The 576716-nt window shown below is 35.9% G+C and overlaps 1 protein-coding gene across 1 annotated transcript; it reads left to right on the forward strand.

Annotated features, from left to right (window-relative positions):
• Positions 1–91277: 91277 nt before the first annotated feature.
• Positions 91278–366202, forward strand: LOC149547989 (histone acetyltransferase HAC1-like). The gene is made up of 15 exons (XM_089792020.1): positions 91278–91446; positions 107148–107220; positions 107350–107953; positions 108178–109967; positions 110276–110572; positions 110671–110949; positions 197277–197405; positions 198579–198779; positions 199118–199260; positions 260260–260566; positions 260704–260843; positions 353888–353966; positions 354171–354563; positions 365180–365397; positions 365686–366202. Exons 3-15 carry the CDS (start codon positions 107473–107475, stop codon positions 365798–365800), a joined length of 4572 nt encoding a protein of 1523 aa, XP_089648146.1. The 5' UTR covers positions 91278–91446; positions 107148–107220; positions 107350–107472; the 3' UTR covers positions 365801–366202.
• Positions 366203–576716: the final 210514 nt, after the last annotated feature.

The following is a 576716-nucleotide window of genomic DNA, read 5'->3' on the forward strand; positions in this document are numbered from 1 at the left end:
ATTTAACATGGAAACTCAATTTGAGAAAAAGCACCAGTAACATGCTGCCAATTTATACTCTTTTGAAGTGAGCCTTGTGAGGAGCCAACCCTGTTAAAGGTTACAATACACACTGTTAAATGTGAACTGGTTAAAAGATTTCAATAACCCTATTAGGAGTGAGCCTTTTTAGATGAATTTAGAACATTCCATTAGAATGTCACCCTGTTAAAGGATTACTCATGACTATTAGGTCAACCTTAATCCAATAGATTCATCCAAATTGATACAATTGTTAGAAAGTACCAACAGGACTTGATCTAATGGAAACAACTCACTTGTAGATTTTAGATCTCTAAGTCAATTCTCCATTCTACTTTACATTCAATCTTCTTCATCTCTAATATCTTGTTCACCCCTTCAAGAATTCATCACTTTAAGCCTTCTTACTTAATATGCCATCTGCAGATCCATTCATTTGATATTCCATCTGATATACTTATAAGATAACAAAGAATTTCATCTCTCCAAATATAGACATCTCAAATTATTTCATCATTCCATTTGCAAATGTCTTGCATAATGCATTTTTTCCTCCAAATATTATATCATCAACAAATATTTCAGCTAGCAAAATTCTTTTACCTCTTTCTGTCTTCAAGTACAAATTGTTGTTGTCATTAGCCTTCTCAAAACCAATCTTCACAAGATAATTATGTAGTCTTTCATACCATGCTCTGAAGGCCTACTTTAAACCATATAAAGCTTTGTGTAATCTACACATTATGTTTTTATTCTTTGGATCAAAAAATCTTTCATGTTGTTCAACTTAAACCTCCTCTTCTAGTATACTATTCAAAAATGTAGACTTCACATCCATTTGATAAACTTTGAATCCTTTATAAGAAGAGTAAACAAGAAAAGTTCTTACTCCTTTCAATCTTGCAACTAGGGAAAATGTCTCTCCATAGTCAATTCCCTCTTCTTGTGCATATCCTTTGCAGACTAATCTTGACTTATTCCTTGTTACTTCACCATTCTCATCTAACTTGTTTCTACACACCCACTTGGTTCCAATAACATTCTTGGGTCTAGGTACTAGTGACTAGGTTTTGTTCTTCTCAATCTGATCAATTTCATCATTCATAACTTGAATCCATTCTTCATTCTCCAATGCATCATTCACTGATTTAGGTTCATGTATACTTAGCAAGCATGTTTCATTTCTTAACCTATTCCTTTTCATTGGTCCACTTTATTTATCTCTAATGATTTATTCAGTAGGGTGATGTCTTTTGGCATATTTTGATTAATCTTGGCTAAGTTCATCTTTCTTCAATAGAATTTTCATGAATTATAATCTTAGGTTCATTGTGCACTTCTCTATTAGGTAACTCGATGTTCTTTTCTTATAAATTGATCTTGGCATTTGAATGTACCTCGGCTTCTAAGGGTAACTCAGTCCTTGATTGTAACTTGGTTCTTAGGTTCATCTACATTCATGCCTTCATAATAGTATATAAAAGTTTTGTAGTCCTCAAGTTCCTTCTTTTGTTCTTCGTCATGTACCTCTCTATATTCATCAATTTTCACATTTTCACTTTCCACAAACTTGTTAGTGTTAGTATTTAAACACCTATATGATTTTCCTTTTGTGGAATATCATAGGAACATACCTTCATCACTTTTTCCATTGAATTTATATTTTCTATTGTCCTTAAGAATATGGCACTTTCTTCCAAATACCTTAAAATGTTTTACATTGGGTGAGTGTCCATACCATAACTCAAAAGGTGTGAAAATTGTACCTTTCTTGACTTGAACTCTATTCAGGGTATAAAAAATTATACTGATAGCTTCTCTCCAGTATTTCAAAGCAACCTTCTTCTCCACCATCAGTATTCTAGCACAATCCATTATAGATTTGTTTCTCCCTTCAGCTATCCTATTTTGTGGAGTGGTCCTTAGTGCAGAATTTTTTCTTTTAATTCCTCTATCATTGCAAAAATTGTTGAACTCATTTGATGTAAATTCTCCACCTCTATCAAATCTTAGGCATTTCAAACTTTTATCTATTTCCTTTTCAACTCTTTCCAAATACCACTTAAAATTTTGAAAAGCATCAAATTTTTCTCTTAGAAACATCATTGTCATCATCTTAGAATAATCATCAACAAATAGGATAAAATACTTATCACCTTTGTAGCTTTGCACATCAATTGGTCCACACAAATCAGTATGAACTAACTCAAGAATTTCATTTGAGGTAGATTTTATCATTTTTCCTAATTGACATTGTTTGCAGATCACATTACAGGTTTTTCATTTTGGGAAAACCTCTAATTCTTTTCATCTTACTACTACCCACCAAGTTTTCAAAATCTACATGACATAACCTTTTCTGCCATAGCCACACATCATCAAATTGCACAAAAAGATAGTTTTCTTCATTCATGTCAAGATAAAATAGATTACCTCTTGTCCGATCTCCACTTCCAATGAGTTTACCATTAGCATCATAGATTTTGGCACCATTAGCATCATAGATTTTGGCATTCTTGTTACCAAATTCAACTTTGCATCCTAAAATATTCAATTGCGACACACTCAATAGATTATAATTAATTAATTCCACATAATAAGCATTGTCACACATGATCTTGTCTGTCAATCTTATTAATGATTTGCCTTTGATTAGACAAGGTGCATCACTACCAAAAATAACATTTTTTCCATTATAGTGATCAAGGGTAAACGAACTTACATTTGCCTCTAATTATGTGATGAGAACATCCATGGTCAATGATCCATCTATCTCCTTTGGTTACATAAGACACTAATGTAGTTGCCTCATCTTCATCAGATTCATCTTTCATAACAACATAGAAAACTTCATCATCATGATCATATGATTCCTCATTTGATTCTTCTTTAACAATGTAGCATGATTTATTTCTTTTATCTTTATAGCCTTTTTTGCTCTCATCTTTTCTACCTTTAAATTTGTCTTCATGTTTGTTGTCTTTCTTCTCTAAGAAGCTTACAACAATATGAGAAACTTCATTACAATTGAAACATATGATGAGCAACCTACCTTTGCATTTTCCTTTTCCTTTGTGAAGTTTCCTAGCTAGCAATGCTTCAAATTCTTCTATATCATCATCATCTAACTCACTATCACTATCAACATGTTTGACCTTTTTCATTTTTCTTATCCTTAGGCTCTCTCAGTGTTAGTTTAGCTTTGAAAGCATATTCAACATTCTTAGATTTAAAATTGTGAAAATTTGAAAGTCCAAAAGCAATAAGTCTACCAACTAGTCCTTCAAGGGTTAGATTACTACCAGGAGTACATCAGAGTTCTTGAATAATAGAAATTCTAATACCATAGATAGGAAATAGGGTTCTCAATACTTTGTTGATCACAGTCTCATCTTCAATCTTTCCATTTGATCCTCTAATTGCATTTACAAATTCTTTGATTCTTCCCCAATATTGGACTATAGTTTCAACTTCTTTCATTTTCATCTCATCAAGCTTTTCTCTAAGACTTTCAAATTTGGCTCTCAACACATTCCTATCTCCTCCATAGATCTTTTGTAGGGCATGCCACATTTTCTTTGTAGTATTACATCCCTTGATGTCATCAAACTCTAAGTAGCTTAGGGCAAATGCAATCTCCAACATTTCTTGATTGTGTTCTTTCTTACCTTTTAGTTGTTGGGTAGTAAGTGGTCCAACAATATTAGTATACTCTTTGGTAATGGTTGTCTATGCAAATTCACCAAGTCCACCTAGATGCAACTTCATCAAACTTTGCCATGTAGTAAAATTGTCCCTGTTCAGCTTAGAACACCTCCTTTCTCTACATCTTGATCTTTAGCTTTAAGTACCTTCAAACTGTTCCTCTCAAGAACCAAGCATTCTGATACCAATTGCTGAAATATTTCAAATAAATGAGGGGGGTGAATCAGTTATCCAAGGTCCAAATGTACAATTAAAAATTTTCAATACTTAACATGTATAGGTGCATGCATTGATTAGATCATCCAATATCTTAATCCTTAATATATTGATGTCCTAGGTCAAATGAACTTTGTAGAAATGTAAACATTAGTTAACACAAAATCATTCACAAAAATTTGACACAAGGATTTAACATGGAAACCCAATTTGGGAGAAACCACCAATAACATGCTACCAATTTTAACTCTTCTGAAGTGAGCCCTATGAGGAGCCAACCCTGCTAAAGGTTACAATACACATTGTTAAATGTGACCTAGTTAAAGGATTTCAATCACCCTATTAGGAGTGAGATTTCTAGAAGAATTTATAACATTCTATTAGAATGTCACCCTTTAAAGGATTTACTCATGACTATTAGGGCAACCTTAATCCAAAGGATTTATCTAGACTGATACAATTGTTAGAAAGTAGTAGCAAGACTTGACCTGATAAAAACAACTCACTTGCAGATTTTAGGTCTCTAAGTCAATTTTCCACCATGCTTGGCATTCAATCTCCTTCATCTCTAATATCTTGTTCACACCTTCAAGCATTCATCACCTTAAGCCTTCTTGCGTAATATGTCATATGTAGATCCATTCATTCGGCCACCATATGAAGTAGTATCTTAAGACTCCTTCTCCTTTCTCTCATACTCTGACTTCTATTTTGCTTCTGGCCTTATCTATCCTTAAAAAGGAAAATTATATCTCTTGCGGCTCGATCTCCAAAAATGGTTTAGCATATGGTTAGGTTATATTCATTGAATCCTCCCTCATTTCTATTGTGTTCCTCTTTAAACTTCTCTTACAATCCTCATTAAATTAGTCTCAAAATGGTTTATCTTGAATTTAATGCCATGATCTCATCAATCTTCTCTTCAACAAATTTCACACAATTCAAGAAATCAACTTTGTCGACTTAAATCCATTGAATCGTCAATTAAACTCTTTATGCTTTCACTCGGCAATAACTAACCTCTAACACTTGGCACACACTATGTTGTTCGACATCCACTATAATTTACTCATTCATCACATCAGTTTATTGTCGCTAGACCCTAACCAAATTTTATTTGTTGCTCGGCATATACTATATTTCTTCTATTACTCAAAACATACTAATTTTTTTCTTTGCTTAAACTAAATTTTCTCGACTCCTACTGTTCACTCGATCAAGTTTGGTAGACACATTTTGTATCAAAATCTTCTTTATCTCTTAGTTTCTATGACCTTCCATTGCAACCTTAAGTAGATAAACAATACACTATATCATCAATGTCTTAATTGATCTTAGTGCTCTTTTTATACACCATATAACTCAACCTTTCTCCAAGTACTCTTGTTATCCTTTCTTTTCAAATCATCTTCATCAATCAAACAAATGATAATATTTAGATCAAAGTAAGAAATTGTCTCACCAAAAAGTAGTAAGTTTGACATCAGTGACAAAATAATGATTGCTCCACATTCTTATACTTGCAACAATCTTCTTTTTTGACAATCATCTAGTTAGGTTTCCACTCCCACCATGTAGAGAAGATAATAAACAATCCATATATAGATAATCAAACCATAAGATGATCCTAGGCAAGGCATCCTAATAGCCTAATCTACCTCAAGGATAATAAACTACCAAAGAAGGAATGATAATCCAAATAAAAAAGACACCCAATCCAATACCATCACCACATACCAAGTCAACCTAAAAATACCAAGTATAAATCAAGTATCAAAAATCAAGAGATAATATCAATGAAAGATATCCACTTCAAGTCAAAAGTCACATGTCAAAAGTACAATAACCAACAGATCACCAATTCTCATCATGAAAATAAATCATCAACAATAAGTACATCCAACAATAAAACACCACCAAACAAAAATACAAAATCTATGGAAGAGACTCATGCTACATACTAGGGGGTGTTAGCACATGGTCAAACTACTTGAGTTACCTTTGATTGGTCTCTCATTAGGCCCCAAACCCTCAAGTGTTGAGTTACCCTGGACCCCAGTTCCTCAACATGACACAAGTGTAACTAGAATACCCTCTCATGAAGATGAGGAAAATTAGTCATACCTCTCACTAGGTATCATCCCATTCCCATCCTTAGCCTATACAAGCACTCAAGGCATGAGCTAGGCAATATCTCTAACTTCTCTTTTTAATGTATTCTAAATATTGTAATTACTATGTTATCACTTATTACACAACTTAAAATTAGTTACCCTAGCAGCCACTTTGGTCCTCAATCCTCATTGCAAGTCACTCTCATAGAAATGCACCTAGAAAACCTTCCCAAAGCTCACAAACAATAATTGTGTACCATACTGCAAAAACCATAGTGCTCAAGTTTGGTTCCATAACAAGCAACCCAAAAATGAAAGTTAGTCCTCAAAACCTAACTCATCTTAAATGCTCATCAAATAAATCTCATAAACATAAGTCTCAATTTTGAATCAGAAAGTATAAAAAGACATGTAGTCAAATAATCATAAAAATAAATCTCAAAATCCTCTGATGCACATCCTAGTTGGCCAATTAAACACTACACAACTCACACAAAACTATCACAAAATAAATATCACAAGACCATAAATAAAATATAAAGAAACACATAGTTTTCAACCATATAGTTTAATTCCATGTTTTTCTATGTTTAGAAATTGACCCATAAGTATGTGTTTAAAAATAAGCTAAGAATATACACGTTAATGTAAATTTTTATACAAATTATACTTATTTAAAGAAGTATTTAAACGTCAAATATCTTTGTGCATATAAAACATCATGCAATATTATCATGTTATTAATTTAAATAATCTCAAATTATAAATGAATTAATAATTAATAAAATAAATATAATATAAGATTTATATATTAATATCAATTTTATTTCTAAAATATTAATTTGACTTCAATTTAAGTCCAATATTAATATTTACCTTTTTTTTCATAATGCAACTGCAAATAACTCAAACTTGAAATTATAATTATAATTAAATTGTTTATAATTTCTATCATAATAATAAATATTCTTAACTAGATGATTATATAGTTAACTTCACTATATCGCATCTTAAAAATATAATTGAAATCACAAATAGTTATTTATTAACTTCCCACTTGCATATATATATATATATATATATATATATATATATATATATATATGCAACTAATAGTTTAATTAGACTTAAGATATCATTGATACTAACACCCACTTTACAAATAAATGAGTAATATTTATTTAATTTTTTAAATTAATAAATAATATATATTTTTTCAAAAAACTTTTTAAATTGTTAGATTTAATAAATAATAATCATTTTTTTTACAAAAAATTTAAAAACTAATACATATATTTGATTAAAAATAAAAATAAGCTTGCATGCAATTTTTTTCACATGTCTATTTTCTCTTAAACATGCAAGATTATTATATCAATTTTTTTAGCATTCATTTTATTCTTTTTCACATGCATAAATATATTTATTCCTTTACATGCATAACTACATTGATTTACATGCATATCTTTATACATTTTTTTTTTTTTTAAAAACATAATTCTTTTTTTTTAAAGAGGGGTAAACGCTTTGACCTGGAGCTATGAACCAGTGAGGCCACAAACGGGGGACCTCATCCCCATGAGATTTGAACCTTGATGGCAAAGATAACAATGCAACAACTTAACCATCACAACATGCCACTATTGGCAAAAAAAAAAAACATAATTCTTTTCACAATAAATATATTCTATTTTAAATATATAAATATTTTGTCATATAATTTTCTCAATTTTATTTAACTTTTTCTAAATTTTAAATTTAACTTTTCACTTGCATAATAATGCCTAATTTATCTTTGGCTTTCAATTTGTTTTAATTTTATAAATGATTTACAAAAGTATTCAATCAAACTCTAAATTGGATAAATATTCATGTTTTCTAATTATTTTGGACTTAATTTTACTCAAGAGGAACCTAGAGTTGTGACATGTTTCATGCAACATAGTTTTTGCTAATTTAAAATAAGGGTTCTACATAGGAATAGTAAACTATTTTGTTCTAGTTTCTCAAAAATAATATAACTGGGAAGTAATTTCTCTTTTAAATTTTACAAATAAAATTCATGCATAAATTTTAACATTCACTACAACACAACCTGAGTGACACGAAGAAGAAAAACTTTTTGAAGTATAGATTTACAAGGTTCTCAAACCCTACCTCAAATCTGCCAGCAGAATTTCCAAGACAACACAATCTCAAAATATACGATCCAAAATACTCCTAAGCTTTTAAGAAATTCTTTAACTTTGCTCTCCACAATCACTTTCCTAAAACATATCTAACTCTAAAATGAACAAAAAGCCTCTACAATTCATTTTTGCTCAAAATCCAAAATTGCTCCTCAAAAAGTGTGAGTGAAATAATGAACCAAAAAATCTCTAATATAGAGCCCTAACGCTCTTTAGGGTTTATATTTTTAAAGCCCTAAAATATAATTATTTAATTTAATTAATCCTTTCATACAAATTTAACTCACTTTTCTTTTATGAATAGTCCTTTTCTATTAATAAATAATATACTAAGAATACAATTAAATAAACTCACTTTTTAATTAAATAAATTTTTTAAATTTTACTTTCCCACTTTATTGTTTAATACAAGCACGATAAAGTTAATTATTTATTATTTTAATCAACAAACATAATTACAGTGCATTATTTGAATGCAACTCTAATTTTTATCAATATTAATTAAATCTTCACGCTAAAATAATATTAAAAATTTAAATTTTTTTTTAAAAAAATTAGTTTCTAATTTAGAACTTTAAACTCGAATAATTCCAATGGATTAAATATCATCTTATTTTAATATTTTTTCTTTTTATTTAAATATTATGTAATAATTGAAGTATTAATGATTAATCTAAAAGATCATAAATAAATATTCTATAAAACAAATCAAAATGTCAAACCACATAAAATGCATAAGGAAAATCAACCAAAGCGAAAGTCAAACAACATACACATAGAAAGACTCACAAGTTTAAAAAGGGTAGACAATCAGATACTAGTCCTCCTTGAAGGACAAGTATTTATGCTATGGATGGGATTGGACTTAATTATTATCTTTCCATTCTTACCATTTGAGTTATTATGATAGGGCACACTCATCTTGGCAATTCAGGAAAGTCGGCGCTGATAACTACAACCTACATAATAGACAAGTATATATATATATCCAAACTTAAACAAACAATGATGGGGAGCAGTACATCATATAGATCCTAACTACTAGTGACTACGACTCCCTCCCCTAAGCAAATTAGACACATCAAAAAAAAAAATTAAAACAAACATGCACACCATACACATGCAAGTATGGGGTAAGTACCATAAATAAATCATGAATACAAATAAAATTTGATTTCACTATAACAACTCATCATCATGAAGATACAATAATCATCATTTAAAGACATATCATATCGTATCATCTAGAAAATAATTACATTTACATATTGAAGTATTTGCATTCAAATGCCAGTTAAGGGCTAACACATTAACATGAAATTCAAATAGATCTTGACAAAGAATACACATTAATAGTAAAAATGGACCGGTATTATAGTAGTATAAAAACCATGTTTGAGACTTAATTGAATTCTTTGACACCTTTTCAATAAAGTCAATTGATAGGAGTGAAAAAAATTTAGCTGATATGATGGTCAACTTAGCTATCAAACAAATTGAGATTCCATTACAAGAAATTGTACATATTGAGATGAAGAATAGACCATCTATACTGGATAATATACACAATTGGCAATTTTTTTAGTGATGATAGGGACTTGCTTGATTTTCTGACATGTGAAGGACATTACTTGGATCAAAGAATTAATTGGAGTGGCTTAATGGAGAATCGACACGCTAAAGAGACCTTGTTTGGAGAAGAAATTATTCATCGTAGATTCAATAAAATATCCAAAGGATTAGTAGCATTCAATTTTTTTTTATGAACATGAGAATCTCAAAACTTATAATCATGTTGTTCTACTAGAAGAAATTGAGAAAGTTAACGTTAAGAAAGAAAATTTCTTGTGTTGGCCTGGTTTTTCACGTATTAGAAATTTCTAAAATGGTCCAGTGAAAATCTAGTTTACCCATTAGAAAGTAGGTTTTATGTTTTTGACTCATTATTGACCTTAGAAAAATCCCTAATTTGATCTTGTTATTCCAATTTTAAATTTTGCCCCTAGAAAACCCTTGAGTTAGGTTTACATGGTTTGCATCTTAAAGAAATGTGCTAGAAAAAATCATTTCAAAGCCCTTTTTATTTTCCCTAGTACCTGTTATATTTGTTTGCATTTCCTAACCTTACCCTAAGTCTTAATTTGCATTTATAATGCAACCTTTTATTTTAAATGTTATGTAGGTTACATTTTATGATGAAAATCAACTAAATCACAATGGCCCTTAATCATCCTTAAGATCAAGGGTTATCACTTTGTCACCAAAGAAAGTTACAAGGCTTTTATCCTTGGCGACATAGCAACAAGGTGACATCTATCCGTAGCACCCAATAAGAAGGAAAGCTTTCAAAAGCAAGATCTTCATTGTAGATTGGATGGTAGATCAACAAACCTCACTTTGTTGCCAAAGAAAGTTGCTTGTTCTTTATCAATAGTGACATAGCGACTTTAGGACATGTGGTTATGTGGACCATTTCTCCTTGTGGCTAATGGGTGTGTCAGAGCAAGATGATAACCGTTTGTGTCCCATGTGTGCTTTATGATAAAAGCCAAGTTTTTCAACATACTTATATCCACCATTAATCTCAGATTCAATCTAGGGTTGTCATTATGTCATTATCTAGAATAGCTTGGTCTTTACCCTTGGCGCCATAGTGAGAGCTTGACACATGGAATATGACAAGACCAACCTTTGCAAAAAGTACCACAAGTTCCAAGTCATCAAAGGGTTTCCAGTTGTTAGCTTTTCATTTTCCATGGGGATATGCTTTACAAGGACAAGATGTTTGGTTTGCACCGTCAGATCTTTTCAAGATCGACAGAGGTCACTTTGTCACCATTAAAGGTTACATGGTTTTTACCCTTGGTGACATAGTGACATGAAGACATGTGTCCAGTAGGCCCATATTAGTTATAATATGGTTGTTGTGTTTCCTACTGTCAGATTCAAGATTAATCAATAGATGTCACTTTGTTGTCAATGAGAGTTACAAGGTCTTTACTCTTGGTGACATAGCAAGAGATTGACACATAGCATGGTGGCCCACTTTCAAAGGAGTTATGTAGTATCATCCTTGATCATCCAATGTGTAAGAGATCAAAGGTTATTGTTATGTCACTAAGGGAAACTGCTCGACATTTATCCATAGCAACATAGTGAGAGCTTGACATGTGTCTGATTACATGAATGAATATTATGCAAGTCTCCAATGAGGTGGAAAAGGGTACATATGTCAAATTTCAATTGGATTGATTGCCAAGTTGGAAGCTTGAAGCTGAGTTAGACTGCATTTTATTTCCTGATCGTCAATTTTTTGTAAATTGATAGCCCATTTTCAAACTCAAAGGGGAATGCCACTTTTTTTTTTCTCTTCAACCCATGTATGGGAATTAAAAGCTTTTTGTGCGAGCTAATACAAGGAATATAATAAAGAATGTTGATAATTTTATCCTGCGAATAGATTTTCTAAATTCTTGGAGCCTAGACCTACTAAAAAACCTAGTATCTTGCCTTGTTGAGCTGTGAAATTTTCTATGTCAATGATCCGTTGTAGCATTTAGAGAAGAAGAAAAAAGGCCAAGTATGTATTTTTGTCTACATAAAATTAAAGAATTATGGTATTCTCCTCATTATTGTTAGAATATGCCTAAAAAGAAGGGTTTTTCTGGGAGGTTGAATATGCTCGTAGAAATATTCACAATGAATTCTTAGAGTAATTACGTGAATCTACTAATGAGTCCGCTCAAATAAAGAAATTAGTTCTCGTAAACCCTAGGCTCTGAGTTGCAAATGGTTTATTTGAAAAAGGAAATTGGATTCAGGATGTCATGACTTCTAAAATGGGGTTAGAATTATTCAAAAAATGGTTTTCAAAGAGGAAATTATTTGCCCCCCATGGTAATATTTGGAATTTTGACCTAGGAAAGTTAGTAGCTCCCAAAGTCTTCATGGATTTAGACCTCCTCACTACTATATCCCATAATTATGATCAAATAGCTAGGATGGTGAGGGGAATAAATGGGGAGTGCTTGGTGAAGATTATTGTTGAAGAAATTTGAGTCTTTAGAATGGATCCTACCACATATTTTCATGAGGTCATTGATTTTTAGGGATTGGAAAAAGAATCAAACTAGACAAGGAGCACTAAGAGGACACTTGGCCACAATTGGAAACCTAACTTTTTTCATAGCTTCAACTAAAGAGCCTTTTAAGAAATAGTTCTTCAATTCTAGAGCTATAGATATGTATATGACTTTGTGCAAGGTTTTTGATGAAGATGAGCAAGAATTTGTGCCAATAAAGTTTGTGTATATGATGCAGTAGATTTCTTCCTTTCGAGTTGATATTATCTTTGATTTTGCATCTTTTCTAGCTGAAGAAATTCATGTATGCTTGATTGGAATTGCAAAAGGGAAAATTGAGAAGACTTGGTTTTTACTCTGTTAATGCATATGTTTTTGTATAAGGGGGTCATATTTTTTGAGAAAGAGATGGTGTTAACAAGAGAACATGATGGAGAATCTCCACCAGTCCAATTATGGAGTGCATATATGACTTGGGATGCATAGGAGGCCAGTTTGTAAGGTTTGATAGATATTTTTCATCTAGACTAAGGAGCTTGTTATTAAAAAATAATCCCAGGATATCCATGGCATTGTTAGATTTCATCAGGCCTATGGATAACCCTAGCAATTTGAAAGTTTCCCATAATTGGACAAACATTATAACATATCTAGTGTCAACAGTTTTTAGAGTAAATGGATTCCAAGGAACCCCACACGTGCTTCCTTACCAGGTACCTCTTAAGGTAGGAATAGCTAAGATGTCATGGAAACTAGGTGGCTTGGAGGAAATAGAACTGACTAGTAGGTCAAGAGGCTCCATTTTCCCATCTTGCACAATAGCTCATCAATTTATAATCACAAAGGGTGGTTGGTTATTTTTGTATAATATTTTAGACCCATACAAAATGGCAATCTCCCATGCTAGATTTAATGACAGTGAGGGATTTTTTGAGATATTCATATAGAGGGTCATGACTAGTTCTTGCAAGCATCAATTCTATTTCCCTGAGGATGTAATAAGCAATGAATTTTCTCTCCAAGAATAAGAAATCAAGAAAGAGAAGTGGAGAATCTATTCTAGGGTCTTAGAATTTATTAATTGTTTTGAGAAATATTATATTCTATTAAAAGATACAAAGACATCAGTAGATAGAGTAAGCAAATTGATGATCACCTTTTTAGAGATCATGAAGGCAATGAATGAAAAGAAGACTCTTATCATCAATACTTTTCCTGACAAAGCAAGGGAGGTAATGAAGAAGTTGTCTTTTACTCCTGTAGTAGGATTAGGAAAATTGGTCATCCAAAGGAGGTTTGGCTATAACATAATCAGGAACATAGAGCATCAGCTGATAAAGGAAAGCAAATAGTTGGATCAACAAGTACTACTTTAGGAGAAAGGTTTGAAGAGCCAAGGCATAAGAGGCAAAAGTTATAGGAGAAGCATATGTCACAAATAGAAGATTACACACCTTCTCAATCTCCCTTGCATATAGGAGAGGAACAACTCACTAGAGAGCAAATTGAAGAATTAGGATCCCAAGGGGGAGTGTTTATTACTGCTACATATTTAGAAGAAGGAAATCCCCAGGAACCTCCCATGCCTAGCCTTGAATTAACTACTATTGATTATAGAGGGAAAGAATTAGACCCTATAGTAGAACTAGCCAGTCATGCATTTCTTTTAGATTACAATTTTGTCAAATCAAGAGCTTTCTACCAATTTTCTTGGAGAACTAATATTGAAATTTTTGAAGAAAGATGTAATAAGAGGAAGGTCAAGCATCCAGAAATGGAGGATGCAGCTATGCAAGATTAAAGAAAGGATGAAATGATGCAAAGTTTGACTCTTGAAGAGGGAAGAAGAATGATCAAATCATTTGGATTTTTGTTTTTGCTAAATTGGGATATTGCAGATGCCATGACTTTTAATATTGTCACCAAGAAATTAAGTGTTGAGGAAAAGGTGAGAAAGGGACTTAGAGGTTGCTTTAGTAATCTGGTCTATAAGAAGAGCATCAAGAGTCAATTTTTCTTAACTTGATGATACTAGATTGGTTGGAAATTTGATTGTTAAGAGGGTAGAAGATACTCCAAATGATGAAGCCACAAAATTCAATGTTGAAACAACTAATCTCACATTAGCCACTGCCAAGAAGGAGAAAAGACAAAAATTGGAATTATAAGAAAAATATGAACAAGTTCTAGATGCTTACAAAAAGGAAGTATAGAAGAGGATTGAGCTTGAAAATAAGATGGTGGGGTATAAAGGACAATCTAGAAAACCCAGGATTACTTATCCTCCCCATCCTCCGATTGAACCTTTCAAGTCAATTCCCCTTGTAGAAATACCAACTACCCCACATCGACCTCAATTATATACAGCTGAAGAGTTTGAGGAAGAAAAGAACAAACTGTGGGCAATGCATGTGGAATTGGATGTCCAATATGAAAATAAATTGAGAGACTCCATTATTTATCTAGTAGATAGGGTAGAATTGCCTGTATTTTATGAACAATTGTCAAAACTAATGGATGTGTGAAATGAGTTAAAAGATAATGAAAATTTCTTGAAGCCAATTATCAGAAAATGGAATAGTAGGGATAGTGATTTCACAATTTTATGTTGTTCATTCATTGGTCTTTCTTGTGAGCAAATAGAGAAGACTTTTGACATAACTAAAAGCCTTTGCAATTTTGAAAACAAGAGAATTGCATTGCAAAGGAGGATCATTAATTATTTTTCAAAGTATCTTAATGAAAGTTTTTGAACTTTTCCCTCATGCGCTCAAGGCCATGGATAAATTGAAAGATAAAGAGGAAAGGGCTAAAGAGCTAGATGAATTAATGTTTTCAAATTGAATAAAGTCATCAATGAAAAGGATCACATATGGTTTGCTAAAACAACTGAAGAAGTTATTTAGGTTTAGATATTTTTTGATTCTTTTAAAAAGGATTTTGTTGAAATTGAGAAGTTGGGAGAAGAAATCTTGAGGAAACAACAAGAAATATTGAACTTTAACTGTCTAGATGACTCACTGTTTAGCAAATAGATGGCAGATCTTGCCCAATCAAATCAAATGAGAGCTGATGAAACTAATGAAAGTGGTGTGGACCTAGATGAATTACAAATAATAGATGCACCAAAGGAAAGAAAAGAAGATCAACCGGTTGTAGAAACTAAGGCAATTAGTCAAACTGATGATGTGGTAGAAAAAAAACCAAATGTAACTATTGGCTTGTCAGTTCAGGATGATTTGGAGGGAGATCAACGAGTTGTATTAAATCTCTAGCTAATAGAACCTAACACCTCATATGCAGATCAAGTTATCCCATAGATGGAAAAGCAATGATAATAAGAAGTTACAACAGAATTGACCCCACAAAAAAAAGATTCATGATGTAGACATTTTGTTGCACAAATTTTTGTCTTCTTATGACAATAACCTTTTGTACGTAATATCTTTTTGTCTTAAGGATAGTTGTCATTCTTCTCTTAGCCTATAGTTTGTTGCATCTCATCCTATATAAATGAGATCATAGAGCTAGAGAAAGGGTCTGAACTCTTATGTAATTTTTAGTATTTTGCTAGTCTTGCATTTGATCCAATTCTATTGATGTTAAGTTTGTGATGTATTTTTCTTTGCAAATATGTGAATACATTAACATTGAAGGATCATGTTTTCTTGTCAAAATTGTTTTGAGTTTTTACATCAGTATTATGTGATTTTAAATGAATTTTTATACAAAGGAGAGTTACAACCATATTTGTTTTCTCTAAATCTTGTCTCCATTGTTATTAGCTAATTATTTTGAGATTGTATGAGCAAGGCTTATTCAATTTAATGCAACTAGGATAGGTTGTATATCAGTTTACTATTGCTTTTAATTCAAGGAATTAAGTAAATGCTTTAGTAAGGTGATAGGATTTCATGTCAGTATGAAGGATATGCATAAGAATCAAGTTTAGGGTAAATTTATGATAATATTGATTGGAATGCAATTGATTGATCAAAATTACTAAGTAGAATTTGAATGCCAATGGATGAGGCACTGATCATTTATTTGGTTTGCATGAGATAAGATCATAGAATTGCATGAAGCAGAATTTCAAAAATTCAAAATCAAATTTTCTTTCATGTATGAAGATTTTAATAGCTGCTCAACATTTTTTGTGTTTAAGCTTTGTGTGTTGTGGTTAGCTGTTGTAACCTAGACTTACCTATAAATCTGAGAAGAATTGTGGCTAAATATTTGCTATAGGGGATAAGTAATTGTGAAAGAATATCAGTAAGAAAAGTGTAAAGATAATATCTAGTATTAAACCCTTTTATCCCTCAGGAGCACCCACCTTGGTTTTTCAAAACCTAAAGAATAGAAAATCCTAGTGATTTTGTTGAAGCTGGGTCAAGATCTAAGGACTACTTAGTTGAAAATAGGAAATAGCTAACCCTTACACTAAGTTGTTATTCATTATCCTGGTATCAAGTGTTTGGTTTCTTGGTAGTTCTAAAACACCAACACCTCAAAGTAAATCTTTATTCGTATAAGACTACCTCCTAAGGTTAGATTAGACCTCATCTCTCTGTTGAGAATGTACATGCATGGTCTTATGATGAACTAAAAGCTTAGAGAGGTGATTATTTCCAACATGAAATACCTTTGAAGATAGATAATAAGCCTTTTAGATAGAATCAAATACCTATAAACTCAAAGTTTGCACAAAAGATGAAGGAGGAACTCATTAAGATGAGAGATGTGTTGAACCCTTAGTATTTGGTCTAATTGTTGTAATTTATGTCAATAATGCAATTATAATGAGCATATAGTATGGTTAGCATCATTTAATTATCTTATTTTATGTCCTTCAATATTGTTCAAAATATATTCAAGACAAACACACACTTAAAGTGTTATACAATTAACACTTAATGTTCACATTGGTTAAGAAAATGGTTGTAAAAAAATAGTTTTGGTCTATTAGAAAATCAATAAAATATTTGTATCACTTAGACCCCATCTATCTTACCTCTTTGGAAAGGTATTTGAGTTAGCTAAAATTGGTCTTTGTTGGTTTTTGCATAACACATGTATGGAGAGATAAAAAGTTGTTTATCAGAAGCAGTTACCAAATTGTTATGACAGTTTTAGCAATTTTGAGTGGTTTTGGTCTAATTGAAGTTTGGGGTATGTACTTGCCTCCAAAATTTTGACTTTCTTGGTTTATAAGCAAAGGATACATTCCTCTAAAACATCCAATAGGTGGTTTTGATAGAAGTTGTAGGATTTGTGTGGAATTTTTTTTAGACCGAACAATTTGCAGGGAGATTTTTAACAACAAAGAAGAGGGTAATGCTTTATGTTTCTATTTTCCTATTTTTGATTTGATTTTCATTGTATAAGTTCATTAGAGGTAGAAGAAGGGTTATATACTACTTATTCATTCATTCATTCATATCAATATTTGATCAAATTTTTTAATAAAAAAAGAAAACATATTTGGATACTAGATATTTTGAGGAGAATAGAAGTATATCGTACATTACGTTTTCAACAAGAAGTTGAAACTAGTGATTCATGATTTGTGTTATAATAGAGATGATCCTCTAATTTTTTAGCTCATTTTTTTCATTTTGGTAGTTGGTGCTTCTTGTATTCATGAAGTTGGTGCTTAAGGTGTAAGGGATTGGTGTTTCTAAAATAGGGTGTTGGTGCTTCTCAGAGTTGTAGCTCTAAAAGATTTTCCCAAGAGGCCAATAAAGTTTCAGATTCAAAGTGTTTTTTTACCCTAAGGGATTTTTCACATTAAAATATTGTGTCACTTTGTTATGCATTACCTATCTTGCTCATGTATTAAATTTTATAACTTGTGAATGTTTCAAGTTTTGAGAAGTATTTTAAACCACTAATTCACCCCCCTCCCAATGGTGTTTGTATTCGAACAAGTGGTATTAGAAAAAAGTTACCTACATCAAGTTAAAGAACTCTAGGTAGATTTTGGTTGAGTGGAATACTTATCTTTTATGGCTCAAGATAGTTCTTTAAAGGTTCCTATTTTTGATGGGTCAAATTATGTTTTTTGGGAAGTAATGACGAAAACAAATTTTTATCTATTAATGTTGATGTTTGGGCTACAGTTGTTAATGGTTATAAAGTTACTAATACTTTACCTACACATCTTGATGAAAAGAGGAAGTATGAAATTGTTATGAAAGCCAAATTTGCTACACTTAACAATTTATCTAAAGATGTTTTTGTTAAGGTAATGCATTGCAGTTAGTCTAGAGAAGTATGGGACAAATTGAAAGACACATATCATGGTAATGATAGAGTTAAAGAAGCCAAGATAAAAAATTTGAAAGCAATATTTTAATACCTTAAGATGGGTGATGATGAAAAGGTAGAAGACTATCTCCTTAAGATAGATGAAACTATAAATGGCATAAGAGGACTTGGTGAAAAAATTGGTAATATTGATGTTGTAAAGAAAGTTTTGAGATCTCTTCCTGATAAATTTTATTCTAAGATATGTACTATAGAATAAACTAGAGATATTAACAAGTATACAATGTAATATATCCATGGAGCACTTGTATCTTATGAAATGAGAAATTTGGCAAGCATGAATCGACAAGCAAAGAAGCAACATTCAAGCTGGAAAAGAAAGTGAAGTAAGTCTCTTCAAAATTAGAAGATCTTGATGTTCTTGAAGCAAATTTATCAAGTAAATTAAAGAAAGGAGTAGGCACTAATACATTTGGCATCAATTTGCGATGGCTATGTGTCACAATTACGACAACAATGTGTCACCACTACGACAGTAATAGACGTCATTTTTTTTAGTCACAAATTATGACGTCTATTCTATACCATCGCAATTATGATGCATATCCATCGCTATGCAACCACTTTATTGTGACATCAACCTCATCACAATTCTTGTGGATGACATCATAATTACGACAAAAACTCGAGCAATTGCGATAGCAGTTGGCATCATAGCTACAGCAACCCCGTCGCAATGCTTGTCACTGACATCGCAATTGTGACGGACACCCTCGCAATTATGATGGCAGTTGGCGTCACCGCTACAATAACCCCGTCGTAATGCTTGTGGTTGACATCATAATTGCGACGGACACCCTGGCAATTGCAACGGTAGTTGGCGTCGCCGCTACAACAACCCCGTTGCAATGCTTGTGGTTGGTGTCGCAATTGCAACATATACAAAGTAAAACAAAAAAATAAAAAAATCAGTTATATTCAATTGTCAATACCTAGCCATACTAACCTTTGATGTCCTCCTCATCTTCTTCATAATATGCCCTTGCATTAAGGGCAAGCATTTGGCATATAAGCCAAAACAAAGAAGCATCCAAAGCTAGGAAGGCAGCTCCACCATATAAGCCAGTCTTTGCAATTGGGCATTTTGTTGTGAGATCATGATGTAAATTTCATGTTCTATGCAGACTCTCTATAATTGTAGCCCACATCATCGAGGCTTTTGCGAGAAAAGAGACAACCCTAGTATAAAGATACATGATATTAGCACGAGCAAACACATTTAACTATCTAGACACCCTTTTATTTATATCCAAAATTGAAAAGGTTAAAGTAGTAACTTGTTTCAAATAGCTAGTTGATTAAACTCCACTGGCTCATCTCATGTTAAATTATAACAATGTTATCCAATCCTTGAATTTTCTCTTCCATTCAACATTTACGTCCTCAAACACCTAAACAGGGAAAAGAAACTAATTGTATACTGTGGACAGAGAATATTAAAAATGTGCTTACTAGTATTTTGAAAATACACCTATCATTTTTCTATTTTCTTTTTAAGATTCCAAAAATTGATGATAAAAAATGCTAACACGGTTAAATTCAAAAGCTATCAAGACATATGTTTGCAATTACTTACACAACAATAGTGAAAAACACCACCAAAGAAGTGGTCCTCTAGAGAGTGTACACAGGAACAGCTTTCCCTTTGTAGGGATAAAATATAGCTACAACCCCAAACATAGTTGATAAGAATGACAATATGATTGAGAAGCTGCCCAATGCAATAGTTGGATTAGAAGGGTATTTGAAGATGACAAAGCCCTTCCCTATAATAACGGTTTCCAAAGTAGGCTACAAAACACATAAAGGAAGTAAAATATTAATTGTAGCTTTGTAAAACTAATTCAGTGTTTTCAAATACAAAGGAAAGAGTTAAATTTAAATTTTTCTGCATACATAATCGAATAATCAATTTATTCTGAATACTAAAGCAGATTGGTAAAATGCAATGTGGTCCCTAGAAATTTAAACTAACAACAATCCTGATATACTTGATGTCATGCATCTGGCTACTAACAGGTAATTATATGGATATTGTAAAGAAAATGAGGAAATTCTTTTTTACAAGGAACAAATACCAATAAGAAATTTGTATTTATGGCTTGGAAGAGAATTTGTTAACTAGTGGGATATGGGGCAAATTATTTTTGGAAAATTCATCATGAACCACATTTCAAATGGGTTAGAATCTTAAGAGAGATATACCTTGCAAACCTAAATAGGGAGGAAGCCTTAAGAATTATGAAATTTCCCAAAGGATCCTAAATATGGATCTTTATATCTAACTGTAGCAAAATAATACTAGACCACACCACATGGAACATAATGGAGGGAAGTAAAGCTTTATTTTGGGATGATTCATGGGGAGGATACCCATCATTAGACAACTACTGAATTCAGAAGGATGAAAAAAAATGCCTTGAAAGATGGGGAAAATATGCCAAGGACAACATTACAATCCAGAGCCTAACCCTAAGAGTATGTTGAAATGGAAACAATTGGAAAGCCTAAGATTGCATTGGGAAGACATAGATAACCTAAATAAAATCTTCAAAGATAGGTTTTTCATTCTTAAACCAAGTAGTGATGAAATCATTTGGAATGGTGCTAAATCAAGAAAATACAGTGGGAAGGAAGCATACAAGGTAATCTCCAATCAACAAAATCAAACTAAATCTCAAATGCCAATTTAGTTATGCTAGAGAATAGTGTCCCTATCAAAAGTGAGAGTCTTTTCTTCGGTGGTGTTATAAGGGAAGATCTTGATTGCAGACAAGTTTAAAAGGTTAGGATTCCAAGGGCCATCAATATGCCCCCTCTTCCAAATGAACGAGTAGTATGCCAATCATCTACTACTCACCCTTTTTTTTTCATCACAACATTGGCAGTGGTTGTGTGCAAAATTAGGGTGGCTCTATGCATTACCAAATGATATGTTGTCCCTTTTTCAATCATGAACATTAATAAACCAAGAGAGTTTATGTGGAAACTTGTGGATTATATCACCTTCAGTCCTTATCTAGGAATTGTGGAAGGAAAAGAATAGGAGAATCTTCCAAAACAAAGGCATGGGCATTATTTCATTTTTAAACAAAATAGAAGCAACAATAGTAGAAAGTTAGAAACAATGAACTCATGAATCTCAGTTCAATAATCTTCCCCAAAGGTTCATACAGTATGGGATGGTTAAATTGGTTCGAACTAATTGTCCCTTGGGTTATAGGTAAAGAAGGGAAAGTTAGCTCGAGGAAAAGAGAGAATTGTAAATGGGCCTAGCTAGCCAATGGTTGTACATGTTAAACTTTGATGGAGCCCAAGAGGAAACTGCAATGCATCGGGTGTTGGATGTATCATGCACTCTAGCAATGGAGAGACTGTAGCAAGGTTAGCACTACCCCTAGCTGAGGATACTAATAATATGGTGGAATTCAAAGCCTTACTAAAAGGATTATCCCTGTGCCTAGAATTGAAGTTAGCAAAAATTAGAAATTGAAGGGGACTCGTTGATTGTGATAAATTTAGTAAGATCAAAGGCTACTCAAAATTGGGGATTGCATTCTCTATTGGAAGTTGTGTTATCTTTTATTAACAAATTAGAGCAGGTTACATCTACCACATCTACAGAAATGGAAATAGTTTAGCAGATGGTTTAGCCAAGATGACTCTTAAGAATTGAACCCACAAAAGTACAAAGAGGAAAAAGGATATTTGAATTCCTTAGATGGAGGAGTAATAGATCAAAATCTCCTTACTCTACTTTCTTTTTTTTTTTTGCAAAAGTGGTCATGTAGCTTCTAATGTTTCTCTACCAGCTTATCAAGATCAAATTTTAGGTTAGTGGAGTCAGCTCGAAATTTAGACTCATTTTCTGAACTTGTGTCTTTTTTTTTCAGCTTGAACTACTTTCTAAAACTGTCACTTCAAAAGATGTTTCTATCATACTTCAATATAAAAATTTTGGCTTCAGTTGCCCCTTATTTAGCTGTAAGAAAAAAATCATATTTCCAAATGAGACAGTACATAATCATAAAGCCTATTATTATTGTAATGTTCCATGTCTAATGCTTGTAGCAGAATGATTGACTTTGCTTTGTCATGATCTTGGGAAAGTAACCTCTTCCAAAGATATGTGTTAACAACACAATGCAAGCTATATCTTGACACTAAGATTTGACCGTGCAATAAAAATGATTCATTTGGAATATAATAAAAATAGTATAATGAACAGGTACTGAAATATCATAGCACAAATTGTAATGTGCACTTCACAAGCAAAAAAATTAAAGGCTGAACAATTTGGATGATAGATCTATATAACTACTACTCTGGAAGCATTGCTATCCCTCAAGAGATAGTCGAGATATATGGATGACATTAGATAAACATCCAAAAGAAAGATTCAATTCATAGACATCAAAGTAAATAAGAACTAGTAAAAGATTTTTTTCACCAAGAAATAATGCAGTTGAAGCACCACCCAGAAAACAAAATGTTTATTCTCTATGTACCTTGAATTAAGTTTTTAGGATCTCTTTAGGTAAAGCCAAATAATAATTAAATTTCAAAATGTATGAAACTAAAGAAAATGTTAGATTTTACTGATCACTCATTAAATTGACAAAATACATAAAAAAGATCACTTATTAAACAAAATCTTTGTATCCTGTGCTTTTCTCTAAGCTTGGCCTGAAGGATATAATCATTTAATGCAGGTAGAGAGACAGTGACAGAGTAGAGGAAGAGTTCTACCTTCATTAATTTATTAGTTGCTAATATAATCCCAAATAATGTGGCATTAAGATCTAAATTTTAAAAGCAGGTCCATCATACATTTCACAAACCCAATATAAAATAACTACAATATAATGTCAACTTGCGTGAGATTTTTAGTTTACTATGTACATGCATACAAATTTAAATGCTAATATATCACATACTGGCAAACAATTTACTTTTATGAAAGATATATCTGTCATTAAACTCCTTTGAGAGTGCGCAAATGATTTTAAGCATTAATTGTTTACACACATTGTTAGTAAGGAATAGTTTGAACAAAGTATGCAGGTCACTATTAAACCCACCGTTATAGGTTAGGCATGAGCAACTCTAGCTAGAATTTTATATTCAGTTGTCAATACCTACCCATACTAACCGTTGATGTCCTCCTCATCTTCTTCATAATCTGCCCTTGCATTAAGGGCAAGCATTTGGCATATAAGCCAAAACAAAGAAGCATCTAAAGCTAGGAAGACAGCTCCACCATATAAGCCAATCTTTGCAGTTGATCATTTTGTTGTGAGATCATGATGTACATTTCGTGTTCTATGCAGACTCTCTATGATTGTAGCCCACATCATCAAGCCTTCCACGAGAAAAGAGACAGCCTTGGTATAAAGATACATGATATTAGCACGGGCAAACACATTTAGCTATCTAGCCACCCTTTTATTTATATCCAAAATAGCGCACAGTTTTCATACCTGCCCATATACCTTCACAAGAAAAACCAATAATGACATTAGGACTAGATTTCTATACTGCTTAAACAATCCATGATACAAAAAAGTGGAAATCAAAGTAAGGTTTGCGATTTTTTCTGAAGATTGAACTCTCCAATTTAGGCTCAGTTGCAATGAGGCGAGATGTTGAGTATGACATTTGTGGCCCTGATTATATTATTCATAAGCTTTCTTATCTTTTCCACATTCCATGAGCATTCTATATTATTTGTCACAAACCATTTTATTAACTCATTATGTGAATAAAAAAATTGATTATTAACTAACTATTTATCTGTGTGCATTTGATGTTTCGATACAATGAACTAAATGTGATGACACTAAATAAAAATTTATGTCAATTAGTATTTTATTATTTTATGAATATCCATGACTTGATATCTTGTTAGTCTAAATCTTTTCCATAGGTCCTCCTATTCGAATAATTTATAAATAAGATTGGTAAAATTGATTATGTTTTGCAAATCATATACAGGCAATATTTTAATTATTTCTATTGACTTGAATTATGATGTTTTGATTCTGACATTGTCTAACTACAATCTATTGGCATGAGGTGGATGCTAGTCAGTCTTTTTCCCCTCTCACTTGTTGAGTTAGGCATCATCTGGAAAAGGGAGGCTGATCATGATAGTGAGGAAATTGTACTGTAAATTTTAAGAACTTGTACACATGCATCAATCGTAAGTTGATTGTATGATAATGTAGGTTAGACACACAAAGGTTTTCTCAAGTGTCATCACAAGTATCTATACTCTCATTGCCTTTTTATCGTTGCATGAGATCCAATGAAACATAGGGACTCATTGTTTCCCTAGTTAATTATGATAATCGTATCATTGGTGATAACACAGTCTCAAGACAGTGCTGAGATCCAAGGATGCAATAAAAAAGATACAAGTTTAGAACTTCATGACAGTTCAAAGCATGAAGCCTTAGATGCATAGGACAACAGTCTAAACATAGGACAAAATAAAGAAATATTTAGTATCTTATTGAGCTTCACTTTGTTTCGAGAATAGTTTAATATTCTCTACTAAACAGGGCCAACCACGTGAAGGTGGAAGCTCATTTGGCCCCACCCCCCTCCCCCTAACATCACTCTACATTCCCCATTAACATCTAACATTCATTCATTCTTTCAACCATTAATAAAATGTAACATTCAATCAATATCACATGATAACATTCATTGAATCTATTATTCATTAACATGCAACATTCATCAATATTCTGCATTAACACATAATTCATGAACATTCATCAACACATAATTAAATTCATTAATACATAAAATTTAGTCATTATCAATTAAGGTATGTAGATGACAATCATTTCTTTTTTTTCTTTCTATTTCTTTTTTCTATGTAAGTTGTAAGAGCAGCATCAGTGTCATCATCAATTCCCCCCTCATCAGTTGTTCTGTTCTCTGTTCTTGATGATCTCAAATTCATATGCTGTTGCAAAGGGGGGTCCTCTGCAATAAAAAATAAAAGAGTTAAATTTAAAATAATTTATTATAATTGTTACAAGTATTTAATTATTTTAAATAACATAACTGTGGCGCTCTTTACCTGATCTAACCACATCATTTTGTCTGGACTCAACATCAACACGCTCATGAACATCGACCCATCGATCCTCTACAGCTGCTATACAAAATGTTATGTTAATCCAAACACCAATTGCAATTACATATAAAAAATTTAATAGAAAATGTAAACCTCCACCACTAGGATGCACATCATGTGAACCTTCAGCATCCACAGATTGTGTAGAAGGATTGTCAGGCTACATTCCAACATCTTATGCATTGTTACCATTGCTTGCTTAAAATAGATATACTCACTTTATATTGGAACTTAACATCAAATAGACTAATTGGTAAAGTATTCAATTTGAAATAAATTTCATTTAGCTTATTTACCTATGGCTCAGATGCATCATTATTAGAACCTTCCACACTGATTTCAGCTCGTAGCCATTCAGCCATGGCTCTATAGCCTTGTTGGAAGCCAATTCTCTTATCCTCTTCTATGAGGCATCTCTTGAACTCTGAGCCCTACATTTTTGTGTGGTATGGTGAATTTTACTTGCATTATTTCATCAACCAATGGAGGGTAGTTAAAATATCAAAAGGAAATACAAAGGTTTCCAAAACACTTGGTGTCAAGGTTGGGTGTATGAGGCCTTGAATGGTACAAGGGAGAAGTAACTAGTATGCAGCCTTATGTGATGAGTTGGGTCCATGAATTAAAGGAGTAGTTGTAATAGAAAATTAGTTCCTTGTTTGAAGGTGAACCAAGCCTTGAATGTTCTTATGGAGAATAGAGGATTGGGGTGATAACTTGAATTGCTTAGTTGTTCCAAGGTGCTAGGAGTTTGTTGGTGCTTCCAAAGTGTGTTACTCTGCATCATATATTGGTGTGGAGGAACACTAAGATCCAAGTTGAGGATCAGGAGCATAGACAAGCTAGTCTATCCTAGCATTTCCCATCACAATATATAAAAAAATTGATACAATTTTTCATTTACTAATACTTACAACTCATGCTTGAAGTTTCAAAAAACCACCAGAGCCGAGCTTGTGTGTCCCATACTTTTCTAGTCTTGCCTTTGTTGCCTTTGATGTGCCAGGCAATCTATGAAAAGTTTGAAATATGTTAGATAGTATAAATATAGAGGTTAATTATTACATAATTACATTCTCAACAGTATCACATGCCTTTTTGTACTCTCTACTAGTGTAATATTATTTTTCTTGTCATCTTTATACTTTCCATCCAAAATTAGAGCCTAGCACTCAGCCTTAGGAACATAGGGTGGATGCTTGTACCTGGGGTTATCCTGTAAAAATTTTCTGTACTAGTCCCTAATATACTTCAAACATGAACCAGCTTTTTCAAGGAGCTTGTTTCTCCCGAATGCACAAGGTTCAAAGAGGTGGGTCATGCTCTCTATAAGATCATCCTTCAATGATTTGTCTTGGTTATTCCACCTTTTAAGTAAAAAAAAACATGTTAGACTCATAAATGAAGTGAAGCTACCTTTAATATAGTTCAAGAAATGAATGAAAAGGAAAACTATTCTAGCAATGATATGAAATCAAAATAGTAGTTTGGGGTTTTAGTTAGGATATGATGTTCCACCAGGTATGCAGGGTGGGCTCGAATATTCGCAAACACTCATCACCAAGTTTTTTCCAAAAAACATCATTCCATACAAAACAATCATGGGATCATTAGTCAATGAAGAGTGATCAAAAACTAAATTACTATTATATCACTATAGAATAATAATAACTTTAAAGTACCTGGAACTTTGGCTACTTTTAATGGAATGCCTTCATCGTCGCTGATGATCAATATGACATCCTTCACCATTCCCATACTAGGAACATAGGAACATCCAGGAAATGATGTTGCAACTCCTATTGCAAAAAGTTTCATAAGTTTCATAAGTCTTTGTCATGAAGTATAAAAGAACAAATGATAATTGATGTTAAAAAGTTGTAAAAAAAAAAAATGTTTGTTGTTGTCATAAGACAGTTGTGAAGGGAAGTTGGCGTCCAAGGAGTCTTTGTTCAGTTTGGGAGGTTGATAATAAGCACAAAAGGTAGTTACTTTGTTAGGCAAGGGCTAATTAGGCCTAATTGATTGTAGAGACGGCCGCAGAAGGGTTCACCAGTCACAAGTTGAAAGGTTGATATTTGCAGGGATTTAAGAACTCATTAAAGGGTATTTGAAGAGGTGGAGAAGTTACCATGGTTTTTGATAAATTTGGAAGAAAAATGCAAATTGCTTACAAGACAGGGCTAATAGGATAGTCCTACAAAAGGAATTTTTGAAGATTGGTATAGAGTTGATGCTTGGTAGGGGTTGGAACTCATTAGTTATGTTGTTTGAAGGTTATTGAGGCATTGGAAGGATCAGGAGAATCCTTGAAGACAGAGATTTAGTGTTGATTGCATGAAGGGTGAATTAGGAGTGTTCCTAATGAAAGGGAAGTTGAAACATGGACAAAGTGAATTGAAAGTTGTTCAAAATGAATCAAGACTGTGAACCTGTTACAGAGGAGTGTTTGGTTGATATCCTAAATTCAGGGACTTCTTATTGATCCTTGAGTTGAACTCTAGTTCCTTGAGTGGATTCCAAGACATTGTTGAATCCTCGAGTAACTTATGAAGGGTGACTATTGGGAACACGACAAATCAGATATAGATCAAAACCAATAATTACAACATAGTTTTGGCAATGGATATATATATATATATATATATATATATATATATTGAAGATGATGAAAGCATTGATTACTACTAAGGAAGATCAAAGCAAGACAACTCCATTTATCATGAAGTAACTCATACACATTAGAAACAGAATCATACTTGATGTAAGTTTATAAGGCTCATCTAAAATATCAACTACATCATTGTAGATTTATTATCCCATTAAGCATTCTATGAAATCAAGGACCTTATATTAGACAATTATTTCATCAATAAAAGCAATATTTATTCACATCTCATTGCATGATTAAGCACATGAATATGGTGCAGGGCACCTAACCTAGGAGGCAAGGGAACAAGTAGGGAACAAGTACCTAGGAGGCATGATACCCACCCACTCCATGGAAGGGTGGATTCAAGAAATTTAGGAAGTTTTAACAAGGTTTGGTCCATACTTTAGTAAGTTGGCCCATGTTTGGTAATATTTTGTAATAAAGGCACATGTAAGGCCCATTAGCACTTTGGTGTGATTATAAACCGAGTGACTCAAATGGGACCAAAAGGCCTTAGAATAGGGTTTTTGAGTCAATATAGGCCTAGAGAAATGACCATGCACTTGTTAAGTTCATTAGACTTACTGATTTGCAAAAAATGCAAAAATTGCCTAAAAGTTGCTGACAACTTTTAAAATGTTGATCAGTAATTACAAAAAGTTGTTGTTTGTTTGTTTCATGATTGGAAATAGCTATTTGGCTGTTCCAAAAATGATATAGGCCTACAAATATGTCATTTGAGGTCTCAATTAGAGGAAGAGATTAGGTTGTAGCAGATGCTTGGAGAAAATGAATAAAAACCTCTAATTTACTGGTAAAATTGTTGTTACAATGGGTTGTACGGTTCCATGCAATTCTTTCATGATTACTCTGCAAGTGGATTAGTGGTGGATGTGTGTTCAGAAGGTTTTTGATTCAACTTGCAACTGTGGTTTGTGAGTTATTATCATTTTTGTCCTAAGAGGTCTGAATAGCCCTATTTTCTAGGGCCTTGTACAAATGCAGCCCTAGCTTGCAAATCCACTAGTGGAAATCTCTGAAACTAAGGGATATGCATGTTAAGGGACCTATCTACATGATTCCAGGAGTTGGAGGTGTGGTGAGCATGGCAAGTATTTTTCCAAGCCAGCCCTAGGTCAAGCAAGACCATGTGCTTGACTGGTTTTTGCTGTTATTGTCATGATAGTCATGTTTGGAGGCACTTCTGATCTATTTGAGTGCTAAAGTTAGATTCATTGAATGTGTTTAGGATTTCCATAAGTGATTGGGGTCTTGGGAACCCACCTAGTCCATCCTTCCTTGAAGCCCTAGCCTAACTTGATCAACTAGGCCTAGGTACCAAGCAGCAATTTGGAGGGTGTTGGAGCAAGATCATCCTAGAAACTTTTGGGATTCTAGCAAGTGTCTTAAGAGGTGCCTAAAATAGTTGAGAAGTCCCTATGCCATAGAGGGATAGTTGGTGAAAATACAAGAAAATAGATTGGAAAGGCTACAAGGATTGTAGGCCTAGAAGTGCAAAGGATTGTTGTGGATTTGGTAGATTCCAAATAAACTGAGGATTGTGGTTGGACTAAATGTCCTAGTTGTTTTCACCATTTCCTGTGTTAGTGAGTGAAGTTTTTGAAGTGGATTGACCCATTTGGGCTCAATAATTGTGTGTACTCAGTGTGGGTAAGGGGACTTATACCAAGTCCTAGATCCAACATTTGGATTGTGAAAGCCTTCTGAAGGCTAGTAGAAGAAGTGGCTGCTAGACTCTACATCCAAAATATAATTGCAATAATATACTACAAGAGAAGATGATCTTCAATATTACAATCTTTCATAACTAAAGATAGCTAATTAAAGTTTGACCTATAGCATAACCTTGTATATCCACGCTATGAATGGAGTTGAGTTCTTATGGTTTGGAATCATAAAATTGCGAAAAAGTTTAAACGTTGAGTGACTACCAAAGGGGGGTCATTACAATCTACATCATAAACACATAACACTTAAACACATAACAAAAGAGAAAAGAGGGATTTGTGAACTAGTAGATGGTGCAACAGTCGATGCTTGTAAGCTACGTGTTGTCGACTCAGCAGTTAGAAAGAGATTTGTGGGTTTCCTAGATGGAGGCGGCATTGTCATAGGATACAATTGATTTGAAGCTAAAGAATAAAATTGTAGAGCATGCATAAATATAGAACGCATGGACTAGCATGGACAAGATTGTTAGAGCATTAAAAAAAAAGGATTGTTCGAGCATGTATTATCAATGGTTATGGTCATTCCTATATATATTCAGTGGAAAACACAAGTGGGGAATGGAACATGCGATCTACCTGAACCACCTGCAGCACCCTCATCATGGGAATTGGGCTTGAAATCACGCAAAAAACTCTGTAAAGACAACGCATCCATATTTTAATTAATGCCATAAAAGAGCATAACATAAAAACCATTATTGAACTCTTGTTATAATTAAAATTTTCATTAATACTTACTTTTAAGGTTTTAGAGGTGTGTAACAATTCAGATCCCCTATCTTTTATTTCCTGAGTAGTAGGCTTTATGGTTGCCAAATGTATAATTTCTCTGCCAATTTTCTTTAGCACTTTTTTAATCGAACCGATCAGGTCATCGGTCTCTGCTAAATCAATATAGAAAGGGTCCTCCTTAGGGGGGGCCTACTAAGGGACTGCAGGTTCATTTCCCTCCCTCCGATCACTGGCCCTCTGTGACAACAATAGTATTAGTATTATCAAAATTACTCCAAAACAATGAAGAAAACAACATTAAAAAAATAACATTTTGCTTCTATCTAGTTTGCACAATTACAATGAGTTTTACCTGCTCATGTGTAGATGAGCCGGGAACATCGCCAGCGTCCCCTCCAGGTGGTTGCTCCATATTGTGCCCCTATGTCAAAGATCAAGTATAAAAATGTTAGCCAAAAATTTATTGATTAAATGGTATGTCGAAGTCATTGATTAGAAGTTGTTTTAATAGTATGTACCACCCCCATGATAGTAGCCTCGTTTGTATCTATGCAGTTCAAATTGTAATCAATAAGAAGCTCTTCCCTTACACCTATTGATTTTATCACACAGATGAATACACGATTTCCCTTGCAGGCCTCAAATATGCAATTGGGTTGCTTTATAGTTGACCCAGGTCGTGCACTATTTATAAAACCCGCAATATTCCCTATTGCTTTTGGCCTTCCATCAATGTATATAGCAACACTTTTACTTTGATTATTGTCTTGCTATTGTATATAATTTTCCGAGAGGGCATACCTACACATACTTTTTTTATATTGAACAATATGCATCCAACTTTTGTAATCGTAATATGGTCCAACATACTCCATCAATTTAGAAAACTTTGTTGTAAGACACCTTTATGTCGTCCATAGAAAATAGGCCCAAACCATGTAATGATGATGGTGCTATGCGATATATCCTTTCATTAACACAAAAATCAATGTTTATTGGAGGAAGTTCCTTGGGTACCCAATGTTTCTGTAGATGTTGGTACCTCAAGGGCACCTCAATGTCGTCTTTTGTCGTTGTTATTGTCGTCGTCAAGTTCATCATCATCGTCATTGTCGTCATCATCATCATCATCATCATCAACATCATCTTCATCATCATCATTAGTAGTAGCATCATCATCATCATCATCATCTTCTTCTTCATGAAAATTTGTGTCAGAAACATCATCCAATAACTGTCAATCGTGATCACCATCTACATCATCTTCTACTTGTTCGATATCTTCTTCTTCCATCGCATTATACTTTATTGGCCTTCCTCTCAGTTCATGTCTAATGACAAATGACCAACCCAATTTATGTGGAACCTCTGAGTAAAATACCTGCTCACATTGGCTTGGAAGAACATAGGGCTCATCCCCAATTGGCTCAAACGATCTTGTATTAACCATTGTAAATCCATTATCATGTTCAATAACAGTTCTATCATTTGGATTAAGTCGTAGCCTATACCATTTGACAATGAAGAGTACTAATTTGAAGGAACTAAAGTCACACTCAATTATATCATCCAAAATGCCATAGTATCGATTTTTAGACTCTCAAGGATGTAAGTCATTTCTAGATGAAATATTAGTCACTTGAAAGACTGTAGTTATTCCTGAATCACAAGTTTTCTTTGTTTCATCCAACACTTTGACGCAAAATTTCTAACCATTACAGAACATAGCCTTGTGGTGTTTAACCTGCAATAATATGGGAAACATGTCAAAATATTTGTATCATGAGTTGATAAACATACAGATGATTAATAAATTTGTACGTACCTGGAAATCTCTTGAACCACATGCTCAATCTATTTCCCTTCGCGTAACATTGGAATATCCATTATGATGAGCTTCTTTAACCAATGAAGATACACTTTATCATGTTAATGTGTGACCAGAATGTTGACATCATTCAATCCATACTGTCATCCAATCAAAGATTGTTTGCAATATACAAATGTAGTGCATCCCACTCTCGAGCACCTATACAAAAAAAAAATAGACAACTGACAACCAATTTATTTTGAAGATTAAGAAATAATTTATCACAATAACATGATCGTCATCTTCCATGGGATCATTATCTTCACCTTGGATATTCGCACCTCCATGTTCCTCCACTTTGAAAACCATATTCTTCGGATTGTTGTGGTTCATATCATGTACTTCCCTGGGGAGATCAACCTATATAAAATTGATTAACATAAATAAACCATGATCATCAACTCATCATCAAGTGATTTCATATGTATATAAATTTTTAAAATGATATAATGAACAACTTCCGAGTGGATGATAGTCATGCCCCCCTTCAATGTGACCATTCTCCCTACAATGTCTCTTAATTGTTTTGATTAGTAGTCTTCTACAGTTTAAGCACTTACAAATTTTGCAAGGATTATAACATTTTCCATCACCTTTTCTTTTCAAGTTAGACCACAATCTAGTGATTGTCTCCCTATTTTTTCTTCACTTATATTATCTGACACGATCGTTCTTCACAAGAAGCAAAAATTGGGCTATGAAAACTTTGGTCTACAACTTTCACAAACTAAGAAAAACTATCAAAAGTACACAAATCTTCTTAGACCTAGCTAAATAATTTAATATTTTAAAAATACTTTCTTTGACTTTATTCCTAAGACATTTAACCCAATCACCTTTTATAACATTCAGTCAATTGCTCTAGGCAAATTTGTGGATAAGATTATTTGTAGAACTTTGACCAACTGCCTGAAGGTCTTATTTCAAGAGACCTTACAACATTAAGCCACTAAAAGAAATTTCAAAACATATAAGCTAAAATTCTAGTTAAAATATACATTAGATTAAAAAATATACAATTTTCATACTTGAGCGTGCGGCTATAACTCGTGCAACGACCTTCTTGCTTAGCTGTAGAAGCTCTCCAGCAATCAAATTATACAAGCTACAAGGCCTAACAACAATTTCAAAACATATAAGCTACAAGGCAAGACATATTACGTGACATGGCAAAAGGAACAAAATTTACAAGCTTTAGCAAGACATATTAAATGACATCATAGTGCTAGAGAGATCACAATCATATGAGTCAAACATAGTCATGAAAAAGCACATAAATTAGTTATTATATGCAATTAAAAGATATATAGTTAGATAGGGACATGCATAGGGCATATTGAAGAAATGAAATGGTCATCCATAGGGAAAATTTAAGAAATGAAATAGTTAGATAGGGATAGCTGGAATTTGTCTTGCCCTTTGAAGAAATGATAGAAAATTTAAATCAAACATCCACAAACTTGGATCAAAATTCTCAGCAGGCATATGTAGTTACTATTTCTGATGCACCAATGCCAGAACAAAGTTCTTAGTAGGCTCGGGGAGTTAACATCACCGATGCTCAACTGGATAACGATTCACAGCTGACATTAACAACTACTACTTGAGATGTAATTGTTGAAGACAAAAACAAGGCTGATGTAGGAACAACATCTAGTGAAGTGGTACAATGGTACAGGGGCACCCAAGGGACACATGAAACTACAAGGTACAGCAGGAGTCATGAAGGAGAACGTGAAGGTACCAAGGGAAATCAAAGCCTAATGAAGACATGTTAAGTCATTTGATGATGTATTATGACTATTGAAGCCATCAAAATGTAAGGAATTTCATAAAGTTGTCAAATTGTAATGTATTGCCAAGAATAGACAATGTGATGTAAGGGGTCATTGTGAAGTCATTTGAAGTCCTAGAGTGTCCCAAGAAGAGTTATAGGTTGATGGAAATGAATAATATTGTTTACATAATGTAATAAGGCTCTAACTGGTGTAAAATGCACTAAAAGTGCAAGATCTTGTAAATTGCTAATGTTGGCAACATAAGCCAAATAAGGCTTGAATGGGTTAGTTGAGATTATAGGGGTGTGAAGGTTGTTTTAAAAGTCTTTTAGAAGTCCCTAGGAATGAAAAACAAGGTTTTATAAGTCCTTGTCAGGAAGGATAACAAAACAAATAATGAGTGTTGTTAAAAAAGTGGTTGTTACTGTCATGTGACAATTGGCGACCAAGGGGTCTTTGGTTCAGTTTTATGAGTTAGTTAGATGGGAAAAAGTCTAGAAAATTAAGGTCTTTATAAGACACAAGAGTATTAGTTGAGGGAGTAGCGAATGTATCAAGAAAAGAAATAAATAAAGGAATTCTGCTATTCACTGTCACAGTGACAATTTTTCTGGTTTTTTAAGATTCAGTTTGGTATCAAATAACGTTCTTTCTTATGTTTCTTATATTCTAATGTTTTGGAAGTATTTAGGAACATCTAAGAATTTTCTTAGAACCCTTTGCAATCATTTCTTAACAGCTTTTGCTTTCTTTAAGGTGACTGTCCTAAAACAGTGCACTGTTTTGTATTGAAAAAAACATGTAATTGGGTGGATCCATCCACTTTCTATAGTTACTGTGGCTGTGGGATGGATCCAACCCCTATAAAATATATAATTGGTTCTAATAATGCAGGATTTTGAAGAATAAGCAAGGTGGTTGACTAAATTTACAAGTTGACAGGTTGAAGGGTGCATGGAACATGGGCCATGGGTACAGCAGTGAGTGTTTGGGCTGAATAAGGATATGCTTTTCCTTTTGAACATGTCAAGATATGTTAAGTACAAGATGTAGGATCAAAGTTTGCATCCCAAAAGTGAGTGTAGGGTTATTTGTGAGAAAGCCCTAGTTAAAAGCTTGAATTGGAGAAGAATGGTGTGTTGGGTTGTAACCAGGGGTTCCATGGCCCAAAGGATGACAAAATCCTTTGTTTTGCTTCATAACTAAGGACTATTGAAAGTTATAGGGTCAGAGTATATACCCTTGATAGGGTTGCTTTATAAATGGAGGGCTAATTAGGCTTAGAAGCATGTAGGGTTAGCCATAGAAACATACACCAGTTAAGGGTTGAAGGATTAAGATTCATAGGGTTTCAAGAAATTAGTAAAGGGTATTTGAAAAGGTGAAGAGGTTACTAAGTTGTTTGGGAAGTTTGAGAGTAAAGTACAGATTACTTGCAGGACAGGGCTAATTGGGCAGGCCTATTGAAGGCAGTTTTGAAGATTGAGATAGAACTGATGCTTGGTAGGGGTTGGAACTCCTTAGTTATGTTGTTTTAAGGTTATTGAGGCATTATAAGGATTAGGGGAATCCTTGAATACAAAAATCAAGAGTTGGTTGGATGAAGGGTGAATTATGAGTGTTCCCAAGGAGAGGGAAGCTGAACAAAGGCAAGGTGAATTGGCAAGTTAGAATTTTAAATAAAGGCAAGGTGAATTGGAAATTTTAAATAAACCTTAATTCCTGGATCTGATTAGTTAGAATTTTCATTTCATGAAAGACTCTTATACCATTGTAATCACTTCAACTTTTTTCTTTATTTCAACCAAGTATTTTTATTTTAAAGTTCTAATTTTGCTAATGTTTATATATGAGATTTTTAATTTTGAAATCATTAAAATTATTTTAAGCTTATTTCATTGGCAAATATAACCATTAAATTTTTATCTTTACTACTTTATCAAATTAAAATGCTATAACTTTAAGGAAAATATAGGTCACTAATTTGATTTAACTATATTTAGTTGAATGTTGATCTAACTATTTTGATAAATTTCAATATTTAAATTTCTGAATCTTCCATATATAAATTGTTTTAAAAAATTAAAAAATAAAGAATCCAACTTTCATCTAAATAAGACGGAAGCCGAGGGAATGAATTGGCAATTGGCTGTGGTGATTAATCAAAATTTGAGACGTGTAGCTTTTCAGTCTAGCTCAAGGGAATGGAGGAATGGAACAATGTGGCCAACTATCTAGCTAAATGAGTCTCTTACGAGATGCGGCTATGCAATATTGGGGATTGAAATGACATATCTTTGGAGTACTCTAGGATTTTAAAAGATCTAGTGAGAGTCTTTATTGGGACTATGGCTTGATTGGTTGGATGTTTCTTTTATTGTTTTCTTCAAATTTCAAGTCAAAATTGGTCAATAATTTTTTTTTTACCCTTTTCTTTTAAATAAACCATAATTCCCGAATCTAATTATTTAACATTTCCATTTTATCAAAGCTTCTTATTACAGTTGTCTTTCTTACCCTTACTTAAAAACACCACCTTTTATAAGTCCTTGAATAGAAACAATCACAAAAATAGAAATAATCTATTCACTGAGAAATAAAATGGATTGAGAAATGATAATAACCTTTGTTCCACAAATATGGGTTTAAATGCAGGGAAGGTAAATTTTTTGGGACTTTAAATGGCCCTAATTCCAATGTCGTGCCATAGCCAATGGATGAGCAGCCAAGCCCTCTAAGGGTTACAAAAGCCCCAAATTAATTGTCAATATTAGAACCCCAATTTTCAAAAAATAAATAAATTGAAGATGTTTTAATGAATGAAAATGAAAGACATTAATTAATAAGATTGAATATACCTCCATTCAACCAAAGAACAAGAGGCCTTTCTGACAAATCCCTCACAGCTTTGAAGAACCAGTAAAACAGGGCCTTCCTTTCATTAATGCTCACATAACCAGCATACTAAGCAAAACCTACGGGGGGTTGGCCTAGGAGGCTTTCCACTCTGTCTACTTCTTCAGTGGCTCCATTACTCCCCTTCACCAGCAAAACCAAAGCCAACTCAAGTCAGAATGTGAATAGGAGTCTAAAAATGGCCTCACCTCAAACTTGCCCTAAATCATCCATCCATTTGACATTGCGTTTGGTAGCAGAGAATAAGACAGTGGTGAGCCCCACCTTTATAGCTATGAAATCAATCTACAAACACTTGACTTGTTGGGTGGATGGGATAGGAATCATGAAAGAAAGTTCCTTTGCATGTAGATTCATGACCAACCCTACAATTGAATTTATCTCGGGCGGCAAGGCAGATGAGTTGTTACGTATAAAGATAGATTGATATCTGACACGCCCTCCTATATTATAGTCCAAGATCAATCATTTTTGTGTCAATGCAAATGAGCAACGCTTTCTTCCCAAATTGACCTTGAAAATTAAAAATAGGAAGCATTAGTAAACATCCAAACCTAGACCATATCCATCCTTAGAAAGGTCTACAAATCATACAAAAGCATTGCTCAACGTCTAGACCTAGACATTCCCCATCCTTAGAAATGACTGGGCCAGTTGATGTTCTGATTAACCTTTGAGAGAGCGAAAAAGTGCAAGAAACACATTCTACTTACACAAATAAACATTAGCCTGCAAAAGGGTAGGTATAGGGATATAACTCTGTAACGTTGACGTTCTTACCAAATGGAGAGGAAAAAAATAGTCAATTGAAGCTGATGACGTAAAATTGGAGGAGAGGTAAAGAAGCTTTGTAAACATTTTTCATACTTGGCCGAGAATCCCCGAGAGTCCACCCAAGAGTGCTTTGTTGAGGACGGTGAAGTGATCACTTTGATCTAAGAGAAATTTGTTGCAGAGCTACTCTTTTTTTTTCTTATATCCCATTAGCATCACAATTGTGATGTCGTCGAGCTATAATTGAAAAAAAAAAGCCAAAAACACATTACATTTGCTTGCCGTCGCAAATTGCCCCTAATGTATTAGTGAGGTAAATACAAAGGTAAAATTCATTTCAAATTCTTTAATTGTGGTAAAATAGGACACTTTTCATATTGTGGTAAAATAGGACACAATAGAATAAACTAGAGATATTAACAAGTATACAATGGAAGATATTCATGGAGCACTTGTATCTTATGTAATGAGAAAGTTTGGCAAGCATGAATCGACAAGTAAAGAAGCAACATTCAAGCTAGAAAAGAAAGTGAAGTAAGTCTCTTCAAAATCAAAAGATCTCAATGTTCTTGAAGCACATTCATCGAGTAAATTAAAGAAAGGAGTAGGTAAATACAAAGGTAAACTTCCTTCCAAATTCTTTAATTGTGGTACTATAGAATAAACTAGAGATATTAACAAGTATACAATGGAAGATATTCATGGAGCACTTGTATCTTATGAAATGAGAAAGTTTGGCAAGCATGAATCAACAAGCAAAGAAGAAACATTCAAGCTGGAAAAGAAAGTGAAGTAAGTCTCTTCAAAATTAGAAGATCTTGATGTTCTTGAAGCACATTATCAAGTAAATAAAAGAAAGGAGTAGGTAAATAAAAAGGTAAGCTTCCTTTCAAATTCTTTAATTGTGGTAAAATAGGACACTTTGCATATTGTGGTAAAATATGACACTATAGAATAAACTAGAGATATTAACAAGTATACAATGGAAGATATTCATGGAGCACTTGTATCTTATGAAATGGGAAAGTTTGGCAAGCGTCAATCAACAAGCAAAGAAGCAACATTCAAGCTGGAAAAGAAAGTGAAGCAAGTCTCTTCAAAATCAGAAGATCTTGATGTTCTTGAAGCACATTTATTGAGTAAATTAAAGAAAGGAGTAGGTAAATACAAAGGTAAACTTCCTTTCAAATTCTTTAATTGTGGTACTATAGAATTAACTATAGATATTAACAAGTATACAATGGAAGATATTCGTGGAGCACTTTTATCTTATGAAATGAGAAAGTTTGGCAAGCATGAATTGACAAGCAAACAAGCAACATTCAAGCTGGAAAAGAAAGTGAAGTAAGTCTCTTCAAAATCAAAAGATCTTGATGTTCTTGAAGTACATTTATCAAGTAAATTAAAGAAAGGAGTAGATAAATGCAAAGGTAAATTTCCTTTCAAATTCTTTAATTTTGGTAAAATAGGACACTTTCCATCTAAATTTCCTTATAGTAGTCATGATAAAGTAGATGACAAGAAAGAGAAATCGATAAGAAAAAAATTCTATAACAAAAAGAATTTCTTTAAGAAGAAGAAGATTTTATTGCTGGTGTATTAAATAGTGAATCTAGTAGTTTTGAATGTGATGAAAATGAAGTTTTATTCATGGCTATAGAAACTACTTGTCAAGAATCAAATAGTGATGATGATGTTGAACTTGTTGAGGCCGATTTAGAATGTGAATTTCTTTGTGCACTTAAAAAGATAAAAGAATTTAAGTGTTCAATAAAATCAATTCTTAAAGGAAAAAAGATAAATTTGAAAAAGAAACTAAGGAATTAAATCAACAAATTATAAAATTAAAATTACAAGTTGAGGAACAAAAATGAATTGTCTTTGTCACTAAGGAAGAGTTAAGTTCTAAAGATCAGGAATGTACGAGGTTAAAGAATGAAGTAGCATCATATAAGATAATGTTAGAAAAATATGAGAACACTACTTTGGATGATATGTTAAGGAAATAAAGAAGAACTGAGGATCTAACAAGAATTGGTTTTGAACTTGGAAAATGTTCTAGTAACAAGAAAGATAAATCTTTATTTGAGATATTTTAATCTGAAAGTAAGGATACAGATAAGAATACTACCACTTCAAATGCAGCTTAAAATGTAGATTTTAATCAGGTTTATAATGATAAAAATTAGGTTATATCAAACACTTCATTCATAGGTAAATAGGTTCACTTCTTTCTTTTATGGATATTGCTTCATCTGTCATCAATACGTCCATAGAATAAGTAATTGCAGATACATGTCAAGGAGGTATTCAAAGTTTCATTTTGTTTATTCATTTCCTAAAATGAATGGTGTAAGATGTTATAAATGCAATCTCTTTGATCATGTTTAATTGCAAAACTGAGTCATTTCAGAATTATCAATCTTATGCTATTCTATAAGTTGATAAAGAATTTGATACTAAAGTGATTAAGATATGGAGGCCTAAGATTAATACATCTATGTTTGTTCAAATGGTTCTACATTCTAAATAAAAGGACTTGTAGATAATTTATAGTGGTTGTTCTAGACATATAACAGGAGATAAAGCAAAGTTTGACAAATTGATTAACTACAAAGGTGGAAATGTTAGCTTTGGTGATGATTCTTCATGGAAAATTAAAGGTTTGGGTTCTTTGATGCTTAGTGACAAAATGTCCATTCATGATGTGTATTATGTTGATGGATTAAAGTATAATATTCTAAGTGTTAGTGAAATTTTTGATCATGGATATGAAGTTGTTTTTGATGACCATGGTTGTCAAAAAAATTAAAACCTGGATAGTTGGTTACATCAGGTAAACAACCTAAAGGTAATGTATACAATTTAAAAGATATCACAAATACTAACAATCATGAAGATGTTTATCTTATGGGATAGGTGAATTAAATTTGGTTATGGCACAAAAGACTTGGGCACTTGAATTTTGACAACTTGGTAAAAGTTAGTAAGCATCAAAAAGTAAGAGGTATGCCATGTATAAGCAAGCCAAAGAATTTTATTTGTGAAGGGTGTCAACATGGTAAACAAACAAAAGCATATTTTCCTTCAAAAGGATATTTTGCTTCTAAACCATTGCAATTAGTACATACTAATTTATGTGGTCCTACATGGACAATGTCGTTAAATGGTGAAAAGTAATTCATGATTTTTATAAATGATTATACAAGAATGACATGGGTAACCTTCTTAAAGCATAAATCATAGGCATTTAACAAGTTTAAGGTTTTTAGGAAAATGGTTGAAAATGAGTCAGACATGAAGATTAAGTACTTACGATTAGAGAAAGATGATGAGTTTACTTCAGATGAATTTTTTGATTATTGGGAAAAACATGGCATCAAAAGACAATATGAAACATCTAGGACACCTCAACAAAATTTAGTTATTGAGAGAAAGAATCAAGCAGTGAAATAAATGGAAAGGACTATGTTAGATGAATCTAAAGTACCAAACCGGTATTGGAAAGAAGCAATTCACATAATAATATACATTTTAAATAGGGAAGAACTAAGGGCAAAAAAATAAGTACACTCCTTATGAATTATGGTATGGAAATCTTGCTTATGTTGAGCATTTTAGAATTTTTGGAAATAGATGTTTCAATTAAGAATTCTGATGGTAAAATTGGAAGCTTTAATTCAAGATGTGATGAAGGAATCTTTTTAGGATATTCTTCTTAAAGTAAAGCTTAAACATTTTTTAATAAAAGGTTGAATAAACTTGTTGAAAGTGTACATGTGAAAGTGGGTGAAGTTGTGCAGGATAAAAAGGAAATAAGACTGGATAATACTTTCCTACAAGACAATGATAAAGATTTGAAAGAATCAAATAATAAAGTTGATAAAGTTGAAGATGAGATAAAAGATTAAATAGAAACACCAGAACCCACAGGTATAAAGGCTACATGAAAAAGATTGAAGAAGTGTCATCCTCAAGAACAAATTATAGGGGAGAAACATACAGGTATTCAAAAAAGAACAAGAACTACATATAGTGAATGTGCTAATCTTTTTTTGTTATCTCAAATTGAACCTAAATCATATAAAGAAGCTAGTATGGATGAGTTTTGGGTTAATGCTATGAAAGAGGATCTAAGTCAAATTAAAAAGAATAAAACTTGGGAATTAGTGCCTAGACCTAAAGATAAAGATGTAATAGGTGCTAACTGGATCTTTAGAAATAAACTTGATGAAAATGGAAAGATGTCAAGGAACAAGGATAGATTGGTTTGTAAGGGTTATGTAGAAATAGAAGGTGTAGAATTTGATGAAACTTTTGCACCAGTTGTTAGAATTGAAGCAATTAAAATCTTTCTTTCATATTCATCTTGTTGGTGTTTTTCAACTATTGAATAACAAAAGCTCAGTGCCAAGATAATAATACTCACAAATCTAAGGATTAGCTATGTCCTATTAACAATTATGCTTGCATATTATCTGGAACCAACGTCAACAAAACTAGGATCGGCCTTCTACTCTTTAGGCTCTACAAAACCAAGGTGGGTATACCTAAGGGATAATTCAGAATGAATGTTGTTGTATGAGAATTTTATTAGTTTCATTTTCATTCTTATCTTATATCTCTAACATATATATAGTTCATCTATTTCTTGTCACTTTTAGATGATATGTATCCCTTATAAGTATATTTGGCCATAATTCTTCTTAGATTTGCAAGTATTTCTAACCATAGTGGCTAACTAAAGCTAAAAAGTGTTGACCATCTTTGAAACTCTTCAAATAGTAAAATAAAGGTGATTTTGATTTTAGACTTGATGCTTATTCATGATCTACCTATCTGCAGACTAGATTAATTAGATTAGTGCCTATTCCATTGGGATTTAGAGTCTACTCCAATTTATAGGTCTGATTTGTTGCATTACAACAAATATTATCAGCAATTCTTACAGACATCCTTTCTATTACCATAGCAATCCCATCAAATTCACTAAAGCCTTTACTTAATTCATTGAATTAATAGCAATAATGAATTGACATACAACCTAAGTGAATTGCATTGAATTGGACAAGCTTTACTCACACAATATTAGAATAACTAGGTAATAACAAAGGAGACAAAATTCAACAAGAACAGATATGGGGATATCTCAATTTTGTATTAATTTTCCTTGAAAATTGTATAAAATTAGAATGCCTCTAAAAAGACACAACAATCATATGATATCAATGTATTCTCAAAGAAATTTACAAAGAAGATACATCATGAATTTTGCTACCATAACTAGACCAAACTATACTCAATATAGACTCAAATTGTATTAGAAATCATACCCTTTCTCTAGCCTTGGAATCTCATTTATAAAGTGTGAGATACAACAAGCTTCAGGCATAGAGAATTGATAGGTGTCCTTTTACAAAAGATATTTACATTTTGCTTGATAAGAAAAGATAAAACTTTATGTAATAGAAAGGTAATACATCATAATATTCTCTTGGTAGGCCCCTCTTCTGTTACATCTTTGAATGCTACAAACCCATGATTGGCCTTTATTCACTCTAAATCCTCGGCATATGTAGCTATCAAACTTGCCAGTGATGTGTCGGGCTCTAATTCCTGCAACTTCACCTCCACTCTGGCATTTCCACTCATATCATCATGTACTACCAAGGTGACAGTTACATTTGGTTTAATTTTTGCCACATCATCTAACTAATCCATTGCATCTTTCACATGAGATGACTGACCTTGTTTTTCTTCTTCTTTCCTAGGTACTGGTGGAAGTGAGTCGATGACATGTATTTTATCTTCAAGTGTTTCATCATCATCACTTTCAGCTTCTTCCAACTATTCATCGGAAGCAATATCTGCCATCCACTTGTCAAAAAGTGTATCATTTGGCCAATCAAATTGCAAAATATCATGTTGCTTCTTGATAACATATTCACCCTCTTTGTCAATATTAATAAAATCTTGTTTTAAAGAATCCAAGAATATTTGGGCTTTCAACATTTCTTCTATTGTGGTGGCCCACCATGCATGTCTTTTTTCATTGATGATTTTGTTCATTCTCAGACAAAATAAATCATCTAATTCCTTATCCCACTCATCTTTATTCTTTAATTTATTCTTTCTATCTAGAGCACGAGGGAATAAATCAAATTTATGGCTCTTATATTTATTCAACTAGCCAACTATTCTTCTTTGTAGGTGAACTCTTTTATTATCAAATTTTGGAAGGTCATTACAATATCATAGGTTTTTTCAATTTGATCATGTGAAGACCTTATGATAGAGTAGCACAAGAATGTTATTTCTTTCCTCCTCTTTCCTCGCTTATTCACAATAGGTTTCAAGGCCTTATCATTGGCTTTCATTTCATCCCATATGTTCATTTTTCTTGCTAGTTGATCATAAAATACTGGCCATTCAATTTTATCTCCCAGATACATGAGAGCTTTTCTCAATTTATCTTCATATTGAACATTTAACTGTACATGCAAAGCCTGCAATTTTCTCTTTTCGTCTTCAAAATCTTCAGCTATGTAATATTGTGGCCTTTGTGGGGTCTCTAGTATCTCTATGAGAGGAGTGGATTTAAAAGGTTCCACGAAAGGGTGAGGATATGTGATTCTTGGCCTGGAAGACCTCCTCATTACTTTATTTTCAAATTTAATTCTTTTTTGAACTTCTTTATTATAAGCCTCCAAAACACTCTCATACTTACTCTGCAATTCAAACATTATCTTTTCTTCCTTTTTTGTGGTAGCCAAAACAAATTGAGATGTTCCAACACCCATGTGAGCTGCTTGCAAATGGTAGGTATCTGCTACTCTTCTTACGATGATATTTCCCATCAATCCTGAGTCATTTGGTTGTGATGAAACAACCCTAGATCCTTTTCTTAATGACCATATGACCAAAGTGGCTTGGTCCTCACTAAAAGCAGTACCTATAAATTACTTTTTATTTTGGTCTTGTAAATCAAATTTATTTGAAATAGAATTAAAAATTAGAGCATCAACTATATCCCAATTGGGTAGTAATAAAATAGTTGATGCTTTTACCATTTGCCTCCCTTCTTCAGGAGTTATATTTTGGAATTCTTGCATCATTTTTTCTTTTACCTAATTTTGCAAGGCTGCCTCCTCCAGCTCTAGATGCTCTATTCTCAACTTATTACATCTTTCTTTGAACTTCACTATGTTAGTTCTCCATGTCAATTGGTGGAAAGCTTTGGATTGAACAAAACTATCATCTAACAAAAATTGTTGACTAGCTTATTCTATTACAGGGTCTAATTCCCTTCCTTAAAAATCTACTACTGTGAACTCTAAACTTGGCATAGGAGGCTCCTGGGGGTTTTCTTCATCTATTTCTGCCTAGGTAATGAAAACTCCTCCTTGGGACCCCAGTTGTTCAATTTTCTCCCCAGTAAGTTGTTGTTCCAGAGGGGTCTGTGAAGGTGAATATTCCTCAATGTGAGGATCTTGTTCCTTTATTATTTTCCACCTCTTAGGGGAGGGCTTAGGAGGTCTCTCTTCCCAGACAACACTAGTGGATCCAATTACTTGTTTGCCTTTGTCCATAGTGGCCTTCTTATTTTGAATGATAGTATAACCTGGCCTTTTCTGGGCAGTCAATTGACCTGCCCCTAGATTGGGAGTGAATCTCAGTCTCCTCATTACCTCCTTGGCCTTATCTAGAAAAGAATTAATAAAAAATTTCTTCTTCTCATTCATAGTGTCCATTGTTTCAGGGAAAGTAAGCATGAGCTTATTTATTCTATCTACCTCTGTAATGGCATTAATTAGAGGACTATAATTTTCATCAAAACAATGAATAAAATCCAAAACCCTTGAGAACACTCTCCATTTTTCTTTCTTAGTTTCCTATTCTTGCAAGGAGTATTCATTTCTTACTATGTCTTCAAGAAAATAAAATTCATGATCAATTTTGCCAAGCTTAACTTTGTGTCTAAAGGCCAAGTTATAAAATCCCTTAGTGTCAAAAAAAAAGAATGAGAAATAGCCATCTTATACTGATCTAATATTTTGTGTAGAGAAATCCAACCCCCTTTGGTGATTACAAATTGATGGGCTATAGTGCAAGTGGGGAATATTGACCCTCTCGACCTTTTCAACAAATAAGTTTCCTCTAATCCTCCCAGTTGCCACAAAAATTCAACTACTCCTACCTTTAAAAGTACTTGGTAAGGTAACACATGGGGAGTACCTCTGAAACCATAAATCCTAATGATAGTTGAGACTAAATATGGGATGATGTCTCCCCAGTTATGTGAAACTTTCAAGCCAATAGGATTGTCCAGGGGCCTAATAAGACTTGCGAATGCCTTGGGTACTTTGGGATTGTCACTTAATAATAAGCACCTCAACTTTGAAGCAAAGTACCTATCAAACCTAACAAAACTAGCTTTTTATGCTTCCCAGGTCATACCTGCACTCCATAATTAGACTGGTAGTGCTTCCTCATCCTATTACCTATTCAATTTCATCTCTTTACCAAAATATGTTACTCCATTGAACAAAAACATATGCATTAACAAAGAATAATGACCAAAAATCTTCTCCACCTTGCCTTTCGCAATCCCAACCAAGCCATTATGAATTTCTTCTGCTAAATAAGAGGCAAAATCAAAAATAATGTCCACACTAAAAGAGGAAATCTGAGTGATCATGTACATAAAACCCATGGGCATAAACTCCTCTTCATCTTCTCCAAAAACTCTACATAGAGCCTTGCATGCCTCCACAACCTTGGTATTGAAATACACCTTTTTGAAGGGTTCCTGGAGGATGTTGTTATTGTTGGCAAAGTTCCAATTTTGTCTATATGTGCCCTTGGTGCACCCTACCTGACTGCATCCTTCTTTGACATTTATTCCTTTTCTAATTCTTTCAGGTCAATGTGCACATGATAGTCAGTGAGAGGCCCTAAATCAAATACCTATTGAGTTTCCTCTAGGCTGAATGTGATTAGAATTTCACCATCAATTCTTCTCACTACTCTAATTGCTTGGTCATATTTTTTTGCAATAGCTTCGAGGAGGTCATAATCCATAAAAACACTTGGAACAACTAACTTTCCTAAATCAAAATTCCAAATATTGGCATGTGGGGCAAATAGATTTCTTTCTAAAAACCATTTCTTGAATAAAGAAAGACTAATTTGAGAAGTTTTTGCATCCAGGACCTAGTTCCCCTTATCAGATAATCCATCTGCGATTTTAAGCCTAGGGTTTAACAAAGTTAATTTTTTAACTTGCACAGTTTCAGTAGTGGACTCTAGGAGAAATTCAAGTAGGTCATCATGAATATTCCTAGCCAAATAATCCTCTTTCCCAAATAATACCTTATTTGGAGGCATATTGACTATAATTTGTAGAAAACTAAAATGTTGTAAAGGTTACAGTATACAGGCACACACTTGATTTTCTTGCTTGCTCTGTAATCCTGCAACATCTCATAAACAAATGGGAAACTGCTTCACATTCTAATCAAGATCAACACAAATTCTCACTAATTTCTTCTGCTCAAAAAGCTTGAAATCTTGTTCATGTGAGATGAAAATGGTGAGATCTCCTGCAATATACTATGTTTTCTGCTCCCACGTAAAGCTTTCATTCCTCATTAATGAACTACAAGTGGAAAAGAGTGGTGTTACCTTCCCTTTTTAAATTTCCATCATTGATCTTAGAAAATCCTATGATCTAAGAGTGAAAACAAGGATGACTCATCTTTCACTTGACATGTTGGTAGTCAAACCAATGAAAATTCTCCATATGTACTTTTCCTTCACTACTGGCATTTCAAACTGGACCCACTAATCCTTGAGGACATGTGTCACCTAGTCATTATCTCACTATACATAAAGAGTGAGTATGTTGCCTATGCAATATAGCGATGACCATTGATTTCATCTTGATTGAGCGGAGGGCATTTGATTTAGTACTTAATATAAATGTGGTCGATCCCATATCTGTTTGTCTTATTTGCTATGTCGCTATCCTTAAAGCTCAAGCAACTCTTCATAGCAATGTAGCAACAGTTGTAAATGTACATTAATCTGAAGGCGAGAAAATTGCATTACATCCACACAACTGCGGTGGGTCCCTTGGTTTCCATGTCATGTGGGTAAACAATACACAACTTCTTATAGCAACTTGGCAATGATCGTTGATCTGATCTTGATCCAATGATTACAATCTTTCATCTCACTAATGACGTGGGAACATCCTGTCAAGGTGGCATATAAATTAATATTTTAATCCTAGCTATATCACCACATGATTTAGGTCCCACCACATGCATGTTTTCAGGCTAGGTGTTATGTCGCTACCGGCGAGGCATAAAGATTTTTCGATCATGACATAGCAACCTCTAGTGTTCTTATAATTTTAGGTGCATACATGTTTCTAGCAAGATTCCACCATGTCCATGAGATTACATGCTTCATTTCTGATGAAGCATTTGTTGGGACCCACCTTTTGGAACTATTTCCGCATTCTTTTTTTATGTCAAGGTGTTATGTCGCTAACAATGGAGATCTTTCATTTTCTGACCGTGACATAGCAACCTCTTTAAGGCTTTAGAGATTCTGGTGCCAAGAAATTTTTTAAGTTTGACCATCATTATCATAAATCAATGCTTCTGACAAAGAAATAAAGTCACATCACCAATATTAATGACAAGAATTTTGGTGCCCATCCATTTCATAATCTCCTATCTTCCTCACTTTCCAAAAAGGTGCTATGTTGCTACCGGCAAGATCCATTATTTTTTTGGTCATGACATAGCAACCTCATGGATGCAAATGAAATTTGGCATTGGGAAAAACTTGCTAATCAATCATGACTACCATAATTAATACCTCTAACACAGTGATAAAAGCACACATCCATAGTGCCACTTGGGAACTTTCATGGTCATCGAAATTTTCAAAAGTCACCATTTCTAATATTTTCTTTTAAGGTGCTATGTTGCTAATGGTAGGATGTAAAAAAATTTCAATCGCGAATAGTAACTCATCGAAAAAATTGGATTCTGGTGACGCCACTTGCACTTCATCATATTTGGTTCCTTTTCTAGTTCTGACAAAACTGTCATGAAGCACGTGACTGAAATTTTGAAACAATGCAATTTTTTAGTCGTTGCACCTCCATTTCATAATAGCACCAGTTAATTTCATGGTAGTCATTATGTCACTATGGTTAAGACACTTGCATCTTCACATAGCGACATTACTGCCATAGATCTTATAAGGATCAAATGGTGTGAAACAAAAAGGGAAAAAGCACTTGGGGACACGAAATATTTAAACGGGTCAAGGAATATTTGAAGTTTGAAAAGATTTGCACCTAAATAAATTCAAAAAGAATGCAAGACTTAGGGTTTAACAAGTTTTTTCAAAGGTTATTAAAATGTAAGGCCAAAGAACCAAAAACTCTAGCAAGCAAACAATGAATTCAATTTTGTTTCTTAACCTAGGATTGGGAAAATTTTATTTTGTAAAAATCAGACCAACACATCTTTCAAGGGCTTTAAAATGTACTAAATGGATGTTTAAACATCATTTCTTAATGGTTATCTTCATGCAGAGGTTTATATGGATCAACCTGAAGGATTTGAAAACAATGACTATCCTAATTATGTTTACAGGCTAAAAAAGGCTCTTTATGGTTTGAAACAAGCTCTGAGGGCTTGGTATTCAAGCTTGGATTAGTATCTATCAAGAATGGCTTCAAAAGAGGTAGTTTTGATAGTAAATTATACATCTATGGTACATGTGGTGATATTTTCATTGTTTTTGTTTATGTTGATGATAAAGTATTTGGATCCAATGATGATTCTTTAAGTCAAAGGTTTTCAAAGCTTATGCAATATGAACTTGAAATGTCCATGCTTGGGGAACTATCCCATTTTCTTGGGTTGCAAATTTCCCAGTTAGAAAATGGTATATTCTTATCCCAAACTAAGTATGCAAAATAAATGTTAAAGAAATTTCATATGGAATATTGTAAGCCTATGGGAACACCAATGATATGAGGATGTAAACTTAGTAAAAATGATGATTCTCCTAATGTTGATCAAACTAATTATAGATCCAAGATTGGTAGTTTACTATATCCCACAGCTTAAAGGCGTGATATCATGCATTTTGTATGTTTGGTTGCAAGATTTCAATCTATAAGGAAACTTGCAACAAAGAAAATATAATTGTTTCCACATAATCCATAACAAATCTGAAATAAATATGCAATTGAAATCTACATTCAAAAGAATAGACAACATACACACAAAAATGTGACACAAGATATACTCCGGGAAACCTTCATTGAGGGAAAAACCTAGCCTCCAAAAGCATCCATCACCATGTATTATTTAGCAAAAACTACCATTGCAATACAACTATGGAAGCCTTTATAGCCATAGCCAAAGTTGAGCGATCCATGTGAACAAGCATAAATCCACATATACTATGCCATGCTTCCAACCTTCACAAATTCTCCCTTGGATAACCTATCAAGCCTTGTCCCACTTGACTCTTTCCCTTTTTGTCTTCTGTCTTTGTCTTATCTCTTTAACTACCCTTGTAGTTGCTTATATAGTAGCAAGTCCCACAAAACCACCAAGTGGTATTACAGAAACCATGTGCTACTTGACCCATTGACCCCACATTTAATATTGAAATTTTAATTCTTTTCCCCAATATTAAATAATTACATGAAATTTTATCACAATATTACAATGCAACTCATCAAGTATATCCCATGGGAATCTTTATATGTTGCACGTCCATCTAGGTACAACATTACATAATAAAATAAAATAATACAATATAACAATATTATAAAATGTGTACAACACCCATTATCTCAAGAATCTCCCACTTGTTGGATACATTGCATAGGGTCAATCCATAGCCACATAAATGAACAAGGGAACAATTCCTCCTAGCACATCTACCATCATGGATCAAAGTACACCATGTGCTCCATCCCGATACCCACAACAAAATCAAAGTATCCAACATCTAAAACATGAATGATCTCACCTCCTATTATTTTGTTGCCACTGAACATACATAGAAGTCATCCAAAGACAAAGCCACCCAACCTGTTGCATTAGAAGATCATAAATCCTATACCAACTAAAATTCTAAGCACAAAAACCTAATCCAAAGGTAATCACATGTATTTGTAGTTGTCAAAATATCCATAGCTGAAATAGCACCCACGGCAAGTGCCAAACCCATCCAACTATCCATACCTCCAAAGGTATACCAAGTGAATCTCACATCATCAACATATTCAATTTGTAACCTACAATCACAATCCTCAAGAGCAATACCTACCACATATATACCAAGAAGCTCCCAGTAAAAAAGATAATGTCAAATCTATAACCAATTCACTCACAACATCTCAAAGAAGTGAATCAATGTAGTCTCAAGGACATCCACAACACATAAACCAATAACCCACAAGAACAACTCTCATAAAAAATCTCCAATGGTCTCCTAAGCTCTCCACAACCAAAAAAGGAAAGAGATAAAGTAATAACCATGTCATACCTCACATGACATACATGAGCACAAACTAGTGATTGCAATCTCTAACCAATCTCAAATCCAATGTAAGAAAAACTGAACATCCAGGAAGATAACCAAGACCAAATAGAAACCATGCAAATCATAACCTGTATCATGTCCTTCTACACACACCTCTAGATGTAAACTTTACAAGTATGATCTCCTCCATAAAACCCCAATAAGAAGCCACAACAACATCCAAACCATACCATATAACTAATCATGGATGTAAGCCTCTCACAAGAAGATCAAACTCATAAACCATTCATAAACCAAGGAATATTCCCAATATAAACCATCTCCCAAACTCAACCAGCATAACACCATATGAAAATGGAGATAATCAATGCTAAACCATCTCTCAAATGAACCCTCCATAACTAACTCATGTATCATAGCTCAAGATCCATATCCATGAAAGATAAGCATAAACATAATACATTTGAGAGAAGTAATGGGTTATACCTCTCAAGTAGTAAACCACCGAGTAGACCAAGAGTGGGGAATGAGAATGCTCATCAAGATATTCAAGTCTCCAACCAAGACTCATCTAAGAACAATCTCCTCTCAAGTCCATACCAAGTGAATGCACCTCAGACTTCCTACTAAAACCATCAACCGTCCCAACAAATACTTCTCTAATCCAAGAGAAATCAGCATCACCACCATCTCTAAGTATCCATGAGCACCTATAACCAATCAATCCATGCCAACTCCAAATGCAACTTAGCAATATCATGAAGTATCTAATTTATGATCAATGTACTTAATACCAAGAAACTAAACCAAGATCAATGTCAAAGTTCCAACAATGGCCTCAAGAACATAAACATGACAACATGATATAAACCATCTCAACCAAAGAGATAACATGATCCATATGAACATACTATAACACATCAAAACTCTAATGCATCTCAAGAGTATACCATGGCATAAAAAATGAAACCATCTTAAAACCAATGATAACATGTCAAATGAAAGCATAAACCACACCTTTACCAAGAACCCCATTAGTCCGCAAGATGGAACCATCTCCACACACCATGAAGAAAACCATCTCCACATACCATGAAGAATCATCTCCACATAGCATGAAGATCACCATCTCCATACACCATGAAGATAACAAGTGTACCATGCAAATGTCAAAGACGCTTCTGCGGCAACAAGATCTAAGAAAAACCTCCAACATTCGCAAATACTATATATATATATATATATATATATATATATATATATATATATATATATCAATGCCAAAAACTCCCACCTACATGAAGATCCTCTAGGTCTATACTTACACAACCAAAGTGTCAGTACCAAGTGAAACCAATATCTCCAAACCAAGAAGATACAAACCAAACCAAGAAATAATCCTGCGCTATCACCCCATCACTATCACAAGCTCCCACTAAACTGTGTATCCAAGTTATCCATGACATTGTGATGAAACAACCATCCTCTAACCATGAGAATCAACCAAGGCATCAAACCATCAAAAAACTCAAAGTGCACATCATAAGCTCCTTAAAAAGAAACCAAATAACCATGATCCTCAACCAAGAAGATATACCACCATAACTGAATCAAGAATCCAAACCAATGAACATCAAGGATGTACCTATATATCCAATCATGTCATGCCAAAATCCATGGCACCATGATCACATCCATGAAATGTGCAACTAACTCTCAAAGTGTCCAACTTGTCAACATAAAACAGTCAACCACAATCCTCCACCATAAATGTACTTGGTAACAACATCTTATCCCTTCTACATGAAGAAAAATTAGCAAATCATGTGACTTAGGGAATAGACAACCCAAATTCAAGCCACCAATCTAAAAATGCATCAATAATGAAAGATCAATGGACAAAGACAACTCATAACCAAGCTATAAATGCAACCTATAAGTATAGACTGCTTATAACACTACACAACTTATAGACCCAACAAGTCATCATACATATCCAAACCAAACACTAATAACCATATCATCATGAGACCAATCTGAAATATGAATTGAGTATACAATGACATCAAATCTTAAATCTCCAAACATACAATGTCATAAACTCATAATGCTATCATATTCAATATATATCATAAACTGTTCAGATTAATGTATCACCAAGTAAACCATACCAAACCTATACAAAATATGAACCAATGTGTAGAGCTCCCCAAGAGCTTTTTGTTGATTACTCGAAGTCCAAAATCTGACTCTGTATGCCCAAGTTATGCCCTAATTTATGCTCAAAATAAACAACATCTAACTTTCAAGCTCTTTAAACCTAACAAAATGTCAAAATCATATAACCAAACCCAACCCAAGTTGTAGCTCTTTGAACTAGCTTTCCAATGCCTATAAGAAATTTGAAATCTGATATTCTGATAGAAAGTTATGGTCATTTTACTAAGACGGTCTTTTTTATCATTTTCATTGGGATTTATTTTTTGTGACAAAAATTCTGACAAGATTAAATTTGATGGCCATTATGGGCCGAAACTAAAAAAATCTTTCATTTCCTCTGAACATGGCTAAAGTAGGGCATATTATATATCAAAATTTATGTAAACGTTGACCTAAATCTAATGGCGAGGTTTGTTTTTTCCTAGGAGGTCATTTCTACAAGCTCCTCCTAAAACCCTCATTTAAACAAAACATCCAAAAAAATTCTTTTGTCCAACAACTTCACACCAAAATCTACCAACAAACCCAAAACCCTCAAATTTGCAAGAAACAACTCATATATATTGCCCTTTCTTTTATCCTCTCATGCATTTCCATAGATTTAATCTAGGGTTACAATAATAAAATCATAGCTCTGATACCACTTGTAAGGAAACTTGCAAAAAAGAAAATATAATTGTTTCCATGTAACCCATAACAAATATGAAATAACTATGCAATTGAAATCCACATGCAAGAGAATAGACAACATACCCACAAAAATGTGACACAAGATAAACCCTAGGAAACCCTCATTAAGGGAAAAACTTAGCCTCCAAAAGCATCCATCACCATGTATTATTCAATAAAAAATACCATTGTAATACAACCATGGAAGCTTTCAAAGCCATAGTCACAACCAAGCAATCCATGTGAACAAGCATGAATCCATATGTACCATGCCATGCTTCCAACCTTCACAAACGCTCCCTTGGCCAACTTGTCAAGCCTTGTCTTGCTCGATTCTTTCCCTTTTTGTCTTTTGTCTTTGTCTTGTCTCTACACAACTACCCTTGTGGCTACTTATATATTAGCAAGTCCCACAAAATCACCAAGTGGTATTACATAAACCATGTGCTACCTAACCCATTGACCCCATATTTAATATTAAAATTTTAATTCTTTTTCCCAATATTAAATAATTACATGAAATATTATCACATTGTTACAATAAAACTCATCAAGTATATCCCATGGGAATCTTTACATATTGCACATCCATCTAGGTGCAACATTGTATAATAAAATAAAATAACATAATGTAACAATATTATGCAATGTGTGCAACACCCATTATCTCAACACAATCTTCACCTAAAGAATCTCATGTTATGGTAGTTAAAAGAATTTTCAGATATATTCAGGGTACTTTGGATTATGGGATTTGGTATCCTAAACATGATGATTTTGGATTTGTTTCTTATACTTACTCAAATTGGGTAGGTTGTCTAGATGAAAGAAAAAGTACTTTAGGAGCAGCATTTTTCTTGGGTAACAGGCAAATGTGTTGGCATAGTAAGAAGCATGAATCTACTACACTTTCTATTATAGAGGCTGAATACATAGCCACATGTTCTTGTTATCAATGGGTTCTTTAGATGGTTCAAACTTTATCAGATATGAAAGTAACAATGTCTAAACTAGTTCCTATCTATTGTGATAATCAAAGTGCAATCAGTATTTCTAAGGATCCAGTTATGCATTCACACACAAAGCACATTGATGTTCATTCTCATTTCATAAGGGAACATGTCTTGAATGGTAATGTTGAATTAGAATTTGTTCCTTCTTCAGATCAGCTGACTGGCATGTTTACAAAACCTCTCTCAAGAGCCATATTTAAATGGTTAAGAACAAGATTGGGGGTTTTATCCTTCTCTTCTCTTGCATAAGTTTGTAAATGAGTGATAGGTTTTAGGGGGAGCATATTTTTCTTATCTTTTTGTTACACTGAAACCTTAGTATATCTCCTTTGTCATTGATGTCAAAGGAGGAGAAAAATGAAGATGAAGACATCTACATGATGGATATACAGGGACACATACAAATGGACATACAGGTACATATATGGGATATATAGGTACACATGGATATACAGGTGGAAGTTGGTATTGACATCAATGCCAAAGGGGGGTATGTTGAACCCTTGGTATTTGGTCTTTGATTATTGTCATTGATGTCAATAATGCAATTATAATGAGCATATGGAATGGTTAACATCATGTAATTATATTTTTTGATGTCCTTCAATATTTTTCAAAATATATTCAAGACAAACATTTAAGTGTTATACAATAAACACTTAATATTAATATTGGTTAAGCAAATGGTTATAAAAAAATAATTTTGCTCGATTAGAAAGTTGATAGGATTTTTCATTAGTTACACCTCAACTATCATATGTTTTTGGAAAGGCCTTTGAGTTAGCTAAAATGGGTTTTTATTAGTTTTTACATAACACATGTATGCAAATAGAAAAAGTTTATTTATTAGAAGCAATTACCAAATTGATATGACAATTTTAGCAGTTTTGTGTGGCTTTTGTCTAATTAAATTTTGGGGTGTATACCTACCTCCAAAATTTTGAATTTCTTGTTTTATAAGTAGAGGATACATTTCTCTAAAACATCCAATAGGTGGTTTTGACAGAAGTTGCAAGATTTGTATGTAATTCTTTGTAGACTGAACAATTTGCAGGCAAATTTTTAACAACAAAGAAGAGGGTAAAGATTTATGTTTTTATTTTCCTATTTGTGATTTGATTTTCATTGTAGAAGTTTATCAAAGGTAGAAGAAGGGTTATATATTGTTTCTTCATTCATTCATATCAGTATTTGATCAGATCTTTTAATGGAAAAGACAACATATTTGGATACTGGGTATTTTGAGGAGAATAAAAGTATATCCTACATTATGTTTTCAACAAGAAGTTGAAACTAGTGATTCATGATTTTTCTTGTAATAGAGAGGATCCTCTAATTTTGCATCTCATTTTTTCATTTTGGAAGTTGGTGCTTCTTGTATTCATGAAGTTGGTGCTTTAGTCGTAAGGGATTGGTGTTCCTTGAAATTGGTGTTTCGAAAATAGGGTGTTGGTGCTTCTCGGAGTTGTAGCTCTAAAAGATTTTCCCAAGAGACAAATAAAGTTTTAGATTCAAATTGGTTTTTTTACCCTAAGGGGATTTCCACATCAAAATATTGTGTCACTATGTTATGCACTACCTATCTTTCTCATGTGCTAAATTTTATAACTTGTGATTGTTTCAAGTTTTGAGAAGTATTTTAAACCATTGATTCACCCCCCCCCCCCCCCCCCCTCTCAGTAATGTTTGTATTCCAAAAAAGTGTTGGGATAATTAAACCAATTATACATTCTACATGGGTTTTGAATCTTGTCCCTATAAGAAAGAAGAATCAAAATATCATATTATGTGTTGATTTTAGAAATATAAATATTACATCACTAAAAGACAATTATGCTCTTCCCAACATGGAAACATTATTAAAAAGGGTAGGGAATGAAATTATTTCTATGATGGATAGTTTTTTAGGTTACAACCAGGTCAAAGTAAGAGAGTCAGAACAATATAAGACTACTTTTATCACTCCATGGGGAACATATATATATATATATATATATATATATATATAAGGATGCCCTTTGGTTTAATTAATGCAGGGGCTACCTTTCAAAGAGCCATGGACGTTGCCTTTGAAGGTTTAATTGATTTCATTCTTGTGATGTATTAGGATGACCTCACTGCTTATTCAAAAAGGGAAGAGGAGTATTGGAACCATTTAGAGAAAATATTTAGAAATTGCCCTTGAATATGGTGTATATCTAAATCTAAATAAATATTAGTTTAGAATTATAGAAGAAAAAATCCTTAGACATATTGTATCTAAGGATGGTGTCAGAATATATCTTGATAGAGTGGTAGCAATTGAAAATATAAAGGTCCCTAAAATAGTTAAGGCTATCCATGCATTTTTTGGGCAAAATTAACTTTGTCAGAAGATTTATTTCAAAATTTGCAGAGATAATCAAACCTATTTTTCCAATATGTTAAAGAAAGGAGCTAAGGTTGTCTAGGATGATGGAGAATTTCAAGCTTTCTCTGATATAAAAAAGGCAATTAAGGATGCATCAATACTAAAATCTCATTATTTTAAGAAACTCTTTCAAATATTTCCTTTACTTCATATCATATAATAGTTGTTGTGAGGTTGCAAAAGAATGAAGGACATGAAAAACCAATTGCATTCTTTAGAAAAAGTTTACAAAGTTCTAAATTAAGTTAAGACATAAATGAGAAACAAGTGTATGCATTAGTGAAGGGTGTAAAATCCTTTAGGCCATATATAGTTGGTACTGAAGTGATCATTTATGTGTCAAATGATGATGTTAAAGATATCTTCAGACAAACATAAGTGATAGAAGAGAGACAAAGATGGATTAATTAGATTCAATAGTTTAACATAAATATCTAGATTACAAAGTTGGTAAGAGGCCAAGGCTTGGGAAAATTATTGGTCGATGCCAATTTGGAGGTAGTACAAGTGAATCAAGTGAACCTTGAAAGCATAGTTGTTAGTATTGAGCATTTTCTCTCATATAAGGAAGTTGTTTATTACTTGAGATACATGAAATGTCATGACAATCTGGATGAAAATGAAAAAGGACTATAGAATTGCAACCATCATAATATGTTTTAATTTAGGGAGCTCTTTGTTGGAGGAACAAAGATGGTATATTGCTTTTCTATCTAGACACATATCAAGTAGAAGTTACCTTGAAAGAGTTCCATAAGGGGCTTTTTGGAGGTTACTTTTCATCCAAGACTACAACCCATAAGATATTGTGTGTGGGTTATTACTAGCTATTTATATCTAGGAATTACCATGCCTATGCTAGAAAATGTGAAGCATGTCAAAAGTTCTCTAGAAAACTAAAGTATGACGAACCCCTTCCTTTAAGGACCTTGCAAGATCAAGAACCTTTTCAAATGTGGGGATTGATTTCATAGGAGAAATCACTAATAGTTCTAGTGGAGGACATAGTTAGATTCTTTTGGCTACTAATTACTTTACTAAATGGGTAGAAGCCATACCTTCAAAGCAGTCTACTAGAAAAGTTGCGATCCATGTTTTGATGGAGAATATTATAACTACGTTCGAAGTCCCTCACAAGCTTATTATAGATAATGATATATGCTTTCAATTAGATGATCTCTCTAAATTCTATCATAAGTATGATACAATTACTTTATATTCTTTTTCATATCATCCCCAAGGAAATGGTCAAGTGAAATCAAGTAATAAGATTCTACAATAATAAAAAAGGTTTGGGATACTAAATCAAATTTGGCAATATGGGATGACAAAATGATAGTAAATAAGTCCATAGTATTCTCCCCTTTTAATATTGTTTATGGTAGAGAAGCCAAACTTCCTTTAAACAATTTATTGCTAGTATACAAGTTTATACGAGAGGAACACCTTTAAGACATTAACTTCGTGGAAGGAAAAATTAATGCATTAGTTGAGTTGAATGATATTAAAAGATCAACATTAGTGCATAATATTGAAAAGTAAAAACATATCAAATTCCTTCATGATAAGAGATCAAATGAGAGATCATTTAAAATTGGAGACTGGGTGCTCAAATGGAATATCAAAGATTATGACAAAGTAAAACATGGAAAATTTGATGCCTTGAGTTAGGCCCTTTTTTATTTCAAACATGGTAGGAGAAAACTCTTATTTACTACTACAAGAGACAGATGAAAGAATTCAAGAATTCCCTGTACATGCACAATTCCTTAAACCTTTCTTGTCTTATTTCAAATAGACTTTTCAAAATTGTATTACTAGATAGATTTTATTTTTTCCTTCTCCTTTGTATTATGTCTTCCTAGAGATAGTTGGATTCTCATCATATTCTAAAGTAATATGCGTCCCCATAAAGAGCCACTGGTGGAACCCTCAATTTTATGCTAAAAATCTATATCTAGGCTTCATAAAGGCTGGTTTTTGCTACTTTAGAAGGACAAATGTGAGAGGTCAGCAAAACAATAGAAAATGGAATTTTGAAACAAGAGTGTAAAGGGTGGTGCAAAATGGAAAAAAAATCCATATCGCAAGGACTAGGAAAGACATGGTCCGAAAGAAAGATTTTTGTTGTTCAGAAGAAGCTTCATAAGGGTGATGCGAAGTTACAACTTTAGAAGAGGAGCTTTTTTAAGCCTTGTGAAATAAATATTTCTCAAAGATTCACAATGGGTGTTGTCAAGAGTTTATGTATTGGAAATTTTTGAAGTTTCCGAGAGCATGATTAAGTGTTGAGCGAAAAGACAATTATTTGCGAATCACAGGAGGTGTCTAGGGAATGCCTGAAAATGACAAAAGGTTTTCAAATGCATTAATGGTCATTGCAATTTTGAAGGATGTAGCTAGATAAGCATGCAAAAAGGTGAAATGACTATTTTTAGGATATCTTAGAAAGTACAAAACAAATTTTACAAATTTTAAATTGGAAAAGACATAAATATTGTAAATCAACAAGCCAAACTTGTGTGAAATTTTGTTGATAGAATTTTTGAGTTAATCTTAATATGAATGCTAATGATATTCCAATGGGGGAGTATATTAGCATTGCTAAAGACATGACTCAGTGGTTATTTGTTGCATTCATGACAATATTTATCATTTATGTCAACATACTAGTTATTCTATGAAGATTGGTAAAGTTACATAGGAAGAAGCATTTGATGGAGTTTGAGGATTGAAGATTAGATTATCTACACTTGAATTTATGTTCTACAATATGTCTAGATGCTATAGTTAACAACACGTACATAAATATGAAGACTGGACAAAGTTATGGGGATTTTAGTGAAGGCAACTTTCAGGAAGCATTTATGGAAAGTAGGTATTGTTGTTTTGATTCTAGGTATTGTTGTTTTGATTCTATCTCCTCATAGGGATGGAATTAGCTTAAGAGAACTGAGATAGAGGTTGAAGACATGTTGGAGATTCCTTAATTAAGAGGGTATAATCATAAGATCATCGAGTGAAAATTTATTAAGGCTATGGGATAACATTTTATTTGTATTCTTGGCCAAAGTGTAAAATTGTAATATAATGTGTATTGTAATATCTTAAGATTTTACTATATTATTATTGTAAATTGGGAAAGCCTTGATTCAATAACTTATTTTAGGACTTGGAATAAAGGAAATATTTTTTACTTTGATATAATGTATGGTATGCGGTCATATCTTTGCAATGTGTATTATGTGATCTTGATATGCAAACTTGTGAAGATCTAAGTAGAGTTTGGTGTGGTTGAGGCATGATGAGATTACAAGGAACTATATTTGGAAAGATAAGTTGTTGGTTGGACCTGGAAAATTAATCTACTTTCCACTATGTTGATGCAATTTTTTTATATAATGTTAAACATACATTACACGTTACAAATGCGGAAGCAAGTACTACTATAAGTTATGACAATGTCATTAACATGTGATAATACATTATATCAATTCCTCTAAAACTAGTTAACTATCGCAAAGGTTCCAAGACATAGTTACTTTTAACTACACTAATTAAACTACAATAAAAATAATAAATATTCACATGATAAATTTAAAGTTCATTTCAGAACTTAAATGATATATTTGTAAACCTTTAAGTAATCAGAATGAAATGAACAAATATCAAGAAGTAGACTATAGCATATACATGACATAGGAGAAACTAAGATACATTTTAAATATCCACATAAGAAAAGTACAATCTATAAGATACAATAACACATCATCAAAGATACAACAACACATCTTTCACTGCACTTATCATATGGATAACAATAATGAATCAAGTCATGGTAAAATATAAATATACATCTCGTGAATGATTGTCACATAACAATATCTAAGAATACACAATAACATACCATGATGAATAATATGAAAGTCTATAATAAATGAACAACAAGATAGAAGCAACAACAAGGATCATCCAATGACACTAGCACAAACATCAGATCTTATTGGTAAAAGAGTCACTACTACTCAACCACATGGAACTCAAAAAAAAGTCCACTCCCACCATGCAAAGGAGATAACACTAGGCCTCACATAAAGAAATAACCAAACAAGAAAGACTAATGCAAATGGTACATTGAATAAAATGGTAATAAATGGTTAAAAGATTATCAAATATAAATGACCAAGATATAAATAAGGTGTACCAAATGTAATGTAGGAACCTAGAAGCCATATGGGGAAGTGTCATCACATAAGTCAACTCTACAGTTACTTAGGAAATCTCTTTGGACCTTGACACCCTAGTGACTCTATGCAATATCAGTATTCCTCTCATATAGACAAGGAAATACCAACTATGCAAGACCTCAATCAAGCATCTTCTCCCACTCCCATCCTAGCCTATACTAGCACTCAAGGTATGGGCGAGGAACATCATTATCTAATTAATATTTTATCCCAACCAAAATTTTGTTAAGTTATCACTTATTAAGTCAACTTAGAATGAGTTACCCTAGTAGCTACATAGGGCCTTGATCCCCATTGCAAGCCACTTGCCCTCTATGCTCCTAGATAACCTAAATGCTCCACCCAAAATAATTAAAGAGAAGGAAAAGAGTAAAACTATAAAAGAGTTCACATAAATCACCAAGTCACAAAAATCACCAAAGTAATTGTCAAAGCATAATAACAACATATCATCTTAAACAAGGATCCAAACTATTCATCTCATAATGGACATCTTAATATTTGATACCAAATCCTCATAATATCATACCACCAAATTAATGATCATCATTTAAGAAAGTCTCTCTAAACATGAAGTAATACATCATCCAAAGATCATCAACCAAATAATCAACAACTGCAATAGAAGAACCAATGCGACCAAGAGATGAAGTCAAAATTCAATATAGTAATAGTTGTCACCTTATGTAATTATATAAAAACATTTATTGAGAACTCAATGAGCACATAACATCACTCATAGATGCACCCAAACCACACATTAACAATCACGACATCAAAATGGTTATGAATTTTTCCACAGTACGAGCGCCAAATTATAATAAATATAAATCCATAAAATATACCAAGTCTTAAGAACAAATCCCACCTAGGGTATGAATCTACGCATATTAACAATTACTTAAAATTTTTAAAAAAAAAAAAAAAAAAAAACAAGAGAGACATAAAGATGACATGTGAAATGCATTTGTTGTCTAATTAAATATGATTACATAAATTTAACAAAAGATTATCACCAAATATTTTAAATAAATATTCATTATCTAATTAAATAATATTATAACTTCATTAAATAATGTCCATCACTACAACCGTCTTTAAATAATTATAAATCCACATTCTTTAAATTGAATTATAAAGCTTTTAATTATATTTGTCATGTGTGTTAATTTAAAATATAATATAATTTAATCATAATACATTTTAGTGTTTGAAACTAATTTAAATTACAAACTACCAAGTTATTATTTAGAAAAAAATTATTTTAAATTATAATAGATACTAAATTGCATTTAACCAATTTATATTCCTTACTAATTAAAATAATCCACCTAAGGTGGGGGAATCTTTAATTTTTTTTTGTTATTAAGTAAGTAAATTAATACAAAGAGTATTGGGTAGTTTTATTGATTTTATTTTAAGTAGAAATATTTTTTTGAAAAGAATAAAACTTCTCTTTCTACTTAATTGTATTCCTTTTACAAAACCTTTCCAACCATATGTTATCCTCTTGATCTTCTTCTATATATATATATACTTTTTAAATTTATTTCTTTTAATAACAGAGCATGCATATGTCTTCTCATAAATATGTATAGATTTTTTAGAAGTAACATTTTTTATTTTTTTGCTAACAAATTTGCATTTAATTTTTTTGATTTTTAATTACTTAAAATAATCAATCCATTTACTATCTTCAATTTGTTTAATCTCCAAGTTTTATTTAGATTACTATTCGAATTCTAGCTGACAAAATTTCACAAGTTCAATTATTTGTATGTAATTATTTAAAAGAAAAAGGAAACCTAAGGTTTTAAAATAACATGCATTTAAACATATTTTTTTCTAAAATGAAATCTAAGGTTTCCATATCTGATTTTTTACCATTAATTTTCCCACAAAGGCATCAAACAAATTTACTCTCTCTAATTTCTCAAAATGACATGGAAAAACTATCAAATTAATTATTTTCTTCCTATTGTTTATAGCATGAGCAAATATAATTTCAACACTAAAAATCATGCACGAGCCCCCTAGAGAGGAAGACAATCTTTTCAAAAGGAAAGATTACAAAAGGTTTCAAATCCTACCTTTATTCCATCCATTGAAACAACAAAGGAAATCAAAGATTTCAAAAATAATCCATCTTTAAATCAATTCTTTAACTTCAAGAAAAATCTAGACAAAAATTGCTAAACCTCTTTCCCAAATTATAGAAAACTTCTTCCAATAGAAAAGAAAAATCCCCCTCAACTAACATACTAAACAAATATAAAGAGAATAAAAAAAAATCTAAGGTTTTGAAATAGAGAAAACTTTAAAATTAAACAAATAAACTCAACTCAAAGCAACTCAATTAAAAAGATTTATTACTAATTTTTTTAACTCGAGTTTTTCAACTTAAGTTCAAAGTTGCCTTGATGAAACATATGTTCGCTTTAATGCATGATTTGATTTTTATTTAAATGTAATGTTATAAAAGTACAATTTACAACATGCAACCTTTAAATATAAAATACATATTTTGAGTAATATATTAGTAATTTGTGTATTTAATATTAATTTTTATTTGATATTAATTTAAATATTTAATTAATACTATTTTATTGTATAATTTAATTACTTAATTATTATAGGTATTTAGTTAACATTTATAAATTAAATAATCTTTTAGCAATATTTTATTATTCTAGAACATTTAATTATTCTATATTCATGATTATTCTTCAATTAGTCTTTGTTGTGTTAAGGCTTTTTGTCTTAGTTTGCCTTTTTTTTTTGGTGATGATGCACAGTTCCTTGTGGGCTTTCTATGCTTATTCTATCTCATACTATGTAAAAGATTTTAGGTCCTTCAAAACCTATTTTTACTTAATCAAAACATACCACATGGATCCAGTTAACTTCAAGCACACCAAAATTTGACCTAAACAAAATATAGAAAAATATGCAACAACATAAGCATGCTCAAACAAAAATTCATGAATTCATGTCATCTTGACAAATTCATAGAAGGTAGTCAATCAAATACTTGTCCACTATTTTAGGACAAATGATGGGTCAAGTTAGGATTTAGGCTTGTATATTATTTCCCCTCTCTTACTATTGAGATAATGCAATAGGGCACACTCATCCTAACAATTCAGGGAAGTTGATGCTCGATACCTACAAACCTACATAAAAGATGAACATGTCTATGTATATACATATCTAAACTAAAGATGAAATGGCAGGGAGTGGTACATCATGTAGATCTTGACTCGAAGGTGACTATGACTCCCTCACTCAACCACATCAGGCACGTCAGATAGAAATGCAAAACAAACACGTGCACCATACACATGCAAGTATGGGGTAAGTATAATAAATAAATCATGAGAATAAATAATATCATATGCTAACGTAAGAATCATTTCATTACAAATATAATAGTGAACCCCATCTGAAGACACATAATGTAACATCATCATGAAAGTAATCAAAATCATCAATTGAATGCACATAGTATATCATTGTTGTTAGCAATTAATTATCGCTATCCAAACTATCATGGTATAATCAAATAATTTATTTATCATAGCACCACATCATCAATACGATTCAAGAACTAACATGCAAATGAACATGGTTTGGTAGAGTTTAACAACATAATCTTCAATAATAGTAAAAGGGTGGGGTATTACACCATCCCCACTAGGGGTTTCCTTAGTTAACATATTTAGTCTTATTGTACATGGTTATCTTTCTATGGTTGTTGCATTTATTGTTTACATGTTTCAGAATTAGAATATATATTGAGAGTTATTTTAAGAGTATAACTGGTTCACCCCCCAGCTATCTTGTTGGACTTTACTTTCTAATAGTTAATGGGTTATTATATGCTACTAATTTGTTAAGGCCTCCTCAAAAGTTGATTTTTCAAGAAATTTTTCAAAATACATTCTCTAGTAAATTCAAGTTGCAGAATTTTGGATTACAGGTGTGAGAATGGGATTTCTAGTGCAAGAACATCCAATGTGACATGAACTAAAATTAGACGCACAACTAGTTCTTTCTCCTAAATAAGAGGACCAATTTGATATTATTAACAACATTTACATTGCTACATGTGATATTAGAAAGAACTATGTTGGTTGTATGAGTGAATTCCATGAGATCATGCTGGAGGAAGATAAAGTCAAGATCAGGCTAAAGTTAGCTAAATTACAAGAATACAAGGGTGATTGGGCTTACCTTAATGATATGATAGACACATTTTGTGGCCTTCTTCCATAATGATTATGAAATATCTTATTGTTAATATCTAAATATTTTTGTCTGGTTGCAATTAGTTTTAGTTAAACATTTTTGAAGTGCCTAGAAATTTTTTTTGCACCTCTTCATTCCCTATAAGAAGAGGTACCAAGACCCTAGATAGACATCGATATAGAATATAGAAAAATACATGTACAAATTAGGGCATAATAGAAATGTATAAGCTATGTAGAATTTGAATCTACATTACAACCAGCCACAGCTCAGTTGTACCCATTTTTAAAAATTGATAAAAAAATACTATGTTTTCCTTTCTAAAAATTGTGTAGACTAATGTTTGCTTGTATAGAATAAATTGTCCTCTTGGATTCACATTTTTATTTATAGATTAAAATTTGATACAACCTCTGGATTAAAAAAAAATGCAAGCATTGTGATTTTTGTTCAATTGGTCTTCCAAGTTTGAAGTAAAAAGTAACTGAACTAGGGTTTATGTTAAAGTTCTCTATCTAGTGATTTATGGTAAGCACGCAATGTTTCTAAAAGAGTTTTTATGATCTCAAATTTTATATTAATTTAACTCTATTCTTCCCATTTGGAATAAGGAATGGTTCTAATTTAATTCACTAATTTTTTTTATCAATTGAAGTTAGAGAAGTTCTCTATCATACTCAAGTGCTCTACACTTTCAAATTATAAAATACTCATTAAAGCATTCTAAGTACTCAAAATTTTTATTTCTCCTTGAGAATAACTTGTAATATCAAGAGCATAAATTAAAGAAGTTGGCATAAGTAAGATTAAATAGTTTACACAAGACATACCCACCTAGGTCAATAGAGCCTAAAGAGAAGAGGCTTTGATCATTAAGTATTAATCCTAATCATTCGCCAAACTATGTTGAATTACCCAAAATTGAGTAAGCAAGGATCATAGGCTTTTCATCCAACAATTTGAGGAATTGACAGGGTGTAAGAGAAATTAGTGTGATTCTCTTAGAAAAGTCTACCTTGGACCAAGGAATGTGACTCTGGGTACCCAAAAGGATGACTTTGGAGCTATAATAGGCCAAAGCCAAGTCTCCACTATAACCATTGTATAAAGGCTCAATTGTGATAAATATCTAATCAGGTGTATGGATGGGTGATAACTCTCCTCCAGTACAAGATTCTATCACACGCCCACTAAAAAGGTGTCCTAGACTAAAAATTGTGTTTTGGTGGCTTAAATCCTTCTATCCACTGGCTCAAGGGGTCATTGATGCCTGTAAAGAAATCCTAGACTTTTATAGTCCTTAGTAAAGACAATATTTCCATGTGAAGTGATTCTCCTTTGAAAGAGGATCTTGCCATGCTTGAGAAGTGAGTGGACTATAAGAGGGGCATGCGTTAGAAATATCCTAGGTTGTCCTCTCTAGATAAGTGTAGTTGAACTTCATTTTGAGGGAGAATTAATTGGATACATTCCTTTCAACCTAGGTTGTGGTGTTTGTTCACTTCTAAAAAAAACCATTCTTCTAGTTGTGTCTTGCATGAGTATTTCACATTAATCAAGATAATTCCAAATTTACAAACTCACACAAACAATTTGAAAAATTTCAACATTTGCAAATATACACTTGAGATCTTTGTCATTGAAAAACATGGAAACTCAAAGTTGTATCCTTAATATCTTGTGGCATGACCCTTAGGATTCATTTTGCATATTACTCTTGCATTTTTAATTTTGCATTTTGCATTATCATATCTTCACTTAGTCCTTACATACTTATCATTTTTCACTTAGGATCCTTTTCATCTTGTGTACTCCTCATTTTGACCTTTTAATAATCATCATTTTACACTTAGATCTTTTGCATTTTGCACTTAGGCCTTCACATTTTGCATAAGCCTCATTTTATAGTTCTCATTTTAATCATACCATAACCTTCATTTTGAACCTAGCAACCTTTTGAGTTTATTTGAAATCCAAACAAAATATGAGTCTTAGGGTATATCCTTACGTGGATGAATAAAGGATCTTGACCTTGATCTTTTTTCCCTTTTTTCCCTTTGGGTTGAATATAGTATTAATGGATTTGAATTAATCTTTTTTATATGTATGTCAAAAATGTGGACACACTTCTATAGACCATTATACTTGAGAATACCCATGATGAAGAGAATCTCAAGATGAAACCTATAGCTTCCTATCTATGATGTGCAAGATCTATGAGATTGTAGCTCTCAAATGAACCTATATTAAGAAACCCTTGCACTACAAGTGCACCATAGAATGAAAGATCCAAAGAGTAGAGGCAAGAATTCCAATATCTAAGAATAAAGAGATTGAAATAAATATGCAAGTAAACTAAATGAAATTTAAGGTGCAAGATTAAGCTGACAAGTATGAAGAGTTAAAAGATTAGACTAGGTGAGCTAAACTAGTGCATAAAAGAAAGACAAACTAATGCAAGTAAGTGAATGAAATGCAAGATGAGTACAAAGTGAGTGCTCCAAATGATCCAAGTACTCTAAAGGCTATACAAAAACTTGCATCATAACAATAGCATGAGATTGTAAGAGATTAGAGACTGAAGAGAGAGCTTCCCTTTAAAAATAAATGGATGCTACACAATAAGAGACAAAATCAAGGGTGGAGAATGAGCCTTGAGTGATCCATTTGCACAAGAATATTATCTAAGAAAGATCAATGGATATATTTAAGAGACAAAAGATGCGTGGAGGAGGAGAATAGAGATTCCACCTACCTTGGAAAATGTGTACTTCATTTGAGACAAAAATGCCTTTTATTTCACTTTTAAAATAGCAATAATATTTTTCATGTGCCACTTAGGATAAGGGGACTTTTTGGGATTTAATTTAATTAAAAGGGGTTATGTTCTTTCAATTAAATAAAAGACTTAGGATAACCATAGGTTATAATCAAATAACTAATAAAGTGATGATTTGATCACAGATAAGCAATGGATAAATTATGCAAAATCACTAGAAAGGGGGATCGTAGTCTAGATGAACATTTTTGGGTGATTACAATTTCCCCTCTTTAACTAATGTGTTATCGATCTAGGAACACATTAAGTCAAAGAATGAAGATGTGAAAATAACTAATAAATAAGAGATCAAATGTCAAAGTTGGTCAAACAAAGCACAGAGAGATAGATGATCTTGAATGAAAAGTTAATAAGGTGTGGAATTGTACATTAGGAGAGAAACATATAAGGCAATATCAACACCCAAGAGGAGCACTAATATGTCCAAGATAAGTAGCCAAAAATAATTAGATAGATTTATAACATGTTTAGAATAGTTTGGGGGGGGGGGGGGGAGTGGGGTGGTGGGGGGGTGAATCAATTATACAAGGTCCAGATGTGCCAATTGAACAAGCAAACACTTAAATAATATCAGATCTTATTATGTCATTACTCGGTCACTATTGTAAACTATTTGCAACATTAGTTGGTTGTCCATTGTTCTTTAAATAACAAACTTGCAGAATGTAAACTTAAATCAATAAAGTATCATAATAAAATCCACACAAGATTGACACTAGGATTTAATGTGGAAACCCAATTTGGGAAAAACCACCAACAACATGTCACCAATTTTTACTATTTTGAAGTGAGCCCTGTTAAGATCCAACCTTGTTAAAGGTTACAATATAAATTGTTAAATGTGACCTTGTTAAAGGATTTAATCACCCTATTAGGAGTGGCCTTTTTAGAGGACTTTAGAACATTCCATTAGAATTTCATCCAGTTTAAGGATTTACATAGACTATTAAGTCTTTATGATTGTCAAGTCAACCTTGATTAAAGGATTCAAATATTTTTCACAATGGTTAGAAAGTAATATCAGGTTTGATTTGTTAAGTAAAGCTCACTTTTCATGTTCAGATCTCTATTTAGCTCCTAATACTAATTCAATGTTTGGCCTCCATTGTCATCTCAATCTCATATTCACTTGGCAACCCTTCAAGAAATCATGCTTCACTTCTTCTCAACCCAATTAAGCCTTCTCCTTAGATTCACCAGTCAACAACATCAGTAACAATTCCAACATTTTGGAACTCCTTCACACATGCAAAACTTCTCTACACTCTACACTCTCACTTGATGTTTCTCCTCTATACCTTCTTAAATAGGCAATTCTAATTTTTTTCCGCTTAATCTACACCATAGATCTTAGGGTTCATGATTCGATCCATAAGATATAATGTATCTAATTGCCATTATGTTTATCTCTTCTTTTCTAGAAACTTCTCCTTGAATTCATCTCTTAGATCATTTACCTAATCCTCTCTTGAAATTAAAAGATCCAACTCATCAATCCTTATCTTCAACATGTTTTCCATATCCCAAGAAATTATCTTAATCGTCTTGAAATTGCAATTCTTCACAAATAGTTAAAATGTTGTTCCTTGGCCAACACAAAGTTCTGACAATTGGTCATTATTATGTTACTCGGTCGATACTAATGCTCGGTCAACATTGAATTTTCTTAGCACTTACTATGGCTCAGATAACACTAGCATAACTCGACATGTTCACCAAAATTCCTTAGTGTTTTACTCTATCTTGTGGTCTCACAATGCATACCCCATTTCTCCTAGAAATAGGGTTCCCCTAGTAAAATTTTGTCTATGAGACTCCTAGTCTAGAGTATGGGTCACTTTTGGACTCCCCCAAGAGTCTAGGTCAAGCCCTATAACCTGACTAAAGGTTTGGGGAACAAAGAATGGAGGAAAAGATGATTTTCTTTAAAACTTACATGTGCTTAAGTGCACACTAGCGCACTTGTGAATGTGCCCACAATGCACAAGTGCACACTGCATCTCCTTCCAGAGATACGCACATGCACATATGCACATGTGTGCACCTCTAGAAGGTGCGCACTAGGGCTTGAGGTCTATATAAGACCCCAGACCCCCTAGAGATTTTCACTTTTCTCTTAACTCCTCCAAAGCACACACCCCCAAATCATTTAATAGTACACACTTCCATCATTCACATCTTGCAATCAACACCTAAGAAAAAGTTAGCACCTATATCAAGGTACGAATATGTGCACTTCCATAAGGTGTACATGTGTGCACTTTCTAGTCCTAAACTTAAAATCAAAACCTAAAACAAAGACTTAAGAAAACCTAACTCCAAGCAATAGGAAGGTGCACACATGGGCACCTCTCCAAGGTATGCATGTGTGTACCTTCCCTTACAAACTTAAACAAGTAAAACAAAACAAATGTTAAATGCTAAAGGCACTAAGGAAGTGCGCACATGCACACCTCCCCAAGGCATGTATGTGCGCACATTTTATGCTTGCAAAACAAAAATATAAGTCATATATCCTCCAGTTGCCATGTATTGTGCATGTGTGCACCTAACATAGGTGTGTACATGTACACGTGCACAACGATGCATAAAAGGCCTATTATGGGCTAAATTAGTGCACCTACACACATGTAGGGATGTGTTAGGTGCGTTGAAGTGCACAATAGGGCATTTTGGGGGGATTTGACTATTTTGATTGTATTTTGACAGATTCTATCCTATTTTGGATTTAATTAAGGTTTTTTTTAGGTCAATATTTTAGATTTTGACTGATGTTTCCTTTCTTGTGCAAATAAGATGGTTTCATCATCCTCTTAAATGGCAAAAAAGATAGCCCTAAAACCAATAGTATTCAAGTACCAAGGGGCACCAAGGAAATCTCGGTTTCAAGATGGGCATGTTGAGATTAAAGACACTAAACTTAGGCATATAGACTATAACACATTCCCCATGATTTTTAACAAACCTAAAGAAATATGTAAAATGGTATCAACACTTATCTGGTCAGGCCTTGTTAATGCGACATCACATCCAACATTCATCCAATCCTCAAAACTTATAATGACTCTTGCAGAAAACTATGTGACTGAAGAGAAGGTTGTTAAGAGTGTTACATGAGAGATAGTCCTAGGCCTCCAACCAAGAAACATTGAGAAGGTATTCCATCTTCCTAGGGAAGACCAATATTTGAAGATAACCTATGACACAACAAAGAGATGATATTGGAAGAAAGAAAAAGAGGCCAAAGAAATAATTCAATTATCTGTTTGAATTGAGTGAACACCAGTGGGCCATAGAGTTGTTAAAATTGACATTACAAGGGGATATATGAAGGATGACATCAAATATGTAATTGTTCCTTTGAGAAGAGTCATGGGACTTCCTTTAGCAAGACACCTTCAAATGTGGATGCTCCACTTTATAGAAACCATCATTAACGAAAAAGATGTTGATTGATTCAACTACTATCCTAAGTGTCAACTTGCATGAGAAACTTGTAGCTATAAAAGCCGATCCATTATTCTATATGACATCATATATGATTTATTTACTGGCAGCAAGAACCATAGACTACCCAAATCTCTACAAGAAATGGAGCATGCAGGATGCTAATGCTTGGCCCTACGTCATGTATCCAGAATTAGTGAAGAAGAAACACTTAGAGAAAAGTGTGGAATAAAGGGTGGTGAATGATGGCTTCATATTTGCAATCATCAGGTTCATAGAAGGTGATTATGCAAAAAAGGTGTCAGTAGAAGCAATGACCAGGATCATAGAGCTTGGTGCTTACTACATGCAGTTTAAAAAATCACCTATGTTATGGTAGCTAGTACTCTAGGAAACCCAAAGAAGCTCCCAAAATATCCATATGATAGGTTAACCCTACTAGATATTGCATGACAACTCCCTTCAACATATGATAGAGTAAGAGGATAACATATGAAGACTTGGGTTTGGTCCATCACGATTGGTGCTTTTGAGGTGGAAAAAGCAAGATATTATGACCTTTGATTTTGAGTGGGATCAATATCCCTTGGAAGAGTACAACTCCCCTCACCTCTACTTTGAAAAAATTGGGATGGTACAACACCTGTCAAGGAAGCAATTCGTACATGAGGATGCATTATAAGTGATGAAAATGTAAGAGTAAATGAGAGGGGAGGGGTGAATCAGTTACTACAAAAACCATTTCCTAGATCCCTTGGATGTCAATACAAAATAATCTTCTAAAAACCAAACTCTGTTAATGCTCGGAAAACACATTAAAAATGTTGTAACTCAGTAAACACCTTAATTTTTCAGCAAACAATTAACATGAAAATCACAAGATGTTATATGAGATTATTTATTACTTTAATTTAGTTGAAAACACATAAAGGAAATGAACACATTTGACACCAAGATTTAATGTGGAAACCCAATTTGGAAAAACCAACAATTGCAACTAGTTACTAATTTTCATTCTTCTAAAGTGAGCCCTATTAGGAGCCAACCCTATTAAAGGTTACAAAACTCACTATTAGGTGTGACCCTATTAGAGGTCTTTAGACAATTCAATAGAACTGCCAGCTTGTTAGAGGATTTACAACTAGTTGTTAAGGCAACTCTGTTAAGAGATTTAGATCACTGCTATAATGGTTAGAGAGTAATAATAACATGACCTAATTTAGATGCAACTGAATTGCTCATTACAGATCTCAATTCTACCTTGTATAGTCAATCCTTCCTAATCAAATATATCTTTTTAGCTTCACAAGGATATTTTGCTTATCCTTCTAATTTGCTTCTTCTTTGCATCATTAGATCTTCAGAATCTTCCATGCATTTACATACTTCACACTTTTCCATCCCTCAACTTGACCTTTTATTTATATCTTTCATATTGTCAAGTCAGCTCAAATACAACTTACAATAATTAATATTCATCTTCTCAGTCGGCTAGAACCAACAAACAAATCAATTGAACTCAATATGCCAAAACAAGAAAATCCTTCATTAGCCGACCTTGCTCGGTAAACACTAACTAAAACAATTTTCTTATGTTAACCAAGTGAACTTGGTTAACACTACATACTCGCAAATTTCCTTTGGTAACCAAGTGAGCTCAGTTAACATTGGTTTCATCCAACATTTCTTTCATTAACCAAGTGAGCTCGATTAACACTCAACTTCTATAATCTTTCCTTTGGCACCTGAGTGAACTCAGTAGACACTTCCTTCTGAACTAAAACAAACTTTGGGAATACTTGGCATCCACAAAAAACTATCTTCAATGCTTGAGTGAGCTTGATATACACTAATTGGTAATGATATGACATTTTGTGTAACATCAAAGAAAATACACAACTAATCAATTGTTCCAACAATATCCCTCTTTGGCATTAATGGCAACATAACATGTTATAACATAAAGAAATTTTGGAGCAAGAATAAAGTAAGGAATATATCCTTAGTTTCATTATGATTCTCATCCATGAGAACTCCCTCTGTCAGTGTGAACTCTTTCTGCCTTTAGTTTCTCCCTCTATTAGAAAACTTTTGTCTGCTAGAACTTCTGCCAAGCTCATTCTTCCTCTTTGACAATTCTTTCTATGATACAAAACTTCTCCCTCAACAAAAATAAATTCTATGAGATATGACAATAAACTTCTCCCTCTTTGACATCTCATGCCAAACACAATGATTAGTGAATATCAATTTACCTTAAGTACAGATTCATTTGCAATATGCCCTTGCCAATTCTACATCAACTGATTGATCTTCAACATGCTCCAGTTGATGCATCACTAAACTTCATTTAGTGAGATTCAAATAGGAGAATGACCCCTAGCTTACCTCTTAGATATAGGAAATGCATCCTTAGCTTAGATATAGAAATACATCCTTAGGTAATGGCTTGGTGAATATGTGTACAATTTGTTCTTTTGTATTCATATATTCCAATCTAACTTCTTTATCTTGCACCAATTCTCTCAAGAAATAATATTTTATAGCAATGTGCTTTGTTTTTGTATGCATCACTAGATTCTTTGATAAATTGATTACATTGGTGTTATTACAGTATATGACTACTGGATCCTTGATCTCTACCTTCATACCTATCAATAGTTGTTTGAACCAAACAATATTAGAACAATTGATTATTGCTGCCACATATTTTGCCTATGTTGTGGACTAAGAGATACAATTTTTTTTCTTGCTTGTCCAAGACACTAGTCTTTCACCAAGAAAGTATGCTCCACCACGAGTGTTTTTCCTGTCATCAATACTTCCTTCCCAATCAGCATCTATAAATACTTTTAAGTCCAAATTGCCTCCTATTTTTTACCATAAACCATATTCTTCAGTACCTTTTAGATATCTCATGATTCTTTTAATTGCCATCATGTGATTTTCTTTGGGATTTGCTGAGAATCTTGTCACCATACCGACTGCTAATGCAATATCAGGTCTTGTGTGTACTACATACTGCAATTTTCTAATCATTGATATGTATGTGGTTTGATCTACCTCTTTGGAATCATCATTTTTGGAAAGCTTATGTTCAGTAGACATAGGGGTTCCAACTGGTATTGAATCTTCCATTTTGAATTTATTTAGTATCTCCTTGATAAATTTAGATTAAATGATGTAGATACCATCTTTCTTCTATTGAATTTGCAATCCAACAAAGAATTTTATCTCTCCAAACATAGATATCTCAAATTCTTTATTCATTTCTTCTAAAAATGCTTTGCACAAGTCATCATTTCCTGTGAATAAAGTGTCATCAACAAATATTTCTGTCAACATAATCTTCTTATCTAGTCCTTCTTTGATATATAGGCTACTATTATCATTTGTTCTTTGAAAACTAATCTGTATCAAGTAGTTATGAAGTCTTTCATACCAAGCTCCAAGAATTTGCTTGAGACCATAGAAGACCTTGTGTAATTTGTAGACCATGTCCTTTTTTTTAGGATCTACAAAACCTTTTGGTTGTTCAATGTAGACTTCCTCATCAAGAATTCCATTCAAGAATGCAGATTTTGCATCTATTTGATAGACTTTAAATCCTTTTTAAGCTACATAAGCTAGTAAAGTCTTAACACCTTCTAATCTTGCAATAGTAGTAAAAGTTTCACCATAATCAATACCTTCTTCTTGAGAATAGCCTTTACATACCAACCTTGATTTGATTTTGGATACTTTTCCATCTTCATTTAACTTGTTTCTGGATACCCACTTTGTGCCAATTACATTATTATCCTTGGGTCTTGGAACAAGAGTCCAAGTTTTTTTCTTCTCTATATGTTCTATTTCTTCATTCATTTCTTCAATCCAACTTTCATTCTCCAAAGCATCTTTAACATTTCTAGGTTCAAATTTAGCAAGTAAACATGTACCTTTCAATTTGCTTCTTTTAATTGCTCCATCTGATTTGTCTCCAATGATTTGATTAGGTGCACGATGCCTTCTGACATATCTTGCTAACATAGGTTCTTTGGATTTGGAAAAAGTTTCACTAATTTCATCATGAATTTTAATACCAAGCTCAGGTCTCATTGTTTGTGACTCGGGTCCATCAAACTTGGCTTGCTCTAGATCGATAGCCTCTGACTCGGGTCCTTCAGATTGTGACTCGGGTTGCATGTCTGCAACTTGGTAGTTGTTGGAGATTTTGGGGACTTTGGAGGTGAAGCCTCCTTTCTTTCAAATAGATTTTGCAGGGTATCAGGTTCATAGTAAACAAATCTTTTGTAATCCTCAAGCTCTTTTTTGCTTTCTTCTTCACTCTTTTTTGCAAACTCATCAATTCTCACATGTGCACTTTCTATAATTTTTTGAGTAGACAAGTTCAAACATTTGTATGCTTTGCTTCTGCAAGAGTATCCTAGAACTATGCCTTCATCACCTTTGACATCAAATTTTCCTTTTCTAGGTTCTTTCAAGATGTAACATTTGCTACCAAATACTTTCAAGTAACTTACATTAGGTTTGTAGCCATACCATAGTTCATAAGGAGTTTGATTTGAGTCTTTCTTCAGCTGTACTGTATTCAAGGTATGAACTATAGTGTTGATTGCTTCCTTCCAATATTTGATTGCAACATTCTTTTCTATCATCAATGTTCTTGCATAATCCAGATGGATCTATTCCTTCTCTCAGCTATATCATTCTGCTCTGGTGTACCAAGGGTTGATACTTGTCTTTTAATTCCTTTTTCAATGTAGAATTCATTGAATTCATTGGAGATGAATTCACCACCTCTGTCTGATCTCAAATATTTCAATTTCTTTCTAGTTTCTTTTTCTACTCTTGCCAGATACCACTGGAACTTTTGAAAATCTTCTGATTTTTCTTTTAGATACATTATAGTCATCATTCTAGAGTAATCATCAACAAAGAGAATGAAAAACTTTTCTTCACTATAACTTTCTATTCTAATAGGTCCACATAAGTCTGTACGCACAAGCTGTAATACTTCTTCAAAATGATAATTTTTTATTTTGAAACTAGTCTTTCCCATCTTAATAATTTAGCAATTTTTGCATAGACCCATATCAGGTTTCTTCAAACTAGGAATACCTCTTACTCTATTATGTTTGCTTATCTTAACTAAATCATCAAAGTTTACATGACATAGTCTTTTGTGCCACAACCAACTTTCTTCTACTTGAGCAATAAAACATGAACTTTCACTGAGATCAAGATAAAAAAGATTACCTTTTGTTTGCTTGCTAGATCCAACCAGATTTCCTTTTCCATCCATCAGTTTGGCCTTTCCATTCATAAATTCTACCTTGAATCTAATGTTGTTCAACGATGCCACACTTAGTAGATTATGCTTTAATCCTTCAACCCAATAAACATTATCACATACAAGTTCATTAGTCAAAGAGATACATCCTCTTCCTTTTATGTTCCAAGGTTCATTGTTTCCAAATCTCGCATTACCACCATCATAGTATTTCTTATGTTCAAAATTTGTTTTATCTCCACATATATGATGTGAACACCTACTATCAATAATCCATGTATCATTTTTGCTAACATGAGAGATAAGTGCCATCTTATCTCCTTCATCATCAGATTCATCTTGTATAATAATATATACCATTTCATCTTCATTGCTATCAGAATCTTTAGCCATAAAACAAGATTTCTTACCTTTATCCTTGTGGTTCTTGTAGTTCTTGAATTCCTTCTTGCCTTTGTACTTATTTATTTTCTTCTCATCCTTGTTTTCTCTATTTGGACACCTAGCAGTAATGTGACCAATTTCTTCATAAGAGAAGCAGATTAGAGAAATCTTGCCTTTGTACTTTCCTCTGCCTTGGACTATTTCTTTGCAAGTAGGGCTCCAACAAATTCAAGATCACTGTCAGAACTTTCTTTAGTTTCTTCTTCACTTCCTAATTGATTGACTTTTGATTTCTTGCTCTTTTCCTTGAGTGAGGGTTTGGCTTCAAATGAGGACTCAATATTTTTGGAACTAGGAACATAGTTATCATAGCTATCCAACTCAACAGTTATCAATCTACCAACTAGAGCATCTAAAGTTATTTTTTTATTTGTATCACATCTCATTTCTTGAATAGCTAACACTCTAATTGCATAAATAGGAAGAAGAGTTCTGAGTACCTTGCTTACAATTGTTTTGTCATCAATGTCTCCTCTAGATGCTTTGATTGTGCTCACACTTGCTTTGATTCTTTCCACATATTTTGTAATGTTTTCATCTTCTCTCATTTTCATCTGATCAAATTGACCTTTGAGACTTTCTGCTTTGGCTCTTGTTATATTGTTATGTCCTCCATAGATGTCTTTCAGTTTGGTCCACATCGCATGAGCTATTTTGTAGTCTTTTACTTCATCAAATTCAACATAGCTAAGAGCAAATGCAATATCAATCATCATGATGTTATGATTTTTCTTTTTCGCAATATCTTAAATTGATAATGTTCCAGTAGGAGTCTTGTATTTAGAATCAAGAGATTTACAACCTGAGTCACTATGGTTGCCAAATGTAACCTCATAAGTCCTTGCCATGCTACAAAATTATCTCTATTTAACTTGGGAATCTCTCTTCAATAAGACATCCTAAACTTTAGCTTAGGTCCTTGAAACCTTCTATGCAAGCACCAAAAGCTCTGATACCAATTGTTGGAAATATAAGAGGAGTAACTAAAAGGGGAGGGGTGAATCAATTACAAAAAAAAATATTTCCCAGATCCCTTAGATGTCAGTACAAAATAATCTTCTAAAAACTAAACTCTATTGATGCTCGACAAACACACTGAAAATGTTGTAACTTAGTAAACACTGTAATTTTTTTGAAAACACTTAATATGAAAATCATAAGATGTTATCTTAGATTATTTATTACTTTAACTTAGTTTCAAACACAAAGAAAATGAACACATTTGACACCAAGATTTAATGTGGAAACCCAATTTAGAAAAAACACCAATTGCAACTAGTTATTGATTTTCACTCTTCTAAAGTGAGCCCTATTAGGAGCCAACCCTGTTAAAGGTTACAAAACACACTATTAGGTGTGACCCTATTAGAGGATTTAATCGCCCTATTAGGAGTCTCCTTGTTAGAGGTCTTTAGACAATTCAATAGAACTACCACCTTATAAGAGGATTTACAAATAGTTATCAAGCCAACTTTGTTAAGAGATTTATATCATTGCACAATGGTTAGAGAGTAACAATGACATGACTTGATTTGGATGCAACCGAGTTGCTAATTACAGATCTCAATTTTGGCTTGTATACTTGATCCTTCCTAATCAAATATATATTTTCAGCTTTACAAGAATATTATGCTTATCCTTCTAATTTGATTCCTCTTTGCATCATTAGATCTTCAGAATCTTCCATGCATTCACATACTTCACACTTTTCCATCCCTCAACTTGACCTTTTATTTATCTCTTTCATATTGTCAAGTTTTCTCAAATACAACTTACAATAATTAATATTCATCTTCTCAGTCGGCTAGAACCAACAAACAAATCAATTGAACTCAATATGCCAAAACAAGAAAATCCTTCGTTAATCGACCTTACTCAATATACACTAACTCATAAATGATTTTCATGTGTTAACCAAGTGAACTCGGTTAACACTCCATACTCACAAAGTTCCTTTGGTAACTAAGTGAGCTCGATTAGCACTAGTTCCATCCAATGTTTCCTTCATTAACTAAGTGAGCTCGATTAACACTCAACTTCTGCAATCTTTCTTTTGGCACAAAAGTGAACTTGGTAGAATCTGCCTTCTGAATTAAACAAACTATAGAACACTAAGCATCCATAGAAAACTATCTTCAATGCCCGAGTGAGCTCGACATACACTGAATGGTAATGATATGACATTTTGTGTAACATCAAAGACAATACACTATCACTCAATTGTTCCAACAAGAAGATCACTAGATGACTATGATATTCAAATAAGGAATTATTGTAGGATAATTCTACATCTGGTGGAAAAAGTAGTAAAGATAAAGATCCCTCTAAATCCTATGGAAAAGGATATTGAAGATATATTGGATCCTTTATACAATAGGGACAAGATCTATGACCAGCCAATAATGAGTGCACAAATTAGAAGGGATAAGAATGAATATATAAATAATTAAGCTAGGCATATAGTCCAAATGATAAAGGAATGGATCAAGAAACCTTTTAGAATGGATCCAACTCCTCAGGCTATTGCCCTACAAGCCACTACACGACCAATCAAAGGAAAAGGTGTGTTAGTCATAGTGCCAACCTTCCCTGCTTAATCCCTAGTAAGATCGAAAATGGTACACCAACATGAGAGGGAGGTTAAGTACTTCAAGGATAATTAGAGCACCAACAAAAGGAAAAGACTATCTTCCAAGGCCAGGAAGCAAACATCTCAAGTCCAAGTGCCTCAATAAGAACAAGTGCAACTTGAACAAATAGAGCCTCAAGCTCAACCTGAAGCACAAGAGCCTACTCAAGAGCTCGCACAAGAGCCATAAGTGCCTCCACAACCATAATAGGTAGAGGAAGAGTAGGTAGAGGAATAGAGGGTGCTACCAATGGTTACACAAGAGGAAGAAGCCTTCCCCCTTGACACCCAAAAGAGCAAGGATTGAATTAACTATGGCAGGAACATAGAGGAGAAGAGAGAACACTCCATCCCCATAAGTGCTAGAGACAATCTCAAAAGAAAAGGTAGAAGAAGAAGAAGGGGAGAAGATTGAATATGTCCCCTTAAGCCAAAGAATCCATTTAGCTAGGGAAATAAAAGAAGAGAGGAGAAGAATGTCAACATTAACACCTTCATCTGCTCCAAGGGAGCTTATCTAGGTATCAACATCAGAGGATGAGCAAAAAAAAATGGATAGCTAATATGGAGGGTCAAGAAATTGATGTCTTCGACCTCTCCAACTTTGACTTCATGCCAGTAGGCACCGAGATGGTCAGTGATAAAATAAGAGATACTCCCACAAATGAATCCTTAGGAAAGGATTGGAATCAATTGTCACCTCTACCTCAAGGACCTTTGGGCATTCCACCATGACCATCTTAGGATTTTGCATTTTTGGACAAAGGATTGGTGACTCCACCTCCTCAAGCTATAGAATAAGAAGAACAAGTGATATAGGAAGGGGAGCCCCAACAACTTCATGCCAATGAAGTATTAGAGGAAGGAAAAATACTTGAAGAGCCTAAAAGAAATCCTCATGATACAGAAACTAGGACCTTAGCCCAATGAATAGAGAGACTCCTTCTATGGATATTTCTCAATGGGAGAAGACTCTAGAAAGGATTGATAAGGGAAAGGAGCCTATAGTAGGAAAAACCTTTTCGAAAAAGTACATGTCTCCCATGGGTACCACACCAAAATGGTTGAAGAGAGAGGTCATGTTCTGCTAGAAAAGGGTGTTGGACCTAACAGCTAAGGAGGGAATGAGAGAATTAGTAAAGCAGTCAAGACGCCTAAGCCACCTAAGGGTGATACGCGAACATTGGCCTTCATCATGAAGAACCATCACACTATTCTCAACGAGAATTCAACTTGGTAAATGGCCAGAACCATATCTACATAGATAAAATCTCTCCAAACTATTTTTGCAAAATTAGCTGAACAATATTCATATTGACAAGATTGTATTGTATTATTATTTACAACCTAATACTGACTACTACAAATAAAATATTAAGTACAAGCATTTCCAAATTAGGTAACTATGTACTCTCATTTAGCCAAAGTACTCATTTCATAAGAATAAACATTTTTGAGGTGATTGACAAAAGTAAGGCAATAACCAACATGACAAAAAGGTGTGCCTAAGAATAATAGGATGCCAAACAAAATGAACTCATGTTTAAAATAGTATACTTGTACCAAATAAAACATATCAAGGGAGACAAAGGTAGCATACATATGGTTACTCAGGTAGAAAAATATTGTCGTAGTATTCACACTAACAAGATTGAATATTTTTTGGCATCATTATTACCTAATAGTTACTACTACTAATCACACACTAATTTTAATCTCAACAGATCCAAAAAAAAAGAGAAGGAAAAACTAGAGATCTATACTCTACCTTTGAAAAGAGAGGTTTATATCCTTTACACATAAATGCCTACTACAAAATTATAAAAGAAAAATTTATAATGGAATTTATTTGTTTCCAATGTAGGTACAATTTGACACAACTTATAAAAAAGGAAAGAACAAAAATTGAAAGAAGTGAGCTCTCTCACAATTCAACATCAATTGGCATGGTCATACAAGCTCAAAAATCTCCCAAAATGAAAAGCATAGAAGGTATAGTTTGCTTCTTGAACAAAAATTGGTATATTTTGCAACCACGTTAGTGTCTATCTAATATTTGCATATGCACAATTTCTAATTATTTACATACATTTTTAAAAAAGTACGATAATTTGAACAAGCCAAACAAAATGAAGGCACTACTAAATAGGAGAAAAAATCTTGCTTCTCATTGGTGGAATAAATGGATATGAGTTGGAAAAGACAACTCTATTGCAAAAAAACCATCGAAATTATTTACAAATAAGGCTGCAAACCTAAACATTGACTACTACAATATTTCCTACAATTATAGTTCACCAACTCATTCAACATGCCAAATTCTTGTCTTATTGTAAATCAAATGATGGAGTAATCCTTGCACTAGGAGGATGTACACAAGAACACAAATCTATTCCTTTATACCCAGATTGGGCATTATATTATCTTTAAAATCTGCATGATTAATCCTTCCTTCAAGCTACACACACCAAAGAACTGCCCTTGCTCAAAATTGTTTATGACAAAGGATTTTGTTTGACAGTGTTATTCTACAAACTCATACATCATATGAGTAGACTTATTATGTGTTACATTAAACTGAATGGGAATTATTCATTAAATCTTCAAAGAAATACATAGTAAATCCTTATATCAGATGTGTGTCACTAATCTACAAAATCATACTAACTAGAAAACCAAAATGTTATTCCTTGACAAAAGAATGGTTTCCATCCTGGAAATGACTTCAATGTTTGTATTTTTACAAGGTAACTAAAAAAAAGGAAAGGTTGATGAAATAAAGTACTGAAGGTAACTCTAAGGGGGTATGTACGTGTGACTAGCACTAGAACAATGCCATGTGGAAATAGAGACAATATCAACGTTAGGCCTATGGATACCTTTCTACCAACATGGCACTATCTAATTTGATATTAGGAATGACCAAACTATGTAGCTTACAATGACAATATATTTCATACCTTGCTCTCTCCAAGAAGGAATGCTTAATTCACATTCACACATTGCAATGAATGCTCAATTCAACTCCTATGATGATATGCCATATGCAATCTACCTCTTGATCTTTGAATTTGTAGCTTGGTAGTTTTTTTTTCATTGCTAATCTTACACACTAGGTTTGTCGAATATACTACATTGTAGTTACCACCACACTCTTCCCCTCATTTCTATAACCATTCAGCTCTTTATTTTATGCCACAATTTTTCAACTTTCATGATTTTCCATTAATGTAGGTACTTCTTTCTTCTCACGCTTTCCCAGACCTTTCCCACCTCATATTTCTTCATCCAAGTCTCGAGTTGCATAAATATGTAGAAAAAAGAGTTGCGTGAATCTAAAAAATGTAGTCTTAATTGATACATTCCACAAATACAGCTATTCTTGTTGGAGCAAGAACAAGGAGTAGCTTTACTTCTTGTTGTCCTTTTCTTTGTAGTGTTTTTCTCTATCCAAGCCTTGGGGCTGCACAAATATGTAGAGATTGTGTGAATCTTAAAAATGTAGTCTTAAGTGATACATTATACAATTATTGACTACAACAACCCATTGTAATAGAGTTGTTCACAAACATCTTATTGCATAATGACAAGTATTTATGTATTCAATTAAAATAAATACAAACTATTACTTTAAGATTTATAGTTATTGCATAATCTAGTAGCTAACTATAAATATATTTGGATTTATATTTGATGATAACATACAATATCATGTTCAAATATTATAATTTTAAAATTGTATTCCAAATACTATGATAAATACAGATATTAAAATAATATTTACTAATTAGACATGTAAACAAAAAAAATCACAAACCCAAATGATACTTTTCTAAAATTCTATGAAACATTATAATTGCAAAACAAAATACCATTATGGTTATATGATAATGTTTCCTTCAAAGTTGTTTTGGGAAGATAGTTGGATGGGAGGGAAACCACTAATTTACAACAAATTCAGAAGACTAATGGACAAGTTGAAGGAGGTGATAGGACAGTGAGTGGTGGATTATATTGACCAGGGAAGAAGGTGGAAGAAATTGCAAAATGATACATATTCCTAAGAGGATATTTAACTCTTTAAAGAACTAGAAGAATTGATGGAAGTACAAAGAATCCCAATTCTAATTCAAGAGGAAAAGTGGTATGGGACTTAACGCCTACTAGCAACTTTACAGTAAAATCGACTTACAAACATCTATGGAGTAAAGATTTGCACCCCCTAATATGGAGTAAAGTTTGGATAAGCAATCTCCTCCCCAATTTTTTTTTTTTTTGGTGGACTATTTAGCATGGAAAAATTCTAACGTTGGACAATATGAAAAAAGGTGTTTTATGGTACCAAATAGATGTTATCTTTGCAAAAGAGAAGAGGAGAGTATCTCTCACCTGTTTCTAAAATGCCCCTATACTTTAAAGATATGGGAGTTTGTTTGGGAGAAACTGGGATTATGTTGGGTGTTGAAGGATAACTTAAGTCAATTTGTGGAAAATTGGGATTGTCCCTTCTATCACCCTAAACTAATACTTCTATAGAAAAGTGTTCCTCCTTATATTTGTTGGCACATTTGGAAAGAAAGAAACAACAAAATCTTTCGGGAGGAGGAAAAACCACAGGAGGTTGTCATGGGTATCATGAAGAAATTGTTAAAGGAAAATATAATGACTATTAAATGCAAGCTACCAAAGGAAGAACCAAGTGGAAAAGAAAATAAAATAGTAGAGAGATGGGGTATCCGGGATGGTTTCAATCATTTTGATAACTACAAAGTCTTAAAGAGACAGAAGACAAAATGGGAACCACCAACCTTAGCTAAAGCTAAATTTCGATGGTGTTGCAAAAGGGAGTATAGGAGCGGCGGGTGGTGTGCTAAGAGATAGAAATGGAGATGTGCTGCTAGTATATTATGGGAATGTTGGAGGAGGAAGTAATAATCTAGCTGAAGTAATGGCTTTGCTCTGGGGCTTGCAATTGATAAGGGAAATGCAGATAGAGGAAATAAAAATAGAAGGGGATTCCAAATTAATCATTGATTTGGTGAAGGAAGTCTCTAAACCTGGCTGGAATATCCTAAATGTTATTATGGATATAAGACATATTGTAGATGGGATGGAGAAAGTCCAATTACAACATATTTATAGAGAAGGAAATAGGGTGACAAATGCTGTTGTCGCCATGGGTTCTGAATTAAGGAAATTGACATGCTAGAGAAACTTAGAAAATTTAAAGGAGGAAATGAAGGCCTTTATCAACAAGGAAAAGGATGAGAGAAAAATTTAAGCATGATTTGGCAAATGATGGTCAGTGCCAATTTTGGCAACATTATAGCTGAGAAGACGAAATGTGCTAAATTTAATGGAAAGTTTAAGGGGAAGTTGATAAGATAGTACCATACTGATTGGATAATAAATAGGGGTGATTTGAGGTGGTAGTTATTTCTCCATAATGGTAACACAAGGCAAAATTTGAATTACTTTCTCTTTGAAAGTTGGGATGTAAGAATAATAATGCTAAATATGTGTGAATCCCATCATAATTTTGATTGGGATTTTGAAACAACCCAAAAACTGGTTTGGGAGATGATTAAAACCCCTGTTGGAATTAATCATAGAATTGTTGTGATTTTGGTGATCAATATTTTCAAGAATCCTGACGGTAAGGAAATTCAAATGCAAATTGCTAAGGTTGGAGGGTTAGAAACCAGTGAGGAGGAGATGGATGGAGATTTGAATAGACTGGAACCACTAAAGATTGAAAATTTTAAAGATAGAATGGCACCCTGGTTTCTGTTGAAGGAGGGGGATTTCTTCCTTATATGCAGGCGATGGTAGGATATGACGAAAATTGTGCACTCCAATTTGTGAACAGTTGGAATGAGCGCAAGGTCACAATAAATGGCATTACATTCCAAGTTAATGAGGAAGTGATTGCAATGACGATTGGGTTGTCCATGAGGGGGGAAAAATGGTAGAAGGTCACAAAAATTATGGACGAGGCCAGTACGAGAAACTTCTTCGAGGAGAATGAAGAACTAGTGAGGTATAGGGGAGGATTCAGAAGGGATAAGCTTCTAGCTCCGTGGGACGATGTCTACCGGGTGATTATGAAATACCTTATGCTTGAAGGCAAGTTTGGAGTTTACTACTACTATCACTTTCCACTGCTCAATCATTTTAGAAAAAGGGATTTCATTTCTATTCCATTTTTCTCTTACATTCTCTGGAGGATATGGTTAATGATGTTAGGGAAAAGAGAGGTAAGGGTCTAAATTTTACCATTATCCACCAAGGTCTAATTTTTAGGCTATATTAGTTCCACCTCGCCCTTTGTCCCCCTAGGGTTATAGTGGTTGATAACCAACACCAAAACCGAAATTCCCCCCCAAGTACCAGCACAGGTACCAAAATCTACTCCCTATGGCCCTCCCCCAGCGGAGATGTTAAGAAAAAGAAAAAACCAGAGTCAGCTATAGAAAAAAAGGGTTGTAAAAAAATTAAGGCTGAAAAATTTGTTGTAGTGGAAATTGAGGAGTCAGAAGAGGAGGAAGTAGGTAAGGGTAGGAGAAGGTCGGGAAGGCTGGCTAAATCCCAGGCTAGGTACAAGCAGAAATCCAAAAGATATAGGTTGGAAGAGGAGGAAGAGGAGAGTTTTGAGAGCAAAGAAAGGGAGTTGGAGGAGGAAAATCTCTCTGATTCTAAGAGAGATAACGAGGAAGGGAAAAAAGAGAAAAGTGAAAACTCAGTGGATAATTCCCAGGCGTCTGCTGGTAATACCTTGACATTGACTGGTAAAGACATTACCACTAAGACTCATGTTTCGGCTAGTTTCACCCTTCAACCCATAACTTTTTGTGAGGATAGTAACAAAGTGGACACTTCCCCCATCACTATTTCCTCCCCGGTTAAAGAAAAACATAATGTTTTTATTAACCCTCAAGTTTTGCAGGATGGAATTCAATTGACAAAGACTAATGAGGGACCTGGAAAGGTTGATAAGGATGGGAACAAAAAAGAAGAAGAATGAAATGAAACAACTGCATCATTGGAAAAAAGAGTCAAAACCTTGGAGGAGGGATTCCATTCTTTCTCTAAATTTGCATTGAAGGTCACCCATGCAGCAGCTACCACCCTCCAATTGCTGGCATAGGAGAAGGATGATTCGAGGATGGACATGGAAGATAATAAGCTCCTCTACAAGTTTCTTGCTGATGATTGGGCTTGGGTCCTTCAGGCCAGGAAAGGAAAAGAAAAAGAAAAAGAAAAAATTTGAATATTTTTAAGGGATTTAAGGTTCCTAGTTTTTGTTTGTTTTCTACTGCAACATAGTTGCTGGTTTACTGCTGTTACTAAGACTTGGGTTGACCTATTTAAGCCAATAGTTTTTATTTAGAACTTTATAGTGTGTTTAAGCTCTGTAGTTTTTGGCTATTGTGTTTGGTTATATGATCCTGAACTTCAGTTGGTTAGTTTATTGTAGACTTTTGATAGTTTTGCTTCCTGATTACTGGTGCTTTTTGGTTGATATTGTTTATGTGACTGGGTGGCACCTTGTTAATTCTGTAGGTGTTTGCTGGTAGTGTGCTAATTTTACCAGCTTTTTTTGTAAGGGTCAACCCCCTTGTTTTGGTTGCTTCTTATTTCAAAAACATAAAATAACAACATCAGTTCAATTCAAAGATAAAAAATAATCTAACAGAGACTTTAACCAATAAATCAATGTTTACATATCAATATCAAAGACGACAATAATTTTATTTTAAAAAATAAATGAAAATTAGTTAAATTATTAAAATATTAAAAGTGATCCAAACTCTTAATAAGTTAACAATTATCAAAATCGTCAAATCCAAAGTTGTCTATTCAGTTGTTCCCTTGCGCCTCCTATGGTGTAAGTGCTAGTAGATATATATTTTAGCAATATATCTATACTAACTCACATCGTCTAACTCCACTGTTTTTGCCATTGTAGAATGCCTATAGACATTAATAAGTTCATTCTTATTATGGTTGTTTTTTCTAAGTTAGATATTTGAGTATGGATTATGAGTACGATTAATATCTTAATTATCAAAGTTTTGAATTAAAAAATCAAATGTAAACAAATTTTATTAATATTTTATTTTGCAACATGCAGTATTTTAGAATTTATAAGTATGTACTATAGTTCTTTAATTTTCATATATTTTGAAATTTAAAATAATGACAAATTTATGATTTTTAATCTTATTTTATGTAAATGTTTTTTTTTAATTTACTTGATATAAAACTTAAATTAATTATTTTTATGTGTTAAGCAAATTTTAACCCAAGAGGCTCACAAATTACCATTGTGTTGTTGGCTCTTGCCTAAAACTAATTTGTATTATTTGTTATGTTTAAATAATAAATTATTGTACATGTGTTTTGTCATAAACTTCGCTTAAGGCTAGACATACCACAAACTTGGATTATTTGATGTTTCATACATATTTTTGTTTGCATGCTAGATGTTATCATATGATAACATTTATCCAATTGTGTTCTCAAATTGATTGCATATGCTTGCATGTTCATACCTTAAAAGTATTTTGTGATGATCATTGGTTATATGAGAATTAATATGTTGTTTATGGTTATTTGACAACTAATATGTTCTTGATGCTCAAGAGACTGATTTGAGATTTGTTTTACTATCATGATTAAATTCAGAACATGATATATATATATATATATATATATATATATATATAATGTTTGTATGTATGTATATATTTACATACATATATATATATTTGTATCTACATACAATAGACGCAAAGTCAAAGTTCATAAAGAAAACAAATATATATGTATGTATGTAGATATATACATACATACAAACATATCCCCCTTTGACAGTAATGCTGCTAGCCTACTATAGCTTTAACAATGTAATTTTTAAACAATAGACGCAAAGTCAAAGTTCATAAAGAAAACAAATATATATGTATGTACGTAGATATATACATACATACAAATTGTTGTATGTATGTATATATCTACATACATACAACAATAAGTATGTATGTATATATATATATCTACATACATACAACAGTAATGCTGCTAGCCTACTATAGCATTAACAATTTAATTTTTAAACAACAGATTCAAAGTCAAAGTTCATAAAGAAAACAAATATATATATGTATGTATGTAGATATATACATACATACAAAGTTCATAAAGAAAACAAATATATATGTATGTATGTAGACATATACATACATACAAAAGAAAACAAATATATATGTATGTATGTAGACATATACATACATACAATAGAAAACAAATATATATATGTATGTACGTAGACATATACATACATACAACAGTTTGTATGTATGTATATGCTTACATACATACATATATATTTGTTTTCTTTATGAACTTTGACTTTGCGTTTGTTGTTTAAAAATTAAATTGTTAATGCTATAGTAGACTAGCAGCATTACTGTTGTATGATGTATAGATCTACATACATACATATATATTTGTTTTCTTTATGAACTTTGACTTTGCGTCTGTTGTTTAAAAATTAAATTGTTAATGCTATAACAGACTAGCAGCACTATTGGCAAAAGGAGATATGTTTGTATGTATGTATATATCTACATACATACATATTTGTTTTCTTTATGAACTTTGACTTTGCGTCTGTTGTTTAAAAATTAGATTGTTAATGCCTATAGTAGGCTAGCAGCATTACTGTCAAAGGGGGATATCCGTTGGGAAGGTACAATTGCGATAGAGCATCCTAAATTCTGAAATTGCCATCGATAAGGAGATATGAGGAGGAGCATACATGGGTTTAGTTTCTCCCTTAGAAGTGTAAAATACAAATAACATAGAAATAAAAGGAATCGAAGCCGTAGCTATCGGGGCGAGACTGCGTAGAATTTAACCTTTTTATCTCAAACCCTATATAGACTACGCGCATTTTGCATGACCCAAAAAATACGCCAATTTTTTGTTAAAACTCAATGTAATTATTGAGGAGACAAATTCTGCAACTGTGAAAACAGTTGTACAGTGGGAGTTAAATTCAATTCATTGCAGTTAGTTTTCTGCATCCCAGCTGGCGATATCTCTGGTAGTTTGGTAAAGTCTTTTACCTTTGCCGCACTGCAACTAAATTTGTTTTCTACTTTTGATTGGTCATTTCAACAGCTAATACCTGTGAGTGTCAGAAATATTTCTCTAAATATGAAGAAACATAATCCCCATAATGCATAGGAATCGGCATCATATTCGCACAAGCATTTGAAATTTTTATTATAGGAATCTGTTTTTTCAATAGACGTTGTAAATTCTGACTTAGGGCGTTTTGCACAGACGGATGTTTGCGGGGAATGATAGGTAGTCTCCGACAAAACATGCAAATATAAGGAGTTGTTTACGGACCTTGCTAAAAATGAAGCTTTTTGTATAACTTGCTAATTTGTTGTTCCTGCTTGGTATAAAGTGGCCTGAAATATGATATCACTCAAAACTGGTCAATTTTTAACTTCCTATAATTTAAGCTTTACCATAGAAATAATGGACACCAAAGAAGCAAAAAAATTGTCTTCCCTGGTCTTCAAATTATTTTTTAAATTTTCAGTGAAAATTTGTATCTTTGGTTTCTGTAGCTCACGAATCTTTCCCTTTTTAATCGGTTAGAATTTAAAGCATTAATTGCTTTGAGAAATGATTTAGGATTGAGATATTGCTATACGTAATTATTATGCGTTGACAACCATAATAGCCCGAACGTTACTTGCATGACGCCATTTTCATCCGACTAATAAAATTTGTCGATTTTCAACTCGGCCATTTTCATTTAGATTGAATATAATTGTAAGATAGAATTAGTGAAAGTAAATAATATATGAATGTCCAAGCATATCTAAAACAGTAAATAATAAAGCGAGAAGCAATGGAAGAAGAAAGGGGAGAGAAGTAAAGATAGTAAGATAGAGACTTGTGGTAGAAAAATAACGTACTCAACCATAGGAATATGATAGAATAGAATAGAATAATTTCAACGTCTATCAGGCCAAAGATAATTACTGGGAATACGATATACCACATTGTCTGGAACAAGCTTGTAGTTGTAACTTAGAAGGGCATTCACTTTGATATTATGTGTACGTAGTGCATAATAATAGCAAGGAATACGAAACTGACACCAAAATTATACTGATGACATCTACTAAAGAAGAATACAAAACCAACTCATTAATCTAATAGAAAAGAATTTATACACCAGAGAAATGTAATAATGCCTTAAAATTGTTTGTGCATGCAGAAATTGTTTGTGTTCTTTTAGTGCATTGTTTTTTCGTTTCCTTCTTCTAGGTCTTTGGTAATGTTTTGCCCTTGCAATGGCACTTCCTAGCATCCCGGCAATATTCTTCTTCGCATTTATCATGATTTTTATTAAAGTTAAATTTATTGCTCAAAATCAGAGTCACAATAAACCCAATCTTGGAGTGAACAATCAAAGTGATTCTCACTGCTTTCCTTGCATTTGCTTGTTTCACATTTTGCTTGCCTGCTTCTTGTTTGCAATTGATACTTTATGGCAGCCCTCTAGCCTATGGGCATATTTAGATTTTTCATTTTTTTATGATATTGTTCACTGCTAAACCTATATTTAAATATTTTTGTTCACATATTGATATGCATATTGACAATTGAGTACTGAAATCAATAATTATTTCTTAGATGACATTCAAATGTTGTATGTTAAGGTTCTATAAGGCAGCCCTCTAGCCTATGGGCATATTTAGATTTTTCATTTTTTTATGATATTGTTCACTGCTAAACCTATATTTAAATATTTTTGTTCACATATTGATATGCATATTGACAATTGAGTATTGAAATCAGTAATTATTTCTTAGATGGCATTCAAATGTTGTATGTTAAGGTTCTATAATGTGTAAATGACATGCTTTGTGCTTAGTTTCATATGAATGACATGTATATTTGCAAATTTTAGTGTATATTTTTATATTTCCTTAGATATATAGTCGTCCCTATTTGCCGTCCCCCCCATCCCCAAAATCGCCAGAAAAATTTGCCGTCCTGGAAACTCGAGGGAACATAGACTAAGACACTTATGAAAATTGAGAACATTACACAATTGTAGTAAACAAGCCTTGATAAATTTCTTTGAATGCTTCTTTCATATCATTGTAATTACTACAAATATTCCCATTCCCCCAAATTGGACCAGTTGCCTCTTTATTATCCTTTGCTTTGAGTATATTGAAGAAACATTTGGAACCCTTGTCACCATGATCCTATTCATTTTTGCTCTAATCCTTGCAATCCAGTCCTCCTTTTTCCAAAAGCATCTTCGCTTATGCTTAATATCAATAATATACTTGTTAATATATTCATTATTAGGATCGCTCTACGACTGGCGTTCAACAAGGAAAACTTTTGTTGCATTAGATTATCATGTTTCCTTCTATCCTGAGTGATTTCTTCTTATCATTTAAAAAAATGATTTCCACTTGCTTACAACATAATCCCAATAATCAATGTTTATAAAATCACCAAGAATGCTTTGTAAATCTTTCTCAAAGTGCAAATAGCATGAATACAATCTTGATTTTGTAAAAGATTGACATTTGAGTTGGAAAGGCTCTTATCTCCTGTACATCTCACTATTGCAATTGCCCTTGACCAAAATGTTTACCTCAATGGGATATCGATCAAACATTCTAGAAGAAAGGAATTTCGCACAATTACAGTTTGCTTTGTTATCAAAGAAAAAGGTATTGGTTTGCATAGAGAATTTGTCAAATTTGTATTAAATTCTTCTCCTATCTTTCTAACTATTACATTTTTACTAATAATTTTTCGTTGGATCATGCTTTCAGGTGGATCAAATAAGTTATGGATACGTAGCGTTGTGACCTAGAAATATTTTTCATTCTGTTTCCAGTTTGTAGGAATGTCGCCTAACTTGTCTTCTCTTTCCTCAACCATTTCGATATCCCCTCCAAGAATGTAAAGGACATTTGGTAGTGAGGAAATTGGACAATTTTATAGCTGATTTCTTTTCCTATGATCATTTGTGCAAATACTAATATTTCAATTATCTTTCAATAATAGCCCACATCCCTCTCTTGCATGGGGAGTACTTTGAGTTTTAACATAGGGAAATGTTTTTTTTGCTAACGAAGATGGGCGTACCTCCTCTTCTGTTCACATGACTAGATGCATAGAATTCTTAGTTGTTCCATGCAAATTTCATCATGTTCTAATGTTGAAATCTGATTGCTTTTAACTATTCTGACAAGAAATCCATGTTAGCAATTCTCTTACAAAATTGTCTTAAATTATATTATTTTTATTAGGGGACGTAAGTCACATGATATGCATTTGATATTCATCAGGGGATTGGGGAAGAGCAAGGATGTAATAGCCCAGATTGATATATTCCACAACTTTTCTCACAATAAATTTTCATAATGCAAATAGAGTGCTTTATGCATTAAACTTCAAGTTTGACCAACAAATAAACAATAAAACGCTCATATAGAAGACCCCAAAAATTTCTATTGTATTATAAATTTATTTAACATTCAAGAATACAATAGCATGACCAACAAGTCCATATAAATTCTTTAGAAATATGTTAGTGCATTATACATCAGCAATACAATAACACACATCAAGTCCAATCTTAAATACAAAAATATTGTCAGATTGGAAACATAAGAAAGTGTAAGTTGAGTGAGACACTTGGTGTGACGTCTTCAAGGTCAATGGGGTTGTGTCCACTATCTACTGGCACAAGGGTTTCTATCCTCAGGCTGGGTGAAAGTTGAAGCTTTCCAAATAACTCTTCAAGAGAGACAATGAAGTATGAATCATAAACCACACATATCCCAAATGAACTCTTCATTCCTCTTTTAAGGATCCATCTTCTGACTATTCAAATTCCCATTATGTCTTTTGTCTTATTTCTCTTTTGTCACCTTTTCTCCTTTTTAATTAAAAGAGACTTTTTAAATAGTTTTGATTTAACTCCAAAGTCACTTTTAATTATTTTATAAGTTGGACTTGTAATTTTCCAGTTGCCCCCCAGAAAGGGACATTACAGTCCCCCCTCCTTGAGATTGCTTGTCCTCAAGAAATTAGTACTAAGATCTCATACAAATCTACAAGTAGCTCTGTAGCCCAGCCTGAAATCATATCCTGTCACACGATGAAGCAAGGTGTCCAAATGCAATTCTTTAATCAATAAAATCCTGTATCCCAAGTCAACCTTTGAAACTCTGCTGTGTTTATAGGCTTTGCGACTTCGATCATAAATCTCAAACTGTGTAGTATCACCACATACTCCACAAAATGCAAAGAACACATTCTGTTAACACCTAGATCCCAAACCAGCATGTTAACAAGATCATGGGTGGAGAAATAGATGATTAGTGAATCACCAACCTCTTGATCAACCAATTGAACAAGTAGAACCAACTCATTATGCCTCAAGATGTCACTGCCATAACTTGGATCAACATCAAGAATGTCAACACTGTCACCAATATGCCATTGAACTAGAAAGGTAAACATCTCACATGGAATATATGACATGGAACATACCACATGGAAATTTACCTAAATTATTTCTTTACTAGGCGCCCAAAAACCATCCTCATCAAAGAGACAATTCAACATATCTATTCTTGTGGTGGTTGTGGCATTGGAAGAGGAAATCAACTCCTCCCCAACAAACATGTGCCTCAATTCTTCCCTTGATGTAATCAAGGACTTTAGTGTGATGAAATTTGAGGCAAACCTTGTGATGCGAGGATGAGCTAACTCTCTATCTCCCGTGTACTTCCTCATTGTGGTGATGACAAATGCATGATTGTAGATAAATTTGCATATATTTTTGACCCTTTTTACGCATGATTTGATCCACTCAAGCTTACAAATGTCCTCTAACATGAGGTCAAGGCAATGTGCCACACAAGGAGACCAAAATATTGTGAGGTGCCTCTCCATTAAAGGTTTACCTGTAACAATTTTAAATTAATTAGAAATTTACACATGCTAAGAAACATAGAATTAGAAAAGTCAAAAACTTGATAAGTTAAAACTTAAAATTTAAAAAGCTAAAAGTTTACTTGCAGCAACATAAATTGCTGCATTATCGGTCACCACCTGCACCACATGTTCTTACCCCACCTTTGCTATGACTTCCTCCATAATCTTACACAAGTATGTGTTGTTTTTGACATGAGAGGAAGCATCAACAGATTTGATGGACATGGTGGATCCTACAAAATTTAAATAGAGCGAAACATTTAATTATCATGGATAATCAACAAATCAAAATTTAAAGTATTCAATCATAATTCACAATGCATGTAGGAAAGTAGAATGATCAATGACCTCCACAGGAAACAAGAAAATTGAAGAGTGTTCTATTCCTCTTATCCATCCAACCATTAGTCATGATGGTGCCAGCTTTTACGGTCCGTTCCTTTCGGTGGTCTGCTAGCTCAACCTTCATGTCCTCTACCAGTTCATCTAAGAGGTAGCTACTCAACTCAGACTCAGTGGAGGCTTTAAACCCCTGACCACAAATAGTTACGACATTTGTCATGCCTTGCCAATAAAGGAGACCTGTCACAAATAGATAATGATTAGAAATTTAGATGACAAATCATTTTGTAATATGAATCTATGATTACAGAAGTAGAAATAATTACAATTTAACTTTTAACTTAAAGAAAACAAATAAAAAAGAGTTAATTACCTAGTTACAATAAATGGAATGTTGTAAAAGTACTAAAATGTACAAATTTGTTATCTGGCATCATCATGAATCCCCTTGTTCAAACCTATGCTCTCAAGCAAGGGTTGTGAGCTAGGAGTAGTGCGCGGCACAAAGTAACTATTCAATTTGGACTTTCACACTCTAGGTTGAAATGTAATAGTCCTAGGCTCAGTATAAGAATGACTAGCACTAGCACTAGCACTAGCATTAGCACTAGCACTAGGATGAAAGAGAGGCCTAGAAGAACCCTCTCCAACACAACCTACAGATGCAGATGTGAATGCCAATGCGGATGCGGGAGCATGAGAGCCAATAGCACGCAATTGTTCAAGTTGTCTTTTCTTATTTATCTTGTTCCAATGTCTATAATGCCATATAACATTTTTTCGTTTTGCCTCAACTTTGTTGAGTGCATAGGGTAATATCATGTCCAGGTATGCCTGCAATATGGTATTTGAATCTATAGATGCCATCCGAGTTTATTTCGTTACAAAATTAACATTTTGTTTGATGTTTTGCTCTTCTAGGAAAATCTTTGGTATAGATCCAAGCCTGATCATTTATTTGTGGAAAATGAAAGTTATGCAATAAGAAAATTCAATTAAAAACTTAGAAAAAAAGAAACAACAAACCCTACATTCTTTTGGAGCAAATTGTACAATGTAAAATTAAATAGATGTTTGCAATTTTGTTATAAAAATATTGTAGGATTTGCAAGATTACAGCTTCCAATTTAATTAAAAAAAATGTAAAATACTAAAAACTAGAACACATTCAAGATTTACAAATTAAAACTAAAAAAATTGACAAAAGAATGAAAAATACCTTAATATACAAAAAAAATCAACACTTACCTCTTGTAAATGAGTTGAGGAGTGTTGCTATTGGCTCCTTAATGCTCCCAATGCAATCTTTTGGCCTCTCCAAATTGATTTTTGATCTCCTTGATGCTCTTCTTTCTTGCTGTTTGTAACCCACCTGTTTCTCTTTTCTCTTCTTCTTTCTCACTTTTCCTCTCTTCTTCTCATGCTAAACAATTAGAAGGACTTTGAGGGTTATAATAAAGAAGGAAGGCAAAAAAAACATTATAAAAATATGTATTTTTTATGTTTCTAAGTCATTCTAGTTTCTTGTTGCGTTGTTGATTTTTCGAGCCGGTTTTTGGCGATTTTAGCGATTTTTGGATGAATCGCCAATTTAGGCAATTTAGGCTTTTTTGAGGCAAAAATCGGTGAGCTGATTTAACGAGTTAACAAAAATCGCCCATGCTTGATCAGATCACTAAATCGCCTAAATCACCCGAATTGCGGCGATTTTTCGTTCCTCTGGTAAAAATGGAATTTCTGATTGACCCTTCAAATCATCCCCTATAATAGCTTCATTTTTCTCTAACTCTTGTATTCTAGATTTAGCAACCCTTAGGTTAGAGAAATTTTCATTTTCAGCTGCATCGTTTTTAGAATTGTTCCCAACTCAAAATGTATTGTTTCATCCACTATGACATAATGGTTTCCAAACAGTTCATTCTCATGGGGAGGCTCATCCTCATCTTTGGACATATCTTGTAGATAGGCATCCTCATGAAAACAGTTGCCAATAATCACTTCCAAATCACCAAATAAGATGCCATTCCAAATCTTGCCATCATCCATAGCCGGTTCCCTTTCATGGTCTTCATTATGTTGAAGTTAGACAAATGAATCCCAACTTCCTCAATGCTGATTGACACTTCTCGAGCTAATTCTTTTTGCTTGTTATCCCCACAATTGTGACCAAGTGACTAAAAATGCTTGCAAGTAAAACAGATTTGTTCTTTCCTTATTTGATTCTTGCTTATTTTCTGAGATCCTACAACCTATAATTCCCTTGCATTTAGTTCTTCTTTAGCTCGCTGTTGTTTATACTTCTCAATTCTTGGCTCACATTGTTTCAACACCTGGTTGACCAACTTATAAGTAGTTTTTGAAGCATCTTGTTCTTGCCTTGAAATTGCTAACAACATATGCATAAGAGGCTGGAAATGAGTACCACTCTCATTTATGGTCATTACCATACTGATTTCCATAGCTATAAATATCTGCATGATGCTCTTACCTAGTTGTGCTCAAGAAATGCTGAAATATGGTGTGAATTAAATCATACAATCCCAAGTCAAGTAGTAGATTGCACAACTTGATATTTGCAAATGGTTTTAGTATGTTTGCCCTTCTTGGGAAATGATGATTACTGTTGTCACCACGATATTGGAAAGTATCAACAATAAGGTGAACTACCTCCTTTTTAGTGTCTTCCTCATAGGGTTCCCGTGGCGTTAAAATTCTAATGACATCCATCAGACAAGAAGTAACCAGGAGTCTTACCTCCCCCTTTGAATGCTTCAACCATTTGTGAAGATTCAACACTGCCATTGTAGGAACAAGAGCAACCTGCAATAGTTCAGGAGGTGATTGATTGACCATGGTGAAACATCCTTCCAATTGAATCAATGTGATGAGATCACTTTCCCTTTCTTGTGATTCCAACCCTGGCTTGCTGCTTGTCTCAAAAAGTACTTTGGCCAAATTGTTTTCTGATGCCATTTTTAAATCTGACACCTCTTTCAAGAGCTATCCGTTTTTACCCTAGTGTTTAAACAATTCCTTTTTCTTTTGTGCAGATATATCTTTGGCTCACTCTTAGTTTTGTAGGCAATCCGAGATTTTATGTTATTCCCACCTCATTCAGAGCTGTGCCAAGAGTATCACTATGCAAATTTGCGGCTAGATACAAAACTCTGGCCATTCCCTTCAACAAACAATACACCAAGGAACCACAGTTGGTAAATCTAAGAATGCTAACAACACTTTCCCACTGAACCAGAGATCTCCAAAAGCCAAGTATGTACTCCCTTATAGTTTGGTAGAATCAATTTCTTGATATAGCTTCAAACAATTTGCATAGATAAATTATCACAACCCATACCAACATGAGACTTGACTTAGAATTTTATTACAACTCACATTGACATAGGGGGGTGTTTAGTCAAACACTTGAATGTCATTTTTAGATATTGACTCTAATTCTTTGCCTTTAATCCCAACAAACACTTTACAAGTTGTATGCAAACAATCATCATATACTTGTTGCCTCACCAGTTATATAATATTTCATCTTCTAATGGATTTCTTGTGATAGATAGTCAGATGCCTTTGCTGATGCTCGAAATACAAAGAGGATTGTGAAATACGTATTTCCTAGAGATTTGATAAACTGAAAGTTACCCTCCCGTTCAGCAACATAGAATGTTTCTAAGATACTTAAAACTCCTTGCCTAGATTTAAACTAGCTTTGTTTGTTCAACAATGCCTAATAAACAATGCGACTTTCACAACACTGTAATTTTGAGTGTTTATCTTTCATATGAACCTAGTTATCAAATTGTTTTCCCAAATCAATGTCAAATTGTTTGACCACGCCTTGCACCTTACTTCACCCAATTATAGAGTTGGGCTCTATAGAAACTTCCCTTTCTTCTTTGTTTAACTCGATTTCAATGATAGATTTCCACGAACACTAACACATGGGTATATGAAACTTCATTGTCAGTATTATAATTCTCAACTTGCTAATATTAAAAGCATACGAGGTAACACATTCCTTGCTCAAGAATCATGACTAATATTTGTAATGGAAGTTGACACCTTTCACAACAATTTTGGAGTATCCTGTGTGGCGCTAAGAATATATAACCACTCCTAGTTGAGAAATGACAGATGTCTAGAGGATTTGATGACACAAACAGTAGACATTACATTTCTCCCACTATTCTATGAAATATGTTTGTAACTACCCTTGTCTCTGTGACCGTTTTCTTCCACCTGTTTTGTTTTCAGTTTCAATGACTTGGTCATTTTAGAGATGGAGTTTAAGTTACTGCAAAAAGGCTCTCATGACATTCAGAATCTTGTTGATTTTTGTAAGGATTATTGAGACTATTGATACTTAGTGCCCCTCGAAGATCAATAATTTGATGTTGTCTTCCTCCTGTCGATATGCCAAGATAAAGAACTGCCTCACACATTTACCCGACGTTGGTTATTCCCTTCTACAATTCACATCCAATGTTCTTCCTCTGTGTGATGGCATTGCATGTGACTTTGATTATTTTCCCTGGAAATAAGCAACCTATCCACTATTCCTACCTCAAAATCCTCCTGTATAAGATTCACAAATTATAATCTCCCAAATTTAGGATTGCCCGACAGTATCGTAGGTTGAGAATGACTCTAGCCTAAGAATACATCACAATACAGGGAAATGCTTAAGTCGCCCCAGGACTTGAATCTTGCATGAATCCACTTTAGCTTCAAACTCCCCCTCACAATTTCTTGATCTAGGGGATATTATATGCTTTTTTAAACTGTAAATAGCGTTTGGTAGAGGTAGATACTATGTTACCTCTTGTTTATTGTCTGTTCTACAACACATGATTTACTTGATATGGAACGCAAGCTTCTGGTGGCAACTTGCAGAATCAAAGTGGTGGATATGGTTCCAGCTTCACGCAGTAACCCAATGTTTCAACTCTTCATCCGATAGTGGTGTTTAAGTCCAACACTTGAAACTAATTTCACTCAATTAGGTTGACATTTGGTTATAGCTCAATGACAAACTCCTTTAGACTCGTCGCTGCCTATTTGCCTCCTCTTCATTAAGCTCACTATTATAGTATGACGTCATCCACTAGAGACTATGCGCTCTACGCAAGTTGGGTAAAACAAAGAAGATTTTACGACAATAGAGTATAACAATCTCATATAAATGATGAAATATTTTCGGCCCCAGTTAAATTTTTGCTACTATCATTATAAATATGCCTCTTGTGAAGCCGACCAAGCCCATGGAGAATATGTAATTGCCTAGCTTATTCTAGCAATGTTACTACATGGTTTGATACATGTCCACTAATTTCTTCGGACCCCACAAAATTATTGGTCAAGCAATTCTTGGAAAGCATAAAGATTTCAGAGTATTCAACATATAGTGAGTATAACAGCTCTTGCAAAAGATGATGTTTCTCGTTGCCAAATACCCTCAACCAATAACCATAATATAGATTAATTTTCCAAAATAATCAAATTGTATATTTTTTCCTTGTATTTCTGAAACAACTTGTTTGTAATTTTAACCTCAAACTAGACTCGATAGGGTGGCAGTGTTGATGCTCTGATACCATTGTAATATCCTAGATGGATATTTTCCACAACTTTTCTCACAATAAATAAACATAAGATGGTATTTTCAAAATATAATGTGCGCGCACGCCCCCGAGCTGTGTTACCCCTGTCTGCAGATTTTGGCTTCTCGGATAATCATGGCACGACCGATTTGGTTATTGGCTCTAGTTCTCGAGGGCCCAGGTGTCCTTCTGCCGGTGTTAAGGTCTTGGTAGATGTTGTTGATAGTCTCTTGGTCCATGTTCTTTCTGCGGTGGTGGCTAGGGAGAAGGACATTGCTACTTCCACTCCCCCAATATCTGGGCGTATTTTATCTCAGACAGGGGGGATTCTGAATGGGTCCCCATTTCCCAACTTGCAGCTGATGAAGCGATCTTGCAGGAAGCTTTGGCTTGGAAGAAGGTTGTTGGTGTGGGGGTTTTGGGGGGCATGAAAGGGCCCTCTTATGCACAAACTGTGTGTAATGGTGGCGGTTTGGGGTTTGTTATTGAGGTAACAGTTTCTAAACCCTTTCCTACTTGTAGCCCAATTTCAGTCAATTTGGAAAAGAATACAGTTTCAAAGATTGAGCAACGGATTGAGGCCCTCGAGGTGGATGCGGTTGTTTGTCGATTTAAGGGCTTTTGGTCCTCTCTCAAGGAGCTCTACACTTGGATCTCTAAACACTGGGATCCATATCTTACTAACTCTGTCCAGATCTTTCCTCTGGTTAAGGGTTTTTTTATTGCTAGATTTGATAATTCGAATGATAGGAGAACCATCTTATGTGATCATTTCTTCACATGTGAAAACCGCTTCCCTTTGATGGTTAAACCTTGGCATAAGGACTTTAACCCGACCATTGAATCCTTTTGCAAATTGCCTATTTGGGTACGACTTCCTAACCTCACTCTTCATCTCTGGCATGATTTTGTTCTTGAGGAAGGTGGTGAGGCTTTAGGTGATTTTGTAATGGTGGATTTAAAATCCTTCGATATAATGCATTCTACCTATGCTCAGATTCTTGTTGATATAGATGCTTCTAAAGGCCTTCGGGTAGAGATTAATCTCTGTAGTCTTATTGACTCTTGGACACAATCGTTAGATTATGAAGGCCTTTCGTTTAGATGCAGAAAATGCTTTAATACCAGGCATGTTGTGGCAAAGTGTGAGGCTCTAAAAATCAAAACTAAGAAACCCTCCTCATGGTGGTTGGGTGCTTTGGGGCAGCATTATATGGTGGTCAAAATGCTTGCATTTGTTGGGGAAGTCCCCTTAGATTATACTGTTGTTACTCAATGACAAGACGATGAAGCTCTCCCTTCTTTTAGTCTTTTGTTGGCAGCTGGTTCCGGTCAAATAGATCTTGTTGCTGCGGTCCCTTCTGTGGTTGGTTCGGTTAATGGAGCCTCTGGTGTTACTTCTACTCCTATTGCTGATCAGAAAAAGATTGATGCTGCTTGTTCAATCTAGCATGGTGTTGTTGAGTCTGTTGTGCCTGGAAGTGATGCAGCTTCCGTGGGAAAGATTAATGTTGCTAGCCCAATCCAAAATGTCTTTGTGAAGAGTGGACCTTGTGCTATTGGTTTTGCTATAGCTGGCCCTCTCATTAATGGTGTTGGTTCTGGCAGTTTTGCTGTTTTTGTTAGTTCTTCTTATTTGTTGGCCTGACACCCTGTGGCAGCCAATATTGAAGAGGGATGGATTATAGTTAAAGGAAAACATTCAAAGAAATTTCCCTCTCATTCTTCTCCTAATTCCCACAAGAAGGGGGTTAAGGGGAAATCTTAAAATCTGTTGTATTTTTTTTGTTGGGTGGTTTGTTTATTAAGTGTTTATCCTTTCCTTGACCACTAGTTTGTGTAGGTGGGGGTTACGTGATGTTTGGGCACCCTCTTCTCTGTTTATGTACGATTTTGTCTCTACCCCATTTTTCTTTGAAGAGTGTATTGTATGTCTTTCGGTTTGGTTTGCAGGTTGCTTTGCTTTGCACTTTCTTAGTTCTTGGGTTCTAGGGCACCTTTAAAACTTGTTTTACTTAATAAAAAATGTTTCTCACAATAAATTTTCAAAATGCAAACCGATTGCTTTATGCATTAAACTTTAGGTTTGACCGGAAAATAAACAACAAATGCTCATATAGAAAACCTTAGAAATTTCTATTCTATAATAACATTCAGTAATATAAGATCATGACCAAAAAGTCCATGTAAATTCTTCAGAGATATGTTATTGTATTAAACATCAGCAATACAAATAACAAACATCAAGTCCAATCTTAAATACAAAAATACTGTCAGATTGGAAATATAAGAAAGTGTAAGCATGAGTGAGAGACCTGGTGTGACGTCTCCACAGACAATGGGGTTACATCTACTATCGACTGAAACGAGGGTTTCCATCCTAGGCTTGGTGAAAGCTGAAGCTTTCCAAATAACTTTCCAAGAGAGACATTGAAGTCTGAATATAGACCAAGCATATCCCAAATGAACTCCTCTTTCCTCTCTTAAGGATCCATCCTGTGACTATTCAAATTCCCATTTTGTCTTTCGTCTTATTTTCCTTTTGTCACCTTTTCCCCCTTTTAATTAAAAGAGGCTTTTTAAGTAGTTTTAATTTAAATCCAAAGTCATTTTAAATTATTTTGTAAGTTGGACTTGTAATTTTCTAATGTCCCCAAAATAAGGGACATTAAATAGGAGGCCTCTGATTTGGTGCATTCCGTCAAAGCACTGAGGTATTTTTTCTTTCTTTCCTTTCTTCTCAAGTTTCTGCTGCATATTTTCATTCATTTTTCCCTTTCCTCTATACTTTTGTATTTTCTGAAGTGTAGTTTTGAATCTTCTGACCACAAACCGCCTGAAAGAGAGGATTAATGCAACCTAAAATATCTTTTTGCTTCCTCTGGACGCACAATGACTTCTGTGCAGTTCCATCTGAGTTCTCATAACTCAGAATATTAGAAGCATTTGGTGGCATAGGGGTATTAGAAGTTTGTACAAGTTTGTCTGCCCTTGCACTCTCCTTTAATTTGTCAATTCTTTTGCATTTTTGTTCTTACGAGGCGTGGGGTGGATACACTGCTCAAAAGAGCCTCTTTTTTATTAGAAGTTTACTTATATAATTCAAAATTATAGTCTTGTTTCAAATTAACAGTTTTCATTATTGTTTAATATTCTTTTCCATAGTCCTCTTCAAAAATCATTTCAATGTCACCATCCTGGGACTCATTTCCAGTGCACATTGCTGGCTGTACCACTTCAGTGGTATTAAAATTAACTTTTTGAAGGAGGTTTCATTTTGCCTTGTTTATGCTTTAGTTAGTTATAGGGACTTGTTTTGTTGTGTTGTCCTTCAGTTTCAACTTCTGCATAAAAACCTACCATTTAGACTCCTAAATATTTTAGTTTCAGTTTAAATTCAATGCTATAGAGAATTTAAGTGGAATTTAGATGTACGAGCACTCTGGAATTCATATGGGGCAATTTGGTTTTGGCCTCTTCCACTTGCAGCATTTTACCAACACGGTTAGGGAGCAGAATAGATTTCCTATATGCCAGTACTTCTTAATGCTCTTTTTTTGCATACTTCAATTTAAAGTAAAAACACAAAGATTCCCTTTTGTAATATTCTGCAGAATGAGACATTCATTCCAAGCTTTTCCCCCATATTTTTGGATATTCAATGGTACATTTAGTTTTTAGTGAGTCTATTAGAATTAATGCATATTGTGGGTTATGTTAATAGGACATGTTGAATTTAGATATTTAGGAGCTTCATTTGCCTTTTCCTTTGAGCTTTCAATTTGTGATGTGGGAAACAAATTCTTGGTCAATTGGAAACATTTTCATGTTTAGTTATGGGCAGGGCCTGTATTTGCTTGGATTGTGAGAGTTGGAAATAGAAATTATCTGGGTCTGCATTGTATTTTGAGGAATTCATATTCCAATGATGCATGGTCATTGAATGACGGCTACTAAACATCCCTTATTTATGAAATGGGCCACATTTGTATTTCAAACCAGTAGGAGAAAGAGGTGCACAAGTTCAACATATTCTGCATTTATTTGTATCTGAATAATCAGCAAATCTTCCCATATGTTGGTTGAATGCTATTTTTCAATAGAGAATATAAGGATCTTACAGTCTCTCCAAGGGTAGCATCTAGATTCAAAACAAACTGCCTACTTTATTTACAGTTTCTTAATCAAGGAACATCTGGAGGTGGTTTGGTAGTGTTCAAAGGGATCATGAACTTTCTGCCCTTTGAGAGTTAAATGTGTCAGTTAGAATTTTATAAACGGTGTTAGATAATCGCCAGTACTGAAAGAGCAAGGCTTTGCTCTGTTTAATTATTGATCTCAAATGCATTGGCTGACTGATGTTCCAAATCGTAATCCTATTTTCTAGAATGTTTTTTTTATTTGCCTACACTTCAGTACATTCAAGATGAATTTTATCATTCATTTCCATTGTCTGTTAACTTCCATGGAATTCTTTATAATTACATGTATCCTTGCAATACAAAGTACGGCATGTGATGGTAAACTGGTTCTACATTTACTGTCCCATAATAATTATCTTCAAATCTCAATTGATTCTACTGAACTTCAGTTATATGCCGTGCTTTTTAATTGTTAACGCTAGAAATTATAGAAATATCGTATTAAGCTACAATTTACAGTTGCTCAAATAAAAGAATAATCTTTTTGTCTTTTCGAATCTGAACTCATCAAATATCATAGATAGTCACAGTTGATTTGATGAATTTGTAAAATAATGAACTAACAAATTGCAAAACACTTTGGATTTTCTTGTAGTGAGAATGTTATAATGAGTTCTTATGGTGCAAATAGCTCTTGCTTGAATTGGTGTTTCTCAGCTATTCCTAAGGTTTGCATTTCTTTCTCATCAAGTATGTCTAATACGCATTGTAGTGTTGGATATGTAGTATAGTTTAGTGATGACAACCTTAACTGCTTCGGCCATATGTTTTTGACTGTAATATCTGGTGAATATCAGGAAACTTCATGCATCTGGATGCCTTAGAAGATTGATTTAACACTTAATGAAAGGATCTGCATCTGCGAATTGTATTGATGCCTTTCATTGATCAAATAGTTTCTGCTGGATACTGCAAAAGTGATGGACTTTTCAGATATCTTAAACACTGGAAACCTAAGTCCGATGTCACCAACTCCAGTTGGGGACTTCTCCTATATTTCAACTATCATCCCCAGTGCTATACCCCAAGATCCCGTTGACGGGAACAGTAAATTTCAAAATTTTAGCAGATCTAGCATAATACATGCTAATGACGAGGCTTATCTTAATTGGCAAGTGTTACATAACAAATTCCAATCGCAGCAAAAAAATGGAGTTATTTCCATGGATACTTCTTGTTGGGTGATGCCTATGAAGGCTGGTCCTATTAATGCACTTCAGGTAAAAGATAATCAAGTGAATGGAGCTCCAAATGGTCATATGCATTATCGTGGGAGTGGTCAAACATGTGATGCAATGGGCACTAAAATGGACAAGAAATCAGTATTATGTGCAAACAGAAGCATGGACGCGAGAATACAACGGCTGGGAAATGATTTGCATTTGCATGCTCCTCTGCATGGTAAAATGCCAGTTTCTATGAAGTGTTATCCCAATAACCCAGTTTCACAGTGTTAGCATTCATTTTCTTTCAACAGGCTTTCAAGGCTTTTGGTGTTTGAGCATTTCTTTTTCTTATATGTTTAACAAACATTTTTTCCACTTTTTCATTGTACAATTTCCTACAAAGTAAGCTTTTTCAAATCATGTTTTCATTATTAGTTGACAGCTATTTGATGGATGCAGCTGATATCTCCAGCAAGGGAAACTCTTATAATTCTTCATCATCTGTTGGAGCTGCAGATGGTAGGAATTCTTGTCAGAAATCTATGGGTTGGCATTCATCAAAGATTATATGTTCTCAACAAGAACATCAGAAGCAAGAACAGTTTTTTGAAAAGCAGCAGCCATATCTACAACCATATCAACAGCCCCATCAACAACCATATCAGAGAGAGAAAAAATACAGTCACAAGCAGCATCAGCAATGGTGGAAATCTTGTCAGCAGAAAAATAGCTATTCTCAACTTGGGTATCAACATCTACAAAACCATCGGCAACAATCATTATTGAATAATAATGGATTAAATCCGGCTCATACATCTAAAATGTCGTGGGGAAAACACACCAACCAAGAACTGCTACACCAAGAATATCAGACTCTTTTGCAACCACAAACTAAAGAAATGGTACAGCCAGGAAATCTATCAACAGCTATTCAATCTCAAAGGAAGCGATTGGGTCAAAATACCCAGAATAATTGGTTTCATTTACAGCACAATCAGAATTTGCAACATCTGCACCCTCCATTATCTGAGGAACAAGTGCAAATCCAATCACAAAATGTTTCTGTTGGCTTTCCTTTTAAAGCTCAGCCAAAGGATGGTCTGCAGGTCCAACAAGAATCAAAACCACAAGAGAAAAATCTATTCTTACATCAAATTCGATGCTTTGAAAAGGAGAAAGAGGTAGATAAGCATGTCATAAATACTGATCAAATGAACATGCATCAACCTTCTAGGCTACAATTGCCACCTAATGATGAGATTATTGCAACTCTAAACACTATAAACAATGAGAGCACATCAACTGGGGCTGCTGAAGTGACGGGAGAGTCCAGTGATGTTAATGAAGAACAAAAAAATGAGCTTATAGGTAATGCTACTGAATGTATGGTTGTAGAAGATAAATGCCAAACTGTAAATTTTTCATCACAAAAACTGTTGTCTGCAGAGATGATAAAGGTACCTACTCAGTGGCTTCCATTGACGACTGTTAGCCTTCAGCAAGATTCCTGTGATAATTGTTGTCCCGTCTCTTCCCCTGATTGCCAGTTCTTCCCACAAGAATGTAATAATTCATTAAATCATAATGTTATAAATAGTAATGATGACACAACATGTCATGTGGGCACCCATTCGCAATGTGTAACAGATTTTAACTTAGAAGACCAAACCAAAGACTGTGTGAATGAAGAAGAAATTCAGGAGCCACCATTAAAAAAATCAAAGCTTGAGCTTGCCTCTTCATCTGATGTAAAAAGTCATGTTGGAACTGGGCAGAAACTTGTGCCAAGTCTGAATATCAATAAAGTTCAGTTGATGTTTGAACAGAAACCTAATTGTGGAAAAGCAAATGATAGTATTCCTTCTACTCAAAAGGATGAGGTATATAAGCCTTCTAAACAAACAGGCAAAACTGCAATTACAGATATGGTTGCAAATCTACGGGAGAGCTTTCCTGAGAGGCATGCTATATACAAAAATGTTGCTGAAGCTAAAATTGCACAAGAAGAGAGGGATTGCTCACAAGCAGCATCTGAGTTTATTTCAGTTGCTTTGAGCAGAGACCCTCCCTTGCATAGGCAGGAAGAGAATGAGGTTAAGTTAAAAGCTCAAACAATGATATCTTCTCCTGATAGTTCATTTGCAATAAAATTGGGAAGGTCAAAACTCAAAGGCATTTCCCTCACAGAATTTTTCACTCCCGAGCAAATTAGGGATCATGTTGCAGGGCTGCGACGATCAATTTTTCAGGTTTGAAGTAAATTCCTATGCTGGTAGTGTGACTGACCATATTGGTTGGTGGAGAAATATGTTCAATGATTTTAAAGTTTAATTTAAACAAAAGACATATTGATGTGTATATAAAGTAGAAAGGTCATTCATACTTGAATATTCAGAAGATTCGTTTATATATGGAGTGACTAAGGATGAATTACTGCATTTTGTCATTGGAAAATCCTGGCTTTCTATCTCTAACTGAATTTGGATTGTAAATTAGACCATTTTTTAGTGGGACATTCTTGTTAGTTGTGCTGAACTTTCATGTAAATTTGTGGCAGAATAAAGGAAACACTGAATATAACCAATTCACTGAGCATCAAGTAGATGAAAATTCATGCCAGCTGTGCACTAATGGGGAGCTCAAGTTTCAACCACCTCCTATTTATTGCACATCTTGTGGTGCACGAATAAAGCGCAATGCAATGTACTATACTGCTGGTGTTGGTGTTACAAGAAACTATTTCTGCATAGCATGTTATGATAAGATTCAAGATCGTGTGATTGGCTTGGATGGGGTGACTTACCTCAAGTCAAAGCTAGACAAGAGGAAAAATAGTGAAGAAATTGAGGAAGGGGTAAGCTTGAATTCTTTTCTATAATGCAAACAGATGGTATTGCTAATTTATATTTATAAATCTGCATTTACAGTTTTTTGGTGCATGGTACATTGCAGTGGGTAAAATGTTGTAAATGCAAACTACAACAGCATCAGATATGTGCCCTTTTCAATGCTAGAAGGATTGAAAATGACCATGCAGATTACATTTGTCCAACTTGTTATATAAAAGAGATTGACAGGCGTGAACGGAAGCCTTTACTTCAAAGTGCTGTTCTTGGTGCAAGGGATCTACCTAAAACATACTTGAGTGATCACATTGAGCAAAGACTTTCTCAACGCCTAAAGCAGGAGAGAAAGGAAAGGGCAACATTAATGGGGAAGAGCTATGAAGAGGTATTAATATGCTTGCTAATTAAGTTGTATGTTAAATGCTTGCCTTTTCTGGACTTTGAACTATAATTTATGAGAGCTGATTTGATCTTAAAGCAAATTTTTTTTGATAGATTAATTTCTGTTTTTAAAAGGAAATTGAGACAGAAGGAAAGGAGTACTTGCAAATTGAAGTATTTATTTGGATTACCTAGGAAATCTGTATTGCCTGGCAATTATTGCAGAACCATCTATAATTTTCATTATTTTCTGGAAAACATTTTTTTTCTTCTGAATGGAAATAGACCAATTAAACAGTATATTAGAATTCACCAAATTATGTGCATGAATCGTGTGCAGATGCTGACTTAACCCCAATAAGTGGAAAAAAAGCATCTTGACATCTTATTTTCCTGTAAAACTTGTAATTTTTATAAAATTGTCCTTTCAATCCTTCAAATGGGCTAAGATTGTCAGTATTTTTATGAGATATAATTTGATATAGATTGAACCATTAAGAAGAGGATCTTCCACTCACTAGTTCCCTGGATGATTCCTCTACTTTTGCTCACGGCTGACAACTTTTTATCCATGGCAGCAAAAGAGGGCAATATGGGAGAGGAGTCAATCAGGCCTACTAGATATTGAAAATAGGCAATTAGTTGTCTGACCTGACTTTCTAATTGTTCTTCTTTTGTTCATCTTTATCCATCTTTTTCATAGTAGTAGATGTAGTTGTTTGCATGTTTTCTTTTGTTGTCGGTAAATTCTATATTGTGGCCGACGGGTAGAATAGTATCCGAATGGGCGTGTGACGATTGAGTCACCCCTTCGGGAAGGTATATTTACACCATCCAGAATGTACTTTGGATCATCATTGAAATCAATTATATCAAATATTGTAGTATATTCTGTATACATGCGAATAATAAAAGGAATACTTCTATGTTACATGTTCTTTTCTATTGTCTAAATGCATTAATAAATCGTTTACCCTGTACAGTAATCATTTGGCGCCATTGCTTCTAAGGCCCGGGTGCTATGAATGCCGAACACATTGAATAAAGATAGAAATAAGAATCCAGAAGATGACAGCATAAGTGTGGCACGGGAAATATTAAATCGCACATAGCAAAGTGACTGAAGGCACAGACTCCAACAACTCGCTGAAGAGTACAACAGTGGGTCACAAGAGGTGACCACGGTACCACGGGAGCACTGACGAATGGAGTGTAGTCACCAAGTCGATCAAGGGAGAGGTTGATAGAAGAAGTCCGAGAAAGGCAAAAGGTGATCGAAGGAACAAAGGAAGAATTGGCAAACTGGCATACGCCAAGGGGGAATCTGGACGAAAGGGGAAGGACCAGCATGGCTTGGAGTGTTGAAGGAACACGAGCAGGGGGGGAACTCTTCGTCTTTGAAACACTTGACGAGCAAATACAGTTTGGTCGAAACAACCAAGTACTTGAGGAAGCCTTCACGCCACTCGAGAACGTAGGTGTCCGTAATGTGGGTGTTTAGAGTGGTACGGAGTATAGAACAACGCAGGTACTGACAGCAATGCACAACAAAAGAAGAAAGGGTACTGATGGCCGGTCCAAAGGAAAAGTTATCAAAGTTCGACGGGGATGGCACGACTGACCCAATCAGACACTGCAAAACTCGCGAAACGATTTGGACAAGGAATGGAGAAAATGACCATGACGAATGGGCAAGGCAATTTCCAGCTACCTTACGAGGTGTAGCAATCGATTGGTTTTCTAGACATTGATCCGACAAAGCTAACCACATGGGAAAACATAAAGAAGGAATTTATTACAGAGTCTCAATTGCTATGAGACGACAACGAGATAGTAGTAGAAATCTACACCACAAAACAAGGAAAAAATGAAACAATCCGTGTATATGCTAGAAAACTAAAAGAATTAGTAAATAAAATGGAAAGTAAGCCAGCAGACGGGCTGAAAAAGAGATTGTACCGCCATTGTCGAACACTAAAGCATACAATCGAGTGATGGACTTAGAGAGTGAACAAAAAACAAAGAAAAAGAAGAAGAAAAGAAGATCATCTGACTCAGATGAATCCTCTTCTGAAGATAGTAGTAGTGATGAAAAGGGGAGTAACAAGGTTTGAGCCCTCCAGAAGGATATGATCAAGATGATGAAAGAGTTTAAGAATATGCAGAAAGGGAATAGCCAAACCAAAGAAATCGAACTATGGTGCACAAAATGCAAGATAGAAGGTCACACTAAGGGATCCTATTCGAAGAATCAGTTCTGTGATATCTGCCAAATTGCGGGACATTCTACAAAGGAATGCCCGTTCAATATGAAAACAAGAGGGCATCAACAAGTGCCCCTGACACAGGAAGCATCCATGTCAGGAGGGAACGAAAACACAAACAATGACGGTGCCACCTCGGCTGGGTATAGAAACAACAGAAGGGGACAAAACAACAACAACAACAATAACAATAATAACGGGGGCCGCAGTTGGATTCAGTATTATGCGAAAGATCGACCAATGGTTCAATGTCGGGCATGCAACTTGTGGGGCCACTTTGCACGAAACTGTACAACAACGAACACACCACAGTTGTTATGCAGATGGTATGGTCCTGGAGACCATGAAGATGCCAAGTGCCTGAAATCGAAATTAGGAGTGAATTTGATCAGCATCGAATTGAGAACAAATGAAGAGGAAGTCCTGGCAATTACACGTAAACAGGCAAAGCTGTACCCAGACCCGACGGAAGAAAAGAAGAGACTGGAAGAAGCACGGGTAGAAATTGAGAAGGGGATGCTGACAGAGAAATTACAAACGGAGAAGGGGGACATTGCGGGTACCTTAATGAGGAATTGCGCAGAACAGAACATCATAAGGCAGATATTACAAAACTGAAGTATCAGTAAAATTAAATGATTTGATTCTCACAATGCCCCAACTACGAACGACACAAACATGGCTTCGGCTGCTAAACTACCAGAAGAACCTAGGAAGGAGAGGGAAAGCAGAACAAGTGTAGCAGACCCAATGTTGCTAGCCCTCACATTAGGAAGGTATCCAGTGGTCGTAGAAATGGGTATATTGGGAATGATCCTCTCAGACACAATTGTGGATGGAGGTTCTAGGGTAAATGTCCCACTAGAAGATACTTAGAAGAAGTTGAGACGGTCGATGTTGTGGTCACCCACGTTCCAATTGCTAATTGCAGACCAACATGGCATTAAGCCTTTAGGGATCTTGATGGCACAACTAGTAATGATTGGAACATAGCCATTCCTGCTCGATTTTGTAGTCATCCTGTTAAAAAGAAGGGGATATGACGCCATTCTTGGACGAGGATGGCTCGTACAAGTAAAGGTTAAACATGATTGGAAGAAGAATACACTATCAATGGAGAGTAGAGGATGGAGATTCATTATTGATTTACACACACAAATGGTGGGAGAAGAAGCTGGATTGTCCAATTTAGAAGGAGAGGACAAAGTTAAGAAGCAAATGGAACCGGATGAGGAAGGAGTCCCATGGTTGGAAGGTGGATCGAAGGACGATGATTTGGATTCGGTGAATGGTCCATTTCACTGGGAAATGGAGGATTATGAACTCTTCCAAAGCTGCAACATATTAACAATAGAGGAAGAACGCACCAGAGATGGATTTCCAAAAGAATTTAGGGAAATAAAAGAAGGGAACACACAGTTGGGTGAAACACCTGCACATATATTTAATAAAGAAAATCCAATAAAATATGAAGAGGCCACGGTACAAACCATGAATCTGGGAGATGATACCGAACCAAAGAACATACTAGTGGGAGATAATTGGAATCCAGTATTAAAAACAACTGCATTTAAAATAGTATGGCCTTTTAGGAGATCAAAGCAAGTACACCATACAGATAAGCGTCAAAAGTAGTTCTGGTTGTACGGGCATGTGTGGAGGAGAGTAGAAGGGAGTACCTTCGCCATAAAATAAGGCCGTACGGCCTATCAGGAGCATAAGCAAGAAAGGATGCCGTACGACCAGGCAAAAGATGATAGGAAATCACAGGTGATCCACCGTATGGCTAGACAGGAGAAGATATTGTACATGACACACCATACAGCTCAAGAGGGGAATAAGTATCACCGTACGGGTAATAACCAGCTAATGAATTGGACTTTACGAACTCAAGGAGAACACAAGTTAATGCACTATATGGCCTTAAGGAAATCACAAAGACTATACGGCAATTTGTATGTTTAGGAAAGATTGTATCAAAATCCAGAGAGAGTTTTGACCCATGCGGAGAAGAGAAGGAACATCGTATGGCCCATTTCCGTATGGTTAAAAGCTTGTGGGAAATTAGAACACCATACGGCGACGAAAAGAAGAGAAACATCTTTTGTACGGATCAAAAAGAAGGCAACAGTGTACGGTAGCCTGTACAGCTCAGAGAGAAGAAGGTAAGCAGCGTACAGTAGCCTGTACAGCTCAAAAAGGAGGTAAGTAGCATACGGTGGTCCGTACGGCATGGGTGTTTGAGGAAGCAAGAAAAATAACCGTAGGACAGAGAGAAGTGAATGGTATGGTCTCACTTCTGTACGGCCTTGAGGAGAACAATTGTAGTAGGAAGCAGAGGAAAAGTCCAGTACGGCATCAAGGAAGCAGACATCGAATTAGTACATACTGTACGATGGAAGACAGAGGTAGAGGCTAGACGTACGGTAGTAGGAGCAAGGAAGCCGTACGTCATAGAAGGAGAATAAGGAACATCTTCAATACAGGAAAGGGAGCCATTCCATACATTAGGAACTAGAGAAAGAAGAAGAACCATACAACATAGGTATAGTTAGCTATAAAACACAGAAGTTTGAGATCACCGTATAGACTCTCTTGAAGGGAAGGAGATTGCAGTACACTAGTAGACACAGAAGAAGGGTATAGGAGGTTCTATAAAACAAAAAAAAGGACGACAAATAAAAAATGTTAACAATGAATAACGTATGATACTGAAGGGAAGGGAAAGACATAAATAGGTAGTGAAACACAAGTGGTTGGCAGAAAGAGTATGGGATCAGAAGAAAATCACAAAAATGGTGTGGTCGACCCAGCTTGGGGCGATGCTCCCTAGACCCCCAGTTAGTGTAGTTATCAGTCGTGGGAAGTGTGACCAGTTGATAAAACCTGGAGCTGTTGTTGGCATATGGTGTCTATGTCCCAAAGGTGGAGAGAGCACTGAAGCAAGCCTTTCGAGAGGGGTGCTACGCTTTGAGGCACTCAGAGTAGGTGTTGGACAAGAGGTTGTCTTGGTGGATGCATAGAGAGCTTGAGAGGAGCTGATCATCTAGTTGGAGACAGTAGAGCGACACTTGGCTCAGTGTACCCAGGAGTTGGAAGCAGAGAAGGCGGCACAAGTGGCCATCAAGGTCAACTTGGCTAAGGAGACAATATTGTGTTAGTAGAGGCTACAGATGCAATGTGTTTTGGAGACCAGTTTGGTGCAGGCACGAGAAAAATGTGAATGTGATGTGATGGAAAAAGATCTATCTTGTTATAGTTAGTCACAGTTAGTGTATTCTGTTTTGTTAATTTGTCTTAGATATTTTGTAATTGTCGTCCAAAGACAACTTTTCTTTGAGAGGGGGGGGGGGGGGGGATGATGTTGTCGGTAAATTCTATATTGTAGTCGACGAGTAGAATAGTATCTGAACGGGTGCATGACAGTTGAGTCACCCCTTTGGGAAGGTATATGTACACCATCTGGAATGGACTTTGGATCATCATTGTAATCAATCATATCAAATATTGTAGTATCTTCTGTATATATGCGAATAATAAAAGGAATACTTCTGTGTTACATGTTCATGTCTATTGTTTGAATGCATTAATAGACCGTTTACCCTATATAGTAAACATCTTTTTCTAATTCTTTCGTTTGATGCCCAAGAATAATTGTGGTAGCTTGATAATCATAAGTCTGGATAGCTCACTCTTTATTATTGTAGATTAGAGTAGCAGTTTCTGCAGTTCTTGTTCTTAGTGCATTAATGGTAATAGAAGAGATAAGATGAGATAAATTAATTAATGTCCAACCAAAGACCACAAAGAGGGTCCAAGGGGCTTCTAAACAACAAACATGAGGCCAGCCCACAGCGGGGACACCAAACGATGCCCAAGAAAAGATAACACTAACAACAGAAGCAATCAACAACAAAGAAAAAGAGAGAGAGAGGGTAGGGAAGAGGGGGTAGAGGAGAACCCACAGGGAAACCCCAAATCCCCTCTACTGGTCTGGAGCAGAAGTGAAGAATCCCAGAACAGAGGGATATGCTACAGAACCATCCATTTTAAACAATGGCACCATGGCAAAAAAAATCATCAGAATGAGAGGCCACTTCTGTTTAACTCTTTTTCACTTTGTTGTCAAGCTACACATGCACATTTAACTCCGATGCATTTCCCTATTGGGACAACTATGCTTGATTAGCTATGCTCTTTGGTGCATGGTGAGGTGAGGGCACTGGAGGAGATATGTGCTATGGTGGAGACTTTTGATGAGGTGTAGATTCCTGAAAGTGAGGAGCCTCTTGATGTGTAGGAGATTTTTGTCATATGGGTATCCTTTAAGGAGGAGTCTTTTTATAAGTAGGAGAGTTTTTTTCGAAACCTGATTGCTTCATGAAAAGATTCTTCAATAGCTGCTTCCTTTTTGAGAACAGGATCTTCTTTCTCATCATGTTTACCTTGAGGATATTCATGAGTAGAACCTTGAGAAGGTTTTTAAGGAGATATAGAATATCTCATTGTTTGAATAGGTTTTTTTTGCATGAGGAAAATATGGTTGATTATGAGAATGCCCGAGGATGGTAGCTTTAGAATTAATATCAGCTTTGGCAGTTAATTAGTATAACTTGCTTGGCCCTCTGCACCCTTGGTTTTGAATCAAAAGATTGTGTTTCTTCCTTGCCAAAAGTGCATGCTCCTCTAGAGATTGATTTTCTTATTTGAGAGTTATTCTCTTTGTAGGAGTAGCGTATGTAGATAAATGTGACAAGTTAGTTTCTTTTCTTTTGGATGTATTTTGGAAGTCTGGTCATTCTTTGGGATAATTTTTACTTTTATGATTTATCTACTCCTTTGGAGATTCATTCCAACCATTTCAAGCTCCTTGAAATCACAGTTTCAATTCCATTTTTTATTGCATTGGGTTACTATTGTTGAGCATAATTTTTTTTGTATTGTTAGAAGGGGCCAATACTTTCCCATCATCCCAAATACTTTTGGGTACTTTACCAACTTTTAATGCTTTAGTTTGAAAAGTGATCAATTCAGAATGTCGTCCTTTCTCACATTGTGTTTGTCCATGCACTCTTTGAGATCATCTTGATGCTTGCATAGGGACCTAACTATGTAATATCCGCTACTTGAGTTAGATTTGGAGACTAGCCATTAGCCCACACTTTGTGATCCCGAGGGGTTAATCAGGACTATCAAAGGGATCCTAGACGCAATTGGCCTAGGCATATTTAATTTAATGACATTTGGAGTTCATTTGCCCTTGCATTTCACTGTAAGAAGTTATGCCTTACTAAAATGACTACTTGAGTGATTTATTATTTAATGTTATAAGGTCACTATAACATTAAGCAATCATAAAACAAGAAATATATTTGGTTGCACATCCTCTTATTTGTTTTAAAAAAGAGAGAATAATGAATGGGAAGTATCATTATGCTCTTCTAGTGTGATGGGATTAAAGGGACACATTGTGATTAGGACACATTGCGATTAAAAGAAGATTAGTGTGAAGTGGTGCAGAGCACCAAGGCATTTTGTTTAGTATCTTGTTTTCTCACCTAATCATGCTAGGATGAATACATCTTGGACAAACATTCATATTTGTAATGAAAAGACCCCAACATGTAAGCCTGGATCACTATTGGCAAGTTATAAGCCAAAGTTGATGTTACTTAATTTTAACACATGTTAAAATTCAGACATGAAATTTTATTCTGCTAAAAGCACATTTCATCTGATATTTAAAAGAATATAAATGTCCTTGTATTATTCATTTATTGAATATACAATTGATATTTTACAAAATAATGAAATGCTGAAGGCAAAGTATTTCACACAAGTCGTGAATACAGTTGCTATCTTTCATATGTACTAAAAATAAGAAAAATGAAACATATGGGAGAAAAGTTAGAGATAACCAGTCACTGCCTTTCAGACTTTGACTGGTTAGATGTTCTGTAGTCGCATTGTCACCCATAGTACAGCTCTCGATCTGGTAAGCTCCTGGTTCCTCGTTCCCCTGCGAGAGAAAGAGGTGGGGTTAGATCTTACGATCTAAGCAATGACTAGTTACCTACAGCTACATTCTTGTACATGTTACATTTCTCCTATTCTGAATACATATAAAAGATGCAAAGCATAATGTCAAAGGGACGTATTATTTTGATACGAAACCTTTCATCATAATCAAGTACAGGCATTTTCAGCTCATAAGGAATAGCTGCAATTTACAAGAAGTGGTTTATGATTGTCATGAGCCCGTGCTCGAACATCATAAAATACTTTTATTTGTTATGATTACATCTATTCCATCAAAAACAAAGTCTGTGCATATGCTGAATAAACAAATAGAAACAACTCTCTAAAATAGATTGCAAGGGAATGCAGAGAGTTGCAGTAGCAGAGAAAGTTTTGACTTGTCTATGTAGCAGATACAGGAACTATTATATTTTCTAGAAAATCCAACACAACGGTTACCAGCAGATAAAGAGAAATCTCCGTCATACATACAGAAATCAGACCAACAAATATATTTTTTTTCTTTCATAAGATGGCAGCATAGAAGAGCAAAAATGGCCAGAATTTTGTTACAGCAGTATTGGTAAACAAATGATTTCCAAATTAATGGCAAAACCCTTGTTAAACAGCAGTAAGAATTGTTTCAGTTGTATAAAAAGGCAATAATCTAGAAAGGGAAATGATGGAATTAAAATATCAGATCGGTGCCAGCAGTTAACACAAAAAATTGTTTATCAAACTATACAAAGATTTGTTGCTAGAATCTTCCATAATATGCATAAAAATAATGATAACTACAGCTAGAAGTCGCACACATCAGTTTGAAACTGAGGATCCAAAGAAGTGCAGACCTGGGAACACTTTTAAAAAACAACAGTGTGGGATAATTTTATTATGCCTGAAGAGAAGGGAGTCGTTTTCTTTCTCACTGGGTTCAGACATCACCTCCAGCAGATGGAATTTGGGCATCATACCTGGTAAATGAAGAAGGAAAGACAATACTGCACCCAAAAAATCCAACAAATCCAAGAGATACATACAATACGTGCCCAAATATGGCAGTATTTCAACAGAGAAAAGAAAACGTGCCCTTCAAATGAGAGTAAAATAAAACCATGTAGACAATTTCATTGTGGTCTTTTTGACAATGAAAATATAAACTCATTAATGGCAGCATGCCCAAAGAGATGCAGAAAATCATGCTTCCAGCACTAGTTATAAGATGGCGGCACAAATATATCAGTATGAAAAACGCATTTGACATAGCGTTTTTTTATATATACTCAGCAAAAGAGAAAAGAATCAGAACAGCAAACCCTTTTGAAAACGCCCACATTTTATATACTCATGAAGACGTGTTTCCAGTTTAACACAAAAAAGGGCAAGCAGAACAAATGTTTCTCTTATAAAGCAAAACATGCTTAATCGGAATGAAAGTTTACCTAAAAAAAAAATTGGCTTGACATGATCAAATAGCAGAAAAAATCACCAAGAATGACTTCAAATATGGCGGCCTCACACAGCAAAGCATTTTCCAAGTGCCATGACAGCGAGTTTGACCCAGCAATGGTGACAAAACAGATATTTTCATGGCGTTTTTCTGGGGTTTCAAAATTCCCTTATCAGCTGCCGAGTTTCTCTATAGAGCTTTCAAATGAAGAATGAGGAGATATTGTTTTGTTTTAGGTTAATACTTTTGCATTTAACCTTTTTTGTTTTCCTTTTCAAATCCGCAAGATGTATTGGTATCACTTTTTGATACTTTGAATTTACATAAGCCTTTTTTGTTTTATGTAACATTTAAATAGTATAATAATGTATTACTTTAAATATATTATTATATTATTTAACTTTTATCAAAAGGTGGAATTTTTTAAATTTGCAAATGAAATGTAATTAATAGCAATCAATTGATAGTATTATAAATCAATTGATTGTTATTAAATTAAGCAAATTTAATTCAAATAAATCCATTTTCGGATTTAGGAGAGAAAAGGGGATTTTGAGTTAGTCTTATGATTAATAAGTCAGTGTGACATGTGTCTTTTAGACTAAGTCTTAGAGGTTATTTTTTCAAAGACTTAGTAGCTTCATTTAAGGTCAATTTAAGGTCTTTTGAGTCATTCCAGGACTGTGGGTCGATTTTTGACCTTGTCCTAGCATTTTGAGGCCATATGTTGTTTTTTTTGAGTCTTTTAAGGGCAGTTAAAGGTGAGTCATGGATTCTGTTATGACTTAATTCAGTTTTTTTAAGCAGCGAGTCATCTTTTGATAAGTTTTGACTCCCTTATTGTAGCCTTTTTTCCTGATTTCGACCAAGAATTTGCTATTTAGTTTTCTGAAACTGTGACTATTGAGAGGCAGTTCTGGAGGGGGAATAGACTATTGTGACTTTTTACTGTCCTTTGTATACTCTTTTTTTCTGAAATGTATCTCTGAAGTTGATGTTTTTTGACCTCTAAAGTTATAATACAATTGGCTGGATCTACTTTGGGACTCATTTTCGCGTGCAATACTGGTGATTTGATGTTAATTTTCTGTGTTCTATCAAGAGCCTTTAAAGTTTATGTCTCATTTTCGCACCTATATGTGTCTGTAAAACCTTTATGCATAGGTCATAAGTTGTGCATTTTAATGAAATTATATTGATTATTGTCCATATCTTTTTGATATTACTCATTAAAGCCCTCTTCTGAAACACTTTTATGCAGAAATTTTTCATCAGAGTAGTATTTTCAACTACATGTCATTTCATTGTGTTGTTAAACATCAAAATCCTTCGTTATTGTCTTTGGTGTATCACCTTTCTAGTTTAAATAGTTTTATTTTTCATGCTTTCTTCTCCCCTTTTTCTCATAAGTTCATAGCATAAGTGAAATATCATAGTATCATATAGGAACCAGCCTAGAATCCGGAGGTTCAGTCACCTGCATAGTTTACCCACAAAACTCGTGATTGTTCCCATGTTTCACCAGAATTTCTAAGTATTTAGGTGCTTATCTTGAGGGTGCAAATTCTGGTGATAACAGTTGATATTTTGGTAAATTTTGGGTCTTTTTGGTATTTTGCTTAATATAGCATAGGATTAGGTGTTTTTAGTTGTTTTTCATGTTTTGGAGTAATTTGGGACTTTTACCAAGTCCTAGAGGTTCAAAATTGATAAAATTACACTTTTTGTGCAAAATTGCAAATATTGTAGAAGTTGCTTAAAATTGCAACTTTGTTGTAAGGGGGTTGTAACTATTCAAATAATGGTTATAACCATTGGGATGGATGTAAAAGGTGTATATACCTCATTTGTGAGGTCACAAAGGGCAGATTGTACGGATAAGGAGAAATTGCAATATAGATTTTCAGTTTTGAAGCCAAATTTACTGGTTTTCTGTATTTTGTCTGTACTGTACGGATTGGCAAGCATGATCAGATGATTGGATGTGTAGAAGTTGTGTTTAACCTTCCGAATTCTTTTGGTTTCATCTCTTTGTGTTGAATATTGTTCAAGTCATCTCAATTTTTGTACGGGAAGGTTAGTATTGCAGCAGTTTTGAGTGGTTTTCAAAAATGGACCTCTAACCGTGACTCCCGTGGTTGGTTTCCAATGGCCTCTTGAGGATTGGCGGTTAGATGGGTCCTATTAGATATTCCAAGGTTTCAATGCTGGGTAAGTTGTTTTGTTATTTTTCCTGACCAGCCCTAGGTCAAGTACCTATGTGGATTTGACGTTGTGAGTGAGCAATTTGTGTTGTAACAGGAGGAGGAGATCAATTGAAGGGTTGAGAGTTTGGATTTGAGTTTGAATAAGAGAAGGAGACATTCCCGAGTAATGGGTTTGATTCCATGATGCTATTTCCCAATAGTTTCTTTGTAAACCAAGCCTAATTAGGCCTATTAGGACTGAGTTGCATTGTGAAGGAAAGGGAGTGCTGGAGTGGAGTTGAGACCTGCAGCTTTGGAATTGGATGCAACTTTTGAAAGGGTATCTAGAACCCTGATTTGTTTGTAGACTTGTTTGGGACTTTGGAAAGTTAAATCCCAAAAACCTCTTGAGGAGACCTAATAGAGTCCATTGGGTGAAGTTGGGTTTGATGCATTGTAGGGTTGTGGGAATCAAACCAGTGACATATTTTGTGTTGTGTGGACATCCTAAATCCATTTCATGCTTTGGAATCATTGGAGTAATTCATTTGTGAGATTTTCTCATTTTGGCCTAGTTGAGGGGGTTCAGACCTAAAGCCATATTTGGATGAACTTTGTTCCAAGAACATGGATGCATGAAGGAGTTGATATCTTTGTTTTCCACAACATTTGAAGGATCTGGACTTGCTATAACCTTGTGTGCCAAGTTTGGAGGTTTGACAACTTGTTGGTTTGTTGATAGAGTGGGTAAGCCCATTTTCACATTTCTGATTGTGTACTCTGCATCAATTACAAGGAGGTAGACTCACAGAGGGAGAAAGGAGTTATACACATAGATGGGGGAAGAAGAGAGAACAGTACAAGAAAAAGAAGAGTTTTTCGCCGCATTTGGAATTGAGTTTTTACCTGGCTTGGATTGTAGGGACGAAATCCCCTCTGGTCAACAATCTTGATGCCACTTATAACATGGTCTTCGAACTTGGGTGGAGTTTTGAAGCACCCAGGTTATCTGTTCTTTTCTACACTCAGATTGAAAGAAGAAATGAGAGACAGTGACAAACTAGCAATAGTCGGGGTGATGTGGATATTGCTCCAAAATGGGTTTGGTGGAGTATTGGGATATTATTGTGGGTCGAGTTTGGAATGTGTTGAAGCTACGTGAGCACCACTATTAGCATCTTCCATTTATTCCTAACTGTTATCACATAGGAAAGGGTCTAATACTTGATGTGAAGTGATTTACAATCATCACTCCATACGTGGAACATCATGCAGAGACGAGACTTACAATCATTCATAGGAGTAGCATATGTAATGAAACCTTAAATTGGTTTCCTTGGAAGTTAATAGGTTAGCGGTAAATTTGGTTTGGATGGGAGTTTACATGGTGGTGATTGCCGAACAGTTGTGGGCTGAAGGAGTCTTGTGTTCATTAATAATTAGAGCATCACGCTCAAGTCGATGAAGTATCTATAGCTAGCCACTTGTGAGATTCTTTGAAGATGTGTATTGAATTAAATTGGAATTCGATTTATGAAGTGTAGAATGTATTTACTGTCAAATTGTTATGGTATTGTTGGTTTACTATTATTTATTTCTCTTTAATGTCATTACTGCCATTTCCTGTCATAAAGTAAAACATTGAACAAAATCATCTTTGCAAATTGAAAATACAAACTCATTAAATTTTATGCAAGCAAATTGTTGTTAGTAATTTGAGTTGAACAAAGAACTAAAATATAAGGTAGGTATTTCAGTGGCATCAGAGCTACACTTCCTGCCATTCTATTGGGCTCAGAATGAACAGATTATGACATGACAAATTGGAGTGTGCAACTGCTACCTCATCACTATAACACAAGGAGAATGAAAAGCATTAATATATAATTATTAAAGAAATAAAACTTAAAAGTGGGAGCAGTGATTCAGAGGAAAAACCAATCAATACAAACATATACAGTGCTACATGTGACTAGGGTATAGGTAACATGGGGGACAAGAATGCTAAAGATTCCAGTGAGGAGAGATTTTTACAGCTTTTGGATATATTGTCATAGGGACAACACTTAGCTGAACAGAGAGCACAAGAACAAACTCAATGGATGGATGTGATGATACAGATGATGGCTGGGCAACTAGGTTTGAATGTGAATGTGGGAGGTAACAGTGGTGGGAATGTTTGACATAATGGAGTGAATAATGTAGGCAATAATAGGGAAAATAATGGCAAGATAAATGTGCAGAATGGTGGAGGATAATTTTGATCAGTTACCTAGGTCAGCAAGAACAATATGTCTAAGACCCATTGTACCTAGTTTTCACCTATATTTCCGGGTCAGTAGGAACAAGAGCCCCAAATTACTGATTTGCAAAATTAGTTTAGGAGAGATTGGGAAGCTGGGGGATAAGTAGTTTGGTCAGCCATCACTTTTATGAAATACGTGGACGTGAGGCTGAAACATATGCCACAGACAAGCAGTAGGGGTAAACACCTTGATTTGCAAAAGAAAGTAAACTTTCTTTTCTTATTTTGATGACTCCGAAAAGACTGCTACTAGGGCATGGGCACAAAGCGTAGACATGTATTTTCACTAAACTCAATGCTGAATGAGGAAGCCATTAAGTATGTAGCATTACATTTGGATGGTCTAGCACATTAGTGGTGGTATTATGGTATGTTCACCATGGGGCGTAGCGTGATCACTTCCTATATTGATTTACAGAGATGCTGATAGAGCGCTTTGATAGGGACGTTGAGTTACATTTTAAGGAACTAGCTCAGCTTAAAGAGTAGATTAAGGGTCTAAATCCAACCACATTGTTGGAAGCCTTTAAAAAGGCTAGGGACATGGAGCCTTCATTTTCTAGAGATGAGTTTCATTGAGAGGGATCCACCTCCAATATAGATAAGAAAAAACTTCATAAAGACCCTCCACCTAAGAATGAAACAAATAGGTTGGATAGTGATTAGCTTAAAGAATTAAGAAGAGAGAAATTATGCTTTCATTGTAGAGAACCTTGGGATCTTTTACGCAAGTGCTATATAAGGCAAAGGCAACTCAATAGAATAATTTTCAGCAGAGGAATCAGTTAATGAGGATGATGAAACACACTGATTCAAAGGGCAGGGATGAGGCAAAACCCACAGAAAATGAACTGGGTGATGGGAAGAGAATTGCACGTCTCTCAAATGATGAACAAGCAATAACCTTTAGAGTGATAAGCTTAATATAGGGGAAGCGAGTTGTTACCTTGGTTGACGCAAGTGTTATGCATAATTTCATTTCAGATAAATTAGTTAAGGGAACAAGACTTTAGGCTGAGGGGCACAAGGGTTTTAGAGTGATAGTAGCTAGTAGATACAACCTAAGTAGCACTTGTGTGATTAATGATTTTCACTTGCGGATGGGCGACTATGACATGGTTAGAATTTTTTGCTGTTCTTAACAATGAGGATTATGGCGTATTCTTGGCATGAATTGGATGAAGTCACTTCATGAGTTCCCTTTCAACTTGGACATAATGGGTCTAAAATTTGAACACCAAGGTAGGAAAGTGGTAATAAGAGCACTATCAGATGGAGGACCTAAAGTGGCGTCACTTAGGCAGATGGAGAGATTGATTCAGCATGATCAGGTACAACGGGCAACAAAGATTTTGGTGAACAACATAGGCATGATTATCCTCCATAATACAGGAGCTATTGACCAAACATGCTTGTAGTCGGTAAATAATTATAATGAGCCGACGGGTAGGATAGTATGTATTATTTGTTATGTAGCCGACTTGTGCCTGACGGGTTCCTTCGGGAACCTTCCGAAAGGCCCTTCGGTAAGTATTTATACCCCCTTTGGGAAGCATTGTAATCATCAGATATGAGCGAGCATAATGTACTGTTCGGCATATGCGAATAATAATAAGAAGCTCTGCTATTCATATCTATGGTTTGTGCGTTGATTTCTTTACCCAGTACAGTAAACAATGCTGAAGTGTTTGGAGATGTACCATTAGGTGGGCCACTAGATAAAGGGAAGGAGCATATGATAAAGCTCAAAGAGGGAGCTAAGTCGATGATTATTACTCCTTACAAGCAGCTGAAGAGGTACAAAAATGAGATTGAAAAGGCTATTACATAGCTTCTTGAGATGGGATACGTTAGACTGAGAAAGAGCCCATTTGCTTCAATAGTAATTCTAGTTAAGAAAGATGGGACTTTCTAGATGTGCATAGACTACAGGGAATTGAATAAGAGAACGATAAAAAATAGGTACCCAATTTCCCGTCTAGATGAGCTATATGGAGCCTGCTATTTTTTCAAAGATACATTTGAGATACAAGCTATCATCAAATATGAGTTCGGGAGGATGATATAGAGAAGACAACTTTCAGGTGCCATATGGGCATTTTGAGTTCTTAATCATGCCTTTTGGCTTCACTAATGCACCAACTACCTTTTCGTCATGCATGAACAAGGTATTCATGGATCTATTGAGGAGATTTGTTGTGATTTTCTTTGATGATATATATAGTAGGACTTGTGAGGAGCACCTAAATACTTTGATAGTGTGCTAACCATTCTAGAGTCCTTGTATGCTAAAATGTCGAAATGTGAATTTGGGATGATTGATCTGTTATATTTGGGACACATTATTAGTGCTGAGGGAGTTCGTGTCGTTTCGAAGAAAGCTTAGGCTATTATGGATTAGCCACCAGCCAAAGAGTCTTTTACAACTTCAAGGATTCATGGGTTTATGTGGATTCTATTGCCGCTTTGTGAAGGGGTATTCACAGTCAGCTACTCCTCTTATAGATTTGACTCAAGTGGATGCGTTTGGGTGGGCAAATAGATCCTAGTTTTGTTTTGACAAATTTAAAGAGTTGATGAGCACTTGCCCAATTCTAGCCATTCCAGATTTCAACAAGCCATTCGAGTTAAGTTGTGATGCTTCAGGAGAGGAGGATGGGGTGGTTTTGATGCAGGACGAGCTCCCTATCGCATTTGAGAGTAGGAAGCTGAGAGGTGCTAAGAGGAGATATAGCATTTATGACAAAGAGATGTTAGTGATTATGTATACATTGGCTAAATTTTGACAATATTTGGTAGGAAACAAATTCATAGTTAAAATGGACCCTAACACTTTGAAACATTTTCTTGGGTAGAAAGAGTTAAATGAAAGACAACAAAAATGGGTCAGTAAATCACTAGCTTATTTATGACTTTGACATGGTTTTGTCAAGGTGAAGAAAAACATCGTTGCTGATGCCTTGTCCTAAAGACTTCACTTTTGTGCTTTAGAGGCCATATCAGATGATTGGATGGAGCTACTTTTATCAGAGTATGCCAATGTAATGTCCCCTTTTGGGACATTAGAAAATTTAAAGGACATTCATGTGATACTAAAATTGACTATGAAACTGTGGACTCAAATTATAAAAGGTCAATTTAATATTACAAAGTGGGCTAACAATGACAAGAAGAGATAAGACGAAAAGCCAGGAAGGGAGTCGAAGAGTCACAACTATGAGGATTAAAAGAGAAGAGACTCATTCATTTGGCATGCTTGATTTATGATTCAGATTTTAGTCTCTCTTGTTAGAGTTATTCAAAAAACTTCAACTTTCAGCCAGTGTGAGGATGTAGCCCCTTGTGCCGGAAAATAGTGGACGCAAACCCATTGTCCGTAGAGACGTCATATCAAGTGTCTCGCGTGTGCTTATAGGTTCTTTTCTTGGTGTTCCAATCTGATTGTAAAACTGTGTTTAAGATTGGATTTTTAATGCTGGTTATTGTATTGTTGTTGTATAATGCAAGAACATGTTTTAAGGAATTTTATGAGAGTTTACTAGTTTTATATAGTTGGTTTGTAACACATTTTCATATGCTTGAATCCTGAATATTATTTTGAGAAAGAAACCGGATAAATATCTATTGGGGATATTTCCTATGGTTTATATTACTGGGTTTTTATAATGCAACTTTATATGTTTATGTTCTGAATATTATCGTGAGGAAAAATTGGGTAAATATCTGTTGTACTTGTAATAACCCCAACAGGTTATAACTCCTTCAAACACCAAAAATCTTTATAGTTCAGTGGTTTGACATTTTGTCAAACACTTTGCAAGCAAGGGTCCTTTGACTGATATAACTTTTTAGATTGCTGTAGTGATTCTTGTTTGGATTTGCCTCAAAGAGAATGCTTACAAAAGACTCCAAATTGTCTAAACAATCACCTAACAAAAATATGCAACTAATTTTGGCAATAGTGAATGCATATATGAGTTCTAATCATGAAAATGATCACCTACAGCCAACTGGTATTTTTAACAAACAGTTGGTATGCAAGCTAATTGGCTGATAAAAAATGATATATTAACGCTCAAGGACAACTATTAATGACCAACAATTGTATCTCCTTGATTGAGAATGAATATCCAATACAATATTCATACTAAGTTAGCCAAGACTCTTGGCATTTACAAAGATATCAAAATATGATGATTGTTGGTAAAGTAATATGCACCTACAGCTGCCAATGAAAACTAATGCAATACTAAATATCTAACTTCAATACTCCCCTACAATAGTACGCTAATCACATGCATGATTAAATACAACTAAAGCCATGGATTGCTGATACCATTGTGTGGAATGTAAAAATGAATGATGTATCTATTAATGAAATGACAATTACAACAGCACTCTATAGTGGAAGGCAACTATGAAAATACACATCAGACCTGGCATATGAAGTCGCCTTAGAGAATAGATGTATTGCAATACCACTGAATAGAAAATAACCCCCTCAAGTGCCCAAGTCGTGCCTTTCTAGCTGCCGCCCCTGATTGTAGATGGCTGTAATAATTTTCTTTGCTTTTTCGAATTTGCTTTTCCGGATTGCTTTTTCAGGACTTGCCTTTTCGGTTCTGCTTTTTCGGCCTGCTTTTTTCGAACTGCTTTTTTGGCCTGCTTTTTTCGAACTGCTTTTTCGGCCTGCTTTTTCGAACTTCTTTTTCGGCCTACTTTTTCGAACTTCTTTTTCGGCCTGCTTTTTCGAACTGCTTTTTCGGCTTGCTTTTTCGAACTGCTTTTTGTATTCAAATATTTTTTCTCAATGTAGCACAAATAGAAGACTGAAGTATCTTCCTCCCAGCTGCAATAATTCAAGTGATATTTCACACCCTCAAAATTGCGTACCAATTGAGAGTTTTCGTTCTCAGTGGCCAGTTGTGACTATTGCAGAAACCCTAGGCTCCACAATGCACATCAACAAACATCAACATCAACAACAATAAATCTGGATGATTAGAATGAAGCCCGAGGTGCCTATTTATTCTTTTTCCTCCACTTTCTCCAGAAGCTTCTAGAACATTATTTTATTTTATCTATTAAGTGACTTTATAAAATATTTTATAATTTAAGTCACTTTATTAAATTAATTAAATATAAAGTTACCTTTTAATATTTATTTATTTGATAACTTTATAAATAATTAACTTAATACCACTTATTTATTTAATTAAAATAATTAAGTAGTCATCCTCATAAAATATTCATTATTTTGGACAACTTAATTAATTAAATTAATTAAATCAAATTGCCTCCAAAATGGGGACATGACAGTTCGCCCTTCCTAAAATTGCTTGTCCCCAAGCAATGGCTGAACAATAAACCAATCAGTTCGCCTGGATCCCAAATGTAGTCATGTACTATACTGCTATCAATCAACACAGGCTCCTGCAATATCCTCTGCAATATAACCAAGAGGAATCCATAATCAAACTGACAATTACAGCTCAACCAAACTCCAAAATCACAACTGCCATAGTCAGAAACCCACGAGACACAAACTCTTAGAAAATCAAAACCCAAGTAAAGTGGACAAATCAAACTGCCAACACAGTAAATACCATCAACGCATCCCACTGGCCTATACAGAATGTACAATCCAACTCTACAACAACAGTGAACCCTCCCAAATGAAACTGTACCAAGTATGGAGAATCCACACACTGAACAACTCTTGCAGTCAACACAACTCTGCAGATCACCAGCCACTGTCTCATAGCCATAACTCCCATGCACTGCTGATGGTGAAAAGTCATCACAAGATAAACAGCAAGAAATGGAACCCAAACCAAATTTTCCTGCTATCAACTCTTCAGCACAAGGATCAAATGCTAACTGATGCACATACCCTGCAGTATAATGCTGATAAAAAGAACCAGCCTCAGTCAACAGCTCACCATGAACAAGTGATACAACCCAATGTGACTGATCACCAGCTAAGTCAGGAGATGTCATAGCCAAAGGAGTAGAATCAATAATAACAACTGCTGAAGCATCACTCCCAAACTCCTGCTCTAAGTCGTGTATTATCAAGCTGTTAACCGCAAAACCTATCGCCATGTCATGCTCATCACAACTCTCATCCCGAGGCGTCAAACCGTCCCATAACTGATGACAAGCACTAGGAACCAAAGTACATCTCTGTATCATCATCTCATCAACATGGTCATCAAAGGTAAATTGATGAGCATACCTCACAGTGTAATGCCGATAGAATGCGCCAATCTCAGTCAGTGGCTCAGACTACAATCCAGATGAAACTAACTGCAATCGATCACTAACCAAGTTGGAACTGACTACTACCTCCGAAGACATCGCCAAGGGAGTAGTATTACTAGCAGGAACCATGCCAACTGTTGGCTCACCAACATCACACATGATCTTTGATACAACATCTCTAGTCTCCGTGCCATCAGTACTAGAGGCCACCACCATGTTAGGCATACAACAATTTGCTGCAGCACCCAACTCAACTGAACCTGACTCTAGTGGGAACGAACCTGATATGCCAATGTTAGTATCAAGGATGGATGCATCCCCATCTCCACTGTCTCTGATAATTTCGACCATGGACATCCTCGGATCACTAGACACCACAGCTTGTGACTGTACAGAATCTGGTAAAGATTGCAATCGCTCTAACTCCATGGTCACCTTAGCCAAATGAAGCTGTGACTCCTCGAAAGCCAACTGTGTACTTTCAAGAATCTCAGAAGTCACCTCGAGCTGCTGAGTAAGCTCACTCACCTCATCTTCCTTGGCCAATAATGCATCGTATGCTGTACTCCCCCACTCCATAAGATAATCTCTGTCGGCTACCAGCTGCATATAATTCTGTCTCAGAATCCGAATAGCCTCCCATAAAGAGTGGATCTTTGTTAAGGAAAAATAACTGCCTCCCTGCTCATCACTAGTAGGAGAACCCCATCCATAAATTGCTAACAACTGACGAGCAACATCGAAATGCTGGCAAGCGATAGCAATGTCTCGCTCACTAACTCTCAACTGACTAGACACATGATGGCACTGGCTAGACTGTCTCCTACAAACTTCCTCTAACACACTGTCTAAGGGAGTATCCTCAAAGTTACTGGTCTCTAGAGTATTACCAACCATATCCTGCGAATCAACTCCAAAGCTCATATCAACATACGGAGTATCAAAAACTGTAGCACTGCTGTCCAACTCCTTTGTACCAAAAGAAACTGCCAAGGAAGCTAAGTCTTCAAAACTACCCACTGCATCCTTCTGGATGTCATCAATGCCAATATGATCCTGGGACTCATCTGTACACACTGCCAAATATGAAAGATCATCAACACATTCCAGCAAGAATGGTCGACTGGATATATGAACAAAGCCCAACACCGGTGTATAAAAACTAATACCAACATCGGACAAGCTGCTGGCGCAAGAAAAGACAACACCTTGCAATCTGCTAATCAAATCCATGATAGCACCCAAACAATCACTGCTACCAAAAAGTGTTAAAGATCTCCAGTCAACTGAATCCCAAACGCCAATATAACAATCTCGAGTCCATATCCGTAAACTAGAATCAGTTGGTAACTCAAGCAAACTCCTCACCTGAGTAATATGACCAATACCAACTAACTCCACATACCTGTCTGACATTGTCCCTGTATCCTGGATGTGAATGCAAGATGAACTCACAACATTATCAACGACCACATATGATTTACGTGCTGCAGAAAACTGAGTATCAGGAGTGCAAGATGAAACTAAGCTCAGCTCCATGCCATGCTCATTCCCATGTCTCTCCCAGTCGTGTAATGCCAATGGAGTATTCATCCAAGAAGCTCGAATGTCCTCAAGCTTGCGAGAAAGCTTGTCAACTTCTTCCTCCTTTCTCCTCAACTCATCTGAATAGTCTCCGACAAGGCTAAGAAGATGGTCACGATCTGATAGAAGATGTAAATATCTCAACTTCATTGTTCCCATTCCTTCCCTAATCACCTGTAAGTCAACACAAGAAGACTTCGCCTGAACTCCCTTTTGTCTACCTTGTAACTGAATCATCCGAATGTGATCCTCTATCATATCCCACATCCTGTCATGATGAGATAATGAAGTCATAATACTGTCTTCGCTCACCTTTAGCTGGCTGGACAAATCATGTGAAGTACTACCAGCCTCAACCTCATATGACGAAGCATCTAACTGTGCCTGGTACTCTCTCTCAGCAAAGTCATGAATGCTCAATGTCTGCTCATCTCTGCCAGGTATCTCACCATCATGTACAACAACATCCTCATAATCATCATCTGAACGCACTATGCTGAAGTCACTGCCTGTTGGAACCAAACCATCCAGAGTACCTGAGACATCACCCTTTGGCAGCCTATATACAACTGTCTCAACTTGAGTACCAAGTTGACAGTTACTATCCATCAGCGTAATATCCTTCACCACTTCTTTCTGTGACTGAACTAAAACCTCTGACTGGTTGCAAACTTGTTTCTCGAACTCCTCATTAAGGTTCCTAGTAACATCTCTCACTGTATCAGTCAATGCTTTGGGAGAAGATTTGCCAAATAGAAATCCAGTCGACTTATCCACCTTAGCTGGGTCGGACAACCTGTCATTTATACGGTGGTGCTTAACCAACAGTTTAGACATGTTATGCCTTATTTTCCTAAGTTCATCTCGAATGTTTGAATAGCCATCCTTTCTACAATTCCGACTCTGGATTCTATGTCTATCAATTGTCCAAGATTGTGTCCTCAGAGACTTTGTACTGTATCTGTCCATTCTGGATAAAGTAGAGTGCTGATCACTCTTGTAAGTCGGTTCTCACCCCACAGGATGGCAAGACAACCGCTCTGATACCACTGTAATAACCCCAACAGGTTATAACTCCTTAAAACACCAAAAATCTTTATAGTTCAGTGGTTTGACATTTCGTCAAATACTTTGCAAGCAAGGGTCCTCTGACTGATATAACTTTTTAGATTGCTGCAGTGATTCTTGTTTGGATTTGCCTCAAAGAGAATGCTTACAAAAGACTCCAAATTGTCTAAACAATGACCTACAAAAATGTGCAACTAATTTTGGCAAATAGTGAATGCATATATGAGTTCTAATCATGAAAATGATCACCTACAGCCAACTGGTATTTTAACAAACAGTTGGTATGCAAGCTAATTGGCTGATAAAAAATGATATATTAACGCTCAAGGACAATTATTAATCACTAGCAATTGTATCTCCTTGATTGAGAATGAATATCCAATACAATATTCATACTAAGTTAGCCAAGACTCTTGGCATTTACAAAGATATCAAAATATGATGATTGCTGGTAAAGTAATATGCACCTACAGCTGCCAATGAAAACTAATGCAATACTAAATATCTAACTTCAATACTCCCCTACAACAGTACACTAATCACATGCATGATTAAATACAACTAAAGCCATGGATTGCTGATACCATTGTGTGGAATGTAAAAATGAATGATGTATCTATTAATGAAATGACAATTACAACAGCACTCTATAGTGAAAGGCAACTATGAAAATACACATTAGACCTGGCATATGAAGTCGCCTTAGAGAATAGATGTATTACAATACCACTGAATAGAAAATAACCTCCTCAAGTACCCAAGTCGTGCCTCTCTAGCTGCCGCCCCTGATTGTAGATGGCTGTAATAATTTTCTTTGTTTGTTTGAATTTGCTTTTTCAGATTGCTTTTTCAGGACTTGCTTTTTCGGTTCTGCTTTTTCGGCCTGCTTTTTTTGGCCTGCTTTTTCAGCTTGCTTTTTTCGAACTGCTTTTTCGGCCTGCTTTTTCGAACTGCTTTTTCGGCCTGCTTTTTTGAACTGCTTTTTCGGCCTGCTTTTTCGAACTGCTTTTTGTACTCAAATATTTTTTCTCAATGGAGCACAAATAGAAGACTAAAGTATCTTCCTCCCAGCTGGAATAATTCAAGTGATATTTCACACCCTCAAAATTGCGTACCAATTGAGAGTTTTCGTTCTCAATGGCCAGTTGTGACTATTGCAGAAACCCTAGGCTCCACAATGCACATCAACAAACATCAACATCAACAACAACAAATCTGGATGATTAGAATGAAGCCCGAGGTGCCTATTTATTCTTTTTCCTCCACTTTCTCCAGAAGCTTCTAGAACATTATTTTATTTTATCTATTAAGTGACTTGATAAAATATTTTATAATTCAAGTCACTTTATTAAATTAATTAAATATAGTTACTTTTTAATATTTATTTATTTGATAACTTTATAAATAATTAACTTAATACCACTTATTTATTTAATTAAAATAATTAATTAGTCATCCCCATAAAATATTCATTATTTTGGACAACCTAATTAATTAAATTAATTAAATCAAATTGCCTCCAAAATGGGGACATGACACTGGGTAAATATCTGTTTGGGATATTTCAGTGGTAGCAAAGCAATGTATAAGATTAACTTTGCACAAATCAAATATTCTCATACCGAAGTTTGATTCAGAAATAGAGCTATATCATAAATGGATCATAATAGATTCTCTTGTTTGTCAGTGAACTTTCAAAGTAACAAAACTTAGGACTGTTGCCCCAAGATTTGTTGTGGATTGTTGGGGAAATGTTTCTCATTAGAAATGCAAAATGGCGAAAATACATGACAGGGAATAAATACTAGCGATCCACTAAAGTTTGTATTGGTGAGTGGAGACATTATAGAAGGCACCTATTCTGGAAATAATAAAAAATAAGTAGGTCAATGTTTTGGACATTACTCAGTGCAGAACAGGAGATTTGGAAACTAGTGATAATATTCGGGCATATATTTTATCAATGTGTGGACGGCTTGAGTTTTTATAAAGACATCAGTGATTTGTTCATTATTCACAAATGAAGGAATTAATTTCATTTTATGGCCAGTATACTGGGAAGAGTCGAGAGTTGACATCATGCTTTCTTCAACTTGCAACTGGGTTATTTGCCTATGGTATTTAAGTACTAGGCACAGTTCTTTCTGCGTCACAACCACTGCTCAACTTAAGAGCTATTTAGCGTGACTAAGAGAGAAATGTTTTAGATGTAACGACACCCACTCAAAATTTCATAATGTATGCGCTCGAAATGGAGATGGTAGCTGATGTGATTGGAATATCAAAGCTCTAGTGATCGATTATTATCTCTAATGCTTTGGGGCCAGTTTAATTCAAAGGAGCTTTTTCAACGAAGTTTCAATTTCAGTAAAAATGGGAGGTCTCTCAAATATTTAATTATTCTCATACATATATCATAGGGAAAATGAAGTGTTCGGAGCAATTTCAAACGATGAAGAAGTTAAGTATGATGTCTTTCATATGCTCAATGATTTGAAATGCCATTTTAACGTCCAGAGCAAGGATTTTGATTACTTTTCGACAGGTGTGGGTTATTATGAGCAGAGACAGTTATCTCTAATTTTGGTAACCGTATTTGTAAGATTGTAACTACTGAGGGACCCGTAATATATTGGTAACCGTATTTGTAAGATAGTAACTTCTTGACCAGGTTTCCATTGCACTCACCTTTTAAGTGTTAAGCTTTCATTGCAATACATATAGCAAAAGAAGATTACCTTGGATTTACCGTGAAACTCAATTGACGGTTTTGGTCCAAGAATCGTAACCAACCATATCTCACCATTGTGGGAGATTTAGAAAATAGAATGACATCTATGGTCCAAAATACCAACAACCGTTACAAGAAAAAGAAATTCCCTGTCAGTTATATCATTGTCTCAGTATTTGGCAGGAGAGGAGAAACGTTGGAATAAAATTCTCAACGGTAGTGGGTTGTCAACTCATAAAAAATATTATTAACGAAAGCAGTGACTAGTTGACAGTTGACAGAATTAGACAAATGCTGAAATAACACTAAGAGTACAGAGCTTTGACCCGAAAGGACATTGGGTGAACCATTTAATTAATGGGAGCATACAATAGGCACTCATAGTAGACTCGAGGAGAAGGAACTTGAATTCAATCTAGCGTATTTCTCTAGTCTGGGAAAATTTTTAGTCTGTTGTCTCACACCCATCTGGGATTACGACTATGAAGTGGGATCGACAAGTGATTGCAGAAGCAGGTGGTGGGGATAAGGGTATTATTCTCATCGAAAACAGTGTAGATTTCTAGTGAGTTATTACATCTAAGACTGGCATATATTTTGCCTTTAGATTTGAGACATAGAGATGAGATTTTGGCTCGAATATTTTAATTACCTGTGCATTATATTTCACCTCTAATATTTGTCAGAAGTCTTTAGTTGCTGTGAATGCTAGCGTTGAACTTCCTATAGTAAATATAGCAATCGAGGAATCTAAGAGAAATTACAAGGTTAAAAGGGAATTCATTTGGATCAGTCTTGTAGTATCGAAGAAGCTATTCTGGCAAGTGGAGACTCTGGAGACTCTGATTTTCTCAGGATTTCTATATATTTTGCTGAAGGATGATAAGCCTTGCAATTGGCAAAGCTTTGATGTGTCTATCGGAATTCATTTTAAACTCAGCGGAAAAGAAGATACAGAGTGATTTGAAGAGACATTAGAGCAGTTCGGTATTTTTCCAAGATTCAGTTACTTTCCAAATTGTAGATCATAGCTGTAGACTCCATTTGGTATGGGAGTTGAGAGCCCATCTGTTCCGCACCAGAAAGAACAAGGGTTGAGACAGACACAGAAAGCTATTTGAGCCGTCTAGAAAGGGGTTAGTGAAGGAAATCTACAAATGGGGCTTTTTGCAGCAAGTTATCTTTCTTCTCATGTGATCTGTATTCAAGATATAGAAGTGCCTAAGATGCTGTTATAAAAAGGTTTCTCAGGTTAGGATCAGAGTTGGCTGTTACTACATGAAAAGATATACCAGCAAGTGATCCAGCAATTTGTTCATGCATACAAGCAAGTTAAAATAGGAGACCCTTTGAACAAAGATACATTGTAGGACCATTGCATACCCAAACCTCAAAGATGAAATTCGAAAAGGCATTCAAATGATAAAATCTCAGGGTGGGCATATTCTTACAGGTGGTTTAGTTGCAGAATGAAGGTTGACGGTTATTGAAAGCCTGTTGGAGGAATGAAGTCAGGCAATACCATTAAGTGTTTTAGTCACTACCAGACTACAGTTGGATAGATACTATTAGGTTTGAGAAGCTATGATCTATCTGGATATAAAGGCAATCATAAGAAGTAGATCAAACTGCCTTGATTACAAACTTGAAAGGTACTATGAAGCTACAAGAGCAGTTAGCCCAGAATATTGAATCTGATACAAGAGCAGAAATACTTGACATTTATAGAGTATAAAAAACTTTCTGCCCAAGTTCAGAATGACTTATCGTTCAATGATTACATGGATTTTCATCCAGAGTAGCAAAATAAAATTGATATGGCAAAAATGAAGTATTTGGAATTGGTTTAGCATCTCCTTGCAAAAGACCAGTGCAAAAATGTGTATGAATATTTTCCAACATACCAAAATCATCTAATAGAGGGTCTTGAAAAAGAAGAGCAATCAACTACCATTGATTTGCAGCCTTCTCGTGGTCACATTGAAGATGTTACATAGGGTGCAAGTTTCTACGTTGGTAATTTACTAATTAGGAGGTTAGCTTTGATAAGAGGTTGATGAGGTCGGTTGCACACAAGGTAATAGCAGGTTGGAGTCCTTGTATGACGAGTCTTTATATACAAATGATAAAATGGCAACACTTTGGCCTTTGCATATAAATCAAGAGGATGGGGTAAAGAAGGCCTATGATTTTGAGAGGTGGGATGAACCATATATTTTTGATGCCTATGACATGAATTTAGAGGAGCAATCCAAGATGACATTGCAAGACGACGAACCGCTTCAACATAACAATAATGAAATGCATACCTTAAAGAATCAATTGAAGGTTAGTGAAGACATGGTTATGACATCTTTGGTACGTTATGACAGCACTCACAAGATGGTTGAAGATTTCTACAAGAAGGCTCAAAGGGAAATGGAAGGAGATTGGTCTGTTGCTGATTTGCAGGTGGTCAAAACAGCCCTTGAATCTATGAAATTAGATTACTTATGTTTTCTTTCTGACAGGGATTATACTCTTAAGGTGGTTGGCATATTTGCCGATCAGTTGAATAAAGAAAGGAATGAGATTACTTATGTTTTCTTTCTGACAGGGATTATACTCTTAAGGTGGTTGGCATATTTGTCGATCAGTTGAATAAAGAAAGGAATGAGATTAAGGAGCTCAACATGGAGCTTAAGTATGCTCGTGAGGCATTGGATGATATTCAGTTTTCTCTTTAGGAAGTAAAAAATCAGATCAGGATCACAAATGATTTTCGGGAACATGAGGGTAAAGAGAGGTAGGAGTTTTTCCAAGAAGTAATTGAGGAACTTGATAGCATTCAGCAGAGTTATGACTTGGAGAGCTGTCCCAAAAGGCCAAGTACCAAATTTTCAGATCACGTTCAGTGTATAGACAACCCCATGTTTGAAGTGGATGCTGTTTGGACTTTCGATAATCCCCTTTTTGAGATAAACGAGGGCACTCCTTTTGATTGTCATGAAGAGGATGATCCAGACTTGAGAATTTCAGATCCAGTTATAGTTCTTAGTGGGGAATCTCGGTCTCAGGATTGGTGTGGTGAATTGACTTCGTTCGCTCGTCCTTTGATTAGTCCAAATATGGTTCCCAATTTCAACCCATACAGGAGTTGGTTGGATTACATACATCAACCATTGAATAGGTCTTAGTGGAGTATTGTTGAGAGTTATGTTTCAATCACAGGGAGTGGTTTTTCAACTTCATTCTTATTCATAGCACCTAGGTACTTGGAAATTCTCTAGATTGATGATGGCAACATGATATTTGTTATCCCCTTGGAGTTGTTTCAGCTTTCGAACAACTTGTTCTTACATCATCTATTTAGGTCGGGTCGTCACCATCTACTGGGTTATACATAGCTCTTGGATACATTTCTGGCGTCGGTAAATATTGTGTAGCGGATGGCCCCTTCGAGAAGGCTCTTGTTATGTAGCCGACGAACCTCTTCGGGAAGGTTCTTCGGAAAGTATATGTACACCATCCGAGATCATTGTAATTATCCTTGTAAGCATTATATAATCTCTTTGGCATATATGCGAATAATAAAAGGAGTACTGCTGTTCTTGTCTATTGTTTGTATGCGTTAAACTCTTTACCTCATACAGTAAACATTTGGCGCCGTTGCCCAATGGACTTGGAACGAAGGCATAAGACTAATGCCGAATCAGCTTAACAAGGATAAAAATAAGATAAAGGGAAAAGATGGAATACGCACTGCACAAGAAAATTTAATTTTGGCACAATAGGCTGAGTGCAAACGGAGGTTTTAGCAGATTGCTGATGGACATCGAAGCACAGAGGAATTGTTGGAAGAAACTTGATAGCGGTTGGATTTGGTGGAAGAAGTAAGAGAGGAATTTTTGAACTTGTATACGCCGAGGAAAGAGAATCCAGACGGAAGGGAATTAACTTGCATGGCTCGGAGTGTCGAGGGAGCATGAGTGTGGAGTGAACTCTTCCTCTGCGATACACTTCCGGAACGAACAACTTCACTTAACAACAATCCTTCTTCACCAAAGAACGCAGCTGTTGATAAGATGATTGTCCGAAATAGCACTGGTGTTGGAGTACAAAGCACCAGTGTCAGAGTGCAAACCGCTGTGATATATAGTGCCGGTGTCGGAGTGCAGAACAATGCCGGTGTTGCAGTGCCGAACGGTGCTGGTTGAGCAGTACTGAACAATGTCCGTACACAAAATCAAGTAATAATGGCAGGACCAAAGGAGAAGTTGCCAAAGTTTGATGGTGATGGAACTGTCGATCCAATCAGACACTGTAAGACATGCGAAACAATTTGGATGGCGAATGGCATAACTAACACAGATAAATGGGTGCGACAATTTCTAGCAACCCAAAGGGGTGTATTAGTTGATTGGTTTGCTGACACGGATCCCCAAAAATTAACTACATGGGCGGACGTTAAAAAGGAGTTCATCACCAAGTTTCAATTGTTGCGGGACGACAATGAAATCATAGTAGAATTCTACACCACAAAGCAAGGGAAAAATGAAACTGTCTATGTATATGCTAGAAAGCTCAAAGAATTAATAAATAAAATGGAAAGTAAGTCGGTAGATGGGCTGAAAAAGCGATGGTTCATTGAGGGACTACGGTCGAAGTTAAGGAAGAAAATGAAAATTATGCCACCATCATCATACATTGAAGCATACAATTAGGCGATGGACTTAGAGAGTGAACAGAAAACGAAAAAGAAGAAAAATAGCTCATCCGACTCAGATGACGCGTCTGCGGAAGAAGATAGCAGTGATGACGAAAAGGGCAGCAAAAAGGTCCGAGCTCTCTAGAAGGATATGATCCAAATGATGAAGGAATTTAAAAATATGCAGGAAGAGACGAAGGGAAACGAGCTATGGTGCACCGAATGCAAGACAAAAGGTCACATGAAGGGATCCTGTCCGAAGAACCAATTCTGTGAGATCTACCAAATTATGGGACATTCCATAAAAGAATGCCCCTTTAATATGAAAACAAGAGCACCCCAACAAGTGCTCCTAACATAGGAGGCTTCTACGTCAGGAGGGAGTGAAAACATTAGTAGTGATGGTGCCACTTCGGGTGCGTACAAAAATAATAGAAGAGGGCAAAACAACAATACCAACAATAATAATGGGGGCTGCAGCCAAATTCAGTACGATGCGAATGGCTGCCCGATGGTTCAATGTCAAGCATGCAATTTGTGGGGCCACTTTGCACGAAACTATACATCAGCGAATACACCAAAGTTATGCAGATGGTGCAGTCCGGGAGATCATGAAGATGCCAAGTGCCCAAAATCAGGAGTCAATTTGATCACCATTGAGACGGACGAAGAGAAGGTTTTGGCAATCGCATGGAAACAAGCAAAACTGTGGCCTGACCTGACGAAAGAAAAGAAGAGATTTGAAGAAGCGTGGGCGCAAATTGAGAAAGCAACACAGGCAGAGAAATCACAATGGAAGGACACTATCGATACCTCAACAAGGAATTGCGCAGAACAGAACATCGTACGAAAGATACTACAAACTGAAGTACCAGTCAAAATAAATGATCTATTGCTCACAATGCCTCAACTTCGATCAACACTCACAAACATCGCTCCAACTACCAAACCACCGGGAGAACACAGAAGGGACAAGGAAAGTGGAGCAAGTGCAGAGGACCCAATGCTGCTAGCCCTCATATTCGGACGACATCGGGCGGTTGTCGAGATGAGAATTTTGAGAACTGTTCTGACAGACACAATTATGGACGGAGGGTTAGGCGTGAATGTGGTACTAGAAGATACCTGGAAGAAGTTGGGACAACCGACGTGACCACCTACCTTCCCATTACTGACAGCGGACCAATACGACATTAAACCTCTCGGTGTCCTGATGGCACAACCAGTAACTATTGGAACACAACCATTCCTACTCGATTTCGTCGTCATTCTGTTGAAGAGAAGAGGATATGATGCCATTCTGGGCCGTGGACAGCTCGTACAAGCAAAGGTCAAGCATGACTGGAAGAAGAATACACTATCATTGGAAAGCAAAGGGTGAAAATTCATTATTGATTTACACACACAAATGGTGGGCAAGGAAGCTCTCTCATCTAATTCCGAAGAAGAGGATGAAGGAAAGCAGCGAATGGAACCAGATCCAGAAGGAGTCCTATGGTTGGAAGGTGGATAGACGAACGATGATTTGGATTCGGTGAACGGATTATTTCACTGGTAGATGGAGGATTACGAGCTATTCTAGAGTTGCAACATACTAATGATAGAGGAAGGGCACAATGCAGACGGATTTTCAAAAGAGTTCACGGAAATAAAAGAAGGGGACGCATTGCTAGATGAAACACCCACACATGTATTCGGTGAAGGGAAGCCGAACAAATATAACGAAGCCACAATGCAAACCATGAATTTGGGAGATGAGGCCGAACCAAAAAACATACTGGTGGGGGATAACTGGGATCCAGTTTTAAAAGCAATGGCATTTAAAATATTCTTCAAATACAAAGATGTATTCGCCTGGACATATAAGGATTTGAAAGGAGCATGTCAGCCGATTGGATTGTCGTCGGTGTTTTTGTAGCCGATGGAGTGATTGTTGTCGGTGTTTTTGTAGCCGATGGAGTGATTGTCGTTGGTGTTTCTGTAGCCGACGGGTAAATAGTTTATAGTGGACATAATGTTTGTGGCTGACAGACTCTTCAGGAAGGTTCAGCGGATAGTATTTATATCCCGTTTGGTATCATTGTAAATCATCATTCATCTTATCTTATGAAGCATAATGTAATGTTATGGCATATGCGAATAATCTAAGGAGTTCTGCTGTTCGTGTTTCCATTATTTGTATGCATTGATTTATTTTACTCGTACGGTAAACATTTGGCGCTGTTGCCTTATGAACCTGGAAGGTGGGAGGAATGAAGATTAATGCCAAATCAGCTTAACAAGGATCGAAATAAGGCCAAGGGACAAGATGGAATCCGTATTGCACAAGAACATTTAATTTTGGCACAGCAGGCAGACCGCCGAAGGAGATTCCAGAAGATTGCTGACGGAAACAAGAGTATGGAGGCATTGTTGGAGGAGACTCGACAGCGGGTGGAATTTGTGGAAGAAGCACGGGAGGAGTTTTTGAATTTGTGTTCGCCGAGGGAAGAGAATCCAGACGAAAGAGCATCAACTCGCACGGCTCGGAGTGCCGACGGAGCAAGAGCGTGGAGTGAACTCTTCATCCGGGAGACACTTCTGTGGGAGACAACTTCAGAAGATCCTTTTTCTTCACCAAGGTTCGCAGCTATTGAGATCACCGGTGTTGAAGTACAGATTGCCGGTGTGGGAGTGTAGTCCGTTGGTGTGGGAGTGCAGATTGCCGGTGTGGGAGACCAGTTTGCCGGTGTGGGAGTGCAGACCACTGGTGTGGGAGTGAACAGCGCCAGTGTTGCAGGACCGAGCAACGCCTGTTTATAGAAACCAATCGTGATGGCAGGACCAAAAGAGAAACTACCGAAGTTCGATGGAGATGGTACGGCCGATCCCATTCGACATTGCAAAACATGTGAAACAATTTGGAGGGCAAATGAGATAATTGATGAAGACGACTGGATGAGGCAATTTTCGGCAAACCTACGGGGTGTGGCAATTGACTGGTTTACTAGTACAGATCTGCAGAAGCTGGACAGTTGGAATAACATTAAAAAAGAGTTTTTGGCCGAATTTCAACTATTGCGTGACGATAATGAAATTGTAGTAGAGATCTTCAATACCAAGCAAGGAAAGAACGAAACTGTCCACGTTTACGCTAGGAAATTAAAAGATTTGATAAACAAAATGGAGAATAAGCCGGCGGATGGACTTCAGAAAAGGTGGTTCGTGGAAGGGCTACACCCAAACCTGTGGAAGAAAATGAAAATCGTGTTGCTGTCGTCATATACGGAAGCCCATAAGAGAGCATTGAATCTCGAAAGTGAGCGCAAGACAAAGAAGAAGAAGAAGACTAGTTCCTTTGATTCTGATGACGACGAGCCTTCTGGCGAAGATAGCAGCGACGATGAAGGCAGTAGCAAGAAGGTCCGCGCCCTACAGAAGGACATAATTCGCATGATGGAGTTTAAAACCATGCAGAAGGAGCCAAAAAGCAGTGAGCTGTGGTGCACGGAGTGCAAGACCGACGGTCATACTAAAGCATCCTGTCCAAAGAATCAATTCTGCGACATTTGTCAAATCATGGGCCATTCGACAAAGGAGTGCCCCTTTAACATGAAGACAAGAGGATCTCCCTAGGTGCTTCTTACACAGGAGGCTTCCCCGTCGGGCAGTAACAGGAACAACAATAGTGCAAGTGCCGCATCTGGTGGATACGGGAATAATAGAGGTGGACAAAACAACAATAACAATGCAAGCAATAACAACAACAATACGAGCAGAAGCCGAATCCAATATGATGCAAATGGATGGCCGATTGTTCAGTGCCGCGCATGTAACTTGGGGCATTTTGCGCGGAAGTGTCCAACGGCGAATACACCTCAACTATTGTGTCGATGGTGCGGACCCGGCAATCACGATGACTCGAAGTGTCCAAAATCCGGAGTGAACTTGATCACGGTTGGGACAGATGAGGAAGAAGTTCTGGCAATTATGTGGAAACAAGCAAAAGAATACCTGGACCCCGCTGAAGAAAAGAGGAAATTTGCGAAAGCACGGGCGGAGGTTGAAAAAGTATCCCAAGCGGCAACACCTCAGGACACCACCGACACTTCAGCAAGGAATTCTGTGGAACAAAACATAGTACGGAAAATTTTGCAGATGGAGGTACCAGTAAAGATAAATGATTTGCTTCTCACCAAGCCTCAACTCCGATTTGCTCTCTCAAATATTACGCCAGTTCCCAAGTCATCGGGAGAACCAAGTCGAGGGAAGGAAAAGTCACCGGGAGAACCAAGTCGAGGGAAAGAAAAGGAGATTGCTGAAGGCGGAGAAGATCAGATGTTGGTGGCGCTGACATCCAGACGACACCCTGCAGTCGTCGAGATGGGGATCCTCGGTGATGTTCTCACAGACACGATAGTTGACGGAGGGTCCGGTGTAAATGTATTGCTGGAAGAAACCTGGAGGAAGCTTGGACAACTTACATTGTGGCCTCCGAGATTTCAACTGTTGACAGCCGATTAACATGGCATTAAACCGCTGGGTATTCTCATGGCACAGCCGGTAACAATTGGCACTCAGCTGTTCCTAATGGATTTCGTGGTGATTCCATTGAAGAGAAAAGGATACGACGCCATCTTGGGCTGCGGGTGCCTTATCGAAGCAAGAGCTCGACACGACGGGAAGAACACTTTATCACTGGAAAGTAAAGGCCACTGATTTGTCATTGATCTGCATACCCAAATGGTAGGGGAAGAGGCCCTGTCATTAGATTCGGAGGAAGAGGAGGATGAAGGCAGACAACGGATGGAACCGGATCAGGAGGGAGTCTTGTGATTGGATGGGGGATCAACGGATGACAACTTGGATTTGGTCTATGGTCTCTACCACTGGCAAATGGAGGACTATGAATTATTTTACAGCTGCAATGTTCTGTCGATTGAGGAAGGCTCGAGAGTGAACGAATATCCGAAGGAGTTTACTGAAGTAAAGGAGGGGGAGGCACCGTTGGATGTTACACCTACCCATGCATTCAGTGAAGGGGAGACAATCAAGTATAATGAAGCTACGCTACAAACAATGAATTTGGGGGACGAGGCAGAGCTGAAGAACATACTAGTCGGAGATAATTGGGATCCAGTACTCATAGCCGCGGCATTCGAGATATTTCTGGAATACAAGGATGTGTTTGCATGGACATACAAGGACCTCAAGGGCGTACCGCTGGAATTATGTGTGCACCGCATCCCACTGATGGAAGGAGCCATACTTGTACGGAAGCGACCCTATAGGATGAACAAGAACTATGCGGCACAGGTTACGGAGGAAATCAACCGGATGTTGGAAGTTGGCATTATCTTCAAGGTGCAGACCAGCGAATGGGTGTCGCCAATAGTCATCTCACTAAAGAAGGCTACTACTCAGATCTGGATATGCGTCGATTTCAGATGCCTGAATGCAGTCACGATCAAGGATCCCTTCCTGATTCCATTCACAAACAGCATTTTGGAGGTCGCCGGACATGAAATTTACTCTTTTATGGACGGGTTCTTTAGATACAATCAGATCTCTATAGCGGAGGAGGACAAATTGAAGACAACCTTTGTCGTCAAAGATGGAGTTTATGTGTACAATCGGATGCCATTTGGGTTGTGTAACACACCAGCCACATTCTAGTGTATTATATTGCATGTCTTTGACAGGATGTCCGTGGGAAACTTCAAAGCATTCCTCGACGATTGGTTAGTATTTAGCACGGAGGACGGACACCTAGCAGCACTTGGTGAATGCATGGAGAGATGTTGCAGGGTGCGGCTGGCGTTGAATCCCAAGAAGTGTAGATTCATGGTTCCGTAGGGAAGACTACTCGGACATATTGTTTGTAAGGAAGGATTGAAGACTGACCTCGACAAAGTGAGTCATTCTCGAAATGCAACCATCGACTAATGTGATGGAGGTAAAGTCTTTTCTCGGGCATATAGGTTATTATAGGAGATTTATTAAATTTTTTGCCAAGGTGTCATACCCACTAGACAGGTTAACCTGCAAGGAAGAATCATTTAGATGGGACAAAGAGCAGGACGAGGCATTTGAAGGGCTGAAAGTACGACTAGTTACGACACCCATCTTGGCATACCCGAATTGGAATAAAGAATTTCATGTTCATGTGGATGCCTCCAACTATGCAATCGGAGCGACCTTGGCACAGACAGGTAACCACGGACTGGATCACCCGATATACTTTGCCAGCCAGTTGTTATCAAAGGCCAAGCAGAACTACATCACGACTAAAAGAGAAGCATTGAGAATGGTCTATGCTGTGCAAAAATTCTGTCATTATTTGCTCGCTATGCCGTTTGTGTTCTATGTTGATTAGTAGGCCCTGTTGTACATGATTAATAAATCTGTCATCCAAGGGAGGATCAACAGATGGCTACTTCTGTTGCAGGAATTTACTTTCAAGATTATTGTCCGGTCGAGAAAGAAACATGTTAGTGCCGACCACCCGTCACGGATCAAAACAGGGGAACCAGTGGAGGGTGTGAATGACGAATTTCCTAACGCGCAGCTGTTTCAGATTGGGGTATTGCCGGAATGGTACAGGAGCATCGGCGAGTACCTGTCAACAGGACAATTTCCCACTGGGATGCCACCAAGTGAAAGGCACAAGTTGATAATCAAGAGCTGTACCTTTCAATTGATCAACGGATTATTGTATAAAATGGGGCCGGATCATATTCTTCGGCGGTGTGTGTTAGAAGAAGAGGTACCGCAGGTGTTAAAAGAGGCACGAGGGTCTCGCGAGAGGACACATGGGACCTGACACCACTGTGCGGAAGATATTGCTCGTTCGTCTTTGGTGGCCAATGGTGTACAATGACGCGTGGGAATGGGTCATCGGATGTGACACTTGCCAACGTGCTGGGAAGTCGTTGAAGCGAGACTTCATGCCACTTAACCCCTCCCATGCGCAAGAATTTTTTGAGTGGTGGGGATTAGATTTTATTGGACCACTGAGGGTGAGCAAGACTCGACAGTGCCGGTAAATCATTGTTGCAATGGAGTACCTGACCAAGTGGGCGGAGGCACGTGCGTTACCAGATAACTTGGCCGTCAGCATTGCAAAGTTTATTTATGAATAGATCATTACCAGATATGGAATTCCGTTGCAATTAACAAGTGATAGGGGAGGACATTTTGTTAATCATGTCATTTGATTGCTCACCACCCAGTTCAAGATTTATCATTCACCGTCAAGTCCGTACTACCCGAGAGCAAACGGACAGGTAGAGGCTACCAATAAAATCTTGTTATCAATCATCTACAAATCTTGCGCGGTTGAAGGTGCAGATTGGGAGGAAAACTTACCTGCCGCCTTTTGGGCTTACCGCACGGGCGTACAAGGTGACGATAGGACACACACCGTTCCAGTTAATGTTTGGACAGGAAGCGGTAGTACCAGCAGAATTCATATTCCGAGCCCTTGAATAGCATTGGAAAACAAGCTAGATGACGTGGAAAGCTTACGAGAGCGGCTAAATAATTTGAATAAGCTGGAGGAGAAGCGATTGTTGGCGTAGTGGGCGACAGAAGTAACACAAAACAGATGCAAGGTTTGGCATGATAAGCATCTAAAATGTAGCAGATTCTAGCCGGGACAGTATTGAAATACGATGGTCGCAATGAAATAAAACCAGGGAAGTTCAAGGTACGATGGGTTGGACCATACCAGATTCGAGAAGTTGGCGACAATGGAGCAATCAAACTATCGACCTTGGACGGACAGGAGGTGCCTCAGGTGGTTAACGGATCCAAATTGAAAATATACCGAGCTAGAAAGGTGTTGTCATTGCGGTTGCCGTTCCCTAATGCTTGCATGAGTCTTCCGTCGTCGTCGTCGTTAAACGATTGCGATACATCGATGCAAAATTGAGGTACCTCTGTATTATTGATGAAAAAAAGAAAAATCGAAAAAAAAAAAGAAATTGAAAAAAAAAACAGAAAAAAAGAAGCTGAGTAGGCCGCGGGCAACTCTCCGCGGGAGAAGCCTCGGTGGACACATGTCCGCTAAGAGATAGCCCGCGGGCACATCTCTGCGGGAGATTGCTTTGCGGCCAACTCTCCTTCGGTCCTTTCTGCGGAAGTAATCCACGGGGTTGTCAAGCCGTGAGTACTACAGTCAAACTTTTTTCTTCTTTCTTATACAACACTCTTCTGCGGATTTCGATTCTCGTTCGTTGCATTTGGTGGAGGACCTGTTCCCGCGGCGTTATCTGGAGGCCGTGGATTTCAATCTAATTGCCACGGGTGGAGAACAATATACCGGCGTTGTTATTCTTCCATGCCATCTTCGCTGCAAGTAAACCTCACACGGGAACCATAATTGAATGCGAAGAGCCCGGAGCAATCGCGCACGAGTTTTGGCAATAATCACAGTGAGCATTCTCGCTACTCGAAAGATCTAATATAGATGTTGAAAGAATAGAGCGAATAGTGAAGGGCATGGATGCGGAAGTATCAAAGGAGGGTTGAATTGAAAAAGAAAGCATCGGATTTGTGGAATCATCACCAGTCAGGCAACAGAGAAAGTGCACCAGCGAATCAAAACAAAAAGAGTTCAAGGAAGAGAGGAAGAGATGTGCCCATATCCGCACCTGGAAATTATCGAACTTGACAAAGGAGAAATATTGAAGGCAAAGTTCGATTATTTGTGTATTATTTTCATTGGAAGGATTGTTGATTAAGATTTGTCCTTCGATATCTTTCTGCGGGATAGGTGTGTTTGTACAGCATATTCTCGGCCTCTTCCGCGGGGTGAGATTTTTTTTTGTAACAGATGGAGGAAACTTATATAAAGAAAGAACACGCCATTTTTTTGCATGGAATCAGCAGGCAAACGAAAGCTGTGGAAGAGTCAGCTGGCGGCAAATATGGAAAAGAATTCAAGGGTTTTGGCATCGGGGATTCGAGTTGCAGGCCCCTTGGGTTCCAGTAGTAAGAAGCAGAAGACCAGGGAGGAACTCACTTATCTCACCGTCTAGTTCGAAAGTCTTAACGACAGCGAATGTCGGAGATGGTGGCAAGAGACCCCAAAGGCAGACCAGATTAAGTAGATTCTAGTCCGAGCGTAGGTGCACTGGGCCATCCAGCTTCCCATCTTCTCCATCTGGTTGTTCGAATCAGTATTGCGCACCATGATAAAGACATATAGCCCGCGGAGCAGAACAAGTACATTCATGTACAAGAAGCAGCAGATGACGGTGTCTTTTAAACCTAAGGATTTCACTAGGGTTTTTGGCATCCCTGGCCTTGATGGTAAGAAAGTGGAGATCAAGAACCACAAACTCTCACGGGAACGGGAGCATTGGATAGATCTAGTATGCCAGGATCTTACACCCATGGAGAGGGATGCAGTGGTTCAGGGGTCAAAGTGCAGAGGGCTTTGCAGGGACTTTATTCGGGAGGGTCATTGGAGGTGCATCATGGACGTCATCAAGAGCAGGTTGATAGGTTCCACTCGAGCCTCAGATATAGCGTGGCCACAGGTTGTGTTTATGAATGGCATCATGTAGGGGATGGTATATGATTGGGCTTCAGTCCTCGCCGACAGGATGGAGGAATTCATGACCCTTAAGCACCACACATTTTTTATGCCGGATCATGCCATTGGGCTGTTCCTGGAGGTTGCAGCTAGCCAGATACCACTGGATGATTTTGAGGCTCCTCCGAGGGGCAAGTTGGCAGATGGGGAACCTCCCATATTCTATTGGCGCCATTTGGATACAGGTGGAACAGCAGCGGGCCAGGAGAGAGTACTCCGAGGATTGGACACTTCCGAAGATATAGATAGCGGACGGGAGGACACTTCGAAGAATGAAGGGGTTGAGTCCGTGGAAGAGGAGAGCACTTCGGCAGAAGTTGGCGGTGAGGCAGCGAGCAGTGGGTCCACATTCTTTACCCCTCCTTAGCTGTCAACTTCAGCACACTTGACTAACTGCATGGCAGTCATTCCCCCGTTTGGCCAGTGCCATGCCCCGGTCGTGATGACCCCTTTGACGGTGACGGAGATGGTCCCACAGACAGTGACAAAAGTTCTCCACTGACGGTGATAGATGTTGTCCCACGGACAGTTACCGATATATTGTCGACAGCTGTAGCGGAGGTGATTCCAGTTGTACCAGCAGAGCAAGTTTCACAAGCAGATGTCGTTACAGTCGCAGTCTCACAGAGAGCACAGTTGCCAGCGCCGGAGCTTAACCCTCAGGTTCATTTGGATGTGATTGATTGCGATGCAGTTGTCACTATTTCATCATCCTTATTAACAGAGGCCGAGCTAGCCGAGTTAGCCTAGCCAGTACAGTAGGAGGAGAGCATGGAGGGCACGAAGTCAGAGCGACCGGAGGTGATGGATAGAGCTAGTGTGTTTTTGAGGCAGCAGTTTCGACTCACTCCTACCAAGCGGGGTCCGTCCATTCAGTCTCCTAGGTGGTCAGGAGCATCACTGGCAGTACCAAAGCCTCAGCCTTAGGAGGAGGGAATGCCACAGGCTGTGGTTGCGCCAAAAACAGAGGAGGCGGCACCGAATGTGAGCATGGCTCCTGCTGATGAGGAGGAGAATAGTGATGCAGAATGGTCATTGGAGGGCTTCGCCAAGGAGGATTACAGGTCAGACGAAGATAGGTGCAGGGACTACCTTAGGACTATGAAGTCTGCGTTGAAGAAGGGACACAATTTGACAATTCAAGCTTTGACTCGGCGGAGGGAGTGGCATTTGATCTGAGCGTATATTCGTGGGGTTTGTCCTCAACGATTTCAGACTTGTTTTGTGGATAGAGGTTGGCCGGTGGTTGAGACACTAGAGATGTTTGCAAATTGGGCCACTGAGCTGGAGTTGGGACCAAGTGACACTCTGTTGATGAGGTTGGCACATGAGATTGTGGGATTGTACAAGGAAGTTTACTATGCTTGGTGGCGCGCGGAGGCGGACAGGGCGGCGGACAGTGTTGCATCTCAGAGATCTCTGACGCTTGAGAGGGAGGCAAGAGAAAAGTTAGCTGCCGATTTGGCCGACCAGTAGGTAGCATGGGCAACAGAGCGGGCAACACTATTGAGGGACATGGCAGCAGTAGTGCAGGATAGGGACGTGGCTAGGCGAGATGCGGAAGTGGCTGTCCGAGATAAGGATGCGGTTGAGCACGACTTGGAGTTAGCCAAGCGACAGGCTATGGATGCTGCGCTTCTTCTAAAGGAGGCCGTGGAGGTTAATTCTTAGATTCAAACAGATCTGCGCATCAGGACAGAGTAGGTGTATGAGTTGTGTCGTCAGTAGCACTCTTCTGGGACGCCTCCTCTCTAGTATTTCTTTTGTTGTCTGTAAGTTGTCTCCTAATTTTGCTAGTCGTCAGGAGATGACTTTTCTTTTTTGGGGGGATGATGTCAGCCGACTGGATTGTCGTCGATGTTTCTGTAGCTGACGGAGTGATTGTCGTCAGTGTTTCTGTAGCCGACGAGTAAATAGTTTGTAGTAGACATAATGTTTGTGGCCGATGGACTCTTCGAGAAGGTTCGGCGGATAGTATTTATATCCCGTCTGGGATCATTGTAAATCATCATTCATCTTATCTTATGAAGCGTAATGTAATGTTCTGGCATATGCGAATAATCTAAGGAGTTATGCTATTCGTGTTTCCATTATCTGTATGCATTGATTTATTTTACCCGTACGGTAAACAGAGTCCTGCCGGAGCTGTGTGGTCATCGCATCCCGCTGATCAAAGGTGCAGTCCCCGTACAAAAGCGACCTTACAGGATGAATAAAATTACACGGCATGGGTTACAATAGAAATTAACTAAATGTTGGAGGCAGGTATTATCTTTAAAGTTCAAACAAGTGAATGGGTGTCACCCATAGTAATATCCCTCAAGAAGGATACCACCCAAATTAGGATGTGTCGACTTCATATGTCTCAATGCCGTAACGATCAAGGACCCATTCCCAATACCATTCACAGACAGTATATTGGAGGAGGTAGCTGGACACGAGATTTATTCATTTATGGACGGTTTCTCAGGATATAATCAAATTTGCATAGTAGAAGAGGACAAGCTGAAAATGACATTTGTGGTAGAATACGGGGTGTACGCATACAACCGGATGCCATTCGGCTTGTGCAATGCATTGGCAACATTCCAAAGAATCATATTGCACATATTCGAAAAAATGTTTGTCGAAAATTTCAAAGCATTCCTGGATGATTGGTCCGTATTTAACATCGAAGACAAACATCTAGCGGCGTTTGGCGAATGCATGGAAAGATGTCAAAGGGCACGACTAGCCTTAAATCCAAAGAAATGTAGATTCATGGTTTTGCAGGGAAGATTGTTGGGGCATATAGTTTGTAAGGAGGGATTGAAAATAGATCAAGACAAAGTCAGAGTGATAATGAAAATGCAGTCATCTACAAATGTAATGGAGGTAAAGTCATTCCTGGGAGACAGGCTATTATAGAAGATTCATCAAAAACTTTGCCAAAGTATCATACCCACTGGACAGGTTAACATGCAAAGGGGAACCGTTCGAATGGGAGAAAGAACAGGATGAGTCATTTGAAGGGTTGAAGGTACGATTGGCCACAACACCTGTCTTGGCGTACTCGGATTGGAACAAGGAATTTCATGTTCATGTGGATGCATCCAACTATGCAATAGGAGCAACTCTGGCGCAAATAGGTAACCATGGGCTAGATCACCTGGTGTATTTTGCCAGTTGACTACTATCCAAGGTAGAGAAAAATTATAGTATAATAGAACGGGAGGCATTAGGAATGGTTTACACGGTGCAAAAGTTCTGACATTACTTGCTAGCGATACCGTTCGTGTTCTATGTAGACCATTTGGTTTTGTTGTACCTGGTGAATAAACCTGTCATCCAAGGAAGAATCAGCCGGTGGCTACTTTTGCTATAGGAATTCACCTTCAAAATCATTGTACGGGCTGGGAAGAAACATGTCAGCGTAGATCATCTGTCATGAATTAAAACAGGTGAACCGGTGGACGGCAGCGTGAGTGATGATTTTTCTGATGCACAGTTATTTCAGATTGTAGTGCTGCCAAAATGGTACACGAGTATTGGGGAATACCTTTCCACAGGACAATCACCAAGGGAGATGCCACTGAACGAAAGATGGAAATTGGTATTAAGGAGCCGTACATTTCAACTAATTAATGGATTACTGTACAAAATGGGGCTTGATCACATCCTGCGACGGTGTGTGTTGGAGGAGGAAATACCAAAAGTATTGAAGGAAGCACATGAGGGCCCAACAGGAGGACATATGGGACTTGACATCATGGCAAGGAAGATATTAACTGGCAGGACTGTGGTGGCTAATAGTGTACAACGATGTGCGGGAATGGGTCGTCAATTGTGATACTTGCCAAAGGGCTGGAAAGCTGCTAAAGAGAGACTTCATGCCGCTGCACCCCTCACATACGCAGGAATTATTCGAACAATGGGGATTGGATTTTGTAGGACCCCTACGAGTAAGCCGAAGGCCCTGATGCTGATATATAGTCGTAGCTACAGAATACTTAACAAAGTGGGTGGAAGCACGGGCTCTACTGGATAACTCAGTGGTTAGTACAACAAAATTCATCTATTAGCAAATAATCACTCGGTATGGGATTCCACTTCAGATAACGAGTGATCATAGAGGGCATTTTGTCAATCACGTCATTAAACTGTTGACGATGGAATTCAAGATATATCATTCTGTATCAAGCCCGTGCTACCCATGAGCAAACGGACAGGCTGAGGCTATGAACAAGATCCTGGTAGCAATCATCTACAAGTCATGTATGGTCAAAGGTGAAGACTAGGAGGAAAAATTAGCCTCTACCCTATGGGCATACTGCACAGCATACAAGGTGGCAACGGGACATACACCGTTCCAGTTGATGTTTGGACAGGAGGCGGTGGTACTAACAGAAGTCATGATACTGAGTCTAAGGATTGCACTGGAGAATAAGTTAAGCGACATGGAAAGCGTGAAGGAAAGGTTGCATAATCTGAACAAACTCGAGGAGAAGTGACTATTGGCACAATGGGCCACGGAGGTGATGTAGAATAGGGGTAAAACATGGCATGATAAACACTTGAAACTGAACAAGTTCCAACTGGGACAGCTGGTGTTGAAGTATGACAGACGAAATAAAATCAAACCGAGCAAGTTTAAAGTCAAATGGGTTGGGCCACACCAGATCCGGGAAGTAGGTGATAATGGAGCAATAAAGTTATGGACATTGGACGGGTAGGAAATTCCAGAAACGCTGAACGACTGCAAGTTAAAAATATATCATGCGCGACTTGTTCCGTCGTCGACGAGTATCGAGTAGTAAAAAAAGAATAAATAAAAAAAATTGGGAATTAAAGAAAAGAAAGAAAGAAAGTACGGTACGGTGGCCATATGCTAGTTACCATGCCTCCTCTGTATGGCAAAAACACCGTACGACAGAAACCAAAGAAGCAAGTGCATCACCGTATGGTGTAGGATATTATGTGCATGTTTAATACTGAATCCCGATGACAAAGGAGGAACATTGGCGATGAAGACAGTGTTTAATATCATCATAGCTAGCACGTGAAACTCAGCCTGGCACTTACTAGGTTTCTTTCAATACGTATTGTAGCAACGCATGCTCCAAATTCACAACTTGTATTAAATGATCTTGATATGGAAAGGAATTATTCCTCTGCCGCCGTATTGAGAAATTGGCAATTGTAGTTGGGTTGTTAGACACGCTCTCAGGAACTACTATTGGAGTTGTAAATAAACTTGGTTGCAGTGTGCTAAGATCTTGGTAGGGTTTGGAGAGTTTATGAGCTTGAGGGCTTGTGATAATCACTAGAACTTTGTGTTGATTTGATCTGATCCCTTTCCAAGGCATTCATTTTGTGAGTTTCTTTTCTAACGAGGCAACGATTTTTTGGGAGTATTTGGGGATTTTGTTCTTCATGTTTTGTGTAAAGGCAACAATGGCGAATGGATGAAGTGGGCTGAGTTGGTTTGCATAGAAATTGTTAGGAGGGTTTGTGTTTCGTATGGTGTACAACACCAGCAACCATTGCTTGGGAGGAGGCCGTACGTGAGGCCATTCAAAACAAAGGGAAGGCATAGTGTCTGTACAGTGCTTCGAACAACAGAGAAGAAAGGCCAATCGTACGACCGTACGACGTACAGGGAAGAGTGAACCAAAATAAAATTATATAGACTTGTTTTCGTACAGTAGCTAAGGGTAGTATGATCGAAGTTCGAGTTGTAGTAGACAACAAGCTGTTTAGACTGCACACATCACGGTACTAGAACCCAGGAGAAGTTGAACCAGCCGTACCTCTGATAGCCAGCAAAAAGAGAAGCCATTCACAAATTCGTAGGGCATTGAAGGAAGACCGTACAGAAGAAGAGGAATGCAACTGACCTAATGGTAATCTACCCAACAAATTGCATGGGAAACGTAGCAGACATCATTATTGGCACAACTTGAGGAAATAGTGTGAGGGAAGCAGGAGCAGAACATCAACTTGCAGTAGCGCTACAGGAAAAGGAATCTGCAAAGAAAGCGCATGATCAAAAAGAAGCTGAATGCCATGAGGTCAAAATGATGCTAAAGGAGGTAGTGGAAGAGAATTCTTAGATCAAAGCTGATCTAAAGGTCCGGACGGAACAAGTGTATCAGCTACGACGAATCCGGTCTACACAGTCTGAGACACATCCGTCGGTCTAGTATCTATGCATTAATGTAATTAGTTGTTTTTGAGTTTTGTTGTGTTGTTGTTCGGAGACGACTTTTCTTTTTGGGGGTGATGATGTCGTCGGTAAATATTGTGTAGACGACGGTTCCTTGGGGAAGGTTCTTGTTATGTAGCCGACAGACCCCTTCGAGAAGGTTCTTCAAAAATTATATGTACACCATCCGAGATCATTGTAATCATTGTTGTAAGCATTATGTAATCTCTTAGACATATATGCGAATAATAAAAGGAGTACTGCTGTTCTTGTCTATTGTCTGTATGCGTTAAACTCTATACCCCATACGGTAAACAATTTCTACCTTATCATATCAGCTGGTCATGACAACAGGGTTTGGGGTCCAGGTGTTAACTGTATGTATCTATGGCTTGATGAGGATTTTGTAGTAGTTCTACTCAGTTTTTGACTAGATACGATGATAATCAGAGTTGTACAGTCTACAGGTGCAGCGATATTTCATAGATTTATATGGGATCTAGGGATCCAGTTGATGGATGGGTTGTAGAGTGACACCTTGCTTCTCAATGTGGCTGGATATGTTTTCAGATTGGGCTACGGGGCTACCTGCAGATTCATATGGGATCCTAGTACTGATTGCTTGAGGACAAACAATTTCAAGGAGAGGAGATTTGTAATGTTCCCTTTTGGGACATTAGAAAATTTAAAGGTTATATTCATATGATATTAAAATTGACTATGAAAGTGTGGACTCAAATTATAAAAGGTCAATTTAATATTACAAAGTGGGCTGATAATGACAAGGAGAGATAAGACAAAAAGCCAGGAAGGGAGTCGAAAAGTCACAGCTATGAGGACTAAAGGAGAAGAGTCTCATTCATTTGGCACGCTTGATTTATGATTCAGATTTTAGTTTCTCTCTTGCGAGAGTTATTTAGAAAGGAAGCTTCAGCTTTTAGCCAATGTGAGGACACAGCCCCTTGTGCCAACAGACAGTGGACGCAAATCCGCTATCCGTAGAGATGTCATATCAAGTGTCTCGCGTGTGTTTACAGGTTCTTTTCTTAGTGTTCCAATTTGACTGTAAAATTGTGTTTAAGATTGAATTTTTAGTGCTGGTTATTGTATTGCTGTTGTATAATGCAATAACATGTTTTAAGGAATTTTATGAGAGTTTTGTTACTAACTTTCTACACATGTTGGAATTTTATCTTAACAGAAACATTACATATGGATTCATACAAGCTAGTCATCTTCTATTCATTTGCATTTAACAATTCTGCAAATCATATAGAAATCATTTTTATTTAGAGCAAAAGGAAAGAAGGACAATGTTCATTGTATAAATCATCAACTGATGTGTATAATTTTCATTTTTACAAACACGGAATGAATTGAAATGCTGAAAGTAAAGATCTCACACAAGCTGTGAGTTTAACTGCTGTCTTTCATATGTATTCAAAATGTTAAAAAAAAAAAAGACATATGTGAAGGTAAGGTTAGAGATAACCAGTCATTGCCTTTTCAGCTTTTGACTGGTTAAATGATCCATGATGCTGCTCCTGGTCCAGCTCTTGATCTGCTAAGTTCTGGTTTTCTTTTTCCTACATGAGGGAAAAAAGCGGGGTTAGATCTTGAAAGATCTGAGCAATCATTGAATATCTATAACTAGTTATTCCCCCACATCTATACTATCTTTCCCTATTCTGAATATATATCAAGGATAGTGAAGTGCATATCAGCAAGAGTCTAATAGTTAACAAGAAAAGCCAATCACGACATCAAGCATTCAGTAGAGCTCTTTAAAATGCTCATAAAAGTAAACCCTTGACACTTGAAAAGTGGTAATGTTTTCAGCTTTGGAGGCTTCATTAATGGTGGCTCATGGCATAGAAGGAAAGACTAGAAAAGAATGTAACAGCGGCTTTCAGTGTCACAGCAAAGATATCAAAAATGGTGTTTCAGAATAGAAGAAAAGTCCATGGCGGCCAAAATGACAGTAGTCATCAATAGTTCAAACTGTGGACATAAGAAAGTATTCCAGACAAGAGCATCATCTACAGCCATGTATATCAAAGGAGACCCCAAAATACACTAACCCATGTCAACAATGTCAATCAAAAGAAGTATATTATAACAGCAGTGATTTGTATTTTTCTTGCAAAATAAACTACCATATTCTCAAAAAATCGCAAAGTCATAGAGCAAAAGAAACGAACCAGCAACATTTTTTCGTCTTCAAACTTTGAAAAATGGAGAATACAAGCTAAATGCCTAGATGCTGTAGAAGTTGCATTCCAAAACAGTGATTTTACCTTTGTCTTTCACAAAATCTCCATGGCAATATCAAACTCCAGATTTCCCAGGAATTCACTGCAGACAAAGGAGTCATGGCTGAAAGAAGAAGGCTCAAATTGCCAAAGTGATAGAGTTTTCATAGAAAACCACAGCAATGCTATAGAGACTTCGTTCATGGTGGTTCAACCCTATCCTTTCTCTCCTTTTGACATCTCCAAAATTCTCACATTGAAATGAGATTAGTGATTTTAGGGTATTTGCGTGATTTATCTTGCCCTAAGCTGGAGTTTATAATTCTTTGGAATCCGACATCTATTTTATGGGACTAGAGTCTATGTTTTTTAAGTGTGCCATGAGTTTATAAGTCCTGAGGGGAGTCTTTTAAGGAGCACTTTAATAGGTCTTTTTATCATTTGTGATTATTCATTGTAAAATAATATTGCTAAGATGAATATGCAAATGAGAGTTTGGTCAATGTTTTATTTGACTTCTATCCTCCTTATGTGGACTACTTTAGAGATATGCCATATGTCTTAAAGATGGGGCTTTATGTCATTATATCCTTGACCAAGTGTTTTGATTAAGTTGGATTCAAAGAGTATATCTAGGAACCACTTGAGTCAATTTAGGAGTTTTAAGGTCGAATTTGATTTTATCCTGGCAGTTAAAAGGTCTTTATGATCAGTTTGAGTCTTTTGAGGGTGGTTTTAGTGAGTCGTGTGTCTCTTTATGGCTTAGTGGACCTTTTTTCAAAGGTGAAATCTTATTTCATGGGTTGTTAGGTCCTCTTTTTGAGGCTATTTTTTGGCATCCGACCGAAGGGTTGTGTTTGTATTTAGTGAAGTTTTGGATTCACTTTTAGTTCAGTTCTGATTATGCAAAGGAGGCTTTTGAGACATTTTTTGTCCTTAACATTTTGTGCAGATATTTGTAACTCATTTTTGGAAGATCGAATACAAGTGACAGCAGCTGAGTTTATGTTATTTGAATCTATTTTGGAGCCTTCTCTTCTTTTTGTAACCATGTGTGTATTTTCAAGTGATTTGATAAAGACAACTAGTGGATTGTTATTTTTCCATGTTGTTTTGTCTCACCCAACACCTAGTTGTAGAAAGGTATGTTTGTTTGCAGGTTGTAGTTCATGATTTAAATGGTGAAGCTCATAAGAGAGGCATTTGTTTTCCTCCTTATTCTGGTTCATTTTTCAGACTTTATTACAAAATATTTATGCAAGCCTATACAGAAAGGAAGTGTTATGTATACACTTAGATAGTTTAGTAATACTTCTTAGTTACCAGTATTTGAACTTTCATATCATATTTAGGTGTATCATGTTTACCGTACAGGTAAAGAAAATGAACGCATACAAACAATGAACACGAACAACAGAATTATATTCGCAATAGTAGATGAATGATGCTTTATAATGATCCTAGACGGGATATAAATACTACCACCGAACCTTCCTGAAGGAGTCTGTCGGCCACAAATATTCTATCCGCTACAAACTATTTACTGCCGGACCGTTGGCTACAGAATACAAAACACCGCTGGACCGTCGGCTACAGACTAGAAGATACTGCCGGAACTATCCAGTTGGCTAACACCCAACGGCGCCAAATGTTTACCGTACAGGTAAAGAAAATGAATGCATATAGACAATGAACACGAACAGCAGAATTATATTCGCAATAGTAGATGAATGATGCTTTACAATGATCCCAGACGGGATATAAATACTAGCGCCGAACCTTCCCGAAGGAGTCCGTCGGCCACAAATATTCTATCCGCTACAAACTATTTACCGCCGGACCGTCGGCTACAGAATACAAAACACCGCCGGACCGTCGGCTACAGACTAGAAGATACTGCCGGAACTATCCAGTCGGCTAACATATCACCTAGTTCTCTAGTTTAGAGTTTAAGATCTTAGGTTCATTTCAGTAACTTCTATCTCTTTTCCCATAAGTTCAAGTTAGTTTTGTGGAGTTATTAGTGATTATCCAATAGGAACCGGCCTGGAGGTTTCATTTCTAGTTATGCATTTCCCACATGTAGAAATGAATCCCATGTTAGGCAAGGTTGTTAAACTTGTTTAACAGGGTGCAAATTTTAGCCTTAATAGTTTTGGCACGCTCGGTGGGATGAAAGTAGTCCAAATTTTAAATTTTATACTGATTTGATATGCTGTCAGTATAGAACAAACCTGGAAGAGGTTATTTTGAAGTATATCTTGCAGCTCTGGAGAGAATATTTACTGGTTTTCAGCAGATGCAGTTGCTGTTTTGAGAATGTTAAGCCTAGTTTCGTCTTAGGTTTTCATGGAACAATGTCTTATTACTCTCCATTTCATCAACATGTTCCATACATTTACTACATTCCTACCCCTGCTGAAGTTGCATGGCAGCAGGCTTGTAAACAACCACATGAGGGTCATCCTCACAATCCTTAGAATCAACCCAAGGCTTTTTCAAATATAAGCCTGGATGATTTATGTACAAGTTTCCAGCAGCAAATGCAGTCTCTAGACCAAGAATATGAGTACAATATGCAGCAGCAAGACTTCCACTATCAGTCTTATTTGCAGCATCAGGAGGAGGCTCAGGCTCATCATGAAGAAGTACTTGCTCATCAAATTGTAGTGAAGGAGGAGCAAATGATATTGCTACTTGCATGAGTACAAGAGCTAGGGGCTCAATCAGCAGTCCATTTTCCCATTCATCCTGTGAGTGAAGAAGTTCCTAACCCTATGATTTCAAGTTTCAAGGTAGAAACTTCTTCTCAATCCCCAACTCAGTTTTTGAAACCAAAGATTCCATTTTTCAGGGCTCATAGTTAAGCAAATTCAGTAGAGCATCCCCTGCAAGAACCTTTGAGTGAGTATAGACAGCCAAGCCATCTTGTTAGTTCCCCTATTCAATCATGTCAAGAGCCTGTTAGTAATCAAAGTATCCAGCAAACAGGGCGGCTTTCATGGACCAGGTATCTTGGTTATGAAATGCCAAACCTTGTCAAGGATACCCCATGTGAGCCAGTCCAAAGTCAAGAGGCTGAAGATGAGGTCACTACAGCTCATTCAGAGCTAGGGAATGGAGAAATAACTGTGGGAGCCCAGTTGGGACAGCAAGCTTGTGAACAGCAAGATGAAGAAACTCCATTAGTTGCTGGAAAAGACACGGGTAAAGAAGAAACCATTATTTGTTTCTTTGATGAGTTACCCCTATTTATAGAGCAAGAGGGGAGTGTTGATGTTCAAAACATATCCATCCAAGCTTTGCAACAGAAGGAAATAAATGATGAAGCTACACTTGACAAAGTATCCACTCAAGACATGGAAGATGACGAGGTCCTAGGAGAGGAGTGTTTTGATAGCATTATCAAAGATTTTTGTGAAAATCTTGTTGTTGAAATTTCAAGGTGTGAGCCAATTGAAGAAAGTCCTGTTTTGGAAACCAAATTTTTTGAATATTTTCTACGTAAGTTCAAGTTTGAACTTGTTATTGAGAACGTTCTACAAGTTGATAGCTTAGATAAGCTATTGGATGTTTTGACAGAAGATGGTGGTCCTCTAACTCAGGAGGAGGAGATGATACGGCAAGCAATTATGCAGGGGAGTCATGATGAACCACAACAAGGAGCTAGTAGGTTAAGCACAAAGTTTATTATCTCCAGAAGCTGCCCCAATAGGCGCTTAGCAAGAATGGAGGCCAAAAATGAAGGATTAGTCAAACAAGCAGCTGAACATGATCCTCCATTAAAAGATAAAGCTGAGCACACATTTGCAGCTGAGTTGGAGCAGTTTCAACTCATTCCTATATTCCTGAGTAGTAATACATTTAATCAATTAGAAGAGGTGAGTGCATTTGCATCTATCATTCTAAACATGGTGCGCCAACTACTTTGTCATCTGTATGTCTTTCATGTATTCTTTGCCACCTTTGAGTGTGGATTTTATTGCAAATTGAGAAGGAAAGGCAGATATTTCTCAAAACCTGTGAATGGATTTGTTTGACCAAGCTTCTATTCTGGTTAGACTAGGGTAGGAGGTTAGGATAGTTTCATTTTCCCTAAGTGTTGTCCAAGCGCATCTTAGTTTTTTGTTTTCTTTCCTAGGTTAGTTTCATGTTTTCCCTAGGTTTTAGGTTGGTCAAGTTGCTGGTTTGAGTTGTTCAGTTTTCATTCTCCATATCCGCCCATCTCATTTATGCATACATCAATGCATGTGTTGAATGCCAATGTATATTTGATACACACATGCATATATATATATGCATATAATGCTGCAGCTACTCATAGTCTTGCTGTTAACTTACACATGCATACCCACATATCTACCATTTATATGCATTCATTCAATACACATATTCATCCATGCATACCTAAGATGGTCAACTATGAAGCTTTTGACTTTTAAAACTGATACTTGAGTTTGATCATGCACATTGGTCAACGCAATAAAAGTCTTAAGTCTTATTAAGCTCACTCACATGTATCTCGAACCCAACCAACAACTTTAGAAGTCGCGTCATGTCAGTTTCGTAATCCTAGGAATACATAATTTCAGACTCCATGCTCAATGACTATGAAAGGCAACTGGTCAAATGTCTAGCAGGTAGACATCAAGTAGAGATCGCCAAAAATGTTACTAAAATTCTACACATGCTAGAATATTATCTTAAATGTAACATTGCATACGGATTCATACAAGCTATTCATCTTCTATTCATTTGCATTTAACAATTTTGCAAATCATATAGTAATCATTTTTATTCAGAGCAAAAGGAAAGAAGGACAATGTTCATTGTATAAATCATCAACCAATGTGTACAATTTTCATTTTTACAAACATGGAATGAATTGAAATGCTGAAAGTAAAGATCTCATACAAGCCGTGAGTTTTAACTGCTGCCTTTCATTTATATTTAGAATGTTTAAAAAAAAAAAGACATGTGAAGGAAAGGTTAGAGATAACTAGTCATTGCCTTTTCAGCTTTTGACTTGTTAAATGATCCATGATGCTGCTCCTGGTCCAGCTCCTAATTTGCTAAGTTCTGGTTTTCTTTTTCTTGCATGAGGGAAAAAAGCGGGGTTAGATCTTGAAAGATCTAAGCAATGACTAAATATCTATAACTAGTTATCCCCCCACATATATACTATCTTTCCCTATTCTGAATATATATCAAGGATAGTGAAGTGCATATCAACAAGAGTCTAATAGTTAACAAGAAAAGCCAGTCATGGCATCAAGCATTCAGTAGAGCTCTTTAAAATGCTCATAAAAGTAAACCCTTGACACTTGAAAAGTAGTGATGTTTTCAGCTTTGGAGGCTTCATTAATGGTGGCTCATGGCACAGAAGGAAAGACTAGAAAAGAATGTAACAGCGGCGTTCAGTGTCATAGCAAAGATATCAAAAATGTTGTTCCAAAATATAAGAAAAGTCCATGGCGGCCAAAATGACTGTAGTCATCAATAGTTCAAACTGTGGACATAAGAAAGTATTCCAGACAAGAGCATCATCTACAGCCGTGTATATCGAAGGAGACCCCAAAATACACTAACCCATGTCAACAATGTCAGCGATATGTATTTTTCTTGCAAAATAAACTACCATATTCTTGGAAAATCGCAAAGTCACAGAGCAAAAGAATGAACCAGCAGCATTTTTTCGTCTTCAAACTTTCAAAAATGAAGAATACAAGCTAAATGCCTAGATGCCGTAGAAGTCGCATTCCAAAACAATGATTTTACCTTTGTCTTTCACAAAATCTCCATGGCGGTATCAAACTCCAGATTTGTTAGGTATTCACGATAGACAAAGGAGTCATGGCTGAAAGAAGGCTCGAATCGCCAAAGTGATAGAGTTTTCACAGAAAACCACAACAATGCTACAAAGACTTCATTCATGGTGGTTCAGACCCTATCCTTTCTTTCCTTTCGACATCTCCAAAATGCTCACATTGAAATGAGATGAGTGATTTTAGGGTATTTGCGTGATTTATCTTGCTCTAAGTTGGAGTTTATAATTCTTTGGAATCCAGCATCTATTTTATGCGATTATAGTCTATGTTTTTTAAGTGTGCCATGAGTTTATAAGTCCCGAGGGGTGTGTTTTAAGGAGCACTTTAATAGGTCTTTTTATCATTTGTGATTATTCATAGTAAAATAATATTGCTAAGATGATGTCTTTTATAAATCATTTTCGTTAATGTTATTATAAATATGCAAATGAGAGTTTGGTCAATGTTTTATTTGACTTCTATCCTCCTTATGTGGACTACTTTAAAGATACGCCATATGTTGTAAATTTAGATGGGGCTTTATGTCATTATATCCTTGACCAAGTGTTTTGATTAAGTTGGGTTCAAAGAGTATATCTAGGAACCACTTGAGTCAATTTAGGAGTTTTAAGGTTGAATTTGACTTTATCCGGGCAGCTAAAAGGTCTTTATGATCAATTTGAGTCTTTTGAGGATGGGTTTAGTGAGTCATAAGTCTCTTTATGGCTTAGTGAACCTTTTTTCAAAGGTGGAACCTTATTTCTTGGGTTGTTAGGTCCTCTTTTTGAGGCTATTTTTTGGCATCCGACCCAAGGGTTGTGTTTGTATTTAGTGAAGTTTTGGATTCATTTTTAGTTCAGTTCTTGGCCTCTTTTCTGGTTCTTTGATGCTTTATCTTGTTGTTGTATTTCTTTTCTTGGACACCTTTGTGTGCTCCTGTTGCTGTCAGCCTCATTGTTGTAATTATTCAGTCCCATAGACGCTTTGTTGGACATAAATATTATTATCTTATCTTATCTTATCTGATTATGCAGAGGAGGCTTATGAGACATTTTATTGTCCTTAGCATTTTGTGCAGATATTTGTAACTCCTTTTTGGAAGATCTAATACAAGTGACAACAGCTGAGTTTATGTTATCTGAATCTATTTTGGAGCCTTCTCGTCTTTCTGTAATTCTGTGTGTATTTTGAGGTGATTTGATAAAGACAACTAGTGGATTGCCATTTTTCCATGTTGTTTTGTCTCACCCAAACACCTAGTTGCAGAAAAGTATGTTTGTTTTCAGGTTGTAGTTCATAGGTTCATTTTTTAGACTTTATTACAAAATATTTATGCAAGCCTATATAGAAAGGAAGTGTTTTGTATTCACTCAGATAGTTTAGTAATCCTTCTTAGTTACCAGTATTTGAACTTTCATGTCATATTTTGGTGTATCACCTGGTTCTCTAGTTTAGAGTTTAAGATCGTAGGTTCATTTCAGTAACATCTATCTCTTTTCCCATAAGTTCAAGTTAGTTTTGTGGAGTTATTAGTGATTATCTAATAGAAATCGGCCTAGAATCTGGAGGTTTCATTTCTAGTTATGCATTTCCCACATGCAGAAATGAATCCCATGTTAGGCAAGGTTGTTAAACTTGTTTAGTTTAATAGGGTGCAAATTTTAGCCTTAACAAGTTTATTGATTTTATACTGTTGGTTTGTAAATGCATTTTCATATGCTTGAATCTTAAATATTATTTTGAGAAAGAAATTGGATAAATATCTATTGGGGATATTTCCTATGGTTTATATTACTGGGTTTTTATAATGCAACTTCATATGTTTATGTTCTGAATATTATTGTGAGGAAGAAACTGGGTCAATATCCGTTTGGGATATTTCAGCCAAGGACAAGTGAGCTACGAGTGTCATTGACAATAGTACACACGATGAGGGGTATTCGGTGGTAAATGTTTTGATCATGTAGAAGGACCGAATATGGTTGGTACTTGTGTCTTCTATTGAGCAAAAGATTTTTCTACCTCTTGATGACTCACTCATGACCGGTCATCAGGGATACTTCAAGACATATAGGTAGGTGAGAGAGCGCTTCACGTGGAAGGGGCTCAAATTAGATTTACTACATTTGAGAGAGTGCACAATTTTCCAACATAAGAAATACGGGCACTCTTTTTCAAGTGGGTTGCTGCAGCCCTTTCCCATTTTGGAAAAGAAATGGGATAGTGTATCGATGGACTTTATCATAGTCTGCTTAAGGTCTAAGGCAGAGATCGTATTTATATATAGTGGTGGATCTTTTGATGAAGTTTGCACATTTTTTTGCCATTGCATCCACATAAACAACTAGACAAGTGGCTGAGTTAGTCTTTAGGGAGATATTAGGTTGCAGGGTCTAGTACAAGCTATTTTCAGTGATCAGGATAACAGGTTCATAAGTCTCTTTTGGCAGGAGCTTTTCAAATTATATGGCATTGAGCTGACCCCGAGTACTAGATACCACCCTAAAATCGACGATTAGATTGAGATAGTGAATAGATGGGCCGAGGGATATCTCTACAATCACATGGAAGGGCAGTACAAGGCATGGGTAGTTGCACCTTGGTGAGTATTGTTACAAACTACTCACCGCATGTCTATCAAGACGACACCATTCAAGGCTTTCTACGAATATGATGCATGGAGTTACTTATATTTTCTTATTTTCTTTTTAGTGACAATGGGGTGCCTAGGGCCAGAGATCTATTGCAAGAGAACTAGGATATCATGAAATCTTTGATGGAAAATATACAGAAGGCACAAAACTAACGAAAAAAAATGTAGATTAGTGCAAAGGTGAGCAATCATTTGAGGTGGGAAACATGGTTTACCTTATGTTACACCCCTACATGCAGTCCTTTCTTAAGAGGAGTGGAGCAGAGAACTTGAAGCCACACTATTGTGGGACTTTTAGAGTGAGTAGGAAGATCAGAGAGGTGGTGCACGTGTCGGAGTTACCAACATACCACAAGATACATATTGAATTTATGTGTCATGCCTCAAAAGGGCACTTGAACACAATGTGATGCCTTCAACATAGTTGCCCTCTCTTGATGATGAGGGGAAATTAGTATTGGCTCCTCAGGCAATTCTGGACACTAGAGAGCATATGCTCCAGTGGAGGACTATCAGGGAATGCTTGGTGTAGTGGAAGGATTTATTGAGTGAGGATTCTACATGGGAGAGTGAGGTAATTTTACAACATCCAAGACTGAGATTGCTTGAGTAGAAGTAATTTCAAGGGGGACAAATTGTAATATCCCCTACTTGAGATAGATTTGGAGACTAGTTGTTCATGCACACTTTGTGATCCTGGGGGGCTAACTAGAACTATCAAAGGGATCTTGGACGCGATTGGCCTAGGCATATTTAATTTCATGACATTTAGAGTTCGTTTGCTACTGCATTCTAGTGTGTGAATTTATGCTTCATTAAATGACTACTCAAGCGATTTATTATTTAATGTTATATATTTGGCAGCAAATCCTCATATTATAAAAAAGGGAGAGAATAAAGAACAGGAAGTGTTATTATGCTCTCCTAATGTGATGGGATTAAGGGGGCACATTGTGATTAAAAGAAGATTACTGGGAAGTGTTGCTTTACAAGGAGAAGAGGTAGAATTGTAGAGGGAGAGTTGTACACACAGATGGGGGAAGAAGAGAGAGAACGGTAGAAGAAAAAAGAAGAGTTTTCAGCAGCATTCAGAATTTTTACCATGCTGCGACTGTAGGGATGAAATCCACTCATGTTACAGTCTTGACATCACTGTATAACGTGGTCTTGGGACTTGGGTGGAGTTCTGAAGCATACGGGTTATCTGTTCATCTACGCTGAGAGTGAAAGAAGAAACAATGGGAGACAGTAACAAACTAGCAATAGTTGGGGTGATGTGGATATTGCTCCAAGATGGGCTGGGCGGACTATTGGGATGTTATCGTGGGTCGATTTTGGAATGTGTTGAAGCTACATGAGCATCACTGCCAGTGGCTTCCATTTATTTTTGACTGTTATTGGAGAGGAAAGGGTGTAATACCTGATGTGAAGTGATCTGCAGTCAACACTCATATGTAGAACATTGCTCAAAGATGGGACTAACTATCATTTGTAGGAGTAGAATATTCATATATAACGGAAATTTCAATTGGTTTCCTTGGAAGTTAACAGGTTAGCGACATCGTGGGTTTGGATGGGAGTTTACATGGTGGTGACTGCTGAACAATTGTGGGCTGAAGGAGTTTTGTGTTTATTAACAACCAGATCATGATACTCAGTTTGGTGATGTTTCTATACCTAGCCGCTTGTGAGATTCTTTGAAAATGTGTATGGATTCAAATTGGAACTCGATTAATGAACTGTAGAATGTATCTTACTGTCAAACTGTTATGCTGTTGCTGGTTTAGTATTATTTATTTCTCTGTAACGTCATTATTGCTAATTCCTGCCATAAAGTAAATCATTGAACAAAAGTCATCTCTGCAAAACTGAAAACACAAACTCATTAAATTTCATGCAAGTTGTTGTCAGTAATTCGAGTTATACAGAGAACTAAAATATAGCAGCAAAGGGGTGGGTTATTGCAGAGTATATTCTCAACTGTTCCCCTAGGATCGAAGTTTTTGCTCTTCTCATACAGGTGTAAGTGAATCTCAGCCATTTGCTTCTTCATACCCTTGGCATGAAGTGGGATGCCAAGTATAAAAACTAATTGAAATAGGAAAGCGGACACTTGTTTTTGCTTTCTTAACAGAAATTTATGTATACACAACAGCATCAACAACTTCAATAGAATGATCCTATTGCTGGGATACTTTGGGAACCTATATGATGCAAACAAATCCTTCACATCTGATATAAGTAAATGTAGACAATTGGATGTACTGCTCTCTCCAATCAAATTGCAGTAATAGCTTCCAACTGAGTTCTCTTATAATTTTGTCTTCGATATGTTTGATTCAAAAGAAGACAAAGACATCTAACCACTCTGTCACAATGCTTTTGGATCTCCTTCAAATTTTAACAAGGACAAAAAATCTGTAAGGAAATTTCCTTACTAAAGTCACCTTCCATGAGTTTGATAATACAGAAGACAAAAGCATTGATCACTTTGATATAATCTTATTGGCTGTTCTTAAGCTCTAACAAGACTAAGATTCATATACTTTCTTCTCTCAAGCCCATATCTTCTATTTTAAAGTCCCAAGAAAGTTGCCCTTTTTTCCAATAAATATTCCAATTGGTTAATTAGGAAGCATTTACTTTCTGAACTTACACAATTAATCATGTATATGATCACTAATAAATGTCCCTGAGTCAAATTTGTTTTTCTTTTCCTTAATGTTAATTATGGAGTAGCACAACTATGGATGTAGCTCCTTAGCCACTGGGTTCCCAATGATCAATTTGAGCAAGGTGGTTAAATCACCCAGGTCTTCAATGAACTTGGTGTATTGTCCTCTTTTTAGTACATTAGAAAATTACAAGCCAAATTCATAAAACAAATATTAAAAGTGACTAATCGGGAGCTGAATGCAAATTATTAGAAGTCATTTAATATTAAAATGGGAAAATCTAATAAAAGAGGAAGAAGATGAAAGACAAAAAGGGGAAAGTGAAGAGTCACTACTTTGGGCATTAAAAGATGGAAGCTAGTTTCATTTCAACATGCTTGGTTTATGATTTGATTTCTGATTTCTCTTGGAGAGATTTGGGAAGCTTTTAACATTCATTTTCACTTGAAGACAGAGACCTTTTGGCTCCTTGGTGAATTGGACGGAAACCCAATTCATCTTCAGCGGTGGATTCACGATAGGGTTCACATGTGTGTTTCAAGTTCATTTCTGGTTATCCAATCGGACTGTTACATCTTGTTTACCCTCGTGGGGTAATAGAGACTAATTACATATAGGAAGTAAAGCACTCAACATGGAACGGAAAGAGAGAATAGTAATATTATATTCATTCATAGATCACCATATACAAATGTACTCCATACCAACATGTCTCAATTAAAGGAAATGCTGCATACATACAATGTTTGAGGGGTCACAAGGCGATGTCGCGACCGTGTAACTCCTTCGGATGTGCCAACCGTCCAACTACCCAATAACCCAACAATATCATTCCCCCCCAAAAGAAAAGCCGTCTTTTGACAATATACAACTTACAATATAGGAGACAACTAGCTAAATACATAAAAAAACAGAGACTAAGGGGGAGTTTGCATCCTTGGAGTGTCCAACAACCGATGTAGCTCGTAGACCTGATCCGTGCAGATGCGCAAATCCTTCTGTGTCCTCGTGTTGACCTCCACAACATCTTCAAGCAGGAGGTTAAGGTGGTGCACCAAGTTAGTGGAATAATCACGGGGGGCACACAGTGAAACGAAGAGGGAGAGCCAAGATGGTGATATAGATCTAGGTCCCTCAAACTCAACGTTGAAAAATTTGGGCTCTCTTCTCATTTGGTCTCCATTTTGGCATTTTGAAAGCAAGGTCATTGTTTTTGAAGAGGATCATTCGCAAAGTGTCTGACGTCTAAGCATCTAAGGTTCATAGTTTGTATTGTGCAAGAATGGCCACTACTAGTAGTCAAAGTTCAACATCAAGGCAAGGTGAATGAAGTGATAGCTTTAATATTGATGTAGCATCTCCATTATGGAGACACACCACAAGATTATTACAGGCTTCAGGAGGTGGGTCATACTTTTGGAAATGCTATGTATGTCATAGTAAACCATTCAACAATTCATATTATTTGTTCAAAGCTCATTTTATGGGGCCTACTAGTAAAGGAATATGATTGTGCAAGGGAAGCAAAGATGGAAAAAGGATGAGTGATGCACAGATAGGTGGATTTATTAAAAAACAATAAGTTGTTGATCATTTAGTGAGAAAATAAAAAACAAGTTTGTATAAACCTTCATCCACAAAGAGCAAAGTGAATGTGTCCACCGATCATGTTGCCTCCTCCAAACATCCATTCTTGTAAGTGGGAGAGGAAGATGAAGTAGAAGTTATTACTAGCAAAAGAGCTCTATTAAATCAAGCATTCAAAATGGAGGCATGAGAGCTTGCTGATGAAGCATTTGCACGTTGCCTTTATGCCAATGGTCTTCCTTTCAATTTGGTAAGATTGCCATATTGGAAGGAAATGGTAAAAGCCATCCGTAAAGCGCAAGCTGATTACACTAGTCCTAGGTTTGAAAAGGTGCGTATCACTCTTTTGCAAAAAGAAAAAAAATTCTATAGACAAAGCTCTTCAACCAATTAGGAGTTCTTGGAAAACTTCCGATTATAACTATTGTGTTTGATGGATGGAAAGATGCAAGAAACCAACCTTTGATTTATGTAATTGCAATGCCCCCCAAAGGGGCAATGTTTTTAAGGGTGGTTGATTGTGAAGGAGAAGTTAAGGATTCACAATTCATTTCTAATATTCTCATTGAGGCAATAGAGATGGTGGGTAGTGAGAATGTGGTCCAGGTGGTCATAGATAATGCCAAAAATTGTAGGGGAGTAGGTGCTTTGGTTGAGTTTCGATATGATCATATTTTTTGGACACCATGAACTGTACACTCTTTCAACTTGGTCATGCAACAAATTGGCACCTAAATAGATTGGGTGAAGCAAATATACCAATAGGGAGAGGAGATACAAATGCTTGTGACAAACCACCACATACCACAATCCATAATCAGATCATTCTCCAAGTTGGAATTGTTGAAGATTTGCATCTCATATTGTTGCTATGAGACCACCCCTCAAGGTGCAAGCGGCATTGAACCAAATGGTTTTTTCAAACCAATGGGGTGTATGGGAGGCTTCAAATTTAGAGAGAGCCCTGAAGCTTAGGGGTTTGGTCGTGGATGAGCATTGGTGGGCTTGTGTGCGATTTGTATTGAGTTTCACCAAACCTATCATGACTATGCTACATTTTGCTGACATAGATTGAGACAGTGCAAGCCTGAGTGAACCCCCAGAGGAGGTGACTAAGCCCCCATCAAACAACCACAACACAAGATACAAGATTTGATAGAAAACCAACTCTTTATTTATCAAATAACTGATTACATGCAATGCGCTAGGCTGTAAGGCTTTCTTTGTCATGGCTAAATACAAAGCAATTACACTTTCTTTGGCATCTCTTGCTCTCTTTCATCCTGATGATGGATCACGTAGTGTGATTCGAATCGTTGATTTTAAAAATCTTTACACAATCGAATCTAGAAACAAATCAATATATTTAATTACAGTAACAATTCTGCAAGATCTCCCAAGATCCAAATAACTCCCTAACTAGCCCAGATCTGTAATAGTATAGCAATCTGGTAGAAGCCTCAAGCAAGATCTAAACTTGTGCTTGCAAGCTACCAAGCAATCTTCTTGTTTCCTAAGCCCACACTCAGCTACTAGCTCTGCTCACAATTGGCAACTTCAGATTCCTTCCCGAATCTGTGCTTCACAATTTATGCCTACAACATTACCCAATATTTCGACAACACATCTCTATTTAAGATTGGATTGTTATTGTATTGCTGAATAATAGAGTGCAATAACATTTTAGAGTATATTTTATTTAGGTATTTTCTGGTGTTTGCTGGTTAATTTGAAATCTTTTGCATGAGATTTTTTGGTTTCTATTTCTAAAATATATTGGAGGAGATTTAGAGGAAATATCCGGTTAGGGATATTGCAATGGTATCAAAGCTGGTTTTTTCCTACCAGCTTGTGAAGCTATATTGAAGACAAATTCACAAGAAAGTTCTTTTTTTTTTAGTGCTGAGAATATTATCAGATTTTGCAGGAGATTATTAAGTGACTTTGGCTAGTGAAACATTTTTTTGTTCAATTGGCTGGTGAAACATTTTTATTGGTTCAATTGGCTGGTGAAACATTTTGATCCATTGTAAGTGTTGAAATACTTAAAGACAAGGTTCGATGCACTCCCTTTGATTATTTCAATTGGGCATCTTAAGAACAAAAAATATAATTCGGGCCTCATCACACAGGAATGAAATATTGCATCTCATGATATATTGCTGCTGTATTAAGTTTGAGCTTTATTGTTTTTCATGAGCTGATAAAAAGTATAGTATAAGTCCAAGAAAATGTTATATTGATGCATGGAGACTTAATTATAAACTCGAACTTATATTGTGAAATGCAAAAGTTATATTTATAACGTTTCCGCTTGACTAAAGGGTGCTTTATTTATAAGCTGAGGAATTAAATATTGTGCCAAATATATATGACATTGTATTGGGCATGATAATGTAATGTGGAAAAATTATGTTGTGCCAGACAGTTTGAAGTAGACATTTGAAAAAATATTTTTGTCTCGAATGTTTGTGATTGCAGAAGCTTAGAATATTGAAGCAGATATAGTTTGCCGTGAACATTATTTTAATGATTCACTCAAATACTTCTGCTGAAATTACTTTCTGGTGATTCAGAAATCGTTTATTACAGGTGAATCTATTTTGAGGTGCCATTTCGGTAAAGATTTTCATTTGATATATTGATATATTGAGAGATAGCATAAGGTTTTACCATGACTGTTTGTGCAATTGGAGGAATTTCATATTGGGGCTGAATATTTAAGTTTTCTAGACAACTTTTATTGCAAAAGCTCAAAGTGGAATCTTTCAAAATATTAATGCCAAATATATGTTTCACTCAGTATAGTTGAGGTGATAATATTCACCAGCAATAAATTGTTGGTGATTGATGAATTGTGTTTTGGTGCTGAGTATTATGTGGCTCAATAATCGTGGGTCCCTCTACTCATGATATTGGCGAAGATTATGAAGTGGAAGTGTAATTATTTAATGACGCCTCTAGCTGAGTCTCGAGAATTAAGTCCTAAAAAACATTTGTGATGTGTAACAATATTTTCACACAAATTTCTCTTTACATTGTCATGGTTAATACAGGTTATTGGCGACAGCAATCCCCATCCAGGTTGGAAGATCGCCACAGTTTCCTGCACTGTCAGAATGCAGCTGGAGAGTTTTTGTTAGCAAATTTTTATGTCTTTAATAGGCGATTAGGAAGGAGAGAACAGACATCATTATTTTGGATCGAACAACACTGTAGGAAGGATTGCAGAAATAAGGAGAATATATGCCATGTGATTTATAAGATACAATCAACAGTTACATTGGAGTGGACATAAGAGCATTGTATGCATTATCACAGGGTGTTGTATATTGCAGAAATAACCGTGTGTAAATAAATATATGATGAAGAACTAATGTTGGAACACCGCGGTTTAGTGGTTTCTATGAAGTCTATGGGTGTCCGAAGATAATAGGAATGTCATACTCATAGCATAGTAGATGCAAGCACTAAAAAAGAAATTGAATGTAATATTTGCATATTCTATTTAGCAATCAATAATCGGGTATTAGTTCATTTGCGGTGGTTTTAAAATTTAAATACATGTATGTTGTCGAAATAGCACTCTACCAAACATAAGGATAGTACACTCAATTTCCACGAGAGATCATGGAGTAGAGGTTGAATCATAAATTCAAACTCTGTCATACTAAGGGTATCATTAATACACACAGACACACACACATACATATGTAAATCGATTTCTTAACCACATTAGATATAAGGAATATTATGTCTCTTATCAAGTTTTTATTATATTCAGATTAGACAATTAGATCAGATTGGAAAGAAACTTAATAATCATCAACAGTATTAACTATTAAGGACAGTAACCTCTCAGCACATCCTATTTAATTTACCCTTACCATTCATATTAGATAAAGGAATTGACTTTCAAGCTATACAACAAGGTGCCTATCACAGTTTGAATCATAAGAATATAGACCGAACCTTTAACAATCTCTAAAAGAGAACTCACAGCCATACTAGAGCATGGCAATTTAATAGCTATATTACATAGCCTCAATTGGGGAGATTACGGTGGTATCAAAGCACGATCTTGCCATTCTGCAGGGCAAACGATAAAAGAAATTATCTAGCGATTCATTCATAAATCAAATTACTCATCCATCAAAACAGATTATTCGGCAAACAACTACAAAGGAGATTATAAAATCACTTGGCATCGAACATCACACTCACTAGTTCATTAAGGAACAAATAAAAGATTATATAACTTTTGATGTATGCTCAATGAGAAAGAGAAAAGAAAGGAAATAAATGATATATGACTGACTTATGAAGCATCAAGATGGCCAATCTACAAATGGAATTCGTGGATTTCAAACAATCTTAGAGATGTTCGGCTCCAACAATATATATTGGAATTGTAAATGGTTAATATGGATTGACAAGTGTTTACTGTATTGGGTAAATAGATTAATGCACACAGACAATAGATAAGAACAGCAGAACTCCTTGTATTATTTGCATATGCCAAGACATTACATTATGCTTATGATGATTACAATGATTCCGGAGGGTGTATATATACTTCTTGAAGAACCTTCCCGAAAGTGTCCGTCGGCCACATACAACATGTCGGCTACATAACAAGAATCTTCCCAAAGGGGCATATACCAACGACATACATCCTGACACACACCCTGTCGGCTACACAATCTCTACTGACGACATCATCCCCCACAAAAGAAAAAGTCGTCTTTGGACGACAATTACAAAATATCTGAGACAAATTAACAAATGAAATACATTAACTGAATAACTACAACAAGATAGATCTGCCACAACACTTTCACATTCGTCTCGTGCCTGCATCAAACTAGTCGCCAACCCACATTGCATCGGTAGCCTCTGCTAACACAATATTGTCTCCTTAGTCAAGCTGACCTGGATAGCCTCCTCTGTTGCTTTCTTTGCTTCCAACTCTTGGGTACTCAGAGCCAAGTGTCGCTGTACTGCCTTCAACTAGATGATCAGCTCCTCTTGAGCTCTCTATGCATCCACCAAGACAACTTCATATCCAACACCTACTCCAAGTGCCTCAAGCATATCACCCCTCTCGAAAGGCTTGCTTTGTTGTTCAACCGCTCCATGCTTGCAGTAGCTCCAGGTCTCATCAATTGGTCATACTTCCCACAACTGATAACCGCAATGACTGGGGTCTATGGGGCAATGCCCCCAGTGGGGTTGAGGGGCAACGCCCTCGTGGGGGCTTGGGGCAGCGTCCCAAGTGCGCTCCCTGTCTTGATATAGGGTGGGGTCGAGGGGTAGCGCCCCCGTCACCAAGACCAAATTAACACTTCGAAACCCACACAAAACTGCATGGAACACTCTATTTTTGTGATTTTCTGCTGATCCCACACTCTTTTTGGTAATCGCTGATGTTTTATTACCTGCTAATGCCTTTCCCTTCCCTTGGGCATCGTCTGTTATGCATTGTGAACATTTTTGATTTGTCGACATTTTTTTTTTTAGAAAACCTTCTGTCACCCTTCTTCTGGATCTGTACGAACCAATGTACAGCTACACAATGGATTGCTTCTGTCATAGCCGTACCGTCTTCGTGGAGGACTCTGTAATGCCATATGATTCACTTCCTCTTTTTTTTTTTCTCACTGAATACTGTATTGAAACCCATGACCACCATACGCTTAGTCCTGCGTTTTAACTTCTAACACCGTACGCCACTGGCAATGCACACTATGGTACCTACAGTCGAGGCTGTATGGCGTTATGGCTTCTGGAGGGCCATACAACGTTATGTCTTCTAGAGAGCCGTACAACATTATGTCTTCTGGAGGGCTGTACGGCTAGAGTGTGCTCGAAATATGAAGTGTTCATACCGTATGGTTAAACGCGTAATCACCATGCCGTATGGTGATTTTTGGAGGGCTTTATGCGTTCGTACGGTGCTTGCCTGGAGGTGTTCATGATGTACAACGTCTCAACTTTGCAATGCCGTACAATTTGCGCTGTTGAAAAAGGTCCGTACGGGTAGAAAAGGGCCGTACTATCCAATGCTATCTTTCCTCTATTTTTCGTACGGTCATATGGGAATTTGAAAAACACCGTACTGCGCAAAGTAACAAGAATCGGAATCGGCAAGGCCGAATCATATCGTGAATCGGCCATGAATCGGAATCGAATCGGCCATGAATCGGAATCGAATCGGCCATGAATCGGAAAATTTTAAAAACCCTTGAAATTTAGTGAGTAACTTATTTCATAAACCCTTTATCGCTGATTCGATTCACCGATTCACAAAAAATCGTTTGGCTTGAATCGAATCGCCAAATCGCGTGAATTGCATGAATCGCCGTGATTCTTGGAACTATGGTACTGCGATTAGAGCAGCTGTACGGTGCCTTCCAGCTTATTGTATGGTGACATTCTACTTTATTCTCTTCTCTTTCTCTTTTTTTTTAAAACTCTGTCCTTACTTATCTTACATATATACAGTATTTACAGTCATTCTTTTCTCAGTTGTTCATCCACGGAGGTGTGTTATTTCTTTCATGGTAGACATTCAACTTCGACCTATTCACTGCGTCGGCCATTTCCTTTCCGTCTAGCGTCTATAGTTTTATTGCTCCGTGATCAATCACTTCTCGTTATCACCCACTTCTCGAATCTGGTATGGCCTGACCCATTTCACTTGAAACTTGCTTGGTTTGATCTCATTCCATCCGTCATACTTCAACACCAACTATCCCGGTTGGAACTTGTTTAATTTTAGGTGTCTATCATGCCATGCTTTGTGCTTGTTTTGTGTCACCTTCGTGGCCCATTGTGCCTGAAATCGTCGCTCATCAAGTTTATTTAAGGTACACAATCTCTCCCTCTAGTTTTCCATATCGCCCAGTTTGTTCCCAAAGCTCGGTACCATGGACTCCGTCGGCTGCCTCTTCTTGCCGTCAATAACACCTCCACTCTGTACTGCTACAACTTTTATTAAACCCTTCCTCTTTGTTTCCTGTACAGATCGTATGATGTGTCTTCCTTGTTGCCGGCACCTTTTTGCTATATCTGTGGTTCAACGTAACATTTCCTTTTTGCGTGGTCGTACGGTGGAATCTTTCCTTTTTATAGGTTCGTACTGTATGTTCTTCGCTTCATATTTTGTCGTAACCGCCTTTCTTTCTTTCGCTTCTCTGTATTCCTTTGGACATTCATTTCCCTCTTTTTTCTTACCTTCGGTGACCCTTAACATATTATAGCTCGGAAAGAGCTCGTAATCCTCCATCTGCTAGTGGAAAAGGCCATTCACCGAATCCAAATCATCGTCTGTCGATCCACCTTCTAGTCGTAGGACTCCTTCCTCATTGGGTTCCAATCGTTGCTTTCTGTCATCCTCTTCTTCGGAATCAGATGATACGGCTTCTTTGCCCACCATTTGTGTGTGTAAATCAATAGTGAATTGTCGTCCCCTGCTTTCCATTGATAGTGTGTTCTTCCAGTCATGCTTAACCTTTGCTTGCACGAGCCATCCTCGACCCATAATGGCGTCATATCCTTTCCTCTTCAACAGGATGACGACGAAGTCGAGCAGAAACGACTGCGTTCTGATAGTCACTGGTTGTGCCATCAGGATTCCCAACGGTTTGATCCCGTGTTGGTCTACCGTGAGCAACTAGAATGTAGGTGGCCACAACATCAGCTGTCCCAACTTTTTCTAGGGATCTTCTGGTAACACATTGACACCAGACCCTCCGTCCACAATTGTGTCTGTCAAAATAGTCCCAAGAATTCCCATTTCGACGACTGCCGGATGTCGTTTGGATGAGAGGGTTAGCAGCATGATCTTTTGCACTTGTGCCACCTTCTTTCTCCCTTCTTTGTTCTACTAGTAGCTTGGTAGTTGGAGCAGTGTTCGTGAGTGCTGTACGGAGTTGAGGCATAGTGAGCAACAGATTGTTGATTTTGACTGGTACCTCAATTTGTAATATCTGCCGTACGATGTTCTGTTCAGTGTAGTTCCTTGTGGAGGTACCAGTAGTGTCCTTCAGGTGTGCTTTCTCTGCTTGCGTTGCTTTTTGGATTTCTGCCCGCGCTTCCTCCACTATTCTTTTCTTCTGTCGGGTCGAGGTATATTTTCACTTGCTTTCGTGTGATGGCCAGAACCTCCTCTTCATCTGTCCTGATGGTGATCAAATTTACTCCCGACTTCGGGCACTTGGCATCTTCATGATCGTCGGGTTCGCACCATCTGCATAATAATTTCAGTGTGTTTGCCGTAGTATAGTCACGGGCAAAGTGGCCCCACAAATTACATGCTCAGCATTGAATGATCGGTCGATTGTTCGCATCGTACTGAATTTGACTTCTGCTGCCATTATTATTATTGCCATTGTTGTTGTTGTTTTCACCTCGTCGATTATTTCTGTATCCTCCCAACGTGGCACCCTCCGTACTGGTGTTCTCGCTCCCTCTTGACGTGGAAGCTTCCTGTGTCAGGAACACTTGTTGAGGTCCTCTTGTTTTCATATTGAAAGGGCATTCCTTTGTGGAATGTCCCATGATCTGACAATCTTGCAAAATTGGTCCTTCGGACAGGATCCCTTTGTATGGCCTTCTTTCTTGCACTCGGTGCACTATAGCTCATTTCCTTTGGTCTCTTTCTGCATGTTCTTAAATTCTTTCATCATTTGAATCATATCCTTTTGGAGGGCTTGGACCATCTTGCTGCCCTTTTCGTCCTCACTACTCTCTTCTTCTGAAGATGCGTCGTCATCTGAATCAGACGAGCTACTCTTCTTCTTTTTCGTCTTCTGCTCACTTTCCAGGTTCATTGCTCGATTGTATGATGATGGTGGCACAATCTTCATTTTCTTCCGCAACTTCGGGTGCAGGCCTTCAATGAACCATCTTTTTTGCAACCCATCAGTCGGCTTATTTTCCATTTTACTTATCAAATCTTTTAATTTCCTTGCGTAGATTCGAATTGTTTCATTTTTTCCCTATTTTGTATTGTATATCTCCACTACGATTCCGTTGTCGTCGCACAACAGTTGAAATTTCGTAATGAACTCCTTTTTGATGTTGTCCCAATTGTTTAACTTCTGGGGATCTATATCGGCGAACCAATCAATTGCAACACCTCGTAGGGTGGCCGAAAACTGTTGGATCCATTCGATTGTATCTGTTATACCATTCGCCTTCCAAATCGTTTCGCATGTTTTACAATGTTGGATCGGATCGGCTGTTCCATCACCATCAAATTTCGGCAACTTTTCTTTTGGTCCTGCCATTACTATTGGATGTTGTGTATGGGTGCTGTTTGGTACAGCAACACCGACGTTTTGTATTTCGGCACCAACACTTTATATTCTGGCACCAACGCTTTGTATCTTGATACCAACGCTTTGTACTCCGACACCAACGCTTTGTATCCTGATACCAACACTTTGTACTCCAGTACCAACGCTTTGTACTTTGGCACCAACGCTTTGTATCTCGATACCAACGCTTTGTACTCTGGTACCAATGCTTTGTATCTCGGTAGCCGTACTTTTTGGTGAAGAAGGGTCTCCATTAAATGAATTTGTCCGTTCTGGAAGTATATCGTGGATGAAGAGTTCCCTCCACGCTTGTGCTCCCTCGGCACTCCTAGCCATGCGAGTCGATTCCCTTCCGTTTGGATTCTCTTCCCTCAGCGAGTACAAGTTCAAAAACTCCTCCCTTGCTTCTTCCACCAATTCCACCCACTGGCGAGTCTCTTCCAACGATTCCTTAGCACTTCGGTGTCCGTCGGCAATCTTCTGAAACCTCCATCTGCGTTCGGCCTGCTGTGCCAAAATTAAATTTTCTTGAGCTGTGCGGATTTCATCTTTGTCCTTCAGCTTATTCTTATTTTTGTTTAACTGACTCGGCATTATTCCTCATTGCTTCCTTTGTTCCAGGTCCATCAGGCCACGACGCCAAATGTTTACCGTACTGGGTAAATAGATTAATGTATACAGGCAATAGATAAGAACAAGATAACTCCTTGTATTATTTGCATATGCGAGGACATTACATTATGCTTATGATGATTACAATGATCTCGGAGGGTGTATATATACTTCCCGAATAACCTTCCGGAAGGGGTCCGTCGGCCACATACAACATGTCGGCTACATAACAAGAACCTACCTGAAGGGACATATACCGACGACATATATCTTGACACACACGTTGTCGGCTACACAACCTCTACCGACGACAACAAGTATAATCTGAAGTTTAGCATGATTAATGAGTGTTTTTCATTGTAACAACCAATCCTAGATACACTTTCAAAAGGTTGACACACATCTCTTTGTATAGAGATAAAGAAATAAAGATAGGATGAGAAGTAAGATTCAGAGAGTGACTTGGATCTGCATACAAGGGATCAAAAACATAATCAGATAAGATAAGATAGGATAAATGTATTAATGTCCAACAAGAGACCACAAAAAAGGTCTAAGGGACTGAAAGCTTACAGTCAAGGAGGCTAATAGCAACATGATCACCAAATAGTGTCCAAAAAGAGTAGAGCAAAGGAAAGCAATAACACGAAAGAGAAGAAGAGCAAGAACAAGAAAATGAACACAAACACCATCTAGGAAAGGACTAGGGATCCTTCCTTGGTGTAAAGAAGTCCAGAACAGAAGAGTAAGGCCCAGGACAACCAAGAATCCTAGTGCATCTCTGAGTACTCCTAGAGGGGTGACACTCTTGTGTAAGACCGCTGCAAGGTCTCACGAATCTGTAATGACCGATGGTAGAAGTGTTGATCGTACACTTCAAATCCTGAGTATGAGGCAGGGGCAAGAAGAAGGCAGTGATAAGCTGATCTAAAGCCTAGCTCTAGGGAAAAAGAAGTTGTAGAGTATGGTCATGGAGCTACATAGTCTCTTGAAGGTAAAAATCGAGACATCTCTAGTTCGTATAACTGAAGAAGGTGGAGAGAGACCGACAATATTTGAATAAACAGTAATATTTCCCTCTAATCTTATAGTAGGTGGGGAATTGGAAAATGAAGTGGGTCTCTGTCTTTGCTTCCACCAAGGGACATAGCAGACGAATCTGATCCTCCCTATCAATGTGGTTATCGGTTTGGAACTGAAGTCTATGAGAACCTACCCAGAAGGAACCTAGGGAGATAGGTAGGATATGTAGATAAACAAGATTTGTGTTGTGATGGAAGAAACTTTGTAGTAGCATTATGAAACATATTGAAGAAAGTTTAAGAAGGTTGTAATCAGTTTGTGATAAATTTATCGTCACTCTAATACCAGTAAGATTATAAAAAAAAAGATTGAATCATTCATCAACCAATGAAAAATACAAAACATACTAATTACTTATTAGACATACACTGACATTGCAGACTTGTGAGGAATTAATTACAAATCAGAAAAAGAGTTTATAGTAGACATAAAGAGAGAACTTAACAAATCATATTATGGTAGAAATATGATCAAATTTAAAGTAGGTTTAAGGCATAAATAACTTCGTAATGGAAAAATATTGAAGAGATTTATGGCATAATTATAAACATTCATAGCAGAATTGAAGAGGAACATTCTTAGTGAATATCAAGAATGACCCAAATTATTTTGGGTGAAGGGCGTTCTTAGGGAATGTTGAGTTTGATTGAAGCCTTGCTTGGTAGAGGGTGTTCTTTGTGAGTGTTGCCATTTTGGCAAAGGGCATCCTTGGTGAGCATCGCCATTCTTGGCAAAAGGCATTCTTGGTGAGCATCACCATTCCTGGTGGAAGGCATTCTTGGTGAATGTCATCATGCTTCGCAGATGGCATTCTTGTTGAGCGTCGCCATCCTTGGTAGAAGGCATTCTTGGTGAGTGTCACCATTCTTGGTAGAGGACGTTCTTTAGTGTCAAAACTTGATCAAGGACATTATTGGTGAGTGTCAAAGTTTGACTTAAGCGTTCTTGGTGAGCGTCAAGGCTTGGTCAAGGAAATTGTTGGTGAGCGTCAAGGCTTGGGCAAGGAATTTCTTGATGAGTGTCAGAGCTTGATCAAGAGACATTCTTGGCGAGTGTCAAACATGATTGAGACATTCTTGGTGAGTGTCAAAACCAGATTTAGATATTCTTTGTGAGTGTCAAATCTTGATCAATGACATTCTTGGTGAATGTTGCAAGAGATTCTATATCTCTGAAGGTTTACTCATTAGGAAAAAAAAGGCAAGACTTAACAAAGGAGAAGGATTGTACTCAGTACATCAAGATCAGTTATCCATTGGATGTATGTATGCTTTGTTAAAGCCATTGCTTCCATTAAGGTGCTTGCAATAGCTTTAATGTGGGGGAATGCACTTTGCTCACGCACTATTATTGATGCTACTTGACACTTGGATCCCTCATGGACACATACATCCTTAGGGCCTGACCCCTACATTTTGCTCTTCATCCCTTATGGACATACAAATCCTTAAGGCCTAATTGCTCTTGCTAGACCCCTTCTTGGACATACAACCCTTAAAGAATAGGTCCTAGATGATTGAGTACTATGCCACAGAAACCTTGTTAGACTATTAATGCCATCTTTTGTGATGCTTTTCTTTGTGTAGTCCATAGTAAAACATACAAATCTTATTGAGCGTGGTGGTCACATGTTGCTGTCTTTGTGTGATTTGTAGTGAGGACATACAAATCTTATCGGCCTATGTAATCACATACCTCTCTCTTTCTTTCTCTCTTTCTCTTGTTACAGATGTCTCTCTCATCTTAGTCTTGGATTTGATAAGAACCTAAGTCACTTGGGGGCTTGATATTTCCTTGTCTTTTTGCTTTGATAAGACTGTCTTATGCAATAGTTTACTTTACCATGAGCATGATCTTGTATCATGCTTCTGCTAAAGTGGGGCCTAAATGTATTGTCTTAAAACTTACTTTGTGTCCTTTTTGAGACCATTTAGCCCTTCTTAATGTGGCTTTTCTCATTGTGATCTTGCATTGCATTTAATTGCATATGTTATTTAATCAAGATCCTTTTCCTTTAATTTTGCTCAAAAATATGTTTTCTCTATTTCCTATGCACAATTTCCGTTCATTCATCCACCTGCTTTATTTAATTTCCCTCTCTTATTGTTGCAAAAGTTTAGGTAAAGTTTACTGTTAATACATCCTCCTTTATTTTTCCCTCTCCAACTTTTGCAAAAATCAAGGTAGGATCTAATCTCCATAGATTCTTTTGTATTTTTCCCTCCAATCATAAAATTCACTATTTCCCTAGGCCCTATCTTGGTTAATTTAAGATTTTAGATGTCTTCTTAATTGTTTTTATTGTGCCTCTTTCCGAATTTCCTTGAACCCCCTTAGATTTTGTTGCTCCTCATATTGGTACCTTGAAATTGGTGCTCACCTAGAATGGGTCACCTAGGGGTGACCTATATTCTCGACGGCCCCTTACAGGGGTTGTGGGCCCAATGCATCATTTCTTTATTCCTTCCCACCTTGTGGACTCTGCTCTCCGAAATTCAAACCCAAAATCACTGAAAAAGGAAGTCTTCTTTCCTCATTTTAACATCCATAATCCATTGACATCTACACTTTATGAGTTGTAAGTTATCATTTCCAAATTCTCGAGCCATCAAGACATTGCGCATTCAAGGAGTTCAAGCAAGTGAACATTTTCATCCATCAAGAATTTCCATAGATCTAGTTCCTTTCTCTAGAGGAAGCAAATGAGTTAGCCATTAAGGGAGGAGATCTACAATATCCAACAATTTATGACAAGAGTTGTTCTATCACATAAGTGAAGACATCTTACATTCTACTTCTTCTCAACATACATGCAAGCAAGTGGACATCTTTGTGGATAGCAGATTTGAAACCGTCCATGAAGGTTTTACAAGCAATGTGAATATTATGATTTTAATCTTGTTTGACATATTTTGCTTAGTTCATATCAAGGTTAATTCCTAAAAATGGGCTTGACCAAGGCAGTTTCTTTTCCCCAAAACAATTTCCCCCTTTCCTTTTGTGCAAGTTGAGGTTGGTGAAGCTCCATATTCGAATAAAGTAGATCCAAAAGTATAGTTTCCGTAATAGATCCAAGACCTTTGTTTCTAGACCTCTTAGGGATAGGTTGCCCAAAAGCGACCTGTTCTTGGAGCTCTGAGACCTCTACACCTAGGAGTTATGGGTCTCCAGATTCTAGATCTCAGTTTGTTGCAGTTTCTAATACAGTCCGATAGAGATATTCAGATTTGAAAGTGCAACCACTACTAGCCCCAAAGGTGTGTTTCTATTCTTTCTTTGTCCTCCCTAGCACTTATTTTGATATGCTAGATTAGATATCTTGTTGTTTATCATAACTATTTATTCTAGTTTCCATTAAACAAAGAAAAAGAACAAAGAGATCTTAGAGTTAACACTTTCTCTTAGGTGTGAATCTTGTTTTAGAGCCCCTACATCTATTTGGGTAGTGCTGATCTAGTTTTCATTTAAAGGAAGAGTACATTTTGGAATCTCCTTGTCCTCTTTTCCAAGTGCTTAGCATGAAAGTGGTGATCTACCATTGATAACCATTTTCACCAATACAATTAATATGTACCTCATTTAATAGTCTCTTTATTAATAAAGTATTTAATCTTTATGCATTAAAATAAATAATCAGTTGGATAGTGGAAACCATGTGTGAAGCTCATTGGCAAGGTCTTGATGAGACACTTCAAGTCCAATACTGAAATGCCAAATGCTTTAAACCTTGGTGACTTATTATAAATAGTATGTGGAAACAATGTTGAATCAACTCCGATTGGCTTTAAACTGGAATCACGTAAGCCAAATCCCTCTTTGATTCTTGTAAAGTCCTGGTTAGCCCACAAGACCAAGACAAAATGGGCTAATGACACATTATAAATTAATGGGCTAGGAAAGGTTGTTAGAAATAGATAATACTGAGTGGGGGGGGGGGGTGGGGGGGGGGGCACTGAATCAGTATTCTACAAACTTTTGCCCACAATTGGATATTATTAATTACTGTATAACTTGCATACGCAAGTAAACCAACAATGTTGAACAGTAAATAAAACCATACACAGAGAACTCATAACACCATTATTTGTTAACTAGGGAAACCCTGGCCAAGGGAAAACCCCGGTGGGGATGATACCCCCAAGATGATGCACTAAACAAAAGAATCTTGTTAAGGATATTGACCCTGTTAGGAGTCTATCAAATACATATAGTGTTCTCGAGTCCTTGCTAGAAGACTAACCCCTGTTAAAAGCCTCAACTTTGTTAGGAGTTGCTTCAACCCTGTTAGGAGTTGGTAGTAAAATTAGAATGTATGCAAGAAGAGCTCACTACCCTAACATGTAATAATCAAATAAGTTTTTTCACAAGAATAGATATACATACAATATTGTCTCACTGCTACAATTCACACTTGCTCTGATCATTCATTAGATTTCACATCACACAAAGCTTGCATCACTTATACTTCCTTCACAATAGTTCGCATCGCATTACAACCTCTCATTAGCTGTGCAAGATATGATCTTTACTTATACCTTGCAAATTGTCAAAACTCTTGATCAGGCGGCCTTGATGCTTCCACACGCTTGGCTAATTAAAATAACTTTGGGGTTAACATTTAGGATGTCGGTCCATCATGGCTAAGTAATTATTTTGTTGCCAAAATAATTCCTTAAGTCGTACAATACATTTTACTGACGTGCCCTGTTTTGCTCTGTTAATTACACGTGTTGGTAATTCTCCTGTAATTGATGCCGTACTGTCCGTGAAGGTCTGCGCATTGACATTCATCATCATGACATTGTCAACTGTCGATCCTCAGTTGCGCATGTGCTAACTCGAACTCTATTATCTGTACACACCAAATCTATCTCTGTGCTGTTGCAAACTGTCCAATACTTAGACAATTTTCTATCTCTAATTTCACAATGGAATACCAAAATATATCTGTTGCCATAAATGACAACACTTACTCATCTTCCGAGCCATATTGCCAACAAAGGTGATATTACAAGTTTAGGAAAGAAGTAAGGAAGTGGGGCTTAAGTACGTTAGCTGCCAAATGTATTATGAATCATCTATTATTTTTATGTCAATCCAATTTAAATGCATAGTGATGATGTTAATCATTGGGAGTGGACATTCTCCTAGTAGAGAATGTTACACGTTGTCATTCCCACGTGAAATCCAAACCCTAAGTGTCAACTTTTGGGAAAATTATATAAAGTCCTTGTTGGGTACATTGCAAACATATAAAGGACCAATAGTAAACTTACATCTTCAAACATGTGTTTAACATATGTCAAGAGCTTGTCACATTAAATTGTGCGGTACTAACATAAAAAAATTTGGTAGTGTACTTATCAAGTTGTCAACTACATCTTGTGTTTGCATGTTAAACACGATTACAACACTAGTGGTACTTTCTTTCCTCTTTGGCTCACCGACTCAACACATTAACATTTAGTAATAGTAGTGCTAGAAAATGCTTCTAGGTTGTCTTGAAACATTCACACTTATTGAAGAACTTCCTTGTCATGCCTGTTCAATTTCATTTCCTTGACCCTCAATGCTTACAATGCTAGGGGATGATTTATTTCCTCTTTGAATCTCAAGCTCAACACTTTAACATTGAGTAGTAGTAGCGCTAGCTAATGATGGTAGGTGTTTTTGAAACATTCACACTCATTGAAGAGCTTCAATGTCATGCTTGTTTAGTTTCATTTTCTTGACCCTCACTACCTTGAATGCTACTAGGGTTCATTGTGTTTATTTGGTGGAAAATGTAAATGACAATTGAAAGCGTAAACATAGAACACAAAAAAGCTAAAAACAAAAAACCCTCCTTAATATTTGAAATTTTTGTAGAAACACAAAAAGGAAAAAGATATGTAAACATAAAAGCGAAGAACAATGATTTTACCAGAGTGATGGGTATTTTGTCATCTTTTCCCCTTTTCTCGCTTCCCTTCCCTTTTTTTCACTTGGTTTCTCATATTGTGTGCTCTTCATTTTTCTTCTCTTCTACACATGGCACAATTGAGCTCTTTTCTTGGAATGGTTAGGGGATGAATTGATGTCCTTAGTCATTCTTGGGGATAATTGGCCATTCTCTAATATTTCTAGGACTTTAATAATCATCCTCAGGATATATCCAGATTTTGAAACACTTGAGGGTGATGTAGGGATGTTTCCGACTTGCTCTTGTATCCTCAAAGCCCATTTTTGGTTGGGGAATTATGCATGCACTTATTTAATTTTGGGAGGATAGGAATGTAAAAGGTGAAATTAAAAAGATAATCATCAATTTATTTAAGGGTATACTATAGAGGTGAGGTGGATAAACAATAAATTAATTAAATAAATGATTTGAATTTGTTCAATTAATGTTAGGAGGGTGATTGGAATGGGCAATTAAAGAATTGGTCTTCAATAATTAATGTTGGAAGAGGATAATATTGGATGTGGATGGTTTTATTTGGTGTATTTAAGTTGAGAATGGTGTGTATGAATCAGGTTTGATTCTAGGTCTTCCACTTTTATTAATCTAACAAACAATCTTGTTCTTGCCAATCGTATGTCAACTAAGAATTTAAGTAAAACTTATTGTTTTCATCAACTTTTCATATTTTCTCGTGGATGGATCATTGATTAGTGAACCCAAACAATTTAATGTACTTTTGTCATGTCCCCATTTTGGAGGTAATTTGATTTATCATTTAATTAATTTAATTAATTAAGTTGTCCAAAATAATGAATATTTTATGAGGATGACTAATTAATTATTTTAATTAAATAAATAAGTGGTATTAAGTTAATTATTTATAAAGTTATCAAATAAATAAATATTAAAAGATAATTTTATATTAAATTGTTTTCATCAACTTTTCATATTTTCTCGTGGATGGATCATTGATTAGTGAACCCAAACAATTTAATGTACTTTTGTCATGTCCCCATTTTGGAGGTAATTTGATTTAATTAATTTAATTAATTAAGTTGTCCAAAATAATGAATATTTTATGAGGATGACTAATTAATTATTTTAATTAAATAAATAAGTGGTATTAAGTTAATTATTTATAAAGTTATCAAATAAATAAATATTAAAAGATAACTTTATATTTAATTAATTTAATAAAGTGACTTGAATTATAAAATATTTTATAAAGTCACTTAATAGATAAAATAAAATAATGTTCTAAAAGTTTCTGGAGAAAGTGGAGAAAAAGAATATATAGGCATGGAGGGCTCATTGTCTATCATCCAAGTTTATTTTCTCTATTGTGTCTACTTGAGCATTTGTGGAACTTGAAGGCCTGCAAGTATTCAGCTTAATAATTGGAAACGATACCTCCCAAGTGATTGCATAACTGAGGAGGTGAAAGATCCTCTGAAGGGTTGCCCTTTGGAAGTGTCATTCAACCATTTCAAGTTGAACTTAATTTGTATACTCAAACTTACTTGAGGGTTTGAGTTTTTGGTTGCAAGAGGAAAAAAGCAGTCCAAAAAAGAAAATCCGAAAAAGCAGTCCGAAAAAGCAGATCCAAAAAAGCAAAACAAAAAGACAGCATTAGTAAAAATTATTACAGCCATCTACAATCAGGTTCCTTTGGATATTTCATGTATTTTTCTTATCATTTAGATGCATATTAGAAGGTAAGGCTGTAGGTGAAAGTTTGTATCAAATTTAAGCATTATTCTTGCGGATGTAAGCCAAGAGTCTTTGCCATTTAATACTAGCATTGTAGTTGACATTATATGTGCAATAAAGGAGACATAAGTTGCTGGTCTGATATAGTTGTAATTGAATATGTATTTATCATTCATGATTGGTTTATTAGTTTGCATGCCAATTGTTTGACAAAATGTCAATTGGCTGTAGGTTCTCTTTTTGGCATAAATAATGTTATAATTTTGCATACCAAGTGTTTGTATTAATGCCACTTGGCTATAAGTACATTAACGCCATCATAGGTTGCATCCAAAGTGTTTGTCATAATTACTATTTGCTGTAGCAGCATATTACAAGTAGTTTTAGTTACATATTTGCATTGAATATTGTCAAAATAAGTTGGACATTCATGTTAGGTCATTGTTTAGTCAATTTTGAGTCTTCTTGCAAAAATTCTCATTGATGCTAATTAAAGAAAAGAGTCATTAAAGCAAACTCAACTGCTATATCAGTCATATGACCCTTGCATGTGAGTTGTTTGATAAAATTCCTTGAGCCTCCAATCAACATTTTGAGGTCAGATTTGAGCAGGGTCATTACAACTTTGAGCATCAAATTCATGACACAAAGCATCCTAGGTTCTTGTTGCTTTTATTAAGATAAAAATGTAATGTTTCTAATGGTCATCTTTAGCGAGTTTAGTTTTATTAGCTAGTTTCTATTTTCATATTTGGTTAATAATTGTTTTCTTTACAAACATTGTCTTGTAGTTTTCTATTTAAGAAGACTTCATCTTTATTATTTAATATCGAACTATAGCGGGTTTGGGTCTAATACCTTCATGGGAGGCCTAGGGTTATGTGGCTTGCATGTACTTGCATGTGTTGTTTTCCATGCGAAGTGTTTTCCTATTTTACCATGTGATGAAGTTTGGCAGTTTTTTGGGGTATATTACCATACAAAGTGTGGTGTTTTGCCATGCGAAGGTTTTTGTAATGGGTTGTTTTGTTTGCCACATTGCGACCTATTTTTTGCAGCGTGAGTGTTTTGCATAATTTTGTCCTAATAATATGGCCTTCTATGTTTTATAATTTTTTTTATCACCACAAAGGATTACGATTAGAAAGTCTGATTATTTTTTCACAAAAATCATGGATGGTGGGTTTATTTTGAATTTTGTTCTTAAAATGTAGTTGTTGGGATTTAACAATTTTTTTCCCTTCAAAGAATTTCGTTGGTCGTAATGATCTTGTCCTATTTTTTTAATAATAATTTTCCTTTTAAATAATTATGTTGGGTTTTCACATGGTTACGGGGAGACTCGTCTCCCCCCTAAAAGACGCGCCTTAGAGACTTCTCGCGTCTCCAGAGACCTCAAAAAAGATTGGAGATTTCATGATGAAGTCTCCCGAAGTATCCTAGTCTCCTAATCCAAAAAGTGAAGTCTCCCTGAAGTCTCCTTATAAAAAATAAATATAAAAATCTAATATTAAATTATTTTATGTATTTTAGGCCTCATTTAAATGTTTTTAACAAAAAAATTAAGACCAATTACTAGTTAAATGATTTTTTGGAGATTGTGATAGCTGAAGACCTTGAGATGGATGATCACAACCTTGTGGAGTAGATGATAGTACCATCAACATACTAGTACTAGATAGATTTCTGGTTTTTCTTTGCTGAACTAAGTTTGTTCATTTTTGTTTGCATATTGGCAATTTAGCATCAAACTGTGCTTTTTTGAATTTAAAAATTTGAATATTTTAATGACAATCCTAGCGATTATCAATCTAATATGATGATGATCATATGCAATATTAGGAAAACAAGTATGACTGAGATACAGTAATGTGATTATGTTAGTTTGGAAATATTTGACTCTATATTAATGTGATATTACTATTATTATTTTTTAGCCGATAGGCTATTTGGGGGAACTTTGTTCTCGGAAATTAAGTCTTTGACGGAAAATTTGTAAGTTGGTTGGGAAAGTGATCAGTTTGGCCGAAAAATTGAAAATCCTTCCCATTAATTATTTACCGGCTAGTTTTTATCTCCCTCCACTTTTTAACTCTTGTTTTGATATTTATTAGTTGTTATCTCCACTTTTAACTATTGTTTTTCTTTTTCTATTTATTAGTTTGGATCCACATTAGCTCATGTTGTGATCTATTCATTTAATTTTTGATTTTTAAAATTGATTTAGATTTTAGTTTTTAAATTATTTAAATTAATTTTTTTATATTAGTTTAATTTTTCTTTAAAAATTATTTTTTAGTTTCTATAATTTATTTAGTCAATAGAATATTTGCTAGACATTATTTTTTTGTATTTCTCTTATTAATTTTTCATAATAGATTTTTTGATGGGTTTTTTAAATGATTATTTTTTTCATATTTAATAAATTTACTATAAATAAATGATATTTATTAATCTATTTAAAAGATTTTACTAAATATTATGTTATTTAAATTAAAAATTATTAATAATCGAATTTGTTCACATAAGATTATATTTCAAATATCTACTTTTAACTATTATTTTTCTTTTCTTATTTATTTAAAAAATAATTACTTGTGATCTCCACGTTAGATTATGTTGTGATCTCTATTTATTTAACTTTTGATTTTTAAATTGATTTAGGTTTTAGTTTTTAAATTATTATTTTTATATTAGTTTAATTTTTCTTTAAATATTGTTTTTTCAGCTTCTATAATTTATTTAGTCAATAGAATATTTGTTAGCCGTTATTTTTTATATTATTTTTTGTATTTTTCATATTAATTTTTCATAATAAATTCTTTGATGGGTTTTTTTTTAAATGATTTTTTTTCATATTTGATAAATTGAATTTAATTGTAAAATCTTGAAATTATTGAACACGTTTCTTAAGCAATATTCAAATTTCCTAAATATTGCAAATTTTATATCTATGTTTTAATCGTCAACTTTTTTATTTTTATATTTTCATTTAAAAAAAACTTATATTTACATTATTTAGTGTTCATTCTACATTTTTCCCTTAAATCTTGTTTTTTCTTTAAATATTCTTTTTTCAGTTTCTATAATTTATTTAGTCAATAGAATATTTGTTAGTCGCTATTTTTCATATTATTTTTTTGTATTTCTCATATTAATTTTTCATAATAAATTTTTTGATGGGTTTTTTTTAAATGATTTTTTTTCTTCATATTTGATAAATTGAATTTAATTGTAAAATCTTGAAATTATTGAACATGTTGCTTAAGCAATATTCAAATTTCCTAAATATTGCAAATTTTATATCTATGTTTTAATCTTCAACTTTTTTTTTTTTGTATTTTCATTTTTAAAAGACTTATATTTACATTATTTAATGTTCATTCTACATTTTTATCTTAAATCTTATCTCCTACCGGTGCACTATTTGCATGTACAAAAGCATGCGATTGCTAGTGTATTTAGTATTGGACTCTTTAAGTTTAAACTATTAAAATAAACTCGCTGTCTGTCCCCAAGTACCTCTGTCTCCTATTTTTGAAAAATTGTTGTACTGGTACCAGTACCAATGCTAGTACCAGTACCAACACCGGAGACCTCCAAGTCTCCTCGTCCCCTGGTGACCTTGGGTTTCATAATATATTTCCTTAAATTTTTTTAATAATTTTTGTTCGTAAGTTTTTTCTTGTGTTTTGTGCAACTTCTTTGCCTAAAAAATTGTCTTGTAAGAGGGTTTCTAGATTTTCCTAAAAACCAAAGTTTTCTATGTTAATCTGATCCATTACTCAGATTCTGTGTTAGTTACTTGCTAATGTTTTAGTGTTTGGTTTTGATCAATTTTTTTCTTCAAAAATTATGTTAGGTTTTGATTATTTTTTCCCATAAAAATAATTTTTGGTTTTTTTCCATTTTATCCTCATAAACTGTTTATAGGATTTTTGGTTTTTTTCCATTTTATCCTCATAAATCATGACTGGTGTTGCTAGGCTCTAGGTTTTATATTTTTTCCAAAAAAGAATTATTGGAGGGTTTTGTTGATTTTTTCCCAAGTTTATGGTGTCTTGCAGCTGTTGTAGATCTCACCTAGAGTTACTAGGGCAACAACGTGGACAAGTGTTTGTTGATTTATCCTCAAAATTTTGGTTTCAGTTTCATTTTGGTGTCTTTGGCTATAGGGAATGATGCCTTTGTTTCCAGCATCAAGTTGGATGGTTTCTGATCATTTGATCATTTCCAAAAGTTCTATAGATCCCGGGAGGGTCTCAACAATAGGCTCATGTCATAGATTGTTTAGATGAGAACGAGACAACCTTCTATGTGTCTGTGATCGATAGACCTGCAGATTTTGTATAGGGTGGTTAGTACGATGACCATTAATGGAGGGTATTAAGATAGTAATTTAATGTTTCTATTGTTAATCATTTTGTCACTTTAGTTTTGTTAATTAGTTTTTGTTTTCAAATTCAACTAACGATTCTTTTGTTTAGAACCATCTTCATGTGCTTTTCTATTTAAAGAGACTTCGTCTCCATTGTTTAATAAATTAATATTGAACTGTCAAGTTTTATAACAGCTTTTGTTAATTGGTTTAATCTCATCTTCTTGTTAGGTAGTCTCTTAGGTGCTTTTCATCCTTGTATTAATTTTTGCGACTTGTATTAGAATTTTTTTAATATTTTGCTTCCATCTATTCTATTATTCTTCTAAACCCATTGTTGAGACTTCTTCTTTGGGCAGCAAATAAATTCTTCATTGATGAAATTTGAAGTAAATTTCTCCATTACTTCAATATCTTTTCTTGAATCTCTTGAGTATCAGTTCTGTGCAAGCACTAGGTCATGACTTTGCATTTAAGCTAAGGATGAAGCAGCATATTCAACCCATTTAAGCTCCCTTGCTAAGTCCTTCCCCATTTTGGTATTATGTGCCCTAAATATTTTTCTCTAACAAGGGGAAATTAAAAGATAATTTTTGAAGGGAGTTCAAAACAATGGCATCGATTGTCCAAGTTCATGGAATCCACAAATATGAGATATTGGATTCTTTTATTTTTGCCCAGATTTGAATTCTCGAGCGTTGATTCTGTGGAGTCTTTCTTTATGAAACTTGGAATCTTAGCTGTTCTATTTTTCTCGTTGAAACAAACCATAGATGACTTGTTGCGGGGAATTATTTATCCTTAGTCTGTCTTTGTTTTGTTTGAATAACTCTTTGCTCCTAAAGCTATTTTATTTCTTTTAATTGGAGCCCAAATTGTATTTCACAAATCAGATTAGGACTTGAAATGGTTTTCATAGAGAAGAGATGGATTATTTTGTTTTTTATGAGAGCAATACATTTCCATTTCACATTATTTATAGTCCATAGGCTATTTAGCTCTCTCACACATGATGAGCTAAATGGTAGAATTGTAACCTAATTTTTTTTGACATGCAATTCATCTATGCGAGCCTTTTACTATTTTGCTGGAAAGAACATTTTGAATGCTAAAGAAAAGGAACTTGTTGAGATTTTTGTTTGCTTGTTTCTAGCAAAAATGGTATGGGTAAGGAAAAGCAAGACATGGAATTTGGAAAATAGGAAAAACAGAAAATATATGTTTTATTCCTTTAAAAAAGTTTAAAAAGAGATACACATCAAAAGGGGCAATAGGATATGAAAAGATGGCTTCTTCGATTTTGAAACAAATCTTTGCTTTTTTCAGTATTTTCACATCCTGGTTTATCTTAAACCTCACAGGGAGTAGCACCTGAAATTTGTTGAGGGAAAACCTGAGGAAATAAGTTTTTGGTGGGTATGAATCACATGATAGTGCAGATACCAAACTACTTCTCATGTTCTTGTCATATCTTGAATCTCGGTCAGCTATACTACTACTGTTTCCTCTCTTCCAGTTTGATTATCGACCATTTTTGCTATCTAAGTAAACAACTAGGCGCCAACCAAATCTTTTTTCGCATAATTTTAGTGATCATCTGCACATGATGTTTTTGCTGCAGATGCATTGGATTTTATGAAACAATGGTGCATTTTAATATTCTATATTAGTTTATGAACATTGTGATCAGCAGCTTTGTTTCTTTTTTGTGTAGTTCCAAAAAAGAAAACAAACAATTTTTTTCCTTTCTGGTTTCATTTTCCTTTTAATCATTCACATTAATTGCAATACAAGCATTGTATCTGAACTGGTGCACCTAACTCATTTTGTTTTCACCATTGCATATGGTATTCTGTAGTATAATTAGTGGTGAGCGCCTCTTCTCTATCTGGCTGTATAGGATTGCTTCAGCTACTCAAAACTAATTTTGTATATGGGATCATACGCAAGTAAACAAGAAAAGACCTGACTGTTGTTGAATAGCAGGTTCCAGGAGCAGAGGATCTTATTGTAAGGGTAGTATCATCTGTTGACAAGAAAGTAGAAGTAAAGCAAAATTTTCTGGAGATTGTTTGCGATGAAGGCTACCCTAGCGAATTTCCGTACAAATCAAAGGTATGTTCAATTTTCGTTGGACAAATCTTTGTATATAATCTACATAGTAAAAATCTACTTGAAGAAAAGGTTGCTATGGGCATTCAATGAAGACCATTTATATATTTTTTAATAAAGTAAATATTCTATCAATAGAGGAAAAAAGATACAGTAGTTGGGTCCTGCTTAAAACAAAATTAGCGTGATTATAAGATTAGAAAAATAATTTCAGCAGCTTGTGTTTGAACAAGAAGCCAACTGCAAATACATCCTAGAACATCACAGCAAAGCCACCAGCTGAGCTGGGTATAATCAGTAGAGAGGCTCAAAATTCAAATGTATCAATTTTATAGACGTTGTATACTGTAGATGTTAACTTTAAGCAGATGGCAAGAAAGTGTAGATTGCCGTGCACATAATGATTATCTATTTGACCTCTAGACATCTGGTAAGATGAGTATCTTGCCATACTTACATACCAGAGAAGTTAAAAATGGAGCTGTTTTTCCTATTAACTGTTTAGCAGGAAAGAGTAACCATGAATAGTGTGGTTCCCTTTCTAGGAACAATTTTAGAAATCAACCCATGCTGAAATCTGTTTACAAATCATTCATTGATGCAGAAAATGAGTTTCAAGGTGTTGGGAGGTTTACAGATACAGGTTGATGTTTGGATAAGATTTATGTTTCTCTTCCAGAACAGGATTTTAATCTTACGCTTTTTAGGCAGTTTAACTTCATGCAAAAACTTCAAATTCTGGGCTTGATTCTTGTGGGTCTTGGGGTTTTTACTGATCTATTATGATTCCCTTTCCAAATCTCTTTTGCTGCTTTTAGAGTGAAGAAAACATTGTGGTCTCCAATCTATTTGAGTAAGATTAAAGCATGACATCTTGTTTCTGAGAATATATTAGAATGTGAAATCATATGTCCACATCTCAGGAGGCACATTTTTGGAGCTCTTTAATATCCTTAGAGAGTTGTGAAATTTGATTGCATAATTTTAAGAGACATTGTTGGTTTGTTCTTTTCTAACGTGCATAACATTTTTAGAATTCCCTGCATTTTTAATATCTCAGTAACATTTTGCTTTAATATCACAATCATATATTTAGAACCATCACAAGTACATTTGATGCTATATTCTTAATGATTGTTTTGCTAAATATATGAATCATACTGTTGATGCTGTCAGGTTCTTCTTCTATTTCAGAAAATAAATGGTGTAGATGTTTGCCTCTTCAGTGTGTATGTTCAGGAATTTGGTTCAGAATGTTCTCATCCAAATCAGCGACGCATTTCCCTCTCTTATTTGGATTCTGTGAAGTATTTCAGACCAGACGTGAGAGCAGTGACCGGAGAATCCCTTCGCACTTTTGTATACCATGAAATTTTGGTAATATGTTGTTCTGCTAAAAATATAAATCATTTGCCTATTATAACTCACCCTAATTACTCATTATCTTTTCTAGTTTCTCCTAAATCCATTTAAACATATGTTAGGGAGTGTTCTAGTCTGCTTTACTGCATAATCAATCATTCATTAAAATGGACTGCTCAACAATGTATTATTTTGCTCTTGCCCTTTCCCATTTTGTGGTTAGATATATTTTCACTAAATCAGGAGAATAGCAGGAAGAACTGCGCAGTGCAAAGAACTTCAAACTCTTTCACATCATACATTTTCAAGTTTTTCAGTAGATTAGTTGATTATTTTTTTATCTTGTTGAACAGATTGGATATTTGGACTATTGTAAAAGAAGAGGTTTCACAAGTTGTTACATATGGGCGTGCCCTCCCATAAAAGGAGAAGATTATATTCTCTATTGCCACCCTCAGACACAAAAAGTTCCCAAATGTGATAAGCTTCGTGAATGGTACGGAACTTTTTTAGCTGCTCTGTTCATCTATCGAGAATTTTTTCCCATTGCCTTTTATCTCTTTTTAAGGATGCTTTTTCAAAATGATAGGCTTGTAACTTCGTTGATCATATTCTTTTTTGCGATATATGTCAGTAAGAATGTAATGTTCATCTACAGCTATCAGCTGTAATGTGCAGCTTACGTGACATAGCCAAACAAGTGCCACTTTGATGCATTTAAGAGAGACTCATATAATAATTTCAGAGCAATGTTTTTACTTGGTAGTGTCAAAAGCATGAGCCACGTGTTGAATGGCTCTGTTTGTGATATTCTATTGTACTATTATAGTCAACTCTCTTCTTGGCAAACTTTTTGGGAGCATGCTGGAACATAGAATCAGTGGTTTGGCAGAAGGTGAAGAAAAAAAGAGAAAAACGGCAAGCTGGTTTCAGGCCTAGATATTCTACTATTGAGAATTGCATCACCCTTCGACATAGGATAGAGAAAACATGGGACAATCAGGGAGAAGAAACATACTGCGGTTTAGTGAACTTCAAAAGAGGCTTTGACACAGTGCCTAGAAACAAGCTGTGGAACAAAATGGAAGAATTAGGTATTCCAGATGTGTATAGAGTGACAGTGCATAGCAGTCAGAGTCAAAATCAGATTTAAGGAATGTCTGAATGTTTTGGTAGTGACATTGGCATTAAGCATGGATGTTTGTTATCCCCCACTTTGTTTGGTTTGTAGACTGTTGTTGTACATTGATAAATTAGAAAATATGTGCGGAAGTTGCCTTTATAGTGCAGACATAACTTAGATTTTACATTAGTTGAGTTCAAACCCCAAGCTAACTAGAGTTAAGTTATAGAACAACAAAAGATCATTAATCAGATAAAAATTTGATTTCTACATACAAGTTGATCCATAGAAGTGACCAATGAAAGTATCTCTAAGAAAGAAAAGCCCATACTCAACAATGCCCAAAATAATGTTTTTGTTGGAAGGAACAACGTTTTCAAATGGTAAATAGGCATGGGGCAGCACCGGCGCCATGTTTGCAGAGCCAAAGAATTAGTTTGGCATTAAATTTTAACTTATAGTCTGCCAAGAGGAGTTATGTACAAGATGACTTGGAAGGTGGCGGCATAAGTTACATTCTTGATTTGTAAATTCAAGGGCAGGAAATAAAAAGCCAATGGACTCTAAAATAATAATGCATTGACATAAGATGGGAATAATAATTTACTCCTTATGTTTTACTGTAATGGTACTATTATATTTACATATATATATATGTATGTGTAACATACAAATATACATATATACACGCAATATTCCAAATATACGTATTTTTGTGTATACGTTGTACTTTAAGTATACTTATACATACATGTATGTCGTATTTGAATACACACATACATCCATTTACATGTATGCACATGTACAAATGTATTTATGTACCATGGGTACCATTATACTTGAACATGTTTGTCATTACAAGAAGGATTGAGATTGACCCATTTCTTAAAGTTGTTCTTAATTCGTTCAAGTGAAAATTTATACATCTTATTAAACTTGTTCTGGTTAGCTCATGGTGGACGCTTGGTATACCCTTGGTTGCCTAGCTCATATTGTCGTGGCCATGGTGGTTAGGACTCATACACGTTGGCTCAGTGGTATGTTGGTGCCCGTGTTCCCAATTCACTCTTTGGCAATGCTTCTCCCCTTCATCGTACTCTTGCAAGCAGAGATTCATCATGATAATAACATATATTGTTCAAATGAAAATCTAGTTATTATAGTTGATAACCAATTTGACGAATCATTTCCAAATCTTATAGTAGCATAACAACTAACCATCACCTTCCATTTCTCATGAACATAACAAATATTAGATGTTCCCATTTGTAATAATAAAAAATGAGTAACTGATTAAACCAAACATTACGGGTTAGTGTGAAACATCAATGTCTAGATAATTTCTCAAGATTACAAAATAGGGGATGTAATCCAAGGCCATCTTGCTTCGAAGGTAATCTCGGTTGAAGACTATCTGTGTCCGAAGGCTATCTTAGTCTGATGGCAATTTCGGTTGAAAGGGGATCTCTATTTGAAGGCAAAGGCTATCTCGGTCCGAAAGCAATTGTAATGTCCCCTATCTAAGAGGTCGGATTCAATAAATAAATATGCAATAATAAAATATAATATTATATACAATTAAATAAGTGAATAATAATAAAGTTACCAATTAGATATACGATATAAATTAGAAAAATATAATTTTCAAATTATGGATCAACATTAAATTGATAATTTCTATAATGAATCAATCAAATATATTATACATGATTATACTAATGTATATGCCATTAGAAACTTGCAATAAATATTGAATATAATTTTTTATTAAATAAATTTCATTTGACATATTGTATATTTACAAAGTATATTTTAATTGTTTATCGTACTGGTAAAGAAATCAACGCATACAGACAATGGAATAGAATAGCAGAATTATATTCTCATAGGGTAGACATACATTATGCTCCATAAGATTCATGATAGTAGAAGCTGATTTCAATGATCCCAGACAGTATATAAATACTATCCACCGAATCTTCTCGAAGGAGTCTGTCAGCCACAAACATTATATCTGCTACAAACTATTTATCCATCGGCTATAGAATACAAAAACACCGACGACAATCACTCCGTTGGCTACATAAACATCGACGACAATCCAGTCGGTTGACACCATCCCCCCAAAAAAGAAAAGTCGTCTCCTGACGACTAACAAAATATCTGAGACAAATTAATAAACAAAGTACATTAACGGACTAATTACAACAAGATAAATCTACTTCTGACACATCACTGTCACCTTCGTTCCGTGCCTGTAGCCTTTGCTAACACAACACTGCCTCCTCAATGAAGCTAACCTTGATAGCCACCTATGCTGCTTTCTTTGTTTTCAATTCCTCGGTACCCTGAGCCAAGTGTCACTGCACTGCCTCCAACTGGATGATTATCTCCTCCCGAGCTCTTTACGCATCCACCAAGACAGCCTCCTGGCCAACACCTACTCCCAGTGCCTTTGGTACACAGAAAGTCCATGCTTGCAACAACTTCAACTCTTCTCAACTGGTTAGACTCCCACGACTGATATCCGCAACGACTGGGGGTCCAAGGGGCAACACCCTCGGCGGGGTTGAGGGGCAGCGCCCCCGCGGGGTCCTAAGGCAGTGCCCCAGGTCTGCCAAGACCAAATTAGCACTCCGGAACCCACACAAAACTGCATGGAACACACTGTTTCTACCATTCTCTGCTGATTCTACACTCTTTCTGGCAACCACTGATGCTTCCCCTTCCCTTTGGCATTATCTGCTACTCATTGAGAACAACTTGAATCTGTTGTCGTTTTTTTTTTGGTAAGAAAACCCCTCACACCCATCTTCTACACAAACTCAAATAATCTCTCCTTCGCAAATGAGAAACAGAACTCCAACAATCTTTTGCTGAAGATGGCATGGAATAATAACAACGGCGGTATATTGGTTTTCACCTGCGGCAATTAAATTGAAATCCGCAACCTCCAGTTAACGCCGCGGGAACAGGTCCACCAAATGCAACAAAGAGGAATCGAAACTTGCGGAAGATGTAGAATTCGTGGCTTGACAACCCCGCGGAACACCTTCGGCGGACAGGTGCCCGCGGAGCACCTCCCGCGGACAGATGCTTGCGGAGCACCTCTCGCGGACAGGTGCCCGCGGAGCACCTCCCGCGGATAGGTGCCCGTGGCCAGATGCTCACGGAGCACCTCCCGCGGACCGTCGGTCTTACACTCCGTGCACGAAGAGTTCACTCCATGCTCTTGTTCTGTCGGCACTCCGAGCTGTGCGAGTCGATGCTCTTCTGTCTGGATTCTCTTCCCTCGACGAACACAAATTCAAAAACTCCTCCCGTGCTTCTTCCACCAATTCCACCCACTGCCGAGTCTCGTCCAACAATTCTTCGGCGCTCCAATTTTTGTTGGCAATTTTTTGAAATCTCCGTCGGATTTCGGCTTGCTGTGTCAGAATTAAATTCTTTTGCGTAGTACGGATTCCATCTTTTCCCTTGACCTTATTCCGATCCTTGTTAAGCTGATTTGGCATTAATCTTCATTCCTCCCACCTTCCAGGTTCATAAGGCAACAACGCCAAATGTTTACTGTAGTGGTAAAGAAATCAACGCATACAGACAATGGAACAGAATAGCATAATTATATTCGCATATGCCAGACATACATTATGCTCCATAAGATTCATGATAGCAGAAACTGATTTACAATGATCCCAGACGGGATATAAATAGTATCCGCCAAACTTTCCCGAAGGAGTCTGTCGGCCACAAACATTATATCCGCTACAAACTATTTACCCGTCGGCTACAGAAACACCGACAACAATCTAGTCGACTGACATTAATAAAATAATAATAACCTCATACTTGTCATAAAATAGATTATTAATCAAACTATTGTTAGTGGGCTGATTGATTTAATATATCTTAGACCCATTTTTGTTTTGTTTCCATTGTTTGTGTTGCCGTCGGCTATCTTTGTACACCCTTGGAAAGTTTTCTCCGGTGGGTATTTAAGCATGGCTTGTAGGTGGTCATTAGGTATGCAATTTAATTATATTTCTTTGTATTGCGAATTCCAGTTGGAATTCTATATTGTTCGCCATTTCGGAAGTGAAAGACCTTCCCTACTTGGCTTTCCGGTTTCAGTGGGATTCAACCCTCACCTTATTTCGTCGCCTCTATTGCTTTTCTTGGACCTGGCAAATTGGAGCTCCATCATATTGTGAATTGGAGAACTCTCTATATTTAATTTGATCAATTATCTGTTGTGTGATTGGGCAATTCAAACTCCTGATATTTTGCAATTTTAAGTCTCTTTGTATCACCCTCCTTACCCCTTCTCCATTGCCTTCAACCCCGTCCATCACTCGTACGGCCTAGGCATTTCCCCTTCCAAGCATACCATACAGCTTGAAGTCCCCCCTACCCATGACCTTATTAAATATAACGTACAACCAACTCACCCAAACACTGTATGACCTAGTTAGGCTCCCACTATATGACCCTCCTATTAGTCTTCCATTGTGCAACACACTGTATCACCGTATGGCCACACAACACCACAACATCATCCTCCCTTACACCAGTTCATCCCTACTATATGACCCTGTTTTATATCGTACGACCCCTTCTAATTGCATCTTGCAGTCACCGTACAATAGCTCTTTGTCTTCAGATACTAGCGTATAGACATCTTTTATGGACGTCTCTGGCAAAACATTGAATAGTCTCCTTGTAGGGTTTTTAGGAAGGACAACGAACCATTACAGTGTTATCAAAGCTTTGATCCTACCAGCCTGGACAATGAATGAGAGTTTATAGCTGGAAGAGAAGAACCCATTTTGTTGATAGAATGGCTGTCGAATCGGGACCAATAGCTGCCAAACTTGTGGCACCACTAAGAGAACTTGCGAGGAATCAGGCACAGATCAATGATACCCAACGACTCATGGAAGAGACTCTCATGAAGTTGGTAGATAATAAAATATCCGGAGAACAAAATGGTCACGACGCGGACTTGGTGTCGGGTAAAGAAAACCCTCATCCAATACGTTGTCGACCTTCTATACTGTCTTTTCCCCCACGGACGGAGGCACCACCTGGAGGGAAGCAACCCATCTTTGAAGAAATCCGAGAACAACTAAGAGAAGACTGGAAGAATGTGAATTTGGAGGAGGATATATTCTACAAAGATTATGCAGATCTGAGAATGAGATATTCGGGAGGTGGAAACAGAGAATATTTTAATGATGATCTCAGGACGAAGTTGAGTAAAATAAATCTGTCACCATTTGACAGATCTGGATCCATATCTGCGCAAGCATGGGTAATGAAAGTGGATACTTACTTCGAGCTTGATCCCATGCTAGAAGAAGCAATTAAATTTGCAACCTTACACTTGGAGGGAGTTGCGCTCGAATGGTGACATCATGACACCATCACACTGGGGCATGATCAAATAAATACCTATGTGGAATTCATTGATAGGTTGATAGATCGATTTGATGGTAAAGATCGGGAACTCAATTTCAAAGATTTTGCATAGCTGAGGCAAACTGGATCAGTTGACCAGTACATTGCAAAATTTCAAAACTCTCTGTTTTAGTCACAGGTATTTCTAAAAGAATACAGATAGTGCTCTTCATGGACGGATTGACAGAACCATTGAAAGGTTGGGTAAAAGGGTTCAATCCTACCACCCTATCGAAGGCCATTAAGAAGGCAAGGAGTATGGCATCATCAACGACATCATCCTCATGAAGTTACTCACATTCCAAATCGCTGTTTTTTCTTAGGGACAAAAATAACAAACCTCCACCGAGAAAGCTGTACGTGGACGAAGCTAACAAACAGGAGCTCTGAAGGAAGAAACTATGTTTCAACTGTAAAGGACCTTGGGAACTTGGGCACAGATGCCTCGGGAAAGGAAAAATCCATTACATTAAGGTCGTGTCTGATGATTAGGACGAACAAGAAGAAATATCCTCCGAAGACAACCAACATCACAACCACACCAACATGGTTAGTTTGAATTGTATGGAAAGAATTGCAGCATTAGTACGATGTGGAGGAACTATTGCCCTAGCTGCTAGCCTGAGGTGCACAGTATTTTGTGTATGGGGAACCCTTCAAGGACAAAGGGTTATGGTGATGCTTAATAGTGGAGCTACTCTTAACTTCATAAACTCATCTCTGGTGAAATGAAGAGTTCTACCCACGGAGATGCCTGCAGGAGTTCAGGTCAAGATGGCCAAAGGGACTCTTCTGTCCTGCATACACCTTGTTACTCAGCTAAGTATCACAATGGCGAATCACACGGTGACTGAGGATTTCTTCATAGTGGACCTTGATGTTATGGAGGTCATTTTGGGCATATAGTGGATGGAGACACTTGATGAATACACATAGAGCTTCAAATGGATGGACTTCACTTTTGTTGTCGATGGAAAGAAGGTTCTCCGTGGAATGGCAAATGAGGATCCGAAAGGAAGTTTCTGCATATCGGATGGAGGCAATTTTTCAGTGTGATAACATTGCTTAGGTTGCACATTGTTTTTTCTTGACAGAACCTATAAAAGGGCAACAAACACCTCTCTAGGATGATGATCTCCAAAATATTTTGAGTGAATATGATAAAGATTTTATAGACATTCCTCCTGGCATATTGTCTCATCGAGGTTTTGAACACACTATTAAGTTGGAAGCAAGAGCCAAGTTGGTCATAACCACACCCTACCGCCATCTCAAGAAATTCAAAGATGAGATCAAGAAGATGATTCAGGAACTGCTAGAGAAAGGATGGATCCATCTCAATTTTGGCCCCTTCGCGTTATAAGTGGTATTGGTCAAAAAGGACAGGACGATGCACATGTGTGTGGACTCCATGTGTTGAACAAAAAAATAAATAAAGAATAGATATCCCATTTCAAGGATAGATGAGTTGCTGGATAAATTACATGGCGCAGTTTATTTTTCAAAAATAGATCTCCGTTCTGTATATCATTAGATCCGCAAGAGGGAGGAAGACATGGAAAAGATGACCTTTCGTTGTCACTATGGACATCATGAGTTCCTGTTCATGCCGTTCGGATTAACAAATGCACCTACTACATTCCAATCATGTATGAATCGCATCTTCAACAAACAGTTGTGTAAGTACTTACTGGTATTTTTTGATGATATTCTTATTTATAGCAGGACATGGGAAGAGCACCTAAAGCATCTGGATGAAGTCCTAAGGATCATGAAGGATCAGTCTTTGTTTGCCAAGCAATCCAAGCGTCAATATAGTATGACAAAAATATTGTACTTGGGGCATGTTGTTAGTAAATATGGAGTTCAAGTTCATCAGGAGAAAATTCAGGCTATCCTTGATTGGCCTCCCCCAAAATCACTCACAGAATTGCGAGGGTTTTTCGGACTGTGCAATTATTACTAGAGGTTTGCTAAAGGATTCTAAAAATCTTAGCCCACCTTTAACGGATCTGACAAGGAAGGGTTCTTTCCAGTGGAATGAAAAGGCGCAACTCACTTTTGATAAGTTGAAAGAGACAAGGAGCACTTGTCCCGTACTTGCATTACCCGATTTCACTCGACCGTTAATTTTGGAGTGCGACGCATCTGGAGAAGGCATTGACACGGTATTAATGCAAGATACACCCCATAGGCTATGAGAGTAGGAAGCTTATGCAAACAAAATGCTTATATTCCATCTACGACAAAGAGATGTTGGCCATCACACATGCACTAACTAAGTTCCGACAGTATCTAGTGGGTGCCAAGTTTGTCATTCGTACGGATCACAATAGTTTGAGATATTTTCTGGAGCAACTGGATTTGAATGAGAGGCAACAAAAATGGGTAAGCAAGGTTTAGACTTTTGATTTTGACATTGAAAATGTGAAAGGAAAGAACAATGTAGTTGCAGATGCTTTGTCTAGGAAACTAGCCATCTGCTTACTAAACCAATTTTCAACTGACTGGAAAGCATATTTGTTGGTAAAATATTCTAAAAACACATTTTCTTGTGAGCTAATGGATGGTAACACCTAGGATGATCAGTACAAACTGGTGGATGACATCATTTACTATAAGAATTGGATATTTTTAGTGCCAGAATCCAAATTGAAGTAGAAAATCTTGAAAGAGGTACACAACTCAACCTTGGCAGGACACCTAGGCTTCCTCAAAACTTATAAATGTTTTGGGGAGAAGTTTTCATGGAAAGGACTTAAAGGAGACGTATTGCAGTATGTAAGGGAGTGTGCAGTCTGCCAGTAGAACAAAACCGAACATACTCTATCTGTCGGGTTACTGCAACCTCTGCCAATTCCATAAGTGGGAAAGTATCTCGATGGATTTCATAACCAGACTCCCCAAGGTGAATGAAAAGGATTGTATTTTCGTGGTGGTTGATAGACAGACAAAAGTACGCATATTTCTTTGCCATCCCCTCAGATTTTCAGGCTGCACAAGTTGCCGATTTGTTCTTTCGTCTGCTCCGGTTACCTTAAACATTGTCAGTGATTGGGATGGGTGATTCATTAGTATCTTCTGGAGAAAACTATTTTAGTTGGTAGGGATAAAATTGTCACCAAGTACTAGTTACCACCCTTAGATAGATAGACAAACGGATATTGTGAACAAGTGGCTCGAAGGTTACCTTCGGAACTACATTTCAGCACAACAGACGTGGGTCAAATGGATACACCTAGGGGAATATTGTTACAATACCACGTACCACATGTCCATCGATATGGCACCATTCAAAGCTCTATTATAGGTACGAACCCCTTTCCTTCATCGACACAGTTCTGGGAGACAGTTGCGCACCAAGGGTGAGGGACTAGCTTCAGGAGGAATAGGACATACTAAGATACCTGAAGGAAAACCTATAGCGGGCACAAAACCAACAAAAGATGTACGCTAATAGACACCGAATAGAAAGGAGTTACGAGGTAGGAGACTTGGTCTACCTTAGGCTCTAGCCATATTGACAATCCTCATTGAGAAAAAAGGGAAAAGAAAAACTGAAGCCACGATTTTATGGCCTTTATCATGTAGTGTGCCACATCGGTGAAGTCACCTATGAGCTAGAACTTCCGGAGGGGAGCCGTATTCATAGCGTTTTTTATGTTTCCTACCTGAAGAAAGTGGCAGTACAGAACGTCATGGTAGCTATAGACCTTCTGCCACTCAATGAAGAAGGAAAGCTCAGATTGGAACCAATAGAGATTATTGAAGTACGTGAGAAGACTTTGCAGAACCGAACGGTGGAGGAGTATTTGGTTCGCTGGAAACACTTGCCGCTAGACGATGCAACCTAGGAAGGCGAGCACATTCTACAACATCCAGCATTGTGTTTGCTTGAGGACAAGCAAATTTTGGGATGGGAGGACTGTAATATCCCTGTCATAAAATAGATTATTAATCAAACTATTGTTAATGTGCCGATTAATTTAATACATCTCAGACCCATTTTTGTTTTGTTTCCGTTGTTTGTGTTGTTGTCGTCTATCTTTGTACACCCTCGGAAAGTTTTTCCTGACGGGTATTTAAGCACTGCTTGTAGGTAATCATTAGGTATGCGATTTAATTATATTTCTTTGTACTGCGAATTCCAATTGGAATTCTGTGTTGGTCATCATTTCGGAAATGAAAGTCCTTCCCTACTTGGCTTCCTGATTTTGGTGGGATTCAACCCTCACCCTATTCCGTTGCCTGTAATGCATTGCTCAGACCTGGCAAATCGGAGCACCATCATATTGCGAATTGGAGAACTCTCTGTGTTTAATTTGATCAATTATTTGTTGTGTCATTGGGTAATTTAAACTCTTGTTATCTACAATTTTAACTCTCTTTGTATCACCCTCCTTACCCCTTCTCCATTGCCTTCAACCCTGTCCATAACCCGTACAGTCCAAGCATTTCCCCTTCCAAGCATACCATACGGCTTGAAGTTCCCCCCTATGCACGGCCTCACTAAATATAACATACGACCAATTCACCTAGACACCATACGACCTAGTTAGGCTCCCACTATATGGCCCACTTGAAGTTAGGCTCCCACCGTACGACCCTCTTGTTAGTCTCCCAGCATACGACCCACTGTATCAGCATACGGCCACACAACACCACAACATCATCCTCCCTCACCGTACCCCAGTTCATCCATACCATACAACCCCTTCTAACTGCATTTTGCAGTCACCGTACAATAGCTCGTTGTCATCAGATACTAGCGCACAGACATTTTGACGAACGTCTCTGACAAAACATTGAATAGTCTCCTTGTAGGGTTTTCAGGAAGGACAACAGAACATTACAATACTTAACCATATAAGATATGATAATGACATAGTAAGCAATTAAATGGAAGGTAGCATACATTCATTTGAAGCAGGTATAACTAAAACAAATACATGGATAAAGAGGGGAAAAGAGAATATCTAAGGAGGAAATAAGATATTATTCAAACTCAAGATTTAGAGCCCAATCATTAGAATGAGGACACACAAGTGAAACAAGAAAAGAGATAAATATAATTAGGAAATAAAGCAATCAGAAGGAATACATGGTGGACAGCAACTGAAAGGATATATAAGACATCACTTATGGTAAAAGATAATAGCGAGAGGTAGCAACAGATCTATATGACCAATGTCGTCGGTAAATATTGAGCAGCCAACGGGTTGATGTCATCGGTAATTGTAATGTAGCCAACAGGCCCTTCGGGAAGGTTATTGTTATGTAGCTAATGGGTCCCTTCGGGAAGGTTCATGTTATGTAGCCGATGGGTCCCTTCGAGAAGGTTCTTGTTATGTAGCCGACGAACTGCTTCGGGAAGGTTCCTTGGAATGGTATATGTACAACTTTGAATCATGATTGTAATCATCATAAGCATAATGTAATGTCTTTGGCATATGCGAATAATAAAAGGAGTACTGCTGTTCTTGTTTATTGTCTGTATGCATTAATCTATTTACCTATATGGTAAATATTTGGCATCGGTGCAGTTATTAGTTGTGGGAAGTGTGACCAGTTGATGAGGCCTGGAGTTGCTACAGACATAGAGTGTCTGTGTATCAGAGGTGGAAAGATCAACGGAGCAAGCCTTTCGAGAGGGGTGATACACTTTGAGGCACTTGGAGTAGGTGTGGGACGTGAAACTGTCTTGGTGGATACATAGAGAGCTTGGGAGGAGCTGATCATCCAGTTGAAGGTAGTACAACGACACTTGGCTCAGGGTACACAAGAGTTGGAAGCAGAGAAAGCAGCACAGGTGGCTATCAAGGTCAGCTTGATTAAGGAGACAGTATTGTGTTAGCAGAGGCTATAGATGCAATGTGGTTTGGAGAGTAGTTTGGTGCAGGCACGGGATGAATGTGAAAGTGGTGTGACAGAAACACATCTATCTTGTTGTAGTTAGTCAGTTAATGTATTCCGTTTTGTTAATCTGTCTCGGATATTTTGTAATTGTCGTATGGAGATGACTTTTTCTTTTGGGGGGATGATGTCGTCGGTAAATATTGAGTAGTCGACGGGTTGATGTCGTCGGTAATTGTTATGTAATCTGTTGGTTCCAAAAACTGCAGATTGGAAATCCAAGAGCCTACCACTTCCCTGATAGGACACCTCAATCAGTTCTAGCCAATGAACGGGAATACTTTTTGATTCCCCTGCACTTCGGGCTCCGTGACACCCAGGCGGGTAGACCTTCACCTTGAACACTAACGACTCAATTCAAGGGTTTTCTATAGCAAATTTAAACTTTGCGAGTTCCTTGGTTGGCAAGGTCGTTGAACTAGATTAGAATGAAACTGGATGCTGAGTATTTGGATAAAATTTTAATAATAATGAATTTGATTTTTTGTAAGAAGGATATTTTAAATTTTTTGACTTTGACAACAAAAGACCAGTGCTTTGTTACTCTGGGTGATAGAGTCAACTTCGGTGAACTTTCACATACAACTTCGTAATGTTCAATGCACTTATACTACCAACAATTTTAGTTATCCAGATGCGAAAGACTAATTATAATGCAATCTTAAATTAGTCTAGATTGAATTTTAACTCCATTGAGAAGGAGACAAATTGGATAGAGGTACAGAAACAATTTAATATTTCACAACACCTATGATGATCAAATCTAAAATGCTAATTGACCATGTCCACTTATCTGATATCAAAATCATATACAAAATTCTAAAATATAATTACGAAGGACAATTCGCTTGTAGTTTAAATCTCCATGCCATTAATGATAAACAAAGAACATTTTTATTTTATTATTAAAATAAAATAATTTTATAATAATAAAATAATGAAATTTCATTACAAAGTCATATGAAACTTATTCCTTCGTACAATTAATATAAAATGCTCTCCTTATAAATGACTTGTATGTTCGAATGTTTGTTCTTTTCTCCAACTTCTCACATATTTATATCTTTCTTCATTTGAAGTCACGACTTTTCACAATGAAGAGTCATATCTAAATAATGGACCTTTTGCAAATCGCATTATTATTTTCTTTTAAAGTAATCGCACCCCTTTTTAAAATAAAACTAATGACTCCCGATAACCAATCTCTTTTTAATCTGCAGTCATACAATTTTTAATCTTTTATTATCCTAAGTCTTAATGTATCTCTCGGGATCTTTTAATCTTTGAAGGCATCTCGATTTTTCTGTGTTTCTTCATTGGATTGCACTGTTCAACTCCCGACGCAATTTGTATGCTTGTTCACTATTGAGATGTTATGGCACCATGCAAAGTCTTCTAACATTGGATTTTAATATTTTCAAATGCCAAATTGACTATTCTTGGTTTTCATTCAGGTTGGAGTCTGTGGACAGCAACATGTCATTCATTTTATAGAACGTGGAGACCCCAAATCATTAGTGGATTCAATGTTTTGCTCTTATCGGGCCTTCTTAATTCAGCGGATTTGATTTTTTATTGGGCACATAATGCCATTTTTATATTTTGATGCTCTTTTTATTGCAGGACTAACATCTCCAAACATTCGAGTTGCATATATATGCTGTGTATTTTTTATATATTCGATGGTGACATTGTGGTGGCTTCTGAAAACCTTTGGTCCATTGTGGCTCCCTATATTCTTCGTCTCTTGTTTCTTCCATAAACAAACTTAGCATATATAATAATCATCACTGCGTAGGAAAACTCTCCATGCAAGTTGCCATTCCTTAGATTGTAATTGTTGTCCTGTTATATATTCCATTTGAAGTCAAACATAATGTTATTGCGTATATTTCCATGTTAACATACACGTTATTTGTATGCTGCAAACAGTCAGTTCGTTGTTCACAATGAATGCATGATATCTCAAACACTCCCACACGATGGCAACTGAGTTAAACTTCCAATAAAACTTTGTTCTTTGTTTGTGGTAAAAGAGCATGTTTCACATGTCATAGCCATTGTATCTGAAATTCCTTTTGTATCGACTGGTTTCTGCTAGTTCATTATCTTCAAGTTATTTTCGCTGGTACACAAATGGTGATTCAAACATATTCTGAATTGCTCTCCATTCCGTTAAAGTCCGGGTTTTATACGTCTGCGTTTTGTCAATTATCGCACAATGGTTCTAATCTCACCTGCATCACTATCTTCTTCTGCATTCTTTCTTATAATTACTTTGCAATCAAACTCGTATCTGAAACAAGACTCTGGTTCTTTGCAAGACTGTTGCATTTAGAGCTATTATCTGAAACTTGCTTCTTTTCAAGATTCTCCATTGAATTTCAATCCATATTCTACAGAATTTGAGGACTGAGACACCACCGCAGATTGCCTCAATGATTGAATATCAGTAAGGTGTTTGCGCTATTTTCATACATAATTTGCCTTAATAACCAATGCTCCTCTTTGCATTTCTCTGTGTCTTTTGACTTGAACAATTCAAGACAGGCCACTAGCATTGTTTCTGGACACACAAAAAAAAAATCCTAACAAGAGACAACGAAACAATTTCTGATATTTTCTGCTCCAGTTTATCATTTCCCTGAATTAAATTATGTTTTATGTCAGAAAAGCATTCATTAGACCCCTGTAGCTTTTCAATTTCAAGACTTTCAAATTTGTAGATCTCCTTGCCATCAAGCCAGCGAATTAAATATGATAGTATACTTTGGAAAACCGCTGAATAGATGCCACTAACTAGTGATGTGTTTGAAGCTGGAGATTTAGCAGCACATGAAATATCTATCAGCCCACAAAAGCAGGCCTTTGCTGTCTCAAAAGCTATACCATCAGCATCTTCTCCACGACGTGCTAAAGAACTCCAGTCACCAATTATGCATTGTTACTTTGCAAGCTGCTTCAAGAGCAGATGGGCAATATAAAGCATATCTAGGAAATAAACTCAGTAGCAAGCCGTTGAACACTTGCACAACCTCCTTGTATTTTCTTAATCTGAATAAGTGTGAGAAGTTACTGGTATTACCCTTTGGATATATGGGGTATATCCTGTTATATTTGTTTGTTGTAGATTTTTGTGAAGCTTTATTAATAACATCTTTTGATTGCAGTCCTCATGTGTTCACCATGATAACATCGCATACTATTAGATAGATATCTTCAGTTTTGTATATTATTGAATTGTATATATCATAATCAATAAACAATCTTCTCCACCATCATTTCTTAAATGGAGACTCTAAAAATTAGAGTTCCATCATAGCCGACGGGCCCTTCGGGAAGGTTATTGTTATGTAGCCGACAATCCCTTTGGGAAAATTTTTGTTATGTAGCTGACGGACCCCTTCGGAAAGGTTCTTGTTATGTAGCTGACGGACCCCTTCGGGAAGGTTCTTCGGAATGGTATATGTACAACTTTGGATCATGATTGTAATCATCATAAGCATAATGTAATGTCTTTGGCATATTCGAATAATAAAAGGAGTACCGCTGTTCTTGTTTATTGTCTGTATGCATTAATCTATTTACCCATACGGTAAACAGCCAGTGATTAAACAATGCGATAACAGTTTCAGCTTGGACAATTAATGATGATATTCAAACCATTCATAAACCAGGCATGATAGGCAGTGCAGAATATAGAGCATTGGATCGATATGGGTGACTCAACGTGGGCATATGCAGAGCGGAAAACATATTCATAGAATTATATAAAACAGGAACATGGAGGGTAATCGATATATCTGGAGAGAGGATAAACACAACCAGCGAAAGTTAGAAGAGCCCAATCAGTGCCTTCTATTCCAAGTGATAAGAGACAATTGTAACAGTGAACAATATATAGTCACCAGTGCCAAGGAGAACAAATGATCGAAAGGAGGAGAAAAGCACACAGGTCTGCAAACATGTCAACACTGATATAAATATCAGATAAAGGAGTCGTCCACAGTAAGCAAGAATCCAATCAGCAGTAACAGGAAGAACTCGCAGGCCTGTCATAATGTAGAAGTGGATGAATACTCAGCCTTCAAAAGCTTAGGAATATATGTATAACACTCAATCAGATAACCCTTCATGGGAAAAGCATTAACAGTGATAAACAGAATAAACTATGACATTTACAGGGAGAAACTACAGCATATGAAGGCAGGTATCAGTACGTGAATATCAGAGCGACCTACAGTCATTGATAATAATCATAGCCATTGATATGAATGAGAGGATGAAACACAGGTGAAGACAATAAGATGTTTGATAGTAATCATGGACGGATCAAGGAAGTTTAACGCATAACATAACAACCAATGAACCTATTCTTCTTATACATTATGACCCAAATAAGAATGGATACACATAATCAACAAAGAAAAGAGGAGATGCTATATGGATACTTTGGAATCAGGGCATGATATGAATCTGATTGAAACTTAGTGTCAATCGTAATGGAAAATTCAGAGAACAGCTATATGCATTCAAGAGTAAGCACTCCAAAAGTATTTTAACAACTATGGAATAATTACTCTTACCATTGGCAAATTTAAAAAGTGCTTGATCAAATAACCGCCATTAGAGATATTGATATAACAAGATGTACCTTGGGCAGTAAATACTTACATCAGGCGGTAGTGGTAATGACTTAATCTAAGCCGTCAATGGACTATCAAAATAGAATATATACCTACATTTTGATATGACTACATTGAATGGTGGGGAATAAGGGTAGTATGTATGTTTGGGGTATAAATGGGATCTCAAGAGAACATCCTTGCATTACTATATCAGAGATACTCCCTTGTATCTTATCCACAAGAATACCCAAGATGTTCATTGCATCTCATTATAATTACAACACAAATGATGTCAATTATAAGTACAATTTATCATTCTCATAAGTGATGACCACCATCATGTATACAAGTTTGCAAAGGATATTGTGCTATAAAGAAGAGTTTGATTAGAAAGGAAACTCGTATACTTGGATTTTGAAATAAATCAGTTTCAAATCTTCAAGGATCATACTAGGGACATTACAACAACCTCAATCCGAAGGGTATCTTTGTTCGAAGGCAATCTTGACTCCAAGGAAATTTCAATCCGAAGGCAATCTTGACTCCAAGGAAATTTCAATCCGAAGGCAATCTTAGTCTGAAGGGGATCTTGGTTTGAAGGCACTATAATGTTTGGAAGTCAACCTCGATCCAAATGGGATCTTCGTCCAAGGCTATCTTGGTCTGAAGGAAATCTTTTTTTGAAGGCGAAGGCTATCTCAGTCCAAAGGCAACCTCGATTCGAAGGGGATCTCCGTTCGAAGGAAATCTTGGCCGAAGGTTATCTTGATCCGAAGGCAATTTGGAAATGATCGTAGGTGTAGGTCAAGGAAATGTCTGTAAGTGTAGGTCTAGGAAATGAAGACTGAGATGCCCAAAACAGATGCACACTATTGATTGGATGACCAATATAAACATGATATTCACCAACAAAGATATTTACCTCGGAAAATGAATTATGGATATTGTCATTGAACATGGAATTTATATTAGTTGACAAAGATGGAGCTCTAGATGTGCCAGATTTGAAGCAAAGTAATACAAAGACGGAGTTGGGTGATGGTTGAATCCCACCAAAACTAAAAAGCCAAGTACGGAAGATCTACTTCCCAAATGGAAAACAATATTGAACTCCAATAGGAATTCGTAGTACAGTAAAATAATCCAAAAGCACATATTAACAACTACCTACATGTCGCACTTAAATACCCCATCAGAGAAACTCTCATGGGTTTACAAAATAATGTCGACATGACAAACACCTAGGATAATCGAAAAAAATAGGGCCCCTTTATTAATTAAATAAGTCCTTGTGATATTATTTAATTTTTAGGATCATTTAATTAACGAATCTGATAAAAATATTTTATAAAAAATTGGGGATATTATAAAAGTAGCTACAAAAATGGAAGACTTAAAACAACTCTCAAAAGTGCAAACCAATTCCACTATACTTCGCAATGGAATGGAGAAACCCCAACCTTCAAACCCTCAACAAATTATCAAAAGCAATAACAATAATTGGATGATCAATTCTTAAAATGGGAGCCATATTTATAATCTCAATTGTGTGACTTAGCTTCAACTACACACCTTTCACTTAAGAAGCTTCAACTTCACAATACTATTTTATAACATATAATAAGATAAAGTGCATTAATAACAATGAAGCCTCATTAATAATTCAATAAATATGAACTCCACCAATAAATGGCTCAATCCTGTGCAGAAGACAATCGAACAACTACACAATCATGTGACCAAAAATATAAATTATCCAAAATCAAAATTCCTATAAATAGCAAGTCTCCAACTGAGACCCTCAAATCTCATTGTCAACTCACAATGGTCACGATGATGGGCTAACCAATCCTGGCTACAAAAACAAGAACATTAAAACTCTTTGAAGGCTCCCACCTATATTCATTTAAGAATTCTAGTTTTTGTAATTCACTGAATGGTGATTGGTTGTTTCAGTGATATTCCTTTATTCTTTATGTTTGACCTAATCAATTGTTACTGGAACTTAGAAACGCTAAATGTATACTATCGCTATGTTGAATGTGTTTCGCTGAATATGTCATGTCCCATTTTCAAATAATTAAAAATAATAATCTTTGCTAAGGCAGGCGGGCTCAAAAAGGTGAGGTTTCGGCAAAAGGGGCTAATCATTGGAAACCAATGGACTAATAAATGAAAATTATTATTAAAATATGTTTTATTAACCCCTCTTGGTTGTGAGTTAGGGTTATGCCCTCTTTTAAGGGATTTGGAGGCATTTTGGGCTCATTCTAGAATTTGATTTTTGCTCATTGCTTTGTTGTTCTTCAGAGGCTGCCAAACCTGTGGAAAAGGAGACCCAAGGATGAGAGTTTGCAGGTTTCTAGGAAGGCTAAGGATGGGAGTTTAAAGCCATTCCATGTGCAAGCTCATGCAGAGTTTGTCCTTGTGCTGAACAGTGCAAATTTGTGGGTTTTCGGGTGTGTTTTTTTGTAAGAGTTTGGTGTTTCCGGTTGAGTATTTCACACCAGTTTGGATTGCTGCTGTATTTCAGACATTTAGATGTTAAAATAGAGCTGAATATATGTATTTGGTCGTGGTTATACTTTTGTGATATATTATTAGTGTTTTTGTGGTGTTTTCGGGCTATTTTGTGTTATTTTCGGGAGCCCAATGAGCATTGTTTTTGTCTTGCATTTGGGAGCTGTTGTGTAAATGCTATACAGATCTGGAAATGTCATTTTGTAGGCCGTTATGCTGGTGAAATTTTTATAAAAATGCCCACTTTCAGATTTATTAATAATATGTGAAGCTGTGAAGTTTTTGACACTATTTCGGGCATACCCGATTTGGGTTTTATTGAGAAATTGGTGGATCTTTAAAATATTGGTTGTTTTCTTTTGAAAACCCGATTAGAGGCTTTAAATATCATATAAAATTAAAAAGGGGACATTACAGTGGTATCAGAGCTACGATCTTGCTAGCCTGAGGGTTTGTAGAAGTTTGCATGGAATTAAGTGAAAGAGAAAAGAGATATTCACAGCGAGAAAAGAATAAAGAAATTTTGATCAAACTTCCAGTTAAAGTAAAAGTACAAAATCCAAAGAAGGAAAAAGTATGGCTGACCCAGATGAGATGGCAAAGAAATTCCTCCAAGACATCCAAAATACTCAGAAGCAAACCATGGATAGTTTGGCAAAAACTAGAGAGGCTTTGCGAATATTGACAAAAAAACTGCAAGGAGTTGCATCTACTAATGAGAAAGGGAGTACTTCAGAGGAGCCAAGAAATCTGAAACCCACACCCTCTAAATCAACAAAAACTATTTTCCTGCCTGCAGATGAGCCACCAGTACCAAATCTAGCCCTTAATCTCGTGGAAGAGGTTACAGGAACTTGATTGCATTAAGAGCTACTTACAATGGCTTAGATGATGACTTCCGCAGTTCGGTTCCTTTTAGAGAATATGTGGATATGATGAACACTTTGATGCCCAAGAAAGAGTACAAGAGGGAGCATGACATAAGTGGAAGAGAGCTCAAAAATAAAATAAGCAAGTTTACAACACCTACTTTTGATGGAACAAATGAAATTTCTGCTAGAGCATGGCTACAAAAATTATAGACCTTCTTCACACTTAATCCCATGAAGGAGAGTGATGCTGTTCAATTTGCAAGTCTACACTTGGAAGATGCAGCGTATGATTGGTGGTATCATGGAATGACTACTCAAGGTCATGATCAGGTAACCACATTTGATGATTTTAGTCAAAGAGTGATAGATAGATTTGACCTCAACGATGATGAAGAGTATTTTAAAGAATTGTCAAAGTTGAAGCAAACCAAATTAGTTAATGAGTATATAGAAGAGTTTCAGAAAGTGGCTGTTATGGTACCTGATATGAGTGAAAAGAGGATTGTTTATCTTTTTCTTGATGGTTTGGAAGATTCTATTAAGGGTTTGGTTAAGGCTTTCTCACCCTCAACCTTACAGGAAGCTATCAAAAGACGCTTGTAACTTGAAACTTGTGTGCCTATGAAACCAGTCACTAATCAAAAATCCCCAAATCTTTGGCAACATAAGAGGAATTTTCAAAAAAAGACTTTTCCAACACCACCACCAAAAGATATGATAAATGTGGCAAAAAAGAAAGTAGATGAAGAGGCTAGGAGTGAATTACGAAAGAAAAAGCTTTGTTTCACTTGTAGAGAACCATGGGTTCCAGGACAGATATTTGGGGAAAGGTCAAGTGCACTATATTGAAGTTGCTTCAGAATCTGATTCAGATGAGCATGAGGAATTTCATGACACTAAGGAGGAGGAAGAAGGAGAGAAAGAAAAAGAAATCAGCAAGGATAGCACTTTAGCAGCATTATCAGGAGTCCCAAGATACCATCCCTTTCGAATTCGAGGGGTACTAGTAGGGCAAAGGTTGACAGTTCTTCTTGAGAGTGGGGCAACTCACAATTTTATTGATGAGGGGTTTGTCATGAAAAGAGGGCTTAAAGCAGAAGAATTTGAGGGATTCAATGTTACTGTAGCTGATGGATTCACTATGCCTTGCATATGGGTGGTGAAACAACTCAAGATGACCTTAGGAGATTATGAGTTATGTGATGACTTCTATGTTGTTGGCATTGGGGAGAGATCTTGTATTGGGTGTTCAGTGGTTGCACTCTATTGGAGGCTATTACATGAACCATCAAACTATGGAGTTTAAATTTCATTATAATGGGAAAGAAGTCTTATTGAGGGGCTTATCGAATGGAGCACCTAAGGTGGTCTCTGGAAAGAGGATGGAGAGGACTTTTCGAAGAGGACAAGTAACATGGGCAGCAGGAGTCATAATCTATCCAACAAGCTCTCCAAAGAATCAAGGTAATTTCCATTTTGAAATTCAAAATATTCTTGATAAGCATAGTATAGTTTTCAATGACTTGCCTCCAGGATTACCACCAGATAGAGGTTTTGAACATGTTATATAGTTAGAATAGGGTGCCAAACCAGTTATAACAACCCCATACCGCTATCCAAGAGGTTATAAGGAAGAAATTGAAAAAACTATTAAGGAACTCTTGGACATGGGATTCATAAGGCCTAGCTCTAGTCCATTTGCATCATCTGTGGTACTTGTCAAGAAAAAGGATGGTACAATGAGAATGTGTATCAACTACAGGGCTCTAAACAAGAAGACCATAAAAAATAGGTATCCCATACCACACATAGATGAACTCATTGATGAGTTACATGGTGCTATATACTTCTCAAAAATTTGACTTAAGATCAGGGTACCATCAAATCCGAATGAGGAGTGAAGATGTGGAAAAGACTACTTTTAGATGTCACTATGGGCACTTTGAATTTCTTGTTATGCCATTTGGCCTCACTAATGCACCCACAACATTCCAATCTTGTATGAATAAGGTATTCAGCCAGCATCTTCGAAAATTTGTTTTGGTATTTTTTGATGATATCTTGATTTAGAGTAAAACATGGGAAGAGCATCTAAAGCACATAGACACTGTTTTGGGAATTCTGGAGCAACAATCCTTCTATGCTAAGCTATCTAAATGTGAGTTTGGTTTGACAGAGATCCTATATTTGGGACATATTATAAGTTCTAAAGGAGTACAGGTTGATCAACAAAAAATCCAGGCAATTTTGGATTGGCCTCCACCCACTAATCTTACACAGTTGAGAGGTTTCTTCGGGTTGTGTAGCTACTATAAGAGATTTGCCAAGGGATTTTCTCAGCTTGCTGCCCCCTTGACTGATTTGACAAGGAAAGGAGCTTTTGTTTGGACAGAAGAGGCATAGAAAACATTTGATAAGCTTAAGGAGGTAATGAGTTCATGCCTTGTGCTTGCAATTCCAGATTTCTCTTTACCTTTTGTTGTTGAATGTGATGCTTTTGGAGAAGGTATAGGGGCTGTCCTAACTCAAAGGGGACATCCAATAGCATTTGAGAGTAGAAAACTAAATCAATCAGAAAAAGGTTACTCCAGCTATGATAAGGAAATGTTGGCAATCATACATGCACTTCATAAGTTTAGACAATATTTGGTATGTGGGAGATTCATTGTAAAGACAGACCATAATAGCCTCAGGTTCTTCTTGAATCAAAGGGATTTGAATGATCATCAACAAAAATGGGTAAGCAAATTGCAAGCTTATGATTTTGATATTGAATACATGAAAGAAAAGAATAATGTGGTTGCTGATGTTCTCTCAAGAAAGCCCACTTTGTGTTCCTTAACATCTATCTCTGCTGATTGGAAAGTCTCCATAATTTCAGAGTATGCTAAAGATTCCTTTGCCACCAAGATTTTGGATAAGTTAGTGGATGATAACAGGTACAAGGTTGTTGATGAATTGATTTATTACAAGAACATTATCTTCTTAGTGCTAGGATCAAAAATTAAGGAGAGGATATTGAGGGCCTTTCATGACACACCTTTGGTTGGTCATCAAGGTTACTTGAAGACATACAGGCAAATTCGAGAGTGGTTTTCATGGAAGGGTATGAAGGAGGATGTCCTTAAACACATTAAGGAATGTATGGTATGTCAACAAAGCAAGAGTGAGCAAAATTTTCCTACAGGGTTGTTGCAGCCACTTCCTATTCCTGAACAAAAATGGGAAAGTATTTCCATGGACTTCATCACTGGGTTGCCCAAGGTTCAAGGTAAGGATTGCATATATGTGGTGGTAGATAGACTAACTAAGTATGCACATTTCTTTCCTATCACCTTTGATTTCAAGGCATCACAAGTGGCCAAATGTAATGGACACCCACGAATGCCCAAAAGCTGAATATAGGTTGAAATTATATTAATGTTGAGAATGCTGCAATCAATTACAAAGAGATGTATTCCAAAGGCCAAACCCTAAGGAATGACGTCTAGAATGTTACAACAGAGAATGAATGTCCTCTATTGCCCAAAAAGGAGTGTGATTCACACATCCAAGCTCTTAACAAATGCAAGTCATAATCATCCGTTGATCAGCAATGAAACTTTCAGCCCTATTTATCCTTTTCTTCATCTTTCTGGAAGGAACTAAAACATTAATTAATTGCAAGAGCTAGAAGCTTCCTCCTTCCAATAATTAATGCATTCTCTAGAAATTCCTCCCTGGCAATAATTAATTAAATCATGAGAGGCTTCTGTCCTTCAAATAATTAATACATACCCTAGAAGCTACTCCCTTGTAATTAATAATTAAATTAATTAAATACAAAGTCACCTTTTAATATTTAATTGAATGACTTTATAAAAAATTAATTTAATTTCCTCTTATGCCCCACTTAGACTTTGGAGAATGTGAAGGCTAAGAGATGGGGTCATTACACCAAATTGTTCTTCAAGGAAATTTTTAGATTACATGACTTGCCTAGAATAATTGTCAGTGACTGGGACAATAGATTCCTCAGCTCTTTTTGGAAGGAGCTCTTTCATTTGGCAGGAACTGAACTCACTCCTAGTACTAGCGATCACCCTCAAACAGATGGACAAATAGAGAGTTAATAAATAAATAGAGGGATATTTGAGGAACTATGTTTCAAATCAACAATATGCTTTGGTGAAATGGTTGCACCTAGGGGAGTATTGTTACAATACATCTCATCACGTCTATTGGTATGCCTCATTTTCGTGCTCTTTATGGTTATGATGCCCTTTTCTTTGTTGATCTAGTACTTTTAGATAGTAGAGTACTTGCAGCAAGTGATTTCGTCAAGCAAAACCAAGACATAATAAGGTCCCTCAAGGATTATCTACAACATGCACAGAACCAACCAAAGTTGTATGCTGATAAGAAAAGGGCTGAAAGATCTTTTGAGGTGGGAGATTTGGTATTTGATAGGTTGCAGCCATATAAACAAAGCACCTTGAAGAGGAGTGGGGTAGAGAAGCTCAAGCCAAGGTTCAATGGGCCTTATAAGATCATCAAGAAGGTAGGAGAGGTAGCTTATGAATTGGAGCTCCCACCAAACAGCAAAATACATAATGTTTTCCATGTATGTTGCTTGAAGAAGGTTCTAGGCCAGCAAACCATAGTATCTACAGAATTACCACCTCTTGATTATGAAAGGAAATTAGTTTTGATACCAGAAGAGATTTTGGATACAAGAGAGAAAAGATTGAGAAATAGGAGCATCATAGAGCATTTGGTCAAATGGAAATGATTACCATTGGAAGATGCACCTTGGGAAGGAGCACATACTCTTGAGCATTCTAACCTTCATTGCTTGATTTGGGAGGGGAGGACTTGTCATGTCCCCTTTTCAAATAATTAAAAATAATAATCTTTGCTAAGGCAGGTAGGCTGAAAAAGGTGAAGTTTCGGCAAAAGGGGCTAATCATTGGAAACCAATGGACTAATAAATGAAAATTATTATTAAAATATGTTTTATTAACCCCTCTTGGTCGTGAGTTAGGGTTATGCCCTTTTTTAAGGGATTTGGAGGCATTTTGGGCTCATTCCAGAACTTGATTTTTGCTCATTGCTTTGTTGTTCTTCAGAGGCTGCCAAACCTGTGGAGAAGGAGACCCAAGGACGGGAGTTTGCAGGTTTCCAGGAAGGCTAAGGATGGGAGTTTAAAGCCATTCCATGTGCAAGCTCATGCAGAGTTTGCCCTTGTGCTGAACAGTGCAAATTTGTGGGTTTTTGGGTGTGTTTTTTTGTAAGAGTTTGGTGTTTCCGGTTGAGTATTTCATATCAGTTTGGGTTGCTGCTGTATTTTAGAATTTAGATGTTAAAATAGAGCTGAATATATGTATTGGGTCGTGGTTATACTTCTGTGATATATTATTAGTGTTTTTGTAGTGTTTCCGGGCTATTTTGTGTTATTTTCGGGAGCCCGATGAGCATTGTTTTTGTCCTGCGTTTGAGAGCTGTTGTGTAAATGTTATACAGATCTGGAAATGTCATTTTGTAGGCCGTTATGCTGGTGAAATTTCTGTAAAAATGCCCACTTTCAGATTTATTAATAATATGTGAAGCTGTGAAGTTTTAGGCACTATTTCGGGCATACCCGATTTGGGTCTTATTGAGAAATTGGTGGATCTTTGAAATATTGGTTGTTTGCTTTTAAAAACCTGATTATAGGCTTTAAATATCATATAAAATCAGAAAGGGGACATTACAGAATAGAATCTATTTTGTGATCTTGAATGTTCCCATATGATATTTCTTTGTGTACTATAATTTTGAATGTTGTTTGTTGACTCAGATGTAATATCAAATACTCCTTTAATTGATTCCCTGGCTGTAGACGTAGTTTATTATCTCTAGGCACAACATCGGGTTATTATATGTTGGGTATTGCTTGTCAATGGCTCTTGTTTGTGTGCACTTTGATCACTCTGTATGAAGATGGTGATTGAACTTCATCAATTTCTGCCTCTGTATTAACTCCGCCCCTTGATGTGTTTGTTTTTTCCTCTTGTGTAGGTTTTGCCTCCATCTATTCTCCGGTTCCTTATGTATTCCCTTCATTATTGATTGGATTGTCCAACAGTGTTTCCTGTGTGGAATGTCAATATGTTATATATATATATATCTGTGTCTTTTTCGTATATTTCTATTGCCTCATTTCCAAATTACGGATGGCCTTCCTAAGCTATATAAAACTGAATAGAATATATTGATTTTTTTTTAAATTCATAATCTCTGCTATTATATACCCACGCAGTGGTTGTAAAGGTAATGGTTGCATCTTTTTGGTCATTCCCATCGACTAATATATTATAATATATTTTCTATTGACATTTAATTAATTTTTGATTGAATGATTAATTTAGATGATATGCATTTAATATTGTAACTATTTTATTGCATTCATATTTTAATTATTCAGTTTAATTTTACCCTTAGATATATATTTTGATAGGTAATAAGCTGAAGCCTAGATTATTTATTATTATTTATTGAATTAATTATTATTATGTGTTAAGTTCAAGTATTTTTTGAACCCAAGTCCTCTCAGATGAGAGGCTCACAATTTACCGTTGTGTTGTAGGCTCTTGTCTAAACCCTTTTATATAACTATTATTATGATTATTTAGTTATCCTTTTTATTAAGATAATAAATTCATTATTATTCATCAAATTTTAAGAATTTATCAATATTGATTATTAATATTAATAGTCAATTGTATTATTACTATGTTAATTGATATTATATTATATTATATTAATTTGATATATTACAATAATAAATTATAATACATATATATATTATTGGTTAAAAGTTTGTCTTCCTTGGTTTGGTTTATACCTTGACTCTCAATTTGCCCAATGTGGTGAAAAAGTAGTTAGCAACAGAATAGGTCAATGTAGGTGTTCTATCAATGACCCCTGAATTGAAAGGTACAACTCCCTTTTATGCAAAGATTTGCAATGAATATTGTTTTTAGTAGACCAGCAAGATTTAGGGGTATGCTCTTAACCAGAGAGCATAAGAGGTATGACCAGATTGCCCAATACTTCAAACAATCCAGGCGGGTTTCATATGATGACTCACAAAACTCCATAGTTATGAATGCATATGAGTCACTTTTAAGTTCTAACACCTAAATGCAGTCTATTCAATCTACTGAATGCAAGACTATCTAGTGATGCACACTGCATAAGAAGAGAGTGAATAATTAAACAAAACTTGAATTCCCAAGTTATTGAGATTTCACAATAACCGATTGCTTCTTTCTTAGTACTTTACATTAAACAAGTCCCAAGCCTCTCACACAACAATTAAGATGCATATGAAACTAGCTTGCATAAGACAGAGGAAATGAGGAAATGTTGTAAATGATGGTAATATATCATATAACCACTAGAGGAAGGTATCAAATCCCAATTTATTTTCAATCCCATAGCTTTTATTAACAACACATCTCATTTCAAAATCATGCAAGAGTTTAAAACTAAACTAACAACAGATTCAAAATATGGACGCAAAGTCTCACATAGTAGTCCCAGCTACAGGGCTTTGCCCACATCAAAATTTTACCGATCTTATTCACTTATCAAAAGGTTACATTTATAGGCCCTTTAGAATTGGCCAGTTACATTTCATGATTACCCAATAGAGCATCTTTGAACGAATATATTCTAAAGATAGGATTGACTGGTCATTTATCTTTATAAAGTTTTAGCCTATGAGGAGAATGCCAAATATGGCTACAATATCAGAAGGTGAGAGAGAGAGAGAAGGGGTGACACTTGTCACATCTTGTAGGGAGAATGTAATACTTTGACAGAGCATCAATTTTTCTTTGGAGTTACAGATTTAGCTCTGTAGGCCTTCATTGCATCAGTTACATTCTTTAGCTCCAGGACACTTGGAATGAGGATATTGTCAGCTTTGATCATCCAATAGTCATGCATTTCTATCAATTCTTCAACATTGGAGATCCTTGATTGGAGCTTCTCCATTGCACGCTTTAGAACATGATCCACTGCTGTTAGTTGAAAAATCTTTGCCACTTGGAAATTTTCCAGTCAGTAGCCTCTTTAATGAATGCCAGAAACTTAGTCTTCATTCATTCGATATCTACTAGTTGGCTATTATTGGTGACATATGATTTAGTGTGCAAAACCTTTAATTGTTCGAATATCTTATCCATTACTTTCTTCATTAAATCGTAGACACCTTTTAGCTCATGCTCAGACTTCACTGAACTCTCAATTTTGAATTTCAACGATTGTTTCCAGGGAAGCAATGGTTCTTGTCCTGACTTAAGTTTTCCATGGATCACAACAACATTTTTTGTCATGTCAATCACCTCTTGTAACATGGCCAATTTCTCTGTTAGGCTTTTTGATACTTTTTTCATTGAGGTCTAGCGACTTGACACTACTTCTCTCAATCTATCAATGTCTAGAAGCAGATTTCCAAGGTTCTCGATGAAAGGGGGACCTTGGGCCTTCAATTCATCTATCCAGGCACAACCAACTTGCCTCTCTTGCTATAGCTTGAGCAATAAATTCTTGTTCTCTGCGCTTGGATTAAATGTACTTGTAGATGTGCTTCCAAGTGTGGCTCTAATGTAATCCATTAATTCCTTATTTGAGGCTTTCAATACCTCTTTCTATGACCTTAACTCCTCCAATCTGTCTGCAATCTTTACATTTGTTGATTTCTAGATATTGACCATGGAATCATGCATCAGAATGCCTATTTCAACCATTCTAATATGAAAATCATTAGGAGTTAACTCATGAAATTTTCCCTCCTTCTGAGGTTCTGCGATCTCCACTAGCATGTGACCAGTAGAAGAAAACATAGTTAATGCTGCTAGGGTCTTCTTCTTCTTTGGCTTCTTTGATATTGGCTAATATTGAATTTCCTGTACAATAAGGTCTTTAGATGGAGCACTTACCTCGCATCTCCTCTTCTTTCTATCAATAGTCTCTTCCGACCAAGACTTAGTTGAAAGGACATTGAGTGCTGATTGCAAGGCTCTTGGGTCAAAAAGCTTCCTTACAACTGGGGGTGTCATCTTGCTTTGGCTGGCAAATGGAAAGGCAGTTGCTTTAGTAATAGAGAGGGTTTGAGTATCACCTTACTGAGATGCTTCCTGCTCTTGACCATCCAATAGGTTATTATCACCATCAATGTTGATGACTGGCACAGGGGAGGAGTCCTTGGCTACTGATTTCTCCTTCTCCTTTTCTTTATCTTTCTTTGCCTCTTTATCTTTAACTTTTCCAGTATCTGGCAGAGATCCTCCTCCATAGGTTGGAGGGACTATACATTCTTCTTAGGTGGTTGGTCTCCCCCTCAACCAACCAATTGTGTTGGTTTAGTTGATGTTGTTGTAGCAGCAGTAGTGGAAGTAGCAATAGATGACTAAGTTGTTCCAAAAGCTACTCCACTAGTAGAACTTGCGACTCTAGTTCTCTTTCTTCTTGCTTTAGTCCACTCTATCCATTTGTCTGTCCTCTTGATGATACCACTCATGAGGACGTCCATTGTATCAATAATAGGATCTTGAGGTGGAATTGACACTATAGGACTGTCCTTGATTTTCTTATAAGTTGAAGGCCTCATATAAGAGTCATCATCTGTAAGGTCACTAACATCAACAGTGTCATTATACAACTTTATCTCATCAAGTATCAACCTAGACTAGTACCTTTCTCTAGTTTGGTACTCATTATAACATCTGGCCCAATAGTCTTCAATATCCGAAACATGCCTATAAGCGCACCCAAGCTTCAGATGATCTTTTACGAAGTTATCAGGATCATATTGGGGTCTCATCACTTTGTAATTAATCAATTTAACTTTATTTTCAAAGGCTTTAACTAAATTCTAGGCATCAGATCTTGAGGCACAAGAATAAGGTCCTACCACGATTGGAAATGGAATCCTAGTTATCTTCTTCACATTAGAACATATGGTATTCACTTCTAGTATTTGTCTACATAACTCAATAAGAACTACCTTTCCTTTGGGATATTGGGGGAGTCTCTTTGGGAAGCCGTTGAAAGCACCAATCCTCAAGTAGGAGAAAGATGGAAATTGGATGAAACAACATCCAAATTGGCTCATTGCTGATATAGCTTTTGGTAAAAACCTTCGCTTAGGGCACCCTTGCAACTCCTTGCATAACCTCAGTGTGAAGGCATCAACTACCTTTATGTATGCTTCAAGGCTCTTTTGCAATTGTAGGTGAGGATAGAATTCATACACCTTGGTGTTTTCATCAAAGTCTTTGATACTAGGAAAACCAAGCCAGAGATGATGCGTGGCTAAGGCGTGTATCAAATAAGATGACATAAAGAACTTTCTGAATGCCTTCGGCAAATTTAGCCAAGAGGCAAGCTTTTCACATATAATCTCAGCCTAGTCAATTTGTAGTCCTTTAGCACAAGCGTCCTGGACCAAGTAGAAGTGATGCTCAATGAGATCCAGGATCTATTCCTTTCCTTTTAATCTCAACAACAACACCAAGATATTGACGATTTCCTTCTTTAGATTGGTTGCAAAAAGAGTCCTCAACATCTTACTCTTTTTCCCATAAGGAGTCTGAAACCATGTCTTTTGCATCTCTTCTCTCCTTAGAGTCTTCTTTTCATTTAACATTGATGCAGATGATGAAAAATCAATGTCACAATACTCCTTAACTAGAATCCCAAAGGCAGACTGCATCAACTCTTTATTCACCGGAAGCAAAATAAATTGGTCAGGCAACATGATCTGTTTTGTCTCCAGATTGTATCTCTCAATGGATTCCCTTACCAAATCTAGTGGTTGCATAGCCATGGGGAACCCGAAAGCCTCAACTAATCCGCTCTCCTTCAATTTCTATGTAATTGGATCGATAGGCTGGGTGTTTAGTCTCGTGTAGATCACCTAGGTCAAAAAACTTGAAAGAAGTATTAGAAAAGTTCTTTAACTCACTCTCTAGTCCAAGTAGAGGATCATACCTAGTAGCTCAGATTGCCATCAGTTTGTGATTTCACACAGAGAAAGCAATTACTTGAACAAAATAGCTGTTACGAAATGAGGAACTTCGTTTGGCAGAAATCCGATCATATAGACTTGGAATTTCGAATGTTGGTGCCACATGAACGAAACAACTCACAACTAACAGTCGTAACAGTCGGATTAGCAATAAATTAGGTAGATTAATGACTCTTTAAATCACTTTGCTTCTACCCATATCATAAGTCATAAATTTGATTAACATAAAGTTTACTTAAATCTCTTGTAGTAGTGAGATCATTTACGTATTGAATCCTTCAGTTTAAGCTTACTGGAAGTTACCATTTTAGCTTCAGAGTCTGGCACAAAGGCCTGCACTGGAATTCTTTAAGTGCGGGGAAGGAGGCATTAACTTGTTTTTCCGTTAAGTGTAATGTCCCCACTTCTAGAATAGAATTTATTAATAAATAATAATAATTTCTTGAAAAAGAAATCCACTAGAAAATAGACAAAGTATTAATATATTAATAGATGAATATAATATAATAATGTCATCATAGTTAAACATATAATATAATATCAATACAAGTTTATTATATTATTAATAAATTAATAAATGATGTTATCAGAATATATATAAAATATAATTAATAAACAAAATCAATCTAACATTATAACTCTAACTTATAATACATATTATTGAAATATGTTATAAATATATCAGATATATTAGATTAAATAATATAATACATACATATTATTATTCAAATATAAATATATTAAACCTTTCAATATAAATAAAGCACATTAAACTAAACATAATAAAAAGACTTCATGAGCGATGGCGACCCTTTGTCTCATGCATATAAAGGGAGGACTACACATAATATTGGGGGGGGGGGGGGGGGGGGCGGCGTTATAACTAGAGAACTATATAACTATGGAGGGATTGTTCAAGGAATACTTGGTATGTAGTGTTTACCGTACGAGTTAAATAGATCAATGCATACATATAATAAATAAGAACAATAGTTCTCCTTTTATTATTTGCATATGCCAAAAAGATTACATAATGCTTCCAATGATGATTACAATGATCTCGGATGGGGTACATATACTTCCCGCAGAACCTTCCCGAAGGGGTTCGTCAGCTACATAACAATTAACGGCTACATGCTAAACTACCCATCAGCTACACAATATTTACCGACGACATCAACCCGTCGGCTACAATATCTACCGACGACATCATCCGCCCCAAAAAAAAAGTCTCCTAGCGACTTTAGAACTAACAAAATAGGAGACAACAACATACAATATAGAAATAATATATACTAGAGAGGAAGCTGCGTCCTTGAAGAGTTATGCTACCAACACAATTCGTATACTTGATCCGTTTAGATGCGCAAGTCCTTCTGAGTTCGTGTATTAACCTCTACGGCTTCCTTTAGAAGAAGCGCTGCGTACATAGCCTGGGCCTTAGCTATTTGCAATCCCTGCTCGGCCGCTTCCTTATAATGCAAAAGTGCTACACGCTCCGCTGCCCACACCACTTGCTGGCTGGCCAAGTTGCAGTTAACTTTTCTCTGTTCTCCCTTTCTACTGTCAGAGATCACTCAACTGTAATCTTTTCTGATGCCCTGTTTGTCTCTACGTGCCTGTGAGCATAATAGACTGCTTTGTACAACCCGACTATCTCGTGCGCCAGCTTCTCCATTGGAGTGTTGCACGGTCTTAGCTCAGGCTCGGTGGCCTAATCAGCCAACATCTCTAGTGTCTCAATTGCTGGCCAACCCTTGTCCTCAAAGGAGCAAAACCGCTTAGGACAAACTCTCCGAATATAAGCCCGGATCAAATGCAACTCTCTCTAATGAGTCAAAGCCTGCAATGCAATGGTGTGTCCTTTCTTCAACGCAACCTGCATGGCTCTGAGGTAGTCCTGACATCTATCCTCATCTGACCCCTAATCCTCCTTCATCACATCGTCCATCGTCCACTCCCCATCACTATCCATCTCTGCCACTCTTGCAGTAGCCATGTCCACATCTTGTGCTGCCTCCTCCTCCCTGGGTGCATCCTTGGACTGTGGAACTGCCACCTCCTGTGGCTCCGATACGGTAGTTGTCCCTGGAGAGACCCGTCCATGCCTCGAGGACTGAATGGATGGACTGACCTTTGCAAGAATGAGCTGGAACTGCTACCGTAGGAATGCGCTCGCTCTGTCCATCACCTCCATCTTCTCGGGCTGCTCTGTCTGTGCTGGCTCAATGCTCTCATCTTGCTGTGCTAGCTGAACTAACTGTGTTGGCTGCGTGTCTGGCAACAAGAAGGATGAAACAATGACCACAACATCAGAGCCAATCACATCTAATCAAACTTGAGGTTCAGGCTTTGGCGCTGGCGACTCTACCATCTCTGAGGTTGGCTCTGTTGGTGCAACGGAGTGTGGCGAACAACTCGGGGAAGGCATGCCCTCGGCCGTGGCCATAGGAGAAACAAAATCCGCTGCGGCTGACAGGAAAACATTTGTAGTGGCTGTTGGTGAAACGACATCTGCCGCCGTCTGTGGGACAACATCTGCCACTGCTCGTAGGACCACCTCTGCCACTGCCCGTGGGACAACCTCTGCCATCGTCGGTGGAGTCATAACAACCGGTGCATGGCGCTGGCCAAACGGAGGAATGAGTGAAGTGGTGGTGGTCAAGTGCGCCAAAGTTGGCAATTGAGGAGGGCTGAAGAATGTGAACCCGCTACTCGATGCATTGCTGCCAACTTCCGTAGAAGTACTCTCTTCTTCGGACTCAGCCCTACTGCTCTCTGAAGTGTCCTCCTGTTCGTTGTTCGTGTCTCTGTATGCCTCCAATCCTTGGAATACTTTCTTCTACCCGATTGCTATTCCACCCGTCTAAATATTTCCAATAGAATATTGGAGGCTCTCCTAGCGCCAACTTTCCCCTCGGTGGAACCTCAAAATTGTCCAGTGGTATCTAATTAACGGCTGCCTCCAAAAACAAACCAATGGCATGGTGTGGCATGAAGAACGTCCGGTGCTGGAGTGTCATGAATTCCTCCATCCTGTCGGTGAGGATTGTGGCCCAATCGTACACTATGCCATTCATGAATACAATCTGTGGCAAAGCTATATCCAAAGCCCAACTTGCCCCAGTCAACCTACTTTTGATGACATCCATGATGCATCTCCAATGGCCCTCCCGAATAAAATCTCATCGAAGCCCTTTGCATTTGGCACCCTTAACCACTGAGTCCATTTCCTTTGGCATAAGATCGCGGCCTACTAATTTCACCCAATATTCTTTTTCGTTCTTGCGACAACTTGCGGTTCTTGATCTCCACTTTCTGACCTCCTTGGCTAGGAATGCCAATAAACCTAGTGAAATCGTTCGGTTTGAAAGAAACTGTTATGCGGTGCTTCTTGTACAAAAATGTACTGGTTCTGCTGTTCCTATTGTATGATTCTATCATGGTTCGCAAAACAGATTCAAACAATCGAATAGAAAATACTGGAAGCTGTATGGCCCAATGTACTTGTGCTCGTACCATAATTTGTTTGATTACCTTTGTATTCGTAGTTTCTTGCCACCATTTTCGATACTCACTGCCATTTAGTCCGTCAAACTAAATCATAAGGTGTGAGAGGTTAGCCCTTACTTTTTGCTTCTTACTGTTGGATGCTAATGGCCCTGCAACTCAAATTCCAGAAGCCGAGACTCTGGCATTCTTCTCCATATTTGTCTTCAACTGGTTGTTCCACTGCTTCCTTTCCCCTGCAGATTCCATAATAACGGCTTCTTGCTTTACCTTTATAATGTAGGGTTCCTCCTATTTTCTTCTGTCTTTCGTGGCAAAGGTTCTGGCAATGTCCACTTAGCTATCCAGAACTTCCTGAAAATATCCCTTCCTTAATACTTCTTTTTCTCTCATGGTGCGAGGAAGGAGTTCGCACGATGCTTGTTGTTCCACCCCCATGGAGATTTAAAACAAGTCAATCCGTGAACATGTAAAACAGATCCTGCTGAGATTGAAAACGCAGTCTGCAGAAGGTTGAAACGGAAGTCGCGGGACTGGAAAACAAAAGATCTGACATGAAACTTGTTTGTTGTGGAACACGAATCAGAGAAGTGTTTGATTATTTTTTTCTCAACTTCAAATCTTTCTTTATAAAAAAGAGATCTCAGAATTCCTACTGTAGAAAAGACACATAGGAACTCCAAACCAAACTTTCGCCGAAAACCACAAACACCAATTCAAAGTAGCCGAATGAGGAACAAAACCACACGTCATAGATAATTTATACTAGGTATAAATCGACCAGAGATTTAAAGGAGCACAAAAACTATCTTGCACAACCACGGGATTTGGATCACATCCGCGGAAAGTTAGAACATAGTCAAATTGACATCCGTGTGTATATAAAAATGTCGTCTGCGAAAACATAAAGGACAACCTGCGGGAATCCAAGCTCAGTTCATGGAAAGCTCACCTTGGGTAAAGGTGTCGAACACTTGGTGTGCGCGGGACACCCCGTCTGTGGGATAGATGTCTGCGGAACACCTGCACACTTACATTTTCATTCATTTTTTTTGCCATTTTTTTTTCAATCTAGCTTAATAGGGTGATTCTTACTTACTTCGCCTTGTTGTCGCTCTTGGTAAATTTTTAGCTTCGAACCATTGATGGCCTCAGGAATCTCGCCCCTTTCCAAGGTCCACAGCTTTATTGCTCCATTATCACTTTCCGAATTTGGTATGGCCCGACCCATTTGACTTTAAACTTTCCTGGTTTGATTTCGTTCCGTCCATCATACTTCAACACCAGTTGTCCTGGTTGGAACTTGTTCACTTTCAGGTGTTTATCATGCCATGTTTTGCACCTGTTCTGTGTCACCTTCGTGGCCCACTGTGTCAATAGTCATTTTTCCTCAAGTTTGTTCAGATTATGCAACCTTTCCCTCAAGCTTTCCATGTCACCTAACTTATTCTCCAGCACAATCCTTAGACTCGGTATCATAAATTCTGCTGGTACCACTGCCTCCTGTCCGAACATCAACTAGAACGGTGTGTGTCTCATTGTCACCTTGTATGCCGTGTGGTATGCCTAGAGGGTAGAGGGCAGTTTTTCCTCCTAGTCTTCACCTTCAACTACACGACTTGTAGATGATTGCTACCAGGATTTTGTTCTTAGCCTCAGCCTGTCCGTTTGCTCGTGGGTAGTACGGGGTTGATAGAGAATGATATATCTTGAATTCTGTCGTTAACAGTTTAATGACCTGATTGACAAAATGCCCTCCACGGTCACTCGTTATCTGAAGTGGAATCCTATATCGAGTGATTATTTGTTCATAGATGAATTTTGCTGTACTAACTACTGAGTAATCTAGTAGGGCCCGTGCTTCCACCCACTTCGTCAAGTATTCTGTAGCTACAACTATATATCAGCATCGGTGCCTTCGGCTTACTCTCAAGGGTCCCACGAAATCCAATCCCCATCATTTGAATAATTCCTGCACATGTGAGGGGTGTAGCAGCATGAAGTCTCTCTTTAGCGGCTTTCTAGCCCTTTGGCAAGTATCACAACCAACTACCCATTTCCGCGCGTCATTGTACACTATTGGCCACCACAATCCAGTCCTGGTAGTAATATCTTCCTTACCGTTGTGTCAAGTCTCATATGTCCTCCTGTTGGGCCCTCATGTGCTTCCTTCAATACTTTTGGTATTTCCTCCTCCAACACACACCATCATAGGATGTGAGTCGGCCCCATTTTGTACAGTAATCCATTAATCAATTGAAATGTATGACTCCTTAATACAAATTTCTGCCTTTCATTCTGTGGCATATCCTTTGATGGCTGTCCCGTGGAAAGGTACTCCCCAGTACCCATGTACCATTTTGGCATTACTGCAATTTGAAGTAACTGTGCATTAGGAAAATCGTCATTCACGCTGCTGTTCGCTGGTTCACTTGTTTTAATTCGTGACATGATGCTTCCCAGGCCGTACAATGATCTTGAAGGTGAATTCTTGCAAAAAAGTAGCCATCGGTTGGTTCTTCCTTGGATAACAGGTTTATTTACCAGGTACAATAGGGCCTGATGGTCTACATAAAACACGAACGGTGTCGCCAACAAGTAATGTCAGAACTTCTGCACTATGTAAACCATTCCTAAGGCTTCCCGTTCTGGTGTATTGTTGTTCTGTTCTGCTTTTGATAGTAGTCGGCTGGCAAAATATATTGGGTGATCTAGTCCATGGTTGCCTGTTTGCGCCAGAGTTGGTCCTATTACATAGTTGGATACATCTACATGAATATGAAATTGCTTGTTCCAATCCGGGTACGCCAAGATAGGTGTCGTTTCCAATCGTACCTTGAACCCTTCAAATGACTCATCCTGTTCTTTCTCCCATTTGAATGGTTCCCCTTAGCATGTTAACCTGTCCAATGAGTATGATACTTTGGCAAAGTTTTTGATGAATCTTCTATGATAGCCTATGTGTCCTAGGAATGACTTTACCTCCGTTACATTTGTAGATGGCTGCATTTCCATTATCACTCGGACTTTGTCTGGATTTGTTTTCAGTCCCTCCTTACAGACTATATGCCTTAGCAATCTTCCCTGCGGAACCATGAATTTGCATTTCTTTAGATTTAAGGCCAATTGCGCCCTTCGACATCTTTCCATGCATTCACCCAATGCCGCCAAATGTTTGTCTTCAGTGCTGAATATAAACCAGTCATCCAAGAATGCTTTGAAATTTTCGAAGGACATTTTGTCGAATTTGTAGTATGATTCTTTGGAACGTCGTCGATGCATTGCACATGCCGAATGGCATCCGGTTGTATGTGTACACCCCGTCTTCTACCACAAATGTCATTTTCAGCTTGTCCTCTTCGGCTATGCAAATTTGATTATATCCCGAGAGCTCGTCCATAAATGAATAAATCTCATGTCGAGCTACTTCCTCCAATATACTGTCTGTGAAGGGTATTAGAAAGGGGTCCTTGATTGTTATTGCATTGAGACATCTGAAATCAACACATATCCTAATTTGGGTGGTATCTTTCTTTAGGGATATGACTATGGGCGACACCCATTCATTGGTTTGAACCTTAAAAATAATACCGGCCTCCAACATTCTGTTAATTTCTTCTGTAACCCGTGCTGTGTAATTTTAATTCATCCTGTAAGGTCACTTCCATACGGGCACTGCACCTTCAACTAGCGAGATGTGGTGAACACACAGCTCCGATGAAATTCCTTTCAAATCCTTATATGTCCAGGCGAATACATCTTTGTATTCCAAGAATATTTTAAATGTTACTACTTTTAGTACTGGATTCCAGTTATTCTCCACCAGTATGTTTTTGGTTCGGCCTCATCTCCTAGATTCATGGTTTGTATTGTGGGTTCGTCATATTTTATATGCTTTCCCTTACCGAATTCATGTGCAGGTGTTTCATCTAGCGGTACGTCCCCTTCTTTTATTTCCGTGAATTCTTTTGGAAATCCGTCTCCGCTGTGCCCTTCCTCTATCATTAGTATGTTGCAGCTCTGGAATAGCTCATAATCCTCCATTTGCCAGTGAAATAATCCATTCACTGAATCCAAATCATAGTCCATCGATCCACCTTCCAACCGTAGGACTCCTAAATCTAGTTCCATTCGTTGCTTTCCTTCATCGTTTGCTTCGGAATCAGATGAGAGAGCTTCCTCACCCACCATTTGTGTGTGTAAATCAATAATGAATTTTCGTCCTTTGTTTTCCAGTGATAGTGTATTCTTCTTCCAGTCATGCTTAACCTTTGCTTGTACGAGCCATCCACGGCCCAAAATGGTGTCATATCCTCTCCTCTTCAGCGAGATCATGACGAAACCGAGTAGGAACGACTGTGTTCCAATAGTTATTGGTTGTGCCATTAGGACGCTGAGAAGTTTGATGCTGTGTTGGTCCGTTGTCAGTAATTGCAAGGTAGGTGGCCCCAACGTTAGCTGTCCCAACCTCTTCTAGGTATCCTCCGGTAACACATTCATGCTTGACCCTTTGTCCACAATTGTGTCTGTTAGAACAGTTTCCAGAATTCCCATCTCGACAACCGTCGGATGTCATCCGGATGTGAGGACTAGCAGCATTGGGTCCTCTGCATTTGCTCCACTTTCCTTCTCCCTTGTTCTCCTGGTAATTTAGCAGTTGGAGCGATGTTTGTGAGTGCCGATCAAAGTTGACGCATTGTGAGCAGTAGATCGTGTATTTTGATTGGTACTGCGTTTGTAATATTTGCCGTATGATGTTTTGTTCTGTGCAGTTCCTTGTTGAGGTACCGGTAGTGTCCTTCAATTGTGATTTCTCTGCCTACGTTGCCTTCTCAATTTTTGCCCATGCTTCTTCCAATCCTTTCTTTTCTTCTGTCGGGTCGGGGTACAGTTTTTCTTGTTTATGGATGATTGCCAAGAATTCTTCATCCGCGCCAATGCTGATCAAATTCACTCCCAATTTCGGCACTTGGCATTTTCATGTTCTCTAGGATTGCACCATCTGCATAACAACTTTGGTGCATTTGCAGATGTATAGTTCCGTGCGAAGTGGCCCCACAAATTGCATGCTTGGCATTGAACCATTGAGCGGCCATTCGCATCATACTGGATTCAGCTGCGGCCCCCATTATTATTATTGGTATTGTTGTTTTGCCCTCTTCTATTATTCTTGTACCCACCCAAAGTGGCACCATCACTGTTGGTGTTTCCACTCCCTCCTAACGCAAAAGCCTCTTGGGTGAAAAGCGTTTGTTGATGTCCTTTTGTTTTCATATTGAAGGGGCATTCTTTTGTGGAATGTCTCATAATTTGACAGATATAGCAGAACTGATTTTTCGGACAGGATCCCTTCGTGTGACCTTCTGTCTTACATTCCGTGCACCATAGCTCGTTCCCCTTTGTCTCTTTCTGCATATTTTTAAATTCCTTCATCATTCTGATCATATCCTTCTGGAGAGCTCGGACCTTCTTGCTGCCCTTTTCTTCTTCACTGCTATCTTCTTCTGAAGATGCGTCATCTGAGTCAGATGAGCTACTTTTCTTATTTTTTGTTTTCTGTTCACTTTCTAAGTCAACCCTCGATTCTATGCTTTAGTGTATGATGATGGCGGCACAATTTTCATTTTCTTCATCAACTCTGGGTGTAATCCTTCAATGAACCGTCTTTTCTTAAGCCCATCTACCGGCTTACTTTCCATTTTGTTTATTAATTCTTTTAGCTTTCTGGCATATACACAGACGGTTTCATTTTTCCCTTGCTTTGTGGTGTATATTTTTGCTAGGATATCATTGTTGTCGCGCAACAATTGAAATTCGGTGATAAACTCCTTTTTAACTCCCACCCAATTAGTTAATTTTTGGGGTTACGCATCGACAAACCAATCAATTGCTACACCTCTTAGGGTTGCCAGAAATTGTCAGACACATTCATCTGTGTCAGTTATGCCATTTGCCGTCCAAATTGTTTCGCATATCTTACAGTGTCGGATTGGATCGACTGTTCCATCACCATCAAACTTTGGCAATTTCTCCTTTGGTCTTGCCATTATTACTTGATTTTGTGTACGAGTGCTGTTCTGTACTCAGACACCGGTGCTGTTCTACACTCCCACACCAGTGTTTACTGCATAGTTTAATTAAAAAATGCACACAGATAATGAACACGAACAACAGTACTCCTTTATTCGCATATGCCAACAGATTGCATAATTGGTGATAAAATGCTTTACAATGACCCAAGAGGGTGTAAAAATACTTTCCGCCGAACCTTCTAGAAGAGGTCCGTCGGCTACAAAACAATCCTAATCTACCCATCGGCCCGTCGGTTACAAAATCTTTACTGACGACAACACCCTGTCGGCTACAGTTTCTACCGACGACATCATCCCCCCCAAAAGCAAAAGTAGTCTCTGAACGACAATTACAAGATACTCAAGATAGATTAACACACAAAATACATTAACTGACTAACTATAACAAGATAAATCTGCTTCTGTCACATCCCTTTCACATTTGTTCTGTGCCTGCACCAAATTGGTCTCCAACCCACGATGCATCTGTAGCCTTTGCCAACACAATACTATCTTCTTAGTTAAGCTGACCTTGATAGCCACCTATGCTGCCAACTCTAGGTACACTGAGCCAAGTGTTGCTGAACTGCCTTCAACTGGATGATCAACTCCTCCTGAGCTCTCTATGCATCCACTAAGACAGCCTCACGTCCAACACCTAGTCCAAGTGCTTCTGGTATACAGACACTCCATGCCTGCAGCAGCTCCAGGTCTCATCAATTGGTCACACTTCCCACGACTGATATTCGCAACGACTAGGGGTCCAGGGGGAAACGCCCTTGCGGGGTCTTGGGGCAGTGCCCCTCTCCGCCAAGACTAAATTAGCACTCCAAAACCCACACAAAACTGCATGGAACACACCATTTTTGTGATTTTCTTTTGATTCCACACTCTTTCTGACAACCACTTATGTTTTCCTACCTTTATGTGTTACCCTTCCCTCCGGCATCATGCATTATTCATTTTGGATTGCTTCAATCTGTTGTCATTTTTTTTTTTTTCCTCCTCTGCAATCCACCACAAATTCCTTCGGATGAATACACGCCGCGAAAGAAGAAGACTTCAATATCCTTCGTGGGAAAGCGTCCGTGGAAGAGAAGTTTTGAAACGCTGGAGTCGTGGGACCAAGGGAATTCGCCAAGAACATAAAACCAACCCGCTGGAAAGCAAAAACAATGCATCACATCATCTGTGGAAGGGAGAAAGAGTAAATCCGCGCGGAAAATAAGGAAGACGTGTGGTAGGATATCCGCGGACCTGAGGAAAGCCAAGCCTCGGTAGAGACAAGAATGCAAGTTGCACACAAAAGCAGCTCTTGGAAGCCAATAACATTCATGGAACATGGAGAATATCTGTGGAAAGGAGAAAACACCCGCGAGGAAATACAAGCCACAAAGGATGAGATAGTTTGCGGGTAGCAAAGGGCAACTGCCACGGAGATTAAAAAACACGCCGATTGCGGGGAATGAAAGCATGCTGTCCGCGGGCAAGAGAACACATCCACATGACACTTTGCCATTCCACGACGATGAGGGAGTCGAAAGATACATAACAACGCCACCCGCTGAACTAGGGAGCCATCCGCAGATAGAGAAGTAAGTGTGCAAGAAATAAAGAAAACTGCGAAAGAAAGAATACCACCGGGGGTGGAAGAAGATACCACCGAGGAAGAATGAAGACAACCCGCAATCACAATGCACCTTGCGGAAGACAGGAAAAAGCCGCACTACTCTATGGTTGAAAAAGTGAAGTTGCCAATGAACAAGATGAGCCCGCAAACACCAAGATGCAATCCACGGAGAATAGAAAGCCATCTGCACAACAAAAGTCCGCGGGAGATAAGGGCAGGCTGCGGGGAACAAAAGACTTCCTGCAGAGACACAACCCGCAAAAAAGGTGTCCGTAGGACCCCTGTTCGGGCAGACTCCGCTCACTCTTTGATCATCCTCTGGTTTCTTCTCTACTTTTCCATCACCCTTCGTTGTCTTCAGCTGTCCTTCTCCTTGTGTGATTTTCATTACTTGTCCATCTTCCTCTGTGATTTTCTTCGTATGTCCTTCCACTGTGGTTGAAAAAGTGAAGTTGCCAATGAACAAGATGAGCCCGCAAACACCAAGATGCAATCCACGGAGAATAGAAAGCCATCTGCACAACAAAAGTCCGCGGGAGATAAGGGCAGGCTGCGGGGAACAAAAGACTTCCTGCAGAGACACAACCCGCAAAAAAGGTGTCCGTAGGACCCCTGTTCGGGCAGACTCCGCTCACTCTTTGATCATCCTCTGGTTTCTTCTCTACTTTTCCATCACCCTTCGTTGTCTTCAGCTGTCCTTCTCCTTGTGTGATTTTCATTACTTGTCCATCTTCCTCTGTGATTTTCTTCGTATGTCCTTCCACTGTGGTTTTCTTCTTTACTTCCGGTGGTATTTTCTTCCCTTCTCTATCTTCCTCTATGATTTTCTTCACTTCTCTTCCTTTTACTTTGTTCGCTCGCTTTCTTTTCTTATTCTTCTTACGCTTGCCCTCACTTTCTTCATTCTCAATTTTTTTCTCCACCGTTTCATTGATCTCCATTTTCTCCGAGAGCTCTTGCTTTGTCACTGTTTTCATAGTAACCTTGATCTCCTTCTCTGATTAATTCCTATCTCCTTTGATTCATTCTGCCGCAGCTCCACTTTTTTTGAAGTTGACTCATTGGCCTCATCTCCCAAATTCATGGTTTGTAGTGTGGCTTCATTATACTTAATTGTCTCCCCCTCATTGAATGTATGAGCAGGTGTAACATCCAACAGTGCCTCCCCCTCTTTTACTTCGGAAAATTCCTTTGGAAATTCATTCTCGCTTGGACCTTCCTCAGTTGTCAGTACATTGCAGTTCTGGAATAGTTCGTAGTCCTCTATTTGCCAGTGGTAGAGACCGTTGACCGAATCCAAATCGTCATCTATTGATCCTCCCTCCAACCGAAGACTCCCTCTTGATCTGGTTCCATACGTTGTTTGCCTTCATCCTCCTCTTCTCCGGAATCTGATGACAGGGCCTCTTCCTCGACCATTTGGGTGTGCAGATCAATGACAAATCTCCGGCCTTTACTTTCCAGTGATAAGGTGTTCTTCTAGTCGTGTCAGACTCTGGCTTCAATAAGCTGTTCGCAGCCCAGGATGGCGTCGTATCGTTTTCTCTTCAACGGAATTACGACGAAATCCAGCAGGAACGGCTGAGTACCAATTGTTATTGGCTGTGCCATGAGGATGCCCAGAGGTTTAATGCCGTGTTGATCCGCTGTCAGCAACTAAAATTTAGGGGGCCACAAGGTTGGCTGTCCCAACTTTTTCTAGGTCTCCTCTGGTGAGACATTTATGTCGGAGCCTTCGTTGACTATTATGTCTATGAGAACATGTCCGAGGATCCCCATCTCGACGACCGCCAGATGTCTGGATGTGAGGGCTAGCAACATTTGGTCTTCTCTGCCTACAGCAATTTCTTTCCCTCTACCTTGTTCTCTGGGTATCCTCGGAGCTGGTGCAATATTTGTGAGGGCGGATCGGAGCTAGGGCATTGTAAGAAGCAAATCATTTATCTTGACAGGTATCTCCGTTTGCAAAATTTGCCGTACAATGTTTTGTTCCGCGGAATTCCTTGCCGAAGTGCCGATTGTGTCCCTCAACTGAGATGTTTCTGCTTGCGATGCCTTTTCAATCTCCGCCTGTGCTTCCCCAAATCTCCTCTTTTCTTCCACCGGGTCTAGGTACTCTTTTGCTTGCCTCCGTGTAATTGCCAACACCTCTTCTTCAGCTATCCCGACAGTGATCAAGTTGACTCCAGATTTTGGACATTTGGCATCTTTATGATCCCTAGGTCTGCACCATCTGCATAATAATTTCAGTGTGTTTGCCGTTGTACAATCCCGCGCAAAATGACCCCACAAATTACATGTTCGGCATTGAACGATCAGTCTTCTGTTCGCATCATACTAAATTCGACTCCTCCCTCCATTATTATTGTTATTGTTCGCATTGTTACTGTTGTTTTGCCCTCTGCTATTATTCCTATATCCTCCCGACGTGGCACCTGCATTATTGGTGTTTCTGCTACTGCCTGACAGGGATGCCTCCTGTATAAGAAGTACTTGTAGAGATCCTCTAGTCTTCATGTTAAAGGGACATTCCTTGGTTGAATGGCTCATGATCTAACAAATGTCGCAGAATTGGTTCTTTGGACAGGATCCTTTAGTATGATCGTCGGTCTTACACTCCGTGCACCATAACTCGCTGCCCTTTGTCTCCTTCTGCATATTTTTAAACTCCATCATGCGGAGCATGTCCTTCTGTAGGGCGTGGACCTTCTTGCTGCTACCTTCATCGTCGCTGCTATCTTCTCCGGAAGGCTCGTTGTTATCAGAATCAGATGAGCTAGTCTTCTTCTTCTTCTTTGTCTTTTGCTCACTTTCAAGGTTCAATGCTCTGTTATAAGCTTCCGTGTATGATGACGACGGCACAATTTTCATTTTCTTCTGCAAGTTCGAGCGTAGGCTTTCCACAAACCATCTTTTCTGAAGTCCATTCGCTGGCTTAATTTCCATTTTATTTATCAAATTCTTTAATTTCTTGGCGTACACGTGGATAGTTTCATTCTTCCCCTGCTTGGTATTGAAGATCTCGCCAACAATTTCATTATCATTGCGCAGCAGTTGAAATTCAGCTAGAAACTCCTTTTTAATGTTATTCCAACTGTCTAGCTTCTGCGGATTTCTAATAGTAAACTAGTCAATTGCCACTCCATGTAGGGTGGCCGAAAATTGCCTCATCCAGTCGTCTTCATCAGTTATGCCATTTGCCCTCCAGATCGTTTCACATGTTTTGCAGTGTCGAATGGGATCGGCCGTACCATCGCCATCGAACTTCGACAGTTTTTCTTTTGGTCCTGCCATCACAATTAGTTTTTGTAAACAAGCGTTGCTCGGTCCTGCAACACTGGTGCTGTTCACTCCCACACCGTGGCTTTGCACTCCCACACCGGTGGTCTGCACTCCCACACCAGCGAACTGTTCTCCCACACCGGCAGTCTGCAATCCCACATCGGTGGACTGTTCTCCCACACCGGCAGACTGTTCTCCCGCACCAGCGGACTGTTCTCCCACACCGGCGGTTTGTAATCCCACACCGACGGACTCAACAGCTGCGAACCTTGGTGAAGGATCTTCTGAAGTTGTCCCTTGCGGAAGTGTATCCCGGACAAAGAGTTCACTCCACGCTCGTGCTCCCTCGGCACTCCGAGCTGTGCGAGTCGATGCTCTTCCGTTTGGATTCTCTTCCCTCGGCGAACACAAATTCAAAAACTCTTCCCGTGCTTCTTCTACCAATTCTACCTGTTGCCGAGTTTCCTCCAACAATTCTTCCATGCTCCAGTTTCCGTCAGCATTCTTCTGGAATCTCCTTCGGCGTTTGGCTGCTTGTGCTAGAATTAAAGTTTCTTGCGTAGTATGGATTCCATCTTTTCCCTTGACGTTATTTCGATCCTTGTTAAGCTGATTTGGCATTAATTTTCATTCCTCCCACCTTCCAGGTTCATAAGGCAACGGTGCCAAATGTTAACTGCATAGGTTAATTAAGAAATGCACACAAATAATGAACACGAACAGCAGTACTCCTTTATTCGCATATGCCAACAGATTCCATAATTGATGATAAGATGCTTTATAATGACCCAAGAGGGAGTATAAATACTTTTCGCCGAAGCTTCCAAAAGAGGTCCGTTGGCCATAAAACAATCCTAATCTACTCGTCGGCCCATCGGTTACAAAATCTTTACCGACGACAACACCCTGTCGGCTACAGTTTCTACTGACGACAACCAGCGCTCTGCACTCCCACACTAGCGCTTTGCACTCCCACACCGGCACTTTGCACTCCGACACCAGCACTTTGTACTCCCACACCGGCGCTCTGCACTCCAACACCGGCACTGTTTTGGACAGTCGTCTTATTTCCAACAGCTACGTTTTTTGGTGAAGAAAGGTCTTCGGTAAGCGAAGTTGTTCATTACAGAAGTGTATCGTAGACGAAGAGTTCACTCCACGCTCATGCTCCCTCGGCACTTCGAGCCGTGCGAGTTAATTCCCTTCCGTCTGGATTCTCTTCCCTCGGCATATACAGATTCAAAAATTCCTCCCTTGCTTCTTCCACCAAATCCAACTGTTGTTGAGTCTCTTCCAACAATTCCTCGGTGCTTCGGTGTCCGTCGGTAATCTGCTGAAACCTCTGTCTGCGCTCGGCCTGTTGTGCCAAAATTAAATTTTCTTGTGCGGTGCATATTCCATCTTTTCCCTTTATCTTATTCCTATCCTTGTTAAGCTGATTTGGCATAAGTCTTCATTCCTCTGCCTTCATTCCAGGTCCATTAGGCAACAACGCCAAATGGTTACCGTATGGGGCAAATAGATTAATGCATATAGATAATAAACAAGAAGAACAATACTCTTATTATTTGTATATGCCAAAGAGATTACATAATGTTTCCAATGATGATTACAATGATCTCGGATGGGGGTAGATATACTTCCCGCAGAACCTTCCTGAAGGGGTCTGTCGGCTGCATAACAATTAATGACTACATGCTAATCTACCCTTTGGCTACACGATATTTACCGACGACATCAACCTATCAGCTACAAAATCTACCGACGACATGTAGGTTGTCCTCGAAATAAGCATATGGGATTGAACTTATAGACGCTGATCAATATAACACTGCAAATCTGCCGAGCTAACAAGAAACTATATCTACTCGGTCAATGCAATAGACATATACGCACAGACCACTTATAGATGATTTGCACCATGTTACTAATTAGTATGGAGCCAAACCCTGTTTTAAATAGCACTGAAGCTTGTAGTATCGGAATTCGATATAGGAAGAAGAAATGAAAAACAATATGAAAGTATGATGCCACACGTCAGCAAGTTGCAGGGTCAGAGAAAGAAACAACATACAGAAATGATCAGCATGATGGTTTGACCGGGTGAAAAATAGATTTTTAAAAAGAAGCATTATATATATAATATGCAGTGATCAGGTCTTGGCAAAGATAAAAGGAATCACATAGTTCTGATAAATTCATCCCGTCAGATAGGCCTCCTGATAAATATTTGGAATCTCTATCACTGATCAGATACAAGAAATGATTTCAAGACACATTAGAGTTTTTATATTCATCCTCCTGATAAATATTTGGAATCTCTATCACTGATCAGATACAAGAAATGATTTCAAGACACATTAGAGTTTTTATATTCATTCAAGTATCACACCGAGAATATTATGGGCTTTGCAATATAGCAGCCCAAGTTTGTGTATGTGTGTGGTGTTTTGCACCCATATCTGAAGCATTACTCAAATGGAACACACTTTTTTCAGAAACATCCCAAGAAAAAGAACAAACATCAACCAGCCTGAAGCAGCATATATTCAGTGTGGAGTTTACAAATAAAGGAAGATAGCATTCAAGTCATCAGACAACACCCTCTTTCCTTAAACACAAGATTCCAGTTCTACAGATCAGAAATAGCATCTCTTTTAATTGCAAAGTCAGTAGACGTAACAAGCAAGCGCTTATATCTGAAAATCTTACAAAATCATTATATTCAACACATACACTAGACAAGTGTTACGGTACATGAAAGATTGCTTGATACAATATATTGGAATTGTAAGATCATAGAGTGCAGTCAAATCAGACAGACATTATATTATCATAGATAGCCTTCACCATACATACCACTGCATCGACTAATGTTCGATCATTTTATACAAAGTGGAAACCACATTTACGATCAGAAATTAAGGATAACAATTATGATAATAAATTGATATGGGGAGGGATGATACATGGAAGAATTAACTAATCAAAAGATTTTACAGGCCAATATTAATAATGTCATTAAAATTTAGCATTGAGGATGCTAGAATGATAATTACTGACAACAAGAGACAACCATTATAATATTTTTGGCCAAAATCATGAGAAGTCATTAACGAATAGAGAAGGCAAACAAAAATCGGTATCATCAGCAGTGATGATAAAGGCACTCCGAAAAGGATCTCAGTGATAAGGGTGTTTACCGTACTGGTAAAGAAATCAACACATACAGACAATGGAATAGAATAGCAGAATTATATTAGCATATGCCAGACATACATTATGCTTGATAAGATGAATGATAGTAGAAGATGAATTACAATGATCCCAGATGGGATATAAATACTATTCACCGAACCTTCTCGAAGGAGTCCGTCGGCCACAAACATTATGTCCGCTACAAACTATTTACTCGTCGGCTACAGAATACAGAAACACCGACGACAATCACCCCGTTGGCTACAGAAACACCGACGACAATCACTCCGTCGGCTGACACAATTTCTACCGACGACATCATCCCCCCCAAAAGAAAAAGTTGTCTCCAGACGACAATTACAAAATATATGAAACAAATTAACAAACAAAATACATTAACAGAGTGACTACAACAAGAGAAATCTGCTTCTGTCACATTACTTCCACATTCATCTCGTTACATCTGTAGTGTTTGCTAACACAATACTGTCTCTTCAAGCTGACCTTGATAGCCACCTGTGCTGCGTTCTGTGCCTCCAACACTGGGTCCACTGAGCTAAGTGTCGCTGTACTGCCTTCTGGATGACCCACTCCTCCCGAGCTCTCTATGCATCCACCAAGACAACCTCTCAGCCAACACCTACTCCTAGTGCCTCTGGTACACAGACACTCCATGCTTGCAGTAGCTTCAAGTCTTCTCCATTGGTCAGACTCCCACGACTAATATCCGCAACGATTGGGGGTCTAGGGGGAACCGCCCGCGGCAGGGTTGAGGGGCAGCGCCCCTGCGAGGTCCTCCGAAATCCACACAAAACTGCACGGAACACACCATTTCTGTCATTTTCTGCCGATTCTACACTCTTTCTGGCAGCCACTGATGCTTCCCCTTCCCTTTGGCATCATCTGCCACTCATTTCGAACAACTTGAATCTGTCTTTTTTCCTTTTTTTGGTAAGAAAACCCCTCACACCCATTTTCTACACAACTCGAATAATCTCTCCTTTGCAAATGAGAAACAAAACTCCAATAATCTTTCGCTGAAACTTGAGCTTCAGATCTCCTGACATACAAACAACCCCTTCCTGAACTGGAACAAAAACTTTCATCCAACAATCCGCGAATGTTCCCCCATGTGAAGTTTTCTTGCAGCGAAGATGGCATGGAATAATAACGGCGGTATATTGTTTTTCACCCGCGGCAATTAGATTGAAATCCGCGTCCTCCAGATAACGCCACGGGAACAGGTCCTCCACCAAATGCAATGAAGAGAAACCCGCGGAAGATGTAGAATTCGCGGCTTGACAACCCCGTGGAACACCTCCTGCGGATAGGTGCCCGCAGAGCACCCCTCGCAGATAGGTGCCCGCGGACAGATGCCCGTGGAGCACCTCCCATGGACAGGTGCCTGCGGAGCACCTCCCGTAGATTTTTTTTTTTTTTCCATTTTTTATTATTATTATTTTTTTTTGGAGAAAAATAAAATAAAATAAAAGGAGAGCACCTCAATTTTGCCTCCAGGCGTCGCCATTCTGCAACGACGACAAGGGAATCATCTAATCATTCTGTGACGGCGGCGGCATCTTCCTGGCACGGTAGGATCCATTGATTGCGTGAGGTACCTCTTGCTTGTCCAACGTCCCCAACATTACCACTCGATTGTTGCCGACCTCCCGGATCTGATATGGTCCAACCCATCTTGCCTTAAACCTTTCCTGTTTTCTTTCATTCTGATCGTCGTACTTGAGTACCAACTGCCCCGGCTGAAACCTGTTGAGTTTGTCATGCCACGCCTTATGCCTGTTCTGTGTTACCTCCGTCGCCCACTGTGCCTGCAGTCGTCGCGCATCTAGCTTATTTCCTTGCTGTCGGTACCCTTCAAGTAATTTTATGGTGCAATGCCTTCTTTCCTTCCTGTGCGGTCCGTTCACCGTGTACTAAAAGGTGGGATCTTTCTTTTTTCTAGGTTTGGACTGTATGTTCTTTCCCTCAGCTTCAGGCGTAACCGCCTTTCCTTCTTCTGCTGCTCTGTATTCCTTTAGACACTCATTTTCCTCTTTTTTCTCACCTTCGTCGACTCTTAACATATTACTACTCGGAAACAATTCGTAGTCTTCTATTTGCCAGTGGTAAAGGTCATTCACCGAGTCTAGGTCGTTATCATTTGATCCTCCTTCTAGTGTTAATACTCTTTTGTCGTTCGGTTTCATTCTCCTCTTTCCTTCATCGTCATTTCTTTCGTCGTCACTGTCGCCTTCACCTTCTGAGTCTGACGATGCTGCCTCCTCACCTACCATTTGTGTGTGCAGGTCAATTATGAATCTTTTGCCTTCGTGCTCCATTGATAGGGTATTTCATTTCCAATCATGTTTTAGTTTTGCTTGCACCAACCAAGTCCGTCCGAGAATAGCATCATATCTTTTTCTTTTCAATGGAATGACCACAAAATCCAATAAAAATGGTTGCGTACCAATGGTTACCGGTTGTGCCCTCAAGGTTCCTAACGGTTTGATCCCATGCTGGTCCGCCGTGAGCAACTAGAATGTAGGTGGCCACAGCGTAGGCTGTCCAAACTTCTTCCAAGTATCCTCCAGCAACACATTGACGCCGGACCCTCGGTCGACAATTGTGTTTGTCAGAACGTTTCCCAAAATTCCCATCTTGACGACCGCCGGATGTTGTCCGGATGTGAGTGCCAGCAGCATTGGGTTTGTTGTCATCACTTCCCTACTGTCCCTTCCTGTGTCCTCCGTTGCTTTCGAAAATGGTGTATGATTCAGAATGGCCGTCTGTAACTGGGGCATTGTGAGAGGGAGGTCACTTATCTTGACCGGTATCTCCGTTTGTAAGATCTGTCGTACAATGTTTTGTTCTGCGAAGTTCCTTGCTAAGGTGCTGGTGATGTCTTTCAATTGAGATGTCCCTGTCGATGATGCCTTTCCAATTTCCGCCTGCGCTTCACCCAATTTTCTTTTTTCCTCCGCCGACAGTTTTGCTTGCCTCCGCATAATTGTCAGAACCTCCTCTTCATCCGTGCCGACGGTGATTAGGTTTACTCTAGACTTTGGGCACTTGGCATCTTCATGGTCGCCGGGTCCGCACCATCTGCATAATAATTTGGGTGTGTTTGCCGCTGTACAAAATGACACCACAAATTACATGCTTGGCATTGAACGATCGGCCATCCGTTTGCATCATACTGGGTTCGACTTCGGCTCTGATTATTATTGTTATTGTTCGCATTGTTATTATTTTGCCCTCTGTTATTATTCTTGTAACCTCCAGATGTGGCACCTGCACTATTCGTATTTCCGCTACTGTCCGACGGGGAAGTCTCCTGTGTAAGAAGCACCTGTGGAGATCCTCTTGTCTTCATGTTAAAGGGGCACTCTTTTGTTGAATGGCCCATGATCTGACAAATGTCACAAAATTGGTTCTTTGGACATGATCCTTTAATATGACCGTTGGTCTTACACTCCGTGCACCACAGCTCACTGCCTTTTGGCTCCTTTTGCATGTTTTTAAACTCCTTCGTCATGCGGATCATGTCCTTTTGTAAAGCACGGACCTTCTTGCTACTGCCTTCATCGTTGTTGCTGTCTTCTGCGGTAGGCTTGTCGTCATCAGAATTAGATGAGCTAGTGTTCTTCTTCTTCTTTGTTTTTTGCTCACTTTCGAGGTCCAATGCTCTGTTATAAGCTTCCGTGTATGACGACGGTGCACAATTTTCATTTTCCTCCGCAACTTCGAGCGTAGACCTTCCACGAACCATCTTTTCTGAAGTCCGTCCGCCGGCTTACTTTCCATTTTGTTTATCAAGTCTTTCAATTTCCTGGCGTAAACGCGGACGGTTTCGTTCTTCCCCTTCTTAGTATTGAAGATCTTTGCTGCAATTTCATTATCATCCCGTAACAGTTTAAATTCTGCCAGAAACTCCTTTTTAATGTTATCCGAACTGTTTAGCTTTCTTGGATCTGTATCAGTGAACCAATCAATTGCTACACCTCGTAGGGTGGCCGAAAATTGCCTCATCCAGTCGTCTTCATCAGTTATCCCATTTGCCTTCCAGATCGTTTCACATGTTTTGCAATGTCGAATGGGATCGGCCATACCATCGCCATTGAACTTCGGCAGTTTCTCTTTTGGTCTCGCCATCACAATTGGTTTTTGTAAACAGGCGTTGCTCGGTCCTGCAACACTGGCGCTCTTCACTCCCACACCGGCGGTTTGCACTCCCACATCGGCGGACTGGTCTCCCACACCGGCTGACTGCACTCCCACACCGACGGTCTGCACTCCTACACCGACGGATTGCACTCCCACACCGGCGGTCTGGACTCCCACACCGACGGACTGGTCTCCCACACCGGCAGACTACACTCCCACACCGGCAGACTGTTTTCCCACACCGTCAGACTCAACAGCTGCAAACCTTGGTGAAGAAGGGTGTTCTGAAGTTGTCCCCTGCGGAAGTATATCCCGGACGAAGAGTTCACTCCACGCTCTTGCTCTGTCGGCACTTCGAGCTGTGCGAGTCGATGCTTTTCTGTCTGGATGCTCTTCCCTCGGCGAACGCAAATTCAAAAACTCCTCTTGTGCTTCTTCCACCAATTGTTACATCCCAAATTTTGACCTAGTTTGAAATATAGCCGTTGAGGTTCACATGAGGTCAGTTGATAGTTAATTTGATATTTAGTCATTATGATTTCAAGTGAAGATGACATGTTAGTTGATCATTAATCGCGAATTCGTGGAATTAAGATGAAAGGTAGATTTGATTATTTATAATTTATAATTTAATTACAGAGAAATTCCTTGCAGGGAGCATGTCGAAGGAGTGGAAACATTGTCAGAAAAGAATTAGGCAGGGCATCACCATCACTGGCAAACAGATAAAGGACCTAGCGATTTGAAACAGGATACACTTGTGGAATTGCACGAGTTATTTAAATAAATAATTTAAATAAAATAATTGAATTAAAATATAAAACGTATCTTAAAGGGTTTTAATTTATCTTTTGTCATAGCATTTTTAATAATTGTTTATAAATGTTCATTTAAATATAATCAAATGATTTGGCTCCATTATTATTTAATAATTTAATAGTTGTACATTATAATGATCGAATTATAATAATTGTATTATTATAATCTTCGAATTTTTAATCTTCCAACTTATGTTCTTGCTTTTAACGGATTAATGTTGGCATGTTTATTAGAATTTATTTATTTATTTTTAAACTCATAAAAACTTCTTGGGAATTCGAATAGATCTTGTAACTGGAGGTAGTCGAATAGCCAAGCCGACCTTTACATAAGAGTTTCGATGATTGTTTCGGGGATAACCTTTTCCTCTTTGTATTTTCGTGACCCTTCTAATCTCCTATTATTGCTTTCAATCAATGTCACGAGTTGAAAAGAGGGCGTGGGCGAGATGAAATAACATCAGGGAATAGTGATATGGCGTACGTTTTCCTCTCTTCATTATTCTTTCCGTTTATGGTTTTCATATGATGTGATGTTGTTTGAGTTCCAGTTGTGTGTTCGAGCTGTAGCAATACTTGAAGACAATTTGGCTCATCTCTCCTAAATGTACGGATGTTTATTTCCGTTATCCTTTGTGTCTTGGAAGCATTTTCTTGTGACTCAACTGCTTGTTTTTCTTTTAGCCATCAGTTCCTATATTAATCACACCGGTTCATGTTGCCAATTCATTTTGTGGTTACCTTCAACAATCTGAACAGTTCATAGGCAATGGTTTTGACTTGTAATGGCTTCTAAATTATGATTGGTTTGATGAACAGACAACAAATATTTGAAAAGAAAGTTTTCTTTCTTTGGCAAGACTCCTTGTTTTTGTATCGTGTTCTAGAAAATACAAAGGAGAACTATTACTATCAGTTTGTGACTTTCGCACTTTCGGTTCTATGAATAATTCAATGAGGTTGTGTTAGGTATCAAGTATTGTTTTCTAGAGTACATATGTGAATGAAGATTATATTGAGATTGTGTTTTTTGTTGAAATCGATCAGCGTGTATGATTTAATTTTTGATATAAGCGTGCATAATGATTTGTATGGTTGTATTTTGATAAAAGGAAGAATAACCATTTGCGGATGAGATTGTAATTTGTTTTGAGTTATATTGCATGTGAGTCTAAGAGTCTATGATACTGATTCTCAGTATTGTATAATAAATGTATTGTTCCGTGCATATGCTGACTTGGCATTGTGCAAGAGCCGATGGTTGAACTGGCCGCTTATTCTAGAGTTTTGAAAGATGCTCGTAGTAGTTGTCAGTTCTCTTTTTCTTTTGGTTGCCTCATGGTTGAATAATGCTCTTATTTGCTCTTCTTGGTTCATTCTATGTGTTATTTGAGGTGTGTATCTGGAAGTGTTACCAGATGGCTACAATGACTATGTCAAAGATTGAGTTTATGCCTACATTTAGTTTAGCAAGTTTTATGATCATCGGTTAAGAGCCAAAATAAGATGAAATAGGTACAAGGTATAACAATAAAGATATTTGATGGCACCAAGGATTTACTGGCTAGATGGCCTGATAATGGTGAAGAGATGTGAGTAAACCGTAAAGAAACCATGCAATAAAGATGTTCAGCAACAAACAAAAATATACATGTATCCATAATAAATGAAATAGCTCATGCATATTCCGGTTAAGGTGATCTCCTACTACCATGTCGTATGACGTGCTATATATATCATGATGCCCAGTGGATGGAATGATGTTCCCTGTCAATTCCGAGTAGGGAGGGCCTTTCTCGTTAGAGATCGTGTGGGGATATATATTGAGGTCCGCGGTTGGGTGGTAAAGCCCCTGGCAATGTTTCACCTCTCTCAAGATGTCAGATATGCATCAAACAGAGATAAGCCATGAAATCAATTGTTTATCGGAAACAGGTATTATCATTTTTGTTTATGAGAAGGTAAGAATAAATTGAGTTATTTCATTGTTATCATCATTTTGCTTCATATAAATGAATATTGAATATAAGTAATTATCTAATCTTGAGAAATTGTCACAGATAAGCAATCGTAAGGAAAAGAAATCCAAAGCCCTAATTGAATCCGTGGTATCAAAAACCTTAGTTGAATCTGTGGTTGCGGAAGCCCTAAATTGAATCCGTTGTCGCGGAAATCCTAGATAAAATCCATTGTCTCGGAAGTCCTAAATTGAATCTATGGTCGCGAAAGCCCTAAGTGGTAAAGCAGTATCAGAAGCCCTAAATAAACCGATGGTAATCGATGCCCTAATTAGTAAGATGATATGTGATGCCTTAATTTAAGTTATATTGGTATTTAGTGGTATTCATCAAATGATTTTGAGATAACAGTCGATTTGAGAAATTGTTATAGTGTATTGGTGGACTAACTCGTGTGGTTGCAGAAGCATACTTAGTTGATTTTTCAGTCTCAGTTTTTCGAGGTATGTGATTTCAATTTCTGAAGCTATTTCATTTAATGGTATTTCAAGTAATTAGATAAGAAATTTTGTTTAACTGATTTTAACGGTAAATCTTCTTCACATGAACATGAATGATGTAATTGCCTTCCTATGAAATCAAAGTTATAACTGAATTCTACGCTTATGTTAAATGTTAAATTAGACCTGGGAAAAACTGTTTGTTACACCAATTCCACCCGCTGTCGAGTTTCCTCCAACAATTCTTCTGTGCTCAGGTTTCTGTCGGCAATCTTCTGGAATCTCCTTCGGCATTCGGCTTGCTGTGCCAGAATTAAATTTTCTTGCGTAGTACCGATTCCATCTTTTCCCTTGACCTCATTTCGATCCTTGTTAAGCTGATTTGGCATTAATCTTCATTCCTCCCACCTTCCAGGTTCATAGGGCAATGGCGCCAAATGTTTACCGTACTGGTAAAGAAATCAACGCATACAGACAATGGAACAGAACAGCAGAATTATATTCGCATATGCCAAACATACATTATGCTTGATAAGATGAATGATAGTAGAAGATGAATTACAATGATCCCAGACAGGATATAAATACTATCCGCCAAACCTTCCCGAAGGAGTCCATCGGCCACAAACATTATGTCCGCTACAAACTGTTTACCCATCGGCTATAGCATACAGAAACACCGACGACAATCACCCTGTTGGCTACAGAAACACCTACGACAATCACTCCGTCGGCTGACACAATTTCTACTGACGACAAAGGGAAGGGTGCGATTAGTTAAATTGATAATCAATATATATTTTTGAAGAGATATGTCTCTTCATTATCCAAGAGTTGCCACCCTTATCTCTAGCATGGTATAAGAGGACAGTCACACACACTCAAATGGAAGGTGGGGTAGAACTATCATATTTGAAATCTCCTCTAAGAAAATAATTTCCTCATCTGACATCATTTGATTATAAAATAATGAAATCTATCAGAGAGATCGTCATTTCTACAATCACGTATTGCTGATAGCTGGTGCGTCATTAGTGTTATTGCTGCAGATGTAGATAAACTCTGTGTTGGACGCAGCAGTTTATTATTGAAGGACAATATTATGTATTAATAATTGCAAGTTCAAGCATGAGATACCTGTAAGAGATCTTTCTAGCCAATTGCTGCATCCATTTAAAGTATTAGTTTGGAAACAATAATGCAATTTCTATATAATCATAGCTAATTGAACATCTACCATTATGAAGTAGGAGAAGACTAATATTCTTTAAATACAAAACAACTTGTTTAAAGAGATATAGTAGTTCTTTAAAGAATATCATTTCATACATCTCATCTGTTTCATCGTCTGAACATTCACAAGTCATAAACCTTATTTGAGGATTTACGAGAAATAAGTTCTTGTAGCTAGTTTATAGAGGAAGTGTCCCCACTATCCTAACCGTAATGAAGGGGGCCACCATAGTAAGGTTGCCTTTTCGTTTGATTTCCTTTGATTTAGGAGCGTATTGTGAGGGGTACTCCTTTGGTGCCTTGAATACCTTATTGCTTTCTTTTCCGCACAAGGCTTTTCTTTGTTATTTATCTCTTGACTTGGAGAAGCCGTGAAATGAACTTTCCGTCTTGAGCACTTGGACGACTATTTCCTTTGTATCGAGCTTGCACTTAATAAGTTAATCCATCAGAAACAACTTTGTGGCATATCCAAAGAATGTCTTTGCATCCGGTTTTAGCATTTCTTCATATTTTATATCTTTTGGGATAGAAGCTTCATATTTTCCTTTTAAACAGAAAGTACTATCGGGACATATGTTTTCCGAAGAAATAAAAAACTAGAAATATTTCTATTGATATGGTTGTTTTTCGTCTTCATTTCTCATCTTTGCTTCGGAAATAAGCTTGAAGATGCTCGCTTCGAAAGGGGAAGCATCCAGATTGATGGAACTCCATTTCTCTACACAGAATTAGATTCTGACTTTGGATCTTTACTCCGAGAGTTCCATAGCTTTAGATCTTTGTTATTCTGATCTTCTCATCATGAAATCAATCTTCAAATATGCCTGGAGATCTCATCATTGTTTTATTCTTCAGAATCTTGCCTGATGAAGTATGTTAGAAATGAAAATCCAATAGCAGGGGACAGAATCCAGAAAAACATCTTGCTAAATATAAAAACACACATTGCAGAACCAAGATAGACTCTCTTCTCACCAGGAAGACACTCACCCAGAAACCCACCCAAACCTAGATCACCTAAGACCTTGATGTAGAGAAAAAGTGAGAATCTTGCATGGAGGTGTAGTGGGGAGCGGAGCAAGGAAAACCCGGTAAAAACACTTAAGGCAAGTCTCAAGGATGTTTGATGAGAAGAGAGCCACCTAGGGGCTACCTAGACAAGGTCTCAAGCATAAATGCAATGAAAACTCACCAAGCTAAAAGCTTACAGGGGTGGACTGAAAGTCTGGCAACATATATATAAAATTATTTGTATCTCATTTTAATATTTATTATTGAATCCAACTTACAGATCGAGGACCTTATAAGGTAGATTTTTATGTTGTCGATATGAGAGGTATTGATGTGGTTATTGGGATGAGCTAGTTACATATTGTTCAGGACTCCTATTCTTAAAAGTATCAGAGACAACAATATGAAGTTAATTTCATTTAGACGTATCAACACCTCATTCATCATGATGCAGTTGAGTGGGCAGTGGAGTGTACAATGTTACCTACTCTTGATAGGACAGGGAAACCAACTTATCACCCTGATATTCAGCAGTTTAGAACTAAGCACTCTAAAGTGTTTAGTGATCTACCACCTGGGAAGCCACCTAATAGAGTCATATAGAACATCATTGAATTACAGGAGGGCAATAAGCCCGTCATGGTTATTCCTTACCAACACCCTAAGCGTGTGAAAGATGACATTGAGAAGTCTATTTAGAAGCTGCTGGCTATGAGTCACATTAGGCTGAGTAAGTCCCCTTTTGTGTGATTGGTTTTTTTGGTGAACAAAAAGGATGGTACAGTAAGGATGTTGAATAAGAGGACAATTAAGAACCAATATCTTATCCCACGCATTGATGAGCTGATTGATAGATGAGATACATGGGGTGTACTACTACTCCAAGATTGATTTGAGATCCTGTTATCATCAGAGAAGAGTATGGGAGCAGGATGTGGAGAAGACGACATTCAGATGACATTTGACACTCTGAGCAACTCTTTACTAATCAACATATAATGAAATATATGTGCGCATTGTACATATTTGCATGTGACCATAGAGTAAATAAAGGGAACTTGAAAATATTGCAATTTACTTTATATGCATTGTAATTAATTTTTCTCAAATTCTGAAAAACAAACAAATCATATATTTCAAAAAATTAAAAAAAATTTTACAACAATTTCAAAAAATTCATATTGGAGTTCTTCAGTATAAGACCTAAGCTCTTTACATTTTCTGCGCTACTGCTTTGTTTCAGTAGTCCCCTGGACCCTCCCGTTGGTCTTTTGTTGGACATTGATAAAACTATCTTATCTTATCTTATGAATCAGAAATAAAATATGTTTCAACAGGTGTATAATTAGTATTCTGATAAGGATTGAATATAAAGTCCTTGCCAAAGGCTAATAATAGCTGAAATTTGCATATTTTTGTCATATATTAATTCTAAATAGAATGGAATAAACTTAATCACCTTCACATTTCATGCAAAAGTTAATAATATCTAGAGTTTGCACACTTCTGTAGTTCTTTAATATACAGAAAAAAATAAATACAAAGAATAATAATGTTTGAAGGAGACTTAAATTAAATTCCTGCAACTTTGACCAACTTGAATTGATGTTTCACTTGGTCATTGGATGATGCATGAGACTCTATCATGATGCTAAAGTTTAGTTTATCGCCCTTATCCATTGGGCAATCAACACGATGAATGACATATTACAACCACCATAAAAGCATACACTAAAGTGTATCTAACCCATTTCCGAGTGCGACTAAGCAATCAGTTTTTGACAAAAAAAAGAAAAAAAGCTTATATTTATAATGTCTGTTGTCCCTGTTGAACGTGCTATTTCTATATGAGCATGACACTATCAGTAAATTTAATTTTACCGTATATACTCTTGAAGCTTTGGTATTTGGAGTCTGGACCACTTGCTACTATATTATTTTTGCTAAAAACATTCTGGGGTTTTGGATGTAAGGGTGTTTGTTATAAGCTTTTTTACAGACCACGAATTAAAACATTTTCAATCATCAACTCTTATATTTGTCATTGTCAAAGAAATTCACTTTGCATCTGCTTTCTTAGTTCGTCTAGTCACAAATTGTTCTTTGGCAAATATATCTAAACATTAACTAATTTTTTGGGTAGAAGTTCATCTCAATCGACTATATTCCAGAAATTTGTTGAAAAATATTGCAAGCATAATGCATATGTAAATAATTTTATCCCTAAGATAACTATTTCTTATAGAAACGTTAAGAACTTTCCAGCCTGTCTATGTGATAATTAATTAACTATTTTTTTAGTTGTCTATGTGATACTACATTCTACATGCTATTCATGTCTTTCATCTTGGAAACTGTCTGGTTGCTTTGATGTATTTCTACATTATCACAGGTAATTTGGTCTGAATCTTGAGTGCAATGCATATGCTGGCAAATGAAATAATTCAATATTTGTAATGCGTCTTCAGGACATAAGTAAACTTTGTTTGATTTCTGCTCGAGAAATTGTTATGTTCAATGATTGACCAAATACTTTATGTGGTAGGTACCATAAAATGCTGTCTACGGCCACTAAAGAGAACATTGTGTTGGATGTCACAAATTTCTACGACTATTTTTTCACATCTGACAATGAGTGCAAAGCCAGGGTCACAATCACTCGCCTACCTTATTTTGATGGAGACTACTGGCCTGGTGCCATTGAGGATACAATTTTGCAGCTTCAGGTTGGTGACGAAAATTTTGGGAAGCAACAAAAGAAATTAAAATCCAAAAGAAACACAACTGATTTGATATCTCATGGTGCTGGATTGCCAGACGGTTTCCTCAAGGATGCTCTGCTAATGCAAAAAGTAAACTTTCTTCTCAATTTCATATAGCGTGTTCTAGATGCCTGTCTCTTCTTCTGATACACACAAAATTTTCTACTTTGGGATTTTAATCATTAAATTCACTTTGCTACTTACTGCTAACTTGGTGTTTGTGACAGCTACATGAATCTGCCTTAGCAATGAAAGATGATTTCATCATGGTTCATATGCATCATTCATGCAGTCATTGTCGCCTGTTTATATTGTCAGGAAAACGCTGGGTTTGCAACCAGTGCATTAATTTCCAGATCTGTGACAAGTAAGAACATGAATTAAAATTATCAACTTTTAGTGATGACTATTTCAAATGGACCAGGATGTGTATTAAGTTGCATGTGCATTTACCATAGTCTTTTTTAATGTCATAGTTATCTTCTGGTAAACTTCACTTCTACATTCTCATTTGTAGCGAGTTGGGGTGATTACCATCAAAAAACTATTTGAAAGAGTCAATATCTAAAAAATGATACATGATTATTACATGAAAAATGAGGGAATTTTTTTCTGGTGCTGATGTGTAGCCAAATGGTGATTATTGAATTTTGGAGTGTTGGAATTGGTTAGTTGTATGTGTTTTGCAGTTGCCCTCAGTCCACATTTGATAGAATTTTCTCGTCTCTAGGATATATTTGTGCAGCTGAGATGTATTAATTTCTTAGAATAAACTTCGATTGCATTGAATTTTTCCAGTGTGTACCTGATTGCCTGAATAGGATTGGGTCAATTTTTGTTTTGGGTCCAGCATAGAATTTTCTTTCTCAAAATTATGGTTCATTCACCCATATTATGACAAGAATGTTTATCATTTCTGTTGTAATTGCCCGCCATTTAATATAATTTTAGGGAAAATGTTCTGTAATTGTTTACATAATTATAGCTAATTTATGGAAAATGTGTACAACTCACCCCTTTCTCTAAATCATCCATTTCATTTATTTCTCATATTGTAATTTCTGAATTTGCATGTCGTCAATCGACTCAATCCACATTCCATGTGTTGTTGTGAGACTTCTGACTGTCCCTGTGGCACTGCATTGATATCTTTTTGCTTTGGGAGAATCAAGAGTCAGACATGTGTGTACTTTCTTAAAAGCTTGTGAATATAGTAACTGCATAACTGCTACTCAACTTTAGTCACTAATTCTTGATGAGTTTCATAGTAATATTATACATAATTCTTAATTGGCATTACATTTCGTACTGTGTTTTATGTGATTAACCTGTATAACCCCATTGGCATGCTTTTCTAGTGGCCCTTTTTCTTCTTGTTTTTGCTTTCACATCAGCAGAATAAAAATGCAAGCGTTGCATATCACATATATAGCTCACAAAGTTATATAATAGTGCAACATTCTATAGCATTGCATAACACTTTGAAGGCCATTGGCCATAAGGATTTATTAGTCAGAGAAATGGAATAAGCTCATAAACTGTACCATACCAAATGTTTTCAAGAATTTCCCAGGAACTTCTATTTTAAAATCTTTTTATTAATTTAATTAGTCCTATAACCTGCCAAAGTGATAGATTTCATTTTTAGAACATTTCCAGCACTGAAAGCCTCTTTCAACTTTTCAGTATCTTAACTTTTGAAACCTTCCATTCTTTTTTCTACAAGCTATAATACTGGGGTGCTTGATAATTTAAAAAATAAAATAATGGTGACCTCATTTGAATTAATTAAATATAGCTCTGGATTGCACTCGATTATCGAGGATGGTCAAAATACATATAAATTAATAATTGATAATGCAGGACTGATAAATGGTCCCGTCTGGGTTACTAAAATCATGTACTCCCTCCATGTAATATCCCTCACTATTTCCACTACAAGATGCATCATTCTCAATACACATTTTGCCAAACAGTTTGTAGATGCCTCATTGTAAAGCCAATCACCTGAAATAAGTCTTATATGCTTGATTCTAACACAATGAAATGACATGTGTAGTTTCAATATCCGTTTTTTAACAATTATTACAAATAAGAACATATAATATTTACCTAAGTTACTGGTTTGAGTTTGAAGAACTAGTTTACCGGTACGGCAAAATTTTGGAAAGGGGTTTTGTGTTTGTATGTACAAAAGCTTGTAAAAATTATATATATGTATATAAATATACATACATACATACATACATACATACATACATATTTATGAAGCCCTAAAGCATGAGTTAAAAATTAGAATGTCATAGTATCATATGATTTAAACAACAAAAACACCATAAACTTTAAAACTTGTAATCATAGCATCATGAATCGTGATCATACCATCATATACTTCAAGCTTAACGTCAAAGACTCAAAACATTAAAATTAAATCATAATGGCAATTCCAAGTATACCATCATATACTTCAAGTTCAACATCAAAGTTTCAAAACATCAAAACTTAAATCATCATAGCAAGTTCAAGTATTATTGTTTCAAGTTCAAGTAATGGATTAAAAATTTTTATCGAGACAAAATAACCTACTTGCACACCACAAATGAGAATTAGAAGCCAACATAAGCCTTTCATTTCCACCTTTTAGTGTTAAGGATGTCAGAACTCTATAAAACTTGTGGAAAAATGTCACTTAAATAACGTTCGTGGGTCCTAGTTCATCAAAGTTCGTGCTTGGTTTGACATGTTTGGGCATGGTTCACCTGGGTTTGATCTAATAGCCAGCATGCTCAAACTGGGTCCTTGACCTTTCGAACCCTAGATGGACTAGCAAGCGAACTGGACTAGGACCTGGTACTAGTTTGTACCTAGTCATGGTCCGAAGGGGCTAGGGGCAGACCAGGGTAACTAAGATATTTACAAACAACTGAGAATGTTAAATTTCTGAGCACTAAAAGTATATGAAATTTTTGAGCAATGTTGTATTAAAATGATAACAGTAGTTCATTTACAAATAGTTCTAAACTCTGTATAATATTCAGTAGTTTGACATGGCAAGTACTCACTCTTCCGGCAATTGACCACTTGATGGATTTGTCACCATTTCTACAACATCCATGTAATCTTTTCTGAAACAAAAGATTAATGTGCACTGAAGTAATAAAATCAATAGCAAAGATCTTATGTTTCTCTGAAGCTATAACTATTCATATGTCATAACCACTCTTACACAATGGATGCTTTATCTAGCAGTTACACACAGGTAGATGAATACTGGCAATTATTAATGCTAGTAGCAACCATGCTTGCATGTATCTGATTGGATTCTTTTAATGAAAAAATAGGTTTTGCTTTGCATGTTTTTGATCCACATAATATTTATTCTCCATGCTAGAATGAAAAAAACTCAATAAACTTAGCAGTAGGAAAGGAGCTTTCTCAAGCCACAGAACAATCTTTTGGAACCTAGCCAGAATGTGGCCCTATAACCATCTCTGTTGGGCTTGACTGCTGGGCAGTTGAAGAACCATAAGAAATGGGCACGGATATTTTCCGAAAATGGTATAACCTAGAAGAAGTAGCACAGGACAACCCGTGGCTAGAAGGATTCACAACCTTAGTCCAGTCTTGTGCTTTCTACAATGACTAGTACAGTAGTACTAGGGTTTTCCCCTGAAGTCTGGTTTCACTTTCTATTTTGTTTATTCAAATTACAATCACTGTACATGCCTCTAGAGTCTCTAGACTCTACATGACAATGAATATCAATGAAAATTCTAGAGTTCCATATATAATTGTATTTCATTATTATGCTTATGCAATATTTTGTCATTTTCCAATTTTTCTATTAAATTGCTAAGAAACAAAATATAACATTTAACATTGAATTAAAATTAACTTATTGAGGTTTCACATTTAACAATCAATTTAATTAATAAATCACTTGACACTTACTTTAGTATAGGGTTTCAGCACTAGCAGTACAGAATAATATGTGGAACATAATTGATAGTTACTTTTACAATCAGATTTAACTATCCATTGGATAGGCTTATTTTACAATCAAATTTAAAGTATCATTGAAAATCTATTTCATTTTTAAAATTAGAAATATTCTAATATACTTAAGAACTATGTTAGTAATATTATAAAGGTCATGCCACGATGACCGTTGGATGAACAAAGATTGACGACTTTAGATGATTTTAGGGCTGAATTCAGCAATATCCGACTAGCTTTTCCAAAGGCCCCAGAAAGAAGACACGTGACAAACATGATCAAGTGTGAAATCACTATGCTCATAGTAGCACTGTTTGATTAAGTTAGATCAATGACCAAAGATTCTTTTTGGGCAAATGTGGGTCACGCTCAACCATTTTTATAAATGCAATTAGAAAAAAGACATGTGTCATCTCTAGTCTCTAGTAACTAATAAATATGCTATATAAGAACGCTCAACTATTCATATTGTAATGACTTTTTAATTAAAACTTTAATTTTAATTAAAGCTCTAAGTATGCTATATGAATTAGAATAATTTAACTATACTGTATTAGGTCCTTACTTATATTTTAGGTATTGTCAAAAGCATAAAATAAGATAAATATTTTGTTAATGTAAATGGTTTAGTTTGAAATTCAATGCACATTGCACAAATGCACAAGTGTTAATAGAATCTTGTTTTTATTATAATATAATAATAATTAATAATATTATTATAATTTAATATGATGATGCAAGTGTTAATAAAATAAAGGGGATGCATCCACTACCGTTGGACGAGCAAGGATCAACGACTCAAGATGTATTTCGAGCCGATTTGGGCAACACTCAACTCGTTTTCCCAAATCACTCCGGAGAGAAGACACGTGATGTACATGTAATACCAGTGACTATTCAATAATCATTTTGACATGGACGGTGGATATCATATTGACACGCGAGATAGGGGATCAAGCCGACCACCATTCGATCAACTTAGATCAACGACTTTAAATGAATTTCGGGCCGATTTCGGCAACATTTGACTTGTATTCATATTCCCTAGGAAGAGGACATGTGGCATATTTGATGTAACATCTATTGCAGCATCTGCATCCTTTACAACGTTGCACACTGTTTGATCAACAAAGATCGAATGGCTCTAGTCATATTTCAGCCCGATTTCGGCTAGAGTAGTCTTGCTTTCTCAAATGCTGCGGAAAGAAGACACGTGCCATACACGAATTAGGTTAGAAAGAAAACACGTGGCATTGACATAGACCATGCTGCGGTAATGGGACATGTGAAGATCGACGACTAACACTATTGGAGCATCAAAGATCGACGAATTGAGATTTATTTTGGGCCAAATTTGGCTGCCTTCAATTTTTTTCAAAATTTCCCCAGAAAAGAAGTCTTCATAAATTAGCGATAACTATTAGAGTTAATCTTGAATAATACTATAACGTTGTACATTTATGGTTTCATGAATAATTATAATACCAACTGTCCATTGTACAATGTATGTTAGAATTAATCAAACACATGCTCGAGTAATTTGCTTTCGTGCATACCATAAGGTTTAGTTTTCATTATTCAAACTTGGATTTCTGCAATGTGCACAAATTATCAATACAAGGACCAAGATTGAGTAAAAGCCGTGGAGCTATGAGCATCAGAAACCTACTCCTAGTCTTCTTAGACAACTCACAACGTCACAGAAAATAGTTATCAATTAGAGTTTCAACTTTCTAGGTAAGATCTTGATTCGTGAACACATTTTTTATTGATAGTTTAGTAACTAGTATTTGTTTACCGTGCTGGTAAAGAAATCAACACATACAGACAATGGAACAGAATAGCAGAATTATATTCGCATATGCCAGACATACATTATGCTTCATAATATTAGTAATAGTAGATAGATGATTTACAATGATCCCAGACGGGATATAAATACTATCCAATTAACCTTCCCAGAGGAGTCCGTCGGCCACAAACATTATGTCCGCTACAAACTATTTACCTGTCGGCTACAAAATACAAAACACTGACGACAATCATTCTGTCGGCTATAGAAACACCGCTGGGACCATCCAGTCGGCTGACACCATCCCCCCCAAAAAGAAAAGTTGTCTCCGGACGACAATTACAAAATATCTGAAACAAATTAACAAACAAAATACATTAACGGACTCATTACAACAAGATAAATCTGCTTTTGACACTTCACTGTCACTTCATCCTGTGCTTGTAGCCTGTGCTAACACAACACTCTGCCTCCTCAATGAAGCTGACCTTGATAGCCACCTGTGCTGCTTTCTCTGTTTTCAATTTCTCGGTACCCTGAGCTAAGTGTCGCTGCACTGCCTCCAACTGGATGATTTGCTCCTCCCGAGCTCTCTACGCATCCACCAAGACAGCCTCCCGGCCAACACCTACTCCCAGTGTCTTTGGTACATAGACACTCCATGCTTGCAGCAACTTCAACTCTTCTCAATTGGTCAAACTCCCACAACTGATATCCGTAACGATTGGGGGTCCAGGGGGCAACGCCCCCAGCGGGGTCGAGGGCAGCACCCCCGTGGGGTCCTGCTAAAATTAGCACTTCGCAACCCATACAGAAATGCACGGAGCACACCATCTTTGTCATTTTCTGCCGATTCTACACTCTTTCTGGCAACCACTGATGCTTCCCCTTCCCTTTGGCATTATCTGTCACTCATTCTGAACAACTTGAATCTGTCATTTTTAAAATTTTTTTTTATTTTTTAGAAAACCCCATCTTCTACATAGACTCAACAATTTCTCCTCTGCAAATGAGAAACAAAACTCCAACAATCTTTTGTTGAAACCACTCGTCTAGCAATGAGAAGCTCAACAATTCTTCCGGCAATGAAAACAGACAAATAGATCATGCTGCGAAAAACCTCCTGCGGGACAGTCCGTAGACATCTGCCGCAGGACAGTCCGTGGATAGCTACCCGTGGGACATGTCCGCGAGAGCCACCCGCAGGACAGTTTGCGTACCTCTGCTGCGGGTTAGTCCGCGAGGACTACCCGCGGGACATGTTCGCTGACCTTTGTCGTGGGACAGTCTGTGGACAGCCACCAGCGGGACAGTCCGCGGTAGCTGCATCTGCCCGCAGGACTTTTACTACTTTTTTTTTTCTTTCTATTTTTTTTTTTGTTTTTTTTTTGACAAAAATAAGATAAAATAGAAAGATAGCACCTCAATTTTGCTTCCAGGTGTCGCCATTTTGCAACGATGACGGAGTCAGCTGGCCATTCTGTGACAACGACGGAGTCTTCTTGGTCACCATATATTTGCAATTTAAATCCGTTGACTACCGGAGGCACCTCTTGCTCGTCCAATGTCTCCAATTTTATCACCCGACTGTCGCCGACCTCCCGGGTCTGATATGATCCAACCCATCTTGCCTTAAACCTTTCTTGTTTGATTTCATCCTGACCGTCGTACTTGAGTACCAACTGCCTTGGCTGAAACCTACTGAGTTTGAGATGTTTGTCATGCCAGGCCTTACGTCTGTTCTGTGTCACCTTCGTTGCCCACTGTGCCTGCGGTCGTCGCACATCTAACTTATTTCCTTGTTGTCGGCACCCTTCAACCAATTTTATGGTGCGATACATTCTTTTCTTCTTGTGCGGTCCGTTCACCGTGTACCGGACGATGGAATTTTTCTTTTTTTTGGGTCTGTATTGTATGTCCTTCCCTTCTTCAGCCGTAACCTCCTTTGCATCATTTGCTTCTCTGTATTCCTCCGGACACTCATTTTCCTCCTTTTTCTCACCTTCGTCAACCCTTAGCATATTACAACTCAGAAAGAGTTCGTAGTCTTCAATTTGCCAATGGTAAAGGCCATTCACTAAGTCTAGGTCGTCATCATTCGATCCTCCGTCTAGTCTCAATATTCCTTCTTCGTCTGGTTCCATTCTCCTCTTTCCTTGGTCATCACTATCGCCTTCACCTTCTGAGTCTAACGATGCTGCTTCCTCACCTACCATTTGTGTGTGCAGGTCAATTATGAATTTTTTGCCTCCGCGCTCCATTGATAGGGTATTTCATTTCCCATCATGTTTTACTTTTGCTTGCACCAACCAAGTCCGTCCGAGAATAGCATCATATCCTTTTCTTTTCAATGGAGTGACCACAAAATCTAATAAAAATGGTTGCGTTCCAATAGTTACCGGTTGCGCTTTCAAGATTCCCAACGGTTTGATTACATGTTGGTTTGCCGTGAGCAACTGAAATGTAGGTGGCCACAGCATCGGCTTTCCCAACTTCTTCCAAGTATCCTCCGGCAACACATTCACGCCGGACCCTCGGTTGACAATTGTGTTTGTCAAAATATTTTCCAAAATCCCCATCTCGACGACTGCCGGATGTCGTTCGGATGTGAGTGCCAGCAGCATTGGGTCTATTGTCATCACTTCCCTACTGTTCCTTCCTGTGTCCTTTGGTACTTTTGAAAACGACATATGATTCAGAATGGCCGTTTGTAACTAGAGCATTGTGAGAAGGAGGTCACTTATTTTGACCGATATCTCCGTTTGTAAGATCTGTCGTACAATGTTTTGTTCTGCGAAGTTCCTTGCCAAGGTGCCGGTGATGTCCTTAACTGAGATGTCCCTGCTGATGATGCCTTCGCAATTTTTGCCTGCGCTTCCCCCAATTTTCTCTTTTCCTCCGCTTGCCTCCGTGTAATTGCCAGAACCTCCTCTACAACCGTGTCGACAGTGATCAAGTTTACTCCAGACTTTGGACACTTGGAATTTTCGTGATCGCCAGGTCCGGACCATCTACGTAATAATTTCGGTGTGTTTGCTGTTGTATAATCCTGCGCAAAATGACCCCACAAATTACATGCTCGACATTGAACAATCGGCCATCCGTTTGCATCATACTGAGTTCGACTTCGGCTCCCATTATTATTGTTATTGTTCGCATTGTTATTTTGCCCTCTATTATTATTCCTGTACCCTCCAGATGTGGCACCTGTGCTATTCGTATTTCTGCTACTGCTCGACGGGGAAGCCTCCTGTGTAAGAAGCACTTGCGGAGATCCTGTTGTCTTCATGTTAAAGGGGCACTCTTTTGTCGAATGGCCCATTATTTGACAAATGTCACAGAATTGGTTCTTTGGACACGATCCTTTAGTATGACCGTCGGTCTTACACTCCGTGCACGACAGTTCACTGCCTTTTGGCTCCTGCATGTTTTTAAACTCCTTCATCATGTGAACCATATCCTTCTGTAGGCACGAACCTTCTTGCTACTGCCTTCGTCGTCGCTGCTATCATCTCCGGCAGGCTCGTCGTCATCAGAATCATAGGAGCTAGTTTTCTTCTTCTTTGTCTTCTGCTCATTTTCAAGGTCCAATGCTCTGTTATACGTGTCCACATATGATGACGGTGGCACAATTTTCATTTTCCTCTGCAATTTCGAGCGTAGGCCGTCCACGAACCATCTTTTCTGCAATCCGTCCGTCGACTTGCTTTCCATTTTGTTTATTAAGTCTTTTAATCTCCTAGCGTAGACGCGGACAGTTTCGTGCTTCCCCTGTTTGGTATTGAAAATCTCTGCTACGATTTCATTATCATCCCGCAAGAGTTTAAATTTCGCTAGGAACCCCTTTTTAATGTTATCCCAGGTATTTAGCTTTTGTGGATCCGTATCCGTAAACCAATCAATCGCCACACCCGTAGGGTTGCCGAAAATTGCCTGACCCATTCGTTGGCATTTGTGATTCCATTTGCTCGCTAGATCGTCTCACATGTCTTACAATGTCGGATGGGGTCGGCTGTACCATCGCCCTCAAACTTTGGCAGCTTTTCTTTGGGTCCCACCATCACAACTAAATTTGGTAGAGAGGCGTTATTGGGTCCTGCAACACTGGGGCTGTTTACTCCAACACTGGAGGTTTTCACTCCCATACCGGAGGTCTGAACTCCCACACCGGAGGTCTGCACTCCCACATCGGCAGTCTGAACTTCTACACGGGAGGTCTGAACTCCTACACCGGAGGTCTGAACTCCCACACCGGAGGTCTCAACAGCTGCAAACCTTGGTGAAGAAGAAGGATCTTTTGAAGTTGTCTCCCATGGAAGTGTATCTCAGACGAAGAGGTCACTTCACGCTCGTGCTTCCTCGGCACTGCGAGCCGTGTGAGTTGATGCTTTTCTGTTTGAATTTTCTTCCCTCGGCGAACACAAATTCAAGAACTCCTTCCGTGCTTCTTCCACCAATTCCACCCGTTGCCGAGTCTCCAACAATTCTTCGGCGCTCCGGTTTCCGTCGGCAATCTTCTAAAATCTCTGTCGGTGTTCGGCTTGCTGTGCCAAAATTAAATTCTCTTGCGCAGTATGGGTTCCATCTTTTCCCTTGACCTTATTCCGATCCTTGTTAAGCTGATTTGGCGTTATTCTTCATTCCTCCCACCTTCCAGATTCATAAGGCAACGATGCCAAATGTTTACCGTACTGGTAAAGAAATCAACACATACAGACAATGGAACAGAATAGAAGAATTATATTCGCATATGCCAGACATACATTATGCTTCATAATATCAGTAATAGTAGATAGATGATTTACGATAATCCCAGACGGGATATAAATACTATCCGCCGAACCTTCCGGAGGAGTCCGTCGGCCACAAACATTATGTCCGCTACAAACTATTTACCCATCGGCTACAAAATACAAAACACCGACGACAATCATTCTGTCGGCTACAGAAACACCGCCGGGACCATCTAGTCGGCTGATAGTATCGACTGTAAAATTCAGGGTTTATGTAATAACCGCAATAGGTTATAACTTCTTCAAACAGCAAAAATCTTTATACTTCAGTTGTTTGACATTTCGTCAAACACTTTGCAAGCAAGCTCTGATACCACTGTAATGACCCTCCTCAAATCTGCTCTCAAAAAATGCTGATGAAAGCTCAAGAAATTTCATCAAACAATTCACATACAAGGGACTTATGACTGATTTTGTATTTCAGCTGGCTTTAAATGACTCTTTTTTCAATTTGCATCAGTGAGAACTCCAAATGGACTACACAATGACCTAACAGAGTGTGCTACTAATTTTGATAATATTTAGTGCATATATATGATCTAAGCATGAGAAATGAACACATATAGCCAACTGGCATTTTTACAAACAGTTGGTATGCAAACTAACTAGCTAATAAATAATGATATTGAATTGCTTAAATGACACCAGCAACTATTATCTTCTTAATTTGCAATGAAATTTCTAATACAATGCTCATGAAATATGGCCAAGACTTTTGGCATTTACATGGATTACAAAATGATAATGCTGGTATAATGCACACTTACAGCTGAAACTTATAACAGTTAAAAAAACAATACTAATAAAGGAACCTGGTTGTAGATGGCTGTAATAATTTTCTTGAATACTTCCCCTTTTGCTATGCTTTTCTGATTTGCTTTTTCGGATCCGCTTTTTGAACTGCTTTTACGGACTTCTTTTTCAGCCCGCTTTTTCGGTTCTGCTTTTTCGGACTGCTTTTTCGAATTGCTACCATGTTGAATCTCAAGACCATATCTTTCAATGGCGTCAAGATTTCCAGCTTGAAGGGATTTCGTCCTTCAAACTATTGAGACATAATCTCCAGAAAATTTTCCAATTTCTTTGATATTTCCAAGCATACATAAAAGAAGCTCTTCCATTTCTTTTATAGTGTTCTCCCAAGGGCTCCATCTTTTGTTTTTTCAATGTGGGATAAAACATAACTCCCTTTATGTAACTTATGTCTCCAATGTGTTATAAAATAAAGGGGACTCTTTTAATTTAAATATTTCCCACAAACTATAGTCTATGCATTAATAAAATTAAATATTAAATTTAACTTTATAAAATAGCTTTATCAATGCATAACAAATCTTATCAATGATAAACAAGTCCTTTTTGTCGATTTTAAACAATTACCATCGACATACCGCTGCCCCTAGATGTCCGACCATGTCCAGGATGACTTACTATAAATAGTAAGTATGCCCAAAGTTGCCTCAAAACCCCTCAGAAAGACCTGCAACTGAAACTATCTAGGCCAAATGGCCTCTAAGTCCCTTTAATGTCTTGGTTAGCTTACGGGACCATGGAGAAATAGGCTAACGACAACATCATGCTATGAATGCTAAAAATGGGACATTATAGTTTAATTTCCAATTTATTGTGCATTGTAAGCCTAAATTGTTTACTTTTTAGCGGCTAGGTAACTTGAAAAGTTAAAAATTACAAATATAATTTAGGGTTTAAATGTTATTCGTGTCTGTAAATTGTAATTTGTGTTTGTGTATAGTTCTATAAATTTATCAACAATGATGAAAGCATACAAAAGGAGTGGCACTGGCAGTGGAATTGCAACCCAAAAGAAAATACAGGGGATCCAGAAACTATTTTTTGACATTCACAAACTTTTTAAAATGCTAGGTTTTATTGATGAATTCCATGATATTTTGGATCATGTTATCTATGGAAGGAGTATTAAGACAATTAGATATGCAATTGAAGATAGGTGGAATGATGCACAAAAAGAATCAAAATTTATTAAATCGAACACCATGATAGGGTTTATTGTAAACAAAGTTGCAACGTGGATTGGTGGAATTACCCACTTGGGGTTCCCTCAAGTATTCCCTTGTCCAAAATTTGTAATAGTTTGTGCTGAAAACTATGATGAAAATAAAAAGACAATTGTGAATCAAAATACACAGGAGGTAATTTTGTCTATCACGCAGAGTGAATTTGGTAGACTATTGGACCTAGGGTTTGAAGAACAAAACCCAACCCATATTGACATGGAAAAACTGGCAGAAACATATGACAAGTTAGGTTCAGATTAAAAACATTGTTATATCAGAGGGTTAGCAAATGCATTCAATTTGCCTCGTGATCATAAACTGAGATGACCCTTACTATAAAGGTCACCCAAACTGGCTTTTGGGAATTTCGTCAAACACTTATCATGCAACCGTAAATGTGTGAAGATATAATGTTTTGAAACAATTCACCAAGTAAACAGATGAAACAAATGCAGTAGATACGAACAATATTTAGGAAAATTTACTGTTATTAGCATGCAGAGACTGATCTGTACAAACTCTAGTGGAAATAGCAATTTTTGTAATATTTCAATTAAAGATAACAGCGTCTGAGCATATACAGTTCTAAACTTAATTCTGAAACAATGAAGCAAACATCAAGAACCTGGGATTTTGCATCCATGAGTTGGCACATGCATGAGCCTTAATAATGGCACCTCTTCCTGCCGATCTACAATCCTGCTGGTGTAAATCACTGAATGGTGGCTCAGGTCTGCTCCTGTCTGGACATTACAGCATTGCCGTACCTGTACGGCTCTGGTACGATTTTTTAATATAATTTCTTAGCCCTCCAAACAGTTCCCAAACTGATATGTGGTGAATCGCTTAGGGTAAATTAAATAGACTCAAAAAATATCGAAGGCAATTTTGAACAGTTTGTGAAATGGAGACAATTTTGTGACCTGTGCCTTGGTACGGCTCTAACATGTACGGCCCTGTTCAACAAATAATTGGCTGTGTATTGGATGCTTTATTAGGTAAAATTTAAGACGCCTCAGGGTAATGTATAACCCTTCCCGAGCAGAAATTCAGACTCCCATGCTGAGGTAAGTTATGAGCAAAATATGAATTCAGACCTGATCATTAACTCATTCGAATATGCACAGATTGTCTCCTGAACTTGGCCAATTGATCCTGTAAGAAGATGATGAACTCCGAATCCTTGCAAGAACTCAAATCCTCAAAACCACTTCTCAGATTAATCCTTCATGAAATGGTTGAATACCATCTCCAATGAGCAACCCTTCAGAAGATATCTCACTTCCTCAATTATGCAGATCCAAGGGAGTTTTCGTTTCCAAAGACCTAAAGGAAATTTGCAGACCAAAGACCACAAATTGCTCCAATATGATAAGTAGTAGAATCCACAAAATTGCTTGTCCAAATGGGTGCAAATGATATTTTCCTACGAGAGTCAATGATAGGCAAATCTACTGTAGGAGTCATGTCGCTAGAAAGGGGACATGACAGTCCGCCCTTCCTGAAATTGCTTGTCCTCAAGCAATCTCAAAGCTGGATGCTGCAAATTTGTTTCATTTTCCCAATTGGCATCTTCAACTGGTAGATCTCTCCATTTAACCAAATATTCTCTGATCACCCTTCTGCGGAGCTGCTTTTCCCTACTATCCAAAATGGATTCCAGCACTAAGATCAATTTCCCTTCATCATCCAAGGGAGGTAATACCGCGGAAGGTACCACATTCTGTCCCAACGCCTTTTTCAGGTGCAACACATGGAACACATTGTACACTTTGCTATCTGCTGGAAGCTCAAGCTCATAAGCCAATTCCCCTATTCGCCTAGTGATCCTGAACGACCCATAATACCTAGGCTTAAGCTTCTCTGACCCACTCTTTTTGAGAGTAGATTGTCGAAATGGCTGAAGCATGAGGTAAACCATGTCACCAACCTCAAAGCTCCTCTCTGTCCTCTTTTGATTTGCGTACTACTTATACTGATTCTGTGCCCGAGCTATGTTATCTCGGAGAGCATTAATAATGTCCTTACTCTCTTGAATCAAACCCTCGGCATGTGGAACCCGAACATCACCCATCAGCAAATCAATGAAGCTCGGTGCATCATACCCATATAACGCTCAGAAAGGTGTCATCTGAATAGACATGTGCAAGGTGGTATTATAACAATATTCACACAAATAAATCCATCTTACCCATGCCTTTTGTTGATCAGCCACGTAATTCCTCAAGTAGCCTTCCACCCATTTGTTCACTATTTCCGTTTGTCCATCAGTTTGCGGGTGATAACTAGTACTGGGTGTGAGCTCAGTGCCACATAATCGAAACACCTCCTGCTAAAAACGACTCAAGAATCTACTATCTCTGTCGCTTACAACACTTCGGGGTATCCCATGTAACCTGAAAATCTCTCTGAAGAATACCTCAGCTACCTGTACTGCTGTGTAAGTAGTGGTGATGGGAAAAAAGTGAGCACACTTCGTCAGTCTATCCACCACCACATAAATGCAATCACGTCCTTGAGCCTTGGGCAAGCCTGTAATGAAATCCATGGATATGCATTCCCACTTTTGATCCGGAATGGGAAGTGGCTGTAGGAGTCCTACTGGGAAGGTGTGCTCTTGTTTATTCTGCTGACAAACAGGACACTCACGAACATACTGCAACACATTTGTCTTGAGTCCTTTCCATGTAAACCATTCTCGCACCTGTCTATATGTTTTAAAGTACCCGGGATAACCAGCTATAGGTGAATCATGAAGAGCCCTCATAATAGCCCGCTTCACCTTGGATCTTGGGACTAAAAATATCCTGTTCTTGTAAATAATCAATTCATCCACAAGTGTATACCTGGTATCAACAATTGTCCCATCAACTATCCCAGATGCCCAAGAGTCTCTAGCATACTTTGCAACAATCAAATGCTTCCAATCCTCAGAGATCTCAACCATCGCATTGAGATGTGGCCTGCATGAAACGCATCTGCTACCACATTTTGAGTCCCCCTCACGTATGATATATCAAAGTCGTAAGCTTGCAACTTACCCATTTCTGCTGTCTATCATTGAGATCTCTCTGACCAGGGAAATGTCTCAAACTGTTGTGGTCGGTTTTAATACAAAACTTACCATCTACTAGATACTGCTTGAATTTAGCCAATGCGTGCATGATAGCTAACATCTCCTTATCGTAAATGCTGAATGATCTTTCTGGCCCACGGAGTTTCTTGCTCTCATATGCAATAGGGTGTTTGTCCTACATCAAAACAGCCCCAATACCATCTCCTGAAGCGTCACACTGGAGTTCAAATGGCTTCGAGAAATCGGGCAATGCTAATACCAGACATGAAGTCATGATCTCCTTAAATCTGTCAAAACAAGCCTGTGCCTTTGATGTCCAAACAAAGGCTCCCTTTTTTAGCAAATCTGTCATAGGAGCCGCATGTCGTGAATATCCGCAAACAAATCTGCGATAGAAGCCACATAAACCAAGGAATCCTCTCAGCTGGGTCAGGTTCTCAGGAATAGGCCACTCCACTATAGCGCGGATCTTATCAGGATCCATCCGTACTCCTCTACTGATAATATGACCTAAGTATAATAATTCGGTCATACCCAAATCACATTTGGACTCTTTGGCATACAAGGACTCTGCCTGCAAGGTATTCAATACTGTCTCTAAATGTTCCATATGCTCATGCCATGTCCGACTGTATACCAAGATATCATCAAAGAAAACCAACACAAACTTCCTCAGCTGATGATGGAAGACCTTATTCATGGTGGACTGGAAAGTAGCTGGTGCATTGGTCAACCCGAATGGCATAACTACAAACTCAAAGTGCCCACAATGACATCTGAATGCAGTCTTTTCTATGTCCTGTTCTTTGACTCTAATCTGGTGGTAACCGGATCTCAAATCAATCTTATTGAAGTAGCATGCCCCATGTAGTTCATCTATCAACTCATCAATTCGCGGAATGGGATATCTATTCTTAATGATTTTCTTATTGAGCACCCTATGCACATCCGTAGTGAACCATCTTTCTTTTTCACCAAAACTACTGAAGAAGCAAAAGGAGACTTACTAGGTCTAATGTGTCCCATTGCAAGAAGTTCCTTGATGGTTTTCTCTATTTCATCTTTGAGCCTCTTTGGATGCTTGTATGGAGTAATCATAACTGGTTTAGCAACCTTTTCTAATTCAATGATGTGCTCAATCCCTCTATCAGGTGGTGTACCAAGTGGAATATCGCTGAATACCTTGTTATACTTCTGTCTCAATATCTGAATGTCTGGGTGATATTCTGTCTTTTGTTGTTCCTCCTTTGCGGGCATGAGAGTACACATGGCTGCCCATTCAATATCATTATGCCTCACCAATCTTTCCAATTGCCTGAAAGAAATGGTTCGGATGTCACTATTCCTGATAGCCCTCAACACATGCTGCTTCCCATCTACCTCAAACTTGATCTCCATGTCCTTGAGTCTGAAAGTGACCTCACCCAATAAACGTAACCATGTCATACCCAAAACGATATCCAAGTCACCCATATTGACCAAATGGTAATCCGCTTTGAACTCATAATTATTTAGGCGTAAAGGCATGTCTCTAACCATCCTGTTACACTTAAGAGTGTATCCATCAGCAACCTGTACTCGGAGACCCTCAAACTCCTCTGTCTTAATACCACGACACTCAACCAGACGTGCATCAATGAAGTTGTGCGTAGCACCTGTATCAACCAATGTGATCACCTTTTGTCCTGCTAGAACACCACGTAACCTAAAGGATCCCTCCTGCTGAATACTAGACAAACGTCCCTGCTGTAAATGTAACTCAGGTTCCTTTTTTTGCTCTGAAACCCCTGTCTCTCCCTCAGGCTCTGTATCACTGTGATCATCCTCCAGTACTGTACTGTTAGAATCTGATCCTTCATAATATGCCCACATAACTCTATTAGCCTTTCCCTTAGGTCTCAAAGGACAATCATGGTCCCTATCATATGGGCCTTTGCAATAGAAGCATAGCTTCTTCCTACGCAGGTCGTTTAGTGCTTCTGCATCCAAGGGTGTAGTGGATTTTCCTTTGGTATCAATGCTCTTCCCTTTATTCTTATCAAACTTCTTATTATCTCTGAAAGAAGTAGTATTCCTGGAAGTGAACCTGCTAGAAGTTGCTGTAAGCTCCATACTCTGTGCTTTCCTCATAGCCTTCTGAAGTGTTGGTGGGTCAAATGCCTTAATCCAACCCTTGAGGGGTTCAGACAATCCCTCTGTGAACAAGATAACCAACCGCCTCTCAGACACATCCTGTACCATAACTGACAACCTCTGAAATTCACTAATATAAACCTCCAAACTGCCTGACTGTCTCAACTGTGCAAGGTCACAAAAATAGGTCTCTGGATCCTTCCTATCAAAACGCTCAACCAATCTATCCACAAAATCCTGGCATGATGTCACCTGGTTGTGCTGCAACGTAACCATCCCGTGTGACCACCAATCATGAGCTGCGCCCTCCAAATGCAAGGTAGCGTACCTGATGGCATCTATCTCAGACGTAGGCCTCAATGCTAGGAAAGTATCCAACTTATGAACCCATGCTTGTGCTGTCATTTGACTACTACCATCGAAAGATGGTAAAGTGAGTTTACTAGCAGCTCGCTGCAACTCATTATCATGACTTCCTCTAGGCCTCCTGTTCTGATGGCTACTCCTCATATGCTCCCTTCTTTGGTTCAGGTAGCGATCAAAGTTTAGTAGCTCATGTACATGTGCTAGTAATACCTGCCATTCTGCCGTAGCAGCTCTGAGATCATCCTGAAAATCCTCCGGCAAGTCATCTTCTTCTATCTCCTGAGCCTCTTCCCTTAGGAAGGTGGGACGAGTAGGCCTATTTGCTGTCCATGATCTGCGCCTAGGAGCACCCTGTGAGCCTGCCACACTTCTATTATCATGATCAAGCGTACCTCTACCATGTTCCTGAATCTTGGGCGGAACAACTCTCTCCATTATGGTAGTCAATGCTTGTAATGACTGGGCTATTTCTTGCTGTCTGGTAGTCATGATTCTATAAAACTCTCTTGTCTCATCGTCATCAATTCTAGGTGGACTCTGTGACTGTCTCTCACCCATATCTCTGAATTTCTGTTCGCCCTTAAGTGTTGCTCTTCTGCGTATATAATACCTAGGATAAGGTTGCTTAAAATGTTTTACCCAACAGGATGGCAAGAACACTACTCTGATACCACTGAGATGACCCTTACTATAAAGGTCACCCAAACTGGCTTTTGGGAATTTCGTCAAACACTTATCATGCAACCGTAAATGCGTGAAGATATAATGTTTTGAAACAATTCACCAAGTAAACAGATGAAACAAATGCAGTAGATACCAAACAATATTTAGGAAAATTTAGTGTTATTAGCATGCGAAGACTGATCTGTACAAACTCTAGTGGAAATAGCAATTTTTGTTTTAATTAAAGATAACAGCGTCTGAGCATATACAGTTCTGAACTTAATTCTGAAACAATGAAGCAAACATCAAGAACTTGGGATTTTGCATCCATGAGTTGGCACATGCATGAGCCTTAATAATGACACCTCTTCCTGCCGATCTGCAACCCTGCTGGTGTAAATCACTGAATGGTGGCTCAGGTCTGCTCCTGTCTAGACATTACAGCACTGTCGTACCTGTACGGCTCTGGTACGATTTTTTAATATAATTTCTCAGCCCTCCAAACAGTTCCCAAACTGATATGTGGTGAATCGCCTAGGGTAAATTAAATAGCCCCAAAAAATATCGAAGGCAATTCTGAACAGTTTGTGAAATGGAGACAATTTTGTGACCTGTGCCTTGGTACAGCTCTGACATGTATGGCCCTGTTCAGCAAATAATTGGCTATGTATTGGATGCTTTATTAGGTAAAATTTGAGACGCCTCAGGGTAATGTATAACCCTTCCCGAGCAGAAATTCAAACTCCCATATGAGGAAAGTTATGAGCAAAATATGAATTCAGACCTGATCATTAACTCATTCGAATATGCACAGATTATCTCCTGAACTTGGCCAATTGATCCTGTAAGAAGATGATGAACTCCGAACCCTTGCAAGAACTCAAATCCTCAAAACCACTTCTCAGATTAATCCTTCATGAAATGGTTGAATACCATCTCCAATGAGCAACCCTTCAGAAGATATCTCACTTCCTCAGTTATACAGATCCAAGGGAGTTTTCGTTCCCAAAGACCTAATGGAAATTTGCAGACCAAAGACCACAAATTGCTCCGATATGATAAGCAGTAGAATCTACAAAATCGCTTGTCCAAATGGGTGCCTCTTGCCCTCTATTTATTCACCTTTTTAAGAAGTCACTGGGAGCTTCTAGAAACATCTTTTATAAAATCTTATTATAATGCACTTTATTATTATATAACTTTATAAAATTAAATAAATAACTTTATAAAATTAAAAGTGCAATCTCAATTCAACATTAGAACATGTAGGCCCCACTTACTGGATGTAGGATTAATTATAACTCTCCGAGAGCAAAATGCAATCATTTGGCAACAGGATGACTCTCTCTCCAAAATCATTTGCCTACGAGAGTCAATGATAGGCAAACCTACTGTAGGAGTCATGTCGCTAGAAAGGGGACATGACATAAACCTCCTTACGATTTGGAAATTTTTTCCTAGTGGGTTCAAGATACTGTATCTCTGCTATCTATGTGTTTAGGTTTGGAAAGTAACGAGAAAGTGGGTGCCAGTGTTTTGGAAATGATTTTCAATATTCGTTGTCTAAAATAGCCTGTAAGATATAATTATATTGGGCCCATTGTACATCACATGAACGAACAACTGTTAATGATTAAAAGAGGGGTAGACCACCTGTCATAGAAGACATTTAGATACACAACCTACTTGCGCTATCTTTTGTTATCAAAACATCGTCAAATTTTTGAAACAAACAAGCTTCAATGTAATTTTGGTAAACCAATACTTGAATGGATATCTGTGATTAGGATGGGTGATCCCTTAAAGGAATTACAACCACTTTGTAGACTTCTTTTTGGCACCACTTTATGGTAAAATTATAGGCACTTCAATGCCTAGATTGCATGTGTCTTGTAAATGATTAATTCAACTGGGAAGTCAAATTCAATTGACCAACTAGTACTTTATGGAAGAGTACATTTTATTAAGATTTTACGGTTCAATTGTAGAACCCTATAGGCTTCTTATACATGTGACAACAGGTATTTGCATTGGAATATGTACGACAGATGGAAAACACAAATGTATTGTTTCATGGTCAGCAAAAGAAAACCATTTTTCCTTCCTTTCCTGTCGGATGCAGAGGTTTCACATTTGAGAGAAGAGCATTTAATGTGGTACAAGAATTGTTTGCATTTTTAAAATTTGATGTTGTCAGGCACTGATCTTATAACCCACTAAACATAATTGGTACAAAGCTTGTACAAAATGGGAACTCTGCAAGCAAATGTCAACATGAATGTGCCATTGATTGAAAGATTTAAAAATATGGACTCATGGGAAGAGGTCAAAATAGAGATGGAAAAATGTTGCAGTGAAAATAATGTTTCAATACAAGAATTGTTAACACAAATTAAAGAATTGCACAAACAAAAAGAAAAAGTGCAGCCCGTGACATCCTACAATTTCTACCAGAAAGCGGATCATCTAAGTAAAAAACATCTTCGAGATGCCATAAATCATGATTGTGCAGTTGCAAAGTGGTGTCGATAAAAAATTAATACATTTTGGGAGATGAGGAAGAATCTTGGCGAACCTAACACCTCTACAAATTTTCAAGACTTTCCTGAGGATGAAACATTTAGCAAATTATGGAATAATAAGTATCCAAATGCAGCAACAACACAATGTGATGCAGCTGATGAAGACAATGAGTATGAGGTTTGTAAGGATCCTTCATCCATAGCCATAGGCATTGTCACTGATTCCATTGAATCCACTACTCCAAGTAGTAGTACATTTGATTCAATTGGACAATATGTTGTACTTAATCAGCAGACAAGGTAAAAATATGGTGTAAGGGCAAATTGAATAGAAAAAATGGGTTATCCAGGTGATGGTGGGCTGGGCATAATAGTTTAAGGAAATTGGTATCCACTCCCAATACCAAATGTATTGAAACGTGGTCATAAACCAAACATTGGAGATGAGTCAGATGACCCATCAGGTTCAAAAAAAGGTGAACCCAAACCATTTTTCGTCCAAAGTGGATATATAACCTCCCAAGTTGTTTCCTCTGGAAAAGGTACGATGCGACTGAAATTTGACAAGATCCTTGCACTTGGAGTTGAAGGTCATTGTGCAAAGAAGCAAAAGGTTTTGGATACTCATACTGATGCAATGCCAGTCTCAACTCCCTCAGTGCAAAACCTTAAAAACAGTTCAAAAACTCCACTTGTTAGTGGTAGTGGGGCAGCATTAGGAAGGGGTGATGCTGTTGGTATTGGTAATCCTCAAAATGCAATTATTACAACCTTGTGCATTAGTGGAGACAAGTACAATGTTGCAAGTGCTCTTTCTCCTTTCAAGCATCATATTGTATCAGCAGATCCAAAATTTGAATTCAATAATTTTGTATCAAATTTTCAAGAAACCACAAAGATGAATAGAAAAATAATAAGGCATTCAAGAAGGATGTACTTGAGGTGGTTCGTTTTCAAGAACTTGCATCGAGTAGGATATTTCCAACATATAACACCAGTAAAGAAATGATGGAATTTATGATTGTTTGTCCCCCATAGCTGGATAATAATCCACCAGAGAGTGAGATAAATCCATCATATTTTCATGTTAGCACACTCTCTATAAATTTCTCTGAAGTACAAAATGTGGACAAAGTCAGTGTGGCAAAAAAGACCGACTCTGTGGTCTACAGTTCATTGTTCAAGGTGGAGAGAGAAAAAAGGGCTAGAGAAGGCAATTGAAAAGTTAAGCAAACCTAGCAAATGCAAAGGCAAAGGAGAAAGCAGCAGAAAGTAGGTGCAAAGAAATAGAGAAAATGATTACAAGTGCTTCCTCTCAAGGACCAAATGTATAGCCTCAACAAGAAAATATGGAAACAAAAACGAAAATTTTGAAGGAACAATTGGAAGAAAGCAATAAAAAGCTATTTGATATAAATGTAGAGACAGAAGCAAAACTCAAGATGTTGAAGGAACAATTAGAATAGAGCAATAAGAAACTTAGTGATACTCTGAACCATGTTAATATGGAAGCCAATGAAAAAGAACTCGGGGACAAATTACAAGAAACAAATAAAAAACTTGAGGATGAAAGAGCATCTCTAGTAGATATTTTGAAAAAGTTGGAGTCTAGTTGACATACAATCAATAACATAAATAATGAATTATACAATGAGAAGGAAAACACAAAACAGTGGGAAGAGAAAGCAGAGGAAATAAAGAAACAAAGTGAAAATCAGTTGTTACAAATGGTGCAAGAGGTAGAGAAGGCTAATAAAACAATCAAAACCTTCAAGAACAACTTGTTTGACTCATATGAAAAAATAAAAAATTCAGTCAAGCTAATTAAAGAAAAAATGTGGGGGGAAATTATGGCAAATACCAATAGGTTGTATGATTGGTTTGAAATGCATCAAAATTTTTGAGCCGTTTGTGGGAGTATCAAAGAGCAGATTGAGAAGAACAATAACCTTTTTAAGCTCGAGAAGACTGCAAGGTAGATTATACACATGATCAACACACATAGTGACAGGTATTTGACCGGCCAAGGAGTTACATGACTGCGTTAGTGCATTAGTAAAGTCATCAACTATCATTAAAAAATGCCAAAGTATAAGGGAAGAAGAAGAATATTTGAACTCAATTCGGAGAAAACTTGCCGAGATGGATGACAGAGAAAAATTAATGATAAGTCTTGGTTTTCCTATTCCTTGCTCTAGTAATTCATCAACGACATTCATTGGTAGTGAAGCTTACTAAAAAGAGTTGGAGGCCAAAAATTATGTCTGAAGTAGTCAAGCTTCCTCAAGATTCAACTCTTGAAGGCATTTTGAATTGCATCAAATCATTGGCGAATTTGAATGCACTATTGGTTCTAGCATTGCTTTCAAGTAAATCTTCCAAATATGGAAGTCTGACAAAGTTAAAGGTCATCTACTATAACATAACAAATGTTAAAACACCAAACAAAGTAGACTTCAACATCCTAAAAAAGATGATCGAATCTTCCGTAAAAGTATTTCTATTTGTAATTGTTTGATATGATTTTAAAATTTGAAATTTATTTCTTAAACAGGATAAACATAGTACAATTAAAATGCTATTTTGCTTACCAGGCCTATCAAATGCAAGGCAAAAAATGTTTCTGATACTGAATTTGATGCTAGTCTAAGTCTCTTCCCATGAGGCAAAACGACCTGAAGTTGTTGTTGCTCTCTTATTTCTATATTTGTATGGAAGGGAATTCAAGGTCATTTGCTAAATGTCATAGTTGTAAATTTAGTACTTTTAACTTGTGATTATGAAATTGGGCATTCAAATTTAACTTTTGCGAATTGAATTCATTGAATTTTATCATTTGAATTGCTATATTTTCACAAAAATCATCAAGAATTGTCATTGCACCATAACAACGTATCATATGAAGATAATAATGCAAATAACAAACAATAGTAATGGTAAAATTTGAATGAATCTTGATTCATGAATCATGGCATCATCTAACTTAAAATGTACTTGTTTGTTTGAGATTAGACATTTAAAAAATGATATAACTTGTTATGCATGATAGATGAATCATGATTAGATTCAACTAATAACTCAGAATTGACACATCATACTATAATTGTTAAACTTGCCACATCATCTCATCATTTAAATCTTTTGATTCCTCGGCATCAAGTTTAAACAGTCCATCATGCTCCATGTTTTCCTTTAATAGGCATACCTTCGTCATCCCGATAGTAATCCTCAACTTCAACATCAATACTACCACTACCAACACCACTACCCGAGTTGCTAATCTCATTGTTTGAAACGTTGCCCGAACCTCTTCTTTGGCATTTCTTCGTTACAATTTCAGTGCCCTTTTGTAAGAAAAAGTATTGATTTCATATCTGGATGTATACAACCTCAGACAATTTTCCAAATTCTTGTCTAGTTTATTTCTTACCTTTGATTTTAGGAACCCCAAAGCATTGAAAACTCTCATCCTCCACAGACCCCAATATCATGGTCAAACATAATTCAGCAAGCTTGAAAAATTCAGATATCAAATCTCACAATGCTTCGCTTTGAGCTAGATTTGTCCAAAGTTTGGTTATTGATCCTTCTTCTCTGGGGTTCCACATAAGATCATATTGTTCCATCATTTTACTGGCAAAATGATGCGACTGCTCTCTCAAACGAGATTCATCTAAAACTCTATTTATAGTCACCCCATTGATTTCTTTGCTTTTGCAAAATTGATCTATCAAAACCTTTAACTTATCTTGAAAATCTTAAGCACTTCTTAAACTCCAGTAATGGGGAAACACAACACACGTTGATTCAAGCAATTTGTGTCGAGGCAATCTTTCTCTAATTTCTGAGGAAAGATTATAAGGAATGCCCCTCACAGAATTCATTATAGACTCAACAATCTGTTCAAACACTTCCTTTGTAATAGTTAATTTTTGCTGTGTGGGTTTCTTTCCTTTTCTCATGGACACAGGCCTTCCATAGTAGTGCATTGGTATCTCAACACCTCGTATATTGGCACATAATTCCCCCCATTGCATCAATCTTTAAAAAGTTATTAGGATTATCCAAATTTGTGATTCTCATCCACCCTGAAAGTTTTTTATCCATAGAAAATGAATTTGAATTTCTGTTGAGATTATCGAGGGCCACGCATGTCATTTTACGTAGCGTATTATATTTTGCAATATACGTATATCTTTGGTGGATCTTCTTCACTATATTTCTCATTTCCTTTAGGATGGGGAGAATGACTATTAATGTTAAGAGTGTCTCTACATTACTTAACCTTTCAAGCAAATCACTGTATTTCTGTTGACCACCCTGATCGTCGTGAGTTGATTCTATTGTACCAAGCAACGATGGATATTCAAAAAAAACTTGACGAGCTGGTCCATCCAAAGAGATCCATCTGATATCATTATTCTTAAGCAACTTTCTCCCATTAGTTAGGCCCTCAACAAACTATTGAAATCCCTGAATCGTTTAGGACTTCGACAATAGTGCCTATAGATCTCTTTGATTAAAACTTCAACCCTGTATATTTGTGGAGAGTTGCTGACAATTCTAAAAGGTAGATTCATTCTATGGGCCATGTAGTGAATGCTTACAACGTAAGGTGCAACAAATTCTTTTAACTTTGTAAAAAGACCATCTTTGTGGCCTTACATTACTGAAGCTCCATCTGGTCCAACACACATCAACTTTTGGGCAATCGTCATTTCATCTATACCTCCATATTTAATCAGGGAACTCTTTAATAGTTCAAATATGTTTTCCACTGTTGAATTATCCCTTGGCGAACAAATGTGCACAATATAGACATGCATGCATACCTAGGAAGTATTGTCTATTGTTGTCACCTCATCTAAAGATGATACAATGAAATTTGACTCTTTAATTTTTGCTTTGATATCTTCCTTTTCAACCTCAACAAAACAATTTGCCCGTTCCCATCCGCTGTTTACTGACCAGTGACTCCTCGCATAATAACGAACTTTTGCAAAGTGTAATAAACTACTCAATGATGGGTAGTCTGTCATGGCATGTCCTTTGCTCAAAATATAAAAGACAACACTTAACTGAAGTACTTTACCCATTTCTTGAACTTCCATTGCTTTTCCAACAAGAGATTCCATGGAGCCCTTTACTTCAATTGGCTTCGTTTGTATTTTCTCTTGAAATTCTAAGATTTTTGCATTCTTAACATGTTGACATTCCTCCTTGGTTTTCCATTTTGTAACTGATTGTTCCACTCCATCTATGATTTACTTCTCATAAACTTTACCCATATGCTTTTCTATGGTGTCAATTTTTAGTTGCAACCTCTTTTTTCTTTTTATTTATCCTTGAGCATATTGTACATCTGCATTCTACTAGAGGCTCACCTTCTTTTGGATTGTGTGCAGGATCAATGAATGGATACTTTGAGGCCCATTCTATTTGAAAATTTGATCCGGTGGATACTTTTAGTGAAAATTGAAGTGTCTTCAAATCTCTAGATTTTTGCACCATCAAAAAGATTATGTCCTGATTCCAACGCAACTTGAACAGAGCAAAAAGGAGTCCGTTCGTGCAAGTTACACTCGGTCAAAGTTCTGGTCGATAGGTAGACCAGAGGGCTAGATAAGGGGTGAAATCAAACCATCTCGAAAGTGGTCAACAATGGATTTCAAAATGAAGAGCTTGATGAGAGCTTTCCAACGGTGTTCGTTTCGTAAAAAACGGACTTCATATGTGAAAATTATGGCTGTTTGAATTTTGGAAGCAAAATGTAACAGTGATGACATCATCATGATATCAACAACTCAGGTGATGACACATGTCAAAAATATGAGCAAATAAAATAGTGCCACATGGCACCTCAAGCTCGAATTTGGTGGTTTAAAAATTTGTTGAGGAGGTTTGAACCCTCAACCTCTCATTCCCTACTTTCCCTCCTTGCCACTAGACCATGTGGAGCATTTAACAACTTTGTAACAGATTTCCTATTTAACCTATGGATGCCGACAAAGCACTTGATGAGGTTTGAACCCGTGACCTTGCGGGTATGGCAAAATAATAACTACCACTGCGCCATGCGTTGGACTTGAAAAGTATGTGGCAAAGTTTCTATTTAACTTTTGAAACAAACAAACTGCCCACTTCTTAAATAGGATTTATTTGTTATTCTATTAATAACTAACCCCAAATATGAATGTAATGCCAAAATATAAAAATGGCAAAGGGGTTATTCGTAGGTGTCTTATGGTTAAAATGTCTAATTATGGATTAATTGGTTTTGAGCCAATTTAGGCAAATTATTTTGTATAAAAAGGGGGGTAGGATGTCATTTTGAAGGCAATCAAAGTTGGAGAATTATTGTAATTCTTAAAGGTAGATTTGGAGAGAAATTGCTCTTGGTGAAGTTTTGAAGGATTAGGGAGATTTTTCTAAGAGATTATGAGATGCATTTTCGTACTTTAGAGTATTGCTATGCTATTGAAGTGCTAGAAGAAATGGTCTTCTTGGTGCATAATTGTAATTGATTTCTGGAGATTAATCAGATCGGTCGTACTCTATTGGAGCCGACCTGGAGACGTAGTCACGTTTGTGGTGAACTCCGAAATCAAACTTTGTTTGCACTTTCTATCTTCTTTTCTCTCAATTCTATTTCTCATCTTAAGTTTTAATTTCATTTATGTTAAATGTATTAAGACTTCCGCTAATTTAATTTGATTTAAGCATTCAATACTGCAATTAGTCTAGATCCGTTCATCAGATCAAAATTCTTGATTGATATATCCCAATGCCAATTTTTGTTGGATTTCACAATAGTTTTTGCATTTTATTTCCTTTTTCCCTTCCCTGGACGTGCACCATCACCATCTTTAGAATTATCATCCTAGTCTATCATATTATTTTGGCTACTCTGGGTATTGACTTTCAAATCTTGGCTACTTTGGCTATTTACCTGAACATCTTTTTCAAGTTCATCATGATCAATTATATTAGGTTCACCAACTTCAACATGTGCCAGTGGAGTTGGTAGTGGTAGTGGTTGGGAATCTTGTAAATGTACTTGTGATGATGTTGCTTCCTGATTTTTGCCACCAAAATATGATGCCAAGGTTTGAGTGCGCTTGGCTGGTCTTTCTTGACTTCCACCACATGTAGGACTCTTACCCTTGTTCATGTTCAACATCTCCGAAGAAATATAGGCTGCCATAAAATTCAAGTTATTCAAAAATTGACAATTGACTATACTTTATTACATATATTTATCTACATAGTATTCATTGGTTGTACAACCTACACTTTAAAATTTAGATGTCCTAAGATTCCCTGGTTACTATACTGGTTGCAGTTGATAACTGATCACTAACAGTCTAACTTGTATCTACTACATATAAGAACAAACTAAAATTACAAAGAACAGACAAATAGGGGTCTGAGTTACTTACCTTTGGCTAAAATGCGGTCGTTGCACTTGCGTCTTGCCTGACAATGATCTCGGCGGTATGAGAAATCGAGGCTTTGCTATTGAATACTGATTGGAATTGAGACAACCTACTGATCTATGAATGTATTTATACCACTCTTTTGTGGCGAAATCGGCGAGAATATTATAGCGTGTACCAAATATTTGGCGAAGTCTGCACAAGATACGCTTGTATTCTAGAATTTCCAAGGTGAATATGGTTCGTCCATTATATGGCCATGCATACTATAGATGGCGAAATTAAATTTGTGTGGACATGCGTCCGTATATTTGGGGGGCGAATGTCATCCCTCTCTTAAAACAATTTTTAAAACCAGGGGCGAATTGAGGCCATCCAAAAATATCCCCCTGAGAAATCATAGGCGAATGTGTTTAATTTTCCATGTGCTAAAAATATTTCTAATTGGCTATTTCGTTTCAAAATGTGATCCGATGACATAAATCCTCTGGTGATGGGCCTAGGGGTTTGACTTATATTTTGTAAATGTGGGGCAACGCACCAACCCACATATGTCTAAAAACTTCGCCAAATCAACGTTGGTCACTGGGCTGCAATCTCCATCTTGTGAATATTCACCACTACAGTGAACCCTAGCATGGGAAGATTAGTTCCAGGTGCAATAATGCCTCCTGCATATCTCTATTTTTGGCTACTCCTGTGCTAAGCATGCTTTGGTGGTATGTTTTAGCAAATCATTCATTTTGTTTGTTCAAATATTCTCCAATAATATTCCAGACAAATTGTGAGAGAGGTCTGTCGTTTAGAGGAAGCAAGACTAGTGTTTGATGCAATGTCTATGAAGATCTAATAGATTAAATGCAATATGAAAAATGCCACTGCTGTATGGGTGTTTCTTTAGAACATGATGATTTGAAATGACAATAGTTGAGTAGAAAAGTGTTTACTAATTTATGCATTGATAACTTGTGAGATTATCGTAAAGTTAGGTGTCATATCTTAGTTACCATTAAGCTAGACCTTACATTGCAATGGTTTGACATCATGCCTATGTGGTATTGATTAGGATAATATTTTGCAGGAATATGGAGAAGATTAATCATGATTGGCAATTTGTAGAGATCACTATATTTTGCAAAATAGGACAACAATATTATTAATCATTTGGCGAAAAGATTCAGGATAGTGCACAAATGGAGACCCAAAAAATTTGGGCTCCATCACAGCTTTGGTGCATTATAATAACACCTGCAAAAACATTGAAGAAACCACGTGGGAAGTTAAAAGTGATGAGATGGAGAAGGGAATATTGAATGAGATTAGTGCAAACCTTCACGCTCTTAAGAAGGCATTGGAAAGAATGAAATCAGATTAGTTGAAGTTGCTCAAAGATAGGAATATAGCCATTGAACATGCAGAAATAAAGAGGAGATAGATGAGTTATGTCTCCAACTATGTATGACACAATATGCATTACATCAGGCTGAAAATTGGATTTCTAGGACAGCCACTCATTAAGATGATGATCAAGAACCTTAGACTAATGAGATCATACAAATAATAGGAGTTCATACCCTTGGTGAGAATGTAGGACAACACAATATGTTCACTTCACCTTATATATTTGAGGTTCATTATGTTGAAGAAGACTTAAGGACCAGCAAGAAGTAAACCATGAGAACTCTGATTTTTATGACACCAGTTGTATAACTTGCCATGTGCATAGAGATCCACTAAGTGAAAATAATCCAAAGATTTCACTTGACAATGATCTTTTCATTAATAGGGATAATGATTTGGCTGATGGCGTGCATAGTGAATCAGTAGATGAAGGTTCCTACAACACTTCTATCATTTTGCTCCTATCCCGTCTCCTGAAGCATCACATTGAAGCTCAAATGGCTTTGTGAAATCAGGTAGAGGTAGAACTGGACAATATGACATCACCTATATGAAATGGTCAAAACATCTTTGTGCTGCCTCTGTCCATGTGAAGGCTCCTTTCTTGGTAAGATTTGTCAAAGGTGCGGCAATTTGTGAGAATCCTCTACGAACCTCCTGTAAAAACCACATAAACTAAAGAACCCCTTAAGCTGTGTAAGGTTTGTGGGAGTAGGCCAATCCACAATAGCTCTAATCTTTTCAAGATCAACCCGAACACCATCAACACTAATGATATGCCCAAGGTAAAGGAGCTCGGTCATGCCAAACTCACATTTTGATTCCTTGGCATACAATGACTCTATCTAGAATAGATAACACCTCCTCCAAATGCTGCAAATGCTCCTCCTAGGTCTTATTAAAGACTGAGATGTCATCAAAGAAGGCCAAGACGAATCTCTTCAATTGCCCCCTGAACACCTGGTTCATACAACTTTGAAATGTGGCAGGTGCATTGGTTAGTCCAAATGGTATAACCATAAACTTGAAGTGACCATAGTGACATCGAAAGGCTGTCTTCTCGATGTCCTCTGCTCTCATCCTAATCTGGTGGTATCTAGATTGTAAATCGATTTTGGTGAAGAAGCGTACACCATGTAACTCATCAATCCTACGAATGGGATACCTGTTTTTAATTGTTTTTTAATTTAGTGCCGTATAATCGATGCACATACACATTGTCCCATCCTTCTTCACTAGAATTACTGCTGAAGCAAAAGGGCCTTTGCTAGATCTAATGTGCTCCATCTCCAATAGCTCCTTAATTGTTTTCTCTATGTCATCCTTGTGTTTCTTAGGATGACGATAGGGGGTAATCATGACCAGTTTGGCTCCCTCCTCGAGCTCAATAACATGCTCTATTCCTCTGTCAAGAGGAACCCCGTGTAGAATATCTCCAAATACTTTGGCATGCATGTCAAGTATCTCTTGGATATCCGGTGGATGACCCTTTACTTGTGGCTCTTGTGGGGCTAGCATGATGAAACACTCTATAGTCCACTTTGTCATTATGCTGAAAAAGTCTTTGCATTCTCCTTAGGGAGACTACTTTTCAAATCCCATCCGAAAGTCCTCTGAGTACAACAATTCTTCCCTCATGCTGGAATCTCATCTCTAGTTTTGCTAGGTTGATTGTGAACTCAACTAGTGAGGCCATCCATGTCATGTCGAGGATGACATCATAGTCTCCCATGTCTACTACATAGAACTCATCCTCCAACTCATAGCCATCTCCAAACCTAATGAGAAGATTAGATATCTTCCGAGTGCATAATAATTTGTCACCATTAGCTACTATTACTCTAAACCCAGCATGCTCCTCAGTCTGTAAACCTCTCGTGGCTACTAACTGTGCATCTATGAAGTCATGTGTAGCTCCAGCGTCAATGAGAGAGATCACTTTCTGCCCCTGGATAGTACCCCTGACCCTAAATGTGATTGCCTTTTGAGCCCCTGTCAATCGTGCCGATGACCTATCAGCCTTAGGAATGATGTTCTCCTCTGGAGTGCTACTCTCATCCAAATCAGAGTGCTGATCCTCCCCCTCTGACTGTGTCTCCTTTGCTAAAAAATACTCCATTTGATTTGCCTTAGCCTTGAGAGGGCACTTTATGAGATAAGTCCCAAGGCTCTCTACAATGAAAACACAACTTCTTCCTCCTCAACTCATTCAGGGTGTCATTATCCAACTTCATATTATCCCCTTTTGGTTGTGCATCCTTGTAAAAAGGTTTTTTGTCCTTATCCTTATCCTTCTTCATATGTGAATCCCTACGCTGAAATTTGCTCTTAAAAGAAGAAGGTGCTAAGTCACAAGCCTTCTTAGTGGCCTTTTGTAATGTAACTGGGTCATCCCCTTAACCCAACCCCTCAAGGGATTTGAGAGTTCATCCATAAATAGCACTACTAATCTCCTCTTTGTAATATTTGTAACCAACACAGCTAACCTCTAAAATTCACTGATGTACATCTCAACTGATCCCCACTGCTTGAGCTATACCAACTCTTTAAACTATAACTCGGGATTTTTGGTATCAAATCTCTTTATGAGTCTCTCAGTGAACTCCTCGTAAGATGTGATCTGATTATGCCCCAAGGTTACCATGCCATGGTGCCACCACTCATGTGCTGGGCCATCCAAATGAATAGCCACATACTTGATAGCCTCCTCCTCAAGCATCGGATTCAGCTGGAAGTATGTATCTACCTTTTGCACCCAAGCTCGTGCAATCATCTTCCCTGAGGCATCATAATAAGTTAAAGAAAGTTTCCCAACTTTCTTTCTCAGTTCAAAGTTTTGATTTCTCCCTCCTGCTCTAGGCATGTGTCTCATCCTCAAGTCCATATAATCACTGAGGGAAATATCCGCTTGAAACTCCGGTCCACTAGCCTCCCAATCCATCCTGAACTGATCCTGTAACTCGATAATCTGCGGTTCATTTACTGGTTGAATAGGATCTCTGGGTGGGAAGGTGGGTAGAAGAGGTCTCGAGCTCGCTATCCAAGATGGGCATGCAAAATGTCTAGAATTATCAGCCTCATTCCCATTGTTGCCGTGTCCATTATTATTACAATTAATGTTATTCTTGGGACCATTGTTGTTGCCTCGACCTCTATTATTATCATTGCCCCTATTTCCATTGTTTGCATCACTTGGATTAATATTGACACCCATCTGTCTAGCCATAAGCTGCAAGATCTGATTATGCCCCCCAAGGTTACCATGCCATGGTGCCACCACTCATGCACTGGGCCATCCAAATGAGTAGCCGCATACTTGAAAGCCTCCTCCTCAAGCATCGGATTCAGCTGGAAGTATGTATCTACCTTTTGCACCCAAGCTCGTGCAATCATCTTCCTTGAGGCATCATAATAAGGTAAAGAAAGTTTCCCAACTTTCTTTCTCAGCTCAAAGTTTTGATTTCTCCCTCCTGCTCTAGGCATGTGTCTCATCCTCAAGTCCGTATAATCTTTGAGCGAAATATCCCCTTCAAACTCCGGTCCACTAGCCTCCCAATCCATCCTGAACTGATCCTGTAACTCGATAATCTGCGATTCATTTACTGGTTGAACTGGATCTCTGGGTGGGAAGGTGGGTAGAAGAGGTCTCGAGCTCGCTATCCAAGATGGGCGTGCAAAATGTCTAAAGTTATCAACCTCATTCCCATTGTTGCCGTGTCCATTATTATTACAATTAATGTTATTCTTGGGACCATTGTTGTTGCCTCGACCTCTATTATTGTCATTGCCCCTATTTCCATTGTTTGCATCACTTGGATTAATATTGACACCCATCTGTCTAGCCATAAGCTGCAACATCATATCCATTCGCCTATTCTACTCCTGTTGCATACGTTGCCCCTTCTCTAATGTACCCAGTAACCATTTGAACATTACCTCCTGATTTGGACCGATGTTAGCCGACTGGATGGGTTCGGTGGTGTTTCTGTAGTCGATGGATTGACTGCCGTCTGTGTTTTGTATTTTGTAGCCGATGGGTAAATAGTTTGTAGCGGATGTAATGTTGTGGCCGACAGACTCCTTCGGGAAGGTTCGGCGGTAGTATTTATATCCCGTCTGGGATCATTGTAAATCATCAATGATCTGCTAGTGCGAATATTATGAAGACTAATGTATGTTCGGGCATATGCGAATATTATTCTGCTATTATTTTCTATATGCATTGATTTATTTTACCTGTACGGTAAACATTTGGTGCCGTTGCCTTATGAATCTGGAAGGTGGGAGGAATGAAGATGAATGCCAAATCAGCTTAACAAGGATCGGAATAAGGCGAAGGGAAAAGATGGAATCTGTGCTGTGCAGGAGAATTTAATTCTGGCACAGCAAGCCGAATGCCGACGAAGATTTCAGAAGATTGCCGACAGAAACCGAAGTGCGGAGGAATTGTTGGAGGAGACTCGGCAGCGGCTGGAATTGGTGGAAGAAGCACGGGAGGAGTTCTTGAATTTGTGTTCACTGAGGAAAGAAAATTCAGACGGAAGAGCATCAACTCGCACGGCTCACAGTGCCGAGGGAGCACAAGCGTGGAGTGACCTCTTCGTCCGAGATAGACTTCCACGGGAAACAATTTCAGAGGATCCTTCTTCACCAAGGTTCGCAGGGAGTGCAGACCGCCGGTGCGGGAGTTCAGACTGTCGGTGTGGGAGTGCCAACCGCCGGTGTGGGAGTTCAGACTGCCGGTGTGGGAGCGCCGACAGCCGGTGTGGGAGTGCCGACCGCCGGTGTAGGAGTGTAGACCTCCGATGTGACAGCGCAGACCTCCAGTGTTGTGATGGCGAGACCCAAAGAAAAGCTGCCGAAATTTGAAGGCGATGGTACAGCCGACCCCATCCGACATTGTAAGACATGTGAAACTATCTGGAGGGCAAATGGCATAATTGATGAAGACGACTGGATGAGACAATTTCCGGCAACCCAACGGGGTGTGGTGATTGATTGGTTTTCAGATACGGATCCACAGAAGCTGGATACCTGGGATAAGATTAAATTCCTGGCGGAATTTAAACTTTTGCGGGATGATAATGAAATCGTAGCAGAGATTTTCAATACCAAACAGGGGAAGCACGAAATTGTCCACGTCTACGCCAGGAGATTAAAAGACTTAATAAAAAAAATGGAAAGCAAGCCGGCGGATGGATTGCAGAAAATATGGTTTGTGGACGGCCTACGCTCGAAGTTGCGGAGGAAAATGAAAATTGTGCCACCGTCATCATATGTGGACGCGTATAACAGAGCACTGGACCTTGAAAGTGAGCAGAAGACAAAGAAGAAGAAAACTAGCTCCTCTAATTCTGATGACGATGAGCCTGACGGAGATGATAGTAGCGACGACGAAGGTAGCAGCAAGAAGGTTCGTGCTCTACAGAAGGATATGGTTCGCATGATGAAGGAGTTAAAAACATGCAGAAGGAGCCAAAAGGCAGTGAGCTGTGGTGCACGGAGTGTAAGACAGATGGGCATACTAAAGGATTGTGCCCAAAGAACCAATTCTATGACATTTGTCAGATCATGGGCCATTCGACAAAGGAGTGCCCCTTTAACATGAAGACAAGAGGATCTCCGCAGGGGTTTCTCACACAGGAGGCTTCCCCGTTGAGTAGTAGCGGAAACACGAATACCGCCGGTGCTACATCTGGAGGATACAGGAATAATAAGAGGGCAAAATAATAACAATGTGAACAATAACAATGATAATGGGAGCCGAAGTCGAACTCAGTATGATGCAAATGGACGGCCGATCGTTCAATGCCGAGCGTGTAATTTGTGGGGTCATTTTGCGTGGGATTGTACAGCGGCAAACACCGAAATTATTAAGCAGATGGTGCGGACTCGGTGATCACGAAGACTCCAAGTGTCCAAAGACTGGAGTAAACTTGATCACTGTTGGCACGGATGTAGAGGAGGTTCTGACAATTACACGGAGGCAAGCGGAGGAAAAGAGAAAAGTGGGGGAAGCGCAGGCGGGCATTGCAAAGGCATCGTCGGTGGGGACATCTCAGTTGAAGGACATCACCCGCACCTTGGCAAGGAACTTCGCAGAACAAAACATTGTACGACAGATCTTACAAACGGAGATACCGGTCAAGATAAGTGACCTCCTTCTCACAATGCCCCAGTTACGGACGACCATTTTGAATCATACACCGTTTCTGAAAGCACCGGAGGACACAGGAAGGGATAGTAGGGAAGTGATGACAACAGACCCAATGCTGCTGGCACTCACATCCGGACGGCACCCGACGGTCGTCGAGATGGGGATTTTGGGAAATGTTTTGACAGACACAATTGTCGACGGAGGGTCCAGCGTGAATGTGTTGCCGGAGGATACTTAATAGAAGTTGGGAAAGCTGACATTGTGGCCACCTGCATTTCAGTTGCTCACGGTAGACCAACATGGAATCAAACCGTTGGGAATCTTGAAAGCGCAACCGGTAACAATTGGTACGCAACCATTTTTATTGGATTTTGTGGTCATTCCATTAACAAGAAAAGGATATGATGCTATTTTGGGACGGGATTGGTTGGTGCAAGCAAAAGTAAAACATGATTGGAAACGAAATACCCTATCAATGGAGCACGGAGGCAAAAGATTCACAATTGACCTACATACACATGGTCGGTGAGGAGGCAACATCGTCAAATTCAAAAAGTGACGGTGAAAGTGACGACGAAGCAAAGAGGGGAATGGAACCAGACGAAGGAGTATTGAGACTTGACGGAGGATCAAATGATGACAACCTGGACTCGGTGAATGGCCTGTTCCACTGGCAGATAGAAGACTACGAACTGTTTTCGAGTTGCAATATGTTAACGGTCGACGAACGTGAAAAAACACAGAAAAATGAATGTCCGGAGGAATGCAAGGAAGTGGAAGAAGGAAAAGCTGCCATGGCTGAAGTTGAGGGGAAGAACATACAGTCTGAACACAGAAAAACGAAAGATCCCACTGTTCGGTACATGGTGAATGGACTGCGCGGAAAGAAAAGGTTACACTGCAGCATAAAATTAGTGGAAGGGCACCAAAAGCAAGGAAATAATCCAGTTGCGCGACGACCCTAGGCACAGTGGGAGACGGAGGTGGCACGGAACAGACGTAAGGCGTACAACAGTCAGAATGAAATCAAAGTGGAAAAGTTTAAGGCTAGATGGGTTGGACCATATCAGATTCGGAAGGTCAGCGATAATGGAGCGCTCAGATTATCAACTTTGGGCAGGCAGAAGGTACCTCCGGCAATCAAAGGATCCAAATTCAAAATATATGGTGCCAGGAAGACTCTGCCGTTGTTGCAGAAGGGGACTCCCTCGTCGCTGCCAAATGGCGACGGTTAGAGGCAAATTTGAGGTGCTTTGTATATTTTTTGGAAAAAAAAAAAAAGAAAAAAAAAAGGAAAAAAAGAAAATAAATAAATAAATAAATAAAAAATAAAATAAAATAAAAGTTGAGGGGCCCCGCTGGCAACAATCTGTCCGCGGGCGTTAAAGACAAAGCCCTGCGGGCAACTGACGGTCTGCGGGTGAAAAAGCCAAAGGCCCCGTAGACAGCCTGTCCGCGGGCGAAGTCAAAGGCCCCGTGGGCAATAGCCTGTTCGCGGGCGTGAAAATGAATGGCCTCGCGGACAGTTTGTCCGTGGGTTGATAAAAGCCCCGCGGGCAGCCTGTCCGCGGGCATAAAACTTTTATATCTCTCCGCAGAAAGGCCGTGGGTAAAAGACATCTCCGCCAGAAAGACTCTTGACAGAAATGGTGTATTCCATGCATTTCTATGTGGGTTGTGAAGTGCTAATTTGGTCTTAGCGGCGAGGGGCGCTGCCCCTCGACCCCACCCTGTACTGCGACAGGGAGCACACCCAGGGCGCTACCCCAAGACCCCGCGAGGGCGTTGCCCCCTGGACCCCCAGTCATTGTGGATATCAGTCATGGGAGTCTAACCAGTTGATGGAGACCTGGAGTTGTTGCAGGCATAGAGTGTTGTGTACCAGAGGCACTTGGAGTAGGTGTTGGCTGGGAGGCTGTCTTGGTGGATGCATAGAGAGCTCGGGAGGAGCTAATCATCTAGTTGAAGGCAGTGCAGCGACACTTAGCTCAGTGGACCTAGTGTTGGAAGCAGAGAAAGCAGCACAGGTGGCTATCAAGGTCAGCTTCATCAAGGAGGCAGTGTTGTGTTAGCAGAGGCTACAGGCACGGGACGAAGGTAACAGTGATGTGTGAGAAGCAGATTTCTCTTGTTGTAGTCACTCTGTTAATGTATTTTGTTTGTTAATTTGTCTCAGATATTTTGTCAGTCGTCAGGAGACGACTTTTCTTTTTGGGGGGGATGGTGTTAGCCGACTGGATGGGTCCGGCGGTGTTTTTGTAGCCGACGGATTGACTGCCGTCGTTGTTTTGTATTTTGTAGCCGACGGGTAAATAGTTTGTAGCGGATGTAATGTTGTGGCCAACAGACTCCTTCGGGAAGGTTCGGCGGTAGTATTTATATCCCGTCTGGGATCATTGTAAATCATCAATGATCTGCTATTGCGAATATTATGAAGCCTAATGTATGTTCAGGCATATGCGAATATTATTCTGCTATTATTGTCTGTATGCGTTGATTTCTTTACCTGTACGGTAAACAACCGACATTCCTGCCTCCGCCTAGTCTTGTATTCTTGTCACCTCGATCAGCCATACTGCTGTCTTGTTCAAAGAATATCTCCTCTGTGTCGGTATGACTGGATTCTATGTCCACTTGTAAGAATGAACTAGACTGCTCGCTCTGTGAGTCTGAATCTTTGTTGTCCTTCTCTGTTATGGTGGAAGTTAATGGCCTCTGTTGCATGCTTAAACATACATTCTAATCTTGTTTTATTTCTGACTTGTGTTTTGACATTTCGTCAAACTCTTTTCCCTTTATCCAGCTGTTCCAAATTCCTTGTAAGGCTTCCACAGGATGGCAGAACTTAAAGCTCTGATACCACTTTAATGGACACCCTAGAATTGCCCAAAAACTGAACCAATTGCTGATAGGAATTTAGTCAAATAATTTGCATCCAACTCTTAATTTCTTCGTTAAATGTTTAAACCCTTTTATGGCTTTGGAAATAAAATGTTTGTTTGTTTTTATGTTTTTTTGCACAGATTTGAAACCACACAATAGAAACAAGAAGGAATTTATAATAATACGCAAATTGAAGATTGAACTACTGCTGAAATAATATTAATTTTCAACTAATAAAATCAAATACATAGCAAACTTTTCAACTCACTAATTACTCTAGCATTATAACATAATTTTCCAATAATGACTTCCCATCTTGCTGCCACAATAATATGAATAGTGCCATGCTACAGTGCTGCTATAGTAAAATCTTTCTTCAATCAGTCCATGACCCTCATAAAATCATCCTTTCACAATGGCATACACATCGAACAAGAAGCGAGAATGATATGAGCAAACACCCAGTTCGCCTATAGGTGGAAATGCGCTCAATCTGCCTGTTAATGGAACTAAGAGCAATGAATTCCAAAGGCCAAACCCCAAGGGAATGATGTCTAGCATGTCGCAAGAGAGGATAGACATCCTCTAATGCCAAGGACGGATCTGCAACTCACACATCAATTTTCTTCTTATATTCCACCTACCGAATGAAACCACTAATGCTCCCTTTTAGTCTTTCTTCAAGGGTCCATTCCATTCACATAGCAATGTGGGATAAAAGATGTGTGAATAAAACATATTAAAATAATCACTTATGTCTCCTTGAGGCACCCCTTTTGATTTGCACACATCCCCATAAAATTTAATATTAAAGTAACACTTTAATATTTTACAACTAAATTAATTGTTACTTTAATAATACTTCAGGCATTAAAAAATATATTAGCTATCGGACTCCAAATAACACGAATGATAGCTCGTTGGAAAGCTCTTGCTGCAGAGTATCAAATTCAATCACCAAAACTAGCCTCCCCTGTGTCTTGCTAACTTACTAATAATAGTAAATATGCCTGGAACTGAGTAAATCAACTCTATTTTGACCTAAACTGGAGATGCAAAACACTCTAAGATCCCTTTAACCCCTTCGTTAGCCCTCAAGACCATGTAGAACTAGGCTAACGCACACACACTTGGTCGACTGCTACAGTGGGACATTACATATATAGATTCAATCAAAAGGTATTGACCATTGATAACATATCCTGCTTTGTTCATATGCATATTGAATCAAATGATATTGACTATTAATGATACATTTCATGCAAATAGATCCATGATTGAATATTTATATTTTAATTGATATGTATTCATAACAAAATCAAATTTGAGCAAGGATGAGCGTGCCTAATCTATTAGAATATTGTGATATTGTTCTCAGGATTTTGCTAGAATATTGAATTTGCCATTGTCTACTGACATTAATGGTCTTCTTACCTTCAAGGGATGGTGACCCACTAACAAGCAACTGCTAAGTAGTTAACTATCTTAACTATCAATTCAACCTTCTAGGAAAAGATCCCCTAACATACTATTGTTCTTGATTATATTTGAAATCGATTGGGCATGCTTTCCTTCTTTTAGTTCTTACAATTTGATGAGAATAAAATAACCTTTCTTGCATCTATATGGTTATTGTTTAAATTTCTTTACTTGTGTCTTCTTTTTCCAGTTTAATGGTGGCTTTGGATTACATTCATTTATTTTATATCAGATTCAGGCAAAGTACCTATAGAATATCAAACATAGAATAAAGATAAGTGTTCTTTCATACTATTAAATACTTATTAGAATGCTACTAATATTTTTAATCTTCCATATTTTGCTAGTTCTAGTTAGTGGTCATTTAGGCTTTCTTCTTAGTGTCTTCATTCAGTTCTACTTTTAGACATTGTCTTAACTTAGACAACTTTTCTTTTTTGTTCCCACTATTATCAGCGTTTGTAAACTCTATTTAAGAGTTTATTGATAATAGTAATACAATTATCATCTGGTTTTTAATTATTTCATGGTATCAGAGCAATTTTGTTGGGGAGTTTATTTTTTTGTAATTAAAAACATGCGAGGATAAATAAATTAAAAGTTTTGTGATTAATTTGTAGTTCGTTCCAAAATCCGATTAGGGTTTTCATTGCAAATTTTGATCACCAGTTTTTTAAGCAATTCTTTCTTTACTTGGCACACACCTGCACAAAGAAAATAAAATAAAAGAAGACACCACTTGTGTGTTTTTCTGTTGGCCCATGTCAGCAGTTTTTCAGATATTACATAAAACACAACTTGCGTGTTTGTCTGCTGGCCCACATCAGCAGTCTTTCAGGCTTTACTTGCGATTATTTTCCTGCCACCACGATAATTGTTATAGAATTTGGAGGATCAAAAAATAATTTTATTCGGCACCGACATCTTTTGGAATATTGGCAGTTTGCGTGTCGACAATTTCTGCACACATAATCTTTCACCCAGTCTGACTTCCTCAACATTATTTTGCAAAACAATTCGTTTTATTCAAACAACCCAAACAACCGATCAAGTCTTTTGCCAAACTTGCGTCAACACCTGTGCCTTGTCTATTTTGGCAATTAGTAGCAATGTTTTTTCATCTTTAATAGTCTTTCCTACAAAACTTTTGGTGATATTTTATGCCCTACAACCATATATGCCATATCAGCAATAACTTTTGGTAGTTTTAGTCTCTTCTAGATGATGATTTGTTTTGGAATATTAATATCATGATTTTCTGGGCATTTTCCTTCAAAAACTTGGCAAAGGATTTTTTTATTAATACCCCATTTCTACTTTTTCGGGTTTCTATTCTTGGTTTCCATTTTTTTGATTAAATAATAATAATAAAACAATAAAATTAATAAAATAAAAATAAAGTAAATTAATAAAAAATAATTGACGTTTTTTCCAGGTTTATCTAGTTTTCAATTTTCTAACGTGTTTTTTGTCTCGATTTCTGAGTCTTCAATAGGGTGTTCAGCAACCTCGGTTTCAATGATGACCTCTTTGACCAACATCATGTTGGAAGGGAATGAGCAGTTCAATGGCTGTGATTAGAACACTTGGAAGCAATGCATGATGATGATATTTGAATATCGTTGTTTTGAGAAGATCATTTTGGGTATAGAGGCACATCCTTCTCAACCTTAAGACAGACTAAGATAATTGGGATGATCAAAATTGGGAAGCTTTCATGCTGCTCTAACATTCCATTATAGATGATCAGCTCCCATAGGTACCTCTTGATAAAATAGCTAAACAAATCAGGGACATCTTGTAGGATCTTTATGAGTCATCAACAACAGCTGCACTTTCTTTTTGAAGTATTTGTTGTTTTCTATCATGATGGATGAGAAGATAATTCTCTAGGCACATGTGCTGAAAATTAAGGATCTATGTGACCAGCTAGAGGCTATTGGCCGCAAGATGGAGGAAGAAAATATGATAGTGATTAAGCTAAAACGCTTGCCTTGATCCTATGAGAACTTCATAGAGACGCTCAATATCCCTACTAGTGTTTCCTTGACATCCTTTGATCTCTGCAACAAACTTTTGCAACAAGATTGATGGAAGCAATAATTTGGAAGTCATGCATGTTCCTCCTCTTCTAAACAAGTGGCCTTCACAAGTAAAGCCTCAAATAAGAGTAAAGGTAAAGCTCAATCCACCTAGCATAAAGGATCAAATAAACCTCCAACATTTTTTAAGAAGTGTTCAGTGGAAATACTATCACTAGTATGGTCACTTGAAGGTAGATTCCGAGAAATGATCGGCCGCCGTGTAGTCTTCATAGAGAGGAACTCACCAGAAGGCAGAAGGTGCTACACATTCTGATCAGAAGAAGCATGTAATGTCCCCACTTCTAGTTTAACGAATGAATGCTAGAACCTGCAACAAATCGTTAGTACAATATAGAAATTAAATATTTAAAATCTAAAACATGTTAGAAATATTGAACTTATTAAATATCAATCTAAATATTTTCCCTTACTGACCCTCGTAATCGTTCGGAAGGAACTCTTCTCCAATTACCTAGCCCTCTGATGAGAACTAATTCTCGATTAGGCAATTGTCATGTAAAGAGTGTCTCCCTAAGGCTTGTGGATCTCTATATTTATCATAACACTACTTGATAGAGATCCCACATTTAACCAAGTCTCTTTGTCTTTGACATATGCATATGATGGACCTCTATAATATATATATATATATTGTCTCTAAGAGATTTCTTATAAATCTCTCTCTAGGACTCCAATCCTGACATTCATTCCTAAATGCCCTCTAATCCTCTGAGTTCTGCTCATGAGAACTTAATATTCATTATCCTCTACCCTTTGATGGGTCTCCCTCTTGGGAGAGTTAATACGATTTCATCCCTATTTAACGAAATAATCATAAGATGAATGAATTTCACTTGTATAGTCTGTGATTGTGTACCTCTAAAGTTGTTTAATGTTTTGTCTTTGTATTTCACTGTTATCTCTATATTTGATTGCAAATCTCTGCAAAATTCTAATTGTAAATTTATTGGTTTTGACAAGCAAATGCTATCTTATATTTTCTATACGCTGTTTCTACTTCTGGGTCAAATAAATGCTAGATTCTATGTCATAGATGCTTGAGTATATCTTGTATGCTACCAATTCTTCTATACTCCTTTATAGACTATTGTATTATGCTGACTGTACTGTCTATGACTTCCTTTCACTAAATATCTTCAACATTGGCTTATTTCCTTATTCTTCTATTCGTAGATGTGGTGTATGTACTTCATCTCATGCCAATTTCTTTTTGCCTTATGTTTATTGAGTTTTTAATACTGTGAGGATATTACTCTGTCAACTTCGATTAGAGGTAGTCGTATCTGAATGTGTTCTTCCTTCTTCGTGGTACAGATTGTAACTATATGTCCGACTGATTATTTCTGCCTTCTGTTAGGAATGATCTCATTCTATCTACTTTTGTCAAAGGAGATCGTATTTCTGTTCTATTCAAAGATTTACCTAAAGCGTGGAGTTTCCTTATTATCGTATTTGCTGGGGACATTTGGCTTTATTCTCTCTTTGCCGCCTACTTTTAAGCATCAATATTTCTTGTTATGATCCAAATGCCGAGTAATATCCACTTTGGCTCATTATTTGTCTGTTTCTTCCGCCCACAGTGGTAAGACTTGGTATTGTTTTGTGGTCTAGTCACATTTGCAGAATAGTGAATCGGGTCTTATATCCCTGTAACTTGCATGGAACCTTCTCCCTTTCTTATTTCATTCTGAAAACTCTCCCTTATTCCCCAGTTATATTGCGACGATGAGGATCTGCTAGATATATATTTTAGAGTGTGCTTGTTTGAGTCTGCTCTGTATTAGTACGCTAACTGTCTCATTCAATCCTTTCCATTGCTCCCTAATTGGTCTCCGCATCTACTTATTAAATATCTCCCTTGGCACATGGAGCAACATGTCTTACCATGCCTGCTCCTGGTGGATTTTAGTTTACGTGTCTTTTCATTAATGTGGGCTGATTTCCTAATTGTAGCTGGTTTATTGTTAATGATAATATTAACATTATTGTGATTGATTGTGTTGATTTGATATTCACCTGAGTTAGATCTTATGTTCCATGCATCGATTGCCTTGGGAGTTATGGTCACCGTTGAATAATCACATGTATCTTTTTCTTGGATAATATCAAATCCTTCACTCTCATATTGATGTTCAACTTTATATTATTAAATTATATAATTCAGTAACCATAAGCTATCACCATTGATATGATATATCTTCTTCACCAATATTAGGTCATAGTTTGTAATTGGGGTTTGATGTATAGAATTCTAAATGGAGTTAGAAGGATGATTGTGTCTACCTTGTATATATTTGTATGACATAGATCATTAAAAATTGTTGCCTCATTTTCTTGTTAATGATCTTATTTTATATTTTTTATCCATGATGTTCAAGCTTACACCTAACATATCCTTGGCCTTCACCATTAATTCTGAATATTATTTTATATTCTTTGATTCATTTACATTTATAATTTAAATAAGAAATTATTTCTAATATAATTTTATTATTATTATATATTAATTTCTATTGTAGATGCAAAACATCACAAAGCCTACCTCCTATGTGTTTATAGCCACATGCCCATCAGATCCTCGACACATCCTCAACCTGGTATATTGACTTTGGTGCCTCTCGGCTTAACACATTGTTGGGATTGGTTCACAGAGTTCATGCCTTTCTTAGATTCAACTGTTTTTGAAGGTGAAGAGTATACAGTTGTCGGTAAAGGAAATGCATAGATCTCACTTTGTGGGAGCTATTTGGCATTTCTCAATGTGTAGTTTGTTCCAGGCATGAAGCTAAATCTATTGTTAGTCGGTCATATTATGCTCAATTCTCCTTAGATGTTATTTTCATTGCACACGAGTGTACTATTATTGATTGGAGTCTCATACTACACTTGTGGTTGGTCTTGAGGATTATGGTCTATATAGACTCATTGATAGAGGTGATTCCCTTGAGTAGACCATGGCAGTAAAAAATTCTTCCATTACCAATCTTTTGCATCAATGATATGGGCATCTGAATATCCACTATCTCTCTCAGTTGTCATGAGATTGTCTTGTTGATAGCTTATCAACAATTCAGACAAAAAAATCATGGAGTCTGCAGAGCATGTCAAGTTGGGAAGCAACATAGGTATCCCTTTTGAAATGGTGATGCTTGGAGGGGATCCAGGCCCTTGCAGTTGATCCATGCAGATGTTTGTGGGCCCATGAACACTTCATCTATGATAGGATGCAAGTATTTCCTTCTATTTGTTGATGATGTTAGCATGAAGATGTGGCTATATTTTCTTCAGCATAAATTGAAGGTGTTCAGTGTATTTTAGAAGTTTTAAGGCATTAGTGGAAAACGATTCAGGTTGCTAAATTATCACTCATAGGTCTAACAATGATTCGGAATTTTGTTCATCCGAGCTCTTTGACTTTTGTGCATTACATGGGATTAAGCATCAACATAGTATTCCTTAGACCCACAACAGAACAATGTTGTTGAGCAAGGAAATCGTATAGTTACAGAGATGGCTGGATTGATGTTGGGGCATTGCAATGTTCTAAAGATTTTTTTTGCATAAGCAGTCTTTACAACTGTTTATCTTCTCAATCAATCTCCCATAAGTCATTAAGAAGATGACTCCCAAGAAAGCTTGGTCTGAACAAAAACCCAAAATTGATTGAAGGTTCTTGGCTATACAACATATGTTTGGATTCTAGATTCTAAGCGGATGAAATTAGATTCCAAAACTCAAAGATTGATGTTCATTGGATACAACGATACACATAAGGCTTGTTGACTGATTGATATTGATACAAATCATCCCATACCTAGTCGAGATGTAGTGTTTGATGAAGAATGAGGTCCATTTCAACAATCTCCCGAGAATCAACCTCCATAGGCTATAGAGATGGTTGTTCATCTTCCATTTGGTTGTTCTGATGGGAGGGATCCAGTTGACATTGTGCCACTAGCTCTGCATAATATTCGGGCTCCACATCCACTGATTTCAAGTCTTGTTGTTTCTATTGTGGCAGATGTTGGTCCATCTACTCTCCAACCTATGTGGTGGGAAAATACTATTGGTGATATTCATGATTACAAGCTAGATGATGATAGATCTTCCCACAATAAGAGCAAGAAACATGCTTCATAGTAATTTTGAGTCCCATACCTATTTAGAGGCTAAGGGTATACCACAGTGGGAACAAAGGCCAATAAATTGGTTATGCTCAATCAATCACCTAAATGAAAATCAACATCACATTCACAAATTCAATTATAACATGGAATCTCTCATACCACTCAATATAAGTGTACTTAATTCCACTCTTCAAACTATCATTTATATCATCAAATTCAAATTTGGAACTTGAACAAGTGTCATGGATTTATTGTGATCTAGCCAATAAAATGAAAATCTAAATTGCTTGAGGACAAACAATTTTGGGAGGGTAGGACTATAATATACCCCTCTAGTTATGAATTTTGATATTAAATCATGACAACCAACATCCCTATTAGAAAAAAATAGGTAATCAATTGAAATATAGAATGATTACTAAATATCTCAGATAAAAGTCAATTGTAATATCCTCCATCTATAATAAATTATTAAGTACTTCATTGTAAACTATATTTCATACCTAAATAATTAATTTCATATCGTAATCAAATTGATTATTAAATAAATAACAAATTATCTATCAATGGATGAATAGATAAATAAATATACTAAAGTAATAAATAAACAATTATATATTATATCATCTAAACGATCGACTGTTTAGTGGAAACTATAAAAGTCACCCCTCTAGTAATGAATTTTGATATTAAATCATGACAACCAACATCCCTATTAGAAAAAATTAGGTAATCAATTGAAATATAGAATGATTACTAAATATCTCAGATAAAAATCAATTGTAATATCCTCCATCTATAATAAATTATTAAGTACTTCATTGTAAACTATATTTCATACCTAAATAATTAATTTCATATAGTAATAAAATTGATTATTAAATAAACAACAAATTATCTATCAATGGATGAATAGATAAATAAATATACTGAAGTAATAAATAAACTATTTAGTGGAAACTATAAAAGTTACCCTAAGAAAGTAACTGGTAATATAGAAGACATTAAATTACCTTAACTTCATATGGACGATGTAACCAAAAATCGTGGACTTACGGGATTTGGACTTATGCTCAATCAATCACCTAAATGACAATCAACATCACATTTACAAATTCAATTATAACATGGAATCTCTCATACCACTCAATATAAGTGTACTTAATTCCACTCTTCAAACTATCGTTTATATCATCAAATTCAAATTTGGAACTTGAACAAGTGTCATGGATTGATTGTGATCTAGCCAATAAAATGGAGATCTAAATTTCTTGAAGACAAACAATTTTGGTAGACTACCTGACTATAATATACCCCTCTAGTAATGAATTTTGAATAAATAATGACAACCAACATCCCTATTAGAAAAATAGGTAATCAATTGAAATATAGAATGATTACTAAATATCTCAGATGAAAATCAATTGTAATATCCTCCATCTATAATAAATTATTAAGTACTTCATTGTAAACTATATTTCATACCTAAATAATTAATTTCATATAGTTATCAAAATGATTATTAAATAAACAAGAAATTATCTATCAATGGATGAATAGATAAATAAATATACTAAAGTAATAGAAAAACAATTATATACTATCATCTAAACGATCGACTATTTAGTGGAAACTATAAAAGTCACCCCAGAAAGCAACTAATAATATAGAAGACATTAAATTACCTTAACTCCACATGGACAACATAACCAAAAATCGTGACATAGCCATAAAAAATGCTAACAGTTATTCTTATTATTGAATGAACTAAACCCCACATAAGGGGAGATAAAAGCAGATATTTATGATAAATATAAACCACCATCCAATGCAATTACCAAGGAAGACATTGACAAATCAAGATAACCATGGAAGAATAAAGATAGACATTATACTTACATCAGCCATAAAAAGTTTAAATATAATTAAACCTACTTTTACCTAATATTTTATAAGAGAAAATGCATGGAGGGCATTATAAATATATCAAATAAAAGAAATATGGCCTAGCAAAAGGGCAAGAATTAGTAAAAAGGTAACATAGCTTAAGTCTTTAATATTTATAAGGATGATATAAATAATTAATAATTATATATGTGAAAAGATTATACTTCGACTTTAAGTAAATATATATGTAGAGAGAATTTGTAAAAGGGCATTCTGTAATATTATTATGAATAAATGATTTGTAATAAGGTATTCTCTAATATAATTATGTATAAATGATTTGTAAAAAGGTATTCTCTAATATTATTATAAATAATTGGTAACATTTATTCATTTCTAAGGAGCACTTATAAATGATTTAATAGTGGGATTAGAGGTCTCTCTATCTAATTGTTGAAACTACAACTATATTGTGTAAACATGAAGAGTTCCATCTCTTACTTTGTATTGAGGTATTTTTAGATAGGGAGTTTGAGGAAGGGAAAAGTAGAGTAATTTCAGGCACATGGCATATTATCCCAATACTAGGGTTAGGCCTTGAGGGACGATGCATGTAGTCCGTTTCATGCGTCCTTCGCACAGTAAATCTACCATATGAGAATGACCTTAGTAATTAGAGAAAGTAATGGGATTTTCACATAAAATAATCAAATTAAATAAATAAATTCAAATTGATTATAATTCAAATTTGATAATATTTTTTAATGATCTCATAATACAAATAGCCCTAATTGGAAAATGACATATAAGAATGGATCATTACTGAGGGATCTAGTTGACGTGCTACCACCAGCTTTACATGATATTTAGGCTCCTCATCCACTGATTTCAGGTTTTGTTGTTCCTACTGTAGCCAATGTTGATCCATCTACTCTCTAACCTATGTGGTGGGAAAAGACCACTGGTGATATTCATGATGACAAGTTAGATGACGTTAGATCTTCCCCCAATAAGAACAAGCATCATGCCATAGTCAATTTTGCTTTTATGGCCAGTATTCATAGTAATTTTGAGCCCCATACCTATTCAAAGGAACAAACAATGGCAGTTGAAAAACAAAGTCTCATGAAGAAAAATACTTGAGCATTGTCCAATATTCCACCACGGAAGAAATCCTTGGTTGCAAATGGGTCTATAAGGTCAAGTATAAGGCTGATGGCACACTTGATAAGTATAAGGCACAACTAGTTGCTATAGGGTTCTTACAAAGGGAGGGCATTGACTATGAGGAGACATTTGATCGTACTGCCAAAATGAGTGCCCTAGATCTTGTCCTAGCCCTTTTGTCATAGTTTGGTCGGTACATCCATCAGGATGTCAAGAGTGCTGTTGTGAATGGTGATTTATAGGAAGAGGTTTGCACGACACAGGAGCACAAGGAACGTGGTAGCTGTGTTGAGGTAGTGCTAGAAGATATACTAGGAGAGATTAGTTTCTCCTTTTTTGTTTATCTTGTATTTTGGTTTGAAATCTGAATTTTAAGCTCAATATAGATACTGATATTAAGAATTATTAGGAATTTATCAGGCCAGGGAGTGACTTTTCCATACATTCACAAACATGTTCAAAACTCTTTTGCTTTTTCTGAACTCGTTATATTAATAGATTCTTGCTGTTTCTTTTTATTGATATAAACAATAGTATTTAAGTAAAGTAAGGGAAATTAATATAATTTTGTCTCTTCTCTCTTCAAAATATATTATTTATGCATTTACTTTTAATCTAAACGTTTTAGGGTAAAAAGAAATTTAGACCCCTTTTCAATCTTAAAAATGTGTTTCTTGAAATGAAACCTAATAGCTCCTTAAACATTGGAACAAATGGGACTTTATTTAAAATAGAATATGCCTTTTTGATTTCCTGCAATTTGCATTATGCCAAATCTTCATGGCTTCACGTAGTCATTCACAATTTTTAAATTTTATTACACATTCCCCTTTTGATCAAGAGGTGGAGAGTCTTCTGACATAGTTCACAATACTGTCTTCTCACATAGTTGGTAGTAGCTTCTTCTCACATAACACTTGTATTTTCATTTCACAATTCTAGGGGCCAATTCTTGTGTCTTTTTAGTGTGATCTATCTTTCATATGGGTTGGATCTACACTTTTGTGGTTGTGCTGTAATGCCCTCATTTCTAGGTATTATAATGTGCAAGCTGTTCTAGCTCCAATTTTGATAGAAATAGTTTGGTGTTTGATGAGAGGTATTCCAAGGTTCTCGGAGCATGCAGATTATGTTCTGCAAGGATATTTGTTGTTGGCTGTGATCTCCATCTTGATGACTCTTTTGATACTTTCTGAAGTGGAATTTGGCTTTTGTGTTGTTCCCCAAGATTCTTGAAGGGGGCATCTATTTATAGACACTTACTCAATTGACCCCTATTTTAATTATTTATCATCTGTATCATTAGTTATTGAGATTCAATTATATTATTTCACTAAGCTTGCTTAATTTTATAAAATAATTTAAAAACCAACTTAGTGTAATAGCTTATTGGATAGGGAATTAGAAGTTTTAAATCATAGAAACTTAAATTGGGGACCTTACATATGGAATATAATTGTTGTTTTACAAAAAGGTTTTTGGCAGAAATAAAGGGTTATTGTATCATAAGAACTCTTGTGTGTGTGTGTGAGAAAGCTGAGTGGGAAGTGTATAAAAGAAGATAGAGATCATTTGAGGTATGTAGATCATTTTGTTTCCTCTTGGGAGAGTCTTGTGGTTTTGTGGGATTGAACTTGGTTCATTGTAGCCTTTTTTAGCACAAAATTCTGCTTGGAGAAGATTAGCCTTGGAGTAATTCCATTCAATATTGCAGTTTGTGTAGGAAGGATTTTGCTAGCAGATTTATCCAAAATCTATGTTTGTGCTGAATGCTGAAGACTTGGAGCAATTTCATTTAGGGATTGCCTTGTGTGTTGAATTTTGCCAATTGAAATTTCTGTGATTGAGGACAAATCTGTGCCAAATATTATATTTGTGAGATTGTGAGAAGATATGAGGGTTTCTGGAGTAATTGTTTTCAGTGAGTTTAGTTTGTATTTCTTCCATCCCTCTATGCTTGGCCACTCCACCTCTTGGTGTTCTTTCTGTCTTATGCTGTAACAAACTTGGGTCACTCATGTTTGAAGTTTTTTCTGCTATAATGAATGACCAATTGTGAGGTATCTTGGTGAAAGGAAGGTAGCCAGTCCATCATAAGGCTGATAAATGGCTTATGGGCGGGCATTCATTGTTGTTATTTCTTGTTGTGCAACACGCTAAAGATTAGTAGACTGCCTCATCAAGTTGAGTTCGGTGTTCCAATATATTTTATTTTGAGTAAGGTGAAACTACAGCTCCTTGATTTAGCTGTTTGGAGGTGAGGGAGAGTGTGCATAGAGTGATTCCTTCATAGCCAATTTAATTCTTATATTAATAAAATGAAACATGAAGATTTGTATGAGTTGAATTAATCATGCTTCAATTTTATTTGTGTTAGACTTAATACAAATTTTGTCTTTTGCCAAAATTGAAAACGAATGCACTTTGTGGCATACCTCAAAATATTACTATATAGTTCAGAAAAAATAAAAAATAAGATTGAGATATACTAAATAATTTAATTTTATACACATTGCATAGTAATAAAATAACACGATCATCTTCAACTTTTGTAAGATAAGATAAATTTATAAATGTTGTTTACCGTACTAGTAAAGAAATCAATGCATACAGACAATGGAACAGAATAGCAGATTATATTCACATATGCCATACATTATGCTTCATAAGATCAGTAATAGTAGATGATTCCCTCATTTACAATGATCCCAGACGGGATATAAATACTATCCGCCGAACCTTCCTGGAGGAGTCCGTCGGCCACAAACATTATGTCCGCTACAAACTATTTACCTGTCGGCTACAAAATACAAAACGATGACAATCATTCTATCGGCTACAGAATACAAAACACCGACGACAATCATTCCGTCGGCTATAGAAACACCGCCGGAACCATCCAGTCGACTGACACAAAGAACCAATTTTGTGACATTTGTCAAATCATGGGCCATTCGACAAAGGAGTGCCCCTTTAACATGAAGACAAGAGGATCACCGCAGGTGTTTCTCACACAGGAGGCTTCCCTGTCGGGTAGTAGCGGAAACACGAATACCGCCGGTGCTACATCCGGAGGATATAGGAATAATAGCAGAGGGCAAAATAACAACAATACAAATAATAACAATAATAATGGGAGCTGAAGTCGAACTCAGTATGATGCAAATGGACAGCCGATCGTTCAATGCCGAGCATGTAATTTGTGAGGTCATTTTGCGCGAGATTGTACAGCAGCAAACACACCAAAATTATTATGCATATGGTGCGGACCCGGCGATCATGAAGATTCCAAGTGTCCAAAGTTTGGAGTAAACTTGATCACTGTTGGCACAGATGTAGAGGAGGTTCTGACAATTACACAGAGGTAAGCGGAGGAAACGAGAAAAGTGGGGGAAGCGCAGGCGGAAATTGCAAAGGCATCATTGACGGGGACATCTCAATTGAAGGACATCACCGGCACCTTGGCAAGGAACTTCGCAGAACAAAACATTGTACGACAGATCTTACAAATGGAGATACCGGTCAAGATAAGTGATCTCCTTCTCACAATGCCCCAGTTACGGACAGCCATTCTGAATCATACACTGTTTTCAAAAGCAACAGAGGAGATAGGAAGGGACAGTAGGGAAGTGATGACAACAGACCCAATGCTGCTGGCACTCACGTTCAGACGGCATCCGGCGGTCGTCGAGATGGGCATTTTGGGAAATGTTTTGACAAACACAATTGTCGACGGAGGGTCCGGCTTGAATGTGTTGTCGAAGGATACTTGGAAGAAGTTGGGAAAGCCGACACTGTGGCCACCTACATTCCAGTTGCTCACGGCGGACTAGCACGGGATCAAACCGTTGGGAACCTTGAGGGCGCAACCGGTAACCATTGGTACGCAACCATTTTTATTGGATTTCGTAATCATTCCATTGAAAAGGAAAGGATATGATGCTATTCTGGGACGGGATTGGTTGGTGCAAGAAAAAGTAAAACATGATTGGAAACGAAATACCCTATCAATGGAGGGCGGAGGCAAAAGATTCACAACTGACCTGCACACACAAATGGTCGGTGAGGAGGCAGCATCGTCAGATTCAGAAAGTGACGGCGAAAGTGATGACGAAGGAAAGAGGAGAATGGAACCAGACGAAGGAGTATTGAGACTTGATGGAGGATTGAATGATGACGACCTGGACTCGGTGAATGGCCTGTTCCACTGGCAGATAAAAGACTACGAACTGTTTCCGAGTTGCAATATGTTAACGGTTGACGAACGTGACAAAACACAGGAAAATGAATGTCCGGAGGAATACAGAGAAGCAGATGACGCAAAGGAGGTTACAGTTGAAGAAGGGAAGGACATACAATACAGACCCAGAAAAAAGAAAGATCCCACCATTCGGTACATGGTAAACGGACCGCACAAGAGGAAAAGAACGCATCGCACCATAAAATTACTTCAAGGGTACCGACAGCAAGGAAATAATCCAGTTGCGTGACGACCGCAGGCACAGTGGGCGACGGAGGTGGCACAGAACAAACGTAAGGCGTACGACGGTTGGAATGAAATCAAAGTGGAAAAGTTTAAGGCCAGATGGGTTGGACCATATCAGATTCGGAAGGTCGGCGACAATGGAGCGATCAGATTATCAACTTTGGACAGGCAGAAGGTACCTTCGGCAGTCAACGGATCCAAATTCAAAATATATGGTGCCAGGAAGACTCTGTCGTTGTCGTAGAAGGGGACTCCCTCATCGTTGCCGAATGGCGATGGTCAGAGGCAAAATTGAGGTGCTCTTTTTATTTTATTTTATTTTTGTAAAAAAAATTTAAGAAAAAAAAACAAAGAGGGGCCCGCGGGTGTAAGAAAGGCCCCGCGGGCAGCTTGTCCACGGTGAAAAAAGGCCCCGCGGGTAGTCTGTCTGCAAGTGAGTGAAAAAAGGCCCGCGGACAATCTGTCCGCGGGTAACTGAAAAGCTCCGCAGGCATAAAAACAAGAAAAAATTTGCCAGACTTCAAATTGCCTCCTCCAGCCCAGCGTAGTGTAGAAGACTTCTCTACGGGGGATTTCTTTTTTTCGCTGATATACATAAACTACCATGGAAAGCCGGTCTTGATAGTTCTGCAGCAGCCTTTTCTTCTTTCGCGGGTAATGGATGATAACAGCGGACGGCTTGCCTTCGTTGGTCCGTGGTTGGAAGCAGAACTGTTATCTATTCCAACGTATCAGGAGGATCGATGCATCATGTACCCCGCTTTTGCCTTCATTTCCTCGCTCGCGGCGTTCAAATTGGGTGGTGTTGATGCGATACATTTGAAATTCTGAAGTCGTAGCTAGAGGTGTTCTGCAGTCATAACTCCGAGGGGATTCAGCTTCATAATCCTCTATTCAGGATTCGAGCAGGTTGGAGAAGAATTTCTGTGTGCAGAAGGATTTGTGGTGAATTGTAGAGGAGCAGGAAAGAGGAAGTAGTAAAAAAAAAAAAAAGACAGATTCAAGTTGTTCAAAATGAGTTACAGATGGTGCCAAAGGGAAGGGGACGCATCAGTGGTTGCTAGAAAGAGTGTAGAGTCGACAGAAAATGGCAGAAATGGTGTGTTCCGTGCAGTTTTGTGTGGTTTCGAAGTGCCCCAGGACCCCGCGAGGGCGCTGCCCCCTGGACCCCCAGTCGTTGCGGATATCAGTCGTGGCAGTCTGACCAGTTGAGAAAAGTTGAAGTTGCTGCAGGCATGGACTTTCTATGTACCAAAGGCACTGGGAGTAGGTGTTGGCCGGGAGGCTGTCTTGGTGGATGCGTAGAGAGCTCGGGAGGAGCTAATCATCCAGTTGGAGGCAGTGCAACGACACTTGGCTCATCGTACCGAGGAATTGGAAGCAGAGAAAGCAGCACGGTGGCTATCAAGGTCAGCTTGAGGAGACAGTATTGTGTTAGCAGAGGCTCCAGATGTAACGGGATGTAGATTTCGTAGTCATTCCATTGAAAAGAAAAGGATATGATGCTATTCTGGGACAGGATTGGTTGGTGCAAGCAAAAGTAAAACATGATTGGAAACGAAATACCCTATCAATGGAGGGCGGAGGCAAAAGATTCACAATTGACCTGCACACACAAATGGTTGGTGAGGAGGCAGCATCGTCACTTTGGACACGATCTTTTAGTATGACCGTTGGTCTTACATTCCGTGCACCACAGTTCACTGCCTTTTGGCTCCTTCTGCATGTTTTTAAACTCCTTCATCATGCGAACCATATCCTTCTATAGGGCACGAACCTTCTTGCTGCTACCTTCATCGTCGTTGCTATCATCTCCAGCAGGCTCGTCGTCATCAGAATTAGAGGAGCTAGTTTTCTTCTTCTTTGTCTTCTGCTCACTTTCAAGGTCCATTGCTTTGTTATACGTTTCCACATATGACGACGGTGGCACAATTTTCATTTTCCTCCTCAACTTCGATCGTAGGCCGTCCACGAACCATCTTTTTTGCAATCCATCCGCCGGCTTGCTTTCCATTATGTTTATTAAGTCTTTTAATCTCCTGGCGTAGATGCGGACAGTTTCGTGCTTCCCCTGTTTGGTATTGAAAATCTCTGCTACGATTTCATTATCATCCCGCAAGAGTTTAAATTCCGCCAGGAACTCCTTTTAATGTTATCCCAGGTATTTAGCTTTTTTGGATCCGTATCCGAAAACCAATCAATCGCCACACCCCGTAGGGTTGCCGAAAATTGCCTGACCCATTCGTTGGCATCTGTGATTCCGTTTGCTCGGCAGATCGTCTCACATGTCTTATAATGTCGGATGGGGTCGGCTGTACCATCGCCCTCAAACTTCGGCAGATTTTCTTTGGGTCCTGCCATCACAACACTGTAGGTCTGTACTATCACACCGGAGGTCTGTACTCCCGCACTGACGGTCTGCACTCCCACACCGGAGGTTTGAACTCCCACACCATAGGTCTGTACTTCTACACTGGCGGTCTGCACTCCCACACTAGCGGACTGCTCTCTCACACCGGAGGTGTCGACAACTACGAGCTTTGGTGAAGAAGAAGGATCTTCTGAAGTTGTTTCCCGTAGAAGTCTATCTTGGACGAAGACGTCACTCCATGCTCGTGCTCCCTCAGCACTGTGAGCCGTGCGAGTTGATGCTCTTCCATCTGAATTTTCTTCCCTCGGCGAACACAAATTCAAGAACTCCTCCCGTGCTTCTTCCACCAATTCCACCTGCTGCCGAGTCTCCTCCAACAATTCCTCCGCACTCCTGTTTCCGTCGGCAATCTTCTGAAATCTCCGTCAGCGTTCGGCTTGCTGTGCCAGAATTAAATTCTCTTGCACAATACGGGTTCCATCTTTTTCCTTGACCTTATTCCGATCTTTTTTAAGCTGATTTGGCATTAATCTTCATTCCTCCCACCTTCTAGATTCATAAGGCAAAGGCGTCAAATGTTTATCGTACTGGTAAAGAAATCAACGCATACAGACAATGGAACAGAATAGCAGATTATATTCGCATATGCCATACATTATGCTTCATAAGATCAGTAATAGTAGATGATTCCCTCATTTACAATGATCCCAGACGGGATATAAATACTATTCGCCAAACCTTCCTGGAGGAGTCCGTCGGCCACAAACATTATGTCCGCTACAAACTATTTACCCGTCGGCTACAAAATACAAAACACCGACGACAATCATTCCGTCGGCTACAAAAACACCGCTGGAACCATCCAGTCGGCTGACAAATGTCAAACAAGAGGCCACAAGGGTCTGGGGGACTACAAGTGTACAAGGCAATCGCCAAGAGTAGGAGCACCAAACGATGTCCGCAGAAAGAAATAAACAATGAAGTAAGAAGATCCCCAATCAACTTTGGGCCAGACCTATTGAACCCAAGATTACTTGTTTTCTTTGGTGGTTGCTTATTCATAAACTACCCTTCTCCAAACTTGGTGGTGATTCCCAACCCTTGCTCTCTTTTTACCCATCCCGAGTCCGTTACTCATGTCTTCTTCGAGTGCCCCTTTTGCTTTTGGAGTTTGGCAATTATTTGGGTTTTGTTTGGGCTTTAACTTCTCTATTTTGAATGTTATATATGGTAAAATCTGTTATGGCAGCAAGAAATTAAATGTGTTTTGGTTTGTTCTTTCTTTTGTTTTGCTCTAGCATATTTGGAAATCTAGGAATAACAACATTTTTCAGGGGGTTGATCGTATCCTTACTGAGTCTCTAAGGAGACTCATAGCTACTGATATTTCCTTGCAGGTAATAGCAATCTTCAAGCTGAAAGAGGATCAGTTTCAGGAATTTTTGAAAGAAGGAAAAGCTACCTTGTCAAAGGAGGACCTCTTTTATGGATATACCACCCTTAAAGAGAAGGACAAAGGAAGTGCTACTAGCTCAGTAGAGGATGATTTCAACATTCATCTAGCTCAGCTTTTAAAGAAGATCAGAAAGGATGGACCATGGAGACCCCCCTCTGAGGATCTGGTTCCTACTACCTCCTTCATACCTTCCCTAGTGAGGTTCACCACCTCGGAGTTGAGCGAGGAAGAAAGTGGTTAATTTTGTTTTGTAATTTGATGTTGTAATTTTGCTTTCTGTTCACTGATACTTGATGCTTCGTCTGGGATAGCCTTTGTAATGGCTTATTGATTCGTTTGTTGTAGCCTTAGTGCTGTTTTTTGGTTTGGGTAATTTGGATTTATGGGTTGATAGCATCTTGCTCTTGTTAAACTTTGGTTGTTTCTGTTTTTGACTTCTTGATATTCAAGAGTAAATAAACAAGAAAGTGAGAGAGTAAAACCAAAAGAAGACTAAATACTCCTCACAGGCGAGAAGGCTAAAACTGACGGGTACTACACTGGGTGAGGGTGAGCATCGGACCATCTTAAAGATCTGTTAGAGAGGATGGTGTTGTCGAGTGTACCCTTTGTGAGGTCTCACAGACTTGGCGTGACCCAAAGATTGACATAGGGACTACTTTGTCCCCAATGCCGAGGATGCAAGAGCAAAGTAGGAGGTGACGAGCTGGTAAAATAACTACATCGAAGGTAGTTGAAGTTGTAAGATGTGATCACCAAGCTGCAATGCCTCCAGGAGATAAAGTGCAAGACACCGCTGATCAGTCTGTCTGAAGAAAGATGAAAGGGATTTGCACTCTTTGAACAAGCAATAAAACCTCCCTTTGATCTCATAGAAGACTAGATTGCGAAAGATAAAATGGGTCTCAGTTTCTGCCTTCCCAACCTGGTAGAGACAACAAACCCTACTCTCTTATCAATCTGATGATTGGTTTGAATATGTAACCAATGAGAACCTACTCTAAACGACCCCAACGAGATTTAGAGGGCATGTGTTCAACAATGTGTGAGGTACCAAGGTCACACAGTAACCCCCTCCTGAATGTCCATGTAGTGCTTGGTGTAAAATGACATCCTTAGAGACCCCTTGGAGGGTTACTCTTGGTCGTGATAATATAATGTTGATAAATGTCAGTCTTGATGTGCTCGTTCAACTCTTGTTGAGAGGGAACAAGATGAGCAGGGGCGTTTAGAGAAAACTGGAAGGGAGTAGAGAGGCTTAAAGGGATCTACATTGAATCATGATATAAACTCGCTTCTTGTGGAAAAGAAAGCATTTGTAGTCGAGCATCAACTGGACACACGAGTGGGAAAGGGTGGAGAAGGCAGAGTGATCCGAGTAGTGGAAGAACTTGCAGTCCTTATCGAAACACTAATTTAAGGGGCAATAATTCTTGTGCAAAGGGCTATGGGAGGGGGGGGGGAGGTGCGGTGGAGATTGCAAAACAGTTCAGATTCCCACTATGTAGCAACAAGCAAATTAAACATGTTGGGAGCATCCCCAAATTTGGTGAAGGAATTTTGGGGGAGGAGCCATCTAAGGTGATGGAGGAAGAGGTCATGGTCACCCTCAGAAAAGTGAAAAGAGGTGCAAGTAGGGGGAGAGGTGAGGGGAGATGCACCAGGAGAGGGGAGGAGGTAGAGGAGAGAGGGGGAGGGGAGGTTGTGAGGGTAAGGATGAGGAGGGTGTGGTCGGCTAGGGGAAGACAACAAATGGTGAAGTGTTTGATGAGGGAGATAAATGAGGCACAAGATTTGTAATGACCCTTACCAATAGGCTACTAATAACCACTAATATTGAATTGTGGAATTTTGTCAAACACTTGGCATGCAAACTAAATACATTGCTGAAAGTAAAATGATGAATAAAGGAAATTGTTGTGCAACAAATCTACTCAAATAACTGATGTAAAATAGTGCCAATATATTCATTCAATGATAGCCAAATGCTTTTACATATGTTATGTGATTTTCAACTCAAGGCATTACAACATGGCACATTACAAACAAACCCTTTCTGACTGAATACAATTGAGAATTTCTTGCAATACAAACTGAAATGAAAGAACCTCAATTGAGCAAATGCTAGAGACTAAATGCTGAAGATGAAATGATGAAAATGCAACTCCAAACTGCCCTCCAATTTGCTGACCATACAGCTTGTAGGTACAGTCGTACATGTACGGACTGGTACGGCTCCTGGCAAAAATAAATGTTGGGCTGAAAGGTGCCGAAAATGATATGGAAAAAATCGCTAGGCTCTAAGGAAAATTCTCCCAGAAAATAAAAATCAAACTCCCAGCCGATAGTGAGATATGAGCAAAAATATATGCCCAAGCTGAAAATCAAACCCTGCTGGAAATGCCCCAAATAAGCTCAACTTGAAGTAGCTGAATACCACTTCCAAAGTGTAACCCTTCAAAGGATATTTCACCTCCTCAATTATGCAAATCCTTAGGAGACTCCGTTCTCAAAGATCAAATGACAATTTGCAGACCAAGATGGCACCACAAATGCTCAAAGAGAAAAGTAGTGTAAACTCAAGTCATCGGGATGTCCAAATGAGAGGCCAAGCACCCTATTTATTCACTTTTATAAGAAGCCTCTAAGAATTTCTAGAAGTATCCATAAAATATTTTTTTTATGAAATCCCTTTATAATGCACTTTTATATTAAAGTAAATCAATAAAATAAAAAGTGCAACTCAACTCAAAATTATAATATTTGGCCCCGCATAACACATAAAAATAAAAATATGATAAACCCCATCTCTCCCAGAGCAAATAAGACCATCCAATCCCCAAATAATCATCAGAATGACTCTCTCACCAAAACCATCTGCTTACGAGAGTCCATAATAGGCAAAGTCATTGACAAATAACATGTCACTGAAAATGGGACATGACAGTCCGCCCCCTCCTGAAATTGCTTGCCCTCAAGCAACCTCAAAGCTGGATGTTGCAAAATATCTTCTCCCTCCCATGTGGCATCCTCGCGTAAATCTCTCCACTTCACGAAGTATTCTCTGATAGTCCTCCTACGGAGCTGTCTCTCTCTGCTGTCAATAATGTACTCAGGGACAAGAATCAATTTCTCTTCATCATCCAATGGTGGAAGAACTGCTGAAGGCACAACATGCTGACCCAACGCCTTCTTGAATTGTGATACATGGAAAACATTGTGCACCCTGCTTTCTGTTGGAAGCTCAAGCTCATAAGCCATCTCACCAATCTGCATGATAATCCTAAAAGGACCATAGTATCTAGGCTTAAGCTTCTCTGACCCCGTCCTCCTGAGAGTAGACTATTGGTAAGGCTGTAGCATGAGGTAAACCATGTCACCAACCTCAAAACTCCTCTCTGTCCTCTTCTGATCTGCATACTACTTATGCTGATTCTGTGCTCTAGCAATATTATCTCTAAGAGCATCAACAATGTCCTTGCTCTCCTGAAGCAAATCCCTAGCACGAGGAACTCTAACGTCGCTCATAAGAAAATCAACAAAGCTCGATGCATTATAGCCATATAGTGCTCTGAAAGGAGTCATTTGAATAGACATGTGATAGGTAGTATTATAGCAATACTCACATTAATAAATCCATCTAACCCATGATTTCTGCTGACCAACCACGTAGTTCCTCAAATATCCCTCCACCCACTTATTTACTTTGTCTGCCCATCAGCCTGCGGGTGGTAACTGGTGCTAGGGGTGAGCTCAGTGCCACATAAACGGAACACTTCTTGCCAAAAATGACTCAAGAACCTGCTGTCCTTGTCACTCACTATGCTTCGGGGTATCCCATGTAGTCTGAAGATCTCCTTGAAAAAGACTTCAGCCACCTGTGCTGTCGTGTAAGTAGTAGTGATGGGAAACAAGTGTGCATACTTCGTCAACCTATCTACTACCACATAGATGCAATCTCACCCCTGGGCCTTAGGCAAGCCTGTAATGAAATCCATGGATATACACTCTCACTTCTTGTCAGGAATGGGAAGTGGCTGTAGGAGCCTTGCTGGGAATGTGTGCTCTTGTTTGTTTTGCTGACAAATAGGGCACTCTCTAACATACTGCAACACATTTTCCTTGAGCCCCTTCCATGTGAACTGCTCCCGTACCTTCCTGTATGTTTTGAAGTATCTAGGATGTCCAGCTATAGTTGAATCATGAAGTGCTCTCATAACAATACGCTTCACCTTCAATCCTGGGATTAAGAATATCCTATTCTTGTAGATAATCAAATCATCCACAAGTGTATACCTGGTACCAACAACTGTCCCATCAGCAATCTCGAATGCCCATGAATCTCTAGCATACTCAACAATGATCAAATGACTCCAATCCTCTAATATCTGAATCATAGCATTGAGATGTGGTCTACATGACAATGCATCTGCTGCCACATTTTGAGTCCCTTTCACATAGGAGATGTCAAAATCATAAGCTTGCACTTCATTAACCCACTTTTGTTGCCTGTCATTGAGATCTCTCTGTCCAAGGAAATGTCTCAAACTATTGTGGTCAGTTTTAGTGCAAAACTTACCACCCACCAGATACCGCCTGAATTTAGCCAATGCATGCATAATAGCCAACATCTTGTCATATATACTAAATGATCTCTCTGGCCCATGGAGCTTCCTACTCTCAAATGCAATGGGGTGCTTGTCCTGCATCAAAACAACACCAATACCCTCTCCAGATGCATCACACTGAAGCTCAAATGGCTTCGAGAAGTCGAGCAATGCTAACATAGGACATGTAGTCATGATCTCCTTGAATCTCTCAAAGCAAGCTTGTGCCTCAGGTGTACAAACAAAGGCTCCCTTCTTCAGCAAATCTGTCATAAGAGCTGCATGACGTGAATAACCATTGACAAATCTGCGGTAGAAACCACACAACCCAAGAAACCCTCTCAATTGTGTCAGGTTCTCTGGCGTAGGCCATTCCACAATAGCACGAATCTTATCGGAATCGATCCTTACTCCCTCTGCACTAATGATGTGACCCAAATACAATAGCTCTGTCATGCCCAAATCACATTTGGACTCCTTGGCGTACAAGGATTCCGACTGCAGGATCCCCAAAACTATCTTCAAGTGCTCCATGTGCTCCTGCCAAGTCCTACTGTAAATCAGAATATCATCAAAGAAGACTAACACATACTTCCTCAACTGGTGACGAAAGACCTTGTTCATGGTGGACTGAAAAGTAGTTGGCGCATTGGTCAGCCCAAATGGCATGACCACAAACTCAAAGTACCCATAATGACATCTGAAGGCAGTCTTCTCAATATCGTGCTCTCTAACTCTGATCTGATGGTAGCCGGATCTCAAATCAATCTTCGTGAAGTAACATGCACTATGAAGCTCATCAATCAACTCATCAATGCGTGGAATGGGGTACCTGTTCTTGATGGTCTTTTTGTTCAACACCCTGTAATCAATGCACATCCTCAATGTACCATCCTTTTTCTTCACCATCACAACTGAAGAAGCAAAAGGAGACTTGCTAGGCCTGATGTGACCCATTGCAAGAAGCTCCTTGATGGTTTTCTTGATCTCATCCTTGAGCCTCTTAGGATGCCTGTATGGTGTAATCATCATGGGTTTGGCACCCTCTTCTAACTCAATGATGTGCTCAATACCTCTATCTGGTGGTCTACCAGGTGGGATGTCACTGAAAACCCTGTCATACTTCACTCTCAACCTCTGTATGTCTAGATGATGCTCTGTCTTATGCTGCTCCCCTTGTGTAGGCATGAGAGTACATACGGCTGCTCACTCAATGTCATCATGTTTGGCTAGCCTCTCCAGCTGTCTAAGGGAAATGGTGGTGATGTCTCCATTGCTGATGGCTCTCAAAATGTGTTGCTTCCTATTCACTTCAAACTTAATCTCCATGTCCTTCAATCTGAAGGTGACCTCTTCCAATGAGCGCAACCACTCCATCCCAAGAACAATATCCAAATCACCCATGTTGTCAACATGGTAGTCCCCCTTGAACTCATAGTTGTTCAGGCGTAAGGGCAAATTTCTAACCATCTTGTTACTCTTAAGAGTATAACCATCAACAACCTGTACTCGTAGTCCCTCAAACTCCTCAGTCATAATACCACATGCTCAACAAAACGTGCATCAATGAAATTGTGCGTAGCACTAGTATCAACCAAAGTAACAACTCTCTGCCCCGCTAGAACACCACGCAGTCTAAACGATCCTTCCTACTGAATGCTAGACAAATGTGCCCCTTGGAAGTGCAACTCGGGCTCCTCCTTAGTCTCTGGAGCTTCTGCTTCTGCCTCGGGCTCTGTATCACTATGATCAACCTCATGTCCAGAATTATCAGAATCTGAACCCTCGTAGTAAGCCCACATAACCCTGTTAACCTTCCCCTTAGGCCTCATAGGACAATCATTATCTCTGTCATAGGGACCTTTGCAGTAAAAACATAGCTTCTTCTAGTGCAAGTCATTCAGTGTCTCCATATCCAAAGGTGCAGTAGACTTACCCTTGGTATCACCTTTTTTGCCCTTGTTCTTATCAAACTTCTTATTGTCCTTGAATGAAGAAGTGCTCCTAGAGGTGAACCTGTTGGAGGGTGCTGTGAGCTCCATCCTCCGTGCCTTCCTTATAGCCTCTTGCAATGAAGGGGGATTGAATGCCTTGATCCACCCCTTTGGAGGTTCAGACAACCCCTCAGTGAATAGTATAACTAACTTCCTCTCGAACACATCCTACACCATCATTGATAATCTTTGAAACTTACTGATGTAGATCTCCATACTGTTTGTCTGTCTCTGTTGTGCAAGATCACAGAAAAAGACCTCCGGGTCTTTCTTATCAAAGCGCTCTACCAATCTATCCACAAAATCCTAATAGGATGTCACTTGATTATGCTGCAATGTAACCATACCATGTGACCACCAATCATGTGTTGCGCCCTCTAAATGCAAAGTGGCATACTTGATAGCCTCTGTCTCTGACATAGGCCTTAATGCTAGGAATGTATCTAACTAATGGATCCAGGCTTGTGCTGTCATCTATCCACTGCCGTCGAAAGATGGTAAGGGAAGCTTGCTAGCAGTTTGCTGCAACTCTTTGTCCTAACCTCCTCTAGGCCTCCAATTCTGCCTGCAACCCCTCACGTGCACTCTTCTCTGACTCAAGCAGCGATCAAAATTCAGCAACTCATGAACATGTGGATGAAGTGCCTACCATTCTGCATTTGCAGCCCAAAGATCATCCTGAAAGTTGTCTGGCATATAATCCTCTATTGCCTCCTAGGTTGCCTCTCTAAGGAATGTAGGACGTGTAGGCCTATTTGCAGTCCATGACCTATGCCTAGGAGCACCCTGTGAACTTGCTACACTCTTATTGTCCTCCTCTGGTGTCCCCCTATCCTGTTCCTAATTATGTTTGTCGTATGGGTTCATGCGCTCAACCATGGTGGTGAGTGCTTGCAAAGTCTAAGCCATCCACTCTTGTCCTATAACCATTGCTCTGAAAAATTCCCCTGTTTCCTAATCCTCATTCCTATTGTCTCTTGGTGGGCTACGCTCTTGTCTATCACCCATGGTGTCTGGCTGCCTGTCAAAATCTTGTTCCCTGTCAAACAAAGTTTGCCTGCGAGTATAAAATCTATGAGAGCCAACCCTAGGTGACTGCATGTGATTGCTAAACCTTCAGGATGGTAGGAATTTAGCTCTGATACCACTGTAATGGCCCTTACCAATAGGCCACTAATAGCCACTAATAACCACTAATACTAAATTGTGGAATTTCGTCAAACACTTGGCATGCAAACTAATTACACTACTGAAAGTAAAATGATGAATAAAGGAAATTGTTGTGCAACAAATCTACTCAAATAACTGATGTAAAATAGTGCCAATATATTCATTCAATGATAACCAAATGCTTTTACATATGTTATGCGATTTTCAACTCAAGGCATTACAACATGGCACATTACAAACAAACCCTTTCTGACTAAATACAACTGAGAATTTCTTGCAATACAAATTGAAATGAAAGAACCTGGATTGAGCAAATGTTGGAGAATGAATGCTGAAGACGAAATGATGAAAATGCAACTCCAAACTGCCCTCCAATTTGCTGACTATACGGCTTGCATGTAATGTTCCCAATTTTAATTAATTTGGGGCCCAAGTTATTGATGTTTTTATTTAGGGGGTTTCGATTGGTTTACTATATCTCGGACCCATTTTTATTTTGTTTCTGTAGTTTGTGTCACCGTTGGCTATCTTTGTGCACCCTCGGAAAGTTTCCCGACAGGTATTTAAGCACGGCTTGTAGATAGTTTGTAAGTATGCTTTGGATTATAATTCTTTGTACTACGGATTCCTGTTGGAGTTCAGCATTGTTTGACATTTCGGAAGTGAAAGATCTTCCCTATTTGGCTTGCATGGTTTCGGTGGGATTCAATCCTCACCCTATTCCATAGGTGTTCAATTGGTCTGTATCCAGGAAATTGGAGTGCTCTCATTATTGGCAGTTCTTATCAATTTGGTGACTATTCTCCATACATGTTCAGGCGTCATTTAGTGTTCAAAATCTTCAGTGTTGTGCCATTAACATTTTGTGTTTGAATGCATCATTGTGTTTCTATACATTGTACGGCTTCATCTCTAACAATACCCTTCATACTCCCTCCTCATCTCCTTGTACGGAATCCTATTCTCACATAATTGCACCGCACGACCAATATAACCATATAACTTCACCCCATGGTACACTCTATTTGCCTACACTGTACTCACTTTCCTGAACCGTACGGCCTCTTTGTCATTCCCGTATGACATCTTAGTTATCACCGTACACCTTCATTACTCACCGTACGACTTATACTTCTCCCTCATCGTATGGAGTTCTGGCCACCGTACGACCCTTCTTCCCTGATGTACGACCTTCTCCTTGTGGCTGCTCCTGCCGTACGGCCTTTATTCCATACGGACTGCCCCTCTCATTGTAGCGTATGAGTATCACCCCCCTGTCTTGCCACCATATGGCTTCGACTGGCATTTGCACACTATTCCATCTCACCATACGGCCCAAACAGAAATGCAGGAGAGATTATTTGTTATTGTTACGGGAGCAGGAACATTATAGTAGGAGAGATTATTTGGTATTGTTACGGGGGCAGGAACATTACAGTGGTATCAGAGCTAGTGATCTTGCCAACTTGTTGGGATTATTGAGAGATTTTGGGATTGGGATAGTGCTATGGCGCCAAGCAATGACGAAGAGTGGTGGTTGAAGACACTACAAGGGATTGGCAAGGAGCTCAGCGAAGGTGTTGATCTTCCATTAGATTTGTTGGAAGTATGTTTGTGTAAGGTTAACCAATTACCTTCGAGATTTATATAGAGAATCCTCTCACCGATTAAGGATGCCTTAAGTCAACCTAGGCTTTTAAGAAACCATGACAAGGGGAAAAGGTTGGCAGTTGCAGCATGTATCAGTGAGATTTGAGAATATCGGCTCCTAGAACACCATATGATGATAACACCATGATAGAGATCCTGTATTTGATTGTTAATAGCTTTCAGAGTCTAGATGACATTAGTGTTGATCCCTTTTGCAGAAAATCTACAGTCTTGGAGAATTGTGCAGATGTAAAAATGGGTAACCTCCTCTTAGATCTCGAATTGCAAAATTTGGTTGACAACATGTTTCATCACTTCTTAGCCACCATCAAGGAAGATCATGATACTAAGGTTTCAGTTGCTATGTAGAACCTTATGATTTTGTGCATTGAGGACATGGATGAAATGTCCCAACCCATCACATCTATGTTATGGGTTATTCGTAATCTTGAATGTGTCCCCTCTATAGCCGCATGTAGATTGGTCAGTAATGTTTTCAAGCATTGTGAAGAAAAAGTAATATCTCATTTGCACAAGTGGGAAAAAATGGATGACAATGATAAGGGTGATGCTTTACATGAGGAGAATGAAGACATGATTACAGGGTCACTGCAAGAGGATTTGCTAAATCTTTCTACTACACCAACATGGGGAGAACATCAAAAAAATGAAGAGGTTGCTTGCATGGATCTCGTGAAGACATGGACGGATCATGCTATGCCCGAGGTTGTGCCTGTCACCAATGCACTATTTGTTGAGGAAGTTTTATTAGTTGCCAAAGTTGTGTCCATCATAGAAGCGGCGTCTGTCGCTAAGGTCCATGTCCATCGTCAAGTTTGTGTTCAACACCGTTGTGTCCATCACTGATGCCGAGTCCGTGTTCGTGTCCGTTGTCAAGTTGGTGTTCGTCACCGTCGTTGTATCTGTCATCGTCGTTGCCATCACCGTCATGCCCGTCACCGATGCCAAGTTCGTGTCTGTCGTCGAGTTCGTGTCCGATACCGTCATGTCCATCATCGATGCCATCGAATTCATGTTCGTCACCGTCGTCATCACCGAAGTGTTCCTCACCGACACTGAGTCCATATACATCGTCGAGTTTGTGTCCCACACCGTCGTGTCCATCAACAATGCTGAGTCTGTTGTCAAGTTGGTGCCTCTCACTGTCATGTCTATCACCAACGTCAAGTCTGTGCCTATCGTCAAGTTTGCATTCGTCACCGTCGTGTCCGTCACTGACGTCGAGTTCATGTCCATCGTCGAGTTTGTGTTTGACACTGTCATGTCCATTGCCGACGCCGAGTTTGTGTCTATGTTTGTCGTCAAGTTCGTTGTGTTTGTCACTGTCGTGTCCATCACCATCATGTCCGACACCGATGCCAAGTTCGTGTTCGTCGTCGCCGACACCGAGTCCATCATTGAGGTCGTGATGAACATGATGACATCAATATATGTTATGATTGTCATCCTTGGGATCTCGGTGACGTTTATATCAGAGTGGTGGATCAGAATCCTGATGGTGGTCTACTAATCTCAATTGAATTCAATCATGCTCATGTGATCCTAGAGAAGCATGGACTTTCCAGCAGATATGGCTATCCACGTCAACACATGGTATGGGATCTTGGAGTTGCGAATTGCTTGAGGACAAGCAATTTTTGGGCGGCGAGGATTTGTAATGTTCCCAATTTTAATTAATTTGGGGCCCAAGTTATTAATGTTTGTATTTAGGGGGTTTCGATTGATTTACTATATCTCGGACCCATTTTTATTTTGTTTCCATAGTTTGTGTTGCCGTCGGCTATCTTTGTACACCCTTGGAAAGTTTCTTGATGGGTATTTAAGCACGGCTTATAGGTAGTCTGTAGGTATGCTTTGGATTATAATTCTCTGTACTACGGATTCCTATTAGAGTTCGACATTGTTCACGATTTCGGAAGTGAAAGATCTTCCCTGTTTGGCTTGCACGGTTTCGGTGGGATTCAACCCTCACCCTATTCCGTCGGTGTTTGACTGGTCTGTATCCGGCAAATTGGAGTGCTCTCATTATTGGCAATTCTTATCAATCTGGTGACTATTCTCCATACATGTTCAGGCGTCATTTAGTGTTTGAAATCTTTAGTGTTGTGCCATTAACATTCTTTGTTTGAATGCATCATTGTGTTTCTATACACTGTATAGCTTCATCTCCAACAACACCCTTCATACTCCCTCATCTCCTTGTACGAAATCCTATTCTCACATAATTGCACTGCATGGCCAATATAACCATATAACTTCACCCCCCTGTATACTCTATTTTGCCTACTCCGTACTCACTTTCCTGAATTGTACGTCCTTTTTGTCATTCTCGTACGGCATCTTAGTTATCACCGTACACCTTCATTACTCATCATACAACTTATACTTCTCCCTCACAGTACAGACTTCTAGCCACCATACAAACCTTCTTCCCTAATGTATGGCCTTCTCCTTGTGTTTGCTCCTGTTGTACAACCTTTATTCCATACGGATTGCCCCTCATTGTAGCGTATGGGTATCACCCTCCCTGTCTTGCCACCATACAGCTTCGATTAGTATTCGCACACTATTCCATCTCACTGTACGGCCCAAACAGAAACACAGGAGAGATTATTTGGTATTGTTACGAGGGCAGGAACATTACAGCAGGAGAGATTATTTGGTATTGTTACGGGGGTAGGAACATTACATTGCAGGTACAACCGTACATGTACGGACTGGTACGACTCCTGGAAAAAATAAATGCTGGGCTGAAAGGTGCTGAAAATGATATGGAAATAATCGCCATGCTCCAAGGAAAATTCTCCCAGAAAATAAAAATCAAACTCCCAGCCGATAGTGAGATATGAGCAAAAATATATGTCCAAGCTGAAAATCGAACCCTGCTAAAAATGCCCCAAATAAGCTCAACTTGAAGTAGCTGAATACCACTTCCAAAGTGCAACCCTTCAAAGGATATTTCACCTCCTCAGTTATGCAAATCCTTAGGAGACTCCGTTCCCAAAGATCAAATGAATATCTGCAGACCAAGATGACACCACAAATGCTCAAAGAGAAAAGTAGTGTAAACTCAAGTCATCGAGATGCCAAATGAGAGGCCAAGCACCCTATTTATTCACTTTTATAAGAAGCCTCTAAGAACTTCTAGAAGTATCCATAAAATATTTTTTTATGAAATCCCTTTATAATGCACTTTTATATTAAATTAAAATAAAAGGTGCAACTCAATTCAAAATTATAATATTTGGCCCCGCATAACACATAAAAATAAAAATATGATAAACCCCATCTCTCCTAGAGCAAATAAGTCCATCAAATCCCCAAATAATCATCAGAATGACTCTCTCACCAAAACCATCTACTTACAAGAGTCCATAATAGGCAAAGTCACTGAAAAATAACATGTCACTGAAAATGGGACATGACAAGATTGGACATTATCAACAACACCTACGTCGCTGCATTGAGGATAGTAGGTGAAAAGATTGGATCTTGGAATGCAAGATAACCCATTTAGGATCACCAAGTTTGAAGACTCACATAACTACAATAGATGATGACCATGTTGTAATCACCATTGCTGTTACACCAAAAGATCAAGTTGTCAATGAGCGTCACAATAGCCAAAGACAATGATCCACAGGAGGCGATTAAGCACATGTCACAAATCCACTGGTCTATATTGAGCAATACCTTCACCTAGAGGGGACAGAGGCACCAACCTCCCAACAATCCCCTCCTTAGCATGACCCGATGGATTTAAACCCATAACCCAACACTCTGATACCACTTGTTGGAATCATGGCTGTCGTTACACCAAAAACTCAAGCTGCCAATGACCATCACAACAGCTAGAGACCTAGATCCATGGGAGGCGGTTAAGCACAGGCCACAAATCCATCGGTCTATGCTGAATGGTACCTTCACCTAGAGGGGATAGAGGCACCAACCTCCCAACAGGCCATATCTAGTGAAGGGTCGTTGACTATCCTTTGAGGAACATTGTAAACCCAGTGTGCTTGAATCCCACCTAGCAGTGCAAACCAAACTTGACCCATGGTTGTAGACGAGGGTCTAAAAGTCTTTGGTCTATGCATTAAACTCCCCAAGAGTAATGATGTTGCTCATGGTCGAGGACCTGGTAATGCACTCATGCGAGTCCTCAAAAGGGTCTCCACTATCCGTGCTATGCCCGGCAAAGTATGAGGAAGCCAGTGGAAAATAGAATTTCAAACCAAATTTCACTTACCTTTTATGCTTACGTTTTGATAAACATTACTATTATTAGGATTTTTCTTCTACTACTAAGATATTAACCTTAGTTAGCAATACTTTTTGTTTATACTCGGAGGCGAAAGTTGATGCAGGCAATTGCGGATTCTGATCTAGGGACCCAAAAAGCACTTTTGGGTGGCATCAATAGGGCACCTAGGTGCTGCCTTATGCTTCTATGCGCCCACCTAGTGAAAATGTCATTTTCAGCCAGAAAACAACTTAAAAGAATATTAAATCATTTGCCCAATAACATCTTTTAGTCTTTTTGTTTTGCTCCTAAACCTCAAAACAACCCTAAAAGAGGCCATGCAATGATTTTGCATCTCATTTTGTTTGCAGCTAGGTTCTCTTCTCGTATCTTGAACTTGCAGCAGTTGGAGATTATAAGGATTTTTTTTTGCGAAGCTATTTCTGATTCAAATTGATGAAGATTGAATCATGAACTATATTTTGACTTTGTAATTGTAATGATTTTTTGTTTTGCTTTGGAATCATGAACATAGACGTATATGCTAGGACTTATTAGCTATTCCAATTTTGATATTTGTGAAGAATTAGATATCTTGATCAATGGTGAAGTATCATACTATCAAATGATTTAATTTTGTATATTTCCTGCATTTCTTTGCGTGTATATATATATATATATATATATATATATATATATATATATATATATATATGTATGTATGTATGTATGTATGTATGTATGTATGTATGTATGTATGAAAACAGAGATTGGGCCACCAATTAAAGGTATCACCTCCCTAACAAGGATGAGTTGATCAATGAGTAATTTGCAGATGATATTGTTCTGTTTTGGAATTCTCAGAGGTAAATTTTGATAATATGATGAGAAGACTGCAGTTTCTTTGCCTTGCCTCACGGGTTAAGATAGCTCCCCATAAATCTACTACATTGGGATGGATGGAGAATGCTCCTTAGTGGCTTACTTTGAAAGGATGGGGGTGGTAAGGGCCTCACACTATTGGTAGATACTTGGGCATTCGTTCTCGGTTAAATCTTTTATTAAGGATATGTGGTTGTGGATCTTCTCTATAATTGAACACAAGCATAAAAATGGCAAATTCATATGCTATCTCTTGCAAAATGTTTTGGCATCTCATGCAATCTATTACTTCTTCACTTGGTTGCTTGCCAATTGTCAGTTCAATATGCTTGAAAAAACTTTAAGAGACTCTTGTGGTTTGATGAATTGGGTCAGAAAAAAAAAATTGTCAGCTGGGACAAGTGCTGCAGACCTACAGTTCTTGGTGGGTTGGGCCTCAAGGATCTCAAAACTTGTGGTCTTGCTCTGGCTGCAAAATGTATTCTCAAGGCATTGGTTGGAAATGAACCATGGAAAATCTTGATTAGAGACAATATTTGTAGGTTTGGGATAAAAAAAGGTAAACATTGGAAGGATGTCCCTATGTGTGATATTGTTCTTGAAGATTTAGACATGAAAATTTCTAGTTCCTCCATCTTTCAGTCCCTATGGAAGGCATGTTGTCAAGTGACAAAGCTTCTCTGTTACAGAGAGGCCATTGGAAAATCTCCTGCATATGTTATCCTTGATATATCTTTATGATGGGGGTTTCCCTAAATCTTAAACCTCTTGCCCTTACCCAATGTTGTTCTACTAAAGCTTGGGATGCCAAAGGACTTTCCTTGGTTAAGGATCTTTTAGTTGACAACCGGGTAGCTTCTTGGGAGGAGGTTAGTGTGATATTTGGCTTTCCTCCCTCTTAGAAGAAAACATTTAGTTTGATCCCTAAAGCAGTGAATAGTTTCTTTCTAGATAAATTATATGACAGTGGTACTTTTATTTCTCAGGTGCAATGGAACAATGTTACTATTTTTTTTGATAAATCCAATAAGTAGCTTTATAATATGATGAAGGATGATTCTGTTGTTCTTAACAGTATTAATTAGAGTTGGGGCCTCGGTTTATTTCTTTTTGGCCTCTTATTTTTTATCTTTTTGGCATTCTCTTGTGAAGTCTAAGAAAACTTATTCTAGATGGTTGTTTATTTTTAAAAAGTTGGCTATTGGATATTAATTTTTGAGAGGCCAATTTCTTGGGATGGTCATGTTGGTTTTTCGTGGGATGATTTTCTGGTTGGTTATGTTGATACCTTTGATTTCAAATTGAACAAATTTTGTTTTACCTTTTTTATTGAAGTGCTTTGGTTTCTTTGGAAAAAGAGGAATGAGGAAGTCTTTCAAAACAGCAGGAGGGATCTTACTGTGTATTTTTGAGAAATTTAGCTTCATAGTGAATTGAAGCAAATTCCATATGTAATAAATGTTAATATACATGTGTGTTGATGGATTTGTGTTGATATCCTTAAATATACCATTCCAAGAATATCATACTTGAGATGATATCTCTCCATATACTTAAGAGCATAATGTGTTCTATATCAGTCCTCTCTAACTAAGAGGGAGTGTTAAGATTATAGCTACAGTCGGATTGATCTAATCTTAACATACAATGTTGATATAATATATTATACATATATACTATATATAATACATATGCTATATTGTGATTTATATTGTTAATATATATTAGCTAATAATGATTAATCATAGAGACATGTCTCTTCATGAGACATCTTTCCTACTCTTATATTTATAAGAGATTGGGATCTGCATTTGGAACATACCTATAATAATGGCAGTGTAATTACATTTGCAAAAACTGATCCATGTTTACCCAACATGGTATCAGAGTCAAATTGCAAATGTAAGAGAGAGATTAAGGAGATGGAGAAAAAAAAAGATATGGAAGGTAGATTCACATCTTTGCAGACTCATACGCGACGTCTGTAAAATCGTGCCTCACAAATAGTTAACACAAACAAGATCTCTGAGCAAATACATATTGGAGGTGTAGAGCAAAGTCCATTGTCCACACTCATGTACTGAAGCGCAATGGAGTTATATATTAATTGCAAAGGGATAATAGTATCACAACACCATACTTATATCCATAGTTGGAGAGAAATTAAATACGGTTTCTTGGACAAATAATTAGGGAAAGACTAACTCATTACAAGGGAAGAAGACATAGGAAGCAACACAATATCATTTATTGCAGACAGAGTAAGAAGTTGACAGAACAGTAGGAAGGAATGAAGGAAACCCTGCAGACAAGGAGGAAGACAAGCATTATTAAGCACAATACACAGATAAAGATAAAAAGATCGCCGAAATTGTGAGATAGGAAAGAGAACTTACATGAAAGAGGACAATATAATAATAGACACTTTTACTATTGAACACGATATGACTAGTTAGCTGCAACAAGACCTTAATATCTGGAAGAGAATAACATGAGTCAGAGGAAAAGACAAATAATAAGATGATCGTTAACTTAAATACACAATCAGAGAAAAAGAAATGAACTGTGCAGTTGGTGAATGTTCAAATAGCAAGTCCTGGCCTACGCACCCTCAACAGTCCCATCAGTGATTGTGTACACAAAGAATAGATATTGGAATCTACAATCCATGGGGGGGGGGTGACATTATTCTTTACACTTTTTCAATATTGGATCTTCTTAAGAGAAAATCTCATCATGGCATACCAGGAGCATCTTCTTATTAGGTTATTACTGGTTGAAAGCACCCTTGATATTAATAGCAACTAATTGTTGCAGAACATCGATTTAAGAGTTGGCAAGTTGGTGATAATAGGATATACAACAAATTATGTTTTTTGATAAGCTTTATGAATATTATCAGATGTGGTGCAATGTATCAATGAATGGTAGGGCAATTACATGACAAACCATCCTTGAAATGGACAGTAATAATCTAGTAGGTGTCCAAGCCATGGATTAATAATAAGGGGGAATTTATCACTCAAGACTACGAGAACAATTACCTTAATGAATAATCATTACAATGATCAACTAGTGGGGAAAAGCAGTAAGGAAAAGATAATATCAAATGTAATATATGGAAGTAACTAATTGCTTGTGTAATCAGATTAATTTAATCATAAAAGATGTGGTGATACTAATTATCATTGGTCAAAGAAATCAATATTCTTATGAAAGAGTGACATTAGTTAATTAATAAGAAACAATGTCAGATGGTGTTATAAGTAACAGAATATTAGTTCATTGATTAGATTATTCATCAGATGGAGTGAACTCCTCAAGACATAAGACCAATCTCGTGTATGAAAACACCTCACCCATGGAAGAAGATATATAATGATACAATATCCATGTTTGTAAACAAATTCTTTGATATGTAGAGAAACTTTTGTAAGTCAAAGCCTTAGTCAAACTTCAGCAATTCACTAAATTAAATGAAAACCAATTGCCATTAAGAGGATACATCTCATACACACACACACACACACACACACACACAAGAACATGGCCAATGAATGTTTAGGCCAACAAGTAGTATTGGAGGAATATTGTAATCGCTGGAAACAACAGATAAATCAAACTAAGCCTTTACTTGTGACAACATCAAATAACGAGAGATAATTTAATCAGTGACTAAGGGCGACTAATAGAAGTATAAGTCCAGTAAAAGGAATACACACCAAATGATAACAATAATAGATGCATCAGTCACCAAGTTGGATAAACATCTATAATGGGTTACTCTGCAGATGTTTCCAGTATTGATGACATCATTACCTAAGAACTAATCTGTAGGAGATTATCAATATAACATTCATCACATAGAATGGAGGCTTAGAACATGCATAACGAGTCAAATATTAGTACCACTGTTCCTATAGTCACTACAAACAATGTCCCTTCTCATGCAACCGTATCAAGTCATCAATTGGTACTGGGGAAGCTATCTCTCACACATGAATGTGAGTTTGTGAAGATCATTGATATGTAAAACTTCCTTTTCATGCCCTTAAGGAATTACGAAATATGAGCAATATGATTTTGGCTATGGGACGCGTAACCACAACTATTAGAAATAAGTATATCACACAACAGTTTGGAGTTTATATTTCCATCACATATTGGGTACAACAAAATCAAATGGAAGAAATAGTGTTGAAATCACCAAGATATCTTTCATCAGGCCTTTCCAAGGAGCATTGAGATTGATGTGATGATAATGAATAGAGATTTCAAGTTCTGGTAAAATTAAAATTAAGAAGGGCTACATCACATAGGAAGAACTCATTCTTGATCAGCGAATTGGAGAAGAAACCATATTAGGAGAAGAATCAATTAGGGTATATCTACTTGACCAAGCAAAGAGAGCAATGAGGTGAACCTAGAAGGGAACTTTACATCAAGATATTGAAGTATGGTAGATGGGTTTACAGGAAAGTTCTTAGTTAATGCTCATTTTCTTTTATTGATAAGCTTAATGAAAGTTCGATCTTCATTGGATGAAAGGATCAAACTAGAAAGAAGAAAGAAGAAGTTAATAACAAGAGGTAGAGGTTGATATCATTCATGGATAATTGTCTCTCATTAGACTTGATATTAATTGAAAACTCGATAATAATGAAGCATGTGGGAATTCTACATTGAGGGGAGGTGAATGATTGCCTTAACCAATGTTTCATTCCCCATTGGAGGCATTTTTTGATTTGATGCATATGGATCTTCATTAGAGCAATTGGTATCAAGGATAAGTATTTATTATTCTTAAGTATTGCATTTATCTATTTTAGTCTCTCTCTTATTTGTATTTCTATATGTACCATATGAACTATTTCCCTTGATCTTTTCGTTTGTATCTAATGATGATCTTGCAAGAAAACAAGAATGGTATAGTTACAATCTTATGAAGTAGCTCCTAAGAAGTTGTGATCTAGAATTGATTAGTCTTCTAATGATCAAGTTGGATAAAGTGGGGATCTTAAAGAAAATATCCATAATGATCGAGATTATGCATATCCTTCTATATTAAGAGGGAGTCTGACACTTCTTCTAAGGCAAACCTTGGAGCTTGGAAGATTAATAATCAAAGGGAGTCTAGAAATACATGTGTGTGACTGTATGATTTTGATGGGCCTACTCTTAAGTACATCATGAGGAACTATTGACTAAATCGGAAGATTGATATCAGATTTAGAGCGAGTCTGACAAGAATCTTTGGTGGAAGAGAGTATCTAAGATTTTGATGGGCCTACTCTTAAGTGCATCACAAGGAAGTATTGACTAAATTGGAAGATTGATATCAGATTTAGAGCGAGTCTGACAAGAATCCTTGGGGCAAGAGAGTCTCTAAGAGAGTGACTACTGAACTTGACTTTCTAGGATCATTGTTTAGAGGGAGAATTTTGAGGTGCAATCCCTTGTAAGTGATATTTCTCTATGAGAAAATCAAAGTGAAATTCTTTGTAATGCATTCTTCTCTGTGAGGGGGAATTGAGGTGAAAGCCTTTGTACCACCTTCTGACTTGGTTCATGGTGGTTACTATTTCACATATGATATGTAATGAAGGTGACAATCTTTCATTGACATATATAAACAAAAGGTAATCATTGTAAGATGACAATCTTATACATGGTAGACCTGATATCATGACAGACTTAATAAGTTGTTGTCACATGAAGATTAAATTTTTGCAATTGTGTGTTATGAAAGGTGACAATCTTTCATGTGTGAGGTCACTATTGTAAGGTGACGACTTTATAAATAGTTGATCTATCTCCTAACACCAAAAATGTGTTGGAGCAAGTTTTATCATAGTTCTATGGGCCAGATTTTGCTGGACACCTTGATAACCAACTTATCATGGTTCGTCGGGACAGATTTTGTCGGACACCTTGATAATCAACTCATCATGGTTCTTTGGGCCAGATCTTTCCGAACACCATAACTTAAATCTATCATAGATCACATTTAAGGTGGTGTTCAAATCTTGTATTATAATTGCTTTAGTTCTCTCTTTGCTAAGAGGGAGTGTTGAGAAATTTAGCTTCATAGTGAATTGAAGTGAATTCCATATGTAATATATGTTAATATATATGTGTGTGTGTGTTGATGGATTTATGTTGATATCCTTAAATATACCATTCCAGGAATATCATACTGAGATGATATCTCTTCATATACTTGAGCGCATAATGTGTTCTATATCAATCCTCTCTAACTAAGAGGGAGTGTTAAGATTATAGCTACTGTCAGATTGATTTAACCTTAACATACAATGTTGATATAATATATTATATATAATATTATACATATATAATATATATAATTCATATGTTATATTGTGATTTATATTGTTAATATATTAACTAATAATGATTAATCATAGAGACATGTCCTACTCATATTTATAAGAGATTGGGATTTGCATTTGGAACATACCTATAGCAATGGCAGTATAATTACATTTGTAGAAACCTATCCATGTTTACCCAACAAGTATACCTTTAAACTCATAATTTTTCACATAATGTCACAGGTCTCTGCTGTTCTTGAGATTCCAAAGTACTGATTCATAATCTTGATCAGAGAGGTTGCTATGATCATCTACAAGGACATCCAATTTGCACATTTCTTTGATACTTATAAAGACATGCTCAATCAGAAAGAATCGGAGGCATTGAACTAGAATTGGTTGACAACTGGTTAGGTTCTTGGGAGGAGTTTAGCGAGAAATATGGCTTTCCATCCTCTCAGAATAAAACATATGCATTGATCACGAAAGGATGAAGCATGATTCTTTTGAAGGCACGTAACCAATTTACCAAGGATAAAGGTATTGACATAAAGAAAGAGATCGGGGTCATTAATGAAACTTGGGATCATGCTGGTCCAAGCTGGGAGGTCAGTTCATACACTCCTCAAGGTGTTGATCCCACTTTTGGAGCTTTTGACTACAATAAGGCTGACTACAGAAATAACATTATTGGTCCTTGCGATATTTAACATCTTTGCCTTCCTAGCTATTTCATGTTTTGGCTAAGTTTGGAAAATTATTGTTGATGTCCCTGGTGATCTTTTATTTTGATGTATATGTTGTGAAGTGATGTAAATGTATGATAGGTGGTCACTCAGTATATCGTGCTACAGTCACTAGAGATGTTTTTTGGTTTCTCAGGTTGAACTCTTATCATAACTGATGTACTTACCCTCGTTCCTTTACTATCTTAATAAAAAAAATAAAAAATAAACTAATATATATGTGTATATATATATATATATATATATATATATATATATATATATATATATATATGCATCCTAAACACCCCAAAAATTCATGCATCCGCCGCTCAATTCTCGCATCCACATCTATATCCTTACCCACATCGACAACTTAAATATTAACTAGTTGATCAGTAATGTAAGATGGTGACTTGAAAGTCTTCAGAAACTAAGACTTCATGTGTTGATAGAGTCATCTATGAATGAATTAATTTACCTCATGTACATTATAGTTACTTGGACTATTTGTTGATTGGAAGGTCTCAGGGAAAGTCTTTAGTATCTATGGTTCTCCATTAATGGAGTCCTTGGAATTTCAATTGTTGTGGTATTAGAATGTTTTTCATTATCTAACTTTCCAGTTTCATTTGTTACTCAAAATATTTTAAGAATTATGCTATTTGGTCATAGTTCGAAGCTTTACACAAGGCCATATCGTTTTATGTTATGCCCACCAACTTCACTCGACACTCAATAGCTACATGTAATACTTTGTAGCCTTACAAAACATATAGCCATTCACTCTACAACTTTAGATTTGTTTTGAAAGAATATCTCCATGGTGATTATCCCTCAACATAGGGGATTCGTCAAGATTTCTATAGGGTTTTCTAGGGGCTAGTTTTAAAGTATAACTTGATGAGAATGGTTGTTTAAACATGTGAAATTCCATGCAATGAATAGATTTATGTCAATATAGTGCTTTAGAACTTTAAACTTCATGTTTTATTTGCATCAATGACCCATTTAGTAACCATGCCCTAAGCCTAGTTAATCTTGTGATGCTTTAAAATATATTTGATGTGGGGGAATTTTCTGAAAGATAATGAGAGTGATGGAATACTTTTTTCATTTTTTCCTTTTTCTGGAGGAGATAAATTTGTGTTTCAAGAGTTTTGTTTTTCAAATCCCTAGCATTTATAGTTGATCTGCAATAGAATTGTGCGACAACAATTATATGAATATTCTTCTTGGTTTGCTACACGTTTAGGATATGATTTTTTCTGCATTTTACAAAATTTAGAAGAATGTGATAAGATAAGATAAGATAATAATATTAATGTCCATGAAAAATTAATAAGGTTTATGGGACTGAGCATACAAATAGAAGAGCTGGCCAAAGCAGAAGCACCAAACGTGACTGGGAAGAAACAAAAGCGAGAAACAAAATAAGAGAAAAAACAAGATAAGGACTGAGGGTCCTTTCTTGTCACAAAGAAATTAGTAATAGAGGGGTAAACCCGTGAACAATCTAAAGTCTTAGAATGTTGTATAGAACCGTTGTAGGACTGTCACTGCCTGGAGAGACTGGTGCAATGTCTAACTGATCTGGAATGAGAAATACAAGAAGGCCTTTTCAAACCCCGTGAAGGAACCAAGGTAGAGAAAAAGGCAGTAATGAGCTGATCTTAAGTACACCCCTAAGGTATAGAAGATTGTAGGGTAATCTTCTAAAGGTAGGTGGGCTTCTGAAGATAAAGTGCAAGACACTGCTGATCAATATAGTTGAAGAACATCGATAGAGAAGAACAATCTCTAAAAAGGCAATAAAATCTCCCTCTAATCTCATAGTAAAGAGGACATCGAAAAATGAAGTGGATCTCAATCTCAACCTTTGCCAAAGTACATAACTTACATATTCGATTGGCTCGATCCGTATGGTGGTCTGTTCGAGCCTTGAGGCGGTGAGAACCAACTCTAAAAGAGCCTAAAGAAATCCGTAAGACATGATTCCAGCGCCGATAGAGATAAGCAAGGTGAACAATAATACCATCCTGAATCTCAAGAAAATGCTTAGCATAGAAGGCCATCTTAGGTCCTAGCCCTCTTGGGGGATTACTCCAGGTACTGATAATGTACTTTCTATAAATATCCTATCTGACATGCTCATTCAACTCTTGACGTGTCGGGAGAAGATGAGCAGGAACATGAAGTGAAAACTGGTAAAGAGGAAGACGAACTATCTCAATACCGATCAAACCCAACAAAGAAGTGGCCTGGGCGTACCAACAACGAGACCTAGTAGAAGTGTTGGATCTCATAATCTTAACAGAAGAAAAATATGCCAGATGAGTGTATCTGTGCCGGTGAACACTCGAATCCATAAAACCACGAAGCCGATGAAGGAACCAAACCAAGTCAAAAATGGTGGCAAGTATGAGAGGATGAGCTCCAAACTCAGCTAAGACAATACTGTGGGGGGTGAGTCTGTGACACCTTATGATATGCTATAACATCAACGTTTGAACCCACTCGATAGAAGCCCAATTAGAAGCAATAAGAGAAGGCCCCCAAACAACTGAGCCATAGAGAACAGTCGGACGGACCAAGGAGTCAAAAAGGAACAACTTGGATGAAATATCCTGGAAGTGATGCCTGAAGCATTGTCTTTCCAATAAAGCCAGGGAACCCATGCCCTTATTAACTTTGGATTGAATAGCTGGTATCAAGCTGAAGCGTGACCCTGAGAACTTCACACCGAGACACAAATAAGAGGGGGTAATCTCAACCTCCTGACTTTGAAAGAAGAAATGAAGATGAGAGGTCTTTAAATAATTAAAGACCATAACTTGGGTCTTAGACAAATTTACCACAAGCTACCGTTGATCACAAAAACAAACCAAACCATCAAGGAGTCTCTGTAAGCTATCAAGAGAAGAGGTTAAGAGAACCACATCATCAGCAGAAAGGAGAATGGAGATCAGAACCTAATGCAAATAGCACCCATCATCCGGTTGAGAGGGGTTCACAAGGAAATCCTCCAACTCATCAATATATAAGCCAAACAGAGTGGGAGAAAGAGGACAACCCTGTTTCACCCCAATGGTGCTCTGAATCGGAACAAAAAAGCCTTGAGCACACTTCTATGAGTCATTGTATCCAAGATTGCTCAAGAATGAGGCCTTGAATGGTGGCTCATAGCTCTCTATTCATGGATTGCAAGGGTTTGTAATGAAGGCCCTCAGTTTTGACCTAGTTTGTGCCCATGCAAGTACACCATAAAATGAGAGATTCAAAGATCCAATATGCATGCAAATGGAGATGAAAGCTAATCTATATAATAACAATGCAAGATCTAATCTAATATGAAAATGTATAGATGAGATATGATAATTGAAGCCATGGATGCATGAGAGAAGAAGACTAGAAGAAGTTCTCCACTAAAAACTTTAGTATTCAAACTCCTTCAAAAATCGCTCTCGAAACCTGCAACATAACAATAGCATTGAGTGTGTGTATGTAAAATGAGGAGAGGACTCTCTCTTATAAAGAAGATTGGACAATCAAGATTAAGAGGTAAAAATAATTAATTAAGGGTGGAGAAAGAATGATCTATGTGAAATAAAGATCCACTAATGAGAAAATAGGAAAAGAATTAAATGAAATTCCACTTAGAAATATATGCATTTAAGTGGAGAGGAATTTTTAATTTTTATTTATTTTATTTCCTCTTTAAGTGGAGATTTATTTAATTAAAAGGGTTCAAGTTCTTGTAATTAAATGAGAAATATTTAATTAAATTAAAAGAGGGGTTTTTCTCTTAACTAAATGTGGATGAATTATTTAATATTTTCTAGGGTTGATCATTTTATCCCAAGTCTTATTTAATTAAAAGAAAATCCCCCTTTTAATTAAATAAAATAAGTCCCCATTTAATTAAAAGGGAGGTTCCCTTTTAATTAAATGGGGACTTATTTTATTTAATTAAAAGGGGGATTTTCTTTTAATTAAATAAGACTTGGGATAAAATGATCAACCCTAGAAAATATTGAAATAATCGAATTTGATCAAGGAAATTGATTGGAATTGATTTAGCAAAATATTGCAAACCATTGATTCAAGAAATTGATAAATTAATAAATTGAATAATGGGGGCCCATAATCTGGGTGGCCATTTTAGGGTGCATACATTTGCCCCTCTTTGACTAATGTGTGGTCGACTTAGGAACAGATGTGGTCAAAGAAAGAAATTGAAGTGTGAGGTCGATTTGAAATCACAAAATAACACAGATGTGTGGTCGATTCGGGAACGCATCAGGACAAAGAATACAAATAAATTTTGACATAAAAAGTCAAGGATAAAATTGATAAAACTGAAACAAGGATTGAAGTTTGATAAGTACTGCCCCCTTGTGATCGAAATCAAAATGAGATAGAGTAGAAACAACAAATTGATAAAATTGATCAAATCAAACTAACGATAAGGTTCTTGATGTAAGATGAAAGATATAAGAATCACAAAACCAAGGTAGATGATCAAGTATGAAATATTATGCCCTAAAGTTGAATCAGAAGAAAAGATGTGGGGTGAAAGTAAACGGAAGATAGAAATTTGGAAGGGATGGAAAGAAATGGAAAGAAGAAAGAGAATGCTCCAAAATCAATCAACTGTTTAAGATAGAAAATTTTGATTGAGATCACGAAAGAAGATAAGGAAATGAAGATGAAAACGTGACCACAATTGATTAAAAGTTCACAAGAAAGATGAAGGGAAAACCCTCTCAAACTCATAATGCAGCCTAAAAATGCAAACTAACATGAAGCCTAACAATGCAAGCTACATGAAAATGCAAAGGTATACTTGCAATCATAGTTCAACTTCTTGTTCTCGGCCACTTCTTGGTGAGGTCAAAAAAAAATTTCTTGGCAAATATCGGAGAGAAATTGGCAACTTCTCGGGAAAATAGTGGGGATTTAAAAAATGACTTTAATCTAATTAAAAATGCATTTTTTTCACAAAATTCAATAAGTGGTGCATGTATTGAGTCAGTAAATGAGTAAACAAACCAAACAAGCTGATCTAGATATATATAAATGCAATAAGTAACAAAATCGCATCCTCATGTGGAATGTCAATGTAGTCACAGTCTACAGACTCTGAACTCTGAAACAAGCTACAAATAGTAAATACTAAATTGTCTTTGTCAAAATATAAGCAAATACAAATGTCAAGTTCAATATGAAACTAGTCTACTTCTTCCTCTTCCCCATCCTAGTAGTTCTAGTAAAAACTATGGGAGAGGGAGGGGGTCTAGCAACTCTAGCCGTAGCAGTTGTTTGTGGTGGTGCTAGTGTTGGCCCTGGCAACGACTCCTCATCATCCTCATCCTCACCATCACTGTGCTCACTGTCACTATCCTCAGACTCCTCATTCTCACTGCCCTCCTCCTAAATGTCGTCTAGTCCCACTGCAAAACCACCCTCCTACATAGCCTCCCCCTCCAACTCATATATTTCATCCTCGATGAACAATGAAGGCTACTCCTCTACTGTCCAATCGCCAAAAGGATCTATGTCATCCAGATCAAGTGGCTCAGTTGCTGCTGCCATTACCTTTCTTATGCGCAACTTGAGGTTATAATACACAAAGACAAGGTCATTTAGGCATTTTTGTGCCAACTTGTTCCTCTTCTTTGTGTGAATAGATCCAAATAAGCTCCAATTACGCTCACTACTAGATGAGCTACAAGGCTGACATAAGATGCGAAGAGAAAGCTTTTGTAGATTTGTGACATTACCACCCCAATTTCGCCACCAAGCATCTACAAGATAAATATTAAAGAGTTAGAAAGCAAGATGAAGACAAGTTTTTTTAGCTTATTTATCTACTTAACATGCATGTGAGAGACTTGAAATTCCAAATATTGTACCTAGTGTCTGAGTCTGTCTGCCTCTCTTTGCCAAGGCTAAGGGGAATAGTTTTCCTATTGCATTTTGATACACTTCCATCTCGGCCACAATGAGGTCTCTCACCACAATGTCAAGTACCATCCTCTGCATGCATTCACTAAAGCCCTCCATGACCTCTCCATTGGGATCCGCATATGATGGAGAGAAGCGGTGACAAGGGTTGAGGAAATACCCTGTTGCATGAATGGGTTAGTGGAGATGATTGCTCCATCTCCTATCAATAATATCCCATAAGGGCTGAAATTTTAGGCTCTCTCCCCTGTACTTATTTCTTACAGCCTCTTTTGCCCTATCCATGGCCTCATAAAGGGACCCCATTGGGGTTTGTTACCCATCTACCAAGTGGAAAACTCTAACCAAGGGCTTCAGCACCTATGATTGGAAAGTAGAAAACAATTATTAATCTGAGAATAGGGTTATAAAATAATAATGAAATACTTGATTAATAAGTACAAAAAAGAATCAAATTTTGAAGTTTCTAACTCACATCCACAATTTTTGAAGCTCACTCAAAAAACTGGATGTCAAACACAATGTGTGCAACACTCTACCCATCGACCTTCTTTGAATAACTCGACTGTAGCCATTTTGGACACAAACATTTGCCTCAAAGGATTCATATGTTTAAGAACACTTTGCAATGTTAAAAAAATCGTTGCAAATCTTGTGACCACGGGTCTAACCAACTCCTGATCTTTGGTGTAGTCTCTCATCAAGCGAAGGACCCAAGGGTGATTGTAGATATATTTTGTTATCGTCGTTGCTTCCTCTACAACCGGTTTCACCCAATCCAATTTCCCTATACCCTCCAAAAGGTCAATAACATGCATTGCACAAGGAGACCAAAAGAGTGTGTTATGCTTTTCTTGTAAGATCCTACCCACTGCCACATATGTTGCTGCATTGTCGGTTATGATTTGCACCACATTTTCAGTCCCAACCTCTATCACAATATTCTCTAGCATTCGAGCCAGTCTCAGGCATCTTTATCTAGTTCGAGGCATCCAAGGATTTAAGAAAGATCACTTGATCCTTGCAAGAAACTAAAAAGTTGATGATGGTACTATTTCTTCCATCTGTCCATCCATCTGAAAGTATGGTGCAGCCAAACTGTTTCCATTCTAGCCTTTTCTCTTCAACCACTTCTTTACCCCTACAAACAACATCTTTCAACAATCTACAAGCACAAAATAAAAAATGAAATTCACTTTAAGTACACAAGTTTGATTAAGAAAAAATACTTTTAACAAAAACAAGTAAATTGTAAAACTGTAAAAGTATGAAAGTTTGAAACAAGTGAATTACCTCCCACTCAAGGCTGCAAGAGTAGGTGGTTTGTAGCCCTTTCCTGCTACCATACAACCATTCAAAAAATATGGACTTGCTGCAACACTGAAGGAGACCTTGTTAAAAAATCAAAAATCAGCACATTGAATGTCAAGTTGCACATGCACATCACAGTTCCATCCAGTACCCTCCAATGATGGTTGTGCTCCAGGTGTGTTTCTATGGACAAAATAACCATCAATAGAAGAGTTTTGCTTTCTACTAGACCCAACAGATGTGGAAGTTGAGCCCGAGGACCTGCCATGAGTAGGTGTGTTCCGTACGTGGATCTTTGGGCCACGAAAAGAGGCCACTATCCCCTCAACTGCTTCTTCTTCTTCATAAAGGGTGGCTAGGATACCTAGTCACATGACACAACTCACATCATCTCATTATGAATCATGATAAATTGATAATTGTTTTAGCACAAGCATTAGTCGTGATTAGAAAATAATAAATGATTGTTAAAAGGAAACATACCTTGCGATTCATAAACGGCTGCCCTCATGGCCAATTTTGCCCTTTCCCTTTTCAACTTCTTCTCTTCTTGGGCACTAAGAAAAACAATCATCTCCCTTTTTATTTCCTCCATAGTCGCATCACAAATTCTTGTGTCATGCTTTTCTATACCAACAAGGTGATACTTCAAACGAGATATGCCTCCATGGATTTGTCTTTCACATTTTATGCATATGACACTATTATACTCTATTCCTTCAAAGGCATTTTCCATGCAAAGTCTCTAGCCCTTTTAGGGAACGTGCCTATGAATCCAGATGGACATGCTATGGGACGACTGGAAGATGCTGCTGCCCCAAATGCAGAGGAAGCCATATTTGCTGGAAAATCAGAGAATAAAACAAAAAATGTATTAGCCTTAAAGTTTTGAAATTATTGAGAAAAACTTGATTGTTTTTGGGAAAATTGCAAAAAGATGGTGTTAGGTTTTTGACTCTTTGTCATGACTCATTCACTCTAAAACCATTAAATGTATTAGAGAACATTACAAATGCAAGATATGCAAGTATGATGCAAGATATGCAAGTATGGGAAGACAAAATAAAGTTTAACTCAAAAGTTTTTTTCTTTGAGAAACTTACTTGTGGATCCGGATTTGCTTGGAAAGAGCTTCAAATCCGCTCCTAATGTAATGTCCCTTCTTCTAATAGATTGAATATTTAGGACACTTTTCCATTTCCTCTATTCTCATTGATTATGTAGGATTGATCTTAATAACTTTCTTGATTTAACCATAGAAACAAGTGTAATGATATAGTTTATTATTGCTTGTAATATTTATCATAATGTTAATTAAAGTTTCCCATGCTTTAATCTGATTGCAATGAATGAATTTTCTATAATTTTCATTGTTAGATTCCTTTACAATCTCGAGGCAAAACTCTTACACTTCTAGTGCCAAGAATGACTCCTTGAGATCCTTACTCTTATTAGTTATTATGATGCTAGTCTGAATTCCTTAATCTCTAGTTTAAAGAATTAAATCTGTTTGCCAATTCACCAATTCCCTGTTGTACATGCATTTGCTGAATAGATGTCTCTTTTATTTCCTTATTGGTAATAAAGGATTATCATTAGCTTCAACATTCTTTTCTCCTTTTGCATATGTAATATGATTACTCCATTCGCTGCCTACTCCCATGATGGGCATTCAGCATTGATGTCTTTGAACTACTGTATTGACTTACAGGTGTTGACTGAGGTGATTAGTCACCGACTTCTTCTATCCCTAATATCCATTTGCTTTATAGGCTCTCCTATGCAATACTGTTGGGAATTCTTAATGCTGGTTTCATTGACTAGATGCCTCTTACAATACAATTATCATTGCAATTCTCGAATGAGTCCAAACGATATACATTCTGTGATTTGATATTTTATTCAGGCCTAGTATGCCAAGATTTCTTTATCAAACCTGTTAAGTTTGAGGTTAAATGAACTTGATACTTAATGGCTATTTTATGTCCAACTGATATTGGAGTGGACAAAGATGAAGTCCCTCACATATAGAATATATTTATTGATCTAATCTGAACCACTTCTGTATATAATATATGTGCACTATCTGTATGCTTAATCCCTGTCATGATGGTTAGAATCTTCCTTACTTCTCCTAAGTCTATGTTGCCATCTATATTGGTTAGAGCCACTGGAATCTCTGAGAGAATATCAGAGTTGTTGCCTATAGTTATTTTTTGGGCATGTGTTTCCTTAGCTCTCATTTCTCTTGAGCATCATCAATTATATGGGGAGATTAATGTTGAAGTCTTATCCTTCCTTGTGCTTGGCTCAGACATTGTGCTATTGATTGTTTTAATGGTGGATGTTTGACCTTTGTGCATTGTAATGTTCCCTTATGCAAATGATTCTTCATATTTTCCGAGGATAGGATAGATGGAATATACGTCTATGCTTAGTCGTCAACTCCAAGTTTTCCTTGAGACCTTTTGTCTTGTCTGCTTATTTATATTGACTAATGACTCATCAATACTGGCTGGAGATTGCTCGATAGTCATTTCCCTGCTTTCCATGGCCTTCATATCCTCTGATCCATCTTATTGATTATTCAGCGTTGGAGTTTGGAGACACGTCTTTTGTTTAATTATCTTCTTTCTCTCCCTCTTGTTCTGCGTTAATGCTTATTACTCGTCTACAATAGTTTCCTATTAATGTTGGAGGCTGTTGTTCTCCATTTGAATCCATATGACCCTTTTTCCTTTTCCCTTCCGCTCCTTTTTTAGTCATCTAATATATGAGTATGAGGTAGAGGTCGTGACTATTCATAGCAAGATTGATTTGTTTATATTAAAATGTTTGATTACTATATATGTTATAATTAGACTTATAATTAAATGTATATATCATTCATATTGTATAGTATGATAATTATATTATAATAATAGATTTATCATTCATAATATATTTATTTAAGAACTCATCTACATAATCCTATCAATAGAGTTAGTTATATTATACTATATCAGTTTGATAGAAATAATATATTTAATGCTATAATACTTTTATTATTATTTTTATAAATATTATTTATTAAATTCAACCTTATAAATGTGGTATTATTATTTATCAAATGCAATAATAATTATATTAGATTATATTTATACATTTATTCCTTATGTTAACTCTATTATTAAAATTTATCTTGGGAATGGGGACATTACACCTAATCCGCTGGAAATCGCTACAAATCACTGCCAAACACCTAAGTGCTGCTCCAAAACTCTTCTCCTCCACCCAAGACGCCAAACGCAGCAAAGAAAACAATGAAATTTTGTTTTTACAAGTGCAAGTATATACTGGACGCCACCCGCGAGAAGACAGTTAATTATCGCGATAAGTGGGCGATATATTGCCGTTTTCTTGCCATGAGAAGTTCAACTTCTCGGTGCCCTAAAGTGGTGATAAAACCTTGAATTTTCTTGCCGTGAAAAACTTCTCGTGATAAGTCTGCGAGATTTTGAACTATGCTTGCAATAGAACAACTGTAACATAGGATTTTGTGTTCATCATTCATTAGAGAATGTAAAGGAACTTATTTTCATCATTGGGCCATTATTAACGCACATCAGAAAATCACACAATCATCACTTGTCACAAGCGCAACTATGAAGATATGAATGTGATTTATATCTGAAATGTCCCTCTTTATTAAAGATCAATTAAACTCCCAAATACTGAACTGTGACAAATTGTCGAACACTTGGCATGCAATAAATTAATGTTCAACAAGGAATGAGTTCTTGATTTCTGATTTATTTGGCAGTCTAAGACCATGTGCAGCTGGTTTAAACAAAGAAGTCCATGCGATGAAACAGGGACCATTCGTTGCAATTAAGTCCTTGGAAAGGATTAACACTAGACGGGGATGTTAATAGTCTCGACTGACAGTGCGTGCAACAATTCGTGTTTCAGCGGATGATGAATTGGGAAGTTCAGGAGCCAGTTATTGTTTTGCCGGCTTGAACACTTTGCAACCCGATCGCCTCCATGGATGTCTGGCCGATAGTTATTCAATCCTCTCACCAATAATAATAGGACCCCCAAACCTTCATAACACCTGCGGATAAGATGGCAACCTCAGATCTGCGATTCTTTGTAATTTTTCTCCCTCGAAATAAGTGACGAGAATACCCTGAAAAATGGCACCTTGATTCAGTGACGACAGCGCTCAAGTTGTGAAGGATAAATACCGCCTAAACAATGAATTTCGATTTAATCTCTGGAGTCTTGCTTATCATTTCGAAAATCCCAATTAAATGCTGCAGACCTTGCTCGGATTAGCTTGTTCAGATATGTAGAATGCTGAATGAGTCTTCTAACTTCTTTGTCAGTCCGATCTCTTAAAAATCAATTTTCAAATTTATCCACCATGAAATGGCTTAACACCATCTCTAATGAGCAACCCTTCGGAGGGTATCCCACTTCCTCAGTTATGCAGATCTAAGGGAGTTTTCGTTCCCAAAGACCTAATGGAAATTTGCAGACCAAACACTGCAACTTGCTCCAAAATGAATAGAATATGAATTCACAAAATCGCCCGTCCAAATGGGTGCCTCCTCCCCTCTATTTATTCACTTTTTTAAGAAGTCACTGGGAGCTTCTAGAAACATCTTTTATAAAATCTTATTATAATGCACTTTATTATTAAATAACTTTATTAAATTAAAAGTGCAATCTCAATTCAACATTAGAACATGTAGGCCCCACTTACTGGATGTAGGATAAATTATAACTCTCCGAGAGCAAAATGCAATCATCTGGCAACAGGATGACTCTCTCTCCAAAATCATTTGCCTACAAGAGTCAATGATAGGCAAATCTATTGTTGGAGTCATGTCGCTAGAAAGGGGACATGACAATATCATATTGGAATGTGAAAAGATTCTAACATAAGCATCAAAGACATAAAGGTCAAGATGACTTCGATGTTAGCTTACCCAATTTAATGTAGTAAATAAAACATATGCCTCATGCCCCAAGTCCTGTAGCTATGCATCCCGGAGAGACTTAGGAATAATGACACTCAACGAAAATCAATAACAGTCAGCACACAAAGAAAAGATCATGACATAGCTCAAACATTAAGTGTTAATGTTTAAAAATTTAAGTGTGTTAACTGATATCGAGTTCCGAGGATAAGGATCGAATGCTTGCAAACAGGTAAGATTACATAACAAAACTGGGTAAGACCAAACCAATAAGTGTTGAAAAACACTCGATTTCAGGGGTTGTATTGAAAAATACAATTGGGGTGGTGTTGAGAAACACCGTTTGCGAGGTGTCCTAAAGACTGACGCAACTAAGAGACCGAAGCTAACACAATTATGCCCCCTAGACAAAGACCAATTCCAAACCAAGACAACAAGGACAAGGCATGATGGAGAAAGGCTAAGTGTTGAGGATTCGCGCTAAGAAACAGGGGTGCAAAGGCCTTAAGTAGCACCCATTTCTAGATTTTCACCACTCGGATTTTTTTTTTTAAAATTTTTTTCAAGACATTTTATAATTTTTTTGTATTTTTGCTACCAAGGCGCCTATTTCCAGGTTATCACCAAGGCACTTTTTCTTTTTTAAAAATTTTTTATGAATTTTTTTGTATTTTTGGAATATATAATAGGGAAAAATATGCTTTAGAAAGATGTATAACATCATTGACCATCATATTAGCTAGTTGCATGTATTTTTTGGGCTTCTTGGTTCACTTTGTAGAAACAACCATTGCTTGGTCTTCATGTTTTGGAATGCTAAGAAAACATTATGACATAAGAACTGAATGAAACTATATTCTGCAAGAAGTATTCACAATGACAATAATGTTTGTGTAATAGTGGATATTACATGTTCTAAAAACCATGTCATGGAGTTGTGTTGAACTTGAAACAGGTTAGGTAGTGTTAATGGCATGGATTATAGGAATCTACAATAGTCATCTAAAGTGCAAGGTAGTTATTGTAATGTCATGATGCCTTACACATAATCCAATTTCTAGAGCACTCTTATATCTGGGATTTAATTTTTTACATTTGGGATGAAATTATTCTTAAGCTGGCTTGGTATCTAGAAATAACTAATTTTATAGTGCATGGAAATATGTTGATTTATGTGTAGCTTTAACAATAGAACTGTGGTGTTTTGTAGATGCTATGAGACAGAGGAAAAGCTTGATGGATGGCGTAGGCATCCCACAAATAGCAAGGAAAAACATGTTCTTGTTCCTGTACGTATTGTTGGTTAAAAAACCCTGTTTATACTGCTTGTAGTTCTGTTTACTTATTCAATCTGTAGACTAATTGCTATCTTGTTGATGTATTGAGTTAATTTGATTTTTCTCAATGTTTTTTTTTTCCTGTTGATTCATTTTTATTTCAATCTGCAACAATATAGCAGTATCACTGACTCGGTATTTAACACAATTCTGCAGAATGATGTCACAGGTATTCCAACAGACACTGAGGATAAAGATGAAATTATGGAAAGTGAATTCTTTGACACTCGCCAGGCTTTCCTAAGCCTCTGCCAAGGAAATCATTACCAGTATGATACACTCCGCAGGGCTAAACATTCTTCTATGATGATTCTTTATCATCTTCACAATCCAGCAGCACCTGCTTTTGCAAGTTCATGTAATGTATGTGAAAGAGATATTGAAACAGGACAGGGATGGCGTTGTGACACTTGTGTTGATTTTGACATATGCCATAGTTGTTATCATGATGATAAGTTCCTTGGTCATCCGCATAAGCTGATACCCCATCCATCTATAATTGAATACAATGCACAAAATCGAGAAGCTCGGCAGCGAAGGATTGTGCAGGTATGAGACACATTTGTCCTGATATGTTTACTCTTATAAGGGTTGTGAAACATTTTATAATTTAATAACTATTTATTTTGACCCAAGAGTCCTTCTAGCAATTGAACCATACCAAAGAATACTGAAACATTGTTCCACACTTCAGCAGTCCCCTAGAGGTCACTTATTCCTTTTTGGAGATCCTTTAGCAATCATAGCACTCGTCAATTTCTTGTGACCTATTGTCTTTTTCCACGATAAGAATAATGAATAAACTATCAGAAATTATTGAAAAAATATATTTATGAAATTTAATACCACGGCCTGATTTCTTGCCAACTTTCTAATGTTTTAGAGATTTATGTGACCATCTAGTTGATAGCAAATATTATGTTTGGGTGCTGTGACTTATCGTAAACCTGCTATTTGTGGAAAGACGCATTATTAACAAACAATGCAGTAATGAAAAAATTCAAAGTAACAAATTTACTTAGAAATGAAAAACATGGGCTCATAGTGGCAGTGGCGATCTCCATGGGTACTCAGTCTAATCATTTTGTGGTGGCTTATGCAGCATATCATTGCATCAAACTGGCACACAGTAAAGGATTTAGTAAATTGTGGGTGAAAGATAATGCTCATAATATTATTAACTACCTAAAACAGCAACAATTATTTCAATGGGACAACTGAACTCCTTATTGTTTTCTCTTCTGAGATGCCTCTTCACACCATAGATTTTGTTATTTCACATTTTGCTTGAAGGGAACAAGGTGGCTGCATCTTTCCCAACTTAGGAATGGCATGTGACAGGCCAATGTACTGGGATGATCATAATCTCTAGTGGAGGATTTGTTATTTACAATGATATCTTAATGCCTTAATCATTCATATGGGAAGCTTCCCTACAATGATGAGGTTAAATGAAAGGCTTTGCAATTTTTATCCTTTTAGTGCCAAAAGACATTGTTGATAGGAGGAAGTTGTTCAAAAGTACCTTTATAGTAATTCAATCAAGGTTGGTGTCCATAGAAAGGAGTTTCAGAATAATTAGGAAAGGATTTTGTAATATCCTGAACCAAACATTTTTTCCAAATTTTTCAAAACACAACGCAAATTTGCATGGAATCAACAATATAGCAATATTCAGCTGAGTATATATATATATATATACGCAGCTGGATATTGATATTTTGTATATATATTCTTAAAATAATACTGTTTTTCAATAACACAGAAACAACAGTCAGAATGGGTAATGAGAAACAAAGATTTAAGCGCAAGTGAGGTACCCGTATGATATCCCCAATAGACAATGGGTTTCCGTTCACTGCCTCCAAGCTTGGGGGTTTCCGTCTTCAAAGCTGCTGAAAGCTGAAACTTTCTTGAACTCCCCAAGAGACAAGAAATCCAATAACATAAACCAAGTATGTTGCAAATGACTTCTCTTTCCTTTTTTAAGACTAACTTGGTGACACTTCACATTCCTTTCTCCATTTCTTTATTCCCTTTTAATATATCATTTTCCCACTTAAGAAATTAAAGTTCTCATATAATAATAAAGTAGCATTAATAATAGGAACTTATGTTTTAAAGCCACTTTATTAATAAACCATTTAAATCTTTCGGCATTAAAACTACTAATAAGATGGATTTAGATAGACATGAATAATGGCTATTGGAAAGGTCTTTGCGAGATGGTCCTAGATCAACATTGAAATGCCAAGAATGTTGAGCTTTTCGACTTACTATAAATAGCATGCGTTTGGAAACCCAAGTAAACCAACCCTAATATGCTAGAAACTGAAACTCCCTAGGCCAAAACTCAATTGAATCCTTGTGAAATCCCAGTTAGCCCACGAGACCAAGGCATAATTGGCTTAAATATGAATCAAAATTTACTGGCCAAGAAAAGGGGACATTACAGTCCTCCCTTCCTAAAGATTACTTGCCCTCAAGCAAATTGCATCTGTCTACTACAACCAAATGCCTAGATCCCATATTTGCCTCAATGCTGAAGCTTTGCCCATCTATTGCGTTATGCTAGTTTATATAAATATGGAGTTGTGAAGCAACTCAACTTAAACCCATGTACCAATCAAATGGATAAAAGGATCCCAAGTCATCTCCAGTGCATACGCAATGAAAACAACCTGCCACGTGTTGCTATTGTACAAGAAGACTTTCACTACCCAACTGAGAACCTCACTCTTGCTATAACCACATATACCTCTAACATCAATTGGTGGCGAGAGCTCAACAGTATGCCAACCTTCATCAAGGAAGGAATGCAAGAAATCGCTCTTCCCAACTAATACATATTGCCCATGGAAATACTTCACTGGGATCCCAAGTGAGGACATGTTTGATTTCCCTAATATTACCAAGTAGCTTTTATAATACCAATACCAATGAAGATGATAATCCCTACCAAACCGACACAATCGCCATGCCACCATGCTGGAAATGGTGGATTGATCCAACAGTAGGTGTCTCAATAGTCAACACTTTACAAGAGAGCAACTCGAAAAGCTAACGCTGATGGTGCCCAAATTTTTACAAAATTAGGACTCCCATTTAAGCACCCCCTCTATTTGTTATGCTAAAAACTAGTGTTATATTTTGCATGTTTATGACCTTATGATATGAATTTTTCTTTATCTCTAAGTTACAACTTCATAAGCCTTAAAAGTCACATATATTGTTGTCTTCCATAAACCATTTCTAAAGAAGTTACCATATCTTTTAACACGGCGTTTTCCTTCATCTGACTTATCCTATATTTTCAGCCCGTAGTTCATTATGACCATTATACATTTATTAAAAATAAAAAGCTTCTGCTAATATAGTTATGGAACTTGTAGATTTTATGACATACATGTCCTTTAATGGTCAGTCTGACAAACAAAAACTCCATGCGAACAAGCCAATTCTCTAAACTCTGCAAAGGAGAGTACATAACATGGATAAAGATAGAAGACTTTTCTTTTTTTGATGCAGCTTGGCCACGTTCTGGAATTGTAAGAATTTTAAAAGACCATGTTGTTTCTGATTGAAAGCGTCTGGCCTTGAACTGGAGATGTCTATGACTGAGATTTTCAAAGAGGATTGGTTGATTGGTATAATGGAATTACCAAAGGAAATTAATAAATTATCCATCTATATTAAATTAGCCATTGCTTCAGCACTATACAGAGCTGCCTGATATGAAACATATCATGAGTTTCTGAGCCATTATCCAAGTAGCAAAGAGTGGCCTGATAATTTCCAAGACAACCAATGACGTCAAGCAACATTCAAGATTGAAGTATATAATATTGGCTTTACATGTATACAAACAGAGATTATCTAAATCGAATGAAGATAAATATCAAGGAATGATGCCATCATAATCATAGAGAAATCAGTCTTTCAGAAAGCAGCAATTCATGTGGTCAATACTCACATCAGAAAAAGGGAATTCTTGTGGTCTTTCTTCAAGCAAAACCAGATATACCTTCAATCAGAGCAAACAAATAGCACCAGCTAAGGAGACCCGTCAAAGTGTGAATAATATAAATAAACAATGAAAGGTAATACAGAAACTGGAGATTAGAGAAAATATCGCTTGAAAAGCATGAAGGCTCTATTCACCGTTCGCACCCAACCTCCCCATTCACTTCTCAGCGGCCAAAAGCACATAGTGATGGAGATTTATGGCAGCGTGTGAAGTTCATCGCAATGAAATAAAACGATTAAGGAAGGAACATCATTGGGAGTAAAACTGATTAAGATAATATTAGCAAAAGGTGCAATTATAATCATAGATGAGGAGTTCTGAAGTTCAAAGAGACGGCAATATACTGCACATGTTTATATCGGGAAAATATTTGAGGGAAATGATCGTATTAAGCCAGGTTAAATTAAAAGAGCTTTACTACTGAAATGGTATAATTATATATTTTTAATAATGTGACTATTCACTTTGATAAGTCATGTCTATATTTTTAAGATATAAACAAGGAGACATTCATTTGTAAAAAATACATATTCGAAAAAACATTCATATTCAAGAGAAATTGTTTTATATTACTTGTATGGAGGCATAAGGAGTTTAATATGATTTTGTAATATAAATTCCATTATTTTATTTTAATAATAAAATAAAATGTTCTCTGTTTATTATTATTAAAGGCATGAAAATTTAAACTGCAGATGGTTCATCCTTTATAATTATTTTTTGGAATTTTGTATACAATTTAAATGTCAGATAAGTGGACATGATCATTTAGCATTTAAATTCGATCATCACAGATAGTTTGAAATATTTAATTGTTTCCGCATATGTGTCCAATTTGCCTCCTTACTAGAGGAGTTAAAGTTCAATCTTGACTAATTTAAGATTGCGTATATATTTGATCTGTCGCATTTTGATTATTAAATTGTTGGCAATTATAAGTGTGTAAAACATTATAAAGTTGTACATGAATATTCACTGAAGTTGACTCTATTAGTAGAGGCACTGGTCCTTTTTATTATTGAAGTCAGAAAATCTATAACTTCCTTCCTATAAGCATCAAATTCATTATTATTCAACCATTATCCAGCGTCTAGTTTCAGTTTAATTGAGTTCAAGGACCTTGCTAGCCAAAGAACTCCAAATCTTAAATTCGCTTTAGAAAAGCCTTAAATCAGACAGTTAACGTTTGAGGTGAAAGTTTACCCGCCTGGGTGTAGTGGAGCCTGAAGTGCAGGGGAATCGAGAAGTATTCCCGTTCGTTGGCCAGAACTGAGTAAGAAGTCCTATCGGAGAAGTGGCAAGCTCTTGGATTTCCAATTTGCGATTTTCAGAACCAATAGATTGGCGACTTCGCTGGGGAGAGTTGCTCGCAATACATATTGCAAAGTTACCTAGAATTTCTAAGTTCGTAGATCAATATCAAAAATTGTATCAGTTTGTTTGGAAGTGTACTCTGCTGGAAGTAAGAACTCGGAAGAGCAATACATTCCTCGAAAGAGGTAGCGACTCTGTTTAATAAAAGATTTGAGTTGGTAGCTCTGCTAAGGGAGAGGACTCAAAAGGAAGTGATTTGATTATCTAACATGGACAATATGTACTACGATCAGGAGGCGGATCTATGTTACACCATGGAGGAAGAATACATACATCCCTTAGATGCATTTTTCAATCTGGAAAGATATGAAGGCGAGACATCGGCACATTTGTTTATAAGGATGGTGGATATTTTTCAAGAAGTACCTTCAAATATCATGCCTCCATGCAAGGAACTGATAAGAAAGTTTCATTAGTTGGGAATCTCGCCAAAAGATCCTAATTTGATGCTTCTCTTCCAAATATTGGATGAAGGTCCAAGTTATCTCCTTTGGATGCATATTTGAATTTAAAAAAGCAAGAAGATGAATCTACAACACAATTCTTTATGAGAATTTTTAATGCTTATCAAGAAATACCTTCAAAATACAAACCTCCATCATCTGATCTTCTCTAAAGGATGCGGGAGTTAGGCCTCTTATATGATCATCAGTTTCTTAACTTTCTCAAACTTATGGACAATGAATTGGTTACAAAGGAAAATGAATGCGGGACTAAGATGACATATGAGTCAAGTGAAGTTTTAGAGTTGAATGGAGATGAAAATTTTGAATATTCTAAAGGAGAATCAGCCCTTGGTGATACTTATATGCATACAGATGACAGTGAATTTGAAAATGAGGAAGAGGATTCTCTTAGTGTGGAGGAGATTTCAGCCTTGTTAGATCTAGAATATCATAAACATGTTGAACAAAATGCTCCAATTTTTTTCTCAAATCACTATGGTAAGCAAGTTGATGAAACAGTGCATTCTCAAGGGGCATTGGATGAAAGAGATGATCATTCTAAGGAATCATATAGTGAGGATGAAGTAGAACATTATATGGTGTATGAACAAGAGGAATGTTCCAAAGGTAATGTTGATGAAGACATTAGTTTTGTTGATGACACACTTGATGATCCAAATGAAAGCTCTCATGAAGGCATGCTTGAATATTCTATGTTCCTAAACCCGTTGTTTGAAGAGCAAGCAGAAATGTATATGTTTGAGTTCACTATGTTCTCAAATCCATTGTTTGAGGAAGATTTTCCTTGCAGCCAAATCCATCAGCACCATGATGAAGATAGCGGGTCTGATTTTGAAATTGATGAAACTCAGGAAGTGTATTCAGAAGTTGAAACATCTTTCGGCTCATCCCATGAGCAGGAGTTGCAGCAAATATGTGAAGGAGCGATAGAATCAGAAAGGCGTAGTGAGGAGAGCATGATTCTAAAAATTATCTAGGTATCCCATCTGATCTTGATATAAAAACAGTAACAATTGATGAAGATAAACCATTCTCAATGCCTTATTGTGAGGATAAGCAATATCCGGAGTGTGGGAACAAAGCATATTGTGTGCAAGGAGATGTTCAAAACCGTGATCTAAATGTTTGCATAACTGATCAAAACCATGACTATGAGGGTCCTCCATTCAGCAAAAATCATAGGGCACTTGATGACTTCTCAAAAGATAAATGTAAGATACATGCTAGAGAATGCATTGATCAAACAAATCTATTAAGTGTTGTCCATAAAAACGATGCATCAGCTTCAGCAAGGGTTTAGATGTTGGGGTTGAATGATTCAGAAATTTATCCATTTTTTAATACTTTTGTTGATGAACAAAGGGCGAATTCTGATCCTAAACAAATGATGAAGGGAAAGCATATCATGATCAACAGGTTGAAAGTGGTACTTGATCAGAATAAGGTGTTTGATAGAGGAAAGAACCAAAGTATATTTTTTGGGGGGGCCTAGGGCCACCCAATTTTGTCGTGCATCATATTAAGCATGGATGTTTGGTCTGCTCCTCCAGAGATAGCTGGAATCTCATTATGCTCAAAAGGAGCATATGTCCCTAGTAAGAGCCACTGATGGTGCCCAAATTTTTGCAAAATTAGGACTCCCATTTAAGCACCCCCTCTATTTGTTATGCTAAAAACTAGTGTTATATTTTGCATGTTTATGACCTTATGATATGAATTTTTCTTTATCTCTAAGTTACAACTTCATAAGCCTTAAAAGTCACATATATTGTTGTCTTCCATAAATCATTTCTAAAGAAGTTACCATATCTTTTAACACAGCGTTTACCTTCATCTGACTTATCCTATATTTTCAGCCCGTAGTTCATTATGACCATTATACATTTATTAAAAATAAAAAGCTTCTGCTAATATAGTTATGGACCTTGTAGATTTTATGACATACATGTCCTTTAATGGTCAGTCTGACAAACAAAAACTCCATGAGAACATGCCAATTCTCTAAACTCTGCAAAGGAGAGTACATAATATGGATAAAGATAAAAGACTTTTCTTTTTTTGATGCGGCTTGGCCACATTCTGGAATTGTAAGAATTTTAAAAGACCATGTTGTTGCTGATCAAAAGCGTCTGGCCTTGAACTGGAGATGTCTATGACTGAGATTTTCAAAGAGGATTGGTTGATTGGTATAATGGAATTACCAAAGGAAATTAATAAATTATCCATCTATATTAAATTAGCCATTGCTTCAGCACTATACAGAGCTGCCTGACATGAAACATATCATGAGGAGTTTCTGAGCCATTATCCAAGTAGCAAAGAGTGGCCTGATAATTTCCAAGACAACCAATGACGTCAAGCAACATTCAAGATTGAAGTATATAATATTAGCTTTACACATATACAAACAGAGATTATCTCAATCGAATGAAGATAAATATCAAGGAATGGTGCCATCATAATCATAGAGAAATCAGTCTTTCAGAAAGCAGCAATTCACGTGGTCAATACTTGCATCAGAAAAAGGGAATTCTTGTGGTCTTTCTTCAAGCAAAACCAGACGTACACCTTCAATTAGAGCAAACAAATATCACCAGCTTAACGAGACCCGTCAAAGTGTGAATAATATAAATAAACAATGACAGGTAATATAGAAACTGGAGATTAGAGAAAATATCGCTTGAGAAGCATGAAGGCTCTATTCACCATTCGCACCCAACCTCCCCATTCACTTCTTGGCAGCAACGTCTTCAGAGACAACAACTGACTTGGAGATGCCAAACGGATGTGCATTAAGACATTTATTGGATGCCAAATCTAACAATCATACGACAACAAAGATATTCACCACAATACAATCTAGAACATCCACACACAATAGATTCCAGTCATAGTTGCCAAACTTCTGCGACAAAAATACATTAATTTCCAAGTGGTAGTGCTTGATTACGTAGTTTGGACAAGATTTGAGCAGTTACAAAGCAGTCACCAAATGACGATGATTAGCAAATCTGGTACACAGTGAGATATCCGAGTGATACGTCCAACGAGAGAATAGGGTGGTACTGAACCACAAAAATTGTAACAGACAGAATAGGGAGGGTCTTCCACCTCGGAGACTCTGCACAAGTTCCTCAGCTTTTAGCCTCCACAAATGCTAAGAGAAATCAAATCCAATCCATGATACTAATGATGATCTTATAAAAGCCTCCAAAAAGTTTCCCAAAGGATTACAAATAGCACCTCACCAACAAACTTTAAATATTATTTTATTATTTGGTCCCTTTATTAATTAAATCAATTAATTAAATAAGTCCTTGGGTTATTATTTAATTTTTAGGACCATTTAATTAATTGACCTAATTAAAATATTTTATTTTAAAAATGGGGACATTACATTATCATCATAAGGGGTGATGAGTGTTGTTATAGGAATTATTGGTGGCTCAATAAGTATTTTATCAGGCCATCATTTGATTAAAAAAAATTTCTAGTTGAGTTTTCGACTATAGTTTGGCCTGAGCAATAAGCAAATAATCAATGCATTTGGCATTGCATCATAGCATAAAAATATGTCATTGTTCCACGTCTGCAAATATTTTGGGCAATTAATTTTATGAATACTGATAATAATATTGATTCTCTCCTAGAGTTGGGATATTTGAATTTAATTACTCTCATTGCCATGAAAGTCTAATCTTGGTGGAAGCAAATAATTGGTCTCACAATTATAGTTGGGAAATATACTTTTCCACCGGGAAAACATTTTATGAGTTTTACCATCAATAAAGTGTTGTTTTTGTTTTTTCGAGAACTAGCTATTGATGGTAGTGAAATTGTGAATGGAAGGCAGCCACAATTACCAGCAAGGGTATGAAGTTATTTATCAACCAACCCCTCAACCAGGTTTTTATTTTTCAAGGTTTTTAAACCTTTGTCACCAATATGGCCAAGCCTATAATGTCAGAGCATTGTTTTCTCAGCAGGAAGTTTAACTTCCATCGCATTTACACCATGTATTGCCATATTGATTTTATCAAACTTGACACAGACACTATTACAACATACAGGTTTGGCATCTAATTATATAGTGTTCCAATGTGTTCACCCTTAGCTAAAACAATAGATCCCCTAGTCATCTTGTAACCACCATGGACAAATGTTACCTAGACTCCGTCATCATTCAACTTACTGACAAAAAGTAGGTTTCGAGCCAAACCAGGTATGGGAAGTACTCCAATTCCCTTTACTCTGCTGTCAAGAAACTGAATTCTGACTCTTCCTCTGCCAAAAATTTCCAGTTTGGAATTGCTCACCAAGAACACCTTTCCACCGTTGTATGGTTCATATTTTGAGAAACACTCTTTGTGAGACATCATGTGGTATGATGCTCCCGAATCCACCAACCATACATCATCAGATGCAGGCATTGCCAAGGCTGCTACGAAGGCATCAACGTCACTTTGAGAAGATTCAATGTCTGAAGTGGGATTACTGAGTCAGTTTATGGTGAATCCAGGCAAGCCACATTGGGATGCTTGTGAAAAGAGTTTTGAGATATTTGAAGGGTACATCACAGTATGCATTATGCTATCAAGGTAACTCAATTGGATCGAACAGACCTGTTAGCATTCAAGGATATGTGGATGTCGATTGGGATAGGGACATTGGCAGAAGAAGATCCACCAGTGGATATGTATTCATGGCAAATGGTGGTGCTATTAGTTGGATGAGAAAACGACAAAGTGTAGTTGCATTGTCAACAACCGAGGAAAAGTACATGGCATCTATTTGTGCGTGTCAAGAAGTAGTTTGGCTTAAGCGTTTATGTTTGGATGTTGGCTATGATATAGGAAGAATTACAATTCTTTGTGACTGTCGGAATGCAATATGTTTGGCGAAGAATCCTACTTTCCATGCCAGAACAAAGTATATTGATAGCATGAGTCCATGCTCCTTCCAATGCTCTTTTGTAAGTACAAATAGTTTAGTTTTAAAAGAGAAAGATCGAAATCCAAAGAGAAGGATTACCAAAAAAATGATCTATATATTTGATCTTCAAATTCCTGTAACTTGATAAGATCATTGCATGACCATCATGCAGAACTATCTTCCATAACCATGTAAATAAATATTCAGAAATAAACCTGGCATAATGCATAGATAGAGGGAACTAAAACTTGGAGACTTTGGAGCTGAATAATATCAGAATTGTATTAATTTAGATAAGATTAACAATGTTTTCTCCTGTTTGAGTACTAGATTGTTCTGACATCAATACTGCTTAAATATTACAGCTAAGGAAGATGTTGGACCTTATGGTACATGCTTCTCGGTGTTACTCCTCTCAGTGCCAATATCCAAATTGCCGGAAAGTAAAAGGGCTCTTTCGTCATGGCACACTCTGTAAGGTTCGTGCTTCTGGAGGCTGCCCCCATTGTAAGAAAATGTGGTATCTAATACAGTTACATGGACGGGCATGCAAGGAATCCAAATGCCGTGTTCCTCATTGCAGGTATATTAATTAATTTTTTTCTTATTACAGACTACGTGTTACCTTCAACTAATAATTTAGTATCTGTTATTATTTTGATTCAGATGCTCTAATTGATTTTTTTTTCATTTTTGAATTGTTTGCATTTTGATAAAATTTGGAACAGTACCGTAGGTACCGATCTATTGCTTCATTAAGAATTAAATGCTGTATACATCAAATGTATGCATAGATCTAGCACAGTAATCTCTTTCACCATTCCTTGATGATCATTTTTATCTCTAATTTGCATCTGCTTTTGTAATCCAGAGATTTGAAAGAACATTTTCGAAGATTGCAACAACAAATGGAATTTCGACGTAGAGCTGCAGTTATGGAGATGATGAGACAACGTGCTGAAGATGCTTCCAGCAAATGTAGTTGATTGATGTACTTAACAGTTCTTGCCATTTTAGAAGCTAAACCCACTCTTGGTGGACAAAGCCAGTTTAAATAGTTTCACTACGCAAGTGTTCTGCTTATTAAATGTCTGTGGGTAGAATACACGCGCCCCACACCTGTCAACATGTACGAAGGAGAAACAATATATTTCACATTATGCCAGGAACTGTCAATTAACAGCCTTAACAATTTTGAGTAGATTTCGATTCTATTTTTCAGAGCGAAACGTCTTGGAATCACTACGGAAGTTTTCTCTATATAATTCCCGACTCTCTATTTCAACCAGATGGAGAGTTGTTTCAAGGCAATGTTAAATTATGGTTCTTCTATATTATAAACATAAATAAATTTAATTATTAATATTAACAATTCTTTAAGGTGAAAATTGAATGGCTAAAACATCATATATTAAAGTTTGATTTTTAGGCTCAAAGTGTTAAATAACAAAATTGACTTTTTTTTCAAGCTGAATTTTTTTTTGGGTATGTGTTTGAGGGTGGCCCCCAAAAAATGCTCATATATGAAAGAGTGGAAAATATGGGTATATGTATATATGTATATCTATATTGTGGATAGGGAAAGTTGTTACTTTAGAAATGTAGAAAATACAAACACGAAAAAAATACTAAATCATAAAACAATGACATGACATGAAAATATAAAAGTTTAAATTATGCAAACTCCCTACTGGGGATACTCAAATCATGGGTAGCAAAAAATGGATAAAGAATGACTATTAAATAGAAAAATGTCTTAAAGAATGAACAAACACAAAATGAATAGTCAAAAGGAAAATAAAAGCCAAGAGTCATTATTGAGACAAGTTTACAAAATTTCACTCAAACTCAAAAGACAATAAATTCAAATTGAAATAAAAAACCAAAAAGTCATTTATATATTGAAATATGCAATAAAACACAAAAGACCATTAATGTCAAAAAGAAGCATAGAGACATTAATATGATTAATCAATTCCCTAGAAAGGGAAAAAGTGGACAAAAATGAATAAGAATGCAAAATACAACTAAAGAAAGGGGCTTATGGGGCCATGACCATTTTTAGGTGTCTACATTTTGCTCCACTTTGAGATGGTTTGATTCTGAGCATTGTCACAAATAAGAAGAAAAAAGAAGTGCATTAAAAGGGTGACAACTATGAGAAAATGTTACGAGCCCTCACTTGAAAAATCAGGTGAAATTTTTGAAAAGAAGATGCCAATGTTTTTGAAAATAAAGCCTTGGACACAAGATTGAATGAAAACAAAACTAACCAAAGAGAGAAACAATACAAGCAAAAAAGAAAACAAATCCAACTTGACAGGCAGGACATGAATCAAAACAAAAAGGGGAAGACACAAGAATTTTAATCATTTTCTTTATCAGTGCATAATTTGCCTCTTGCAGAGCTTTATGATGAGCAAATTGGATGTGTTGCATCATAACATATATGAAGTTAGAGTGCTCCTATGATCATGTTTGCATGAGATCAGACATAATGTAGACAAGTAATGCCCTAATCTACAATGAAATGTATGCATCAAAGGTTGAGGTACATGCCTTTGAATTTCATGAGAACATCCCATAAAAAGAAGACAAAGCCAAAGTAATGGACCATGAACCATCCTAACCACTCTCATCACTTAGTGGTATCCTTGAGTAACATAGGAACATGGTAAAACATAAAAGTCAATGACATCTAAGGCAAAGAAAAATTAAAGACCATGAATCATCCTAATCACTCTCAACACTCAATGATATCATTGAGTAGCATAGGAAATTGGTGCTAGAATGAAATCAATGAACAATAATACTTACCAAGCGAAGAAAGCCAATGATCAATCAAATCTAGTTGCCAACATTGATATTTTAAAAATAATGATAATAATAATGATCAATGTAATTGGTTCTAGGAAGGACACATGTTGCATAAGACACACGGTAAGATAATGGCAATGTATGGTTTTAGGAAGGACACATCTTGTATAATACAAAATGTTGATAGGACAAATGACTAAAGACTGAGTAACGATGATTGATTCATGATGACAAGTTCAATTGAATTGATTGCGAACAGGAATTGATATGTTCATCTATTGATGCATGATTTGTGAAGCACAAGGTTCAACGTCTCTTGATTGTATTTATTTAAATGCATATATTGTTGCAAATGACAATTTCTTGAAAACAAAACAGAATGACAAACGAAATGAAACAACATTGGTGTTGAAACTAACACTTTATTGCTTTGGACTTTTAAATTTAGGTTAAATTTATTTCAGTACTTCATTTAAATTTAAATTTTGTTTAAGATTTAAAAAAAAGGTTTTTGATTGCCTCTAGTGTTTAGTAATGTAGGAAATTTGTAGGAATAGATGGTGAAATGACAATGAATGGAGGAAACATGGTAATGACTTTATAATGGCATTGGAGATGATTTGATTCCCAAGGACTATCCAAGAAGGGGATAGGATGCTCTTTAAAGATAAGGGATTAGACATGACATGGTAAGGTGATGACACTGTGTAGTGAAAAAACAAGATTCACATTTGATGTCCTTATTTTATATCAAGATAAAGGGATGGATTTGGATCATAGTGATAGGACAATGATAGGGCATAAAGTGATAAGCAAGATAAAAAGGATGGGTAAACAATATAACTGAAGGGTTGGGTAAAGGCCAATGATAAAGACTAAAAATAATGAGAATATGATTAAAGATAAAAACCAAAATGGGTATAGGTAACATGAATTATATAAGGTGCATGATACTTATGGAGATCTTTAGCCTTTCCAATATCATAGACAGAAAAGGAAAAATGTATGCAAAGAAGGATGATGGATATGAGGGACAAATGATAATGGAGGATGTGATGGATAAAAGATGATAGGATAACATGAATAAAAACAAAGGATAATGGAGGATGTGATGGATATGATACCATACGATAAGATGAGTAGACCTACCCCTGTGTATGGTATGATGAGAGATATAATAACATGGATAAAACCTACCTCCAAGTATGGTATGATGGGATATGTGATTGTTAGAATTAGTGTTTGTTGTTGCACCAAAAGATCAACCTTTTTAATGCCCAATGCAAATACTAGAGCTACATAATCCATAAGAGGTGGTTAAATGATATTGCAAATCTCATAAGGGATGATGGGACACTACCAACAATCCCCCTCCTAGCATTGCTTGTCGTGTCATGCGTGAATTTGAACTTGTGACCAAGCTCTAATATCACTTGTTAGAAGTAGTGGTTGTTGTTTCACCAAAAGATCAACCTTTTAATACCCAATATAAATAATAGACATATAGAATCCATAGGAGGGTTTAAAGCCATGTCACAAATTCCATAAGAGATGTTGGTGCAGTGTCGATAATGATATAACAACATGGGCAAAACTTGTGCCCAAGTATATAATACAAGATGTTCATATATTACACATTACATCTATTTGTCAGGTTTGCATCATGGTATTTTCCCACCTATTTGTCACGTTTTCACTTGTGGACAAGTGATTTTTATTCCTTTTTCTTTGTTTTCCTTTTTGTTCCCTTTTTAATAGATTTTTTACTTTTTTTGATATTTTTAAAAATAATGGATGCATGTAGGAGACGTACACATGACTCAAGCATCTTATTCTTTGGATGATACTCTTGTGAAATGCAATAATGGACCATGGATATACAAGTATGCTCAAAGACGTTGGTAGGATAAATTAAATGGATGATTGGACACAATAAGATGTGAATTAATGAAAAAGATTGGATAGGATGTATGCAAGGATGGAAAGTATGTGTTGGATAATGGAGGAGTGTAAGAAGGAGTGAATGTGAATGAGGGAAAGAATAACATTGGCACACATCTTTAGGGTTGGTGAAGTGATGGAGGATAAGTATATTTGCAATTTGGAGGAATGAACATAGATTTTAAGACATAAGGGCCCAAACAAATTTTAAAGAAAGATGTTTAAACGGAGGTATAGTGATTTTCGATGCCAACTTTGGTTTTTCTTAGGAAGTTATACTTCAAGGACTTGTTTGGAATTCACATGGTTTTTAATTTTTAATTTTTTGGTGCTTTCTTGGAATGCAATGCTTGTATAAGGATTTAAGAACCCATATAGCTTTCTATTTTTCTTTCTTTTTCTTATTGAGTCTTGGTCACCTTTTCAACAATTCTTTTTCTTTTTGGATTATGGTTTTCTTTATTTTTACATGTTGATTAGACTAGATATGTTAATCCTTGTTTGCATGTGGATTAGTAGACTCAGAAATTTGTGCTTACCATCCAAATTACAAGGCGAATGAATAGAAATCATGAATGAATATGAATGATATGGAGGCATCTTGGATGGATTCAATTTATGTGAAGGCCTTTTGAATAGATGAAAACTCATCAAAGATGTGTGCCCTTGTTGACCCTGACTCATGAAAGGGTAAATGGATTGTAAGCTAATGGATGGTCGGCGGATATATGCACCTAAGATGGATGGAAGGTTTGAAGGGAGAGACATATGTTTAAATTTAAATTTTGTAGGGATACCAATGTCTTGAGAATGTGGTATGTAACTAAGGCCCTAGGATTTTCTTTGATATAGATAGATTTTGACACATCTTGCTTGTGGAAGTCTAAACCTTTGTATTTATAATGCATACTTTGACAAATAAATCTTCTAATAAGATACTGGTTTCTTTGGAAACGAGATGAAAAATCACATTGAGGTGGATGTAACATGGGTGGAATGATATGATTATGAAGTTAATTGAACCAAATGTAAGTGGAAGAACCCCTTTGATTTGTAATAGGTTCATGAACATCTCTTGTAGAAGTGTTGGACTCATGAGAGAGATCAACGAGCATCATAATTCTTGACAATGTGGAATAGCAGGAATGTTGGGATCATTTAGGAAAACATGATCTTGTGGTGTACATGGATAAATAGGACATGGGGATAAAGCATTTTTTAGGGATGGTGAAATCTTTCAGGGATCTACAAGTTGATGGAACCTTTTGGTGGACATAAAAATGGAGATATAATTTTATCTTGGCTTGAAAGAGGATCATTACTCTTCTTTTTAAGGTTAACTTGCTTTTGACTTTAGATAACACAATTTCATGACCTTGCTTAGGAATAGGAAGTGAAATGTCAAAGACTTGGAAGGGATACAATGTATGCTATAAAAGTAGATTAAATTTATTTCAGACTAGTTTCAATTTCTGTAGTTTGATGGTTACTAATTCTAGATTTCTTATTTGTAGATTTATATTTGAATGTGATAGTGTTGATCTACGCCAAATGTATGTGAAGTAGATTCAATATTAAAAAATATTAAATATCAAATTATAAGTACAAAACTCCAAAAAAGGTATAGCATTTATCAATTTAGATACTATTTAGCTTGATCGGATATAGGCATTTATATGTTGTGAAGTGTTATGTTCTTGAGTGGACATGTCTCCACAAAGTAGAGACATGTCATTTCAATAATAGTGATTAGTTACGTATAATGTAATTGATCGCAAATCGATATTTTGTCATTTTCTTGTGATATCAAACCTCTACACCATAACACTGATCTACAAGGGAATATAATCAAAACTTGAATTTGATATTATTTGCATATAAGGCTAATCATATGATCATGACTCGATCAATGAGATGAACATGAAATGAAATAATCTGTAGGAGTAGATCAATTATATACTTGGATTGAAGACCTGATTAAATGATTGTTGATATCAATGAGATCAATATTATTGTAAATCTAATTACTATGTATATGTGTGTGTGTGTGTGTGTGTGTGTGTGTGTGTGTGTGTGTGTGTGTGTACACACACAAATAGAGAGAGAGAGAGAGAGAGAGAGAGAGAGAGAGAGAGAGAGAGAGATATTGTGAGAAGTGATATCACCTAACTAATCATGATATCAAAGGATATAATATGCTCAAGAATACCAAGTTATGCCATGTGCACCAACATCAAGTCTCATGATGTCTACCATAACCAATCACGACATATCCATCACTTATCGACCATAATTTATCTCATAAGGAATATAATGATCTTCAACTGATATCAAGTCTCATGATATCTATCAAAATGTCCAAGAGATGCTAACTATCATGACATGTCCATGGATATCAAGTCACATGATAGTGAACTAATCATTGTAAAGTCAACACCTTACAATGTTAGAGACATGTAGTACCTACCCCAGTTTCCTTTATGTTATATTGCCAAATTATTTTAGGCTAGTTTTCATGCTTATGTGATTTGATTTAGTGGTACTTGGTTACCTAATAGGTTAATACTATTTACATGTTTTGGATCATATATATTGTTAAGCTACTTTGTACTTGAGATATTTCATGTTATTGTGGTTCAAGGTTATTCCTTTGAAGATGTTTTAAACACTTTCATATAATGATTACAATTATGTTCATGATGTTGACTATATATAGATTTGATTACTTACCCCATACTTGTGTGTATGGTGTACTTGTATGTTTTACTTTGTGATTGGTATATCTCACGTGGTTAAGGGAGGGAGTCGCAGTCAACTATGAGTCAAGATCTACATGATGTACCACTCCTCTCCATTGTCTGTTTAGTTTGTGTGTGTGTGTGTGTGTGTGTGTGTGTGTGTGTGTGTGTGTGTGTGTGTGTGTGCGTGCGTGTGTGCGTGCACGTGCGCACATGCTTGCTCGACTTTTATGCAGGTTGTAGGTACCAAAAATTAACTTTCCTGAATTGCCAAGATGAGTGTTCCCTATTGCAATAGCTCAATGATAAAAGAGGGAAGATAGTTCCACGTTCAAATCCTAAACTCGAGCCTATTTTGTCCTAAGATAAAGGACAAGTATTTGATTTCTCTACCCTTCTAAATTCATCAAGGTGACATGAATTGGAGAACTTTACCCTTGAGTTTGATTTCATTTTGTCTTTTAGTCAAGTTTTCTTATTGGAGCATGTGGTGTATTTTGTGGTTTTGAAGTGTAATTAATTCAACCAAGGAAATTATTAAATGAATTAATTAAACAATAATTTTAGGAGAGAAGATAATTATATTATATTTAATTAATTGAGAATTAATTATATAATAGTTAAATTAAAATATTTCACTAAAAGTCTAATCTTGGAAATTAAAAGCAATAAAATTTGCTAAGACTCAATTTGGTATAATTATAATTAGTTAATTTAACAATAATCAATTTAGAAGTTACATTTAAATAATAAACTTTAAATATTATTATTACGTAAAATTATAAATATGTTTTGTAAAAATATCTTTCTAAATTAAATTGAAGTAAAAATAATATAATAAAATATTATTCCATTTAAAAAATTAAACACACAAAGGAATTAATTATATTAAAATAATAAAATACTATTTTAATGAGAGGCCTTTGCATGTGAATGAAATTGAAACTCTAGGTAGGGTTAGAGTCTTTATTAAGAGATTCGAGCTCATTTATACACACACAGGTTTGGAGGAGCAATTTTGGAATTGAAACATAGGAATTTTCTAAAGGCTTTGAGAAATATAATTTTGCAAGCATAGAGGAATTACAAAATTGTGCGAGGCCTCGCCTCAACCCATTGTAGCATAATGATACATTACTATTATTTTGATACTCACGACTCGAGATGTCGAGACATTATCTGATGCTTTGAACATATTATATTATTTCATGTTGTGTGATGTTACTTTCAAATATTTGATGTTCGTCATTTAAATGTTTTATGTATATGTATGTTGATGAATTAAGTAAAATGTAGGATTAACACTTTGATTTAAGAGATTTTAATGGTTAAGAATTGAATAGGATGAGAGGAACCTTGATTATAGATGTATGTTTTGATTTATGTGATTTCCTATACGTATATACATATGTGCATGTGATTTTATGGGACTACTAATGTGTGCAATAAGTGTGCAGGATATTTTAGTCGAGAAACTCGACGGAGGAATATAACTGACCCCTATGTGCCATTTGTGGAAACCTTGTTGTTCGTAACTAAATTAATTGTGAGATGTATGTATGTATCTTTCTGCGATCAGTAAATGTTAATGTTTGTAACTGTACTCTTATAGTGTCACTTGACACTCGTGAATTTGCATATGTTCTTCAGTGTGCTAGTTAGGTTTAGCTATGTAACCCTTGGACCTAAGTCAAATTAAGTTAGTGTCTTTTTGCTAATTTGGTTCCTAATTGAGTTTAGTCACCTTTAATCCGAATTAGTGCTTAATCTACATTTTTAGATTATTAGACGGTCCTAATTATTTCTTAGCTTTTTTTTGGTTCCAAACCTATTCCTAAGGCTTTAAAACATGAAATATTTATACCCAAAGGGTATGGGTATGGGTTGGGGGTCTTTTCCAACCCCTAAGCCCCTTTTATTGACTTTTGAGGTCACTCAAAAAGTCTATTTTTGCCTTTGTGCGAAAATTGCAAGTAGTTACCATGAGTTGCCTCACCCCACCTCCACTTAGTGGTTAACCTTAGTATGGGTGGAGTTAGAAACTTCTAGTTTTGTAGGTGGGTGGGGGAAGTTATTGCCCTTTTTGGTGGTGGAGTTTGAGTCTTATTTAGAGGCCCTTCTTGGAGTAGTTTGGGTTGTTACCCAATCTCTACTTTTAGAGAGGAGTCTTGGAAGAGTGAATCAAGGAAGGGAAAAGCTCTACTCAAATTGTTCATTTTCCATTACCTCTTTGTAAAGGAAGGATTTCTTCATCTCCCTTGTTCAAATTTTCATGCTTATTTCATGCTTATGCTACTTGTTGTTGTTTGGATGCTTGTATGTATGTTGGGTATGTTGGGAAGGATTGAAAACCATGTTCTTGAAAGCTTTTCTTTCTTGTTTATGTTTGAATTTTGAAGTTTTCTTGTATGGGTGTTTTGGTATTACTCACCCTTGGATAGGGCAGAAGTGACCAATTTTGGGAAAGGTCCTTTTAGTTGGACTCCAATAGTGTAAAGTCTCTTCTTAGGACGAGAAGAGGGAGAGAGGGTAGGGTGTTATGGGCCCCTACCTATTAGCACAAACCACGTATGAGTTTTGACATGTAAGAATGGAAGAATGGAAGTTCTTGATTTATAGCCCCGATTGGGCACTTGGTTTGGTGTTGTGTCTGACATCTCTTGTTGGAAAAATCCACCTTTCCCTAGTTTTGATTCATTGTGAATCCTATTGTGAAAACCTTGTATGAATATGCATGTTTGATGTGTCCCTTGGTCATGCTTGTTGACACCTGATTAGATTCTATTCCCTCCACTCTTAGCAATGTGTTGCAGAAAATGATATTGATCCCTTGATAAGGGACTTGAAGGAAATTTATTTAATTGTTGAAAATTCGGGATTGAAATCCTATGTAATTTGTATTTCAAACCTTGTTGTAATGGCAATGACGTCGGGTTTTCTTCTTGGTTCTTTCTCGGCTGAGCCTTTGAATCAGGTTTGCCAATAAAATGGTGATTGAGTAATATTGCTTATCATGAGATTTAATCATAATTTTTAATTATATGGATGCACATCAAAAATAGGTTGAATGATGTTGATTTAATTAGGCAAAAAATCCAAGTTTCTTTATATGTTGAAAACAAAAAAAAATCATGTTGTGAATGAAGGTTCAGTTTTCGTGATTATTGGAATTAAATTAATTCTTGCATTGTGGTTTAAATAGATAATTAACTCTCTTGGTTTGTTAAATTGCAAGCAGTCCTATTCAATTTACTTAAAAAATAATCCCCCCTTGGTTATTAAATCAACTGGAAAATTTATACTTAGAAAATAAAGCCAAAAAAAAAAAAAAGCTCCAAGAGAGTAAAAACTCTCTGGTTTTTGTATGGGAGATAAATTCATTCTCCTTTTGGTGATAGAGAATCTAAAAGATTCCCTTATTATCCTTTTTTCTTTATTAAATATTGTATTTAAAATTGAAAAAAAAATAATAAAATAAATATTAAAAAAAAAAAGAAATTTTAAGTAAACTAAATATCCTAAATATCTATCTTGCTACCTAAGAAACTTTTTACATTAATTTCTCCCTTGCACGTTACTTTTGGAGGTGCATTTTAAAAAGGGTTTTTATTAACAAAGTCAAAACTATCATCATTAAGGATGACATCACCTGTTCCCACATCCCATCCCCCATCTTCATTTTCAAAGTGGGCGCTCATCTCTCTCATGGAGTGGAAAGCATTAAAGTTTTTATCTAAACAATGTATGCACAAAACAAATTTAACTTTTGTTCACCTTGTTGTCCCCTTGGTCGCCTCAATCAAGGATGTCAGCAAGTACCTTTTTCCCCCACTTGGACAGCGCACTGGACTTTGGAAAGTGCAGGGGGAGTAGGGTGTAGGGGGTAGTGTTAGGAGTTAGTATGGGGGTTAGTATAGGTTAGTGTTAGGTTAGTGTAGCTGTTAGTAATTTGTAATGTTAAGTTATTGTTTTTTTTTTTGTTTTGTTATAGCATTAGTTAGTAGTTTTGTTATTTAAGTTTGTTTAGTATGAGTAGTGTAAGATAGTTTTTAGTTTAGTATTAATTAGTTATTTTTTTATATTATTAATAGTATTGTTAGTTAAGAGAGGTTAGTTTATATTAGTAATTAGTTTAATTTGTTAAAGTTTTAAGTTAGTTATTCATTGTGTTGTTTAATTGTTATTTGTTTTAAATTTTAAAATATATTTAGTCAAGATTGTTTTAGTTAATATTTACTATTAAGTTAGTTTTAAATTTAATTAGTTAGAATTGTGTAAGTTTTGTGATGATAGTTAAATTAATAAAGTTCTAAGTTAGTCTTATATTGATAGTAAAATTTAAATTTTGAGTATTAAGTAGTTTTAATTTTAAAGGTTAATTGGCTATTTAAATTAAGTTTAAATGTAGATTTTATTTGATTAGATATTTTCAGATTAATCTAAACCCGAACTCCTTTAGAATGTTATTTAAATAACTTTCATATCTTGTTGAGAAGTTAATAAAATAACGTGATTAATGTCAATATCATTTTAAGAATGTAAGCTCAAATCTTAACGATGTATTCCTCCACAAGTTTATAAACTTAAGATGAAATGTAGAGAACCTTTACTTAAACTGTGATCACAACCTTATCGAACCTAGAGCATTTTAATTATTAAATTTTTAAAAAAAATTTGTGTGTTTTTGCCTCGTAGTTTGGGCATGACAAATTGATAGCATCAGATTGAGGTAGGGTTTGTATAAGTTCAATTATAGAAAACTCTTTGAGATTTATGTATTCTTCATGCCTCCAAAGATTGAAATTTACTATTGAAAACTTATGAATTATAATTTTGGAATACATGGAATTCTTGCATTGATATTGTCAAAAGAAACTTGTTAAAAAAAATGAAAACTCTCATTTGGGAAACAACCGAAATTCGTTATTAAAACAACTGTAAGAAAATGAGATCAAATCCATCTTAGAAAATCTCAAATTTAGAAATAAATTCATAGTTAGGGTTTGGAAAATAGGAAAAAAATTATAATTGAATAAATTCAATTGATTAGAAATAGTTCCTCCACCATATTTGTTATTGAAAAAGTTATACATACATACATACATACATACATATATATCACTAGAGTAATAAAATATTACTGTGATATTTTAATTTACCAGTGAATCATGTTTAGCTACTTTTGCTTTTGGTTGGAATGAAATTTGTTTATATAAAAGAAATATTTAAAAAAAAAGAGGTGGGGGCCACCACCTCCCCATTGGTTCTCCATATCTATGTGTTGTGGGGCACAATGACAGAGGCTGTCATGGCTACTGAAAAAGGCACATGATAGCTTGCTATCACGACTATTGTGTCAACCATGCACAACTTTTTTGTTTGCGTTACATAGCTCTGACCCCCTTTAAGGTTGGGTTTTTAAAAATAAAAATAAAAAAACTCTTTTTATTATTTAAAATTTTATTTATTATTAAATTTTAATATTTTAAAAAAATGTTTAGTATTTAATGTTATTTAAATTAAATTTAGTTTTTAAATTTTAATTCAAATTTAATATTATTAAATTTAGTTTAATATTAAATTTAATTGTAATTCATTTTGAATTTGATAATTATTTAATATCATTTTATTTAAATTTTAAATAATTTTAAGTGTGAGTTTTATTTAATATTTAAATATCTAGAAAAATTCCTTGGAAAGTATCTTATTTTTAAAAAAATATCATTACTTTTCTTGAGAAAATAATTTAAAAAATATTATTGTGATCTAATGAAAGCCTAATTATTGAAAATCATGGATTCGTTTAATAACTATGAAATGAGAATTTTTTCTAAGATCAAACTGAACATAGTGAATCATCAACTGGGAAACTTTTGCAAATAAAAACTCCAACTTTTATTCTAATCAACTCTGTGGAATTTTTACTAAAACCTATATGGATGAAAACTATACTTGCTTTAAATGTCTTTTATGATGCTGTGTTTTTATCTAGTGATGAGTCTTTTGGGAAAAAAAATTATTGTTGACCAAACTAGGAATGTATACAAGAGGTAGGGTTTTGTGAGTTTTGTTTTCTAGTTACTTATGTTAGAATTGATTTATACGTGTTTTTTTTATGAGATCAATTCTTCCATGTAAAGCTCGTGTTTTTTGATTTTCTTGATGTAACCTTTGTTGTTTTTTATTTGTTCTATTGGTGATTTCCAGTTTCTTGTATAGGAATGATGTGATTATTGTGATTGTATAAGATGTACTTTTATAAGCTCAAGGTATGTATGTTGGGAAGTGGTTTGTGATGGGGGGTAGATCCCTAAAGAGGTTTCCAAGGTGACTCATTGTAAGTTGTCTTAATAAGTGATAACACTTCCATTAATAGGGCTAAAATGAACTAAAAAGAGTTAGTATGTTACCTCTCCCATGCCTTGAGTGCTAGTATAGGCTAGGTTTGGTGTAGAGAGGATGCTTGGTTGCAACCTTGCCTTGTTAGTATTCTTTGTCTATAAGAAAGGATATTTATGCCACATAAAGTCACTAGGGGGCCAAAGTCCAGAGAGACTACTAGGGTAACCTTAGAGTTGGCTCATGTGGTGACACTTTCCCATATGTATATTAGGTTTCCTATGGGTCATTTTTTGCATATAGGATTAGATGTTCACTTTGTGTACTTGGTACCTTGAGATACAATACTATTAGGATTCCTTTACCCAAATTCTTATTTTTACTTTTGGAATGTCATCCATTTGGGACTTGAGATTATCTTCTCAGCACAATGGGAGTCAACCATTTAGGTTCCATGAGGTCTGGTGGTAGTGATTCTTATACCATTGAGATCCAACAATTGGATGTCAATGCTAGATGTACCTTGTGCAAGTGTTCAATTCTTCTTCCTTATGATTATGTTATGTGGTATTATTCTAATATTTTATACTTTAGTTATTCTAGATCCTACGAGATGTTGTATCTTATCATGATGTATATTATTTTACCATTTCATACCCTACGACATATCAAGAGGATGAGTATGCATTCTTCTTATGCCATGTGACATCTTATGTACCTTGTATATTCTATCATGTGATTTTGTACATGTGGTTATTCTATGATATGGACTTTGTTTATTTATCAAACTTAAACTTAACAAAACTTTTGTGTGTGGTTCAACATTATGGAACCCTTGAGAGATGTAACTACTAGTCTATTTCTTATGGATGTATGAGATGTGCATTTGAATAATTGTTTCTGCTTTTTTTTTATCTCTTGATTGTTTTAAGTCTTTCCAAAAAAATTGTTTAGCAAACTTAGTAACATTATAGGTTAATTTCTCATAGGTTTCCTAGTGGGGCATTACAATAGAAGTGTATGTTATCTAAAAGATCATCATATTTAAATAATGCACATAGGGGGGCCCATAAAGTCATGAAGTCACACACATGACATCCACCATGAGCCATATCAAAGGGTGTATCTATCATAACCACTCCTAGAGGGTGGAATATAAGGGTTTCACTTTAAGCTTCACTCATTAAGAAGAATCCAATAAAGTGAATTATAAGAAATTAATGATGCATAGACTCCCTCTTAGCAAGGGCTTCATTCTTCACAACTCCAAGCTAGTCTCAAAATCTAAAAACTTTACTTTGGTACGAGACTTGGTGACTATGCAGTCATTCATTCTCCAACAATAATGTAACTCATCTAGAAACCATCTCCATTATCTACTCCCTTTGAATCACTATGATCAAAGTCATAAAATATTCACTTGGAAGATCTTTTAAAAACTCACTTTGTTATTATCACAACATTATTTGTAGTAGTACTTGTCTAATTTCATAGTAATATGAGTGAATGTAATATACTATGAATCTATCCCCAAGCTTGGCGATACTAAAATTTAAGATAATGCAGCTTCTATTTAAAACTCCAAGTACATGCATCAACCTTTTGACCTTTTCATCCAAGGTTGCCTTAGACCTTTTTAAAAAAAATGCAATATCAACCTCATGGCCTCATCATCTAAGGTTTCATTTAGTGGATTATTTGTCTCCATCTTGATTGCTACACTTTCCTAGTTATTGGAGAAACCATCTTGACATCATCTACTCCCTCTGAATCAATATGACTGAGATCCTATAAAATCTACTAAATCATATCCTTTATCTTCTCCCTCTATCATAGAAGCATGTTTTGTTTCAAAATAACATGAGTAAATGTAATAAATTGTAGATTTATCCCCATGCTTATAAAAACCAAACATTCAGGGTAATTTGGCTTCCATCTAAAGCTTTAAGAACATGCATCAACCATTCAACCTCTTTGATCAAGGTTTCCTTAGGTGGATTTTTTAGACTCCCTCTAAGTGTTATTTCCTTCTATTAGAAGAGTCAACAACTCAGTCTTATGATTGCAAGCATCAAACTCTTTCTCCCTTGAATACAATCTCTTACACTTCTTGATTTGTCCTAAAGGAATTTTACCAAGAGATTACATACATTTTATAGAACTAATTGATCCAAAGGGAAACAAAAAAGATAGAAGTATAAAAAAGTAAATATCCTAATTTTAAAGCATGAATTGATGAACAATACAAAATACTTATCTCTTTATGTGTGATACTCTTTGTTAATTCACATCAAACTCATATTAGCAACACATTGTATCATGTAATGTTCAATGATTTTGGGATTGGTGAAGTCAAATCCATTGTGATAGTATTGAAACCTAATTCTCATAATCTTATGGATGGGAATTTTTGCAACATTATTGATTTTATCAAGTAAGCATTCTATCTTTAGTCTTTAGCAATAAAATACTTAAATCTTGATGATACTCCCTCAAAAACTTATAATATTGGTCTCCAAAAAATATATAGTGTATGTCATTCAAAACATAGCAAACCTCTGACTATCATGTACACAAAGCTCACACATTCTGTACTAGTAACCATAGTAGAGAAGTTATAATGAATAACCTATAGTCTTGTTTATCTTGATAATCCTAGCTCTTCTTATAAGCCATGGCTAAATCCTTATTTTTTGTAATATTTATAATATGAAGGAAGTTTTCTAGACAAAGTCTACAACAAATAATAGTAGTTGTTTTCCATATCAATGACAAATAAATATCCAAAATCATGCTCCCTTACTATACCAAAAGATGACATTTCAGAGAAAATTAGATTAACTTTATTTAAAACTAGTTTCAATTTTCAAAAAGTTGATGGTTACTGTTGACTCAAAAGTTTTCACCCTTTCTTAAGGTATGGCAATCAAGAGACCACCTATTACATGGAAATGACCTCCAAGTGTGGGACTTGTGCTTTGAGGTCAAATCTCTAGAGAAGGTTAACTTCCTTACTATTAGGGTGCACCTAAATTACTTCTAGAGAGGAAAAGGGAGAGAGAACAAAAATTAAATGCAGAAAGGGAAAGGGAGGTGATGCAAAAAGATAGAACGTGGTTACAACTCTCCCTATAGATGCACATGCCATTAAAAAAGGATAGAAAAGTCATAGATATTAACTCTAATTCACCTTCTAAAAGCTAGTATGGAGGTTTAAAAAAATGAAATGTTGCAAGGAAAGAACTATTCGCATCACAACATACATGAGCAGATTAACACACCATACAAATTTAAAAGATGGAGTAGAAACATTCAATATAAGGAAAAAATGCACAAGACAACTAAATGGTAAGAAAAGGAAAGCAAGGATTTCTATTAATGTAAGGAAAAACAAGAAATTTACAATTGCAAAGCATAAGCAACTATAAGAGAACAAGAGAAGAACCACGAAAAACATATTTACAACTGACTTTTAAAGAGTTTAGGAATAACTCTAATTTCACCATTGCATTCAAACCCCAACCAGGTGGAGTTGAGTTGTAGAGGATATTAATAAATAAAGAGTCAAAATGAAATTTGATCATGAATTGTAATCTAATGCTAGAAGTGATAAGCAAGGAAAAAATATTCCAACTATAAGAGATCAAATCCCCAAATATTTGATCATTTCATGCATTAAAGAGGTGTGGAGGGCATTGGTATCCTGCAAACAAGGCCCAAGAAGTTTCTTAGTATTGAAAGAGCTAGCCTTGGGAACATGCCATGGCCATAATAAGATGATTTATGTCATTAGAGAAAAAATACAAGGAGGGATAACACAACATTTTATTTGCCCATAAAATGTAGAGTTGACCATGGGGGGAGAGAATCTAATTTCCCTAAAAAAAATGATGTCCATCAATGAAGATCTTCCATTTGAAATGAACAACCCAGATGCCACGAGAATCTCCCCAATCGAGAGATCAAGACACAAACATCGATGTAGATGAGCTTTATTTTCAACATATGTCTGAGATGTAGTGAGGATTTCTACAAGATGTGATCAAATCTAATGGTTGTTGCATCTTTGCAAAGGGCCAAGGTAGCTATGTGAAAATGTGAGAGTCATTAGATTAAAGGATCTCAACAAAGAGAGAAGTAGATACCATAGCTATGTGAAAATGTGAGAGTCATTAGATTAAAGGATCTCAGCAAAGAGAGAAGTAGATAGCACCAAATTTGGGACCTATTATCACAAAAGCTCGCACCCTTGCTTAAAGTTTTTACCTAAAGGCAACCTTGTGAAACATGGAAATAATCTCCAAGCTGTGAGACTTGAACATGAGATTGAGTCTCCAAAGAAGGTCAGGTTCCTTTCTATTAGGGTGCACCTAATTACTCTTTGAGAGTTAAAGAGAGAAGGAATGCATGAAGTAAAGTACCTAATCTAATCTAAAAGGGGTGATATGCCAAAATAGTTTTTTCAATCTTATTTCTTCCTAACAATGCACTATTCATCCACATATTTCCAAGATACACTGATTCAACCTTTATTTCAATCTAACAGCCACAAACAGATTAGAAATTAAATGAAATACTACAAGGAAGGAACTGTTGACAATTGGCTAATGAAGATATGTAATTTTTGTCTTTCATGGTAACACATGATGTGCATGTTCGCAAAAAACCTTAGAAATAAAGATACTTCATTTTTGGTACCCAGAAAATTGTCTAAGTATGAAATTAGTTTACAATAGTGTATTGTTTTATATGTAAAATGTTTTTGACATCATATTATGATTAGCAAAGTTAGATGGAGATAGTATGTACATGTTGATGATGATGTGTATAACCTCGGACATCAATACAAACTATATGGCAAAGACATATTCATGTTTTACCAGTGAAACAAAACAACATAATTAATGGTAAATGAATTATTTTGTTTACAAAATAATTACTTGACCAATTAGGGCCCACATCCTAGATATTTACTCTAAGTTGGAAAAGTATATTATGGTCTTAGCCGACCTAGTAGCAATTTGTGAAAAGGCATGGTATTGATACAAAGGACATCTTGTGAGAAGTTTTGTGCAATTGTATTATGATAAATGATAATGCAAACTTTTATATCTTGTAAAACAAAGTTTTTGAGAACCTAATTTTGTGATCCAAGATCGATCTGAGGTCAGAGATTAGGCAAGAAAGAAGTTACAACACCAATATACTAGAAGACTAATTTCTTGTTTGGGCAATGAGCTCTTCTTGTAATTGGAAGTGCATGTTTGGGAAATGAGCTCTTATTGCATCTACTATACTACAACTCCTAATTGGGTTGGAATCTCCTAATAGGGGTTCAAAGTATCCTAACAGGGACTCTCTATAGTGAATTTTCTCATTGACTCCTAATAGGGTCCATCCTCTAACAAGGAACATATATATCAGTATATTATCTAGTGGGTATCACTCTCATCAAGGTTTTCCCTTGGCCAGTGTTTCCCTAGTTAACAAAATATGGTGTTATGAGTTATCTATGTGCATGGTTACTGTTATTGTTCAACATTACATGTTTAATTTTTGATGTATGGTTCAAAGTAATAAATAATATCCAGTTGGAAACTAAAAATTGTAGATTATTGATTCACCCCCCCACCCCCGCAACCTCGCCCCCCTAGTAATTCATATTTCTAACAATTAGTATCAAATCTCAGTTACTTAGAAGAGGCTTAACAACTTAAGCAATATCCTGATGGATATGGAATAGTTGATGAAGAACCTTGAAGATGCATTTGAACAAATTGATCTCCTTACTAAAGAAAGAGATAAGTTGAAAGATAGATATGAAGACTCTAAAGTATATATTGGACAATTGAAGGACACAATTAAACATCTCAAATCCAAGCTTGAATCTACTGAATCTGAAACTAGTGATGATTATTATTCAAAACTGAAGATAGAGTAAAAAATCTTAAAGCATGAATTGGAGATTACCAATCTAATGTTGAGGTTGAAGAGTGATTATAGCAAAGTTGAATTTGATTTGAAGACTGAAAATTTTGATCTTAGAGCAAGTCTAGCAAAGAAGATATTTGAGTTTGAAACATTGAAAGAAGATCATGAAGAACTTAATAAGTACAATATTTTTGTGAAAGGTGAACTAACTTAGTGCAAGTAACAACTTGAAAAGCTTTATTCTAGTAGAGAAAAACTTGATGATTCAATATCAATACAAAGACCTACCTATGATAAGACTGGTCTTGGTTATTTATTTAACTTGTCTGCAAAGAAACCTGAAAATAGATTAGATTTGAAAGGAAAAGATAAATATGATGATAAGACTAAATCTAGTCAATCTTTTGATAAACCTAAAGAAGTTGGACAAGATAATGAAGCTAAGATATTGGAAGAACCAAAGCAAGTTGAATCTCCTAAGGAAACCAAGTATGAATTTAGAGGTAAGTATTTTTCATGTAATGAAATAGGTCATATGAAAATAAATTGTACAAATAATTCATTTAATTATGTTATGGATTTTTATTGCCATAATTGTCATGGTATGGGTCATAAAGAAATTGATTGTAGGAAACCTAAATATGATAATGATAGAAGGAATAGTAGAATGTCTGGAAATACTAACCCTGGAGATTAAAAAAAGATCTAGTGAGAGGACATTGAGAGAAGGAATACCTTATGAGGAAAGAAGGCAAATTGTGTGTTATAAGTGTAACAACTTTAGGCACATAGCCCAGAATTGTCACACACCTATTGATCAGTATAATCCTAAAAGTAGAACCCCAATATGTCAATTATGAAACAACTTTGGACATATAGCAAAGTATTGTAGAATGAATAAAAACTTTGAAGATAGAAGGAAAAATGGAAGAAACTTCATAAATAGAAGGAATGATGGAAGAAACGTCGAAAATGATAGAAGGAATCATGAAAGGAATTTAGGAACTAGCAAAGATAATGAAGATCAAAGAAATGTAGTTAGTTAACTTTGAGAAGAACTTAATGAGGCATTTGTGAAGGGATTGAATATTTTTGAAGGAAAGTTAGATGATGTAGAGACAAGAAAATCAAAGTTAGTAATCGAGTTTGATTCAACCAAGTTGAATTAATCTTGTTCATAGTACCAAAATTTGATACTTCATTTAGAGATCGAACTAGAGGTAGCAAAGTTGGGAAAAGGTGTATCGAGATAATTTTAGATTGTAGCTAAGCTCTCTTTCAATTTGGAACTTATCAGAGCTTGTTACGAAGGAATTAAGAGTTACTATTATGAAAAGAAAGTTAATTCTATAACAGAAGATGAAAACTATGTTTTTACAAAGAATTTCATGGAGCAAAGTTCCTTGGAGCATTGTCATGATGCAAGGAAGCTATGGTAAACCTTGGGTAGCATTTGAAGATCAAATAAAGATTTCAAGTAGATATTTGATTTCTAAATGTAATTGATAGCTTTTTTGTGTTTGAAAAGTATGCAATTAATGAAAATTTGAATTGAATGAATAAATAGAGTATAGACTTGATTATCACTTCATTGCGATCACATAAGAAGCATAGAGCACTCAAAAGTGACTTGACAAGGTGATTTCGAACTAAACCCTCTTTCATAAATATGTATTTTGTAATTTCTCTACAAAATTTCGTTGATAAAGTTTATATTTGATAAAATCATGGATATGACAGTAGTTCATAATGTTGAGAGTGAGGAGAGACCAAAATTGAAGGTTGTTTTTGCGAAACCCATAGAAGGAAACCCTAATTCTAAATTATCTATTACTTCAAACAATGTAGTGTATTTGGAAGATGTAGAAAGTTATCTTAATAGCAAGTTTGAAGCTACTGAGAGCGAGTATATGAACAAAGATATGGAAATTGTATTTACCCATGATATGTCAGTAAAGCTTGGATTTAATCATTTGAAAGACTTAGATTTAGTAAAATATGATTTCTACCATGAACTTGATTTTGAGGAATGGACACAAATCATACTAAGTAGAATTCATGATGGAAAATTATGGATGGAAGATGATATTTCAGCCGACCTTATTCATGAGGTTACTAGTCTTAGAAAACAAGGCAATTTACCTATAGGTGAGAAACTAGTTAAGAAGAAGGTTGAGAGTTACACTTAAGAAGTTTATAATACGAAGGCCATGGTGATCAACACCATTAAACAAGATGATGTAAGATTCCTAAGAAAAATCATTGCCTAAAAGTTCTAAGATTGATGAATTATCAACAGGATTCATCTATGTAGCTTATAAGATTTGTGTTAAGAAAGAAAAAGTTAACCTAAGTGAAATTATGACAGTGCAACTCCTTGAAAACTTAGAGAAAATCAATAGGACCAAGAATAGCATGTTTAGATTCCATTCATTAATCAATCATAAATTATTTCATGTACTTAAGAGATTTCCATTCTTATCAATTATAGAGATTATAAGTAGTGAGAGATGTACCATGGAAAATATTATAGATGTATGTAGAAGACGTCTAGCAGACAAAATCTTGGATATCAAAAATTTGATCATGAAAATAGTTTAGAATGGGATGAAACAAAGATTCAGAATTACACTTGCAATTGTAGAAAGATTCACAAATGATATATGTATTATGGTTGATATAAATTTAACTCATATTCAAGTAGTAGAACCTTGAGAAACATTCCTTGATCCCTTAGGCTAAGAGTTAACTAATGATGTAGCAATTGGATATATTAATCTATTGTTGAATTTTGAAAAGGACCAAGCTAAGTATAGATTTGGGACATATGAAGACATTAGCTAGTAAACTTATCAAGCTTCCTTAAAGAAAGCATCTCACAAAAAGATGGAGACAATAATGAAGAAATCTCTAATTGAGGCTAGTTTGATAGAAAGTGAGTCACAGACAATTAGATAGATAATGAAACAAGGAATAATGTATGTGCAAGTATTATCACTTGGGCAAGCATCTAGTGTGTTTATTGCAAAAAATCCTTCAGAATAAATAATTCAATATGCCACAGTATCAACTGAATAGCCATGTGAGCCAATGAGAAAATTTGAAAGATTATTAGAAGCTGGGACTACCAAGACTAAAAGAGTCAAGCAATAGTCTACTGGACTAGGTAAAAGATAGAAGTCATTGTTGACAATTATGGAATCCAAAAAAGAAGAAGAAGAAGTTAAGCCAAAGAAAGTTACTATACCTAAATAGTTAGTAGGTAAAGTAAGGCAACCTTGGAAGCCAAAGATTGAGAAGATCAACTCAGCTATTGCAATGAAGGGAACTTTATCAAGCTTCCTTAGAGAAAGCATCTCACAAAAAGATTGAGACAATAATGAAGAAATCTCTAATTGAGGCCAATATGATAGAAAGTGAGTCACAGGCAGTTAGACAGACAATGAAACAAGGAATAATGTATGTCAAGCTTTATCAATTGGGCAACCATCTGATGTGTTTATTGCATAAACTCCTTCAAAATAGAGTATTCAATATGTCGTGATATCAATTGAACAACCATGTGAGCCAAAGAGAAAATCTAAAATATTAGTAGAAGATGGGACTACCAAAACTAAAAGAGTCAAGCAATAGGCTAATAGACTAGGTAAAAGATGTTGACAATTATGGAATCCAATGAAGAAGAAGAAGAACAAGAACAAGAAGTTAAATAGGCAGAGAAAGTTACTATTCCTAAACAATCAATAGGTAAAGCAAGGCAACCTTGGAAGCCAAAGATTGAGAAGATCAACTCAATCATTACAAATGAAGGGAACTTTGTTCAGATGAACAAATTTTATGACTTATATAATGATATTGAGAAAGATCAGAATGATATCTCTACTATGAAATATATGATTGCTAACAATCTAAAACTTGAGAATTTTGAAGGTACAATAAATAAACTCTATGAAAAACTTATAGAAAAGAAAGGACTGGCTTGGGAAGAGGATATGGAACTTTGGAAGTCTAGATAAGGACTATATGCAAAACAAATGATGAGGAAGAAGTCAAGAAATTGTTAAACAAGCTGGCACCCTACTTGAGGAACAAGGTGAGACCATTTCTATTTATGGTGAGTGAGAAGAATATAATAAAGATTGAAATAGTTGTAGCTATCAGTTAGATGATGACATAGTCAAAGGGAGCACCTACACCACCACCTAAAACTTTGAAAGTGTTAGTGAGTGGTGACATTGTGCAGATTGACTAGACCAATGTTACTATCAACATTGATGACACTAACCCTTTTGAAAGTTTTAATCAGCCTAAATCGTAGGCTGAGGTTATTCAAGATCAATTGAAAAAAAATGAAGAAAAGAGGAAACTAGAGGCAGAAAATAGAAAGATCAAAGAAACCAAGCATAAATTTCTTGAAGAAGAAATGAAAAGAAGAGTAGAGGACGAAAGGAAGAAAAGAGTATAGGAGGAAGAAAATAAAGAGAGGGAAAGAAAATAAGAGGAAAAAAAGATAAGGAGGTAGCAAAGAAGAAGAAAAAGGAAGATGAAACTAAATCATCTAGTTCATCTACTCCACTTTCACTTGCTAGCCTAACAAGTGATGATGATGAGAAAACTGACTTGATCTCAGCTCTAACAAAATTGATTGAGAAGAACAAAAAAGTAAAGAGCTTGCAAAGAACCTTAATGGATGTAATAGACAGATTACATAGTACTCTGGAAGTCAAGGATATATAGGTAGATCTTAAACATCGGGCACAAGTAGTGTTAAAGTCCTTTGATGAGGAATTTACAAATTTGTTGAATGTTGTAGAGTCCAAGGCCTAGATTTCTCATGATGCTAACCTATTTAGCACCATTTGTTAGAATATCAAGAATGATTTGCTAAGTCTTGATTCTTGTATCAAGGAACTTTAGAGATGTCAAAAGATGGAAGGGTATTGTACATTAAGTGTACTTTATCTCATAAGTTGAGCAAGGATTTTGATAGTAAGATTGAAGGAAAGCTGAGTGAGCTAGAAGCTCTAACAAGCCATATATAACAACCTTCCAACAAAGTTAATGAATTTGAAGGGAAAGTGGCCGGTGTTCATAGTGTAATTAGGAAATTGGAACTTGAGAAAGAAATTTTTTTGAAGAGATTATCAAAATTCAAAGAGTCTATTGCTTTGAATATATCATCTATTGAGAGACAGTTGGAGGAATGTGTCAAAGACAAGGACACCTATTCAAATTTCTTGTACTCCAATCTCAATGCCGCTAAGATTACATCATATGCCCTATGTGAAATTCTCACTTCTATTGAAATAGCCAAGGATACAAGGATACAAGGCTTGAATAGTCTCAAGGAAAGTTTTGATGATTGCATGAAGATTTTATCAACTTAAGGTAGATGAACATAGGTTTTCACTGCAGATGAAATTTTTTGATAGTTTTTGACATTCTGACCTTTGTCATTGATGTCAAAGGGGGAGAAGATACATAAGAAAATTTTAATTAAGGTAAGGTATGTAATCATGTTGAAAGGGGGAGCATGTGCAAGTTGTAATCAATTGTAAAAGATGATTAATGTATTGATATTGTAATGTTTTAGATAAGTTTTCAATACTAAGCCAATTTTTCCTATTTTGCAATGCCAAAGGGGGATATTGTTGACAATTGGCTAATGAAAATATGTAATTATTTTTCATTTATGGAAATACACATGTTTGTAGAAAACCTCAGAAAAAAAAAGATACTTAGATTTTGGTACCTAGAAAATTGTCTAAGAATGAAATTGGTTTACCATAGTGTATTGTTTTATATGTAAAATATTTCTGACATCATATTATGATTAGAAAAGTTAGATGGGGGTAGTATACATTTTGATGATGATGTGTATAACCTCAAATATCATTACAGACTATATAGAAAAGAGATATTCATGTTTTACTAGTGAAACAAAACAACATAATTAAAGGTAAAGTAATTATTCTATTTAGAAAATAATTACTTGACCAATTAGGGATGACATCCTAGATGTTTACTCTAAGTTAGAAAAGTATATTATGGTCTTAGATGACCTAGTAGCAATTTGTGAAAAGGCATGGTATTTATGCAAAGGACATCTTGCGAGAAGTCATGTGCAATTGTATTGTGATAAATGATATGTGAACTTTTGTAGCTTGTAAAGAAAAGTTTTTGAGAACCTGATTTTGTGATTTGATATTGAGCTGAGGTCAGAGATCAGTCAAGAAAGAAGTTACAACATTGATATACTAGAAAATTAATTTCTTTTTTGGGGAGTGATTTCTTCTTGCATCTATTGTACTACAACTCCTAACAGGCTTGGAATCTCCTAATAGGGATTCAAAGTCTCCTAACAGGGGCTCTCTATACTGAATTTTCCCACTGACTCCTAACAAGGTCCATCCTCTAATAAGGAACATATATATTAGAATATTATCTAGTGGGTATCATCTCCACCAGGGTTTGGCCAGGGTTTCCCTAGTTAACAAAATATGGTGTTATGAATTATTTGTGTGCATGGTTACTGTTATTGTTCAACATTACATGTTTACTTTCTTATGTATGGTTCAAAGTAATAAATACTATCAGTTGGTGAATAATGTTTGTAGATTATCGATTCAACACCCTCCCCCCAGTAATTCCTATTTCTAATAGGAACTTCACTCTATAACATACAAGGAAAAATATATACTATTATGCAATTGAAGGATATGAGACAAAACATCAACAAAGGCAAGGAATTTATGCACTTATATTAATGGGATAATGACGTAAGACAGAGAATACATTGATGCATAGAAAAAAGGAAAATTACACTAGCAGAGCATAAAATGCAATACTAATGAATCACAAAAATGCCAACCTTGAGAAGGGTTACAAAATTTTCTTTTATAGTGCAAGCATAACTTAGATAGCTTCTACCCCAAGGAAAAGCACAACAACTGCATTTAAGATTGTAGATAACAATTACTACCAATCTAAAGAAGATTTGATCCTTGCATACATTCATATGTAGAAAAATCATATCATTCGCCAAAAAATAGCCATGAGAAGACAAAAATATTAGCCATTAATATTTTAATTGAGTAGATGGATAACTAGGTAGTGATGGAGTGTCCCTTTACATTTGTCAGTCATAGAGAATGTTTATAAGTTGTTGTAGATGATCAAAAAGATCAGATTTTCCATTAAAGAGTTGTCTTTCTTTGTTCACAGCATGCCAAGTCAGCCATGTCATCAATCAACTAGAGTCTATCCTCAAATTTCACCATGTGGTCCAATCATTAAACCTTCTAACTTTATGTTGACCGTTGATTTCCCTCTAGCATGACTTTGCCACCTTTTTCTTCGAGTTCACTTACCATTTCTTACAAACTTTTCAACCTTCCTAGAGCATGCCACATGGTGACATTTGATTTTCTTTCTTTTGTTCTAGCTTTACCACTCGGGCCTGGAAGGACACATGTCAACCGATTGTTATGTTGCTATGAAAATTCATTCTACAATTTTTCATAGCAATAAAGTAGTGACCCTCAATCTGTCCTTAATCTAACGATGGAGAAAATATAACATCTTATGAACAATGATGGGCCTGCTTGGACATGTATTGCATTACTACTATCTCACTTTGAAAATTCAACATACAATTTTCCATAGTGACAAAGTGAAAATCGTTGATCTTGGAAGTTCAAATAGCCATGACAAAAAACCCGTTCTCTATGTTTATAGCAAATAGTAACCTAACAATTGGAGCTTCATTTATGACAGAAAACCTTTGCCAACTCCCTGCATAGGCTGGTCCCACCATCTCCATGTGTCAAACTGTCATTATCTCACTATGACTAAAGATCTTGTATCTTTTCATAGCAATAAAATGAAAATCATTGATCATCTCCAAATCAATGGTGGACAAGGGTATGTCAAGAAAATTGGCCCATTTTAAAAGGTAGTGAATAGAAATTTTACAGTTGTTACCTTGTCTGACAAATCTACCAACCACAACGAAGAAAGACCTACTTGGACACATGGGAATTCTTCATGTAATTTCCATTAATGACATAATGATGTCCATTGATCTTAGAAGATCAAATGGCTGAGAATATATGGGCCCGCCGAGTTGTTTATAATGTGAAACAACTTAAAGACTTAGAATATAAAGATAACCCAAGTTTTTATATGTATCCTTATAACATTAGAATGTTTAAAAATTTGAATATTTGAAAAGATATGACCATTGGCCATGCTTGATAGGCAAAACTTAAATTTTGGTGGGAAAGCAAAAATGGCTAAAAATTTTGGCAGCTTAGAGGGGATGATTTCTTGCTAAGCATATGACCAATGACCTTAAGCATCCATTGGGCTATGGAGTCATAAAATTAAACCCATACTTCATGAAACCATAACTCTACCCCTATCTTCTCTACAACTAAAAAATTTCAAAACTTGACTATCTTATAGAGAGATAACTTGCGCTTAGTACTTCTTGGAAAATAGGAAACTGAAAAAAAACCTACTCTACTATGTACAAAAATGTATAGAGAAAATAGATCAAACAAAACCTTTGGCTGTCTTGCTAGAGTAACTTCCCTTCTTTTTTACTTTGGAATGCTTGACATGTTCAAGCATCATCCCTCCATCATCATGTGACTGAATGTAATACCACACTCCCCAGAACCTGAAACACAAGATAGCTCACCCTTGTATCCATATCTCTCACCCTAATGAGGTAAATAATCCTTTATATTCTAGAAGACAAAAATATCATCATCAGTGTCTTCAGAGAATCATATTTCTTCTAGCTTCTCTATCTCCTCCTGCTACTCAAAGAACTCAGCTAGAGATGACTTGGGTAGGACCTCCTCCTTCTCATCTTGGATTAGATTTGGAATGAAAACATCTTGTTCATGTACAACATAGACCCCTAGTTCAGGTTCCTCTACATGTCTAAAAGGATTCAAGTGGCCCTCCTTCCTATCAAAGATAGTACAATTCATGTCTATAGTGTTAGATTGTGGTGACTGATTAGGAAAGTACTGTACATACTTCATAAATAGTGGGGTTCGGGGCATTGCCTCTAAAATTTGTTTTTGGGCCATGGCCAACATGGTAGTTGACATATTATGGCCGATATATGGCCGACATGTTAGAATCCTAAAGCGGTTTAATACTTGTATAAAAGGGCTTAGGGTTGGGTATTTTTCATTATGTTGTGATGCAAAATTGGTTCTTGCGGCGGTATTCAGCTGTAAGGGATTAAAAATTTTAATCAGGTTGTAATCACTGGATTGTAATAAGATCGGACTTGTTGTTTGATGGATGTAGCCCAAGGATTGGGTGAACCATGTTAAATCTCGGTGCCTTGTGTTCATTTCTGTGTGATCTATTATTTTTAAGTTATTGGTTATATTTGCATGTAGTTTTTATTTCTATCCGTGGTTTATCCTAACATATAGGGTCAACCATGTATGGCTAAATATGCTTGGTATTGAATGCCTCTGCCATGATGAAGGTTTTTGTGCCATTCCTAGTTTTGAAGAAAATCTAGGAACAATCAAAAGCAAAACACCCACCACTAATCTTAGTAATGAAGTGTCTAGATAAGCAAATGACAAAGTGTGTAGGGAGATCTATAATAGATATATCCTGTAACATAGTGTAGCTAGGACATGCATGTAGAGTCACCTCTAAATCTTTGAATACTCCTAACATTCTACTAGAACTACCATCCAACTGAGTAATCCCATTAGTCACATGCTCATATTTTATGCCTAGTTGATCAGCAATCCTCTTAGGCATGACTGAGGTACAAGCACTAGAGTCTATCATGCAATTATGAAATATCTTATCTCCTATGACTAAAGAGATTTAAAAGGGAGGTGACTTCATTTTCTTATCTTGATTCTCTTCCTTATAGGGTTGTGCATGGGTGGTTGAATTTAAAGATTCACCTTGTGTTGATATAGAAGTAGCCTTAGGGTCTTCTTTCTTCTTGCAACTCTACTCTCTATTCTAATTTTAAACTGGTGTAGTTGCCCCATTTTCTATCCCTAGATCCATAACATGCATGGTTGTAGTGCTATTGTTCTTTTGGCCTCTATCATTAAAATTTTCCTTACCAAAGATGGCATAAGAAGAATTCCCTTGCATTTGATCTTCATATCCAACATTGGAGTGATTTGCATCTATCCATTGTCCTAAAATTGTTGGCACCTCTTGTGTAGTCAAAGCTTGAGAAAATGTATCTTGATCATTAGATTGACAACCATATGTGTTTCCATGTTTTTCTTGAGCAAGGTTATTCTAATGATCTAGGGCTACGTAAGGTACACCATTGAAAAATTTATTCTAGGCCCATGGGGCCTGTCCTTGATGTTTTGGCCTATATGATTGCAAGGGTTGAGGGAACCTAAAAATATGGGATTGTTGTCTTTTGAGGGTTGTCACCTCACTTCCAAGGGTTTGGAGTAATAATTATTTCTGACCCATAGCTTGCTTGATGGTTTGTGTTTCTAAGCTTTGGTCTTGGAACCTCATACGCATGTCATAACTATAATCTTGAAGCCTCTTATCTATATTTTGCATCAACATTTGCATCATGGCCTCAATCCTATCTATCTCATTTGAGGATGTAGAAGCTATTGGGGATAGGGACTACTATAGGATGATGATTAGACATATCATGAAAGAAAGGCATTAGAGGTCTTGGAGTTAACTTTCCTCCTTGTATCAATATATTTTCTACCCTTATAGAAATTTTAAAGACATCAGGTAAGTATCTCCTCCCATAGATTGTAGAGTGGTAGCAATATCACTATTAAAGGCTCTGAGGTAATAAATAAAGCATTGCCAAGGTAAGACTTTACTACAATGGGTATTCTATCCCATGTCTTTGAAACCTATAATTAAAATCATTCATATATTCATGGGGTACCCTTTTAATAGTTTTTAGCTGCTCTAAAAGTGATAGGTGATCACTCTTATCTTCAAAATGTTTACAAAGCCCTACTCCTAACCCATCCCAATTAGTAAGATTTGTGTGGTAAACCTTTTATACCATTGTAATTCTTTTCCCTTTAGTGATGAAGATAGAAACTTTACAAAAACATAATCCTCTGTAATATCATGTATACAAACATATGATATTTCTTGAATATGTTCTATAGGAGAGATGGAAGTTTCACTAGTAAATTCAGGAATACTATTGAGTGCAGCTACTAGTATATCATGTCTTTGAGACAATAGGAGAGGACTTCCACCAATGAAGCGGCAAAAGCATATGCTTTAGGTTATGCCATATGGGATAATGACCTATTCAAATGCAAAGATGGCAACCTAGGCTGAGACCTATCAACATGAGGAGTAGAGAGAGATCTTGTAGATATATGTGTTATTGTTACACTCCTAACTAGTGATAGAGATAATCTATTTCTTTTCCTTCTATGGTTTGAGAATGAAAGCTCAATGTATTGAAAATTACCTCTAGAATATGCCCTTGTGTGAACCTAGGGCATAAATCACAACAACTTTGGTCTAAAAACTATAATGTAGAGATAGAGTCACCAAGTACTTGGAAATGAGCCTCTTGAAGGCCTAGAATACTGAGAGCAACACTATCTTCTCAGCATGAATTTTAAGTTCTTCTCTTTGACACTAATGAACTAGTAGACTTAGAATGCTTCAATATGAGAGTCCCACTAGGTGTGCCAAAAATTGTTGTCACAAAAGCTTGCACCCTTGCCTAAAGTTTTTACCTAAAGCAAACCTTATGAAACATGGAAACAATCTCCAAGCTATGGGACTTGAACTATGAGATTGAGTCTCCAGAGAAGGCCAACTTCCTTACTATCAGAGTGCACCTAATTACTCCTTGAGAGGAAAAGGGAGAAGGAAGGAATGAAGCAAAGTACCTACTCTAATCTAAAGGGAATGATAGACCAAAATAGTTTTCTGAACCATATTTCTACCTAAAAATGCACTATTCATCAACATATTCACAAGATACATTGATTCAACCTTTGTTTCAATCCAACAGCTACAAATAGATTAGAAACCAAATGAAATGCTACAAGGAAGGAACTTCACTCTATAATATCTGAGGAAAAATAGATATTGTTATGCAATTGAAGGATAGGAGAAAAAACATGAACAAAGGCAATGAAGTTCTACACTTATATTAACAGGAGAATGAGGTAAGATAGAGAATATATTCATGCATAGACAAAAGGAAAATTATAGTAGCAGAGCATAAAATGCAATACTAATGAATTAGAAAAAGACCAACCCTAAGAAGGGTTACAAAATTTTCTTTTATAGTTCAAGCATAACATAGATAGCTTCTACCCCAAGGAAAAGCACAACAACTGCATTTAAGATTGCAAAGAACAATTACTGCCAATCTAAAGAAGATTTGATCCTAGTACACATTCAAATGTAGACACATCATAGCATTCACCAAAACAAAGCCATAAGAAGACAAAAATGGTGGCCATTAATGTTTTAACATAGTAGATGGATAACCGAGTGGTAATGAAATGTCCCTTTACATTTATCAATCATATAGACCATTCATAAGTTGTTGTAGATGATCTTGGAAGATTAGATGACCATGACAAAAACTCTTTCTCCCTATGTTTATATTTGCAACAAATATTAACTTGACAGTTGGAGCTTCATTTATGGTAGAAAACTTTTGGCAACTCCTTGCATGGGCTAGTCCCACCACTCCATGTGTCAAACTATCATTATGTCACTATAACTAAATATCTTGCATCTTTTCATAGCAAAAAAATGACTATCATTGCTCATCTCCAAATCAACAGTGGAAAAGGGTACATCAAGAAAAATGACCCACTTCAAAAGGTATTGAATAGAATTTTGATAGTTGTTACCTCATCTAAAAAATCCACTAGCTACAAAGAAGAAAGGCCCACCTGGGACACATGGCACATTTTCATTATGTTACTATGAGTATTCTTCATGTAGTTTCCATTAGTGACTTAACAATTCCCATTGATCTTAGAAGATCAGATGATTGAGAAGATGTGGGCCTATTGAGGTGTTTAAAACATGAAACAACTTGAAGACTTAGGATATAAATATAACCCAAGGTTTTATATGTATCCTTATAACACTAGAATGTTTTAAAATTTCAATATTTGAAAAGATATGACAGTTGGCCATGCTTGACAAGAAAAACTCAAATTTTGGTGGGAAAGAAAATGGCTAATAGGACCATCCACCATGTGGCACAATTCTGGGCTTCAAAAGCTCATAGAATCACTATAGTATGAATAAATGCTAGAATTAAGACATGTGGTACCATGATGTTGGGAAAAAAGTTGAGTCAACCACCTAAGCAAATAGAAAGAACCCACAATAGGTATGGATGTGTGGTAGCATTTTGTGCTTTTTTGATCCTGAGCTGATACTACATGAAAATATGGGAGTCATTGATGTGTTTTATTGTTTGAAAAAATTAATTATGATCTTTTAATATTTTGTTGAATCTTTGTCATCAATCTGCACATGTGTATATTGGGTTAACTTAAACACAAGAGATGGGACACAACCACCTAAAGGTACGTGGTGCAATTCCAAAATTTGAAGCATCAAAGAAATACTACAACATGAAGAAATGATAGAATGAAGATATGTGGACTTATCTTTCACTTTCAAGAGCATGTTGAGATAGTACATGAAAACACACGAGTCTTTATATCTCTGCAACATGAGCCAACCCAAAAATTCATGTTATCCCTCTACAAGGAATACAACCCACTAAAGATCTCTCATATTAGATATCACTATTGGGTTGAATGGGGGAAAAAATAGTCAACATTATTGGTGACTCAAAGGGGATTCTTTCTTGCTCAACATAGGATCAATGGCCTTAAGTAATCCATTGGGCATGGAGTCACCAACAAGAACAAGATGTCATTCAACTTGCAACTTCACAAAAATTTGCCTCTAGAACTAGAAAAACTACAAAATTGCCATATCTAGTAGGGAATAGATGTGCTTGTGCACTTCTTAGAAAGATGGAAAATACCTACTCTACTATGTATAAATGTTTATAATTAAAAAAATCAATCAAAGAAATTTACTAGCTTGTTGAAGTAGCTTCCCTTCCTTAGAAGTTGGTTTCTTCTCCCATGCACATGGGCAACTAGACAGATCAACAAGTATCACAAGCATAATGCTACACTTTGAAACACCTTCCCAATGTTGAGAAAAATGAAACTCTCCAACACTAGGAAACTATCTTCTTGGTGTTGTGATATGGAGCCTAATCAGACCTAAAGGTTTATTTAATGCAATTTTCTCCACATATTATTTCTACGAGAGTTTGGGGGCAGTGTCCTAATTTTGTAAGCTATAAAAAATTTGTATAAAGAGGCTTATGGTTAGGGATTTTTCATAATGTAAGATGCAAAAATTGCTTGCAGTGGTATTGAGCTATAAGGGATTACAGATTGTAATTAGGTTGTAATCACTAGATAATAATAATATTGGACTTGTTGTCAGTGGATGTAGCCCAGGGATTGGGTGAACCATGTTAAAATATTGGTTTCTTATGTTCTCTTATGTGCAATCTATTATTTTTTGATATTGGTTATATTTGCATGTAACTATTATTTCTATCTAAGGTTAGTCCTAACACTTGGGAAAGATATACTTGCTCACTCTTTTGAAACTCACCCTCATGCTCAAAAGTAAGCATGACCAGGGCAATATGCTAATTTGTTAGAGAGCTAGATACCTAATTGGAGATCCTCTTGATAGCACTTGGTCTAACAAATCAACCTTGACCACACTATTGTGCTCTACAACCTTGGTATCCAACTAGTTTGGAAGTGGCTTCTCCTTTTATGAAGAAATAATCCCCACATTCTCTTCATGTTTTTCTTGAACCACTTCCTTGGGAGCTACTAGTATAATGTCAAGCCTTGAGAAGAAATTTTTTATGATGCTGGAAAAATGATCCTCTAGATCATAATTTGCATTTATCTTTTCTTCTTCCTTCTACTCATGCTTGTCTTCCTACTGCAACTCATGGTCTTTCTTTTCTTGTTCCTGCAACATGTCAAATATTTTTTCACCATCTGAAGATCGATCAACTATCTTTGGTTCCTCAAGGATAGGAACTACCTCATCCTTCTTCATCTCTTTCCTCTCCACCCTTGGCAACAACTCAACATCAAGCTAAGGAGATGCATTATATTGATCATTGTAACAAAGAGTGGGAATCTAGGGAGGCTCACTCCTTCTTAAGATAGAAAACTTGCATTTGGGTGGCTCTTCTTTAGATGGATTTGGCAATGTTTCTCACAAGTGGACTTTTGGCTCTTGTGTGCTATTTTGTAAAGTAGGAGGGTTGCTCTATCTAGAGCTAGAAAATTTTCTCGTTGGAGGCTCTTGTACTTCAACTACTTGCACTTGAGCAAGCTTGATCCTTGTCTCTTCTTCTACAATAACCAATATTCTTGCAAGATCCTCCTCAAACTAGGCCTTTCTCATATCCCACTATTAAGAGTGGAAGAGAGCTTGATTGTCTAGTTCTTGTTGTTTAGGAGAGACATCATCATTTTTTTTTGGCGATCCTCTATAGGAAGGTCCCATGGTTGAGTGGGAAGTCTCATAGTTGAGTGGGTGTGATGGAAGATGAGGTTAAGTTGAGGGTTGACAAGTTTAATGAGCGAACTTTTAGTTATAAAAGATGCAAATGGAGGATTATCTCTATCAAAAGGATTTATGGAAGCCATTGGAAGGAAAAACTAAAAACTAGTGAACTATGACCAATGAGGAATGGGAGATTTCAGATAGAAAGGCACTTGGAAGAATTTTGTTATGCCTAGCACCATCAGTGACATTTAACATTACAAAAGTGAAGAGAATGGAAGAGTTGATGGAAACCCTAGGGAAATTGTATGAAAAGCCCTCTGCTTCAAATAAGGTATTTCTCATGAAGAGTTTATTTAATATGAAAATAGAAGAAGGTGGATCTATTGTAGATCATTTAAATGATTTTAATATTGTTACTAGTTAGCTATCTTCCATGGGTATTAATTTTGATGAAAAGGGCTCTCTTGATTTTGTGTTCTTTTCCTGAAAGCTAGAATGGCTTGGTAATGCTTGTGAATAATTCTATTTCTGGATCTGATACCCTAAAATTTGATAATGTGATTGGTGTTATTTTGAGTGAGGAAACTTATAGAAAAACCTCATGTGGATCTACATCAAGAAGTGCTTTGAATGCACAAAGAAGAGTTAGAATGAATGGGAGAGGAAATCATTCCAAAAATTGTGAGAAATCAAGAGGAAAGTCAAAGGGGAAGAGGTCTGAACCTAGAGGACTGAGAGATTGCTAGTATTGTGGTAAAATAGGGCATAAGAAGAAATATTATTGGACTCAAAAGAACAATGAAGGAGATAAACCAAAAGGGAACAAGGAGGCAAATGTGGTAAGTAAAAAATCTAAAGAGGATGCTTTGCTTCTATCTTTAGAAAGTGTTGATGATTCATGGGTTTTAGATTCTAGTGCTTCATTTCATGCAACACCTCATAGAGGTTATTTTATTGATTATGTCCAAGGAGATTTTGGGAGATAATGAACTCTATTAGATTTTTGGAAAGGGAAAAGTTAAGATTAAGTTGCAGAATGGGAATCATTGGCTACTACATGAGGTAAGACATGCTCCAAGGTTGAGTAGGAATTTAATTTTAGTAGGGAAACTCAGTGATGAGGGTTGTGTAATTACTTTTAATGATAAAAATTGGAAGGTTTCAAAATGTTCCCTTGTAGTGGAAAAAGGTGTGAAAGTAGGCACCTTATATCTTTGCACATGTCATATTTCTCCTTCTACTTTGATTTGTTTAGAGAAAAATGAATGTTCAAGTATGGTTTTTGCAATTGAGTAGGGAGAACAAATAGCTACTGTAGAGTTTGATATGACAATATGGAACAACAAAATTGGGCACATGAGTGAGAAAGGTATGAAATTACTTCATTATAAAAAAATTTTACTAGGTCTAAAATGTGTCAATATTGATTTTTGTGAAAGTTGTGTGTATGGGAAACAAAGAGAGTGAGTTTTGTGAAGACTAGGAAGGAAAAGAAAAGTGAGAGATTAGAGCTTATGCATACAAATGTATGGGGACTGGCTCAAGTATCTTCCCTTGGTCTCTCTCATTATTATGTTACATTTTTTGATGATGCAACTGGAAAAGTATGGTTTATTTCCTTAGACATAAATCTAATATATTTCAAACTTTTAAGAAATGGAAATGCTTGGTTGAAAATGAGACTGGAAAGAAATTAAAATGTCTCAGATATAATAATGATGGTGAGTATTACATTCATGAATTTCAAGATTATTGCTCCACTAATTGTGTTTGTAAATAGAAAACTATTCCAAGGACTCCATAGGAAAATGGAGTGGTTGAATGCATGAACAAGATTATAATGGAGTGTGTAAGAAGCCTGAGGTTGCATGTAGGGTTTCCCTTAAAGATGTGGGCAGAGACTATCAATATTCTTTTATATTTGATTAATAGAGATCCCTCTACTCCTTTGGGTTGTGGTATTCGAAAGGAAGTATAGACTGGTAAGAAGGTGAGTTATTCTTTTCTCAAAACCTTTGGTTGTGAAGCATTTGCTCATATAGATTCTAAAAATAGAACTAAGCTGGAAGCTAAGTCAAAGAAAGGTGTATTTGTTGGATATGACATTAATGAATTTGGTTATAGGCTTTGGAATTTTGAAAATCATAAAATTTTAAGAAGCACAAATGCCATATTCAATGAGAAAGTGTTGTAGAAAGATTTGTTGCAGCAAAATGAGAAGAAAGAAAATGATTATGTAGTGCTTGATGATACTCCAAAAGTTGATGTTCCAATAATTCCTCATGATCTACAATGACCATAACAACAAATACCACACACCCTAGTGAATGTTAGATAGTCAACAAGGCTAAGTAGACCTCCAAAAAGATTTTCTTCTTTATTTTATTCTATTTTATTTACTGATGCTAGTGAACATGAATATTATGATGAAGCTATGTAGGTGGATACAAATATTCAATCAAAGTCTACAATGAAAGAAGAAATGAACTCTTTGCTAAAAAAAGACATGGGATTTATGCAAGTTTCTTATAGGTAAAAGGGATTTACAAAATAAATGAGTTTATAGGTTAAAAGGAGAGGATGGAGGTAAGAAAATATTTAAAGCTAGGTTACTTGTAAAAGGATTTGAACATAAAAAAGGCATTGATTTTGATGAGATATTCTCTCTTGTTGTTAAAATGACTTCAATTAACATTTTTTAAATATTCGTGGTGATTGAAGATTTTTATTTGGAGCAGCTTGATGCTAAAAGAACCTTCCTTCATGGTGATTTGGATGAAGAGATCTATATTGCACAACCATAGGGATTTGAGGTCAAAGGTAAGGAGAACTTAGTGTGTAGATTGAAGAAAAGTTTATATGGCTTGAAGCAAACAACTCGAAAATGGTATTTGAAATTTGATAGGTTTGTGCATGAGCATGGATACAATAGGTGTCATTTAGATCATTGTGTTTATTTTAAGAGGTTGGATGATGACAACTACATTATTTTATGTTTATATGTTGATGATATGCTTGTAGCTGGGTCTAACATGGATCACATTAAGGGGCTGAAATGCTAGTTAGCACATGCATTTTCTATGAAGGATTTAAGGCCTAAAAACCAAATCCTTGGTATAAATATTTGTAGAGATAGGAAGACCAGGACTGATTATATTGAGAAGGTGTTGCAACATTTCTCTATGGAGAATGCTAGAGCTGTTAGCACACCTTTACCTGGTCATTTGAAGTTGACTAAGGAGATGTGTCCCAAGATACAAGAAGAGGAGGACAAGATATCTAAGGTACCTTATGCTTCAACTGTAGGTAGCTTGATGTATGCTATGGTATGTACAAGGCAAGATATTACACATATAGTTAGAGTTATTAGTAGGTATATGAGTCATCCAGGGCTTGAGCATTGGAATGGAGTTAAATGGATTCTCAGATATTTGAGAGGAACATCTATTAAATGTTTATGTTTTAGGAGATCTACTACTAATTTAGAGGGATATGTTGACTCAAATTTGTTAGGGGATATTGATACCAGATGGAGTACTGGTACTACAAGTTATGTATTTACTATTGGTGGAGCAACTGTGAGTTGGATTTCTAGGTTACAGAAGGTTAATATTTCATCCACTACAAAGCTAGAGTATGTTGTTGCTACAAAGGTAGCCAAGGAGATGATATGGCTTTAGTTCTTCATGGAAGAATTGGGACTCCCTCAGAAGGATAAAAATTTGTTCATAGATAGCTCGAGTGCCATTCATCTTGCAAAGAATTCAGCTCTACATTCAAAGACAAAACACATACAATTGTGATACCATTTCATTCAGTTAGTTTTGGATGATGGACAGTTAAAGCTGGATAAGATACATACAAATGATAATCATGTTTACCAAGGTAGTTACAAAGGAGAAGCTAAACTCCTCTTTAGACTTAGTTGGTCTTTTAGGCTAAACAACATAAAAATAACAGATTCTAGGGTGGTTTGATATTCCAATGGGAGCTATATGTTTAGTGGTGCTATTATCAATTTTCAAGTGGGAGGTTATTGTTGTGGAGTCTAACCAGTCTCCAAGTGGGAGATTGTTTTAATGTGGAGCCTAATTAGACTTAGAGGTTTATTCGGTACAGTTTTCTCCCCATGTTATTTCTATGGGGGTTTGGGGGCAACACCCCCAAGACAAGGTCGAGGGGAAGCTCCCTAGGTGTGCTCCTTGTCATAGTATAGGGTGGGCTCAAGGGGAAATGCCCCCACACAAGTTTTTGGGGGTAGTGCCATTGAAGCTAAAAATGACCTTATATTGTAAAAAGTATCCACTACTATTTTATTATTATTCTAGCCCTAATTTTGTAAGTGACAAAACACTTGTATAAAAAGGCTTAGGGTTAGGTATTTTTCATAGTGCGTGATGAAAAAATTGGTTGTTATGGAAGTATTGAGATGTAAGGGATTATGGAGTGTAATCAGGTTGTAATCATTGGATAATAATAATATTTGACTTATTATTGGTGGATGTAGCCCAGGGATTTTGCGAACCATGTTAAATCTTGGTTTCTTGTGTTCTCTTATGTGCAATCTATTATTTTTTGATATTGGTTATATTTGCATAGAACTATTATTTATGTCTAAGGTTAGTCCTAACACTTGGGAAAGATATACTTGCTTGCTCTTTTGAAACTCACCCTCATGCTCAAAAGTAAGCATGACCAAGGAAATATGTTAATTTTTTGGAGAGCTAGATGACTAATTGGGCATCCTCTTGATAGCACTTGGTCTAAGAAATTAGCCTTGACCACATTGTTGTGCTCTGCAACATTGGTATCCAACTAGTTTGGAAGTGGCTTCTCCTTTTGTGAAGAAATAATCTCCACCTTGTCTTCATATTTTTCTTGAACCACCTCCTTGGGAGCTACTAGTATAGTGTCAAGCCTTGAGAATAAATTTGTTATGATGCTAGAAAAATCATCCTCTAGATCATAATTTGCATTTATCTTTTCTTCTTTCTTTTGCTCATGCTTGTCTTCTTGCTACAACTCGTGGTCTTTCTTTTCTTGTTCCTACAACATGTCAAATATTTTTTCCCCATCTGAAGCTTGATCAACTATCTTTGGTTCCTCAAGGATAGGAACCACCTCATCCTTCTTCATATCTTTCCTCTCCACCCTTGGCAGCAACTCAACATCAAGCTAAGGAGATGCATGCTCATAATCATTTCAACAAAGAATGGATTTTTAGGGAGGCTCACTCCTTCTTAAGCTAGAAAACTTGCATTTGGGTGGCTCTTCTTTAGATGGATTTGGCAATGTTTCTCATGAGTGGGCCTTTGGCTTTTGTGTGTTTTTTTGTAAAGTAGGAGGGTTGCCCTTTTTAGAGCTAGCAAATTTTCTCCTTGGACGCTCTTGTGCTTCAACTACTTACACTTGAGCAAGCTTGATCCTTGTCTCTTCTTCTACAATAGCCAATATTCTTGTAAGATCCTCCTCAAATTGGGCCTTTCTCATATCCCACTATTAAGGGTGGAAGAGAGCCTGATTGTTTGGTTCTTGTTGTTGAGGAGAGACCTAATAAGAAATTTCTTATCCATACTGCCCCTATTGGAACTTTATTTGTTGGATTTGGGGTTACTCAACTCCATAGCTCTAGGCATCCATCATAGCTTGTAACCATAGAGACAAGGTGACAATCTCATCATGTGAAGGTGTCAGGACTAGTGGAGCTGGGGTGGTGGAGAATAGAAATTTTGAGTATAACTAGCCTGAGTTTAGGATTGATATTTATAGAAAGAGGGATGAGGAATAGCATTTTCATGATATGGGGGGAGTAATAAAGATTTCTATGAAATGGGGCCATGATTAGAGCTTCATAAAAGCTACAATTTCATAGAAAACATTGAAAATCACAAAATACCAAAGATGTACTTCACATACTAGCACTATTTCATCTTGAAACTAGTAGATTTGCACTAGAGTCACCATGGTGTTTTATTGAATGCATCCAAAGGTTGATGATGTTGGGAAAAAAAACCCAAATTATCAATGGATAAATATTACAGTGGCTACCAATGGACTTATGTAGCTAAAATTGTAGTTCCACTAGGCATGCCAAAAATTGCGGTATGACTGGTGAAGGTTCTGAAAATTGATTTGAATCTTTTAATATTTATCCCATCTGGCATGCCAAAAATTTTTGACACAAAAGACTGCACCCTTTCTTGAGGTATGAACCTCAAGTGACCTTGCGTAACACAGAAATGACCTCTAAGTGTGGGACCTGCCCTTTGAAGTTGAATCTTTGGAGAAGGTTGGCTTTCTTACTATTAGAATGCACCTAAACTACTGCTTGAGAAGAAAAGGGAGAAGGAGAATAGAAATTTAAATGTAGAAAGGGAAAGTGGGGTGATGCACCAATATAAAACATAGTTACAACTCTTCTTGTAGATGCACATGACATTAACAAAGGACACCAAAAGTCACAAATCTTAACTCTAGTTCACCTTCTAAAGGCTCATATGTAGGTTTGAACAAATAAAATGATACAAGAAAAGAACTATTCACATTACAACATTCATGAGTAGATTAACACAACATATAGATTTAAAAGATGGAGTATAAACATTCAACACAAGGAAAAAACGTACAAGATAGCTAAATGGTAAGAAAAGGAAAGCAAGGGCTTCTAATAATGTAAGGCAAAACAAGAAATTTAAAATTACAAAGCATAAGAAACTGTAAGAGAACCAAAGAATAACCTCAAAAAATATATTTACAACTTCCTTTTAAAGAGTTTAGGCATAACTCTGATTTAACCATGGAGTTCAAAGCCCAACCAGGTGGAGCTAAGTTGTAGAGGAAAGCAATAACTTAAGAATCAAAATAAAATCTAATCATGAAGTGCAATCTAATTCTAGAAGTGATAGGTAGGGACAAAATAATGTATCAATCTATAACAAATCAAACACCCAAAGATTTTATCATTTCACGTATTAGAGAGGCATGGAAGGCATTGGCGTCATGCAAACAAGGCCCAAGAAGTCACTCGAAATTAAAGAATTGGCCTTGGTAAAATGTCATGGCCGTAGGAACCTAATTTGCACTACTAGAAAAATATGTAGTGAAGGATAACACAATGTGTTATAAACCCAAAAAATGATGGTCATCAATGAAGATCTTCCATTCAAAATGAATGACCTAGATGCTACAATAACATCCCCAATCGAGAGATTAAGACACAACTATCAATGTAGATGAGCTTTATTAGATGAGATATAGTGAGGAGATCTCCAAGATGTAATCAAATCCAAAGGATATTGCATCTTCATAAAGGGCCAAGGTAGATATGTGAAAAATTGAGAGCCATAAGATATCAAAGAAGGTTCCTAGGACCCTCCACCATGTGGCACAATTTTGAGTTTCAGAGTCTCATAGAAACACTGCAATATGAAGAAATGATGGAATGAAGACATGTGGCACCATGATGTTGGATGACAAGCTAAGTGAACCACCCATGTAGATAGAAAGGATCCACAATAGGTATGAACATGTGAAAGCATCTCATGTTTTTGCGAGCCAGAGATGATACTCCACAAAAACATGGGGCCCATTGATATGTTTTGTTGTTTGATAGAACATATGATGATTTTTTAATATTTTTTTGAATCTTTGTTATTGATCTATGTATGTGCATATTGGGTTTGCTTAAACATTGAAGATGGGGCATGCCCACCTGAAGATATGTGGTGCAATTCCGGGTTATAGAGTATTGAAGAAATACTATGACATGAAGAATGTCAGAATAAAGACATGTGGAAACATCTCAAACTTTCAGGAGGATTTTTAGATAGTACAAAAACATGAGAGCTATTAAATCTTTGCAGCATGATCCAACCCAAGAATTCATGTTATCCCTTTGCAAGGAATCCATCCCACTAAAGATCTCTTAGATTGGATATCACTGGTGGGCTAAATGGGGATGAAAATAGTAAAAAATCACTAATTCTAGATTGCTTATTTATAGATTTCAATATGAATGTGATAATCTTGATCTATGCCAAATGTATGTGAAGAAGATTCAATATTAACAAATCAATATCAAAGTATAATAGTAGAACTCCAAATAAGGTAGAACATTTATAAACTTTGGTACTCTTTAGTCTGATCGAGTATAGGAATTTATATGTGGAAAGAATGATGTTGTTAAGTGGACACATCTCCACAAAGTGGAGACATTTCCACTCAAGACATGTCCTTCCAATAAAAATTATTAGTTAAGCATAATGCAATTGATCACAAGTTTGTATTTTATCATCTATTTGTGATATCAAAGCTCTATACCATAATATTGATCTACAAGGGAATATAATTAAATTTCAATTTGATATTATTTGTGTATAAGGCCAATCATATGATCATGACTTAACCAATGAGATGAACATGAAATGAAATAATATTCAAGAGAAGATTGATTATATACTTGGATTGGATTCAAGATCTCATTAAATTCCAATCAATTTCAATGAGATCAATATTATTGTTAACTAAATAAATATCTATGTCTGAGTAGATTATACTATAGATTATCATTAACAGATGATCAAAACTATTATCATCAATGGAAAACATGGATGATAGGTTATTATTACATTCTAGATGATGGGATTGTGGTCAACAATTATAGTGGATTGGTCATTCCTAGCACATTGATCTTAATATAGTTTAGGACTTGTTTGTTCATGTTTTGTATCATTTTATTGGCATGTGATATCAACTTGAATGTGTATGGGATATTTAGGGAATGAATGGGCATGTCTTGATATATGAAAGTGTGAGGTTGGACTGGACAATTTGAAATGAGTTTTCTTAGGAATGAAACACATAGTGATATTGGATATATATATTTTTAATTATAAAGGGGATTATATTATGAAATAGATTATCTTGTAAATCTATTAGGGATAGGCCTCGAAAGGATTAATTTAATAGGTCATTTGATGGAAATTTCATAGTATTCTCTTATGAAATTGCAAGGATTAAAGAAATGGTCATAGCTATGAGACCTATTAGAGAGACAATTCCTTGACGAGATTTAAGTGTGTCATTTGTGTGAATGCTATGGGATGATACATTACTAGACAAGGGTAAATGATTATGATCATACTTGGAGATAGCTCCTTATCTATGACCAAATTTTTGAGGTGAACCTTTGAGTTTTTTTGTTTGGAATTTGTGATTTTGAAATGGTTTTGTTTGATTGAGAAGTAATGAGGTTTAGCCTCATTCCACCTAGATCTAATCTCAAAACATTATTCTATTTTTTCTTGAATGCAATAAAGGGTGTGTGTACTAGGGTCACTAATCAACAATGCTTTGATAAATTTATCAATTTCTTCTTGAAAAAAGTTGCTAAAAGGTCATGATCATCTTGTGAGGAATTTAAATCTAAGGATTGTTGATATTGAGCATGAGAGTCAATTTATGATTACCAGGTGATTTCAGTTGGACATAATCATAATTTGGATGGAAACTGAACTTAAGATGTGAGAATGACTCTTGTCGATCAACATATTATTTCTCTTTCTCAAACTGAAATGTAAATGAGAAGCTAGCTCTAGGGAATTGGGAATTATTTCTCAATGTAGGTTATTGTGTAGCTCCCAAAAAAAATCATGTACAATGATGGGGTTGAATTTATAGGTTATAATCTGTTAGTATCATAGAATGGGTATTACATGTGATCAAATTGAAATGGTCTTGTGTTGAAATTTTTCGTGGATGGTTTTGAGGTCTCTACATAGCTAAGGACCTTGTTTCAACTATGGCTATTTACCTATATGAATACATAAGGGAAATTATTAATATGATTCTAAAGGGGTGGAAGATAAAATGAAACCTAAGGGAGATAATATTTACCCTATAGCTCTAAAAGTTTATGGATAATACAATTCACATGTAACAATGAAATATAAGAGGACCCTAAAGATGATGGTCTAATAGAATGAGGAAAAATGATAGTGTGATAAGACATGGACCTAATGCAAACTAGGGGTGACAACCAAATGAAACTTAAATAAGGGATATGGTAAGTCCAAGAAGGTGATAAAAATTTTTTGAAAAGGACAAGGTTCTAAATGAAGAAAAAGGTCATATACCAGGACAAGTGAAATTGATGAATCAAGAGGATATACAAAGATGGACTTAGGCAATTACCAAATGGATGACCTAGGATGCAAGTAAGGAAACCCATATGACATCTATGAAACATTTAAAGAAAGTTGCAATGTTTGAGCTCATATATTTTTTAGGTGTTGGACATTATTTTAATCAAGGTTTGTCACGTGCTTGTGTGAGAATGTTCAAAATTTTGGGCAAGTGATGGTTGACTAAGAATATGTTTTGAAAACACACACCAAACACAATACTTTATAATAAAACTAAAGACAAGCACAATCTATGGTCAAGAAAGGACAATACTTATTGGGTTTTCACTACGAATAAATATGAGCAACACTTATTAGAGTGGATAACTTAGAATCTTAGTAGCACAAGATTCCCCTTACAGTGCACTCATTTATCAAACACACCAAAATTCAAATTCAAAGGGGCATCACTTCTCAAGGAACTATTACATCTATTAAGAATTGTAAAAATGTGAGATAACCTGAATGTTTCACCTTGTCCTAGCAATAGAGAGATTTTGGTCATTACCACAATAGTTTTTTGGTAAAATTTAGAGGAATAGCACATTATGATAATCCAACAAATCTGTTGTGGGTCTAACCAAGCCTACTAGAGGTCTAATACACATGAGGTACACCCCCTTTCAAAATGTTTTTTCTTAGAAAACATTAATACTAGTTAACTTGGATTTGACCTTATCCTTCATTTGTATAACAAATCAAATTGAAAGCATCACTTAAAGTCATTCCCTTGGGGTTAGTACCTCTTTTTCCACCAAGGAAGGCCTTTCTAGAAGATAGAATAATTTTTTTTGCACCTAAGAGCTGCAAAGGTGAAGGGAGAGGATACATTTGTTTTATGTCGTGCTCTATCTAAACTAAACATGCCAAAGTACCAAATGCATTAAATACTTAGTCACTTTCAAGCACCAAATCAAAAAAAATTCTAAATAAATAAGCAATTGGTTTAAAAAATAAAGTCTTTAACAAAAGTCCTGCATCAAATGAAATTAGTATTTTCAAATTATGCCTTTGACAACTGATTATCATCTGCACAAGGCCATAAAAAAAAATTGCCAAAAAATAAAAATAAAAACAAAAACAAAATTATAATATAACTTGAAAAATAAAAATAAAAATATAGTTAAATTAACAAAAACCAAATTTAAACTAATCAACAAAAGAAATTAATCTAATTAACTATATTTAAATTTAAATTAATAAAAAAAATAAACTAATCTAAATTAATTGAATTTAAATTAATTTTATTTAACTTAATTAACAAAAGAAACTAATCTAAATTAATCTTATTTAATAAGTAATATAAATTAATAACTACATCTAATCTAGATTAACAAAAAAATTATTGTAAAAATTAATCTAAATTTTTTAAAAAAATTTATAGCTTAATAATTAAAAAAATAAAAAAACTAATTTTAAATTAGAAACTAATTAATATTTATTTATATATTTTCATGTTATATGATAAAGTGTGATCTAAATATTTCTTAATTAATATATAGTTTATAAAAATATCATATTTTTGGTTAATAATTACTTATATCATAAATGTTAACTTAATTTTGAATTTAAAATTTAAAATCATATTTTAAAAATATCAATTTTTAAAAATTAAAAATAATTTATAAATTATGATATTTAAAAAAAAATTTCAAATGAAAAGATATGAAGATATATTTTTAAAATGAAAATATATGAATCTAACTCTAAAGAATGAACCACAGAGAGATAGAAAATCCTGAATGCACATTTAGTTACTAGTAGAAATGAGCACTAGGAAAGAGCAATAGATAATACCAATACCTGAGATAAGAACTAATATGTCCAGCAAAGAAAGAAGATAGTGTTAGAAATAGATAATACTGGGGGGGGAGGGGGGTGAATTAGTATTCTACAAACTTTTGCCCACAACTAAATATTGTTAATTACTTTGTAACTTGCATATGAAAGTAAACCAACAATGTTGAACAATAAATATAACCATGCACATAGATGACTCATAACACCATTATTTGTCAACTAGGGAAACCTTGGCCAAGGGAAAACCCCAGTGGGGATGATACCCACTAGATGATTCACTAAACAATAGGATCCTATTAAGGATATTGACCCTGTTAGGAGTCTATGAAGTATATATAGTGTCTTGATTCCCTGTTAGGAGGCTAGGCCTTGTTAGAAGCCTCAACTCTGTTAGGAATTGTTTCAACCTTGTTAGGATTTGATAGAGCAAATACAATGTATGTAAGAAGAATCCATTGCCCTGACATGCAATTATACAATTTAGTTCTTCACAAGAGACATATATATATATATATATATATATATCATAGAGTACTTTGTCTATTGTACTTTGCATTTGTTTTGATCATACATCAGAATTCACATCACATATCACTTGCTTGTCTATCATAGATATCACACTTATCTACACAAGATAAGATCTTTACTTATACCTTGCATAATTACAAAACTTTGCTTAGTTAGCTTTCATGTGTTTACACACTTGACATAATATAAAATAACTTATGGAATGACATCCACATAGTCAGCTCATCATAACTTAGTAATTATTCCATAACCAAAATAATTCCTAGGGTCATATAATCCAATTCTTTGTTATGCTTTGTTTTGCACTATTAAATACCCGCATTGGTATTTTAATTATAAATCACACCATACTATATGTACACATCTATGCACTAGCACACGTCATCATGATACTATCATGAAGCTTTCCTCAACTATGCATGAGCTAACTCTCAATGAGTCATCAGTACACTTAACACATGTTCTTTGTGCTATTGTAAATTGTCTAACACTTAAGACAATTTTCTAACTCTAAATGCATAAATGAAATGTTAAATGTATATTTCCATAAATGATAATCATCAAGGCATCTATCTGACCATATTACCAACAATCCCCTCCTTTGGAATTGATGGCAAAATTCAAAAAAATTGGCTAAGTCCCAAAATGATGTCATACATAACAAAAACAAATAAAAGTAACTACACACAATTGCCTTCAAAACATAAAATTTTATTCATGTTTTGATGGATCAATACATTCCTTTACATTGATACATACATAAGCTCCCCCATATATACATATACATCTATACAATTTTTCTTCTACATAATACTCCCCCTTTGACATCAATGGAAAAGGTGTTAACAAATTTATCTACAAAACTTTGTTACCCTCTATTGATCAACTGGTTATTCTAAAAATGCAATCTATAAAATTATGTTTCAGCTTGTCAAATTCCTTCTAGTTTTCTTTGACTCTATTAGATATACAAATGAGTGCACAAAGTGCATAATATGCTACTTAAACTATGCTTAAGTCAGTATAGGAAAACTTGTCATAGGATGTCTTAGCTACAAAACATTCCTCCAACCACCTCTACAAAATGAAAAAATTGGATGATAAGTGTTCTCTAAGAATAGATAATCTCCTTAATAAATTTTCCTTTCCAAATTCAATGCTTTTGATAGCATTGTTAATTTTTTCTATCTCATCTTTGAAATCTTTAATTCTGGTCTCTAGTTGCTGCAATCTAGTAGTGAGTATATGAAGCTCACTCATTTGTCCTTTTATCTTGTTATCAAAGTCTAATAGGTAATTGTATGACATTTCTCACTATCCATACAACTTGTTATCTTCATCTATGCTTCTCCTCAAATCTTTTATGCAAACATCTATGGTTTTTAGATCATTTCTGACATTTGTGCATACTATATGAAACAATGATGCATCATGCTTTTCCTATGCTAGTGCTGAAGCTACTTTTGCTAAAGTTTTGAATTCCCCATCAAAGGTCTTCACCAAATCTTTAGCTTTTAGCTACAAGTCTAGTTTGACTATAGTTGTGGTAACTGTCTTTTGCATTCAATCTAAGACTTTAGCTAGAGTCTTCTCCAAAGACTTCATAGATTTGTTCTTCTCAAATAGTTTTCTTAAGGTGCTCATTAGTCCTTTTTGATCTTCATCATTTGATGGAATTGATATTTCTTCTAATACTGTTGTTGTTACTACTAAAGTTACCATAGGCATATGTACTACTAAAGTTTCTTCTCTACCTCAACTTTCTTCTTATTTGCATCTTCTTCTTCTTTCTTCTTCTTTTCATGTTCTTCTCTCTTTTTCTAGTCTTCCTCTTCTCTCTTCCTCTTTTCTTCTTCTCCCATTTTCTTTTCATCTTCTACTTTTCTTTTCTTCTCTTCTTCTTCTTTATGTTTTTCTTCTTCCTCATCATCATCATAGCTAGTGTATGCAATGATATTGCCAACAATGGATTGGCCAAATGCTGCAAAATGATCCTTCTTTCTATCCATAGTTATGTGTGTACTATCCACTTGCATGGATTCAATACCCACAACAATTTGAGGTGGTGAAAGTTCCTATTGTGTCTCCTCTACTTCTTCCCTTTCCCTGGAAGGTTTATGTACTTGCACATATACTAGGATGTTAGGCTTTGATTGTGCACTCAACTTAGGCACTATAGTAATATACTTTACAATTGACTCCTCTATTTCTTTCCTTACATCCTCATAATTTCCTCCCATCAAAAGAATTACTTTTCTTTTATTCCCAAGAAAGGGCTTAATACCCTTCAATTTTTTTTCTAAGTCCTCCTTGGAGTCAACATCACACAATTTATTTATTGATGTGATCCTCATACTTAGATCCTCTTCTAACACTCTCTTTTTCCTATTAATTAACCTATTGTATAAGTCTTCAGGTATCTTATTCTATATTTCTCAAACTTATTGTTCCTCAAAATCATATTCCTTATAATAGCATTCTCTAACTACCTTCTATCCATATTGCTATACATACTATAATACTTATTTAAATATATAAAATTATCATCATTAATTATCTACATATTCACATTCTCTACCTTGGGTTCCAAGCTCTTTTTCCAATTGTTTTTATGGCTTCTTGTGCATCTTGTTCAATAAGTTTATCTTCAGCTTCATCCTCGAAACTCTTTGAACTACTTACTTGCATTGTCTTTCTCCTTTTTCCTGGTCTTCTTGACCCTTTTCTTTGCTGATGGTGTAGGTTCTTGCTTTACCCTTACCAATCTCTTAGACTTTCTTTGCATAATAGGTGATTCCACCTCTATTTGCCTCCTAGTTTGATCATCCCTTGTTCTAACTGGTTTCTCTTGTGCAACTATTGCATAAGATGAAATAGGGGTCTATACTTAAGGTTTTACTACTTTCACTCCTTCTGAAGGTCCTATAACAACAATGGGAGTTGCTACCAATACTTTAGTCTATCCACTGGCTTTCATCTCTAACACAATGTCTTTAATCTCATCAAACTCTTTGCTAGTCATGCTAGATTCCTTAAGGATGGAATCTATCTCTTTCTCTCCTTGTTGTAGAGTTCTACATGAACTATTCTCATATTTTCTTCATAAGAACCCCATCTAGGGAATTCTAAGTCCTTTTTTGATTGGATTATGATCTGTGCATATCCTTCTATTGTAATACCCCAAAATTGGTTGATTGCCATGATCACCAATTTTGATCTATTTCAATCAATCCTAAGTCCTATGTCACTAAGCAATTCTTATTCTGCTACTCGCTACTTGACTTAATTGTCAAATGCAAAAAACCTAAATTTTCATTAATCATACTCTCTATTTAATTCCCAAAGTATTGATTTGTATTAGTCACATTAAACCTACTAATTAAGATTTAATTTAATTTAAAGTATTTATACTTTAGTTAAATTAAATTATATCCTAAGGCTAATTTATTAGGGAATTAAAATGTTTAATTTAATAATTTTCTCACTTTAAGACAAGAAAAGTGGCGAGTAGAAAACACACTGTGAAAAATGCAAAAAGCAGACAAAAGGAAAAAAACCCTAAGCCCTTCACTTTGATCAATACTAGGAAACGTTTGGGGTGCTACCATCAAACATCAAAGTGGTCTAGCAAGCCCTCACTTAACCTTCAGGTTCAAAGAAAGGTAGGAGATCTCAGCTACTCTATCACCGAGAAGATCCACACTTCAAACTTCTATGCACCTCTGGCAGATTGGCATTCAAAGAAGGAGGAGCATATGATAGGGAAAACTTGTTGAGATATTCCTCCCAAAATCTTCTTCATCTTAGACTTAGACAAGCAGATTAAAATATTCAATTCAACCAAGTATGCTAGGATAAACCAAATATCACCTTGCTCAGGGATTGGGGATTCTTCCCATCCTCTTAATTCAGCCATGCCATCTCATTTGCTGACCTGCTCCCCCTTGGTTTCGTCTCCACCCTACATCCCTTTGCATTGCAGAGCTAAGAAAAACTACCATCTAAACCCTAAATTCTCCACTTCCATCCATCATTCCTCAATGAAACTCAACAACATGATCCTCATCATCAGTGATCAAGTCAGTGAAGAGCAATGGGAAGAATGTCAAGAGGTAGGCCTTTTCACCTATTGTAATGACCCTTTGGACTTACAAAGATTGATCGATTGGCTTGATGAGTTATGTGGCACCCAGGTATGTATCTCTAAATTTTATGATAGAATTATTTGTCTTCATTGCTATGATGAATTAGTTAAGAAAGATTTCATTAATGCCTCTGAATGCATGTTCAAAGGCCATGCTATTCATTTTTTTGATTGGATTCCTAACTGTAATATAAGTGATTTAGATTTCACAATTACTACATGGTATGTAGTTCACTCATTACCCCCATAATTAAAACACATCAACATTTTAAAAAGAATGGGTATATTTTTAGGAAACCTTATCGGTGTGGATTTAGCATACGAAACTCCTAATTAGTGGCCAAATCAATGAATCCAAGACCAAACATTTAAAACTTGTTACAAATAGATCTAAATATGATCTGGAATTTATTAAATATGAAAGAAAAATCTTGGATATCATCAGACTGGATGATGAAAGAAGTTAATCTTTCAATATGATGAATGTAACTACGAATCTCTATGAGTCCCTTCCTCTAATTAGAAGCAAACATCTCAAGATGCTTCAAGGAGATCAAACACCCAAGGAATGCTTCATAAGAATTGGTATAGATTTGTTTGATTTGACTCCTTTCAAGGAAAATCATAGGACAAGATAAAGAGTAAAGGGCCACAAAGGTAGAGCAAACAAATCAACAAATAAAGAAGATAATTTCTCCCATTTGGATAAGAGCCCAATGGGCATCAAGGACATTTCTCCCTAAGAGATTGTTTCTAGGGATAAGGATAGTCAGGTAATAAATATGAAAACTCTTCCAGTAGGCCCAGGTTATTGAGCACCATTGTGGACAATAGGAAAGATAGTAAGAATGAAAGGGAAAAAAAGAGAAGGAAAAATAGAGACAGATCAATACAGACATCTCAAGGCTAGGATCCTTCTGATAATAGGGAGAAAATGTAAAAGGCCAATTCCCTCTCTCAAAAGAGACTAGTAGAAACATCTTATGAGAAGGGATTAGAAAGTTTAGTATATCCAACAAGTGAAGATTCTCATCCAAGCCCCTAACCAACAGGTTCTTTAGAGGATAATCAAGGAGGAAAACTAGAGGAGCTTGAAAATCTCATGTTGTTCACTTCATGCAGGATAAGCAATGAAATAGTACTTCATAAGGATCTAATCTCTCCACAATCAAATCTACCTTAGGTGCAAGATAGTATGGTGGAGTCCCCTATCAAACTTAATAAGTTTTGGTAGACTCTAGCTACTACCAGTAGTTCACCATTCACTCTGTATAGTAGGTTTCATTAGGAAGTCAAAGATAGTGTACAAACAACTGAATTACCAATCAAGGAATTTTGAGATTTTTTGAATAAGGATAGCTTACCAGATCTTTCAAATGCTGAACTAAATATGGCCGAGATAGAGAGACTGAAGGTGGATTAGCTACCTCCAAACAATCTGATCTTGCTAAATAGATTATTTCAAAAGTTGATCTAGAGGTTTAGGAACACTTTCTATTAGGAAATATTGATATAGTATAGACAATAGAAGTCAATCTAGATCAGCTAGGCATCTACATGTCCCAAGAAGGGCCTAAGTCCCCATGTTGTGGCAAGATAAAAGGGAAAAGAGGTAGGAAGTCCCTAAAGGAACTCAGAGAAGTAGAGGGTCTTAGAAAGGGACAATAGAAGATAGATTAAATTTTCTACAATGGGAAGGGGAAGGGCCTTCCCAATCATGTATGAAGCTCACTACTTGGAATGCTAGGGGCCTCAATGCCCCTAGCCAAGAGTTTATTAAAACATAACCTCAAATATTTTAATTCTGATGTTGTTTTAATCCAAGAATCTAAACTAAATGCATTAGAAATAAATAAGTTAAGTAGGTCACTTGGAGTATGGTGTTCTACATTTTAAGAATCCTCAAGAGCATCTGGAGGTTTGGGCATCCTTTGGGATCCAAGGAAGCTTAGTATTAATATTCTCAATAGTTCTAATAAATGGATAAGTGGTAAAGTTCAAAGTCTAAAATCAAATCTTAATTTCACAGTCATAAATGTATATGGCCTGATTAATAATACTAATAAAAAATTAGTTTGGAATGAAATTGGTCAATTCTTGGATAGCCAAAAGAATGATTTTTTTCTACTAGGAGGTGATTTTAACACTATTTTAGATATTAATGAAAAGGTAGGAGGTACTCAGGTGCTATCACAAGCATCCAAAGACTTTAAAGAATGGTGTTCTTTGCATAATTTAATTGATACCCCCACCAATAATGGAATTTATATATGGAACAATAGGAGAAATTACTTTGCTTACATCACTAAGAAACTAGATAGATTTACGATAAAGGGTGAGCTGGATATCAACAATTTAAATATTCAATTTTCAATCTTACCCATAGCCGGATCTGATCACTTTCCAGTCAAATTTGAATTCATTGAACCCCTCAAACCAGTTATAAACCCATTCAAGTGTGAGAAGATGTGGTTCCTAGACCCAAACTTTCTCAATAACATCAAACTTTGGTGGGCACAAGATAGTTGCAAAGGGTCCAAATTTTTTGTCTTCATTAACAAATTAAAGATGCTTAATGAACATATCCTTAGGTGGAACAAAGAAAAATTTAACAACATCTTCAAAAAAAAGTTGGACATAGAAAATCAACTTAAAAAGTTGAACATAGAAGTTATCAGCAAGGGCATCGATAATAGGAGCTATCTTCTTGAAAAGGAACTACTCGCTAACCAAGAAGATATTCTTTCCAAAGATGAGATATTCTAGAGACAAAAATCTAGAGAAAGATGGCTAACAGAAGGGGATCACAATACAAATTTTTTTCATAACTCTACCTTGTATAACAAAGCAAAGAGCATAATCATGCATATAAAAAATTAGCAAGGAATCTTAACTGAAAAACTAGGAGAAATAGAAGACACCTTTGTTAAATATTTCTACGGTATATTAAACAACCTTAAAGGTTCAAATTATGTTGCACAATCCAATCTCCTAAAAGTTATCCCTGAAGTTGTTACGCAAGAAGACAACAAAAAACTAAGCAAACCCATCACTTTAGAAGAAGTTAGGAAAGTGGTCTTCGACATGAATTCGGATAAATCTCCTAGACTAGATTGATTTTAGGCTTTCTTCTTCCAAAAGTGCTAGGACATTATAGGTATTGACCTTTGGAGAGAAATCAAAGCATCTAGAAATGGAGGCTCTCTTCTTGCTGAAATTAATCATTCTTTTATCACTTTGATTCCAAAGAAATTTGATCCTGAATCGCCAGGAGATTATAAACTGATAGCCTTGTGTAACACAGTTTATAAAATATTCTCCAAAGTTCTAGCAAATAGACTGAAAGAGATCCTCCCAAAGATTATCTCTAAGGCAAACTGGCTTCATGCTGGGCAGATCCATTCTTGATGGCATTATCACCATTCAAGGGACTATTCACTTTGCAAGTCTTAATAAGGAAGCCTGTATGCTCATGAAACTAGATATCCAAAAAGCAAATGATATGGTTGATTGGAGGTTTTTGTGCAAAATGCTAGAAGCCTTTGGATTCTCTCATCAATGGATTAATCTAATCTTTAAATTTATCTCAACACCTAAAATCTTAGTCTCATCAATGGTACTCCAAGAGGATTTTTTGATATATCAAGAGGCATCTAGTAGGGGGACCCCTTATCCCCCTCTCTTTTCATCATCATGATTGAATCCATTGGGAGAGCCGTGATAGATGCATATAACAATTAGAGAATTTCTGGCATCACTATCTCTAAAAATCTGCCTAACATCACCCACCAGTAGTTTGCTAATGACACTATTGTTGAATACAATTGTTCAATTGTGTGTTGTCTTTGATGTCACACAAATGTTGTATCAATCATCAGATAGAGTCTACCAAGCTGAGATGGTCAGCAAGGAAAAAGATAGAGTCTACCGAGCTCAGATGGTTAGCAAGGCAAAAGATAGAGTCTACTGAGCTGAGATGGTCAACAAGGCAAAAGATAGAGTCTACCAAGCTCAGATGGTTAGTAAGGAAAAAGAAAGAGTCTACCAAGCTCCAATGGTCAGCAAGACAAAATATAGAGTCTATCGAGCTTAGATGGTCAGCAAGACAAAAGATAAAATCTACTAAGCTCAGAAGATTAGTAAAGAAGGTTTATAGTGTCTACCAAGTAGATAGTTGTTACCGAGCTTTCAAGATTAATCAAGGAAATTTAGTTATTACCAAGCTCACTTGATCATCAAAGGGAATTATGGTAGAAGAAGTTCTTACCGAGCTCTCATGGACAGAGAAGGAATTTTGTTCTTACTAAGTTAACTTGATAGCCAAAGGATTTTGTAGAAGTTGTAATGTTAACCGAGTTAAGGCAGCTAACTTAGAAAATTTTTGGAAGTAGTATTTACCAAGCAAGGTTGACCAGTGAAGGATTTCATTGTTTTGTAAAATAACATTTATTTGTTTAAAGTAATATTTGTAGCTGACTGATGTATGGATTATTGGCAAATGTAACATGAGAATGAGCCGACTTGATAATCTGAATGGTATAAATAAGAGGTCAAGTTGCAAATTCTAAGTGTGGAAGTGGAATTAATGTGATATGAGGACTGATTACTGTGGAAGAAAATTTGAAGGATGATCAGAGATCATTGAGGAGTAGCAAAGCCATATTTGATCAAGGAGGATCTGATGGTGCAGAATAGAGACTTGTAGTTAGCAAATTCTTTTGCATCTTGTTCAAGTCAATTCATTGTTGCTTTCTAACAATTGTAGCAATGATTTCAAATCTTAGAGTTGGTTCAACAACCATTTTGTAAATCCTCTAAAAAGGTAACAGTTTAGTTGAATTGTTCTAACAACCTCTAACAAGGCCACTCCTAATAGGGTGATTAAATTCTCTAATAGGGTCACACCTAATAGTGTGTATTGTAACCTTTAATAGGGTTGGCTCCTAACAAGTCTCACTTCAGAAGAGTGAAAAATTGGTAGCTAGTTACTTGGTGGTTTTTCCCATATTGGATTTCCATGTTAAATCTAATATCTTTTGTGTTTATTTTGTTTTCAATTGCATGCATGTTTTTTTGAAGATAAGTAATAGTTTAATTTATTGAGTTACATCATTTTTGTTATGTTTACTAAGTATCAGCAGTAACTAGATCTTTAAGACATCTAAGAGATTTGTGGATTAATTTTTGTGAGTAACTAATTTACCCTCCTCTCAATTACTCTATCTTTAATTCCAACAATTGGTATCAGATCTTTTGGTTCTTATAGGAAAATATTTCAAGGATCTAAGCTAAAGATCAAGATGTCTTGCAAAAGGGAAATTCTAAGACTTAACAGGGAAAACTTTTCTACATGGCAAGGATTGATGAGGCTTCATCTAGCTTTTATTGGTGATACAGGGCTGAAGTACCTTGATGAAAAACATGAAGAACCTTCTAGTACATTATCTGTCAATGATATTGCTGAAAAGAAGACTCACAACAACATGACGATAGATATAGCATCTACTCTGAGTTATGAAGAATTTGATGACATCAAGGATTACAAAACTACCTTTGAAATGTGGAACAAGCTGAAAGAGATCTATGGAGGAGATGATAATGTGAGAAGAGCCAAAGCAGAAGGTTTGAGAGGATAATTTGATCAAATGAGGATGAGAGAAGATGAAAACATTGCAAAGTATGTTGAAAGAGTTAAAGCATGTGTTAGTGCAATCAAAGCATCTAGAAGAGATATCATGGAGGAGATAGTTATAAGTAAAGTTGTTAGAACTCTACTTCCTATCTATGCAATTAGAATCTCTACAATTCAAGAAAGAAGATGTGAAGCAAATCATAAGATAAATTTAGAGGCCATAGTTAGAAGATTGACTACATTCGAGCTAGACAACTATGATAATTATATTCCAGTTGCCAAGAACATTGAATCAACATTTGAAGCCAAGCTTTCACTTAAAGAAAAAGGGAAGAAGATGAAGGATCCACAATCAGACAGTGATGAAGAATTAGAACAAAGTTCAAATAGTGATCTTGAGATGGTTGAAGCTCTACTAGCAAGGAAATATTCAAGAAGAAAAATGGAAATACAAAGGTAAGGTTCCTCTAATTCATTTTTCTTGTGAAAGAATTGGACATATTGCTGCTAGGTGCCCAAATAAGAAGAATAAGGATGAGAAGAAAGGTCACAAGTACAATGGCAAGAAAGAATTCAAATAATTCAAGGATAAAGGTAAGAAAACATGTTTCATGGCTAAAGATTCTTATGATTCTGATGATGAAGAAGAAGATGAAATTGCCTACATTGTTGTGAAAGATGAGTCTGATAATGATGAAGAAATGGAACTTATTTCTCATATGAGTAGAAATTATACATGGATTATAGATAGTGATTGTTCTCATCACATGACTGGTGATAAAACTAAGTTTTAACACTTGGAAGACTATGATAGTGGAAGTGTAAGATTTGGTAACAATGAACCTTGTTGCATAAAATGAAGAATCTCTCTAACCAAGGAACTTGTATGTGATAATACATATTGGGTAGAAGGACTAAAGCATAATATTCTAAGTGTGGCACAACTACTGAATAATGGATTCAAAGTGGAATTTATGCATGGAAAAACAAGATTGCTGGATGGCAAAGGAAAGCTAATTGGATTAGGTACTCAAACAAAATGTAACTCATTTTATCTTGAACTTAGTGAATGTTCATGTTTTATTTCTCAAGTTGAAAAAAGTTGGTTATGGCATAGGAGGTTGTGTCATGTAAACTTTGACAACTTGGTAAAAATAAGTAAGTTCAGGAAAGTAAGAGGCATTCCTAACATAAAGAAACCTGAGGTTGGTCTATGCAAGAATTGTCAAATTGGAAAAATGGAAAAAACTAGCTTTAAAAGCAAGAACTATTAGTCTAAATTTTTTTTAGAAATTGTGCATACTGATTTGTGTGGACCTATTGGCATTGAAAGTTATACTGGTGAAAAAATTTTCATTCTTTTTTTGATGATTATTCAAGAATGATGACTGCCATGTACCTAAGAGAGAAATCAAAAGCATTTGAAAAGTTCAAATGGTATTTAGCAAGAGTAGAAAAGGAAATAGGAAATAGACTAAAATGCTTAAGGTCTAACAGAGGTGGTGAATTCATTTCACATGAGTTCAATAACTTTTGCATTTAAAGGGGAATCAAAAGACAAGTTTCAACACCTGGAACTCTTGAACAAAATGGAATAACAAAAAGAAAGAACAGATCTATCATGGACTATGCAAGAACCTTAATGATTGAGAAAAACATTGCTATCAAATACTGGAAGGAAGCTATTAGCACTGTAGTTCATACCTTGAACCCAATATAGTTGAAAAAGAACTCATTCAAAACACCCTATGAGTTGTGGTATGGCTACAAATCCAATGTAAGTTGTCTAAAAGTATTTGGAAGAAAATGTTACATTTTGAAAGAATCTAGAAAAGGTAAATTTGATGTAAAAGGTGATGAAGGAATATTTTTGGGATACTCTTGCAAAAGTAAAGCATATAGATGTTTGAACTTATCTACTCACAAAGTTATAAAAAGTGCACATGTGAAAGCTGATGAGTTTGCAGAAAGAATAGAAGAAGAAAGCAAAAGGGAACCTAAATACTATAGGATATTTGCTTACATTAAACCTGATACAATTCCAAATACATCTGTCAATCAGGAATCTTCAACTCCAAAGTCTTCATTAATCGAGTCAGAAGAAATTCAAACTAAGTCAATACCTACCAAGCTGCAAGAACCTAAGTTGCAAATAAAAGCTAACAAGATAGTATCTACTAAGCCCAAGCAACTAGAATAACAACCAAAAGTTGAGACACAGAAGGATAACAATGCAAGTCACTCAAAAGGCAAGGATCCCACGTTAGCCAAGTATCTCAAAAAGCATCATGCACTAGATCAAATCATTGGAGATAAATCAGAAAGAACAATGACAAGAAGTAAGTTGAAAGACACTTGTTTACTTTTTGATTATGAACCTAGAAATGTCAAAGATGCATTAGAAAATGAAATTTGGATTGAAGCTATGAATGAAGAGATAGAACAGATAGAGAAAAATAATACATGGACTATTGTACCTAGACCCAAAGACAAGAATGTGATTGGAACTAAGTGGGCATTCAAAAAAAAACTAAATGAAGATGATAAGGTATCAAGGAACAAAGCTAGACTGGTATGGAAATGATACTCTCAAGAAGAAGGTGTAGACTATGGAAAAAAAATTTCTCCTATTGTAAGATTGGAAGGTGTGATAACCTTATTTGCATATTCTACATACAAAGGATTCAAAGTTTATCAGATGAATGTCAGGTCAACATTTCTTAATGGCATATTGGATGAAGAGGTTTACATTGAACAGCTTGAAGGTTTTGTTGACCTAGACAAGGACATGGTCTATAAATTGCATAAAGCATTATATGGTCTAAAACGAGCCCCTAGAGCATGGTATGAAAGATTGCATAACTATCTTATTCAGATTAGTTTTCAAAGAACTAATGATAACAATAGTTTGTACATAAAGGAAGGACTAGATAATAAGATTGTTTTAGCAGAGATATTTGTAGATGATACTTTGTTCACAAGAAATGACGATCTTTGCAAAGAATTTTTAAAATAGATGAACAAGGAATTTGAAATGTCAATGTTTGGTGAAATCAAATTCTTTGTTGGTCTTCAAATTCAATAGAGTAAGAATGGCATCTACATCACTCAATCTAAATACATCAAGGAGATACTAAAAAAATTTGGTATGGAAGACTGCAAACCAATTGGGAGTCCTATGTGTACTGGATTGAAACTTACCAAGGATGATGAATCAAAGGAAGTGGATCAGACATTGTATAAATCAATGATTGGAAAGTTGCAATATGTAGTGCACACAAGACCAAAAATTGCCCTTGCAGTAGGAATTATAACAAGATTCTTAGCAAAACCAAAAGAAAATCACATGATGATAATCAAAAGAATCATGAGATACTTAAAAGGAACTGAAGATTATGGATTATGGTATAAACTTGGAGGAAATTTGAACTTAAAAGTGTTCACTAATGTAGATTGGGCAGGAAATGTTGATGACATAAAGAGTACAAGTGGAGTAGCTTTCTTTCTTGGAAAAATGTTGGTTTCTTGGACAAGTAAAAAGTAAAATTGTACATCTCAATCCACAGCAGAGGCTGAATATATTGTAGCAGCAGTAAACTACTCAAACATTGTTGGTTCAAACAATTATTGGAAGGTATGAAGTAAGAAATCAAAGAATCTATTGTTATGTTTTGTGACAACACAAGTGCAATAAACATATCCAAGAATCCAGTGATGCATTCAAAAACCAAGCATATTGCTATAAAGTATCACTTTGTTAGAGAATTGGTACAAGAAAAGGAAATCAGATTGGAATATGTCCATACAAAGGAACAAATTGCTGACATATTCACAAAGCCTTTACCTAAGGATGCATTCTTGTATCTTAGAGGTAAATTAGGAGTCATTCCATTATATGAAGCTCACTAAAATATAGTTTTAGTGATGCATCAACATAAACATAATTGAAGATCTATCAAGTTGATGTAGCAAACCCATGAAGATATTGCATATGAATCAATACATCAGGTACAATGCTATTCAATTGATTTGTGTTGTCTTTGGCATGTGTTGTCAAAGAGGGAGAGTATATTATGAAAGAGGTAGATTGTTGTATTTGAAGAAGAAAGTGAAGTATTATGTCAGTAAAGACTTGTTTTCAAATTTCATTCTACTATGATATGTTGTATTTCCATCAATGCCAAAGAGGAAGATTGTTGGATAAAATTGTTCAATTGTGTGTTGTCTTTGATATCACACAAATGTCATATCAATCATTAGACAGATTCTACCGAGCTCAGATGGTTAGCAAAGAAAAAGACAAAGTCTACTAAGCTCAGATGGTCAACAAGGCAAAAAATAGAGTCTACCAAGCTTAGATGGTTAGCAAGGAAAAAGACAAAATCTATTGAGCTCAGAAGATTAGTAAAGAAGGTTTACAATGTCTATCGAGTAGATAGTTGTTACAGAGCTTTCAAGGTTAATCAAAGAAGTTTAGTTATTATCAAGCTCACTCGATCATCAAAGGGAATTATAGTAGAAGCAGTTCTTACTGAGCTCTCATGGATAGAGAAAGAATTTTGTTCTTATCAAGTTAACTTGGCAGCCAAAGGATTTTGTAGAAGTTGGAATGTTAACTGAGTTAAGGCGATTAACTCAAAAAAATTGTAGAAGTAGTATTTACCGACCAGGGTCGGCCAGTGAAGGATTTTATTATTTTTTGAAATAACATTTATTTGTTTAAATTAATATTTGTAGCCGACTGATGTATGGATTATTGGTAAATGTAACATGAGAATGAGCTGACTTGATAATCTGAATGGTATAAATAAGAGGTCAAGTTGTGAATTCTAAGTGTGGAATTGGAATTAATGTGATATGAGGACTGATTATTATGGAAGTGAATTTGAAGGATGATCATAGATCATTGAGGAGTAGAAAAGCCATATTTGATCAAGGAGGATCTAATGATGTAGAATAGAGACCTGTAGTCAGCAAATTTAGTTGCATCTTGTTTAGGTCAATTCATTGTTGCTTTCTAACAATTGTAGTAGTGATTTCAAATCTCTTAATAGAGTTGGTTCAACAACCATTTTGTAAATCCTCTAACAAGGTGACATTTCAGTTGAATTGTTATAAAGATCTCTAACAAGGCCACTCCTAATAGGGTGATTAAATCTTCTAATAGGGTCACACCTAATAGTGTGTATTGTAACCTTTAACAGGGTTGGCTCCTAACAAGGCTCACTTCAGAAGAGTGAAAAATTGGTAGCTAGTTACTTGGTGGTTTTTCCCATATTGGGTTTCCACGTTAAATTTGTTGTCTCTTGTGTTCATTTTGTTTTCAATTGCATGCATGTTTGCTTGAAGATAAGTAACAGTTTAATTTATCGAGTTACAATATTTTTGTTATGTTTACCAAGTATCAGCAGTAAATAGATCTTTAAAACATCTAAGGGATCTATGGATTAATTTTTGTGAGTAACTGATTCACCCCCCCTCTCAATTACTCTATCTTTAATTCCAACAACTATTCTTTCTAGGAAAAGTACAGCCTCAGAAGCTCACTTTGTTGGATACAACTATTCAATTGTGTGTTGTCTTTGATGTTATATAAATGTCATATTAGTTATCAGATAGAGTCTATCGAGCTTAGTTAGTCAACAAGGAAAAAGATAGAGTCTACCGAGCTCAGAAGGTTAGCAAAGAAGGTTTACAGTGTCTACCAAGCATTCTCAATACTTTGTGTAGATAGTTGTTACCGAGCTTTCAAGGTTAGCAAAGAAAATTTAGTTGTTATCAAGCTTTCAAGGTTAGCAAATAAAATTCAGTTGTTACTGAGCTCACTTAGTCATCAAAGGAAAATAGTGTAGAAAATAGTTCTTACTGAGCTCTCATGGTCAACGAAGGAAATTCAATTCTTATCGAGTTCATTTGACAGCTAAAAGATTTTTTAAATTTTGAAGTGTTAACTGAGTTGAGATGGTTAACTTAAGATATTATTTTTGGAAGCAATGCTTACCAAGTAGGGTCAACCAATGAAGGATTTCATTATTTTGTGAAAGAAAGTTTATTTATTTAATGTAATATTTGTAGTCGACTGATGTATGGTTTATTGGTAAATGTAACTTGTGAATGAGCTGACTTGATAATCTAAATGGTATACAAAAGAGGTCAAGTTGTGAATTCAAAGTGTGTATGGTGGATTTGATGTGATATGAATGTGAAGGATGATTGATTGTTGTGAGAGAAAATTTTGAAGGATGATAAAAGATCATTGAGGAGCAGCAAAGCTATATTTGATCAAGGAGGATCTAATGGTGTAGAATAGAGATCTATAATCATCAACTTCAGTTGCATCATATTTAGGTCAATTCATTGCTACTTTCTAACCATTATAGCAGTGATTTCAAAATATCTTAATAGAGTTGGTTTAGTAGCCATTTTGTAAATCCTCTAACAAGTTGACAATTCAGTTGAATTTTTCTAAAGACCTCTAGCAAGGCCACTCTTAATAGGGTGATTAAATCCTCTAATAGGGTCACACCTAACAGTGTGTGTTGTAAGCTTTAACAAGATTGGCTCCTAACAGGGCTCACTTCAGAAGAGTGAAAATTGGTAGCTAGTTACTTGGTGGTTTTTCCTATATTGGGTTTCCACATTAAATCTAGTGTCTCTTGTGTTCATGATATTTACTTTTGCATGCATGCTAATAATAATGAATGCTTAAACATCAGTAACAAGTTAATCTACTAAGTTACAACATTTTTGTGAAGTGTTTATCGAGTGACAACAATAACTAGTTATTTAAGACATCTAAGGGATCTAGATTTGTTTTTTGTGGTAATTGATTCACTCTCCCCCTCTCAGTTACTTCATCTATAATTCCAACAATTGGTATCAGAGATTTTGGTACTTGTAGGAAAAGATTTCAAGGATCTAAGCTAAAGATCAGGATGTCTTACAAGAGAGAAATTCCAAGACTTAATAGGGACAACTTCTCAGCATGGCAGGGATTGATGAGACTTCATCTAGCTTCTATTGGTGATGCAGGGCTGAAGTACCTTGATGAAAAATATATAGAACCTATTGGTACATTATCTATCGATGATATTTCTAAAAAGAAGACTCACAACAACATGATGATAGATATTGTATCTGCTCTAAGTTATGAAGAATTTGATGACATCAAGGATTACAAAACTGTCTTTGAAATGTGGAACAAACTGAAAGAGATCTATGAAGGTGATGATAATGTAAGAAGAGCCAAAGTAGAAAGTTTGAGAGGATAATTTGATCAAATGAGGATGAGAGAGGATGAAAACCTAGCAAAATATGTTGAAAGAGTTAAAGCAAGTGTTAGTGCAATCAAAGCATCTGGAAGAGATATCAAGGAGGAAACAGTTATAAGTAAAGTTCTTAGAACTCTACTTCCTATTTATGCAATCAAATTTTCTGCAATTCAAGAAAGAAGATGTGAAGCAAATCATAAGATAAATTTAGAGGCCATAGTTGGAAGATTAACTGCATTTGAGCTGGACAACTATGATAATTATGTTCCAGCTACCAAGAACATTGAATCAGCATTTGAAGTAAAGCTTTTACTCAAGGAAAAAGGAAAGAAGGTAAAAAATCCTCAGTCAAGTAGTGATGAAGAATTAGAATAGAGTTAAGATAGTGATCTTGAGGTGATTGAAGCTTTGCTAGCAAGGAAATATTCAAGAGGCAAAGGGAATTACAAAGGTAAGGTTCCTCTAATCTATTTTTCTTGTGAAGAAATTGGACATATTGCTGCTAGGTGTCCAAATAAGTAAAACAAGGATGAGAAGAAAGGTCACAAGTGCAATGGCAAGAAAGACTTCAAATCATTCAAGGATAAAGGTAAGAAAATATGTTTCATGGCTAAGGATTCTAATGATTCTCATGATGAAGAAAAAGATGAAATTGTTTACATTGCTGTAAAGCATGAGTCTGATAATGATGAGAAAATGGCACTCATTTCTACAAAAATGATACATTGATTATAGATAGTGGTTGTTCTCATCATATGATAGGTGATAAAACTAAGTTTGAACATTTTAAAGACTATGATGGTGGCAATGTGAGGTTTGGTAATAATGAACCTTGTTGCATAAAAGGAAAAGGAAGAGTCTCTCTAACCAAAGAACTTGTATGTGATAATGCATATTGGGTAGAAGGACTAAAAAAAAATCTTTTGAGTGTGGCACAACTACTCAATAATGGATTCAAAGTGGAATTCATGCATGGAAAATAAAGACTGTTGGATGGAAAAGGAAAGTTGATTGGATTAGGCACTCAAACTAAAGGTAACTTATTTTATCTTGAACTTGGTGAATGTTCATGTTTTATTTCTCAAGTCAAAGAAAGTTGGTTATGGCATAGGAGGTTGTGTCATGTGAACTTTGATAACTTGGTAAAATTAAGTAAATTCAATAAAGTAAGAGGCATTCTTAACATAAAGAAACTTGAGGTTGGTCTATGCAAGAATTGTCAAATTAGCAAGATGGGAAAGACTAGCTTTAAAAGCAAGAACTATCTGTCTGAATTTTTTTTAAAAATTGTGCATACTAATTTGTGTGGACCTATTGGCATTGAAAGTTATACTGGTGAAAATTTCTTCATTTTTTTTGTTAATGATTATTCAAGAATGATGACTGTCATGTACTTAAGAGAGAAATTAGAAGCATTTGAGAAGTTCAAATGGTATTTGGCAAGAGTAGAGAAGGAAACGGGCAAAATATTTAAATGCTTGAGGTCAAATAGAGGTGGAGAATTCATTTCACATGAGTTCAATAACTTTTACATTGAAAGGGGAATCAAAAGATAGGTTTTAACACCTAGAACTCCTGAACAAAATGGAATAGTTGAAAGAATAGATCTATCATAGATTGTACAAGAACCTTAATGATTGAAAAGAGCATTGCTATCAAATATTGGAAGGAAGCTATCAACACTATAGTTCATACCTTGAACTGAGTACAACTAAAGAAGGACTCATTCAAAACCCCCTATGAGTTATGGTATGGCTACAAACCCAATGTAAGTTACCTAAAAGTATTTGAAAGCAAATGTTACATTTTGAGAGAATCTAGAAAATGTAAATTTGATGTGAAGGGTGATGAAGGAATAATTTTGGGATATTCTTGCAAAAGTAAAGCATATAGATGTCTGAATTTGTCTACTCACAAAGTCATAGAAAGTGCACATGTAAAAGTTGACGAGTTTGCAAAAAAAACAGAAGAAGAAAGCAAAAGGGAACTTGAAGACAATAGGAGATTTATTTTCATTGAACCTGATACAGTGCCAAGTACATCTATCAATCAGAAATCTTCTACTTTAGAGTCTTCTATAACTAAGTTGCAGGAAGTTCAAACCAAGTCAATACCTACCGAGTTACAAAGAGAAGCTACCAAATCAATAGCTATCAAGCTTGAGCAACTAGAACTAGAAGTTGAAACACAGAAGGATAAAAATGCAAGTCATTCAAAAGAAAAGGAGCCTATGCTAGCCAAGTATGTTAGGAAGCATCATGCACTAGATTAGATAATTGGAGATAAATTAGAAGGAACACTGACAAAAAGTAAGTTGAAAGGAACTTGTTTACTTGCTGATTTTGAACCTAGAAATGTCAAAGATGTTTTAGAAAATGAAAGTTGGATTGAAGCTATGAATGAAGAGATAGAATAGGTAGAGAAAAATAAAACATGGACTCTTGTACCTAGGCCTAAAGACAAAAATGTGATTGGAACTAAATGGATATTCAAAAACAAGTTAAATGAAGATGGTAAGGTGTCAAGGAACAAAACTAGACTGGTATGGAAAGGATACTCTCAAGAAGAAGGTGTAGACTATGGAGAGAATTTTTCTCCTATTGCAAGATTGGAAGGTGTCAAACCTTACTTGCATATGTTGCATACAAGGGATTCAAAGTTTATCAGATGGATTTCAAGTCAGCATTTCTCAATGGTATACTAGATGAAGAGGTTTGCATTGAACAACCTGAAGGTTTTGTTGATCTAGACAAGAAGGACATGGTCTACAAATTACATAAAGCATTGTATGGTCTAAAAAAAGCCCCTAGAGCATGGTATGAAAGACTGCATATTTATCTTATTCAGATTGGTTTTCAAAGAACTAATGATAAAGTAGCTTGTACATCAAGGAAGGACTAGACAATAAGATTATTTTGGCAGAAATATTTGTAGATGATACTTTGTTCACAAGAAATGATCATCTTTGCAAAGAATTTTTAGAACAAATGAACAACAAATTTGAAATGTCAATGTTTGGTGAGATTAAATTCTTTGTTGGTCTTCAAATTCATCAGAGTAAGAATGGAATCTACATCACTCAATCTAAATACATCAAGGAGATACTGAAAAAGTTTGATATGGAAGACTGCAAATCAATTGGGACTCCTATGTGTACTAGATTGAAACTTACTAAGGATGATGAATGAAAGGAAGTGAATCAGACATTGTATAGATCTATGATTGGAAAGTTGCAGTATGTAGTACATACAAGGCCAGACATTTCTCTTGCACTACGAATTGTAACAAGATTCTTAGCAAAACCAAAAGAAAATCACATGATGGAAATCAAAAGGATCATGAGATATTTGAAAGGAACTGAAGATTATAGATTTATGGTTTAAACTTGGAGCAAATTTGAATTTAAAAGTATTTACTAATGCAGATTGGGCAAGGAATGTTGATGACAAAAAGAGTACAAGTGGAGGAGCTTTCTTTCTTGGAAAGAGGTTGGTGTCTTGGACAAGTAAAAAGTAGAACTATACATCCTAGTCCATAATGGAGGCTGAATATGTTGCAGCAGTAGTAAATTGTTCAAACATTGTTTGGTTTAAATAGTTAATGGAAGGTATGATGCAAGAAATAAAAGAACCTATTGTTATGTTTTGTGACAATACAAGTGCAATTAACATATCTAAGAATCCAGTGATGCATTCAAAAACTAAGCATATTGCTATAAAGTATCACTTTGTCAGAGAATTGGTCCAGGATAAAGAGATCAGACTAGAATATGTCCATACAAAGAAATAAATTACTAACATATTTACAAAGCATTTACCTAAGGATGAATTCTTGTATCTAAGAGATAAGTTAGGGGTCATTCCCCTATCTGAAGCTCACTATGTTTTTAGTGATGCATCAACAAGAACAAAATTGAAGATCTATTAGTTGATATAGAAAAGTAATGAAGACATTGCATATGAATCAGTACTTAAGGTATAGTAAAATTCATTTTGAAGTTGTGTCATCTTTGGCATGTGTTGTCAAAGAGGGAGAGTTTACTATCATATCTTTTTGAAATTTGCAAGAAAAAGAGAGTTTATTTAAGAGGGAGATATTACTATGAAAGAGGGAGATTATTGCAATGAAATATTAGAGGGAGAAGAATTCTATTAGAGAAGACCTATTCTCAAATTTCATTCTACTATGACATGTTGTGTTGCCATCAATGTGAAAGATGGAGATTGTTGGATATAAATGTCCAATTGTGTGTTGTCTTTGATGTTACACAAATGTCATATCAGTTATTAGATAGAGTCTACCGAGCTTAGTTGGTAAGCAAGGTAAAAGATAGAGTCTACTGAGCTCAAAAGGTTAGCAAAGAAGGCTTACAATGTCTACCAAGCATTCTCAGGCTTTACCTTGTGTAAATAGTTGTTACCAAGCTTTCAAGGTTAGCAAATAAAAATTTAGCTATTACCGAACTTTCAAGGTTAGGAAAGAAAATTTAGTTGTTACCATCAATGCCAAAGAGAGAGATTGTTGGATACAATTGTTCAATTGTGTGTTATCTTTGATGTTACACAAATGTCATATTAGTTATTAGATAGAGTCTATTGAGCTCAATTGGTTAGCAAGGCAAAAGACAAAGTCTATCGAGCTCTGAAGGTTAGCAAAGAAGGTTTACAGTGTCTACCAAGCATTCTCAACTTTACCTTGTGCAGACAGTTGTTACCCAGCTTTCAAGGTTAGCAAAGAAAAATTAGTTGTTACTAAGGTTTCAAGGTTAGCAAAGAAAAATCAATTGTTACCATTCTCACTCAATCATCAAAGGAAAATAGTGCAGAAAATAGTTCTTACTGAGCTCTCATGGTCAGGGAAGGAAATTCAATTCTTACCGAGTTCACTCGGCAACCAAAAGATTTTGCAAATTTTGAAGTGTTAATTGAGTTGAGATGGTTAACTTAGGAAATTATTTCTGGAAGCATTACTTATTGAGTAGGGTTGGCCAATGAAGGATTTCATTTTTTTATGAAATAAAGTTTATTTGTTTATGTAATATTTGTAGCCGACTGATGTATGGTTTATTGGTAAATGTAACTCGTGAATGAGCTGACTTGATAATTTGAATGGTATATATAAGAGGTCAAGTTGTGAATTCAAAGTGTGTGTGATGGATTTGATGTGATATGAATGTGAAGGAGGATTGATTTTTGTGAAAGAGAATTTTGAAGGATGATCAGAGATCATTGAGGAGCAGCAAAGCTATATTTGATCAAGGAGGATCTAATGGCATAGAATAGAGATCTGTAATCAGAAAATTTAGTTGCATCATACTTAGGTCAATTAATTGTTACTTTCTAACCATTGTAGTAGTGATTTCAAAATCTCTTAGCAAAGTTGGTTTAATAGCCATTTTGTAAATCCTCTAACAAGATGATAGTTTAGTTGAATTATTCTAGAGACCTCTAGCAAGGCCACTATTAACAGGGTGATTAAATCTTCTAACAAGGTCACACCTAATAGTGTGTATTTTAACCTTTAATAGGGTTGGCTCCTAATAGGGCTCACTTTAGGAGAGTGAAAATTGGTAGCTAGTTACTTGGTGGTTTTTCCCATTTTGGATTTCCACGTTAAATTTGGCGTCTCTTGTGTTCATGATATTTAATTTTACATGCATGCTAATAATTATGAATGCTTAAAGATCAGTAACAAGTTAATCTACTGAGTTACATCATTTTTGTGAAGTGTTTACTAAGTGACAATAGTAACTAGTTATTTAAGACATCTAAGGGATCTAGATTTGTTTTTTGTGGCAATTGATTCATGCCCCCTCTCAGTTACTTCATCTATAATACCAACATGCTCTCTCAAAAGTATTATAAAAACTTATATTGAAGCTTTAGGTTAGAAGGTTAATGATCTTAAGTCTGAAATTTTTTTCATAAACACTAAGTCAGAGATGGAACAACAAACTTGTAGGATTATGGGTTATAAGAAAGGATTATTTCCTTGCAAATATCTCAATATAGCTCTAGAGAAAGGTCTAAAATTAGGAAAGGTTTGGGACAACACCCTTGAAAAATTGGCTTCTAAGCTATGTTCTTGGAAGGATAGATGGCACACAAAGGCTAGGAAATGCACTAAGATCCATCCAGTCCTATTAGCCACTCTGACTTACCCACTCTCGTGCCTTCCTCTTTCTAAGTAGAACCTTAAAAAATTTGAATCCAAGATGAAAATTTTTCTATGAAACGATCGGTATGACAACAATAAATTGGTTCTCATCAAGTGGGAGAACATTTGTAAACCTAAAATATTAGGAGGCTTACGGATTAAAAACCTTCAGTGATAAATGAAGCCCTAGGAGCAAAGTTCATTTGGCACCTATACCATGAAAGTAAGCGTAAATGGACTAAAATTCTCTATAATAAATATCTAATTGTGGATGATCAATTTTTCATCTTTAGAATTATCTCCCCTCCTAAAGGTTTAGAATGTTGGAACTTTATGATCAAATATCATAATTTGATTTGTAAATTCCTAACATGGGATTTTGGGTCAGGTGACGAGGCCCTATTCTGGGAAGACTCTTGCGATGGAAAACCCTCACTTTCTTCCTACAATGTTCCTCTAACACTTAAAAATAGATTAACTAATTTGTGGGTTAACAAAGTTAGGCATTATAAAACTCTGATAGATTCAGAAGGCTCTCTAGTATGGAAATGGAAATCTTTCAGAGGTTTAGATTTTGATGATGAGTTAGTTAATTTCTTCAAGAAGATTTTGGAAAATAGGGAACTTAAGCAATCAATCAAAAGAGATACTTTAATTTGGGCTACATCTAATGATGGGAAATATAATGTCAAAAGTGGTTATAGGGCCATTCTAGAAGCACATAAGCCGGTATTAGTGGATATCCCATTAAAGCTCTACTGGGATTCTGCTTGCCTACCAAAAGTTGGTTTCTTTCTATGGCTAGCCATACAAAATAGGATTCTATCTATGAACAGATTAAACATCCTTGGCATTCAAGGCCCCTCTATATGTGTTCTTTGTCAACAAATCTCTAAAAATGTGGATCATCTTTTGTATCTCTGCCCTTACTCCCAAAGTTGTTGGGAGTGGCTCAGGCAGATGTTGGGATGGTCTTCCCCCTTCCCAAAATCTTTGACTAATTTTCTTTTGGGATGGCCCTCAAATATTGTTAAGGGTGTTTATAGTAAAATTTTGAGTATCTCTCCTTCTATCCTAATCTGGGAAATTTGGAAAGGAAGGAATCACTATATTTTTTGCAATTTGGAACTCAAACCTAAAGTTCTTATTTCCAAAATAGAAGCTGGCATTGTAGAAACAATTAACTCACATTTAAGGAACTTGAGACTAGAGAAAGGCTCTTTCTCAAATTGGGATGGCCTCATGAAGAAACTCTAGCCTAATTTAATTAATCCACCCTTATATTATTCAAAGGTCAATAGAGAAGCTAGGAATAGTTGCAAATGGGAGCCACCACCTACTAGTTGGGTCAAACTGAATTTTGATGGAGCAACTTGGGGTAATATGGGTATAGCTGATATCAGATGCATAATTCAAAATGAGGATGGGCTTTGCATTGTCAAGAAAGCAATGTCAATTCATCCTACCTCTAACAATCTAGCAGAACTTGAGGCTCTTTGTCAAGGGATCAAGTTATGTCATAATCTTAATCTACCTAAAGTTGTCATCAAAGATGATTCTCAAATTATTGTAAATGCTATTAGAAAAAGGTGAACTCCTAACTGGGTCCTTAACTCTCTTCTAGAAGTGGTTCTCTCCCTAATTGATAAGCTAGATGATTATAGGATCTGTCATATTAATAGGGAAGGCAATCAACTTGCAGATCAATTAGCAAATGTAGGGGCAAATGGGGTTAACTCTCTATTATTAAACAATGGTTTCTCTGTTTCACTTTAATTTTACAATTATCCTTTATTTTATTTTATTTCTTTCTTTGCTTGAATAGTAGTTTCCAAGTTTGAGATTTCCTTTGTGTCACTTCACTCGCATCTAGCTTGATTTATCACATATCGCTCCTAAATCTTATGATCTCTAAATAGGATCACCTTCAACTTAACATATATGCATTATTTATATTAGATGAATGGCATCGGTATCTTTCTCATCATTCATGTGTCAACCACATATTTTAGCTTGCCTAGAGCTTCTTGTAATCATGCCTTCCATCATGGTATCTCACAAGCTTTAGTACTTTGCATTTAATTGAAAATTGTTGTCTTGCTTTTGCAATTTGGAGGCTCTAGTTTACATGATCTAGTCTAGAAGTTTCCTTGTGTTATTTAGGGTTTTTTTCTTCTAGTTTTTTCATTTTCATTGCCACCACTTAGTATGGAGTCCAATGTTTTTCTATTCCATGCCTCCAAGAATCGTACCATGGCCTTCCATGGAACAGTGAAACCAAAGAGATGGAATAGGATTTTATACCCAGTGGATGACATGACTTGAATTGCGATTAACAAAGCTTTGGGTGAGGGAGTGTTTTACTACCAATACACTTGAAGAACAAATAGTGACATTATCAAGTCATTTATTGGCTACCTAGTAAGAGCCAAAGTGAGAGCAGATGACATTGTAAGGCTTTGTCATGACCTATTTGTCCCTTCCTAGAGAAAGGGATTAGAACAAGCAATATATAGCATAGATAGTAAATTTAGGATTCCTTTCCCTAAAAAGTACATGAATCTTCCTTTGGGTCACCCAAATTTAGACACCACTCCTTACCGTCAATCCCTAGTCATCCTAGAGAACATAGCATTTTATCGAGAATGGCCTAAGATGGAGGCCAATTTGCAATTTCTCCTTTGTTGGAGGGGAATCATAGTGGAAGAAAATGTGGAGTGGCTCACTAATAACCTTCACCTATTTATTGCCTACATCAAGCCAGGAGTGACATTTAACAATTTGGATGATTTGGATTTCTACACCCCAAATGTAGAAAAGACAAGCAGAGGGAAATATGACTTTGAGTTCCCCCCCAATTACCGTGTGGAGCAGCTTAGTGATATCATGGATGTGATCATGGTTCTCTAGAAGGAAGGCAGAGGTTTGACTTGAAATTGTCAGTTTTTGTGGGTTAGAATCAATAATTTAGGGTTTCATGGTTATGCATATATAGCAATTTTGTTAATACACTTAATGATACTCTATTTTATACTCTCGGCTCATTATACATGTATAATTTCTACTAAGTATTGTTTTAATCTCCTAGACTTATCTATTTTGATAATGTGGACAATTTGGAATCTATATATAATATATGGTATTTGACTATGATCTATTCAATTTTTTGTATTATGTTTATCTCGAGGGTTTGGTTCTTACCCTCATGTTCCTAATGAGGGATGCTTGCTGAGATAGTTCCTTTCTGGCTGCAATCAAGATTAAGTGTTGAAGCATTATTTTAGGGTTCGATTCATGCCTTATTCTAGGATGCCTTTGTTTCTAGTCTGCTAAGGTAGCACTGTTATGGCTTCTTCATATGATAAATATATGTGAATTTCATCATTATCACCCTATAATAAATGTAAATTAAATATCATAAATTCTCTGTTTATTTACAAATTGGTTATATATCTTTTGTTTGAGAATTTGGAATTTTGTTTGGGGATGGTTATGGATTGATATCACCATGAAGGAGGATTTTAAAGTATCTTGGTAGGTAGTTTAGTTTTTTACTCTATCAAATTCATATATGGCATTCCTTCTTTAGGATATCTCTTTGGTCTTCTCAATAAGGATACAGAGGGTATCATTTCAGATTGGAATTATTTAAGCTGCTTTGATATATTGGGATAAATGGAATGGTTTTGCCAAGTCAAATTGGTAATTTTTTTAAGTTTGAAGGCTGATGAACATGCTGGTTTGTGAAATTTGCTGATTTCAATTGCTTTGATAAAGTTGTACAGTTTTCATTCCATAATGATTTCATTCAATTTGAATTTATGGTGCCTAGTATTATGTTAGGCTGATTTGTTTTATTAATATACAAGATTTAGCCTTGTGTCTGAAAGATCTTGATGTTCCATGTATCATACTAATCTAGATTGTTAATAATCACTATGGCTTTGTTTATTTGCTTATGAACCATGGGCTTGGCTTGGTCACATGGAGTGGGCCTCATATCTCGGCCCTGTTTGTGAGCCTATTCTTCGAGTTTTTTTTTTGCCAAGTGTCCATGTATCATTTTCCACCTTAATTATTTAACTGCATTTTGGTTTCAATGGTATTATTCATTTAGATATAGCACTCTTTTAGTAGTCATTTCTCATTGTTTTCTAGGATGCTTTTAAATTTCTTTATTCTATTGTAAAATTGCTAGCTTGTTTATACTAACCTAATGTTATCAATATTGGTATCCTAACCTCTTAGATCTATTGGGCTAAATATTTTTTTCTTATGACTACTAACCTTTGAGTGATTAGCTTGCTTGATGGTAATTCTCTACAAGGACAAATTGTCAACCAGTAGATGCTCCAATGTTGGCAAAGAGTTTGCTTGATATTAAATAGATGTAATTATCTAGGGTATGCCCCTCTTTGCTGTATATAAAATTATATAAAATAACTCACTAGGTATGCCCCTTTGAACATGTTAAAATATAGGACCTTTTTCCTAGGCAAGATTGGAGGTTTTCTTCTCCATTCTTTCCTACCAATGCCCGTTTGAATGGAGATAAGCTTTGTACTTTATTTCATTCTAACTAATAAAATACATCAAGGCCTTGGCCATTTACCAATCAAAATAATAATAATAATAATTATGCCTACTTTAATTAATTGAATTTGATTATTCAATTAAATGAAAAAGGCATTTATGAGCTCCTATCTCATTTATTAAATTAAATAAATCCTCTCTTTAGTTCTAAATGGAAACTTTGAGTGAACTACTTCTCGAAATTAGAATCAACCAATTAACTTTCTCTCGCACTTATGATAAGTTCAGTTAACTACTCACCACACTCAGATTTGAAATAATTCACTTCCCTTGCACAATGAAGTTTCCATCTTAAACTAAATCTTTTCTTCAATCCTGACTGTCAATATGAGTTGAACTCACCCGTTGATGGATTCCAAGAATTCTATTTAAGAGGCTCCTAATTCTTTAGTACAGAAGTTGAAAATTATTGCTATTGAATCGCTGTTGAATTGCATACTCGTCCAAGCTTATTAAATTTTCATAGACTTTAATTTCTTAGCTTAATATCATATAGTTTTAATATGCATACATTTAATCTAGTTTGTTTTAAAAGTTCTTAGAATAATTGCATAATCACTTAGATTACTTGCATGTGCATATAGATTAATCTTCTTTAAAACCTTCGTTCTAGCATGATCTGATTGCCTATACCTCAAATTTGAGAGCATAAACAGGTGAAATTCACCTAGATAGAAGGCAACAGGTCACCTTGTAGGGTTGCTCTCAAATGAACAATCTCATGTTCATCTCCGGATGAATCCGCATACAAGGACCATGTTGAAGTGTTTGTGTGAACTTTGAGGCCACATTCCACATATAGATTTCTGGCGCCGACCGTGGGGCAGGGAAAATCAATTTTTTTGGCCTCATCTACATTAATTTTTGTCATTTTTATTATTCTATCATACTGTTCTATATAGATTCCTAAATTTTCATGTGAGAAGTTTCATTTTCATGTGAAGATTTGAAGGGTTTTGCACATGTGTATAAACTTTCTCGTGCGAAAAAGTGCCCCATTGTGCGAATTCTTGAGTAGTACCTTTGTGTTCACATGAGTTTGTGCATGCTTTCACGTGGGTCTGTACATAATTTTACACGGGTCTATGCATGATTTCATGTGGGTCTGTGCATGATTTCGCATAGGTCTGTGCATGATTTCGTCTAAAATTTTGCAACAGCAATACAAATGATAGTTTTTCCAATTTTCCAAATAAAATAATATTTATTACAAAAAAAAAAGACTTTTCATTTTTTCATAGGTTTTGAAAATTTATAAGCTTTTTTATGGGTATAAAAAAGAACAAAAAAAGTTAAATTTTATTTTCCCATAGTTAAGCATCAGTTTGACTAACGCATTTTCTTTGAAGCATTTTTATTTCAGTTTTTCTAATTTTCTACAGCCTAATAGTTGTCTGTAGGATGTTTGACAAAGACTCCTTTATAAAAACTCTCCAAACATGAACTAACTATGTGTTTGTAGGACATTGTCAAAGATACGATTGTCAAAGAGTACTCTTAAAACCCACAAAACAATGTATTTTCTTTCTTGCTTTCAAAACATAGTCTAATTAGGGCTTGTGAACTTCCTAGGGTGCAAGATAGAAGAATAGGGGATTATGCTCTTCACCACTTGGAGGTCATGACCAAGGGTGAATCACAAATCTAGACGCTTATGAAAGATAACATTTCAAAGAAAGCAACCAGCTTAGTGGTTCTCTAGTGTGCTAATTCTTTTCTATGATGAGATGATGATTTCCTTTGAAGGGAATCAAAATCTTTAGGAAGAATGAGTCTAGATTGATTAAGCTAAGTCAGTAATTAACCTATTCTGCATGTTTGGGTAATAAAGTAAGGTAGAGAAGTATGCTCTTTCCCCTTGAAGGAAATCAAAAACTTTGACCCTTGCGTTCAAACTACCAGTTTGAGTCAATCATTTAGAGGGCCTGCTAGAGTGATCCAACCTCCAAGAATGACCCAAGTGAGCACACTTCTTTCACTAGAGATTCCAACTCACTATAATCAAGATGCTTTGTAGAGTGAAAGAATCCAAAGCTAGATTAATTTCTTTCCCTTGATTCTTGATATTGCATATCAAGGGGAAGCTCTGCTTTTTGCACTGGTTGGCACTGGCCCCAATCTTGTTAAGCAAGTGTGTGCACTCTCAGATGCTGGTGTGGGTTGTTGGTCTCAACTCTACTTGTGGATCCACTAGGAATTAATATGAATAGAAGCCAAGTAAAAACCTCTTAGTTAGAAGCCACCTGGTTCAGCTCTGAAAGGAGGCATAATCTTTGTGCAAGGAGGGGGAAGAATCTCTCCTATAGAACTCACCATAGGCATGCTACTGGATGTTTGAAGGTGGTATATGTGCTTTTCCCCTACCACAAGGGTGCTCATTCAATGTATACTATTGAGTCCTTTGAATATATCAAAAACATGGGTGCCCTTTGGGGGGTGACATGGCTGTATGAGGTACACACATGCGCATAAGATGTGGGACAAAGGTTTTGACTTCTCTACCATTTTTGTTTCTAGGGATAAAGCATGTTTGTTATCAAGTCCTAAACATCTCCAAACCTGTCAAAACAAACTAAAAGTGAAGACTCCCCCATCCCTCTAAGTTGCTTTGCCCTCAGTTGGATTGTATTTGACTACTGCTTGCTTCCTGTGCCATGTTGAAAATACTCTTGTCTTGTTTAAAACTCAACGTCACTTTCACAAAATTTGGAAACCAAACCTGCAATTTGTCTGTTATCTATCAAACAAATTGCAAATCTATTGAGTAAATCTATCCAAAATAGTTCAAAATTTTTAGAAATCTCTTCAAAATCCAACTCTATTGTCAATTTGGTCCTGAATTTTGTGCACAATTTTGCAAGATTTCACACAAGATCATTTGTCCTATCACTTCTTAATATGGCTCTATCCAATTTCTCGTGTGAATAGTTGCACATCCCCGCATGAGATCTAGCCTTAGTGTCCTTATTTTTTTGGCAAACCTTGCACTTCTTCATGTGGCCTAGAGCACATCCTTGCATGAAATTCTTATGTTGTCCTGAGTCTTTGCATGACCCTGTGTACTTTATTGCATGCCTCTTGAAAGATCTTCGTGCAAGATCTTGAGTCTAAACTGTCAAGTTAGTCTGTTAGAGCTATCTGTGCTCTGTACCAAGTCTATTTCATGCATCAATTTACTACTTCTCTATCTGAAAATAGTTCCAAACAATGGCATTTTTCTTAGCTAAAGATTCATGACCCATACTTTGACTAGTCTCATCTTTTAATTGTCTTGATTCTCGTTCTTTAGTGCTTGTCATACTCCACATTATGATAGTCATAATCTTTGGTTGTTCTAGGCTTTAAATAAAACTATTCATGCCTTATTATATAACACTCTTATCTTGTCCTATTGAGACTATGTTCTAGTGTGGTCCTTGTCTAAGCTTTTTCTTTTTGTCATTGTCTATGACTGTGGCAACTTGACTTATGTTCTAAAACTTGGCTGTCACTACTTGAAACATAGTACATCAAAATGGCTAACAACAAATGTGTTAAATCCAATATTCCTAGTGAGGAAGAAAAGCTACTTATTGCAAACATGAAGCAACAAATCCAATCAATGAGAAATCAACTTCAAAGACTGAAGGATGAAGATGAAACATCATCGAATAGATTCTCCTTGAGAGAAAATATTCCTTCCTCCTATGACAACCAAAATCCAAATTCTTGTGATCTTGAATCCAAGATATCTGAGAGCACTTCACAAACACCCAAGAAATCTAGAAATATCTTTGAAGAAAAACCTTAGGAACCTAAACCAAAGCATGATTTCACCCCTTTGGGAAGATCTTATGAATCAAATTTGGAAGAACTTCTTCAAAAGAAACTCATTGTGTTACCTAAGGTCACTTTGGCGGGAGTTTCCTTTATGATTAACTATTGTGGTTATGATAGACATAATTTACATAAAACTTCACATTGTAAGGAGCCAAAAAATGAGATCCAAGATCTCTTTGACAATGACATAATTCAAAAATCTAAGCTCTCATCTATTATAGATTGTACTCTCAAGAAGGATCAACCTCATGAAACCATGTCCAGTAATGGTTGAAATGCAACTTCCACTTCTTCCAACATACAATCACCTTCTAAATTGTCCAATCTTTCCAACACATACTTGCCAAAAGAAGAACTCGCTACTCCCCTTATTGACTATGTGTACCCTCAAGCACTGCCTTTGAAATAAACTCAAGCCAATAGATACTGGGCTACAAGTCTTTTCACTACCTTTAGAAATAATACTTCTTCATGCCCTACTATGCCCATGAAGTCCATTCCAAGTAATTTTCCTTCTGAACTTCAAGAGCCTATTATGAAGATTCTAGAAATAGATTCAAATACAGATTCAGATACTCCCTCATCCTCAGAATTGGTTGCATATCAAGAGGACTACTTAAATGATGAAGAAACAAGTGTTGATCAAGACCGAGATTCCTTCATCCCCTTTCAAATCTTCCAAGATCTCGTGCCTCCATCTCAAGAGCCACATAGTCCTCCATCTCCCATGTCATGCACCTCTACTAAGCAAGATCAAGATATTCCTTCCACCACCCTTAAGGAGACTATTAAAGACCAAGAGAAGGATACTTTTCCTATACTACCTAAAATTCCTTTCAAAGATAAAAGTTTTCCCTCACTCTCTTGTTCTAACTCACTACATTCACTTCCAAACTATGCTCAAGCTTTAAATACTCCTATCAAAGGTATTAATCCTATAGCAGTTACTCATAAATCTATTGATAGGATTGGTCGTGTTGCTTACTCTAGAGATGCTGATATCCCTACTCATGGTCCATTCACATTTTCTAAATCTATCCTTGGTCCCTATCCATCTAAGCTAAAACCTTCAAACCTTCCATCCATATTGGGACCTTATGTTCCTCTATCTCCTACTTCCACTCTTAGCTGATTACACATTCCTCCTACCCTACCCCAAGATCAACAAAGATACACATAATTGAAATCTTCACATCCACCTTTCCATCTAAACTAGTCATATTGGCCTCATTCATCGACAACTCCCAAGTCCTTTAGAAGAAATTTGGATGATCAACTCAAACACAAGTGCATGAATCCATCCTCAAAAGTTCACTATGTCTCCTCTAATCGACATGTGAATGTTAAGAAGGAAAATACACAAAAGAGACTACAAAGGTCCAATATTAAAAGAGCTCAACCAAAGAAATTATGGGTTCTTAAATCTATTATTGAAGAAATGTGTTCCAAAGCATCTAATGAAAAATCAAAAGCTATATGGATTCCCAAGTCTCTTCTGAAGGACTTGAATATTGAAAACAAATCAAAGTTGACATTTAAACTTCCAAAGGCTTCCACTCCATCTTCTTCCCAACATCTTCCTAAAAAGGTTTCAAAACCTTATACTCCACCTTCCTTCAAAATTATTCCACCACCCCATACATCTAAACCTCATACTATTTCATCCATATTTCCTCCATCATTCCACTACCCTTCAAGGTGTGTGTCAATGTTGATCTTACCCACTTTTTCTTCTCCCCTTGCACATCCCTTTCAATACCCTATCCACTCCACCTTTTATCCTTCCATCCCATTTATCTCATCCATAGCCTAAAACCTTATCCTCCATATATCTTTTCTACTATCTCCCTTCCATTACCTTATCAACATCTTTGAGTGTTCCTTACTATGGTCTTGGCTTATCATAACTTATCCTTCTTATAGGAGAACTATTCAAATTGAAAAAGGCTTGAATTCTTTCCAAAAAAAACTCTAAAAAAATTTTAAAAAAAGGAAAGAGAAAAAAGAAAAAAGTGCCTTGGTGAAAACTCGAAAATAGGCACCTTGGTAGAAAAAGAAAAGAAAAATAAATCTATCCTATGGTGAAGACCACTTCTTGTGACACCTTGGACAAGTACCATGATGAAAACCTGGCAAAAAGGCATCAAGCATAATTCTTCCATCCATGACATCCTATCATGATCTTGCTTATCCTTCATATGTACTCATTCCAAAATTCATTCACTCGTAACCTCCATAACAAACTTTTCTATCCTGTTTAGTTAACCCTTTGGTCTTGATCAACGAAAGAAAGAAGAAAATGCAATTCTTAGCAATCTCTTGACATGGTCATTTTTTCTTGGATTACTTATGCGATACCCTTCATTACAACATGAGCTTATATTGTTACATCTTTTTCCCTAGATTGGGCAATCTTGTGAAGACTTTCCTTGAGGGTAACATTCACCGCTTCATACTCCTTGCCTATCCATCTCTACTTATCCACTAGCTTGCTACTACATCTCATCTTACACCTTGCTAGACACTGGAACAAAATCAAGGTAATCCTTCTTGAGAGCTAGTAATCTCTGAAAAAGTTCTAAAATTTTGAAAATATCATGAAAAAATCTAAAAACCAAAAAAAGTCCTGAAAAAATTGTTACCCTAGTGAAAACTTAGCAATAGGCACCTTGGTAATACCAAAAAAATTTGAAAAATCTCAAAAAATACAAAAAAATAAAAAAGAGAAAAATATTAAATTTTTTTTGAAAAAACAAGAAAAGTGCCATTGGTGAAAACCTAGAAACATGCATCATGGTAGCAAAAAAATGAAAGCTCTACCAAGAAGGTGAAAACTTGGCAAAAAGACACCTCTTGTTCCCAATGCTCCATCTTGCAGTGCATCTTCTAGCTTTTTGTGTAGTTTCTTTACTGTTGTTCCTGCTTTTCACTCATGTATCCATGGATTGAGTCTTCTCATAGGTCAGAGGCATTCCCCTTTAGTGTCACTATTTTTGAGATTCTCCTCATAGAATCTCTTTTGAGATAGTCACTAGTCATTTTGGCTGTGTCTACCTACTATTGCCAGTGTCACTCTTTTCAAGATTCTCCTCATAGAATCTCTTGCACAATAGTCATTGGTCATTCTGGCTATGTCTACCTATTGTCACCAGTGTCACTCCTTTTGAAGTTCTCCTCATAGAATCTCTTTTGTGATAGTCACTGGTCATTTTGGTTGTGTCTGCCTACTATCACCAATGTCACTCTTTTTGAGGTTCTCCTCATAGAATCTCTTTCACAACAATCACCATTTGTTTCAGCTGTGTTTGCCTACTATTGCTTGGTCACATTTTGAGATTCCTTTATGGAAGATCTCTCTTGCGTTAGTCACCCGTGATTTTGGCTATGTCTACCTATTATTGCTCAGTCCTCTTTAGGTTCTTCACCTCAAAGATTCTTCTTTGACCTTAGTCACTAGTGGTTTTGACTGTGTCTATCTACTATTGTCACCCTACTAAAGAGATTTATTTCATCCACGTTCTGAACACTGACACTTGACATCAATCCCATGACAAAAATTGAACTCAAAATGACATACATGTTTGGATATGCTAAGCTTTTTCTTTCTCTACTTTGTTTTCTCTTTATCATGTCTCCTTGAGCAACCTGATGATGTCATTTCTAACTAGAGAAGTAATGATTGGGGGCATGATCTTTTCTTTGCTTTCTATCTATGATTTAGTTCCAATTGGTTGACAAATTCCTATAAGAGGGGTGTCCACTATAAGAACCTCCATCTCGTATTGGATGGCCGGGTGTACCTTGACTCCTTTTATATGAATACATCAATAACATTGGTTCTTCTCCTTGTTTGTTGGAGTGAACTCTTTATGCTACAGTAAATAGTGATACTCATCTTGATAAGTGAACGTGTGGGTCACTGCAAGTATACCTAGCACACTTCTGTCTTAGGTTACAAATGCAAGGGTCATTGTGGATAGAATACTTACTGAATACTTAGCATAAGATGAATCTCTCATGTGTCTGGTGTGTTTACACACAAGAAACATTTTGGCCATCCTAGCATTTTTGTTTTGATGCTTATGTTAACTTGCTACATTAAATGGGACAAATGTTCTAGTTATTCTAGCTTCTTGTGCCTCGAATGCTTACATTTAATCCCAAAAAACCTATAACATATGTTCTATTCATATTTCCATGATTGCAATGTTAGTGGGAATTGTATGACATATGCGATTTTTTCCTATGCTCAATGATGATAAATTGTTGAGGCTTGGTAACCAGACCTAGGGTTGCATCTATTTTAAGGTTGCATCTAGCATAGGGTTGCATTGCATAAGCACATGGTTCACTTCTAGATCTACTTGCATCCTTTGTGATGAGGAATTATTGGCTTCTTCAAAGTATCATGTTCTTCATGACTACACAAATGATCAATTAATCACCCTCTTGGCTACTTTGGCTTGTTCAAATCCATTTTCGGGAGTGAATTCAAAATTTGACATACTTAAGCAGCTCAATAACACATTGTAAATTTTTGGGACCGACACGATCAAATGCTTGTGCAGTCCAAATTCTTTAGATACTTTGTAAATCTTGGAATTTTTTCAACTTGAAATTTCTTCAAACTTCATCTCAAATCTAGAAAAAAGTCAACTCTAGTCAACTATGGTCAAACTTGGTCTTCTCGACCTCAAAATCATGCTAAATTGACTCCAAAATCTCTTTTGATCATTCTGATCTCTTCTACACTACTACATCTCGCATGTCTTCTACATCTATCAACATAATGTTTTATATCATATTTATGGTGTGCCATCTTTCAATTTCGCTCCTAAGGGGGCAGGATGATTACATCATTGAATCTAAATTTTAACTGAAATCTAAATCTTTATTACTTGGGGCATCTTGTTCCCATCTTATGTCCTCATCACTTAGGGCATCTTTTTCCCCTCTTTTTTGGCATCTTTTTCATCTATCACATTTTATAAAGAGTTCTATGGATAGGTATCGAGACAATCTAAACCTCGACTCTTGATGATCAAGCCTCATTTTGGGGATGATTCTATGACTCATAATTTGATCTTGCTAGCTTTTATCAATTTTAGGTATCTAGATGTTCTATTTGGATCCTTAAAGATTAAGCTCCGTTCTAGAGATAATCTTTTAAATGCATATCAACTTTCAAGTATCTAGATGTTCTATCTGGATCCTTAAAGATTAAGCTCTGTTCTAGAGACAATATTTTAAATTCTTATCAATCTTAGGTATCTAGATTTTTTTCTGGATCCTTAAAGATTAAGCTTCATTCTAGAGATAATCTTTTAAATGCTTATCAACTTTCAAGTATCTAGATGTTCTATTTGGATCCTTAAAGATTAAGGTCTGTTCTAGAGATAATATTTTAAATGCTTATCAACTTTTAGGTATCTAGATCCTTAAATATTAAGCTCCATTCTACAGACAATCTTTTAAATGCTTATAAATCTTAGGTATCTAGATGTTCTATCTGGATCCTTAAAGATTAAGCTCCATTCTGGAGATAATCTTTTAAATGTTTATCAATCTTAGGTATCTAGATGTTTTGTCTAGATCCTTAAAGATTAAGCTCCATTCTAGAGACAATCTTTTAAATGCTTATCAATCTCAGGTATCTAGGTGTTCTATCTGGATCTTTAAAGGTTAAGCTCTGTTCTAGAGATAATCTTTTAAATGTTTATCAATTTCGAGTATCTAGGTGTTCTATTTGGATCCTTAAGATTTTTTTCTAAAGGAAACCTTTAAAATACTTATCAATTTGGGTATCTAGGTGTTATGCTTGGATTCCTTAGGATCAAGCTCCATTCTAGAGATGGTCCTTAAAAGTTTATCAATTGGTCTCAGTATCATCAACTTTGAAACCAATCTCATTTCTTAATCTTCGCATCATGCTTTCTGATTTTTTTTGAATCAAACATGCTACTTGCACATTCATTCAAAGAGGGGCAAAATTTAATACCCCAAAATTGGCTCATTTCCATGATGACCAATTTCAGTCTATTTCAATCAATCCTAAGTCTTATGTCACTAGGCAATTCTTATTCTACTACTTGCTACTTGACTTAATTGTCAAATGTAGAAAACCTAAATTTGGATTAATCATACTTTCTATTTAATTCCCAAAGTATTGACTCGTATTAGTCACATTAAACCTATTAATTAAGATTTAATTTAATTTAAAGTATTTATACTTTAGTTAAATTAAATTATATCCTAATGCTAATGTACTAGGGAATTAAAATGTTTAATTTAATAATTATGCCCACTTTAATTAATTGAATTTGATTATTCAATTTAATGAAAAAGGCATTTATGAGCTCCTATCTCATTTATTAAATTAAATAAATCCTCTCTTCAGTTCTAAATGGAAACTCTGAGTGAACTACTTCTCAAAATTAGAATCAATCTAGTTAACTTTCTCTCACACTTATGACAAGTTCAATTAACTGCTCATCACACTCAGATTTGAAATAGTTCACTTCACTTGCACAAGGAAATTTCCATCTTAAACTGAATCTTTGCTTCAATCCTAACCTTCAATCTGAGTTGATCTCACCCGTTGATGGATTCCAGGAATTATATTTAAGAGGCTCCTAATTCTTTAATACAAAAGTTGAAAATTATTGCTATCGAATCACTGATGAATTGCATACTCATCCAAGCTTATTATGTTTTCATAGACTTTAATTTCTTAGCTTAATATCATATAGTTTTAATATGCATACATTTAATCTAGTTTGTTTTACAAATTCTTAGAATAATTGCATAATCACTTAGATTACTTGCATGTGCATATAGATTAATCTTCTTTAAAACCTTCGTTCTAGCATGGTCTAATTGCCTATACCTCAAATTTGAGAGCATAAATAGGTGAAATCCACCTAGATAAAAGGCAAAAAGTTGCCTTGTAGGGTTACTCTCAAATGAACAATCTCATGTTTATCTCGAGATGAATTTGCATACAAGGACCATGTTGAAGTGTGTGTGTGTGTGTGTGTGTGTGTGTGTGTGTGTGTGTGTGTGTGTGTGTGTGTGTGTGTGAACTCTGAGGCCACATTTCGCATATACTTCTATGAGCTCAATGCTCATCTCATATCCTATAGGCTCTATAAATTTGACTCTTGGTATCACTACATCTATGCAGGTGTTATCTATTTCCACCATGAAACATAATTATTCTTTGTACTTCTTTGCCATTGAGGGAGGTATTTTATACCTCAATTTCATTTATGACTAGAAGTTCTTCATCATCCTACCAATTTCATCATCTTTGACATTTTATGGCTTAGATCTGTAGCATTGAGTTGCCATCTTCATTGTGCACTCACTACTATCCCAACTTGTCAACCCAGGAAAATTCCTTATAGCATAGAAGAATATATGAGTCAACTAGGACTCAAATTTAAAAACAATGTTCTTATTTTTCATAATCTTTGCAATGTTATCCAATAGTTGTAATTTGATAATCTCACACAAATTAACTTTTCTTCCTTACATAGACATTACATAAGCTACATGTAGAAATATAGCTGGTATTGAGTTAATCATTGATCCATGGTTTAACTTGTACCCTAATATCTTTCTTAGTAATTTTACTCCTTTGTCTTGAATAGAGTTAACCTTCATGTTTCTTTCATCAAACCTTGTTGTTAAGTTTGTCTCAACCATCTTCTTGACTTTCCTCTCATTAATAGGATTACATCCTTCATTACTCAATCCTATGACCTTGTCAATTATGTCATTGTTAATAACAATCTTTGCATCACCTAGCCACAACATATCATCATGTACCCTACTCAAAATGATTTGGTTCCAATCATGATTGTCAAACTTCATATAAAACACATATCTTACCAAATTCAAATCTTCTAGGTGCACATACTTAGACTTCAAGGATAAGTCATTGTTGCACATGGTTGCTAGGTATTGATGAATTCTTTCATTGCTTATACTCTCTATTTTACAGTGAATATAACTTCTTATATCCTCAACATGTAACACATTTTTTGGAACTTTCAAAAATGTACCCAACAAATCATCCAATAATAAAACAAATGGATGTTTCTTAAACTCATATCATGGTCTATCACTCACATCATATACATTCTGACTACCCATTAAAGTCATAACTGTAAAAACTAAAATAATGGATTCAAACTTCACAAAATACATTAAAATGCAATTTAGGGCTTCTAGAACTTTCCCCTTTACAATCTTCACTTTGCACTTCAATTCATTGTAAAATCACTCTTCAATTTGTTTAAGACATTTTGCATGAACATATGGTACATACAATCTTTCTTATGATCCTTAAATCATTTCAAATTGCACTACACATTAAAAGTGTATCTACCATAGCTTCAAATACTGTCTCCATTAACCAATAAGCTTGATTTCTCAATTCCTTCTCACTATGATCATATCATGACTTGCGCACTTGACCATAGCCTTCTCTCTATGTCTTTAACCTCCTGTTAACTATGCAACTTCCAACTCTCTCTCTCTAACATGATTTTTGTCCAACTGATGGATTGCCACAACTAAAAATGCTTAATTCAGGTAGGATGAGTCACAAACAATCTGTGACTTCAATGTCTTATCAGGAGTATCGAAGAATTTTTGTCCAAAATTGTATAAGAGGTTTCTAGATCTTTAGATGTCACAAATACTTCTTTGAATTCATCAACATGTTCCTTAATTGATTCCTTCTAACTGTTGCCACTATAATTATCATTCCTTCTATCATTTATGTTGTTCTTCCTTATGTTATTCTGATTCTTGTTATAGTTCCTTCTATCCATTCTACAATATCTCACTATGTGTTTGAAGTTATTACATAATTGGCATATATGTGCATTTCTTCTTTGATTGTTCCATTTTGATTCTCAGGTGTGTCCAAGATTGTTATACTTGCAACAAACAAACTGGTTCCTCTCTCCATTAGATTTCTCTCCATCATTGGATTTCTTTTGCAATCTTTTTCTTTCATTACCTATAGGGTTAGTATTCCTATACATTCTACTATTTGTATTATTACCTTCAAACTTATGTTTCTTACATTCAACTACCTTTTATCCGTAACAATGACAATTATAACAATAGAAATTAGTAATGGGTTTAAAAGACTTACCTATGCAATCTCTTTTCATAGGTCCAACCTCATTACATATGAAGCCTCTACCTCTGAATTTATGTCTTACTTCCTTGGGTGATTAATCTTGCTTAGGTTTATCAACTTGCTCTACTTTCTTAAGTTCTTCAGGTTTAGCTAACAAAACAATTAATTCTACTTCCTTTGATACTTTAGTGGATGTTCTTGATTCTTCCTTACTTAGATCAGATTCCTTAGGGGATTTAGTAATTAGATCTGGTTCTCTTCTAATTTCAACTTTCTTGGCTGATTTCTCTCCAATCAAATATCCAAGTCCTATCTTGTCATAAGAAGGTGTCTAGTGAAATATCTATTGATCTATCTTTTCACTACTGGAATAAAGTTTCTCTAACTATTTCTTAGCTTGTGTTAATTCTCCTTTCACAATAATGTTTTACTTTTCTAACTTAGCATGTTCAATCTTGATAGTATCTAGTCCAATTGTAACTTAACTTAACTGGGATCTAAGATCTATATTCTCAATTTTCAGTTCTGGTTCATTCTTGCCACCATTTTTCTTAAGACTCAACTTAAGTTCAATGATTTTTAGTTCATGTTTCAAGATATAATTTTCCTTTTGAAGCTCTCCTACTTCATCATTATCACTATTCTATGCAATTTATTCCTTGCCAGATTCAAAATCATCAAACTTGTATTTTAACTTGTCAATGAAAACTTTTGCATCTTCATATCTATCTTTCAGGTTATCTCTTTCTTTAGCAAGAATGTCAATCTACTCAAGAGCTTCTTCTAGGTTTTTCTTCAACTATTCCATATCTTTAGGGATCTTACTTAAGCTATTAAGCCTCTTCAAAGTAACTAAGATCTAATACCAATTGTTAATAATAGATAATACTAAGAGGGGGGGAGTGAATCAATATTCTACAAACTTTTTCCCACAACTAAATATTATTAATTACTGTGTAACTTGCATATGACAGTAAACCAACAATTTTGAATAGTAAATATGACCATGCACACAAATAAATCATAAAACCATTATTTTTTAACTAGGAAACTTTGGCTAAGGGAAAACCTTGATGGGGATGATACCCACTAGATGATTCACTAAACAATAGGATCTTGTTAAGGATATTGACCCTGTTAGGAGTCTATGAAGTACATATAGTACCCAAAGTTCCTATTATGAGATTAGATCATGCTAGAAGCCTAACCCTATTAGGAGTTGTTTCAACCCTATTATGAGTTGGTAGAATAAATACAATATATGCAAGAAGAGTCCACTTCCCTAACATGCAATTATACAATTTAGTCCTTCATAAGATAGATATACATACAATACTTTTTGTATATTGTACTTTTCACTTGTTATGATTGTACATCAGAATTTGCATCACACAAGGTTTGCAAATCTTTCAAGTTCTCTATACAATAGTTTGCATCACATAACATTTTCTTGTCTATCATAGATAACACACTTATCTATGCAAGATAAGATCTTTACTTATACATTGCATAATTACAAAATTCTTCTCAGTCAACCTTCATGTTTTTACATGCTTGACATAATATAAAATAGCCTATGGAATAATATCCACATAGTTCACTCATCATAACTTAGTAATTAATTCGTAATCAAAATAATTCCTAAGGCTGTACAATCCAATTCTCTGCTATGCTCTATTCTGCACTATTAAATACGCACACTAGTATTTTAATCATAACTCATACCATACTATCTATACACATTTTCACACTAGCACACATCATCATGATACTATCATGAATATTTCCTCAACTATTCATGAGCTAACTCTCAATGAGTCACCCATACACTTAACATTTTTTTTTGTGTACTACTGTAAACTATCTAACACTTAGACAATTTTCTAACTCTTAATGCATAAATGAAATTTTGAATGTATGTTTCCATAAGTGACAATCATCAAGACTTCCATCTAACCATATTTCCAATAGATAGCCATATCATAAAAAGCACTTTGCAACAATGATAGAATATTCCTACCCTCTTAGGATTCAAATTGAAATGAGATACAAGATATGCAAAATTGAGTTAGATTGATCAAATCAAGATAAATAAAGGTCCAAGATGACATATTAGCGAGTAGAACAAAAGAGTGACCACCAAGCAATGGAGATATGTCCCAATTTGAATGGATTTGACCAAAAAGATAAAACACCAAAATTAGGTCAAAGCAAGAATAAAGATGAAATAAAATGAAATGAAAGAGAAGAGTGAAAGAGATTATAAATGATGATTACCACAACAAGATTCAAATATTAAGCTTCAAAAGGTTAGCCAATTGCATAGGAGAATGAAGAATTTTGAAACAAAAATTTGACCATCAAGATGAACCTAGATTTCAATTTCAATCTTGGATCTAGGATGTCAAAATTACATAGGGATGTAGTTTTTGCACAAATCCGAGAAGGTCAAAAATTAGATCAAAGGGTTATATAAGGGCCCAAGGGGTCATTTTCAAATCATTTTTCTTATTTGATTGTGAGATCTTTAGAGAGAGAGAGAGAGAGAGAGAGAGAGAGAGAGAACTATGGCCCAAAGGAGAGTTATGATCAAGAGCCATTGATTCAAGTGCAGTCTATTGTAAAATTGACCTTCTAAGTATGGTCCACTGATAAGTACTCGATGCCCCAATATTATTTTTTAGTGATGTTGAGAATTTTATCATGTTTTGTAGGGTTTTTAGATAGGTTTTTGGAAAATATCAAGCAATACTTTAGGAAGTATCACACCACTATTATGTATAGTATTGTATGATAGTTTTGGCATGGAAATTGTATCACATCCCTATTATGAGCTTTATCCTATTGGACCCACCCATTTATCATATGATACCATGTGAAGTATCACACTGAAAGAAAGTATCCCATGGGTATAATGTAAAGTGTCATATGATACTTGTTCAACCACTTCATGAATGTTATGCCAAAATTGTGTTCATCATTTTTTATTCTTAGTTTCTTTCTTGAGTAGCTAAGATATGATCTTTTTAGTTTCATTCTAATTCTCATCTAACATGTGCTAACATTTGGACATGTTTTTCTATGTAGGAGGTATTTTTAGCACTAATTATTAGAGTGTCAGAGGTGGTAGGGCTATGATTAGTGCCCCGACTAGATTTCATAGATAGAGGGAGATTGGAGACCATGGGATTTGGATGTCTTTTATAGTTTTGGGAAAATTGTGGCCTCTTTACACCATTATTAAAGAGGTGGCATAGTGAGAATAACACATTCCATCACTCGACTAGAAAGTCAGCCATCACATTAGAGGATGTATACTACATCCTATGAGTGCCATGTCATAGAGATCTAGTAAGTGTGTTGAGAATGTCTAGTTTTCATATGTACTTAGTCTCATGAGTATCAATACTAATTTGAAGTTTTTATGTCACAAGTTTACTTTGATCAATCTCCAACAAATGCTAGGGCTGCACTACATGAGGTTTTTTAGGATGTTACCATCTTAGATAGATATATTGTCTGGAAGCACCTAATCATAGACTATGGAGATCATTACCCAATTGCATGCATAGTATGCTCCTTTATTTCTTAGGCATTGGTCACAAAAAAGAGCCAAAAGGGCTTCCCTTGTGGGTGGGGTAGATTGGTGATGAATCTAGAGGGGAGGCCACAATGGATAATATGGGGACCAACCATCATGGAAGACATGTATCATGAGCTCTATGAGATTGTGTAAAGGGATGGGAGGAGTTGGGCATGCATGGCCATACTAGCATAGGTTTGGGATTGGGTACCCAAAAACTTATAAGTACTTAGGATTCATTATGCAACTACATAGTGGAAATGTATCATTCTAAAAAAAGATACTAGACAAGCTTGCCTCATTTGAGTGGAGGCCCTATGTGGGATGTGAGGTCTGAGACAAGTCTTAGGAGGATCTAGGATACATGCTCTACAAAAGGCCTTTGTTAGGGAGGCACATAGGGATTTTTGAGTAGTTTTTCATTAGCCATGTGTGGAGGTAGTTTGATAGGAGATAGAGAGTGATCATGGAGACCATGAGATATGCTAGGTTCTAGGAGGAGTAGGTTATTGGTTGCCTACCTAGGTTATATTATGTCACATGTTTATATGAGATACATGGATTATAGTGGTTGGCCTAGGATTATCTTCCTATTGTGTGATATGCAGGGGTTTCTCCTAATTATGCATGAGAGATGAGAAGGATGCGCTTCCCTAGGTTTATGATTCCAAATGTACTACCAGGGTATGATGGTCAAGGAAGTGATGATGAAGATAAGGGAGGTGATGAAGGGATGGAGGGAGCAGGGAAAGAGGTAGAAATAGGACTAGTGGCTTTAGGGGTCCATTCAATAGTCAGACTAGGTCTAGGAGTAGATCACAGGTTATAGAGGAGGAGGTAGAGCATGCACAAACTATGATAGTTGTGAGAGATCAAAAATTGATAGATTTGAGGGTGGAGGAAGATAGATGAGAATAGGCCCTATGAGATGATCTAGACAAGGCTTGGTGAGAGGTAGAATGATAGGGTTCTAGGGTAGCATATTATCAAGGTGTGTCCATAGTTGTAGTGCTAGTGGATTAGAAAATACCTCTTTATTTAGAGAGATAAGTGAGGTAAGAGGGATCCATACAAGAACTAGATAGGACACATACACCTCCTCCTCAACCACATCTAACCCAAGAGGGAGGATGTCATTCTTAGGTCCCTTAGGTTTAATGTCCTTGTGACATTTTGGTGTATCATTTTGAGAAACACTTATCCAGATTTTGTAATCATGTTGGATGTATACTTGATATTTCACCATTATATATATGAGAATTTGTATTTAGGATTAGCATTGAGTACTTGTCTCTTTTCTTTACATGGTCATGTGATGGATATATTTATGTTTCCACACTTATGTTTATGTTCTTATGCAATGTTGATATGTATGCTCATGTTTATGTATGCTCATCTTATATTTATACACTTTTTGATGTATGAACATATCTCTCTCATATGTTTAGCTCTATGTGATGATATAGATACATTATTTAAAAAATTAGCACTTGGATAGATTAGATTTGATGAGGAGACTAACCCCTTGTGATGACAAGAAGCAAAGAAGCATTGAGTTGATAAGACCAAAGAAAAGTGAAAGACATGATTGAGAACAAGCAAAAGGAGATGAATGCATTTAGCTAACATATCCATGAAAGATAAAGAGGATTCTCTAAACATTAAAAAATGAAAAAGACAAGATAAAATGAACCCTGAAATTAAATCTAGTATGCAAAGGTGCAATCATAAGGGTTATATAAGTATGTCCTAATTTTTATAATCGAGCCTTATTAGGGACATTGGAAGATCATACAATCATCACTAGTATAACTATGAGGATATGAATATGATCTATATCAAATAGGTATGTGGGAACCCAACCTATGCATTAAAGAAATAAAGGTCAAGATGATAGTGCAATTAGATTCCCTAGGTTTAATGTAGCAAGATTATGTTGCATCGAGACACAAAATTTTGAGATGGCTATAAGCATGCAATAGAAAAAAATAGACAAGGATGATATGTTATAGATCCTAAGTGTCAAGTGGGACAAGAAAGAAGCTCAAGGAACCTTAGATCAACAAGGTATACCCATAGGTAGAAAGAAAAAGAAAAAATGTCCCATGCCCCTAGTCCTCTAGCCCATGACATCCTTAAGAGATAATTAGATAGGAAAACTTAGCCAAGAAATCATCTTAGACAACACAAAGAAAAATAAGTCAAGAAAGACTCAAGAAATTTGAATGTTTAAGTGTGTGTGTGTGGAAGTGACATGAATGTCTCCTTAGGACTCAAGTATTCCTATGAGAAGTATCAAAACATCCTAGATTGTAACTAAGGTATCCAATGAATATTGATAAACACTTGATGTCAAGGGGAGGGGAATGTTGAAAAACATTATTTAGTGAGCTTCCAAAGACATGCCAATTTGTACCCCCTAGATGTAGATGAGAGTTAGTTCCAATCTAGGCAAGGAAAAAATATTACGAGATGAATGGATCGTGAGCATGAGAGAGATATTGATAGATATAGGTGAAAGGGTCTCAAGTAGTACATGTTTCCAAGTTTTCACCAGTTGGTAGGATGAGTTTTTTTAAGGAATTTTTATATGTTTTTTGGTATTTTTCTATGATCATAAGTAATGTACAAGTGTTGAGAAGAAAAATCACTAAGCATAGAACTCCTTGAGGTCCAATATGTTGATGGGCTTGGGGAGCTATTCTCCCTCAAGTGTAGAAAGTGATATGCACTCAATCTAAAAACAATAGTGATAATGTAGTGGAACAACCAATTAGGTTTGAACTTGCCCTTTTTCTCCTTATTTTGTTTATTTTTTATATTTTCTCTAAGGACAAGATATCCAACTTGAAACTCTCTAGGATGAACTTTCTTATTATAGCTAGTAAACATGCATTTTTGGTAAGCCCTCATATGATCAAAAGAAACTTTAGGACATTCATCTAGGACCAATGCTTCTTGATCTTGAACTTTTTACAAAGTTGCCTAAGATCCTTATTCTTGAACAACCCTTCATTATCAGTGACTATAGAGGAAGGAATAACATAACAATAGATGATGTGATTCAAAATGAATAGGGAAACATGTTTTCCTATAGTAGTAAAAAGTGAAACAGCCTCAAACCACTTAATGAAGTACTCTATAGAAATGATGATAAATGTATGTCCACTTGATGAGATAGAGTTCATTTTTTAAACTAGGTCAAAGGACCATTCCTAGAAATTCCAATGCATGAAACATGGAATCAATTATCATTTGGGAGCATAAATTATGTTACCATGTAGCTGACACATTTTATAGGATTTAACATATCATATGACATTTTCTTTCATAGTAGGCCAATAGTAACCTTCCCTAAGCAAGTTTTGAGCAAGCACAAGGCCATTAGAGTGTGACCCAAAAATGCCATTATGGATTTCGAACAATGCCCATTCAGAATCATTTGTCTCTAAGAACCTGTTCGTCTAATTTTTACAAAAATATTTTTTTCCAAATCCTAGCTTAAAAATTAGAATTGAGTTCATTGTTTGCATGCTAGGGTTTTTGGTTCTTTGGCCTTGCATTTTAATAACCTTTGAAAAAACTTGTTAAACCCTAAGTCTTGCATTCTTTTTGAATTTATTTGGGAACAAGGATTTTCAAACTTCAAATATTCCTTGACCTGTTTAAATATTTTTTGCCCCCAAGTGCCTTTTCCCTTTTTATTTCACACCATTTGATCCCTATAAGATATACGGCAGTCGCGTAGTCAACATGTGAAGATGCAAGTGTCTTAACCTATTCGACATAGTGACTATCATGAAATACATTGGTGGTGTCATGAAATGGAGGTGTGATGAAAAAAATTGCACTATTTCAAAATTTTAGTCATGTGCTTCATGACAATTTTGTAAAACTGGAAAAGGAACCAAATATGATGAAGTGCAAGTGGCATCACCAAAATCCAATTTTTCTAATGAGTCGCTATGTCACGATCAAATTTTTTTTACATCCTACCAGTAGAGACATAGTGCCTTGATAGAAAATATTAGAGATAGAGGCTTTTCAAAATTCTGGTGACCATGAAAGTTCCCAAGTGGCACTATGGATGTGTGCTTTTATCACTATGTCAGAGGTATTAATTATGGTAGTCATGATTGATTACCAAGTTTTTCTCAGGACCAAAATTTCATTTGTATCCATGAGTTCACTATGTCACAACTAGAAAAATAATGGATCTCACCAGTAGTGACATGGCACCTTGGTAGAAAGTGCAAAAGATGGGAGATTATGAAATGGATAGGCACCAAAATTCCTATCATTATTATTGGTCATGTGACTTTATTTCTTTGTCAGAAGCATTGATTTGCGATAATGATGGTGGAATAGAAAAAAATTCTCAACACCAAAATCTCTAAAGCCTTAAAGAGTTCGCTATGTCGCAGTCGAAAAATGAAAGATCTCCACCATTAGCTACATAGCACTTTGACGGAAAACAAGAATGAGACAATAGTTCCAAACGGTGGGTCCCAATGAAAGCTTCATCAGAAATGAACCATGTAATCTCATGGACATAGTGGCATCCTATTGGAAACACATATGCACCTTAAATTTTAAGAATGTTGGAGGTCACTATTTCACGATCGAAAAATCTTTGTAACTCACCGGTAATGACATTGCACCTAGCCTAAAAACATGCATGTGGCAGGACCTAAATCACGTGGTGATGTAGCTAGGATTAAAATATTAATTTATATGTTAGCTTGATAGGATGTTCTCATGTCATCAATAATAGGGACCCATTCCCAAGTTAGAAGTTAGATGAAAGATTGTAATCATTGGATCAAGATTAGATCAACGATCATCTCCAAGTTGCTATGAGAAGTTGTGCACTATTTACCAAATGCAACATGGAAACCATGGGACCCACCACATTTGTATTAAGTACTAAATCAAATTCCCTTCACTCAATCAAGATGAAATCAATGGTTGTCACTATATCGCATAGGCAACATAGTCACTCTTTATGTATAGCGATATAACAACCAGGCGACACATGTCCTCAAGGATTAGTGGGTCCAGTTTGAAACACCAATAGTGAAGGAAAAGTACATATGGATAATTTTCATTGGTTTTACTATTAGCATGTCAAGTGGAAGATGAGTCCTCCCTATTTTTACTCCTAGATCATAAGATTTTTTGAGATCAATGGTGAAAATTTGAAAGGGAAGGTAATGCCACTTTGTTTTACTTGTAGTTCATTAATGAGGAATGAAAACTTCTCATGGGAGTAGAAAATAGAGTATTTTGTACAAGATCTCACCATTTTCATCTCATGCGAACAAGATTTCAAGCTTTCTAAGTAGAAGAAATTACTGAGAATTTGGGTTGAGCTTGATTAGAATGCAAAGCAATTTCCTATTTGTTTGCAAGATGTTGCAAGATTATAGAGCAAGCAAGAAAATCAAGTAAATGCCTGTATACTGTAACCTTTACAACATTTTAGTTTTCTACAAATTATAGTCAATATGTCTCCAAAGAAGGTGTTCTCTGGGCAAGAGGATTATTTGGCTAGGAATATTCATGATGACCTATTTGAATTGCTCCCTAAGTCCACCACTGAAATTGTGAAAGTTAAAAAATTAACTTCATTAAACCCTAGGCTTAAAATCATAGATGGATTATATGATAAGGGGAACTCGGTGTGGGATGCCAAAAATTCTCAAACTAGTCTTTCTTTATTCAAGAAATGATTTTCAGAAAGAAATCTATTTTCCCCACATGCCAATATTTAGAATTTTGATTTAGGAAAGTTAGTTGTTCCAAGTGTTTTTATGGATTATGACCTCCTCGAAGCTATTGCAAAAAATTATGACCAAGCAATTAGAGTGGTGAGAAGAATTGATGGTGAAATTTGAATCACAGTCAGCCTAGAGGAAATTTGACAAGTATTTGGTTTAGGGCCTCTCACTGACTATCATGTACCCATTGACCTAAAAGAATTAGAAAAGGAATATATGTCAAAGAAAGATGCAGTTAGACAAGGTGCACTGAGGGCACATATAGGCAAAATTGGAACTTTGCTAGCAATAACAACATCCTCCAGGGAACCCTTCAAAAGGGTGTATTTCAATACCAGGGCTATGGAGGCATACATGACTCTATGTAGAGTTTTTGGAGAAGATGAAGATGAGTTTATGCCCATAGGTTTTATGTACATGATCACTCAGATTTCCTCTTTTGGTGTGGACATTATTTTTGATTTTGCCTCTTATTTAGAAAAAGAAATTCATAATGGATTGGTTGGGATTGTGAAGGCAAGGTGGAGAAAATTTATGGTCACTATTCTTTGTTAATACATATATTTTTGTTCAAAGGAGCAACATATTTTGGTAAAGAGATAAAATTGAATAGGGAACAGGATGGGGAAACACTGCCAGTTCAATTATAGAGTGTAGATATGACCTAGGAAGTAGAAAAAGCTAGTTTTGTCAAGTTTGATAGGTATTTTGCTTCAAAGTTGAGGTGCCTATTATTAAGTGACAATCCTAGAGTACCCAAGGCATTGGAAAGTCTTATTAGGCCCTTGGAAAATCCTATTGGTTTGAAAGTTTCACATAATTAGGGAAACATCATCCCATATTTAGTCTCAACTATCATTAGAATTTATGGTTTTAGAGGTACTCCCCATGTGTTACCTTATGAAGTGCCTTTAAAGGTAGGAGTAGCTGAATTTTTGTGGCAGCTAGGAGGATTAGAGGAAACTTATTTGTTGAAAAGGTCAAGAGGTTCAATATTCCCCACTTGCACTATAGACCATCAATTTGTAATCATCGAAGGGGGTTGGCTTTCTCTGCACAAAATATTAGATCAGTATAAGATGGTTGTTTCTCACCCTCATTTTTGTGACACTAAGGGATTTTATAACTTGGCCTTTAGGCATAGAGTTAAGCTTCGCAAAGTTGATCAAAAATTTTATTTTCTTGAAGACATAGTAAGACATGAACACTCCTTGCAAGAACAAGAAACTAAGAAAGAAAAATGGAGAGTGTTCTCAAGGGTTTTGGATTTTATTCATTGTTTTGATGAAAATTATAGTCCTCTAGGTAATGCCATTATAGAGGCAAATAGACCAAATAAGCTCATGCTTACTTTCCCTGAAGCAATGGAAACTATGAATGAGAAGAAGAAATTTTTTATTAATTCTTTTCTAGATAAGGCCAAGGAGGTAATGAGGAGACTAGGATTCACTCCCAATCTACGCGTAGATCAATTGATTGTCCAGAAAAGGCCAAGTTATACTATCATTCAAAATAAGAAGACCACTATGGACAAAGCCAAACAAGTAATTGTATCCACTAGAATTGTTTGGGAAGAGAGACCTCCTAAGCCTTCCCCTAAGAGGTAGAAAATAATAAAGGAACAAGATCCTCACATTGAGGAATATTCACCTACACAAACCCCTCTTAGGATTGAAGAGTAACAACTTACTCAGGAGAAAATTGAACAACTGGGGTCCCAAGGAGGAGTTTTCATTACCTAGGAAAAATAGATGAAGGAAACCCCCAGGAGCATCCTATGCCAAGTTTAGAGTTGATAGTAGTAGATTTTAAAGAAAGGGAATTAGACCCTATAATAGAACAAGCTAGTCAACCACTTTTGTCAGATGATAGTTTTTTTCAGTCCAGAGCTTTCCACCAATTTGCATGGAGAACTAACATAGGGAAGTTCGAAGAAAGATGTAATAAGTTGAGAATAGAGCATCTAGAGCTGGAGGAGGCAGCCTTCAAAAATTAGTTAAAGAAAAATGATGCAAGAATTCCAAAATATAACTCCTAAAGAAGGGAGGCCGATGGTAAAAGCATCAAATATTTTATTACTACCCAATTGGGATATAGCTGAATTATATTTCAAATAAATTGGATTTACAAGATCAAAATAAAAAGGAATTCATAGGTACTACTTTTAGTGAGGATCAGGCTGCTTTGGTCATATGGTCATTAATGAAAGGTTCCAGGGCTATTTCATCAAAGCTAGATGACTTAGGATTGATGGGAAATATCATTGTAAGAAGAGTAGTAGATAACTCCCATGTGCAAGCACCTCACATGGGTTTTGGAACATCTCAATTTGTTTTGGCTACTATAGAAAAGGAAGAAAAGATAATGTTTGAACTGCAAAGTAAGTATGAGAGTATTTTGGAGGCCTATAATAAAGAAGTTCAAAAGAGAATTAAACTTGAAAATAAGGTAATGAGGATGTGTTCCAGGCCAAGAATCACATATCCTCACCCTCTAGTGGAACCTTTTAAATCTACTCCTCTGATAGAGATGTTAGATACCCCATAAAGGCCACAATATTACATAGCTAAAGATTTTGAAGAAGAAAGCAGCAAATTGTGGGCTTTGCATGTAGAGTTAAATGTGCAATATGAAGATAGATTGAGAAAATATCACATGTATCTGGAAGATAAAATTGAATGGTCACTATTTTATGATCGACTAGAAAGAACAATAAACATATGGGATGAAATGAAAGCCAATGATGAGGCCTTGAAGCCTATTGTGAATAAGTGTGGAAAGAGGAGGAAAGAAATGACATTCTTGTGCTACTCTATCATAAGGAATTCACATAATCATATTGAAAAAACCTATGATATTGTTAATGACCTTCCATAATTTGATAATAAAAGAGTTCACCTATAAAGAAGAATAGTTGGTTACTTGAATAAATATAAGAGCCAAAATTTTGATTTATTCCCTCGTGCTCTAGATAGAAAGAATAAATTAAAGAATAAAGATGAATGGGCTAAGGTATTAGATTATTTATTTTTTCTGAGAATGAACAAAATCATCAATGAAACAAGACATGCATGGTGGGCCACCACAATAGAAGAAATGGTGAAAGTCCAAATATTCTTTGATTCTTCGAAATGAGATTTTATTGATATTAACAAAGAGGGTGAATATGTTATCAAGAAGCAACAAGATATTCTACAATTTGATTGGCCAGATGACACACATTTTGACAAGTGGATGGTAGATATTGCTTCTAATGAATAGTTGGAAGAAGCTTAAAGTGATGATGTTGAAACACATGAAGATGAAATTTAGGTCAACAATTCACTTCCACCAATACCTAGGAAAGAAGAATACAAATAAGGGTAGTCATCTCATTTGAAAGATACAGTGGATCAGTTGGATGATGTGGCAGAAATGAAACCAAATGTTACTATCGCCTTTGTAGTACATGATGATATGAGTGGAAATACCATAGTAGAGTTGAAGTTGCAAGAATAAGAGCCCAACACATCATTGGAAAGTTTGATAGCTACATATGCTAGTGAATAAAGGCCAATCATGGTTTTGTAGCATTCGAAGATGTAACAGAAGAGGGGCCTACCAAGAGAATATTATGATGTATCACTTTTCTGTTATATAAAGTTTTGTCTTTTCCTATTAAGAAAAATGTAAATATCTTTTGTAAAAGGATGCCTCTCAATTCCCTATGTTTGAAGCTTGTTGTATCTCACACTTTATAAGTTAGATTCCAAGGCTAGAGAAAGTGTCCAATTTGTAATACAATTTGAGTCTATATTGAGTATGGTTTGGTCCAGTTATGGTAACAAACTTCATGATATATCTCCTCTATAAATTTTTTTGAGAATATATTGATATCATATGATCCTTGTGTCTTTTTAGAGTCATTCTAAGTTTTACTACAATTGTATACAATTTTCAAAGAAAATTAATACAAAATTGAGCTGTCCTCATATATGTTCTTGTTGAATTTTGTCTCCTTTGTTATTACCTAGTTATTCTAATATTGTGTGAGTAAAGCTTGTCCAATTGAATGCAATTCTCTTAGATTGTATGTCAATTTATTATTGCTATCAATTCAATGGCTTTAGTGAATTTGATGGGATTGCTATGGTAATAGAAAGGATGTCTATAAGAATGAATTCCAATAAGAATTATTGATAATATTTTTTGTAATACAAAAAATCAAATCTATAAATTGGAGTAGACTCTTAACCCCAATAGAATGGGTGCTAATCTAATTAATCCATTCTGTAGATAGGTAGATCATGAATAAGCATCAATTCTAAAATCAAAATCACCTTTATTTTACTATTTGAAGAGTTTCAAAGATGGTCAAAACTTGTTTGCATTTAACATTTTAGCTTTAGTTAGCTACCATAGTTAGAAATACTTGCAAATTTGAGAAGAATTCTGACCAAATCTGGTTATAAGGGATACATATCATCTAAAAGTGACAAGAAATGAATAAACTATATATATGTTAGAGATATAAGATGAGAATAAGAATGAAACTAATAAAATTCTCATACAATAGCAATCATTCTGAATTATCCCTTAGGTATACCCCCCTTGGTTTTACAAATCCTAAAGAGTAGAAAGCTAGTCCTAGTTTTGTTGAAGTTGGTTCCAGATAATATGCAAACATAATTATTAATAGGACATAGCTAATCCTTATATTTGTGAGTATTATTATCTTGGTATTGAGCCTTTATTATTCAATAGTTGAACAACACCAACACAATGGTGAATCTGCTGGGAGGGTTTAACACAATTGTAAAAAGTACTACAGTGTCTTTGGTCTTGTGGTGTACGTGTTTATCAGATCATTTGGTACAGCTCATGGTTATTGTGGATTTTTTTGGTGACAAACCTTTAGAATTAAAAAAGTGAAAAATAAAATCAAATTCCATAGATGCACACCAACATATACAACCCTTCTGAGTGTCTTATCTATTAAGAAAGAGTTGCAGTCTTATGATCTTATTGATTGGTTCATTTGTGTGTTAGACATTTTTATATTATCTTGTCTCCTTTCCTTAAAGTCAAGAGTACTTTTCATTGTTATATTTTCCCTAGAATATGGTGGTGGCTTAGTCAAGGTTTTGAAGCTAGTGCTTATTTGATAAATAAAAAATATGGCTGATAAGAGAAAAAACACAAGAGCTTACACAAGAGCCAATCTTGATGTACCAATGTATAATGAATTACCTCAAGGTGGTAGGAAGAACTTGAATAAGAAAAAGGTAGAAGCAAACCCCACCTGAAAACTAAGAGGTAGCATGTCAATCAATTCTCAATACCAACTAGTGGTAGGGAGAGAGTCCTCTTCACTTAGCTTTGAATCATAAACCACAAGGCTTTTAGGAGGAATATTTAGTACACCATAACTAGATGAAAGAACATATCAAGATAAAGATATGTTACCAATAGGGAATGTATCCCCTAGGCTAGATTTGATATCTGAGATGAATCATATGCTAGGACTCAGGAGTTCATTTGGGGATCCTTTTAACCCAGAGCTATCCCATACACAAAAACTAATCTTATAGACTTGGATGATCCTGCTAATTGAGAAGCCACTTCTACAGATCCTAAATAATTACAATCAGAGATAGGATTTTTGAAGAAATTGATTGTTAAGGAAGAAGTCAAATATGCTTGTCTAGAAAAAGAAAGAGAGCAAGCCACCCTAGAGGCCCTTGTTGAAAGAGATAATCTTCTTAGAAGGGTGGCTGCCTTAAAAGAATAAAACAAGAAGTTAGAAGAAAGAACTTCAATTCTTCATGCTAACATTTTTGGAGATGTAGATAGCTTTAGAGCCAAAGTTCAAGAGCAAGAAAAACTCAGCCAAAAATAAGAACTTGTTATTTTCCAAGTTCAGCCCTACAAGCCTATCCATAATAACTAGTAGAACCCATTGTCAAGAAAATAGACAAAGGAAAAGGAAAATCCATAGGAATTCAGATAAATGAGTCCTAACCAACAATTAGTAAATCTGTAAACCCCCCAATGTCAAAATTTGTCTATCCTAGCTGCAAATTTTGTACTAGCTAGTGATCCAATAATTCCAACTCAGGGAATATCTCAATCTGCTCATGCTTGATCATCCACCATTAGTACTCAAGCCCCCTTTGTCCAACCTCAAAAATCTCAAAATATTGTTCTTAACCAAGCCAATATAGCAAGTACCTCAAATGTTGCTAGTTTTTCAGAAGAAACCCGTCTACATGGAAAAATACAAACAAATGTCATTTGTAGGTATCCCTAGTGCTCCACATCCTATATCTTTTGATTTAAGAGATAAAGTTGTAAAGTTCTCTAGAAATAATGTTGTACTGGTGAAGAAAACTTAAGAGTTTTTATAGATATGATAAATGACTATGAAGTTGAACATGAGGATGTGGTGATGAAGTTATTTGTTCATTCACTGACTACCTAATGATAGCATTAGTTTATGGAGTGATTTGGAAAAGTTGTTCAAAGAACAATATGGAGATAATACTAATGTTGGCTTCATGTTAAATGAATTCAATAACATAAAGAAGAAGCATAATGAGTCTACTTTTGATTTCAATGAAGGATTCCAAAATGGTATGTACAAATTGTTTCAGGTCATGAGTGAATGAAGATGTTTTCCTTACAACATATTTCAATGCTTTTGACAGCAAGATGGCTTACCAGTTGAGGGATAAACTTTGAGGGATGCTTATAAGATTGTAGTGAATATTGAAAATAATATAAAAGCATTTGGAAAGCTGGGTAGGAGAGATGATCCAAAGTTGTTCAATCCAAAAAATAACAATAAGAAAGAAGTTGCTAAAACTCCTGCAGGTAAGAAAAATGAAGAAGCCACAATAGGTTAGGTATTGGAATTGATAAAAAAGATGAACCCGACTACTTTCAATGCATATAAGTCAAATGTTGGTGATAAAGCCCTAGTGAAAAATAATAATTTCAATAGACAACCTAAAATGCAAAATTACTCTTATACCACTCAATGGAAGGATGGTAAGCCAATTCATAGCCAAACCCAGAATGTAAAAGATAAGGATACACCAGATCCTTTGCAAAAAAGCTTTGTTAATATTAATGATGATGTTCCACGGTGTGTCATTTTTCAATCACCTCTCTCTTCAGAGTATTGTGCAATTTGTCAATCATTTGCTTCAGGTCATAGTGCATAAAATGAGGAGGAAGAAGAAAAAAGCCATGATGATATAAGTTGTAATATGGTGAGCATGTTAGTGATTGTGTGAATTTTGATTTGGAAGAGATTGAAAGTGATCTTGAAAATAAGAGAATTGCCTATCAACTACATCATCAACAAGTTTTCTTAGACAATGAAGGGTATGATGAAGATCAGCTATGTGCTACATCTTCTAAAGTTGGTCATGTAAATTTGAGAATGCCTTCTAAAGAGAAAATTGATAGAATTACTGCAGAGATGATCTCCGAAGTATATAGTAATTAAAATTTGAGAAATGGAATAGTTAACAATGATGTTGGGAAGTCTTTTGGTATATTTATAAAAGATGTTACACATAAGATGAAATAGTTAAGATTAAAGATATCAAAACCAAGAAGTAGGAACCTAAGAAGAAAGTTCAATTTCAAAAAAGTGAGACAACAAAAGCAATTGTGCAAGAAAAGGGGTTAGAATCTGATACTGTCAAGAAAATAATAGTCCTTATTGCTCAAAAGGTTCCTACTCTAGGTATGATTGTGAAACCCACTACATTTGATCCTATTGACATGATATCCATGATGTCCCAAATTACTATTAAAGTACCTTTATCTAAATTATTTAGAATTGAAGAGCATAAGAGAAAAGCTTTGTCATGGTTGGGAGGGATAGGAAGTAATAAGAACAATGTAGAACAAAATACCATTCAGCAAACCCCATTAGTAGTGGAAAATAGTGGTATTATGTCTCGAATTCCCCAAATGTTCCTAGATGATTCATCAGTAGCATATATAGAAGATATTGACCCATTCTTTCTTAGCTTGATTATAAAAGGAAAAACCCTAAAAAAATGTACAATAGATTTAGGAGTTTCTAATACTATCATGCCTTTCAAAGTAATGGAAGCCCTAGGGTTGAAAGTAGACACTAAGCAAGGTAGATGTAGAGGTATGGATGCTAGAGAAGTCTTAATTATAGGTACCATAAATGCTTTACCATTTAAGCTAGCTACATACCCTGAGGTAGAGTTGACCATGTCAATTCTTGTAGTTGATATTCCTCCACATTATGGAATGTTGCTCTCTAGGAAATGGAGTGCTACTATGGAAGGTAGCTTACAATATGACCTAACATATGAAACTTTTCACATAGGAGATAAGGTTGTTAAAGTAAACAGAGAGCCAAGGGTGGGTCATATTCTAGGGCAAGAAATTGACAAAAATGCTACTTGTTTTTTAGACATGGGTGTGAATGCATTTGGAGCTGAGTTAATTATCCAAGAAGTTGAGAAGTTGTGAGTTGAGATCAAACATGAAGTTGAATGTTGTATGGATTCACCAATATTATGAACTATGTTCTTTGATGGGTCTAGTTCTAAAGAAGGTGCAGGGGCAAGGATAATTTTTGTTTCTCCTTAAAAGAATACCTTTAGATACTCCTTCACCTTAAATTTTTCATGCACCAATAATATAGCTGAATATGAAGCCTTTTTGTTAGGATTGAAAGTTGTTATTCACCATGGAATTAAAAAGTTGCATGTTATAGGTGATTCAGAATTGGTTATTTTGTAGATAAAGGGGACATATGCATCTAAAAATAAAAGATTGAAACAGTATAGAAATGTTGTCTAGGATCAGATAGAATTCTTTGATGCATTTGGTATTTCATGGATAGATAGAACTCAAAATAAGATGGTTGACTTATTAGAAAACATAGAAATTAAACCACAAGAAGTATCATTTGTAAGAGTTTCACAGATTGAGGTCCAAAATAGACCCTCAATACCTGATAATATTGAACATTGACAAGTATTTGAAGATGATAAACATATTGCGAATTTCTTATTGAATGAAGGTAAATACCATGGTCAAGAGTTGGACTGTAGTGATTTGGTTGAAACTATAGATGGGAAGGAAATAATCTTTGGTCAAGAGGTTATACAATTAAAGACTAATAAAGTACCTAAAGGTTTGGTTGTTTTGGAGAACATGTTTGATAACCAAGATAGGGTAAAGCCTAGAGATAAAGATTGTAAACCTAAAGAGCTAGAAGAGATAAATTTGGGTACTAATGAGGCCCCTAAGAAAGTTTATATTGGCCAAAATTTGTCAGCTAAAATCAAAAAGTCTTTGATTGACTTACTAAGAAATTATAGACATGTTTTTGCATGGTCATATGATTACCTAAAGGCTTATACAAAAGATCTTTTCCAACATGTCCTACCATTTAAGGATAATGTAAAATCTTTTAGGTAGAAACAGGGACCAGTCAATCCCACTCTAGCCCCTAAAATGCAAGATTAATTGATGAAGTTAAGAGATGGAGGGATAATCAAACCTATTAGACATTCCACTTGGGTTTCAAATCTAGTACTTGTTAAGAAAAAGAATGGAGATATCAGACTGTGTCTGGATTTCAAAAATTTGAACATTGCTTCTCTAAAAGATAATTATGGGTGTTGGAAATATTCAAGATATGATATGTTACTGAAAGGGGAGGGGTGAATCAGTAACATCAAAACTTTTTTAAAAATTTAGCACTTTAACCATATATACTATTCTCAATTCATTGATTTAATCTACCTCATATATGAGAGAACAAACATTTATAACACATGTACATAGTGATTTGGTGACCCATAAACCTTCCAAATAGAAAGTAAAACTAGGGTGGGGATGATACCCACAAAACTTCGTTACTACAATATGAAGTTGGCCTGTTAAGGCTTACATTGATGACTTATGGTGATTTTCCTTGTTAGGAGCACAAAGGACTGCTAGGTCCACCTTGTTAGAGGATTTACAAATATACATTGAAGTATGCACTATGTTAGGAGATTTATACAAAGACTGTTAAGTCTACCCTATTAAAGGATTTACAAAATTGATTCACCTATTAAGATGAAATAGTGGATCTACTTACAAACTTGATTTACTAATTAGATCCTTGAAGTATAGATCACCTCTTGTGACTACTAAAACTTTACTGCTCCTTGTAGACCTTGCTGAATATTTTGCTCTTTTTTTGATTTGCATTTACACTTCTCAAAACATTACATGTCTCTCTTGATACTCTCATCCATATACCATCCATCTTGCAAATGATATAATACATTACATATATACCGTTCCAATAATTACAATTAAAAGACTGACCATAACACAAGTGAACAAAACATTACTAAGTTGGCCCAATAGTAAATAACTTGAGTTCACTAAACTGACTCGGTGACCTTCCAATACTCAATGTCCATTGTATTACTCGGCATCGTCATGCACTCAGTAGAAGTGAAGGCTTAGTCCATACTAATCACTTGATGTAGTTCTAAAATCGATAACCATAGTGACTCGATAGATGTAGTGTCACTCAGTAAAAATTGGATCCTTCATTTACCTTGATTTCACTCGGTAAACACTACATTTCCATTACCTGGTAAATGTTACACTTCCATCACTCGATAAATGTTACACTTCCATCACTGTTAAACATTACACTTCCATGACACAGTCAGATTACTCAGTAGATACTGAGATGCTTGGTGTAAATTGTGAAGATTAGTAGATACTGCTAGGCTGCACACCCACTCGGTAGCTTCATGAATGCTCGGTATGAACTACTTAAGTGATGAACCTACAAGGTAACCACTGAATTCTTGTTATACACTGTAGACTGAGTGATGCACTTGATAATCATTCAAAATTGAGTAAGTGCTATCACTAATGGCAATAATAACTTAATGCCAACAATCTCCCCCTTTGGCATCAGTGACAAAACACTTATGAGCCAAAATATATGTACATAAAATGACTTCACTAAATTTTGGTTTTTCAAAATTAATCTTTGTAGAACTGCTACATATACATTTCTATATACCTTCTTGATGACTAATAATGTATATAGAAAGATACTTATGTACACATGCTAACTCTAATGAGTGCTAACTCCCCCTATCACTTATAGTGATAACTCTCCTCGTTTATTATGTTGAAACTCTGAATCTCTCCCCCTTTTTGACAATAATGCCAAAGGACTGCATATATACAATTTATATGGCTACACCAAAGTGAGATAGAAATTAATGATGTACCTTAAGGATGGTTGCAAAAGTAATATCCCAAGTCTACTACAAAATTTGATAGGTGGAGAGAGCAATTTGAACTTCTGTTGATAATATGATCAAGTAACTAGCCACTGAGAAGTTCTGATCTTGGACCAATGTTTTGCAATGAACAAGATGTTTTTACATTGTGTCCATGATAGGAAGGATCATGTTTTGGATGTTAATGAGTGTAGATTGGATCCTAGCTTCCTCTCTCAATAGTTCTGCCTATACATCTACCAAATATATGATCTTCAACTTGGATGCACTTGTTTTCATATCAATGTCAATCTTATTTAACTTATCCTTTATTTCTTTGGGAAAACCAGAAACATCACAAAGTTTAGCAAAAAGTGATGCTGCATTATTAAAAGAATTTTCAAAATTTTCCAAAAATGTTGACAATTCAACTTGCTTTATTGCTATCTTCTGAGCAATATGCTCTAGCACCTTATTATCAAATTTCTTTTCAGCTTTCTCAATAAGTTTCTCTTGTCTAGAAGAATCCTCATTAAATTTCTATACAATCTCTTCTAACTAAATCAAAATGTGCTGAGTAGAATCTACTTCAACACCTATGGCATCTATAATTATATTCTTAGCATTTTCAATCATTCTATATTCCTTATCCCTTTCTGATCTTAACTATTTCTGTGTAGCTTTCATCTCTATGAGTTGACTGGCTAACCTCATCTCTTTAATGGTAGCATTGTCATAATCAATCTTTGGAATCACTATCTCTATGTCTAAGTCAATATCTTCTACAATTTCCTTTCTAGTGATCAGAATTTTTAATGGATGCTTTTGTTTGACTTCTGTGATGACTAGTTTGACCTTAGAAATAGACACAATAGTGGAGATAGAAGGGCTAGCATTGAAAATTGGGATAGGACTTGAGGATTGAATGCCAATAGAAGTATTAATTGGATAAAAAATAGTTCCCAAAAATGGTATCATACTTGGTAAAGTACCCATAGTAGAATCTAAGCTGATTGGAGTGGAAGTGGATATAGATGATGTTAACAGAAACAAAATTGTAGAACTTACTAGAATTGATGGAGATAAAATTGTGGAACTTATTGTTACACTCACTAATGATGAAGGAACTAGGGAGGTTGGCTCGGTAGCTGAAGAAGTGACAGACAACTTGGTAGATGAAATACTTGGCACATATGTTTCAGATACTTAGAGCTGGGAGGTGGCCGGTGAAGATTGAGCGATTGATGTGGAAATTGTGCTCACAATCTTGCTTGTAGAAGTTGTCTCCATAGTGGATGTAATAGTCTTTGTTGGAGAGTGAGGAAGGGATGCAATCACTTCTGCTACAATTTTAACTAGATCCTCTTCATCTTTTCCTTCCTCATGTGCTTCTTCCTCCTTGCCTTCTTCCTCTTTTTCTTTCATTAGTGCATGCAGCTCTCCTGGAGTAACTATGATAGATGGAGTGCTATCAAAATCATCACTATCACTACTATCACCATCCTTGATTTCAATAGGGTCATCACTAAGCTTTTGCAAATGATAGATGTTCTTCCACATGTTTGTTGCATCATTTACAACATGCTCAATGTATTTAATTAAAATTAAACATGTGTGAAATCTAATCATCATTTTACCTTCATGTTTCTTCATTGCTACCTTTATTTCCACTTTAGTAAGACTTGATAAAAGATTTCTCATATGTTTCTTTAGCTGTTTGGGTGGCTGAATCCCATCTCGGTTGTAATCTCTCCAATAGTTCTTTGGAGATTTGCAAGGCGAGTTGGTCTGAGGAGTATTTCCATTTACCCATCTTATTGAGTACCAGTTCCTCAATCTGCATTTTCTTAGCATCAGTTCTTTCAAATTTCAATGCCTTGAAATTTGTGATGCTAGCTCCCTCTTCCAATTTTTTAAGCCTTTCTTTGAATGTGAGTGGAGGCCTGACCAGTATAGGTTCCTGCTTTCCTTTTTCGGTTCTTCTAGAGAATACTACAGTAGGCTTCTTCTTAGGTTTGGTAATAATTGCCTTACCTTTCTTCTTTGGCAGTTCCTCTTCAAATTCATGTTCTTATTTTTCTTCACCTCCTTCTTCTTCATCATCATCTTCTTCATCCTCACATTTTCCTTCTATAAGCATAGAAGGACTGGTAGCAATTTTCAACTTAACTATCTTCCTCTTGCCTTTTCTTATAGCCTGGGGTAGCTTGATTTCAAGCTCAATTCTGGCCTTTGCCTCATCATATGTTCTAAAAATTTGTTGGTTTGGTCTACTGCCTCATTCACCAGTGCTTCAATAATTTCCCTAGCCTCATCAATATTAACCTCATAAGGAAGAGGTTTCACCAATGCAACTCGGGGTCTGACTTCCTAAATGTATACTTTATCACAATCAACCATAAAGCATACATCATCTTTGTAGTCTTCAAGCAATTTTGGTAGAATTCACAACCTATTATTCATCCTTTCCTTGAAATCTTCAAAATAATTATCCATGATGCTATCAAAATTTTCACCCATTTCTGCTACAAACTTATTAATCTTATAAAGAATGGGAATATCTTTTCCCCACACTACAGTTCCTTTAGATGGAAATAATTTTTGAATATAGAAGAATAAAAAAGTCAATAGAGAACCAAATTTATAGGGATTGTTCTTTGAAGTCCTTATACTATCCATGTTCTTGTTTAATTGTTTCAACAGTAATTCAGACAAGTCAAATTCAAGGTTCTTCTTTACAATTTTGAAGGTCAAATCCACAGCCTCACAGGGTACACTATTCAGTTGACTAGAGTTATAGATTTTGTGGGAAATTAAATGAGTGATAAATCTTAGTTCGACATCAAATATAGTGCTAACCTTCAAACCTCTACCATCCCACTCGGCTAGGATTATCTTTTGCAACTCATCCCATCCTAGGGTTTTGGTAACCTTCACTTTGTTGAGCATAGGGCGACCCGTGATTTTGTGACGCATCTTCTTTTTGATTAACATTGGCTTCTCTAACCATAGTTGCCTATTGTGCACCCGACTCAGAATATAACTAATCCATTTGGTTTGGAAGCTTCTTGGCATATGCAAGATATGATTCAAGCCTTTGGTTTCAAGATGCTTATGCTTGGGTTTCAAAGAGCCATCAACACTCATTTCTCCTAGGGCATTATCCATCTCTAGGTTTCCAATCTCTTGAATAGAACATTTAAAATGTGTATGAATATCGTTTCTAAGAAGTACCTTTGGTGGAATTTGAGATTGAGCAATGTTAGGGTCAAGTGATTCTGCAACAGCCAAAACAATTTTGAAGTTGGGCATTTTCCATTCTGTACCCTTTACCAACATCTCTAAACCTCATTTTTCCTTGGTGTTGCTGCTACTCCTGGATGCCATTGATGCTTGGTAAAAGATAGAAATTTTTTGAACAAATTTTTTGCTAGAAAATCGCTTGGAATTGCTCAAAATTGCTTGAATTTCACTTGAAATTTTCTTAGCTCTGAAATCACGATGAAGAATGAAATCAAATTCTGCTCTTTTGATGAAATTTTTTCCATTAATGCTTGATATGAAGGTAGCTGAGATGACATAGTGCTTGATAGGCTTTCATTGACCTGCTCGGTAGAAGCTTGCAACTCGGTGATCGAACAAAACTTTTAGTTATTCTTGACCTAGCTTGGTAAGGTCTTCAACCAACTTTCCTCAGTAGATGCAACTCAAAAAAAGATACACTTTATTTGATGTTTGTGTATTTGGAATACTGATTTGATCATTTTTCTTTCTTTTATTTTGGAATTGCTTAAGATATCACTAGAAGATGTAGATCCATATCCTCCTTTATGAATCTAATTTGAAAAGGCAGAGTCACCCACTTCTTGAGTGACATTGCCATCATTTTTAGCTATATGACCGAGTTTTATACATGTATAACATCTTACTATTGTATCTCTTTTTCTCAAGTGATGCCTTCAGCAATCTTTGCCAATGTGTCCATATTCTCCACAATAATGACATCTGTACTAGGTATTGTAGTCCCATCCAAAGATTTCCTTAACAAGTTATTCAGCTAGATTGAATTATTTGGATCTACATTGGAATGCCTTGTGACCATGCTTCTTGCATTTGTGACAATTGCCTTCAAATTCTGGTTTCTCCTTGCATTCATTAGCTTTATGACCATGCTAACTACAATTATAGAATTTACCATTGAATTTACCTTTTCCATTACTCCAACACTTGTTTGATGTGTGACCTATCTTACCATAGTGATTGCAAGTAGGTCTTTGATTCCTTTGGGCACCTTGTTTGGAGTTTTCACCTTCTTCTTTGTAACCAAGTCCAGCTTTACCTTTTTGTCTATGAAGATTCTGCTCAATTTGTTGATTTAATTGAGTCATGTCTGTTTGAGATTTCATCATTCTCTCATTGATTTTCTTTTTAGTGATCAAGTCATTTTCCAAACTTTCATTGATTTGTCTTTCAGATCTCAAGTCACTTTTTAAGCTTTCATTGATTTGTCTTTCAGTGATTAAATCATTCCTCAGACTTTCATTCTCAGATCTTAGATTCATAATTTCTTCATTTGCATTAGATAGTTGATCTTCATTTGCCTTGTCTCTCTATTCCAAAACTTTACATAGCCTAATTGATTGGATTTCTTTTTCTCTTTTAAACTTTCTTACTTCTTCTTGTAGAGAACCGTTCTTTGCTAGGAGTTCCTTGATAGCCTCATTAGCTTCATCTGAACTGCTTGATGATAAAAGGTCTTCTATCTTTTCTTCAACATACTGATGATCATTCATTTTTCTTGCAAGTTCCTTCCTTCTCTTCAAGGATTGAGAAAGATGCTCCTTTTCTTCTTTGAGTTGAACCATGGCCATTTCTAGATCTAGCTTTTCATTTTCAATAGCTTTGTCAAGTTCGAATATCTCCATTGTCCTTGATCTTTGCTCAAGCTGTCAAACTTTATTCTAAGAATCACAAAGCTCTGATACCAATTTTTAGAAATATTTAAAATATGATATGTTATTGAGAGGGGAGGGGTGAATCAATAACATCAAAACTTTTAAAACAATTCAGCACTTTAACCATATATACTATTCTCAATTCATTCATTTAATCTACTGCATATATGAGAGAAAAAACATTTATAACACATGTACATAGTGATTTGGTGACCCAGAAACCTTCCAAATAGAAAGTAAAATTGGGTTGGGGATGATACCCACAAAACTTTGATTGTATGAAGTTGGCCTATTAAGGCTTACATCAAAAACTTATGGTGATCTGCCCTATTATAAGCACAAAGGAATGCTAGGTCCACCTTGTTAGAGGATTTACAAACATACACTGAAGTATGCACTCTGTTAGGAGATTTATACAAAGACTATTAAGTCTACCCTATTAAAGGATTTACAAAACTAATTCACCTATTAAGATGAAATAGTGGATCTACTTACAAACTTGATTTGCTGATTAGATCCTTGAAGTATAGATCACCTCTTGTGATTGCTAAAACTTTACTGCTCCTTGTAGACCTTACTGAATATTCTGCTCTTCTACTGATTTGCATTACATGTCTCTCTTGATACTCTCATCCATATACCATCCATCGTGCAAATGATATAATACATTACATATATACCATTCCAATAATTACAATTGCAAGGTTGGCCATAACACAAGTGAATGAAACATTACTAAGTTGGCCCAATAGTAAATAACTCAGGTTCACTGAACTGACTCGATGACCTTCTGATACTTGGCATCCACTACATTACTTGGCATCATCAGGCACTTGGTAGAAGTGAAGGCTTGATCCATACTAATCACTCAATGTAGTTCTAAACTCGGTAACCACAGGTGACTCGGTAGATGTAGTGTCACTCGATAAAAATTGGATCCTTCATTTACCTTGATTTCACTCGGTAAACACTACACTTCTATTACTCGATAAATGTTACACTTCCATCACTCGATAAAAATTACACTTCCATCACTCGATAAACATTACACTTCCATAACATAGTCAGACTACTCGATAGATACTGAGATGCTCAGTGTAAACTATGAAGCTCAGTAGATACTACTGGGCTGCACAGCCACTTGGTAGCTTCATGAATGCTCGGTATGAACTACTTAAGTGATGAACCTACAAGGTAACCACTGAATGCTCGATATACACTATCGACTAAGTGATGCACTTGATAATCATTCAAAATTGAGTAAGTGTTGTCACTAATGGAAATAATAACTTAATGCCAACAATGGGTTGCCAAACATGGAAACTATGTTGTAGCAAGTAACTGGGTTTGAGCCTATGTCCATGATAGATGAGTTCTTAGGGTACAATTAAGTTTTGGTGAAAGAAGAAGAGCAGTTTAAGACAACATTTACAACTCCCTAGAAAACTTATGTATATGTGAGAATGCCATTTGGGTTGATTAATGCTGGTGCTACTTTTCAAAGGGCTATAGATGTACCTTTCCATGAGTATATCAATAAATTCATGGTGGTATACCAAGATGACCTTACAACTTATTCTAAAAAGGATAAAGACCACTGTAGGCATTTGGAGAAGATTTTTATTAAAGCATTAGCATATGGAGTGTCATTAAATGCTAAGAAGTGTACATTTGGGGTAACTAAAGGTAAATTATTGGGATATATAGTGTCAAAATATGGAGTAAAGATAGATTTCTAAAGAGTGGTAGCCATTGATAAGGTCCCTAAGCCAAAGAGTGTGAAGGTAATACAATCTTTCTTTGGGCAAGTTAACTTTTTAAGGAGATTTGTTACAAAATTTGTTGTGATTAGAAGACCTATTTCAAAATTCTTAAGAAAGGGGCTACTATAAATTGGGATGGTAAACCTTCACAAGCAGGATGGTGAACCTTCACAAGCATTTCAGGACCTTAAAATTGCCATAGTAAATGATCTAGTCCTTAGGACTCTAGATTACACAAAGCCAATGCATATATTTTCTTTTGCATCTTTCCATACTATAGTCACAGTCTTTTTGCAAAAGAATGAAGAAGGATATGAATATCCAATTGTATTTTTTAGTAAATCATTATAGCCTACTAAACTAAAATATGAGATAAACGAGAAACAAGCATATGCTCTTGTAAAGGTTGTTAAGGCTTTTAGATTTTATTTGGTAAGTACGATTGTCATTGCATTTGTACCAAGTGTTTTTGTAAAGGACATTTTTTCTCAACAAGAAGTATTAGGTAGAAGATCTAGCTGGATTAACAGGATCCAAGAATTTAACGTTAAAATAAAAAATAACAAAATTGGTAAGAGGTCAAAGATTAGCTAAGCTTATGGCTTAGTCTAATTTGGATGCTAATAAGATAAATATAGTGTTAGATGACTTAAGATCTTAGTTATGTGATATGGATCACTTTGAATGGTATACTAATGTTATTCATTGTCTACAACACATGGAAGCCCCTTCCCATTTGATTGAAAATTAGAAGAGGAGTACTAAGTTACAAGCCATTAGGTACATAATTGTCAGGAGAAATTTATGGTGGAGAAATTTTGAGGGAGTGTTATTGAAATGTGTTGATCAAGAAAAGGCAAAATCAATCTTGAATAAAATGCATGTTGGAGTTTGTGGAGGATACTATATGGCCAAGACTGCTAAACACAAGGTAATGCAAGCTAGATTCTAGTGGCCATCCCTTTTTAAGGATGCTCAAATCATGGTTAGGAAATGTGATGCCTTTCAGAGGTTTTCTAGAAAATTAAAAAATTTAGGTAACACTCCATTAAAGCCAATTGAGGTTCAAGCACCTTTTTAGTAATGGGGTTCGAATTTCATAGGAGAGATCTCTCCTAAATCTAGCACTGGCTATTCCTAGATTTTAGTTGCTACTGATTATTTCACTAAGTGGGTGGAGGTAGTCCCTACAAGGAATGCAACTAGTAAAGTTGTCAACAATTTCTTGCTAAATAATATTATTTCCAAATTTTCTTGTCCTCAGAGAATTGTAATAGATAATGCAATGTGTTTTAGGTATGAGGAATTCATTAAATTTTGTGACAAATATGGAATTACAAGATCAACATCTTCTCCTTATCATCCACAAGGAAATGGACAAGCTGAATCCACAAAATAAATCTTGTTAAAAGTCATTAAGAGGACCCTGGATGATAACAAGAAGGCATGGGATTCCAAGTTGTAGCTGGTAATATGGGCTGACAGGGTGACTATGAAGAAAGCCATTGGTGTAACCCCATTTGATATGGTATATGTGTTATAATCTAATAAGATTAATAACCCAAAAAACTAGTGCAAAGAATAAATATCTAAACTATGAATGCAAATGATACAAAATCAAAATAGCATCATAGAGTTAGTCTCCAAGAGAGTAATGCAAATGCTAGAAGAAAAATAGCATTCAGAGGATGCAAAAACAAGAGATATGCAAATACAAGCTAGGTAGCATGCTTATATAGGTTAGGAAGAGGGAGGAGGTGGCAACACCAACCAATGAGGAGCAACCATCTATCGAACTAAAGATAGAAAAGTATCTTCTCAAGATAGCTAATGGATGCTCACATGTAGGAAGGTGACACCTCACAACCATTCACTTAATAAGACACACTTTATTAACCTAAGCGAGATTATTAAAAGTGTAGGAAAAACCTACCAAAATAGGAAAAATAAAAAACTACACTAACAATATGGAATCCAGGCAAGGATGTCTCAAAATAACTTAATGAGCTTGTACAACTACATTCAAATGTATGATGAGGATATCATTGATGATATGCAAGAAAGGATGGATGAGCTTGTAGGACTAGCAAAAACTAGGAGAGAAGCATCTCTCAGGAACCAAAAGTTGCAACTACAGGTCAAGACATGATATGACAAAAGGATAATAACCAAAAAATTTGAAGATGGAGATTTAGTCCTCATGTGGAATGCTAGAATTGAGGATAAAGGAAAACATCATAAGTTTGATCCTATATGGTTGGGTCCCTATCTGATTGAAACTACATGGGAGAAGACTCTTATATTGTCAAAGATCTATCAAACAACATTCTTGAACTGCTAATTCATGGACAGTTCTTGAAGAGGTATTTTTCCTAAAAAATACTTGTTTCTTCCATGAATAGTAGTCTAAGATTTTTCTATACATTTGTAAATTCTTTGGTCTTTGTGTAGTTTCTTATAAATAGTCTTTTCTCTATTTTTGTTCTTCTCTCAGTTTTGTCAAGTTCTAAGGAAAGTTAGGTATGTGGTCTACTCAACCATAGATTCTATAGCCTTGAATAGACTTAGGTAGTCTATCATCCCCAGACAGAGCCACTGTTGGTTTGATTTTTACAAAAATATTTTTTTCCAAATCCTAGGTTAAAAATTAGAATTGAATTCAGTGTTTGCATGCTAGGGTTTTTCGTTCTTTGGCCTTGCATTTTAATAACCTTTGAAAAAACTTGATAAACCCTAAGTCTTGCATTCTTTTTGAATTTATTCAGGCACAAAGCTTTTCAAACTTCAAATATTTCTTGACTTGTTTAAATATTTCGTGCCCCCAAGTGCCTTTTCCCTTTTTGTTTCACACCATGTGATCCTTATAAGATCTATGGCAATCGCATAGTCACTATGTGAAGATGCAAATGTCTTAACTAATGTAACATAGCAACTACCATGAAATTAACTAGTGGTGTCATGAAATGGAGGTGTGACAACCAAAAAATTGCATTGTTTCAAAATTTTAGTCACATGCTTCATGACAGTTTTATCAGAACTGGAAAATGGACCAAATATGATGAGTACAAGTGTTGTCATTTGAATCTAGTTTTTCTGATGAGTCACTATGGCATGATCAAAAAAAATTTACATCCCATCATTAGCAACATAGTACCTTAATGAAAAATATTAGAAACAACGGCTTTTGACAATTCCATTGACCATGAAAGTTCCCAAGTGGCACAATGGATGTGTGCTTTTATCACTATGTCAGAGGTATTAATTATGGTAGTCATGATTGATTAGCAAGTTTTTCCCAATACCAAATTTCATCTGTATCTATGAGGTTGCTATATTGCAACTAGAAAAATAATGGACCTCATCAGTAGCAACATAGCACCTTGCCAGAAAGCACGGAAGATGGGAGATTATGAAATGGATGGGCACCAAAATTCTTGTCAATAATATTGATCATGTGACTTTATTTCTTTGTCAGAAGCATTGATTTGCAGTAATGATGGTGGAAGTGAAAAAAAATGCTTGGCACTAAAATCTCTAAAGCCTTAGAGAGGTCACTATGTCACGGATGGAAAATGAAAGATCTCCATTGTTAGCAACATAGCACCTTGACAGAAAACAAGAATGCAACAATAGTTCCAAAAGGTGGGTCCCAATGAATGCTTCAAAAAAAATGAACCATGTAATCTCATGGACATGGTAGCATCCTACTGGAAACATGTATACACCTAAAATTTTAAGAATGTCGAAGGTTTCTATGTCATCATCGAAAAATCTTTGTGCCTCACCAGTAGCGACATAGAGCCTAGCCTAAAAACGTGCATGTGGTGGGAACTAAATCACATGGTGATGTAGCTAGGATTAAAATATTAATTTATATGCTAACCTAACAAGACATTCCCATGTCATTAGTAATAAGGACCCACGCCCAAGTCAAAAGTCAAATGAAAGATTGTAATCATTGGATCAAGATCAGATCAAAAATCATTGCCAAGTTGCTATGAGAAGTTGTGCACTGTTTACCCAATGCAACATGGCGACCATGGGACCCACCACATTTGTATAAAGCACTAAATCAAAATCCCTCTACTCAATCAAGATGAAATCAATGGTCATCACTATATCACATAGGCAACATACTCACTCTTTATGTATAACGAGATAGCGACTAGGTGACACGTGTCCTCAAGGATTAGTGGGTCCAATTTGAAACACCAGCAGCGAAGGAAAAGTATATATGGAGAATTTTAATTGGTTTCACTACCAACATGTCAAGTGAAAGATAAGTTCTCCTTGTTGTCACTCCTAGATCCTAGGATTTTTTGAGATCAATGGTTCAAATTTGAAAAGGGAAGGTAACGCCACTATGTTTCACTTATAGTTCATTAATGAGGAATGAAAGCTTTGTGTGCGAGCAGAAAACATAGTATATTGCAGAAGATCTCACCATTTTTATCTCACACAAACAAGATTTCAAGCTTTCTAAGTAGAAGAAATTCATGATAATTTGTGTTGAGCTTGATTAGAATGTGAAGAAGTTTCCCGTTTGTTCACGAGACATTGCAAGATTATAGAGCAAGCAAGAAAATCAAGTAAGTGTCTGTATACTGTAACCTTTATAGCATTTTTGTTTTCTGCAAATTATAATCAATATGCCTCCAAAGAAGGTGCTCTATGGGCAAGAGGATTATTTGGATAGGAATATTCATGATGACCTGCTTGAATTGCTCCCTGAGTCCACCATTGAAACTGTACAAGTTAAAAAATTAACTTTGTTAAACCCTAGGCTTAAAATTAGAAATGGATTATATGATAAGGGGAACTAGGTCCAGGATACCAAAACTTCTCATACTAGTCTTTCTTTATTCAAGAAATGGTTTTTAGAAAGAAATCTATTCGCCCCACATGCCAATATCTAGAATTTTGATTTAGGAAAGTTAGTTGTTACAAGTGTTTTTATGGATTATGACCTCCTCAAAGCTATTGCAAAAAATTATGACCAAGAAATTAGAGTGGTGAGAAGAATTGATGGTGAAATTCTGATCATAATCAGCTCAGAGGAAATTTGACAATTATTTGGTTTAGGGCCTCTCATTGACTATCATGTGCCCATTGACCTAAAAGAATTAGAAAAGGAATATATGTCAAAGAAAGATGTAGTCAGGTAGGGTGTACTAAGGGTAAATATATGAAAAATTGGAACTTTTCCAGCAATAACATCATCCTCTAGGGAACCCTTCAAAAGGGCATATTTCAATACCAAGTCTGTGGAGATATACATGACTTTATGTAGAGTTTTTGGAGAAGATGAAGAGGAGTTTATGCCCATAGGTTTTATGTACATGATCACTCAGATTTACTCTTTTGGCGTGGACATTATTTTTAATTTTGCCTCTTATTTAGTAGAAGAAATTCATAATGGCTTGCTTGGGATTGTGAAAGGAAAGGCAAAGAAAATTTTTGGTCACTATTATTTGTTAATGCATATGTTTTTGTTCAAAGGAGCAACATATTTTGGTAAAGAGATGAAATTGAATAGGGAACAGGATGGGGAAGCACTACCAGTTCAACTATGGAGTGCAGATATGACCTTAGAAGAAAAAAAAAGCTAGTTTTGTCAGGTTTGATAGGTATTTTACTTCAAATTTGAGGTGCCTATTATTAAGTGACAATCCCAAAGTACCCAAGGCATTGACAAGTCTTATTAGGCCCCTAGAAATATTATTGGCTTGAAAGTTTCACATAATTGGAGAGACATCATCCCATATTCAGTCTCAACCGTCATTAGAATTCATGGTTTCAGAGGTACTCCCCATGTGTTACCTTACCAAGTGCCTTTAAGGTAGAAGTAGTTGAATTCTTTTGGTAGCTAGGAGGATTAGAGGAAAATTATTTTTTGAAAAGATCAAGAGGTTCAATATTCCTGACTTAAACTATAGCCCATCAGTTTGTAATTACCAAAGTGGGTTGGCTTTCCTTGCACAAAATATTAGATCAGTATAAGATGGCTTTTTCTCACCCTCATTTTTTTGACATTGAGGGATTTTATAACATGGCCTTTAGACACAGAGTTAAGCTTGGAAAATTTGATCATGAATTTTATTTTCTTGAAGACATAGTAAAAAATAAATACTCATTACAAGAATAGGAAACTAAGAAAGAAAAATGGAGTGTTCTCAAGGGTTTTGGATTTTATTCATTTTTTTGATGAAAATTATAGTCCTCTAGGTAATGCCATTACAGAGGCAAATAGAATAAATAAGCTCATGCTTACTTTCCCTAAAACAATGGAAACTATGAATGAGAAGAAGCAAAATTTTATTAATTCTTTTCCATGTAAGGAAAAGGAGGTAATGAGGAGACTAGAATTCACTCCAAATCTAGGGGCAAGTCAATTGACTGTCCAAAAAAGGCCAGGTTATACTATCATTCAAAATAAGACCACTATGGACAAACAAAAATAAGTAATTGGATCCACTAGTGTTGTCTAGGGAGAGAGACCTCCTGAGCCTTCCCTTAAGAGGCAAAAAATAATAAAGGAACAAGATCCTCACATTGATGAATATTCACCTTCATAGATCGCTCTGAGGATTGAAGAGGAACAACTTACTAGGGAGAAAATTGAACAATTGGGGTCCCAAGGAGGAGTTCTCATTACCTAGGTAGAAATAGATGAAGGAAGCCCCCAGGAGCCTCCTATGCCAAGTTTAGAGTTGATAGTAGTAGATTTTTAAGGGAATTAGACCCTATAATAAAACAAGCTAGTCAACAATTTTTGTCAAATGATAGTTTTGTTCGATCCAGAGCTTTCCAACAATTTGCATGGAGAACTAACATAGGGAAGTTCCAAGAAAAATGTAATAATTTGAGAATAGAGCATCTAGAGCTGGAGGAGGCAGCCTTGCAAACTCAGGTAAAAGAAAAAATGATGCAAGAATTCCAAAATATAACTCCTAGAGAAGGGAAGCAAATGGTAAAAGCATCAAATATTTTATTACTACCCAATTGGGATATAGTTGATGCTCTAATTTTTAATTATATTTCAAATAAATTGGATTTACAAGACAAAAATAAAAAGGAATTCACAGGTACTACTTTCAGTGAGGATTAGGCCACTTTGGTCCTATGGTCATTAAGGAAAGGATCTAGGGTTGTTTCATTGCAACCAAATGACTCAAGATTGATGGGAAATATCATTGTAAGAAGAGTAGCAGATACCTCCCATGTGTAAGCAGCTCACATTGGTGTTGGAACATCTCAATTTTTTTGCTACTACAGAAAAGGAAGAAAAGACAATGTTTGAACTCTAGAGTAAGTATGAGAATGTTTTGGAGGCCTATAATAAAGAAGTTCAAAAGAGAATTGAACTTGAAAATAAGGTAATGGGGAGGTGTTCCAGGCCAAGAATCACATATCCTCACCCTCCAATGGAACCTTTTAAATCAACTCCTCTCATAGAGATTCCAAATACCCCACAAAGGCCACAATATTACACAACTGAAAATTTTGAAGAAGAAAAGAGCAAATTGTGGGCTTTGCATGTAGAGTTAAATGTGCAATATGAAGATAATTTGAGAAAAGATCTCATGTATCTAGGAGATAAAATTGAATGGTCACTATTTTATGATCAACTAGCAAGAACAATAAACATATGGGATGAAATGAAAGCCAATGATGAGGCCTTGAAGCCTATTGTGAATAAGTGGGTAAAGAGGAGGAAAGAAATGACATTCTTGTGCTACTCTATCATAAGGTCTTCACATGATCATATTGAAAAAACCTATGATATTGTTAATGGCCTTTCAGAATTTGATAATAAAAGAGTTCACCTATAAAGAAGAATAGTTGGTTACTTGAATAAATATAAGAGCCAAAAATTTGATTTATTCCCTTGTTCTCTAGATAGAAAGAATAAATTAAAGAATAAAGATGAATGTGCTAAGGAATTAGATTATTTTTTTTGTCTAAGAATGAATAAAATCATCAATGAAACAAGACATGCATGGTGGGCCACCGCAATAGAAGAAATGGTGAAAGTCCAAATATTCTTTGATTCTTTGAAACAAGATTTTATTGATATTAACAAAGAGGGTGAATCTATTTTCAAGAAGCAATAGGATATTCTACAATTTGATTGGCTAGATGGCACACTTTTTGACAAGTGGATGGTAGATATTGCTTCTAATGAACAACTGGAAGAAGCTAAAAGTGATGATGATGAAACACATGAAGATGAAATATAGATCATCGAGTCACTTCCACCAATACCTAGGAAAGAAGAAGAAAAAGAAGGGCAATCATCTCATTTGAAAGATACAATGGATTAGTTGGATGATGTGGTAGAAATGAAACCAAATGTAACTAGCACCTTCATAGTACATGATGATATGAGTTGAAATGCTAGAGTAGAGGTGAAGTTGCAAGAATCATAGCCTGACACATCACTTTCAAGTTTGATAGCTACATATGCTGAGGATTTAGAGTGAATAAAGGCCAATCATGGGTTTGTGTCATTTAAAGATGTAACAGAAGAGGGGCCTACCAAGAGAATATTATGATGTAAAACTTTTTTGTTACATAAATTTTTGTCTTTTCCTATTAAGAAAAATGTAAATATCTTTTGTAAAAGGACACCTTTCAATTCTCTACTCCTGAAGCTTTTTGCATCTCACAATTTATAAGTGAGATTCCAAGGCTAGATAAATTATTTGATTTCTAATACAATTTGAGTCTATATTGAGTATAGTTTGGTCTAGTTATGGTAACAAACATCATGATGTATCTCCTCTATAAATTTCTCTAAGAATACATTGATATCATATAATCCTTGTGTCTTTTTAGAGTCATTCTAAGTTTTACTAAAATTGTATACAATTTTCAAGAAAAATTAAATACAAAATTGAGTTGCCCCCATATACGTTCTTGTTGAATTTTGTCTGCTTTTTTATTACCTAGTTATTCTAATATTGTGTGATTACAGCTTTTCTAGAAATTCTCTTAGATTGTATGTCAATTCATTATTGTTATTAATTCAACGAATTAAGTAAAGGATTTAGTGAATTTTATGGTATTTCTATGGTAATAGAAAGGATGTTTGTAAGAATGAATTCTAGTAAGAATTGTTGATAATATTTTTGTAATGCAACAAATCAAATCTATAAATTGGAGTAGACTCTGAATCCCAATGGAATAGGCACTAATCTAATTAATCCATTCTGTAGATAGGTAGATCATGAATAAGAATCAAGTCTAAAATAAAAATCACCTCTATTTTACTATTTGAAGAGTTTCAAAGATGGTCAGCACTTGTTTGCATGTAATATTTTAGCTTTAGTTAGCTTCTATAGATAGAAATACTTGCAAATCTGAGAAGAATTGTGACCAAATCTGGTTATAAGGGATACATATCATCTAAAAGTGACAAGAAATGGATAACCTATCTATATGTCAAAGATATAAGATGAGAACAAGGATGAAAATAATAAAATTCTCATACAACAAAAATCATTCTGAATTATCCCTTAGGTATACCCACCTTGGTTTTGCAGAACCTAAAGAGTAGAAAGCCAATCCTAGTTTTGTTGAAGTTGGTTCCAGATAATATGAAAGTATAATTATTAATAGGACATAGTTAATCCTTAGATTTATGAGTATTATTATCTTGGTATTGAGCCTTTTTTATTCAATAGTTGAACAACACTAACAAAACCCAAGGAATATTCCATCTAGACCCTTCGTATACAAGTCACTAGAGACAAGGGTATAATAGGAATTTTTGTAGATGAGTTGATATTTTTTGTTACAAGTGATATTATTAGGGATAAGTTGGTCACAAAGGTAAGAGAAAATAGTAGCATAGAAAGAAGCATCATAATCAATGACATTACAAATGATTCAGTTGTCAGGGGGTTCATAGGCAAGGAAATGTAGCTCCTCCACTAGGAATTCAAACTGAGAGTCATGTTCTTGTAACTATAACATAGATGAAAAAATTTTGTTGGTGGTGGGAAAAAATCCCTCATAGGATTTGTGACATGGCTTAACCGCCTCCTATGGTTCTATAAGACTATTGGTTGTACTAGGCATTGACAAGTCAATCTTTTGGTGCAATGACAACCTTGACCTTTCTAACAATTTGTATCTGAGATTGGCCATAGGTTTGAATGTTGTAGGTCATAATGAGTGATGTTGGGAGGGGGATTGTTAGCAGTAGACCAAAGTCCCCCATAGGATTCAAAACATGGCTTAACTACCTCCTATGGTTCTATAAGAATATTGGTTGTATCAAGCTTTGATAGGTTGTTCTTTTGGTGCAATAGAAACCCTAACCTTTCTAAAAAGTAGCCATAACATCTACAACCTTATTTTCATCCCTAGGAATTTTTTGAAATATGACAAAGGTAAAGTAGCTCCTTAGAGAATCAACTAATTTCTTATATAGAACCAACTTGTCATCCTTGGTTTGATAGTCATTGTTAATCTAATTTATGACAAGTTGTGAGTCTCCATAAATATGTAGCTAAGTTATCCTCCATTCTATATCCAACTTGATACCTTTAGTAAAAGCCTCATATTATGTTATATTATCTGTGCATGGAAACAACAATTTATATGACTTATGGATTGTGTATCCATTAGGTGTAATGAATATAATACCAACACCAACCCCAACACCATTTGAGTGTGAGATCCATCAAAGAACATTTTCCAAGTTATGTATTGGACACACATTATTGATGAATCTAGAAAATATATTTGCATAGGGACATTATCTTGGAGTGGAAAATCAACAAGATAATCCACAATAGCTTGTCTCTTGATGGCTTTACATTCGACATACTAAATTTCAAATTTAGATAGAATCATCATACACTTAGAAAGTCTACCTATAAGCGCAACATTACTTAGAAGGTACTTATGAGGATCAATTTTTTCCACTAAGTGGGTAGTATGAGCAAGCATGTAATGTCACATCTTTTGAGGGGAACATATGATGACAAGGAAAGATTTCTCAGTGTTATTAAAATTGATCTCATAAGTAACCAATATTCTGCCAATATAGTATATGGCTCATTCCTTTCCATTCTCATTGTGTTTTGCTAGTAATTCCCCTAGGGAATTGTTTGTGTCTAAGATTATAGTATTAAGGGCTTCCTAGGAATAACAAGCATGAGAATAGGTGGTTTAGCCAAATATTCTTTGATTTGAGTAAGGCTCTTTTCACATTCATCATTCCACACACATGAATATCCCTTATGTTTATTCTTATTGAAAGGTTGAGACTTATCAACTAGTTGAGAGATGAACCTCCTTATAGATTGTACACATCATTGAAGACTTCTCAATTGACTTCTGTTTTTGGGAGGTGGCATTTCCATTATAGCTTAGAATTTTTTTGGATCAAATTCAATTCCCTTGGAGGATATGATATATCCTAATATTTTGTTGGAAGTGACACCAAAAGAAAACTTCTTAGGATTCAGCATAAGTTGAAATTGTTCCATGCGGTCCAATATCAAACTCAAGTCATCTAAGTGAGTGCTTCTTTGTTTTAACTTATCTAGGGTGTCATCAACATTTTTTTCCATATTTTTATGCATCATGTCACAAAAGATATTTTTCATAGCTCTTTGAAAGGCAATACCAACATTTTTTAGACCAAAAGGCATAGCATTTCAATGAAAAGTACCACAAGTGCAAGTGAAAGTTGTCTTCTCTTGATATTAAAGAGCTATTTTTATCTAATTATATATCAAGAATCCTTCCATTAAGGAGTAAATTTTATAACCCATAGTCATATCCACTATCATGTCAATTTTTGGAAGTGTAAAGTCATCCTTAGACAAAGCCTTGTTTAAATATTGGAAGTCTATACATACTCGAATGAACTTATCATGCTTTAAAATACGTAGAATGTTGGATATCCATTTATCATACTCTATATCTCTAATCAATTTTGCACTTAGGAGTCTTTCAAGTTCAACTTTCACTAGCAAGTAATATGTGGATGCATTATTCTTAGTTTCTTTTTGATAGGTTTGACACCAGGAGCTATGGAAAGATGATGCATGTAAATGAGATCTATACCAAGACCAGGCATATGGGTATATGTCCAAGAAAAATTTATTTTATTTTCTTGGAAGAATTGAGCGAACTGTGCCTTTTCTTTAGCTCATAGTGACTAAGCTAAATGTATGATCTTAGGAGACTCCTCTATACAAAATTTTGATAGGTTGTGTAGGCTCAATTAAAGTCAATGATCAATCTTGGAAATAGCTTTGCAGACTACCAAGTACATCATTTTTGGGTGCCTTGAAGAGGTTAACATGCCCATAAACATATGTTAGCATATGTATACACATATCTGGATTAGTTCTTGTAAGTCTATATATATTTGCTCTTTTAGGTTGCATATTAATATGGGTAATTGGATTTACTATATAATAGTACAATATGTAGTTATATATCATAGTGTATGGCAATATATATATATATATATATATATATATATAGCTTACTTTTGTTTTATTTGTTTTTCCTTGCTCTTAGTACTTATTGTTAAGGTTTTCTTAGGTTTGGATGTTCTTTTGTTCTATTTTATTTTTATCACCTTTTATTTATTTTTATAATTTTAAATTCTTTTATCCCCCTTTTTCCTTCTTGTCTCATTTATTTCATTAGTTTGTACTATTTTTGTTCAGTGCATGAATTTATGTGCTCTCCCTTGTTGTTCTTATAATCTCTTGAGGAAGGCCCAGTCTCCAATATCTCTACTCCTGCACTTTCTCATCTTGATGATGGATCATCTAGTATGATCCAAAACATTGATGGTAAAAAATCACACACAATCAAATCTAGAAGACAAGTTATATACAAATGGATTGTGGAAATTTGATAATGTTCATTTTCATCTTCTAACAAAACCAACGATTAAACAAATTTACAATAGATGGTCATGGATGAGGATGTGGACTTCATTATATTAGATTTTCTTCCATAAGATGGTAGAGAAATGGGAAACACAACAATAGAGTCTAAAGTATATTCCCCCATATCAATGCTCATCATTTTTAACTTCTTTCCACAAGGAAAAAGTGAGGATTTAACTTCATTAGTAGTTCTATTTTTTGGAACTAGTGATTCTATGGTAGTAAGCATGTTTATGGAGATAGAATTACCCCTTGGATAATTCAATACCATTGAAGATGTATTTTATTTATTAATGAAAGGTTGATTGTACAACATGCATATCATTAATCCATGGTCATCCTATAAAAACATTGTACACAAGTGGAATGTCAAGGACTTGAAATATCTCATCCTTCTTCATAGGACTAACTCAAATAGACAACATGATAAGACCCTTGGAAGAACGTTCAACCTTGTCACAAAATTATATAATAATTTTGTGCTTAGGATCAATAGAAAATTTAGATAACCCCAACTATTGAACAACACTAAAATAAATAATGTTCAACCATGTACCATTGTTTATCAATACTCGTATAAGTCAAGTATGATAGATTTGAACCTCAAAATGTACTTAAAGATTGTGTAGGTGACTAAGAGATTTGTCATCTTCTTCAGAGAATGTAAGGTAATATGATGAGGATATATGTTTTACCATATCTTAAAACTTATTTGCATCAATATTTGTAGGAACACAAACTTTGCATAAGGATTTTTTTAAGATCTCCTTGTACAAACATGACAAATCTAACAACTCAAAGATAGTTTGAGCAAGGTTTCATTACAATTGACTCACAATATCATAATTGAATATAGTGGAAGTAGTATTTTTCTTAGAGGATGAAGCTTGTTTAGAGTTATTCACCACTTTAAGGAAGATATTGGTCTACCCCTTAGTAAAAATGTTTAGTGTCTCATCATAAGAAGGAGATACATCTGCTACCCTAAGAAAACCATAGGTCTATTGTTATCAAAGCTTTGAGAGGGATCATAAATCCTCAAGATTACCTTATGACTTTCATCATCTGTGTCATAGTTAGGATCTTCATCAAATTTAGGCCTCATCATGTAAGCACTCTTCTCAATAGGTTCAAGCATGCTTATGAAATTTTCATTGTTGGTAATGCATAATTTACCCTAGCGTCATTACCCTTTCTATTTAATTTTGAATTTCCCCTTGTTTATAATGTAGGATAGGGTCCTTGAAAGCTTTATGATCATAATTCTTAACCAACCCATCATTGATAAGATTTCCCCCATTGATGAGATCTTGTATCACATCCTTTAGTTTAAGACAATTATCCATAGTATTACCCTTATTTTTATGGTAATTTTAATAATGATTGTATCTCCACCAAGAATGTATGACACTAGAGTCATAGGGCCTTGAATTATTAGGCATAATTATGATCTTATTAGAAAGAAATATCTTCAAGACCACATCATATGAATCTACTAATGGAGTAAAGTTATGCCCAAGTTTAGAGAACTTGGTGATCCTAGGTTTGTCACACATTTGAGATTTTTTGGAGTCTTTAGATCTTGTTTCCTTTTGTTTCTTAGTAGAGACAATAGCATTAATGAAGTGAAAAGAAGGTTATTTTTTCTTAGGAACATCTACAACCACATCATTGACAACATTATTTTTTATTCCAAGACTTTTTTCATCCTTTCCACTACCATTTTCATTTTTGTCCTTGTTTAACACTATTTCACCCTTCTTAATAACAACATCCTCAATGCAGTGAGTGCTCTCAATAATATCATTGAATATAGTTAACACTTTCGTTCTAAGTTCATAGTATAGCTCTAGCATAAGAGTGTTAACAAAGATATCAATCTTCTCATTCTCAAGGATTTGGCATGGATATCTAGCATATAATCTCCTCCATATTTCTAAGTAGATAACAAAATAATCCTATTGCTTTTGTTTAATGTTGCATAGATCTAGCATGGTGATGAGATGTTGTATGTTGTAAGAATAGTATTGAATAAATTATTTCACAAGGTCATCAAAATATTTTAGAGGTGGGGAGATCTTAGTGAATCATTCCATGGCTTCTCCATGTAAACTCCTTGGAAAGAGCCTCATGAGATATGTGTCTTCTTGCACAAAGTCCATGTTAAGTGTATAAAATTGTCTGACATGATCATTTGGGTCACCATTTCCATCATATTTATCATATTTTGGAACCTCCATATCCCTTTGTAAATGGCATCATTTAAAGACTTTTATCAAAGGGAAGAGCACATATGACCTCAATAAATGATATCTTAGGTTTTCCTTTTTCCATTTGCATGCACATAACTTGATTTTTTAATCTCTTGGACTTTCTTTTTCAAGATCTCACTTTCATTTGATTTTTTTTTTTGAATGATTCATTGGACATCAAAGTCATGGGGTATCCTCCAACCTCTATTTTTCATATATACAAAGTATTGAACATCATTTGTCCTAGTTCCTTGAGCATGAGCCTTTGTAGGTGTTCGTCTTGTAGGAACTTAATGAGGTCTTCACTAGTAACTTCATTATCTACTTCACTTTCATGATGTAAAGGTTGAGAGAATCTAGGCGGGGATGCATATCCCTCAACAAGTGATGTTGGAGTTCTTGGAGAGGTATTATTTCCATTGTTTCCAAAGTGTGTATGATTTGCAAAGGGTTTGCTAAAGGACACATTAGCATTTTGATTCTCAAATCTATATGTGTAAGTGTTCCCAAAGCCTTGAGTGCTTTTGTTATGAATATAATTTTCTTCTTGAGAATGTGTAGCTATCCTAGAGGCTATGTGCCTAGCTTATTCATCTTGAGAAACCCTTTTCCCTATTTTAATGTCCTCTCTCCTAATATCGAAGAACTCATCTAAAAGGCAGAGTCTCTCTTCTTGATTCATGATGAAAGACACATTGGTTTCAGCTCTAGGAGTATCAAGATAGGTATTAAAGGAGCTATCAAAGTGAGTAATAGGGTCATACCAAGTGGTAGACTTGTCTTCCTCAACCTTGCCAAAAATAGGTTCTCCTTCAAAGTTTTGCATGTGTGAACACTTATTTGGAGAAGCCAATTATTTTAAACTAAATAAACGATGGATACCTAGACCAAATTGTAGCCTCGTTGTAACTGATGTGTAATAGAAAATTATTAGATTAATAAGACAACACAAATAAATCAGAATTAAAACTTGTAAAGTCAAGATGTTCATTTGTCAAGAAATATAGCAATGGTAATAGCTTGTCAAAAGTGTCCAAGAAACTTATGACACTAGTGACTTAAGTTGGGAGCTAGACAAGAAGTCCACTATAAAATAGCTAAAGAAGTGGGATAAGAGAGTTTTGACAAGTGAACAATCTATGAAATCAAGTTTTCATCCAAGGAGTTAAGCTAATCTTCTTCAATCTAGAATATATCTAGACATGTAATTTTGGGATATAATAGGACCAAGTGTAGACACCCCTATTTAGTTTGAATATAGTCAAAGTTTAAATTTTGAAAGTGATAGACTTAGGATACAAATTTCAAAAGACCAGGTGATAGAAGTTTAGAAAATAATATCGCATGATAGTTTACCAAATACTAGTGCAATAGAACATGATAGTGGGATAGTTTGTCAAAGCAAGTATGATAGAATGCAATATAACTATGCGATATAGTTTATATGAAAGTGTGATATTTTTTAGGTTATAGAAGTATCCTAAAATACTTCTCAAAAATGAAGTATGGTAGAAGTTCAACAGAGACAGTATTTTGTGACTTTGTACCTAAAATACCTATGTTTTGACTCAATTTTTTTTATCATTTTATGAAAGTTTGACTTTTGTAGCAGAGTGTTTTCCATTGGTAAAAACAATGTAGTGTTTTAAAACCAATTTGTGGCAGAAATACACATCTTCAAAAAATTAGACATGAGACAAAGCAACCTTGCAAATACAAACCATTGGGAGATTTCATAGTAAAAATCATATGAAGACTACCATCATGTGTATGTTCAATACATTTCCATGGGTCTATCATAAATTAAAAAATAGGTGAAGAAATATCTTCCTAAAGGTCCTAACTCATTAGTCAATACCCTGTCCCACACTTGATGCCCCCTCACCTCATGTAAAAGGGTTTCCCACAATAATGTTGGAAACTACAAGTTAATTAAGGTTAATCATTGATAATATCCTAAGATTTGCATGTTAAGAATTTTTTGAGTTATAGTTGTTATTTTTGTGGTTACCAAGTTACAACATATTATTAGTATTAATCGAGTGCATGTGTTTTTATTGAGTTACAATAATTTTAGTAGAGTTTGTGTTCTATGCTGACATCTAAGGGATCTAGGATTTATTTTAGTGGTAAATAATTCACCCTTACCCTCTTAGTTACTCCTCTTATATGTCCAAAAATTGGTATTAGAGCATTTGGTGCTTGTAGAAAAGGTTTCAAGGACCTAAGCTAAAAGATCGAGATGTCTTACAAAAGAGAGATTCCCAAGCTAAACAAAGATAAATTTGAGGCATGAAAGGAAATTATGAAGTTGCACCTAGCAATCATTAGTGATTCAGGTTTGAAATATTTGGAAAATTCTTACGAGGATCCTAGTGGAACATTGACTATGGAGGAGATTGCTGAAAAGAAAAATCATAACATTATGATGATTGAAATTGCATTAGCTCTTCACTATGCTAAATTTGATGAGTTCAAAGGTTGTGCTACTGCTCATGACATGTGGTCCAAATTGAAGGATATCTATGGAGGTGATGATAATGTGAAAAAATCCAAAGAAGAAATCTTGAGAAGCTAGTTTGATTAAATGAAGATGAAAGAGGATGAAAATGTTAAAAACATTATAAAATATGTTGACAAAATCAAGGCTAGTGTCAATGCAATCAAAGCCTTTGGAGGGATAATTGAAGATGTGACAATGGTAAGAAAAGTACTCAGAATGCTTCTTCCTATCTATGCAATTAGAGTATCTTCTATTCAAGAGATGATATGTGATCCAAATAACAAGATAACTCTGAATGCTTTAATTGGAAGATTGACTGCATTTGAGCTAGATAACTATGATAATTATACTCCAAGTTCTAGCAATTGTGAGTCTACATTTGAAGACAAGTTATCACTCAAGAAGAAAGATAAAAATTCTAAAAGAAAAAAATCTAAAAGTGAAGAGGAAGATAGTTCTAATAGTGATCTAGAAGCCATTGAAGTATTGTTTGCAAGAAGGTATCCCAGAGGCAAAGGAAAGTACAAAGGAAAAATTTCTTTAATTTGCTTTTCTTGTGAAGAAGTTGGTTACATTGCTACAAGGTGTCCAAATAGAGAAGAAAAATATGAAAAGAAACATAAAAAGTAAAAAGGCAAGAAGGATTTCAAGGACTATAAAGAAAAAAGGTAAGAAGTCTTATTTTATGACTAAAGATTCAGATAGTATTGATGATGATGAAATGGTCTATATTGTTGTAAAAGATGAATCTAATCATGAAGGAGATAAAATGGAGCTTAACTCTCATGTTAGCAAAAATGACACATGGATTATTAATAGTGGTTTCTCACATCATATGACTATTGATAAGACAAAATTTTAAAGGTTGCTACATTATGATGCTAGAAGTGTAAGATTTGGAAACAATGGACCATGTTTCATAAAGGGAAAAGGTTGTATCTCACTAACCAATGAACTTAGATGTGATAATGTTTATTGGGTTGAAGGATGAAAGAACAATTTATTGAGTGTGGCATAGTTGATTAACATTGGATTCAAGGTAGAATTAATGAATGGAAAGGCCAAGCTACTAGATAGAAAAGGAAATCTAGTTGGGTCTGATAACCAAACAAAAAGTAACTTATTTTACATAGATCTTAGTGAAAGATCAAGTTTAATTGCTCAAGTAGAAGAAAGTTGTTTATGGTATAAAAGGTTATGTAGTGAGAGGTATTCCTAGTTTAAGAAAACCTAATACGGGCCTATGCAAAAATTGTCAAATTGGTAAGATGGGAAAGACAAGTTTCAAAAGAAAGAACTATCATTCTAAAGAAGTCTTGGAGTTAGTTCATACTGACTTATGTGGACCTATTGGAATTGAGAGCTACAGTGGAGATAAGTACTTTATTCTTTTTGTTGATGATTATTCTATAATGATGATTATAATGTATCTAAAAGATAAGTCTAAAGCTTTTCAAAAGTTTAAGCAGTATCTGGGAAGAGTAGAAAAGGAAACAGGAAAGAAGCTAAAGTGTTTGAGATTAGATAGAGGTGGTGAATTCATTTCTAATGAATTTAATAAATTTTTCACTAAAAGAAGAACCAACAGACAAGTATCAGCCATTGGTACACCATAGCAAAATGGTATATTTGAAAGAAGGAATAGATCCATCATGGATTGTTCAAGAACTTTGATGATTATAACAAATATTGCAATCAAATACAAGAAGGAAGAAATCAGTACTATAGTGCATACCTTGAATAGATTATAGCTAAAGAAAGACTCAAATAAAACTCCTTATAAACTATGGCATGGCTACAAACCTAATATGAGTTACTTGAAAGTATTTGGTAGCAAATGTTATATTCTGAAAGAGACTAGGAAAGGTAAATTTGATGTCAAAGGTGATGAAGGCATGTTCCTAGGATACTCTAGCAGAAGTAAAGCATATAAATTTTTGAATTTTTCTACTCATAAGATCATATAAAGTGCACATGTGAGGATTGATGAGTTTGCAAAAAAGAGTGAAGAAGAGAGTAGCAAAGAACCTGAGCATTACAGAAAGTTTATTTACTTCGAACCTGATACATTGCCTAATCTAATAGGAAGTCAATATACTTCTCCTCTCAAGTCCCCAAAATATCTAGAAGCACCCGAGTTGTAGCTAGTGCAACCTAAGTCATGGTCTAAAGGGGCTAAGTTGTAGTCAAAAGCTACTGAGTTGCAACCAAAGAAAATTGAGTTTGAAGGACCCAAGTCATAGATAGTGGGACTCAAGCTTGATACAAAAGATCATAATGAGGCTAGTGGAACAAGTTCTATATCCAAAGTACCTATGTTTGGAAAGATATGAATTAGACTCTTGTTCGTAGACCCAAGGATAAAAATGTAATTGGCACAAAGTGGGTTTTCAAAAATAAGTTTAATGAAGATGAAGAAGTTTCTAGAAATAAAGAAAGGTTAGTATGTAAAGGTTATTCTCAAGAAGAAGGTATTGATTATGGTGAAATTTTTTCTCCTATTGCAAGATTAGAAGGTGTTAGGACTTTACTTGCTTATGTTGCATTTAAAGGATTTAAGGTTTATCAAATAGATGTGAAATTTGCATTCTTGAATGAAATTCTTGAAGAGGAAGTTTACATAGAACAACCTAGAGGTTTTATAGATCTTATAAAAAAGGATATGGCTTGTAAACTACACAAGGCATTGTATGGTCTCAAGAAAGCTCCCAGTTTTCAAAGAATAAATGATAACAACAACCTATATATCAAAGAAGGACCAAACAAGAAGATTGTGTTGGCAAAAATCTTTGTCAATGACACTTGTTTACTAAAAATGATGACTTCTGCAAATATTTTTTAGAGGAAATGAGTAAGGAATTTTAGATGTCCATCTTTGGAGAGATAAAATTCTTTATTGGATTACAGATTTAATAGAAGAAAGATTGTATCTACATTACTCAATCTAAATATATCAAGGACTAAAGAAGTTTGGAATGGAAGATTCAAGACTATTTGGAATACCTATGTCTACTATACATAAGCTTTCCAAAAAATGATGATTCCAAGGAAGTAGATCAGACCACATATAGATCAATGATTGAAAAACTACAATATGTAGTGGATACAAGGCCTAATATTATATTAGCAGTTAGTATGGTGGCAATATTCTCAACAAATCCTAAAGAAAATCATATGATGGAAATCAAGAGAATCATGAGGTATCTGAAGGGTATTGAGGACTATGAATTATGGTAAAAGAAAGGAGGCCCATTAGATTTAAAAGCCTTCACTAATGTTGATTGGGCAGGAAGTGTTGATGACAGAAAGATCACTAATTGGTGGAGCATTCTTTCTTGGTAAAAGACTAGTGTCTTGGGAAAGTAAGAAGAAGAATTGCATTTCTTAGTCTACAGTAGAAGCAGAGTATGTTGCAATAGTATTTAATATTTCCAATGTTGTTTGGTTCAAGAAACTATTGGTAGGTATGAAGATAGAGATCAAGAATCCAGTGGTTATCTTCTGTGATAACACCAGTGGAATCAATACATCAAAGAATCCTGTGATGCATACCAAGACCAAGCACATTGCAATAAATTATCATTTTCTAAGAGAATTGGTGCAAGATAAAGAGGTGAGATTGGAATATGTGAATACTAAAGAACAAATTGTAGACATATACACTAAGTCATTACCTAAGGATACAATTTTTTATCTAAGAGGTAAGTTAGGGATTATTCCCCTCTTTGAAGCTCACTAAATAAAGTTTAGTGATGCATCAACCAGTGCATGTTGAAGATTGGTCAAGTTGATGTAGTATTGCAAGGGAAGATTGCATATGACTTTATACATGAGGTACATTGATATTCACTGAATATTGTATTTGGCATATGATGTCAAAGAGGGAGAGTTTTTTTGTGATTCATATCATGGAAATTTTCTAAAGAGGGAGATCTTGCATTTCACAATTTTTTTTTGAAGATGTTAGAGTGGAAGAACTTGGTCTGGTATCAAATAGGGAAAGTTTACTATCAGAAGATGTTGAAGATAGAGTTTATTGATAGAGGGAGAAAGTAAAGGTAGAGAGAGTTCATACTAATAGAGGGAGTTCTAATGGATGAGAATCAAAATGAAACTAAAGTTATTATCCTTACAAATATTTTACTTTAAAATTTTATTATATTATGACTTGTTGTGTTGCCATCAATGCCAAATAGGGATATTTTTGAAAACAAATGACCAATTCTATATTGTCTTTTATGTTACACAAAATGTCATATCTATACCAATCAATGTATGTCAAGCTCACTCAAGAAATGAAGACAATTTCCTGTGTTTGTTGAACATTCCAATGTTTGCCAAGTTCAAAAGGTAGTGACTACCAAGTTCACTCAGGCATCAAAGAGAAGTTAGTAGAAGTTGAGTGTTAACCAAGCTCACTCAAGTAATAGAGGAAAGTTGGATGGAACTAGTGTTAACCAAGCTCAATCAATTATCAAAGGAAGTTAGCAAAGATGCAATGTTAACTGAGTTCACTTGGTTAACATGGGAAAATCATTTTTGAGTTAGTGTTTGTCGAACAAGGTTAGCTAATGAAGGATTTTCTTATTTTGGCATATTGAGTTTATTCAATTTGTTTGTTGGTTCTAACTAACTAAGGAGATGAATATTAATTATTCTAAGATGTATTCAAGCTAACTTGACAATGTTTATGATATAAGTATAAGGTCAAGTTATGAATTGAATGTGTGAGTGTATGGAAGAATGGAAGATGGTTAATGGAAAAGAATTAGAAGGATAAGAAGGATATCCTTGAGGAGTTGCAAAGATACATTTGATTAGGAAGGATCAAGTATTAGAGCCAGAATTGGGATCTAAAATCAGCACTACAATTGCATTAGAAATCAAGTCATCTCATTGCTACTCTCTAACCATTTTAGTAGTGATCTAGATATCTTAATAAAGTTGGCTTAATAGCTATTTGTAAATTGTCTAACAAGGTGGCATTTCTACATTGAAGTGTCTAAAGACCTCTAACAAGGTCACTCCTAACATGGTGATCAAATCCTCTAACAGGCCACACTTAATAGTGTGTTGTGTAACCTTTAATAGGGTTGGCTCCTAATAGGGCTCACTTTAGAAGAGTGAAAATCATTTACTAGGTAGATTTTCCCAAATTGAGTTTCCACATTAAATCTTGGTTTCTCTTGTGTTCATGCTATTTATTTCATGTGTATGCAACTAAGTTAATTAAGGTTAATTACAAATAATATCCTAAGATTTTTATGTTAAGAATTTGTTGAGTTACAGTTGTTATTTCAGTGGTTATCGAGTTACAACATATTATCAGTATTAACCAAGTGCCTGTGTATTTACCAAGCTATAGTAATTTTAGTAGAGTTTATGTTTTGTACTGACATCTAAGGGATTTGGGATTTATTTTAGAGGTAACTTATTCACCCCTCCCCTCTCAGTTACTCCTCTTATATTTCCAACACATAGATCATACTATCAAATGATTAATTTTTGCATTTTTGTTGTGTGTGTGTGTGTGTGTGTGTGTGTGTGTGTGTGTGTGTGTGTGTGTGTGTGTGTCTGTGTGTGTGTGCATTTTTATCCACAAACAAGTAAGAAAATAAAATATTAAAAAATAAAAAGACAAATTGTAAGTTAAAAAAAAAAACTCAAAAAAATGGAGTTGATTAAAAAAATGAATAAAATGATTATATTTCTACAACAAAACTATATAGTAGCATATTAGTAAAATTTAAAAAAACCTACATGTACCATTATATTTTTTAAATGTTGCCTCATCTAGTGATATATGCATTCGGCGGTAATTTTTGGGAAAATATGTGTTTGGTAGACAAATTTTGGGATTGTTTCTGTTGTAAATGTTGTGATTGCATGAATTGAAGTTTGGAATTCCTATTGGTTCAAATGATTTTGCTCCAGTGTTAAAGATCAATCAACAATTTGGTGGTGTTTTAGCTCTTGTGTTTGAAGGGGTTTCCTTGGTTTTTAAAGAAAAATGTGACTTAAGAAAGACTACATCAGTGGTTGTTACAACCTCCAATATAGAAATAGGTTTCTTCATTCATCTTCTCATTCTCCTTCTAATTTCCCCTTTATTGTGACCTTTTTTTTTTAGTGATATGAACTGGTGTTCAACATTTGATATTTACAGATTTTGTATTCTTAAAGAAGAGATCTTTATTCAAAATGTAAGAGTTTAGTTATTTTTGTCAAGATATTGATTACTATCCAAGGCTTTGGATTGATTGTTGATATCATTTTCTAACTATTTAGGACATCAATATCATTGAAGAAAAGAGAGAACTTTAAACAAAGTTTATAATCTAAAGGTGGCGTTTCCAAGTTGAGATCTTAAATCTTGAAACCTCATGCTTCCCTTTATGTATTTGTTATGCATTCAATTTTATCATTTATTTTTTTTGCCAATATTGAAGAAGCTCTTCTCATTATTATAATCTTCATTTTCTTCTATGATAATGACTTTAATGTGTGCTCATGTATATGTCCATGATAAAAATAATTCCATTTTTGGAGATAATATATGGTCAATCTATAGATAATATAGCTCCATCTTTGTTATACTATCTTTTGGATTCATGGAAAGTTTGTTTTGGTTTGTATCACACAAGAAGTCAAAGTAATGGATGCTTGTATAATTTGACATATGTTTTGATAAAATGTAACAAATCCTAAATTAAAAAGTGAGGAATCTTAAATTAACTACCAAAATCCTTTCTACTCATAACCAAGTGGACTTGTAGCACATATATAGACAAATGGACATTTGGTTGCTACAAGGTAGACATCTATTCCAGTTTGAATAGTCTAATGAATATATTTTATCCATCTTAATAAGCAATGAAGTAATAAGATGTCATAAAGATTTCATCATTCTTTATAAAATGTATTGATAGCCTAATTTATATGAATTATTTTCCATCCATAGAGTTGATTCTATAGGATATCTAGCTGTTTCATTTTAATGGGGCTCTATGGTGAGGATAAGAGAATGAATCCAACTATAATATGGGATCCTAGAGACTCAAAAAATCTTCATATCCTTCAATAGGTTTAGTACATTTTAAGGCATAGTCAAACATTAAGAAACCTTATCACCCATAATCAATTAGTTTCAATCCATTGTCTCAATCTAATTAGAAAGCATATTGAATCCAATCATCTATTCTTCTTCAAAGAGAAAATCTTCATAATCTTTATACAAGGTTATTATAGTCTAATTATGTAACAACACACCCTCTTCACTCTATTAATTTTAGTGCCTCTCATGTTTATAGTCTTTACCTTGGTTATTTTTTATTTTAGAGGTTCTTGTACTCATGTTATTATTTATGAATCTAAGATGACTTGAGGTTGAATGCTTGTTGGTCTCATATTGGTTTTGACAATTGAGTGTCAACACACTTTACCAATTTATAGGTTGATGCCGAGTATAATATAGATGTTGAGCTATAGTATGTGTCAAGCCAAAGATTCAACAAGTGTCAAGTGAACTTCAGGTGTCGAGCAAGTAAGAAGTGTCGAGTGATAAGTGAAATAGAATTACTACAGGAGTCGAGTGAGACAAAATTCCTATATGTGTCAAACATTAGCAACTAGTAAGTGTTGAGTAATATAGAATCAGCATAAGAGTTTGTGCCTTCACAAACTCAAATGTAAACCATTTTTGAAGCCGACTTGAGATGAATCTTGAAGGATCTTGAAGATAAAATTGAATCTTTTGCATTACCCATGTAATTAGCATGTAGTTTTAAATTTCTTCATGATCAAAACCCTAGCTAGCACAAATGGCCTCTAGTTCTAGAAAACTATAGGAGAAAGATCCATTTGAGGTTCAACTAGTGTCAAATGAAGTGAAACAACCAAATTTTTGGCCAATCCCTGAAGTGGCATATAAAAGCATCCCAGCCGGAGCACTATCAGTTATTCCTCCAAAAGTAGTTATGGTCCAAGATGTTAGAAGATTTTATAACTACAAAATTGGAGCTATAGGAGACATGGAAATGAGGGAAGCATATGAGAGATTGTGTGAAAATGGAGTATTGAAAGAAGAGTATCAAATTGTTGAGAAGAAGGGTTTAACACATGCCCTAGAATTCCCCACAGTTTTTAAAACTGAATAGATTAGGATAGTGCTTAGCAGGATTCATGATGGAAGTTTATGGTTGGAAGATGGTCTAGTAAAAATAACAAAAAGGATTTTACATAGAGTAACAAGGTATCCAACCCTAGATTGGCCAAAGACCCTTAGAAGTGATTCCAAGGAAGTAATTGAAAAGAATATTGGTGCCAAATGGAACAAGAGAGGAATGATAATAGACACTATCCAAGACCCTCTTGTTGACTTTTTTGTTAGGGTTATTGCACACAAATTTTACCAATCTAGTAGACTTAATAGTGTATCATGCATTGCAGTGGTTGTTGGTTACAAACTAATAAAAAAGGATCACACTTATGATCTTGCAGAACTGTAATTGCAATAAATCAATGAGAACTTAGTAGCAATAAGGAGAACCAAACGAGTCCAGTGCAAGTTTGGTGCAATTTTGATTTGCATATTTTTCTATGTATAGAATGAATTCCCATCTTTTGCTAAAGTTGTCTAGAAAGCAAGTAGGTCTATAATAGCTCAAGTAAATGAATATATAGAACAAATCGGAACTAATTTTGAGACATTAATGACTAGTTATTTTGAAGATTTCATGAAGACCATGAAGCAAAGGCTAAGAATACCAGTTTCATTGGTAGAAAAGAATGTAAATGGTGTATGCTTTCTTGTAGATATTGATTATACTTACATACAAGTAGCCATACCAAGAGTTAGATGCCTAAGACCTCTTGGCTATGAAATAAATATAGATGAGGCATTTGTAGCAATAACTACATTATTAGTAGACAAAGTGGACAAGAGTGCACCACATTTTGGTACTTATGATGTGGTGAGATCAAAGGTGGACATGGAGTTGAAGACTACCTCCACACTAAAGAAAAAGGATAAACTAGTAAAGAAACTCAAAGCCAAATTTGGTGAAGGCACTATAGAAGAAGAACATGATGATGATGATGAAGCTAAAGATGATGAAGAAGAACAAGGAAAAGAGACACTTGAGTTAACCCAATGCATGGGTGAGGATATAGAAGAAGAAGGTTCTGAGAAGGAAGCACCAAAGACAAAGCCTAAGAAGAGAAAGGCACATAAATAGCCAGTTGCATAGCCCAAAGGAAGGAAGAAAGCAACAAAGTCGAGCCTAGCCAAACCAACTACAAGGGTAGACACAAGGGCAACAACACAAGTGGAAAAGTAATAGGGGAAGAAAAAAGCCACAGAGTAAGGAGGGCCTACAAAACAAAAGAAAAGAAGAAAATATGTTGCACCCCCAGAGTCAAACGAAGAAAAGATAGAATCTGACAATGATCAATTCAGAATGGTAAGACATTCCACTAAATCTAATTTGGAAAATGTTTGTAATAACATTAGAGATAATGTAGATTTAACTGGTTTAAAGACAATTGATTTTAATAAATTGACAAGAGAAGAATAGAACATAGTGGAAGAGTTTACCTACACTATGATGGCCAAGTTCAAGACTACCCCACTTGAACTAGACAATTCTATGCCTAAGGAGCTAAGCTCCATTATTGATAATAAATGGCATTACTGCCTAAATATGGAAAATGAAATAAGGGAGTCAACATTGTCTTGTGTGATGCCTAACTTAACTAAAGGTCAAATAAGCAAGGACAGTAAGAAACATGGGAGCAAATTTGCACCCAAATATAGAGCCTTCAGTATTTTATAGAATAAAATAGAGAATGTTGTAAAGAAATCCACACAAATGTGGAAATTGATTTATGGGTTGATAATTGTAAAAGAAGGCCAAGAAGATCCCTTTGATGGAACAAATGATGAAGAGGAAGAGGAAAATGAAAAAGAGGAGGAAGGAGAGAAAGAGAAAGAAGAGGTAACAGTGGAGAAAGAGACACATAAAGGTGAAGAGGCAACAACTAAGGAGCGACAGCCATAACAGAGTGTCCAAGACACCCAATTGCCACCACCAAGTCCTCCACATATATCACCTACAAAAATCTTAACTATAAAGGATGTTCCTAACACTTTAGGTCAGAACATCAATCCACTAACTATAGAGGATCTCAAAAAGGTCCTTCACCAAACAACATTGCAATCACATTTATGCACAAATCTTGTTTTGGTGAGTCTAGAAGAGTTGCAAAAAGTTGTAGCAGAAATTACCAAGGAGAAGGTGAACACACAAGAATCATCTTCACAACCTCTCATAGCTACAAATCATCAAACAAAAGTGCAAGTAGCACAAGACATAATTGCTAAGGTTGATCCCATGGTAATAGCAACAACAACTATCAAAGAGTTAGCAAATGAGCAAACAAGAAAAGATATTCCTATAGCACAAAGCCAAGTTGCACCTCCTCAAATCATTATAATTGATCAACTCAATAGAGAAAAAGAAAAGGAATAGGACAAAACCCCCAAGGAAAGAGAGCAAGAGGCAATATGGACACTAGTAAAGTTGCCTACCTTAGGGACTCTTACCAAATAGTCGAGCATTGATGTAGTACCACTACAAGTTTCAGCACCAGGCTCGAGCTCCACCAAGGTAGCAAGGGTACTTCACTATGGAGACCCTGCACTTGATGAAGAAATAGTCATACCAAGTTATGACTTTAAAACAATGAACCTGGCATAGATAAATGAAGTGCAAGAGTCACTTGAGAGAAAGAAGAAGAAGGAGATACTCAGAAATGAGTATAGACAAAAGAAAGCACTAGTAGAAATCAAAGTCATATTCCTTGATGCATTTAGCTTACTTGTACCTAATGAAAGAAAGCCCATCATGAAGAAATTTTCCAACATGGTGGACCAAGTACAAAACAAAGACCTTGATACTAATGTCAAATTATTGGAATGGTCTGAAAAGAAATTTCAAATGAAAGTTAATGAGAAGATATCCAATGAGATAGCACTATCATAGGTTGAACTAGCTAAAAAGGTTGAGAAAATTAAAATAGTACTTGAGAACATATTCTCATTGTACTCCAAATTGTGTGATTCATCATATTTCACACAAGAAACTAGCCAAAAAATACTGAGCTTGGAAAGGAATCTTAAGATATCTAGCACACAGCTATGTAAATATCCAGTTCAAAGTGAAAAGCATTTTGCAAAAATGCTTCACACTTAGAAGGAATTAGCTATATTGATAGTAGAAGAGGCCAATGTTAAGGAAAAATTAATATAGATATAGTTTTCTATTACCCTACATCTAGAAGTACTACATAAGAAAGTGGCCTATGCAGAAAATGTTTTAAAGAAAGACCCTAATCTTTCTACCTTAGAAGGCCTTGTACATCTTGCAGCAGAGACAACCATCTAGCTCAAATCACTGGAAAATACCTTAGAAAATTGGGATGCTTCTCTGAAGATGATAATGGAGGTAAATAAAACATTTCTTGCTAAATATTCTAGTCATTCTTAGGACCCTTTGACATAGGTGTCAAAAAGGGGGAGATATAAACATTATACATATAATAAGAATGGGGGAGATAATACATTTTTTTGATGGAAGTAATAAAGAATATCCAAAGGGGGAGATATTCATGTAAAAAGGGAGACATAATAAATATAGGAGATAATAAGAATGGATGTGTAAATAAAGGGAGAAATACCAAAAGGGGGAGATAATCACAATTTTGAGGAAGTAATAAGGAGATACAGAAAAAAGGATGCAAAAATTGCAAGAAGATGTGTGAAAGGGGGAGTAGATATAGAGCAGAAACAAAGGGGGAGTACAAAAAAAATAGATACAGAGTATAGACAAGGCAAAGAGTATCAAAAACATCAGCATGAGTCAAACTCAACTTCAGGAAATTTTGGTTACAGAATGGCACATTAGCTTAGGGGGAGTTACAAGCTTTTGAGCTATATAGTCTTCTTCAAAAATTTGAACAAGCTTTTGAAGTTTTGTGCATATGCCAAATAAAATGTGTAGTATACTCATAGAAATTAGACTCATAATGCTTAAGTTAAGTTTTTTTTCCACTCATGTCAAAGGGGGAAATTGTTGGTCTTAGATTGGTTTTGACAATTGAGTGTCAACATACTTAACCAATTTCTAAGTTGATGTCAAGTATAATATAGATGTTGAGCTATAGTATGTGATGAGCCAGAGATTCAACAAGTGTTGAGTGAACTTTAGTTGCTAAGAAAGTAACAAGTGTTGAGTAATAAGTGATGTCAAGTTACTATAGGTACCGAGAAAAGTATAGATGCTGAGTGAAACAAAATTACTATAGGAGTCAAGTGAGATAGAATTCCTATGTGTTGAGCATCAACAACTAGTAAGTGTTGAGTAACATAGAATTAGCATATGAGTTTGTGCCTTCACAAACTCAGATGTAAAACATTTTTGAAGTCAACTGAGGATGAATCTTGAAGGATCTTGAAGATAAGATTGAATCTTTTGCATTACCTATGTAATCAGCATACAACCAATAAGAAAAATAGAGAAGACATGCAACCAATAGGAAAAGTGAAAGAATTGAGCGAAAAAAGAAGAATGAATTTTGATCATAGATTCATACCTAACCCTAAGTCTTCAAAGCCTTTAAAAGGAGGAAAAAACCCCATTATTCATATGAATGAGTAAGAGTTTATGGGAGAGTGCTAGCAAAGTGCAGAGGGGTGTAAAGACTTAGAAAAAGTAGAACAAAATTGTAGAATTCAGTTGATCAAGAATAGAGTATTAAAATTTTGAGGAGAGACATATCATATCAAGGAAGGTTTAGAACAAATAGAGTAGAACAAGGATCTAGAATCAGAAATTGAAGATTGCAAGTCATCAAGTCAAGACTTTCTAATACTCTATATCCATTATATTAGGAATGAAAATCCTATGATGATAGGTTGGTTTATGTTAGGATTAAACCACACACAGAAATAACAATTACATGCAAATATAACCAATAATAGAAAATAATAGATCACACAAAAAAGAACACAAGGCACCAAGATTTAACATGGTTTACCCAATCCTTGGGCTACATCTACCAAATAGCAAGTTCGATATTATTATGATCCAGTGATTATAACCTAATTACAATCTGTAATCCCTTACAGCTCAATACCACCGCAAGAACCAATTTTGCATAATAACTTAATGAAAGTACCTAACCCTAAGCCCTTTTATACAAGTATTTTATCCTATTTTAGGGTTACAACATGTTGGTCATATGTCAGTGATATGTCAGCTACAACGTCGACCACGGCCCAAAAAAATTCTTCGTCCAAAGAATTTATGAAGTATGTACAGTACTTTCCTGATCAATCACCACAATCTAATAGTTTAATAGCAATGTTGTAAGCCTTTAAACAAGGTGCTAAATCCTTTAATAGGGTAACATTCCAAGTGAGTGTTTGTAAATCCTTTAACTAGGTCACTTTTAACAGGGTGTAAAGTCTTTAACAAGATAGGCCTTTCATAGGGCAGACCATTGGAAGTGGTCAAACTTTGTAACTTTAAATAGTTACATATTGCTATAGTGATACTTTGTGGGTGCCATCCCCACCCCAGTTTTACCTTCTCATTTTGGAGGGTTTCTGGGTTACCAAAATCTTGTGTTATCTATTTTCATGCATGTCTTTACTTTCATGTTTAGATGAATTAGATGCATGTGAATGATTTCAGCTAAAAGGTTTTGAAAAGGTTAAATTTAGTTACTTTTGATTCACCCCCGCTCTCAGAAGTAAACCTTCCCACTTGTAAATTCCAATGATGATATACTTTGATTTCAGTATCATAGATGCTAGACTACTATGTTGTGTGGTTGATCATATTTTCATGTTGATTCCATTTTGAGATGACAGTATGTTTTATGATGATATTTGGTTATCTAATATTTGGACATATCTATATTTATGTTATTTGTGTTGGATTTAATCCCATGGTTATTTACTCATTCTTGCTTCCTTATGCTTTATGCAATTGTGAGTGATGTAAATGGATTATTTTAGTAGAGTTAAATAAATGGTTAAATAAAGTATTTAATGCATTTATTACTTCAGCTATGTTATTATATACAATCATACTTGATCATGTGTTTTAGTGTGTGGGATTTATATTCCTGGCAGTGGCACCTAGAGATAGTGATTCAACTGTCCATTATTACCAATGTCACCCCTATATGGTCGACATATCCTTATTTAATTGTTTAATTAAACCTTCTAGTGATTTGATTAATTCTAGAATCATTTGCATTATGTGACTAGACCCATGAGTGTACCTGTGCATTTACTAGTTCCCATTGTCACGAAAGCTATTAAGGAAATTTTTGTGATTTTGGGTTTTTGAGCTTTAAATTTTATTGAATTTAATTTCTGGTAGCTTTTCCAAAACTGAATTCCTATTACTAGGAATAGCCTATTTTTGTTTGGATCAATTTAGGGTTTAACTAGGTTGTCTAGTTATTTGCCCTAATTGATTATTCACTTGAAAAGTGAATAAGCATTGAAAGAGGAAATTAATTCCTCACTTCTCACTTATGAAAATTATAAAATTGAGAGCTTTTTTGAGAATCCTCTTCTAGAGAATCACATTTCTATTTTTTGTGGGAGCTATGGGTATGGGATCTTCACGAGGCCAGTCTCGTTGGATTTGACTTGGGGAGACCTTGTTGTGCCATGATTTTTGGCAGCTATTGCAAGTTATTTATTTTATTGTGTTGTTTCATGTTTCAACCCCTTTTTTTATTAGGTAGGGCTCTCCCATTTTCTTGTTTCAACTCAATTTCTAGTTATGTTTTTTGTAGTTATTTCTTAGGAGGTTGAGAACTAGTGTACTCCTCTATTTCTATTTGCTAGTTCTACTCAGTTTGTTGGGTATGAACGTTTTCCCTATTTTTGAAATGAGGGTTTGGGATTTTGCATTGTTATGCTAGCCATTTTTTCATACGATGTTGGAACCTAAATTTTATTGGATTTTTGTGGCTTTTGTTCCCAAAGACCAAATGGGTTTTATTTTCAAAGTTTTTGAGTTTTGGGGGTTTTACATTAATTTGTGTGCCACCCAATTTTCTTGAGTTTTCTTGGCATGTTATTCATCGTGGACATGGATCATGTCTAGGATGTCTGTCAGATCATTGTTGAACTTTTTATGTTGCATTAGGATGCATGTCATATCTATCCTCCCAAGTTGTTATTTGGTTGAGTGTTATTTCTCCTTATGTTCTCATCTAGCCCTTGTGTTTGATCTTCGTGATGGTACTGCACCACACATGAGCATGTGCGCATGAATTTTTCAAGTAATTTGTGAGGCCCAAACTTTTGTTTGTATTTTGGTGGAGTTATGTTCATTTGGGGTTGGGTTGGGAATATGCATACCTAAGGGTACTCATTGTGTGACGAGTATGGGTATGTAGGGTAAGGTTGGTGGAGGGGCTTCTCTCACAACCTTGGTGTCCTAGCCCAAGTTGGTGTTAAGGATTTATAATAAGTGATCACTTAATTAATTGATAGAAAATTAAATAAGATAAGAAATTATGGTGAGCCTCCCAAGGGTGGTGCCAAGGGGAACGATTATTTATTTTAGCAGATTAGCCTCTTGAGGGTGTACTAAGGGGAATTCTTGTCTTTGTGATACAACTTGAGTGATTCCAAGTTACCAACTATCCACCATAGTCCCTACATAGTTACCCATAGAGTGTCTAATCAATACATGTTGTACTTGTGTTGTTGCATGATCTTGGTTTTGGTCATCATTACTAATTGGTGTGAGTGATAGCCATGGATATTTATTTTATGTTAGTTTTTGGTTGAATCATTATCTCCATCAACACAGTGGGAGTGTACCTATAGGTTTTACGTAGTTGGGAGGCATAGCTGCCTTCACCATTGTTGGGCACTGATGTATAGAGACAATCTATTGTTCCAATGTGACTATTGCTAGATGTTTTTACTTGATACTTTGATTTCTAGAGTACGCTTTCTTGTGATTTATGCTTTCATTGGAATTATTGGATATCATGTTTAGATGATGTTGGTTATTTAACACATTCACTTATTATGGTGTTTACCATATGTGCAGATGATGTGATTTGTTTTGGTTGGAATATCTAATGCTTTACTTTTAACATGTTAGATTCCCTTATTCTTATGATGTTGTACATTATAGTAGTGGTGTCCTCATAAGATAGCTCTGAAAATTTGGTCGATAATTAGGGATGTTATGCATAGGGGATGCCTAGGACCTTCAAGGTCTCATGATGCTATTATGGTTGGGAGGAACTGCGCGAGTTTTGTTATTCATGTTCATTGTGATGTTGCTTCTGTACAATGTAATGTTTCTTTTAGTATATTCTTTTACTACTATGTTTGAGATGGTTGTTGTATTTTGCATCTCGAAGTTGAGTGTTCTAGTGACTATGCCTCAATTCATGGATTTGGTACTCCTCAGTGTGGAGGAAATTCATTTCCTAGCTTTTTACCTTATTGTTTTCTAGTTTGTTGGTTTGGATCTTTGCATGAAATTGGACTTTCTCACACAAGAGTGTAAAATTTCATGTGGTGTTTTGGGTTTTCTCAAGTAGCTCTTGGCACTTTCTTGCATGAAACCCCACACAATTTTTTGATGTTTTGGCTATTGGGCCAAGCATTTCCTCACATTTTTTGGTGCATTTCCTTGCACAAAAGGTAGTTTATCATGTGGCTTGTTTTACTTCCTCAAGCAAAATTCTATCAGTTGTTGTCCTTACATGAAAACAAGGGGCATCTCCACTAACTTTGGGGGATAATTTTTGGTGTTTTAAGCACAATTTGGGTTTTCTTAATTTTGCATGCTTTGACAAATCTAAGAATATTTTTTCTATTGTCATCTTTTTTTTTCATTTCTATGTTTGTGTGTGTCAATTTGGCAATCACATTTGGAGATTTGTTGGTTGCTAGGATTGTGGTTAAGTCTTTTGTTGTGATTTTTGTGATCCTTGTATGTTGAGTGTCATGTACATCCATACATGTTTTTAAAAAAATATCTTGGCTTGTATTGAATCCTTGTTCCAAGGAACTATGGGTGGGGCATTACATCTGATATCAAAGCTAGGTTGGAAAATTGGGATCTCTATGTTATGCTTCTACTAAGTTGTCATTTTTAGTGTGTGTATTGTTACCATATGTTTGATATTGTGATAGCTTATTGGTTAATACTCTCAACTTGTATGATTATGATATATGTTTCTAATGCTTATCCTATGATTCCTTAATGATGTCTCCTACATGTAGACCTAATGGTTGGGGTAGTAACTGATGAGTTTTTCAAGAGTAAGAACACCATGAGGAGGAATGACAAGATGGTGAGGGAGAACAAGGTAACAATAATCAGAATGGCATTAGGGCATTGTTGTCGGTGCTTCAAGAGATTCTTTCTCATTTAGGACCTCATGTGGGGGAATGCTAACAAGGTAGTGGTTGGGAAGAGGGATCTCATCATGGTGATTTCCATATGTCAGATCACAAGGAAGAGGAGAAGCATGATCAAGAAAATGAATGTTCTTGTACACCACCTGGTGATAGAGGGCACCAATGGAGGGTCCATGGTCATCATGATGATGACTTCACTCAGGTTAAGATGATGTGGAAACTATAGAGGTCTAAACCACCACTATTTTATGGTAAGGGAATAGGGATCAAGGCAGAGACTTGGTTACTAGATATGGGGTGTTACTTATCCTTACTACCTTATGAAAAAAATGTGAAGGCCCATTGTGCTATCACATAGTTGAGGGAACATGGTTCCATCTGGTGGGATATGGAGTGCAAGAAGCTTCATATTGATGTGGCAGATCTCATTTGGGAGATCTTCAGGGGGAGGTTCATGAAGAAATTCCTTTCTTCGTAGTATCGTGAGGATCATATTGATGAATTCCATGAGCTTAAGCAAGGCTTTGTGATAGTAGATTAGTATAAAAAGTAGTTTCTTGGGTTAAGATAGTACTCAAGCTATTTCCATGATGAGGTACTCCTCACTCAATATTTTGTTAGGGGCCTTAGGGACTCTATCATTAGGGATGTCCATGCTCACCAACCGAAGACACTTGCACTTGCCATGGAGAAGGAAAGAATTATTGAGAGTAATATGGATAGGGATTTTAGTGGTCAATTAGGTTATCAAAACCAAAGTGCATGAAATTTAGGGTAGAATGTTTAGTTTACTTAGTCCTCTAAGAAGGGCTAAGCCCAATCAACACCTTCTCAAGGTAGTAGTAAACATAGCGAGCGATGATGCTAGCATTTCCTTCAAAAGGATAGATAGAGTTTAGTTACCACAAGAGGGAAGGGACAAGACCAAAGCCATGGGTAGAAATCTTAGCAAGATCACCCTCCTTAGATTGGTCATCAAAACTCTAGTAGGGGTAGTGCACCATATTCTAGTGCTGCTTAGGGTGGTCATGGAACAAGTTCCAGCTTTACAGGAAACTTTTATTCTTGTCGCCAACCTAGCCATAAATTTTTTGGGTGTCCTATTAAACCATCTATAGGACCTAGTAAGGGTAAAGCTAGATTAGAGCCTACTGTGAGAGATGCAAGAAGGATCCATTAAGTCTTTGCAGTGGTTGACAACTATTAAGCTAAGCATCAAGGTATAGTAGTCAAGGCTACAAGTATGTTGTGTCGTATTTATTCTTCGGTATTATTTGACTCTAGTGCTTTAGATTCATTTATTCCACCATCTCTTGCTCAACAATGTGGGCTAGTGGTAGCATGTCAGGTCAATAGGTGGCAGGTTGAGTTAGCCATAGGATCCAAAGTGGTTGTAGACTCCTTGGTCTATGGTTGTAGTTTAAACTTGGGTACCTTCACCACCATAGTGAATCTTCATATCCTACCTTTAGGATTGTACAAAAAAAATTTGGTCATGGATTGATTAGCTTCCCATAAAGAAAATATAGATTGCTACTATAAGATAGTATCATTTGTTGATGATGTAGGTGGATGGGTGGAAATTGTAGGGGTTCAAAGACTAGTCTCACTTTGGATTATCTCAACTAATTAGCTAAAGAGGAGTGTGTGAAAGGGTTGTCTATTTTTTATTGCTTTTGTCAGTAATCTTAAGGAAGCTAAGAGTCATACAATGACACTTGATGATCACACACTCCTTCATGAGTATGCAGATGTGTTCCTAAGGAGATGTCTAGTATGCCACTGCAACATGACATTGATTTCTGGATTGATCTTGTACCAGGAGTGAAGCCAATTTCACAAGCTCCTTAACACATTACTACTCAGGAGTTGAGTGAGCTCAAATTGCAGTTGGAGGAATTTTTGGCCAAGAGTCATATTCATCCTAGTGTATCCCCATGGGGTGTACCAGTCATCTGTGTGAAGAAGAAAGATGGATCATTATACTTTTGCATTGACTACTGGTAGTTAAATAAGGTAATAGTGAAGAACCGATATCCTTTATCAAAGGCTGATGACTTGTTCAATCACATGAAGGAAGCACAAGTGTTCTCAAAGATTGATCTTAATTTGGGGTATCATTAGCTTCATATCTAGGAGGCTAACATTCATCATACAGCTTTTCATGGATAGTATGGGCATTATGAGTTTAGGGTTGTACCCTTTGGGTTGACCAATGCATCATCAATGTTAATGAATTTGATGAATGGAGTATTTTATATGTACCTCAACTAGTGTGTCATTGTATTCTTAGATGACATATTGATTTATTTAAAGACTATTGAGGAACATGAGGTCCATTTACACCAAGTATTCCAGTACTTGAGAGACCATCAGTTGTATGAAAACTTGGGTAAATGTGGATTCATCTAGTCTGAGGTAAAGAATTTGGGGCATATCACTAGTGATGGTATTGTGATTGACCTAGAGAAAATCTAAGCTATCATGGATTGGTTGATACCTACTAATGTCTCAAAGGTTTGTAATTTTGTGGGATTGGTGGGTTACTACTGTCACTTTGTGAAGCATTTCTCACATGTAGCTCATCCCATCACTTCTCTTCATCGGAAAGGAAAGAAGTATGTTTGGTCAAATTAGTTTGAGGAAGCATTTAATTCTCTTAAGAAGTGTTTGACCAGTGCAACAATCCTTGTAGTGCCTTTAAATCATATAGGTGATTTCACGGTTTGTACAGATTCTTTGTGGGAAGGTGTGGGTGCGGTGTTGAAGCAAGATGGTCGAGTGATTACATATGAGTCTTAGAAACTCAAGAACTATGAGCTTAACTACCCCTTACACAATTTGGAACATACAACCATAGTGTATGCTCTTGTTCATTGGAGGCATTTCCTTTTGGGGCACAGGTTTCATTTTCATAGTGATCATCAGAGCTTGTAGTATATTTTTACTCAGCCAAATATGAATGCACATCAGTGTCATGGGATAGAGTTCCTATGTGAATATGAATTTTTTGTTAAATACATCAAAGGGAAGGATAATGTCATCATGGATGCCTTAAGTAGAAGGAAACATGAGATATTAGTGTTGTCATTGGGGGTGGATTTGTGAGGACATATCTTGGAGGCTTTTCCTAGTGACACTTGGTATTAGGAGGTGACAGTAGAGATTGAGTCTAGATTTACCCTTGATAAGAGTTTTATAGGTTATTTTCTTGAGTCTAATGGAGTGTTGTGACATTTGAGACATGTCTATGTACCTGTGTTGTGTGATCTTTGTACCTTGATTTTCTTGGAAGCGCATCATGCACCATATTCTACACATCCCAATGTCAAAAAGATGCATGTTGATCTTAAACAGTTATACTTTTGGGTAGGGATGAGGTGTGATGTTGCTAATTTTCTTGCTCAATGTCTCAAGTTCTAGAGAGTGAAGGTAGAGAATTAGCATCTGAAAGGTCTTTTGTAGTTGCATACCTTTCTAGAGTGGAAGCAGGATATGATATTGTTGGAACCCATATGTACCCAATATTTAAAATTTTAGTGTGGAGTCTTAAACTACTTTGAACTAAGCTTTGAAGTAGTTTGAAGTGGTTTGAATTGGTTCAATTTGTTGAAACAGGTTCAAACAGTTCTATAGGCTCATTGGTTTGATGTCATAAAACATCTATGTTCAGAAGATTATTATCAGAATGTGCTATATTATGGTTTGAATTTCAGGTGTAGTATTTCAAAAGTACAATGTAGATTCAAAGATGCCAATTCCTAGGTTCAAGGCTTCAAGGCTTGTATTCACCAATGCAAGGTTATGTAATACTTTAAAGTTTTGCCTAAGGTCTTGTTTAGAGATTTTAGATGCACATGACTCATGTTCCCACTCAAGTTGGTAGAGTGAGATATTTTGGTTCAAGTTCAAAGTATGAGATATGGCAAAACCATCTTTGAAGGTGAAAATCTAAGTTCGAGTCCAAAGGAAGGTTAAGTTTCACATTCTATGTTTTCAACTAGGAATTTTCATTTAAAGACTCTAATGATAGCAATAATGGGAAGATACAACCATACTTGATCACCTCAAATTGTGAGGAGAATTGACAGCATCATTGTATGGTTGGAGAGTTCGAGTACAAATACAGAATCTAGATAGTGAATACCTTGACAAGATACAATTAGAATAAGTATCTATGAATGTAAAGATTTTTAAAATGGAAATAATTGTTTATCAAAACTGAGTGCATGTTTTGAAGCCATTAAAAGTGACAAGGCTTGATATACCTTAAATATATTACACATGATCAGGCATCAAAAGGATGGTAACATGACACAATGACCTTCCAAAATGTACTTGTGTCATCAATTTGTGGGAAAATTTAGACACACAATCTAGAGGTGTGGAAAGTGCAAGTAATGTGTTTGACATAATCCCTGACTTATGCAAATACTATTTTCTACATACCATTGGTGCTTTATATAAGACAACACATGGGTAGTTAATAATTCTTCCAGCATTCAATAACTCTTGGCAACCCCTTTGAAGGATGCTTAGGCATAGTAAAAAGAGCATAATGTCAAATAGTAAGTGATGAGCTCAAATTTTTCTTAGTACAAGGCATAGGTGTATTGAAGGTTGAGATCACCAAGTATTATACATAGTGTAGATGTTATTGTCATATAGTGAAAGGGCATGGAGAGTAACTGTGATGTATATGGTAGAATGTTTAAGCTCCACAAATGTATAAAGAGGAGATAAACTTGATAAATGTCCAAGCTCAAGCAATGGAGATAGTTGGCATCATGTATAGTGGAAAAATTCTCTACACTTCATTCATTTTTTTGTGGCCCAAAATAGAAGATGGTACTCATGAATTACATCCACTAACAACCATACATTAACATTGATAGGATCCATGATAACTATCTATTATAATGTCTATTGGTACCCACAGGTTTTAGATGAAGCCATATGGTAACTGGTAGAAGATCAAGGTCAAGTGTTAAATGTCCCACCTGATATGAGGTTAGCAAGCTCTTATATGGTTAGATGATTGTTTGAATGAGGTATCTACATATGCATTTAGATATTTTAGAAGCTCGCATGGATCACACACATGGAGACTCAAAGCCATGGCATCTAGATAGAAGGTGGCAGTATTTCCTAATAGAAACCATGCTCTATCTAATCAATGAACTTGATATCTAATACAGAGGATTGTCATGAAATGTTTGACATAATGTCTTTCGGTTACCATATCAGTTTAATGACATGAGTTTCACATAATTAGTGCATTTGACATAAAGAAGACTCAAAATGATGTGATTTAATCATGATTCCAAGTGTCAAATTGAAATATAGAGGCATGGATAGTGCATTTGAATTATTTGATAGACTCCCATAATAGAAACTTGATATATATATATATATATATATATATATATATATATATATATATATATATATATAAAGATTTAGAAGGATTTTAGAATTGACTCCTAGGTTTTAAAAAGAGATACATGTTGGTATTTAATGGGAATTCTTCAATGTCATCATGTGAAATACTACACCCAACATATTGAGAAGGAAGACAAATCTAAAGAATATGAGAGTCAGTTGTTATAACTAAAAAGTAAGTTATTGGGAAATAACCAAGTGTTAAATAGGCCAAAGAAAGGCAGAGCGGAGGTTCTATTTTTTCTAAATTTTGCTAGGGATGACTTTGAGTGATAGAAAAATTAGGTGCTATGAATACTAGGAGAGAAGGGAGATGTTTCTTTTTCCAGAGAGTGGTTTTTTTGTAGGTATCAAATAGTAAAGTCAATTTTATTTTGTTGTGTTCAGAGGAAGAGTATTGAGCTGGTGTTTTAAATCTCTGATCAATGTTGGTCTTTGTATTGTATTGGTTATCTTTTAATTTATTTTGATACATATTATTTTTTTCATGATTATATTCTATAATTTTTTCTTTAATTTTCATTTACTATTCATTTCCTTTTAGTCAAATTAGTTTTTCCACATCTATGTCATGTTTATGGATAGATGTTTGTAAACCTTTTGTGCTTTTAGGTTAAAAGCATTCATATTTGTATTTCTTTGAATTCATTATAAATCATACATGAGGACTATCATAAGAATAAAATGGAAGAAGTTGAACAAATATTGGATCAGAGAAGTGGTAAGAGCACAAGGGGAAAAGATTATTATGAATATCTAGTGAAGTGGAAGAACAGACCTATGGAAGATGCTTTATGGACTTTTCAATATTGGTTGGATTCATCTTAGGTTGTGAAATCTAAATGATTCATGAGAATAATTTCTTCCAACCCTAGTTTTCTAATGCAGGAGCATCCTGGGTTGCACTACTATCCTACATGTTTTCAGTTTTTATCTTGTTGTTGAAACTGTGTTTTGTTGAAAGTGTGTTTTCTGGTTTTTGGGTGCCTGTTGTAGACCTTGTAACTAATTTTCCATAATTAATGAAAGGCTACACACTTCAAGGATTTGATATAGCCTAGATTAATATCTATGATCCAAGGAAAAAGTTCTAACTCCTTATAAGTTGGGAGATATGGAAATTCTCCTAGAATATCAATTTATGGTAGTTCTGTGCAACAGTTTTCTGTACTTGGCTTTTAGGTTGGATGCACACTTTTCCTTGGTGAATCAGAATTTGAAAACTTAAGGGGTTGTAGAGGTCCTAAATATCTACCCATATTTTTAAGAATGATTTCTAATGAAAATAGAGCTAGGAGATATCATGATTTTTCTTAGACATCAATTTTTGGACATTTAATTGTTGATGTAGGTCGACTTGTGGCTCTTCAAGAATTTAATGTTAGGTTTATTTTTTTAAAATATTTTTTAAGATTTTAATTTGGCTTATCTATGTTCTAGAATGCTCTATAAGCATTTTTGGCTAGTAGAAATAGAGTGTTTAGACTTAGAGCTATAGCAGTTTTTAGCCAGTTTTGAAGAGATGATTTGAGAGCAGAACTAGAAAGTGCGAATTTGCTGCTAGATCTTGGATTGAATGTATTTTGTGTCTAGTCAAAAACTAGAAGGCTTTATTGTTGGGAATGTATGTTGAATATTTGAAGAATCAATGAAAGTTTTTACTCTTTCTCCTTTGGTTGTTGATTCTATGTGTTAGATTTCCACTGTGTTAACTCTTGCAAGGTGGTTCGGAGAGCTGGGTGTGTTGTTTTCCCTATCCTTCCTTGCATCAAGACAATTTTTTATCATCACTCAAACTAGATCATCTCTTCCATAATGATTTAGGTATCCATTCAAATCAAGTTGAAAATAAAACACTAATAAGTGAGTCTTCTTTTCTTTCCTTTGTGTATGGTTTTTCTGATTTGGATTCTGGAAGTAATGTTGGAAAATGTGATGGCACTTTGGGAAAGGAAAAAGATGGAATGTATTGCATGCTTGATGAAAACTTGTTTCTTGAAAGAGATGAAGAAACCACATACTTGAGAATTTATCCTATGTTAGATGAGGCATCTCTTTGCCTACAAACTGATCATGATACTAAAAGATATATGCAAAAGGTGACTCTTGAGGATGGCATTTTCAAACACTGTACACAATTTCTTGATAAGGTTTCTACTTTTCATTTTTTTAGCCTAAAGTGAAACCTAGTCAAGTGCATGATGAAGATAAATTCTTTGGTGACAAAGAGTGCTATGATGAGTTATGGTTTTTTGTAATGTCCCCACTTTAACATATAAATTAAATAATTAATAAGTATTATATATTAATATTAATATTAAAATAATAATATTGTACAAGTAATATTATATTATAATCATGTAATAATATCATATTATATCATATTATAATGGTAATATGAAAATACAAATTAAATAATAACCTAATACAAAAATAATGATATTATCATTATGATATAATTTAATATAGTAATACTATATTAATACAATATAATATGAATATAGTTGATATTATAATCATTAAGATATGATTTAATATAGAAACACTATTAATGCAAAGTATTATAATATAATAATATATATAATTGATATATTATTAAAATAATATATGTTATAATATAGTAATTACAATAGTATACATTATGATATTAATTAATTTAACTAAGTAAATATATAATTAATTATATTATCATTAATATGATTAATATTAATGAAAGGACATGACTATTTGAAATGTACATATATATATAGAATATCAAATATCGAGAGGGATATCATATATGAAATATTATTAAAAAAATTATTCAAATTGGAAAAAAGAAACATACACCACCGAAGGGCATTGAGGAATAATAAGGAGAAACCAATGAAAGAGAACATAAAGGGAACGAACAACCAAGAATTGGGTTATAAATACTAAGCATGGAAAGAGCGGATAAAAGAAAAGTAGAAAAATGATGGACCCCCAATTTGGGTTCATTACATTTTTTGGGAAGAAGTTTTGGTTCAACATATTCATGTGTGCTTTAAGCTTGAGGTTTAGCATTGAAGAAGTTGCTAGTTGGCAATGGTTTGGAGCTACTCCATTGAGGCATGGTTTGCTAATGCAGAAAGGTTCCTACTTCTCCCAACCAGTAAATGGATTCACATGATTCTTTTTATTTCTTCTATTCCTTGTGGTAGGCTCTTTTCATACCTTTTTATATACCTTGTAAATATGCTTTGGGTGTGCATGGTGCTAGTTTGAATAATGTACAAGCTTCATGCTTACTGGTAGTTTTAGGAGCTTTTGGTTAGTTGGCTTTGCCCTATTCCCCTCCACCCTCTTTGCAAGAAACTCCCAATTTTTCTCTTCTTGGTGACTCTACTACCCAATGGATAAGGGACTTGTCTTTTGCTAGAGATTGTTAGAGTTTTCTATTTTTGATTCAAAAGTAGTCCCACAGTTAGAGCCCTTGTTGGTACCCATACGGACCCAATATTTAAACTTCTAGTGTGGAGTCTTAAACTACTTTGAACTAAGGTTCGAAGTAGTTCAAAGCAGTTTGAATTTATTCAATTTGCTAAAATAGGTTCAAATGGTTCTATAGGCTTGTTGGTTTGATGTGACACAATAGATGTGTTCAAAGGATTTTTATCAAAATGTGCTAAGTTATGGTCAAAATCTTAGATGCAATATTTCAAAAGTATAGTTCAAATTTTAAGATGCCAGTTTTGAGGTTCAAGGCTTTAAGATTCACATTCACCAATACAAGGTCATTTATTGTTTTAAAGTTTTTCCTAAGGTCTTGGTTAGAGATTTTAGATGTCTATGATTCAAATTCCCACTCAAGTTGGTAGAGTGAGATCTTTTGGTTCAAGTTCAAAGTATGACATTTGGGAAAACCATCTTTGAAAGTGTAGATCCAAGCTCAAGTCCAAAGGAAGGTTAAGTTTCACATTCTATGTTTTCAACTAGGATTTTCATTTAAAGACTCTAATGATAGCAATAATGAGAAGATACAACAATACCCAATTACCTCAGATTGTAAGGAGAATTGATGGCATCATTGTATGGTTAGAGAGTTCAAGTACAAATGTAGAATCTACATAGTGAACACCTTGACAAGATACAATTAGAATAAATATTTATGAATCTAAAGATTTTTAAAATGGATATAATTGTATATCAAAATCAAGTCCATGTTTCAAAGCCATTAAAAGAGACAAGGCCTGATATACCTTGAGGATATTACACATGATCAAGAGTCAAAAGCATGGTAACATGACATGCATGACCTTCCAAAATGTACATGTATCATCAATTTGTGGGAAAATTTAGACACACAATCTAGAGGTGTGTAAAGTGCAAGTAATGTGTTTGACATAATGCCTAACTTATGAAAATACTATTTTGTACACACGATTGGTGGTTTATATAAGACAACACATGAGCAGTTAATAATTCTTCCAATATTCAATAACTCTTGGCAGCCCCTTTGAAGGATGCTTGAGCATAGTGAAAGGAGCATAATGTCAAATGGTAAGTGATGAGCTCAGGTTTGTCTTATTAGAAGGCATAGGTGTATTGAAGGTCGAGATCACCAAGTATTATACATAGTGGAGATGTCATCGTCACATGGTGAAAGAGCATGAAGAGTAACTACAACTTATATGGCAGAATGTCGAAGCTCCACAAACATATAAAGAGGAGAGAAACTTTATAAATTCCAAACTCAAGCAATGGAGATAGACAACATCATTTACAATGGTGCAATTCTCTACACTTCATTGATATATTTTTGTGGCCCAACATAGAAGACAGTGCTTGTGAATTACATCCACTAACTGTCATATGTTAACATTGAAAGGTTCCATGATAACTATTTTTTATAATGTCTGAGTACCCATGGGTTTGGGATGAAGCTATATAGTAATTGGTAGAAGATCATGGGTAGATGTTTGACATCCCACTTGATAGGAGGTTAGCAAGCTCTTATATGGTTAAGAGATTGTTTGAATGAGGTGTTTGCATAAGTATTTATATTTTTTAGAAGCTCACATGGTTCACACACATGGAGACTCAAAGTCATGGCATCTAGATAGAAGGTGGTAGAATTTCCTAACATAAACCATACTCTATCTAATCCATGAGCTTGATATCCAATACAGAGGATTGTCATGAAATGTTTGACATAATGTCTTTCAATTACCATATCAATTCCATGACATTAGTTTCACATAATTAGTGAATTTGACATAAAGAAGACTCTAAAATGATGTGATCCAGTCATGATGCCAAGTGTTAGATCAAAATATAGAGGATGGATAGTGCATTTGAATTATTTGATAGACTCCCATAATAGAAACCTAATATATATTCATAAAGACTTTGAAGGATTGTAGAATTGACTCCCAAGTTTTTAAAAGAGACACATGTTGGTCTTGAACAGGAATTCTTAAATTTCATCATGTGAAATACTAAACCCAACATATTGAGAAGGGAAAAACATCTAAAGAATATGAGATTCAGTTGTTATAACTGAAAAGTAAGTTATCAGGAAATAACCAAGTGTCAAATAGCCCAAAGAAAGGAAAAGTGGGGGTTCTAGTTTTTCTAAATTTTTTTGGGGGAGAGTTTGAGTGACAAAAAAATTACAGGCTATGAATACAAGGAGGGAAGGGAGATTTTTTTTTCTAGATAGTGGTTTTTTTGTAGGTATCAAACAACAAAGTCAGTTTTATTTTGTTGTGTTCAGAGGAAGAGTATTTGAATACATCAGAACATTGAGTTGGTGTTTTAAATCTTTGATCAATGTTGGTCTTTGTATTGTATTGGTTATCTTTGAATGTAGTTTGATACATATGATTGTTGTCATGATTATATTCTAGACTTTTGCTTTAATTGTTTATGTGTTTGGAAAAGACCATTCATCTTTTTCTCTATGTTTGTTATGTAATGCAAAGTTTGGGTGAATGAACTTTGTGTCATTTACTATTTATTTCCTTTTAGTCAGATTAGTTTTTTTGCATCTATTTCATGTTTATGGATAGATGTTTGTAAAACTTTTGTGCTTTCAAGTTAAAAGCATCCATATTTTTATTTCTATGAATTCATTGTAAATCATACACGGGGAGTTCTACCTAGATAAATTTAGAAGGTTCTTACATTTTTCAATAGCAAAGTGACCTTATCTGGGCTTTTCAAAATAATTTGTATATATTTCTGTGCAGGACAATCTATTCACTAGAAGATATCTATTGATTTTATTATAATGTTGCCTATGTCATCACACTGACATGATTGTATTATGGTGATAGTGGACAAGTTGTCCAAGGTAGCACACTTTTCACCCATGAGAGCATCTTATAAAGCCTTCTATAGCACATGTTTTCTTAGAGGATATTGGTCATTTGCATGAGATCCCTTGTCGAATTATTTTGGATAGAGATTCAATGTTTACTTCTATAGTTTGGACATCTCTCTAGCATGCTTGGGTGTGTAGCTCAATTTTAGGTCAGCTTATCACCTAGAGACCAATGGTCAGAGTAAGAGAGTGAATTAGGTTTTGGAGAATATGCTTCACATGTATCTGATGGACAAGTAGGTGAAGTGGGAAGATTATTTATACCTTTTTGAGTTTGTATACAACACTAGTTATAATAGTTCTCTTGGCATGTTACCTTTTCAACCCTTGTACGATAGAATATGTTGTACCCCTTTAAGTTGGGATCGATGGAGGACTGAGTACTTCTAAGTCTAGAGATGCTTCAAGTTATGGAGTAGTAGGTTGTTCATATTAGAGAGCATTTAGTTATTGCTTAGGATAGCAGAAGAAGTATGTAGATGCCCATAGGTTGGATTGTTGCTTTTTTGTTGGTAATAGGTTATTTTTGCGAGTGCATCCAAGAAAGAACCCCATCCATTATGGGAAAGGCTCTAAGTTGGCACCACATTTTGTCGAACCATTTGATATCCTTGAGAGGATTGGTCTTATTTTTTATCAACTAGTGTTGCCACCTATCCTATCATGCATCCATGATGTTTTTCATGTTTTTGTTTGATTGGAATGCTTTATAGGTGGTAGAAGGACAACTTTCTTTGGAGCCCATTTGTATCCTTCAACATTGGAGGCTGACCTTGAGAGGTCAAGACATAGAGCAGGTAAGGGTCTAGTAGGAACCGAGCAATGATACTTTTACAACTTGGGAAGATGTTACATGATTGAGAGGATTGTGCTCCTATCTTTTTTATAGCTTCCAAGAGTAAGCCTATGCTAGTGGGGGAGGATGTAGTGCCTCTCATGTTTGCAGTTTGTACCTTGGTTATTTTTTATTCGAGAGACTCTTGTACTGGTTTTATTATTTATGCATTTGAGATGGCGTGAGGGTTGAATTTCATACTTTGATTTTAGTATCATAGATGCTAGACTACCATGTTGTGCAGTTGATCATATTTGCATGATGATGCCATTTTGAGATGATAGTATGTTTTATGATGATATATGGTTATCCGATATTTGGACATATCTTTATTTATGTTATTTTTTTTGGATTTAATACTATGGCTATTAACTCATTCTTGCTTCATTATGCTTTATGTGAACATGAGTGATGTAAATGGATTATTTTAGTAGAATTAAATAAATGGTTAAATTAGGTATTTAATGCATTTATTGCTTTGGCTATGTTATTATATGCAGTTGCACTTGATCATGTGTTTTAGTGTGTGGGATTTATATCCCTGGCAGTGGTATTTGGAGATAGTGATTCAGTTCTCCATTTTTACCAATGTCACCCCTATATGGTCAATGTATCATTTTTAAATTATTTAATTAAACCTTTTGATGATTTGATTAAATCCATAATCATTTGCATTATGTAACTAGACCCATGAGTGTGTCTGTGCATTTAATAGTCTACATTATCGCTAAAGTTGTTAAGGAAATTTTTGTGATTTTTCGGTTTTGGGGCTTTAAATTTTATTGAATTTAATTTCTCATAGCTTTTCCATAGATTAATTCCTATTACTAGAAATAGTATGTTTTCATTTAAGTTGATTTGGGGTTTAACTAGGTTGGCTAGTTATTTTCCCTAATCGATTATTCACTCAAAAAGTGAATAAGTATTGAAAGAGGAAATTAATTCTTCACTTCACTTTTTCAAATTATAAAATTGAGAGCTTTTTTGAGAATCCTCTTCTAGAGGATCATGTTTCTATTCATTGTGAGAGCTATGGGTGTGGTATTTTCATGAGGTTAGTCTCGTTGGATCCATCTTGGGGAGACCTTGTTGTGCCATGATTTCTAGCAGTTGTTGCGGGTTATTTATTTTATTGCGTTGTTTCCTATTTCAGCACCTTTTTTTGTCAAGTAGGGCTCTCCCATTTTGTTGTTTTAGCTTAGTTTCTGGTTATGTTTCAGGTAGTTTTTTGATAGGAAGCTGAGAACTAGTGTTACCCTCCATTTTTGTTTGTTGGTTCTACCTAGTTGGTCAAGTATGAATATTTTCCCTATTTTTAGGATGAGGGTTTTTGATTTCATGCCATTAAGTTGGCCATTTTCTCAAACAATTTCTGAACTTGAATTTTATTGGATTTTTGTGGCTTTTGTGCCCAAAGACCAAATGGGTTTTATTTTTGAAGTTTTCAAGTTTAGGGTTTTTATCTTGATTTATGTGTTGCCCAATTTTATTGGGTTTTCCTGGCATGTTATTGATCATGGAATTGGATCATCTATAGGATGCTAGTCAGATCATTTTTATACTTTTTATGTTGCCTTGGAATGTGTGTCACATCTATCCTCCCGAGATGTTATTCAATAAAGTGTTATTTTAGCTTGTGTTCTTATCCAGCCCTTGTGTTTGATCTTTTTTATTGTGATGTGCCACACATGAGAATATACACATGAATTTGTTAAGTGGCTTGCGAGGCTTGATTTCCTATTTGTATTTCAGTGGAATTATGTTCATTTGGGGTTGGGCTAGAAATATGCATGCCTATGGGCACTCATCATGTGATGAGTATGGATATGTAGGGTAAGGTCAATGGAGGGGCTTCTCTCGCAACCATGGTTTCCTAGCCCAAGTTGGTGTTAAGGAGTTCTAATGAGTGATAACTTGATTAATTAATAGAAAATTAAATAAGATAAGAAATTATGGTTAGCCTCCCAAGGGTGGTGCCAAGGGGAACTATTATTTATTCTAGCATATTAGCCTCCCAATGGTGTATCGAGGGGAATAGTTGTCATTGTGCTACAGCTTGGGTGATTCCAAATTATCCACTCTCTACTAGAGTCCCTATATAGTTACCCATAGAGTGTCTAACCAGGAGCCATTATATTTGCATTGTTGTATGATCTTGGTTTCAATCATCATTACTATCTGACCTGAATGATAACAATGGATGTTTTCTTTATGTGAGTTATTGGTTGGATCATTATCTCCATCAACATGGTAGGAGTGGACCTATAGGTTTCACATGGTTGGGAGGCATAGCTACCTTCACCAATCTTGGACACCGATGTACAAAGATGATCTATTATTCTAGGGCGACCATTGTTGGATGTTTTCACTTGATAGTTCAGGTTCTAGAGTATGCTTTCTTATGATTTATACTTTCATTGGAATTCTTGGATATCATGTTTAGATGATGTTGGCTATTTGATGCATTCCCTTATTATGATGCTTAGCATATGATGTACTATTTTGGGTTTTCTCATGCAACTCTTGGCACTTTCTTGCATGAAACTGCACACCAATTCTTGTGTAGCTCTTGGCACTTTCTTGCATGTTGTGCTTGCTTGCATAAAATTTTGTTAATTCTTATCCTCATGTGAAAAATAGGGGCATCTCCACCAATTTTCAGGGATCACTTTTTGGTGTTTTAAGTACCCTTTCGGTTTGTTTAATTTTTTGCATGATTTGACAGATTGTAGATTCTTCATTTTGTTGTCATCTTTAGTTTTCATTTCTCCATTTGTGTGTGTTAGTTTGGTAGTGATGTTTAGAGATTTCTTGGTTTTCAGGATTGTGGTTAAGTATTCTATTGCAATCTTTTTTATCCTTATATGTTGAGTGTCATGTACATCCATATTTGTTTTAAAAAAATTATCTTGGAGTGTATTGAATCCTTATTCCAAGGATCTCCATGCGGGGCATTACATGAATCCTTAGCTTAATCTACCTTTTAAGGCTCATCAGTAATATCTCAAACTTACATCAATAAGGTCCTTACCATATGTACATCGAACAAAACATCATTGTACACACCAATTTTGTTATACATCAATACACCTATTACATTTTCTTGTCTTCTATCTTTAACTAATGAGGAATATTTTACCAGATACATTCTCTAGTACACTCCTCACCATCTCTTCTCTCTACTCTTTTTCTTTTCCCCTTAAAGTTCTGATTTTCACACATCTCTGTTGATAGGGTTTAGAAGCTGCATTGTTCTTTGTGATTTTGAAGGTTTTTAAGAAGTATAGATCCATTTTATGAATTATAGGGTATGATTATCATAGTATTGGTTCCATTTCATTTTTATTATATTATTATGAACCAAAATATTCAAAATTATTGAAGTTTAAGGGTGTACACTATGAAGACGAGTGGGAAAGGTGCAAGAAAAATGAGCCAAGACTATAGCAATGAGAGATCTGCTTGAAGGAGGGCATTATTTTATTATTATTATTAATTAATTAATTCAAGTAAAAGTTTTAGGGACCTTGGTTAAGTTTCATAAGTGCTGCGAAAGGGGGTTTTCTAGAAAACCCCCATTTTTGGCTTGTTTGGAGAGAGTTTCATAGAATGCATATATACAAAGTTTTTGGGTTCAAAAAAATTGAAGAATCCTTATTTTGGGACAATATTAAAATATTTTACCAAGTTATAGGATTTGGGAATAAGTATTTCTTATAGTTCCTTTGTAAATGGAGGGGGTTTTATGCTTTAAAAAAAGTCCATAGTGTAATAGCAGAGACATAGTCCAAAAAAACCCTACTTAATATATTGATATGTTATAGAAAACCCAAATGGGTATCCAAATATACAAAAAAAATTAATATTTTTGGAAACTGTGGATAAAAATGCAAGAGGACAGCATTGGAGAGCTAATTAAGCTAATAAGCCTACTTGAAGGTCAAAGTTGAGTTTGCATACTTGTAGAGTGTTTGGGGTATCAAAACCTATTGTTTCATATTAAGAAGTGATTTTTGGTCCTAGAATCATTTGGATAAGGTGGGTTTGATTTTTGACCCTTTTGAGCCATAAGGTTATAGCACATTTTGTTATTGTTCCTCTTAGAAAATAAGAAAATCTTCCCACTAGGCCTCTACCATAAATAAAATTCAATGAAAACACAAAAATAAATTTTAGAAGCTTCAAAAATATGTCCAAAATTTCTTAAATCCAAAGGTAAGTTGTATGTGGCTGGAGGAAAGAAGAGATAAACAAGTTTCTCTGCAAAACCCTTGGTTTCCAAGAAATTTTTGACTTCTTTTCAAAGATTTTATCATTTCTCATACATACGAGCATCACACGACTTAAAACTTGATTCATTTGAAAGATAGATCAACCCTCTAAATTTATGGTGGTTTTAGACCTTTACTATCCTTTATAAATTTGTACTAAGGCTAAGAACATTTTATAAAAATGTGAAAAACAATAGTCATAATTCGAACCACTACTCAATAAAGTTCGCTTTTCTCCAACATACGGATGAGTTAGAACCTCCAACTAGATTCATTGGAATATAATTAAAATATATTTCCAACCTTATATGATTCATACCTTAACCAGGTCACACACACATGTGGGAGCTAGACAACAAAAAACTTTAAAATAAAAAATTAGAATTTTTCTTTGTTTCTTTATCAAAACTTGTCCAAAACCCTTTTATTGTTGTTCATACATTTTTCTTATGATATAATTCAATGAAAAATGTATATATAGAGAGACAAATATTCTATCATGGGTAAATCATTTAAAGTTTATGGATTCATTTCAACAAATCTATATTGTGCATATTCAACAATCATTATATTCCATGAGATGACATCTCTTTTAGGATTGTAATAGCTTGGAATTCCATTGCACCTTAATGAAATTTTTCTTGCTTATGATAGCAAGAAATGGCTTATATGGGATCTATGTATTTGATATATAAATAATCATTAATAATGATGTTTAGGATTTTCTTAATTCTTAATATGTACAAAATATGGGCCAAAATATTTGTCTACTTCTAGAATTGCAATAAAAATGCCTTTGAAGTGTCATATCTAGCTTAGATTTGGTTGGGCATGTTCCACATGTTGGAAATATAAGAGGAGTAACTAAGAGGGGAGGGGAGAATCAATTACCAAAATAAATCTCAAATCCCTTAGATTTCAGCACAAAAGACTACTGAAAATATGGTCATTGTACTTTATGATGATCTCATCTTCTCTCATCTTTATTTGATCAAATTTTCCTCTAAAACTTTCAGCTTTAGCTCTTCTTACATTAAAATCTCCTCCATAGATGGCTTTCAGCTTGATCCATATCTCATGAGTAGTTCCACAATCGTTGACCTCATCAAGTTTGGCATAGTTGAGAGATGAAGCAATATCGATCATCATTATGTTATGACTCTTCTTCTCTACACATAATTAACCATGTATCAACCTTAAACAATCTTATCCATTCAACCAAAGTAAACAACAACCATAACAAGATGTACATAGACAATTTCACTAGATATGTTAACTAGGGAAACCCTCAATCAGAAGGAAAACCCTGGTGGGAATGATTTACTAAAATAAATATTCCTTGTTAGAGGATGGACCCTATTAGGAGTCTATTACAACATTTAGTACATATGAGTCCTTGGTAGAAGACTTTGAATCCTTGTTAGAAGATTTCAACCTTGTTAGGAGTTGTGGAAGATAGATGGACCTATTGTCCAAATAGCTTCTAGGGCAAGACCACTGAACTTACTTTCTAACTGATCTCTCAACTATTCCTTGTAGAATAATTGTATGTATTTTACTTTAATTTATTTCCCTTATCCTTTCAACTATACCAATCACTTTCAAACCTTGTAGACTAGGTCACAAACCTCAGATCCAACTTTGAATCACACAATAAAACCTCGGCAACAAAGTTTCCTTCACCTTCACTCTACTCTACTTATCTTCACAGTCTACTCTTTTTGTTTCTTACAATCATTCACATTCCTCCATACATCCATCATACATGATAAAGGAAAATGTCCTTCCTTTATACTAAATTGATAAAACAATCCCCTGAGTTGACTATTACACCTTCTTAATTAATTATTATAAGACCACATTAAGAACATGTTACACTTAGCGATAACATTGATCTTTCTCCTTATAAATTAAATAACTTTATGTGCATGTAACATTATGATGAGCAAGGTTAGCCACATCAACACCAACATGTCTTCTTCACATCTTTAACTTTGGCTTCTCAAAATAAAAACTCTACAAAGAGATATAACAAGTTTACTAGAACATGCCTCTATCAACTCTATCTCAAAATAGTCTTCACCAAAACTTGCATAACTTCATCCAGAATTATATCTTATGCTTTTGAGGTTAGCTATGTATGCTAGACACATAATATAATCTCTCTTTAACCTTGCTACTAAAAGTACTCAATGATTTTTCCTTACCAACTTGATCTTTACTGTTGTTCTTCTGTTAGATACCACAGAAAACTACTATGTTGACATCAATGACAAACACAGTCATGAATGTAACATATCATCATTATAATGATCTAATCATATTTCTACAATACTCTCCCATAGGAATATCATCAGTATTCATGCTTCCAACAATCTTCCCCTTTGGCATTGATGGCAATGTAGATGAAAAACATCTAGTTCCATGAATACCAACTGCAAAATATTGGTAATCTTTCTTTTCAAATTCTCTTCATTAATAATTTTCAAATCCTCTTCATCAATCACTATTTTTCCATGTTGTACTTTTCTTGCTGTACTTCTTTCCAATTTATTTTCCAAACATGTTGTACTTATTTTCCATGCTTTCCAAATTATTTTTCCCTGTTGTACTTGTTTTTCATGTTGTACTTCTCCCCCATCAACACCAATGTCAAAAGTTTTAGCAACCATCAAACTCTGTAATAACTATTATTGACTAGCTCAAGTGTCTAAGACACTATTCAAAAACAACATCCAACAAGAGTCATAGATGACTATGTCCATCATAGATACTCCCCCATACAAGAAGCATCAACATTCAGTCCAAACAAACAATAGAGCTCTCTTACAATGGACTAATACACTCTTGCACATCTACTTTGATGTAGGAAGGGGCATAACCCCTAGCATACCTTACAAATACTCAAAAGTCTTTTTGGGAAGAGGCTTAGTTAAAATATTTGTAATCTTCTCTTTGGTGTTTACATACTCCAATCTAATTTCCTTTTCTACAAATTTCTCTCTCAACATGTGATACTTGATAGAAATGTGCTTGGTATTAGAATACAACACTGGATTCTTAGACATATTTACCATACTTGTGTTAGAATAATGTATGACAACATGTTCACTGAATTCTATCCTTATATCCTTTAGCATCTACTTCATCCAAACAACTTGATTACAATTGTTTGTTGCTGCAACATATTCTTCTTCTATTGTACTTTGTGAAGTACAATCCTACATCTTTCTTAGCCAAGAAACCAATCTTCCTCCATGAAAGAAGGCTCCATCACTGGCACTCTTTTGATCACCCATACTACCTACCCAATTAGCATCAGTATAAGAATAGAGAGTGAAATCATTAGATCTATCATCCACAATCTAAAATTTGGTGTTCCTTTTAGATATCTAAATATCTTTTTGACTATTATATAATTTTCTTCTCTAGGATCATCTTGGAATCTTGCAACAATTTCAACGACATTTTCTATATTCAGCCTTATGTGCCTAAGATATTGTAATCCTCTGATCATAGATATATACTTCTTCTACTCAACAGTAGGTGTCTCATCCTTTGTAGATAACTTTTTTCTAGTTATCATAGGTGTTCCAATTGGTTTACATGTTTACAAACCAAACCTTTCTAGTAAATCTTTCAAAAATAGTTAGTCTGAGAAATAAAGATTCCTTCTTTGTCCTATATGATCTATAATCTTAGAAAATATTTCATTTCTCCTGTCATACTCATTTCAAATTCCTTCTTCATTTCTTCTACAAACTTGTCACTTTCGTCATCATTTCTTTCAAATATGATATCATCAAAAAATATTACCAAAATCATTAATCCATCATCAATTTCTTTCTAATAGAGATTACTATCTTTCATACCTTTTCTATATCCAAACTTTGTCAAATTCTTGTCCAACCTTGCATACCAATTTTTGGGTGCTTTCTTCAAGCCGTACAATGCTTTCTTCAATCTACATACTATGTCCTTGTCATCTATTAAAGGATAACCTTTAGGGTATTCTATGTATACCTCTTCTTCAAGTTCTACATTTAGAAATGTTGACTTGACATCCATCTAATATACTTTGAATTTCTTATATGTTGCATATGCTAAGAATAATCTTATTGATTATATTTTTTCCATAGGAGCATAGGTTTCATTATAGTCTATTCATGCTTGCTATGAGTAACCTTTACATACCAATCTTTCCTTGTTCCTTAACACTTCACCTTGTTCATTTATCTTATTTTTGTATACCCATTCTCAAGTTCAACTTGAGATATTAAACATAGTTCTTCATTGATTCTTCTTCTTTTCATCATACATTTATCTCTACTTCTGATGATCTGGTCAAGTGGTGATTCTTTGTCATATTCTTGTTCGAAGTAGGAGTTGTTATCGCAAATTTTGGCTCTGTTGAAGGTTTGGAGCTTTGTTCCTATCTTATCTCTCCTTCATTCTACAAATAATTGTTATTCTAAAAGAATACTTCATCATTCCTTGGTTCAATAATAGCATCATCATCTAAATTTTAATCAACTACTCTTTCTTGTATCCTAAATTTCTCATCAACTCTTACATTTGCACTTTCCATAATAGTCTTAGTTTTTAGATTATAACATCTATGAGCCTTTCCTTTCAATGAATAACCAAGAAACATAACTTCACCACTTCTAGTATCAAACTTACCAATATCATCATCTCTTTTGATATAACACTTACTGCCAAAAATTCTGAAATACTTAATTGTAGGTGAGTGACCAAACCATAGTTCATAAGGGGTCTTGTTTGTGTCTTTCCTAACTTGCACTATGTTCATAGTTTAGACTGATGTATTCATTGCTTCTCTCCAAAACATCTTGGATAAATCATTCTTAGCTAACATAGCTCTTGCTACTTCTATTACTGACCTATTTCTTCTCTATGTTATACCAATATGTTCAAGGGTTCTCAAAACTAATAACTATCTTTTGATTCCATTAGCTTCACAAAAGATTTTAATCTCATTTGAAGTAAACTTTTCTCCTCTATCTAATCTTAAACATTTAATTTTCATGGCTGATTCATTCTCAACTCTATTCTTGAATATCTTGAACTTATCAAATGCCTCAAATTTTTCTTTAAGAAATGTAACCCACATCTTTTTAGAAAAGTCATCAACTAAAATTATGAAATACCTTTCACCATAGAATTCTCTAGTCTTTGTAATACTATTGAGATCTATATGTACAATCTCCAATTTTTTTGTATTAGTAAACTTCTTGCTAGGAAAAGAAGTTTTGTTATGCTTTTTCAAAACACACTCCTTTCAAGTTGTGGTAGTAGGCTTTATAATCCTAAGCAAATCTCTAACTACAAACATACTACTAGTCTTCACAATACTATCAAAGTTTATATGACAAAATCTCTTATTCCATAACCAACTATCATCTACCTTTGCAGCGAAACATGTCATTTTAGTAGGATTCAACTAAAATACAACCTCTAGATCTAGTTCCTATTCCAATTACCTTTCCATCTTTATCTCTAATCATGCATGTCTTTTCTCTAAACTACAACTAATAATCTTTATCCACTAGTTATCCAACATTCAAAATATTTTGCTTCAAACCATCAAAAAAATGTACATCCTTAATGTTAGTCTTACCATCAAGAGTTATAGATCCAATACCTTTAACATAGCATGTTGTATTGTTTCCAACTCTGACAATGCCTCCATCATGACTTTTGAAGTCAACAAACTTGTTCATATCACCAATCATATGATGTGAACAAATACTATCAATTATCTAATCCGATTTCTTTTCAATATGTGATACCAAAGCTATTTTCTTTGGACTTTCTTCTTTAATTTTTACAAATCCTATTTCATCATCACTAGCACTTATATCTTGTTCATCACAATCATCTTCTTTATCTACATATAGAAACTCTCTATCTCTTCTAGTTTTGAAAATTCCTTTATACTTTTTCTCTATTTTAGGACACTTAGATGCACAATGACCAAATTCATTTCAATTCCAACATTTAAAGATCTTCTTACCATCCTTTTCTCTTCTTACCAGAAGGGCTACTCCTTCAATCTTTCTATCCACATTAGATCTATTACTACTAGCAAAGTCTCCTCTAGCACATGTGTTCCTTGATGAACTAGGTTGAATATTCAAGGCACTAAAAGTTGTTTCTATTCTGGTCAATTATCCAAATTGTCTAAGCTCATTCTCAACTACTTCAGGTCTCCCAAGCAATATATCCTTTGTGAAATCTTTGGTACAACATATCAACAACTGTATCATTTGAACTATTGACCTAAATGGTGGTGTTAACCTCTTCAATATCTTCCATATCACCTCATCATCTTCTTTGGTTCCTCCTTGAGATCTAATACCTATAGTAATTTCTAATATCTTGCCTATATATGATCGTATAGATTAATCTTCCATCATTTTAGCATCTTGAAATACATAGATCCAAATTTGTAGCCTCAATTTCTTAGAATGTTCATTGCCTTCAAAACTATTTTCCAAAGCTTTCCAAATCAAATGAAAAGGAACAAGTGACTTTACTTGGTACTATTCAATTTAAGGAAGTGTAGACAATAGTGCTTCTCTATCTCTCATGTCACACATAAAAAGATCTCTCTCTTCCTCGGTACAAGTTTCCAAATCACTTTTAGTAATGACTATTTTTCTAATTTGTTCAAAATCCAATATCCTAAACCCATACACAGTAGATGTGTCTTCATCTTTTCCTTCCAACTATCATAACTTTTTCAATCAAACTTCAGGCTATCTTTCCTGAACATGTTCACCATAAATCTCCCAAAGTTGTAAAAATTTAGCTTTAAGGACCTAATGGTCTGATACTAGTTGTTAGAAACAAAATGTCTACTAATATAACTAAGAGTGGGGGTGAATCAATTATCCAATAATTAAAATATTTATCAACCTTAAATAATCTTATCCATTCAACCACAGTAAATAGCAACCATAACAAGATGCACATTGACAATTACACCAAATATGTTAACTAGGGAAACCTTTGATTAAAGGGAAAATCTTGGTGGGAATGATGCCCACAAGATGATGTACTAATATAAATATTCCTTGTTAGAGGATGGACCCTATTAGGAGTCTATTACAACATTTAATACATATGAGTCCCTATTAGGAGACTTTGAGTCCTTGTTAGAAGATTCCAACCCTGTTAGGAGTTATGGAAGATAGAAGAACCCACTATCTAAATAGCTTATGGGGAAAGACCACTAAACTCACTGTCCAACTAATTTCTCAACTATTCCTTGTAGAATAATTGTATGTACTATTGTAAATATTATGATAGGATAAGTTACTAAGAGGGGAGGGGTGAATCAGTAACTAATCAAACTTTATCCTTAATTAGCAATTAATCCTTCATGTATATTATGATCTAATTGCATGCATGAGAATTTGAAAATATTAAAGCATTTTAAATGCACAAGATTTGATGACCCAGAAACCTTCCAAATAGAAAGTAAAACTAAGGTGGGGATGATACCCACAAGCTTAAGTACTATAGTATAAAGTTGGCCTATTAAGGCTTAAAATGACCACTTCTGATGATCTACCCTATTAGGAGCAATAATGACTAATAGGTCCACCTAGCAAAAGGATTTACAAACTTACAATGAAATATGCACTCGGTAAAGAGATTTACACAAGACTATTAGGTCTACCATGTTAAAGGATTTGATAGATGCACCTATTAGGATGGAGTAGTAGTTGATCTCTAATTTTTAACTTGGTTTGTTAAGTGAGATTCCTCTAAGTGTAAAAATCACCTTGTTGTGATAGATAATTATGTGTTGTTTCTTATACTATTGTAGCCTTTGTAATATGTTCTTCTAGTCTTCTCTAATGATTACATTTTCAATACATTGGATGTTGTGATACATGTATGCATGAATTTGTGGGCCTCTAAACCTCATACACAGTTCAATGTGGTCTTTACCTATGAAATCATCCTAGAATGAGCATGGGATACTTCATCCAAGAGGTTCAATAGTGTGACCCGTTGCCTTCTATCTAGAAAGATTTTTCCTATTTATGCTGTCAGAGTTGAGATGCAGGCAACTAGACCATTCTAGAATGAAGGGTTTTAAATGCAATTAAGTCTATATGAGTGTGCAAGTAATCTAAATGAGCTATGCACTTAATCTAAGAACATATAAAATGAACTAAACTATATGTATGCATATTTAAGATATATGATATTTACTCTAAGAAATGAAAGCTTATGAGAATAATGAGCTTAAATGAGTGCATGATTCAATAGAGCTTTGATACAAATTCCATTCAACCTCTGTAATGAGGAATTAGGAGTCTCTTAAATAGAATCTAGGAATGGATCAATGATTAGGATCAACCTTGATGAATGATTAGGATTAGATAGAAGATTCAGTTAAGATAAAAACTTCCTTGTGCAAGTGAAGTTAATTATTTTTGATCTAAGAGTGATAAGTAGTTAACTAAACTTTTCATAAGTGTGGGAGCAAGTTAACTGGATTGATTCTAATTTTGAGAGGGTAGTTCACTCAGAGTTTCCATTTTAGAACTAAAGAGAGGATTTTGAAGATGTTATTTAATTTAATAAGTAAGACATGACCTCATAAATGCCTTTTATATTTAATTGAATAATCACATTCAATTAATTAAAGTGATCATAATTATTAAATTAAATATTTTAATTCCTTAGTGCATTAGTCTTAGGATATAATTTAATTTAATTAAAGTATAAACACTTCAAATTAAACAAAATATTAATCAAATAGGTTTAATGTGACTAATATGAGTCAATACTTTAGAAATTAAATAGATAGTCTAATTAATGCAGATTTAGGGGTTATCTACATTTGACACTTAAGTAGAAAAAATCAAAACTAGAATTGCCTAATGAAATAGGACTTAGGATTCATCATAATAGACTAGAATTGGTGATCATGGAAATGAGCCAATTTTAGGTTATTACATTTTTCCTCTCTTTGAATGAATGTGTGATCAACACGTTCAATTCAAAGAAAATTAGAAAGTGTGATGCACATATCAGAAAATAAGATTGGTTTTGTTGATGTCATGGAGAGCAATTGATAAGCTTTTAAGGATCATCTCAAGAACAGAGCTTAATCCTAAGGAATCCAAGCAGAACACCTAGATACCTAACTCAATAAGCATTTTAAAAGTTTTCTTCATAATGAAGTTTAACCTTTAAGGATCTAGATAGAACATCTAGATACCCAAGATTTGATAAGCATTTAAAAGACTTTCTTCGGAACTAAGCTTAATCTTTAAGGATCCAGATAGAGCTTCTAGATACCTAAAATTGATAGCATTTAAAATATTATCTCCAAAACAGAGCTTAAACTTTAAGTCTAGATAGAACATCTACATACCTAAAATTGATAGCATTTAAAAGACTATCTCCAAAACAAAGCTTAATCTTTAAGGATCAAGAAATGTATATGCAGAATGTGCCTCAAACTTCACACACACTTCAACATGGTTCTTGTATGCGGATTCATCCTGGAATGGACATGAGATTGTTCACCCAAGAGGGGTCTTGCAAGACAACCTGTTGCCTTCTATCTAGAAGGATTTTGCCTGTTTATGCTCTTAGAGTTGAGGTGCAGGCAACCAGACCATTCTAGAACGAAGGATTTAAATGTAACTATATGATTATGCAAATTAATCTATATGTTATGAAAGCATTAATCTAAGAAGTAAATAAAAGAAATTAAGCTACATGTATGCATTTTTTAATCTAAATGATACTAAGATATTTAGCAAAAGCACATATAAAGCTATGAAAGTGGGTATTCAATTCGACAGCAATTCAATAGTATGAATATTCAACATCTGTAATGAGGAATTATGAGTCCCTTAAATAGAATCCAGGAATGAATCAATGGCTAGGATCAACCTTGATGAATAGTTAGGATTAGATAGAAGATTCAGTTAAGATGGAAACTTCCTTGTGCAAGTGAAGTGAACTGTTTCAATTCTGAGAGTGATGAGTAGTTAACTGAACTTGTCATAAGTGTGAGAGTGAGTCAACTAGAATGATTCCATTTTTGAGAAGTAGTTCACTTAGAGTTTCCATTTAGGACTAAAGAGAGAATTTTTAAGATATTATTTAATTTAATAGGTGAGATATGACCTCATAGATACCTTTTCCATTTAATTGAATAATCTAATTCAATTAATTAAAATGGGCATACTATTAAATTAAATATTTTAATTCCCTAGTACGTTAGCCTTAGGATATAATTTAATTTAATTAAAGTATAAATACTTCAAATTAAATTAAATCTTAATTAGTAGGTTTAATGTGACTAATATGGGTCAATACTTAAGGAATTAAATAAAGAGTATGATGAATGTAGATTTATGGTTTTCTGCATTTGATAATTAAGTAAAGTAATGAGTAGCAAAATAAGAATTGCCAAGTGACATAGGACTTAGGATTAATTTGAAATAGACTAGAATCGGTGATCATGGCAATGAGCCAATTATGGGGTATTACATTTTGCCCCTTTTTGAATGAATGTACGAGCAACACGTTCGATTCAAACAAAATTGAAAAGTGTAATGCACGGATTAGAAAATAAGATTGGTTCCACAATTGATGTTATGGAGATGAATTTTCAAGCTTTTAAGGACCATCTCCAGAAAAAATCTTAATCCCAAGGAATCCAAGTAGAACACCTAGATACCTGATATTGATAGCATTCTAAAGATTATCTCTAGAATGGAGCTTAACCTTTAAGGATCTAGATAGAATGCCTAGATATCCAAAGTTGATAGCATTTAAAAGACTATCTCTAGAATGGAGCTTAATATTTAAGCATCCAGATAGAACACCTAGATACCCAAAGTTGATAGCATTTAAAAGACTACTCCAGAATGGAGCTTAATCTTTAAGGATCCAGATAGAAAATCCAAATAGCTAAGAATTGATAAGCATTTAAAAGACTATCTCCAGAATGGAGCTTAATCTTTAAAGGTCCAGATAGAACACCTAGATACCCGAGAGTTGATAAGCATTTAAAATACTATCTCCAGAATGGAGCTTAATCTTTAAGGATCTAGATAGAACACCTAGATACCTGAAGTTGATAATCATTTAAAAGACTATCTCCAGAACGGAGCTTAATATTTAAGGATCCTGATAGAACACCTAGATACCCAAAGTTAATAAAAGACAAAAAGATCAAAATTATGAGTCATAGAATCATCCCCAGAATGAGGATTGATCCTTAGGATTTGAGGTTCAGATTATACCCACACCTGTCTGATACCAATACTAATGAGAAGATTGAATAGATGACAAAGATGTTAGATAGAAGGGAACAAGATGCCCCTAGCAATAAGATGCCCCAAGTGATAAGGACATAAGATGGGAACAAGATGACTCGAGCAATAAAGATTCAGATTGATTTGAATTTCAAGTTCAATGATGTAATGTATATGCAGAATGTGGCCTCAGACTCCACACACACACTTCAACATGGTCCTTGTATGTAGATTCATCTTGGAATAAACATGAGATCATTCACCCAAGAGGGGTCCTACAAGTTGACCTGTTGCCTTCTATCCAAAAGGATTTTGCCTATCTATGCTCTTAGAGTTGAGGTGCAGGCAACCAGACCACATTTATGGATCCTTAAAGATTAAACTCCATTTTGGAGATAGTCTTTTAAATGCTATCAATTTCAGGTATCTAGATGTTCTATATGGATCCTTAAAGATTAAGCTTTGTTCTGGAGATAGTCTTTTAAATGCTATCAATTTTAGGTATCTAGATGTTTTATCTAGATCCTTAAAGATTAAGCTTCATCCTAGAGATAGTCTTTTGAATGCTATCAATTTCAAGTATCTAGATGTTCTATCTAAATCCTTAAAGATTAAGCTCCGTTCTAGAGATAGTCTTTTAAATGCTATCAATCTTAGGTATCTAGATATTCTATCTGGATCCTTAAAGATTAAGCTCCGTTCTAGAGATAGTCTTTTAAATGCTATCAATTTTAGGTATCTAGATGTTCTATCTGGATCCTTAAAGATTAAACTCTATCCTAGAGATAGTCTTTTAAATGCTATCAATTTCAAGTATCTCGATGTTCTATCTGGATCCTTAAAGACTAAGCTGTTGGATACAATTGTTAATTGTGTATTGTCTTTGATGTTACACAAATTTCATACCAGTCATTAGACAGAGTCTACCAAGCTCAGATGATCAACAAAGCAATTTACAATGTTAACCAAGCTCCCATGATTAACGAAGAAAAGTTAATGTTTACCGAGCTCACTTGAACATCAAAGGATCTTGTAGCTTTACCGAGCTCACTCGGGCATCAAAGGATTTTGTAGCAGAAAGTTAGTGTTAACTGAGCTCCCAAGGTTAATGAAGAAAAGTTAATGTTTACCAAGCTCACTCGGGCATCAAAGGATTTTGTAGTTAAAAAAAAAAAGTTAGTGTCAACCGAGCTCCCAAGGTTAACAAAGAAACGTTAATGTCTATCGAGATCACTCAATTATGAAAGGAAATGTGGCAGAGAGTTAGCTTCTACCGAGCTCATAAGGTTAGCAAAGGAAGCTCAGTGCTAACTGAGTTCACTCGGTCTCCAAAGGATTTTTGCAAGGTTTGTAGTGTTTATCGAGCCTCACTTGGTTAACACTAGAAAACCATTCTGGAGCAGTGATCACCGAGCTAGGTTGGCCAGCGAAGGATTTTATTATTTTGATATTAAGTTCAATTGTTTCATGCAGCCGACTGATGTAATGTTTTTTTTTTGTTGTTGTTGTAACTTATATTTGAGTTGACTTGATAATCTAAAAGGTATATATTTAGATGTTCAAGTTGTGAATTAAGGGGTGTGTGTGTGTGAGTATATGGATGATGATGGAATAAGCAAATTTTGAGAAAATTTTGATGAAAGATTAGATATCCTAGAGGAGCTGCAAAGTTGTATTCGATCAGTAAGGATCCAGTAAAGCAGAACAGAGATCTGTTATCAACAAAAGATAAGTTGCATATCTTTCAGGTAACCTCATTGTTTCTTTCTAATCATTGTAATAGTGAATCTAGAATCTCTTAATAGAGTTGGTTTAATAGCCATTTTGTAAATCCTCTAACAAGGTGACAGTTCAGTTGAATTGTTCTAAAGACCTCTAACCAGGCCACTCCTAATAGGGTGATTAAATCCTCTAACAAGGTCACACCTAACAATGTGCATTGTAACCTTTAACAGGGTTGGCTCCTAACAGGACTCACTTCAGAAGAGTGAAAATTGGTGACTAGTTACTTGGTGGTTTTTCCCATTTTGGGTTTCCACGTTAAATCTGGTGTCTCTTGTGTTCATTTATTTTAACCTTTGCAAGCATAATAATAACTATGAATGCTAGATGATCAGTAATTAGTTAACCTATCAAGTTACAGTATTCCTGCACTATTTACCGAGTATAAGTAGTAAGTAAATATTATAGACATCTAAGGAATTTTTGGAATTGTTTTTGTGGTAACTGATTCACAAGCATTTGATCGTGTCGGTCCAAAAAAATTTAAATGCATTTTTGAGCTATTTAGGTGTGCTAGATTTCAAATTTGATCACAAAAATGGATTCATAACGGTCAAATTAGCTAGGAGGGTGATTTTCACACAAATTGGAGCACTTTGAATAATTAGTTCAAACCTTATATAAGGGCCCAAGGGGTCATTTTCAAATCATTTGAACCTTTTGTCTTTAGTGAATAGGAGCTCTGAGAGGAAGATGGTAGTCAATGTGAGATATCACAATTTCAAGTGCTCTCGATGATATAGCCGACTGATGAACTATGGACCACCAGTGAGTGGTCAATAACCTTCCTTTGTACTTTCATTTCCATGTGTTTTGAGTTCATTTATTGCATTTTTAGCATGTTTTAGGAGGTCAACAATTGGTTTTCATGCGAGACCATCCTTTCTTGCATAAAGCTAATTCTTTTTGCATGAAGATTCACAAACTTAGTGTTTCTTCATGCACACAAGTGGAAATTCTTGCATAGGAGATACCCACTTCTTGTGCGAGAAGCACAAGAATTTGGGCAAACTTTTCTTAGGTTGTTGTCACCTTTCATCTGAGAACATCTTTCTTCATGCAAGGACTTGATTTCTCGCACAAAGATGTACAATATTGCATGAAGAAATGAATTCTTGCATGAGGAAATGAATCTTTGTGTGAAAATGTGGTACACCGTGTGAATAAAAACTTATATTTTTGATGTTTTAACTTCAATTTTTTGTTGATTTTTTCATCATTTTGACTTTTTGAGTGAGTATTGACTATTTGTGCATTGTTTTTGTTCATGTGTGTAGAAGGTATTTTGTGATGTCTCATTTAGATCACATTATCCACCATACGAAGCTCTGTTGTGAAGCCTTGATGCGGCAGACATGGCCCATATTGATAGATTGGGTCTCACTTCTCTACGCTAGATCCCAGTAGTGTTGGTGAATCATGACTTATTGATAGCTTTGGTGGAGTGTTTCCATTCAGAGATGAACACCTTCCACCTACCCCAGGGAGAGATGACCATCACCCCTGAGGACATCTATAGGATTCTACAAATCCCCTTCCATGGGGCGAGAGTGGCCTATGACATGGTGCCTCGGGCAGGTATAGAGGCTTTATGTGCCATCTTCCAGAGACAACTAGCGATTTTGTGAGCCATTACATGGGATGAGCTCGTTCATACATACAGGCAGATGCACAGGTTGGTTTCAATTTTGGCCATATTCATTAGTTGCTTCCTAGTTCCAGACAAGGGACAACACAGGTTAGAGTGTAGATGGGGGATCATGCTATAGTAGATGCTTGATTCTCCCAAGCAGTTTGGATGGGGCCAGTGCATGCTGGCACATATGTTCTATGAGATGCATGAGATTGTTTATCATGAACAGAAGAGCATGGTTTCCAGAGTCTATGTTCTTCAGATCTTGGCATGGGAGCACCTACTTTTACATGACCCATTTTTTAGGATGCTTGCAAGCCTACAGGACTATACATATGTAGATATAGGGGGTAGATTACCCAAGCTGGCCTAGGTAAGATGGAACATTGGAGGGCCCATCTCAATGACCTAGTCTCCATCATATGGCAGCCCTGGGGAGAGATAGAGGATTGGGACAACACTCCTAGGGAGCTATGTTGAATGTTCTGCTCGTGGCCTCTAGTGGGCAAGACCACACAGATCATTGAGTGGTTTGCTATCACATAGGTGTGGAGGTAGTATGGGAGGTAGTAGGATATCTCCTAGGAGTATTGTGTCTATATGAGGGTAGCTCGAGACCTGACACAAGGATGGCCAGCAAGATTAGATGCTGGGAGATCTATGATTGATGTGCACAATCTAGTTGTGGCATAGTGGGATTACCTTCCAAAGGTATCAGATGCAGGGGTGACACTAGCATAGTAGGCATATCTCATTAGTCACCCCTTCCCATAGTCCATAGATCCTCTGGGGGGAGCAACAATGGCTCCCCAACAAGCACTAGTATAGGGACCAGTACAGCAGTCGGCATAGCAGTAGTAGGTACCCTAGTAGAAAGCACCCTAGGGTCCACTACCAGAGGTGCAACAGAGGGTCAGACAAGTCTAGATCCCCCCATGCCAGATGGGGTTGGATCCAGGTGCTGGTGGTAGTGGTAGAGAGCACAGGCAGCGATAGAGGCCAAGGGTGGAGGAGCAAGCACCCACAAAGTAGGCACCTAAGATGCTTGATGAGGAGATGTAGGAGTAGCCTACCATAGGACCTTAGGATGCCCTACGATGATAGAGAGAGATAAAACACCAAGCCTCTCAATAGATTGGAGAGCTGCAAATACAGGTGGCCATCAGGAATGCATGGATCTCTGAGTGAGATCAAGAGATTTAGAGGTTATGGGATCAAGTGTAGGTTACTGAGCAAAGGGGAGAGGTATTGCAGGATGAGGTCTAATTATAGATGGCTCGAGCGGCCTACTATTTTGCAACATACTCTACAATAGTGCCTGATAAGGCTTAGTAGGGGCCTTGTTTCTTATAGTATGCCCTAGATTTTGGGGGTGCACGTCTGCCTGCCAGACCAAATATGCCACCTCCTCCTCCTCCTCCTCCTACTAGAGGTGATGGTGCAGGCCATAGCTAGTCACATGATATTCTTAACACTAATTTCTATTCTAGCTATGTATTGATGGGTGTGCCAGCACCATTTTGTATCATTTTTTATCAATAGTGCTCGAGTAGCACTCATTTTTTGTACTAACACATTCTTCAAGATATATATATGAGATTTTGGAGTTGAGTTTCATTGTATTCATCTCATTTTCATTGTTTGTCTTTGTGTTTGATGTACATGAGATGTTTATATGATGATCATGAGATGAAAAATGTGATGTAATGGATGAATGTTTGATGTGATGTAATTTGATTATGTGATGTAAATAACATGAGCATATGGATGTAATGCATGTGGAAATGAACTGACATCTCATTAAGTGTTGTATGTTTTTTCTTGATAGTGACAGGTGTCCCCTTGAAAAGCACATGAATACAAACCAAAGAACCAAATGCTTGTGTAGCCATGGAGAATCTTGATACATTTGAAGAGATCCATAATCCCCCATCATGAAGGATGGAAATAGAGTTGTAATTGAATCACATGCTCATCCAAATGAGGTATGTAATGCAAGACTATGTTAAATGCAATCCTAGGTCTAGTTACCGAGTCTTGACAATTTATCATCACTAAACATAGGACGAAATCCCATATGTCATATAAATCTCACTAACATTGCAATCATGGGAATATGAAGAGAACATATGTTATAAGTTTGTCAGGATTAAATGTAAGCATTCAAGGCACAAGAAGCTAGAATGACTAGAACATTTGTCCCTTTTATTGTAGCGAGTTAACATAAATATTAGAGCATAAAAACTAGGATGACCAAAATGTTTCTTGCATGATAGACACACCAAACACACAAGAGATCTGTCTCATGCTAAGTATTTAGTAAGTATTATGTATGCAATGACCCTTGCATTCATAACTTGAGATAGAAGTGTGATAGGTATACTCACAGTGACCCATACATTCACTTAACAGGTTGAGTATCAATATGTACTATAGCATGAAGAGTTGACTCCAATAGACAAGGAGAAGAACCAACATTATTGATGTATCTGTATAAAAGGAGTCGAGGTACACTCGGCCATCCAATATGAGATGGAGGCTCTTACAATAGACACCCTTCTTATAGGAATATGTCAACTAATTAGAACTAAACCATAGATTGAAAGAAAAGAAAAGATCATTCCCTCAATCATTACTTCTATAGTCAAAAATGACATCATAAAGTTGTTCGAGGAGACATGATAAAGCAAAAACAAAGCAAACAAAGAAAATGCTTAGCGTATCCAAACAAGTATGTCATTTTGAGTTCAATGTTTGTCATGGGATTGATGTCAAGTGTCAATGTCCAAAACATGGATGAGAGAAATCTCTTTAGTAGGGTGACAATAGTAGGCAAACATAGTCAGAATGATTGGTGACTAAGGTCAAGGAGGAATATTCAAGGTGAAGAACCTAAGAGATCTAAGTGACAGTAGATAGACATAGCTAGAATGACTGGTGACTGATGCAAGAGAGATCTTCCATAAAAGAATCTCGAAACATGACCTAAGCAACAATAGGTAGACACAATGAGGACCATGGTGACTATTGCAAAAGAGATCCTATGATGAGAATCTTGAAAAGAGTGACACTAGTGATAGTAGGCAAACACAGTCAGAATGACTGGTGATTGTCACAAAAGAGATTCTATGAGGAGAATTTTGAAAAGAGTGACACTAAAGGGGAATGCCCCCAAGTTGTGAGAAGACTCAATCCATGGATAGATGAGGAAAAAGTGGGAAAAGCAATAAATAAATTATAAAAAAAAGCCAAGAGATGTGTTGCAAGAAGGCACATTGGGAAGAAGAGGTGTCTGTTTACCAAGTTTTCACCTTCTTGGCAGAGCTTTCATTTTTTTGCTACCATGATGCTTGTTTCTAGGTTTTCACCAATGGCACTTTTCTTGTTTTGCAATTTTTTTTGTATTTTTCTCTTTTTTATTTTAATTGTATTTTTCTCTTTTTTATTTTATTTTTTATTTTTTGGAATTTTCAATTTTTTTGGTATTACCAAGGCACCTATTGCTAGGTTTTCACCAGGGTAACAATTTTTTTAGGACTTTTTCTGATTTTATGATTTTTTTCAGGACATATAGATATGTACAAAGAGCTACTAAGATCAAATCAACTATAAAACCACTTCAGGTGCAGAGTGTTGACAGGTTCCTTGAGCACTTCTCCCTCAGCTGTGGAAAGCTGGTAAGCATTAGATCCATACACTATAGTAATGATGTAAGGACCAAGCCAATTTGGTTCAAACTTCCCTTTTTGGACTCAATGTTGTTGATTCTTAGGGTTCTCTCTTAGGACGAGATCACCTAGATGGAAGTCACGTGGCCTAACTTTCTGATTGTAGCTTCTTGACATTCACTGTTGATAAGCTCCTAGATGGTCACACGCCACTTGTCGATGTTCATCCAATAACACTAGCTCTTGAAGCTGAGCTATCCTATAACCTTCATCAATAATAAGGCCCTTCATAGAGATTCTCAAGGTAGGAATCTCAACCTCTATTGGGAGCACAACATCTGCTCCATAAACCAAAGCAAAGGGCATCATACCCATTGGAGTCTTGATGCTTGTCCTATATGCCCACAAGGCTAGTTTAATCTAAAGGTGCCAGTCTCTCCTAGATTTTTTGATTGTATAATGGAGGATCTTGAGGTTTGTGTTATTGGATGCCTCATCTTGGCCATTACCATGGGGGTAATAGATAGAAGACCAATGTTGTGTGATTTTGAATTGTTTGCATAGTTTCTTGGGGTCTTTATTTTTGAACTGTCCTCCATTTTCAGTAATGATGGAGGATAGTACACCATACTTGTAGAGATGATTTAGCTTTTGATAAAAAGAGCTACAGTTTTTCCATTGGCAACTGCAAGAGTTACTACCTCTACCCACTTCATGAAGTAGTTTGTAGTTGTGATAATGAAGTTATGTCCACTAGAAGAGGTTGGGTGAATCTGACCCACCAAGTCGAAGGCCCATTGTTGAAATGGCCATGTTGTAGTAGAAGGAATTAGCTCCCTAGCTGGAGGATGGATCATATTCCCATGGAGCTGACACTACTTGCAAGACCTAGCATACTTGATAGCTTCTTGCTCCATTTTAGGCCAATAGTAACCAGATCTAATGAGTTTGTGAGCTAGTGTCAAGCCATTTGAGTGGGATCCACAAATGCCCTCATGAATGTCAATTAATGTGTGTTTGGACTCTTTGGTTCTAAACACCTAAGGAGTGTTTTGTCAAGACCTCTCTTATACAGGTCATCAGCAATAATGACATATCATGAAGCATTATGGATAAGGTAACATTTCTCATTCCAGGTCAGACCTTACGAAATGGTTTGATTATGAAGATAAGAATAGATTTTAATGGTAGTGAGATGAATCTTGTCCTATAATAGAATAGATCATCTTGGAATTAGGGGTGTCATAGACTGGGTAGTGTAATGTTTCCACCAAGAACTCATGTCGGAGATAATTTTCAAGCATCTATAGAATGGAGGCCAAAGTAGCCATAGTATCAGCCACTTTATTATCTGCTTGAGGAATCTACTGGAAGGTGATGTGTACAAAATACTTCTTCAAGTCATCAACAATGCATTTGTAAGGAACTAATTTCTCATCCTTTGTTTGATACACATCATTTACCTAGTTGATTACAAGCTGAGAGTCCCCAAAGATGTCTAACTGATCCACTCTCCATTTAGCTACAATTTTCATGCCATTGATCAAAGCCTCATATTCAGAAATGTTATTTGTACAAAGGAAAAAGATCTTGTATACTTTGGGTAATGAGTATCTCAGTGGTGTTATGAAGAGTAATCTAGCACCAGATCCATGTTGTGTAAAGGACCCATCGAAGAACATGACCCATGTTTTGTGGGTGAGTGTCAAAATTGATTCATTAGGGAAATCAATGTTCATTGGTAGTAGACTTTGGATAGGTTCATCACCTAGCTAATCTGCAATCGCTTGTCCCTTGATGACTTTTTGTTCAACATACTGAATGTCAAATTTGCTATGTATCATGACCTATTTATCCAATCTTCCTGTGAGAGCTTCCTTACTAAGAAAGAACTTTAGTGGATCTATTTTAGCCACAAGCCACGTAGTGTGGGTAAGCATGTAGTGTCTCAACTTCTTGGAAGCAAAGACAACTGCCAAGCAAGCTTTCTCAATGATGCAGTAGTTTCTCTCATAAGAGATCAGTGTGTGACTCAAGTAGTAAATAGCTCTCTCCTTGTTATCATTTTCCTCTTGAGCTAATAGAATTCCTAGAGATGTTTTAGTTGCTAAAATGTACAAAATCAAAGGCTTCCCATAGATAGGAGGCATCGAGATTGGTGGATTGGCAAGATATTGTTTGATCTGTGTTAAGCTTTGCTCATAATCTTGACTCCATTTAAATTTCACACCCTTATGTAAAGTCTTTGTGAAGGGTTGTGATCTATCCGCTAATTGTGAGATGAACCTATGAATAGATTGGAGTCTTCCTTGTAGATCTCTCATCTGGCGAATGTTTCGAGGTAGAGACATATCCATAATTGCTTGAACTTTCTCTGGATCCACCTCAATTCCTTTTGCAGATACAATGTACCCTTCCTAATGTGACACCAAATGTGCATTTCTTAGGATTGAGTTGAAGACTAAATTTTTCCATGTGATCTAGGATGGGTCCCAAATCTTGCAGATGAGTATTGTGTTTTGCACTTTTGACCAAGGTATCATCCACATAGTCCTCCATGGTCTTATGCATCATGTGATGGAAGATTGTAGTTACTGCTCTCTAATAGGTCACACCAACATTTTTCAAGCCAAATGGCATTACATTCTAGTAGAAAGTTCCCCATGCACATGTAGAAGTAGTCTTCTCCTGATCTTCTAGCATAATTTTTATCTTATTATAACTAGAAAAACCATCCATGAGTGAGTACATATCATAGCCTTCTATCATGTCCACTATCATATCAATGTTAGGAAGTGGAAAATTGTCCTTAAGACATGCCAAGTTGAGATCATGGAAGTCAGTACAAACTCTAATAGATTTATCGTGCTTAGAGACTGGAACAATATTGGATATCCATTGAGCATAATAATTTGTATGAATGAATCCTACTTTCAAAAGTTTCTCCAGTTCTACTTTGATGAGCAATGCAACATGAGGATGCATTTTACAAAGTTTCTATTTAATTGGTTTGATGCTCAGTACGATGGACAAATGATGCATGATAAGATCAAGATCCAATCCTGGCATGTCAAAATATGTCCAAGAAAAATTTATCTTCTTCTCTTGGAAAAATGCAATGAACTCTTCCTTTTCTACAAGAGATAGTGACTATGTTAGATGTATCATATGAGGATGTTCTTCTATACCCAGGTTGATTGGCTATGTCAGCTCTATCAACACTAATGATCTCTCTTGAAAGTGACTTGGAAGTGCATCAAATATCTCATTTGCAAGCACCTAAGAGAGGTTTTCACCCTTGGATATGTCTTTCATTTTTACTTTTTTGGGTTCCAACACTACCACAATGTGGTTTTCACCATTAGACCTTTTGCATTTTTTTCTTTTTAATTGTATGATTGAGATATTTGATGTCAGCTTCTATCATGTTGATGCTCTGTTCATTGGTGGAAAATGTTATAGGTTCAATAGTGTTTAGGTAGCAAGCAAGAGCATAGTCATTCTAGAATTTTTGGACTTCACTAGATGCATTAGGGTTCCAATCTATAAGCTTACAATGTGTGAGTGAAAGAGTAGTGATGGGTTTGATTGCATTCATGGTATAGTCATTAAGTGCTTGTAACAACAATTCTAGACCTACGGTGACTTTGTCCACAAGTGTGTTTGAATGCCTTTGAGTACTAACGTCAACAATTGATGACTCTAGGACTCTAGTTGGATTATACCCATCTAACCTAACCCTAGACATTTCACTCACTTCAATTTGGTTTTCATAGACATGAATTTGGTCAATGTCTTTATCAGTAGTCACTTCTGAAAGAGAGTCAAACTTATATTCCTTAAAATCAGTGCTACATAGCGAGAGACTATAGAACTCCCCAATAGTGATAGGGACATACTTACCTTCATCATTAGGGTTCTTACATAGGTACTCAATATGTAATGACTAACTAGATTCTTTCTTTTCTGAATGAGCTTTGGGTTGATCAGTATTATCCTCAGAAGAATCACTAGTATCATCCACAATGTTGACACATGGCACAAATTCATTTGGCTCAAGAAAGAATTTAGTAAGATCATGAGGAATAGGATAAGGATAGGGATCCTCATCATCAAATTGTTCCTCTTGAGTATCTAACTTGGCTTGTGACTCATTTCTAGATGAATTCTTAGGTTTTGGTATGAATTTGTTAGCTCCCAAGTGGAAGGGAACTTTCTTAAAGCCTAAGCCAGTTAGATCGCTATTTCTTCAAGCTATTGCCTTGATGGGATCAATTAGGCCATTGTTATTGCACCCAATAGGGCTAGTTCCCTTGTACCCAAATTGCTTCATGAGCCTAAGACCAAGCCCATATTTCTTAGGAGTGATTTCTCAAGCTTGCTTTGTTAAGTCTCCCATAATGATGAGGAGACTCTGGAAGAGATGTTAATGATATTACTGGTTCAACATGGTACTCTCCCATGCTAGTTTCTTTTAGTTTGAATGACTGCTCAATTTGTTTCAACTTTTTGTTGTGATAATCAGTGGACTCCCTATTAGTGGGGACAAAATTTTCAGTAGCTTTGAGCATATTGTAGGTATAGCTAGTAGTGGCTGGAATAGTGACCTTAGAGACATGAAATGGGAATTTGATGCATTGGTGATATGTGGATGGCACAGCATGCATCTCATGTACCCATGGCCATCCTAGAAAAATGTTATAGGCCAAGGTAATTTCAAGCACTTGACAAGTGACATCCCTTTCTGTAGGATCGATGCTAATGGGTAAGACCACAAGACCTAGAGACTTTTTTCAACTTCATCATATGCTTTGATAGTGATCTTGCATTGAGAATCAATAGAGTCCTTAGAATAATTCAATTGTCTAAGAAAAGCAATAGAGACAATGTTAAGCCAGTGCCATTATTGATGAGTACCCAACAAACACATGTCTGATGTATCATGACCTCAATGTGTAGAGGTTGATTGTGCGGGTGACTCGGTAAGTTATCATCCTCCTCAGAGAAGGACATAAAATAAGGTGAGGTCAGGTGACCCACCATGGATTGAAATCGCTCAAGATCAAGATTTTGAGGAACATTTGCCTTAGTGAGGGCTTTGTCCAAAATCTTCCCATGAGCAGGCAAGATTTTAAGTAGCTCAAAGATGGAGATTTGAGAATTAGTTCATTTCAATTGATCAAGAACACTATATTTGGTTGCTATTTACTTCATTGTGAGTTTTGCACCTTTGCTAGATGGACCAACCAAGTTTTTTTTGTTATGTTATTTAGGATTGGGAGTAGAAGACACAGGGCCTTTAAGCACCAACTTGGCATGAGAGTGGGTAATAGTGTTAGCATAGTGTTGCAAATATGTGTTATCCATTGTGTTGGAAGTAGGGCCCCTTAAGACAAATGGTGTCTTGGGCTTATTGTTATCTTGTTTGCCCTTAATGGTAATGACATCATAGTATTCAAAATCCATAGGTTCAACCATGTTGATCACATTGTCATAATTGGATTATGCATAGCTGACCTTGTTGTTGGGTTTTGGTTTTGAACTCTCTCCCTTTTCATAGGCCAGGAAAAGCTCTTTGAAGACCTTGTGATCTGAGTTCTTGTTATGTCCATCTACCACAAGTTCACTAGCATCAATCATTTCTTAGACTTTGTGGTGCAAGTTTATGTAGTTGCTAGTTTTTTGCCCCTCATTTTGGTGATATTCACAGAATGAGGTTTCATTCCACCATGGTGGGCATGGTTGTGGATCATAGGGGTGAGGGTTGTCCAGTGTTGAAATAAGCTTGTGTTGTAACAATGTTTTGTAAACCACATCCAAAGTTTCACCCAAGGGTGTATACTCTCACTTAGGGTGTGTGGCCCATGAGTTTCTTAGTTTGTTCCCAAACATCTTGTTGTCAAGAGGAGACTTCTCAACATTTTTGGCCACATTGAGACCATCTATGAGATTAAATGCCACCTTAGCAAGTTTGGGAGTGACATTTTCAACAACCCTATCATGTATAATTTCTTAGTTCTTTTTGACATATTTGGTTTTGTCCTTGTTTGAGTTAGAGCCTTGTTTTGTGTCCTTCTAAAGAGTGAGTTCACCCTTCTTGACCATAAATTCCTCTATACAGATGGCCTATGTGATCATGTCTTCAAAGGTACGTGGACCTTGAAGTTGGACTCTATACCCAAAATCAGGTAGGAGATTATCAATGAAAATGTCAAGCTTTTCCATTTCTATAATTTTGTGTGAATAATTAGTGTAAAGTCATCTCCATTGTTGGAGGAATGTAAGGAAAGGTTCCCCAACTTTCTGCTTAAGGTTGCATAGATCTCAAATATTGATAGGATGTTAAACATTATGAGAATACTATTGTATGAACAAGTTAGCAATTTCATCAAAAGTTTTGATACTAGGAGGTAAGTGTGAGAACCACTCCAATGCCTAAGCACCTAGACTTCTGGGGAATAAATGCATAAGATATGTCTATTCATGCATAAAATCCATAGATAAGGCACCAAATTCTTGCAAGTGATCTTGGGGATCAATGGTGCCAAAGTACTTGTCATACTTAGGTAGTTCTACTCCTCATGGGAAAGGAGGCATGTTTATGCTTTTGTCAAACAAAAATGGAAAAAGAGCATCTAAGGTGTATGTTTTAGTAGTTTTGTCCTTTTCTTGCATCATCTGAGCTAGTTGGTCTTGCATAATTTTTAGTTATTTTTTGAGTTTGGAAGTCTATGTTTCCTCTTCAGGTGTGATGATGGTTTCCACATTGAAAGTTGGAGAAAGTACCTTTCTTTCTCTTTGTTGAGTAGAATTCTCATGACCTTTTGAAAGTTTGTGTCTCTTCAACATTTCTCTGTGTTTAGGAAGTATTTCCACCTCTTCCTATTCCTCATCGGTGTCATGGTCTTTCTCTTTGTCATTCCTAGGTGGTTCTTTATGTCTGTTGTGACTACCATGTTCAGGTTCACAATCAGCCATTGTAGGAATGTGTTCATTTTTAGTACATTGTAATTTCAAAGGTCCTTTGAAAAGGAAGTCCAACATTTCATTCAGAGATATGGGACCTCTACTAGTTTTAGGATTGTCTTGATATAGAGGGTTCTTGTCTTGTTGCAAGGTTATGAAAAATGTTCGCTAGACTCAAAGTGACCTAACGAGTGAGGGAGATTGTGAAGATGCCTCACTAGATGAATTGGATGCAGAATGTGTAACAAAAGGAAGGCAACTTCTGCTATGATTATGACCCCTAGCATGACCTCACTTAAGTCTAAGAGAATAAAACATGTTTCTGCTCCTTGTTGCGACAATCATAGACAAGGACAAGAAGCAGGAACCTGGACAAGGACCACACTAGAACTTAGTCTGAATAGGACAAGATAAGAGTGTTGTATACTAAGGCACAAATAGTCCAGTTTGAAGGCTATGACAGCCAAAGATTATGACTATCATAATGTGTAGTATGACAAGCATTAAAGAATGAGAATAAAAACAACTAAAGGAGGAGACTAATCAAAGTACAGATCACAAATTTTCAGTTAAGCTAAATGTTGCTATTTGGGGGCTATTTATAAATAGAGAAGGGAACACTCAATGTAGGGAATAGACTAGACACAGATCACATATTACTTGAATGAGCTGATTTGACAATTTTAGAATAAGGTATTGTGCAAAGATTCTCTGTCAGGCACACAAGAAAGTACACTGGGTGATGCAAAATCTCAAAACAGCAATTTAAACTTGAGTGAAGAGTTGTTGTAGGTCGTGCAAAGTAGTAATAGGTTAAACAAAGACACTTGGCAAGATCTCATGCAAGCATATGCAAGTTCTTGCATGAAGATTGAGGTTGCCTCATGCAAAAAAGTGAGTTCTCATGTGAAGAAATGCAAGACTGTATGCGAAATTCAGGACCAGACTAACAATAGAATTAGATTTTGAATAGATTTTCAACAGTTTTGGACAATTTTAGACAAGTTGCAAGTTTATTTGATAGATAATAAATAGATTGCAAGGTTAATTTTTCAAATTTTTCAAAGTGATGTTGGATTTTAAGCAAGACAAAATATTTTCAATAGGATGCAGGAAGCAAGCAGTAGTCGAATACAATCCAACTAAGGGAAAAGTAACTAAGAGGGATGGATGAGTCTTGACTTGTAGTTTGTTTAAGAAGGTTTGAACATGTTTAGGACTCGATAACAAACAAAATTTATCCTTAGAAATAGAAAATGGTAGATAAGGAAATACCTTTGTCCCACATCTTATGTGTATATGTGTACCTTACATAGCTGTGTCACCCCCTAGAGGGCACCCGTGTTTTTGGTATATTCAAAGGACTCAATAGGATACACTGAATGAGCACCTTTATGGTAGGGGACAAGCACATATACCACCTTCCAATGTCCAATAGCACACCTATGGTGAGTTCTATAGGAGAGATTCTTTCCCCCTCCTTGCACAAAGATTATGCCTCCTTTCGAAGGTGAATCAAGTAGCTTCTAACTAAGAGGTTTTTACTTGGCTTCTATTTGAACTAATCCCTAGTGGCTCTACAAGTGGATTTGAGACCAACAACCCACACTAGCATCTAAGAGTGCACACACTTGCTTAGCAAGACTAGGGCCAATGCCAGCCACTGCAATAGATAGAGCTTCTCCTTGATAAGCAATATCAAGAATCAAGGGAAATAAATTAATCCAGCTTTGGAGTCTTTCACTCTATAAATAATCTTGATTATATTGAGTTGGAATCTCCAGTGAAAGGAGTGTGCTCACTTGGGTCATTCTCAGAGGCTGGATCACTCTGGCAGGCCCTCTAAAGGATTGACTCAAACTAGTGGTTCGAATGCAAGGGTCAAAGTTTTTTATTTCCCTCAAGGGGAAAGAGCATACTCCTCTACCTTACTTTCTCACCCAAACATGCAGAATAGGTTAATTATCAACTTAGCTTAATCAATCTAGACTTATTCTTCCTAAATATTTTGATTCCCTTGAAAGGAAGCCATTATCTTATCATAGAAAAGAATTAGCACAAGAGAACCACTAAGCTACTTGCCTTCTTCAAAATGTCATCTTTTAGAAGCATCTAGGTTTTTGATTCACCCCTGGTCATGACCTCCAAGTGGTGAAAAGCATAATCCCCTATTCTTCTATCTTGCACCCTAAGAAGTTCACAAGCCCTAATTAGACTATGTTTTGAAAGCAGGAAAGAAAACACATTATTTTGTGGGTTTTAAGATTTGATCTTTGACAAACATATCTTTAACAATCATCCTGTAACAAATAGTTAGTTCATGTTAGAATGGTTTATGTAAAGGAATCTTCGACAAACATGTTTCAGACAACCGTTAAGCTACAAAAAACTAGAAAAATAGAACAGTAATGCTTCAGAGGAAAACACATCAGTAAATGATAACAAACAACATGCTGAAAATAACAAAATGAACCTCATTGTTTCAAAATTTTGCACAAGACCATGAAAAATATTTCATCGACCCACATGAAAAAATGAGGTACCGCACAAAGACTTGTGCAATCAGGCACTTTTTCACACGAGAAAGTTTTCAAACACGTGCAAAACCCTTCAAATCTTTGCACGAAAATGAAATCTCTCGTGTGAAAATTGGAGAATCTATATGGAACAGTATAGAAAGAATAATAAAAATGATAGAAACTGAAATAAATGAGACCAGAAAACTATTTTTCTTGGCCCCACAGTGGGTACCAAAAATGTATGCGTGAATTTGTGGGCCTCTGAACCTCACACAGACTTCAACATGGTCTTTACCTGCGGAATCATCCTAGAATGAACATGGGATAGTTCATCTAAGAGGTCCAATAGTGCAACTTGTTGCCTTCTATCTAGAAGGATTTTTCCTATTTATGCTCTCAGAGTTGAGATGCAAGTAACCAGACCATTCTAGAATGAAGGGTTTTTAATGCAATTAAGTCTATATGAGTGTGCAAGTAATCTAAATTAGGTATGCACTTAATCCAAGAACATATAAAATAAACTAAACTATAGGTATGCATATTTAATATATATGATATTTACTCTAAGAAATGAAAGCTTATAAGAATAATGTGCTTAAATGAGTGCACAATTCAACAGAGATTCGATACAAATTCCATTCAACCTCTGTAATGAGGAATTAGGAGTCTCTTAAATATAATCCAGGAATGGATCAACGGTCAAGATCAGCCTTAATGAATGGTTAGGATTAGATAGAAGATTTATTTAAGATGGAAACTTCCTTGTGCAAGTGAAGTTAACTATTTCTGATTTGAGAGTGATAAGTAGTTAACTGAATTTTTCATAAGTATGGGAGCAAGTTAACTAGATTGATTCTAATTTTGAGAGATAGTTCTCTCAGAGTTTCTATTTTAGAATTGAAGAGAGGATTTTGAAGATATTATTTAATTTAATAAGTGAGATATGACCTCATAAATTCCTTTTCTATTTAATTGAATAATCACATTCAATTAATTAAAGTGGGTATAACTATTAAATTAAATATTTTAATTCCTTAGTACATTAGTCTTAGGATATAATTGAATTTAATTAAAGTATAAACACTTCAAATTAAATCAAATATTAATCAAATAGGTTTAATGTGACTAATATGATTCAATACTTTAGGAATTAAATAGATAGTCTCATCAATGCAGATTTAGGGTTATCTATATTTGACACTTAGGTCAAGTAGCAAAAATTAAAACTAGAATTGCCTAATGAAATAGGACTTAGGATTGATCATAATAGATCGGAATTGGTGATCATGGCAATGAGCCAATTTTGGGTATTATAATATAATATATTACATATATACCAATCTAATTACTCAATTACAAAGTCGGCCACAAGATAAGTTTACACAAAGATTACAAAGTCAGCCAAAGTGTATAAACTTGGGTTCTAAAGACTGACTCGATGAGTTTTTGATACTCAGCATCCATTATCAATACTTGCCATCATCATGCACTTGATAGACATAGAAGCTCAGTCCATACTAATCACTTCCAAGTAGTCTTGAACTCAATCTGCACTAGTGACTCGGTGAATACTATGAAACTTTGGCATATAAATTGAATCACTTGATTCACATTACATAGCTTAATCAATGTTATCACTTCAAGCTTAATATAAACTGAGTCACTTGGTTAACACTGAGTAGCTTTGTTAACACTAAACTCACATCACATCAACTGCAAACTCAGTAAGAATTGTACAACTCAGTTTGTAGTGATAAACTTGGCATACACTAAGATGCTCAGTTTACACTACTAATCATCACCATAGTAGTAACTACTTGATGCAAACTGAAATTTGTCCAAAGGACTCGATAGAAACTGTAGAACTTGATAACAACTAAAATTCTTAGTTAACATTGTTAACTGTACAATAAGCTTAGTATGAACTTACAATCTAAATAAGTGTATGTCACTACTAAAAAACATGACTGGAATGTCAACAATTTCTCCCTTTAGCAGTGACAAAAGAAACACTTGTCTATCAAAATTGAATTCAAGAATGTTCAAAAACATCTTTATTTATCATCTTATGTCTCCATCTTGGTAGAGTATATTTTTTTTGAGATTTTTCAAAATTGGTTTTGTAAGAAATATATTTTTGTACATGGTAATGCTCCCTCATACATAATATACAGTGTACTATGCATATAATATACATTTTCTCTACAATTATCTTTCAATTTTCTTCGCCTGTCTCCTTATATCTTTTCACATCTTCTCATACTTCTCATATCTTCTTCCCCTTTTTGGCATTAATGCCAAAGATTTATGCTATATGTATTTACACAGTAATGCCAAAATGTGACAAGAATTCCAAGTGTACCATAAAGATAAGCACCAAAGTCTTGTCCCAATTCTCTTGCAAGACCTTGCATGTGTATAATGTAACCTGTACTTTTGCTAACAATTCAATCATGTGGTATGCATTGAAGAAGTTATTGTCATGGATGAGAATTTTTGAATGTGCAATGTGCTTCTGTAGTGAATCCATGTAAAGGAGAATCATATTCTAAATATCTATCAATGTTTATCTAATTCTTGCTTCTTCTCTTAGCAATTCTGCCTACACATCTATTAGAAATTTAATCTTATTGAAGTGAGCAGAGCTAGAATTCGGGTCAAGCTAAAATTTTTGTGCACTTGCCTTTAGATCTTCATCAATTTTAGATAATTTATCTCTTATTTCTTTTGTGAAAATTGATGTATCACATAGTTTACCAAAAAGTAAAGATACATTAATGCAAGAGGTCTTTAAAGAGCCTAAAATAGTAGATATCTCTCCTTGATGAATGGAAATTTGTTGAGCAATAAGTTCTAAAACTTTATTCTCAAACTTTTTCTTGGCTTTCTACAATAATTTATCCTATCTATCTAAATCTTCATTATATTTCTAGACTACCTTTGCCAACTAATACAAAATTGGTTGAGAAGTGTCAACCTCTATGCCTAGAGCCTCTACTAGAATTTTCTTAGCAACCTCAATGATCATAAACTCTTTGTTTCTTTCTTCTCTTAGCCTTTTTTGCTTGGCTTTCTTTTGAAGAAGTTCACCAAACATTCGCATCTGATCTAGATTTAGATTTGAGATGTCCCATTTAGGAATGACAATCTCCTCATCAAGATCTATATCCTCTTCCTTTTCTTTTCCTTTACTCAAATTTTGTGTGCTCAGTTGAAGCTTGGTCTCAACTATCCTTGCACTTATTGCTTGCATACTGGGAATGGAAATAATTGTGGAAATGGTAGGACTTTCTACAAAAATGGATACTACACTCATTGAAATACTAGTAGAAATACATGTTGTAGCCAAAATTGATGTAGAGGGTAGAACTTGCTACTCGGTAGATGAAGTGCTAGGCACTACTATCAGTGAAGTATTGAGCTGGACTAGTGTAGAGATTGATTGAGTGCTTGTGTTTGTAGTTCTAGTCATAATTAATCCTATTAAAGTTGTCTTCAAGCTTGATTTTATCAATTTTTTTTCTTGGAGAATGATGAAGTGAGGCTATGACCGCTATAGAAATCTTAATTGGGTCAGTTTCCTCAACATCTTGTGTATCTTGCTCGGTAGCTTCCTACCCTTGTTCCTCTTCATTATCTACATTATCAAAATAAGTCACCTCTTCATCATTTTTCTCTTCATATTTCTCCTCTTGATCATCATCATCATCCTTATCACTTACATTAACAAAAAAATCACTTGGTTTGTGAAGAAGATAGACATTCTTCCATGTGTTTGTAGTGTTCTTCGCAACAAGCTCAATTTCTTTTAATAAAATAAGACAGGTGTTGAATCTTAAAGTTAACTTTTCTTCATGTTTCTTCAAAGATTCTTTCACCTCCTTGTCATCCAAATTTGGTATAATTTTCCTTAAGGTATTCTCATATATATCTTTTGTAGTTTGCATTGCATACTCCCATCTTGGTTTAATCTTTTCCATCAAAGCATTAGGAATTTGCTAAGTGAGTTGATCAATTGAGTATTTCCACTTATCCATCTTGGATATTAGTATATCTTCTATCTACTTCTACTCATCAATAGTCATGGTCTCATATTTCAATGCTTTGAATTTTGTGATGTCAGAATCTAATTCCAACTCTTTCATTCTTTCCTCAAATGTGGGTGGAGATCTCTTGAAAATTATATCTCCTCCTTCTTTGTCTACTTTCTTCCTGGATGATCTCCTTGTGAACATGGCAATGGATGTCTTGGAAGGTTTGGTAATTATTACCTTACCCTTATTCTTCAATGGTCTTCTTCCTCATACTTTTATTTATCCTCTACTTCTTCATCCTCACCTTTTCCTTCAATTAATAAAAGAGTAGAACTAGTTTTCAATTTGGCAATCCTCTTCTTGCCCTTGTTAACTGCCTAAGGAAGTTTGATCTCTAGTTCTATCCTAGCCTTTGCCTCATCAAAAGTGCCAAAGTAAGTAACCTTGGGATCAATTGGGTCACTTATTAATGCCTTAATTATTTCCTTAGTTTCATCAATGTTTACCTCATTTCCTAGAGGTTATACCCATGCAATTCTTGGCCTAACTGCCTGAATATACACCTTGTCACTACCTACCATGAAGAAAACATCATCTTTATAATATTCAACTAATTTCCTTGGAATCCAAAATCTATTATTCATTTTCTCCTTAAATGCATCAAACTAGTTGTCCATGATACTTGTATAATTCTTTCCCATTTTAGCAATATATTCATTAATCTGATAAAGGACTGGCACATCTTTTCTCCAAACTTTATATGCTACTTTAGTATGTTAGAAACACTAAATTAAAACAATCAAAAAGAATTTTCATACTAATTTAACATAACTTCATGAGGGACAAAGTGAAGTCCTCAAATGAGAATATGAGCCATGGATAGGCTCTCTCAATGAGGATGATCACTTGATGTAGAGGTGTGTCTAATAGCTAAGATGGATTGATTATATATGTATGCTCAAATGCTCAAATGGGCTTCAATGAAGGATTTTGATAGATTTTGGTGAATGGATTTGATGTAAAAAAATGGCTTCTCAAAATGGCATTATGGCTTTACTTTCTAGATTGTGTTAAAATGGCTTGGGAGAAAATTTCTTAAATAGGCAAGGGGCTTGAGGGATCAAGGGCTAGGATGCAAGGATGGGAGAAAGCTTATGGAAGGTTTAGATTGAATGAGAGGAGAGCACATGGATTGTGCTTCCTTACAGCCAATTAAGGAGTGACACATGTCACAAGGTCATTGGTTAGAGCAAGAGGGGTTAAGGGGTAAACAAAGGAAGCTCAAAGCTCATAAAGACCCTCATAATGGCTTGTAAGAGCAATGAATGGGCTTGTAAGAGTCATTTATGGCTTTGTGGGCTTCATAAAGTTTTATGGTTGGGATATTTGTGAGAGAGTTGAGATATTTTGACTTGGGTTGGATTAAGAAAGTCTTAAGCTTGACTTAGGAATGTGCAAATGATTAAGGATTGGATTAGGCTTGGGTTAAGATTAGATTAGGCTTGTTAGAGATGGGCAAGTGGATGGCATTTAATAAGGGTGGGTGAAGGAGGAGATATTTGTTGGCTTTGGCTTGGGTTGGCAAGTCTTAACCCATGTTTAGGGAATGTGACAAGGTTAGGGGGGGGACTAGGATTAGGGTCAAAGATAAGGATTGACATCTTCTAGAAGAATTTAGGCTTTGGATGAGGATGAAGACTTTCTAGAAGAATCTAGAACTTCCTAGGATGAGGATAAATAGAGTTTTTAGGAAATAAATAAAGTTTTATTTATTTGAAGGGTTTGGGTTGAGGATATATTTATTAAAATATTTTTAATAAACATGAGGATTAATATTTAATCTTAATTAAATATTTTTAGTTGGGATTAGGGGTAGGAAATGATGGGATTAGCCTTTAATCAAAATTAAAGAAGGATTAGAAGATTTTGGAAGAGGTTAGTGGTCTTAAGAAAATTGGCCAAGTTTTGCGGAAAAAATAAATAAATTATTTATTTTGGAATTTTTGGTCAATTTATTAATTAAATGATTAATAAATAAGGAAATAATGTTTAAATAAGATTTAAACATTTTTGGAAGGGATTCCTTAATTAATTATTTTTAATTAAGATAAAGGGATTTAATGGCATAAAAATAAATTAATTAATTAATAAATGATGATGTCATTAGGGACTTTTTCAGAAAATAAAAATACTTTATTTTCTAAAGAATTTTTTAGGTGTCTACATTTTGCCCCTCTTTGACATGGTGTTGAAACAACACTATTTCAAAGAAGTTTAGATATAAATGACACGAGGAAGATGTTTTAGCAACAAAGTTGCCCCAGTCTTGGATAAGAAGGAGAGACTAGACTATGAGATGCCCCCTCAAGAAGGTGGCGGGGAGAGAAAATGAGGCTCGACGGCTTCTTGAAAAATACAAGAATCTGGGATAAGCAAGGGGACTCAGATTGGCAAAGAGAAGGGGCTAAATTAGCTCAAACTCTTACTATGAGAGAATGATAAAGGAGAATCAGATGCACAAGAGGAAGCAAGCTTAAGACTTTAGGGAAGGTGGAGGATGAAGAAGCAGAGCGCTATAAAAAGGAATGCAAGATAGGGAGATGGATGAGGGGATTATAAAGTTGCTGCAACAAGATTTCAAAGAGTCAGATTGGTAGAAGATGGGTTTTGGAGATCCCTAGGACTAGGATTTTGGATCTCGAAAGATGAGGCTTGGTGGATTGATTGGATTGGTGGATCCCTAAGACTAGGATTGTGGATCCCTAAAGCTAAAAGTGAAGATTGATTCAAAGAGATACTGATGCATAAGCTAAGGTAGGAGAGACAGATGCTGGATATGGATGGGGGATAATGGAGATGAAGGGAATCCATTGAAGCTTTTTGAGCAGGGGGATACTTCAAAGAGAAGTACCACCATGTAGTTGAGCACTAGATTTGCTATAGGACTATTGGTTAATTGCCAAGGTTACGAAGAACATCAAGGTCATGTCACCAACCATCCAGAGGACTGATGGACTGAGTCAAAAAAACACACAAGGATTGCCCCAGCATCACACATGAAACCCAGAGGAAATAGCATGGAACCAACACTTGGTAACCCACAAGAAAAAAAGAAACAAACAAAAGACTTGATCTAAACCATACGCTTAGAGTGCCCCATTCACAGCAGACCATGATATGGAATATCATGGCAACCTTGAGGATGGAACAAAAAGATTTCTTGGAAAAGATACTTCAAGACCCAAAAGGGAAGATTCCAAATCAAAAGAAAGTGAAAATCCAAAAGAGAACCATTTGCCAATGAGATAGGTAGGATGAGGTACTAACAGACTAAGATCAGACATGAGGAAAGCTATATCCTACAAGGATCTATCAGAGAGCACCTAAGCTAGTGGATTTGGATGAGTGATGTGTTTGGAAAGCTGAACTAAGAATGATAACACTTTGGTGATAAGAGATCTAGCTAAAGGATGCATTGGAATAGCTAACCAAGATTTGTGTGATGTGTGCAAGATGCTAATCAAGGGTGAACTGACAGGAAAGCTGGATAGATACAATGGTACTAAGCTAAAGAGGATGTACAAGCTAACAGACCAAGATATGTTACAAACGTACAAGTTGTTTTGGACAAGATTGGATATACAAGCTATGATACAAGTGTTAGATACAAGATTATTTATAAGCTGTATAAGAGCTCCAAATGATAAGATAGCAGGATGGCTCAAGTTGGTGCAAGATGCAGAAGCTAAGGATGAGGTGATAGCGGAAGATATGAATTTGGCAGGATGCATCCAATGATGATGATAGATGTACACCCAAGGATGGGGAAAATGTTAAGGTTGGTGTTAGCTGAGCTGATAGATGGCACTAAAGTGAATGGCTAATGAGAGGATGACATTGGATTTGCATGAGGATAGCCTAGAGTGAGATACCAATGACAAGGGAGGATGGATAAGACAAGATCTCCAAGGAATACAGTGCCCCCAGTTAGAAGATGACATGTGAAAGGAGGCGTTTACGATGGATGTGATAGGATTGAAGCTAGGATGGAAAAGCTAAAGGCACTAGGGAGATGGATGATAGCGAGGATGATGGGGTGAGGTTGCAGAAGATAAGTGGATAGTGATAGATAAAAGCTAGAGGATGAAAGATAGGTGGATAAATTGGAAGATGGAGTTGGATGGCAAGATGTGACCAAAAGCATGAGGATGATAGGCTAAGTTGGGGATGGCTAGATTACGCATGATGCTTGTTTGCCAAGTTTTCATCATGGTACTTGTCCAAGGCGCTTCAATTGCCAAGTTTTCACCAGTGGATGCTTTATTTTTCTTTCTTTTTTTGACTTTTTTACTTTGGACTTAGCTGGAATAATTTTGGCTTTGTTCAGCTATTTTTGGCTTTTTTGGGATTTTGCACTGGTTGTTGGAATGTTCAATTTTGTTGCTAGCTATTGGTACATTGAATGTGTGATTTATGCAATAGATCGGATTAGATGGGATTGATGGTAGGAGATGGAGGGATGAAAAGGCTGGAAAGGAGCATGAGATGGGGATGCTTGTAGGATCAACATTGGCACATGTCAGGATGTGTGTGAAAAGAGCATGTGGAGGATAAATGGTAGATGCGGGCTTGATGGAGGATTTGTGGAAGCGCGCTTGGGGATGTAGGCACCCAAGATGCAGTTAGGAGATGGGGGACACGAATCACTGGATAGGGGATTAGCAATGGTGTATGCCATTATGCATTGGGTTTCAACTTTTTTCTTTGGGATCCACATGGTTTTGGATTTTTGTTTGATAGGCTTTTGCATTGTTTTGCATTCTTTGATTGGATTTTTCCTTTTTGGAGTATGTCTTTTAGAATAGACATATGATTGCCTAGGATGTGGATTTTTAGCTTTATGCATTTTGAAGTTGGCATTCACATTGTTGTGGTAAGATTTGGGAAGATGGTTAGGAGAAGCTTTGTGAGATGGAGAAGATATGGAAGAGTGTGTAGGGGGATTATGATGGATGATGTGCCCTGATATGTGCCTTTGTTGATCTTACCTATGAATGGAGGGAATAGGATTTTTATGATGGCTGATAGAAGGATGGAGGATGGTAGATTTTGGGACATGGGGACCCAAAATGGATTTAGCAGATGAAGGGGGGATATGGTAGGTTGTTTTGGGTTGCAAAGATGGTGGAGGGGGGATGACATAAGATTTCTTGAAGGAGTGATGGGAGGCTAGCATGGTAGGCCTGGAGATAGGCTTGGTTTGGGGATGGCGTGTACCAACACTTTTAGATAGTGAGCTTTTGGACACATATTTAAGACCATGAAATCCTGGATTCTTTTGTGTAATAATAGGCTTTCTGATTCCTTGCTCTTATGGTCCTAAACCTTGACCTTGATAATGCCATCGATTGAGCATGTGAACGAGCTGAGGAAACTTTTTGCTTGTAGAAAATGGTAGAAGTGCTTTATTAGATGTACTGCAATGGGGAGATATTGTTCTTAATTCTTCTGCTAAGAGAGGGCCACCATGGATGAATGTAAGTGAACCAAGAGGGTAGATTATAGATGGTGGAATAGCTTGGATAAGTGGTAAGATGGAAGCATGGAGCTAAGGAGATGGTAGGATAGGATCTTGATTTAGCTGATGGGATGAAAAATATCCTACAGTAGAGGAGGTATGGCTTGAGGTTTTGCAGATGGAGGGGATGGTGACTGCACTATGGATGGAAAACATGGTACGATGATATCTTCATTTATGCTTTGGGGGATGTCAACATGCTTTTGGGCAGGATATTGATAGGATTGGATTGGAGTGGATGGTGTGATAGGAGGTGAAGGGATGGATTCTTCAAAGGCAGTGGATGGATAGATGGGAGATTTGGTAGTGGAGATGGGTGAGTAGAAGATGGATGCATAAGGGTCATTATGGGATATTTGGGAAATGCTTGGAGGTGATGTGGATAGGATTTGGAGGGATTTGATAGGTGGTGGGATTTTGATGCTTGCGGGAAGTGGAAGGATTTTAAGCAATTTGATGGATGGTATGGGGATGATAGCTATGGGAGATGGAGGTGATATTATAGATGGGGAAGCTTCAGCATTGACTACTTTACATGGTTGGATTAGATGACATGGCTTATCGACTATTGGAGGTGGCTTTTCTTGTATTTCCTCTAGGAGATTCCTGGGAGACTCATGTGTCAGAGGTGGAGGTGGTGGATTGATAGGAATAGCTGGTGTGATGGGGGTGGAAGATTGGAAGCTTGGTTGATTAGGTGATGGAGGATAAGCTAGGATATGAGATGGCATGACTAGATAGTTTGGAGGAATGCTTGGATTTTAGGGGATGGTTGGTGGAAGGCATCTAAGGCTCTCAAGATACCCATCATAGTCAACAAGATTTTCATCATCATTGGAATAGGATGTAGTGGGAGAAAGGACAATGTGACCAAACTCATCATGATAGGGTTGGGATTTCATGTTTTGATGATGAGTTGGATGGGGATGGGGTCTTGCATATGGATGAACATGAAAGCTCATGGTTGGATTTGGATTAAGCGCAAATTTTGGATTGGTTGATGAAAGATTTCCTAGGGAGAGTCAAAGCTGCATGACAGACCTAAGGAGGATTGGCTGGAGATTTTTGGCTTTCCTATGGATGGAAGACTTCAAGGGTATGCTATCAAAAAGGGAGAGTTTTTCTTTCCTATGTGCAGGATTGGTGGCTTTTGGTGTCAACTTGAGGATAGACAAATGATCCTATGGGCATGACACGAGATTGACCACTTGTGGATCCCAACCTTTAGCGGATGACAAGTCACAAGGCTAGATTACCCTAGACAAAGCTCTGTCAAAGGGATAACCTTGGGGAGATTGAGGGATTTGGATAGATTGATTAGATAGCAAACTCTGGTAGAGTAACAAAAATTCCTTAAAGGCTTGGGTGATTTTGGATTGGGATGCTAGCTGGCTGGGGGGATGATTTGGATGGACTTTGGATTTGGCATTTTTCTAAAGCAAAGAACTAGATAGATTCAGTTACAGTGGGGGAGCTTGGATGATTTTCTAATGAGGCAATGACTACGCTAAGTATGCCTTGAGCTGGGAGATTTTTGCTTTTCTGGGATCTTGACCAAAGTTGGCAAACATTCATTCAAAAGCTATGAACAAACAAGTAGACAAAAGTTTGGAGCAAGCATGTCAAACACACCAACATCCTAGGAAGCTTTCTACAAGGATGAAATTTGGTTTAGCTAGGGAGTCCTCGATATACGCAAGGTATGTGAGGCCCAAATCCATAGATGAAACCAAAAAGATGTCACATAGTCGAGAGGAGCGATAACCCACTTCTCCTCTTTCACTTTTCAAGGGTATAAAGTTCCTTGAGGCTTAGCCCGAGTGACAGAATTTTGATCCCAAGAGAGGTGTCTTTGGATTCACCTCTCGATCTTTATACTCTGTCAAAATGCTGGACTTGAGGTCATCCCAAGGGGTGATGAAATCCCTGAGCAGGCCTCCTAAAACTTAAACAAGATTTTGGATCCTAATCTTATGCACCCAAGATGGCCTCAAAATATGACAAGGGGAGAGAAGACTTGGATGATCTTGGGCTAAAAGACAGAGTTTTTTCCAACTTACGCTTAAGTTTTTTAATCTAGACTTTTTGAAAACACACATGATTAAGATGCAAAGGTTCAATTCCAATTTGAAATTTTCCAACAAAAAAGAAGTGATCGAAGAATGAATACACAAAGGAGATTAGGGTCAACAAGAAAGTAAATCCACGCGCCCAGAGGCCCTCCACGTCAAGTATCAATTAATTTTTTTTAAGACATTCAAGATTTGGTATTTGTTCGTTTTAAGACCAAAACAAAGATGTGTGTAAAGCTTGATTTCAAGTGCATGCCCAGAGGCCCTCCACGTCAAGATTTGTTCATTTTTTATGCCCAAATGAAGTGTTAGCAAGACTAATGTGCATTCAAAAAAATTTCTATCTTAGAAAAACCAATAAAAACTCAAGTGAGTGGAGTTTGATTTTTGTGGAGCATTTAACACCTTCTTAGGTAGACCCATCCCCATATATGGCGCTGATATTCCAACCAATGGTTAGAATGATGGGTGATTAAAGAGGGTGAGTCCAACAACAAACTCACTCAAAGTGTCTTTATTTGTTTTTATAACTTAGAAAGTTTCTAAAATGTGGATTCTTTTTATGCCCCAAAAGATGATTATTTGATCTATGGCATTCAAGATTGGATTTTTTGTTTTAATCATGCATTCAATTTTTTTATTTTTTTTTAAATTTGATTTTAATCCATGGCACTCAAGAGTGATTTTAGCAACATGCATTCAAAGACAAGTGATTAAACATTCAAGTTTTTTCCTTTGAGCATTCAAGATTGAGATTTTGCGTGTTGTTTTAAGAACTTTGAAGTGCTTTGTTTTAACCTTAGATCATTCAAAATTGTTTTGGACTCAAAAATGAAAATGACTCTTTGGACTTTGGTTTTCATTCAAGATTTTGTGTTCTAGTTTGCATGTTTTAAGCCTAAAAAAATGATATTCCTAGATTGTTTTGATGCATGAAAAACCTAAGAAACATTCAAGATTTTGCAACAAGACATTTGTTTGGAACAAATAACAAAGCTTTTTGGACAATTTTGGAAACCATTTAGGACTCTTAGTTTTCATGAGATTTTTAAAAGAACTTTAAAATATTTGCAAATGAGGTTCATTTTATCCTTGATTGATGCTTTGAGTTTGATTTAGATTTTAGTGTGCACTTAGTGTTGATTTTGAACCTTCTGAAATGGAAACTTGAAGTTCTTTTTAAATTCTCAAAAATGAAGTGTTCCTAACATTGCATGAATGCATCTAAAACCTTGATGTTGCAAGCATTCAAATGATTGGATTGGTTTAGTTTCACTTGTTAAAATATTTATTTATTTTTTGCAAATTTTTAATTTTTAATGGATTTAAGTATGATTTGGGGGTTCATTTTAAGCACTTAAAAAAAAGTGTGTATGAATTTTATTCCTTAAAAAAAAGAGGCCAAGATCCCTCAAGAAGAAGAAGAAGAAGTAGATGGAATAGAAGAAGAATATAAACAAGAAGAGGGAGAAGAATTCCAAGTGCTCCGTCCACCTATATGCTTGAAAAATCTGCAAACACTATTAGATAGACTATGAGTTCCTTTGTCTTCTTCATGCTCATGTGGACCTGCAAAACCAATTTATACAATCCTACCAATCACAAAAATAAGTAAAATTAGCCAAAATTAGCAAATGATATACAAAACTTGACTAAAAAAGCTAATGAAGATGACCAATGCGGGGTCCCACCGGGCGTGCTAAAATGTATATGCTACTTTAGTATGTTAGAAACACTAAATTAAAACAATTAAAAAGAATTTGCATACTAATTTAACATAACTTCATGAGAGATAAAGTGAATTCCTCAAATGAGAATATGAGCCATGGATAGGCTCTCTCATTGAGGATGATCACTTGATGTAGAGGTGTGTCTAATAGCTAAGATGGCTTGATTATGTATGTATGCTCAAATGCTCAAATGGGCTTCAATGGAGGATTTTTGATAGATTTTGGTGAATGGATTTGATGTAAAAAAATGGCTTCTCAAAAAAACATTATGGCTTTACTTTCTAGATTTTGTTAAAAAGGCTTGGGAGAGGATTTCTTAAATGGGCAAGGGGCTTGAGGGATCAGGGCTAGGATGCAAGGATGGGAGAAAGCTTATGGAAGGTTTAGATTGAATGAGAGGAGAGCACATGGATTGTACTTCCTTACAGCTAATCAGGGAGTGACACATGCCACAGGGTCATTGGTTAGAGCAAAAGGGGTTGAGGGGTCAATAAAGGAGGCTCAAAGCTCATAAAGACCCTCATAATGGCTTGTAAGAGCAATGAATGGGCTTGTAAGAGTCATTTATGGCTTTGTGGGCTTCATAAAGTTTTATGGTTGGGATATTTTTGAGAGAGTTGAGATATTTTGACTTGGGTTGGATTAAGAAAGTCTTAAGCTTGACTTAGGAATGTACAAATGATTAAGGCTTGGATTAGGCTTGGGTTAAGATTAGATTAGGCTTGTTAGAGATGGGCAAGTAGATGGCATTTAATGAGGGTGGGTGAAGGAGGAGATATTTGTTGGCTTTGGCTTGGGTTAGCAAGTCTTAACCCATGTTTAGGGAATGTGACAAGGTTGGGGGGGGGATTAGGATTAGGGTCAAAGATAAGGATTGACATCTTCTAGAAGAGTCTAGGCTTTGGATGAGGATGAAGACTTTCTAGAAGAGTCTAGAACTTCCTAGGATGAGGATAAATAGGGTTTTTAGGAAATAAATAAAGTTTTATTTATTTCAAGGGTTTGGGTTGAGGAGATATTTATTAAAATATTTTTAATAAACATGAGGATTAATATTTAATCTTAATTAAATATTTTCAGTTAGGATTAGGGGTAGGAAATGATGGGATTAGCCTTTAGTCGAAATTAAAGAAGGATTAGAAGATTTTGGAAGAGGTTAGTGGTCTTAAGGAAATTGGCCAAGTTTTGGGCAAAAAATAAATAAATTATTTATTTTGGGATTTTTGGTCAATTTATTAATTAAATAATTAATAAATAAGGAAATAATGTTTAAATAAGATTTAAACATTTTTGGGAGGGGTCCCTTAATTAAATATTTTTAAATTAAGATTTAGGGATTTAATGGCATAAAAATAAATTAATTAATTAATTAATTAATGATGATGTCATCAAGGACTTTTTCAAAAAATAAAAATACTTTATTTTTTAAATAATTTTTTAGGTGTCTACACAAACAACAATGCCTTTTGATGGAAATAATTTCTTAAAGTAGAAAAATAAACATGTGAAGAGTGAACCAAACTTACATGGATTGTTCTTTGAAGTCTTGATGCTCTCCATTTTTTTTGTTGAACTAATTCAACAGTAACTTGGCAAGGTCAAGAGAAAGGTTATTCTTAACTACCTTATAAGCCAAGTCCACAACTTCACATGAGACACCATTCAACATACTAGAGTTTTGTGTGATGATATGAATACTAAACTTCAATTCCATGTCGATCACACTATTTATTTTCATTCCCCTTCCATCCCACTTAGCTAGGGTTTTCTTTTCCAATTCAACCCAACCTAGGGTTTTAGTCATTTTAGCTTTTGTTAACATGGGGAGACTAGTGATCTTGTGGATCATCTTCTTTGTTATCAAAATTGGTTGCTCCAACCACAACTGACCATTATGTACATGACTAAAGATGTATCTTATCCATTTAATTTGAAAATCTCATGGCATATGTGGAATATGTGTTAAACCTTTAGTTTCCAAATTGTGTTTCGATTTCAATATGCCATTAAGACATAATTTCTCTATGGTTTCATCCATTTCCAAAGTACCAATATCCTAAATTTCACATTTGAAATGAGAAGAGATGTCACTAATTATGAGTACCTTTGGTGGAATTTGAGATTGCACTCTACTCAGATCTAGGGTTTCTGCGATTGTAGGAGTAAGCTTGAAATCTGGTGCATTCCATTCCATACCATGAATCAACATGTCTAAACCTTTTTCTTCTTTGCTGCTAGTGGATACCATCTTCACTCAATAGGGTTTGAGAGAACTTGAAAACTTTTTGTAATAATTCGCTCAAATTTCTTGATTTCTTGGAAGATCGCTTCGCACAAATAGCTCTCAAAAATTCACGATGAGAAATGACTTCAATTTCATCCTTTTTATCAAATTTCAAGATAAATGCCTGGTACAAATGTTAGATCAAATTGATAAACTATCATCCACTTTATGTACATTAAATACTCAGTAGAGTCTTCTATGGCTCGGTAACCACATAAAATGTA

This window comes from Cupressus sempervirens, chromosome 7 (assembly GCF_028749045.1).
Source record: "Cupressus sempervirens isolate cs-2001-9-10 chromosome 7, ASM2874904v1, whole genome shotgun sequence".
Classification (NCBI taxonomy): domain Eukaryota; kingdom Viridiplantae; phylum Streptophyta; class Pinopsida; order Cupressales; family Cupressaceae; genus Cupressus; species Cupressus sempervirens.

What these genes read in the sequence shown, in the direction of transcription:
- LOC149547989 (XM_089792020.1), top strand. Translation starts at nt 107,473, where the DNA reads ATGGACTTTTCAGATATCTTAAACACTGGAAACCTAAGTCCGATGTCA. An exon ending in TTTGCATGCTCCTCTGCATG is followed by an intron (nt 107,954 to 108,177) that starts GTAAAATGCCAG and finishes TGATGGATGCAG; the next exon opens with CTGATATCTCCAGCAAGGGA. An exon ending in TGCCGTGTTCCTCATTGCAG is followed by an intron (nt 365,398 to 365,685) that starts GTATATTAATTA and finishes TTTGTAATCCAG; the next exon opens with AGATTTGAAAGAACATTTTC.